Source organism: Chionomys nivalis, chromosome 1 (genome assembly GCF_950005125.1).
Source record: "Chionomys nivalis chromosome 1, mChiNiv1.1, whole genome shotgun sequence".
Taxonomy (NCBI): Eukaryota; Metazoa; Chordata; class Mammalia; order Rodentia; family Cricetidae; genus Chionomys; species Chionomys nivalis.
In genome coordinates this window covers 36,255,366-36,787,975 of record NC_080086.1, presented here as the reverse complement: position 1 = coordinate 36,787,975, position 532,610 = coordinate 36,255,366, and the positions used below count along the sequence as shown (strand labels likewise).

Here is a 532,610-nt window from a genome sequence, read left to right as displayed (position 1 = left end):
TGCACATACTCACATGCAGACATGCACAACTAATCTTTAAAAATAATTCGTATTGGGGGCTGGAGAGATGGCTCAGCGGTTAAGAGCATTGCCTGTTCTGCCAAAGGTCTTGAGTTCAATTCTAGCAACTACATGGTGGCTCACAGCCATCTGTAATGAGGTCTGGTGCCCTCTTCTGGCCTTCAGGCATACACACAGAATATTGTATGCATAATAAATATTTTTAAAAAATTCGTATTGAGAACAGATTTTTAACCTACAAAACGAGTGATTTCACATTTTCACGGGCAGTCAACACTGATAACTGAGCAGAGGGCACCGGACTTGTGAGCAGTGCACTAGAAAGTCATGAAATACGAGTGTGTCTCAGTGGGTGAGCACTTGTCTATCGTGTCTGAGGCCCTGGGTTTGGTCCCCAGCACCACACATACACACGCACGTGTGCACAGACACACACACACACACCTTAGCACCTCAGTTCAGTTTTATGCTGTTCACTGCCCTGCCTGAAACTCCAGTATAGCCCCTGAGCTCCTGGCTTCAGCCGTCACTATACACAGTCTTGATAGTTCAATGGCCGATATGCTGGCAAGTTTTATTTTTTGTTTTTGAGACAGGGTTTCTCCGTGTAACAGTTCTATCTTGTGACTTGCCTTGTAGACCAGGCTAGCCTTGATCTATTTAAAGATCCACCTGCCTCTGCCTCTCAAGTGCTGGGATTAAAAGTGTACTATGACTGCCCGGCTGCAGCTAGTTTTTAACTTACACAAACATGGGAAGAAAGACCCTTCATCGAGAAAATGCCTCCGTAGGATTGGTCTTCAGGGCGTTTTTTTAATTGATTGATGAAAGGGGGCTAGACCCACTGTCGACAGTGCCAGCCCAGGGCTGCTGGTCCAGGGTACTGTGATAAAGCAGGCTGAGCACACTAGTAAGCAACACTCCTCCACGACCTCTGCTTCAGTTCCTGCCTCTAGGTTCCTGACTGGACTTCCCTCGGAGGAGGATTGTGTTGTGGAACTGTAAGCTGAAATAAATCCTTCCTTTCCTAGGTTGTGTTTGGTCATGGTGTTTATTATCAATAGAAACCTAAGAGCAGAGCAGAAAAAAATTAGATGAGGTTTAAGATGGTCATCAAAAAAGGTGAGCAATAGCACTGAATTATAAGAAAAAGCCTAAAACTAGTTTCTAAATTAGAAACCAATCCTTAGTAGCATGTAGATGCCTGACCTTAAGTGGAAGGCAGGAAACTTTCAAGTAGGGAACATTAAGATGGGCCGGAAACTGACCCCATAGATACTGCTGATAAGATCCCAGCACTCAGGAGGCAGAGGCAGGCAGATCTCTGGTCTACAGAGCAAGTTCCAGGACAACCAAGACTACACAGAGAAACCCTGTCTCTCGAAAAACAAAAGAGCTTAGATTCCTCAGGCCCAGGGAAAACACGGGGACAACTTTATGGTAAGTGTGGGAGAATTTTATCTAGGCGAGGAATACCCCTCAGCAACTCGCCTGCAGAGAAAAGAAGTGGCATTCTTTAGTTGTAGCAGGATCCTGGTTTTTAATATACTTCTGTTTTAAATTGTGTGTCTGTGTCTGTGCACATGAGTGCAGTGCCTGTGGATGTCAGCAGAGGGCATCAGACCCTCTGGAACTGGAGTTACAGCCGGTTGTGATCTGCCTGCAGTCCTCTGTTAGAGTAGTTTATACTCTTTTTTTTTTTGTTTTGTTTTTTTGTTTTTTTGTTTTTTTCGAGACAGGGTTTCTCTGTAGCTTTGGAGCCTGTCCTGGAACTAGCTCTTGTAGACCAGGCTGGCCTCCAACTCCCAGAGATCCGCCTGCCTCTGCCTCCCGAGTGCTGGGATTAAAGGCGTGTGCCACCACCGCCCGGCTAAGAGTAGTTTATGCTCTTAACTGAGCCATGTCTCCAGGCCCAAGAGTGTGCTCCGTAATTTCTAAACCCCAACTTCAGAACACTGAGAACTTACTGAAGGTACCCAGGGCTTAGAAGAGGTGAGGGTTCCAGTAGTCTAGATCACACAGCAGCAGCCCCAGCAAGCACATCTTTAATCCCAGCACTTGGGAGGTAGAAGCAGGCAAATCTCTGAAGTCAAGGTCAGCCTAGTCTACAGAATGAGATCCAGGATGATCAGGGCTATACAGAGAAGCACTGTATCAAAAAGCCAAAAATAAAGTTTTTGTTACATTTATTTATTTGTGTCTGTGTGTGCATGTGAGAGAACACACAGAGTCATACATGTGTGCATGTGAGGGAACACGTAGTCATACATGTGTGCATGTGAGAGAACATAGAGTCATACATGTGTGCATGTGAGAGAACATAGTCATACATGTGTGCATGTGAGAGAACAGAGTCACACGTGTGCATGTGAGAGAACATAGTCACACATGTGTGCATGTGAGAGGACATAGTCACACGTGTGCATGTGAGAGAACATAGAGTCACACATGTGTGCATGTGAGAGAACATAGTCATACATGTGTGCATGTGAGAGAACATAGTCATACATGTGTGCATGTGAGAGAACATAGAGTCACATGTGTGCATGTGAGAGAACATAGAGTCACACATGTGCATGTGAGAGAACAGAGTCATACATGTGTGCATGTGAGAGAACATAGTCATACATGTGTGCATGTGAGAGAACAGAGTCACACGTGTGCATGTGAGAGAACATAGAGTCATACATGTGTGCATGTGAGAGAACATGTAGAGTCATACAACTTTTGGGAGTTTCTCCTGCTATGTGGGTCCCAAGGATTTTTTTTTTTTTTTTTTTGGTTTTTCGAGACAGGGTTTCTCTGTGGTTTTGGAGCCTGTCCTGGAACTAGCTCTTGTAGACCAGGCTGGTCTCGAACTCACAGAGATCCGCCTGCCTCTGCCTCCCAAGTGCTGGGATTAAAGGCGTGTGCCACCACCGCCCGGCTAGTCCCAAGGATTGAAGAGAAGTCAAACAGTATTTTCCTCTGTGTGTGTGTGTTGGTTGGTTGGTGAGTGGTTCCTGGGATTTGAGCCCAAGGTCTTGGTCATGCTGGTTAAGTACTGACTTGGCAGATGGGCCACAGTCCTAGCCTTACTTCATTTTGAGACAGGATCTTGCTGAATTTCCCTGATGACTTCACACTTTTCCATCCTCCTACCTCAGCCTTCCAGGTACCTGGGACTTCAGGTGAGTCCCATCATGCCAGGCCTGGGGTGCATATTTTCAGTCTCAATTCTTATTCTTCTCTTCAGCTTTAAACAGACATTGTCCAGATTTTTATTTGTTTCTTTTTTTTAATATTTATTTATTATTTATTATGTATACAATAGTCTGTCTGTGTGTATGCCGAAGGCCAGAAGAGGGCACCAGACCTTATTACAGATGGTTGTCAGCTGGGAATTGAACTCAGGACCTCTGGAAGAGCAGGCAATGCTCTCAACCACTGAGCCATCTCTCCAGCCCCCTTTTATTTGTTTCTTATTTTGAATTTTAGGTTAACATTCAAATATCAGGGTTTTTTTTTTGTTGTTGTTGTTGTTGTTGTTTTTGAGACAGGGTTTCTCCGTAGCTTTTGGTTCCTGTCCTGGAACTAGCTCTTGTAGACCAGGTTGGCCTTGAACTCACAGAGATCCACCTGCCTCTGCCTCCCAAGCGCTGGGATTAAAGGCGTGCGCCACCACCACCCAGCTCAAATATCAGTTTTGTTTGTTTGAATTTATTTATATTTTTGTTTTACATGTATTGGTGTTTTGCCTGCATGTATGTCTGTGTGAGGATATTGGATCCTCTGGAACTGGAGTTAAAGATAGTTGTGAGCTGCCTTGCGGGTGCTGGGAATTGACCTCTGAGCCATCTCTCTGTCCCCTTGGTTTGTTTTTCTTTCTTTTTTTTTTTTTTTTTTGGTTTTTCGAGACAGGGTTTCTCTGTGGTTTTGGAGCCTGTCCTGGAACTAGCTCTTGTAGACCAGGCTGGTCTCGAACTCACAGAGATCCTCCTGCCTCTGCCTCCTGAGTGCTGGGATTAAAGGCGTGCACCACCACCGCCCGGCACTGGTTTGTTTTTCTAAACTCTGGTGAACTATTAACCCTATGATCAAAAGCTACACGTATACTGGTCCATAAATTTTTATATGAATTGGGGAGTTGAACAAGTTTGTGCCTGAGCAAGCTGTCGACCCAGGGCATCATGCTTCAAAGACTGGAGAGCATGCAGTGAGATAATCTTCCTGGAGGGCAGAGGGTAGGATCCAGCACAATGTGAGATGGGCTCTTTATTCCACAAAATCTAATTAATTTAGGAAGATAAACTGAGCAATAAAATACTTGCCTATATGTCCAGGGTCTGGCTTTGATCCCCAGCAGGGCAGAGAAATAAGGCTCCAAACAATGAACTAAAGATTGCCATGGTGACGCATGCCTTTCATCCAATCACCGGGAAGGCAGAACCAGGTGGACCTCTGAATGCCAGGACATCCTGATCTACAGAGTGAGTACAGGGCAAGGGCTTCACAGAGAAATAAATAAAAGTAAATTTTAAAATGAACTTTAAGTTTTTATATTTTATTTTGTGTGTACAAGTGGTTTTTGTTCATTTTGTTTTGTTTTTTTGAAAGTGAATTTACAGTTGCACCATCTACTATTTATTTATTATGTGTACAGTGTTCTGTCTGTCTGTATGCTTGCTGGCCAGAAGAGGGCACCAGATCTCATTGCGGATGGCTGTGAGCCACCATGTGGTTGCTGGGATTGAACTCAGGACCTCTGGAAGAGCAACCAGTGCTCTTAACCTCTGAGCCATCTCTCCAGCCCGTTTTTTGTTTGTTTGTTTGTTTGTTTTGTTTTTTTTTTTTTTTGAGACGGTTTCTCTGTGTAACAGTCCTGGATGTCCTGGAATCCACCTTGTGGACCAAGCTGGCCTCAGACACACTGAGATCCACCTGCCTCTGCCTCCTGAGTGCTGGGATTAAAGGTGTGCATCACCACTGCCCAGCTATATACAAATGTTCTGACTGCATACACGTGTGAGCACCATGTGCATGCTTACAGACGACAGAAGAGGGCATCAGATCCCTTGGAAATGGAGCTAGGCATGAGTGTGAGCTGCTGTGTAGGTGCTGAGAACTGCTGCAGTTAGGGTCCACTTCCTCAACCCCACCTCCCCAATTAAGAACTGTTTTTATTGACATGAAAACTATTCGTTATTGCTTTTTATCTTTTTTGGGCTGTTTTGTTTGTTTTTATTTTTAGTCCTTTTGAGACAGATTTCTCTGTGTAACCTCCCTGGCCCTGAACTTGCTTTGTAAACCAGGTTGGCCTCGAACTTGTGAATGCTGGAATTAAAGGCAGGCACCACCTCTGCCCGACTTTCTTTTCAATTACAGAAAAATATTTTTGAGACATGGTCTCACTTTGTAGACCAGATTGGCCTGCCCTGGAACTCAATGTGTGTCACCAGACTGGCTTTGAACTAGCCTCAGCCACCCAAGAATGGGACCAGGGTGTGACACCATGTCCTATGCACTTCTAAATTGTTTAGCAAATTGAGTAATTCATTCCTTCGCCCAACACTGAAACCAAAATCTCTGGATTTTCTTCGCTTAAACCTCACCAACACCTGCTAAATTGAATGCATTCCAGGTGGTCATGGAGGTAAAGCTGGCCAGCCTTAGGGACTGCCTTGTATCTTGGGAGACTCCCCTTACGGCCTAGGGATCGGATAGCATGTATTTCCGAATGAAACCACTAAGGGGCGCCAGCTCGCCCGCTCTCGGCCATGGGCTGGATGGCGCGTACTGCCGCACTTGGTCACTTGGGGGCGCTCGCTCGCCTGTCCAGGGCGCCCGCGGACAGCGCCGCCCCTCACTAGGGAAGCCGTGGCCCTTCGCTGCCGGCTCAGTCGCCGCCGGCTCGGTCGCCTCGCGGTCACGCCATGACTTGTTACATCTACCAGCTGCCGTCCCGGGTGCTGGACGACCTGTGCCGCAATATCGACACGCTGAGCGAATGGGACTGGATGCAGTTCGGTGAGTGAGAGACCGCCTGCTTTCGACCAGATCCGCGCCCGAGGCCGGGGGATACCTGTTTAGAACGCTGCTGCCTTGTTTCCAGACCTACCTAAAACTGCCTATGAACTTGCCCAAAGCGTAGGCTGGCTAAGTGAAAGGGTGTATGGGATTCGAACCCAGGCTTCTGGGTGACTCCCACCGTAGCTGCGTGGCATGTTTTTGCCCGTTTGTTTATTGATCGTGGAGCTGTGGCCTCGGAATAGGTTGCCTGCTCAATTGCGCGGCTGCCCAGGCTGCGTTCAGTCTCATCAGTTTGCAGCTTGTGGTATCTGGGGCCTCTCTCTTCCCTGAAACTTGTCTTAATCTGTAAACTGCAGGTGACAATTATCGCCTCGTTATGCAGCTGTGAGAATAAAACTAGTGTCAGGAGAGGCTCCTTCCTCCTGCGTTTTGTCATTCTGTGGCTCGTTTTCCATTCTTCGTTAACCGTTTTGAGTCGGCCACACCGTGTAGCCTTGGCTGCCCTAGAACTTGCTGTGTAGACCAGGCTGGCCTGGAACTCACAGAGATCCACCTGCCCCCGCCTTCCCAATGCTGGGATTAAAGGTGTGCACTCCCGTGTCTGTTTGTCTGTCTGTCTATCTATCCATCTAATGAGGGAACTGATCCTAGGGACTTGTCCCTGTTAGGCAAGCAAGATACCAGTGAACCATATCCAAGGCAATTGCTTTTGTCCTTTTTGAGACAGGATGGTTTCCTTATGTAGCCCAGGGTGTCTTAGAGCTTGTTACCCTCCCTCTTTTCTCAGCCTCCTGAGTGTGGGATTACAGATTTTAACATTTGTGCCTTGGTGGTTTTTTCTCTTCTTTCTTATTTTGGATGTAGCCCACAATAGCCTGGAGCTTGCTATGAGCCCAGGCTGCCTTTGAACTTCTGATCCTCCCACTTCCACTTTGGAATGCTGGGATTACAGGTTTGGTTTATGTGACACTGGAGATGGAGCCCAGTAAAGCACTAGACCAACTAAGCAACAGCTCCTCCCCCCATTCTTGCAGGTTGGTCAAAAGAACATGATCAACAGTTGGCATTCTTAGTTTTACGGTTTAAGTCAGTGTAACTTGCCACTTAATTTCTTAAATGAAGTACTATATATATATATAGTTTGTGTGTATATATATACACATACATACATATATATGTTCCACTGTTATTATTTGTTTTTTAAAATTTTTTTATTTATTTTTATTTTAGATATGGTCTCATGTAGACCAGGTTAGCCTAAAACTCGTTACATAGCTAAGAATGACCCTGAACTTCTGGTCTTCCTACTGACTCCGCTCAAGTGCTGGGATATAGGAATGTGTCACCACGCCTGATTTCAGTATTATACATGTTTTACATTACCAGAGTCTGGCAAGATTGTTCAGTGAATAAAGGCTCTCAATATCGAGCCTCTGGACCTGAGTTCAATCCCTGAAACCCATGTAAAGATGGAAGGAGAGAACCAACTCCATGAAGTTGTCCTGTGACCTCCACACATGAGTCATGGCTTGTGCACCCACACAAATCATGCATCAATACACAATAAGTTGTTTTACACGTTCGAAGGGTGGTTTTCGTGCCCATTGGTGACACTCAGGACTGCTTCCTTCGACACTTACTGTTGAACCAAAATTTTGTGAACCCTAAAATTTTTTTAAACACTGTTTTACATTTTGTCAGGTGTGGTATGGTACACACCTATAATGCCACAGTGGAGACGCAGAGGCAGGAGGATCAGGAGTTCAAGGTGCAGGTACCCAGGGAATCAGAAGATAGCTGGGCGAAGTGAGACCTTATCTCAAAACAGAAGGCAAACAACAGAACAAAACTATCACTCCCCAGTTTTTACATTATAAAGGACAGCACTAATTAAGAAGAGTATATAATATATAGGTGTGCTTGACACAATAAAGTGAGTCTGTGTGTTGTCCCTCGAGTTTGAACATGTAATATGTACGTTAGGGTTAAGGTGTACATCAGTGCTAGAACTCTCAACTAGAATGTGGGAGGCCTTAGGATCTGTCCCTAGCCTGGCAAAAGAAAAAGAAAATAAGAAAAAAAAATTTTAAGTATTTTAAGGTAAAGGTCCTTAACTTTGGGATTTTTTCCCCCATAAGTAACAGTTGCCAGTGTCTAGAGACATGTCTAGGTGTCATACCTTGGTACATGCAGTGGTGAATATCAGGGCTGCTGTAAAACACCCAACAGGGCAGACCCTCAGCACAGAGCAGAGCTACCCCCAAGAGTCAGCATTGGTGGGTTTCAGGGACCCTTTAACCCAGGAAGAAAGGAAGTTGATGTGCAAAGAAAAGAGAGAGAGGAAGGGGGGAGGAGTAAAGGAGGGAAGGGAGAGAGAGAGAGAGAGAGAGAGAGAGAGAATAGGAGTTGAGAGCAGAGAGATGAGTCCAGAGGCTGGAGAGATGGCTCAGAGGTTAAGAGCACTACCTGCTCTTCTAAAGGTCCTGAGTTCAATTCCCAGCAACCACATGGTGGCTCACAACCATCTGTAATGAGATCTGGTGTCCTCTCCTGGCCTGCAGGCATGCAGGTAGGCAGAATACTGTATACACAATTTTAAAAAAAAGAGAGAGAGAGATGAGCCCAGTTCTCCTCAGGGATGAGCATTCTTAGCCTCAGAGAGCCCTTTGTAAGAGCCGGTGCTTCTCACGTTTGCTAGCTTCTTGACCTTGCGGCCCCATAGTGCTCAGGATTGTGCCTTCTCTTTTCTCAAAGGCATTTAAGTGTAGCTATGCATTCAACCATCCTGCCATTTCTGTCCACCGGTTATACATGACAGACAGCCTACCTTTTTAAAGAATTATTCTTATTTCATGTGCACTGTGCGTGAACGGCACCTGGATCCTCTGGAAGAGGAGCCAGTGCTCTTAACTGCTGGGCCATCTCCCTAGTGCCCCCCAAGCCTGCCTTTTTTTTCTTATAATACATCATAGGCCTTTGTTGGGCACCCCCTCCCAATGGTCTCTTGTGTAGCTGACACTGGCCTCAAACTGGTGATCCTCCTGCCCCAGCACCACACCTGGCAAGGCAGTCTTTGGATTTCCTCTTAAGTGTGCATTTTCATTCTGCATCACTGCTGGAGAACTAGGAGGCTGGTGTTGGTAACATCTGGGATGAAGGACTCTTCTCGTGTGACCTTAGCCTTAGTCTTGGGGTCCTGTGAGGATGTGTGTTGCCACCTGATTGTCCAGGTACTCTGTGTCCCAACACTTGGATGCCCTATGCTGACTTGGAATATTTCCTGGACAGTGACCAACTCTGTGTGTGTGTGTGTGTGTGTGTCTGTGTGTCTGTGTGTATTGGGGGGAGAGGGATGGTCTTTAATTTTTTTTTTCATTTCAGCCCAGTCTTGAACTGCTCAGAGCAGGATACCTTCTGTTCTTAGAACATTAGTGTAAGAGGCACACTTATGGCTTATGACTTTTTGAAAAAAGCTTTATTAAGTTATAATTTATGGGCTGGCTGGGGTGGCATACAATTTTAATCCCAACACTTGGGAGGCAGAAGCAAGTAGATCTCAGTGAGTTCAAGGCCAGCCTGGTCAATAGATCGAGTTCCAGGCTTCCAGGCTATACAGAGAAACCCTGTCTCAAAAAAAAAACCAAAATATAAAAAAATAAAATAAAAAGATACAATCCATGAGGCTGATGTAGCTTGGTAGTAAAGTGTGTGCTTACCTTGCCAAGGCCCTGGGTTCAACTACTGGAATAAAATAACAGAGGAGGAGGAGGAAGGGAGGAGGGGAAGGAAGAGGAAAAGGAGGAGGAGGGAGAAGGGGGGTATTGTGGTGGCACCGACATGTGCTCTTTGTTTAGGAAGCCGTTGTAGGAGGACTAGGAGTTCAAGGTCAGTCTCCACCATGTAGTGAATTCCAGACCAGCTTGGGTTACCTGAGGGTCTGTCTCAAGCAGACAAGCAAACAAATGATCAAACAAAGAAAAATACAAGCAAGAAACCCATAATCAACGATCATATGATGTGCATATTTAAATCAACAATCTTTTTTTTTTCTTTTTGGTTTTTCTTTTTTTTTTTTTTTTCGTTTTTCGAGACAGGGTTTCTCTGTGGTTTTGGAGCCTGTCCTGGAACTAGCTCTTGTAGACCAGGCTGGCCTCGAACTCACAGAGATCCGCCTGCCTCTGCCTCCCAAATGCTGGGATTAAAGGCGTGCGCCACCACTGCCCGGCTCTTTATGGTTTTTCGAGACAGGGTTTCTCTGTGGCTTTGGAGCCTGTCCTGGAACTAGCTCTGTAGACCAGGCTGGTCTCGAACTCACAGAGATCTGCCTGCCTCTGCCTCCCGAGTGCTGGGATTAAAGGCGTGAGCCACCATCGCCTGGCTTAAATCAACAATCTTATGATGAACGTATTTCAATGAGCAATCATACAATGCACATATTTGAAGAGCATCTCAGTAGCACTTAGCACATTCATAGAGTTGTGATTTTATTCTTATTATTCCTAAGTAGAACCCTGTTCTCCTTAAATACCGTTCCTCCCTCGGCCGCCCTGGCTCCCTCAGCTCAAGGTATTTCCCCTTGGTTCTCCTGAACGTGCACAGGCGCTCACCCTTGTTCCTGCTTTGGCTAGTCCATCTCTCTCATGTGAGTGGGGGCTGATCCTGCCTCTTTCACTGTGTCTCTGGAGTCAAGGACAGTGTTGGGCAGGTAGGTATTCAGCATCCACCCCAGAGAATGATGCCCTGAGCCCAAGGTTGGTCCTCCCTTGAGAGTCAGGGTCGCCGGCCCTGGAGCTGGCTATGCAGCTGCCAGCTGGTCTCAGGACTCTGGTTTTCCATGTCGCAAAGGAGGAAGAACTTGGATGATTGTTCCTCTACTCTTAAGTCTTGGCAGCTGAGTTATTCTAGAAAAAGATGATCTTGAACTGTGGTCCTAGGAGGGAGGGTGTGGGATGTGGGATGCGAGAAGATTTAAAGTGATTTAGAAAACCCACGGCCACAAATACGCACATTCGAAAGTTGTAGTATCTGTCTGAACCTGTGTAGATCAGGTTCTTACGGTGTCATCTAACTGGGAGTGTGCGGAGGGGCCCCTGCAGGAGCCGCCTTGCTGGACCACCAGTGCATAGCAGCATTTGTGCACCGCATATCTGCATGACTGCAGGCAAGTGACTATACATTTCTGAGCCTTTCATCTGTAAGACGCTGAGGGAACACAGTGGAGTTTGGCTAGTCAAGAGAGGGGCGTTTGACCTTGAGGCTGGGTCATTTTAGGAGGCTGGGCTACCCTTGCTCTCGAAGATTGCCAGAATGTAGCCAATTCTTTCCTTGGGTCTCCAGGTAGGAAGATGAGGAGGATTTTGATTTTTCCTCTCTTCCATAGTGATCAAATTAATAACAGCCATAGCCTAGCGGGGCTGTTGGCAGTGACTGGGTCCCCCTGCTTGCTTCTTGGCCTGTCCTGCTCCTGGGTGCAGTACTAATGGATCACTATCATAAGAGACATCAGTTTCACAGAAGTAACCTCTCCCTTTCAGGAGGCACCCTGAGGTTCACTTCCTGTTTCTCCTGGAAGGAAATTGAAATTCACGGAGAGTCGAGGCTTCTCTGGCCAGCCGAAACTCCTTTCACCAGCATCCTTACTGGGCTGGCTTTGACATGACATCACTCCTTCCTCTTTGTCCCCTGTGAACAGTGGGAAGGGGACTCTGGACTGTTACATCACTTCCCGCTGGCTGGGAATCTGGTTTGGAGTTTCCAATGACTAAAACTGCAACTCTGGAACTTTCCGTTCCTGCAGGGCGCTTCTCCTGGAGGCTTCTCTGTGGGAGAGTGGCACGGCCCTTCTTCATTTCTCTAGAGACGGGGACTGATAACTGATAGCGTAAGGGCCCCTGTGCTTTTCCTGGCTCTGATATCTTTTTTCCGCGGTCCTAGCTCTGGAGTTCTGAGCTTTACCTCCGGCCTCCCTGTGCCCTGCTCGGCATCCCTCCGAGCTCATATTCTAAACAGAAAAGCTCTATGGAGTTTTGGTTTCGCCTGCCATCTCTAGAGCTCACCCAGGTCTCCAGAACAGTGTTTAATAACATTTTTCTATGGGGGTGCTAGGGCTGAACCCAGAGCCTCATGCATGGGAGGCAAGTGCTGTATCAACCAAGTACACCACACTCACCCCAAAACTTGACTTTGTGTTCACACAAATCCCTGCTGTGATTTTTGAACTCTTTGAACCAAGGCTTGATTTTGTTGTTGGTTTGTTAGTTTGCTTATTTTTCCAAGACAGGGTTTCTCTGTGTAGCCCTGACTGTCCTGAAACTTGCTTGTAATCTAGGCTGGCCTCGAACTCACAAAGATTCACTCGCCTCTGCCTCCTGAGTGCTGGGATTAAAGGCTTGCACCACCAGTGCCCGACTAAGGTTTGATTTTTTTTTTTTTAAATTCCTCATTTTTGTTCTGTTTTGTTTTGTAGTACCGGGGATTGAGCCTGGGGTCACTGCACATGCTAGCGAGTGTTCTTCCATCATGCTATATCATGGTACCTCCCCAGGCTAGACCGTTATCAAATTTTGTTTTTCTTTGTTTGTTTTAAATGCTTCCCTTATGTCAATAAAACTCAATGGAAGGACTGTGTAGTGGCTCATGCCTTTAATCCTAGCACTTGGGAGGTAGAGGAAGGCAGATCTGTGAGTTCAAGGTCAGCCTGATCTTCACAGTGAGATCCTCTCTTTAAAAATATCAGTGAGATACTTTGTCACAAACAAAAATGCCTTTTAAGGTCTGGGGGTATGGCTCAGTGGTTTGGCATGCTTGCTGCCCTTGTTTTGAACCCCAGTTCCGCAAAATACAAAAAATCCATCCAACCATACTAACAAACTCTTTATTAGAGAAAAACTTAGAGTGGAGTCATGTGAGATGAGGCTCTGGGCTCAGTATCCAGCACCATGACAATAAAAACAATAATAGCAAAAATAAAATTAATATTTTTAAAAAAAGATGAAGACAGGTTCTCACTATGTCATCCTAGCTGACCTGGAACTCACTCTGTAGACCAGGCTGGCTGCAAACTCACAGAAGTCCTCCGGCATCTGCCTCCAGAGTGCTAGGTTTAAAGGCGTGCACCATCAAGTTTAGTAAACAGTAATAAAGCTGAAAAGTAGCCAGTTATGATGAGCTTAGGTCCACTGGGAGGAGGCTTGAACTACGGCATTAACAAATAAGGTCAGGGTCTTACCTCGTCTGTCCAAATCTATCTGAAGCCAGCACCCTGTGAAGGATGAGAGAGAGCAGCCTAGTGGACTTGACTAGGGAGGTTGGAATTTTCCATGGGAACCCCCATCTATTTCATACCAAACAAATCCAAAGGGAAGCCAGGTGTGCTGGTTCATGCCATTAATGCCAGCATATGGGAGACAGAGGCAGGAGGATTGCTGCACTGTAGACTAGGCTACTCCACACAGCCGGACCTTGTTTCAAAAAATAAAAGAGGAATGCATAATTTTGTATTATTGCCAATACAGCTCCTTACAGTTCTGCCCAGTGCGTCATGGTTAGCAGAGTGCCGACCCCAGGGACTGCGTTGATCCCTGGGGTCACAGTTCCATGAGGACGGTGACCATGGGTTCATTCGTTCATTCATTAATCACAGACCTATAAATTTTTCCCACCGGGGTGAGACTTACTGTGCCAGGTGCTCAGGGAATGGCATTGGAGGACATTTTTTGGGGTCCTCCAAGAGTGGGGTACCCTGAGGCTGAGGGGCTCCCTACCTCGCGGCCGTCCACTCATCTGCATCAGAGCCTGCTGCCCTGAGCCTGGCAGTCTCTCCATTTGGGGATGTGGCAGTGGTGGGGAGAGATGAAACTCCCTGCCTGCAGGGGCTTTTGTTTTAGATGGGGGCGGGCACAGTTCTGCTCCCTGTTGAGACCCTTGTTGGGGAAGAGATCATCCCGAGCCAAGAAACTCTTGGTACCCAAGGCTCCTGGGCTCTGGGCTCCTGTCCTGTGATCTTCCTTCTGTTGAGTGAGACCTGGGAGGTGCAGTGGGGCAGGAAGGGCCTCTCCCTCGGAGGCGGCATTTCCAGCGCTAAGCAGAATCCTCTCTTGCCTTCCAGCCTCCTATGTGATCACAGACTTGACACAACTGCGGAAGATCAAGTCCATGGAGAGGGTGCAGGGTGTGAGCATCACTCGGGAGCTGCTGTGGTGGTGGGCCATGCGACAGGCCACGGTCCAGCAGCTGGTGGACCTCCTGTGTCACCTGGAACTCTACCGAGCTGCCCAGATTGTCCTGAGCTGTGAGTAGCCATCCGTCCCTGAGAGGGTCTCAGCAAGGGCTGTGTGTCTGTCTGAAGACCCTGTCCATATTTTGTCAGTGCAGGGGCTGGAACCAACTTGGGCGAGATGAACTCTCTGACCCTGAGCTGCAGCCTAGCCCTAGACCCTTCTTTATCCCAGGTTGAAATTCAACACCAAATCATTTATTGATCCGATATTATCTGCAGGGCCTGCTATGTACTCTTCTTGGCACTGGGATTATCAGGAGAAATGCTGACTAGCCAGAGACCTAAAACCTTTTGTTTTTGTAATTAAAAAATATTGGAGTGGGCAGTGGTAGCACGTGCCTTTAATCCCACCCAGCACTCAAGAGGCAGAGGCAGGTTGATCTCTGAGTTCGAAGCCAGCCTGGTCTACAGAGTTTCAAGACAGCCAGAGAAACGAGAAAAACCCTGTCTTGAAAAAAACAAAACCAACCAACAACAGCCAACGGAGGCCAGGGAAGATGACTGGGTGGGTAAGGACATATGTTGCCAAGCTTATGACCTGAGTTTGCTCTCTGGGACCCACATGGTAAACGGAGAGACTCCCAAAGGTTGGCATCTGACCTTCCCACACGTGTCACGGCAACTGCGCCTCTTCCACAAAAGTACACAAATAAACACATTTTAAAAATTTAAATCCTGGGGAGCCAGGTAGGCAGCAGTAGCAGGAAAGGAAAATAAAGAGATCAAGGGGAAAGTGATGGGGTGGAGCTTCCTAGGACTGTGGTCAGGGATGGCCAGTTCAAAGAGAAAGCGCCCATGAGAGTGGAAAGAAATAACAGGGGGTCAGAGAGCCCAGGGAGGAGCCTGCAGGGAAATGTGGGGCTGGGGGAGTAGCTGAGGGGTAGGGCGCTTGCCTGAGGTGCAAGGCCCTGAGCTCCAACCCCAGCACTACATAAAAGAAAAGAGATGGAGCCTCTGAGGCCTGGGAAGTCCCGACGGGGCTTTGAAGTTGACCTGTGTGGGCACGGGAATGGCTGCTTGCTGTGCCAGAGACCCTGATGCAGTGCTTATCTGGATGACCGGAAGTCTTCTTTAGAGAAGGATCGGGGTTAGAGCACCCCAGTCTCAGAGCTGCAGCCCACATGGGCTTCCAGGGTCACCCTGGGACTGTGCCCACTCTTCAGCTGCTAGGAAACTCCCTGGGATTTAATGTATGTGGGTTTTCACACATGATGACTTTCCCTTTGGGGCTTAAATAGGAGGTGTCTGTTCCAGCAGGAGAGACTCCAGCCAGGCTTGCTTTTGCAGTCCTAGAAATTGTCCCATAAACCAAGCCCCCGCCTGCTGGCCATGGCTTCCCCCAGGTTCTCTCTCTGTCCTATTTGTAATTATCTGCCCTGTCTCCTTCCATGTCCACCTTCCCTCAGATTGGACAGGGTAGCCTGCTTGGCTCACAGCCCTTTAGAACCTGCTAGAACCCACCCTGTCCTGTCCTGAGCTGTGCCGGACCACTGGTCTCCATTCCCTGAGTACCAGCCAGAGAGGCCTGGCGCAAGATACAGATGGCTGAGTCCATGTCTGGCCCGTGCCACAGCCCTGGGAGACCCTCCTCCTTTCAGGGTCTCAGACCCTACCATTGGCCTGTGAAGGCACCAGCCAAGATGCCAAGCCAAACCCTCCTTGGGATTCTTGTAGTCTTAGTCCTCATGATTGCCAGAACCAAGAGGCATTTCATTTGATCATATGATCAGCTCCTGATGATTGTGACCTCAATTTTGGTTTCTCTGTATTCTTAGAAAACTGCACTGTGACAGATGCTGAGAAATGATAAGGTGTAAACTGGCACGGTGGCAAACATCTGTAATCCATCACTTGGGAGGGAGATGTAGGAGTCTCAAGAATTCAAAGCCAGGGTGCCAGAGAGATGGCTCAGCTGCTTTTTCCGAGGGTCTGGGTTCAATTCCTAGCACCCACATGGCAGCTCTCAGCTGTCTGTGACTCCAGTTCTTGGGGATCTGACACCTTCATACCAATGCACATAAAGTTAAAAAAAATTAATTAAAAATAGAATTCGAAGCCGGCTTTGGTGACATAATGAGTTCAGGGCTAGCTTGGTGCTACATGAGACCTGTTTCAAAAAAAAAATTAAAAATAATTAATTATAATCTCTCAATGACTCCAAAGGAGGTGAGGAAGGGTCCCCAGAGGTAGGAAGAGCTGCCAGCTCGTATGTGGTCACAGTGGACTTACTGCTGGTCCACTTTGGGGAGGCAGTTGGCCAGCCAGGAAAAACCCTGAGATTGACAGTGGTGTCCCCTCAGGATGTCCGATAGCAGAGGAGGCGCCCCAGAGGTTGAGAAATGGCTCCTCCCACCACATCCCCTGGCCATTGACTAATCTAGGAAAAATCTTTACCATTTGAGGTCAACAAAGACTGTGGCACCATATTTAAAGAGATACCCTCGTGCCGGGCACAGTGGTGCACACTCTTAATTCCAGCACTTGGGAGGCCCAGACAGGCTGATCTCTATGAGTCCTGGGTCAGCCAGGGCTGTAAAGAGAGACCCTTTCTCAAAATCAAACAAACACACAGCAAAAGAATGGCTGTGTGGCCTGAGGTCCCAAGTTCCAAGGTCCACCGGGTCGCATCTGGATCCAGGGCCCACCGCTCCACTCCCGTAGAAGCTGAGCTAACGGGGAGGGGTTGGGAGATGACGGCATGGTGGGGCCCCAGCTGTGGGCTCTCTGGTCTCGCTGGAAGCACCACCTCTCTGCCTTTGTGATTAGAGCCCTTCTCTGACCAGGCCCTCTTGTTCTGCCTTTTCCTTAGTCCTGACGGCTGAAGCCACCTGAGGCGGGTCCCCACTCCCCTGTCCCCTAGCTGTCCTTGTGAGGTTTTGGCTCTGTGCTCACCACTGATCAAGTCCCCAGGCAACAACTTCCCCTTTCTGACTCTTGCTGGTTTTCATTAGAGAAAAAAAAGTTGCCTGCCCCTTCTGAAGGTGAACACCCAGGGAGTGTGTGTGGGGGCACTCAAGTTCCGGTGTTAAGAATGCTCAAAGTCCCTTTTTCTAGCCGCGATATTTAATCTTATTTTTGTACTTACCTGCTTAATTATTAACTGTAGTTAACTTGAAAAATTGACTTCTACCCAAATGAATTTAGGACCTCATACATGCTAGACAACTGTTCTACCCCTGGGTATCCAAATGTGGTGTGTGTGTGTGTATGTGTGTGTGGTGTGTGACACAGGTTCTTTCTGTGTCATCTGGATGGCATGGAACTCACTGTGTAGACAAAGCTGACCTTGAATTCAAGAGATCTGCCTGTCTCTGTGTGTAAACACTTCTTAAAGATAGATTTGAAGGTAGCTAAACTGGACAGTGGTGGCGCATGCCTTTAATCCCAGCACTCAGGAGGCAGAGGCAGGCGGATCTCTGTGAGTTTGAGGCTAGCCTGGTCTACACAGTGAGTTCCAGGACAGGCTCCAAAAGCTACAGCAAAACCATGTCTCGAAAAACCAAAAAAAAAAAAAAAAAAAAAAAAAAGATTTGAAGGTAGCTGTGTTCAACAGATGTCCTGTGTGGGACACTTGTCCAGGCAAGGATCTGGGCTCCCAGCACCACAAACAAAAAGCCCCAGCCAGCAGCTTCCATAGAGCTGAGGAGTGTCTCAGCAAATATACTCTGCAGTCAACAGTGTCCTCGTGACCATTATGTGAGCCAAAGGCTCACAGGTGCCGGACTTGCCTTGTCTTGAAACCAAAGTCTTTGAGGGGATTGGTTTGAGGGTTTTTTTTTTTTTTTTTTTTTTTTTTTTTTGCTTTTTCGAGACAGGGTTTCTCTGTGGTTTTTTTTGGAGCCTGTCCTGGAACTAGCTCTTGTAGACCAGGCTGGTCTCGAACTCACAGAGATCCGCCTGCCTCTGCCTCCCAAGTGCTGGGATTAAAGGCGTGCGCCACCACTGCCCGGCTGGTTTGAGGGTTTCTGTTCCGTCACTTTTTCCTCAGCTTTGATTGCCAAAGTCATTATTTAACCTGACAGCCATGAAATATGACAAGAATTGGAATAAATGATTACAGAGGGCACATACCAGGAAGCAGCTCCCAGAAGCACCACCTTCTCCTCTCCCCGCATCCATTCTTGGTCGTCTTCACGGCAGACTCTAGGCTCTGGTTCATATGGTGTGGGCTACACAGGCACAAAGAGCCAGCTGGGCCTGGCATGGTGGCATGTGTCTGTTAACCCTAGCTGGACAAAGGGAAGCAGGAGGGTAGTGAGTTCCAGGCTAGCCTGGGTTACATAGTGAGACCTTGTCTAAATAGCAGTCTGTCAGACTAAATGGGAGGCGGCTCACTGGGAGGAGCTCTCTGTGAAGACTTAAACCCAAGTAAAATCTGGGTGTGGCAACAGGTGTCTATAAGCTCAGACCTGGCTGGGTGGAGATAAGATGATCCCAGGGCTTGTTGACCTAGCCCCCAAAACCGGAGCTTCAGGTTCTGTGAGAGAGTTTAAGGCCGTGGTTCTCACCCTGTAGGTCGTGACCCCCTTTGGGTGTCGAATGACCCAATCACAGGAGTTGCTCAAGACTATGAGAAAACAACGCCGGGCGGTGGTGGCGCAAGCCTTTAATCCCAGCACTTGGGAGGCAGAGGCAGGCGTATCTCTGTGAGTTTGAGGCCAGCTTGGACTATAAGAGCTAGTTCCAGGACAGGCTCCAAAGCTACCTGTCTCAAAAAAAACAAAAAAAAAAAAAAAAAAAAAAAAGGACTATGGGAAAACACAGATATTTACATTACAATTCATAACAGTGGCAAAATTAGTTATGCAGTAGTAACAAAAATAATTTATGGTTGAGGGTCAGCACAGCATGAGGGACTGTATCAAAGGGTCGCAGTGGTAGGGAGGTTGAGAGCCACTGGCTTAAGAGAGTAAGACAGAAAGTGACATCTGAGGGAAGGCTGTCCAGCGCGGGTAAGCAGTTCCTCACGTCCTGGTGTCAGGGGACCCCTGGGACACATAGCTTTGGTTTTTATGTAAGGTGACAAGAAGGGAAGGGGGGGTGTTTGTGTCCTTCCACGGCCATGACCAGGTGTCCAGCAGCCCCTCAAACGCATTGGCCAGAACTGTGACCCGGGAGACTGGGAAATGCGGGAGGAGGTTACACGTAGCAATAGCATCTTGTTCCTCCGGAGGAGAAGCACCTATTCCAGGGACAGTTAAATCTTTGCCACACACACACACACCTTCCCATTTGGCCACCTTGAAGTCTTTATACAACTGTCTGCCTACATGTGCCCTGTCCCCAAGGGAGATAGGCCTGGTATCTACCAGTCTCTTTCCTTAGATCGGTCCACCATCAGAGATGCAATCTGTGGCTCTCCCCTATCAGCTCCTAATGACCCAGTGGGCCTCAAACAGAAAGATGTTATCTGCACACACACACACACCCCTTCCTGTCAGTATACCCACAATTCATTGCTGGGATGGAGCCGGAAGCCACAGGCTATGTATCTGCAGTCAGTGATTCCAGTAGGACCTCTCCTAGCTGGCAGGTGTGGCTCTCCTGGCCAGTCTACCTGGCAGCCCCTGGTTCTTAGTATGTCTCTGGTCGCTTTGGTAGAGGGTTAGACTGCATTGCATAAGTCTGGGTCTCAGGGTGCTTCTATGTAGTGGGGTGGATGGATAGTAACGATCTCAGCACAGGTACACGCATGCAGTCAGAGAAGATGCTGTGGGTGGGGGGGACGGCCAGGAGGAGAAGATGGGAGGAATCAGTCCCATCCAGGTGGCCTCCCTGGAGGAGCTGAACTTGACTTTCCAACTGAGGGCCTGCTCAGTCATTTCTAGACAGAGGGCATAGCGTGTTCACAGATCCTGTGCTGGGCAGGAGGCATGTTTGAGGACCTCTCGAGAGGCCTTTGAATTCCTGATCCTCCTGCCTCAGCCTCTTAAATTACAGGTGTGAAACTCTGGGGATTAACCTCAGGGCCTAGTGCATGCTGGGCAACCATGGTCCCTCTTTATGACTTGAAAAGAGAAACCTGCCATTGGTGTTACTTGTGCTCCTGGTTTCTACAAGACTTTCTCTGTTGATAGAACAAACCAATGTTGTTCAGGCCTCGGAATACATCCTAGTTTTGTTTTTTTTTAAAGAATAAATCTCCAATGAGATTTTATTTTAAGGATTGATTTTGTTTTTAATACTGTGTGTGCGCACACGCTCGTGCACGTGTGTGTCTGTGTGTTATGTGGGTAGTTGCCCACAAAGGCCAGAGGCATTCAATCTCTTAGAGCTGGAGTTACAGGGGGTTGTGAGCTGCCTAACAGTGGTGCTGGGAATAGAAGTTGGACAGGTCCTCTGGGAGACTGACATACACTCTTAACTGTTTTGACAGCCTTCCATCCATAGTCTGTAACATGCAATGGAATATTGCTTGATTCTAATGGAAAATAAAGACAATTAAGGTTTTTGTTTGCTTTTTTTTTTTTTTTTTTTTTGCCAGATATGGTGGCATGTGCCTGTAATTCCAGCTTCTGGGAGGATAGAGACAGGTTTGCTTGAGAGGTCAAGGCCAGCCAGGGTCCCTTTGGAAGACTATCTTAAGGGAACAAGCAAACACAACAATAAAGAGTTTGAGGCCAACCTGGTCTACAGAGTGAGTTCTGGGACAACCAAGGCTATACAGAGAAATCCTATCTAAAAAAACAAAACAAAACAAAAAGAAGTTTTTTTCTTTTATAAACAATTTGCCTTTTTACTTTTTTCTAGGAAGCAATGGAGAACTGTTATTTTGGGGAACATTCCAGTGTTCTGTGGAATGGGGACATTGAGGTTTTACCATTGTACTAGCTGTTTTTCTCAGTGCTGTCACAAGATCCTCAGGCAAGCAGCTGGAGGAAGAAAAAAGGAAGGGAGGGAGGGAGGGAGGGAGGGAGGGAGGGAGGAAGGAAGGAAGGAAGGAAGGAAGGAAGGAAGGAAGGAAGGAAGGAAGGAAGGACTTATTTGGCTCTGCGTTTGAGGGCACAATTCATCATGGTGGGAAGGTGTGGCACCAGGACCTGGTACTGTACCCACAGCCAGGAAGTATGAGAGTTGACGCTCCGCTCTTTTGTGTCCTGTCCAGGACCCCCGCCCATGGGACAGTGCTGCCTGAATTCTCAATGGGTCTTTGCATCTCAGTCAATCTAAACCAGAAAACCCCTCACAGATGGCACCCAGGGGAGGGTTTGCCTCCACGCTGACTCTAAATCCCACCAAGTTGATGAGAGCAGGTGCCGACTGTAGCTTATAAAAACGTATTGATCCCACGTAGCCACGAGGTTCTGGGTGTCAACTGAAGGGATGTAGGAGGCGACTAAATCTTCTTCTCCCTTGGGCCACTGCCGTCTTCTTGTGCCTTTTTGTGGGCCCTGGGGATGGGCCCCTCACGCACTAGGGAAGAGCAGGATAGACAACTTCTAACCCCAGCTAGAATTTTCTTGCTATGTTTTACAGGGTTTGGGAAGCTGCGTTTGTGCAACTCCAACCACACAGGCTTTGGCTTTGGTTGGTGGGTCAGAGTCACTTCCTTTCTGGATGGGGCTCTTTGAACAGGGGACTTTGGGCAACTGTTGAGCAAAACAGAAGTGTGTTCCCTTCCTCTTCATGGAGGCCAGGTTGCGCACACACTGGCGACAGGGCTCCCAATTAACTCTAAGGTTTTCACACCTTTAGGGAGCAACAGAATGTGGGTCAGGTCCATTCTCTGAACCATTGGGGGTCTGACCCTGGAGCTGGCCCTGTGTCGGGTTGAAACATCAGCCCCAGAGTCAACTTATCTATCATCTACTATGTCCCACGAGACCCTGACACAAACCATCAAACAAGTGTGTAAACACACCCCTGTTTACTTTGCTTTCAAAGCAGGAAGCTTCAAGAGGTGGTCACATTTTTTTTACCTAGTGTGGGGCAGGTCACCTGATTTCCTTCCCTGAACTGATTCTTCGGTCACTGTGGGTTTTGAGAGTGCTGGAAGGACGAGCAGAGGCCACGTGCAGTGCAATTGAACTGGGGCACAATGAGGTTCACCCGTCACACTCTGACTGTGAACTGTACTGTGGTCTCCAGGCTCCTCCAAGTGTGAGGTTAAACCATCCTCAGAGGCTGCGTGAGTCAGTGTCAGCTGCGTCACACTGCACAACCAACCCTGAGCTGAGTGAGCTGAGCTGTAGCCGGGCAAGACAGTTCCTGTGTTGCTGAAGCTTCCACTGGAATCTAGGGGTGGAGCATTTAGGAAGTGAGTTGGGTGGGCGTGGTGCCGCACAAACCTCTGATACCAGCAGTTGGGAGGCAGAGGAAAGGCAGAAGGCAGATCTCTGAGTTCAAGGCCAGCCTGGTCTACACAGAGTTAGTTCCAGGACGTCCAGTGCTACGTAGATAAACTCTGTCTCAAAAAGTTTCAAGAAGCCGGGCGGTGGTGGCGCACACCTTTAATCCCAGCACTTGGGAGGCAGAGGCAGGCGGATCTCTGTGAGTTCAAGACCAGCCTGGTCTACAAGAGCTAGTTCCAGGACAGGCTCCAAAACCACAGAGAAACCCTGTCTCGAAAAACCAAAAAAAAAAAAAAAAGTTTCAAAAAAAATACTTATTTTTTATATGTATGAGTGTTTTGTTTGCACATATATATGTACCATATATGTACAGTGCCCACAGAGGCCAGAAGAGGGCGTCAGACTCATTGGAGCTGGAGTCACAGACAGCTGTGAGCCTCCATGTGGGTGCTGGGTGTTAAACTCAGGTCCTCTGGAAGAGCAGCCAGTGTTCTTAACAGCTCACCCATCTCTCCAACCCTTGCACGCACACACACATGTGCACACGTGCGCATACTCGTGCATGAGCACACACAGCACACACACACACATGCGCGCACATGTGTACTGTTAAACCACAGATCACAGAGGCAGAGACCAGGTCTGGGAATTAGTAGGAAAAAATCAAAGCAAGGGCCTAGTGAGCTGTTTGTTTTTGAGGTGGCTGCCTGCTCCAGGGTCCTTTAGTTTGTGCCCAATCACTTAGATTGTTTAGCAGGAATCCATCCCAGCTACAGGTCAACTTAGAATTAAAGCAAACACTTAAGTGTGGTATTATTGTTTGCCTTGATATGGTAAAGGGAAGGATTTCTGGAATGTGGTCATAGAATGAGGGCCCTTTGCCCAGTGAACCGTGCTGAGATTCGCCTCCAGGCGGCCAGTGGGGGAAGCCTAGGCCTCCCAGGGGTCAGCCAAGGCCCTCGGCACAGAAAACGGCCTTTTTTATTTCCACTGAGGGAAGTGGATCAGAAATAAAGATTCCAGAGGAAACAAGAGTTTCGGGTTTCATTTTCTTCAGGATGACAGAGAACACAGTTGGGCCTGTGTGTGAGTGTGTGCGTGTGTGAGTGGGTGCCCAGGGATGCTCACGTGTGTGAGCATCCTTAGAGGATGGAGACCCTGTCCTGGATACCAGCTGACTGGGAGGCTGTGTCTGCTCCGTCCCAGCTCTACCCTCTTACCGCACTCTGACTCAGTGCGAGTACCTGATACCCTTGAGAATTTAATCCCCAAGGGGAAAAAGATCACTGTCCCGAGCACTGGGAGGCCGTCCAGGGGAATTCTGTCCCCAGCCTGCTCTGGGGTGAGGTAGTACACTCACCCCTTCCTTACTCTTGACCTCTGAGCCTGCGGTGGTTGGTGTTCTATTTTCATCTCTCCAGCATCTCTGTCTTTTGGGTGGCTGAAAGAGTGGGTGGGGTTGGGTGGTGGCGGTTTGCCGGCTGAGCCAGCTTCCTGGCCACATTCTCTCCCATTTGGTTTTCACAGTGGGAGAAAGCAAGCAACAATGAAAGACAAATTAGGATGGTTAAAGTCTGTCTGTCTTTTTCCCCCTTCTTTCTGTCTACTTCCTTTTTTTAAAAAAAAATATTTTATTCATTTACTTCTTTTGGTGTTGGGGATATGGCACCCGGAGACTCATGCTTGCTTGGCAAGCACTGATCCTCTGAGATGTATCCCTAATCCAGACATTTGAACCTTACACATCTTAGTTATCATTTGCATGTGGAAAGCTTGAGCTAACCCAACGCTCACCCTGCCGGGGATTTTTCAGGAAGCTGATGGGGCCTGACGTAGTAGAGCCTGACCTGGGCCTGTCAGCTGACATCTGTGGCTGGGCATGGCCCTCCAAGTGTCACTAGGTACCCTCGTGTAGTGGAGGGGTGTTAACCCCAAATGTGCTGACAGGTTCTCCCCAGGCCTTCTCATGCTGCCCTCCCAGTGTGTATCCTCCTTCTACCCCAACCCTGAATGCTGCCATTCGGTGACACATTGCCAGGCACAGACTATGGTGAGAAAAGATGGGTTCTCCCTGGATTGAAAACAGTAATTGAAGCTTTTGTGTGCCTTCTGGGTGGAGCTTGTAAAAGTCAGCCATGAACCCCAGGGCCCCTGATGTCCACACCAGATGTGCCTGCACAGGGAGACACAGGTTTGTGCTAAACAAAAAAGTTACAGGGGCTGGGCTATAACTCAGTGTCTTAGTGCCAGGCCCTGGTTCCATTCCCAGCAACAGAGGAAAGAACAAAGTCGCCAAGAATAGGAGCCAGAGGTTAAGTATGGATGGAATGACCTTCGATTTCCGTGCTTTTTGTTGTTGTTTCGAGACAGGGTTTCTCTGTGTTTTTGTTTGTTTGTTTTTGTTTGTTTTTTGTTGTTGTTTTGTTTTGTTTTGTTTTTTGAGATGGGGCTTTTCTGTAGCTTTGGAGCCTGTCCTGGCTGGCCTTGAAGGAACTCACAGAGATTCACCTGCCTCTGCCTCCCAAGTGCTGGGATTCATGCTCTTGATGAAGCTCAGCCAGGCTGCTGTCACATCTTGCTGGGGAGATGGTTCAGTGTATGAAAGTACTTCTTTGGAAGCCTGAGGACCTGAGTTCAAATCCCCAGAACCTATGTAAAAGCCAGACACTGGCACCAGTGTCTACATTTCCAGTGCCCCTAAGGGAGATGGGAGATGGAGAAAGGAGAATTCTTTTTTTTTTTTTTTTAAATATTTATTTATTATGTATACAATATTCTGTCTGTGTGTATGCCTGCAGGCCAGAAGAGGGCACCAGACCCCATTACAGGTGGTTGTGAGCCACCATGTGGTTGCTGGGAATTGAACTCAGGACCTTTGGAAGAGCAGGCAATGCTCTTAACCTCTGAGCCATCTCTCCAGCCCTAGGAGAATTCTTAGAGGCCCTCAGGTTAGCTAGTCTGGTAGGCACGGCACAGAAACAACAAAGAGACTTTGTCTCAAACTCTATACAAGCTCTGGAGTACATGTTTGTCCATATTCACACACACATACCTCATACACACACACGCACTCACATGCTGGTATATGCACATTATGTATATACACATTGATAAATACATTGATAAATACAAAATGTAAAAGAAAAGAAGCATTATATACTGGGCCCAAGTGCAACGTGGGCACAGATGGTCCTTTGGGTATCATTTCCCACTATTGTGGACATGGCTTCGGCTCCGAGTCATGGTTAAGGGTTCTTTACCATGGAGACACCTGGCACCTCTGTCCTTCTGCTTCACGACCGGTGGGCCGTGAGGTGCTACCTGTATGCCCTCTAAGGACCATGGCGCTCTAGGCTGTCTAGGGAGGAAGGAACAACACAAGAAAGACAGTAGCAAAGAGTAGAGGCTGGGTAAGCCGTGTGTGGACCAGCCTGCCTCCTGGGGACATCTGCTTTTGCTCACCCCCTGGTTGGGCAGCTTTGTGACAGGTGTGCTCATGAATTGGCAGTCACCTCAGCAAATGGCTTTTGTTGACATTTTGTTACAAAGACTGTGTGCTCCCCTCCTGGGCTTCAAAGCAGCCTGGGCTACAAGGCACAGACTTTGTGGATAGGCAGCTGTGGGGAGGTGGCTGACTTAGAGCCTACATTTCAGGTGGCACGACCCAACAAAAGTCGTTCCTCAATCCCAGCACATAGGAGCAGAGGCATAACGATTGGGAGTTCCCTCTTAATCGTTGGTTTGAAGCCAACCTGGGCTACAAGAGACCCTTTCTCAACAATCAAACAAACAAAAGGAAACACAAAAAACTCTATCCCAAATAACAACATAGTAACCAAACCAAAACACATTTCCTAATGACCAGGAAGGAACAATGCCAGGTTCTGGACAATGTGACAAAAGAAACCAGTCAGACTGGGCTGTGGCAATGGGCAAAGTGGGCGGGGTTGTAGTATAATGGGACTGTTCTCCCCTGAGCTGTGCTTAACTCAGGGTCCCAAGGTCCCACTTATCAAAGGTCAGCCTGAGACGGTGGCTTGAGATGAACATGAAAGGCAATGATGTTCTTGTTCTAAGCTGCCCACCCAGCTGGAGGTGGTCAAAACTTCACTCCTGTCCATCTCTGACTCTTGACTTTGTGTGTGTGTGTGTGTGTGTGTGTGTGTGTTTGAGACAGGTTCTTGCTATGCCATCTTATTTGTCCTGGAACTAGCTCTTGTAGACCAGGCTGGCCTCGAACTCACAGAGATCTGCCTGCCTCTGCCTCCCACGTGCTAGGATTAAAGGCGTGCGCCACCGCCGCCCGGCTTGAGACAGGTTCTTGCTATGCCATCTTATCTGTCCTGGAACTGGCTATGGAGACCAGGCTGGCCTGTCTCGAACTCATAGAGATCCACTTGCCTCTGCTCCCAGAATGCTGGGATTAAAACTATGCCAGGCAGTTATTTGAGTGAAGTAATTTACACTTTTCTCCTCTTATTCATATTCTCTTTCTCGCTCTCTCTCTCACTCTCTGGTCAGTCTCACTATCACCCTGTGCATGGGACTGAACCAGGGCATCACACATGATGGGCAGATACTCACTGTTGCACTGTATCTCCAGCCTCCCCATGCTTTCTTCTTCTTTTTTTTAATTTTATTTTTAGGCAGGATCTAACTGTATGGAACAGACTATCCTAGAACTCCTAGTTATCTTACACCTCTTGATGCTAGGATTGCAGGCCTGCCTCACCACAGTACTCAACTTCCTCCATCCTCTGGGAAGTGGTCCAGAGTGATCTCGACTGGGGCAGGATGGAGCTGATGCTTGCTTCTGCTTTCATAAGATGGGCTTCTTATTTATATTTATATTATTTTATTTTTAGCTTTTTGAGGCAGGGTTTCTCTGTTTAGTCCTAGAATTTGCTATATAGATCAGGCTGGCCTCACAGAGATCCTCCTGCCTCGGGCTCCTGAGGGCTGGAATTAAAGGTGTGTGCTATCATGCCAGGCCTAAGACAAGCTTATTTAAAAGAGAATGTGAGCCAGTAAACTGAGGGTAATGTGGGTAAGGGTGCCGGTTGCCACTTTATGACTTAAGTTTGGCCTCTGGAACCCATATAGTGTAAGAAAAGAATCAATTTCCAAAAGTTGTTCTCTGACGACCGTACATGTACACACATGACTAAAGACGTAAATATAATTAAAAATATTAATAGAGGGATGTGTCATGTATGATACAGGAAACTCAGGGAAAAATCACTCCGATTCCCATTTAGCCTTTGTTGTTCCAAATTCCTGGAACTTCCCAGTGACCTCATTGTGCTTTTGCTCCTAATTGTTCAGGACCCTGGCCTTCTCTGATGGCACTCAGACTAGCGTGGGGTCACAGACAGTGGTGGTTTTTGCTATTGGGGATCGAGTCCAGGACCTCTCACTTTCCAAACGAGCCCTCGTCCGAGGAGTTATCCTCCTAGATTGCTCCCCCTCTTTATTATGAAACAAGCTCACTAAATTGCTCTGGTTGGATTTGAACTCTGAATCTCCAAATTCAGCCTCCCGAGTGCTGGGAATACAAAGAGGATGCATCATGCTTGGCTTAAAGTTTGTGGGATCGTGCTGGGGTACAGCTCAGTGACAGGGGGCTTCCCCAGCATATTTGAGGTCTCGGCTCCCACCCTCAGCTCCACCGTAGATATTTTTAAAAGTAAATGCTGCACGCACGCAGGTAATTCTATTGACTGCCAGAGATGGCTGTGGAGGTTAAGCATGTCTGCCAGCGTCCAGGAAAGCACAGTGCCAGGTGAACTTCGATGTTATCGGTGGTGATACCAAAGCTTGGGTTTGCAAAACGACTTCCACAGAAATGCTTTGTTTCAAGAGACTCCATTTATCACTTGGAACAAATGATGCTGGGCTTTGACTCTAGCTCGGCCTGATGCTGTTGAGAGACCAAGTAAGTAGGCAGCTGTCACTGGGCCTTCGTGTGTGTGTGTGTGTGTGTGTGTGTGTGTGCGCACACACACACACACACACATGAGTGCAGGTGCCCTCAGAGGCCAGAGATATCAGGTCTCCGTAGCTCGAGTTAGGGTGCTGGTAACCTAATTCTGGTCCTCACACTCTCTTACACTGAGCCACCTTTCCAGTTCCCAAGATTTGTTGCTTGTTTTGCAACAAGGTATCATTGTGTAGACCTGGCTGGCCTAGAACTCATAGAGATCCTCTGCTTCCCCAGTGCTGGCGTTAAAAGCAAACGGAACCATGCCAGGCTTGTTTTAATGTTTTGCCTATGGCTGTGTATGTGCGCCACCTGCATACAGTGCCCGAGGAAGACAGGAGGGGGTGTCATTTTCATTGTTTCACACACATATTATCTCAAACCAATAGCGAGCCAAGGACCCTGGGCACAGGACTGTGGCCTTGTCTCTTTGCCCTCACACACACTAGGCAAGTGCTCTACCACCACTGAGTTAAGTCCACATCTCTTATAATTCAGATTTTCTCTGAAGCGGTAACATTGGAGAATTCAGACTAAGGAATTTAAACGTTAATCCTAGTGCTGAGGAGCCATAGTGTTCCCCTTTAAGCCACGGGATGGGATGTGGCCAGAGTGGATCCATATTTCCATCTCTTGCTACCTGGTGATAAAGGAAGGGCAGCTGAGCTGGCAGCAGTGTGTGCAGGAAGGGTAAGCCTGGGCACTAGTGGAAGAGAGGAGAACGCTGTTTGGCTGACCTGCTTTGAGAATCTGAACGTGAGCTGGCACGTGCATGAGCTCCTAACATCTTCCCAGTTTCCCAAACTCATGCTAAGTAGAAGTGAGACTGGGGGTAGGTGACTTCTGCAGCCAGCCCTATAAGCCGGGACTGTGTGAGCCTCAGCAAATCCTCAAGTTGTTTAGAGATGAACTGTTCAGTTGTGTGTGTGTGCTGGGTGGGGCCTGGCCCAGTGGCTCTCTCTAAATATAGCTGTTCTGTAGGATTTGCACGTAGGAAGTGGGGAAGTGAAAGGGCTGGGTTGTCAGGACTTTGGTACCTGTGGCCCCAGGGACTCAGGGTCTCCTGCATGCTAGGCGAGTGCTCTCCCGCTGAGCCACACCTAGCTCCCAGGTGGCTGCCTTCGACTTGATTACACACATTCAGTAAACTGCAGCCCTTGCCAAAGCCCTACACCTGGACTCTCACCCTGCTCACAGCGGTCCCAGGAAGGAGGCAAGCAGGCGTTATCTTCATGGTCTCCGTTTGGTTTTAATTTATTTATTTTTAAAGATTTATTTGTTTGCATTTTATGCATAAGAGGGTTTTGCCTGCATATGTACCACCCACATGTATAGTGACTACCGAGGCCAAGAAGAGGGTGCTGTATCCCCTGGAACTACAGTTACAGATGTTTCTGAATTATCATGTGGGTGCTGGGAATCAAACTTGAGTCTTCTAAAGATTGCTCGTGTTCTTAACCACTGAGGCATCTCGCCAGTCCTGATTTATTTTATGTGTATGAATGTTTACTTGCATGAATGTGTACCGTGTGCCTGTCTGGTGCTCACGGGAATCAGAAGATGCTGGATGCCCTGGAACTGGAGTTACAGAGAGTTGTGAGCTGTCATGGGGGCTGCTGGAAACAGAATCCAAGTTCTCTGTAAGAGCAGAAAGTGTTCTTAGTGCTGAGCCATCTCTTATCCCCAGTGGTCTCCAGGTCCCCTTCTTATAGGAGGCTCACAGATAGTGACTTTTCCGATGTTACCTAATTAATCGTGTCAGAAGCTGTGTGTGTGTGTGTGTGAGAGAGAGAGAGACAGAGAGACAGAGAGAGAGAGAGAGAGATTCAGATCCCTGACTTCCAGACCTGTCTCTCCGATAGCTCCCCTAGTCATGGAATGTAACAGTGTCTACTCTCCCTTGTTCCAGGGAAGCCGGTTCCTGAGAGCCTACCTCCTCCTCCAGCCTTCCCAGAGGCTGTGAAGCCAGGCCCTGTGGCTATTCCTGGAAGAAACCTCAAGGACGAACAGGAAAAGGGCCAGCCTGTGAAGCCAGGCTCCGTTCTGGGCACAGGTGCTCCCCTTTCTCTTCTTCTTCTGGGTTTTAGGTTTATTTTTATTTTATGTGTATATGGGTGTTTCACTTGTGCGAATGTATATGGACTGCTTGCGTATAGTGCCCATGGAGAGGAGAAGAGGGTGTCAGATCCCCTGGAACTGGTGTTAGGAATCATGTGCACCACTGTGTGGGTTCTGGGAATCAAACCCAGGTCCTCTGCAAGAACAGCCCATGCTCTTAATTGTTGTCATTCTTTGCAGCCCCACAGGTATTCATAGGTTATTTTTTTCTTTTGGTGTGTGTGTGTGTGTGTATGTGTGCGCGCGTGCGCGCACACTCGCGCACGTGCATGCATCAAAACACACTGTGCAAGTGAATTAGAAAAGGAGAAACATCCAGGCGTGCCTGTAACTGAGCTATTTGAGAGTCTGAGGCAGGAGGATGGTGTGAGTTCAACCCTGTTCTGGGCGGGAAGTGCATACCCATGATCCAGCTTTCCTCAGGAGGTTGAAGGTAGGAGCCTTGTGGCTCAAGGCCTGCTTGGCATGCACAGGGCCTGCCTTCAGTCCTCAGCACCCAAACCCCCATCTCAAAATGTGTTAAGTAAATAAATAAGTACATTTCTGGGGGAGGGGAGCTGAGGATGGAACCCTGGGTGTTAGGCATGCAAGCTTTACCACTGAGCTGCCCCAGCCCCTGGCCCTTACCATTTTCATCAGCAGAAAATAATAAGGATTTGTTCAAGGTGACTTAAGTCCTGGGATTAGAGCGCTCCTGTCTCTCGTACTGTTTACATGCACTGCAGTCCCAGAGCCTTGCAGAGCACGTTACACGTGTGTCCAGCCTCTTGTGCCCAGGCTAGAGCTGAGGGACAATCTGTCAGATGCCAGGAGGACAGCCAGTGGTGACTTCTCCAGGGCTCGCTTCTCCACTCCTATAGCCCGTGACCTATAGCTTAAGATCCCAGACCTATGGAACGCAGCTCACTGAGGGACCTGAAGCCAGCCAACCCTTCTGGGAGAAGTCACTCTTAGGGGGCTTGGGCCTGAGGCCAACCCCCTGTGCTTGAATTCCCACTCAGCCAGCCAACCCTTCTGGGAGAAGTCATTCTTAGGGGGCTTGGGCCTGAGGCCAACCCCCTGTGCTTGAATTCCCACTCAGCCGCTTCATTCCTCAGTTCCTCCATCTGTAAAATGGGTACGAACAGAACCTATTACATCCTATTGCAGAGAATCAGCTGGATGTGGCTGTGTCTGCCTGACATCCCAGCCTGGGATGAACTGGGGAAGCAGAGGCTGGAGGATGAATGCAAATTCCAGACCCACTGGGTTTCTTGTGTCGTGTGTGTGTGTGTGTGTGTGTGTGTGTGTTGATGGGAAGGGTCTACAAACACCAGAGGTGGCCAAGTAACATCTGCGTCTGCACTAGGCACGAATGAGTAGCCAGTGTTGGTAAAGCTTCCAGAGTCTGACCTTGGACAGTTCATTTTAGGCATATTTAAATACAGTACAACTTTGGTAGAAAGTTTCCTGGTGATAATTACCACAATAAAGTCTAAAGCATGACTCTATTGAAACTCTTTTGCAAAGTACTTGTGACCTCTTCCAGAAGAGTGGATTTCAGATCCACTGGGACTTAGACTCAGTTCAAATTCAGGTTAAGTGTGTTTATTCTTACCGCAAGCAGTTCGTTTCTTTCCCTCTATGTAGTAATAAAAGGATCATTTCCTCCCTTTCCCATAGCCAGAGGGAATTTTACAGAAGCGAAGCAGCTGTTAATTCCTCACAGCCCATCATCCGATTCTTCTTTTTAAAAAACAATTTACTTAATTTTACGTGCACTGGTGTGAGAGTGTCAGATTCCCCGGAACTGAGCTACAGACAGGTGTGAGCTGGGATGTGGATGCTGGGAAATGAATCCAGGTGGTCTGGCAGAGCGGTCAGTGCTCCTAACCACTGAGCTATCTCTCCAGCTCTCCCCTCCCCCCTCCCATTATTCTATTCTTATCTCACCTACAGACCCCTGGGATGTCCCAGGCGTCTCTGAGCAAAGGCCAGTGGGCCTCAAGGGATGCCTGACTCAGAACTAAATGTCTTTAGTCATCACAGGGGCCTGTGTCAGTTATTACTCGGTCTGTGCATTCTAATGACTGGGAGAGAACAGTTCGTTTCTGGGCAGGCAGAAAGACACAGATCACAGTGCTATGCACAGATTCTAGCTGGGTGGGAGGCAGAGGCAGAGTGAGCACAAGGATCTAGTGCCCTCTACAGTCTTTTTTTTTTTTTTTTTTTGCAAGTGGGAATCATTTTTATAACCCTAACACTAACCCTATTTATACATTTTAATAAAATATAATCACATCATTTCTCTCTTCCCTTTCCTTCCCCAAGTCCCCTCCCTCCAACTCCTTCTGTCTCACACAACTCTCACATTGATCGCCTCTTCTACCATTACTGTCGCACACACGCACACACACACACACGCACACACACGCACACACACACACACACGCACACACACGCGCACACACACACACACACACGTGTACATATAAATATATAAACGCGACCTGCTGGCCACTTCTGCTGTTTGTGTGTGTGTGGCTATTAGGGCTGACCAATTTGCATAATGCAACCAGTTTGGGGGCTTAGAGGCTAATCCTCCCTGTCTTAGTCAGATGCCTGTAGTTAGTTAGTCATCCCAGGGTGTGACCCTGTGAGCGTCTCCCTTTCTGCATTAGAATATCTATTGATGTTGCCATTATTCAAATCTTATTTATACAGTCATTTATATGAGAGGCTGTTTCACAGCGGACTCTCTGGTATTTTAGTTCGTACAGTCTTTCTGTCCCCCTCTTTTGCAAAAGTCCTGGGCCCCTGATGGAGCTGTGATGTAGATGCATCTGTTGGGGCTGGGCGCCTCCCAGTCTGTTGATCTGTGTGCTGTGTCCAGTTGACCTCTACAATTTTTATATCTAGTTCCAGACCAGAGCTGCGTAGTGAGACCCTGTCTCAAAAAGGAAGAGAGAGAGAGCAGACATGGGGGATGGAGGTACCAATGGGGACAAGGGACAGGACAGTTTACCTTAGGTCGTGGAGTCTGGACTTTACCCTGTGACTGAAGGTACTGAAGGAAGGGGAGAAGACATGCGGCCTGTGAACTCCCATTAACGGGATTCAGACCCGTGCCAGCCTGCTGTTCCTTTGCCAAAGTGAGAAAGACCATGAGCGGGGGGCTGGAGAGATGGCTCAGCGGTTAAGAGCATTGCCTGCTCTTCCAAAGGTCCTGAGTTCAATTCCCAGCAACCACATAGTGGCTCACAACCATCTGTAATGAGGTCTGGTGCCCTCTTCTGGCCTTCAGGCATACACACAGACAGAATATTGTATACATAATTAATAAATAAATATTTTTAAAAAAAAGAAAGACCGTGAGCGGGGAGGTGGGGGAGAATGGAGAGGTCACAGGTGCCCCTCTGTCCCTTCACTGCCAGACTTTGTATGGCTCGTTTTCCTGAGTGCCCTGTGTCACTGAGCCTGTCCCTGCAGTCCCTCCCACAGAGAAGGAAGTCACTCTTGTGTATTTGTAGTTGGACACACGAGTCATTCTTTCCAAGTATCACAGATGCCTGTCAGCCCTGGGAAAGCCCCAGATTCCAGAACCGTGTGCTACCCAGGGAAGCCAGTGGTGGAGGAAGTTTTTATTGTAGAGGAAAAGTTCAGGCACTCAAGGTTGTGTTTGGGAGGCTTTTCTGTAGAGATGAATGGACCCTTAGTGTCTCTGTGAGTCAGCTGTGGCGGCTATGTGTGGTTTTGTGGTGCAGTGTGTGTGTGTGCGTGTGTGTGTGTGATGTGTGGGGTGGGGTATGGTTTGTGTGTGTGGTAACAGTGTGTGTGTGTTTTATGTGTCGTGTGCGTGTTGTATGTATTGTGGGGTGTGTCCATGGCTGCTTCATCTGCTGTGTTGCTGTGCCTTGCCCCTCCATCTGGGGAAGCCTTACACAAGTCTTTGAAAACTTTGAAGACTGGGAAATCCCTGCTGGGAAGTGGTGACACACACCTTTGATTTTGGCACTCGGGTGTAGACGGACTCTGTAAAGTAGGCCCACAATAGTTCAGAATTGAGTATAATAAAGGTTCTTTATTTAGGGGTAGACTCACAAATCACAGCCCTCTGCACGAGTGGGGAACGGGAACCGAATCCAACAGCAGAGAGAAAGAGAGAGAGAGCTAGGCCATGCCCAAGTGGGATGGTATCTTAAAGGCTATCGACTAAAGGAGTTCCCGCAGCACCTTCCCCTTTTGTCTAATTATTCTAAGCCTAATACAAAGCTATACACAATAAGAACAAATATCAAGTATAAAAATTAGAATTACAACCAGCATAAACAATATCAAGCAAGAAACATATGCTAAATGTTTCGATAATTATCCTATCCTAAGGAGTCTAAGTCGTATTAGAAATGGCTTGGCTAAGTCATGAAAGGAAAGTAACTACAACTATCTAGTCTTCAACCCCATTGTATCTCTGAGAAGGGAAATAATATTACTTGAGTAGATAGGAAGTGCAATCAAGAAACTTCCAAAATGTGCAATAAATGACAGAGACAACTGGCTATCTGGGTAATCACCCAAAGCCTCATTTGCAGCATTGGAGCAACCAGCTTTGCTAAGGCCTAGAGTAACCTTCAGACCATTTTCAGAGGCAGGAAAATTTTCAAAACTGTCTTACCCTGTCTTGGCAATGTTTGGCAGTCTTTTTTCTTATGTCCTGCTTGTTCAGTCTAGATACTGCATTTTGTCAGTGTTTTAGGCAGGGGCAGTTCTTTGCCCAAAGACCAGTTTTGCCAAGAAGAAAACAAGCTCCAAGTGGAGTGTCCTCGGGCTCACATCTGCTCCCAGCAGCACCAATCAACTTCTAGAGGATGATGGGCACTGAAGAGGCTCCTTATGGAGTTTGTTAGTCATTTGGGCAAGAAACTACTCTTGCCTGGACTGTTTGACGTTATGCTGTATAAACTGGACATGCAGAACCCACAGAAAAATGACTGTTGAAGTTGCCTAAAGAAGGTGAGACAGTCCTTCAAGGTTTCTGCTTCATGAAAGAGTCTGCCAGACATTCTGCAGGACACAGAAAAAAGGTGACTGCCGGGCGGTGGTGGCTCACGCCTTTAATCCCAGCACTCAGGAGTGAGAGGCAGGCGGATCTCTGTGAGTTTGAGGCCAGCCTGGTCTACAAGAGCTAGTTTTAGGACAGGCTCCAAAGCTACAGAGAAATCCTGTCTTGAAAAGAAGAAGAAGAAGAAGAAGAAGAAGAAGAAGAAGAAGAAGAAGAAGAAGAAGAAGAAGAAGAAGAAGAAGAAGAAGAAGAAGAAGAAGAAGCAGTAGCAGCTGCTGCTTTGGGCCTGTGGCAGGGCAGAATAGAGCTAGGCGGGGGAACTAAACTCAATGCTGGGAGAAAGAAGACAGTCAGAGAGAAGCTATGTAGCCACCGAAGGAGACAGACACCAGCCAAACCTTACAAAACCATGAGCCTAATGGTAAAATACAAAATAATAGGAATGGGATAATTTAAGATGTAAGAGTTAGTTAATAAGAAACCTAAGGCCCAGAGTCCGGGAGTCGAAGCCGGTTGTCAAGCCAGTGCCGTTCCGCGCTCCCCTGCCTTTTCTTTCTCTTTCAACATGACAGATGCCGCTGTGTCCTTCGCCAAGGACTTCTTGGCAGGTGGAGTGGCCGCGGCCATCTCCAAGACGGCGGTAGCGCCCATCGAGCGGGTCAAGCTGCAGGTGCAGCATGCCAGCAAGCAAATCACGGCAGATAAGCAATACAAGAGCATTATAGACTGCGTGGTTCGTATCCCCAAGGAACAGGGAGTCCTGTCCTTCTGGCGTGGTAACCTGGCCAATGTCATCAGATACTTCCCCACCCAGGCTCTCAACTTTGCCTTCAAAGATAAATACAAGCAGATATTTTTGGGTGGTGTGGACAAGAGGACCCAGTTTTGGCGCTACTTTGCAGGGAACCTGGCATCAGGTGGTGCCGCTGGGGCCACATCTTTGTGCTTTGTGTACCCCCTTGATTTTGCCCGTACCCGTCTAGCAGCTGATGTGGGCAAAGCTGGAGCTGAAAGGGAATTCAAAGGCCTTGGTGACTGCCTGGTTAAGATCTACAAATCTGATGGGATTAGGGGCCTGTACCAAGGCTTTAATGTGTCAGTCCAGGGCATTATCATCTACCGAGCTGCCTACTTTGGCATCTATGACACTGCAAAGGGAATGCTTCCAGATCCCAAGAACACTCACATCTTCATCAGCTGGATGATTGCACAGTCTGTCACCGCTGTCGCTGGCTTAACTTCCTATCCCTTTGACACGGTTCGCCGTGGTATGATGATGCAGTCAGGACGCAAAGGAACTGACATCATGTATACAGGCACGATCGACTGCTGGAGGAAGATTGTTCGTGATGAAGGAAGCAAGGCCTTTTTCAAGGGTGCATGGTCCAACGTTCTCAGGGGCATGGGTGGGGCCTTTGTGCTTGTCTTGTATGATGAGATCAAGAAGTACACATAATTATGTCGTAGGTGTTCTCCCCGAGAACAGGCATGTTGTATAATACACCATATCTTGAACATTCTGGACAGATTCTCTGGGCTTGTCTGTTTTATCAATGGCAACTATTTACCAGTTGAAAAGTGGGAAGCAATAATATTCATCTGACCAGTTTTCTCTTAAAGCCATTTCCATAATGACAATAATGATGGGACCCAATTATATTTTTTATTTCAGTCACTCCTGATAATAAAAATTGAGGAAATAAAAAATATCTAAAGACAAAAAAAAAATAAGAAACCTAAGCTATTGGCCAAGCTGTGCTGTAATTAATATAGTTTCTGTGTAATTATTTCAAGTCTGGGTGGCCAGGAACGAACAAATACTCTCCGCCTACACTGGGGGACAAAGCCAGCCTGGTCCACAGAGCAAGTTCCAGGCCAGCCAAGGCTACACAGAGAAGCCTTGTGTTGAAAAAAAAAGGGGGTGGGGTGGGGGTAGGGTGAGGTGGGGAATACCAAATGCTGCCACCAGCCAGCTTCAGTGATGATCAGACTTCTGATTACCTAGTGGCCCCTGAGGGGCTGTTTCAGAACCTCTGTGGGGCACCAGAGTCTTTGGGCACTCATTCCCTCCTGTAAAGTAGCATGACATTTTCACCAGTCGCCCTTGGTTACTAGTGCCCACGGGATGGAGGTGTTTACTGAGTGCTGGGCCCCCCACCCCCCAGTACTCTAAGCTCCCCAGTTCTTCAGGCCATCCCAGGTGGAACCACCCTTGTCTCCCAGTCTGTGTAGCCCCTTCTGCTCTGGGCCTCTCGCTTGGAGAATGGCACCTGCTTTGGAACCACAGTGGAGGTTTCTCTGTGTCCTCGGCTGTCCTTGGCCAGGCAGTGGGACAGCACGGGCGCATCCCGCATCCTGTGACCTGGGTTGCTTGCGGCACCTCCTGCTTCCCCGTCTCTTTCTGTCATTAGAGATGATAAATTGCTCATGTTGTAAGATGTCACCAGGCTTAAAAGCACTGACAGCCAAGGAGTTTGTCGGCTGGCACATGGTGTCAGGGTGACAGTACCGATTGAGAGAGGTTGCTTCGGGGTGAGTCCCAGGCAGGGTGCTGACCCTGTCATTCTTTCCAGGGACCTTGGCTGGAGTCCAGCAGCAGACCTCACACCGGCTTCCATCCAAGGAGGAAGCCCCTTGTTCCCTGAAAACTGACCAAGCCGACTCTCCCCAGTCTAAGGTAAACCCACCTTTGACTTCTATCCCAGTTGGGTCCTGGCTTGTGGTTCTCTCAGAAACACAGTTTTTTCATTCCCTGAGACAAGTATGGGGGCAGGGAGGACAAAGGAGACCCATTCTCTGCAAGCTTCTGAGACTAAGTATAGTCATGGGGGAGATTAGGGGCCTCTGCTGCTCTGAGCATGGGGGGCTTGGTGGGGTTTGTTTCTTTGGGGTGTAATTCAGGGCCTAATGAAGCGCCCTAACACTGAGTCCCAGCGTAGGCCAGGACTCATTTTTGCCACAGTGGGGATTTGAACCCAGGGCCCTTCGCATTCAACCCCAGAACTACAAGCACCGTCCGTTTTTGTTATGTTTTAAGACAGGCTCTTACTAAGGTTCACAGACAGGCCTTGAACTTGTGATCTCCCTGTCTCAGCCTCTGGAGGGGCAGCCTGGAGGACAGGCCTGCACTACCAAGTCCAAGAGGACCTCTGTTTGCCGTGCCCCTTGTAAGCACAAGCTGACGTGTGCAGTTACAGGAACTGGTTTACAACCACCAGCCTTTCCCACTTTCTTGTCGGAGTTGAGCAACAGTCAGAGTGGTCCTGCACTTTGACTTGGTTCCAGAATGTGCTATGACTTTATTCCCGTGGGCACTTTCACCCTCATTTGCTAACACTCCCAGGTAGTCTTGTGACCGTATTGGTAGTAAGATGACCGCAATTCACACTGGGTTAGAAATGAAAGCCTTGGCTTGGGGTGCTGCTCAGTGTTATAGCCCTGGGTTCCACCCCAGCCAAGGGAAAAAAAGAAAAAGGAAACAGGTTGCTACTCTTTGGGGCAGGGTTCCATGTAGCTCAGGCTGACTTCAGACTCACTGTGTAGCTGAGGATACCCTTGAACTTTGGATCCTACTGCCGTCTCCTCCCAAGTTATTGGACAGCAGTCTTGTGCCCCCACACCCAGTTTCTGTGTGCCAAGGATGGAAGTCAGGGCCTGTGCATGTCCGGCAAGCACTCTGCCAATGGGCTGTATCCCCAGCCGTATTTGTTGTTGAGACAAGGTCTCACCGTGAACCTCAGTCTGGATTTGAATTTGTGATCCCCCTGCCTTAGAGTTCCAAATGCCGCGATCATAGGCTGGAACTACCATGCCCAGATTTTTCTTCTGATCTGAAAATATCATTTAAGTCAGGAGTGGTAACTCTTGCCTTTAAGCCCAGTACTCGGGAGGCAGAAGCAGGCAGACCTCTGTGAGTTCAAGGCCAGCCTGGTCTGTATAGTGAGTTCCAGGCCAACTAGAGTTACATAGAAACCCTGTTAAAAAGAAAAAGGTATTTTAAAAATCCATATTCTTGAGAAATTATGGGTTTGGTACCTGGGCAAGAAAGTGGCAGTTCCTGGGGCTGGTTAGTGAACATCTCCTGTGATTTAGTTAATCATTTTCAGAGATGCTTGGATCATCGAGGACCTTTAATCCCAGCACTCAGAGGAAAGCCATGCAGGTCTCTGAATATTTGAGGCCAGCCTGGTCTACATAGTATATTCCAGGCCAGTCAGGGCTACATAGTGAAACTTTGTCTCAGAAAAAAAGAAAAGTTTCTATTTGGTTTTCTTTTCTTCCTTTTATTTTTGCACATTAATCTTTAAAATTTTATTCTATATTTATGTATGTTGTATGTAAGTATGTGTATGCATGTGTGAGGGCATATACATGACATGGCACACATACGGAGTTAGAGGACAACTTTCAGGAATTAATCATTTATGTCCTGGGGATTGAACTCAGCTTACCAAGTTTTTCCAGCCCCATTCTCATTTTTTGACAAGTCCTAGTGTATCTAACCAGCAGGAGACCCGTTCATCTTTAATAGCCTCCAGTTCCAGAGAGCTACTGATAAAGGCAAATGTAACTTCAAAAATATAAGTTTCTGTGCACCTGTGTGTGAAAAGGGAGCTCACAGAAGCCTGACTTCTGTTTCTGGTCATCCATACGTGCCAGGCTTAGAATCTCTAGCTCCACTTAGAGAATTGTGTGGTTATTTGAACATTAGCACTGGCTAATATATATAGGTATAAGGGCAGGCCTATGGAATCTTTGTTACCACTGGTAACAAGATGAAAGCCTCTTGGTATTCCAGGCCCCCCCTAGGGAGCATGGAAAGCCAATTCCCAGAGTCATCATTGTAGCTTTTTTTTTTTGCTCTTTGGGGGTCCACCACCCATCTCCCAAATAAATACATGGAGACTTCTGCTTATGAATGTCTGGTCTTAGCTTTACTTGTTTCTAGCTAGCTTTTCTTTCTTTCTTTTTTTTTTCGAGACAGGGTTTTTCTGTAGCTTTGGAGCCTGTCCTGAAACTAGCTCTGGTAGACCAGGCTGGCCTTGAACTCACGGAGATCCGCCTGCCTCTGCCTCCTGAGTGCTGGGATTAAAGGCGTATGCCACCTCCGCCCGGCTCATAGCCAGCTTTTCTAACCTAACTTGAAGTATCCTGTTTCTCTTCTACATTTTGCCTCTGAGCTTTTTTACCTTTCTTTAGTCTCTATATCCTTTTTTCCTTCTTACTCCATGGCTGGCTGTGTGGCTAGGTGGCTGGCTCCCAGCATCCTCCTTTCCTTGCTCCTCCCTCTTCTCTTTATGAGCTTGGATTTCTCCTATTTATTCTCTACCTGGCAGTCCCAACTGTTTCTCTCTCCTGTCTAGCTATTGGCCATTCAGCTCTTTATTAGACCAATCAGGTGTTTTACACAGGCCCAGTAACACAGCCTCACAGAGTTAAACAAATGCAACATAAAAGAATGCAGCACATCTTTGCATAATTAAACAAATATTCCACAACACGTCATCCACTCTCCTCTCTCCAGGACTGCAGCACTTCCACGTCTGTCCCCAAGCAGGAAAAACTTTTGAGTTTGCCTGGAGACAGGTTTTTCTGGAGTGAGGAAGATGTCATTCAAGCAACGGAGGACTTTGACCAAAGCCACCGAATCAGCGAGGGGACCTTCGCTGATATCTACCAGGGGCAAAGGCATGGTGTGGCCTTTGCTTTCAAGAAGCTCAGGGAGGTGAGCTGAGGGTGTCTGTAGGGAGGGTGGGTGGAGCCCTGGGGCTAAAGCCGGATGGATCTTCAGGGGTTGTGTCTTTTCCCATAGGTGGCTGGCTCGAGTCCAGGGTCCATGGACAGGTTCCTGCAGGCAGAGATGCAGCTTTGCCTCAGGTAGGTTTCCCCTGGCCTGATGATGACGGCGGGAAAACAGTGCCTCCTATGTGCCAGGCAAGTGGCTAGCACCATCACTATTGCTTTGGGTCATTTTCTGTTGCTGTCACCTAGTGTCACAGACAGGGTGGTGTCTAAAGTACAAGTTTGTTTATTCATGGTTCTAGGAACTGGGAAGTTGGAGGGCGTTTGGTGAGGTTTCACGCAGTGTGTGGCAATAGTGGGCATCACGCTGTGAGACTGAGGGTCACTCCTCCTCTTCTTGTGTAGCCCTAACCCACGACCTCACCTAATGCTAGTTATTCCTAAGCACCCTGCCTCCAGATACTTTTGACTATAAATCTGGGGATAAGTTCCCAACATACAAACTCTGGGGCCCATGCTCAGGGCACAGCATAGACAAGCTCGTTCCATGTCCATCAGAACTCTACAACACAGAGCCACAGCTATCCAGGGCCACAGCTGATAGGTGCAGAAGTGAGGTTCAGTGTTTGGTTCAAGACTACACAACCAGTAATTAGCAGAGCTAGAGTGTGAGCCTTCGAGACTGTGTCCAGAGACCACGCTCTTCTTAAACAGCACGTGTATGCTTGGGTTAGAATTATCAAGAAACCTTGGCTTGTTCCAGCTCTTTCCACATACGAAGAAAGAGATCCTTCCTGTCCCATTTTGAAACCAGCAGATGGACTGAGAGTCTGATGGCAAACTGATCTTAGAACCATAGCTCTCTAGACACGTGGGGACCCATGGAACTAAGTCTGCCTCTGTGTGTTATACAACCTGAGAGCAAAGAATGGTTTTTATATTTTATTTTTTGAGACTAGGTTTTGTTATGTAGCTTGGTTGATCTGGAACTCATTATACAGACCAGACAGGCCTCAAACTCACAGAGATCCATCTGCCTCTGCTACCCAAGTGCTAGGATTAAAGGCATGTGCCATACCACCCGGCAAGTTTAGTGATTTTTATTTGTTGTTAGATTTGGGTTTGGTGGCATTTGTTTCTAGGACTTTCCATACGCTCTGTAGCTTGCTCCTGAACTGTATTCTCAGCTCTCGTTTTATACTAGGACAGGCCTTCACTAATTACTTCATCAGGTTTAGAATTTGTAATCCCGCCAGGCGGTGGTGGCACACGCCTTTAATCCCAGCACTCGGGAGGCAGAGACAGGCGGATCTCTGTGAGTTTGAGACCAGCCTGGTCTACAAGAGCTAGTTCCAGGACAGGCTCCAAAGCCACAGAGAAACCCTGTCTCGAAAAACCAAAAAAAAAAAAAAAAAAAAGAATTTGTAATCCCATCCGGGTCCTCCCTCCCTCCCTCCCTCCCTCCCTCCCTCCCTCCCTCCCTCCCTCCCTCCCTCCCTTTCTTTCTTTCTTGCTTACTTTGAGACAAGGTATTATTATGTAGCTCTGGCCGCCCTGGAACTCACTATGTAGATCAGGCTAGCCTCAACTCACAGAGATTCTCCTGCCTCTCCTACTGAGTGCTGGGATTAAAGTCTTACACCATCACACCCAGCTAGATATTTCTCTCGTCATGCATATGAAAGACCATACACACATGTAACATGTATACACTTTTTGTGGAAACCAGATATGTACTTATGCCCTTTCTCCAACTCTGTGCTTTCCTGGATTGGTGGTTACTCCTTCATTATTGGTTTAGCAGCCCAGGCTTTCCCAGGTTACAGGGAGTGCTCAGCTCACTTGAAGCCAGGTCACCCCTGCCTCATGGTACACTGCAGACAGGCTGCAAATGACGAGTTAATGAGACAGGGAGGCAGCAAGATCTGACACGAGGCCACCTGCAGTTGTCCTGTGAGGTAGGCTGGGCTGTGATCGTGAGAAGGACATGGAAAGCTGTGTGTAACAGTGCATGGTGATTCATGAGGCCAGAGGTTTCTGGAAGGCAGAAAGAAGCGTCCTTTGTTCAGATAGACATGTGGACAGTTCACATGTGGAGCCTGAGGTGTGGTTGGAGTCCTGAGAAAAGCCAGGAGGAGAAAGATGACTCAGACATGGGGAGTCCCCAAGTTAAACCAATCTGAGGCGGTTGCGGTGGCCTCTAGCAAGTTCTTCATCCTTAAACTCGTTTCCAGAAGTGGAGTGGGGATGGGGCCAGACTGCATAGCAGGGAAGTAGGGTGAGGCTATCTGGGATCAGAGCCTGTGGCACCTGGGAGGTGACTAGTGGCCTGGGATGGGAAGGGAGGGTCTGCCTTTGACTCTTGCTGTTTGATGCCTAACTGTACATGGGTGTTGGGTTCAGATGCTGCCACCCCAATGTCTTACCTCTGCTGGGCTTCTGCACTGGAAGACGGTTCCACAGCCTCATCTACCCCTACATGGCAAATGGCTCTCTGCAGGACAGACTCCAGGCTAAGGTAAATAACTGGGTCATGGGTTGTGGTCGGATAATGGAGCAGATGGCTCCTGCCTAGGGGTCGGAAGGACTTAGAAGAGTGTTTGTTACCTTTCTTGAAAGCTTATACAATTCTCAATACAGACATCAATGCATCCTTTATTTTAATTTTTATTTATGGTAAGTTTTTGAGACAGGTCACCAGTAGACAGGCTAGCCTCAAACTTGCTATGACCTTGAACTTCGGATCCTCCTGCCTTTACATCCTGAGTGCTAGGATTGCAGGCATATGCTACCATGTCTGTTTTATGCAATGCTGGGGAATCAAACCCAGGACTTTGTGGATGGTAGCAGACAGTCTATGACTTAGCTACATCCCCAGCTGCTTCTTCCTCCTCTTCCTCCTCCTTTTGGTGCCAAGATCAAATCTCGGACACTGTACATTCAAGGCAGGTGCTCCACCCCTGAGCTTACTTCCAACCCTTCATGCCTGTTTCACCCGAGGCAGCTGAGGCTCAGAGGCCTTGTCTATCTTTCCCAAAGCCACATAGTTCACGTGCGTGCGTCTGAACTTGGATTTACAAGTCAATGTATTCAACAAAAATACCATCACTTCAAACCAGTACCTCATGCTGACTGAGCCCTGTGACCAAGGGCGGCTTCTAAGGAGTCCAGGAACAGGCTATAGGGACTTTAGAATGGTGCAGGAGTGACCCTTTCTGTTCCTTGACTTTTTCTCAGGGTGACTCAGACCTGCTGCCCTGGCCCCAGCGTGCCAGCATCTGCTCAGGACTGCTTCTGGCTGTTGAATACCTGCATAGCCTGGACATCATCCATAGCAATGTCAAGAGGTAAGCTAGGCCTGCGCCCCCCTCCCCAGCCCTGCCTTCGAGAATGAGGCCAGCCTCTGTTCTGGCTTCCTATCTCTCTAATCTCTGTCTCTCCTCTCCTCTGCACCCCCTCCATTGGGGACCTTAGCTCTCTCCTTAGGCCCTCAAAAGCCAGTACTTCTGAGGGGTGCTCTCTGTTCTCACCCAGCATGTGAAGCTGCCGCTATGTCTGCTGTCTTTCTGAGCCAGTGTCCCTGCAGGCCACAGCACCCTTAACGTTCACACTCCAGCTGGGAGCTTTGCCAGCCTCAGGATCTGAGCTTTTCTCAGTACCCGCCTTGCCTGTGTCTGTTGGTGATGGGTGTTGTCAGGGAGGCTTCTTGTCCCCAGCACCTTGGTTACAGGGAGTGCTCCGCTCACTTGAAGCCAGGTCACCCCTGCCTCATGGCACTCTGCAGACAGGCTGCAAACGATGAGTTAATGAGACAGGGAGGCAGCAAGATCTGACACAAGGCTGTCTGCAGTTGTCCTGCAAGGTGGGCTGGGCTGTGACCGTGAGAAGGACATGGAAAACTGTGTTTAACGGTGCATGGTGATTCATGAGGCCGTTCTTGGATGTCCAAGAGGAAGTGGTGTGGGAGAGATTCCAGAAGTGCCCAAAACATTTAGGAGAACCAGTCACCCTATGACCATAGATAGGCCTTGCAGCTGGTTCACCAAGGTTCCTCCCACGTGGCATATGCCAACTTGAAGATGCTTTCCTCTCCTGAATTTCATCTGATGGCCCTAGCACCTGTGCTGAGATGGGCATGAGAGCTGGCCATGGACCCACTGCCAAGCTTGGCAGGTCTGCTGACTTCTGGCTTGTGTGTGTGTGTGTGTCGGGGATTGCACTCAGTATTGAACATGCCCGGTGTGCTCTGCCCCCCATCTGCATCCTGACTCATCTGCAACTTACTCTCCTCTCACACGACTCCTCATGCCTAGGAGACTCCCTGACTCCCAGTTCCTCCTCTCCTTTCTCCCCTTATTTGATCACGGGAGGTGTCTCCCCATGTTGCAAGGCATCCATGGTTTGTCATGATTTCTTATTCTTGCCCATGTTTACTGAAGTGCTCCTAATAGTAGATATTGGAGTTGCTGGCCACTATAAAAAAGATTTTTAAACATTTTTTTTCTTTTTGACTTATTGAGACAAAGTCTTGCTGCAGAGCAGAGCTGGCCTGTAACTCCTGTGTAGCCTAGGCTGGCCTTGAACTTGTAGCTGTCTCAGTTTCCTGAGCATTGGGTTTAGAGGTAAAGTACCACTGTGCCTGGTCTGCTATCTTCTTTTTCAAATACTGTTTGGTGGGCCAGTGAGATGGGTCAGCAGGTAAAGATGCTTGCTGCCAAGCCTAAATTTGATCCCTGAATTTACTCTATATGGCAGAAGGAGAGCCAACTCCAGCAAGTTGTCCCTCTGAGCTCCCCTTGAAAGATGGAGTGCATGCTCCCTCCCGCCAAATAAATGCAATAAAGCACTGCTAATGTTAGTTCTGTGCCTGAAACTTAACCTTTGGTCCCCACTCCCTGGGGAGCTCTTTCTCGGAATTAGCTCCCTCCAAGTAGAACCAGGTCAAAGGAGATTTTCACTTCTCTTTGAAATGTAAAAGTGGGTACTTTCCCTACTACCTGAGCAGAGTGAGTGGAAAGGAGGCCAGGGTTTGGATTCGCAATGGAGAGGCCAGGGCTTCTCATGGGAACAGCTTCGAAGAGTCTAAGCCAGCATGAGCAGTGGGCTGGCCTGCTGTGCTGGCCAGGGCTGACGTCTGTGTAGGGGTGGGAGTCTGCATCTCCCTGGCCACATTCCTGGGGCAGCTAGGCTAATGTTCAAGTCTATTCCCACTTAGTGGAGTGAGTGGGTTTCCAAGGTCCTACCCATTTATCGCTGGCTGTTTTATGTTGAGGGTCTTCTGTGACTACCGCCCCACCCCCTTGCAGGACTGACACTGATCACTGCTAAATTGTTTGGCCAGAGTGTCTCCATGGCAACCTCTTCGTCCCAAAGTTCAAAGGCTTTCTTCACTTGATTTCCTACAGTACCAACATTTTGCTGGACCAACATCTTATCCCCAAGCTGGCTCACCCGGTGGCTCACCCATGTCCTGCCGATAAAAAGACCAAATACACCGTCATGAAGACCCACCTGTTCCAGGCCTCGACTGCTTATCTGCCTGAAAGCTTCATCAGGGTGGGGCAGCTGACCAAGCAAGTGGACATCTTCAGCTGTGGAATTGTAAGGGTCTCGGGACTTGCATGGAGGTGCTGTCGAGGCAGCCAGACTGTGACTCTAGGCCAGATCTGAGACAAAGCCTACTGTGGCATCTTTTTACATCTTTTGTTTTAGTTGTTTTTTAGTTTATGGGTGAGATGTGGAGGTGTGGGCCTATAGGTCAGGTGTCCTTCTCAGGTACTATCAACCTCCTTTGGTTCTGGGGCTTTCATTGGCTTGTCGCTCACCAGTTAGGCTAGACAGTGGCCAGTGAACCCTGGGGACCCTCCTGTCTTTGTCTTCCCCAGTGCTGGGATTACAAGTGCATGCCTCAACACCTGGCATTTTTATGTGGTTTCTCGGGATCCGAACTCAGGCCCTGATATTTGCAAAATGACCATTTCACTGACTGAGCTATGCCCCAAGTTTGCCCCAATTTTTTACTCTCCTTTTTTTGGTGCTGGAGATAACTCCCAGGCCCTCAGTCATGATAGACATGTGCTCTACCACTAAGCCATATTTCTTGTAAGTTATTTCTGTTGTTGTTGTTGCAACGAGGTCTCACTCTATAGCCCAGGCTAGCTACTAATTTATAATCCTCCTGCCTCAGCCTTTAAGAAGCTGGAACTGGGGGCTGGAGAGATGGCTCAGCGGTTAAGAGCACTGGCTGCTCTTCCAGAGGACCTGAGTTCAATTCACAGCACCCAGATGACAGCTCACAACTGTCTGTAACTTCAGTTCCGGGGCATCTGACCCTCACACCAATGAACGTAAAATAATTAAAGTTTTTTTAAAAAGTTAAAAAAAAAAGATTAAAAAAAAAAAGAAGCTGGAACTGCAGGTGTGTGCCACCGGTCCTAACTTTCATGGTCTATTTTGTATGGCTTCTGATAATCCCAGCATTTAGGGGATCGGGGCCGGAAGATTGCTTCTAGTTTCAGGCTAGCCTAGGCTACATAGTAAATTCTTGGTCAATTTGACCTTGTCTGAAAAACTCTTAAAGTAAAAAAAGGTGTAGACAGAAGCTGTATATGGTTGGTGGGTCTAGTGCGTGCAGGTATTATCTCTCAGCTTTTTGATTCCTATCCACACTGCTGGCTTAGCCAACATTTCTTGCATCAAAGATCCACCTATCTCGGCTTCCCAAGTGCGGGGATTAAGGTCTGTGCCTCCCCGCCCAGCTCAACACATCTTTCCAACACGCATTTATCATTCCTGTCATAGTCACGTCTGTAGTCAGTGTCCAGCCGCCTCCCCTGTGTACTTCCTGCTTCATGACCAGGTCCCAGGGGCTCAGGGCCCACTCACCCAGCCTGATGGTCTGCTCAGTTTGTCTTGAGGACACTGACTCCTCTCCACGTCTGCAGGATGGGACCATTCAAAGGGCTTAGTGGACACGTAGGTTTGGGAGATACTGTTAAAAGCCAAGTAGGAAAAAAAAAAAAAAAAAGCCAAGTAGGTTTTTCATTATAGTTAAGAGGAGCTTTTAACAGGATGGTGACCCTATGACCTGGGTGACCCCGTGACCTGGGTTGTGAACTCACCAGAAAATGCTATGCAGGCTTTCCCAGCTTCACTTGGCGGTGGAACCTCGATTTCTTGGTGTGTCTGTCTGCCGTGGTGTTCCACAGAATCCGCTTGGGTAATGCTGCCTGAGAAACCCAGTCTGTTTGCCTGCAGCCACATGCAGGCCTCAGCACACCGGCCTTTGCCTCTGTCCTCCTCCCTGTCTTGAACTTTGTACTTCCTCTTCTTGACCACAGTCTCCTCTCTGTCCACATCTGCCCCTGAAGCCCACACTCTCAGCTGGACCTCTGTGTATGAGATTCAGCTTCTGTCTCGGCTGCCTCCCATCCTCTCCACAACCCCCTGCAATTCCCTGTGAGTGCTTCAGTGAGGCAAGCGGCCCTACTTGAAGAACCAGTGGCTCTCTTGTAGGAGAGACGGGGAAGTTCCAAGAGAACCTAGGCAATTTAGGAAGACTATCTCAAAACAAACAAAATAGATTCAAACAAAAGGAAGAAGAAAAAAGCAAGTCAAAACAAACCAGTAGGGCAGACCTTTTAGCCACCAGGCAGTATGGCCTAATCCAGTAAAATTTCAGTCATGTAACTCCTGCCTACTCCATGTCTGGACCTCAGTTTTACCTTCTGTAAAATGGGGTTAGTGGTGCGGATAGAGAGTGATCTGATTCAGATCATTGTGTCGATGGAGTGGCTTATCGGGGTGCAGAAACTTTTCATTGAATCAAACCAAATCAAACCGAATTAGGAAAAGCCCAGGTTTAATGAATACCAACACTTCTGAATGGCTTTCCAGCCCCCCAGAGAGGAGATGGGAAAGGAAGACTGGAAAACCATGTGTTTTTTTTCTCGGGGGAGGGGGGCAGTTTAAATACCCTTTGGGAGGATCTTGAGCATCTCTGGGGAGGGGTCATCATTTGGCGGGCTCTCTCAGGGGTGGAGTCTGGACTGAGGCAGCTCCCAGGGAAGGGGGCTTGGGGTGGAATTTCCGCCTGAACAGAGAGACTGTCTCAGATAAATAAATAAATGAAACTTAAAAAGAGAGTAATGGGTAATGAGATGCTGTGTATAGATGGGTATTGTAGTACTAGTGCGTGTGTGCGCGTGCAAGCGTGCGCAGGTGTGCACATGCCACAGTGCATGACGGGTCAGAAAACAACTATCGGAGTTGCTGTTTCTCTTCTGCCTCCTTTTGAGATCAAAATCAATGATCTGGCCTGCCTGCCATTGCCTCATCTTGCCCACTTTATCTTAGTGGTTTTTGGTTTTGTTTTTGTTGTTTTTTGGGGGGGTTGTTTGTTTGGGTAGCTTTGGCTTTACTGGAACTCACTCTGTAGATCAGGCTGGCATCAATATCTCAGCATTTTTATGGCCACTAAGTGACCCTTGTCAGGGACTTGTTCCTTCCAGAATCACCGGGCTGAGACAGAGAAGGCGTTGTCCAGTGTATTGGGTTGTTTCCTGTTTCTTCCTGCCTGCAGGGACCTGGTTGGCTCTCCCTTCTCAGCTGATCCACTCCCCCTTCTGTTGTGGCACGCTGTGCTGCCCTCTGCTGGCCACTGCCAGTGTGCTCCTATTGCCCTAGGAGCAGGGTTGCCTCAGTGGCCAGTGTCTGCTCTAACTGCTGCAGGAGGGTGCGGGAGAAGCTTGACATAGGCCAGCTGTTCACTCTGTAGCACAGCTGCTCTACCACATGTGACAGTTGCAGAGTCAGGGCCCAGGTTTCAGTTCCCAGCCCTGAGCTCACTTCTTGTGCAGGGCAGGACTGCAGACCCTCCACGCCTGTGTCTTTACGTTGCCGAGAATCCTGTGAAAGGCAGGCTTGCTCTTCACATGGACACGGATCCCAGTTTTCCCCTTGGGTGTTGGCTTGCACCTGCTCGGGGCTGTGCTCCTTTGTGAGTGAATTAAGCAGAAAACGAATCATGTGGGTGAGGCAGGAGGACCAGGAGCTCGGGGTCGTCCTCAGCTACAGAGTAAGTTCATGGCTGCCTGGGCTACAGAAGACCCTGTCTCAGAAACAAAAGATGGGTCAGAATGGCTGAGTGAATAAAGGTACTGGCAGCCAGGTCCCAGTGGGACCCACATAGTGGAAGGAGAGAACCAGTGCCCACAAGTTGCTCTTTAATCTTTACACAAGTGCCATAGCATACGAAAACCAACACACACACCCATACACTGTTGTTAAATAAACATCATGATGATAATAAAACAAAACAGAAGCCTCTGTCATTGCCTAAATCTTCGGCTGACTACAGGCATAGCAAACTCACACTGATTCTGTGTTCTGGCCTATCCAGGTATTAGCTGAGGTGCTCACCGGGATCCCTGCGATGGACAAGGACCGCAGTCCAGTTTATCTGGTAAGACATTCAATCACGTCTGGTCGGTTGGCTGGTGTTGTTGGGCACATGTTTTCCATGTGAGCAGCAGGGCCTTGTTGACCCTGCCTATGTGTGCACAGCTGCTGAGCCACATTCTATCCCTAGCTTTGTTCTTTTGCTTTCTTTCTCTTTGCTTCTTTATTTTTCCCCTCCCAGGGTTAGGGGAGGTTTTACCTTGGAGCCTAGGCTGTCTTTGAATCCTTGGAGATCTTCCTGCCTCCGGCGTCTCTCAGTTGTGGGATTACAAGCCTGTGCCACACACTCAGCTGCAGCCCTGCTAGTGAGCGTCTTCCATCACAGCCAGCCTTCCTTTTCTTTGGCAAGTCCTTGCACGCGCTAGTAAAGCTGTCATCATTCAGCCCATGCAGACCGTGGGCCGTGCCGTTTTGCTTGACTTCACTCACTGTTTTCTCTAGTTTTCCTTCGGATTTCCTGGGAGTTGGCTCTTGAGACCTGCCTAGGTTCGTGGTTGAGTCTTCTGTCGAGAATGCTTTGTCAGGGCTCCCCACACTGTGAAGTCACTGCTGGCTCCAGATGAGACCTCTCTTCCCTGGAGGGTCAGGACGTGGGGCTCTGTGAATAGCTTCTGGATCCCTTGTCTCTCTCTGTAAACCACTCACTCATTCAGCTGTGCTGATTTCCCCCTCCTTGAATGGCGCCGCATTTCCCCAAAGATAAATAGTGAAGAGGTCGTGCTTACACAAGGAACTGTGTGAGTGTCACAAGTGCCATGCTGGCCTTAGTGGTCTTTCCTTCCAGGTACTGAATCTCTGATGGTGTCAGGCATGTTGTGTTCTCAGATCCTGAAACCACATACTTGTTGGCTGGGTAAATGGAGGCACAGTGGGGCTTACTTTTTTATTTTACCTTTTTTCTCCCTCTGAGATAAAATCTTGTTCTATCGCCCAGGCTGGCTTTGAATTCCTGGGCTCAAGCAATCCTCCTGCCTTAGCCTTCTGCATAGCTGGAACCACAGGCCTGTGACACCATCTGTGCTGGGGAACAGATGCGGGCATCACAAACACTAGACAAGGGCTTGACCCCTGAACTACATTCCCAGCCCTTGCTTTGCCTTTGAAGCAAACTTCACATCCCATGGCTGGTCCTCTGTCAGAACTGGTTTCTGAGTCTGTATGAAAGGTTGTATAAAGTGGCTAGTTACATTTACATTGAATGGATGCATTTTATTGAAAAGGCTACAAACAGGCTGGAGAGATGGCTCAGTGGTTAAGAACTCAAACTGTGGGCGGTGGTGGCGCACGCCTTTAATCCCAATACTTGGGAGGCAGAGGCAGGTGGATCTCTGTGAGTTCGAGGTCAGCCTGGTCTATAAGAGCTAGTTCCAGGACAGGCTCCAAAGCTACCGAGAAACCCTGTCTCAAAAGACCAAAAAAAAAAAAAAAAAAAAAAACCAACCCCCCCCCCCCAAAAAAAAATCAGTTTAAGGGGCTGGAGAGATGGCTCAGGTGGTTAAAAGCACTGACTGCTCTTCCAGAGGTCCTGAGTTCAATTCCCAGCAACCATATGGTGGCTCACAACCATCTGTAATGAGATCTGGTGCTCTTGTCTGGCCTGCAGAGGTACATGCATGCAGAACATTGTACACATAATAAAACAAATCTAAAAAAAGAACTCAAAATGCTCTTTCAAAGGACCCAGGTTCAATTCCCAGCACCCACATGGCATCTCACAGCTGTCTGTAACTTCAGTTCCAGGGGACCTGACACCCTCACACAGAGTGAGTGACTAGAATGGTCCGAGGGACAGAGACTAGTTAAAGGGTGCATGTTAGGCAGCGAAATCAAGCCTCACTATGTAGCTCAGGCTGTCCCTAAATTTACAGACCTCTTCCTCAGTCTCTATAGAGTGCTGGGTTTAGGTGTATGTAATCACACCCAGCTTTAGAATGTTGTGTATCTTAAAATATGTAATTATAGATATGTGCATATGGAGCAGTGCTGTATGCACTAACAATAATAACATACATTATTTGATATGACAAATGTAGAGGTTGACTTTGAGCTCCTGATTCTCTTGCCTCCACTTACTAAGTGTTAGAAAAGGCACACACCACTATTTCCTTTTCTTTTTCTTTTTGTTTGTTTGATTTTTCAAGACAGGGTTTCTTTGTAGCTTTGGAGTCTCTCCTGGAACTAGCTCGTTTAGAATAGGCTGGCCTCGAACTCACAGAGATCTGCCTCTGCCTCCGGAGTGCTGGGATTAAAGGTGTGTACCAGCCCCGCCCCGTTCTGTTCCCTCTTTATCTGGCTTTGTGCCTGCTGCGTGAGCAGTGTAGCAACTGAGCTGCAGCCCTGGCCTGCTAAATGAGCTTGCGTTCTCCCGCTGTCACTGCCGATTCTCTCCTGCTCCTTTGCGGTGATGTCATTCCTGGCACTCTTTGCCATTAGTCCTCAACAGCAACCTCTCATAGTTTTATTTTAGTTTTTTCTTTTCTCATCTTTCTTGGTGAGATGTTTCAAATGCCTTTTGGAAAAGGTGCCTCAGCTTCTTATGGTTCTGTTTTGCTCCTGTGAGTGCTTCCAGCCCCTCCACCTGGGCTCCCAGTTCTCGCCTTCAGTTTGGTTCTCTTGAAGAAGCTGCTTCCAACTGGCAGTGCCTGTGACTCCAATTTCTGCAGTCAAGGGTGACCTTCAGGGCCTGCAGCTTTCTGTCCCCTTTCACTGTGAGATTTACAGGCACCTTGGTACCAGCAGAAGCAAAAAGGACCCGTGTACATGTTAATGCGATTAATTTATGAGACTGTAGAGATGGCAGCTAAGAGCACTGGTAACTCTTCCAGAGGACCCAAGTTCAGATCCCCAGCACCCGTGGCCAGTGGCTCACAGCCACCTGTGACTCCAGCTGCAGGGGACTGATGCCCTCTTTTGGCCTCTGCAAGCACTCATACAGATGGTAGGCACACTGTCTCAAACACACACACACACACACACACACGTAAGTAAAAGCAAATCTTTAAAAAAAGAGATTAAATTGGGGCTGGAGATATGGCTTTGTGCTTAATAATGCATATCCCACTCTTTCATAAAACCTGAGTTTGGTTCCTAGAATCCTCACCCAGGGGCTTTCAGCCTTTACCCTGTAACTCCAGCTCCAGAGGATCTGACACCCTCTTCTGGCCTCTGAGGGCATATGTACTTACACGTACACACCCACATACAGACACAGACACATATACCTACAAATAAATAAAAATAAAATCTTTTTGTTGTTGTTGTTTTGTTCTTTTGAGACAGGACTTTTCTGTGTAGTGCTAGCTGTCCCGGAACTCACTTTGTAGACCAGGCTGACCTTAAAGTCCGGAGAGCCTGCTACCTCTGTCTCTTGAGTCCTGGGATCAAAGGAAGGTTCTACCACTGCCCAGCAAATATATTAAATCTTTCAAAAAATATTAAATTATAAGTGCCGGGCATGTGGTAAGCGCTATGCAAATGTTGGCTGTTAGTATTCACTGTGCATATATTAATCAAACGGAAGACTTTTATTGGAAATGGGTTATTGATTTTTTTTCCATCCATCACACTTAGGCCCATTATTGGATTTGTATTGTGTTACACCCAGGAGTAGGCATTTCATGGTCTCATTTTCTATGGAGTCGCTGAATCTGGACGGGCAAAGCCATTTCAGATGAGCTGTAACTGTCACAGGGAATGCCCTGTGCACAGAAGTCCTTGGGTGCTGAACTTGCTTGGGGACATCACATTTCTTTTTAAGACATCTTGCCACCACCTGGCATCTCACCTGGGTTTCCTCATTCTCCTTCCAACAGAAGGATTTGCTTCTTAGTGAGATTCCCAGCAGCACTGCCTCGCTCTGCTCCAGGAAGACAGGCCTGGGGAAGGAGGTGGCGAAAGAGATCTGCCGGAAGCACTTAGAGAGGAGGGCAGGGCTGTTGCCTGAGGCCTGTGCCGAAGCCTGGGCCACGGCTGTGTGTCTCTGCTTGCGAAGGCGCAACGCCAGCCTGGAGGAGGTGAGCTCTTGTCTGCCTACTGCCTTACTGAGGGAGACTCACACACTGGTGATGCAATAAGTCACGTTTAGACTTGGTTGTTCTCAGCGGAACCTGCTGGGGCCAGGTCAGCAATCAGGATTGCTGTGTGGGTCATGGGGGACCCTAAGAGTGGGTGTCTGACTGGACTGCAGGGGGTGCAGGACAGGGCCTCTCATGGGAGTCAGTCTCTTCCTGTCTCCCCTCAGCCTGCTATCACTCCCAGTGTGTCACTGGCCCTGTGGCTTTTCCTCCTGTCTCACCTCAGCCTGCTATCTCTCCCGGTGTGTCACTGGCCCTGTGGCTTTTCCTCCACCCTCTTGGAGAGGATGACTTGGAGTGGCCCAGGGGCTCCTAAGCTGGGCTGTAATAAAGTGCCCAAAGGCCTCTCACTAACCACAAAGGACATATCCATCGGAGCAATCCATTGCTGTCCTGCTGCCCTGTGTTCCTGCTCTCTGCACAGGAGTGTCCGTGTGGCGAGCACCAGGATGGTGTAGGGCGGGACTCACTGTGTGGAGCCTGACCAGGAACTGATGCTTAAGCACTTACCGAACAGTTCAAGAGGAAGGCCCGGGCTGAGGGAGAGGCTGTCACATCTTTAGGTCTGGAGAGAAGTACAAGTGGTTGAGGCATAAATTCTCTGGGCAGAGTGGCTTGTCATGAGGTTGGTGAGGAAAATAGGCCGGAGTTAGAGGGCCCTGGGGGTACAGGGGGATTTTTCAGGTCCCTGGGACTCAGCAGGAGCAGCATATTCTTAGACATTCTAAGCAGGCCTCCCCTTCAACCGCACACTTTCAAACCTCCAGCTAGTTATTCATTCTGCCAGTGGTTCAGTGTGTCAATTAAGGCTTGGGTTGACCACAGTGAGGTAGTAAAATACATTGGTCTAAGTGAGATAGACATTTGCTGCCTTTAGGTGAGTGGTTTGGATGCAGGTAGCCAGCCCTGCAGTGCCAGTAGCATAGTACTAGGACTGTGTTAGCTACATAGCTCCCATGGTAACCGTCTCTAGCCAATCCGTTCTATCATATGGATCCTGGGGCTCAAACTCAGATTGTCAGTCTTGGCAGCAAGTGCTACTGAGCTGTCTCACCAGCCTACACACTGACTTTTTTATTTTTGTTTCTCGAGACAGGGTTTCTCTGGGTAACGGCCCTAGCTGCCCTGGAACTAGCTCTGTAGACCAGGCTGACCTCGAGCTCACAGAGATCTGCTTGCCTCTGCCTCTCAAGTGCTGGGATTAAAGACATGCACCACCATCGCCTGGCAACATACTGAATTCTTTTCAAGTCACCAGGGAAATGAAATTTTCTTACCAAGGGTGTGTACAGTGAGCTGTAGTGCATGTCAGTAATCCTGACTACCCGGGATGCTGAAGCAGAAGAACCGCACGTTTAAGACCAGTTTGGGCTGCAGAGTGAGTTCAAGGTGTGGAGGCAGTTTAATGAGCTCCTAGATCTCGTTTGTAAGAAGACAAATGAGAAGGCCTGGGATGGAGCTCCATGTTGTGTGTTTGCCTAGGGTGCACACCCAAGGCTCTGTATTCAACTCAAGGTCTTATAGATGCACGCAGAAACCTGCCTGCACCTGACCCAGTCATCGTGATCAGAAGAATGGGGTGTGGTGATTGGGCCATCTGAGTTCACACACTCACCTGTGGCTCTGGGTGCTGGGGTCAAGTTCAGATCTCTTTAAGGAAAGATGCTGTTCTTCCCACCGCAGCAGACTTTTGATTATAATGCCCAGGAGACCAGGCACTGGCTCTGGTTTTAATTCGTGTTCCCGTCTTGTCTGTCTCCTCCCCCAAGGCACGAGTCTCAATGGCTGGGGTGGAGGAGCAGCTCCGAGGTCAGCCATCCCTCCCCTGGAGCACGGTTTCTGAGGCCACAGGCTTGTCTTCCAATACACCAGAGGAAACAGATGACGTTGACAATTCCAGCCTGAGTGTCTCCTCTTCTGTGATGGGGACGTCGTCGTGTGCAAGGGTTGCCTCCTCTTCACTCTCCAGGGAAGATGGATTAGCACAGCCATCGACCAGTGTGAGACCAGAGGCTGACTCCTCCTCAGAGGTCTGCACAGGCTCACAGCCACCTCAGGATGGTAAGCTTAGAAGGATGAGGTAGCCATGCGCGATCGTCCCTGTGACCCTCACTTGGACCATCCCTCCCCGCTTCTCATTCATGGCTCTGTTTAGTTGTTCAGCATTCACAGCTCAGGGGTCACACAAAGAGGAAGCCCCGTTCACCAGTGACTGTTTATTTCTGTCTGCTCACTGACCTCTTAATTCTTTTACACCTTCATCTCTATATTGCACCCTGGTCATAGCTCCTGCACGTCCTCTGGGACCACTGTGTGGCTTTCCCCATTCTTGATCCACTGGGACCACTGTGTGGCCTCCCCCATTCTTGATCCGCTTTGGCCTCTGGCTCACTAGTTCTTCCTCCAGGATCCAGAGAGCATGATATTTATTGATTTTTAAAATTTAAAATATTATGTGTATGGTATTCTGTCTCTATGTATGTCTGTGCAGTACAGACTCCCTCCAGAAAGCTGTTCTCTGACCTCCTTGTGTATTCAGTGACACACACGCGCGCACACACACACACAGCTGTTCTCTGACCTCCTCATGTATTCAGTGATACACACACACACACACATACACACACAGAGCTGTTCTCTGACCTCCTCATGTATTCAGTGATACACACACACACACACACACACACACACACACACACACAGCTGTTCTCTGACCTTCATATATTCAGTGGTACACACACACAGCTGTTCTCTGACCTTCATGTATTCAGTGGTACACACACACACACACACACACACACACACACAGCTGTTCTCTGACCTTCATGTATTCAGTGGTACAAACACACACACACACACAGCAAAATAAAAAATATTAAATAAGTTGAGACAGAGTTTCTCCTGCACTATCTGGTGAAACCCTGTCTCAATTTATTTATCTTGGGATTGCAGGTATGTGCCACCATGCCCTGCTAGAGTGGTTTACAAAAACACACTGTATAACTCATACCCATGGTATTTTAAAACACGTCCTTGGGGCCAGCAGGGCCTTGTGTAGTCCCTCTTGCCTGCCTCTTCTTCCTTGTCAATTGCTTCTGAAGCCTCCTTCTATCACTGCACTCTGGTCCCAATATGCCAGGCTTCCTAGTGAAATAAAAGTTGAAGCCTTTTTGATGAAGAGTCACCATGCCTTATACACATGCCTCACTGGTAGCTGGGTTTTCACTACTTCTTTGGGGAAGAAGGAGATTTAGAAACAGCTGTGGTACTGTTGACTTTGTGCCTCTCCCCTATCTGTGGAGGGACACAGGAGCCTTTCTGTGGCAAGGATGTGTATGTGTGGTGAGGGTTGGGGGTTTGGGGGCTTATGGTGTGTGTGCAGACTTCCTGCAAAGGCAGATGCCATGATATGCTGCTTGCATTTGGGACCTGATCACAAACTTGATAAAAATTTTAATAGCAACACTTGTTGAAGCTGCACTTTTTCTACTTTCTGTTGAACTTCAGCTACAGAAACTTCATGGAAAATTGAGATCAATGAGGCCAAAAGGAAACTGATGGAAAACATCCTACTCTACAAAGAGGAGAAGCTGGACAGCTTGGAGCTTTTTGGACCCTGATGACCAGAGCAGAACTGAGGAATCTTATCCTCAACTGAATAGACTATTGTCCAGTCAAGGAAGAGGTCTTTGGCAGCCTAAGGTCTGTCGAGACCCATACAACCCAAATGCCAGCCTGGACAGAGGGAAACCTGTTTTCATCAGTGTTGAGTTGTAGGGAGAGAGGGCAGGGGACCTCAGCTTACACCAAACTCCAGGAAATGCTCTTCCCTTCTGAGACTTCTGAGAGGTCTATGAAGTCGAACACCTGGCATGTGACCCAGGGATTTGGGTGGTTTTATGGTTCCAGGAAGTCCATGTTAAGTACCATCCCAGTAGCGGCTATTGTCCCAGCCGCGACTGTTGTCCCAGCAGCGGCTGTTGTCCCAGCAGCTCTCACTCCTCCACAACCGACAAGAGCAATCCTGCAGCACCCATGGTGATTTCCAGAGTTATCACCTGTCAGTCGTGTCTGCCGACAGCTTTCCGCAAACCTCCATTTCCTAAGAGACCTTCAGCTGGTGTCTCAGTGAAATTCTTGACTCATCTCTCAAGTTCAAGATTACCAAAGCAAGGCACTTGGCAAAGGACTTAGCAGGCTTTCTGCGTCTTCAGTTGTGTAATCCCCTGGTATTTATGAACCGCTTGCTGTGCCCCTTCATCCTCCCATCACGCCAATGCCCAGTTTTGTTTTTTTTTTTTTTTTAATGGAGGCTCCAGGATTGTGTGTTATTTATAGATGGGTGAAGACTCATGAGAACTAGTCTCATGTTTAATTCTGCTGCTAGCTAAGTCAGTCACTCAGTGTGTGGGAATCTGAGTCCTTGTACGGTAACCCCTGCCCTATTCTCCCTGCCTCAGCTCTTGGGAGGAAAGGTGCTAGGGACGTACTTTGGAAAGTGCATCTGTCCTGTTTTATAAAATAAATAGAAGGTATTAACTTCATGTTTCTGCCATGTAGGAAATGTTGATGCCATGGATATACTTTTGAAAAAAGTCATGTTGCAAGCCCTTTTGTGAAATAAAGCTCTTTCTAATTCACTATTTAAAATAATTCCACAATAGTGACTTTCTTGTAAAATAAAAATGTTTGCAATCTCATAGCAATCTTATAATTATTTTTATGTCTGGGTAATTTGTTTACAGAATGTGTTTAACTCGAGGACTCTTGCTTTTATGTACTTTTTGTCTGTATAATGTATGCGTGCATTTCTTTGTGTGGACATGGCGTGCACACCACCATGTGCTAGTGGAACTCAAGAGGACGACTTCAGCTGTCAATCCTTCTTCCTCCAGGTTTGCTGTTCTTCTGTTTCTACGCAAGGCTAGCTGGCCCATTTCCGTGTAGGTGCGCTTTGATTATATACACCCCTGCTACACACCCAGCTTCTGTGTGGGTCCTGGTATCTGAATTCAAGACCTCACGTGTTAACTGAGGTTTTCTGTCCCGCCTGGTTCTGCAGCCGTCAAGTCCCAAAGAATCACACAGAGGTCTACATTATTTATAAACTGATTGGCCTAGTATCTCAGGTTTCTTATTAACTCTTATAATTTATATTAGCCCATAATTCTTGTCTGTATTAGCCACGTGGCTTAGTACCGTTTTCGGCGAGGCAGTCACATCTTGTGTTCTCTGTATCCAGGTCATGACTCCTGACTGGAACTTTCCTCTTCCCATAATTCTTGTTGCCCCGCCTCTACTTCCTGCATAGTTGGGGCAACCATACTTCCTATACTTCCTGCCTGGCTACTTGTTTATTAAACAAGTACAAGAAACAAATCTTTACAGGTCAGTCTATAGTCCCACGGCACTCATGGTGTGGCAAGTGCTCTTATCCACATAGTAGACTTAGGATATTGTCATTTCAGGATAGGTTCCATTATCAGTGCCTCCACCATAATGGGGATGAGGTGTTTGTATAACCTTCTGTGGATATTAAAGTTGCTTTCATTTTTACTGTTACAAATAGTGATGGCTTCTGGAATGGCTAACCTTCACTGTCAACGTGCTTTGCAATCACTTAGGAGATAGATGTGCTTCTGGTCGTGACTATAAGGGTGTGTACAGAGACAGTTGACTGAGGATAGAAGACTCTCATTCTGAGAATGGGAGGCATGATTCCATGGGCTTGGGGTCCTGTCAGCTGAGTGCCTAGAGCCTCACGTTCCTGCCACAAAAGCTGCGAGTTGTCCTGGAATGTTGGACTGTACCTTAACTAGTAAGACAAACTCCTCCTCCCTTGTCTTTTCTTTCTTTTTATGGAGGGTGGGGGAAGAGTTTCGAGACAGAGTTTCTCTGTTGCTTTGTAGCCTGTCCTGGAACTCGTAGACCTGAACTCAGAGAGATCTGCCTGCCTCTGCCTCCAAAATTCTGGGATTAAAGCTGTGTGCCACCACTGCCTGGCGGCACTACTTTTTATTTCTAGAGATGGCCTCACTCTGCGGTCTAGGTTGAACCGGAACTCATTAGATATCCCAAATTGACTTCCAACCCAAAGTAGTTCCCCAGCCTCAGCAACGCAAATGGAATTACAGATGTGAGCCACCACGACTGCTTCATGCTCTTCTCTACCCCTTGCTTAATTTTTTTTTTAAAATTTTAATTTATAGGCAGGATTCAGGTTGTCTAGGTTGGCCTTAAATTTGGAAATCCTGCTTCTTCTTGAGCAGCTGGGTTTACAGGCCTATCCAACAGGTCTGGCGTGTGTGTTTGTGTGTGTGTGTTGTCCTTTCTCTATGTGTTTGTGTCTGTGTGTCTTGTGCCTTCTAACTCCAACTCTGTCACTTTCTGGATGTGTCGCTTGGTTTCACCGAACCACGGTTTCCTGCTTTGCAAAGGATGACAAAGCCTGGTACGTAGGAATCCGGTGCCAAGGCGCGCTCATTCACTTCACTTCCCCAGCTGTAGCTACGCGTTGCTACGGGGCCACGTGAGAGGCTCCACCCCACGTCGCTCCCAACCAACCAGGAAGCTTCGTGAGGCGTAGGGCCACGCCCCAGGACGCCTGCCCAACGGGAGAGCTCCGTCTTGAGCGGAGTAACGCCCCTCTCCGTTGGAGCAATGGGCGCTGTCCCTGCAGCGGGCTCCGCCCCTGCCGCACGCCGTACGCTGCACGCCGGCCGTCGGGCAGGTTCAGCGGGGCTGACGCCAAGGCTGCGGAGTAGGCGGCGGGGCGGACGCCTTGGGTGAGGGCGCGGAGCGGCGCTGGGCCGGGTCTGCTGGGCGGGCAGAGGTGACTTCCGGCGTGTGGCTCCGGAGGCCAGAGACTCCCTCAGGCCCGGGGCGGGGCGGGGCGGTGGGAGCCGAGCGGCCACCCCGCCCGCGGCCCGCCCTTGGCGTCCGGGGCCTGCGGGCTCCAGAAGCCCGAAGGGCGGCTGTTTCGCACGCTCTCGGCTCTCCGCGAGGGGCTTCGGAAGGTTGACCGCCGCGCCGGAAGCTCCCCGGCGTCCCGGGAGTGGCGCGGTGTTGAGATAGGAGCGCGCACAGACCACGGCAGCGCGTCGTGGGGCTCGCTGCTCGGCCCGTGGGCGCGTCTCGGAGCGCTGTGGCGTCCCTGAAACCTGCAGCACTGGGATGGGCAGACGACAGGAACGGGAAAGGTCAGTGGGGGCGGACCCTGCCGCTGCCCCGGCGGCTTCCCGCTGGTGGGAGGTGAGCAGCCTCACCATCCTCGCCCCTCTGTCCCTGGCAGGTGCCCATGGCGTCGGAGCGGCGCAAGGTCAAGTACCACTGGGGCAGTACGTCGGAAGGGTGTCCCAGCAAGCGCAGCCGCCCCCGGGAGCCCGGCCATGTGGCCCCCTCCAGTCGGTCCGTTCGTAGCTGTGCGTCGCGTCCTCGAGGGGCCAGCAGTCCCCAGCGTCTGAAAGCCCGGCGGGGGAACGATGTGGCCCGCACGTCCCGGAGCTCAGCCCGCCGCCGCACCTCCTCTTCCTCTTCGTCGTCCTCTGTCTCCTCGGGCTCAGGTGCAGGCGGGGCCACCTCCCCTGGCTTCCTGATTGCGAGCTCTCGCAGGTTCCTTACGTCCAGGGGGTCCCCTCTGCACCCCACTCACTCCTCCCTAGACGAGATGGCTTCTCTCCGGAAGGAAGCGTGTAACGTTAAGGTACGTGGCGGTGACATCTCGCAGACGGTGAAGTCTCTTGCACGTGTCTTGAGAGGTGGAGGGGACAGATTTGGTGGGAGGAGCTTAAAAATTAGATCTTTTAGTTGGGGGGGGCTGGGTGTGTGTGTCGGGGAGCGGGTTGGGGGGAGTTGGGGGCGGGGCTCAGTGTAGAGGGAGTTTTCAAATTTGGTGGCATGGCATTTGGAACTACTGGTAAGCTTGACAGTGCTTGTTTGTGGCCTGCTATCCCAGAGAGAGCGATTAAAGAGGGCTTGGGGACTCTGCCAGCTTCTGGTGGTTGTAAATGAACAGCCGAACTGGAGAATCACCACGGTGGAAGGTGGAATGTTGCTCAGGAGAGAGGGTGTAGACTTTGGTCAGGGTAAAGAATTTGCTCTTGGGTCTGGAGAGATGGCAAATACTGGTCTTGCAAAAGACCCAGGTTCTGAGCCCAGGTCAGGTGGCTCACATCATCCTCATCCTCAACCCCACCCCCACCCTCCCACCCCCCACCACCTATGCCCCAGCAATGTCTAAGCGCGCATGGGCAGCCCGTGTACGGCGGTTCTCCAGCTGTTCCTCTCCTGGGCGGTCCTAGATGCTCGTGTTACTGTCACACCCAAGGCTCCACGGTCTTCCTCTATGCTGTCTGTCCAGCGTTCTGGGCCTTCCTCTTCACCTTATCCCGTGCGCTCCCCCAAGCAGTGCTGTGTTCGGGTATCTGCCGTCATTCGTTCTCATAGCATGGCCTAAGTATCTCAAGTGCCATTGCTGTATCCTGTAGTTTACTTCCTTCTGTAGATGGAGATGTTTCTTAATGTCATCGTTGCGCAGCCTATTTCTTTTTTTTTTTTTTTTTTTTTTTGGTTTTTCGAGACAGGGTTTCTCTGTGGTTTTGGAGCCTGTCCTGGAACTAGCTCTTGTAGACCAGGCTGGTCTCGAACTCACAGAGATCCGCCTGCCTCTGCCTCCCAAGTGCTGGGATTAAAGGCGTGCGCCACCACCGCCCGGCGCGCAGCCTATTTCTTCATGTGACGCCTAGAATCCTCCTGAGACATGCCATCTCAAACACATTCAGCAGCTGTTCTGAGGAGCGTTTCATTGTCCAGGTTTTGGAATTGTGAAGAAGGCAGCTTAAGCCCGGTGGTGGTGGCGCCCGCCTTTAATTCCAGCACTCGGGAGGCAGAGGCAGGCGGATCTCTGTGAGTTCGAGACCAGCCTGGTCTACAAGAGCTAGTTCCAGGACAGGCTCCAAAGCTACAGAGAAACTCTGTTTCGAAAAACCAAAAAAAAGGCAGCTCAAGACAAGTGTCTCATATACTTGTAATTTTGTTGTCATTATGTCTCTTGCTGATCAAACCTTTCCTAGTGCCCTGAATGCAGCCCTCACTATCTGGATCTATCCACCTCTTGAGGCCTGAAATAGTTCCTGCCTTTGAACTGAGGTTTCCTCCCAGATAGACAAAGTTGTTTGTTTGCTTGAGGCTCTGATTCTTAATTACAATGTTAAAATCCTTGTGGGCCTTCCCATGTGTTGTATTTCAGTCTTCTCGATGTTTACTTTCATACCAAGGTTTTCACTGACTTCCACCACTCTATTTACCATGTCCTGCAGCTCATTTGGACTTTCAGCAAGTAGCGCTGTATCATCAGCGAAATTCAAGTTATTGATTCGCACACCACCTAATGCACACCTCCCTCCTCATCCTTCAGGGCTGTTGCTATTATTAATTAGTTCCTTTTCCTTTCAGGTGACTCACAACTGCCTCTAATTCCAGCTCCCAGGAATTGCATTCCTCTGGCCTCCATGGGCATCTGCTTGTGCGCATACTACTTACATAAACTCAATTAAAAGTAAAATTTTAAAAATGTCTTCATACTTAGAACAGTTATGAATCTCAGCTAAGGAACTGGACTCTTAGTGTGGCTTTTCACCAAAGTTGTGGAATCCTGCATGTTGACAGTCTCTTTGGTGGTTTTGTTACAAGGTTTCATTTTTTGAGACAGGGTCCCTCTATGTAGACCAAGCTGTCCTAGAACCCATAGATACCAGCTGGCCTGCTCTGTTTAAAGGCATATGCCACTATGCCAGGCTTGGGTGTTTTTTTTCGTTTGTTAGTAGTTAGTTACCTTTGGAGATGAACTCAAGTCTAGTTCTCAGTGGAAGCACACAAGTGGGGTTTGTAAGTTTTTGGAGCAGACTGAAGAGTGCTTCGAAGAGTAGATCTGTTTCAGGCTTTGAGTAGATTTACTGAGGGCCTGTTTTGTGCCAGGCAGTGATTTAGGAGCATGGGAATTTTTTCTTTTGGAGACAGGGTTTCTCTATGTAACAGTCTGTCATGGAACTCATAGACCAGGCTGGCCTTGAACTCACAGAAATCCACCTGCCTCTGCCTTTGCCTCCAAGTGTTGGAATTAAAGGCATTTACCATCACTACTGGTTATGGGATTCTTATGTAACTGTAAAACAAAGATCTGTACTCTTCTACTGATATTACATTGTAAGTTTTGGAGCTCTGGTAGTCTTAATAAGTGAACTGGCATTGTGTCTGTAGAGGAGTGTGTAGAGAAAGTCTCGTTTGTGGGGAGATGATCTACCCCTAGAGAAAGCAGTGAAGACAGTCTGTAAGGAAAAAGGAGTTTTAAAACCTTTCCTGATGGTTTATTTTTGACATGGGATCATTTAGTCTACGTTGAACTCCATATAGAGCCAAGGATGACTTTGAACTCCCAATCCTCTTGTGGCCCTTCTGTGTGTTGGAGATACAGGTCACTACATTTGACTTTCTTGGTGGTTTCATAAGTGCAGCTGAATCTTGGCTGTTCAGTAAGCTCTTTGATTTTTTTCTTTTATTAAAATTTAATTGTTGTTATTCATGTACATTGGTATTTTGCCTGCTTGTATGTATGTGTGAGGGTTTTGGATCCCCTGGAACTGGAGTACAGACAGTTGTGAGCTGCCTTGTAGGTGCTGGGAATTGAACCCAGGTTCTTTGGAAGAGCAGCTTGTATTTAACTGCTGAACCCTCCCTCTCCCCAGCCCAGGTATTTGTTTTCTAATCACATGCTCTAACATGTTGAGGTTTTTTTTTTTTTTGGGGGGGGTTTTCGAGACAGGGTTTCTCTGTGGTTTTGGAGCCTGTCCTGGAACTAGCTCTTGTAGACCAGGCTGGTCTTGAACTCACAGAGATCCGCCTGCCTCTGCCTCCCCAGTGCTGGGATTAAAGGTGTGCGCCACCACCGCCCGGCACATGTTGAGTTTTATCTCCAGGCTATGCCATGTTTTCTCAACGCAAACCTTATAGCCTGAGCTCTAGGGGGCAAGTGGAATTTTACTTTTTTAGTTCACAAATAAAGGTGAATTGAAAAGTTGTCTTTGGCAGAACCATACTGAGTATGGCTCAGTGCAAGTCAGGTAAATATGAGCCTTTTCTCATACAACTTATTTTGTTACTATTTGTCCATCCACGTGGGCCTTGGATGGTTTCAGTGTTAGATGATTGTGGTCAGCATCACTGATAGAGAGAACCCCAGTGTCAGGGACAAGAATTTTCAGTCTTAGGCTGTGTTGCTGATTGCCAGTTAATTGAGGGTATGGCCTCTAATCTGCTTGAGTCTAATTCTAGTCTGATTCTGTCTTTGAAGAAGGCCACTGGGGTCTCCTTTGATAGTTACAGTCAGTACTTTGAGTGTTATGCCAAGCATTTTTTTGGGTCATGTGGCCAGTTTCTAAGTCACTGTGTGGTGAGAGGGCTGGGGAAATAGTCCCAAGACCTCAGGAAGTGTAGGCTTCTTGCTTAGCAGATGTGTGTGACCTTGTTTATCTGGAGTCTGAGGTGTTGTGAATGGCACAGCTGAGGAGCATTGATGAAAACATTTTCCCAGGGCCATCTCAATCTGTTGCTTAATCTGTCCTCACCAGTTCTGCCTGCTTTGACTTCCACAGGTAGGCACTTGGCTTTGTGTGCCCCACACTTTCAGCTCAGAGCTCTCAGCATCAGGACAAAAATTTTCAAGAGTGAAGATATTTGAACGTTTTATTTTACTTATTCCCTGCTGGAATTGGTTTAGGACCTAGGTATGCTAGGCATGTCCTCTGCCACTGAGATACATCCCCAGCTCCTGGTAGTAGACAGTCCTGATGTCCACCTTAGGATGTTGTTTTGTTGTTTCTCAAATCTGAAGTTGAGGCTTAGTTTTGTTTCCATCTTTTTTGTTTTGTTGTTTTGAGACAAAGTTTCTCTTTAGTTCTCCCTGTCTTGGAACTTTCTCTGTAGACCAGGCTGGAGCCTTGGCCTTGAACTCACAGTACTAGGATTAAAGGCATGTGCCACTACCCCTCCCCCCCCTTTTTTTATTTTAGAGAGGGTCTGTTAGCTGAGTTTGGCTTTGAACTCATCATCCTCCTATCTATACTTCCTGAGTACTGGAATTAGAGGGGTGTGCCTGGCATCTTTTTTTTTCTTTTTTTCAGAGTTGTTCCTTTTTAAAAATAACAAAATAATGTTTATTGGGCTTTGAAGAGATGGCTGAGTGCTTAAGAGCACTGACTGCTCTTCCAGAGGACAAAAGTTTAATCCCCACCACCTACATGGCAGCTAACATCTGTTCCAGGGGATCTAATTCCCTCTTCTGTCCTCCATGAAAGTGGTGTGCGTCTGCAGGCAAAACACCATGCACATTAAGTAAATCTTAAAAAGCCATTAAAATGTTAATTTTAATTAGTGTGTATGGGGGTGTTTATGTGGTGATCAGAAGATAACTTTTAGAAGTTGGTTCTCTCCCTACCAAGTGAGTCCTCTGCAATAGAACTCAAGTTGTCAGGCTTGGCAGCTCAGAATCCAACTTGCTGGTTCCATGCTAGGCTGGTTAGCCAACAAACTAGGAATCCACTTGTCTCCACCCTCCTTTTAACATGAGACCATCTCTCCTGCCCCAGGAAGTTTATTTTAATATTTATTAGTTTTTGTTTTTGTTTTGTTTTTTTACTTTGTTAGGGATGGAACATGGGCCTTCATACAAGTGCTCTTCCACTAAGCTAACCCCTCGGTCCCCTTAGAGTCTCAGAACTATAGAGAAATGCTCTTTGGGGAGGGGGTTCAAGATAGGGTTTCTTGTGTAATAGCCTTGCTGTCCTGGAACTCACTCTGTAGACCAGGCTAGCCTCGAACTCACAGAGAACTGCCTGCTTCTGCCTCTGCTTGGATTAAACACGTGCACCACCACTACCACCACCACCCAGCTGAAAAATACTTGTTACTGCCCAGCTTGCTGCCCTTTGCAGTGCACTTAATGAACCTGTTTTTAGTTTTAGTTTTATTTGTGTGTTTGTCCATACCACAGTATTTGAATGGGGGTCAGAAGACAACTTTTGGTAGTGGTTCTCCTACCCTGTGGATTGTGGGGATTCAACTCAGGTTGTAAGACTTGGCAGCAAGTGTTTCTGAATGTTGAGTTATCTTCTGGCTCAGTAAACTTGTTCTCCCCCCTCCAAAAAAAATCATTTAGCAAAATAGCAGTAGTGGCTTCCACATTAGGGCCTATGACTTTCATAGCCACTGGCTTTTGACCAGTTTTACAGTACTGGATATGAATTATCTTCATTTGGTCTGGTTTTAACTCCAATCAAAAATCAGTTAGTTATTCTTTTTATAGTAATGCCTCTGTTATTCTAGTAGGCATGTCTTGTTTGACAGATCAAGAGTGTGCAGCATTCAGGGTCTACAGCATACTAAGACCATTGGCGATTTTCTCCCCAGCATGAGTATCCTCTTCTGGTATGAAAACTACTCAGCTGGGAGAAGACCTCTAGCTTCATTTCCATGTGTCATGCAACCTTAGAGCATGTGATGATTACACAATACGGACTTTCTTTTTCTGAGCTTATTTAAATTGTAGTTGTTTTATGTGTATGTGTGTGTATGGCACGTGAGGAAGTCAAAGGACAACTTAGAGGAATTGGAATAGTCTAGCTTATCCCCTGTGGACTCTTCTTGGTTTTTCGAGACAGGATTTCTCTGTAACTTTGAGGCCTGTCTTGGAACTAGCTCTTGTAGACCAGACTGGTCTCGAACTCAAAGAGATCCTCCTGCCTCTGCCTCCCAAGTGCTGGGATTAAAGGTGTGCACCACCACTGCTGGCTTCCTGTGGACTCTTTTTTTTTTTTTTTTTTTGGTTTTTCGAGACAGGGTTTCTCTGTGGTTTTGGAGCCTGTCCTGGAACTAGCTCTTGTAGACCAGGCTGGTCTCGAACTCACAGAGATCCGCCTGCCTCTGCCTCCCAAGTGCTGGGATTAAAGGCGTGCGCCACCACCGCCCGGCCCTGTGGACTCTTGCAGCGAGTAGATACAAAAGAAAAGAATGGGGCTGAGGTATTACCTGTGTTTCAGGAGGCGGGGAATGACTTGGTGCATCCTTATGTCATCTTTGGGAGCGTATCCTCCTAACAGCAGGGTTACAGTTTGGGGAAAGAATTAGTGGAATGTTTGAAGAAATATTGGGCCGTAGGGGCAGAATTTACTTAGGACTGGGGGACTTGGGAACCTTGGGTCAGCCCTCTCTCTCTTGTTAGGTTTCCTGGGTTTCTGTAGTGGACTTGTCTACTTCCAGTGGGAAAACATTGAACTGTTATCTATCATGAAGTGTGTCATTGCTTCCCATGTCTCATTGTAGTGCCACTCTAGTGTTAAGTTTCCTGTCCAATGTAAGGAATGCCATGATGTACTTTAGAAGTGAATTTTAAATAAATGACTAAAGCATTACTATATTAACTTTCCACAGTGGAATAGAGAGAAATTACTGTCTGGGCGAATCTTCTTTCCCTTGGGCTGATGGAGCCATTAGCGACTTGTCATTGGCAAATGCTACAGATATGAAATTTCTCTTAGGACAAACCTCTGAACGTTTCTTTTTAAATTCCAGGATGATTCTAAAGATAGTTCTTGTCACTCTGTGAACTCTGAATTTGCAACCGAAGCTGAGGGTCAGAGTGATGCTATGGAGGAACCCAACAAGTTCCAGAAAAGGAAGAAGGACAGGCTTCGAGATCAGGGCTCAACAGTGATCTATCTGAAGGCCATCCAGGGCATCCTGGGGAAGTCAATGCCCAAGAGGAAGGGAGAGGCTGCCACTGCTCGGGGGAAGGCAAGCTTGGGAGAATATCAGAGCCGGGAAGGACCAACCAGGAATGTGGAAGGACCAACCAGGAATGTGGAAGGACCAGCCAGGAGCAGGGAAGGACCTTTGGTCAGGAGTGGGGAAGGACTGGCCAGGAGCAATGAAGGACCCGCCAGGAGCAATGAAGGACCGGCCAGGAGTGTGGAAGGACCAGTCAAGAGCCGGGAAGAACTGGTTAAGAGGGTTGAAAGACCAGCAGGAAAGGTTACAGTCACAGTACGTCAGAAGGAAGAGTCACCTACAAAGGTCTCGGTGGAGAAGGAAGAGCCTGTGCAAGACAAGAGTAGCTTCTCTAACAGAAGAGTGATTATAGACTCTGTGAAGAAAACTAGTGAGGAGCTGCTTGGTGACCACAGGACAGTCATTGACAAACCCTCTCCAGCCCTAGAATTTTTTGATAACTCTGATTCTCATGCAGATACTCAAAAGGTAAATGAGCACACACCAGATATCTGGATTTTGAATTCTCTTGATTATGTATATCTGGCATTTAGTCTTTCTAGTTTGATCCAAGTGATACAGATACTATCTTGGTGTCATTCACCTCCTGACCTGTGTCCACCACCATGCTGAGATTCAAACTCAGGACCCTAGGCATACTAGGCAAGAATTTTACCTCTAACCTAGTTCACAGAGGACAGTAGTTAAAATCAGTACTTGATTTAACATGGACTCCAGGGAACTAGTGCCTCTCTTCCATCACTCCTTTCATCAAACTTTGGCTTTTAAAAAATACGTAAAAATTCTATTAAATATGGTAGGGTGTAGGTTTGTTTGCATTGAAAAAGACTAGCATGATAGTGGCTTAAACAAAACAGAATTTTTATTTAATAAGGATGGGACCTTGGTACCTTCTTTCTTGATGGTCTGATCTGCTAAATATAGTATCCATTTTATAGCCTGAAGTGGGGATGCTGATAGAATTGAGTTTGTTACACAGACATTGGCCAGTGGAAAACTTGAGAACTTGGTTCAAAAATTGTACATGTTGAATCTTTTCATGCCTATTTAGAAGCATCTGGGAACCCAGTTAACATCTTAGCTTCAAGAGAGTCTGAGAAATTCTGCCTTGAGCCCCCAGTATTCAAACATCAGGTTCCATACTGATGTTTTATCTGAATGTAATTACATTGCAAAAGCCTTCCTTGTAAACCACATAGTTAAGTTTACATCTGGTGTAACCTCAGAGTAGGATTAAGGTCAGTGTGAATTCTGGAAGGGAGAGACCATTCTGGAAACACAGCACTGGATGAGAGAGAGGTTTCCCATAGATGGTCTAACTTGTTGCTTTTCTTCTCTGCAGCACACAGACAGAGAGGTGGTGATTGAGCATCCCTCTTCAGGGAGTGACTGGTCAGATGTGGATGAGGTGGCCACTGTGAGGTTCTCCCAAGAGGAACCTGTCTTGCTGAAAAACTCAGCAGTTCCAGAATCTTCTTCCTTCCCCACTGACTATGTTATGTACCCTCCTCATCTGTATAGTAGCCCGTGGTGTGACTATGCCAGCTACTGGACTAGCAGCCATAAAATTCCCGGTTATGTATTGGTGGGATCCAGCAGCCATGACTCAGCGCAGGCTGGGAAGAGCAGCCAGGACCACCTGAGTGTTCATTCCTCCAAGTCCACAGTGAGCACCCAGAGCATCTCCAAAGACCTGGACCTTGCCCAGGAAGGCAGGTCCCAGAATTCCCACTCAGTTCAATTCTCCAGAAGCACAGAGCGGGAGAAGGAGGAGGTGAAGGGGAAAAGGACATTCCGAGAGGAGACACCACCTCGCCACACCAGAGAACATACATCCAGCTCCTTGCCAAGGAGCCACCGGGAGATGAGCCTGGAAGAGGGCTTCATCGATACCCACTGTCACCTGGACATGCTTTACTCCAAGCTGTCTTTCAAGGGGACCTTTTCGAAGTTCAGAAAGATTTATAGCAGCTCCTTCCCTAAGGAGTTTCAAGGCTGCATCTCTGACTTCTGTGATCCAAGGACACTGACTGATGGCCTATGGGAGGAACTCTTGAAAGAAGATCTGGTTTGGGGGGCCTTTGGCTGTCACCCTCATTTTGCACGCTACTATAATGAGAATCAAGAAAGAAAGCTTTTGCATGCCTTACGGCACCCCAAGGCTGTGGCATTTGGAGAGATGGGCCTGGACTACTCTCACAAGTGCACCACGCCGGTTCCTGAGCAGCACCAGGTATGCCTCTCTCGCCTGCTTCCCTCGGACGTCTCCTTTAGTGAGTGATCGACCCTCCCAGTAAGGGCCGTTCTGCATTTAGAACTCCTTGAATGCCATTCTTCAACTGGTTTTCAAAATTTTTTTCCCCCCGAGACAGAGTTTCTTTGTATAGCTCTGGCTGCCTTTGCTCTGTAGATCAGGCTGACCCGTAACTCAGAGATCTGCTTACCTGTTCCCAAGTACTAGGATTAAAGGTGTGTGTCATCACTGCCTGGCCTGGCTTTTCTTTTTAAATGGGAGATTTTGCCACTATGTCAAACGCTCCAGCCTCTCCAGTGCTGGATTATAAACCTTGCCACCAGGCCCAGTTTACCAGCCACTACTGGAACTCTTGATCTCTTGCCTCCACTTGCCGAATGATAGTGATTAAAGGCATGTGCTACCTGACTTTTTTTTTTTTTTTTTTGAGACAGGGTTTCTCTGTATAGCCATGGCTGTCCTGTAACTCATATATATATATATATATATATATTGGATTTTTGAGACAGGGTTTCTCTGTGTAGCTTTGGTGCTTGTCCTGGAACTAGGTCTTGTAGATCAGGCTGACCTCAAACTCACAGAGATCCTCCTCCTTCTGATTCCCAAGGCATGTGCCACCACTGCCTTGTTTGTAACTCATTTTTATAGATCAGGCTGGCCTTGAACTCAACAGAGATCGACCTGCCTCTGCTTTCGGAGTGCTAGGATGAAGAAAGGTGTGTGCCACCACGTATGACTACATCTGACTTTAGCACTTTTATAATGGAGATGAGGCATTTTGAGACTTTTTAAAATTACATTTATCTTCATATGTGTGTGTTCTTGTGCATGTACATTGTCTTCATTAGTAGAGGTCAGAGGAGTTGGTTTTCTCCTTCCCTGTGAGGGTCCTGGGGATTGAACTCAGCTGTTAGGTTTGGTGGCAAGTACCTTTATCCCCAGGTCTGTCTTTGTGGCCTTCATTGAAACAGTTGTTTTTAAAGATCCATTTAAATTTTAGTGATATGTACATATCCATATGTGGGTCTATGTACATGAGTGCAGTGCCTGTGAGAGCCGGGAGAGGGTGTTAAAGTCTCTAGTGAGCTGCTTGACATGGTGTCTGGGCAATGAGCTCAGGCCTTCAGGAAGAACAGGACACACATCTAACTGCAGCGCCATCTGTCCAGCCGCCTGTTTTTGAAACTACTACGAATACTATTACGACTTCCATTTGCCTTTTCCAGTCAGGGTTTCTCTGTGTAGCCCTGGCTGTCCTGGAACTCGCTCTATAGAACAGGCTGGCCTTGGACTAAGAAATCCACTTGCCTCTGCTTCCCGAGTGCTGGGAAGAAGTTGTGTGCCATCACCTTGCAGCACTTTAGAAACTTATGGCTAATGTCAATGGTAAGACATTTGCTTTCTATTTGAAAGCAGCCCACTTTTTATTTATTTTTGTTTGAGATGAGGTCTAATATAGCCCAGGCTGGCCTTGAACTAGCTTGCTAGCTGAGGATGACCTTTTGCTCTTGATTTTGTGTTTACCTCTCCAGTATTGAGATTATATAAGCCATACTGGCTTGTTTCGGTCTTATAAGATGAAGTATGCCTGTTACCGAATATTTTTAAAGGTACAGAAATATACAAAGAAGGTATTTCTCATTCTGAAATAATGACTGTTAATTTTTTTTTTTTTCAGTATATTTGAACTTGGCATTTAGGCAGGGCAAGAGCCTTTGTAGCCTTTCAGTGAACATCTCTGATGGAGAACAGGAGTCAGTGGCCCTCCCACTCATCTTTTCCTGGTTCCCAGGTGGTATTTGTGGTGGAGCGTGTGTGCTGAGCTCCTAAAGCAGCTAGGAAGCCTGTGAGGTCTTAGGCTGTGTGACCTACAGACTACAGGCCTTGGGGCTAATGTATTGGGGTCCTGACTGCAGAATTTGGCTTGAGGTAGTAATGTGTTAGCCATGTGACATATATAAAATGACTACGTCTGAACACATGGAGGAAATAGTCTTAGTGAGACATAATGCTTTCCCTGTCTTACTGAGGGTTTCTACTGATGTGATTAACACCGTAGCCAAAAAGAAGCCAAGAGTAGAGGCCATGGAAGAATGCTGCAGACTGGCTGCTCATCATCCTCCTTTCTTTTTTTTTTTTTTTTTTTTAAATATTTATTTATTATGTATACAATATTCTGTCTATGTGTATGCCTGCAGGCCCGAAGAGGGCACCAGACCCCATTACAGATGGTTGTGAGCCACCATGTGGTTGCTGGAATTGAACTCAGGACCTTTGGAAGAGCAAGCAATGCTCTTAACCTCTGAGCCATCTCTCCAGCCCCATCATCCTCCTTTCTTACACACCCTAGGACTGCCAGCCTAGGGGCAGTGTTACCCACAGTGATCTGGGCTTCCTCAAATCATCCATCAGTCAAGGAAGTAGTCCACAGGCCAGTATGACGGTGGCATTTTCTCAAGGTTTACTCCTTCCTAATGATTGTAACTTGTGTCAAATTGACAAAACTAAAGCAAGACAGTCCCTGTGGCACAAGTTAGGTGTGCCGGGGAAGAGGAGCAGTTAAGGGAGTTCCTCCTTGCAGTGTCACACAGTTGTACAGCTGATGCTTACGTGCTAAAAGGACTTCGTTAGATTATGAGGGGTTCCTATCACAGCTGCAGACCCAGAGTCACTCTGCTCAAGCTAAACTTGGCTAATGTTCTCCTAGCTGTCACTTGCTTTGAGATGAGAGTCAGGATGTAGATTGCTGAGTGGAGAAGGACAGAACACACACCTGCATGTGAGCACTTTCCACCTTAGAGGTTTCTGTCTAGACGGAGGGCGCTAAGCTGGAGAGGGGAAGTGGCTGCTGTGGTGTTTTTTGTTTGTTTGTTTTTTCATAAATCTTAAATTAGACACCTGGTAAAGTGAATAGACCAGCAAGCAACCTGTTTGCACTGGCTGAAAGTCTTACTTTGAGGAAGAAGAACCCAGGGAAGGATTGTGTCTGGCAGTATGGGGAGGCTCCTACCTGACAGAGTTTAAGTACTTGAGCATTTAGCAGGGGCCATGCTTGGGTTCTGGGTTTGATTCACAGTATACACAAGAGGAGGGGAGTCCTAGGGATGGGGAATGAAACTAGGTTTTGTTATTTGTTACTTTTATGCTTCTGAAGGATTGAGAAAATGGGGGGGGTGAGTTGAGTAGTTCTCATTAAATCTTGCCTTGTTTTTGTCTGTGTGGTCACAGATTTAACTACTTCCGAGATTAGGCCCTAGGTATTTCCTGAGCACATTGCACAGATCAGTCATTAAGAGAATCGTAATCGGCTGGGCAGTGGTGGTGCGCTCCTTTAATCCCAGCACTCTGGAGGCAGAGGCAGGTGAACCTGGGAGTTCGAGGCCAGCCTGGTCTACAAGAGCTAGTTCCAGGACAGCTAGGACTATTACATAGAGAAACCCTGTCTCGAAAAACCAAAGCAAAACAAAACAAACAACAAAAACAAAAAAAGAGGACTGTAATCTTTTGAATGAAAAGCCAAGAAGAATGGAGTCTCTCCCCACTGACCTCGTTGAACCCTGGGTATCTGTGTTTCTATTTGTGTTTGCCTGGAATTAATTATTGAGTTAATAAGGATGTAAGAAAGCCTTGGCTCTCCCCTGGAGAGCCCGGTTAAGTTTGCAATTCCTGGAATGACGGGTCAACCGAGGACCAGAGTATAGGTAGTCAGGGGAGAATGCTTGGGTAATAACACAGGTGCACATCTTCTGTTGTTGTTCTGTTCAGCCCTGCATGCTAAGGAATTTTTTTTTCTCCTAACTGGTTTTTGTTTTTATAATTTGGATATGTGTGTGTCAAGCTATTGTATATTTAATGATAGGCCTCTTGGTAAGTTGCAAGGGACAGCTGGTGGCTTGTCTTAAAATTACCTGTCAAAGATTCAAGAAGAAAATACATGTTGCGTGTAGGTAGGCAGTCCCATCCTCCTTGTGCATGAGATAGAATTTAGGGCCTGGGGCAGATGTGCTGCAACAATTGTAAAATTGTGCCTTGCAACAATTTTTTTTTTTTTTTTTGCTTTTTCGAGACAGGGTTTCTCTGTGGCTTTGGAGCCTGTCCTGGAACTAGCTCTTGTAGACCAGACTGGTCTCGAACTCACAGAGATCCGCCTGCCTCTGCCTCCCAAGTGCTGGGATTAAAGGCGTGCGCCACCACCGCCCGGTGCAACAATTAAAAAAAAAAATTTTTTTTTTGAAAATTTATTATGTACATAGTATCTGTCTGTATGTATGTTTGCAGGCCAGAAGAAGGCACCAGATCTCATTATAGATGGTTGTGAGCCACAGTGTGGTTGCTGGGATCTCTGAAAGAACAGTCAGTGTTCTTAACCTCTGAGCCATCTCTCCAGCCCCTGCAACAATTTTAAGAAAAGAAAATAGAAGGGTCAGGAGATAAGTGAGTGGGTAAGAAGATTCGCCGTGCAAGCACGAGGGCCTGAGTTCAGATTCCAGCACCTATATTAAAATCACTTATTTGTGTCTGGTCATTATCTTGAGCCAGTGAGATGGCTCAGTGGGTAGAGATACATATCTTTAAATAAAGCCTGATGACCTGAGTTTTATCTTCTGATCCCACTTGGTGGAAGAAGAGAATCAACTCCTGAGAGTTGTCTTCTGACCTCCCTTCACCCCAAATAAATAAAGGTGTAATAATTTTTAAAAAGTTAAAAGCTACATCAGATTTAATATTAGCATGTGCAGTCATTCAAAATAGATCCTCTTAGTGATTGATCTGTGCAGTGTATTCAGGAAATATCTTGGGCCTAATCCTTGGAAGCTAAGTAGTTAACTTTTTTACTTAGGAAAAAAATGTTATTTCTAAGTATATATTACCAAAAGAATATTGTTACTGATGCTGAAGATGCAAACATGAGCTGTTTTGCACAGCTAAAAAACTGCTTATGGAAGTGTTATGTGTCAGGTGAGGTAACTTATATTTCTGGTGCTATTCTAAACCTAACCATGGTAGAGGAGAGATTTAACTCTTTTTGTTTGCTTATATTGTTAACTGTGGATTTTACCAGTTCTACAGAATGAAGTGTATCCACAGCTATTCACTTAGAAGGACATTCAGGAATTGTGACCCCTAAGAGGTGGAAGTGTGTGTGTACAACTCTTACATAGGGAAAGGTCTAGAAATTGGTTACCTCTTGAAAGTAGAGGTACGGTATTGAGCTGAAGCAAATTGGAATTATACAGTCTAAATCTTGGCCTTTGCTCGCCTGTTGGATGTTCATTGCCAGCTGCTCAGGAAAGTGAACTGTGGGGGTTTCTTTTCTGGGTTACTGCCTTCTGGGCTGGTCATAGTGCCTCCCAGGGATCCAGTGAGGATTGCAAGTACCAGTAGGTGGTAACTTTGTTTACAATTCTGTTGTATAGTTTAGAAACAAAGAATTAGAGACAGCAGAAGGGCCACTAATCAGCTGCTATGACTTTGCTTTCTCTCAGGTGTTTGAGAGGCAATTGAAGCTGGCTGTGTCAATGAAGAAGCCCTTGGTCATCCACTGCCGTGAAGCTGATGAGGATCTTTTGGACATCATGAAAAAATTTGTGCCCTCTGACTACAAGATCCATAGGTTAGGAGCTGTAGCGTCAGTGGGCACATGGGCACTCCTGCACTAACCAAGATGAAACTCAAGGAAAGCAATCATGCTATTTGGGTGGTTTTTGAGGCCTTTTGTGATCTGGACCCTGTTGCATTTTAAAAGTAGTTTAAATTTTGTTTTTCAGATTTTTATACATGAATACTTTATTTATATCACTTCTACCTCTTCTCCCATATTACATTTAAGAAAAATTTGGGAGTTTTGAGAACAGAGTCTTGAAAGCCTAGGGCTAGCCTGGAACTCATGGATATCCCTTGCTTCAACGTCTAGAGTTCTGGAATTACAAGGTGTGCCACCACACCTGACTTCCAGTGTGTTTTTAAGTTCTTTTTAAATGAATTAAACATTAAGTAGAATCACATGAAACTTCGGTACTTGACCAGTCTGTGCTTATACAGCCATGACTTTTTAACAGTTTAAATTAGTACCCTTTAATTACAAATGGGTTAGAAGGGGCTTCTTGGTCTTAGATGTGGGAGAAGCTGCTTTAGGGTACAGTAGCTCAGCATACAAAGACCCTTTCAAGGTTTCTAAAAAGGTACTTCATATATTTTTTTTCTCTTACTTGAACTTAAAACTCTTTTTTTGTTTGTCTTGTGATTGGGTCTCACTTTAGCCCAGGTCAGACTTTAGATATATAGCGGAGGATTACCTTGAATTCCTAATCCTCCTGCCTCTGTCCCTCCTCTGCTGGGATTATAGGTATCCACCACTCTTCCTGACTGAAAACTCCATTTATCCAAGTTAGCATTAAAGGTTCGGGTTGTGTTTTACCTCAGTGGCAACCACAGTCTTAGTCTAGGAAACTCCCTTGCATTCCTACATTGCTTATAACAGGCATGGCTCCCTTCTGGGGTATGCCATGGAGGAGCCATTGAAGCTCAGCATGCAGAGTGCAGGACAGAGGTGGATATGGATATAGGGGAACCCATATAGGGGCCTTTAGTCCAACTAAAGATGGTCAGGAGTTGACACCTGCGTGAGCTGCTTTGCTGGGCTGAAGGGATGAATAGAATTCAGGGAGGCTGGAAGCGAATCTAAGTTTTGCCATTTGGTAGGAGGGAGTAGGCTTTCAGCCACTGTGCTGCCACTCCCTAGGTGCTAAGGCAGTGGCTGAGGTGCAGTGAGAAATGGTTGGATTTTCAGGGCTTTGAAAATGGCTGTGTTTAAAGAGACAGCTGGACCAAACCTAGGACACTTTGATGGGGAGTTGTGGCAGGAAGCTCAGAGTTCCAGATAAGTTGACAGTATTTGTTGTCCAAAAACATGAACTGATGTTACACTTAGGAAGAAAATTCTTAATTGTAGCTCTAGAAAAGCAGAGGCAGATGAATCTCTGAGTTCAAGGCCAACCTGGTCTACAAAGTGAGTTCCACGACAGCCAGGGCTATGTAGAGAAACTCCTGTCTCAAGAAATTGGAAAAAACAATACAAAACACAAAACCAACTTTTTTTCACCTGTGACTCATTCCCCATGATTTTTTTTTTTTTTTTTTTTTTTTTTTTTGTTTTGATTTGGTTTTTCGAGACAGGGTTTCTCTGAAGCATTGGAGCCTGTCCCAGAACTAGCTCTTGTAGAGCAGGCTGGCCTTGAACTCACAGAGATCCACCTACTTCTGCCTCCCGAGTGCTGGGATTAAAGGAGTGCACCACCACCACCCGGTTCCCCAAGATTTTCATTTGGCCATTTTCTTTCAGTCCATCTGACAACACAGGCATGATTTTTCCATGCTGAAGTTGTAACCTCGGTGGGTCTGGTCTTTATTTCTTCTGTCTCCTCTCCCACACTTCTCCAGGCTGTGCCATGACTCTAGTTGTGTCAGGTGGCTGCCCAGATTGTGGGTGGAGATGGGACTGGTGCTGCTCAGTATCTGAACCTCATGCCTGCGTGGTCCTGCTTTGTTTGTACTGGTTCCTTTCTCAGATTGCTCTGACGTCTGCTTGGGTGCAAGCTTTACTTTTCTAGGATCCACTAATGGCTGCTGCAGGCCTGGAGGCAGCTAGGGATGCTGCTGAGGCCTGGGAGCAAGCCCTGAACCATACTCTCCCACAGGCACTGCTTCACTGGCAGCTACTCAGTCATTGAGCCTTTGTTGAAGTACTTCCCTAACATGTCGGTGGGCTTCACAGCAGTACTGACCTACTCCTCCGCCTGGGAGGCCCGGGATGCCCTTAGACAGATCCCATTGGAGAGGATCATTGTGGAAACAGACGCACCCTACTTCCTCCCTCGCCAGGTAGGACTGTCTTCAGACCGACTTGAGGCACTGAGGCGAGAGGTTGGGAGGCTGGCTGGGCCCACGTCCCAGTGACCTCCTGGTTGCACCCTGTGTGGTATAGGTATCTCCCTGTTGTTACTCTGTAGAACCAAAAGTCCTGGGGGCTGAGAAGCTGAAGGGTAACCACTCTCTTCCAGGCAGTGCAAAGCCCTACCCTGTAGAGGGTAGTCCATGGAAGCGTGGGACCCTGCTCACCCAGAGCCCCCCATGACTAGGACTCTCCCTGCACCTGCAGGTAAAGGGGTCTCTACAGGGCAGCCCCAAAGAGGTCCTTGCTGGGGATGGAATGGGGGACACTCTATGTGACATATGTTCAGAAGGCACAGCAATGATGTGAATGCTTGCTGTCTTCCAGGTGCCGAGAAGTCTTTGCCAGTACGCCCATCCAGGCCTGGCCTTGCACACAGTTCGAGAGATTGCCAGGGTCAAAGAGGAGTCACTTTCCCGTACTCTGATGGTCCTCCGAGAGAACACCAGTCGCCTCTACAGTCTTTGAGCAGGGAGCGTGAGCAGGCATCTTCTGGCAAAGGTCATAAGAATAAGAGACACATGTTTCTTAGCAGTCAGCCATGGGAGTCTTTGACTTTTTTTTTTTTTTTTTGGCTGCTCTGGTGTAAACCACTAACTGGTATGTCCAGCCTGTAACCTGCAGCCAAGAAAAGTTATGAATGAATACAGTTTTGTTTTTATGTGCCTTTGGTGTTTTGCCTGCATGTATATCTGTGTGAGAATGCCAGATTCCCTGGAACTGGAGTTAGAGACAGTTGTGAGTTGTCATGTGGGCATTGGGAATTGAACCTGGGTCCTCTGGAAGGGCAGTCAGTGCTCTTAACTGTTGAGCCAGCCCAAATGAATACAGTTGAATGAAAGTCCATAAACTTACTTAAACTTTGAGATTTATGTATTTTGTAACTAGATTGCCTGCTTCTTACAGATGTGAACTTCTAGATGACCATGCTACATTACAATGTTATAGTTGGACACACCTAGTAGAAAAAAACAAATCAAAGTCCAGTAAGATGGCTCAGTGGGTAAAGACACTATGCAAGCCTGGTGAACTGAATTTGATCCCTAGAATGTGCATAAAGGTGGAAAGGGAATCGTTTCCATGGAGTTGTCTTCTAACCTTCATGCCTGCTGTAGCATGCATGCCTCCCCAGTCATGCATATTCATAATAATAAATTTTTTTAAAAGGATGTAAGTTTAGGGATAGTATTAAGCCTTGTTTGTTGAGCTTGAACTTGGAACCTTCTTTTCTTTTTCAAACCCTCTAGGATGACCAGTGGCCTGATAGTATAGGATGGGCTCCATCTGCCTGTGTCCGAGGTGAAGGATGTGTTGGAGAGCCTGTCAAAACTCAGCAAATCAGGATGGAATATTACTCTTGGAACCTCATCACAAGGCTTCACCTGATGGTTGGTGGGTGGGTACTGTGAAATGGATTTGGGGAAAGGGGTAGTTTTGCCTGCTGGCCACATGACCCCAGGGTTATCAGTGAGCAAAAACTTTTGTGGCACAAGAGTCCAGTGAGTTGGCCAGTCTGGATACCTGCCCAATAACCTGGGTTTCCCAGCAATCTGAATAAAGTCACTTTTTTTGTCTTAGCACATGTGGGTGTGTAATCTGGTCCCTGCTTCTCTGTCATGAAAGGAACTTCCTCAGGGAGGTCTTCTGGGCATTCTCCCCAGCCTTGATTCAGGTGCAGCCTTCCATGACTCTTCCATGGTTGCCACTGGTTCTGTGTCTCCAAGGTGCTGGTCTTTATGATCCCACTGCTGTGTGGTGATGTGTCCTATGAGGACTAAAGAAAGAAGTCTTCCTGGGATAGATGAACCCCAAAGGATGTAAGAGGTCTTCCTTCAGCAGGTAGCTGAGCATCTGGGCCCCCTTTTTTGTATCTTTTTTCATAAAACACTAGACCAAGACTATTTTCCTCCTTTCTCAGTCTCCTATGTTCCCCCACCCGTCTGCCATTCCCCAAAGCTCACAGGGGGCTTTGGTCATGTTGGATTACTAGCATTGAGCAAGCAGCTTAGATTCTAGGTGAGATTCTCTCTTGGCTACTTTCTGTGTCCTTTTCGTATTTTAGGAGCCTTCATTTTTTTTGAGCAGTGTGTGATCGAAATTTGTGGCTGTGTTCTGGTCTCTATGCTTCCATGTAAAGGTGGGATCGAACCCAGGCTTTACTGTGAGGAGAACCCTGTTCTCGATCCAGAAGGATTAGGTTGTATAGTCCAGCACTTCACAGTGGTTCTTCTACATGGCCCTGTCTTTGAAAAGTGTTCTTGAACCTTGTGAGGTAAAATAGGTGAGCTGATTATTGCCTGTCTGGATTTTCCTCCTAACCCTGGGACTCAGTGTCAAGTCTGGGAAGTAGCTTTCCTTTCTGTCCCCCTCCCTTGGGTCAGCTACATTTTGCCTGTACTTCACATGTGTCACTGGGAAGAGCAGGGGACTTGGCCCCCTGTTTGGAAGCCTTGGGGTCTGCTCAGTCTGCCACACAACTTTATTGTTACTCAGACAAGATGTACTGTAGCCCATTTCCTCTGCCACAGGCTCTTGGTATCTTAGGGCACTACTGTTGATCGCTACACCGAATTAGAGGAGACTGCCTTGCCCAGATGCCTCCTCATCTCTCCCTGACTTTGGTCTCTCTAAAAGTAAAGGGACAGGTCCTTAATCCACTTCCCCAACCCATGCTCACCTTGTGTTTATAGGTTGACTAAGTGATGCTGCAGGCTAGTCCAGTCAGCTTGGTAATGTGATGTTCTATGTGCTGCTTTCTATTGCTGTGATGAAACACTGAATAAATACAACCTAGGGAGGAAAGGGTTTATTTCACTTGGCGGATTACACTCCATCATGTGGGGGAGGGGCAGAGCAGGAACTCAGGAGGGAGCCGAAGCAGAGGCCATGGAGAAACACTGCTGAGTGCCTTACCATAGCTTTCTTAGTTAGTCTCCTTGTACAACTTGGGACCACCTGCTCAGGTGTGGCACCACCCTCTAGGACACTCCCATATCAATCACGATTTAATGAAGTATTGGCTTACCTACATGCCAATCTCCTGGGCGCATTTTCTCTGTTGAGGTTCCCTCTTCCAGGTAACTTAGCTTGTGTCAAGTTGACAAATGAATGTACTTGGGAATGTCTGGAGATGTTGTCATCTTACTGTAAGATTAAGATGACTGTGAGAACATGGTCCTGTCTGAAAAAACCTGCTGCTTTAGAATGAGATGTCCTTGTGACTTTCTTGCAGACTTAGGTAAACTATAGCTGTTTAGCCTTTGGGAAGTATATAGTTCAGCAGAAAAGCAGTGTTATACACGGGGCTGTTGATGAGTCAGTTGTAGTGTGGGTTTTGGGCTCTGAACTCGTGTTTCCGGGAAGACTGGGGAGAACTGTTTGACTATCTATAGTCAGTCATTTTATGGTATTTAAAATTTTTATTTTATCTGTATGGATGTTTTGCCTGCATGTATTCCTGTGTACCACATGTGTGCCTGGTGCCTGTAAAGGCCAGAAGAGGGCGTTGAATTTCCTGGGACTCAGCTACCATGTTGGTGCTGGAAATTGAGCCAGATCCTCTGAAAGTGCAGCCAGTGTACTTAACCACTGAATTATATCTTCAGCCCCTATTAAGGTATTTTTTTGTGGGGCTTTCCTGGGTTCATGGTGTTGGGATTGACCTAGACCTTTCCTTGCTTGTGCTAATAAACAAGTTCTTTACCCAGAACTCCACCTTAGCCTGTGCTGAGCTGTCCTTGAACTTAACTTGGAAATGAAGGCGAGATATATACATACACATACACACACGAGATAGGCAGGTCCCCTTCCCCCTGTTTCTGCACACAAAGTCAGATGATTGTCATGGATTATAGATCACAAATTTGTATCAAGTTTCCTGGCTTTGTCTTCCTGTCTGGTTCTGGTTGTTGTTCCTTTCTTCTACAGCTCTTCTGCATTTTTCATTTGTTTTTAGGGGCTTGACAAACTGTCAGGGATGATAATTGGTCTTTGGCTGTTTATCTCTAATGTTTGAGTGTTCAGATTGAAGGAGGGAGGCTGTTGTGTGTGTGTGTTTGCCCTCTCCTTTGGTGCTTGTTAGACTTTTTGAGCATGTAGCTTTAAGTATATGGAAAGTGAGGTAGATACATGTGCTGTTATGTTAATTATAAAGCAGTTTTCTCTTAAAGGAGAATTTTTTTTTCCTCTTGAAATTACCATGTTTCTTCTAGAGATATAGGCTACCTACGTCAGGGATTCTTAAGTTAGTGGAATCGTTAAGTTAAGAGTGGGCTAAAGAAAACTGACCTAGCCCAATGGTGGTGACACACACCTTTAATCTCAGCACTCAGGAAGCAGAGGCAGGTGGATCTCTGAGTTCAAGGCCAGCCTGGTCTACAGAATGAGTTCCAGGACAGCCAAGACTACACAGAGAAGCTCTGTCTTGAAACCTGTCCCCCCAGAAAAGAAAAAAACTAAGCTAGGGACCTGGACACTGTGGTACGTGCTTGCAGTCCCAGCATTTGGAAGGCAGAGACAAGAGGGTTGACAGTTCAAAGCCATCAGCCATGAATGACTTAGCAAGGAAACAACCACCATGAACAGAGAAGAAGAAGAAGAAAATGGATGTGGGAATGTGTTTAGAAAGATTGTTTTCTTGTACTGTGTACCCTAACCATGTGCTTGAATACATTTTATTTCTGCCAATTGTTGACTTGAAGTTGTCCTTTCCTAACCAGGGTCTCTTGATGAGCTGTCAAGGAAAATGAAAAACAAAAGGAGGGGGCATACCTCCCCAGTAGAGTGATTGTTTAGCATACACAGGCCCTGGGTTTACCCTAGCACGGAAAACTCTTATGAAACCCTGAATCCCTGGCAGTTGGGCCAGTGGGGGAGAGTTAAGATGGAAAAGCAACATTCCTCAAGTCCGAGACTCTGGCCATGGGTCTCTTGAGGTATTTGTTGTTTGACTTTGGGAGAGTTACTTTATTTAGCTGAGTTCTTTCATAAGTAGACTTGCTGTGAAAATGAACAGAAATAAAACTCATCTGTTTGAATGTTCACAGTAGGATCATGGAATGGTAGCTATTAGGGTAATTGTGTGTTTGTTCTTCGGGCACCCTGTGCCAGATGCTGGGTTAAGTTTTGCAGTGACCTTGGCAGGGAGGAGCCAGGAAAGTGCAGGGTCTTGATGTGGATTGTACAGCTGGTATTCATATTCATCCCATGTCCACACTGATCCTCCTGGTAGGTAGTGTTTGGCCAGAGTGTGCTCAGCATCTGCTTTTTGAAGGAATGACTACAGGGCACAGGCAGGAGAAAGAGAAGTAAGTAGTCATTTTTAGTAAGAGAAGCATCTTGTGAAAATTGTTCCAATCAAGTTCTTTTTCTCCATTTGCTAAGCCTCCTTTCCTTTATGTCTGCTCTCCAGTATGTTACAGTGGTTACTTGTGACAAAAATCATTCGCCTGTTGTCTGAGGTTTCTGTCCTGCTTGGTTCCCATAGTCGTTAAGTCCCAAAGAAGTCACACAGAGAGTCTACATTAATCAAAAACGGATTGGCCCATTAGCTCAGGCTTCTTATTAACTCTTAAAACTTACATTAGCCCATTATTCTTATCTGTGTTAGCCACATGGCTCAGTTCCTTTTTCAGCGGTGTAGTCACATCTTGTTTCTTCTGTGTCTGGACAGGACTGCAGACAGAGCTTCCTTCTTCCCAGAATTCTCCTGTTTTTCTTGACCTGCCTCTTCTTCCTGTCTGGCTACTGGCCAATCAGCGTTTATTTAAAACATAATTGTCAGAATATAGACAATTGTCCTGCACTAGGTGCTGTTGGTAGAAAGGGTGCAGGGTGTTGGTGCTGTTGCATATCTTAGGGGTAGACCTAATTGATACTAGTGAGTGTTGCAAAGACAGGGGAGGGAAAATGAGAGAAGCTGAACGCATTAGATTTGCTATTGCTAGGATATAAAACTTTGACCAAAGCAAAGGGTAGCGGGGAGGTGCTTATTTTAGCTTACAGGGTATGGTCTACCGCTGAGAGCCAGGATAGGAACTCAGGTAGAGACCATGGAGGAATCCTGCTTACTAGCTTGCTTGTTCTTGCTTGTTCAGCCTGCTTTCTTATAACACCCCCACCTGCCTAGGGGTGGCACTTCTTAAAGTGGGATGAGCCTTCCCACATTAATCATTAACCAAAAAAATACCCCACAAACTTGATTAACAAGAAATCTGATGGAGGCATTTTCTCAGTGAGGTCCTTCTTCCCAGATGATTAATAGCTTGTGTCAAGTTGGCAGAAACTGAGCAGCACAGTGGACATCTGTGTGTCTCGTTTCCAGGTTTGCCAAGGGCCCCACAGCCACCTGGCTTTGTGTGCTGTGCTTTGAACAGGATCCTGAGACTTCTAAGCAAGTCATAGCTTGGGGGCTTTCTTATTGTTGTTTGGTTGTTTTTTGGTTTTTTGAAACAGGGTTTCTCTGTGCAGTCCTGACTGTCCTGGAACTCGCTTTGTAGACCATCCTGGCTTTAAACTCACAGAGATCTGCCTGCCTCTACCTCCTGAGTGCTGGGAAAGCACTGAAAGGTGTGAGCCACCATGCCTGGCTGCTTGGGGACTTCAGTATTCTGTGAAGAAGGACTGGATTGGGGTTGAACATCCATTTGTAAGGAGTTTCCAGATGGCAGTGGAGAGAGTCATCACAGCTCCTTGGCAGGGATGTGCTTAGATTTCACAGTGCCTTCCAAGTGTGCTCAGCCCTGGTTGTCTCATGCCTTGGGTTCTGGGCGGCAAAGGCTTCTCTTGAGGAGAGGTCCACGGTTCCTGCTGCGGTAGTGTTGCCTTGGCTGAGCAACACCGATCTCCTCCCTATTTATCCTAAGTGCTCACTGGACTGCACAAGGAATTTGGAGCTTATCGCTGGGCTCTTGCTTTAGTTAACGGCTCTCATCTAATGTCACTGGACTTTGGGACATGGTCTAAAGATTTGCATTAGGTGTAATATTCTTAGTGTTTCAACTGGAATTACAGTGGTAGGATGTGGGGATCAAGGCTCTTGAGCTGTGAGCTGGAGTTTGGGTACTGTTTTGGACATCTACCTAGTATCAGGTGGTGGCCAGCCTTGAGCACATGGGACATTTGCTTTCTCCAGGAGTTGAAGAGTAGAGAATGTGGTTACCTAGTCTGGTCGAGAGCCATTGCCATGCACCCATTCTGATCACCTCAGACAGTTCTTGAGTGTGTTGATTCTGATACTGTCAACTGCTATCTTTATGAATGCAGCCATTGGTGGCTCTTCTGAAGCCCCCAGTGTAGCTCTTAATTACTCAGGAAGCTCTGCTGTGTGGTAAACTGTGTTTGTGGCCTCCAATAGAACTTCTGTCTTACATTCTTCCTGTTTTACTGCTGGAATGAGCAAGGTTTCCTTTGGTTTTCAAGCATGCTCCTGCCTTGCTGTTTTGTTTTTTCTTTTTTTTTTCCTTTTCTCATGGGTCATAAACTTTAAGCATTGTTTCAATAATTTTTAAGTAAATGTGAACTTTACCATGTGGATGAAAAAAACAATATTTTGAGCATTTAGTGCACAGCTTGAGCTTTTATTCTTAAGGCAGTAGGAGAGTGCCAGGAGTTGCAGAGGAGCGTAAGGCTGGGTGTGAGTTCTTGCTCAGGAGAAAATCACAGGGGTGAGTCTTGTCAGCAGTCACTTGTCAGCTGGTGCTTCTGGATGGAAAGCAAGAGGTCAAGTCAGTCTTCAGGTTCACCATCTTGCTCGGGTCATCAGATTTGCTTTCCTTGGTATGCTGGGAGCAAGTGTGTGGTGATGGGGTGGGGACTATTGGACTTGGAAGATGGCATTTGTGGACTGTGTGCTCTTGGGTAAGTGTCCTTTTATCCCCAAATCTCGCTTTCCTCATCTGTATGGTGAGATATGTGATTGCCATATTTGTGAGAAAGTACTTAGGGAGAGAATGTTTTCTCAGCCATGGAGAAGTTGGGTATACTGAAAACAAGGGATGCAGTTCGGTGGTAGTGTGCTTGTCTAGCATGTACGAGGCCTTGGATTTCACTCCGTCACCACACAGAAAACCTAAGATATAGCTGGGCGTGTTATTGCACGCCTTTAATCCCAGCACTTAAGAGGTTAAGGTGGGCGGATTTCTGGGTTCTGGGACAGTCAGGGCTGTTACACAGAGAAACCGTGTCTTTAAAAAACTTTAAACAAACTAAAACCAAAACTTAAGATATGTGTCTCCTAGCATTTTCAGTGCCACTGTGGCAGATTCCCTTCATGAAGTTACATTGTGAAATGAAATATTTCAAAGGCAGATAATGTAAAGTGCTGGAAATAGGAATCAGCCCTACCTCACAGTGAAAGAACGGAGGCTCGGGTGGGCCCAGCAGCTAGCTAACACACTAGTTTCTGGTTCTCAGGGCTGTTGCAGATGGACCTGGTGCTCCAGCCCTCCTGGGCTGCCACACATACCAGCTTAGCACCCTTTCCCACAGGTAGTGAGGAAGATTAGAAAATGCTCGAGAGTAGAGTTAGGAAAGAAAATTTGTGTCACTCATAAAATAAGTTAACCTCCATTTCAGTTTGACTCACCTTTGACCTCTTCCCAGAGAATGTCCTGAAGAAACTTCCCCAGGGCCTGGCCATGCTGTTGGTACTGAGCTCCTGACAGCTTGATGCCAACGTCGAAAGGAGCGTTGAACTAGGAGGTAGGGTTGGGAGCATCTGAGTCTCATCCTGCCTGCCGTGCCCCAAACACCTACCTTTCCCCAGGGAGACCTGGCCATGTTGGTCGTCTGGGTATCTGAGTGGTCTGTGAACGTAATCTTAGAGCCAGAGAAGAGTGCTATCTGGTCTGGCACTCTCCCTGTCTTAGGGCGGAAGCTCAGAGAGCCCGGATGACCTCCCTGTGTCACAGATGGAGGTGATATCCAAGGATTTAGAAAGCAGGACTCTGAACTCTGTCTAGCTCCAAGTCCTTGCTTGAGGCTGCTAGGCACCAGGTGGATGGTGCCTGTTTCTCAGGTTGTTTGACCTGTAGGAACTAGGAGTCAGGAACAGCATGGATGGGGGTGCTGTGACTTATAGACCTGGGACCCTTCTAGCTTTCTCCTTAGCAACTGCTAGTTTTTCTTCTCAAACTCGATTGTCTGTGCAAGCTGGTCAGATGATCTAACCATCACAGAAGAAAACCACACATCCTTTAGGGGTGCTGCCAGGGCTGACACCCTTAGGACTGATAAAGGCGTGTGAGAGGTGGCAGCATTTGGTTCTCATGCAACATGGAAAAACCCCTTCTTGATTCAGGGTCCATCTATTTAATGTGGTGGAGGTAGTTGGCGTTCTGTCTACAGACCTGATTTTGGGGAGAAAACTTTTGAGGAGAGATGGAGCCTCAAATAGGAGGGTAGGCAGTGGCCATATTCTGTGCCTATCATGCTACAGACCTCTCCGTCTGTGCCTATGTTGCTATGTAGGCTATGATTCTCTCCTGGTGAGAATCATAGGAACTAGGAAATGTTAATCCTGGATCTGTGCTAAGATTTCTTCCCTATAAGAACTAAGTGTAGGCTGGAGAGATGGCTCAGCCGTTAAAGGCTAGGCTCACAACCAAAAATATAAGAGTTCGGTTCCCAGCACCCACGGCTGTCTCTCCAGCCACCGAAAAAAAAAAAAAGACAAGAACTAAGTGTAGGACTCTTATGACCTGGGTAGCCACCTGCCAAGTATGGACCTGGTTGTCTCAAGACTGTCCATGCCATTTTAGTGAAGGCCTTGAGGAGAAAGAGGAGTTAGTTTTAAAGTTCATGCTTCCTGTGGAGCAAGGGTTTGAGAAGATATTCAGGCTCCAGAGAGGATCAGAGACCAGGTGTTTGAGGATATTGGCATTTGCCCTTGACCAGAGAGGAGGACTCGGGGAGGAAAACCCTGGCTTAATAGCCTTGGGTAAGTGAATTCACCTTTCAGTTTGTGTTTCTTATCTACAGAATTTAGCAAATGATGCCAGCCTTGCTTAGCTTACAAAGTTTTGTAGAGAGTAAGTAATTCAAGAAAACAGTAGAACAGGGCTGGGGATGTAGCCCTTGGCAAAGCACATGCCTAGCAATTGTGAAGCCCTAGGTTGTGCTCCCTGCTGCCCAGTTAGTCATGGTTGCTGTGTTTAAAGATGAAATTGCATGTTAGACACACAGTATAGGGACTGGCATTGCCAAGTTCTACTTAATGGTTCCCAGGGGAATCCGAGGTGAACTGCTGAGAGGTACCTTTGGGTTCCTTTATTCCCTTCTCCCAATCCTTGGACTGTTTGTGGTTTTTCCTTATGCCATGCAAAATTTTTCAGAGCAAAACTGACTCCATTAGGCTACAGGTATGTGAGCTAGCCAGCCTGCACAAGCAGCCCACCCACTCTCCATAACCAGGGCAGGCCTGAGAGACCCCTGGATAGGCAGGCCTCCTTCTGTCTCTGTTTCTCCATCTGTGCTTCCTGGCTCTTTGTGACCCCCTGGAATCTGCTGATATCTTTGCTGTTGGTGGCTGCTCCCTTGCTACCTTTGCAGCGTAGTACCTGTGGACATTTTGCTCTTGGGCCAGAGACCCTGAACACCTTGTGGAGCTGTTGTTGCTGGGCTCTAATTCTTGAATAGCTTGGAAACCCATATGTGTTTAGCTTATTCTCCCCTCTCCTCCCAACTCCCTTTACTGCTACAAGAACCTACTGGTGCCTGTGTACCAACCCGGATCTCCAGTTCCTCCTCTGTCCCCTCTGCCTGTCCTCTGCCTTCTGGCTGGAGCCAGCCTTCCAGAGATCGTGGCTGCAGTTTCGCCGGTGGCTTCTTTGATTCTTTTCTTTGCTAGAAAAGAAAAGGTCTCTTTATTTTTCTTAAAATTTAAAATTGGTTTTAGTTTTTTTAAGGTAAGAGTCTCCCTATAGCCATGTAGCCCAGGCTGGCCTTGAACTTGATACTCGTCTGCCTTCATCTCCCATTGTTCGAATTACAGTGTGCACTACCATGCTTGAATGAGTTTTTCTATTTAGGGTCTTCAATCTGTATGTCCTGAAAGCAGAGTTGGGTCACATCCAGAGGCCTCCTTTATGCTGTGAGAAGGTTTGAAGCCCAGAGAGATGGAGGCCCTGCTGCTGGTCATAGGGCTGGAACAGTTCCCAGGTCAGGATGAGTATGGGGCTTGTTGAGACAGACTTACCTGGGCCTTCTGATGCTCTGGGCTAAGGAAGCTGGAGCCTGCCATGGCCACATCCATCCAGAGAACACTGAGGAGTAGCAGACTGCAGATGGTCCCTGAAGACGGCATAGCTTTGGTGGTGGGGACAGCTGGCCCTGGGAAGAGAGGGTCTTCTGTTAGCATACCTCATCTGCATGATATGTCTTAGATTTTGTTCGGGTTAGAACCCAGCAAACTTCTAGAAGGAAGGGTGGTAGAACCTGGGGTAGGGACTACTGAGTGATGCAAGGCTTCTTAAAAGGCTGGGAGAGCAGAAGACTGAGTTCTGCCTTTTCTAAACTGTTGAGGCAGAGCATGGTATGCTGGAAGGCCGTGGCGTCCATCCCAGTGTGCTTGTCCTAAGCCCTCAGAAGCCTGATGGAGCTCATTAGTTCTTTATCCAGCTTTGTTTCGGCAGCCAGACAGGTTGGCCACTGTCCCCTTTGTTCGTTGAGCTCACTGACACTCAGAGAAAGTAAGTGAATGGCCAGTAGTGAGAAATTTAGACCTCTGTGAGCACACATACACAAACAAACACACAGCAGAGAGCCTACCTGGGATGCCTGGGGTTGTGGTGCCTGCTGCCTGGCTGTTCCTTATATAGGAAGCCTTTGTTTGTTTGGATCCGGCAGCCTCATGTCCGAGGCTGTCTACTTTGCGTGGGCAGTATTGCATTCCATGGGAACTAAATACTCTTCTCTCCACTGTTGAAGAACAACAGTGGCAGTCAGGTGCCCTCAGAGGTACCCAGTTGGCTTCTGGTGGGGCACCAGCTCCTGATGTCTCCGTGGTATCCATGTGGGCTTGGCACTGGTAGAGGGTTTTGGCAGATTAGGAACTCTGAGGTCTGGCTTAGTTGTGGTATGACCGTGGCTTGCCCCCTTCCATATGAGTTGGTGTTGCCATCAGGAGAGCTTTAAGATTTTGTTCAGCTTTGCCCTGCCACTGAGCTGTTGTCTTCACAAGATCACATAGATGCTCGCTTCTGGGGTGTTCCCCAAGAAGGGCTGAACTGTCCTCCTTAGGGAGTGAGCGTGGGGGACACTCACCTGGTAGCCATGCTTTATTGGTCTTCTGTGTGGTAAAAGGTGACTGTTTGGTCTTACTGATGGTTTTTGTTTTAGACGGTTAGGCATAGTTCCCGGAGCCTTGTACTTGGTAGGCATTTTTCACTGAGCCATACCCCAGTCCAGTCCGGTGTTTGCTAACCTGGCAGCTCGCCTCTCTGTCCTCTGGCAGGTATCAAGGCCCTAGGACAAGGGATGCCCATGTGGAGGAGCAGATGAGATGGACCTGGTGTTAGTCCTGCAGTCTAACTTTAATGGGATAGTTCTTAGAAACTTTCCCACAAGGATCCTCTCCCCTTGCCTGCTAGCTCTTTGAAGATCGAGTGACAGGGTAGGATTGGCACTACTTTATAACTGATAATGTGGCCTGCAGGAGGCAGCTTTGCTGAACCATGCCTATGGTTGTGACACACATATGCCAAATTTTATTGGCTCTAGGACTTGCCACTTCTAGAGGACTTTATGTAGTTGGATACTCTTCTGTAATGCTCTTAAGATCCCAGCACTAAGGAAGGGGAGGCAAGTAGATCTCTCAATTCAAGACCAGCCTGATCTATGTAGTGAGTTCCTCCAGGATAACCAAGTCTACACAGAGAAACCTTGTCTCGGAAAATAGAACAATAAAAAAAAAAAAAAAAGAAAGAAAGAAAGAAAGAGAAAAATAGGATGGCCTGTGCCATCTAACTCCTGAAGCACTGCTTTGCTGTCCCTGCTGCCACAGTGATAGTGGCATTGCATCAATAGGGCAACTCTGGGTGGATGACCAGTTAGTTAGTGCGGCATTGACAGCAGAACAAATGGGCCCCATGACATCCTGACCTCCTAGGTAGTCTTGAGAAGATTGGGCCCTTATGGGAACTCTAGGGACAGGTGAGGCATGGGCTGGGTTGCACCTCTGAGAAAAAGACCATCTGGCAGGGGTAGCTGAAATTCTATGTTTAGTCCTAGCCCAACATTATTACCAGACACCTTCATAGCCCTGTCACCTACCTGAACTTAGAAACCATTTGGTGCTGGGGCCCAGAGGGGCTGAAGATGGAGGAAACACCTAATCCATGAGGACAGAAAGCCTATGCATGGTGACCAGGCATTGGCTGAGACATGAGGCTTGTCCACTTGGCCCCTGGAAGCCTCTGGAGGCAGGAGGTGCTGGTGTTGACTTTAGATAAGGCCACAAGTGAGCAAACACACAAGTTGCTGGCTATCTAGGGACAGAGCTGGCCCCCTCTAGTGACATACCTTGGCATCCAGAGTGTAGGTTAGCAGGGAGGAAGGTCTGGTGATGGAAGAAGTATGGAGGGAGATGGCACAGCTGTGGAAGAGAGCAGGGGCCAGGACATTCAATTCCATCCTAGCAACAGGACTTGGGGAAGACTGTATGACTCCAGGAAGGACAAGTGGCTTCCCTACAACATCCCCGCGCCCTGACTTTTAATGATTTATGTATGTGGGTATTTTGTCTGCATGTATGTCTGTACACTGGAAGAGGTCATCGAATCTCATGGGACCAGTTATAAACTGTTGTGAACCAAAATGTGGGTGCTGGGAATTGAACTCAAGACCTCTAGTAAGAAGAGCCAGTGCTCTTAACTGCTGAGTCCTTTTTCCATTGTTTGATTGTGACCAAAATCAATGTGTCAGCTTCAAGAATGGGAGTCAGACTGTTCTCTCCTGGAAGCAGGTGTCCCAGTATTCCCTCGACACCCACTGTAGTGATGGCCTCCCTGTGAGGACACAGGCTGTGGGAAGGGAGGCTGTGGAAGGTAGAGGTATTCGATTCCCTTAGAACTGGAGTTACAGGCAGTTGTGAACCATCTGATGTGGGTGCTGGGAACTGAACTCTTGTCCTTTGGAAGAGCTATATGCGCTTAACAAGTAAGCTGCCTCTCCAGCACTCTTTTTGTTAATTTGTTGTTGTTGTTTGTTTGTTTGTTTTTTGAGATAGGGTTTCTCTGTAGCTTTGGAGCCTGTCCTGGAACTAGCTCTTATAGACCAAACTGACTTCGAACTCACAAAGATCTGTCTGCCTCTGCCTCCCGAGTGCTAGGATTAAAGGCGTGCACCACCGTCTGGCCTCCCTCCCCCGTCCCACTGCCCTGCTTTTTGTGATGTTTTAAGAACAAGATTTACCTGTGGGCTCTGGCAGTGTCACTGAACATTGTTCAAGTTCCCCAAGACTTTGTACGGAATGGGTCTAACTACCACAGATAACTGCCTAGTCCAGACATAGTTACTGCCTTCTGAGTGCATTTGTAATTATTACCTGCATATGCAGTTTGCACAGAGAAGGCAAGATCATTACTTGGGTTTCTATTTTTTTTAATTATTTTTTTATGGTTTATTTAACTTTATTTTATGTGTATTGTTGTGAAGGTGTCAGATCCCCTGCAACTGGATTTTCAGACAGTTGTGAGCTGCCATGTGGGTGCTAGGAATTGAACCCGGGTCCTCTGGAAGAGCAGTCAGTGCTCTTAACCACTGAGCCATCTCTCCAGCCCCGGGTTTCTATTTCTTTACTCATTTTAGAAGTTAGGGTTGACTCATTTTTTAACATGAACTCACAAATTACATGGTGGCTTTTCAGTGAATTTATTCATCCTATCCAGTGGTTTTTCAGCTGACTAGCTAGGTTTAGGTTTTGAAATGGGCCCGGTTTTAAATAACTTTCTATTTCATTGAGATCCCTTAAGTATATTGTGTCCACTTCCTCCTCAGATCCCAAATCAAACATGTGCCTAAGAAGCATTGGTCTCCATTAGTGGGCCTTGTGTGTTCATGCAGGCTCACACACACCTTTACCTGTACTGTGTACACATGCTGGTGGAGGTCAGAGGTTAATATTAGGTGACTTCCTCAATTGCTCTCTAGTTATTTACTGAGGCAGTCTCTCTCACTGAATTGAGAACTTGCCAGTTCAGTTAGTCTAGCTTGCCAGCCTGTTAGGGGTCCTCTGGACTGTCGGGGTCCAGTGCCAGCCTGAACCATAAATTATTTCTCAGACTAGCAGACAGGCGTGGGAATATATACACAACTCACATCATTTTATTGGGAGGGAGTTTTTTCAGTGATCCCTCATGAAATCCTAAATTGATATCCTGAAAATTTCTCACCTGTGTTTATTCTCCAAACAGCTTCTATACCAGAACATAAACTGAGGGGTAAGTTCATTAGCATTCATTCTGTTTCCTAGGTGACCAGAATATCTGAGGTCACGTCCACACCTATTTATGCCTGCTCTGTGTGCCAGCTCTGTCACGTAGGCTGAATTAACATCTCTATCCCAGGCGTCCTCCAAAGTACAAAGAAGGAGCAGAACAACAATTAGCATATCCTGACCCTTTGTTTGGACAGCGTCAGTGTGGAAGGCAGGTGACCACCTCCTGTGTAGCAGGTGCAAACTGGCCTGAAACTCTGACCGCCATACGAAGTAGAAATATGGGCCTTATAATATATACCCTACCCTGGCCCCACATCTTGGGCAGTAGGATTTCAGGTGGCCTGCCACACCTGCACAGCTTTTATGGAACCACTGGGGATCCACACTCAGGTCCTCAGGCTTTTTTTTTCTCCCCCTCTCTCCACTAAGTAATCTGCTGCTTGGGAACCAGTTTTGAGATTGTATCAGGTGTATTGTTCTGGGGCTTCTCTCAGTACTGAGATTAGATATTCAAAATTTAAGGATTTGTGTGTGTGTGTTTACATGTGTTGGCAGCATGTGGTGGTTAGAGGACAGTTGCATTTGAGGATTGTTTGTCTCCTCCCACTGATGAGACCCAGGTTAAAAAACTCATGTAAGATTTGACTGCAAGTGCCTTAACCTGCTGATCTATCTTGTAAGCGCAGAAAAATACCTACTTTTAAAAGGAAAAATATTGCACTGGGTGGTGGCGGCGGCACATGCCTTTAATCCCAGCACTCGAGAGGCAGAGGCAGGTAGATGTCTGAGTTTGAGGCCAGGATGTCTACAAGACCTAGTTCCAAGACAGGCTTTAAAGCTCTAGAGAAGCCCTGTCTTGAAAAACAAAACAAAACAAACAAACAAAAATTAGGCTAGAGCATTTCTCATGGGTAACTCCAGCTCCAGGGGATCCAGTGCCCATTCTGGCCTCTGTCAGTGCTTGCGTTCATGGGCACATACCCAAACACAGACACATACTTATACATGTAATTTAAAAATAAAAAAATCTTAGAAAATGAAAAATAAAATGTAAACTGTGTAAATATTTATATTGTTAAGGAGTCTCCCTTTGCAGAGGTTGAGTTAGGGTCAACTATGATCTGGAAATAGTACTTGGGAAAGTCTAGAAATAAGCTGTTCATATGTATGGTTATCTGTAATTTACGTTTCCCCCCTCTTGTTTTGAGATAAGGTTTAGCTGTACTATATGTAGGCTGGCTTCAAATTCTTGGGTTAAAGTGATGTTCCTGCCTCATACTCTAGGAAGTGTGCGCCTAGATATATGACAGAGACATGGCTCACATATTTCAATTAAGTTTTATTACAGTTCATTGTTAAAATTGTTCTTTTGTGTGTGGTATATATGAGTTTGTAGGCATAGCTCTATGTGTACATGTGGGTGTTGCAGGAGGCTGCTTGTTTGTTCCTGGCTGCTCAGCCCCGAAATAATCACACAGAAACCATATTATTTGCAATACTGTTTGGCCAATAGCTAAAGTGTATTTCTGGCTAACTCATATCTTAAGTTAACCCATCTCCACACCACCAGGCTGTGGCTTACTGGGTAAAGTTCTGGCATCTGTCTTTGGTGGGGTTACATGGCTTCTCCTGATTCCACCTTCTTTCTCCCAGCATTCAGTTTAGTTTTCCCCAACTAGTTCTACTCTGCTTAGACCCAAAATAACCACACAGAAACTGTATTAATTAAATCACTGCTTGGCCCATTAGTTCTAGCTTCTTACTGGCTAACTCTAACATCTTAGTTTAACCCATATCTATTAATCTGTGCATCACCATAAGGACGTGGTCTACCAGCAAAGTTTTTGCGTCTGTCTCGGCTGGGCTATATGGGTTCTCCTGATTCAGCCTTCTTTCTCCCAGCATTCAATTTAGTTCCCCATCCCACCCCCACCTTCCTCTATTCTGCCCTGCACAGGCCCAAGGCAGTCCTTTATTCACCACATACAGAGGGGAATCACAACATCATGTGGGGGCTATAGCAGGACATTGAGTATCTGCCTGCCTTAGCACCTTCAGACAGGGTCACAAGGGCTAAACTACCTGGAGAGGAAGAGCTATGAAAAGCTGTTTTCTGATCTGGGTGGTGGTTGTGGTGCACACCTTTAATCTCAGCAGTTGGAAGGCAGAGGCAGGGGGATCTCTGATTTTGAGGTTAACCTGGTCTACAGAGCAATTCCAGGACAGCCAGGGCTACACAGAGAAATGCTGTTTCGAAAACCGGGGGGGGGGGGCGGGGGGGGGGACGATGGTGGCGCACGCCTTTAATCCCAGCAATCGGGAGGCAGAGGCAGGCGGATCTCTGTGAGTTCGAGACCAGCCTGGTCTACAGAGCAAGTTCCAGGACAGGCTCCAAAGCTACAGAGAAACCCTGTCTCGAAAAACCAGGGGGAAAGGGTGTGTTTTCTTGTCAGTGTCAACATACTACAGCTGTGGTTCACTGTATAAAATCACAGAGATAGGGCCTAGTAAGCTGGGGGTAAGGGATCCAGAATACATAAGTACCCTATAACTTGCTCTTGGGTGAATGTGTTGGTCCACAGGTATTCATTATTTTAATTTGATTTAAAACTATTTCTAGCCTCTTTTTATGTGTATGGGTGTTTTGCTTACGTGTGTGTGTGTGTTTGTCACATGTATGCAGTGCCTGCAGAGGCCAGAAAAGTTAAGAGCCATTGTGAGCCATCATGTGGGTGTGGGAATCAAACCTAGGTCCTCTGGGAGAACAACCAGTGCTCTTGGACCCTAAGTCCTTGTCAGTCCAACCAAACAAGAGTAAAGAACATTACCCAAATTCTTTGTTCAAATTATGCAAGCTTGCTTGTTTGTTTAGGGTTTTTTTTTTGAGACCGGTTTTCTCTGTGTAGCTTTGGAATCTGAAGTAAGCTTTATTTGTTTGTTACATTTGTCTTCCCCCACCCCCAAGACAGAGTTTCTCTGTAGCTTTGGGGCCTGTCCTGGAACTCACTTTGTAGACCAGGCTGGCCTCAGACTCACAGAGATCTACCTGCCTCTTCCTCCTGAGTGCTAGGATTAAAGGCATTGTGCGACCACTGCCTCGCTAAGCAAGCATATTCTGTCAGACACGGTTATCCCCTTGAAGTGTGTTTTTTGGTTATGTAGGACTTGGCAGAACATATTTTCCGGGTGGAGGTTAGGTTATAGGGTGTGGAACATGTCAAATTCCAAAAAGTGGGTTAAGACATAATGAAACCCAAGTTTTACAGAAAACCAAAATGAACTTTGACTTTGTAATAAGGTGGCTTCTAATCTTAATATGGAGTCAGGCTGGTCCATCATCATCTCTGCATCCCCCTTCATTATTTTAATTTGAATTAAATAGTTCTTGTTTAAAAGATTCTTCCCACAGGTACACTGAGACACATTTCTGATTAAATAAACATCCTTTAACTTAGCTGGCCACATGCAGTGGGAAAAGCTGGGATGGGAGATCCAACACCAGCCCTTTGAGTTTAATTTTCATATGTGTTGGGGTTTAGGGTCCATAAGTTGTTTGTAGGAGTATTGTATTTTTTTAGGAGTATTTTTTATTTATTTTTGTATTATTGTATTTTTTGTAGGAGTATTTTTTAATATTGCCGGAGCAAATGAATGCACTGAAGCATTGCTGGGTAGAAAGTTCTGTATGTCGGGTTAAGTACAAGAACGATTTGTGTGTTCTGTAAATGTACTGAGCTCTAAGAGCTCTTTGTTCTGTTCCTGAATGAGGACTGAAATGTCAGACTAAAATTGGAGCTGGTTCCTTTGTGGTTGTTCCTGCTCCATGTGTCTGGAAGCTCCTGTTAGTGCAGACAGTTTTGGATGGCTAGGCCTTCCCAAATTGACCCTTTTATCTTCTTCTGGTGTCTCCGTGGCATTTTTCCTTCTAAAACTTGTTTTGACAGAAACAGATACTTGATTCTTTTGATTGGTATCTAATATGTTTTCAACATTTTTATTATTTCCTCCCTTTGTGTTTAGAGTGGAGCTAATAAAGTCCGGTCTTATTGATTTAGAGATTAGTCTCATTATATAGCCTTGTGGTCTCTCTGCCTTAGCTGGGATTCTAGCATATGCCACTGTTGGACTGTCTTGTCTTCTCTTCTTCCCTTCCTTCCTTCTTTCTCTACTTCCCTTTTTCTTCCTGTTCTCTTTTCTTCTTGTTTGGCTGGGGAGACAAGAACAACTTCTTGCTCTTTTCTTCAGGCTGGTTTGAACTCCCGGACTCATTTGATCCTCCCGAGGCCTGTCTCCTGAGTAGCTGTGATTATTGATATGTGTCACTATACCCCGCTATGTGGTTTGATAGTGTATATGTGGGTAGTGCAGGTATGTACACAGACTAGAGACTGGCATCAGGTGCTTCCTGCCTTTGTTCTTCACCCCAAATTATCTTTTATCATGTGTATGTCTGTCTGTCTATGTACCTCCACCTGTAGAGGCCAGAAGGTGTTGATCCCCTGGTGCTAGAATCACAGGAGTTATGAGCTGCCTGATGTCTGGTCTGCAAGAACAATGTGTGCTCTTGAAGCTGTCTCTCTCTCTATCCCTCCACCTTATTTTGTGACACAAGGTCTCTCACTGGACCTGTAGCTTGCCTGTTTGGCTAGACTGGCTACCTAGCATGATCTTAGGATACTCCTGTCCCCATCTCTTCAGCTTTATTATGTGGGTTTGCTCTAGCCCCTGCTTATTATTAAGACAGTATCTCACTGGACTTGAACTTGCTATGTAGCTGGGACTGGCCTTGGACTTCTGATCTTCCTGCCTCTATACCCTGTCTCCTGTGATTACAAGTATGTGCCATCACCAAGCTAGAACATTATCTTGTTCAGATTTTGAATTTTAGCAAAAGGCTGCTTTTGCCAACCTGTCATGCTGGTGAGAGGTGTGGTATAATGGAAGGTTAAGCTAGTGAGGGGATATGCCCTTGAAGAGGATATTGGGGTCCCAGTTGCTGTCTCTTTTTTTTCCTTGCTTCTTCCTTTGCCATAAATGCCCACCATGATGTGGTAAACCACAGGCCAAAGGAACAGACTCAACGAACCCTGAACCAAATATCCTGAAGTTGTGAGCTAAGACCAATCTTTTTATTTAAGGCATTTTGTTATACTAACAGAAAGCTAACATCTTTATTTTAAAGGTATTTTTATTTTAGCAAGAATGGAATTCTCTGAGTCTTCTTTCACCAGTTTTATTTTGTATGATTTCTGATGAAAATTTGCCTATTTTTACTTGTTCTTGTGACTATAGTATGTCTCTAATTGCTGCTATAACACCATAAATGTACCCAATTGTTGTGGAGGATTGGGGTTTTAATTTAGTTTTTATTGTTCTTTGTGTTTTTTTCTTTCTTTCTGGAAGTCACTCTGTAGACCAGGCTGACCTGTAACTCACAGTGATCTACCTGACTCTGCCTCCCAAGTATTGGGATTATAAGCAATGTGCCACCATGCCCAGCTAGGGTTTTAATTTTAATTGTGGAAAAATACTTGGCTGTCTCTTCAAATTTCTTCCCCTTCACTTTTCCTTTCCTTGCCCTTCTCTATCACAACTCCAGCTGTACACGGGCTAGACCATATGGTATTGCCCCACAGGTCATGTATTAGTTCATTTTCTCAATTGCCTTTTCCCATACTTATTTGCTTCCTTCCAATGAGTATTAAAATTTATGTATCTTTCTGTGTTGTTTAATCTGTATAGTTCCAACCAGGGTGTATTCTAGAAATTCCACTTACTAAGTTTTTAGATATTTTTCTCATTATGTTCATTTTCCTTTATGTTCTTGAAAATGTAATAGCTGTTTTAAAAGTCCTTAGCTGCTAATTCCAAGGTCTATTTTTTTTTTTTTCCAAATGGTATTGCTACGTAGTCTAAGCTAGCCTACATAGCAACTCAAATCTCTTGCCTTATATACATTCCCCACCCTGCCTCTTTTCCTCCTGTATCTGAGTATGGAACCCAAGTCCTCACAAATTCTGGGCAAGCATTTTACCACTGAGCCAAGACCCCAGCCATGTATCTTTTCTACTCCTGGTTGAGCCATATTGGCCTCCTTTTTTTGCACACCTGTTAGTTTTGATCTGGAAGCAAGATATTCTGGTGTTGGAGTTGTCAGGTTCTGCGTTTTGTTAAATTTCTTTAAAGCAGTGGTTCTCAACCTGTTGGTTATGACCCCTTTGGGGGGGTTTCATATCAGATATTTACATTACAATTGATAACAGTAGCAAAATTAAAGATATGAAGTAGCAGTGAGATAACTTTAGGGTTGGGGTCACCACAACAGGAACTCTATTAAAGGTTGCAGGAAGGTTGAGAGCCACTGCTTTGGAAAGAGTGTTAGGCTTTCTCACATAGTGAAACTGCTACACATTGCTTTGGGCTTTGTCAAAGGCTGTTTGGCTTCAAGAACAAACCTTAATCTGGGCATGGTGGTATAGGTCTTTAATCCCAGTACCCACCAAGTAGAGGCAGGAGGCTGCGTTCAAGGCCATCCTCAGCTATGTATCTATCCAGCTCCAGAACAGCCTGGACTAGAGAGACCCCAATTCAAAATGAAAGAAAGCAAACCATAATTGAAAGGATACTGACAAAGTGTAATAGCTGGGTGTTTGAGGCAGGATTGTAATATGTAGCTTTACCTGCCCTGGAATTCACTATTGCAGATATGGTTGGCCTTGAATTTGTGGCAATTCTTCTGCCTCTGCCTATCAAGTGTTGGCCTTACAAGTGTGCCCACCAATCACCTTTCTTGGAAATTTCGCCACTGTAATACTATGAATGTGTTCCATCGACTCCCTTCTTGTGTGGACACCAGGGATTGAACTATTGCTCTCGGTCACATAGAGCTATCCTTCCAATCCTAAACTCTTACGGTCATAATTTCACTTATTGCAGCCCCTACCAAGTGATCCTCAGAGGCATAAGCTACAAAGAGCCCCTGGCTGCTATGTGATGTGTTGTATTCTGTTTCTCTGAGAGCATCAAGCAGCATAGGAAGCCAGGTTTGTCCTTAAGCCGACAGACTCCCATGCATTCTCTATGAGCTGAGCAGCATAAGAAAGGTCCTTTTCAGCCTTTTTCTCATATGTATCATAGAAGAAAGGAACTGCGTTTTTCATGCAGTTTCCAAAGGGCTAGGGCTCTATGGAGTGACTTGGGAGGCTGTGTGGGCAGGTACTGGCATCTCCTCACTTCAGTTCCACTCCTTAACATGTTTTGGCAAAACAACAGGCTTGGCTTATAAAAAGTAAAAGGATAGATGGCAGGTGGGGGCCCTGCAGTTCTGAGGTGACTGGCTAAAGCAGCTGCCTTGGTGTCCATGTAAAGGTTTGCCGCGAGCACACACTGTGGCTGAGGAATAACAACACCCCCTCTAGCTCTGCAGTGGGTAAGTTTGGGGTGAGGTGGGCTAAACTCTAATCCTGGCTTTCTCCTTAGCAAGTGAGTAGGTCTGTCTCCTCTGCCATACTGCTTACCTGAAATACAGTGTGAAGGCCTACCTAAAGCACCTGGTTCAGGTGAGGCTCAAGGTTAACTAGGACTAGAACTATGGTTTCCCAACATAGTTTTATGTTTGAATGCTCTGCGTTAACATTCCTTGTCTGACAAATGGTTGATCACCTCTCTGCATGTGTTAGCATCTCATACCCATTCTTCAGGGCAGAAGCCATCAATCCCATCCCATGGAGTAAATGTACCCAGAAGGGCTGCCCTGCAGGCCCGGCCTGGATCATGACTTACACAGGTGCTCATAGTAGCCCAATTTGGGCAGATACACTGTGTGGGGTGACACAGTAAAGTTTCTATGCAATATGATTTTATTAGCTTTGAAACAGCTTGAACCAAAAGATAGTTAAAAATGGCCAAAAATATTTAAAAATAATAGTCATTTGTTCCTGACATGAATACTTTCAGCTGGACATTAAGTTACCAAACATGGAATCCCAGTAAGGCAGGTGAGCACCCAGTGTTCCATCTGTGGGCACTCCTGGGTGTGGAATCTTGGTAGCATCGGGACCCTTCTTCCCAGTTGTCTGGATGTTGTTCTAGAATAGGCAGTCCTGGAAACAAGAAGACCAGGCCGCCTGTGTTGTCACTGCTCATTCTGTTGGCCCTCTGTGATGGAGGCGGACACGGCACCCTGGCCCTTGTTGACATCGCTGATGCACACCCACTGTCCATCTACCGACTCTTTCCATAAGGTCACCTGCAAGTTAGTGCACAAAGTCACAGGTCTGCACCTGTTTCTGCTGCTCTCCAGCCTCACCCTAAATGTGGACAGAGAGGCTGTGGGAAGACATTCATCTCCCACCACACTTGCTCAAAATGCAGGGAAGAACTAAGTCATACTAGAGAGCACAGTAGGGATAGCCACATGGGATGCTGCTCTAACTGAGTGACAGTGAGAGGGAAGATGTGGCTGAGAGCAGGTCAGGGTCGGACTGCCTGTGTCACCAAGTTTAACAGCACAAGTTAGAAAGACACAACTGTTACATGAGGTGTCATTGCAGATAGCTGAAAAGGTTTGTCCCTGGAGAAAAGCTGCGTTACTGCTCTCTGACAAGTAAAATGCCTTAGGAATACCAATTTAAACACTAGGTCTTGACTCTGGTAGACAGACGTAAAGCTATCCTTTGAGATGAGGCCTACAAATCTGTTCTGGAACTGCTGCAGAGCAGAATAGGCTACGGCAGGTATAGAACAATGTATGTTTCTTTATTCATACTCTTAGCAACGAACAACGTTGTTTATGTATTAGTTTTCAAAAGGGAAGCCATTATGCTAAATGAAATAAGTTAGTCACAAAAGGACCTAAAGAGTGGGTAGTGAAGGGAGCTGATTCTTAGGAAAAAGGAACCTTGACATCCCGGACATCTCAGTGCTCTCCTTGCAGAGCTCGGGCTATACTGTAGCTATGCAACCCCTACACAAGTCACCTCCTTTTCTGTGTACTATGAGATGTAATTCAGATCCACCTCTGACTAGGTGGGACCTACTATACATATCAGCAAGTGAAAAACCATTATAGCCTATATGTTTGCTGCCCAGGAAATGGGGTATACCTTATTGTCTCCACCTGACACGGCCAGGATGTTTGCTGTGATGGACCAGCTCACGTGCCACACAACATCATTGAACTTGTGCAGGAGTTTGGGTGACCACATATTGCCTGAGGCATCATCGCAGGTCCAGATAAACACTCGACCGTCCTAGGGATCGAGACATCAGGAGATGTAGAAATAAGCATTCTCCCCAGGGAGAGCCACCTGGATCTGCAGACAGGGAGCTGAACAATCTACTCCAGTGTCCTGTTTCTGATTTGTTTACCCCGAGCACATCTCACAATAGATCAGGGGTTCTGGGTTCTGTGGTTTCATGGAGGAACAGACCATTGCTATGGATGTTTTTCTCCCTGCTTGGCTAGTCTTTCTTATCCGAACAGGGACAGCCATCTTTTAAACCAAGCTTAGAGCCAGGTAATGGACGATTGAACAAACAAGAACAACCAACTTCCAATAAAACATTCTACTGGGCCTAAAGGCCTTGCCCCTTAGCTTTCATCTCAGTGGTGACAGGAAATAAGCAGTAGTGTGGTCCAGGAAGGGTGACTGGGTACATGAACACAAGGCACCATGTTTGGGCATAGAGTCGGGAGGGACCTGAACTTGGCTCTAAGCTTGGCACTACTTCTCAAGCTACTTCTGACCCATCTCGCTATACACTGGCCTTACCTGGTCTGTGCCTGGTCTGAAGATGCCTGCTGCCCTCCCTCCCCCTTCTCATGGAATTTCCCTCTGTTGACATTGGAAGGAATCAGGGCTGAGGATATGTGGGGTGTGGCAGACCTGAGAGCAGCTGGCAATGGTGCTGGTAGGCAGGCCAATGGAGGGGGCCCAGGCAACGTCTCGAACCCAGTCGCTGTGTGCCTCTAGCTTCTGCTCCTCCTTCCATTGGCCGTCTTCCTCCTCCCTAGAGGAAACCAGAGTAGGGTGGAGAGCTTACCTTTCATGTTTTCTTCAATGAGAATAACGAGTGGAATTCTACTTAGCTCACTAAACTGCCCATTAAGTCCCCAGGAAATGCCCTTTCCTCCATAGTTCCAAAGTTTGGGGAATACTAAAAGTGCTCAGAAAAAGAAAAAAGGTGTTTGTTTTAAAAAACATGTCCTAACATACTGAAAACAGTATACTGTTACTGATAGGAAGAAAGGTGACCTTGGTTGTAGAGTGGCTGAACAATGACAGGCAGAGTAGAAGTGCCCCTCTGGGGAGACCGCCGCATAACTCACTGACCTCCAGAGCTTGATGAGGTTGTCACAACCACCTGATGCAAACTTCTTGATGTAATTGGGCTTCTGCCCTGATGGTTGGTCTATGAGGCTTCCAGGCACAACAGCAGGGGCCCAACTGACAGCGTTACAGCCAATCTGCAGATGGAACCCGTGGTGAGGCTGCACTCATGCACATCAGGGAGAAAGGACCCTATGGACTCCTGGGGGGTTTCCCTCTACTTGTCAGGACTTGGGAGTACGGCACACAATGTGATGAACAAGAGTTAGGCTGACAAGTTATTGTCATACCAACATGGGAGGGCAGGATAAGGGGCCATGAGACAAGCAGATTCCTTAAGATCACTAGCCAACTATTAGCCAAATCCATACACTTGAGATTCAGTAAGAGATCCTGTCTTGAGGGAGGAGGGTCATCTGTCTATCCGTTGCTTTCATTGGTTAATTAATAAAGAAACTGCTTGACCCTTTGATAGGACAGAAAATTAGGTAGGTGGAGTAAACAGAACAGAATGCTGGGAGAAAGAAGGCAGTGAGCCAGACGCTATAGCTCTCCTCTCCAAGATGGACGCAGGTTAAGAGTCTTCCTGGTAAGCCACCACCTCGTGGTGCTATACTCATTATTAGAAATGGGTTAATCAAGATGTGAGAATTAGCCAGTAAGAGGCTAGAGCTAATGGGCCAAGCAGTGTTTAAAAGAATACAGTTTCTGTGTAATTATTTTGGGTAAAGCTAGCCAGTGGCCAGGAGCCCTCCCGGGTGGCAGGAAGCAGCCCACCGCTCCTACTACACTGTCTCAAAAAATAAAATGTGAAGAGCAACAAAGAGACTCCTGATGCCAATCCTGGGCCTATATGTAAACCTGAACATACCCATATTACTAACAAGACACATACTGGGTTATCCTTAAAGGTAAACTATGAGACCAGCTGATTTCTCAGCAAGACTCCTAAGGGCCAGGAGGACATAGAGTGGTGTTTTAAGTCCTCCAAGAAAATAACAGACTACAGTGCAGACTCAAAGGAGAAATGAAGAGCTTCTGCTAAGAGCATAATCCAAGGGAACTTGGTCACAAGACTAGCCTTATGAATGAATGGTGGGAAAAAAGTCCTGTACTAGAGGGAGAGGAATGATTACACTCAGCACATGGAAGAGTAAATCCCAGTAGAAAAGTACACATGCAAATGAGAAACAGCAAAACCAAAACATTAATATACAGATGAACTACAGAAGGCACCATTATAGAGGAGTCAAAACAACCAGATGACCAAATAATGACTTTTCATGGTAACTTTGATCATGGCTTACATAATTAATTTCTTTTTTGTTGTTTGTTTGGTGGCAGGGTCCTAGCTATGTAGCTTAGGCTGGCCTTGAGCTTCTCTCCTTCCTCCTCAGTTTCCCAATGTAAATTATCTCAAGTCACAGACTAGGGCTGGGAAGATGGTTCAGTAGTAAAGTGCTTGCCACAAAGAATAGAAACCTGAAGCCAACATGGTGGTGCACATCTTTAATCGCAACACTTGAGAGTCAGAGGCAGGTGGATCTTATTTTGAAGCCAGCCTGGTCTACAGTGTGAGTTCCAGGACAGCCAGGACTACACAGAGAAACCCTGTCTTAAAAAACCAAAACCAAACAATAAAACAGGCATGATGATGTGCATCTGCACACTTAAAGCACTAGGCTAGGGGTCAGACAGGAGAATCCCTCATACTCACTGGCTAGTTTGCAGCTTTAGGTTCAGTGAGAGACTATCTCAAAAATACAGTGGACGGTGGTAGAGGAAGACATCTGATACTGGCCTCCTGCCTTCACACGTATATGAAATGCACACACGCATATACTACATTACACAAACACAAAGCAATGGACTTAGAACAAGAACCAACAATATGCTGGATGTAACTCACCTCAGCAGCAGAGACAAACACATTAAAAATGAAAGGCTGAGAAACCAAGCAAAACAGAACCGAAACCAGGCAGTAACAGTACTTGTCAAAACAGACTTTACAAAGACTCGCTGTTTTGCAGACAAAACTGTATGATAACAATGAATGTCACATGATCAATTGATACAAAGATAATGATAGTCAATATAAATGCACTGAGTTTAAGAGAATGCAGTTGTGAGACAAATATTAGAGAGAGCGCCTCAGATAATACAGTGTTGGCAAATTCAAAAGTCTGAAATAATAAATTGCATATTTCAAATAGAAAATAGAAGTCAAAGCAAGAGAAACTGCAGAGATTATACAAACACATGAAGACTATAATGACTGATCTTCACTATCAATTTGATGGATTGCCTAGGAAGCAAACAAGTGGGTATGTCTGTGAGGAACATTTCCAGAACATTCAACTGAATGTAGGTAGCACCACCCCAAGGGTTTAGGATCCTGGACTGATAAAAAAGAGGAAGTGAGCAGGTGTCCTCTGCTTCCTGACTGTGGATACACTGTGACAAACTGTCTCTCCAGTTGTCTCTTGCTGCTATGCCTTTCCCTGTCATGACAGGCTAGCACCAGACTGTAAGCCAAAATAACCTTTCCTTTCTTGAGTTGCTTTGGCCAGGGATTTTGCTACAGCATGGAGAAATGTTATTAATATAGAGACTATAAAGAGTTTTGAACAATAAGTCATTAAAGAAATTAAGTGGAAAATGAGAAAAATTTTGGGAGAGAGTTTTCTGTGTAGCCCTAGCTGTCCTGGAACTCACTCTGTAGACCAGGCTGGCCTCAAATTTGGAGATCCACCTGCCACCTACTGAGTACTGGAATTAAAGCATGAGTTACCACCGCCTGGCTTGAGAAAATTTCTTAAATAAATGTAAATGGAAACATGCTAAAAGCATACAAAGTTTAACTAGCACACATAGATGGAAGAAATAGTAAAAGCAGTACAGAAGAGGAAACTTTACAATATTGAGACCCTACATCCAGACAAAACACAACTCTAGTTTCAGGGGAACCAATGCCTTATGGTCTCCAAAGACAATGTATTCACTTATATGTGTATACACACACTAAAATGAATCTTTAAAAGAAAAATAGAGCTCAACCTAATGATGCTTCCCAAGGTGTTAGAAAAGTAAAACAAAACAAAACAAAAAACCAAACAAACAAAAAAACATGATAAATATAAGGAAAGAAAAAGATCAGTGCAAACTGGGTGGTGGTAGCTATACCTTGAATCCCAGCACTAGGAAGGCAGAGGCAGGGGAATCTCTGAGTTCGAGGCCAGCCTGGTCTACAGAGGGAGTTCTAGGACAGCCAGGGCTATGCAAAGAAAACCTGATTAAAAGAATAAAGAGTAAGACCAGAGCAGAAAAGAAAAATGAAACTGAGCCAGTCTTGTATAAATGAATACAGTTGCCTTGTAGAGTGCCCTCAACAAGCAAATAGATGGCACGTTGCTCAAAGGAGTAAGAAACCTCTGCTTCCTTGACAGACAACTGACAAATCTTAAGAGAAGAGATTAAATGAATACTTGACCAGTCCAACTTCAGCACCAGTCTCAAAAGTAGAGGCTCCATCTGACCCCTTCTTCCATGTGGCAGACTCCAGTCTTAGGGCTACAGAAAGAAGCTGCTGCAATACCTAATATTTTATTCTTTGTCCATACTGTTGACTTTGACTATTTTTTATTCCTCTTTTTACATTTATCCAATTTTATTTAAACATTTCTTGTAAATTTTTTACAAATCTGTTGCTCTTCTCTCTCCCTTTCCCTATTATTCATCACTATTTTTCATTTTTTTTTTTTTGTTTTTTTTTTTGTTTTTGTTTTTCGAGACAGGGTTTCTCTGTGGCTTTGGAGTCTGTCCTGGAACTAGCTCTGTAGACCAGGCTGGTCTCGAACTCACAGAGATCCGCCTGCCTCTGCCTCCCGAGTGCTGGGATTAAAGACGTGTGCCACCATCGCCCGGCTTTTCATTGTTTTATTGCATGCATGTGCCATGGCACATGTGTGGAGATCAAAGTACAAAGACCCCACTACTCACCAAACCAAAAGACACTAAAATGGTTGAAATGTCAGATAAAGAATCCAAATCTACTTGGACATGAATAAGAAAGTCAGCAACACTGAAAAGAGACTTTGCAATACAGATAAGAGATTCTGTAAGGAAACACAGTTTTGAAAAAAAACAAATGGTAGAAATAAAATAACAAAATATAAAAATATAAAAACAGTGGAAAGCATCATTAGTAGACCAGCTCAAATAGACACCAATAAAGAAAAATTAAGTGTAACCACAACTTTCATAAGTTCTGGGACATGAGTAAGAGATTAAATCTAAGAGTTCATGGGGTAGGAGGAGTTAAGATCAAAACTAAAGACAGTAAAACACTATCCAATGTAATCACAGCAAAGAAGTTTACTAATTTCAAAAAAAGCAATGGACTCAAGTGTAAGATACATTTAAACTACCAACAGGAATGATCACAGAAGAAACTTTCCATGACTAGGGAAAATGCCAAGTCTATTTAAACATTTAAAGCTGTACAAGGACTAGGGGATGGCTTAGTGGATAAGAGCACTTGTGTGAAAGATCCAAATAATTCAATCAACAAAGGCAGATAAACTGAGCAGTTCTCAGAATAATCAGTGTAAATGCCAATAATACATGAAATAATGTTTCTTAAGAAATATAAATTAAAGCACAATGACTCCACCTCTCCTTAGGCAAAGCAGCCATCAAGAAAACAGCAGCAAACTCCAGGGTGGATGAGCTGGAGAAAGAACCCTTACACAGTGCTAGCAGCGATGTGAGGGTAGCGGGGTGTATGTAAATTAGTGCAGCCACTACAGGAAAGAACTCCAAGAGGAGCCTGCTCTACTACTTCTGGGTATACACCTAAGGACTCTGAGCCAGCACAGCACAGGAGTAACTCCGCCATCAGCCTTTATTGCTGCACTATTCATAGCAGCTAAGAACTGGAGCCAGCCCTGTGCACACCACCAGAGAAACTGATCAAAGAAAACGGGGCCTAGATACACAATGGAGCTTCATTCCACCACGGAAGAATGAAATTATTTCACTTGCAGGAAAATGAGTGGAACTAGAGATCATCATCTTCAGTGAAATAAGCCTGACTCAGACAACTATCACATTTCTTTCATATGTGGAATACAGACATCAAACAAACAAGCAAACAACCCAAGACAGCTCCGCAGTGGTGGTACCTTTAATCCCAGCACAAAGTTCAAGGCCAGCCTGGTCTATGAGAGCTAGTTCCAGGACAGCCAGGGCTACACAGAGAAACCCTGTCTGAAAGACTAACCAAACAAACAAAATCTCTAGGACATAACAGACAGGGTACTATTTGGGAAGAGGAAGTAGCCCACTGGGAGAAGACAGGGTAATAGAAGGTGAATATGACCAAACTACATGGTGTGCGTGTCTGAAAATGTCCAAACGTGGAGCTCTACACAATGAATACACACTGACAGGAGAAGCAGAGAGGTGAACGTGGAATTGCCAGATGATCTAGCAGATATATACCTAAGGGTATTAGAGATATGAAAACACCCATAACCGTTCACAGCAATATTTACTAATAAAACCTGAAAATGCCCACGATCTGACAGGAAAATGAATGAGGGTTTAACAGACAAACCCTGAAAATGAATATTTGCTAGTTTGTTCTATCATGTACAAGTGTTTTTTAGAATTACAAGATATCCATTTATGGGCTCAAGAAATTTGAATTTCCATTTTCCACAATGCTTTCTGGACTGTTTCAACCTTAAGGCCCAAGAACTAGAAAGCACAGGGAACTAGATCTCTAGGCCATTCTTGGAAACACCACTGAATTCCGGGGTCCCCAATGCATGTCAGCCTGAGGCTTCTGTAGCAAGGTGGCAGCTGGTGTGCCCTCACACTTCTATCCCCAGCCTGGGGCTTCCTAGGAAAGGCCAGGGCCACCTCTGCCTTGGACTGAGAAGGCTGATGCAGCTGCTGTTCCTCAGAGTAAAGAGGTCCAGCAATATCTAACCTATAGCCCCTCCCAGGCACTGCTCAGCAGGGACACTCAGCCTCCTCCTGGGAGCACAGAAGACAGCACAGCATGCTCTCTCTCCTCCATGCAAAAGGCAGGGGCTGGACTCACCGTGTGAGCGTTGTTAATCTTCTTCACTTCCCACTGGCCTTCCCCTGTATAGGTCAGCAGGGAGATGGCCCCGTCGGAGCTCCCACAGGCCAAAATCAGGCCATAGTCGTGAGGGGCCCAGCATACAGAGTTCACTGTGAAAGGAGGCATAGTGCGCAGGCTTACATCATACACTATTATTTTGCTAAATTCTTAGAAAAACCACAAGGATTGCCGGTGGCCAGTTAACATTTGGCCAAATTAAGGAAAATTTACAGCACTTCCTAAGCCTGCCTTCACAAAACAAGGAGATTCAAGAATATGTTGGGAAGCTTCACTGTTTTTTTTGGGTTTATTCTTATTTCATGTGCATTGTCTGCATGTATGTGTATATGAGGGTGTTGGATCCACTGGAATTGAATTACAGACAGCTGCGAACTGCCATGTGGGTGCTGGGTATTGAACCCGGGTCCTCTGGAAGACCAGCCTGTGCTCTTAACCACTGAGCCATTGCCCCAGTCCCCACTGTTCTCAATAAACCTTTCTCTGGACTGACCTCAGCTGTGGACAGACTAGTGGAAAAGCCAACCAGTTTACAAAGGATGAACAAGAGCAAGGGAAGGGAGCCTGGGACGAGACCAGAACCTAGGCCCTTCCCGCCCACAGGCCCCTGCTCACTGCTAACTCTACATACCCGAGGAGTCGTGTCCCGAGTGCTCATGAGTCTTCTCCCAAGTGCCGTTTTCCTCCTTCCAGATAATGACTTTCCGGTCGTAGGAACAGGAAGCCAGGATGTTGCCATACATGGGGTGGGCCCAGGCTACCTGCCATACTGGCCCTTCATGTCTGCAAGGGAGGGAGTCAGGATGCTCAGAGGGTCAGGGGATTCACAGTGCTACCTCCCCCTGGAGAGACAACAGAATGTTCCCATGGTCTTAGTTTTTTGAAACAGGGTCTCACATTATATACTCTGGTTAGCCTTGAGCTTGTGATCCTTCCAATGCTAGGAAAAAGGTATGTGCCACCATACCTAAATTTGGTCTGCATTCTATTAAGTTTAAAATAAAAATTTCATATCTTGGAATTAGTTACTAAAATACCAAACTGCCTCTCTGCCAAAACCCAAGTAACAAGTGGCAAGTCTAACAATCTACAATTTCAAAGTCTCAGGCAGCTACATGTAAGATGAAAATACATTTGACTTTTCTTGGTGACAAAGTGACAAGGACTATAACCATTTCTGGAGTTTCCAGCCTACATCCAAATAGAAATGGTAAATTCAGAGTCATGCAAACAAATGTAATTGTTTTCCTTATCCCAGTTCACCAATCCCTGGGATTCTACTTCCGGAGCCCTTGCAGACCCAGGTACCCCAGGTTAGGAACCCACACTATGAGAAAGGCTCTGATGGAAAGCAGAGAGGTGACCATGAAAATGAGCCAAGACCTCGAGGGCTAGGGAGAGAGAAGAGCAGACATCTGACAAATACTCCCTAGCCATCTGCCATGGACAAACAGCACAACAGAATGGATAAAATTTGTCTTATGGGCCCAGCAGGTAAAGCACTTGCTGTGTAAGCCTGAACATCTGAGTTCAGTTCCCAGTACCCAAGGAAAGGTAGAGGAGAGAATTCCACAAAGTTGTTCTCTGACTGCCACATGTGAGTCTGCACAGGTGCCCCAAGCAGGTTTATCTCGTGATCATACTTACCAAATGACACTTCAGGTCAAATGGCTAAATATGTGCGGGATGGCAGTCATGTTCATTGCTTCTGAACATGGCAGTGGTTGCCCTTATCAAAGATCTACTGAGGACGAGCCCTGGATGGAGGCAGGATTAGCCCATCTGGGATTAAGCAGAGGAGGGATCCAAGACACAAAGTGCCTCATCTGCCAGGTCTCCTAGTGGTGGAGCTAAGGCTCATACCTGCATCTCTGCTAAGGGCACAGGGGTCTGGGCTCTTAGCATCCTCATTGCTGAATGCACTCTGGAACTGCTCTGAATTCGTGCTTTCATCCTTCCTCCCAGGTCCAATGATCCAGCTATCACCAAGACCGTCTCCAGGCTTGTTGACACTTACCCTCTGAGGTCTGCGATGAGGATCTGCCCTCCGTTTCGCACATCAAAGATTTTGACGGACCTGTCCGAGGAGCAGGTTGCTAGGCGGGTGCCATAATAGTCCATCTGGGCATCATGCTGCAAGGGAGGACAACTGGGGAAGCCTGCAGGATGGGTGGTGAAGCCCCAGCCAGGCCTAGTATAGACCAGAATCTACCCAAACTCCTATCTGTGCATCATGTTGCAAGGGGAGGGCAGCAGAGGAAGACTGTAGGAACTAATCAGCCTGAATCAGTCAGGGCCTGGTATACACCAGAATCTACTCAAACAATCTCAAAGAATCATCACCTCATGGACAAGAAGCTAGAATGTTGGTATTATCAATTCTCTGCCAGACAGCGTCCTACAGGAAGGGACCAAACAAGCCATACTGGGCTGGTTGTTCTGGACCCTTCATGCACTTCTTCCAATCCTGTGCTGTGAGTGGGTACAGGAAGAAAAACTGACTTCACTGTCCTGATCACAGGCTCCATGGGCTATTGGGGAAGACATCTTGAGGCTCAGCCTAGCCCCAGACCCCAAAGCTACTGACTGAGAGCAGGCCTCAGACTACTCCAGGCCCTGTGCAGCACTCTCTGAGGTACTGTGGGCCTGGATACAGGGTTCCATACAGATGTGTGTCCTCTCACTGCACCAGTCCCTAGCAGTGTGTCTAGGACTCCAGATTCCACACCCATGGGAACAATGTCTGAAGTGTCATTGCTACTGCTGCTCAAAATCAACTTTGACACCGACTGGACACAGGCTGGCTGCTGTTGGACAGAAACAGTATTAATTAAATAACTGCTTGGCCCATTAGCTCTAGCTTCTTATTGGCTAACTCCTACATCTTAATTTAAGCCATCTCCATTAATCTGTGCATCACCACAAGGTCGTGACCTACCAGCAAAGCTTCAGCACAACTGTCTCTGTTGGTGGCTCCAAGGCTCTCTGACTCCGCCTCCTTTCTCCCAGCATTCAGTTTAGTTTTCCCCTCCTTCCTAAGTTCTGCCCTATCAACAGGCCAAGGCAGTTCCTTTATTCACCAGTGGTATTCATAGCATAGAAAGGGGAATCTCACATCAGGCTGTTGCCCCAGTTCTGGGCCTATTTCTGCAGCATGTATGGTCTCCTTCAACACTAGTTCTCTGTTGGCGGGCTCACCTATCCAAGTGGTGCTGCTTTCCTATTTGTCCCACCCTGCAGATTTCAGCAACAGGCAGCAGTTATATCAAAAAGGTGCTATATAGAATTTAACATTCCTTTGTCACCTCCCTATTCAAGGACAACGGTTTCTCTGAAAGGTCATCTTTTACTGTGTTAGGCCTTGCTCTCCTGGTAGGCAGGCTGCAGGTCCATTTCAAAGCCCTTCTCAGCAGAGTTCTATCATACTTGGAAGGAGGGCACAGTACCTGGGGTGGGAATTCTATCTCCTTAGCTTATCTGTTGTACAACCTTTGAAAATTTGGCTTATTTCTTTAACTTTCAGTTTCCATAGCTTTCAAAGGGGCTAAGGAGTGCACTGGCTTCAAGGGTCCTTGCAGATTTATCAAGGCACTGAATGATAAGTACTTGGGGTCTGATGACAGACTTCGTGAGCACACAAATATTTCCAATGACTATACCCTGGGAGGAAACCAAGACACTGGCAAGGCTGTCTAGATTGGATCTTATTGCCCTTGGGCCCATGCCAGCTCCAGCCATGTGGTTTCACAGTTAGACTGCTCAAAGCAAAATGCACAATTTTGCATCAGAACCCCAAGACAAGTACCAGTGGTCAGGCTGGGAGGCTGAGACCACCTGGCCTGGGCCCTGCTCCAAGGCTGCCTGCGTTGTTTGGCTGCAGGAAGCAGGCTGAGTTTTTCTGTCCGAGACATTCACCTCTGGACCTTCCCCAGCAGCACTACATGACTTCACGCCCAAGGGCCTGCTGTGACCTACTCTCTGGGCTAAGACAGAAAAGCCCATCTGTCTCTGTTCTAGGCTTTTGCTGTGACTGCCACTTGACTTCCCATTCTCCATCACTGAACCCCCCGTTCCATGAAGCTGAGAAGTGGCCTTAGGAAAGAGAAAGGTAGAAAGATGATTGTCAACCTCTGCCCCCAACTTGGCCTTACTCTCAGTACGAAGACTGAAGGGCCTGAGCTGCACAACAGAACATTTCTCACAGCGAAGACAAGCCACTGTCAAAGTCTTGCCAACCCAGAGGTCATGTGGGAGAACGATTAAACCCTGGAGGCTGTGGGCTGCTGGGAACTACTACACAGTTGAACCCCCAGAGAGGAGAATGCCCCTGTCCAGGCCCAGAAGGGATGAGTGGATACTTACAATCATGTCCTCATGAGAGGTGTCCACGGTGTTAATTACTGATACCTAGAACCAAAGACAATCTGTGACGTCACTGGCAGCCACTACAACAATCATCTCATTAAAGCATCAACTGTTCCTAAGGTTCTTAGGGGCGTCTGTGCTTATTCCATAAATATTTTCTTTTTATTTCTTTCGAGATTGACTCTCATTATGTAATTCAGGCTGGCCTTGAACTTAGTAACCTCTTGCCCCAGCCTCCCAAATGCCAGAATATATGTGCATTTCCAGCTAAGGGCCTTCTTCTTCTTCTTTTTTTTTTCTTTTGGTTTTTTCGAGACAAGGTTTCTCTGTAGCTTTGGTTCCTGTCCTGGAACTAGCTCATGTAGACCAGGCTGGCCTCGAACTCACAGAGATCCGCTTGCCTCTGCCCCCCACCCTTCCCCACCGAGTGCAGGGATTAAAGGTGTGCACCACCACTGCCCAGTTAAGGACCTTCTTTGAATTGAGTATTGTAGGCTGACAGGAGTGTGAATGGCTGTTCTAGCCTCAGAGAAGCTCATGTAAATAACCTGCCAGGAGCCAGATCAGCCACACCATGGTTTGTGTGGGTAGGGGGAACCCAGATGAGGGGATATACAGCTGCCTTAAGTGATGAGAACCAGAGAGAAGATATAATCCAAGTAGAAAAGGATCCCATGGTCAAAGATAGTCTGAGAACTTGGGTCACTGAGCCTGGAGCACAGGCCTGGCAGCTCTCAAAGGTGAGGTGAGACCAAGAAGGATCAAAGTTCACATTCCCTTTCTGCACCGCAGAGCTTCTGATGGCCCAGAAAGTTTCAGACCAGGACTTTAGTTGCTTCTGAGGCTACTCTCTAGCCTGCCTACTATGCACTGTGACAGGCCTGCCTAGATTCACCTTAGTGGGACTGAGGTTTGATTGTAGAGGCAGGAAACAGCCATGATGGCCATCAGTGTTTTCCCCATTTGTTTTTAAATCAGTCTCTCTTGATCCCCAACTAGCTAGACGCTTACATATACAAAAGCCCTGGACAGTTACAGTACTTTATGCTCCTTCTCTGGGGGAGAATGTAGGCTCCAACTATCTGTAGATTTTACATATTCTCTATCTGTCTTAATACATAGTTCTAGCCGACCTGGAACTCACTATGTAGACCAGGCTGTCCACAGACTCTGAGATTCACCTGCGTCTGCCTCCTGAGTGCTGGGACTTAAGGCACATGACATCATATCCCTCAGCTTTGAATCTCTTCAAAATTATTTAAGACAATGTTTTACAGACAGAAGGAACTCAGTAACTATCCACTGAAGTAATAAATGAACAAAAATACACATTTTGTTTTTTTTGGCTCAGCAACTATTTAATTCTTGGAAGAGAAAAGGGGACTTTTCCATTTGAGATTGGCATTTCTCACCATTTCCTACATCCTTTTCCAGGGCAAACCTCACAGTTACCAAGTCTGACACTTCACGGCAGGGTGTTGTGGTGCTGGACCATAACACTCCAGAAACTCAGGAAGGTGGAACAAGAATTCTAGGCTAGCTAGCCCGGGCTACTTTTCAGAAAGGTAGGCCTTGGGAGAGCATGGTAGCAAGGCATTCAGAAGGCACACACTGAGTAAGTACAGGTTTTCTTGACAATTCCAAGTGCTCTAAAAAGTGCACTCGAAGGTCTGCAAAGACTAGAGGAGGAAGCACTGCACCTGCCTGCAGATGCTAACGTTTCCCCATGAGCATCAGGAGGCACCAGGAGCAGTCAGTTATAACCAACAGAAAGACTAAACAAGAGTCAGTGAAGAGAAGAGAAAAGCCTTGCCAAAGCCACACTGTTGGGAATAAACCCTAGCTACTAACCTACTAACACTCAGCATACAGTCCAGGCTACCAGGGACAGAAACACCCCCGGCCCCCGCTGCGCCTCACAACACACATTAGTATAAGGTGGGCGGTGTGCTCAAGAATCCCCACAATCCAGGCTGGCTGAGGGAAAAGTAACTTGACACCGGTGAGCCAAAGGACCTTGGGTGTTTCTTTCTGACCATTCTCACCCAGCAGTCATGGGCTGTGATTCACACTTTGGGAAGCTCTTGGAGCACTCAACACTTAGGGGGTTACTGGAACACAGTCAGAAACAGCAATCAAAACACTTCAGCTCATCAGAACCACACCAGGTACACGTTTAGAATGAGCTCAAGGACCAGCTTAAGAGTCTCCAACTCAGCAACAGAGGGGCCAAAGGGCGACAGAAAAGGGAGGTAGCTCCCTGTGCCACTGTGCCAATCAGGTCTAAGACTTCCAGCGGCTGGTTCTCATTCATTCACGCAGTGACTCAGGGGGCAGTGGAGATACACTGCAGATACCAAAGAAGTTAATAAAATCCGAGACGATGCCCTAGACTAGCTAGGCCTCCCACCCATTTCCCGAAGGGTTATCACACCCGGGAGCCCTGTGTCTAAGCAACTGATCCCGCCACTACTTCTGCTGAGGTAGTAGGTGGCAGGACCGAATGCTTAGGAGGATTTGGATCTCAGCTTTGCCCCTGCCCAGCTCAAGTGTTGACGACAGCAGCACTGGCTTCGCAGGCTACCTGTGGGAGGAAATGTGAGCGACAGTGGGAACGTACTAAGGGCTCCGTAGACAGCAGCTCCTCTGATAACTTTGGCTTTTTTTTTTTTCCAATTACGAAGGACAAGATACGAGATTGGCAGGAGGTGCCACAGTAGCCCGGGCCTCTGAGTTCCGGAAGGCCTGGCGGCCTTGTCATAGCTCCCACTCTGAAACCCGCAGAGGCAGGACACGCAAACTTTGAGGAAGTAAAAGGGGGGCTGGACAGCCCGAAGGTCACGACTGCCGCCGGGACCGCAACACTTACCATAGCTGTGGCAGCGGCGACTCACGGCCTCGGACGTGGCAGCACTGAACGCTTCACTTCCGGTGCCGGCCCGCAGCCGACAGGCCTCCATCTAGGAGCTTCCGGTCAGCAACACAGTCGACTTACACAAAGGTTCCGCCGCTTCTGGAACCAGCACCCCGTCTACCTCCCTCCGCTCCGTGAGAGTCTGGTTGCTACGGCGACCCTAATCACGGGATTTTATAATAGTGTCACTTGCAGATTTTTTTTTTTTACCTGGACCAGGCTTTCCTGGTTCCTGAGATGTATAAATGAAATGACCAGTGATTACAACTTCACCCTCCTTTTCTGTGGGTTCTGGATCCATCTGGCTTTTATCACGAACGTTGTACAGGTTAATCTCGCGAGTAGACTGGGCTAGTGTTTTATTATGTTTCCTAGAGGACGGCTCTGCTATAGGGCTGATGACTTCAGAGACCCCAAACTTCTAGAGGGATCCCCTGGGATCCTATGAGTCTGGTCCATGAGGAATCCTGGAAGTCCTGTCGGGACCCCCAACTCCCCAGTGTCTCCAACTGTTAGTGCACCAACTTTCTTCACGGACAGCAAACCAAAGTTTCTAATCCCAGGGACTCTGACTGCTCCAAGAGAGGGCAACTTGAGACCCCTCCCCCCAACCTCTTGCCCCTAGCTTTTTGGTTTTCTTTTCTTTTTTTTTCTTTTCTTTCTTTCTTTCCTTCTTTTCTTTTCTTTCTTTTCTTCTTGGTTTTTTTTTTTTTTTTTTTTTTTTTTTTTTTTTTTTTGGTTTTTTGAGACAGGATTTCTCTGTAGCTTTGGAGCCTGTCCTGGAACTAACTCTTGTAGACCAGGTTGGCCTGGAACTCACAGAGATCTGCCTGTCTCTGCCTCCCAGTGCTGGGATTAAATGAGTGCGCCACCACGCTTAGCTCAGTTTTTCGTTTTTTCGTTTTCTACACAAACACTGCAAGGAGCATGCTGAGCCACAGCACAGCTCCTCAGAAACATATGGTCCCATACGCCCACCCACTGCAGATCTCAAGAAGCTAAGTGGTTCAGGGTGGAACCTCCACCCAACTCCTACCTCCACCCCAGCTAAATCAAAATCCCTTCTGGTCCTATGTTGAAACTGGGATTAAAAACCCTGGCTGGAGATAGCTACCAGCAAGATGCCAAAGCACAAGGAGTAAGAAGAGGTTTTGGGGAGGGCTAGGAGAGTGGCAGCCTCATATCCCTGCTCTCCCACCTCAGTGCCTTTGAGACCTTTCTTCTCCTCCAGGGAGAAGTTATCACAGGGATATGAAGAGGCAGTACTTGTGGTAAAACAGAAAACAGACTTGAGGGACCAACTTAGGTTTCTCTAAGGCACAGGCCCCTCTGTAGCTGCACTTCTAGTCCTTCAATCAATAAGGCCAAGTTAGTTTTCTCGGAGCCTTACATTTCTCCAGTGAAAATGTTAACAACAGGCACCTTAAGTGTAAATATAATGCATGAGGTGTCATTGTTATTGAGGGTATTTCCTGGTATAAATTCTGAAGCTGAAGACATTGAGGATCTCGGATAAGCGACAGCAAATGAAGACACATGCAGGTAGACCAGAAGACATGGTGTCTTAAAATTTTAATGTGCCAACTCTGGCTAAAGATGGAAACTATCAGAACTTTATCTCCTACTTCTGAGGGCCCATTCTTGGCCTCTTGGAGCAGCTGTCTCCTTCTCTGTTACGTGGGAAGCACAGGACAAGTGCCTCTTCAAGGACAAGTGCCTCTTCAAGGACAAGTGCCTCTTCAAGGACAAGTGTCTCTTCTCTTGGGACCAGCAATGTTTCATTTTGATTTTGTGAAGATTCGCATATCTGTGAGATATCCTGGAATGGGATCCAAGTCTGATTACAAACACATGCATTTTATATACTCTTACACACACAGCCAGACTTTATATATATGGTTTTTCTAGACAGGGTTTCTCTGTGTAGCTTTGGAACCTGTCCTGGAACTCGCTCTGTAGACCAGACTGGCCTTGGAACTCACAGAGATCTGCCTGTCTCTGTCTCCTGAGTGCTGGGATTAAAAGTGTGCCCCAACCACCACCCGACCATATTTTTAATAATTTTGTGCCCAAAGCAAACTTTGGTGGTGTGGGATTTCCTGCTTGTGGCATCATGTTGGCACTCAGAAAGTTTTAGATTTGCGGATTCAGGATGCTCAGCCTATAATACCTACTCTGAAAGTTGATTTTGGATTAAATTAACCTTGGGACTGAAACAGTGGTCAGAATTAGATGAGGCCACTGATATTTTATCTCAGGGCCAGTTCAGCTTGGGAAGAGCTGGGATTTTGTGTGTATAAATTGATATTTGTTTCTCAGTCTGGCATATTTTCTTTCCTGTGAGAGGTTTGCCAAATTCAGTTTACTGGTGAGGGTGTGCTGGTTAGGCGTTTCTGTTTGTTTATTTTGTTGTCGTTGTTTTGGTTTTGCCAACTTGACAAATGGGAATTTCATTAAGTTGCATTCATCCAATTGGCCCATAGGCACGTCTGTTGGGGTATTTTCTTGATTAATGACTGATGTGGGAGGGCCCAGTCCTCTGTGGTTGGCACCAACCCTAGGTAGGTGGTTCTGGAAAGTATAAGACAGCAGGCCATGAGGAGCAAGCCAGTGAGCAGCTCTCCTCCATGGTCTCTGCTTCAGTTCCTGTCTCTGGATTCCCACCCTGCTTGAGTTCCTGCCTTGACTTCCTTCAGTGAGAGACTATGATTGGATAGTAAGATAGACACGTCCTTTCCTCCTCAAGTTTCTTTTGGCCATCATGTTTTGTCCCATCAATAGAACGCAAACTGAAACCCTAGGGTACTAGGCTGCCCTGTGCTTCCCTCATCACTAGGAGATGCCGCCTATAATCTGTGCCCACGCTTTTCACCTTCCTCCGGTTTATCCCAGACCACAGTCAGGCCATTCACAGCCTCCTCCAATTGTTCCCTTCACCTCCCTGATACTCTGAGTGATTCTTCTTTTCTTCCTGAGACCCCCTTTTCCCAAGTCTCTTTTTGAGATGGATTAATGATTAATGACAGGTCCCTCAAATGGTAGAGCTCAACGGTATAATCTAGGGCAAAATGTTGTTCCCAACCAGAGACTCAACTTCCCCAAGTCCAAATCCATTGAAAATGGGGACCCAGCTGTCCTGCGGAAAAAGGCCTTGGGATGGTTACCATGCCTGCGTTTCCACGTGTGCATTTATTGTTATTGCTTAGTATAGTGTTGAAAAGGCAGACAAATCCCGTTAGTTACAAAGAGCACAAGCCAGAGATACAGAGAAATAAAGAGTGTACAATAAGAGCACAGTCACTTCCCAGCCCCGATTGTCCCAGAGTCCCCCAGAGCCCAGGCAGCTGTGGAAGCTGGAGGCGGCACCATTCCCTCGCTACTCTGTTATAAAAGATGTGCACACGAGAGTTAGCAAAGTGTGGTGACCCCCGAGAGGAAGGGCCCTGGAGGGAGAGCACCACAGACATTACAAAACAGACCGAGGGCCTGCAAGGTGGCCCCAAGTAGCCTCAAACCTTTTGTTTTGGGAGGAGAGGATGATGGTAGCTGCCCAGGGCCTAGGGTCCCATGTCTTGGGTGAGTTGTATCTATATATTAAATCAGAGGGCTTCATTTGGACCTTTGAAAATATTTGGAGATGCCTAACGTCTCACTGGGGCCTTGGTGCTTCAAGAAGTATCCTTGCTCCTAGGGTTCTCTAAGGGTGAGGTTTCAGATACTCGAACAGGAGAGAGGTGGGTGGAAGGCTCGTCAGTGTGTGGTTTAGTTAGCAGCCTCCTATAGTTACAGCAAGCAGGGAGGGGACCAATGGTGCCAAGATATCCAGACAAGACATGTTTGTATCCCAAAGGTGCTAAAACTTTGAATTAATAAGAGGTGACCCTCAAGTAACCAAAATAAAATAACCGAAAGCCAGTTTAGAAAAGGTAGACAGGAACTGTCCCCCAGCAGAATGGCTCTGGTTGATGCTGAATGTTCTTAGTACAGGGTCTGGGAGAGGTCCCCCTTTCCTGTCCAGGCAAGGGGCACATGGGGACCTACCCTGGCACAACCCCAGGAGGTGACTTGTTGGGTGGAGCTTGGTAGCCTCTCCTAAAAATTCCAGAGCTTAGGGGATAGGTAAGTTGAGGGCTTCCCAGGATTCAGGATGCTGTTTTGTCTGTCCTGATGGGACAGTGATTGCAATGGGGGTCGGGGGTAGGGGGTACATAGAGTAACAGGGCCCAGTGTGAGGGGTAAGAAAAGGGCAGAAGGAAGAGGATCTGACAAAGTTTTAACGTCTCCTCGCAACAGATGTGAGGGGAGATATGTGCAGAGGGACAAGGACTCACTCCCTGCTACATACAAAAATATTTGCGAGGGGCAATAATTAAAACACGTGGCCAGAGGGGACAGCAGATGAGGGGACAAATGAGGAACTCCAGAATTGAGTTTAAGCCTATATAAGACATCAGGAGTGGCAAAGGTGGCTTTTCAACAGGCATGGGGACACAGTGGCTCTTTATTAACCAGAGGAGCCAGGATAGGGTGGGTTCCGACTTGGGAGTAGTCAGTGCCATATCCACTTTCAAAAGGAGGGCATCCTCCTCCAGTGGGCTCTGTGCTGTGGTTGGGATGAGGCTGGGAGTGAAGGGTGGGCGGAGAAATGGGGGTTGCTCCTGAGTCCTGGAAACTGTGAGTGGCAAGTTGAGTCTTCCTACCCTCCTCCATAGAGAGGCGACTCTGGGGTATCCAGAGCCACAGTGCAGGGGCCTCACGTGTTGTTCCTCATCTATCTGGGGGGATGGGGAGTTGATGCACTTAGTCCCGACAGGAAAGAAGGGGGCAGTTCCCACACTAGAAAAGAGTAGGTTTTCTATGTTCTGTTTGATTGTTTTTTTAAATACCATAGACACACCGGAAACACATGTGTGAGTCAGAAGATTCAGCCGTGGAAAGCATAGCCATTGCATAGTATTAAATGAGCAGAGACGGTGAATTCTTTATTTACAATTATTGTCTAGATAAAAAAATTCATAAAAACAGATGAATGGTCATAAATTATTGACCCCCTAATGGGGTGAACTGCCAAACGTACCCCATGCTGCTAGATATAGGACGCTGAAGTGCAAGCTTTGTGTACTACAGTGGGTTCTGATAAACCAACCATCTCCTGTGTAGGTGTATGCGTGTGTGGATGACTGAGGGTGAGCGTGAGGGTGAAGGGCATAGAGCTGCCCCTCATTCCTGACACCGGGAAGCTGATGCTAATGTTGGGCCTCCTTGTTACTTTCCTCTGCTCCCTGTTGGAGAAACTGGCTCTACTCTGAGAACCTCTTCCTGCTTGCCCTTGAGGCCTGGCTGCGAAGCCCAAGGACCCTGGTGGCATGGAATGAGGTCACAGAGGCATGACTGAATGGAGGGCAGGATGAAAAATGTGACAAAGGAGTCCCCCCTTAAAAAAAAAACAACCAAACAACAATAACAACGACAAACTCCAAACCAAAAATCTATCCTGTTCCAAGGCTGCCCCAGATTTCCTTTCCCTCCTTGGAGGGGTACTGTGGGCTGGCTCTGATGGTGTCTGTATGGAATCCAGCAGTACATCTAGGGCTGGTCCACCATTGCTGGAGAGGCAGCTCTCTCTCCTGGAAACACTCAGATTCCTTCAAGACATTCTTCCTGACAGAAAGATTGTGGCCAGGTGGGATGGGCGAACTTTGAACCCCAAACCAAAACTCAAGTTTTTTCCACAGCCATCCAGACGTGGGCCCTCCCAGCTGACTATGGCTCTTTTCCCAAGTGGCTGTCATCTTGTTTAGTGAAGAGGTCTCTGGGCCTGGAGGAGGGCTGGGGGCCAGACTGAGGAGCGAGGAGCAATTGTGGGAAGGTGGGGTGAAGGATGGCGTTCACAAGTGAGACGGGAAGTGTTTGGTTTCACTCGAAGCACGGGACATCATCGATCATGGTATTCAAAATGTCTTTTGCACTGTACAAGTTTATGGAAAAAGATTGTATGCTGAAAAGTCTCAAAGCAAACTTTGTATTAAATACAAAAGTTCTTTTATGAAAAAAAGCTGAGACCCACAAAGTGCTTAGCAGTTAAGAGGCCGACAGACAAGCTCTTATTGAGTGGGACTACTAGTGCTGTTATTGTTGGGGAGGGAATAGCCACCTTTTCTCACCTGTGATATGGGAAGATATCAGAATGGCTTTCTGTCTGGGAAAGCAGGGCTTGCTGTTAAAAGGCTACAGTATATATTGTGACTACAGGAAGACAATTTGGTTTAAAAATCACACTGAATACATCTCAATGTACACATCATAAGGTTCATTCGGATCTAAATAGTGCAGAGAAAAAAGGCTATTCTTCAAAAAGAAAAAAACAAAAGCAGCAAGCCGTACCGACCCTCATCCAGTATGTCGGCAGTGCCTATGCTGCCATATATAAGGAAAGAAATGTTTAAATTACTAACTAAAAAAAAAATCAACACAATAGCATTTGTAATATGTGAACACTACCTCGAGTCACAGACAGCGCCAAAGACAACTCAGTTCTGAAATGCTCTCTGTAAACTCAAGCGAGTTTCATTGAGAGAAAAGCCTTCTACCGGTGCACTACAGACGCTGGCGTCTCGGACCTGGATGGTCGGGCGTGTGGCAAACCCGGGAAGCCTTCTCTCCTCTTCTCCCTCGTCTACGGTGGAGCGTGTTGCTTAGCTCCTCAGGATGGATCCTTGGGAGCCATTGGCTTTCTGCCTGAGCTTCCCACAGTAGTGACGTTATTGAACGGAAATAGCAGGCAAAAATCAGAGCATGGCTATTGTAAATCTTCAAGGATGCAATCCAGGGGGATGTGTCTGTTGGGCCGAGCTGTTCATAAGCATCTTAGCCACCAGTGTCCTTAAACCACACAAATATCCAAAGACGTTATCTACAGGTTTGTAAACAAATTACATTCTTCTTTTAGGACATAAGTTAAAATAGAGCAATTTAAGCAGAAACAAGGCAACATGCCGGCAAAGGAACTTTATATATCCATGTATATATATATATGTATATATATAATATCTACTTATCTATATACACGTATACAGTCTCCAAGAAGTATACGTTGATATAGATACAAAGAAACGGATATAACCTCATGAGTGTCCATGGAGTTCTTGGGTTCCATTGGTGCAAACCTACTCTGTGATTTCAAAAAGTTATTAAATTAATCTAGACATCTGAGACCATGCTGGGCAAGCATTTGAAACCTCACAGACCAGTGAACTGAATGAACAGCAGTCTGTTTGCAGTTCCCGCCTAAGAAAACAAACAAAAACATCCCCTCCCCAACCCTCCAAGAACCAAATGAGAGAGGGGACTGAAAGTGTCCAGGTACATTCATGCTGGGGACGTAGTGGCTGGCGGGTGCATGGCTGGTCCGTGTCTGGTGTCTGGGTTGGAGCCTGGAAGGGCTCTTTTTTTTTTTTTTAAATAATTAATTAGTTAATTAATTATTATTATTTTTTGAAAAACAAAAGCAAAACAAAACCCACGCCACTCTCTGCTCCAGATGACCCCAGGGCAACCCTGCCCATGACCTAGGAGTGAAAAAGAGTTCAAACAGCATGGCAGCCAGAGAAAGGGTCTGTGGGTGGAACCGGGTTCTCTTTCTGCTGTGTGTGTTCTGCCCAGTGCTCCTTGCTGCATCGGGGAGTCGGTGCCTGGAAGGGTGTGCGCCCGGAGGCGGATGGCGGCAGGTCCATGAGGGTGGCCAGGCGACAGGGGCCTCAGCTAAAGCGACGTCTCCAGGCTGTGGATGGGGCTCCCTGGACTTGAAGAGGTAGCTGATTTGCTCGTGTCGGTCGTCAGGTTGATCCCGCTGTCGATGGCGCTGTTGTTCTTGTTGAGCGAGGACGGCGGGCTCGAGTTCTGCTTGAGCGCGGCATCTTCTTCCAGGTCGGTGTCATCGATGAGGGGTATGTGAGGCTGGGAATCTTCGATCCGGAATTCAGGATGAGCCATGAAGTTATGGATGGAGGTTCGAGACTCGGGTTTTTCTAACCCTTCATAGAGAGAGCTACGGAACGCCTTCACGACGCGGATCTGCAAGGGAAACACAAGGGTCAGGAGTTGGCTGGGCGCTCCCTGGGACTTGGAGGAGGGCTGGGGGAAGGGAGGGCACACGGGCGGCTGGGATCCACAGTCGCTGGTATTATGAGCATCGATGGGGATGGATGGTAGAGGGCTTGGGGGTTGCATCCATGAGTTGGTTTTTAAGTGGCTTTGGTTTGGGTCAGAACTATGGTATTAGTGGGGACTGTAGTAAGCACCATCACGGAGATGCTTGGGTAGTTGTAAACGGGAGCATGGTCCACTCCGAAGGGCACCGGACCTAGTGAGAGACTGAGCCTTGTTAATGTCACAGCAGAGTTTGACCATGCAGGGGGTGGGGGTTGAGGGTGGTGGTGGGGGAGTAGGAAAGAGTCTATTTGTTAAAAAAAGTGAATCTTCAAAAACCACACACAGTTAAGAAACCAAACCACATGGAACAGGTTACAGGTCACACAGAGAAGGAACAGGAAGGAGAGACAATCGGATGAGGTGGGATGAGAAGACACACGAGGGCCAAACAGAGAAGGGGACATGAAGCTGAGGCAGCAGAGCAAAGCAAAGCCAGGGAAGGCTTTCTGAGGTGCAGGGCTGCGGCAGCCAGGAAGCACAGAGGAGCGCACACAGGACGCTGGGGGCAGGGAGCATGCCACAGGGGTCAGGGGCCACACGCACACACACTGACACACAGCTACACTTGGAAGCCTGCACAATGTGAACAAAGTTGTTTGTGCCCAGCGCCTCTTTCCTTCATGCATTTGGGAGGTAAACACTCGAGTATGGGCTCAAAGCCCTGGCCAGCCATTGCAGATTGCTAAGGGGCGCCCGTGTTGCCTGGAGTTTGAGATTTATTGCTTTGTTTGTGTTCTGAAGACACAAAACCAAAAAGAAAAAAAAAAAAGAAAGAGAAAAATCTCCATAAACCAAAAGACACAGTCCGGAAGTGGACAGCCAACTCTCAGATTCCCTTCAGGTTTTGGGAAGTGGGGTAGGGTAAGGAGGTTTGGCACTGCACCATAGTGGGTAAGCCAGGAACTTCAGGTGCCCAGGCCTTTATTCTCTCCTCTGAAAAATGGGAGGAGCCTGGCCTCTGGTCTCCAAAGCTACAAAGAGCCCCGGATTTGGATCAGGAAGGACCAGGTGGAAGTCCTGGCTTGGCCATTCCTCATTCTTTAGCGGTAAAGAGCCACAGAATGTATCTGGTTGTGTTCTAAATTGCCTTACAGGGTGCAGAAGGACAGTAATATGTTTTGTGTCTCAAGGGACTTATGGGACTTGGAAAAAAGATGTCTCCTGCTCTCTTCCTAGTGTTGGCTCAGAGTAGGGCAAAAGAGAAAACACAAGATGGCCTGATGTCACTGACAGCTGAGGGTCACATGGCCTTGGCCATGGGGACAGGAGGCCTGCCAGAGACATTCGTAGGGAGGTTCTTGGATCCCAGATTAGAGCTCAGTTATACCAGGGAGCTCCTCTGTGGGCCATGGTTAGGGAAATCCCTGTTCCCAAAGGAAACTTCTAGATGACTCTGATTGCTGAGGCTGTGTCACAGACGAAGGGTTGACTTTCTGTTTCTAAGCTAAGTCAACAGCAGTGATGAGAATTCAACTTGGCATTGATCGCTTGCCTGCTTGGGCTGTGCTGTCTGACTCTTTTTTTCCCCAGTCAACTCTCCTCCTTTGCCATCAGCCTTCTCTGAGCTACAGCTTCTGCTTGCCTTCTGAAGAGCAGTCTGTCCTGTCTCCTCTGTATACACTAGCCACCCCAGAAAACTCCGCTTGCAGGAATCCAGGAAAGCTGTCAAGCTGGGGCCAGTGGAGCCAGGCAGGCTGAGTGCTGGTGTTCCGTGATACAACTAACTTTGTCTCTGGATTCCCTGTGCAGCTTCTGTGGACTTTTTTTTTTTTTTAATGATCTGATAAGTGGGCCATTGCACCCTTGAAAATAATAAATAAATAAATAAATAAACAAACAAATAAACAATGATAAAAGCGCTGTCGCCTTAGTTTGTCTTTTGTTGTTGTTATTTGTTTGCTTTAAGGGGTCATAAGACCCAGGCTGGTATCAGGGAATGACCTTGAACTTTTCACTCTCTTCACCTCTGTTCTCGACTGATTTTCTTAGGGACTAAGGATCTAATCCAGGGCCTTCTGCAGGCTAGGCAAACACACTCTAGGCAAAACCCAGCTGCTGGGTTCCTCATCTGCAAAATGGGAGTGCAAATGTCCTAGCTGGCACTCAGCCTTCTGAGGCTGACTTGCCGTAAAGACACTGGCTGGCTGGAATGCTTACTATATGAAGGGAGTTAAGGGATGGTGGCAGGCCCTTGTCATGTGACTGACAACGTAGAGGGGACAACACACAATGAGATGAGGCCCCTCCAACCCCCCCCTGGCATGGAGACAACAGAAAGAATGAACTGCTCTGGACAGGACTGTGGGGACAAGACTTTTCGGGACACCCCGACATGGCCATCTCAAGACTCCACTTCGGTTCTCTCTGCAGCTGAAATGGAAAAAAAAAATGGGGGAAGGAAAAAAAAACAAAAGCAAAAATCTTTCATCTCTCCTGCCTGCCTACTCTAAAGAGGGGTTTCAGGAGAGAAGACTGGAGGACTCATGGGAACATGGGGCCAGGGAACAAGGTGGGGCCAGTGGGTGGGATTGGGGATGTTTGCTTTCAACAGCCTGGGGGTCTCTAGGGAGGCAGAAGCCTTGTTCTGAGGTGGGCTTCGCATACTCGAATGTTTACCCGGCTTCCAGGAAGCCAAGAGTCTGGGATTGATTCACATTCATTTCAGGCTCAAGGTTAAAGACTCACAACCTCTTTTAATTTCACTCTCTCTTGCTGAACTCTGTGTCCAGGGTTCTCTAGCCCTCTAGGAAACAAAGACATGGAATATTCAGACAGTGGAGAGTTCTAGGGTCCCCCCCAGAAGCGAGCCATTTCCTTGCCAACCCAAGCTTGCACCAAATCAGTTACCAGAATGCTAAGGAGAAACCCAGCTTTCCTCTTTGCCATGTCTGCATTGCTCCTCACCACAGATGCCACATGCTGGCATTTCTTGAAACCCAAGTCTAAAGGGGCATGGGGGCACCTGGGACTGTGTGCGTGCATACGTGCGTGCGTGCGTGTGTGAAGAGTCTCACCCTTGGCATAGTGAGGCTGAAGTGTTCAATGTGGAGCTTCTTCAGACTTACTAAGGACAGAGACGGCTTGAGACGGTGAGGGATCCGAGGGGCTGAGAAGGGGAGTCTGGCCTGGATGAATGAGGCTGGTGCTGTCCTGGATGACCAGTGGGGAGGCACCACTTCTATGCCTCTGTGGGCTAGAGGAACACCAGGAGATACACCCTCACTGCTCCCCACACCTAGGGTGATGGAAGGGTGCTCCCTTTCTGGAAGGCTCTGGGCACCAGCACTGGCTCCCAGATCTAATACCATCCTCTGTGCTATAGAGTCAAGCCTGTTTGGAGTGGATCATGAGGGGGCTTCAGAACACACTCCTGCTGGTCCCCTTGCCGTGTGTCTTGGCCAAGTGGTGTCTCTGGCTACCCTGGGAAACTCCTCTCATGTGAGATACGTGAGGTAAAGGAAGTGGAGCTGTTGGGTGGCGCTCAAGTGCCTGGCATCAGTGGTTTGTCCTTGGATCTCTGTGTGTGTGGGAACCAAATTCAGTTTTGAGTCAGGATGAGAAAAGCTTGCAATTCCCCTGGGTTCTCTCCTGAGTGCTCTGGTCCCATCCCAACTGACCATGTCTCCCCGTGTGCAGTGTTTGCCTGGGGCCATCTAACCGCTGTGAGGGGTGCACAGTGAGTCCCCCAACAGAAGCTTCCTCATCCCAGCTCTTTATGATCAACTCTTAAAGACACAAAGGAGAGAGATTTGTCTCCCTCCGAGGCACATAGAGTCAGGTATTTCCTTCGGCAGGTATGCGGCCAGTCCTCTGCTGGGGAGATCCTTCAGAGAGTCTGGTGACCGAGTTCCACCTACCCTTCTGTTTTCTGTCATACCTTCCTATGGGAAGAAAGCACTTTGACCTCTAAAGGAAGCTTCTGTAGTATCTAGAGGGCCCTCAGAGTCCCAGGAGAGCAGAAGAGGTGATGGTACAGAAACTACTCAAGCAGAGGACAAGGGGATGTCTACGTGACATTCAGTTGTGATCTTGGAGATCCAAATGCGTCTTTGAACTGGTGGCGGTCCTCCTAAGAGCCAGGGCACCCTGCTAAGGAATGGTCGGATTGTTTTTGAGACCTCGCACCCAGTGGAGGGCCCAAAGAGACTAAGAATTACAAACTGGAGTTCAGAGCAGAGGGAATAAGTGGGAGACTGTTAAGGAGTCTAGGGAGGAGACAGAGTGGAGGCTGCGTGACCGAGTTTGCTTTTGACCTCTTTCTCTCTCAGCCCTGAGAGGGAATTAAGGATCATGGGCCAGGATGGTAGACAAGTTTTGGTATAACCCCAGGTAGACTTTCTTAAAATGACTGCTCCAAAGTTAGGGTCACACGGAATGAAGGAGGGATGGGTGTGTCTGGAAGCAAGAGAACGGGATACACAGGCCTGTCTGTAGAAGTGTGTCAGGAGCGGCCTCCTTGCTGACTTTTACGCTGGTGCAGAAGCAGGGCTGAGAAAGCTGCCGAGATGAGAGAACAGCTTTCAGTTCTAGCATGAGAGGGCTAAGCTGAGGGGCTGCCAAGGATGCCCTTCAAGGGCACATGGGTGCCTGGGAACGCCAAGTGACGTCTGTTGTGCCTAGGGCAAAGTACTTTGCTTAAAGGAAAGAGGTGACCCAGGATGAATAAAGGATTGACCTTGTTGGCCAGGTGGTGGTGGTGCACACCTTTAATGCCAGCACGGGTGATGCAGAAGCAGAAGGAAATTTGAGAGTTCAAGGCCAGCCTGGTCTATAGAGTGAGTTCCAAGACAGCCAGGGGCTACACAGTGAAAACCCGTCTCAAAAAAAAAAAAAAAAAAAAAAAAATTGAGCTTGTGCCCTGGAGCCAGAGTCCTAGCAGTCAGAGCTCAGGGCTGTCTCCATGGGAACACCTGGTGGCTACTCTTCAAGCAAGACCAGAGTTGGACTGATGGGGTGGGGAGTAAGGAAAGGCCGGTTGAACATGGATCACTCCCAAAGGTGATGCAGACACTATCTGTTCACGTGTGCCTCCGTCTAATCTGGGCTCATCTTGACAACAGGAGACCACTATTCAGCCTCGTCATCGTGTATGCCAAGGAGGGCAGTCCCCAAGGGATGGTAGTGGGACACCAGCACGGACTGACTATCAGCGGGCTCTCAGTGATCTGTGCCCTCTGCTGGAGGGCTCCAGTGGAAGAACCCTGGACCTGCGCACACATCCTCTCTGCTCAGGGGGGTAGGAAGGGGTGACGCTGGGTGTTCTGGGTTGGGATGGGGTGGGGCCATTTAAAATGCATCAAGAGATGGAGTCTTTCTCATCAAAGATCCTGAAGGCTGGCTAGGGCAGCACACATGTTGTGTTGTGTTAAGAGGCTGGAACTAAGATTCCATGTACTCTGGGAAGGTTTGAATGGAGGCACCCAAGGCCCCGGAGAGGCTCAGCAAAGATTTAGACAGAGCCAGGGATGAGAAGCCCTAGGTCAAAGGTGGTGGTAGGGGCAGACGTGCTTGGCAGAAGGAAGATGAAGAGGTGCTCAGAGTCCCAGGCTACCTCTCAGATAAGAAGAAAAGGATACCATAGTTAGACCAGCTTTTTTGGGACTAGCTGTCACCCTGCTAAGATGTGTGTGCCCTACCATTTTCGACCTGAGATCAGCTGGATGGAACGGGAGCCTTGTCTCTTCCAGGAAGGTGTCGGGACTTTAGCGTGCTCCACCCTCTGTGGGGGAAGGGTTAGTAAAGCAGCTGGTACACTCAGTATGCAAGGGAAGGACACCAAGATCCTGAAGGGCTGTGGTTTCCTTGGTCTGTCATTTGTGTCTATGACACTGGACTTTGGGTGATTGCTCGGCTCGTGGTCCCTCTTGTGTTGAGCTCCCACTGTGACTGTGACCCCTGCGAGGCTTCTACACTGTGATCTACATTAACCCTTTGGCTGACTACAAGACCTCAGTCAGTGAACTCTGACCACTTCCCTCTAGGTCAAGCTTTTCCTGACAAGGTAAGAGACTCAGTGACTGGTACCTCTGGCCTTGGGTGCTGAGGCAGACTGGGACCCTTTGGATTCTAGAACCTTCTTGACTATGGTGTGATCCTTTGACAGACTCAGACCTGTGACCCGCTGCTAGTTACAGTACTTGACGCCCAGCTAACCCCACAACTGCCTGAGGACTTGTGACCAATGAACCTGTCTTCAGTGGCTGTGGCCCTTCAGCCCCTGGGCCTCACAGTGACCCCTGTCCCCCCATGTCCTCTGGAATCCCGGCCCCTGCCCGCCTGCCCGCCCAGGAGCTGGCGTTGGTGGTGCCAGCGGAGGCGGTAAGGAGTCACACTCACGCCCAGCTGCAGCAGGAGGAAGGCTGGTCGGAGAGGAAAGAGCATTGGATAACGACACGCGACTAGGGCTAGAGAGACTGGCTACGTCCTGGCTCTGGCTGGTGACGGAGGACTGTCTCCGCAGGGCCCCCTGGAAGGAGGCCCCGCTCTTGAAAGTATTGACTACTTCAATCTGCAACGGAGGAGAGAACGAGACAAGTTGCGAGAAGAAACGAACACCACAGCTACACAACTGACGGGCGCAACGTCACACAACAGCCGCAGCCACGGCGACAAGGACAACACCACTTAAAACAAAAATGCCAGACAGACTCCAAGGCTCGGAAAGACGTCTGCTCAGCTCTGGACCCAGCTGTAGGCCCCGGGGGGTCCCAAGCAGGGGTGGGAGGTAGGGGGAATGGGGTGTGACCTCTTCCCTCAATAGTGGCCCAGGGATTGGGGTGGAGGTGCTATCAGAATGGAAGAGTGGCTTCAGACATAGAGCCCGAGTGATGGGGTGAGACTTTGGGGTGTACGGACTTTGGGCCAAGGTCTGGCTCTCCTTATTTCTAGCTAGGTGACCTTGGGTAAGTCCTATTTCTTGCTCTTAAGGAATGACATGCAGTTGGTAGAGGTATAAACGGCACAGTACCAGGCCCAAACCAGAGGTCAGGGAGGGCAGACTCAGTTACTCGCACCCACTCAGGACTACAATCACTAGGGGACTACAGTCCTCCTGAGGTGTGAGGACTGCGAGGCCTACCCTCCCAGGAAATAGGGGCTGCCAGGGTCCTGGTCACAGCAGAACAGTCCTGGCCTGTGTGAGGCAGTTGTGAGTCTAAACTCCACTCCCCTAAATGCCAAGTGGGCAGCGCAGGGCTATATGAGTCAAACGAGTCCCTGTGGGGTGCAGGGAACCCCAGTGGAGGGGTTTGCTGCAGTCCATGGAAATGGAGCAATTGATCCATGTGTCACTTGCCCAGACTGATTGGGAGAGGGATCTGAGGGCAATGTCTTCCTTGGTTTCCTACAGCACATTCATTAACTACACCTGCCCCAGGCATGGGGGCCTTGGGAGAACATGGAATGTGCACGTGTGTGGCCTTCCTGTACCACCACGGGCCACACAGTGGCTGCAAAGCTTTAGTTCTGAGGCAGAAGCCTGCTTCTAGCTGGGCAGGCACTGTGCTCGTATGTTCTCACGGGTAAGCTTGGCTCGCATGTGTACCTCTGTGTATGGGGATTTTAACCTCTGTTCCACATCTGGGTAGAGTCAAGGCCAATGCTCAGAGACCCTCACAGAGGCAGAGTGTGTGTGCAAATCTGTAAAGGTGATTGTAGCTCCCTGGCTGTCAGTTTCCCTTCATAATGGCTGCCACTCACAATAGAACCCCTCACTCACCTCAGCCCTGCTAGCCACCCCCATTCTCTCAGGGTTCCCTCTAGAAAACCATGGTGGCTGAGACTCATGTCTACCCCCAGCTAGTCTGAGGAAATAATGGTCTTCCTGAGGCTGCACTCTGCTTGTGCAGCAGAAGTGATGTGTGTGTGCACTCGTGGCTGGAGGGCTAGTGAGGGCTCTTCTGAGACTGTATGATGGACATGGCTCCTATGGCCACCCTCCCTCACATCAGAGCGTGAGGGTGCAATGGAACACGCTGGCCACACCCTCAAGTCTGGCCCAGTCCTAGGAGTTCCCCGCACCTGTGTCTGGATCCGATTCAGGCCCCGGAACCACAGGATCTGGCCACGGCGAAGCTCCCGCTCTGCGTGGTCTATCTCCTCCACGTCTTCATTTAACTCCTCCTCAGGAATCTCTTCCTTTTGCGTGAGCCGCCCCGCCTCCTTCAGGAACTTGAGTCTGCTGGTAGGGATGGTGGCAATGACCTGCAAGGGATATACCCAGCAAAGGGTCAGGAATGAGGACTTTCTTCTCGGTCCTTGAGTCCCATTCCCTCCTTTTCTGCTTATCTGTCTCCTAGTCACATGTGAAGCTCCCCTTATAACTTATAACCCATCACCCATTCTAACTGGATTGCTTCTTCTTCTTCTTCTTCTTCTTCTTCTTCTTCTTCTTCTTCTTCTTCTTCTTCTTCTTCTTCTTCTTCTTCTTTTTTCTTCTTCTTTCCTCCTCCTCCTCCTCCTCCTCCTCCTCCTCCTCCTCCTCCTCTTTCTCCTTCCTCTTCTTATTTTTCGAGACAGGGTTTCTCTGCATAACAGCACTAGTTGTCCTGGAACTAGCTTAGACTACGCTGGGCTTGAACTCACAGAGGTTTGCCTACCTTTGCTTCCCGAGTGCTGGGATTAAAAGCATGCGCCACGGCAGTTCGGTTTATTGGTTCTTATTAATGGTCGTTTTATTCCAATTATTGGACACAAAGAAGAGAGTGAGACAATGTGGCCTTGAGGAACTGGCTGCTGTGACTTGGCATACCTCAGGAATACCTGGGTCATGTGACCCAGGGCAAGTCATGTTCCCCTGCTGAGCTCTGGACTGCTATTGATAAGGCTGGGGCAGCTTTGGGTTTGAGGACCCAGGCAGGTACTGTGTACCTGCTGTGCAGACCCTTCTGTGAGTGGCCCTCAGGGATGTATGTGGGATGCATTCATTCTAATTCTTCCTGAAGTGCTTGTCCCCCGTGTTGAGGCCTGAGAGTCAGACATCAGAGGCCCCTCATGTGCAGGCAAGGGCTGCACCTCATGTTCAGGCTCTCTGGAAGTTCAGGGTCAGTGCTTCAGTCTTAGTGCTCGTGAGTTTGCTCCCCTGGATGCTGAGGGACCCCTCAGGATGCAGGTCCCAGGGTGCCCAGGAAAGAGAGGAAGGGTCCTAATCAAATTTAGTGCATTTTTTGTTTGTTGTTTTGTTTGTTTCTGTGTAGCCCTGACTTTCCTGGAACTTACTCTGTAGACCAGGCTGGCCTCGAACTCACGGAGAACTGCCTGCCTCTGCTGGGATTAAAGGAGTGAACCACAATACAAGTAGCCACGACATCGCCATCTTCTCTTCCTTTTTATTTTTTTCTTTGGGATAGGGTCTGGATATGTAACCCAGACTGCCTTCAAATATGCAGTCCTCCTGCCTCAACCTCCTGAGTGCTAGGATTACAAATGTGTGCTACCATACCTGACTCACCGCTGGAGTTTCTTACTCTAGCCTGGGGACAACGTGAAGAAGAAAATCATCTTAGACCTATGATGATTCCACGTCCTGGATGTTGGGCATACTGGAAATAAAGTCCTTTTAGCTCAGTTTATGGGGCAAAGACACTTCTCCTATGTAGTGTCCTGGGTCAGGCAACTAAGATTTCCAGCTATCAGCAATGTGATGGTGTGTGTGGTGTGGATGTGGTGCATGCATGAAGTGTACATGGATGCCTAGAACTTGGGCAGATGTAGAGAATGAGCCAGGTGGAAGAATGTTCTAGACTCAGAGACGGAGTGGCCATCAGAGAGCACCTTCAATTTAGGAGATGCTCAGAGACCATAGGCGCTCCCCAAGTCACCTTGTAACATGGCAGGATGTATCCCTGCTTTTGCCATCAGGTCTCTACCCTTAGGAAACCACCAGATGATGCCCCTTTCAGCACGCTGGCTTCAGGTTCTGAGCTGCGGCAGGCCAAAGCTTGGTGCCTTAGCATCATGCTCCTTACATTAAGTTTTTCATAAGCTTCTATTTAAGGCAAGTCATGCCAGCAACATGGCATTGCCTTTGGACATAAACCTAAGTTAAAGCACACTGCTATAATTTAAAATAGAAAACACAAGCAGCAGTGAGATACAGACAAAAGGTCAAAATCAGAGTGCTGGTACCCATGAGGGCATTGCTATGATGCCTGGTGTTGGGGATGGCTTTCCCTGGTATGGACATATCACAGCCAGGACCAACCCTGCTGTTCATCTTCTTCCCTTGATTCAAGGCCCCTTTTGTCCACCCCCAGCTCCCCCACGCTGACCTGGCCCCAGACGAGCTCTCCCAGGCCGATGAAGATACACCACATCCACTGGTCCAGCTGGAGTGGAGAGCAGCTGAAGGGCTTCCCACCAAACTGCACAATCACTATCTGCGGGTCAGAGATCGAAGGGACAGACACGGAGATGGCACGGAGGGCTGGGGAGCCACTGCCTTGCCCAGCCCAGGTTAGGTGGGGGCTGGATACCTGGATGGCAAACGTGCCCAGAACGATGGTGCAGAAGATAGGGTTCCGGAAGATGCCGTCAAAGACGTTGCGCTCGCCATGGATCTTGCGGGCGTTGATCTCATTGAAAAGCTGCATCATGACGAAGGTGTTGAAGATGATGGTGTAGTGTTCCGAGGGGGGTGAGTGCAGGGGCGCGTTCCTCCCACTGTCGATCTGGAACATCTTTTCACCTGCCAAGCCAGAGGGTGGGGCAAGGCTAAGGCAGAGGACGGGGCGGAGTGCAGCCCGAGGTGCTGCTCAGGGAGCTGATCCTGTCTCTAGATCAGTGGATCTCAACCTGTGATCCATGACCCCTCTAGGGGTCAAATAACCCTTCTACAGGGGTCAGATATCAGTTATCCTGCTTACTAGATATTTAAATTACAATTCATAACGGTAGCAAAATTACAGTTATGATGTAGTAATGAAAATAATTTTATGATTGGAGATCATCACAGCATCAGGGGTTATATTAAAAGGGTGGTAACATGAGGAAGATTGAGAACCACTGTCCTAGATGATAAATGGCTTGGGGCCTGTAACCTTTCTGTTGCCACCTGCATTGCACAGTAACATTCCTTACCAATGTACTGGGAGGACACAAATCCTTGAGGTAAGTCACTATAGCTTAAGAAATGTGTCCTAGAGACTTGCGTATTTGAGACCTGTTGCCCAGGCTATGGTGCTCTGGGGAGGTGGTGGAACCAGGGTCTCATGGAGCTCATTTTGTAGCCAAGGATGATCTTAAACTTCTGAGCCTCCTGCCTCTGCTTCCCAATTGCTGGAATTACAGGCAGGCACCATCACGACCTTTTTGTGGTGCTTAGGAACTAAGGGCTTGATACACACTGAGCAAAGGTTTGACCACATTTCTAGCCCTAAGGGAGGTGAATCTCTACAAGGTGGAGCCTGGTGGGAGGTTTCAGGCCATCAGGGGCCTGGGCCTACACCGCTCTCTTCTTCCTGAGGAATTTTTCTTCACTGTGTGCCCTTGTCTTGTTAATGGCCCAAAACAATGGCATCATCTGAATATGACCTCCTACACTGAGAGTCCAGATGATCTCAGGGACTTCATTTTAATGAAGGAAAGCTGACAAAGGCATAGGCAAAGGCACTTGGCTCTCTAAGTGGCTGGAGGAACTGAGGAAGGAACAGAGAGCAAGCAGGTTGTGTGTCCCTCCCCAGGAACACACATGAAGACATCTTGGGGCAAGGAGAAGCTGCTAGAGAGAGTCAGGGGAGGGGCAGGTTGCTTGGTCCAGGGCCTTGGCTTTCAGGGCTAACAAGGCTTCATCAGTCCTGGATGTTGTACCTTGCCTGGTGTGTGCTTAACCCTACAGCTGGGCCTGGAGGTCGGCCAGCCTGGGACAGGGCGTGGCTGCTTCTGGCTCCCTGTGTGCTGTAATCGACACTTTCCTCCTGTGCCTCAGTTTCCCCATGAGTAAAGCAGGATGGCATGTGCAAAGCCAGATGTTGGATGTGGGCCAGGGTGTATCTGGAAGTTGGTAACCTGGCCACGGAGGGGTGAGTTCTGGGGTGCTCACCCACGAAGAGCAGGGTGAAGATGAGTGTGAGCTGGTAAACGGCATGGCCCAGGATGTTCTTCATCATGGTCCGCGAGATGAGTGGCTTGTTGCGGCCGTAAGGTTTCCTCAGGAGCAGAGTCTCGGTGGGCGGCTCCGTGGCCAGGGCCAGGGAGGCAAACGTGTCCATGATGAGGTTCACCCAAAGCATCTGCACGGCCTTGAGAGGGGAATCCTACAACAGTGGCGGGGACAGGACCGTCACGTAGTGAGCCACCAGAGCCAGAGGGCAGGTTGTCAGCAGAATCCCATCACAGGCTGCAGGCTGCCCCGGCTCTGGTGCTCTGCGCATGTGTGTGGCAGGTTCTTAAAGCATCTGTGGAGAGCATTATGAACTGCCTACCTCAGTCCTGGGCCCACAGGCTCAATGGCCACAGCTCCCTGACTTCTGGGAGACTCAGCCACATCCTTGCCTACTTCCCTCCTGTCAGAAGCCAGCACCCAACCTGTTAGCTCCCTGCTGCCTCTGCCCTTCAGCCTCCGTGGCTCAAGTCTCCCTGTCCTGGAGACAGTGTCCTCAAGCTCTGCTCCCACTTCCAGCTTATCTTCCATCATCTTATATCTTAGGGGTTTTTATAACTATGACTCCAAAATAAATGCACGATCATGATAGGGAGTCCATGAAGTAAGACAAACACACAGAGGTGATCTCCATAACTATGCTGGTGTGGACGCTGTCAGATTTGCTCTGGGCCCAGGCAGGACAGAATAAGCTCTGTGCGCACTGACTGGAGGAGCTGGTCCTTTATCCTCCTCTCCTCACAGCCAAAGGCCTTGCCCACAGCAGCTAGAGCTGGCCTCACCTTCACCCCCTTCCTTTCTCTAAACTCATCTGTGACTTTCTTAAAAAAATATTTTATTTATTTATTTTTATATACATTGGTATTTTGCTTGCATATATATCTGTGTGATGGCATCGGATCCCTAGAACTGGAATTACAGACAGGTGTGAGCTGCCATGTGGGTGCTGGGAATTGAACTTGCATCCTCTGGAAGAGCAGCCAGTGCTCTTTTTTTAAAAAAACTTTTTATTGATTTTATTGAGCTATACATTTTTCTCTGCTCCCCTCCCTTCCTCTCCCCTTCTCTTTAACCCCCTTCCATGATCCCCATGCTCCCAGTTTACACAGGAGATCTTGTCTTTTTCTACTTCCCATGTAGATTAGACCCACGTATGTCTCTCTTAGGGTCCTCTTTATTGTCTGGGTTCTCTAGGATTGTGATTGTAGGCTGGTTTTCTTTGCTTTATGTCTAAAAGCCACTTATGAGTGAGTACATATGATATTTGTCTTTCTGGGTCTGGGTTACCTCACTCAACATGATGTTTTCTAGCTCCATCCATTTGCCTGCAAATCTCAAGATGTCATAATATTTTTCTGCCGTGTAGTACTGCATTGTGTAAATGCACCATATTTTCCTTATCCATTCTTCGGTGCAGCCCGTGCTCCTAACTGCTGAACCATTTCTCCAGCCTCCAGCTGTGACTTTTGTGGAACATTGAGGGCCCCCTCCTCCAGGCTCTCTTGGCCCCAGAATCCTACCCAGTCTCTTCTTGTTTAAGGTCTTGTTCTCTTACTTCTACATCTGTCTTCCTGGGGCCCCTTCATTGTCTCCCATACACCTGTCACATGGTGTCTGGAACAAACTTCTCCCACACATGATCTCCTTCTATCCAGAGCCCCCTGTCCCTCACCATTGGCTCTACCCTTGACCCTCCCATGGCCCATGGACGCCCCTCCAGGAAGTCCTATTCTGAATGCTTCACAGCTCCTTGCCTATCTACCTTCCCTGTGTTTCCCCTGCTGTCTCTGCCACCTCACCTCTGCCTGGTAGGGTGCGGCTCTGGGCTTTCTCCAGCCCTTCTACATTATCTGACACAAGAACCTCAGGGTCAGCTGTGCGATTTCCCCACCAAAGCCTGCATGGCCCTGCTCAGTCAGAGATGTTGGGCCATCTCATCCTTATCTTTGAATCCATTTTCTTAAGGGCACCAGTCCAGTCTCCAGGAAGCTGTCACGGTAATATCTACAATCAACCACTAGAGGGTGCCTTTCACCTACAGACCCGGAGAGAGCCTTCATGCAGATGAGGAACCCTCAACTCAACTCTCAGGGTTCTGGTGGCACAGGGTCAATACTGCAGCTACCATAGCACCATGGTGGAGGTCACAGCAGAGGGGAGCAGTGTCCTATGACCCTATGACCCTTGGGGATGACTGCACATTGGACTCTGGGTTCCCCTATGGGTAGAGGCTTGTGTACCCAGGTGGTGACTAGGAACAGTGAGCTCTCTGAGACTCCCTTAGAACTGAAGTCACCCTCCTTCCCCATACCAAAAAAAAAAAAAAAAAAAAAAAAAGCCAGTTCCTGGGAGATGCAGTCTGGTTATGTCAGGACATATAAGAGCCAGGTCGAATGCCTGGCCATTCTCTCCTTTGAGCCTGTCTCTGCCTCTGTGAAATGGTACTCACTCCACCTGGCTCCTGCTGCCTCAGCGAGTGGCCTGCTGAGAACCCAGTAACAGCGATCTGGACAGACAGAACCCCCCTGCCTCCTCCATTCAGCCATACTGCTCCTAATCTACCCCACTCCAGAGTGAAGGCCCCACAGAGCATGGCTGGGTCCGAATCCTCAGCTGGTCAACTAATCTCCCTTGGGCCTGCAATGCCTCTGCCCCAGCTTCTGCTGGCTTCTGGAGCAAGGGTCAGGCAGGTGCAGGTGGTGAGATGGGCACGGGGCCTTGTATCCCTCATCTCTTGGGCTGCCTGAATCACACCACCTCTCCATGCCTCGTTTCTAAGTTGCACAGGGTTGGTGGCTGCACTGAGGACTATAATGGAGTCCTGCTCTTGTGTGGCACACAACGTGTGTCCGTCTCCAGTGTTGCGATCCCAGAAACCTAAGATGTCCTGGAGGCTGGAGACTGCCCTTCCCGGCTTTGGGTCTGGTTCTCCCGGGACCCACCTGTGTGATGCAGGCACCTGTGAAGGCCACGATCACAGCCACCACGTTGACCGTCAGCTGGAACTGCAGGAACTTGGATATGCTGTCGTAGACGTTCCGGCCCCACATCACTGCCTTGACGATGCTACTGAAGTTGTCGTCCGTCAGGATGATGTCTGAGGCCTCCTTGGCCACATCTGTGCCTGCGATGCCCTGTGGGGACAGGGACAGGAGCCTGGTGGGGCAGCCGGGGAGGTGAGTGGCTCTATATGGCCGTTCTTACCTCTACACAGCCTTAGCCCTGTACACCTCACCCCTGACGTAAAGGAACCAGCTCATTCAGACCACAGAGAAACCACACATGCATATATGTGTATACATGCATACAAACATGCACACATATACAGGTGTGCACATGTGCACACAGCCACCCCTCCGAGACCAACTTCTCCCCCAGGAAGCCTGGCCTTGCTGCATTCCTCCTTGGTCTCTAAACACCCAGCAGGGCAGAGCTGACCCCTGCATGGCACCGATTGCCCCTTTCAGGAAGACCTCTGAGGCTAGGCTGGGACTCAAAAGCTTTGGCTGAATACAAACTTTGGTGGATGGTGAGGGTGGGTGTTAAGTGTGTGTGGGAAGTCCCATATGCCGGTTTGAAGCTGTGTAGTCCAAGCTTTGCCATCCTTGCCTTTGAGACCCAATCAGTTCCGAGGTCCCCTTTGAGCCACTCTTACCATTGCGAAGCCCACATCGGCCTTCTTGAGAGCAGGTCCATCGTTGGTCCCATCACCTGTCACAGCCACCACCTGCCGCTGCTCAGTGTGTGTGCTGTCAATGATGCCTAGGGGGTAAGAGGGTGTGCTCAGGGTCCCAGGGCCAGCCCTGAGCCTCAGCATGGCCTCTGCCCTGTCTGGCAAGCCAGCCCCTCCCATCACTGCTCTTTCCTGCACTTTTAGGGTACCAGGCTCCTCATTAGCCCAGGCTGGCTTGGGGTTGCCCATGCTCCAGCACTGTCTTTGCTCTCGCAGTTCTTGGCAGTTCTACCGAGAAACACAGTCCCTAGTTATCCTGCCATAGCCACACCGTTTGCTAGGGATCCTGCCCCACTGGTGTTGACCTCTCTCTCTGCACACACATCTCCAATGAAATAATTGGTGAAAACCAGATCGAACACAACCCCTCATGCCATCACTGCGGCTGGTTGCCTCCTTGTCCATGTGTAGGCATTGCCCTGTCTTTGTTAGGCAAACAGCATCAGCTTGTGGAGCCGGAGACAAGGCTCCAGGTTTGGGACACCACCCCTTCTACCCCACAGAAAGCACAGCCTCCCTGACTGGTTTTTTTGGAGTTATCCTGGCTATTGCCACTGGCTGGCAGTCAGTCCAAATCCTACTGGTCCAGGCTCAGCCTGTTTGGACTCCTGTCCTTGAAGCTGGCAGGTAAATTTTTGACTCTTCTGGGTCCTTGACCAGCACTAGGCTCCTCTAAGGCAAGGAACTCACCAGACCCTACACTGCATGGTTCCTTGGGGCCTCCCTGTGGTCACATCTCTATCCTGTCTCTTCTGGCCTCTCAGCAGCTGGTCCCACAGTGGTCCACGCTCTTCTCTGTAGACTCCCCTCCTGTCTTCCTAGGTACCTCTCACCCATGGGTATTCCTCTCTTCTCCTTGTCTCTCTGGTCTCTAATGGTCTTACTTTTTTCTTCCGGTTTATGAAGACAGGGTTGTTCTGTGTAGCCCTGGCTGCCCTGGAACTCACTCTGCAGACCAGGCTGGCCTTGAACTCAGAGAACCGCCTGCCTCTGCCTCCTGAGGGCCGAGATTAAAAGCATGCACCACCATCTAATGGTCTTTCTTCTACCAACACTCGGGTGGGTGTCCTGGGCTTCCTTGCCCCCGCCCTGTATGTCCATCACCCCAGAGGGCTCTAGCTGAGGCTCACACTGTCCTGACAATGGCTGTCTGTCACAGATGGCACTACTAGGATGCCAGAGGCCCTGGCTCAGAAGTCTCACAGTAACCGTTAACACCTCACCAGGTCTGTCATGCCTGACTCTCAGGGAAGGGGTCTGTACGGGGGACCCTATGGGATTCCCTGCTGTTTCTCCCCACACCAGATCTGCACACAACCCACTTGCATTCATGCAGCACAAACACTGCGCTGCACCGCCCAGTCCTACTGCAGCCGTCACCTTCGGAAGACCCCAGTGACCCCTCTGCCTTCGGGTCACTCTCCTAAAGCAGACTGAGCTCCCTATTCATCGTTTTTCCTTTCTTGGCCTTCCTATATATCTCCCCTCTCCTCGGGGTGACAGTATCACTGGTCCATCGTGGCCAAGTTCAATCTTCCTTAATCTCCTCTTGTTCTTGTCCCTTGAATCCCCGGGGCTCTGCACAGTGTAGTTCCCTGTGCTGTCGGGAACACAGAGCTTCCCTCTGCCCCCACCCCCAGACATGGGCTTCACATTCTCTCCCCTGAGCAAGAGTTCAGCGGCTGGAGCAGAACATCCTCTTGCACTGTGCAGGGATGCGGCTTGGTGCCTATGCTGTGGAACCCATGCTGTGCGCAGTGAAGGACAAGCTAGAGCACACAGTAGTTCCTCCATAGGGGCTCAGGGACAGCATCAGGGAGTGAAAGATGAGTCAGTGAGGAAAGAGGGTGAGCCAGGGCCCTTCTGCAGTGTCTGAATGAGGAATGAGGGTGAGCCAGGGCCCTGTTGCAGAGTCTGTCAGTGAGGAATGAGGGTGAGCCAGGGCCCTGCTGCAGTCAGTGAGGAATGAGGGTGAGCCAGGGCCTTGCTGCAGCGTCTGTCAGTGAGCCAGGGCCTCTGCTGCAGCATCTGTCAGTGAGGAATGAGGGAGAGCCAGGGCCCTGCTGCAGTGTCTGAGTGAGCCAGGGCCTCTGCTACAGTCAGTGAGGAATGAGGGTGAGCCAGGGCCCTGCTGCAGTGTCTGTCAGTGAGCCAGGGCCTCTGCTGCAGTCAGTGAGGAATGAGGGAGAGCCAGGGCCTTGCTGCAGTGTCTGTCAGTGAGCCAGGGCCTCTGCTGCAGCATCTGTCAGTGAGGAATGAGGGAGAGACAGTGCCCTGCTGCAGCGTCTGTAGTCGTGGGGTTCCACGCTTCTATCCACAGGCCACATCTGCTTCCATCTTTAAGACACATGCATCTAAGGTGCTTAGGGGTGATCCCAGGCAGAAGTAACAACCCCACCTTCTGGACATTTTACAGATGGGGAAGCTGAGACCCAGAGTGGACAGACTGGCCAAGGCCTCAGAGAGCATAGTAGGAGTCCTAAGATGTGAACCAGGGCTGTAACTACAGGAATGCCGGCTGGTGTTGCTGAGGCTCTGGGAGTGGTAACCCTCTCATGGCAGCCTTGGGCTATTCCCAAGCCTTCTCATCCTTTGGGCCTGTTCTCAAGGGTTGGCTTCCTAAGGGTCTGGGGCCTGACAGAGGGGAAGGTGAGCTGCCTTTCCAATGACAAAGAGCAGTAAATACTGTCTAGGCATGAAAGAGCTGGGTCTGTGGAAAGTTCCTGAAGGTCTGCGTAGGAAAGGCTGTGTGAGCTGGGCAGTAGTGAGGCAGCACTCGGGAGGCAGAGCCAGGCGGATCTCTGTGAGTTCGAGGCCAGCCTGGTCTACAGAGTGAGTTCCAGGACAGGCTCAAGAGCTACAGAGAAACCTTGTCTGGGTGGGGGTGGGGCTTTATGCACATGGATTAGAACAACTCTAGCCAAGTCAGCCCTCCTGCCAGGTGGTCTGAGTCCCCAGGCCTAGGCCCACAGATCCCTCAAGGAAGTTGAAGGGTCAGAAGAGAGTCTCACTGTCTCACCCTACTCCCTTCCCCCAGGGGACCTTCTGCAGGCCTCCCAAGGCTGAAAAGGAACAAGTCAGCAGGTCCTCATGTGAGGAGAATCCCTGGTGTCCCCTCTTCTCTTCTGTGGGGAAGCTGCGATGCCATGCGAATGGGGCTCGGCTCAGGGGGAGCTGCTTCTGGGCCACCCCAGTCTTACCTTTAACCAGCGTGTGCTTATCCGTGGGCGAGGAGCGAGCCAGCACTCTCAGCTTTGGCCAGATCTTGTCAATCCGCTCCTGCTCAATCTGGAGAGGGGTGTGGTACGTCGGTGGGGTCAGAGAGAGAAATCGAGCCCCATGCAGTCACTGGGCTCTTCGGAGGCACACTAGTTGGCTTCTGTTCAAGCATGCAGTGCCCAAGCCTCCCGGCCCCCTCTTGAGCTTGGCCCGAGGCAGAGCCTTTGTGGTAGCCACATGTGCGTACCTCCCCCTTCTCATTGCGGATCCTCCGGTTGAACTCTTTGCCCTCCAAGCACAGGAAATCCTCCCCAGGGTGGATAATGCCACATTTGATGGCAATGGCCCGGGCTGTGTTGATATTGTCACCAGTGACCATGCGGACTGTGATTCCTGCCCGCTGGCACTTGCGGATGGCTTCTGGGACCTGTACAAGAGGGAAGCCATGTGGGAGGGCGTCACTTCGGTAGGCCCTCCTTGTCTTCAAGGAGTCCAGGGCTACCTCTTCTTCCAGGCGACCTCCCTAGGTAACTAGCCAGGAGTTGATGGTGCCTATGGCAGGCATTACCAATTGATCACAACCTTGTCTGAAATCTGGTAGGGTCTTAGAATTCTCAGCCCCCAGAGCCCCAGATAGCCACCACCTATTGACCATGATAGTCTATTCTGGGATGAAATCTATGACTTTTGACTGTGCTGATTTGACTGTAACTGGCCCCATAATCTCACAGGGAGTGGCACTATTAGGAGGTGTGGCCTTGTTGGAGCAGGCATGGCCTTGTTAAAGGAAGTGTGTCACTATGAGGACAGGTTTTGAAGTTTCCTATGCTCAGGATACCACCCAGTGTCTTGGTCAACTTCCTGTCACATGCAAGATGTAGGATCTCAGCTAATACTCCAGCACCACATCTGTCTGCATGCTGCCATGCTCCCCGCCGTGATGATAATAGACTGAACCTCTGAACTGTAAGTGAGCCACCCCAATTAAATGTTTTCATTTATCAGAGTTGCTATGGTTATGGTGTCTCTTCACAGCAATAAAAAACCCAAAAAAGACAAAGATCTTTCCTGCAGAAAGTATCTTTGGGTTGCCCAAGGTGTGGTGAGGTCATGACTAGCATCCTCATGGAGGGAGAAATTAGGATATAGAGATGTACACATGAAGGGGTGCACATGATGGTGAAGGCAGGAGATGCTGGGCATGTGTCTACAACCACCAGGGTATGGCACCAATCACCAGGGTCCTGGATATGGCACCAATCACCAGGAGCCTTCTGAATGCAAACTGTCCCCTAGGTTCATATACTTGAGCACCTGGTGCCCAGCTGGTGGGGCTGTGCTAGCAGATACTGGACTTTCAGGAGGTGGGGCTGGTTGCTAGGGGAAGGTCTTTGAGGGTTATGGGCTAGTCCTGGTTTTAGACCCACTCTCTGCCGCCGCTTCTGTTACATGTTCTTCCTGCCAGGTCAAACTGAAACCCCTCTGAAACTGTGAGTCCAAATAAAGCGCTCTCTCTCTCTCTCTCTCTCTCTCTCTCTCTCTCTCTCTCTCTCTCTCTCTCTCTCTCGGTTTTTGAGACAGGGTTTCTCTGTGTAGACCAGGTTAGGCTCCAACTCTCAGAGATCCGCCTGCCTCTGCCTCCCGAGTGCTGAGATTAAAGGCGTGCGCCACCGCCGCCCGGCCGAATCCTTCTCTCTTAAGTTGCTTCTGTCAGTGTTTTGTCACAGTGGTGAGAAAAGCACCTTCTAGAGCTAGCAACTTCCTAGAGACTAAGAGACAGGCCTGGGTCAGACTGTCCCCTCTCTCATGGTCCTGGGGTCGAGTGGGTACTGCCCTGCTCAGTGCCAACAGGCTACCGTGCCTGATATCTCTAGCCCACCTGAGACTCAGGCAAGTCTCCAGGCATTCTCATGGATATGCTTTGCTTCACGAAGTCAGAAGATCTGAGATCAACTTATCCTAAGTTAGGGAACATCTGTGCTTTGTTTGGGCAGGGCTAGCAAACTAATACAGACGTTCAGTTCAAAGTCTGACATGGAAAGTTCTTACCCCTGGTCCCTTCCCAGCTGAGGAACTGCAAGAAAGGAAGTGGAACCTTGAAATGCCCTTCGTGAGTCTGCCCCATCTTACCCTGCCACTCCCAGGTACAGTATCTGGTTTACATAATAATTTAATATGCCCCCAGGGCTCTCTGTGTGTGCTATACATGTGTATGATTCATGTGTATATGATGTATGTGTGTGTATGATATATGTGTGTATGATGCATGCATGTGTATGATATATGTGTATATGATATATGTATGTGATGTATGAGTATGTATGTGACTGTATGTATGTATGTATGTATGTATGTATGTATGTATGTATATGATGCTCGTATGCACTGTGCATGTTTGATGTGTGTGTTTGTCTAGGCAGCACACTTGCCTTCAGTCTCTGGGCTGCTGTTCTAGAAACCTACACCTTGTCTGGCTTCTGTACCTAAGGTCCTATACCAGTAGGGGTTTTGCATCATCTGACTATCTGACTCTACCCCTCTGCTCATTGCTTAGATCTGCAGGAGACATCCCCAACAGAAGGCTGGCCCTGTCTCTGCTTGCACGCCCCTAGCGATGAGGGTGCTCCCCATCTCTGAGGTCTACTGCTCCACAGTGAAGCTAGTTAGGTTGTTCTTTTAGAGAACCTTTCTTTCTCCCAGATGGAGTGTTACTCTGTCACAGCCGAACTCTCCCAGGGTCTTTAGCGCAGGCTGAGACTAAGGGTTCTGGAAAGCACAGAGGAGGGTGAGTGGAGGAGAAACCACTGCGAGCTTCCTGGAGCAAGGGGTGTTCGAGTCCATTCCTTTCTGTTAAAAACAACCGAGGCGCTGTTGTGAGGTTGTGTGCAGGGGCTCAGGCCATGCAGCTAGCACACAGCAGTCCTGTCCACATTGCTGATCTCAAGGTATGCAGACAGAGAGATACCTCTAGGTGTAAGGGGTCTGAGCTGTGCCGTAGGCCATCAGGAGGAGATGGGGGAAGGGTGGGATGAGGTATGGTGGCTGCGAGCTTCTGAGGGAGCTGAGGTCAGACAACGGGGCCGGGGTTGTGTGTGTGTCGGGGAGTAGGGCTAGCTCCAGTGGGCACTGTGAGTCTTCGGAAGTCCTGCGCTAGAGATGAAGCAGTTGTTAGTGCAGTTTAGGACACACAGGCTTTGTCTGTTTGGTTTGTTCTGGACAGAGTCTCACTATGTAGACCAGACTGGCCTGGGACTTGCTATGTAGAGTAGGCTGGCCTCGAAACTCACAGAGACCCACCTGCCCTGTCTTCTGAGCGCTGGGATTAAAAGCGTGCACCATCACGCTTGGCCCAGGACTCAGACCTTTTAGACTTCCTCACAGGATAAAGTTGACCACATTCTAGACATTGCCAACCAAACCAGGTCTGATTGAAGAACAAGCCTCCAAGCCCCTTTCTGGGCTTTCCTCTTATAAATGCAATAGGGGTTTTCACGAGGGCCCATATGCAGCACCTGGGACCCAGAGTGTTCTCTGAGGGCCTGTGTATTGGGGTCTTGGTCCCCAGGGTGGCGCTGTCAGGAGGTACCAGGGCCATTAGGAGATGGATATGTGCGATGTGTGCTGGAAGGGGGCTCTGGGACTTCAGTCTCTTTTGTCTTTTGCCTCTCGGCTCTGACATTAAAGGGGACTTTGCCATGTGCTCCTGCTGCTGTTGCTGCCTTGCCAACGGCTCCAAAATAGTGGGACTCACTGGTCGTGAACCAATACCTCTGAAATCATGAGCGTAATGGGACCTTTGTCCATTATTTTATTACAGTAATGGAAAGCTATGTTTTTTTCCATTTCCCTTTCTTTGCCCACTCTGCCCCACAGCCTGGGATGCCCTTTTCCCCTCAGCCTTTTACTCACCATCTGTGCTCAGTGCCCTCTACTCAGGAAGCATCTAGGTCCCGCCAACCCAGAGGGACTTTTCCTTAAACTGTTCTTAGGCTTTTCTTTGCTCAGTTGTTCATTCACTCAACAAACAGCAATGGAACATTCGGTTGCTCTGAGCTTGGAGGCCCGAGATGATTAAGACTCAAATCTCAGGAGCATGACTCTGGTTGAAATATGTTTTCCATATAAATAAAACTAGTCTTAACTATTTTAAAAAGTGGCTTCCTCTGCTAAAATTATCCTAGATATTCTCACTGAGAAAAAAATAGCCAGGAAATGGGCGCTTCCTGTTGTCATTACATAAAGGCTTTTAAACGTCTGTTGTTTCTGGTGACAGCCGGTGTCTGTGACTCCAAGGGCTCCGAACGCCCCCGAGGTAACCCCCAACGTGTCCTAAACCGATGCTCCACTGACAGCTTCCTCCGTGCTGGCTTCTGCCAGCTTCGGAATTGTCTTAAGTAAGAACTTGGGTGAGCGTTTAATGCTGCTGTGGCCTGTGGTGGGCCCAAGGCAGGAAAGCAGTGTGCAGTGGGGAAACTGAGGCAGGCGGGGAGTAAGTCTGGGAAAGTCTGGGGACCACAGCATTCCAACTTCCTGGGCCTCACCATGCTGGAGCCCAGTACCGAGGGCTCATTGTGTGACTCCAGGAATCTTATGCTGGGTAAGGGACAGAGGACAGAGCTGGGAAAGCTCAGGAGACACTGGACACAGGCAGGGACCCTGCAGAAAAACCACTTACAAAACTGCGGACAGGGCTGCCTGTGAGGTGGGACCCAAGGCCCGAGTATGGCAGAAGTTCAGTGTGAGGTGGGAACAGGGGTCTGTGTGTGGGGGACTCACTGTGAGGTGGGAACTGGGGCCAGAGTGCGGTGGGGGCTCACTGTGAGATGGGAACTGGGGTCTGTGGGGGGGACTCACTGTAAGTGGGAACTGGGGCCAGGGTGTGGTGGGGGCTCACTGTGAGGTGGGAACTGGGGCCAGAGTGTGGTGGGGACTCACTGTGAGGTGGGAACTGGGGCCAGAGTGCGGTGGGGGCTCACTGTGAGGTGGGAACTGGGGTCTGTGGGGGGGGAACTCACTGTAAGTGGGAACTGGGGCCAGGGTGTGGTGGGGGCTCACTGTAAGGTGGGAACAGGGGTCTGGGTGTGGTGGGGGCTCACTGTGAGATGGGAACTGGGGTCTGTGTGTGGGGGGACTCACTGTAAGTGGGAACTGGGGCCAGGATGTGGTGGGGGCTCACTGTGAGGTGGGAACAGGGGTCTGGGTATAGATTTACTGTGAGGTGGGAACAGGGGTCTGGGTGTCGTGGGGACTCACTGTGAGGTGGGAACAGGAGTCTGGGTATAGATTTACTGTGAAGTGGGAACTGGGGTCTGGGTGTTGTGGGGGCTCACTGTGAGATGGGAACTGGGGTCTGTGTGTGGGGGGACTCACTGTAAGTGGGAACTGGGGCCAGGATGTGGTGGGGGCTCACTGTGAGGTGGGAACAGGGGTCTGGGTATAGATTTACTGTGAGGTGGGAACAGGAGTCTGGGTGTGGGGGGACTCACTGTGAGGTGGGAACAGGGGTCTAGGTGTGGGGAGACTGACTGTGAGGTGGGAACTGGGGTCTGGGTGTCGTGGGGACTCACTGTGAGGTGGGAACTGGCGTCTGGGTGTGGTGGGGTCTCACTGTGAGGTGGGAACTGGTGTCTGGGTGTGGACTCACTGTGAGGTGGGAACTGGGGTCTGGGTGTCGTGGGGACTCACTGTGAGGTGGGAACTGGCGTCTGGGTGTGGTGGGGTCTCACTGTGAGGTGGGAACAGCAGCCTGGGTGTGGGGGGACTCACTGTGAGGTGGGAACTGGGGTATGGGTGTGATGGGGGCTCACTGTGTTGTAGAACTGGGGGCCTTGTCAGATGAGGCTCTAGGTTCAGGTCTCAGCAGGAGAAAGAAGACCCCGCCCCACTCCACCCCGCAGTTCTGCTGGTTTAACTTGGAGATTTCTAACAGTCTGACCTTCTCATTCCCAGACAGGGAAACGAAGCCCAGGAGGAGATGTCATCTAAGGCACCTGCGATGCTTTATGTCACCTGCCGTTGACAGCATCTGCAGTCACCTTGGGGTCAACTCTCTGACCATGTCTGTGAGGATTTCCCAGATCAGGTTAACTGAAGTGGGAAAATCCACCCTAACGATGGGCAGCATCTGTCCATAGGCTGGGGTCCTAGACAGAACACGAGGAGAAAGAGCTGAGCCCCAGCATCCGTCTCTCTCGGCTTCCTGACTGCAGACGCCATGTCACACTGATGCCATCATGCCTCCCCCTCCAAATATAAGCTCGAATCAACCCATCCGTCCTTAAGTTGCTTCCGTCAGGTAATTTGTTTCAGGGATGAGAAAGGCGTATTAAGCTGGTGTCCCAACCCTGGAGGAAGCTACAGAGCCCAACTGCAGCTTGCAATACTTTAGAAATTAAAATAAAGTATGTATGTGTGGGTGGGAGTGTGTGCGCGTGCGTGCGTGTGTGTATGTGTGTGTGCGCGTGCATGCGTATGTGTGTGTGTATGGGGTGTGTGTGCGTGCGTACGTGCGTGTGTGTGTTGTGCATGCGTGCATGTGTGTGTGTATGATTTTTACATGCCACAGTGCACATGTGGAGGCCAGAGGACAGCTTTGTAGAGTTGGCCCTCTCTTTCCACCTTTCTCAGAATTCCAGAGATTAAACTTACGTCATCCAGCTTGCATGGTAAACACTTTTCCCCACTGAGCCAAGCCATCTTGCCGGCATCATAACATGAATTTCTGAATACACACTTCTTAGTGGGTCATGGGTGAGGTGGGGCACAGGCTGGATGGTTGAAAGGCAATGGGCAGGATGATGGACTGATGGAAGCCTAGTGGGCTTGGGTGTGATGCTTCAAGCAGCTACCTCTGGTCTAAAGAGGACAGAGCCTGCAAGGAGAGGGCCCCTAGGTTGACACGCATTCTGTAGATAGGAGAAAAACATCCCAAGGAAGCAGGTGACTTGTTGGGGGGCAAAACTTGGTCTTGTGTCCAGCTGCCCCTTGCCATTTGAGTGTTTAAAGCAAGAACTTTAGATGACAATACGGTAATTAAAAAGTACCGGGGGCTTAGTCCTGCTCCAAGGTCCTGGGCATGGAGCTCTCTGTAGGGTTTTCGTCCTGCCTCCTTTTTATGGTTCCTGGGTCAAGGCTCGGAACACCAGGTCTACTCTGGGTCCATCCAGCTACTTACAGTGAGACTTTGGGGTCATCCTGGTCTCTCGGGGCCCAATGTGCATCCATAAACTGATGGGTGGGAAGGGGCCTGAATGAGATCAAGGTTCAAACCTCTGTGACCAGCATTCAAAACAGAAGAGGGCGGAGGACACTTGCGGCTACCGAGTTACAAGGTTGGGTCATAGCTAAAGGTCTTAGGCCCTCCTGCAGGTTTATCACCGACCTCTGGAAGGATGTTTCAGAAGCTGGTTGGGGAGGGGTCAGTCTGGAGTTGGAGAAGGCTGCACAGAAAGGAGCAACTGGGAAGAGGCTGGCAGGTGACCTGACCCTGACATGCTCTACGACAAACCTCTGCTTGCCAGTACGCAGTGATTTCAGGGAGGAGATTATAGATGAACCCATTTCTGGGAGGCCTGAGCCCAGGAACTGCTGTTGACAAACAGCTGTCCTGGAAGGTTGAACACCATCTTCAGGGACTAGGCAGGCAGACAGGAAGAGGGCTAAAATGGATAATAAAGAGGCAAACTTTCTGCTCTGTGTGTGTGGAGTGGGGGAGCAGCAAGAACAGTGTTGGAGGGCTGGGGTCAAGTTCATTCACTCTCATTCATTCATTCCACAGCCCCTGCTTTTTCTGAAGGCTAGGCTGTTGCCAGTATAGGATCCTGAGAAAATTATGATTCAGCTGGGGAGGCCATGAAGTATCCTCATTTTTGGGTCTCTGACCTACATGCTGGTCTTGATACTCATATGTGTATAGCCTGCTTTCTTATGCTACCTCATGGGTATGTGTAGGTGTGGAGGAAGATAGTGTTATGCCCAGGCTACCGATATGACTCAGAGAGGTTATGTAATTGGCTCAGTGTCACACAGCTCAGCCATGCTAGAACATGGGGATCCACGTCTGTCTGGTACCTGTGCTCAGTCTGATGCCTTTTGCAGCTACCTGGCCTGGATGACAAAGTTCATGTTTGTGATCTGGTTTCATCGTTGTTTGGAAGACAGAATCCTATAGCACCAGGTAGGAGCCCATAAGACAGCTCTCTACCTGTCTCCACTTTAAAAAGGGACCACTGGGCCTTTGAGAGAGCAGGGAGTGTTCAGAGGCCCAAAGAGAACACTACCAGAGCAGGGCAGGACACTGTTGGAGGAAAGTAGTCCTGGGTATCAACACCAAATTTCACAAGCCAAGGCCTACATGGACCCACTATGGCCCAAGGGGAAGAGAAGCCAGCTCCTGTACCTGCTTCAGTCCCTGTGGGTAAGGTGAATTCTTGGCCTGCCCACAGTACTGACATCTTTCCACAAAGCCTAATCCTGCATGGGCAGACACAGACCACACAGCCTTTCTTCTGTGACCACTATAGGCTTTCTCTCTGAATTCACTTACAGTTAACAGAGCCTGGAGCGGGACTGTGCACCCAGCATTCTACAAGGAACACTTCACATACCCCTTTCATCCTTATCACGTGGGCGAAGTCACATGTGCCTTCTGCTGGGAATGTGATGGGCCCTTGACTTGGGAGCCTTGTCTCCTAGATGCTTGCTGAAGGCAGATTGTGGCTGTGTCAGCAGGCTGGCCAGGGGACCTTATTACTGAGCCACTTCTGGGCAGAAAGAGACACAACACTGACAGAACACCATGCTGTGGGTTCTCCTGGGAGGATGTCCTGTGTACCCAGCTGTAATGGAGGCTTAGAATCCAGAACATGACAATAACCACATCCTATAGGGTTAGAGGCTTCTGGAGCTAGGCAAGCCCCAGACAGGAGGGAAACAGTCTTGGTGGATGTAGGGGGGGCAGTATGAATACTGTTCTCACTCAGAGTAGCATCTGTTTATGGGCTGGGGGTGGGAGGGTCCTTCCCAGGTCTTTCCGAGTAGGTCTCTCTACATTGTCTTTATGTGGGATTGTTTGAGCTACATTGTCTTTATGTGGGATTGTTTGAGCTACATTATCTTTATGTGGGATTGTTTGAGTGTGGGAAGGATCCTCGTCCTGTTGCATGGGGACCTGAAGCACAGAGAGCTAAGTGGACAGTTTCCCGGTTACTTATCGACCTGGCTCTAGCCCTGTCCCCTTCTCCTGAGCTCGCCAGCCTCAGGGCCTACCTCAGGTCGCACTGGGTCTTCAATGCCCACCACGCAGATGCATGTGAGTTCACTGAGGATGTCATTCTCGTTGTCCCAGTCGGGCTCAGGGCTGCTGGGGAAGTCACGGTAGGCCACACAGATGGTGCGGAGCCCGTCACAGGCCATGGGCTCGATCACCTTCTTTACCATCTCATCTCTGTCACGGGGCCGGAAGACACGGGGCTCCCCTGCCCCACTAAGGATCTTGCAGCACCTGGGGGAGGGAAGGGAAGGAGATGAATAAGGCCCACTTACCTTAGCCATCAGACACCCACCTGATCTGCCTCCCACAGTGACTCAGTGTGTGCAGCAGGCAGGGGCGCAACTAGGTGGCCTTTTTACGATATTTCCTTAGGCCCCCGAGCTGTCTGCTGCATGCTGCGGTTGGGAGGTTCCATTTGGGGGGCAGGGAGCAGTACCTCAGCTGATGGCTTGGGAAAGACAAAACCTAGGCTAGTGGTTCTCTACCTTGCTCAGACATCAGGCTCACCTGAGGAGCATCTAATAAAATGAAGGTATGGGCCAGCCTTCATGGTTCTAGTCAGTGCTATGGGACAATGGTCTGTACATTGTCAATTGTATTTTAATAAAATTCTGGTTGGTCAGTAGCCAGGCAGGAAGTATAGGCGGGATGACCAGGCAGGAAGTAGAGGCGTGGCAATGAGAACAGGAGAATTCTGGGAATAGGAAAGCTCAGTCTACAGTCATCACCCAGACACAGAACAAGCAAGATGTGACTGCTTCGCTGAAAAAGGTATCAAGCCATGCGGCTAACACAGACAAAAATTATGGGCTAACATAACTTATAAGAGTTAATAAGAAGCCCAAGTTAATAGGCCAATCTGTTTATAATTAATGTAGCCCTCTGTATTTCTTTAGGACTGGGTGACTACAGGACTAGGTGGGACAGAAACCTTGGTCAACAGAATGGCATGCCAAAGTGGGACTGACCAAATCCACTTAAAAGCCTGAGAGAGCTTGGGAAGTAAGTCTAGACAGAAAAGAATAGAGTTAAGCATGGCTTCTTGATAGAGGAACTTTCTCGGGTGGGCTCTGGTTGCTAGAGGCAAGTGTTCTCATTTGAGAAAGGCTTCCTGACTCAGCTTTAGCTGTAAAACCTTGAGTTTCTTTTAAGAGGTCCTGCCATAAAACACTTAAATGATGTTGATGAAAAGCTGATTGCATACTTTTTGGTGGTGGCAGGGACCTCTGCCATGAGGCTAGACTCTCAGAAAGCTAAGGAATGGGTTGGATCCAGCCATCAAAGCCACGGCTTTAATCTTAGCTACATCACTCAGCAAATTAAAGACTCATGTGGTCAGAAAAAGAGAGCTATACAGTAAAGATAGATTCAAAGATGAAGAAAACCTCTAAATGATTTAATATGTGTTTTAAAATATATATAAACTTGAAAGAGAAAAGGAAAAGGATAAAGTCTTTAAATAAAAAAGAGAAAAAAAAATAAAATAAAAGAAAGAGAGCGCCGGGCAGTGGTGGCGCACGCCTTTAATCCCAGCACTTGGGAGGCAGAGGCAGGCGGATCTCTGTGAGTTTGAGACCAGCCTGGTCTACAAGAGCTAGTTCCAGGACAGGCTCCAAAACCACAGAGAAACCCTGTCTCAAAAAAGCAAAAAAAAAAAAAAAAAGAAAGAAAGAAAGAAAGAAAGAAAGAGAGCAGTTAGATGCAGTGGCACACACCTTTAATCCCAATACTTGTGAGGCAGAGGCAGGTGGATCTCTGTGAATTCAAGGTGTGGTGGTGCACACTTTTAATCCCAGCACTTGGGAGGCAGAGGCAGGCAGATCTCTGTGAATTCAAGGACAGCCTGGTCTACAGAGTGAGTTCCAGGACATCCAAAGATACACAGAGAAACCCTGTCACAAAAAGCCAAAAATTAAAAATAAAAATAAAAGAAATAGAGTTTAAAATAAAACCACATAAATATGGAAAATACACAGAGAGTCTGGATACTGTATGTTATTGTGTTGTCTTTAAATTGTTTGATGGTTGAGGAAAGAACAAAAGCTGCTAAAAGACATTTGATTATAAATACTGCTGGATTAACCCAACGTATATATTTTGAAAATGCCTTGACTTCAAGATTTAAGTCAAAAGGTATGTTACTTTGGAAAAGAGGTTTTGCTTTTGTTTCCACAGGAAATGAGATGCTGTGGATTCATTCTGGGCTAAGAAAAATCAGGTTTGATTAAGGAAGACCCCTGAGAAATCTCTGATAGGAGCAGATGGCCCAAATGTCTGAGTTCTACATCCAGAACACATTCAAGAGATGATCAAGCCTCACAGAATACTCCATTCAGGATGTGACCATAATTCAAAAGTTTTTTTAGGTCCCCATAAGATTATCAGCACCCTCAATCAGCAGGAAGTAGCCTACATTCCCAAAAAAATGGATTATTGATGTTTGCCTTTCTTTAGAACGTTGGTTACAAGTTGTTATATATAATGGTCAGGAGAAAAGCTAACCAAAGGAGATTTGATTCAGAGTTCTTTTTTTTTTTTTAAAAAAAGGGGGAAGTGCTGTAGGACAATGGTCTGCACCCTGACAATTGTATTTTAATAAAATGCTGATTGGCTAGTAGCCAGGCAGGAAGTATAGGCAGGATGACCAGGCAGGAAGCAGAGGCGCGGCAATGAGAACAGAATAATTCTGGGACTAGGAAAGCTCAGTCTACAGTCATCATCCAGACACAGAGGAAGCCAGTCTCAGAGCAAGCAAGATGTGACTACCTTGCTGAAAAAGGTACCAAGCTAACACAGACAAAAATTATGGGCTAATATAAGTTATAAGAGTTAATAAGAAGCCTGAGCTAATAGGCCAATCAATTTATAATTAATATAGACCTTTGTGTGTTTCTTTGGGACTGAATGACTACAAGACTGGGTGGGACAGAAATCTCAGTCAACACTAGTCAGAGGTGTCTGGGGTAAGACAGGAATCAATGGATTGTCTTTCTTCCTTCCCTTCCTTTCTTCCCTTACATTCTTTTTGTTTTTTATTTGAGAGAGGGTCTCGGTATAGACTAGGCTAGTCAGGTAGATTCTCCTGCCTGACTCCTGAGTGCAGGGATTAAAGGTGATTCTAATACACTTACAAGTCAGGGTTGAGAATCTCTGGGCTTGACTGAAGGACAAATGGGAAAACTGAGGTGCAGAGGGAAACTAACTTGCTTAGGTTTGTCTTACATAGGGATGTGTGACCCAGACATCCCCAGCCGTGCTGGGTGGCTTACTTTTTGAGCACGATCTCGGAGGCACCCTTGCTGTACATGCGGAAGCTCTCGTCGGGCATCTTGATGACGGTGCTCATGGACTTGCGCACGGAGTTGAAGGTGTACACCTTATACAGCTTCTCTTCTGGCATCTGGCTGCGCACCGGCTCGTAGTCCTGCTTCAAGTCCAGCACGAAGCCCAGCAGGCCACATTCAGTCTTGTTGCCCACCTGCCGGGGCAGGGCACCCTCCTTTTCCGGGGGCTGTGGAGAGAAGTGGTGTGGCTTGTGCAGGGCAGGACTTGCCACAGAGGAATCCTGGCACTGGCTATCATTTTGACCCTGATGTTGCTGCATGGCTGAGCCTCCAGCAGTCAGGGCCACTGGTGGCTAGGATGTGGGCCTCTGAGACACTCTAGGTCTCTGAGACAGACACTCTAGGCCTCTGAGACACTCTAGGTCTCTGAGACAGACACTCTAGGCCTCTGAGACAGACACTCTAGGCCTCTGAGACAGACACTCTAAGCCTCTGAGACAGACACTCTAGGCCTCTGAGACAGACACTCTGGTCTCTGAGGCACTCTAGGCTAGTCTTGATTCTGGGGCAGGTCATCAAGCAGAATTTGCTTTTTTAAAAATTATGAACGATTTCTATGCTAGTTTGTTTTCTATTGTGATAAACGCTATGACTGAAAACAGCTTGGGGGAGGAAATGGTGTATTTCAGCTCCCATGTCCTCATCATGATCCCACAGTCCTTCATTAAGGGAAGTCAGGGCAGGAACTTAAGGCAGGAACTGAAGCAGCAGCCACGGAGGGACATTGTTTACCGGCTTGCACCTCATGTCTTGCTCAGCCTGCTTTATTACACAACTCAAGACCGTTTGCCTAGGGATGACGCCTCCCACAGTGGCCTGGGCTTCTGTCACATTAGTCATCAGTCAAGAGTATGCCCCGAAATATTGTCTACAGGTTGATCTCATGGAGGCATTTTCGCAGTTGAGGTTCCTCTACCTAGATGATTCTAGCTTGTGCCACAGTAACAAAAAACAAAAACAACACAATTTCCAACATGAAAGATAAAGATAAAGAAACAGACTGCTTCAGATTATTTCCATGTTTGCTTGTGTTAAGACAGGGCCTGTCTCATGCAGCTCAGGCTGAATTTGAACCGGCTACACAGCCAAACATGTTCTAAAACTCCTGATCTTCTTGCCTCTAGCTCCCAAGAGCTGGATTATAAGTGTGTCACCATGTCAGGCTAGATTTTTCTTTTTTTAAAAAGTAAAACATGTGGGTTGAAGTTGAACTCCTCTGTATATTTCTTCTCACCGCAGAACCCACTATCTGACCCGGAAGAGCTCTCAGTCTTCAATTTGTTTTTAATCATCCCTGGGTGTGTGCTCTGACATTTTAAGATAACCGTTGATAAAAACTAACCCAGGAGCCGGGCGGTGGTGGCGCACGCCTTTAATCCCAGCACTCGGGAGGCAGAGGCAGGCGGATCTCCGTGAGTTTGAGGCCAGCCTGGTCTACAAGAGCTAGTTCCAGGACAGGAACCAAAAATACGGAGAAACCCTGTCTTGAAAAATCAAAAATCAAAAAACAAACAACAACAACAACAAAAAAAAAACCCCAAAAAACTAACCCAGGAGGTCCTTGACACTTTCCTCCCAGCTCCCTCCAGTGTTAGCCTCCCATATCACCATAGCAACAATATCACAACAAGGCAGGGATGCAGACACAGTCAAAGCAATCTCATTCAGACCCCACATGCATCCACACGTATTTGGTTCTTTCTCAAGGTATGGAATTGATTCCTGGAAGCATCACGATGTCTAAACAGAACAGTTTATCATGCATCCCCGTATCACTCCCTGATGGCCGCAGCTTGCTCTCTCCCTGTCTCTGGTCACCAGTTTCTTCCCCTCTGCTCGTTTCATGTCTCCTTTCCTTTCGGTGCACACTGGAGATCAAACTCAGATCCTTGGACATGCTAAGCAAGAGATTTCCCATGTGCTTTTCCATTGAGCTACATCCCCAGCCCGTGTCAGTCACGTCAAGCATGGTACATACATGAAATCTTACAGGATGTCATTGATGGAGACTGGCTTTTTCACTCAGCATAAGCCCCTTGAAACCGGGTATCCTGTGTATCTCATGCCTTTGAGTAGCATGTCCACAGTGTGCATGGATTATCATCCTGGTTTTGACTTAGGTTAGAACATACAGAATAGCTATTTCTGTCACATTAAAAAAATTGCCCAAATGGGGCTGGAGAGATGGCTTAGCCATATAGTGCCTGCACACAAGCACAAGGCCCGGAGTTCGGACTCCCAGTGCCCACATGAAAACCTGGGAGTGGCTGTGTGTGCTTGTAACCCCAGTGCTGGGGAGGCAGAGATGGCAGGATCTCTGGAGCTCGCTGGCCCAATAGCAAAATAGGTGAACCCAGCTTCTGTGAAAGACTGTCTCAAAAAATAAGGTGGAGCTTGGGATGGTGGCACACACCTTTAATCCCAGAATTCAGGAAGCAGAAGCAGGTTTATTTCTGTAAATTCCAGGACAGCCAGTCTCAATAAATAAAAAAATAATAATTTGGAGAGTGATTGAGGAAGATATCTCATATTGACCTCTAGCTGATACACACATAAACACACTCACACGCACATCCACACCCCTGCGCTCTCTCTCTCTCTCTCTCTCTCTCTCTCTCTCTCTCTCTTTTCTCTCCAATAAGTCTACCCCGATGTCTGTGTGGGCACGTAGCTCTGTCTGGCCTGTTGAAAGCGTCCTATCAGGAGGCTGACCCCCTGCTGTCACCCAGTCACTCCCCAGTCCATTTGTGAAGCTGGCTTGTGCGCACCACTCCAGTGTGTTCCTTCTAAACTCTGCAAATGGCACTCTACAAACAAGCACAATCGACTCATCCTTCCTCCTGGTTCTTCTCTCTTTCTCTTCTCTCCCCCTGCTCCTTTGACACACCCTTCATCATCTGCTGGTCCTCCGGGAGCATCTCTTGTCCTGTTCCTGCAGAATCCCTTTCCCTTTGCTGGTGGGCAAAATCCTTCTCTTCCTTAAGGTCACGCTCAAATATCTCCTGTGTGGGTCCATCTCTTGCTTTCTAATTCCCTCCAAGTTCCCAGGCCAAACATGAACCCAGCGCATAGTAGGTGCTTACCTACTGTTTTGCTGATGGCTCAAGATGGACCAGTTGGCTGGGAAAGATGTAGGGATAGTAAGGTCAGTACAGGATGCTGTGCATGAGCAGCAGGGTAGGCTTGGGACAAGTGCACAAGTGACTTTTGGGAACGCAGTTCTGCAAGTGCTCATACTCCCTCCCGCACCCCCGCCCCCAGACACACACCCACTCATCTCTCTGAAAATTACGGTGTAGCTACTTGGGTGGCGTGTTCTTCGAACAGTAAATGGCTGCTGGAGATAACCGTAGGCCTGGAGAGGTTTTGAAGAGGAACAAATAGCAATGATCACATCTGTGCTCCCTCCACCTCAGAAGTGACATGGCCTGGGTCTCAGATGAGCCTTGCAGAAGGGGCTATCTGAATCTCCATCCTCACCCTCTGTGATACTGCCCGAGAAAGCATCTGGGGCAAAGAGGCTGATTCAGGACACCAGCTTCGGGGCTGGGGAGACGAGCTCAGCAGTAACGAGTGCCTGCTCTTCAATCATGAGGCTGGAGCTCAGATCCCCGAGCCCATCCTGGGTAGCTCACAAATGTCTATAACACCGGCTCTAGGGGAGCTGATATCCTCTGCTGGCCTCTGTAGGCACCTGCATACATATGTACATATACACCCACACAGACACGTATACAAGCCACCCACACAGGCACAGAAATAAAACACAATAAACTTAATTACGAAAAAGACGTCAGCCTGTACCAGTGGCTCAGGGCAGGCATGAGCCCTTCATCATTGATGGGGCATGCCTCCGGCTTACCCTCCATCCCTGAAGCCCTGGCTCAGGCCCGGGAAGCAGACTAGAGCATGTGGGGATATAGACATGGATAGGCAGTGGCCCCAAGACCCATGGATGCCAGGGATGAAAGAAGATTGCAAACATGCCCACAGTTTCCTCATCTATGGAATGTAGGGATTGGAACAGAGGGAAAAACATCAACCGCTTTCACATCAGTAGAAAGTGGTGAGGGATGGCGAAGTGGGATTGAGTGGAAGGCTCCTTAGCAGGTGATCTGAGATTCAGAACATCTCTTGGCTCCCTCAGCCTGGCTAACCTGAGACTCAGCACTAAGTGTCTTGGACGGTACCCCACGCCACGTCACACTGAATCAGTGACAACTTCCCATCAATTTTTTTTTTTTTTGAGAAAATAAATTCTAAAACCTCACTTTTGGCTCACTAAATACTCTGTTTTATTGTACTTTAAAAACTAATTTTATAACTAACTTTCTGGTAGTTTCAGTTTTATGTGTTTTCCACAATAGCCCTCCACCCCTCTGCTAATGAAAGAAAATGATGACACAGAGGCCTTAAATAAAAATACCTAATTACTTACCTGCCCCAGAGAGCCAAGCAGTCAGGCCTGCCAAGCACCCGGCTTTTTATTACCCTCTGTGAAATATTTTAATTTTCCTCTAAGAGGATTTCAAACAATCCAGTGTTGCAAATGGCAGAGCTGCCTCCTCCGTAATTCAATTTGTTTCTCTGAACTTGAGCTCTGAAATCGCCTACGTGCGCTACTAAGAAGCGGTTGGTTGCCCTTCCCTCTTTGTTCTTGACTTTTTTACATCCTGACAAACTCAGAGGTTTTGCCTGTGTTCCAGCTGCAGAAGGCATCTTCTCTATGGGGCTTCTGTTCTGAGGCTGGGGGTATGCCTGCTTAGAGGGTGGGGCCTCCCCTCCCCTCCCCCATCTCCAGGGGAAGGGTAGAAATAAGCTGATCTTGCTGCACAGCTGCTGAAGCTAGGCCTGAGGCTGCTGCAAGCATCCTGAATTCATCCCAGAGCTCCCCACCCTTGCTTGGGTATTAAGCCCCCAGTAGTGCAGGGTGTAACCATGGGCCCATTGTAGCTGGGCCAACTGATGCTCTGTCTTTTGGTGCTGGGGTGTGAATGCAGTGGAATCAATATATGAATACTTGAAGCACTACCAACAATATACAGTTAGGAAAAATGGGATTAAGGACTGGTGAGATGGCTCAGTGGGTAAAGGTTCTTGCTGCCAAGCCTAAAGACCTGAGTTCAAGTCCTGGAGGCCACAGTGTTGAAGGCGAGAGATGACTCCACAAAGCTGCCCTCTGAACTCCACACATATGTCATGGCATGTGCGGGCTATACTTACACACATCACACCCACACACCCACACATATATAAAATTAAAACTAAATACCCAGCATACATCACCTCACACCCATTACGATGCTACTATTAAATAACAAAAGAAATAACAAGTGCCTGTTAGAACGCGGAGTGCCCAGGACCCTTGGACGCTGTTGGTAGGAATGTAAGATGATGCAGACACTGTGGAACACGGGGAGCCCCTGCAACACTTAATGCAGAGAAACTGTCACACAGTAAGGTACAAATAATGACCACAAGGACTCAAGGAAACCATAGAGCACTCACGCTCACGGCAACTAAGCTGTGGAAGCGAGGGACGGACGAATGGAAACACAACGTGGTCTATACACTATGGAATACGGCTGAGTCTTAAAGAGGAAAGGCATCCTGCGTCTGCTCCTACAGGGGGGAAGCTGAGGACATTGTTCTAAGAGAAATAAACCAGACACAAATGGTCTGATCTCAAGAAGTATCAACTCAGAGATGGAGGGCTGAGGGGTGCTGCCAGGAGCTCAGGGAAGGGCCTGAGAAGTTGGTAGTAATGTAACTAGAGGTTCAGTTTTGTAAGATGACAAGTGTATGGCTGGGTCACAGCTGTGGGAATGCACATCCTCCTCCTAACCCATGTGTTTAAAGATGGTTGAAAGGGTCAAGATGGCAAAATGGTCATATTTCGTGGTACATGAAGGAACCCACCCAAACAAACTCCATTCTAACCACTGATTTGAGTATTAAATATCCTCTAAGGGTCAAAATGTCTTAGAAATGGACACCATTAGGAGGTGGCAGAGTCTTTGAAAGGAGGGGCAGAGTAGGAGGTCTTAGAGTCGCCGAGTGTCCCTCCCCCAGGACTCTGGTCTCCTCCTCTTTGGCTTTCTGGCACCATGGTGACTGGATGGCTCTGCCACATGCATCCACCACGATACATGGCCTCACCACAGCCCAGAAGCAAAGGTCCCACTGATCACAGACTGAAACCAACCAAAATGACCTATCCCTTGTTCGAAGCTGGTTTCTCTTGGAAGTCCGTTACAGACCCAAGGCTGATAAAGTGTGATTTGGTGATTGTCCACAGGACTGACTTTCTGGGACTAAACACGATTCTCAAGGACGGACATTGGCAATGAAAGCTCCCCCCCGCCCCCCATGACTGGATTAGTCACCAGACGTGGTCATTTCTCGAGTGGACTTTGCTTCCCATTGAAGCTCACATGGCCCTCAGGCTGCATTCTCACGGCTCCCAGCAGGTGGGGCCGCTGTTCCCATTTTACAGCTGTGTGCCCTGAGGCCCCAGGAGAGGTGGCCTTGCTCCCATGCAGCTGCGCCAGGACCTGTCCCTGGATCTGCACTCAGCAACTGCTGGTGGCTCCTGTCTCTCTCTGGAATACTGCAGAGAGGGAGTCTGTCACAACAGGCTCATCTCTGCCTGCCTCCAGCACGGAGACTCTATCAGTTGATTGATAAATCTTCTGTGTGGCCTGCTGCCAGTAGGACACCAGAGGGAGTGAATTTTGGCAGAATTTGTCCCCCACAATTGTCACTTAAGGGTATGCATCCCCAAGAGTTTCTCAGGAACTAGGTTTCTTGAAGAGAGCAAGGTGATCAAGTCATGCAGTGAGCCACACTAGTGAGCCGTGAGATCTTTCTGAGAGGCTGGGGAGCAGGAGGATGGGTGTGTGTCTAGGACACAGGAATCCCTTGACACAGGAAGCAAAATTCCCAAGCTCCTTGTGCTGTTTATGGACGGCTCATATGTGTGTACTGCTCATATGGACTGAGACCTGCCATGTATGTAGTGTATCGTGTTTTGATGGCATATGGTATGTGTGTACGGTATATGCTGTGACTGTGAGGAGTGGTATATACAAATAGTTAGCATGTGTGTAATGTGGTATATAGTATGTATATGCAACAGATTGTGTGTGTGATGTATGTATATGATGGGTGATGGTGTGTGACATGTGTATGGATGGTACATTGTACCATGTGCTCTGGTAGGGTATATGAAATACATTCTATGCATGCTATTCTTTGTGATGTGTTATATGAGGTTGGGTATTGTATGGTGTTTGCTGTGTGTGCTGTGCTGTGAAGTATGCATATGATCTGTTACATGTTATGGTATTCTATGTTACATGTAATGTGTAGCAACATGGAGTGTGTGTTGGTATAAGGGTGTGTTCTGGTGTGAGGGTGTATCCTGGTGTGAGGTGTGAGGGTGTGTGCTGGTGTGAGGGTGTGTGCTGGTGTGAGGGTGTGTGCTGGTGTGAACATAGTGTGTCCTGGTGTGAGGGTGTGCAGGTAAAGTGTAGACCACAGGTTGGGATGCTGCTATTAATAGAACTAGAATCCCCGGATGGGGTCTCTAACTCTAGACATCCTTCCCCAGAGATCCTGTTTGTAAAAGATGAAAACCAGGATTACCACTGAGTTTAGCATGGCGGCTCCTGTCATCTTACCCACCCTAAGCCACAATCTCCTTCACGCCTGCAAAGTCCCTTCTGGCTTCTTCCACATTCCTCTCTTTTCCTATCTTGGCCAGAGTGTAGCTACAGGGTGTCGTCTGACTAGGAGCCACTGAGACTCACTGGAGCTAGACTGGACCCTGGGTTTGAAGCCAGGACCTGATTCGAGGGCATCTCTACTTCCCACAGCCGTTTCCCCCCCTTGTCCTCCCATCACAGCCTGGCCCAGTGACTCACAGGGCTACAATCAGATTCCACCATTCGGGCATTACTCAGGCTCCCTGGCCAGCTGACCCTGCAGTCACCTTAGATGAGGACACCCTGAGACTCCAGAGCTTCTAACAAGACACATCTGGGCTTGTCTGTTTAGAAACTACCTTCTCAGGGCCTTATTCCTTCTGGTCCAGGTCCAGCTCCAAGGACATTTATTCTCTCTCGATAGTTCATGTTTTCAGAAACATGTCCTCTGTGGGCTCTCACGTGGCTTCAGATCCACACACAGCTATCCTCCACTTAATGTTCAAATGTTAAGTACCAGGTCTGCCTGCTTCAAGAGCCCGCGTCTGCTCAGCAGCTTCCGCCAGGCAAGAGTGAGTGTGGGCGGAAGAGCATGCCTTCCCAGGTAGGCAGAGAGCCGCTTCCATTGGAACACTTGGCTGTTTCTCTGAGAAGGGCAGGGTGACAAGAAGCCAGAAGTCTTGAGATTCAAAGAGCTGGAAACTACAAAGGCAAAGGCGTGAGCACAAAAAGCTTGCGGTAGGATTTCTGAGGCAGGGAAGCAATTTGTAACAAAAAGGATGACTCACCCCCTTTCTTTGGAGGTCAAGTCTAGTTCATTACCAAGCACAGTAGGAGTGGTAAGAAAAGCGCCATTCTCTGAAGGGATAGTACTTAGGCTTGAGGCTGGCCCGCCGGGCTTTCCCCAGTCTCTCTGCCTCCTCAGCCCTTGCAGGGCGCTCCATCTGTGCTTTGGGGGGTCTCCTGAGGACTGAGGCTCATCTGTGGCCTAAACCCCAAGCTTCATCTCTCATGCCCATGTTTCCACACTGAGTTGAGCATCTCTATGTTTGTGAGTCTCCGTGGGGTTATACCTGACTAGAATGCCATTGCCCTCTGCCCCTTGAGAGCTCCTCTGGAATTCCCTGGGACCCTCTGCTATGTGGTGCCCAGGAGCCACCTTAAACTTTCGATCCTTGTCTTACCACCTTCTGTGCTGGGACTACATGTATGAGCCATCACATGTGGTTTATGCAGGACTAAGGATTGAATACAGGGCTTTGTGAGTGCTAGGTGAGCATGCTACCAACTGAGCAACACCTCCGCTCTGTGCGTTTTGCTTCTAAAGAATAAAAGGTACTAGCAAATCAAGAGGTCTCTGGATCACTGATTGCAGCTTTTGTAGCCAAGGATGGTTTGGGAAGAGAACAACTCAGCAATCTGAAGTTAGCAATTGAGTGCTGGTGCTGCCATGGTCTGGATCTGGGGTCAATGTTTACCTCTCGTTGCCATGGAAAAAGGTATGGGGATAGAGATTCCTACTAACTCATTCTCATTCATACTGGCCAGTGTAGCCATCTACCTACCTAGGTCCGTCTATCCACTCCCCCATGCTCATCCATCCATTCATTCTTTGACATTCACACCTCATCCATCTATCTATCCAACCATGCATCCATCTACCCACCCAATCCATCCATCCATCCATCCATCCATCCATCCATCCATCCATCCATCCATCATCCATCTTTATCCATCTTTTACTCACATCCATCTATCTACCTACCTAACCACTCACATCAAGTCAATCACCTATGCATTTAGAGTGACCCATGTCCATCCATCCATCCATCCATCCATCCATCCATCCATCCATCCATCTGCAAAATATATCCATCTATCCAACAGTCCATCCATCCGCTCACCATATCCATACATTCACCCCCCACTCATCCACTCATCCATCCAAATCCACATATCCCTCTCTGTCCACTCGCAACCATCCATCCATGTGCCCACAGCATCACTCTCTTCCTCTTTCCCTCCCTCCCTCTCCTTCACCCCACTGATAACATAGCTATTTACCAATGAAGTCACTCATCCCACCTCCACCTAGTATTTCTCAGAAGTCTATTCCAGTGGATCAGAGGGGACTTAATTGCTGCTCACTGTCAAAGCACATACAGGCTTCCAGAGACACCAAGAACACAAAAACAGTTTCTCACATGGAGTGTTAAACAGCATGTAGGAGTCATGCCCTGGCCAGAGCCCTGTGTCGCTGGTTAAAATCTTATCCCAGCACCAGTGGAAAGATACTGTATCTTTCCTGCCATTTTCTCTTGCATGCTTCAGGCTGTCCTTCAGTTTGGAGCTCCAAGCTTAGCTTGCAGGGTAGATGAATGTACTAGCTAGTTTTACTTGACATGTGTAGACAGTCATTTGGGAAGAGAAACTTCTCTTGTGTGTGTGTGTGTGTGTGTGTGTGTGTATATATATATACACACATATATATTTGGAGACAAGGTTTCTCTGTGTAGCCCTGGCTGTTCTGAAACTCTCTCTGTAGACCATGCTGGCCTTGAACTCAGAGATCCATTTGCTTCTGTCTCCTGAGGGCTAGATTTTTTTTTTTTTTTTTTTTTTTTTTTTTAGTTTTTTCGAGACAGGGTTTCTCTGTGGTTTTGGAGCCTGTCCTGGAACTAGCTCTTGTAGACCAGGCTGGTCTCGAACTCACAGAGATCCGCCTGCCTCTGCCTCCCAAGTGCTGGGATTAAAGGCGTGCGCCACCTGAGGGCTAGATTTAAAAGCATGTGCCACCAAACCAGGCTTGGAAAGAGGGACTTTCAATTGGAAAAATGCCTCCATAAGGTTGGCCTATAGGCACGTATGTAGTGCATCTTCTAAATGATTGATTTTGGGAAGACCCAGTGTACAGTGGGTGGGGCCACCTTTGGGCTGGTGGTCCTGGGTGCTATAAGAAAGCAAGATGAGTAAATCATGAGTGGGTAAGCCAGTAAGCAGCATCCCTCCATGGCCTCTGCATCAGTTCCTGCCTCCAGCTTCCTGTCCCGACTTCCCTCAGTGATGGACTGTTATGTGGAAGTATAAGATGAAATAAACCTTTTCCTTCCCAAGTTGCTTCTGGTCATGGTGTGTCATCATAGCAACAGAAGCTAACAAAGACAATGGACTTCTGCCCGGTCCCTTCTCAGGTTTCACCTGGACCAGGGAAGGATCCAGGCTAGAAGAGCCTGGGTGTGAAGCTGATCCTTTGGATACCAGGCCTTTCCCAAATCCAGCGCAGGGGGTGTGGTGGTTGGTTCTGGTTTTCTGATTCGGGCCTTTTGATGGAGTATCTTTAGAGCTGTGGCCACCTGGCTTTGCCTCTAGCTACCTGGTAGGTTTTGGGGAACACCCACTTCCTACCCAGTTCTATCGTCTGATGGTTTTCTAGCTTCTGATTTGCTTCCAGTGGCGTCCTCTCAGCAGGGCGATTCCCTGATGAGTAAACACAGCAGGTCCTCCACATGCCAACCACACACCGGGCATTGGGCAGGCACCTGCCACTCACAAACACATATCATCCTCACCACAATCCACCATTTCCCCGGAGGAACAGAACAGAGGGGTTGGGTAACTTCATTCACACGGCGAGGGAGGGGTTCGAAGCCAAGCCAGCACAGGCATTTTTACCACGTATACCAGCTCCTTTGCTAATGGATGTCAGTCCACAGCAAAGAGTATTTTTTGGAAAATTCCAGAATATTTTTGGAAAGACCCAGAAAGACAGGCGCGGAGGTCCTAGGGTGACAAGTGCTGTGACACAGCAAGGGAACCTGCTGTCTGGGAAGTCAGTGACCTCCTGACCTGTGTTACAAATCAGTACTCCTGGTCCTGAGGCCTGGCAAGGATGGAGATATTCTAAAGGGGCACATGTGTGCCTCCCTTCGGCTTATCAGACTACAGAAACAACACATGGAAATTTCCCCAGGAACCTTAGTCTGTGAGAATGAAAGCGGCTGAAGTCTGGTGCTAGCCAGAGGGGAATTAGTCACCTAAACACGATCTCACGTGATTCCCACTCATCAGACCATCTTGCAGGACAGACTGGAGCTCAGACAAGGACGGGCCAGGGATGGGTGGGACCATGCCCTGACCAGCGGCTCTAGTTATGTAAACCTCTTGCCTTCTGTTTGAGCAAAGTTTGCGCTGTGACTTAGGGTAGGAGAGGGTCCCTAGACCTTTTTTGAGCCTCTTACCAACATGGCTACCTTGGGTAAACCTCCCTTTCCCTGCTTTTCTCTATTAATTTTGTTTTTAACTGGACTACTGAGGATGAGCGCTCAAGCCTGGCTTGTAAGGAGGCTGTCCATGCCTAAGCTCTGACTCCACCTAACTCCAGTTAACACGGCTCCTCCTCAGTCTCAGCATCTGCAACCCTACCCTGGGCAGACAGCTGACTTCTGACCCTGATGCTGCCTAGACACAGCGTCGGCTCACTTGAAGACACCGCCCAAGCTCCCTGCCAGCCTTGGAAGCATTGCTCCATGGAGAAACCCCACTGTTCAGCCAGAGGTGATCCTGCAGCCCTCTAGACAGATCCCAGGAACTCCCTCTGACTGTAAAGAACTCACAGGCATTGTAGTCCAAGCCCACTGCGTGGGGCTGCGCCCGCACGGCCACTCCTGCTACCCTGCTCTGGGAGCTGCCCGCTCCTCTCTGCCAACTCTGCAGCACAGAAGCATTAGTAGTGTCTGCTTATTTCTAGGAAGTTTGGGGAACAGAAGAGAGCGCTGCTTCCGAATCGGGGGAAAGAGGATAAGAATGTTGTCATTTCGGGCGTCTCCCCTCCACCCAGTGCTCTACCACACGCGTTGTCCGACCTGCTTTCCCCCTTTGTCACTTTGCTTCCCTCAGCCTGCTGCCCCAGGGTGGAGGGGACAGAAGCTGCCTCCTCCTCCCCTCACCAGCCTGGCCTCCCTGTGACCAAATCACAGGCTCCTCAGCCACCTCTCGGGGCTCTCAGCCGCCTCTGGGGGCTCCTTACAGACCCATGCGGATACATTCAAGGGTTACAGCAGGCTGAGGGGCAGGAGGGGAGGTCAGGGCTCCCACACATTTGGAGGGTCACTCAGCTGAACAGGATGAGAAACACCCTACAGTTGGGCAGCAGGGAACATCTAGACGGGCGACGTCTGGTGAATTATCAAGAGAACACCAGTGCTTCTCAACCAAGCTGGGAGCAGGCCAGTTAGCTGAGACAGGCAGTTACGTCTCATTCATGGGGATGTCTCGGTAATGGCAGCCTCCTCCGAGAGACACACCTCGTGAACTGGTCACCCTGATTCCCCTCTCTGAACCCAGGCTCTTCCCAGCACTTCCCTGTGAGAGAGGGCATAGGCCATCACACTGGAGCCAATCTCCTGATGTGCACATATTAGCCAATACTGTAAGACAAAATGACATAGTGGCAGTTCCTAGCTCAGGTCTCCAGAGTGCCTGCTCAGCCTCTGTTCTTTCAGGACCCTCTCGAATTCCTGTGGACACGCGAAGACTATCCTGTCAGAAGAGGCGACACATGCCAAGCTGAGCGGAATCAGCCTGGACCCAGTGCTATCCTACCCCTTCCAGCACAGCTGTCTACGTGAGCTGAGAGGCATAAGGAAGGCCAGGAGAAGTGCAATGAGGCCCAGCTTGAACGCTCAGTATCCACCCACAGGCCACAGGTCACAAACTCCCACGGAAGTCCGCAGATGCTCAAGTCTCTCTGCTAAAATGGCGCAGTAGAACCCATGCAAATTCCACTTCAATTCATCTCTCGATGACTTAGACCCAGTACAACGTAAATGCTGAGAAACGGCTGTTTCTGCATCGTTAGGGTGTAAGGACAAAACATAAAGTCTACAAATCACCAATGTCCATGCAGCTCAGTGCCAGGCTGTTTGGCACGGCACATCCTAAACGTGAACTCTGTGTCAGGACTCTGAAGCTGGCCTTGGGGTGAAGTTTCTAGAGCTCTTTGTTTTTCCTAATGTGGCCACACCAAATGACCCTCCCCCTGTGCTGTTGTTCTCTGTTTGTTTGTCTTCAGCTGGACTACTGAGGACGAGTAGCCAAACTTGGCTTGTAGCGAGGCTGCCAGGCCCAGGCTCTGATACACATATCGGTGTGTCTGCGCATTGGTTTCTGTGTGTGCACGTGTGCAGATGGGTGACAGTCGAGGGGCATCAGGCGTTTGCCTCAGGAGCCTTCCAGCGTGCTGCACAGGATGGCATCTCTCATTGACCTGGAGCTTGATAATGGGCTCGGCTGGCCAGTCCCTGAGCCCCAAAGGTCCACCTAAACCCAGCTCTCCAGTGCTGGGATCGGAGGTGTGCTCACTCACGCCTAGCCCAGGTACGCTATGACCCACACAAGGAGGCCAGAGGATAACGTGGGGACTCAGTTCTCTCCTTTACAAGTACTGGAGATTGCGCTGCTGGTTGGGCCCAGCAGCAAGCCCTTCTTCAACTCAGTGAGCCACCTAACTGGCCCATAGACCTGGTGTTTTAAAAGCGAGTTTGAACTGAGGTCCTTGTGTTGCAAGGCAATTGCTCCACCCACACTGTTTCCCCAGTCCTTTCCCGCAGATTTCTGAGCCAGTGTTATTGTAGGGGACTGGAGTGTGCTCACACAGAGAGACTACTGTTTACAGCTGCTCTGAGCTCTGACTTGGAGTAGCTTGATGTGTGGCAAAAGCTAACCAATTATGGTTGGATGTGGTGGCACACGCCTTTAATCCTAGCACTCAGGAGGCAGAGGCCGGTGGACCTGAGTCCCAGGTTAGAGTTACAGTGAAACCTTGTCTCGAAAAGAAGTGTTTATTTATTTTTAAAATTTTGTGTGTGTGTGTATGTGTGTGTTTCAATGGCAGGGATTAAAAATAAATATCTAAATCACAGCAATCATCAGTAATAACTAGTAATAACAGTTTCTTTGGGTTTCACAAACATTGCAGCTATGTTAGGAGAGAGTTAAGAGTTGAGCTAACCGCAGGGCGGTGGTGGCACACACCTTTAATCCCAGCACTAGGGAGGCAGAGACAGGTAGATCTCTGTGAGTTCGATGAGAGCCTGATCTACAGAGCAAGTTCCAGGCCTCAAAGCTACAGAGAAAGCCTGTCTTGAAAAACAAAAAACAAACAAAAAAAAGTCGAGCTGCCGATTATGTGATTGTCAGAATCAGCAGCCCATCAGGTACCCCACTATGGAGGATGCTTCCATGCCCACTTACCAGGATCTTGGTGGTGTAGGCGCTGTTGATGGCGATGGCGTTGACCAGCAGCTCCATGGTTTTAGCATTGATAGAGCTGGGATCAGGGATCTCCTTGTAGTGGACATCGCCAACATAGGCCTGGACCACGGTCATGCGGTTGGTGGTTAGCGTGCCGGTCTTGTCTGAGCAGATGGCCGTGGCATTGCCCATGGTCTCACAGGCGTCCAGGTGGCGTACCAGGTTGTTGTCCTTCATCATTTTCTAGAGAACGGGGACGTGAAAGGGAAACTGAGAGGAAGCGAGGGTGAGGGGAATTTCCCAGGTCTCAGCCTCCCCTTGACCTTCTGCACGTGCCAAGTGACCCCTGGGCTCCTTTAGCCCCACATGTGGGTCTTCTGCTCCTTTTTATTAATCATTTAGACCAGTTAACATTTGATAATTGAATTTATTAATTTTTATCACAGAAGTCACTCACATTCTCTTTTGAGAACAAGGTCTCATGCAGTACAGGCTGGCCTGGAACTAGCAACTCAGTCAAGGATAACCTTGAACTCAAGATTTTTCCATCTCTGTCTTCCAAGTGCTAGATTACAGGCGTGTTCAACCACACACTGCTTCATCTATATTTTTCTTTTCTTTTCTTCTTCTTTTTTTTTTTGTGATAGGGTTTCTTTGTGTAGCTCTAACTGTCCTGGAACTCACTCTGTAGACCAGGCTGGCCTTGAACTCACAGAGATCCACTTGTCTCTACCTCCCAAGTTTTGGGATTAAAGGTGTGTGCCACCACTGTCTGGCCATGTATATTCTTAAAAACCATTTTCTTTTAGATTTATTGAGTTTGTGTGTATGACTGTTTGCCCCCACATATGTATGTGTATCATGTGTGTACCTACAGAGGTCAGAAGAGGGCATCGGAAGCCCCGGGCTGGAGTTACAGACAGTTGTAAACTACCACGTGGGTGCTGGGAACTGACCTGGGTTCCCTGGAAGAGCAACAAGTACTCTTAATCTCTGAGCCATTTCTCCAGCCTTCTCATTTACATTCTTCATGGAAAAAAAGTATAGGAAAGATTTTTTAAAAACTAAGGCTGGGTCATCCCTAATTATTCCTATTTTTTTTAAAGATTTATTTATTTATTATGTGTACAGCATTCCTTCCATGTGTGCCCGCATTTCCAGAGGGGGGGTGCCAGGTCTCATTCTAGATGGTTGTGAGCCACCATGTGGTTGCTGGGAATTGAACTCAGGACCTCTGGAAGAACAGTCAGTGCTCTTAACCACTGAGCCATCTCTCCAGCCCTAATTATTCCTATTTTAATGTAAGTAGGTGCTCCTCATTTGGTTCTGAATTTCTCAAATGCTTTCCTGGTGCCTGGTGAGAGACCCATCAGCTTCACCCTAAATAGATACATTCAGGATACATATGTATACAGATAAAATGTCTGTAAAAATAGGAAAACAATAATGTCATTATCACAAGGTGATAGAATTGCAGAATAGTATTGACTTCTTCAAGCCTATAAATGTCCTTTTCTATAATGGACATTTATTATAGCATGCATAATAAAAACGACGTGTGTGCACGCACACATTTGTATACATGAGACAGCCAAAGGAGTGTACTTAGTGTTCTCCTGTGGGACTCTCTGCCTCATCCACTTGAAACAGAGTCTATCACTGAATCTGGAGTATGTTGGTGAGACTGACTGGCCACCATCCTGTCTCTGCCGGTCAGAAGCCCTGGGGATACTGACCTAGCTTTTTACATGGGTACTCAAAGTTTGAACTCAGGTCCTCAGGCTCACACAGCAAACACTCCTACACACTGAACCATCTTCCTAGCCCCCAATTAAAAGACAGGCAGACAGACACACACACACAGGAAAAGGAAAATAAAGGTTAGTGAGAAGGCCAGCAGATAGTGACTTGCTGGGACCCAGATTTGTAGAAGGAGAGAAATGACACTCTACGTTATCCTCTGACTCCCCAAGTACACTGTGACACGTGTGCATGTGCACACGCGCACACACATGCACACATACACACACAATGTAATAAAAAGAAAATGAATATAGGTTACTACCTATAACACACGTTTCATTTATCAACATCCTTGCCTTTTAAATTTATAGCACTATCCTACCAGACCTAGCAGTATTTATTCCCTTCTCTGTGCCTTTGTTTCTGACCCAGTTCTATACTCCTAACTCCTAGATTCTCCCACAAGTAATTGAACTGGTGTAATTCTCAGGCAGGCCCTGCTGACACGCTGACCCCACGTGACAAGGAGCGCTTGTGAAAAGTCACCAGAGGCAACATCAAGTGGAGTCTGTGCCTAAGGGTCTGATTTCCTTCATCCTGTTCCCTAGAGTAGCTCTTTATTACAGGATTAAAAGGAGTGCAACTGGGCAATTTAGATAGAGATTTAGTTCACTGAAAATGAGTTTCGGCGGGATAGAATGCTATTGTGTTTCCCTTTCTTATGACTTGTGTTAATAACACCAGTGAGTGTACAGTGAGTGTCTGATCAATGAATTTGCAATATGCTTTATAGTCTGTTTTCTAGTGCTATTTTGTAGGAATTTGGGGAGACCTGGGAGGAGACTGAAAATCCACTTCGCAATTGACAAATTCCAGCCAAAGTGAGCTGAGCAAGATCATATGTGTGGTGAGATGAAGCCTGGAGTTTGAACCCAGCTCCTCCTGACCATTTCAGCTCCTCCTTACCTCCCAGCTCCTCTTTACCTCCCAGCTCCTCCTTACCTCCCAGCTCTTCCCAACCTCCCAGCTCCTCCTGACCTCCCAGCTCTTCCCAACCTCCCAGCTCCTCCTGACCTCCCAGCTCTTCCCAGCCTCCCAGCTACTCCTGACCTCCCAGCTCCTCCGGACCTCCCAGCTCCTCCTGACCTCCCAGCTCTTCCCGACCTCCCGGCTCCTCCTGACCTCCCAGCTCCTCCTTACCTCCCAGCTCCTCCCGACCTCCCAGCTCCTCCCGACCTCCCAGCTCTTCCCGACCTCCCAGCTCCTCCTTACCTCCCAGCTCCTCCCTACCTCCCAGCTCCTCCTGACCTCCCAGCTCCTCCTTACTTTCCAGCTCCTCCTGACCTCCCAGCTCCTCCTGACCTCCCAGCTACTCCTGGCCTCCCAGCAACTCCTGACCTCCCAGATACTCCTGACATCCCAGCTACTCCTGACCTCCCAGCTCTCCCTAACCTGGCACTCTAGTTCATTCCATAACATTCCAGTCCACTTGTCCTCATTGAAGGAGCCTTGGCTCTTTGCTTTAAGAATCTCTTGTTGGAAGTCAGGCATGGTTGCACATTCCAGAACTTGGGAGATAGAGGCAGGGGGAATGCTGTAAGTTCACGGCCACCCTGGGCTGCACAGTGAACCTCTCTCTATGACAAACAAAACAAAACTCAAAACAAAGTGTACAAATATCTCTCATCAAGACTGTCCAACATGGTAGTTGCGGAGGGATGATGGGCACTTGAAGTGTGGCCCAGAGTGTATAGAAGACACTGGATTTACAGACATTATGAAAACAGATACCCAAAGGAAGCATCTCTTTTGTGCTGATTATCATGGTGGATTGTTGGTAATTTGGACATACGTTTGAATAATTTGTATTATTAGGGTTCATTAAGCTACCTGGCTATTATTTTCTTTTTTCTTTTGGAGACAAGGTCTCATGTATTTCAAGCCGACCTTGAACTTGCTATGTAGATGAGGATGACTTTGAACTTCTAAACTTCCTGCTCCACTTCACAAGCGTTGGGATCAAGGTGTGTATTATTGTGCCCAGTTTATGTGGTGCTGGGGATCAAATCCAGAGCCACATGTGTGCCAGGCAAATGCTCTATCCCTGAGCTATATACCCAGTCACATTCACACCCCTTCATATGTATACTTTCTCGTACAGGTGCATGCGGAGGCTAGAGACTGACACTGGGGTATCTTTTCTGCCTTATGTTCTGAGCAGGCTCTCTCACTCAACCCGGAGGTTGCCATGTCAGCTATATTGGCTGGCCAGCATGCTCCCTTTACGATCCATCTGTGTGGGGTCCCCCAGGGTTGGGGTCACGGGTTCATGCTACGAGGCCTGACTTTTATGTGGGTGCAGAGATCTGGCCTTGGGCTTTCACACACACGGCCCAGCAAATGCTTTATACTCTAAGACAGTTCCCCAGTCCTATCTTTAGAAGGGCAGTTACTAAGACAGTTAAAATGATGTTCCTGGATTGTATGCTGTTCCTGTTAAGACCTGCTAGCCCAAGAGCTCACCATTGTGCTCTTGATGGTGGCCCCCAGGGCAAGCTCAAAGGGGAAATGTTGGCCTCACTGTTAATCATGTGGTTTTGCCAGTCCCAAGCCAGAGATAAAAACTTCAGAAGATGCTCAGGCCTAAAACTGTCTGCTCATGATGTCCCCAAACCAGTTCTGCCAAGCTTCACAGAGTCCCTGTGGTGTGGCAATGGGAACCTACTTATGACCATGCAACAACTACCCTTGCCAGGCGCTGGGCCCTGAGGAGTACTGCGCTGTGACCTGTTCAGGTTTTGGTTTGTGGGAAGGGGTTTCTTTGAGAACTGTAAGAGAGGGAGCCGATAAGGGCTGTATCCCTTACACAGAACCGCCACTCGCTGGCACTTGCAGGGAGATCACTCTCTATATGAAATTACATCGCAGAGCGCCGTCCAAATTCCGGCTTGGAAACTGACACTCGCCTTGCTCACTGGCTGAGCTGCCAGTGTCTCAGAACAAAAGCCTTCTCAGCAACGTCTTGGTGTTGGGATCCTGGGAAACAGGAGTCCATGTTCCTGCCCAACAGGATGGGGGAAATCCCAAGGGAAGAGGAAGGACATGAGCAGACAGGACACTCTGGTAGTGGCCCCACGGGCCAGATTTGTAGCACGTGGGCTCTCTGATGGTACATGGGATGCTTCAGTAGGTACATAGGCGTGTAGGCAAAGTCCTAGATTCCCACCTGGTCAGCACATATCCAGGTGGTACCTCACGTAACTGCTTGTAAACCCGCCTGGTTTTCAGTAACCCCTACCTGAAGGGTAGCGGCTTCCTGTGTGGTTTTGCTCAGCTGTCCCACTCCCTACCTGTTGGGTTTTGTGGAAAGGGGACTGTATTCTGTCTTGCACGGTGGTGTCTGCATTTGACAATTTGCAGTGCTGTGGCCTCGGAGGCTTGCCAATTAAGTCATCTATCACTGAGCCATATCGCAGTCCCATTTTATTTGCTAAGTCTGAGTTGATTGTCAATATGTATCAGGACAGTTTATATTAAGTATAGATTTTTGGCTTCTTTTTGAGAAAAATTCTGAAGGTCTGGCCAGCCCAGGTTGCATCCCCGTAAAGCTGTGCTTGGCTGAGTTGAATAAGGGGACTCCCGGTGCAGGGCCTAACTCTCAGTTCGCATCATGCCTCTGAGGCAAAGCCTGGGGACCCACCCACATCCTCCCTCCAAGTCCCTGCCGCAGTCACACACTTCTTAGCTCATCTTTAAGTTCTGGGTCCTCCCTGGTTCCCTGACTGAAGCCCAGCTGGGACGGCCTCAGCCACCCGATGACACCGCTCTCCTTCCTTACCTTCACAGAGTAGGCCAGGGAGATGGTGACAGCCAGAGGGAGGCCCTCGGGCACAGCGACCACCAGCACCGTCACGCCAATGATGAAGAACTTGACGAAGTACTGCACGTAGACGGGCGTGCACTCTGTCAGCCACGGCTTCTTGTTGACCACGAAGGTGTCCACGGTGAAGTAGAGCACCAGGATGATTACTGTGATGGCTGACATCACCAGGCCTGTGACGTGGGGACACCTGCTCAGACGGCTCCAGGGGAGGGGTGAGGTGTGCACTAAACCCCTTCTGAAGGCCTCCTGGGCAGACCTCAATTCACCTCCTAGTCAGTTGTACTTCCTTGTTTTGTGGCCTAGAGCAAGTCCTGGGTCCTCAGGGAGCCTCAGTTGCCTCTTCTGTATGAGGCCTGGGGGCAGATTTCCTGCCTATGTTTTGCAAAGCTTGCGTGGAAATGCAAGTAAAATGCCTACCACGGTGCCTGCCTACATGACACTCAGCCACACTATAAACATTTGTGGAGGGAACGCAAGAGTCCAGCGAGAGCCACCTGTATGCAAGTGTACAATTAATGAGGTAAGGTTGAAATCTTACTCAACAAACACCTCCGGGCACCTGTGATGTGCCAGGTGCAGGGTGCTTCCTCCTTTAGGACACAGATTGGGCAGTAACAAATGCAGACACCCTGCGCAGGCAGAGGTACGTAAGAAACCAGTGGGAAGAACACAGCAAGAGTGTTGGGATGATAGACGTGTGTGTGTGTGTGTGTGTGTGTGTATGCGCCACCATGCTTGGCTATAAGAAGATCACTACAGACATGGATTGATGCCGTGAAGAAAGATGCCAGGAGATGTGGCTGAAGAGGGTGGTGTGCTACAGAGTGGCTGCCGGAGCTAGCACGGCCAGGGATGGTGTCTTGGAGTAGATGGTATTCGAGGAGCTATCAGGATGTGCAGTGGTCCTGGGGAGAGGGTACCAGGTGGAGGGAACAGAGGCTCAGCTAAGGGAAGTGACTGGATGGTAGCCCCAGACTAGGGTGATGCTGGGTCCTCGGCGTCCCTCCTGCCAGATCAGTATGCCTATCTCTGAACTGCTGCGTGTGCCCACCCACGTGCCGTGGGGACTGTGGCCACCTGCTTTCTCTGATGGAGGAGGGCTGATGGTAAGGCTCTGTGGGAGCAACCACCCCAAACCGTTGCCCATGATGCCCTGGCCAATGTACAGGTTTCAAGGCCCAGGCAGCTCTGCACGTGGGTGTGCTCTGTCATGCAGCTTGTGGTCTAGGGGTCCCATGGGGTGAAGCAAAGCCTAGGAATTCTCCACAGGTCTCAAGATCCTCTGATTTTCCACCCTCTATGATATATATTTCCTACTCAGCAGATTCAACTTGGAGGGCCCATCCATAATCCGTGGCCACCAGGGGTTCAGCCCCAGAGGGAGGTAGGGAGAGGCTGGGAGCCCAGGATGCTTGACTGTGAACTTTATCCCTGGCATGGTGGTGGGAGTGGAGACTGAGGTTTCAGAGGCCAAGAGGTTGTCACCATTTAATTTCTTGGTCCCTCAGTGCCACATGTCACTGTGGAGTCACCTGCCTGTGACAGCAGACTGCGAAGGAGGAAATCCCTGGGCCCATATCTCCCCACCCCAGCTCCAGCTGCGGAACATCAGAGCCTAGCTCTATCCTTGCCTGACAGCCGCAGGGGCGGGAAGCCAAGCTCCCGGCAGCCGGCAGCCGAGAGCTGTCACCAGGTTTAAATATAGACCACTGAGCCTATAATTTGCATCTGCCCCCTGCTGCGCTGTCTATAATTAGAAATGGAGACAGCCACAGAGGCCTCAGTAGCCAGGTGGGAGGCCTTGCCATTCATACATCCTCAGCACAAGGGGAGGTCAAGGCTGTGCTGGGGCTCACCTTGCAGCTGGGCTTGGCTTCCTGGGCCAGGAGACTGCCACAGTGATTGCCTGCAGCTAACGTCTCAATTGGGAAGCTTGGCTTGCTTCTCGGGGGCTCAGACAAGTCCTTCTGCATGGACTCCTGACTCTGCAGCGAAGTCCTCCTTCTGCACTATAGCTAGGGTGGTCATTAGCAAGGCCAAATCCATTCTGGTTCTCCCTTGCTGTTACCTCTTCCATATCCTGTTCTCAGGATAAAGTCTTTGCTGTCCTCAATGCTAGGCCCTACAAGGTCTGTCTGGCACTGTATAAGTCACAGGTTAGGCCCCTTGTCTACGCAGTCATTTTTAATTATCAAAGTAATCTATCAGACGGCAACAAGAATTATCGCCATTTACCGGGGAGAAGACAGGGACCCACAGGTAGGGGAAACTGCCAGCTCAGATGCTCAGAGCCGTGGCTGTGGCAGGTTGACTGTAGAGCAGGGCAGGCCTCAAGGCCCATTGGAATCAAGATGCTTCTTTTCCAGGTGAGGCGAAAGAGGGCAGAGTAGGGTGGGGCCTGGTCTGGGAACTCACCCGCCTTGCCGATCTGCACAGCCAGCTTGGTGAGCTTGCCCTGAAGCACCGACTTCTCTTTCTTGTGCATGTTGGCTTTCTTCTTGTCGTCCGCGTCGCCACCCTCTGCGCTCTTCAGGGGCTGCATCTCCATTGCAGCTGCCCCATCCTGCTGCTTGGCTGTGGGGGCAGAGCATGAATGTGCACAGAGACACACACACACACACATGCAGGTCAGCCTACAGGCCGGGATCCTAGCACCCGCCCTGCCTGCCCAGGAGAAATGCTGATCGCCCCGTCTGGGCCCTTCGTGGCTGGCAAAGAAGCCTCGGATGGGACCTGTCCCTTCCAGCTATAGTCTCTGGGTCCCAGCAGTACCTGGGATCAGAGACAACTTTGGGGCTTTCCCGGACAGGACTCTACCCTGGATTCCGAGCAGGACAAGGCTGAACCGAGCTCATAGACCCCACCCTAAATGGGCCCTTGGCCCTATCACAATCAGACAGAAAGAGAAGGGCTTTCTGCTGGGAGGCCAAATTGTTGGGATGCTAGGGAGCTAGAACTGGAAGGACACGAAGCATGACTTAAAAAAGAAAGCAAGGTGTCCAAGGCACAAGAGCTAAGCTCTCATACCCAGCCAAGGGATCCTTTTTGGTGTGGGACGGACAGAAGAACCTAGCGCTCTTTCTGTTGCAGAGGCCTGGCCAAGCCTCCACTGTAAGAGCCTCTAAGAGACGATTTCCAGACCCCAGCTGATGGGTAGGTAGGCTTGGGAGACCCTCACCTCGCTATGACACCTGTTTATCTTCCCCAGTATTATGAGAATCACGACTTCACCCCCAAAGATGCCAGAGCTCCCCATAAGTGTGCGTGGTTTGCCTCTGGCCCCAAGGAGTCCCTATCTCTGTGACTCAAGCCCCATGGCTGTGGTTACCTTTGCTCTGGCTGCTGTCGGCACTGCCATCCTGCATTTTACCTACACAACAGAGAATTTCAACAGACAACGGGCAGCACAGGTCATCACGGGGACACAACAGGCCACAAACACTCATGTCACAGACAGGAAGGACCAAGCTGCTCAGGGATGCTGAGGAGATCTAGAATGAAGGTCAGCCTGGCCATCATTTGGCCACAGGGGCTGTGGGGCTAGAAGGTTTTTGATTCTCTTTGGGACTGGATGGGTGTGTGTTTCTGTTGGAATAACTTTGGCCCTGAGTGTTTTATAGGTAAAAAGAATGAGTTGGGAAGTAAAAGGGACCAAAGACTGCACAAGAGGCTGAGGGAGGCTCCCAGACCTCCAAACTGAGCCTGGCATGATGCTTATGGCTGAAAGAAGGAAAAGAGAAACTTTCAAATCTTTCCTTCTTTTCTCCCTCCCTCCCCTTTGTGGTACTGAGGATTTGAACCTAAGGCTTTGTGTATACCAGGCAGGTACTCCACCACTCTACTATATCCCCGCCCTTTAATATTTTATTTTGGAGACAAGGTCTTGCTAAGTGTCTTGGCTGGCCTGAAACTAGTGACCCTCCTGCTTCACCTTCTAGCTATATCATTTTTATTTTTTCAAAAACGAGAGAGAGAGAGAGAGAGAGAGAGAGAGAGAGAGAGAGAGAGATTATCAATCTTCTAGAATGGAGAGGAATGGAAGTCAACTTGTCCCTTGTTTTGGGTTGGATGTGATCTTAGCACCAAGGACACCCCTGCCTAAAGTCCTGTAGAGTTTACAGGGCAGAAGGTGAGCAAGGGTCCCCAGCAACTGTCACTGAAGTTTTCCCAGGGTGTCTGAAGGTTTGTGGGAAATGTCTTGGTTCAAGGGGAAGCCACTGGCCTCTGGAAGAGATCTTAAATTGTAGCTCCAGCTTCATAGACAGGCTAACAAGAGCCAGTGGCTACACTGGGCGCTACCGCCTATGCCAGGGCCTGATGCTGCCAGGTGTGGGGGAAGGGCTGGGTGGGTTTTTTTTTCCCTGCCATCAGTGCTACCTGGGAACCCTTGTCACAGCCTGGGCCACTGTGGGCAGGACTGGAGGCTGCCACTTCTTGCCTGAGAAACCTGCTTTCTGCTGTGCCTTCCTGTCCACTAGGCCTGTGCCACCCGCTGAAACTGCTCCTATAGCTTTGGTAGCTCAGGAGGGATGGGAGAAAGCTGTTTAGCTATGGCATGTGCTGCCAAGGCCACCAGGTTCTGAGTTCACATGGCCCCCATGCTTTTCCTCTAGACCAATGGTCCTCAACCTTCCTTATGCTGTGGCCCTTTAATATAATTCCTCATCTTATGGTGACCCCCTACCATAAAACTGTTTTCATTGCTACTTCATAACTGTAATTTCACTACTGTTATGAATCACAGTGTAAATATCTGATATGCAACCCTCAGAGGGGTCGCGACCCACAGATTGAGAACCACTGATCTGACGCCTGTCGCTGTGCCCTCTGAGAAGGACGCTCATGTTGGACTCCTATCTATCCAGGAGAAACAGGCTCAGAGAGGGATGGAGCTGCTTAGGCAGAGAGCTTGTCTTGGAGGGGGAATGTTCCCCTTCTGCTCTTGCCATCGCCAAGACTCCCCTGAGCCCAGGACAGGGGACTCATGGCGGCAGTGTGAGGGCTTCCTGAGAATCTTGTCAGGACACTGACCAGCTGTGGCTTCGCCTCGGTCTGTTCCCACCTCGGCACAGTGGGGTGATGTATCCAAACCCTGAGAACACCTGGGGCTTAATTCATAACAAGCACTTCCACGGGCCAGTCTTCAGCTGACCGAGGACAATTCTGCAAGTGCCATCTCTTGTCAGGCCCTGCAAGATCAGGTGGGAGGGACTGCCATTTTATAGATGAGAAACTGAGGCTGAGGGATGTCCAGAGGCAGCTTGTCCTCACAGAACAACTCCAGAACAACCCTGGGGCTTCGAGACTGGCTTGCTACCATCATTGTGGACGCGCGATGGCTTGCTCAGACCCCAGCTGCCATCCACAACTCCTGGCAGAGGGCCAGTGTCCACCCTGGGGTTTAACGATATAAAGTCCCTTCTTGTCCTGTTGTAAATGTGTTCTTTTAGATTAAAAACAACAGGAGAGAAAAGAATAATGGGCAACAATTATTTTTTGTTTCTCATAATAATTTCACTAACTAGGCTAAGGGGTGCCAAAGGACTGGGCTTCCAGAAGCACCTTTGGAATGCTGGGAGGGCGTGTTTTGCCTCATATTATCAGATGGCCTAGCGGCTGTGTGTACCCATTAAACCCAGCAATTCTCTCTTTTATTGCCATGGCGATTACATGGCCAGACAAATAATCAGCAATGCACATGCTGGGGGAAGGGAGCCCTGTCTGGGGGTGCTTTGCTGCAGATGGCCTGGTTTGTTAGAAGCAAGGGACTTATTTGAGGCTCTTATTAAACTGGCACCCACCTGGCCCTGCACTGTATTGCAGCAGTCAGTTCTGTCGCCACTAGGGAAGATGGACCCGAGGATGAGAGAGGGGACCCAGGATAGGGGGTGAGTGGAGTCTCACAGGCTCTGCCCTGCATAAATTCTAGATGGACCCATATTGAACCTGGAAGTTCCATAGACATGTGACTATAAAAGGGCTTTGGTAGGGACCAGTTACAGGCCAGGAGACCTTGGAAAGGTCACTTCTCTTCCCTTCTCTGTGAAATGGGCTCACGGTAACCAAAGGGATGTTTAGGAAAAGCACCTGCCAAGTGCTGCAAAGAGGCCAAGAAGTTACGGGGATCCATCATCTGTTTTGATTGACAGTGAGATGTGCTTGAATGTAAAAGAAAAAGAAAACAGACTGTGATACCTCTGGGATGAGCGGATACCCCACCTTTCAGATGTGGACTGTGGGGAATTACAGTTAGGGAACTATTTTTGTTGTTCTTGTTTTATATCCTATATCACCAGGGTTGGTTCAGGGAAAAGAGGTGAGATTATAGTGGGCTTCTTCCCATTGTCCCAGCCTCAGCCACCAGCTCTCTAGGCTCGTTTTTGGAGTTTTAACAGTACTATAATTTACATTCTCCTTTGTTGATCTGGAGTGGGGTCTGGTGGCTTGCCTGTCTTTTTTTTTTTTTCTTACAATTTCCCAGATGCTTAGACTCAGGGTCCTCTGATGATACCTTCATAGCAGTTTCCAGAGAATACCACAGATCCTTGTGGTATCACTGAGCTAGGTCCCCAGACTTTGAGATCTTTCCCACAGGTTCTCACTCTGTAGCCCAGGCTAGTCTCAAATTCATAAACCTCCTACATCGTCCTCTGGGTGCTGGGATTATATGTGCATAGCACCACATCTGGCCCTCAAATGTCTTAGTCTAGAGGGTCATTTTTTTCTTCAGGGAAGACCTCTTTATTTCAATAGAAAATCTATAGACATACTTCATTGTGGAATACTGGATTGATTGGAGGAAGAAACCTCAGAGATGAGCAGGTCTGGGTTCTGGGTTTACATCCCCATTCTGCTGCTTTCTTTTTGTTGCTTTCTTTTTAAAAAAAATTATTTATGTACTTGTTTATTTATGGTTTTTTGAGATAGTTTTTCTCTGTGTGGCAGCCTTAGATATCCTGGAACTAGCTCTTGTAGACCAGGCTGGCCTTGAACTCACAGAGATCTGCTTACCGCTGCCTCCCATAAGGGCGTGCACCACCACCATCTGACTCTTTTTATCTTTTTTTAAATTTTATTTTATATGTGTAAGTGTTTTGCCTGCACACATGTCTGTGTATGTCATGTGTACCATGAGTATGCCCGGTGCCTGTGGAGGGCAGAAGAGGGAGTCAAATCCTTTGGGACTAGAGCTACAGGCAGTATGAGCAGCTGAGATGTAGCTTTGGCTGTTCTGGAACTTGCTATGTAGATCAGGTTGGCCTTGGGCTCACAGAGATCCGCCTGACTCTGCCTCTTAAGTATTGGGATTAAAGGTGTGTCCCAGCATGCTAGGATTGGGCTAGTGTCTTTTCTTTTTTAACTTTATTTTTTGTGCATTGGTGTGAAGGTGTCAGATCCCCTGGAAATGGAGTTACAGACAGTTGTCAGCTGCCATGTGGGTGCTAGGAATTGAACCAGGGTCTTCCAGAAGAGCAGCCTGTGCTCTTAACTGCTGAGCCTTTTCTCCAGTCCCAAGGCTAGTGTCTTGATCTCCTTGAGTCTCATTTTCTTCACCTTTCATATTTGGACAATGAAAGCTGTGCCACAGGGCCCTCACGAGGATGAAAGAGATGGAGAACCTGAAACTAGTAACAGTGCTGGTCTAGAAACTAAAGCTCCTTGCCTCTCCCTGGCTGTAGCCCGCAAGGGGGACTCCCCATTTCTGTCGGAACTGACTGATGAGCATGATACCTGTATGCTCGTCAGCTAGGGAAAGTGGGTTCTCACTTCCTTCTCTCTCAGCTGTGGGTTTGCCCATGCCAGCTCTTTCTGTCACCTCTCAGCCACCTCTCCCTGTGGCTTGACACCACCCACAGCCCCAGCTGTCTCCCTTCCTCCTCTTGGGCTTGAAATAGACCTACACTAGAATTAGCAACTGCTTGCAGAGGTGCCTTGTTCAGCCCCTGACATCTCCCAGGTGGGTCTGTGGGGCACTTTGAAGACAGGTGGGTTGGCGAGAGGTGTAGGGTGGGAGGACAGGGTGAGACAGGGTCTCTGCAGGAGGGGTGGGGCGCGAGCCACATCATGGACATGTCCAGCACTCACTAATGCTTTTGTCCCTTGCCTGGGCTTCTCTGGAAGTATATATTTTTTTTTTTTTTGATTTTCGAGACAGGGTTTCTCCGTAGCTTTTTGGTTCCTGTCCTGGAACTAGCTCTTGTAGACCAGGCTGGTCTCGAACTCACAGAGATCCGCCTGCCTCTGCCTCCCGAGTGCTGGGATTAAAGGCGTGCGCCACCACTGCCCAGCTCTGGAAGTATTTTGACAGCCAAGCCCTAATGCCCCTGAGCATCCAGGTGCAGCCTGGGTGGCTATCATGGGACCTAGTGAGGACAGGGGTGGTGTCTGAGGATGATGGACAGTGGAGACCCCTGGAGCAAGTGGTTATAATAATGCCTACGTGTGAGGAGATGATGAAGACCTGGGGACACAGGCAGCCACCACAACCAGCCACTCTGGCGAAATAAGAGTATAGAGACCCATAGATACTCCAGCCCAGGCACCAGTGAGACACACCAGTTCACACTAGAGGGACAGACTAGGTCCAAGCCCCACAAGCCTTGATACCTCCTGGCTTGGCAAGAAAGAAGAGATAGAGACCGAGGGAGAAATGTCTACCTGTGGCTCAGCTATGATATGAGTGGGGTTAGAGGGTTGAACTCCAGCCTGAGTCTCTACCTTTGGGGAATTTTAGAGGAGGCTTGGAGCCTTTGCTAGGGACCCAGATGATGGCTTCTATTTAGTTCCTGACCCCAGGCCACCTTTCCAAAACCAGAGGCAGAACTATGCTTAGGGGTGGGCTATTCTGGGTGCTGCTTTTCATGGGGCTAGATCTGAAGCCAAGGTCATGTGGAGTTGACTTTTTGGGTCATGGCTCTGCTTTTAAGTACTTGGAGGGAGAGTGTTTTGGGGTTGCCATGCGTGAGAGAGGTCTGTGGGACCCAGGATAGGGAAAGCCTTGAGTAGAGGGCAGAGAAGAAGAAACCCAGAAACCCAGCCCGAGAGCTCGCTGTGGAGACGTACCATTGACTAGGCTGGCATTTGCGCTACCTGCAGCGTTTGCAGGTGCTGAGCCGTCGACCGCTGTGGGGTGGGAGGGATGGAAAATGCAATGTCACAATGTCACAATGGAGAAGGCGACGACAGAGACATGAATCTATTGGGGATAATCACACGACTTATTCTTAAAAAAAACAAACAACCAAACCAAAACAACTCTATGGGAAAGCGAGGAACTCAAATTGGGGAAGGAGGTGAAATGCTCCCATAGAGATGCCACCACGGCAGGTGGGTTCCCATGGAGATGTCACCAGGGCGGGTGGATTCTGAGACCCGGACACGGAGGGTCTGTGAAGGACAGTATGGAGTGGAGTCAGGTGCTCAGGAGGGATGGCACTTTATTTATTAGTTTTATCTCTAGACAGGGTCTCATCATGTATTTCTGGTTGGCCTGGAGCTGGCTTTGTAGACTCTGCTGGCCTTGAACTCACAGGGATCTGCCTGCCTCTGCCTCCCAAGTGTTGGGATCAAAGGTGTGCCTGGCTGTGATGGCACTTCTATGGTGACATCTGGACTGTGTTGGCTCAGCTGATCAGGTTGGAACCCCATGGGATAAGGAAGTTCTGCCCAAGGACCCATGACCAGGGTCAATTCAAAAATGTTCAGTGAGTTGGTGTTGTGTGGCTGGAAACTTCTAAGTCTTTCCCTGTGACCACCATCATTTTGTCCCTGAGGAACTGCTGTCAATGGTGGTGACTTAGGATCAGGCCACAGCCCTCCATTACCTTCTCCTCTGGCCAGCTCACTGAAGAGTACAGGAGTAACCCCCATGTAAGATATCACACCAGAGAAGGGCTTCTAGATGTCTCCTTTTAAATCAGGGAGATTTTAACCAAGAAATTAACAATGGTAGGGGACCACTAAGTTCACCCCCATGGAGTTCTTTCTTGGGGTGGGGATACGGTTATATGGGAAGCAAGAGAAAAGGGCACTGGTGGGTGAGGTGGACATAGTGTGTGCTTGGGGACAGGAACTGAGTTGGTGGGGGGCAGGGGTGTTGTGATGGCAAGATAAGTACTGCATGCTAGTATGTGGGGCTTCACTGGAGGTACCACTTGGCCTCGGGCATAAGAGGACAGAGTGGATGCTTTTCTTGCCCTGCTGGGCTGGCATACAGAAGATCACAGCAATGTCTAGAGGGGATAACTGTCAGTAGGCACAGGGTCTCCTCCAACTATGTGCTACTAATACAGGGGCAAGGCCCAGGGGCCCACAGCTGCAGCTACTCCTAAAGCCCATCTTCCCTGAGGATTGTCTTACTGTACCTGGTAGCTGAAGGCCATCCCCCTTCTTCACACCTGTGTGATGATTTTTGAGACATGTTAATGAAGGAGAAACACATACAGCCTCATGTGTACAGCACACCTCACCAGACCACCATCACACTCCACACACACACACACACACACACACACACACACACACACACACATGGGTGTGCATGTGTGCACACGCACATGGCTGTGCATGTGCACACACATGCACGCACACACACGGGTATGCATGCACGCCTACATGCACACTGGTGCGCATACTCACATGCATGCATACACACACACACACACACACACACACACACACACACACACACACACGAGACCATTCTGGACTCTGAGCTGTATCTCAGGCTGACATGAAGGGATGGGAAGACAAAGGCTCAGTTCTGATTCTTTAGCTACAAGCCATACTCCACCTTGACTCTCTACACAGAATGGATTCTTCTGCCTCTCTCTATGTTGATTTGGACCCTGAATGGTACCCAAGGGGCCACTGAGGCCTGATTTCCTCACAGTATTGTCAGATGTAGGGCTGGCCTGCAGGAACTTCCGGGTGTCTGTTCCCAGTCAAGGCAACGGAGATTGGAACACAGGTACAAACTACTGTATTTCACCAATTTCTTACGGAGCCCTACTGAGCTCAGTCTATTTATCCTGGTCCTCACTCATCCATGAGATCCTGTCCCAATACCTGCTGGGACTCTCAGCCAGGCCTTTTCTCCATTTAGTTCAGCCTCACTTTGCTGTCTCCAGTCTCTTGGTTTCCCAGATAACAGCTCAGCTTCACTGTTCATGCTGGGTGTTGAAGAGACGACTGTGACCTCAGGGGACACACTGGGAAGGAATTCGTCACTCAGTTACCAGCTGTCTTCGGCCCTGATGCCCGTTTTGTGTTCCAGTGGCTTCTGTGGGTAGCATGCCTGCCTGAACTTGGTTGGGAAGGGCCACCTGCCCACTTATCGACCTTCCCCAATCTCCCAAAGGTCTGAATGTGTGGGTGCTGCTCTAGAGTTAGGGAAGGAGATGAAAGACTGATATTCTGAAAAGGGACTGTTCCTGAGACTGAGTGTAGATACCAGGTAAGGCGCTGGCTGTTCTGGGATTTGGGTTCAGGCCTTTTTGTGTGAACATCTCTTTTCTGTTCTGGAAGGTATTTGTATCTCAGATGGCTACACATTGTACCTCAGTGAGGGGCAGCAGGTGGTAAGGACTGTTACTTTGAAAGGAGAAGGGGCACCAGGACTTGGACATTGTGTCAGCTCCTGGGGAATCAGAGCAAAAAGCATGGAACTGGATTTCAACCACCTTTCCAAGTGCCTGCTTGTGACTGGCACTTGTCTATGCTGGATGGATTTACAGCCCTGATGGTATAATTGACCAATGTCAGAAAGAACATTTCTGGGTAAGAACTTCTGTTCAGTACTGAGGTAAATGGGAAGCCAGCTCCTGCTGGCTGCCTCTACTGCTGGAGTCTGGAGTTTGAATGACATTTCCAGCATCCTGAGACTGGCCTAGAAGGGAAGGGGAGGCCTCTGTGACATGACTGGACAAGACAGAAACTGAGGCAGATGGAACAGACATAACCCACCCAATCCAACATGCCCTGAGGACAAAGGAGGTGACTGTTGGCACAGGGTATGGTGTAGCAGGCACTCTATATTGTGGAGTGAACAGGTAAATGAAAAATGTGGCTTTAAAAGCTCCTTCGCTAGTTTTCAGAGTGTGTGAGTGTGGAGGGAAAGAGGCTTACCTTTTTTGTCTTTCTTTTCTTCCTCTTCACCTCCAGCCCCCAGCAGGGTAAATATGATGCCAGTCTGAGAGTTCACACCCACAGCGGTCACTACCATCCGTCCTGAGCCCTCCATCACATGGGTCCCTGGGGAAGGTATAATCCCATTACTATCACATGGCAAAGCCTCCTCCCCAAATGAACAGAAGGAACAAGTGTCTATCAGCTTCTAGTACCTTGCCCACTGAGATCATGGGGTGACACCTTCAGTTGGGGGCCACATCATGGGCATGGTGGGGCCTTTTCAGATGGTAATGTCCCAGGGGAGGCTGAGATGGACTTGGGACAGTATTATAAAATTGCTGTTGCTTCTCAGTTCTCTGGTCCACAGAAGATCCAGGCCCAGAACCTCCTTTTCTAGCCTGGAGTGTCACCTTTGCTTGTCTCTATCTCTCATTTTTTCTTCCACGATTGTAATCCAAGTAGGGAACATTCTCTCTCTTTATGTATAGACCTTATTTATAATCAGACCTTATTCTGCAACCCAATGGGAACTAAGACCCAGAGAGGACTGATGAGAACTGGTCCACCTTCCCTCCTAGTGGAGAACTCAGGGGTCTGTGAACTGAGATGGGAAACCTCATATATATGTTTTCACAGACCTCAGAGTGAAATTCAGTGTTTTCCCCCACTGTGAGTGAGACCCATCACCAATAACATCACACACAGCTGTAGATGCACTAAAAAGACTCCAAATTTTCTCTATGTGGTAGATAGTGATTATCATCCCTCTGACAGTAGACCCGTAGTTTATCTTCCTCCCGGGTCTTGTTTTGAGTGTTTATCTAGAAACACACACATTACTGTGCTACATACTTTAAAACTACTTTATTTCAAAACAACTGGTTTCTGTAAGTCATCCTGGGCATTGTATTTTATGACCTTCCAAATTTTATATGAGGAGGTGGGTATACAGTGACATCAGACTCTCTGGGGCATCTGTGCCACATGTGTGCAGTAGCCAAACACATCAGAAGAGGACACCAGATTCCCTGGAACTAGAGTTACTGCAGGTTGTGAGCACCTTGTGGCTACTGGGAACCAAACCTGGGTTCTCTTGACTGCTAAGCCATCTCTCCAGCCCCCATCTTTGGGGCTTCTGAATCAAAAGTGCTGCTTTCTTGTCAGGCAGGCCTCTACTACACAGGCTCAGAGAGTGGCTGTCTTAACACCATAGAGAACTTGTGGGAGAGAGAGAAAGATGCACAGGTAGAGACCTGGTGTGGTGACACACGTTTGTCATCCCTGTGCTTGGGAGGTAGAAGAGACGGGAGGATCAGGAATTCAAGGTCATCCTCTGCTAAAGGTAGTGAGTTTAAGGGCAGCCTGGGCTAGCTACATAAAACCCTGTCTTAAGAAACGAAGACAAAGCAAAGGCGGGAAACGGTGTTTTCTCTGTCTCTGTTTCTCTGGACTGTCAGCCTTCAGGAGATGGCAGGGCGGACACACGTGAGACACGAGTGAACCCTGGGGACACTAAGCTAACTGGCATCCACCTGCCAGAAGCTCCACGAGCTTCCAAATCCATAGACAGAAAGTAGAGTGGGGCTGCCAGGGGCTGCCAGGGAGCGTCTGAGAAGCTGGAGTTTCATGAGATCAGACAGCCTTGGCTGGGGAACGTGGGCAGTCCCTGGAGGTCGAAGATGTCTGCGTAACAGGATGGTGCTAGATGCCGTTGAATCTGACAGTGGCTGCCTGGGAAGCAGACAGAGTCAGGATCACCAACCAGTCTATCTAAAGAAGTGCAGGGTGGCCCTCACTTCTGCCCCCCTGCTCTGGCGCATGCAAAATCCAGGCCTGCTCTATGAGACTGTCCAGCAGGGTTAAGCTGACCTGCCACTCAGGGCTCTGGGTACCAACTCTGTTCACGTGCCTGGAGGAGAGGACTGACTGTCCTGCCAGACAGATGAGGAAACTGAAGCCCCAGGAAAGCTTTAGAGCACTTACTATAGACACAAAGGAAATATCTGGCACACCTACTGTGTGCTGGCACTGTGCCACACCCCACCCTACAAACAGTGATCTCAGCTCTCACGCCACGGGAGCCGAGGCCAGAAGGGCGAGGTAGACTGTCCCAGGCCCCACACAGTGGAAGACCAGTGCCAGACTTTAAACTCTCTCTTCCAGCCTAGGATCTTGCACAGCTCACTTCCCCGCCCAGTGAAAAGGTCCCCACAGCTAGCTGTAAAACCCAATTGAGAGCAGGCTGGTGGAGAGATGACTGCATTGGTCCTTGGGTCCAGAGGCCACAGGAAGGCTGTTTTCCACCTGCCTAGTAGAGGAGGGATGGAAAAAGATGTGGGGGCCAATTTCCACCCAAGATAAGCAGGCCTCGAATCACCTTCTAAGCTAATCATGCCTATCACCACCCGGGGCTGGCGGCTCCTGTAACCTGTGTAGACAGACAGGGGACAGAGACGGGGGCAGGACAAAGAGCTCACCAGATCCGGGAAACCCCCCAGGTCTACCACAGGATAGAAGCAGGGGCTTTGGGGAACACAGCCCCAATCTCCAAATGGCAGTCTGATAATGTCCCCCAGTTCAGACTCCTAAATCAGTGGTTTTTACCCTTCCTAATGCTGCAACCCTTTAATACAGTTCCTCATGTTGTGGTGACCCCAACCATAATATTATTTCACTGCTACGTCATAACTGTAGTTTTGCTACTGTTATCAATTGTAATGTAAATATCTGATATGTGGCCCCGTGAAAGGGTCATTAGATACCCAGAGGGGTCGGGACCCACAGAATGAGAACCACTGTTCTAAGGACTTGGCTGGCTCCTCGACGCCCTAGTAATGCAATCAGAAACCCCAGATCAGATACCAGCCTTCTTGTGCTGTGCTCCTTGCCCTCTGCCCTCTGCCAATACTAATCCTGGGGCATGTGAAGCCTTTCCGGGAGCTCGAGATGGCCTTGAGGTTATGCAAAACCAGGCCAGTATTCATATTCCGGGGTCTATCGAATGTCACCGCCTCTCAGGGACTGGTGAAATACTGGAAATTTTGGCTAATGTGTAAACACTGGAAGATGGTTTGGTCTGTAAAAGGCCGGGTTTCCAGCTGCCGCGTGCGGTGGGGAGCGGGGATTGCCGGAAGAGCACTGTGTTGGTGCCTCTGCAGATGGCAATAGAGTAACTACTGCCTTACTCTTGTGTCTGGGACCCCTGCAGCCCTGGATTTCTCAGCCCTTCTCTCTGCCCATTCCGATAAGTCACAGTTTGGGGTCTGTCCCCCCATCCATCCTGGGGGGCAGGCTTGTGGATGCCCACAACCTAGCCTGCTGCTTCTGAATGCGAGCTCTCTCCAGGTTCTTCCTCTGGTTCTGGAGATGAACTTGGGGTTTGGTGAAGGCTAAGCCAGGAACTCACTTTCTCTCTCTTCCCTCACCTTTGCTGTGCTTGAAAAGAAGCGCAGACCTGTGATCCCCAAAACAGACCACCAATGTGCCCCCCCCCAATGTGGAACCAAGCTCCTAAGGGATTTGGGGGAGATCCGTGGATACCCTAAAACCAGTGCCTCTCCGTGAGTGGAGGAGGGGCAGTCCTGAGAGGAGGAAGGGGGCAGGCAGGATATGGAGATGAAGGAAATTTCCTTGCTTCCACTTATTCCTAGGAACTGAGGCAACCAACCCATTTTACAGAAGAGCAAATAGAGGCTCAGGGAAGAGGTAGAGATTATCTGGAGTTCCCAGTCAAAGAGGATTAGAACCCCGCCTTGTCTCCAACGTAAGGAAGGATGTCCACAGGGGTTCTCAGGGTATTTCCCCTTTGTGTCACCATTGACACTTTGTGAGTCTCACAGGTAAATTGAGGCTCAGAGAAGCCAGCAGCATGTCTGAGCCCACACAGCATGTGTATTCCAGGGCACCTGTCCCATTCACCTCTGCTACCTGCTCCTCCCACATTCTTCACAGCTGTTGGGTTCAGGGCTGAAGCTGGGCACAGTCCCCTATGGCAGTGGCCTCGGGCTCAGAGCTCCCCACCTGGACTTGACTGGCTGGAGAACTGGTTCAGAAGTCTGTCTGTGGGTGGGCCCTTCGGTAAGAGATCGGTTAGATTTGGTCTGGCGGGAACACTGTCAATTCTGTTCTTTCTTTCATTATTTATTTGGTTTCTGAGACAGGGTTTCTATGTGTAGCCCTAGCTGTCCTGCAACTTGCTTAGACCAGGCTGGTTTCAAACTTACAGGGGTCTACCTGCCTCTACCTCCCAAGGCTGAGATTAAAGGCGTGTACCACCACCACCACCCGCCCCTCCTTTTTTTTCTTTTGGTGCTCCATATTTTTGATTGTTTGCACAGTGCAAAACCCATCAGAGCTGGGCAGTGGTGGTGCACAATTTTAATCCCAGCACTTGGGAGGCAGAGGCAGGCAGATCTCTTGTGAGTTCGAGGCCAGCCTGATCTACAAGAGCTAGTTCCAGGACAGGTTCCAAAGCTACAGAGAAATCTTATCTTGAGAAACCAAACCAAACCAAACCAAACCAAACCAAAACAAAAACCCTCATCAAATTAATACCCAGTGTGCTAACAGGAGTGGCTGTGGAGGGCACTGGTGGTCATGGGTTGGGTCCCTTCCTAGTGAGGTGGGTCCTGAGCAGACGGTAGTGGTTAAACAAGCAAAGAGGAAGCAAGACGGGTATTGGGAGGAGGGTCCATCTGTCCTCTATGGCTGGAAAGAACAAATCCCGTGGGTCTGTAGTGAGATCCAGGGGGTGGAGGGTGGATGAAGCTGCAACTCTTAGAGCTGAGAGCCATCACATGGCGTGCCCTCCCAGCAGGCCACCCTGACCCATCCCGGCTCTGCTCACGTAGCCAGGAATGAGAATGTACTATCTATTCTTTGCGTTTGTTCCGTTCCCTGCTGTTGTCCACACCTGTCCACGCTCTGCCACCCCTCCTCCCTCTGCCCAGCTGGCCTTCTGTGTATATCTGGCTCCTTCCTCATCCACCTAGTTAGTATGTGCCGGGGGCTGTGCCCCCTTTTCTATCCTTCTGATGAACAGGATCTTTCAAGTTGAGAGGTGTGTTTTCTGGAGCCTCACACCAGCCCATCAGTCCCACAAGGTGAGCACAACCTTCCGGACATCTCTGGCCCAGCCATCCTCTACAGCATGTCTTCAAGGATGTTCCCTGGACCTTGATATCTGGAGGGAAAAGCAAATTCACTCCCCTGGCTCCTTATAGCCTTGCAGACCCGTGGTGGCCTCTGTAGATCTCCCTCGCTTGTCTTGGTCCTCACATTCCACCTACTCTTGACCTGATGACCAGCCCATCTGAGGTGTGTTCCCTAGCTCATCTCCAAGTACCTCAGGACCCTCTTGACTACTGGTGAGACACAGAGTATCCTCCCAGTCACTAGCTCCACCCTAGCCCATCTGGGGTGTGTTCCCTAGCTCATCTCCAAGTACCTCAGGCCTCCTTTCTCTTCTGGCTTCCAGTACTTCTGGCTCTTAAGATGTTCCCAGCTCCTCCCTTCTCCTTGAGAGAAGGAAGGGACAAGAGCCACAGAAGCCCTCACTATGCTCCCCAGACTCCTCCTCATGGCTCTTCCTCAGAACAGCTTCCAGGCTTAGCTTCACCTCCACCTTGGTTTCATTTTCAGTGCCCCGCTTCCCTCTGGGCCCTGTGCCTCTGTGAGAGACCTGAGACCCCGTGATTCACCCTAAACCAGCACAGCCAGATTCCCAAGCATCTCCATCATTCTGGAATCTCTCTCTGTCCTGGAGTCCTCCCAAGTTGCTTTGCGACACTGTTAGCCAGTGACTCTGAATGCTGTCTCCATCACACTCCTGCCAGCATCCTCCCTCCATGCTATCTGGAGACTGTCACCATCTACCATGGACTCCCATAGAAACATGGCTACCTGCTTGCCAACTCTTGCAGCTCAGAGACCAGAACCAGGGCTGATGGGGCTGGGGCCATCTCCAGATCTGTCACGTGGTCCTGTTCCCAGGGGGCACTGGAGACCTTCCATGATCCCTTACTTGGACCCCAGGGCCTTTGCACTTGCTGCTTTTCTGCCAGAAATGCATTTCTCAAAGTTTTGATTTTAGCTCTAATGTAACTTCCTGAGTCAGGCATTCTCTGACCTGCTGAGATTCTTCCCGGCCTCAGGGCCCCTTCTCACTGCAATCTTGTGTCTTCGATGATTTTATTGTCCTGGAGTTCACTTTACTATTTGCTTGTGTGTTCCTTCCTTGACTGCTGCCCTCACCAGATTCTAAATTCCAACCGAGGCCAGCACAGACCTCGTCTGTCCTGTTAGCCATCAGCAAACAGTAGGCGCTTAATAAATATAGGGGATGAGGCCAGCCTGGTCTACAAAGCAAAATAGGTATAGGGATGTGTTGTCTCGCTTCATGTCAGCTTGACACAGGCTAGAATCATCTGAGAGGAGGCATGCTAATAGAGATAAAATGCCTCCATGAGATCCAGCTGGAAGGTATTTTCTTCATTAGTGTTGGTGTGTTAATTAGCCTGTTGTGGGCGTGGCCATCCCTGGGCTGGTGGTCCTGGGTTCTATAAGAAAGCAGGCTGAACAAGCCACGGGGAGCAAGCCGGTAAGCAGCACCCCTCCATGGCCTCTCAGGTTCCTGCCCTGTTTGAGTTCCCCACTGCTTTTGTTGATGAACTGTTACATGGATCTATGAGTGAAGTAAGCCCTCTCCTCCCCAAATTGCTTTCGCTCATGGTGTTACATCACAGCAACAGTAACCCTGACTAAGACAAGCAGTGAATAAATTCTAGATAAAATAATACTTCAGCTTTTCTATTACCTGAAGGACTTGTGGATCTTCCTTTTTGTATTGCCAGGGTATCCCACCCATCCGGAGGGAAACGGACCAAGCGAGCTCCTAATTGCCCTCTAAACCCCAGCTCAATATGCTCCCCCATGGCCTCTCTGCTCCCTTCTTGGCTTTTGTATATCATTTTGTATCTCTATTGTGGGGTTAACATGGCCATGCAATGAGGCCTCTTGGTTATCTTGGAAGAGTTTTATGAAGGTGTTCTGCCCACACAACCTCCCCAGCCCATCTCTTGCCCCCATTATAGCCAGTAAAACTTAAAAAAATTGCCAGTGTCATTAGGCAACTCCATCTAGGCCATTCTATCCTACTCAGAATAACGTCCTGATTCCTGACTATGGTCCAGAATCCAAGCATCTATATCCTGCTATCCCACACCTCAGTGTGGTCCTGCCTCTGGGTGTTGGTATCTGCTTTCCTTCCTGCCTGGTGAGCTCTTGCCCAGGAATGGCAAGGCTGGCTTCCTCTCATGCCCCTCCCCCCATCGCGGGGCCTGGTGCATAGTGGGTATCCAGAAAGACTGTCACTTCGCAGGAAACCAAGCCACTAGAAACTTGACAAGACACTAGAAGTGTCTTGCAGGGGTGAGACACTGTGAAGTTTGCCATGGGAGTTTCCAGGCCAGGCCGTGGCTCTGCATGGCAGGTATAATGCGGGCTTGCTTGGGAAAGGGGTGGTTTGCACACAGGAGGCTGATCCTGCCATCGACCCTAGAGCCAGGGACCACACCAGCCTCCCGCAGGAGCACTGTGAGTTGCAGCTCACCTGACAGCAGCATGGGGTCCTTATCCACAGACTTGCGCACCTGGTCAGACTCTCCTGTGAGCGAACTTTCATCGATCTTGAGGTCATTGCCCTGGATGAAGAGGCCATCGGCAGGAAGGAGGTCACCTGATTGGAGGAGGGCAGGGGTCAGCAGAGTCAGGTGGCCAGAGAAGCTGGGGTATCCATGGGGGAGGTGCCCCAGCACGCAGAACCACGGTGGCACCCGGAAGTCAATGGGCAGCTAAAGTGACATCCTTGGGGCCTGACAGAGCCACCTCGGTTCATGCAGGCATGCTCTTCATAATGTATATCCTTTGACCTGATGTGTCCCTGGGCCCAGGGTGCTCTGCGGTTTATTTTCCTGTAGTCTTTTCATGGCTGGGAGGAGGTCTTTCATGACAGAGCAGGCTATTGGGGGGGGGGGTACTGAAGACATTCCAATCAAGTGAGTCACAAGGACTGAGTGAGGAGGGCCACTCCAATCTCCCAGCCTGTGTCTACGGACCCAGGATATATCTTCTCCAAACTTCCTCTGGAGCCTGTCTATGGGCTTTCTGATAGCAATATGACTGGCTTGGGATACTCACCACCCACTTCAACTCTGCTAACTTCCACCAGCCTGGAAAGATCTCTCTAAGTCGGTTCAGGGATGGGAAATGGATTTGAGTATTAGTGATGCTGTGCTGGGAAGCCTTTCTGAGGCTGTATTCAGATTATGAGCAGTGATTGATTAGTCATGTCTGCTATATATGGAAGCCGGGGTGCAGGGGCATGCGTGTCATGAATATGACCTTTCTGATTTAACTGGATGGGACGCTTGTCTCCTCTGGAATCCTCAGGGCCTCAGAATACATCTTGCCACAACATCAGCCTTTAGGGCTCCCCTCCCCCACCATTCCCTGGGTTAGGCTCTTTGTATCCTCCAGTCCTGTCACACCTCTACCCAGATTCCAGCTCTAGAATCATGGCCAGGAAGGAAGACTTGCCATATTTGATCTGGGCAATGTCCCCGACCACGATCTCAGCCACAGGGATCTGGACCACCTGGCCGGCCCGGACCACGGTGAACTTCTGCTCCTGCTCGATGCGGCTCTGCAGGCCCCGGAACTGTTTCTCCTTACTCCAGTCATTGAAGGCTGTGACCAGGACCACGCAGATGACCGACAGCAGGATGGCGGCCCCCTCAATCCAGCCTGCTTCTGCCTCACCTTCATCCTCTGCCCCACCCTGGGCCGTGGCACATCCTGTAGAGAGACAAGGAAACAGTGGGTCCCCAGGCCACCAGACGAGAGCTTCCATACAGCTCAGCTAGGCCAAGTCACCACTGATAATCAGATGCCGGCCTCGCTGTTCCTCTGTGTGCCATGCTCTGGGTAAAGGGCGCCTCCCAGTCACTTTATAAGGCCCCTGGGGTGTGTCTGTCACTAATGGGGATGTTAAGACTTCTCAGAGAGATCTGCTAACTTCCCAAACTAGGCGGGTGGAAAGCGAGAAAGCCACCCCAGGCAGTATGACTTCAAAGCCACTGTCTGAACCACACTGGCCCTACCTTCGTCCTGGCTGAGAGACCTCAAGTGAGTGACTCTGAGTGTCACACTGGCCCTGCCTTCGTCCTGGCTGAGAGACCTCAAGTGAATGACTCTCAGTGTCAGTTTTCTCACAGTCAGGATTTCATGGAGCCCAGGATGGCCTCAGACTGGCTATGTAGCTGAGATGATCATGGAATCCTGATCTTCCTGCCTCTACTTCTGAGTGCTGGGATTAATTTCTCCATGCCTACTCTGATGCAATACCACGGAAATCGAGGTGGTATTGCTGACAACACCTCCTGGGGCTTTGGGACAGGAAAGGGGTGGCTCTTGGGCACACTAAGTATGTATCAGGTTCTCCCCAACTCAGGCCACAGCTAGGACAACGGGACTCTACCTGGCCTGCAGGGACCCTGCACCCCATGCTTGGCACTACTGAGTCCCCAGTATGGGTCTACAGCTCTCAAGGTTGGTCAGGCCTATGGGGCAATGAGAAATGGAAAAAATACCAATATGCTCAACATGGAGGCTCAGACCGAAGGTCTACGACACTAGGCTGAGGACAGCCTATGGCTCTCCAACCTCTCCTTGCTCCTCACAGGGGTCCCAAAAGCAAGAGGCACCTGACATTTCTGAATGCAGAACCCAAGACTCTGAGTGGCCAGAGGTCACATCCTGGGTGAGAGCTGGGTGTTCTCCTCATGGTTTATATACCAGGAGTGGTGTCTAATCATCTCTATCAGTCAACTCAGAAGGGCGCTTTCCATAGGGGTTAGGATGGCAGGGTGCTGGGCAAGCCTCGAGCATCTGTCCTCATCCTTCAGATGGTCAAAGAAAGGAAAGAGGCTCAGAGATGGGCAGTGACACAGCTGGAGTCACACAGCAGATCTAGAGTTTAGATCCAGACCTGGAATCTGAACTCGGATTTGTCCTGCCCTGAGTCTCTGAGCCTCTGAACCCATGGCAGGTGGCAAAGACCATCTGGGTATCCCGTGTGATTCCAAAGAATAGCTAACAGAAGTTTCAAGAAACCCCAACAGAAGCTTCTGGAAACCCAGGTGTCAGAAGCAATGAGACAAGAAGGTCAGGGAATGCCTGGGAAGGCAAGAAGTCACTATGGCCAGGAACAAGTGACACTGGAAGATCCGGGCCCCCAGCTGAATTAGAACTCCCTAAAGGCCAGTAAACTCCTGAAGGGCTTTCAAGGCTGCTTGTCTCCTTGGAAGCTTTGAATTGTTTTGGTAACTTAAAACCATTCTACCAGACCACTCTTTGAAGGTAACAGCTATTATATTGGTGCCACTGAGAACTGCCCCTGCCGCCCTTCCTCGAGTTCAAATCTCAGCTGCAGACTGCTATGTGGCAGTTTCACCATAGTGTCTCAGTTTTCTCGTCAGTAGAATGGGGTGATCATGGGTATTTCCCTCCTCAGGTGGTCTCAGGGTAAGGGGACCCTCCTTGTGAAGTGGCTGCCATGGGGTCCCATGGGCTCAAGCCTTGAGCACATGACACAGGGCAGGAACCAGTTGGAATCTAGTCGCGTGAGATGAGGGAACTAAGTGCTGTGGTCCTGTGTCACTACGAACAACCCCCACAGAGATACGAACCCCTACCCCAAGGGTGGAAAGAACAGGGAGCCTTAGAGATGGAATTCTCATGCTGCCAGCTCTTAGTGCCACAGAACTCAGTCTCCTGGCGTGCGACCAAGCGCAGATGAGACATGATCAGCAAGGAGACACTGCAGCTGCACTGAGCATGCCCAGGCCTCTTGTCATTACCCCCTAGGTGACACGGTCTCACAGCTGTTCATGCAGCTGTCACGCTGGGTGTCATCAGAAACCCAGAGAGAACTTCCAGTATACTGAAGGTGGAAAGTAATACACGAAGTATCCACAGAAGGTTCCAGCAGGAGCCCGGGGATGGTTGTATCCATGCTGAGACACGAGGGTGGGGAAGGGAGGACTCAATCCAGATCCTGATACTTCATTTTGTAGGATTTTGGTTGTCCCCACTTCTTGCCACATGCTCTGTAAAGGAGACACCTGTCTCCCCTTGTGTGCTTCTTTGGAGCCTCTCTGTGTGTGTATGTGTGTGTGTGTGCAGGGCATTCTTAGAGTTAAATCAGTACATCACATTGAGATTCCAGACTCAAAACGACCCAGATTCAAAGTCCAGGCCTTGCTATGCAGCTCTAGGTAAGTGACTCAGCCTCTCTGAGCTCCTAACAAACACCTAGCATATGCCAGGTACTCTGCCCCTTTTCCTGAGTGCCCTACAGATCCTTCTTTGGACCCTGCTGCCTTGTGTCCCAGGATCTGTGTCCTTTCTTCAGATCAGAAGGTAAGGCTTCAGGAGCCAATCCATTGCCAAGACTTGGTACACCTGGATTTGAGCCCATATCCCCTAGGGTCCTCTACTTGCATGACACCTGACTGTGACATGAAGCCCAGGTGTGAGTCTCTCCTACTGGCTTGTCTACACTGAGGGCAGCTTAAGGCCTGGTTTGGGGCTATAGCCCACGTAACTGAGGCCAATTCTATGCAACTGTCCTCTCTTCTCCTCCCAGCCCAGTACTTCCACTTGTCCAGTAGAACACAGACCACAGTCTAGCCAGACAAGAATTGCTAGCTGAAGCAGGGTGGTGGTGGCACACACCTTTAATCCCAGCACATGGGAGGCAGAGACAGGCGGATCTCTGTGAGTTTGAGGTCAACCTGGTCTACAAAATGAATTCCAGGCCTGGCTCCAAAGCTACAGAGTAACCCTGTCTTGAAAAACAAAAAACAAAGAATAAAACAAACAAAGAATTGCCAGCTGAGATGCCGCTCTTGGATGCTCAAGATAAGGGCAGGTGAGCACTGCAGCAGGTGGACTCCTGTCTGGGGCTGCATGCAGGATGCGTAGCAAGCTGGTGGGAAGGGTTTCACCTCTCCGTGGGGACTAGAATGTGAGGAACCTGTCCTGCCTCCATTACTTTGCTAGTGGGACACAGTGTAGGCAGCTGCCCTCCACTGAAAATGTGGCTGGACCAGCAGCAATGAGGTGTCGACTCAGGCCACATTCCAGTCACCAAGCCATGATCTCTGGGCTCTGGGTTTGCGTACCCCAGAGGTGTTCATGGCAGTAGTCATCTGTCTGGAGCCACGGGGTCTCTCCTGACACAGCCCACAGCTCTGCCGTCCTATCTTGGCCTCTGCCAGCTGCCCCTGTCTCACCTTGCTCAGCAGGGCCACAGGAGGCCACTGATGCCGGTGATTCAGTCCCAGCCCTCTTTGTGGAGCTGGATGTTTTTGCCAGAGCCACAGAGTTTCAGCCCCTTGGTGGGTGACTTGGCACATCTTTCACAGGCTCGGGGACTCATAAGAATAGCATCTAGCTCCTCCTGGGTCTAGCCTGATGAGTGTACTTTCCATCCCTCGTCAATGATAACTTCTTGCAACAGATGGAGACCATTACAGAAAGCACAACCAATCAAAATGCAGAGTTGTGGAGCTCAGTCCTGGTGGGTCATCTAGAAAACATCCCCACATCTAAGGGTCAGGGAACATTTAGGAAGAAAGGGCAGAAAGATGGTAAGAGCCAGAGAATCAGGGGCTTTGCTGTGTGATTGTCTCTAAATAACAACAGAAGCTGCACCCATAACATTTCATCAACACAACCGCGCAAGCGTGATCTGAGCAAGAATGACTCAGAGAAAGAGCCCACGAGACCCCTGAACCTTCACAAAGAACTACAGACAACCGAGTAAAACTGGGTGGGACAGCTGGCCATCCCCAGGGAAGAGCACACCAATTGGCTGTCCAGTGCCAAAGGTCACTCCTGAAAACATGCAAATAATAATATATGGACACAATAGGATATATTTAGAGACTTATAGGTATATATAAATACATATATGCACGCAATAATCACTGATTAAAAGAGACTTGGATGGAGCTAGAAAACACCATATTGAGTGAGGTAACCCAGACACAGAAAGACAATTATCATATGTACTCACTCATAAGTGGTTTTTAAACATAAAGTAAAGAAAACCAGCCTACAAATCACAATCCCAGAGAACCTAGGAAACAATGAGGACACTAAGAGAGACATACATGGATCTAATCTACATGGGAATTAGAAAAAGACAAGATCTCCTGAGTAAATTTAGAGCATGAGGACCTTGCGGGAGGGTTGGGGGGGAGGGGAGCAGAGAAAAATGTAGAGCTCAATAAAATCAATAAAAAAAAAAAAAAACCAGAAAAAAAGAGACTTGGAGAGATGGGAGGGGGATGTGAGAGGGTTTGGAGGGAGAAAACTGAAGGGAGAACTGTAATTAAATTAAAATCTCAAAAACAAAGAAAGAAAGAATAGCAGCTGTCTACAGAGTTACTGTATGGCTTAGGCGATGAGACAATGGCTTCTGCCACAGCAGCTCCTGACTTGGGGTAGCCCTGGAAACTGTAGGATGTATGTCAGCCTTACTATCTGCAGGCTTCCATATTGGCTGAAACTGTAAGGAAGGCTGTCCACAGAACACCCCCCCACTCTCCTATGGGAACGTCCGTCCCAGGATCCACTATCAGAAACCTCACCCCCTTTCTTGTTGATAGCTCGGCCTATGAAAATCACCCAACTTCCCTTTCTGCCCTAGCTACTGGGAAGCTCAAGTCAATCTTAAATCTGAATCACAGTAGCAATTATAACTGATTCGTTTGCATCTACCATTTTTCTGCCCGACTTTTTACTTGCCTTTCTTCCTATCCTCTATGGAAAGAAACCACACGAAAAAGAAAAAAAAAAAAAAGCCAGGGCCATTTAGATGGCGCAGTGGATAAAGTGCTTACTGCCAAGCCTGGCGACCTGAATTCAATCCCCAGAACCCATATGGTGGAGAGAGAGAACTGACTTCAGCTCCCGTGGTCAGGTGACAGAAAGAAATGGCCTTGGGAGGGGCTTGGCAGCATGTTGTGACATGCTCCACAGCCAACCCGAGGCCTTTCTTCTTGGTGTGCACTGTGGTCCCATGCTGGACATTAACCCCCAGGCTCCCATATAGGTGGTCTTTGGGAACGGGACTTTGGTGAGGTAAAATGGATTAGATGAAGTCATGGGGGGCCATCCCAGGGCAGGGAAATAGCTAAGGCAACATGAATCCTTGGTCTTACCATGCAACCCCCCTGCCATGCTACAGTGCAGCTCAAGCCCCTCACCACCAGATGCATCGCCTTGCAGTTAGGATCGGGAGTCTTCAGAACAAGAGACATGTCTCTCTATAAACCACATAGTCTATGATAATTTGATATTTAGTTACCATGAACTTAGATACTGGGTGGCCCAGAGCAACTCAACCTCCTTCTCTATACCCCAGTTTCCTTATGTTTAAAGGATGCTCAAGCTGGGAATACTGGAGGTGCCTAATAAATGCCCACTGTAGTTATCACCACTGCTGGTCTAGCCTTGCACTCACGGTGAGCTGACTGGGACCTTGGGCATGCAGTGGTCTCTGTGGCCCGTGTCCCAGCCAGCTCGCTCCCGCTATACAGTGCTGTGGTGTACAGTGCTGTGGGCACTGTCCGTACATGCACCCTTCCACATGCCGTGTGCTCAGGAGTGTCCGGGACACCCTACCTTCGTTGCTCTCTCCGGGTGGGTGGTAGAAGGACAGTCCCAGGGAGATGATGGCTGCTATCTCCAGGATGATGAGCGTCACGTCCTGCAGCGCTTCCCATACCAGCTGCAGGAAGGTTTTTGGCTTCTTTGGAGGTATGAAGTTTTGCCCAAAAATCTGTTTCCTCTTTTCCAGGTCTGGAGCAGTGCCTGGCAAACCTGTGGACAGAGGGTAGGCGAGTTGGGCAGGGGCCAGGAGAGATGCATGCCTATCCCTGGGAGCTAAAGAGGGAGCAGGCAAATATGGCAGGAACCTTCCAGGCTTTTGGCCTAAGGAGCCCAGTGTTCCAAGCAATTCATGTCCTGAGGGGGCCCCTGCTAAGTGAATGGAGGAACCTAGAAACATGGATGCTTCCAGACTCATGGTGGTATCCGTCCCCATGAACATGCATCCCGAAGAACACTTCATACACCTGATTCTTGACATCATAGCTCAGCTCAGCCCAGCCCACTGCAGCTCGGCAGAGACATATCACACAAAGCCTCCTTCACACCAAGTGCTGAACATCTGATATAATTTACTGAGTATGGACTGAAGGTGTCCCTCTGGATGGCTGGATGGGTAGTCTATTACCCAGTCACAAGGTTGAACAACTCTTAGCCAGGCCATTGTAAGCTGGGGAATCTGTGACTATCCAAGCCCAACTCCCAGGACCTGGGTCAGTGACCTGCCTTGGGCAAACACTCTCCGGAGATGTGACTAAGGCCAGAGCATCTACGATGAACCAGGTGTCCCTCTGTCCAGAGATAAGTGTCCTTACAGGTGACACTGACTCAGGCTGTAAGACAGCGGTGTAAGAGGGTGAACAGAGATCAGAGGGACACAGCTGCCACTAAGGATCCCAGAGTTACCAGATTCTGAAAGAAGTTAGGGATGGTCTCTCCTATTGCATGTAGGGCAGGGTCTAGCTAGCACTCAGCTTTGGATTTGAGGCTTCAGAGCCATGAGAGAGGCAGCTATTCCTGGCTCAAGGCCACCTAGTATGTGACAGTCTGCTCCAGTGAGCATGGAGGTAACCATGCAGCCTGCTTCTTCCCCGGCTCTGAGTTCCCGCTTCTTAAACACAGCAGAGCTTGGTGAACTGCCTCTGGGCTTTGGATCCAGCCTGACCCTCAGTTTTCCCTTCTGCTGTGATGATAATGGCGACGGTGGTGGTGAGGGCACCTAACCCACAGGCTCGTGTGTTGCTTGAGCCAGCAAGCGTTTCGTATGCCCCTGGGCAGTGTGCAACCCTGCAGCAGATCCTGGGGCAGAGCTGAGAATGCGACAGCGCAGCACCAGTTGGGAGCCAACCTCCCATGGGCAAACATATGCACTACTGTGAGATCCATCTTGAGGGCAGCAGGCGCTCAGGTGGTTCTGGCTGTGGTTCCTGGACCAGAGCTGCGAGCACAGCCTTGATATGCACCTGTTGGAGAGTGGGGCAAACTGACAACCCACCAGCCCTCTGAGTCTAGATAACCCTGTAGCCTCATGCACCTGATCTCTGACCTTGCAACGCTGGGAGCGCCTCATCATTTCCATATTGAAGCCACATGTCCCATTCTGCGGCTCTGCTCCTCATCTGACTTCTAGGCTACAGCTGAGGTCTCCCTTTCATCCTCTGCCCTCATCCTGGTCCACCTAGGGCCCTCCCTGACTGGCCTCTGGCTCCCTCTGCCCCATATGCCCATGCTGAGCCCTCTACATGGCCTCTTCTGTGTGTCTGGACTCATCTACACAAAGACAGGTGGCTAAGGACTAGGGAGCCCCTTGGTGGGTGTGCAGAGACAGATGTGATGAGCACTAGCAGGGGAATAAGGTGCGTGGCAGACACTTGGACCACAGCAGTGTCCTGTTCTGGCTTATGCTTCTTATTAACTTATTATTATTATTATTATTGTGTGTGGATGCGTGTCAGATGTGTGTGTGGGCACCTGTGTGTCATAGCATGTGTTTAGAGACCAGAGGAAAACTGTGGATGGAGTTCTGTTTTCCCACCTTCATGTGAGTTCTGAGACTGCAGAGCAAGCACCTTTATCACTGGAGCCATCTTGCCAGGATCTGGCTCATTCTCTTTCAATGCCAATGACACCCTCTTGCTCCTACATAACATACCCACTGTCTTATAGGGGCAGAAAGCAGCCACCTTATTGCTGACCCAGTCCTGGCCCCTGTGGGTTGTGGGTTTGTGGGATGAATCCTCTCACCCATCTTCATGCTCTGGGGCAGAGGCTGGTCTCAGAACTGTCCCGCAGGCTGGCACAGGGGGCCTTAGACTCATCTCACTCATGACTGCAGGTCACATGTCTGAGTGTAGTGAGATTCATGAACGAAGGGCTAGGCCCCTCCAGGCTCACTTGTCTTAACAGGAAAACTAGGGTGGGTGGTATCAGGGAGGGGGCACCTTTCAAAAAAACTCAGCCCTTTAGTACTTTCCTGGGAAGGCAGAAACCCAAGGCATGATGGGATGGGAACTGAGGATTCAGTTTTATTTTATTTTCTGGGAACCAAGCTAGTCACCAGGCTTGGTGGTAAGAGCCTTTACCTGCAGGGCCAGCTCGCTGGCCCTTAGACGGTAATATAACCTGGCTTTGGGGCTATGTCTTAGTCCTCTGTGGAGTGCCCGCTCATTCATCCCTTCAGTCCACAGTTCCTGAGCCTCTAAAGAACCCAGAGAGGGTGGTGTGCAGGCAACAGGTCTGTGACTCATGGCTGTAAGCACTTAGGGGCCTGAGACCCAGGCCTGGGATTCAGGGGAAGCAGGAGAAAGTTCAAGATGAGAAAGCATCACTTAGTTGATGCCCAGGGTCCTGCAAAGCCTCTCCGGGAGCCCAAGGAAGCCCTGTGCAGCCCAGCTCTCAGCTACATAGTAAGAAGGAGGAGTCAGGGTCAGCTGGACCATTTACTTTATGCAGGATGAGGGCTTCCTGAGGTCCTGTGAACCCCGTGTTCAACACATGGAAGCACTGTCCCTATTGTCCTATGCTGGGCTTCCCACTTGGAATGTCCTCACACTGAGAAAACAAACCCAGCCTCCGGTGCTCCTGGGAGCTTCATAGGTTGCACATCTTCCTTGCTGCCCTGTATCTCGGAGGTCCTGGGCTTTATTCTTTTAACCAAACTCTCTCATTTTCTGGATGCACTGGAGGGAAGTACACCCCTTACTCATGCACACCAAGTGGATGAGCTTTTAGGCTTTCTTCTCTAGGAATGGGTACTATTGGGGGCCTGGGAAGATTGGACTCTGGTGGCTGGTGCTGAGATTTGCTAGGCCTCTGGCTGTCAGGTCCCTTTTCTGAACCTGTTTTCCCTTCTAGACACTGAGGAACTTCACTAAGATGGGGTTCCCAGAGGGTCCCAAGGTTCCTGAGCGGCTGTTCCAGGGGTCTGTTTTCACTTGGCAGGCGAGTAAAGAAACTGGGCATGTCTGGTGAGGGTTGTCAGGGCCCAATTGAGTCTTGGATTCCTCTGAAGCCCTGTGGTTCTAGTGATCTGACATCTATAGGACAAATGGTGGGCATTGTGGGAGTGAGTTATGCAGGGCGGGTCACAGCTCTGAGGTTCTGTTATGCTGGGGACCCATAGCCCCTAAGAACCTCGGTCCTGTGCCAATAGACAGGGACAGTAATGGCCACGACTGAGGGCCAATGGGTGAAGGAGGCAATCCGGAGCCGTGGAGACTAAGGCAAGAGCATATTGGCCCTTTGAAGGGGGAGTGTGGGATCCAGTGGCGAGATCTCCCAAGCTGTCATAAATCAGAAGGCTGGAGTCTGATACAAGATCTCCCACTGGAGATGTTTCGGGGCCAAATTCAACATCCCTGTGGACTGTGTTCAGCCCCAGTCACCAGCGTGAGCTGTCCAGAGTTGTGTGACAAGCAACTGGGGGCTACAGACTGCCATATTACCATGGCCACTATTGACTACTACAAACAACCACATGCTTGCCACTGCTACTGACTGCCATGTCCCCACTGCCACTACCCCCACTGCTGTCCTGAGCCTGGAACATTGGGCTCTTTTTTTTTTCTTGCCTTGCTAGAGATAGAACCCAGCATGTTGTGTGTGTTGTGAAAAATGCTTTACCATGAAGCCATACCCCAGACAGGCCCTGGATATATCACTCTGATATCAGTCTGTGTGTGTCTGTCTTAGGTGTCATCAACCCTCTACCTGGGTCAGGGGGTGTCAGCACCCCTCTACCTGGGTCAGGGGGCTTGGCTGGGACCTGTCTTTCCTTGCTCTATGATTCTGAGTAGATTTTACACTCTCTTTGTGGGGGAGGGATGGGACTATAAGATCCCTGAACCAAGCTCTGACAGAGTTTTGTACATAGTCAAGCTCCTGGGCCACGTTGTACAGACCCACACACTGAGGCACAGGGTCCTGCTATGGCAAAGGCCAGTGAGGCGAGCCCAACAGCCACCCGGTTCTCTCCAGCCCGATGTGGGCAGGCGGAGCAAGCTACTGCACACAGCCTACAGTACCCGTGCCTGATGACGGGTCCACAGTCACGGAGGCCTCCAGCCGTCTTGGGAATCGAAACCACGTAGGGAGCTTCAGGGCCCTGCTACTTACATTTAATGGAACAACAGCGGTTCAAGCTAGACCCTGTCTAGGAGGCTTCAGACGACAGCTGTGGGACCTAGCACGAGCCAGGGACTGTGAGCGCCTGTGCCTTGTGTACATGCTCGAGGGTGTGGTTGGGTCGGGACTCTCATTCCTTGGGGTGACACAGTGATGAGACAGCACCAGCAGCTGGGCTGGTGTGCAGGGTGGGCATTTACAGCCCTGTGGCATAGCTGTGGGAGGAGTCCAGAGGTCCTACTCCTTGCCAGAGGCTGGCCCAGTGGTTAGCTCCCAGGAAACTACTATTAGGGATTAGGGATTTGCAACAATTGGCCAAAATGGTGAAATGGGCTAAGATGCCTGGACTGCTCCTGGCCCCGTGCCCTCAGGCAGATGGTCTTCCCTCTCTGGGCCTCATTTTCCTTATGCCAGGCATTTGAATGGCAGCAATAACTTTCCTGTGTTTAGAGTGGCGAAGGACCCAGTGGCTGTCAGCTGCTAGTACTGTCATTATGCAGGGTCTCGACCTGGCCTCTCACTGTAGTTGCTGGGACATTTAAAGTATATTCATGCCCGGGCTCCAGGGCCAGTTTCTGACTGAACTAGGCAAGACCATGTTTTGAGGTAGAAATAACTTCCTAGGATCTTGCTCACTGCTGGGATAGGGTGATCCTCAGGCTAGAAGTCTCTCCCAGGAACTGGGGGAAATGCAAGTTCTCAAATGATACCTAGGCCTCCTGCATAGGTCGCTGGGTGGGTCTGCCACCTGTGTGGTTACAAGCATCCACAGGAGGGGACAGTCCAGGCTCTGTGTGCAGCTGCTGGTCTTCAGAGGCAAGACAAGGAAAATGGCTGCTAGGTAACCTTGAGCCCAGGGTCTCTAGGAGCCATGATGCGTGTGGCCTTGGATCACTGGCCAGCTCAATGAGAAAAGCAACTGGTCCAGATTTCATGGTTGTAGGTGACAGAGTCTGGACCCAAGAAGTGAGCTCTTTGCTCAGTTCTGCACTGTTTCCAGCTCCCAAGAGACCTGTCTTACTTCTTGAAGTTTCCAAGCTGCTGCCATGTTCGCAGCCTCCAGGGGGCCATAGTTGATGCAGAAAGTGCACCAGGCCAAGAACTTTGACAGCCCGAGACATGTGGCTAAGGAAGGCTGGAGGAGGAAGCTAGAATTCTGGCTGGGAGAGAAGGGCTGGGGAGAGGAGAAGACAGTGGTGGGCAATCGGGACCTCAGCCGTACATTCTGCTCTGAACCTGATCCTAAGCTCCTCATAACCATCCTGATTCTGGGCTACGGTGGCCTCTCTGAGTGGTTCCAAAGTCTCCCACCTCCTCCTTTCTTGATTTCCACAGCAAGAACAACCTAGGCTTCTCACTGTTATCTGACACCCCTCCCCCATCACCAGCTCCTACTTTCAGTCACACATTGCTCAGGCTAGCCCCTTGGGTGTCAAACCCTGATCGAAACCTGACTTTGCTGCTAGCACCTTTTGGACACTGATACCCGGAATCCTGAGGGAACCTTGAGCATCTTTCCATGCTTTCCTATCTCTTTAGGGATCAGAGATGGGGATGTGGGGCCTCGGCTATTCAGAGACACTTGAACACAGTGGAGGTTTTGTAGTTCCTGGAAGCTTTGTGAACATGCGAGGCATGCGTACAGCCTGTGGCTACATCCTGGTTCTTGATGGGCAGGGGAGGGTCGGGATGGCATCTCTTGATATTTGGCAATCCTAGGTGGGGTAGCCTGTGCATCCAGAGTGCTCACAGGGCAGTGGCATGTTTACTGGTTATGTGCTGGTGTGCAGATCTGGTGTGTGTACACTCATACACACACATACACTCATACACACACATACATACACATGCATGTACACACATACATGTACACACATACACACACACCCCTTGTGAACTCAGTGTTCATGGCAGACACAAACCTGAATGGTCACACTCCTGACTGTTTTCTCTGCAAGCAGAGTCCTCCAGTATGCTCATATGCATACAGGGACATGGTGGGGAAACATGGGCCTCTAACCTGACCCAGATGCAGACATGAGGTTCACAGATTCAAATTCCATAATGTACTTGACCTGAGTCAAGCTGAGTTACTGCAAAGTCCATGGTGGGACTTCCATGGTGGGCATCTCAGCTCATGGCTCCAGGATGTTCTATGTGGGCAGAGAAGGGGGCTCATAAGTAGGGGGCATGTGGGGCTGGTTAGTGTGAGTCTCTAGATGCTGTGAAAATATCAATTATTTGTACCAAGGAAGAGTTAGACTCTTGAGTATGAGTTCCCAGATGAAAGAGAGAGCCAGACACTTGACACTTAGGACAAATAGCAAACATATTGTTTAGTGTGAGTGATGCCCCATGTGATATTTGGGGCACACAACTAGTAAGGTAATTACTTGCTGTTCTCCTGAAAAACAAGTTATGCTGATCTGCAGTGTGCCCCCAAATTTCCTCTGGGTGTCTCTTGGACCCACCTTGCAGGAGCAGCATGGTTTCATGGTTACCCAGTCAGGAAACTGAGACACCAAAATACAGAAGTGACTTGGCCTTTAAGAAGTGTGATTTGGCTGCAGAAGAGGTCTGGCCCCCTCTTCCACCCTGGCCTCTTCATGCTATGAGATAGAGCTAAGGGTGTGTGACCGATGGGAAGCCCATCTCCCTTAAACTAAGCCTTGTTGCATACACACAAACTGTGACCATTCTGTACTCTGCCAAACTCATAGAAGACACTCCATTTAGCCTGCTTCTTGGTGCCTTGCCCCTGCCCCTTAGAAAAATAGAGGCCCCAAAACTTCATTCACTGCCCGTAAGACTTTCCTCCAGAGGAAATGCTTCAACTCAGAAACACTGCAAGCCGCACTTCCCCACTGCCCCAGTAGGGGGCGTCCTGCACATTGGCCAGCAGGCAGGTGGGTGCCTCTCTATGAGTATCCATTTCTTAAAAATGGAGCCTGCCTTTTCACAGTCACGACACAGCTGAAGCCCAGACTGCAGAGGCCCCACGAGTGCTCTTTTCATGCTTGCTAGCTGCCTTCCACAGGACCCCACGTCCAAGGCAAGAACTCTGCCTCTCTTGTGCTGCTCCGGAGACGGCCTCCCGTTCTACACAGAGCCTTGGCTGAGGATGAGTGCTAGCTCCAAGGTACCTGAAGGGGATTTGGAGAATGTAGTCATCAGGCTGAGTGTTGCTAAATATTTGTGCTGTCAGTGTGATGTGGGTTCTTCCATTAGCATAAATAAAAGCCTTATATTTTCAGGAAAAAAAAAAAACTCCAAGCGCTTTAAAAGCTACATTTATAGGAAAATGAGTTTCTGTCTTTGGAAATTGAGTGGGCTAAATAAACTGTGGTTCATCTAGCCCACAATAGACTCCACGGCAGTTCTTAAAACATGAGCTCGGTTTATGTTCACTAGCACAGAAGTTTCCCCAAGGAAAACTGGTGAGCGAAAACAAGCATCGGAACAATATGTGATATTCGACTCGATTTGTGTAAAGCAGAATGCTACATTTCTGTGGACGCACACACATGCAAGTGTGTGGCCAGAGGCGTGCAAGGATCTGATCCAAGCTCACGATGGTGGCACTCGCTCTCGGAAGAGGCAGTGGGACTGGCTGTGGTAGTCTGCTCTGGCTGGAATATCTGAGTCTTAACCAGGAGAATGTGTTTTATCTGAATCATTCAAGCTTCATTTTTTAGATCAACACTAAAGAAAATGCAGTTTTTTTTCCTATATAACTTTTAGATGAAATGGACCTGGAGATAAGTAATCCTGGCTTGATACCTTCACCTCATCTGTGACCTGTGTGTCCCTGACTGGATTATTGCAGCTCTTCCATGTCGTGGGCGGGATGGTGCCTAGTTCACAGCCTGGTCATGGAGATGAACACAAGACATGACAAGCTGGATACACGGTAGGTGCTCAGCAGATGGCCCTGTCTTCTCGCCTTTCCCTTTGTATCTTGTCTATGGTGAACCTTTAGGTCCCTTCCCACCTCTTTTGTTTCTTCCTTAGGGGTGGCATGGGGGAATACAGAGTCTCACTCTGGGCTGGCCTTGAACAACTCTCAGAGATCTGCCTGCTTCTGGCTCCTGAGTGCTGGGATTAAAAGCGTGTGCCACCATTATGCTAGGATATGCCAGACCACCTTCAACCTGTTAACCCTGTTGCACATACCTAGGAAACTATCCAAAGAAAACCTCACCTCTGGCCAGCCTTTTCCTGTCTGATTCCCCCAGTCAGCTGGGTCACCACCATTGCTGCCCCGGATAGCTTCACTAACTGGTCTCTCCGCTCCTGCCTGCAGTCTGTGTTTTCAGAAAGTAAGGTGCGTTGTGTTCGTGTTAAATCCGTATCTACTACACTCTAATGGCATCTATCACATACAGCTAAAAGTCACAGTCTGTACTAAGACTCAAGCCCCGGTCCCTGATGCTCCCACTGCCTCACTGCCCCATCTCCACTGTCATGCTCCAGCAACACCAGCCTCCTTCCCGAGGCTCTAGCACAGTTCTTCCCTGCCTCAGGGTCTTTGCATGTGCCGTTCCCTCTGCTGGGAATGCCTTCCTCTTTGGCCAAGCATCTTCTGAGGGTGGACTCCATTTTTATATGTTTCTAGCCCCCAAGCATCCCTTCCATTTAAATCGTTAATAACACAAGTGTTTTTCCTTATACTTGGCTCCCTTGCCAAGTGTCAGCTCCATGAGGGCAGAGACAGTGTGGCATACTTTTTTCTGAACTATAGTAGATATTTAGTAAACACATGGCCTTCAACGCTGGACTCCAGAGTGACATATTCTCCAAGACTGGAGTCTCTATAAAAGGAACTGAAGTTTGCAGGGGCACTCAGGGTCTCCTCTGGTCACCCCTTCTATGCCCAAGCCCTGTGCAGCGGCTTTGTGTTCATGCGGACAGGAGGGGTAGGAAAGCCTCCAGGCACACCCCCAGGGTCATGGAGGCCAGGCGCAGGCTTGAAGAGGACATGCGCATTGGCAGCCTGAGCCTCAACCTGGATGCCTGTGACCTTCCCATCCTGATGTTACTCTTGGGAAGACTGCAGGACACTGGGTCCTTCTTGTTCTTACATATGGTGGCTGGGGACTAGGTAAGGAAGCAAGCTGTAGAAAGGGACGTTCTCTGACAACAAAAGAGTTCTGGGGGCTTTAGGGCGATGAGCAGAAGGTGCAGGGAGCCAGGTGTGAAGGAACTCAGGGCAGCCAGCTGAGGGTGAGTTCTTGGGGAGGCTGGGGTAGAAGCTGCAGCTGTCCCTCGTCTCCCGAGGGACCTCCCAGGTCCACAGAACTCACAGGAAAAGTGGGGGTCAGGCAGGCAGGAGTCAACGGCACACTAGAACAGTGGTCACAATGTCCCCATCATTTACCCTGCATGGGCGCAGCACCATTTACTGCTCATGGTTTTCCTATGACCTCATTTTGCAAACTGCCTTATGGATGGAGAAACTGAGGCACTGAGCTGTAAAGACACCCTCCTTTGGGTGTCACCTGGGTCTGCCGGAATTTAAAGTCCAGGCCCTAAAGCCTGGGATTACGTCCCTTATCCACAAACACTAGATTAGACCTTTCTAAATGGATAAAACTTCATGAGGGAGACTGCAAATGAATGGGGATTATCCCACGGTCTGAGGGAAGAAACTGAGGCACAGAAGAAAGGAGAAAGCAGGCGGACATGTTGACTCCCACCTGCAGATCTCAGCACTTGCCCGGCCGAGGCAGAAGAATTGCCAGGTGAATTTTGGGTCAATTGGGGCTACATAGTGAGTTCAAGGACAATGTGAACGGAATAGCAAGACTTTACTTCAAAAGTGAGAGAGATAAGAGATAGAGAGTTATGGAGGCAAATCGCTGATGTGCCCGGATGGACAGCCTGGGTTGTCCAAAGCAGCACACCAGCCCTTTGTGTTTCATTTTGTTTTTCTTGAGACAGGGTCTCACGTATCCTAGGCTACCCTTGAATTTGGTAAGGAGCTGTGGATGCTGTTGAACTTCTGATCCTCCTGCCTCCACCCCTCAAGTGCTGGGAGTATAAGTGTGCACCCCACACCATGTTTACTGGCACCAGGGATTGCACTCAGGGCTTTGTGTACTCCAGGCAGGTACTCTACGGCTGAACCACACCCCAGATCCCCAACACTGCTGCTTTGAGAGCCAACCTTGAGGGCTTTGAACCCTGAGTGTCCTCCTAAAGGCTACACTGCTTTGGACTCTGGAGGGGTCTAAGGTAGAACCTGAGCTCTGCCAGCTTCTAGTTGTCTGATCTTCAACGAGCTGCCGTAGCGTGGGCATTGGTTTCCTTGTGCATAAAGCACTGACTTCCTAAGTTGAGCCTGGAGCACTAACAAAGAGTGTGCAGAATGTCCTTGCAGGGTACCCTGTGACCACCTCTTCTCTCGCCAACTTATCACATGCCAGGGAGCAGAAGCACTGGGGGCCATCTTCCTTCATTTTCTGCACTCACTTGGAAGCCTGATGAGGCACTGCCGTGACCACATGCTGGGTGAAACAACTCTTATGGGTGCAGTTGGGTCAGGCACAGATAAAACACGGAACCTGTTTTTTTTTTTTTTTTTTTGTTCTCAGACCTTTGAGTGCACAGTACCCAATGACTGGCTTTTCTACTCTCCAGCTGTGTGGTGTGAGGGACAGACATTCACCCTCTCTGGGCCTCTCAGGACATAAGGTGAGGGGGTTCTGCAGGCTGCAGAGGATGAGGAGACAGACTGACATTTGGTAAACAGTAGTACCACTCCCCAGAGAGGGCACAGTCTAGGCTCGGGCAGCTGTCAAGACCTCCATGGTCTTAATACTCTGCATTGCTGGCTGTTGGAATCTCTTGGGCATGGGTCAGCATTTACAAGGCATGACATTCTTGGTGATGCTTCACCAGGCATCATAGGGATTCTGTCAGTAACCAAAATGCCCAGTGCATTTCCCCAACGGACCCTCAAAAGGTCCCTCTGTTGCCCTCACCACAGCCTAGGCCTCCGCCCTCTTCACTGCCAGGGTCTGCAGTGCAGTGTGGCGGGAATCAAATAGCTTCCCTTCCTTGTGGGGCTGGGGTGAGGTGCAGCATGGGGTTCAGTCAAGCACTGGGCTCTGCAAATACAGGAGCCACGGTGGCTGAGGGGAAATAGCACCAGGGTGGAGCTGGGCCAAGGCTTCTGTGGGGAACCAGTCACAGCCTCTTCGTGTAAGTTAGCATGGATATGCTGTGGTGACAGATGCCTCTGCCTGCACTCGGGCCCACTGCTTGGCTTTCTAGAAGCACCAGAGAAAGTGCTGGATTCAGAACACCAGGGCCCTGAGTGACCTGTGAGCCTCTGGTGACATCTTGGTGATATTCCTGTTGCAGCTGAGGTGGCCTCCTTTGGCAGATAAAGGACAGAGTCTGGGCTGACTATGCTCCTGTCCTGCTGGGTTGGAAGACAGAACTTGGGGCTCTAACTGCAAGGAGGCCTAGATCACAGGCTCTGACAATAAATTGGCAGGGTCTAGACCTCAGTGCAGGAAAAGCACAGACTCCCTGATACTGGCCTGTCTTCTCACTCTTTTCAGATGCTGGCCTGCCCTTGGTGTTGGGCATTGGGATTGATTAGAGATGTCTGTCACTGCTGTAGGTTAAGTAGAGAAGGACTTGAGATGTCTTTCGATCTCTCTGTCTTTGTTTTCAATACCTGGGAGAGAATCTCAAGGTGCATAGAAGGGAAGCCTTTTGTTGTGATTTTGGACATTCCTGCCAGTCAAATTCATTGTTTCTTGCACATCTGTTCCTCCTCTGACTGGAGATGTAGATCAACTTCCTTGGTATTTTTTGATTTGAACTTTCTTTGCTCTTGAGGTCACACTTAAATTCAGACTCTAAGCCTTTCTCTCTTGTCTTTTTCTACAGTGGCCCCTCAGTGAGGATTCTTCCTCCCGCCCCACTTCTGATTCACCATGTAGTCTGGGCTCACCTCCTTAAGGCAGACGTCCACTTCTCCACTCCCTCCCTCCTCCTTTCTGTTCTCTTTGCTCACATATTCAAGTAAACATTCCATAGCCGCTACATCCAGAGTGTTAGGGTATGTCCTGGCTCTGAAGGGCACAGAGACCCACCTCACCCAATGCTCGAGGCGCTAAATCTCGAATGGTGAGTTGGTGGCAAGCTGTTCTTGATTTCTCTGGAAGTGTCTTACTTCCTCCCTACTTTTCCTAGCCTAGGTCTGTTTCCTCCCCTTGCAGCCACTTTTGCCACCTCCTGGACACTTTCCACCGACCTCAGCTCTTTGCTAATAAGATGTGAATCAATTAATCTAGCTCTAGTTTGGAGTAGAATCTACAGGAGTCTTTATTTCTCCTCACTGGTCCTCAGCCATCCCCCAGACCTGCCTTGTGTCCACTGGTCCTGATGCTGGACTTAGGGCTCCCGTGCCTGACCCTGTTGTGAACAGGCTGGGCATGTTAACCTCCACAGTGCCATGTTTTTCACATCTATAAAGTGGGATCTGAGCAACACCATTCCCACAGGGCTCTTGAGAGACAAAGATTCACCCATCACATACGTGTTTGGGGCCTGGCCAAAAAGTGGGCCATCACGATGACCATCAAAGCTCTTCCCATTACTTTTGAAGAAGATCCTCGGCTCAATTTTCCTGTTGGGGCAGACGTTGTTCTGTTTGATTTGAACTGTTTGCTTTTTTTGGCTTGTGTCCATTTTGCCCTGGGTTTTCCCTTGCCTGGCTGGGAAGGGTTGTATCTTGAGGCACAGAGGCAAAGAAGGGTGGGTGCCTAGGGTGAATCATTCCCCATCTCCAGCCCTCTGCACTGGGTTGCACCTGGCTGCCTAGCAACCAAGGATGTAGCTACTTGCAATTGTACGGAAGACACGATGTTCAGAACGAACCCTTGAATCACATCCCGCCAAGTTCTGTTCAGCCCAAGGCCCAGTCGTGAAGACAAAATGACAGTAGAGCAAAGAGACAGACACTCAGGTAGAGAGGATGATGCTGGAAGCCTAGAGCCAGGGACAGCATCAAGTTGAGCGGACAACAGTGGGTAGGCGGTGTCAGTAGCGCAGTTCAGGTCTGTGTTAACATAGTGGCCTTGCTGCATCCTCACTGGGCAAGCCACGCCTCGTATGCCTCAGCTGTTCCTCCCCCAAGTGACTGAGGGCTTAGAACCCACACTGTAGGCTTTTGGCCCAAATTAAACAAGTGTATGCAGGTACCCCACTCCCTGAAATGTCCCACATTTTAGAGGACAGCCCCTTACCCTTCCATGGCCTCCACTTCCTCTGGTCCCCTAGACCCTACCCCCCTCAGCCTTTGCCTGCCCTCTCTTGTCCATCCTCTGGCTCCCACTTCCTTCTTTCTCATGGTTCAGACGCCCTGCCCTGCTGTTTCCCAAGGCAGCTTCTTGCTTCTAGAGCCTCTAGACCCCAGGCAAGCTCTCGCACTGCACTGTTCCTTGACCTTTTCCTGTAGCCCACGCTCCTATGCAAGTTCCATGAACACAGAAACATGGATGTTTTGCTAATTACTATCTACATCTCTGGGCCTGGAGCTGGGCTTAGCACACAACAGGTTCTCAAGAAACATATGGATGAGTTTTAAAAGCTTTGGGGACTAAATCTCATTGGTAGAGATAGGCATGCCAGGGGTTACCTTTGGCAAAAAACAAAACAAAACAAAATACAGTTTCTGAACACCTGGTGCTTAACAGATGCCATAGACTTCAGCTCCCTTGGTTATACCCTGAACTTGTTTCTTTCCACAAAGGAACCAGGCTAATGCCCTTAAACCTCACTCTGATTGATCCAGGGTCTACTAGAGGCGATTCTTTTCCAGACATTCATCGTATTATTAAGTCTTTCATGACTGGAAAGCATGCTAACAGAAGGCTGCCTTGTTGGGCAAGTTCAGGGACAAAGTTGAAAGTTCAGGACTGAGGCAGCGTGTTTTCCCAGAGGCTTTGAAGAGCAGCGTGAACTGGAGAGCTGGAACCAACCTGAGAGCCAACTGAACAGAGTTGGGGCCAGGAGGTTCGGGTCCCTGACTTCTGCCACTTGTTAGGGTGTGACCTGGCACACATTGCCTTGGCCTCCTCTCTGTTAGATGCTGATAACACAGAAAGCAGCTGCTGGAGTGAAGGTTCTCCCTTCCCCAAGCTGAACTGCTCTGCCCAGGGAGGCCTCTCTACCAGGCCCCACACAGCTGTCTGTTCTTCATTAGCGACCCGAAGCCTGGCTACTCCTACGGTGTTTGTTAGCTCACCTGGACAAGCCTGGGTAGGTGTGGAATAGAGAAGCTCCAAGTTCAGGATCAAACAGTCATCAGACTCAGAGTAGGGACATGAAAGAAACAGATTCGCAGCATCCAAACCCGCTCCCTTGCTCTGCCTGGGTAATTAAAGTTCCCACCTCCCCACTACCAGAGCCAAGCCCACATCTCAGTTAGCCTCCCTCTGTGCTATAGACTAACGAGGGGCAGCTGTGGTGCACCTCTGCCAGCTCAGAGCCCCCCTGAACTTGGGGATCTCCCCTAGGACTTGAGGGTCAGTGGGGTCAAAGGGACAGAGTTTTTCTCATCAGGGATAGGGACCCGTTGGGTTTGTGAGCAAGGAGGTTCTGGGGTGGAGATGGCTGAAGTGGGGCTGGGCTTAGGGTGTTCATGGAGCCCAGTAGAAGGGAGCCCTTCACACACACACACACACACACACACACACACACACACACACACACACACACACACACGTTTGCTTTCCAGATTTCGAGTTTCAGAGGGAATGAAATCACCCTTGCCTTCAAGAGGTGGGAGTCCCCATATCCAGGACTGTCTCTGCTCAAGAGACGCTCCAGCTGCCCCTCTCCAGGGGAAGGGAGGCAGACACTCAGGCCTTCACGATTGAGAGAAAGTATGGGAACCTCAGAGCCATGGGTGGTGCTTAGCAGCACACCTCTGCAGGGTTGTTTCTTTTTCTGCCCCAGGCCACACCCAACACACTCCCCCAGGCCACTTCCTTTCCCCTCCACCAGGTCACAGTCCTGGATACCTCTTGGCTCTAGCATCAAGAGGCTTCTGTCTTGGCCACTGTATACTTTCCAGGTACCCCCAGAAAGGAAGGCAGTGAGGAAAAACCAGAGGTCCAGCACAAGGACATACACCAAAGAAAATCCCAGATCATCCACTGGCCCTGGGCCAGTTTCTCCTAGAGAATCCATTTCTTTTCTATAAAATGGGAGGTTGAAGAGCTGATTCTCCTGGATCTCTGTGATATTCAGAGGCCACAAGGATTATTGGGCTCATAGAGTGACTGGCAGACCCAAGAGATAGACACAGAGGCCTGAAAACAGCCACGCACACCCTCGGCATCCATAGACAGACAGCTCTTTTAGCCATCTAGTAAGGAGTGTGGCACCGAATAAATCCTCAGTGATTGAGGGGTTGCTCCTAACCCCTCCCCGACCTCTGAACTCTCCGAAAGACACTTGCTCTGTCAGATCTGCCACTGAGCAGGACATACCTCAGTTTCAATCCTTCCCGAGTATTTGGCCCAGTTTGCTCCTTTCCCGGGAGCCCATAGCTACTCTGCCCCTGTCATTTTAGGCCAGGTGGTTTCTTCTGTGTCTTACAACCTGCAGCCACAACTGGCAATGCTCTTGGAATGCCACGGCCAAGAGAAGAAAGAGTGTACTGGCTATCCCAATACCAGGCACGTTCTAGATGCTTATTTTAGCCCTTACCTCTTGTACCTGTTTGCATGGAGTCATTGCCTTTGTGGGGATGCACAAGGCAAACCGCACCTCTCTCTCTAAGTCAGGGGTTGGTGTGAGTCCTCCTTTATCACTGTCCACCTTTTATCTGAAGTAGGGTCATCTGCGGTGGGGTCTTTCACCAAGTCAGCTGGGCAGTTAGTCAGCAAGTCCCTGAGATCCTTCTGTCTCCACCTCTCTGGTGCTGCGGGTACAATGTCCTGCTCATAGCTAGTTTTGTATGTGTGTGCCAGGGATAAAAATGCAGGTCCTCATGTCTGTGTGTCACGCATGTTAACAATCCCGGCCCCTAGCCTCTCCCCTCCTTTAAAATGCCATTTTGCAAGGCTTATCCTTGTTGTTTTATGTTCTCTATGACGGTAGTTTTCTAGAATGTCCCAAATAGTATGTAGAGAAGCAGAGAGAGACTTCACTCCCGTCTTTACACTGGCATTTACGAATCACCTGCTATTCCCTGCTCCTGACATCACACAGGGAAGAGCTGAGACCGCGGGGGAACCCTGGCTCTCATTTGGATTTCTGCCAGATGCCCAATCACCTCTTTTCAGCCCAAGCTTTTTGTTTCAACATCCATATCTCTTTGTATTCTTATTAAAACATTTCAAGTATATTTTACTTATTTTTTGTGTGTGTGCACCTATGTATGTGTGTGAATATACACAAGCCACATTATTTATATGGAGATCAGAGGACACCTTGTGGGAGCTGGTTCTCTCTTCTGACATTGGGGTCCCAGGGATTGAACTCAGGTCACCAGCCTTGGCAGCAAAGCCTCTACCTGCTTGAGCCATCTCGCCCCTCTTCTGAGGGGCTTTCAGCCTGGGCTCTGGAGTTTCCGGCCTATCCTGAATCTCCATTCATCTCTGAACATTATCTGTGTGACTCCAGCAGGTGATTTAACTTCCTTGTGCCTCAGTTTCCCTGTTTATAAAAATGAGATGCTTTCACTTAATTGTATGGGGTTATTGCGAGGGCTCAGTGAGACAGTGAGGTTTGTCAGGCTCTCAGACTGCATGAAGCACCTCGCTTGCTTGCTTACTTGGAGGAACTGCAATTTCTCCTTCCTGCCCCCAGCCTTCAGGCCAAACCATTTCATATTCCTCTCTTCCTCATCTCTGTGACTCTGTCTGTGCTGGAGCACCTTCCCCATGGCAACTGTTTTTTCAAACAGTCTTGTTCAGGTACTGCCCCTTCAGTGCAGTCTCCTGGGTCATCCAGTCAGAAATGCCTGCTCTTGCCTCTTAACCTTATGAGGAATGTCTAAAGCTGTCTCACAGAAGAGACAGGTCTTCCACCCATCAACCTGTCGGGGCTATCTGGGTAGACCACAGGGATCTGTGGGGAACTCTTTTTGAGGCAGAGGCTAACGCCATCTGGGTACCGGGGAGCCACAGGTCTGGAGTGCTCATTTCCACGGGCTATAAATAAATGCCTGAAACCACGGCAGGGGCCAGGGCTGCACTAGGTGGAGTAAGGTAACCACTGAGAGGTGACAGGCCTGTGTGGATAACTCATCTGCCCTGCCCAGGCTTCTCAGGTGACAGGTGCCTGTGGAGAGAGGCAGTTTTGGCTGTCCTGAGCCACACCTGGTCCTATGGGACCCAGGCTTGTCTTAGAACTGAGGTACCACTAATGTTAGAGCTGGTCCAAACACTAAGCAATATTTCTTGTCCCTCACCCCACTTGACAGAGAGGTAAACTGAGATCCAGGTGATTGAAAATTAGGGCTCAGGCCCTTGGACTTTCAGGAACTAAGGAACCCTTGCCAGGGAACACCCGTGTGCTGGCTCACTACAAAGCCAGCTGGCTAGGGCAGGGCAAAGCCCTGGTTTGAATTCTCAATGTGTCCCGTGTTGGACATCCATCATCCCATATGGCAGCGACCTTTGCCCTCGGGAATAGAGCAACAGTACTGTGATGGTTCTGATAGTCGCAGTGGGTCAGGGTTGGTAACCATGGAGAGGGGGGAAGTTCCGAGGAAGGATGGGCTGAGCCCCTTTCCTCCTCTCTCTGTCCCCCTTTCTGGCTCTCATCCCTTCTGCCATCTTCCACCTCTTCAGATGTGGGTCCCTGACCTTGACTTTTAATCTCTGGATCTATTAGAAACACAGTTTATAAAATGTCACTCAACAGATACCACCACACAAGACAGATGAGGATGCAGGAGACGTGGGAGATCCAGCATCCCAGCCAGGTGCCAGTCTCCTGTTTTCTGGGTGCTTCCTTAGCACCCTGGGGCGCTAGGGGACCTGGGATGAGAACCACTTTCTTGAATTCCCATGTCTTTGGCTCATCCCTCATCCAGCATCTGCAGACAGACTTGCAGAGGACTCCACCCTTATGGAGCTTGCGGTCCTCTTCACACTCACGCAGGCAGGGCAGACCTAAGTAGTCTCACCCCAGGTGACAGTCTGAACACACAGTACAAACAAACCAACTGCATTAGTCTCTCTTTCTTTGCTCTGACAAAATACCCTGGCAAGAGCAATTCAAGGGAGAAAGGGTTTGTTTGGCTTATTGTTCGAAGAGGATGTTGGGCATTATGGAGGGTGATGGGGAGGATGTGGGCCATAGTGGAGGGTGTGATGGGGAGGATGCAGGGCATCATGGAGGGTGACGGGGAGGATGCAGAGCATCATGGAGGGTGATGGGGGAGGATGTGGGCCATCATGGAAGGTGATGGGGAGGATGCAGGCCATCATGGAGGGTGATGGGGAGGATGTGGGGTATCATGGAGGGTGATGGGGAGGATGTGGGCCATCATGGAAGGCGATGGGGAGAATGTGGGCTGTCATGGAGGGCGATGGAGAGGATGTGGGCCGTCATGGAAGGCGAGGGATGCTACAGTAAGAAAAACTGGTCACATTGCATCCAGCTAAGAAACAGAGAGTAATGAAAGCCTGTGCTAAGCTCACTTCCTCCTTTTTATACAGTCCAGGATCCCTGCCCAGGGGATGGTGCCACCCACAGTGGACAGGTCTTCCTTAATTAACAAGATACACACACACACACATATATATAACATTAATATACATAACATTAATTACACTATGTATATTAATATACTTAATACATTACTTCATAGGAATACTTAATATATACCTCAATAAACAAGGTATATAGCTATCATATACATGACACACACACACATATATACACATAAACACGATAGCCCCCACAGGCATGCCCAGAAGTCTGTCTCCTAGGTGCTTCTGGGTAAAGCTGACAACTGAGATTCACCACCACATCAATTAAACTCAGACTTTACAAAACCATCTACAACCTGTGGCTGGAGACCCTTGCTCTCTGAAGGCTTTTCTAGGGACTTCTCATGTCTCACACTCACCCTGGTCCTTACCCCAGGTCTTTATTCTTGCTGTTCTCCACTGAGACTGTACTTTTTCCTATAGTTGGGCAGTCCATGCCTCCCTGTTCTTTGAGCCTCGCTCAGAGGGAGCCTCCTCCAATTTTGACCCTCCCTAGGTGGCATCAGTGCTCCTTTGACCTCCAGCGCATTCCCTCTCAAGACAGTCATTCCTGTCTGTCATTCAGAAGCCCGGGTGCATTGGGGGTACAGGCTAATGGAGAGGCTCTGAGCCTCGGTCTCCTCCTATGTTAGGTGGGATGGAAACCATTCCTGGTTCCCAAGGCTGATGGGGAAGCAGTGGACACAAAGCCAGAAGGCTGGCATGCTGCCGGTGTGCTCTAACTCATCTATGGTGTAACAGCTGTGGTCAGTTCCCCACTGCAAGAAGAACTGCTGCTACACCAGAGAGTGATGAGGCAAGCATCGCTTACAGCCCACTTGTGACTCCCTTTGGGATCTTTAGGAAGTTGGAGGAAGGATTTCTGCCTCCGCTGCATCCTCCCCACTGGCTGGACTGGTGCCCTGACTGCCTACAAACTCTAAAGTAGTTTCTGGCTCAATTACCCTGACCTTGGACCAAAAGTGAGTGTCCCTGAAGGCTGTCTGGTCCTCAGCATCCCAGATGCATTCTTGTAACACATATATTATTCTGTTCCCTTGGGAACGTTTGGACGCTATCTCAGGTCTCTTTACAGAAGAGGAGGCAAGGTTCAAACCTGTGCATGGTAAATATGCAACACATAAGACGTCCTTGCCATTCGTCCCTGTTTGTGAACACAGAGGTGGGTGCTTATCTGCTCTGTAAAATGATGATGGCTCTATTATGAGAATAAAGTGACTCTTCCACCCCACGTTTCTGTTTTCCCTGGAGCCTGCTGGGAGCCTATGCTGAAAGCGTTTGACCTGGACACAGCTGCTTTAGCACCTTCACTCAGTGGGTCTGCCTAAAGCAAGGTCCCCTCCTGCAAACACCCCCTCTGTGACTTGCTGCAAGCGTGGCTGTGCAGAACATTGCTGAGTGGCTGTCAGGGCCACCATGGCCACCCATCCCACTGAGGTCACATGGCTGTCAGAGCCACCCATCCTGCTGAGGTCACCCCAGAGCCTTCTGGTCAACTGCAGGGCGGCCCTTCCTTGGACTGCTCTCTACTCTCTCCTGTCCCCCATGACCTGTAGAGTAGTGTAACCAGGGCAATCCTCAGCATGCACTTATGGGCTCCTGGCTTTATTCTATTGATGATTCAGAGGCTGTGTGGGTGCCACTCTGGGGAGCTGCTTCACTGACTCACAGGGGTCCGGATCAACTCGCTTTTAAAGGACTTTTCTCCTTGGCGGGGGTGTTTCAGGGAGGGTACATATGCACTCCAAAGCAAACAGCAGGCATTTTTTAAAAACCCATAGACTCCTATGTGTTGTGCAAGATCACTTATCTGCCAGGATTGGGTGCCAGTCCCTGACCACTAATGCAGGCCTAACGTATCCCCTTCAGCCACATGGACACCACCAGAGAAGAATGACAACAGCGAGTGCTGAGGTCACAGCCACCATGTGTCAAGCTCAGAACGCATTGTAAGATTTTCTTTGCTTCTTACAGCAATGCCACAAAAGCCACACAGTCTCATTCCCATTACAGATGAGGAAACTGAGGTCCAGAGAGGAAGAGGAGCCAAGATTTGGCCGTGCCCCCTGCCAGTCTCCTCACTGCAGTAGTACCTGTCACAGGCTGGAACATGCTGGCTGCCTCGGTGCTTCCCTGGTTCTCTGGATGTGATCATAAAGCGGCTGAGTTGGGCTGCTGACTGGAGTTAGGGTGTAACTGGTGTTCTGGGCCCTTCCATGTACCTTAGCTGTCTTCTCCTTCTCTTCTCTCTATACAGGCTGAGCACTCCTCAGGAGCAAGGTGTCTGCTTTTCCTCCCCCTGGTCATGTGAGCCTAGGAGCTCCTGTGGTTCTAGTCCCTTTTTAAGCACTATTGGCCTTGGAGAGACAGATCTGATTGGTTTGGGAGTGGTCATGTTATCACAGGTGGCCCAGTGAGAATCTTTGCTGGGATATAAAGGGGCATGGTTATGAGGAAAGTGATGCCTTTTGCTTCTGGGGAGATTGGTAATGGGAGGGCCACCGCCTGAGTCTTCCTGGCCTCTGAAACAGAGCCAACACCAGGAGGGCAGAAGCTAAGCAGAGCGGGAGAGATGGATGGTCATCTAGACAGCACTGGAAATCCTGGAGCCAGCCATGCCCGGGGCTGACATGTCTGTGTGCAGACAGGAAATCTCTTCTATGGTAGAAGCTTATGTGAGATGACTGTCCACCAATAGCAACTAGTTAGTCATGCAATGAGATTCTATTTTTTTTCACCGAGACACTGTTTCATTGAGACACTCTCTCATGTAGCCCCAGCTGGCCTTGAACTCCCTATGTAGCCAAGGATGACTGTGAACTTCTGGTTCTCCTGTGTCGATCTACCGAGTGCAGGATTATAGGTGTGCACCATCATGCCTGGCTTATGTGGTGCTGGGGACAGAACTCAGGCCTTCTGCAAGTCAGGCGAACACTTTACCAACTGAGTCATATCCCCAGCCCCAAGAGATGACTTTAAAAGAAAACTTCTAAAAATGTTTTGAGTTGCTGTCCCCCAGAGGCAAGAGAAGGGGATCCAAACAGCATTTCACAGAAGACCAAATCAAGCTCCCTTAGCAGGAGGGCTGAGGTGAGTGCTGTTCTCGGCCCCTAGTCTTTCCCTCTTGCCCTGGTGAGAAGGTGGCTAAATTTCTCAGCCTAGGAATATCTGTGAGCCCTTCTCTTCTGAGTCTCACATCATACAGGGCTAAGAGTCCTACAAAGGAGCAGCAATCCTTCTAGAAAGACCTGCAGGGAGTGGGGAGGCCTTGTCACCTGTTTCCCATCTGTGGAGGAGTCCCCATGTGCAATCTGAATCCCAGAATGCCCTGTCTCACCTTGTCTGGGATGCCACTACATCTCTGCCTGCCTTAATTTCCCAGCTGACCCCTCAGGGGTCCAGCGTCCTGTGGGGAGACACGCCACACAAGAATAGAAAGACAGAAGGCTCCATTCACTGCCCTGTCCCTGCTGGGTTCCCAGGCTGTGGCAGATCCAGTGATGGTTCTGGTTCTAAAACACAGAAGCCATTTTCCATCCCAGTTCCTACGCACAAGACACAATCCATCTCCCACGAACTGTTCCTCATCCTTTGCCCCTTGCCCCATGGTGTAGGTTGACTTGGCAGCCATCTAAAATTACCACAGGCTCCCCTTTACAACAGCAGCATGGTGTCAAGTTCCCAGTGCTGGCCTGGCCCCTTTGTCTCCCTTATTCTCCCCACCAAGAGACACTCAGTGATAAACATCCTACAGGGACCTATTGCAGGAAACCTTCCTGTGAGGCGAGGGAGGGAAGGGTGAGGGCCGCAGAGCCTCCCATAGCTCAGAGCCATGTTGGGCATGGGGAATCAGAGCTACCTATCTCATAAGTGACAAAGTATTCCATGTCCTTTCTCCAGGTCCCAGCTCCATCCCTCTCAGGGAAGGACACCAGGGCACACTTGTCTCTCCCTCACCCCTTCTCTCTGTGGATACTATTTAAGCTACTATTCACTGTACCAGGTATGGGACATCCCGGGAAACAACACAAGCTTCTGCTCCAGGCCTGGGGCCCCAACACTGGTCTCCCCATTTTCTACCTCCTCGGAGAGTACATATAATGTGCTCTGGGATCTTATCTGCTCCTCTAACTCCAGGGCCATATGTTCTGCTTTTAAAAACGCTCAGTATGGCGATAGCAAAGGTGACCTGCCTCTCCTTGGCTGCATCAATGGCTTATGGAATCAAATGGCCACCAGAGGCTGCTATCACCCCTAGCCACAGATCAGGCACCAGGAGTTAGTTCCACTGAACTCTCTGAGCAGCCCTTGAAGACAAGGCCACACAGGATTGAAAGCTACCATCCCAGCCTGGAAGAGTGTGGGAAGAGAAGGACCAGCAGGTGAATAGGGGAAGGCGTTTCCCAGAAGCAGACGTGGAGAGGGACCGAGTGCAGAGGGTGTGCTGGCCTCGTGGCGTGTCTCTAAAGTCAGCCCTCTGGGTAGACAACCCAGAACTGCTGGCCACAGGAGCTGAGCCCATGCCTTTGGTGCAGGAAGTACTGCTGCAGGCAGAGTCACACTGCTGGAGGCCCCAGACCCCCGTCTGTCACTCAGAGAACTTTCTGCATAAATTTAGCTGGGTGAGTGGAGACCGCCATACGCAGGGCTGGAGCAGCTTTCTGCACTAGTCTCTGGTCCCAAAGCAGATAAATGGCCAGTGTGAGTCTCCATCTGGAGTGGGCACAGCCCAGACCATGTGACTTCTGAATTAGAGATTGGGTTTTGGGGGGTTGGGGCTAAGCACTTTATAAAAATCACAAGATGCTGAACCTGATACAGCAGGAAGAAAAGTGTTAGGGAGCCCAGTCATGCTTATGCTTGGTCCACCAGGGGGTGCCCTGGGTGTGACATTATACCCATCTAAGTGGTAGTGGTGGCCTCCGCATGTCTGCAGAAGGGACTAGTTGTTTTCAAGAACACACATATGCAGGTGCCACAATACTAGCTATGAATCCAGAGAATCATATGCCATCCTTTCGGGGTAATATGACTACCTCTTCCATAATGTAAAGAACAAAAAAGCCGCTGCTGCTGGGTGTCTAGACACTGGACACTTGGTTTGTCTCATTCAGTGTGACTGGACTGTCATTGTCCCCTGAGTTACTTTACATTATCCTCACTGCAAGCCTAGAAGGTCACTGCTATCACTAGCGCTACCATGGAGACAAGGAAACAGGCCGAGAAGCTGAATAACACGCCCAGATCCCACAGCTGGAGAGTGGTAGAGCTGGGATTTGAACCCAGATCATCCACATCTGGAGATTTGCAGCAGTCTGCCCTTTGGACCCTCTCCACATTTCCATCTCTGCTGCCACCTAGAAGCACTTTCTAGAAACCAATGCAGCAGGATTGGTTAGTCCAATGGTAGACCCTTCAAGCTCTTTCTTTCTAGGGATCTTACATCCAGAGAAGCAAACCAAGGCCCAGAGGCACAGGGCTGGCTGGGCAATAGGCTCTCATTTACTCCTGGGACTTAGCTTCTCACCATGTCCTGTGTCTGGACTTCTGCAAGAGGCAGTATTTTGTGCCGTGCTACACGTGTTCCTGTCTCTTGCCTCCATAGCCAAATGCAAACATCTCCTCCAGGAAGCCTTCCAGATCCTCCCTGTCTACCTGCCTCCCCTCTCCTGGGCACCATCAGCTATCCCTGCACTCACTCTCAGTTATCTGTCTGCTATGTGGATGCTCAGCCGTTGAGAAGCCTCCCTTTGGGCTGGGGAGTCAGTGAACATATCTCAGAATGTCACTGGGCAGCCATTTACCCTTTTTCGGTGGCAGGCACCAGTCTGGGTGCTAGGTGCATAGAGAAAGGAGACCAAGTCCTTCTCCTCAGGCTCCTACTCACTTCCCCGGCAGAAGGACAGAGCAGGTGACTATCTGAAAATGGTTCTGTTAGTGCTAGAGCTTGGTCAGGCATGGTCCCATGCCCTGGCATCCAGAGAGCTTGACTAGTGGCATTAGGGTTGTTAATCTGGGTTCCACACTGGTCAGAGACCCCGATGCAGTGAGCCAAATCTGTTTTTAACATCAGTTCTTTGCCTGGGGAGAGGATCACAGCTTCCATCAGCTCTCCCTAGATCTAGGGTCCAGGGATATTTAAAGCAGCACCCTGGTCCCCCCCTTTGAAGGCAAAGGCCGCTTAGGCATCTCTGCCTCCTGGCAGGTCAGGTACCAGCTGGATGGCAGGTAAACATGGTCCGTTGTGCCAGAAATGGACTAGTAGGAACATGGGGGCGGGATTCAGCATCCTCAAGCAGAATCCTTACCCTTCTTAGGATGCCAGAGTCAGATTAGATGCTTCCTTTATGCCCCGCTCCCCACTGAATCATGCTGCCAGACTTCTGGCTCAGTTTATAGGCAAGGTATCGGTGAGGACAGTCAGAACAAGAAGAACCAGCCTTCCTCAGCTTTTCCTTCTGGATCAGGAGGGAAGACCACAGATACCCAGCAGACACTGGGAAACAACAAAGAACTAATTTGTGACCACTAGCCAATCCCGAGCTCCATGAAGCAGCTTCAGCACCAACGGTTCAGGGATGACGTCCTAGTAGTGTCCATGGACACGGGACTTGGGGGACAGATTTCTTCAAACTTAGCAGCTACCCACATCCCAGACTTCATTCTTTACCTGAGGGAGTCACTGCTAACTAAAGAGAAAAGTCATCTTTGCCACTTGCTGAGTGCCTACTGGTTGCCCAAGTCTGCACTGAGCTTTGCACTGGAAGCACTGGCTTCATAGTCCAAGGCTCAGGGCAGCCATTGCTCTAGATCACAGGTCTGGGAGAGTCAGGGCAGAGACACCTGCCTGTTCCTCTGACTCTGTGTAGGGAAAGCCTCCCACATGGCCACAGCGGGTAACTAGCAGCAGACAGATGAGAAATGGAGCCCCTGGGTTCTCTGCCTCTGGGAAAATGCCCCATCTCTGGTTGCCTCCAGAAAGGCAGGAGCAGCAGAGTGCCTCTCACTAGATGCCCCAGGTCTGTTCACTTTGTGACCTTGGAAGACAGTCCCACTCCTCTCCAGGGCAGAACCTACAAAGACATTCATCGCTTGTCAATCACAGCCTGTAATTGGCTCCCCAGTCCATTCCACCCAGAGTTCCAGTGATCTTCAGACCTATTCAGAGCCTGGATTTGGGACAGCAAACTGGAGGTGGGGCATGCTGTGACAACTGGAATTCGCTGCCTAGACAGCTGTGAGCACCCCCCACCCCCCAGCCAGCCAGCTGGAAGGCACCTGGCATGGTGGGTAGATGCAGGCTAGAGGTTACAACCACGGTGTAGAACCCATGCTGTATCTAGACATACGCAAGCAGGACATGGCTCCTATTGAGTCTCCTCTAGTCACCCTACTGCCATACCTCAGACAGCTCTTGCTTCTCACAGAGGTGGCAGTGCCTTCAGACTGACTGGTCACCCTCTTTCCAGAGTACAGCCCCTACCCAACTGTCTTACTGCCATTTTCTCTGCAAGTGACATAGGCCAGATGTGACCTGTGATGAGATTCGACCCCCTTGCTAGGACGCAGCTAGAATCTGAAGGCATTTGTGTTTCAGCCCATGTTGGAGACATTCCCCACTGTTAAATTTCATGGACACAGGCTCGGGCGCCAACTCTGCAGCAGCCTGGGTTTAAGCCTCCCGCACTTACCTTCAACGGGCGAGGTTTTGAGGCGCCGGCAGATGGCTTCAGTGTCCCCGTATGTCTCTTTGATCTTGACCACAGCCTCGGTTCCCCGCAGCTCCATGAGGGAGCGCAGCTCCTCCATGGTGCACCCGAACTCGCCTCCATGGCTCGACTCATTTCTTTGGTTTTTGGAGTAAAAGTCGCTGTTGGTCATATCACCCATGTTTGCCGAAGTCTCTGCTCAGGCTGGACCTGAGGGTCAGCACTGGAAAAGGGGCTTCCGGGTGACGGCTGTGTGTGGCTGTCCTCAGTACACCCTCACCAGAGGATAGTAGCTCGAGGCGGCCGACTCCGAATCCCAGGAGGTGGTGATGGCTGAGGTGGGCTGGCAACAGCACTGGAGAGCTCTGAGGAGTGTCCCCAGGAAGGGGGTGAGGTCCAGGGGCCACAGAGGCTCAGGGTTGTTGACCCAGGAGTCTCCATTCATTGGGGCCCATGCTGCTCCCTGGGGCTGGCATCTACATGGTCGGGAAAGCTCCTGCGGAGACAATCAAGAGTGGCTGATGAGATTCAGACATGGAGGTCTCATGGGACAAGTGCTTAGGAGGGTCAGGGAATAGGTGTTGACACGCCATCCTCGGGAACCACTGAATACACACCCATGGACTTTACCACACACATCTGGCTCACTCTCTCTCAAGACACCTGCACACTGCCAATCCGATGGTTCCAGTGCCATCCCAGGCATAGCACGGGGTACTTCAGGACACACCCTAACCCCATATGACACACTGACTTCCCACACATATCCTGGGGTGCAAATGCCCTCTTGCCAAACATGACCCAGATGCCATACAACACACCAACTGGTCTTTTGGTGCCTATTCCTCTTCCACATACATACCAGCAGAGTTCCACTTCATGTCACCCCAATGGAGACACTTTCCATGTACACTGCCACACACGGTCACATCTCTAGACAGATAACTGGATGTCCCCTCATACACACACAGCTTTTCTCTGCTTCCCTGTCTCTGACTGGCCCTGTATGTTTACAAATGCTGTGGCTCCACACTCTCATCTCCTCACGGGTTCCTGACACCTCCCCTACAACACTCCCTCTCACAGGCCCCGTATCCACCCACAGTCCCCCACCGCAGCCCTCCAGGCACTCAGACTGGTGCCAGAGCAGCCACCACATCTATTCATGAACCTGTCCTTAGAGCCCAGAGCTTTGAGCTGGGATCCATGGAGCCCTCACCTGGAGCCCCCACCAGTCAGCACCAAGGACAGCAGACAGCAGCTCACAGGTCCCTCTGGAAGCAAGGAGGAGGGAGTTAGTTCTCCAGGCTCTCCAGGCCACCCATACAGGAGTGCAGCAGCTATGGGTTGCCAGGAAGAGAATCCAATCCTCCAGGACACCCAACACCAGCAGCCGAGGCCCCAGCAAGCGTTGGGTGACAAAGGGCCCCAGCTGAGCTCAGTTGAGCCTGGCACGGGGATCAGCCCCTCCCATCAGCCATAGCCAGCTGGCCCTCCTGAGTGGGTAGTGAAGAGCCTGGGATGAAAGGAGGAAGAAAGGCCTGGGTTTCCCTCCACTCTCCACCTGTCTGACCTTTCTCCTTCACAGGCCTCTTCCCCACATTTTAGAGGCACCAGTATCAGGTTGGTGTGTTTTCATTTTCTCAGTGGGGAGCCCCAGAGAGGGAAGGGAGCTTGCCCAGAGTCGCAGAGAGCAAGCGGGTGGAGGAGGTTAGAGGGCACGATGCCCTTCCCTCTCCTTCCTTGGGGAAGCTTTCTCAGTAGTGCTGGGCGGGGTGGACTGTGCAGGCAAACACTGGAAGGAAATCTGTGTCGGAGTTACCGGGGCCCTCCTGCATCCTGGCTGGGGCAGCCTGGGCCATCCTCCGGGAGATAGGAGGAGGCACTTCTTACAGGGATGGGAAGTGCACCATGGTTTATGGTCATTGGGGCCAACAGGTATCCTACAGAGCAGAGCATGGTGTAGACATGATGCCCCAAGAAGAGACCTGGGCATCAGAGAAACAGTGTGTACCCAGAGCTTCCCTCCAGTGCAGAGGTGGCCCTCCAATGGCACCATCTCCAGAGCTCATGAGGTCTGACCTCAGGAGCAGGTGAGGTGGAGGCCAAATCTGTGTACATGAATATAAACAGTAATCCCTTCTCCCTTCTCCCTCGTTTTTCTTTGAGACAGAATATCCTCAGACTTGCTATGTAGCTGAGAATGACCTTGACCTTGAACTCTGGATCCTCCTGCCTCGACCTCTAATGTGCTGGGGTTACATGTAGGCACTGCCATGTAAGGTCTTTCCCCTCCATTTCTTAAACAGGTATCATACATCAGATGCCATGCTAAGAGGTCTCTGTACATATAGTATTACATATGAGGGCTATGTGTGCAGGTCAGAGATACAGTGCTTACCTCACATGCTGGGATCCATCCCCAGTAACACACACACACACACACACACACACACACACACACACTTCATATAGTTTCATCTGCTAGGAACTAAGTTCCAAGGGTGTAGACAGTGTATTTCATGTGTTGCTATGGCCAAAATCTTAGTATCTTAGTATCTATCCTGTAAATGAATATAGGATAAATGAATGAAATAAAAAGCAAGGAACGTCTCATTGAGGTGTTTTTTTTTTCTTTTTGAGACATTATCTCTTGTAAGCTGCCCTCCAGTGATCTTGAACTCCCAATCCTCCAGTCTCTACCTCCCAGATGCTGGCAGCACAGGTTCCACCATGCCCAGCTTCCCACTGGGTCTTTACAATCCGATGGGGTGAATATCATAATTAAGCCCATTTTACTGACAAAATAAATGAGCCCCATGGGACTGAAGAAATTTACCCAAGGTCACACAGGGGGTATGTTAGGGAATTTCAAATTTTGGACTGTAGTCCACCACACCGTAGGAAGGGCCTGGCCGAGTATGTTCTAGGTATTGAGCCTCTTTGGGAAGTGCTGGCATCTGAGACTGATGCTTACTATTCTTCCCAAGGCTATAAGAGATTACAGGTCTTCAGCAGGATCCCAAACCCAGCATGCACCAGCTGTAAGAGGTGTTGGAAGCTCGCTCAGAGCACAAGGTTGGAGGAGGCCTGGGAAACAGGGACACAGGGCTTGTGTGTTGAGCAGCACACTTCCTACTGCAGACTGTACCTTGTGGAAGTCCAAGAAAATAGGAGAAAAAAAAAAAAAACCAAATAGCCAGAGGTGATGATCAAACAAGGCGGTGTAACTTGTGAGTAAGACGAAGATCAAACAAGGAAGAGTATCTTGGGCCCTTGTTGGTGTCAATAGATGTAAGGTGGTCTGAGCTCAGGGTAGGTGGACCTCTTGCTTGAGCGAGGGGGGGGTATTAGAAACCCTCTAGAGCAGGCTTTGCTTTCCCAAGGAGAAGAGGTGACCTGATGACACACAGACTTTGTATTTGCAACCTGGGAGGTGCTGGCTCTCAGTACCCAGGCAACAGTGTGGAAAGGAAAGGCAGAGGCAGAGGCAGAGGCAGAGGCAGGTGCATCTTCATGACCTGGGCTGGCCTGATGCTTAGTAGTAGAAAGAGCACCATGGGCTTGGACTCTTCTGTGATTTGCATGTGATACCACACCATGGAAAGGCATTTATTGGGCATTCACTAGGTTCTAAGCACCTAAGTATGTTACAAGGACATCATCTCAGAGACAACATGAAGTCTAAAGAGCAGTGGTTCTGGAAACTTCCATGCATTGGTTCAGATTTTGGCTCGAATTCCCACAGATTGGAAAGCAAAGTAATTTTGATTTCATCATCTTACAAAAGAGGCAGGGACATAAGGGCATCTGTCTCAGGGTACTTCTGCCTTGGTGAGTTAATGCATATGATATACCAAGGACCAAGTCCAGTGCATGGGGAAGCACCAGGAAGGGATCATAAGTTGGTATGACCACATACGACAAAAGCTACCTGGACATGACCACAGAACATACGTGGAACTGAGGTTGAGGAAAGAGACAAACTACTTGGCCTCCTGTGGGTTGGCAGAAATGGACCTAGAATTTGAACCCAGGAGGGATGGGTAGAGGCTCACTTATTCCCAGACATTCAGGGCCTTGGCTTGTGATACTCCCTCATGGAGTTCTCACAAGGCCTAAACCAAGCACCATATGGGAAGCAAAGTGGCTTGCAAACCACAAGGGGCTTTTAAACCTAAGGTGCTGTTTCCTTCCCTCCCTTGATACCTGTGGCATGGCTTACAGGCACTGATAATTACTTCTGTGGCAGCACACGCCAGGAGGAGCGTTAGCAGCAATTATCTCTGTGATCACAATAGCAGGCACGAGCTAATGGGCAGCTATTGGTTATGGGTTAAGATCAGCTGTTGTCAGCCTTAGCCACCTGATCGCGCACCATGTGCCCATTCATTCACCATCTATTTTCCTTCCTTCCCTCTACACATTGGTCTATCCATCCATCTGTCCACCCACACAATGTCTTTCTTTGTTTCCCTCAACCTATCTATCCACACATCCCTCTTTCCATCATCTTTCTACTCACCTATCCATTCATCCATCCTTCAGAACATCCATCTACCCATCCACTCATACACCATCCAACCTGCTCATCCATTTATCCATCATCCTCCTACCACCTATCAGTCTGTCCATCCACTCATCCATCCATGACTCATCCTTCTTTCCTTCTCCTTCCTTCCTTCCTTCCTTCCTTCCTTCCTTCCTTCCTTCCTCTGCCCTTCCCTCCCTCCCTCTTCCACCTCACTCCTTCCCTTCCTCCCATCTTCCTTCTACCCATCTATCAATTTACTACCTGTGCATCTACCTTTCTACTCACCCGCAATCTTTTCAATGACAGTATTTTGGGAATGCTTTGGTGCCAGGCAATGAATAATCAAGATCTGGTCCCTTCTTCCTATGACCTTACAATCAGGGCAACAATAAAAATCAGGACTTCCATGACTTGACGTGCACCAGTCATGCAGAGTCCTGGGTGCTGCAGACACTTTGAGTAGGTGATAGCTTTTCTTGCATGTAAAAAGAGGCTGCCCCAGAGATAAATAGAAATACATAACTGGCTGTCAGTAAAGGTCAGAGGGACTGTGAGAGAAAGTACAGAGGGATGCAAGTCTGGGGTAACCAAATCAGTCACGACTTAGAGTCTGAAGCACTCACAGGTGGCCCTTCTTCTGATGCTGCTAATCCCCCATCTCCACATCTCACAGACACATGCACAAGGTCACCATCATGCTGTGTGCCTTGTTTTTTATTCTTAAATTGCACAGTTTATTTGGGACTTGTTTTGCCTGAGAGAGAGACGATCAATTAAAAATGATGGGGTTCATAGCCGCAGAAGCACTTGGTAGAACTCCAGTGATCTCAGGCAGAGAGAAGGAACCAATGATTCAAAAGTGTATGCCAACTCTATCAGCCACCAGGTTACAAGAGCCTGCAGCAGCCATATTTTTAGTACTTGTCTCCACTTAGGTCTTGGCCTTCCTAGCAGCTGCTGTCCTCCTTGGCTTCAAGTGTCCTTTGTATCTCTGGCCATCCAGCTTAAATATGTGCCCCTGGCTCAGTGCATGAATCACACTTCATTGATCAGACATGGTGAGCTGTCTGTCCCCTTTGCAAGAGGCCTGGAGACCCACACATGGGAAGGAGCCATGCCTCCTGTGGAGCCAACATAGTACTGATATGTTCCCTAAATGTTTAGAATGAATGAAGCCCAAGGACAGTCCTCAGGCTGCCATCTCTGAGATGGATGGACATGTTGCTAGGTGGGTGGAAGGATGTTGGATGGATGGATGTGTAGTGGGTAGAAGGACAGATGAAGATTGGAGAGATGAAGAGAGGGAGGCATGAATGGAGGAAAGATGGATGTCTGCCTGCGTGGATGGATGGATAGGTACATGGATGGAAAGCAGGGAGGAAGAAAGGGAGGGTGGCAGGTAGGCAGGTTGAGAAACAGAGCAGGAAGTAACAGCTCAGTGAACTTTTTCTCCTTGCATACCCAGCTTCTGTGGTGACCTAGATCAAGCCCCTTTCTTCTTGGGGCCTCAGTTTCCCACGTAACAAGTGAAAAGAGTGGACTAGCCTTCTCCATGGTCCCTTTTCACTTTTTTTTTTTTCGAGACAGGGTTTCTCTGTGGTTTTGGAGCCTGTCCTGGAACTAGCTCTTGTAGACCAGGCTGGTCTCGAACTCACAGAGATCCACCTGCCTCTGCCTCCCAAGTACAGGGATTAAAGGCGTGCGCCACCACCGCCCGGCCTCCATGGTCTCTTTTAAGGCTCTGAAGTTCCAAGCCATTCAGAAACAGAACATTGTGGTAATATTAGATTTATGAATTTGGTTTCCTCTAAGCATTTAAATGAGTGTGTATTGTTAGATTTCAATGAGTAGAGAATAGGTTAGGGGGCTTTGGCAAAAGTCTTCCCAGGAGAGACACTGACAGAGGAAGGGTATTTTATATACATGGGCATATGAGTTAATTTATATATAATATATAAATTTATAAATTACACATATGCAAGGTAATTTAACAGAGGGACTCTATATTTCAAAGGAAAGATTTTAAAAAAGCAACCCCTAGCTCAAACCAGCAGCTTTTTCAGATCTGAGCTGAAGCATGCCTGGTAGCTGGGACGGTTGCAAATGAACTGTCTGCTAAAAATAACTCTTGGATGCCAAATCCTTCTGTTTTAAGAGGTGCTGAATTTAAATGCCACCTGAATATGTATTTTTAAAGTCACCACTTTCTTTGAATCATCCCTGGAAGCAAGAATTGGTATGGGGACACAAGTCCCGTGTGGAGGTTCCTGGTCACCCAAGTCTGGCTCTGCTGCTTATACGGCTCTGACAGGACTCTAATCTCTGTGCCTTGGTTCCTCTCACCCCCCCAATGGAAACCATCCAGTCAGCCTTGCAGGGTTTTGTAAGGGTTAACCGAGACAGAGTGTGGCAATTCCCTGCCTATAGGAAGCATCTGTTATTTGGCAAATGGTCACTTCATTCACTTGCTTCTAACTGCCCAAGCTTGACTGTTCCGAGTGCCACCCTAAAAAAAAAACAAACAAACCCAAAGTGGATTTTGCTGCCCTTATTCCCGCTTGGGTACCATTCAGTTAGCTCAGCACATAGGCATTGTGCCTTCCGCTGTGGTCTAAATGAATTAATTGTCTCTCCCTTGGGACAGGGCATTTTCTTTCCTCTCCTAGTCACACAAATGGTAGTGCAGGGGATCTGGGTAGGGAGGCCAGAGAAGCAGTAAGTTCAGCTCAGCAGGCAGGGAGACAGGGACAGAGGTCTTCTTGGGCATCTTTTGGGAGGAAGTAATTTTCTCTGCAGATGTGCATTAAAAAGGAAAGAGGCTGATGGTCTTGGGTGGGCATGGGTGTGGGTTTGCAGATGAGTGTGGGGTTTGGCTCAGCAGCTGTGTTTGATGCTGGGTGCCTTAGTGTCTATGGGAGAGTGGAGGGGGTCCTCGTAGTGTGTCAAATGTGTGCTTGGTGTGAGGAGCCCCAAGGGAGAGCCACACAGGCCACCGGACATGTGCACAGGAGTGTAGAGTACTGCTGAGTCACAGAGATCTGTGCTATCCCCTTCTGAAGGTCTGAGCCCTGCAGTGCACACGTGTATGTTTGAGGGCTTGTCAAAGCGGGCGTTGACAACCTCAGCTCTGTATCCTCATAGCTGAGGAATGAGAACAGGAAAAGAAGAACTGGAAATGAATACCTCAGAAGCAAAGTTACTGCTATTTTTAGGCAGCTCCTATTCTGTTAACCAGAAAAGGAAAAAAAAAAAAAAAAAAAAAGGAAAAATTCCCACAGAGAGAAATCTTGAAAGCCTTGCAGATACAGGTGGCAGAAGTAGGGTGGGCAGTTAAGGACCTGGAGCTTCTCCACAATGGCAACTCCTTCCTTCCACTGTCTCTGGTCTCCAGAGGAGCTGCCAATGGTAGGTGGTGGGGACAAGCGTCCACCTCTGGTTCTCCAGGTTCCTCATACATATACCCATGTATCAGTCTAACTATATACCCGCCTGCTCATCATTCATCTACCTATCTCTCCACCTACTTAGCCATCTGTAAATACACCCACCTACCACTATCTACCACCCACCTAACCATATACCCACCCACTCACCTAAGCATCTTCTAGTGTATCCATCCACCCACCTAATTATTCATCTATATTCCCACCTACTACCTAATTATCTATCAACCTACCTACCCACCCACCTATTCATCCACCAGTATACCCATACCATCATATACCACAACCATCCACCTACCCACCCACCAAATCAGCCATCCATTCATACACCTACTCACACACCCACCTACCTAGCCAACCACCTGTCTATCCATCTACCTACCAACCCACCCACTTACCTACTCACCTATACACCTACCTATCCATCCATCTATTTACCATCTACCTCCCATCCTCCCATCAAGCCATCTACCCAACCACCCCATTCATCACTTACGACCTGGCCACCCATGAATCTGCCTACCCACCAACCCACCTAACCATCCACTCACCTACCAACCACCACCTAACTACTCATCTACCCACCACTTCCTAACTATCCAACCACCTATCACTCATTACCTAGCTATCCATCTGTCACCTACCACCTAACCATCTGTCTACCTACCATGATCTAACCATCTGTTCATTCACCCATCCAACCACCTAACCACATACCCAACAATGTACATCTCAGGTCCTATCCAGGACACTGGGGTCATAGGGTGGCAAGTGAGGTACTTAGATCTTTCTTCCTCTGTATAAGATCTGCTCATCATGCCACCCAGCCCTCACATGACCTGCAGGTAAGGATCTGGAGGCTGAGTTAGGAAATTACTATACAAATTTTGGTTTAGTGTTTTTAAGAATATAACCAAAGTACCCCTTGCCTTGGCATCATATCCTTTGGGTCCCAACCATGGCTTGACCATTACAGTCAACAATAATTGCATAGCAAGTGCCTTCCTTGCTTGTTTCTAATTTCCAGGCAAGGAGGCTGGAGATCCAAGGTGTAACAATGGTCAAGGTCAGAGGGTGGAATTTGAAACAGCTAAAACAGATTAGCCACAGCCCCAAGCCTTTGTTTATGTGTCTCATTGCCCTTTACCAAGCATATCCTTGAACAATGCTACCTCTCTCCTGCCTCAGCTTCCTCTTCTGTAAAGTGAGATTATGGATTGGACAGACACTCAACTTGAAGGGCCATATTAATGACACTCTTAAGGACCTTCCTGACCCTTGATACTGGTTTCTTAGGAACACACAATTTCCTGGACTTTTTTTGTTGCTACTGGTCTCCAGCAGGAAGGACTATCCTAGCAGCAGGACAAGTTCTGATTGGCTGGAAGAAGAAAGAAGAAACACTCCAAATCAGGTGCATGCACTGGTTATAATTCACCTGCTGTCTGTGATGTCCACAGCTTGCCACTGAGGCTTCTTCACAGCAATATGTGCCACACAGGATGTTTGCTTTGTGCCTTTCAGGCTTAAAGACATCCCCATTGAAGAAATCCATGAATTTCCCGAGCAAGCTAAAATAGTCAAGTCATCGGCAGTTGGACATGAGAAGGACTCAGAGCAGCAAACTGAGAGGGTTTGCTCTTGGTTTCAGGAGAGGAATGTGCAGTGAGACTGTGGATAGTGTTGTGCCTGGGCTGGGCTGAGTGATTTGGGCATCATCCTCTGAGTCCAGACACACACCTCAGCCACCTCTCGGATCCATTTCATGTCCTATTGCACCGTGGAACTTTGTTAGTTCCTCTGCAGTCCTGAAAGCCCTGAGATCTGAGATCCCTCTGTTCCTTTCTGGCATCGTTTCCTTGCTTTCCCCAGTTTCCTGCTCTGCCCTCACAGGCTACAACAGAGCCTTGAACAAAGGAACAATAATCACAGTCATGGGGTTGAGATCCCTGCACTTAGTTAGGGCTATGACATGTAATCTCCACAATCCTGGTACGTCTTTAGCAGCTCAGGATTCTTTGATTTTCCAGAACCCAATTAAGGATCCTCAGGATTCTCTTTGATTTCCAGCAAAGCAAGGCTTTGGGGGACAGAATGTGATCAGACAGGCCTCTAGCTGACGGATAGAAGGTGACTGTGGAAGGCTGGAACCCAGGGAGTAGTCTCTGGGGATGAAGTGTTGATAGATGACTGACAGAGGTTCTGGGAGGGACTGGGTGTCAGGGAACCTTGATAACATCAGCCTTCTGCCACCCCCTGCAAGCTAACCAGCAGATGCTGGCATATGAGCTGTCCACAGGGTCCTGGTGCTGAAGCAGGCTCATTCCTTCAATTCTCCACCAAGAAGACACCAGAGCAAGAGGCTCCACTCGGAGCTGTCCTCAAGGCCGAGGTGCTGATTCAGAGGGAGGGCGGAACCGGAGGAGGGCGTGATGGGGAGCTGTCCAGGGACTCTGGTGCTGATAAGACAAAGTGTTGTTAATGCCCCTAAAGCTCTCCAGGATAGCAATGGTGGGTGTCAAGTTGAGGGGTTGAGAAGTAGAAGTTAAAGTTTCTAGGTCCGGGATACAATGTGTGGGTTCTGGGAAGGGCACCAAGACTTTTCATGAGTTCTTGAGCAGGCACAGGAAGGTTATCTTTCACATTCAACAATGATACTCAAAGGGTATTTCTCAGGAAATAGGTTCTGTTGCAGTGGATACACCCAGGCAGAAAGACACACCCTGCAGAAGGTCACTCAGTGCCCTTAAGTGCATGAGCAGAGAACCCATCCATACATCACTCTCAGTTGCCCTCAACTCCAGAAATGCTAGCAACCAGTGGTTTATTCTTTCTCTTCACAGTTCTTGGGCCTTTGCTCTTACCAGGACTGAAGGCATACTTAGTTAGGTTCCGGGAAGACCCTCACTGAACTTACTAAATTTATTAAGCTATCTTCTCCATGGGGAAGGGGAAAAGATCCATACCTAGAGGTGCCAGGAATAAGCCTAAGTTGGGAAATTGTTTTAAAATAGTTTAATGAGTCTCTTGGGATCTAGACCAAAGAGGCAGAGAGAAAAAGATTTTGTGTAGCCAGAGTTTTCAGAAGTCTGTGGGTCTGTGGGTGATAGGAATGACAAAGTAGGACTTAGGTCACAAGAGTGCAGGAGTCAAAGTGATCCTGTGGCAGGTGGCATCTTTCAGCAAGGCCAGTCATTGCTCTTTCTCGTCTATGCTTCAGCTGAGAAGTCCCTGGATTTGTGGCTGTGTACATATTGTTGTCATGCTTGAGCCCAAGTTATCTCCAAGAAGACACCCCTTGTTGGAAAGTTAGCCATCTCTCTGGTATCTTTAACTTGGTCTTAGACTTAGAAGAAGGGCATCAAGGGCCAGGAAGCCACAGTAGCTGTGGTTGGTAACTGGGCTCCCTCACCCATCTTAAAGGTGTAATTTCCTTTATTCTATAATAGCATCTCCAGTAGGGCTTGAGGTCCCCAAAACAGAGTTGCTTAGAGACAGTTCATTGAGGGTTGCTTGTGTTGGCATCCCCAAGGGGCTAACTAAAACAGAGGTGTGCAGCCCCATCATTCATGCACAGATGAGTGTCTGAGTGCAGTTTAAAGAAGTTTCTGGTCTCTCATACTTGATACGTCCTTGTTACAGGTTATTGTTCAGAGCTTCCTGGTTGTCTATTTCTAATTCATTAAATGCTGTTTTCTGATAGGCCAGGCCCTCAAGTTGAAAGCAGCCAACTTCAGGGACTTCCAGTCTCTAGATCCTTGCCTGTGATTGATGTTTCCTCTTACCTTCCTCTACCTGCTTCTTAGAGGTTTTCCTGACCATACATACCCTGGCATCTCTGGCGCTCGCTATGGTTCTACCCTTGGCATTTGTAAAACCTTTTCACCCCTTGGTAATGCTACCCACCTGGCATCAGCCCGCTTCCCAACATTGGTATTTTCATCTGTCTTCTCCCCAGGATATATGACTGACCTCCCTATGGCTGCCAAGTGTTCCCTGTGGTGATGCCTTGGGCCCTCAGACTTGCTCAGACTTTTTATCCTTCTGTAGGATCTGTGATTCTTGTGGAATCAATACTACTTCTCAGTAACACTTCCCTCTTTCCCAGCCATTCAGGTACCCAGACCTGGCCAGCTCCCTTCTCTTCTCCCTCCTTAGGCTCTGCACTCTGGTCCAACCAACTCACTCACATCTTAGGTTGCCTACGCTCTCCTTGACCCAAGCCCTCCTTTCAATCTTTGCAGCAAGGCTGATGGCAACAGTCACATACAAAAGACCCTGGTGAGGCAGGAGCTACATTGTGTTCTGTGAACCTTATCTTACAGCAGTGTGCAGAGAGGAATATATGATACCCCTTTTACAGATGAAGAAACTGAGGCTCAGAAATGTAAAATAACAGCTTCTTCAAGAACATTCAGCTGATGAGTGGAACTGCCCAGAGTAGAGCTGAAACACAGCTCTGTGCCCACATGGCTGGGAAGATGACTCGTTGAGTAAAGTGCTGTCTACACAAACATGATGGCCTGAGTTATGATCCCTAGACCCCATGTGAAAACCTGGGAGTGGCTGGCTGTAGCTGTAATCACAGTACCAAGGGCCAGAGACAGGCAGATCCTGGGAGCTTACTGGGTAGCCATCCAGCCAAAGTGGTGAGCTTCCAGTTCAGCTAAGAGACCTTGCCTCAAGGCAACAAGAAAAGAGACAGGAAGAGATTCAGCTTCCTGATTTGGCTTCTAAATGTACTTATATGGAAATAGGCACCTCTAGACTCATGTGGGTGCACCACACCCACCACAACCCCCAACTCCCCACAACACACATATAACACACACACACATGCCATACTCACACCCACATCCACTCACTACACCATACACATGACACACCCACAATACCACATGCATATGTCATATACACATACACCAGAACCAGGTACCACACCTATATACTACACAGACATTGTACCACATACATATATACAAACCCACACCACACACATACTACACAAACACACCACACCATACCATACAGATACCACAGATCATACACACATCACATATATCACACACACACACCACACTACATACCCCACATACATCCCTTTCATATCCTACCACACAAGCTACACCATACACATGCACCACATGCCCATACTCATACCACATACATACATACATACACACACACCACACATACATCACAACATACCACATCATACACACACATTCCACACCACACATACATACACACATCATAAATATATACCATACACATATCCCACACACCCACACATACTGCACAGCCACAGTCACCTCACCACCCAACCCCCCACCACATACACTCTAAAAGCCTTCAATAACTCCCTGGTGGCTGTTTTAAAGAAACCTGTTCAGGGCCTGGTCTTCAGGATGTTGTCCAGCTGGCTCTACACCAGCCCCTGGGGTCCTGGTCTAATGGCACCATCTGCTATTTCTGATCTAATTCATGCTCCTGCCTCCCCCATCGGTACATGTATCCTCTTCCAGAAGGTCCAGGCACCTATGTCTATTAACCACAACTTTACCTCTAAGACAAGCCAACTTCTCTGTAAAGTTCTCCATACCCCGCTCCATTTCAAAGCCCCACCCTCCCTGTTGCCAGCACCTCCACAGGCTTCTGTCTCAACATCACAGCCCCGGGGTGGTATTTGCCAGCTCACAGCCCACCCCCATACAAGTGTGAGCATTCTAAGAACACAGTTCTCAGCCAGGCTGGACTCCACCACTGCTGTCTATGCATTGATGGAGAGCACTCAGAACAAAAGTCTCAAGGCGAAGTCTACATCTCCCAGCTGAAGCTGTGGTCTTCCTTATGTTGTCAAGAGTCCCCTCTGGAGGGCCTTTAAGCCTCGGGCTACCCAAGATGTTCTCGCCCTTCTGTGAGTCCTGTGCTCTTCGTGGCACAGCTCAACAGCTCAACCCAGTGTGCTTTCACCACAGGCAGTTGTGCCCTGCATGCAGGCATGGCCTCTGCGAGCCCGGGTTCAACCCTGTGGCACAGCAGCTACCAGGACCTGACTTCCTACTCAAAGAAACAGAGACGTGGCAAGCTGAAGAAGCTGGCTGGGGTCACTAATGGTTGGATCTGAATTCAGGAGGACTGTGTCCAGGCCTCAGCTTCAAATCATCAGTATGGCTGGGTGTGGTGCATGCCTTTAATCCCAGCACTCAGGAGGCAGAGGCAGGCCAACTTGGTCTACAGAGTGAGTTCCAGGACAGCCAGGGCCGTTACATGGAGAAACTCTGTCTCCCAAAATAAGCAAACAAAAACCAAAAATCAAAAACCAACCAACCAAACAAACAAAAAACTCTAAATCACCAGTATGACCCTGGTGGCACGACACACAGCTGGAGTTAAGTGGAAAAGTGTCCCAGCCTTTCTGGTCCAATGGGATCAGGCCTATGTGTTCACCACACCCAGTGTTAGGTCATGCAGGGAGACATACAGTCTGTCCTCAGTCTTCTCCCTTAGTCTCAGTTACCTCAGTCCTGGAGGTTGTAGCCAAGACACTCAGAATCTACAAAGGAGACGCTCAGACCACAGAGGGAGTGTAGGGGCCTATGACATCTCCTACCCTAGGCTTGTCTTCTGCATCAGCTGTCTACTCTCTGGCCCCCAGAATCGCATGCCCTGCGGCCTGGGGCTGGGAGGCTGGTCAGTGACTATCCCAGTTAGAAGCAAGTGAGGAAGACCCAGCTCACTCTGCAACCCTCCCCTGACTTGGCACGGCTGTCCCCGACCATGGCGGAGACACGCAGAATCCACTTGGTACGCTGAACAGATGGTGCCACCTCTAAAAATAACTATGCTGTACCACACTCCCCGGCACAGCCGAGGCCTGCGACAGAAGGGGGTCCGGGTAGGGGTGGGGGCTGCTAGATGCTCTCACCAGCCATCTGTGAGAGGACAGATGCGAATGCAGCCTCCTGGGGAACACGGGCCCAGAGGACCCTAGCCTTGTTAAAGCGAGGCAGAGCCATGGGCTTCATGCCCAGGCTTCAAGACGGAGGTAAAAGTCAGTCAGGGTAGGTATGAATGACTCACTCCTCTGAACTCCTCCTTCCGTGACCTTCAGCAACCTCACCCCAGTGGCCCACATGGAGCTCTGAGATCACATCTGCAGTGTCCCCTCTGCCCCGCCTACTACCTTCCACCCTGTTGCTGTTCTCTAAGGTCCACAGTTTCTTGTAATAGCTCTTCTAGACGACTTCTCCAGCCATGGGGGCATCTCACCCTGTGGGTCCCTTAAGCATGGGTCACTGCCCTTGCAAGTGGCTAGGACCAGAGTTCCTTTGCTCAGTGTGTGTGACTGGATGGGCCTCAGACCCCTCTCTCTGTCTCTGCCGAGTAGCCATGGTCAAGTTGGGTCACCCACTCCTGCATTCCAAGCAGGGTTGGGGTATCACTGATAGTCCACGTTGACTGAGAATAACAGATTTCTAGAAGGGAAGTGGAAGGTACTGGCCCAGAGCCATGAACAGCTGTCAGCCTGTCACAGGTGTCACCCTTCCGAGCCACCAACCTACTTCTACTTCCCAATGCTCGAAGGGTACACCCACCTTCATCCTGGGCATGCTTCTCCTTGAGTGCCAGCCCATCCCAGACTGGCCTGGCTGGCTTAAAGGAGCCAGAATGCACTGTCCTCATTTCCTGCCAAGAACCAGCCTAAAGATCCTCGGTTCCTTTATAGATCCAAGCCTCACACCCTGAAGGTACATCCCTCTACGTCTCAGCTCTGTTTTCCCTGCCCTGAAGCTCCCTTCACCATAGTGCCATGTTTGAGGAGGACTCTTGCCTGGTCCCAGCTCCCTGAGCCCTGCCATGTTGTACTTCACAGACCTTTCCCATTACAGGCTCAGATCACTCTCCCTTTGGGGCTGCCTGTCCTGACATATGATTGGGGAGTTCAGGCTGGGACTCAGATGCAGAGCTCCAAACTGGGGTCTCTCTGAGTGTGAACTCCACATTGCAATGGATAGGTAAGGTCAGAGGAGCCCCCTTGGTCCCTCTCCGGTGTTGGAGTTGGCACAAAGTGGGTGCTAGATTCACAGGCTCAGTATCTCTAGCAGTTGACCCCCATTTCCTGCCTGAAGGGGATACCTAGGAAGGCTATCCCCAGAACAGTGGCCTCCCAGAGTCCATACACTCATAAGTTTCAGAAGTGTCCCTGAGTCTCCAAGCAAACTTGAATTAGTTAGGGGCAGACCTTGGAGGTGGAGGTCCCTGTGATGCCCAGGTTCCCCACAGCATCTGGGTTCCCACTTGGGTTCACAAGCCTTCATCAACAGGAGCCCTACTTCATGACCAAGACAGTCTGTGCCAATGCACTGGTCCCAGAGTCCTCTGTGATAAGCGGGGTTTTCCCTTCCTAGCTATCTATATTGTTCTCTAGGTCCCTAGTGTGTCTGATGTGTTCTTGCTACTGCACAGGCCACCACCACTTCTTCTCCACTATACAGGAGCATCTGAATGTGCCAAGTAGGAAAAACATGTACAGTTGTGCAAGCACACGCACAGACTGAGTCTGTGTGTCAGAGCAGATGAAGTGCAAATGTGTTTGCGTGAACATTCATATGTGCACAACAACGTGTTTTGGTGTGTCAGGCAGGGCCAAAGAGTTGCCTATAAGGTTGTCTGAGTGGGTGGGTTCTGAGGTGGGAAGACAGTATATAAGACTCTGGGCTCTGTATGTATATGTGTGTATGTGCATCTGCACACATGCTCATAAGTGTGCCCATGTGTTTGTTATGTCCATGTGTTTGTGTGTATACACATATGTGTGTATGTGTATATACATGTGTGCATGGGCATGCATACATATGTATATGTGTGCGAATACATGAGTGCTGTGTACATAAGTGCATATACATGCACGTGTGTGTGTTAGGGGGTATGTTAAGTCAAGAAAGATGACAGAACCTCCCTAGTGTGGAGTAGGGTTTTGACAACCCCAGGTTCGGTTCGGAGGCAGGTGGGTATTGATCAGGGCCATTTGTAAGGGCTCTGGGCAAGAAAGAAGGCTGTCCTATGGCTGACACCTTACTACCATCTCCGTGACTGTCACAGGTGGTCCTGAACCCTTCAGCCTTGGGGCCCCAAAGTCATGCCCGTGGGTGACGGGTTTCCAGGGGAATCTGCCATTAAGTTAACCCATGAGCAAAATGCATTAGAAGTGGTGCTCACTGGCAGCTTGCAGTTTGACATTTCAAAAGACCCACTTGTTATTTCCACCGCACAGGTGAGGAAACCGAGGCCAGGAGGATCCAGGGGCTTATGGTGGGTGCCACAGACAACACCTGCAGGTGTGAGTGCAAGGATCATGACCGTGCATAGAGTACACACCTCCGTGGGCGTCACTGCCCACCATGGCAGGGAGACCCACAGTTAGCCCTCCCTGCTCCATCTTCCCTCTTTGAGGTTCGGTTTCCCCATCTTTCCCAGAGGGAGATCAGGCTATATGATTCCGATAATTTCACACTGACTCCTACTAGGGCTTTGACACAGAGAAGCAGGCTGCCTGGCTCACACATCTTACCCTTTGTCCCAGTAGGCATGCGTGTACTCCCAAACAGTCCTAGCCTATCTGCTGGCTACTCAGACATCCATGTGTGGAGAGGTACTCATTTAATACAAACATACAAATTAACCCAGAGATGCCCTGTGCATGGTCCACTATGCATTACCACGTGCTGATCCATTGCTTCTGCTTCTTAGCCTGATTCACCCCTAGACAGTCTAACTCAATGAACCTTCACTCAGTAAACCACATGCTAACTCCATTCTCTGGGCAGAATCGAGTGAACCATCCTGGCTGTGTGAACACATATGTGTAAGTTTTCTAGGAATTTTTTTACTAGACAGAGGGAAGGAGAGGAGGGAGGGGCAGGAAAGAGAAAGGTAAGATAGAAGTTGAGAGGCTGGGTGGGACAAGGAGACAAGAAGGAAGGGAGGCAAGAAACAGACAGGCCATTTGTGCCCCCTAAGGGCCCGTACATCTCCAGCTGTCTCATGCGTACCTGACAGACAGCTGGCACCATACAAGTGGATACACAGAAAAGCACCTGCAGGAATTCAAGCCTTGGCCCAAGAAACTAAGTCTCAGACACGTTCACTTCGCAACACTTGCATTAAAACACAAAGGCAGGGTGAGCATTGAGTGCCTGATGTATATTTTACCCTGACCCCAGGGAGGGTCAAAACTGGGTAGACATGGAGGTCAGGAGGGTCACCTTTCTGGCAAGGAGCTGACCAGATGAATAATGCCATCTGAGAGAGTAGAAACTTAAAATTGACCAGGAGCCACCACGTGTTGTTACCCCTAGGACTGTTCCCTTTCTGTGCATGTCTCGATGATGTACTCAGAAGTCCCTGGATAGATGCCCTGATTTTCTTTATTTTAAAGATGAAGAAACTGAGGTTCACTAAGGTGGAGTGACCGGCCAAGGTCGCATAGTGGGGGGGCAGCCTGAGCATCAAGCCTGCGCCTTGACCTCAGTGCACAATGGACTACTGGACTTGAACCTGAATTTGGGGACATGGAGTCGCCCTGTAGAGTGCAACATGAATTCTGAAGAAGAGGAAAAGCCAAGGCTGTCTTCTCCCTTCTCCCAACCAGTGCGGAGGCAGGCAGCTCTGGCAGACTCCAGCACTCTAAGAAACCTCTGAGGGGATTCTCGTCTGAGGCTCTGTGGACAGGTGTGAGGCCAGCCTTGGAGCAGGAACAGGTGAGGGGCTTTGGCTGACCTGCGGCTGGGTTGGAGGGGGTGACAAGCAGATGGCAGCCCCTTACTGGGCTTGAAGAAGTCAAACGGGGAACTTGGGAGCTGCCAGCCTGGCCGTATCACCTGCTGTTAGAAACAGCCCTGGGCCGGAGGGCTGGCAGCCACCCAGTGTGGATTTGCTGACGAATGGCAGGCCCTGGGGAGGCTCAGCCACCAGCCTGGCCCTGTTCCATGGCTGCTCTGTTACCCCATTATAAATAAGAAGGGACTCTACAGTCTAACTGCCTGGGTCGGTAACTCATCTGGCCACTGCACAGATGGGGAGACCGAGAGTCCGGGAGGGACAGTGGTGTGCTTGACAAGGCTACTCAGGCTCTGAGCTTGGACCAGAGCGAGGCCTGGAGACCCTTGAGGCGCCGAGGGCGGGACATGCAAGGAGACACTGCCGGTGCTCGGGTTCTCTGCGTTGCCAGCTCCCGCTCCACTGCCATCTGTCTGCTGGGCTATTTCCGTCTGCCTGAAGCACCCGGGGGCTCGCTCCAGCCCTACCCAGCCCAGGGCAGAGAGCAAAGCCTACAGAGACTGTGGGTACTCTTTGTCTCTTTGTGGCTGACCCAGCTTCAGGATCGCAGAGCAATACTGGAGTCATAAACGATGTCTAATGAGAGCATTTTTTGGTGCCTAGTTCCGGCAGCAAGGGCTGGTGTCAGGGGCAATGCTCATTTCCACTCATCTGGTAAACTCTTGCAGGGGGCCTCCCGCAGGCAGCCTGTGCCCTGAGGCAAGATTTAACTGTTCTTAAACCGTTGGGTGTGGTTCCCTCCCTGCTCAGCCCGGGGCGTACATACCTACAGTGGCAGCTCAGTAAAACTGATGGGAGGGAAGAGCCAGGGACATTTTTGTATATGCCAGGCCCTACGCTCACTACTCCATAGGAGTTGGCCCCTTTGGTTCACCCCAGAGTGATGAGACCAGCCTTCTCACTGCCCAGCTTCACGGAGAAGAAAACCAAGGCAAAACAAAACAAACAAACAAATAAAAAAAACCCCAAACAAACAAGAAAGCCAATGACCTGCTAAGGCCACTTGGGTGGAGTGCGGGCTGTGGGCATTCGTGGAAGGAACGAGAGAGACCCATGGGGAGGCCGTGGCGATGAGGGCGGTGTGGTTGGGTAGGGCTGAGCTGGAATCAGTCAGGCTTCCAAAAGGGGGTCAAGAAGTCCTTTATGTTTGCGGCCAAACTTGGGTAGGGAGCTTCCAGGGAGAGAGTGGTGGTGACAGCTACTATGTCATCTGGCAGCCAAAGAGGACTCAAGTTTCTCTGAGCCCAGCCGTGTGTTCCACCTACAAAGCTACTGGGGCCAAGGACCCCTCTATAGGCAGACTTGCGCAGCCATGGGAGTCAGGGACGGCATCCCTCTGACACCGGCCCTGGCAAGGGTCTCTGTCCTGAGTCAGTCTCTTTTTTGTGCCTCCTGGAAGGGTGCTGCCACCATTGGACATCTTAACACCCAAGTCTCTCTGGCTCACACCTCAGTAGCTAGGCAACCAGGCAGGCCATCCTTCTCCTTCAGCCGGCTTGAGTTTCCAGAGGCAGGCTCCTGGGCGTGACATAACAATTGCCTAGCCAGTGTGGAGGAACGTAATACACATGTCAGACCAGGCAGTGGTCCTGTGGTCGCTGTGTGTGTGGGGAGTTCTAGGAGCAAAAGTGAATAATGCCAGGTGACCCCCCGTAAGTTAAGTGAGGATGTTTCCAACCTGGAGGCTGAGGCAGAAACAACAGCTTACCAAGTGACAAATACCAGCTTATTTGGGGGCTGATTTTATATATGTCTTCTCCACGGTGGCCCATCTCACCTGTCAAGCAACATAGTAAGAGCAGACAGTGTTCTCATGACCATTTTACAGACTGAGAAACTGAGGGTTGGAAAAACTGTATCACTTCTGTAAGGTCACCAAGTCACTGAACAAGAAAGGCCAGGCAGATGCAAACCCAGGTCAAGCTGACTGAAGCTTGAAGGCATTACTGAGGTCCCCAAGGGTCCTGGGACCTTTCTACCAGCTGGCTGAAGCAAGGATGATGGGTTTGAACTTATGTCCCTCGCCCAAATGTTTGAGCCTGGTTTACTGTGCCCAAGCTACCAACAGAGCCTCCTGCCAGGCTCAGGAGCCTCCTAGCCTCAGGAATACCAGTTCTTTGTCTCTAAGCCTAATGAAATCTCCAGGGAAAAAGACCCAAAACTCCAGCCCTGAACAGAGCCAGTACTCCCTAAGTGGTGACCCTTGATTCCAGAACTGGACCTGTCCTTCACTCTCCTTCACCCTCACCTCCTGAAACGTGAGTCTGGGCTAGACAGGGACACCCCTGCTTCCATGGCAACAGTACATTGGATACTGACCTGGGGACCCACGGGCATGTTGGGGACAGGCAGGCTTCACCCTGGAGAGATGACTGGAATGGCAGAGAGCAGGAGCCTCGAGCCTCACAGCAACCTGCTTGGCCAGGCTGTGAAGAAGCTGCTGTCTACAAGTCTACTGAACTGGTCCACTGACCATCTGGGCAGGCCTACCTGTCTCCGATGCCTGGTTACAGCCCCTATGGAGGAGTGAGCTCAAAAACACCCTGCTATCAAGCACAGCATCTCCTACACTCACCTCTGTATCCAGTTGGCCTTTGTCCCTGAGTCCTGGGACCCAGGGAGGTGGGAGCTTGGGCTCTAGTCTTAAAGAGGGTTCAGCTAGACTGGGTGATTATGGCTGTGTGAACACATGTGTGTAAGTTTTCTAGGAATTTTCTTACTAGAGAGAGGGAAGGAGAGGAGGGAGGGGAGGGAAAGAGAAAGGTAAGATAGAAGTTGAGAGGCTCAGTGAGACAAGGAGACAAGGAGGAAGGGAGGCAAGAAACAGACATGAGAGAGAGAGAAAGAGAGAGAGAGAGAGAGAGAGAGAGAGAGAGAGAGAGAGAGAGAGAGAGAGAGGGAGAGAGGGAGAGAGGGAGAGAGAGAGAGAGAGAGAGAGAGAGAGAGAGAGAGAGAGAGAGAGAGAGAGAGAGAGAGAGAGAGAGAGAGAGTTGTGGGACAGGAACTAGAGATTCAGACCAAGGTGGATGGGTGCCCTGGCTGGTCAGGTAGAGGGGAAACGCCCCAGGGAGCAGTGCAGTGGCCGTAGGAAAGGGGCTCTGTACCCTGTCTTCGGGATTGAATGCTTGGGCCCTGGGCCAGTTCCATCTCTGGCACCATTCCTCGGCCCCGCCTGCCTGGGAAACAGGGCAAGGATTGCTCCAAGGTCACCAGAAGCCACTGGGAAGCTCTTAGCTTCTGTGGCTTGCTGGGCTGTTCGCCCTCAGATCTGGGTTATTTTGGGAACTGCGCAGCCTGAACACACCCCTCCTCCCTGCTCAGGGGCCAGTGGTTGCTGACGATGACATTCTCTCAAGGAATCGTCTCACTGATGTCCCTGCTTCTGGGAACCTCTCCCAACTGTCTTAAAGCAAGTTCTGTCTGGGTTGTGCCCTCTGCACTGTGGGTGCTTGGTCCAGGGAGCCCCTGCATTCCCACCATCACCAACTGTGGGTTTCCCAGTGGCAGGGATGGTTTAGGTTCCGGAACATTGTTAACATCAAGTGTGGCACTGTTTCCCGAGCACTGAGGACAGTCCAAGAACCCAAAATACAGCTTCACTGAACACCTCACGGGCCAGGTGTGTGAGCTTGGCCAGTGTCCCATGTGTTACAAACGAGGAAACCGAGGTCCTGATGATGTTGTAGGGTGGAAATTATTGAACCAAGACCCTACCCAAGGCAACACGACTTCAGAGCCCACTCGGTTATCAAGTACATAGCCCCTTCCTCTTTCATGAACTCTATCACGTCCAGGTCTCTGCTTGAGAGCCTTCTGTGGCTCCTTAGGGTCTCCTAAGATCAAAACCAAACATTCTCTCTGGTGCTAGATACTTTGCTCTATTTACCTTATCTATTCAAGTCTCATTCTCTCCGCCTTTGATCTACTTTTAGCCCCTTCTACTTAGAGATTTATATGCACAAAGGTGATGAAACGAGTACCTACTGTATATGCTTCTCTTGACGCAGGCAGACTGCAAAAGCAACTATGAGGGAAGATGATGTTACCATTGAGAGGGCCAGAGCCAGTTCTGCAGAGTGGACATCAATAAGAGAGGCTGCATGCCAAGGTGAAGGGGCCAGCCGGGGGTGGGGAGGGGCCAGCCAGGAGTGTGCAGGGGGCAGCTAGGGATGGGGAGGGGCAACCAGGGGTGGGGAGGGAGCAGCCAGAGGTAGGGAGGAGACAGCCAGGGGTGGGGAGAGGCCAGCCAGGAGTGGGGAGGGGCAAGCCAGGGGTAGGGAGGAGACAGCCAGGCATGCACAGGGGGTAGCTAAGGGTGGGGGGCATCCAGGGGTGGGGAAAGGCCAGTCAGGGGTAGGGAAGGGGATGCCAAGGGTGGAGAGGGACAGTGTTGGCTTTTAATAAACCACAGGAGCCAAACAGATCGTAGGTGGCATCGGAGCTATGCTTGGAGTCTGGGTTCACTCCGAGCCAGAGAGATGCCTCTGAAGACTCTTTGGTGGAAGAGTAAATTGTGTTTCTAAGATCTGCCACCTCTATCAGGAGTGTGATCAAGAGCAGAGGAACTGAGGAGGCCCCTTCGTCACAGAGGCAAATGGGGACCAGGTGGTGGCAGTGGAAGAGGTGGGGACCGAGTGTTAGGAGGTGGGAGTCACAGGACTGGCTGCAGAGAGGGAACGGGAAGAGCAGGGGAATGGGTGGGGATGGTCAGGATGAACACAGCCAAGTGTCTGGTTTGGGACTCGGGGACACTGAGAGGCGAGACACCCAGGAAGATGTCGAGTGGGCAGCTTAGGAGAGAATCCTGGCTACAGACAGAAATGTGGGCATCAGCAGCTCATGGCCAGGGTGTATAGGGCTGGGACAGGGTGAGATCATCACAGCAAAGAGCTTGAACAGCTGGGAGGAGGCTCAGGGCTGAGGCCTGGCCTTGAAGGTCAAGAAGAGGACAAAGAGCCGTACTTCGCATTGGCAGCCCCCATCAGGTGACTCCCCTGCTCAGGAACCTTCCGTGGCTCCCTACTGTCTACAGAACAAGGCTTAAAATCCTTAGGTAAACACATTGGTTCTGCTTTGTCTATATAGGCGGATATTGTTCTGCTTCAAGCTTGGGCTGCTGGTAGGAAGGTCAAGAGTAGAAAGTGGCAAAGAGGACCAGGTATGGTGAGTGCAGAAAGTGAGAGCTGATTCTCCCACCTGCCACAGGAATAGGAAATGGGAGAGAGAGAGAGAGAGAGAGAGAGAGAGAGAGAGAGAGAGAGAGAGAGAGAGAGAGAGGAGAGAGAACAGCTCAGTAATCAAGTTATCCACCTTCATTACAGCCCTGAACTCAAGACAAGAGACTTTATTATGCAGGATACAATGTGTGGGGTGTCAAGGATCTTGTCCTAGGGCAAACTCAAAAGCTCTCTATCCCTGGCTGCTGTTCTCTTCCTTGTTCCATGTCACCACCATCAGGGGCTGGCAGAAAGCTACCCATCAAGGAAGGCCTAGGAGGAGGGAGGGCAGGAGTTCACTTTATCAACACATGCCATGTTGCAACTCAAGGCAGCACACAGATGGGCCAACTGACTCAGGCTCTGATCTTGGCTCCAAGGACCAAGCAGCTGCCATACTGCATCTGGGTGTCACTTTCTCCATCTCTGAGATGGGGCTATTTGCACTCACCTGCCTTGAACCATCACAGGGGGCCCCAGAAGAGGCTTCTCAAGGTGGACTAGGGGAACCCAGGTCAGCTTGTGTGCTCTGAAGAAATCTCCAGTGGGACACAGCTACTTTATGCTTTCAAATGAGTACCACAGCCGTGGAAGGCACAGAATAGGAGGGGCCAGGGACAGCAGGGAACAGGGACAGCGGGGAGCAGGGACAGTGGGGAGCAGGGACAGTGGGGGTCACGGACAGTGGGGGAGCAGGGACAGTGGGGGAGCAGGGACAGTGGGGGAGCAGGGACAGTGGGGGTCAGGGTCAGTAGAGGAGCAGGGACAGTGGAGGAGCAGAGACAGTGGAGAGCAGGGACAGTGGGGGTCAGGGACAGTGAGGAGCAGGGACAGTGGAGGAGCAGAGACAGTGGAGAGCAGGGACAGTGGGGGTCAGGGACAGTGGAGGAGCAGGGACAGTGAGGAGCAGGGACAGTGGGGGAGCAGGGACAGTGGGGGAGCAGGGACAGTGGGGGAGCAGGGACAGTGAGGAGCAGGGACAGTGGAGGAGCAGAAACAGTGGGGGAACAGGGTTCAAGGCTAGGCTAACCCAGAGCGTCCAGAACCATACTGAGACTATGCTGGGGAAGGATTATTTTACAGCTTCTCTAGACCCATAGTGAACTTCTATGATTCTCTCTGACTGCATGGCAGAGAGGGCCATGCATGGTTTCTCAAGCAACAAGCGAAACCCTGGCCCTCTGCTGTCTGTGGTCTCCACTGGCCTCCCAGCTGATGTTATTCTCAGGTCCACCCATTGACTGATCCTCATTTCATAAAATAGGAAGTGACAGATGTCCAGGAGGTAGACCTGGGAGAACAGAGTGAGTTTTTGGGGGGGTGTGGCCTTGGGTATACCCGCCCCCTGCATCCCTCATGTTCCATCCTCTGCCTCCTGACTACCTGGGATAAGCAGTTCTGCTCTCCTAACTCACCAAGGCCCAGATACAACAGGGCACCAAGGACCGAAGCCTCCAAGATCTGCATCAAAATACAATTTCCTCCCTTTAGTTGATTTCCTCAAGGATTTTTGTCACAGCAATAAGAAGCAGAAATACAAGCCTTGTAGCTCAAAACATCACTTGGTCACAGACTTCTCTCAGCCTGGTCTCCCAGGAGTGGTTGACACCAGCATCCTGCTGACCCCTTTCCCCGGAGGCCTCAGTACACACCCAAAAGCTTTCAAGCCCACTGTATCCATTCTCCGCTTTTATGGTGTTTTCTGTTTTCTGTCTTTTTGAGACATTATCTCTTCTTCCTCGCCTGGTGAACACGTCCTGCTATTTTCTTCTAGAAAGTTCACAGTCATCATTTTCTAGTTAGACCCTCGAGTCCTTTGATGTGCCGCTTTCATCTTCTTATTGTGGTTGAATTTACATGAAATAAGTCCACTATTTTAACCATTTTTAGCGCTCTGCTCAGGGGCGGTAAGCACATTCATAATGCCATACAGCACTCCTTCCCTTTCCACTTTTTATTTTGAGACTTGTAGCACAGGCTGGCCTTGAACTCCCCGTGAACCCAAACTCCTGATCCTCCTGCCTCTACATCCACAGTACTGAGATCTTGGGTGTGCATACCCGTGCTTAGTTCACAGGGGACTGGGCTTTATGCCCAGATACTCTAAAACCTTTGCACTTCCCCCAAATGAATCTCTGTCTCTGTCAACACTAACCCCGGATTATCCCTCCTCCCGACACCGACTGTGTTCTCCTTTACGTTGTTACGAATCTGACCACTCTAACAACCTCGTGAGTGAAATCATATGGTCCTTTTGCTTTTATGGCTGATTTATTTTAATTAGGTTGTCCACAGGGTTCACCACGTGGTAGCATGAACCAGAATCTCCTTTTTAAGGCTGAGTAATATTCCACTCCAAACATTTAGTTTATCCACTCGGCCACAGACAGACATTCAGGCCGTTGCCATCTTCAGCTACTGTGGACGATTCGTATGCTCACAAATATCTGTTGGAATGCCTGCTTTCGGTTTCTTTTTTGTATGTGTACCCCCTGGTGGAGTTGCAGATTCTGAGGTAATCATGTCCTTGTTTGGAGGACCTGTCACCCGTTTCTCCGCAGCCCCCATCCCATCTTACTCTCCCACCATCAAGGCACAGGGTATGAATTTCCCACACTCTTGCCAACACCTTTCATAGCTGACACAGGGCGCACAGGGGTGTCTCCCTGAGGCTTGGCTGACACAGGGCGCACAGGGGTATCTCCCTGAGGCTTGGCTGACATAGGGCATGCAGGGGTGTCTCCCTGAGGCTTGGCTGACACAGGGCGCGCAGGGGTGTCTCCCTGAGGCTTGGCTGACACAGGGCGCGCAGGGGTGTCTCCCTGAGGCTTGGCTGACACAGGGCGCGCAGGGGTGTCTCCCTGAGGCTTGGCTGACACAGGGCATGCAGGGGTGTCTCCCTGAGGCTTGGCTGACACAGGGCATGCAGGGGTGTCTCCCTGAGGCTTGGCTGACACAGGGCATGCAGGGGTGTCTCCCTGAGGCTTGGCTGACACAGGGCATGCAGGGGTGTCTCCCTGAGGCTTGGCTTCACTTTGCTCCTCTGACGACTAGTGTGTTGAGAGTCTCTTCCTGCGTGGCTGGCCATTTTTGTGTTCTCTGTACAGAAACATCTATTAGAGTCTGTTTTGAACTCCTTGCTTTTCTTTTTGCTATTGAGAAGTGTTGGTTCTTTATATATTGTTCCTTCTCAGGCACATGGCTTGCAGGCATTTTCTTCTGTCTATAGTTTCACTCCCATACTTTGTGAGAACATTTTTGATGTACTTTAATTTTTGATACAGTCCAACTTAATGATTTTTTCATTTGTGTCTTTGGCATCATATTTAAGAAACTGCTGTCAGATTTAGTGTCACGAAGCATTCCCATGCTTTCTTTCCTCTTGGTTTAGTCTCTATGTAGTGTGAGGTAGGGATTCTGAGTCTGCTTGTCTGAAGTGTAACCTCCAACCCTCCCTTCTGAGCTTCTGCTCCTGGGGCTCACTGTGACCACCAGAGTCTTCATCTTCTTCCCACATCATTACTTAGACAACAACAGTGGTCCTGGCCACTCTCTCTTCCAGCATCAGATTCCTGAGGCTCCACCCCTTTCCTCCAAGTCACATACCACAGCCCTGGTGTCATCTGAGCTCTTGCCTCTGTTCGGAAGACTTATGGTGGTTCTTTAGTGGCCACCCTACAACCCTGGTTTCACCACAACCTCGCCTGCTCATCTTGCTCTGAGATCCAAGACAATGCCTTAGCGTGATTATAAGTGCCACGGGGCCATTGTTCTTTAGCGAGCCCAGCACCCCTTTCTGCTCCCCTCTCATTGCCACATTGCTTCTTCTTTCTGCACAACCTTTATTCTGTTCCCTCTGCCTGGAATGCTGTTCCTTTCCCAGCATCACTTACTCATTCTCCTCTCAGCCTCGCCCTGCCTCCTGCAGGGGCCTCAGTGAGGTACCTATCCCATTGTCACATGTACAAGGCTGCATTTTATGTGTATTCTTGTGACTACTGAGTTAATGTTTGACTCCAGACCACTGAGAGCAAGCCTGTGTCTTGTTTGATCATCACTCTTAGGCCTTAGCAGGGCACATAAAAGGTTCCCAGTAACTAATTCAAGAGAGAAGGAAGGGAGAGAGGCGGGGGAGAAGGATAGACATTCTCAGAGTCAGAACAGACTTCCTTCCTATAGCAGGCACACTCAGGTCCCCTGAAGATATGCAGCTCAGTATAATAGCCTCTGGGGGAGGAGGTAGGAGGGGTGATCTTGACTTTCTGTGAATTCTGGAACCATGAGACAAATGTCACCCAGGTCCTTTCTCAGCCTCAGTTTCCTTCTCTGTAAGGTAGGGGTAACATCACCACCCTGCAAGGTTACGGTGTTTAAAAAAGATGTGTGGAAAAGTACTGACCCCCAAAATCCCTTCGATGCTAGACTCTCCCTTGGCCTTGTGTCTTAGTCTCTTTTCCTTAACTGCCACCCTGGGGTCCAGGGACACCCCAGAACAGAGAACGGACACCCAAGCCTCTTCTAAAGCGAGCTTTGAGATACTATAGAAGTCTGCCTCAGAACCTTAACCCAGCTGCACCCAGACTCAGCCGCACCTGGAGCCTGACTCCCAGCCGGAGCAAGAACTGCAGGAAACCAAGGCATCCCTTCTGCCTGACGGGTTCCAGCAGAGGGAGGAGCTGTCTTGTCCAGCTTGGTGGGTCATGGGTGGGCTGTCCTGCAGTGGGGCTGCTGTTCACAGCATGCTTTGACCCTGGCAAACTCTTCTCCTGTGGGTGGCTCTGGTATACACCGCAGGAGGCTTTTCGGGGACAGGGAGCTCCTTTGGCTGCCTCCAGTAGTTGACACCTAGTTGAAAGCCAGGCTGGATTCTAGGAAGCATTGGGACAAGTCAGAAGTTTGCTCTTAGGGATTAGGGCCTGCCCAGAACCCAGGACTAGAGGGGGAAATGAGAAAGAAGCATCCTCTCTTCTGCCGTCCACCTCTGCTCCCCAAAGCAGTACTCCAGGCCCAGGACAAACCTGCCACTAACCAGGAGCCAATGAAGGGCCCCTAGGCCTCCTGGGCTCCCAACACGTTGGCATCCAGATCTTTCACACCCATCTTTTTTCCAGCTGAGATCTTGCTGAACTCTCATCAGCACCCTATCTGGACTCAGGTTCAGCCAGAATTTTCCTTACGCTCCTCACATACTGGCCACTTATTCTGTCTTTCTTTTCCATGCAGGTTCACTAGCCAACTGAATCAGCTCCTCACCAGTGCCCCTGCTGCACTTCCAGCCCTGTTGCCCTTCTCCACCCAGAAGCCAGAGGACATAAACCAACGGTGTCACCTTCCCGCTTAAACCCTCCCACTAGAGCTGAGAATGGAGCTCAGGGGTAGAGTGCTTGCCTAGCACGCATGAGACTCAGGCTCACCTCCAGCACTGCAAAGGACCAGTCCAACCAACTAAAAAAATATTTCAGAACTTTCCTATGGTTCTCAGCACATGCACAGAGGTATGCTCCTCATCCTCGCTTGGTCTGTGAGGAGTTTGGAGTCCCTAGTCCCCAACCACTTCACCTCACTTACCGCTCAACCACACTGGATTCTAATTTGTCACACCAGCCATACCTGCCCCTCAGGACAGAATAACCAACTTTGTTTGCTTATAATAGACACGTGTGAGCTGTGCCTGGAGAGGCTGGACATTCTCGAGAATGGAGACAACCCTTATACAGCAAGTGCAGAAAGGTAGTAGTCCAGCCATGCCTGAAGCCACACCCCTCCAAATTTCCCCTGAGTTAACCTCCTGCAACATTTATCTCCCTTCGGTTGCTGGAACTCAACTGGCCAGTCCTCCTCACCATACCCTCCGAGGCTCCCTCCAGCAAGCCAGTGTCTTTCCACATCCGGTTTCGTGGGTGTCTTTTCCTCTGCTTAGATGTCCATGTGTCTCCTCCCCTTCCTTCATGAGGTCCTTGTTCACCTGTTACCTCCTGCAGAAGTTTGTCCTGACCTCCCCCATGGTGAACAGCAGGCCTCTCCCTCTGCTCTCTGACTGATGGTTTTGTTCCCAGCACAGCACCCTGCACATTTGACACAATCACTTGCCCACCTCCCGCGAAGAGAGCGGAGGACATACTGGGGTGCCCACTGCCCACGTTTGTTTGGGACTAAGGGCTTCTTGGCAAGTGGGGGCTTTCTGTGTTAAAAGTGGGTGCGCTCTGAGCAAATGGCGTGTGGATTCTTATATGCTGCTCTGTGTATTGCTGCCTGGCACATCGTAGCTACCTGGTACACAGGGGAGTAGGTGACAAAGGATAGGCTCTGGCCAGGTGGTCTAGCCTGAGCTACAGCATCCACATGGCTAGTCTGGGAAGGGTACGCTTGATGACCCATTATACAAGGGGATGAGGTTTGCCTGTCCACACAGGAAGGCCAGGATAGAAACAGCTCTTCCACACTCAGAGTAGATTTACCTGCTTTGCAGGCCTTGCCTTTCTGTCCTTACCATCTCTCTTCACCCATTAGCCCTTGTCCTGTTACCCACAGCCACCCATGGGCCAAGAGCAGCCAAAAGCTAACCATGCCCCACAAGGTGCATGGGAAATAGTGTAATGTCTGTGGCCAGGTGGAACTTAGGGACAGAGTGGCAGAGGGTGTGCAGGACTGGAGCTCTGAGTGTGGTGGCCACACCTTTACCCTTGTCCTACAGGCAGCTCTGACCTCTGACAGTTACCTCAGGCCTGTCACTGCCCTTGGGGCTGCTGTACATACTTGGCCTTGGTAGCCTTGCCCTTCTTGGTCAGATAAGGGGACTCTTAAGAAGAGAGAAACAACTTTTCTTCTCCTTATTTTGTTGATGAGGTAAGGTGCCTTGCCCAAGGTGACAGAACTCATGTAGGGCAAAGCTAGGGTTCTGAGGGGATTCAGGTTTCCTCCTGAGCTTGTTCGACTTCTGTCACCCCACGTATCCTTGGACAGATGATGTTGGGGTGACAAAATGTGTGGCATTCGCACGCTTCCCTCTTCCCTTTCTTCCTCTATCCCTCCTTCCTTTTTTTCTTTCCTGCATCTTAATATAGCTCAGGCTGACCTCAAGCTAACTATGTAGCTGAGGATGACCTTGAACTTCTGATCTCTCTGCTTCTTTCTACTCCTGGGAGCACACATGTGCACCACAGCTACTCTGTGGAGTCCTAGAGATCAAACCCTGGCTTTCGTTCAAACCAGGCAAGCACCAAACCAACTGAGCCACATTCTTCCGGACAGGTCCTGGTGTGCTGAGTCCAACTATCCCCATTTTTCAGATGAGAAGGTTGGAGCTGTCTGGTATTCCCCCCTTCCCAATTTTCAGGTGCTCTTCCCAGTGTGCCCTGCCCCCTACAGTGCCTCTTGCAATCTACCTACTTCCTTGACAACGAACCAACATATTTTCCAGTCTCAATGACGTCAGTGACATATGGGGCTGGGCTGCGCCCACTCTGTCCCTGCACCATCAGCAGGAAAGACCCTGCCGCTACCCTAATTCCCTTCCTGCCAGGCACCAGCTTGTAGGCTAGGCTCTCCTCAACACCCCTGGGTCTGATTAGCCATGTACCCTGGAGCAGCTCACAGGGAATTCTCTGTAGGCTTAACTGTGGGATCTCAGCTGCTCTGTCCCCTGCCAGGCCACCACGGAGGTGTTTTTCATAACAACGTGGGTGGAAGAAGGGCTCTGTGAGCTTGTCAGGATTCCATTGTTGGGAATTTCCACGGTGGTGGAAAAGGCCCGCTGGCCAGCCTCCAGCCACCTTCCTGATGAAAACTGTTCAAAATGGAACTGCCCGCCCAGCCCACTGCAGCCTGGAGACGCCCACAGGAGGGCCAGGATCTGAATATAGATACCAGTCCTTCCTCCCCACATTCCAGTACCACATAGAGGTGGACAGCTGAGAGTCATGGATCAAACATGGGGACCTCCTTTCCCCCAAGGAAAGTGATAAAGAATAAAGGACACGGTCCAGGAGGTATCAGCCTGGAGCCTCTGCTGCTACCCTGGCATGCTTTGTGCCCTTAAAGGCTACTGGACCTCTCTGAGACCAGCTCCTTCCTGGGATGGGATATGGTTGATTGTACTGTCTGACCTTAAATCTCTCAAGTTCCTGAGTCTGAAGTCAGGAGGACTGTGGGGAAACTGAGTCACTGAAATTTTGAAGGAACCGTAGCACAAAGACTCCTGAGAGGAGAAGGGACATGAACGCAACCTGCAGAGGGATTCAGAGGATCTTATTTGGGGAGCAGGGGTCCATTCAGTGTGACTTAGGAGGACATGGGGGGCTCCTGGGGAGACCCTCCGCATCCTTCCTTCTTTCATAAGGGCCATACTCCTGGATTCTACCACATTCAACCAGTCTCTCTGCTCCCACCAATGTGTCCTTCCCACACCCCAGATCTGTGCTGCCCAACACCCCCACAGGTGGTAGGCAGAACTGGGGTCTTGGGCTATATATCAGCTGTTCCCCCTGCTCCCAAGCTCTCTATGCTGGCGGGAAGGTACCTTCTACATGGCTCATCAAAGAGCCCCAAGGAACTAACAGCCAAGGCATGGTCCCTGAAGGGAGAGGGAGGCAGCCCTGTGCAGGTCTGTACCTGAACTCTGGGCACTGAGTGGATTCTTTTACTATGCGGAGTCCTGTGCTCTGGGATATGATGTGGGCATAAGGCTACCTCCTCACACTGTAGGACTAGGATACCAAAAGGCTAAGACTATGGGAGAACTGACCCTAGCCCTTTCAGAAGGTCTGACTGAGGGGTCAGATTCAAGTCTGTTGTCACTTCCATGGGACAAGCAGGAAGGGTACAGCAGGGGAAATGAGGCTAGCTGTGAGGGGGTCTTCTGAAGCTGGCTAGTCAGAGCCTTTATCATTGTCATAAAAATGGCATTTGCTCTTGAGTTCTGGGGAGAGAATCCAGGGCCTTTCATATGCTAGGCGAGCATGGAATCCAGCATCTTGCCCATGCAAAGCAAGAATGGAACTCAGAGCCTTGTATGCAAGGTAAGCATGGAATTCAAGGCCCGGCACATGCTAGGTGAGCATTGATCATTGAGCTAGACCTAAACCCTTAAAAACTTCTTTTTATTTAGAGACACGATCTTACTAAATTGCCTGGGCACACCTTAACCTTGTAATCCTCCTGCCTCAGCCTCTCAAGTAGCTGGAATTACAGGCTTGCACCACTAAATCCAGTCTACCAAAGTGAGTGCATATTGTACACAAGGTGCCTAGGGAAGGCATTCAGTTTCACCGCCATTGCTTCCATCAAACACTCAGACCGAAAGCAAACTGGAGAGGAAAGCGTTCATGGGGCTCAAACTTTCAGGCCACAGCCCATCATTGAGGGGTGTCATGTCAGGAGCTCGAGCAGAAGCTTGAAGCAAAAGCATGGAGGAATGTTGCTTTCTCTCTCGCTTAGTCACAGGCTCATGCTGAACTAGATTTCTTATACAGCCAGGGCCACCTGCCTAGGGTTGGCGCCACCCGCGGTGGGCTGGACCCTCACGCATCAAATAATAAGACAACTTTCCTTAGACATACCCACAGGGCAATCTGATCTAGGCAGTTCCTCAACTGAGGTTTTGCTCTCAGATGACTCCAGGCTGTGCCAAGTTGACAGTTAAAGCTGGCGAGGACAGCAAGGTTCTGGAGGCTTCCTCCCTTAAACCCTGGCTTCCCAATTTCACAGCTATGGAGACTAGACTCAGCGAGGTGAGGCTACTCAGTTGGGTATCACAGGGCAAGGGCCTCTGTCCCTGAGTTTGGGGCTGGGTGAGGGCACAGGAGGGGCAGGTGGGTGGCTCAGGGAAGGGAGTGGCTGGACTCATACCCTAGTGGGGGCTGAAGGCAGGCAAGGGTACATCCTGGCATGACCAACTTTAGCTAGGCATACTAGGCAGGCTGTCCTTGTGAATTTATTTCCTCTGCTTTGGGTCATTCCTCCAGCACCTACACAGTAGGCCATGAGGACCTCAGCAGTGGAACCCAATCTATGCTGCCCATCTTGGGTGGGGAACCTAGTGTAGGCCACCTGCTCACTTCTGTGCAAATCATACCCTACAACCTGGGTTGAGAACAGGTTGCCTGGAAGCAGGCTCCCTGAGGGGATGCCAGGTGCCAATGGCAAGGGGAAATTCTGAAGAAGTTTCTGGAACAGTCCTGTGAGATTCATGCTCCCTGAACTCACTTCTCAATGACCCTGAGCCAACGCTGTGCCAGAATCTGAGTGGTAGTGAGGGGCCAGAGGCCATGGACCATACACAGAGGTGGCTAGCAGGAGGGGTGGGGTGTGGGTGTGACCCTTCACTGACCATCTGTACTCTTACGTCACTTGCTAAGGTGCCAACGGTCAGTCTGGGACTTGGCTGTGCTCAGACCTTGCTACGCTACTCATTAGTCATAGCGTTCAGGTCACCATGCCCCAATTAGCTGTGATTGGCTAACAGAGTTTCCCCATCAGGGTTCAGCTTCCCTGTCTGTAGAATGGAGGTGTCACCATCCGCTGCACTAGCCCGAGGATCAAATGAGAGGACAAGGTTTGGCACGTGTCAGTCACAGGGAGTATGCACACCTCTGAAGGAAGATCTCCAAAGTTAAGACAAAATTTAAGCTCTGTACTATGACCTACAAAACCTCACATGGTCTAAGCCCTTCCCATACTATTTCTCCACCCTTTGCCCTTTCCTCAGCCACAGTGGCTTGGGATCTTTGCATAAGTCCAGCTCATTCCCACTCCAGGTCCTTTGCAGAGGCCTCGTTCCTTCCCACCTACAGGGCTCTGAACATGCCCAGCTCATTTCCACCCTAGGGGCTGTACATGAGCCTCATTCCTTCTTACCCATAGGACTCTGAACATTCCTGGCTTGTTCCCACCCTACGGTCTTTGCACAAGACCCAGGGTCTTTGCTTGTTCCTTCCTACATACAAGCCTTTGAGCATGCCTAGCTTGTTCTCCTGGGGACAGCTGTTCCCCAGATGGTGGCAAGGCCAGGCCCTCCTCATCTTCTTCAGTGTCATCTCCTCAGTGAGGATCTTCCTGACTGTCCTACCTAAACGACTCCAGGAGGACCCATCAATAACAATCACCAATGACTGGTATTATATATGTTTACTGGTGACATCTATGTTTGTCCACACTGTGTCCCCACTGCCACAAACATGATGACCCAGAGCAGGAGCTTAAGAGCATTTATTAAATGAACAAATAAACATTCACAGAGTGCAGAATGCAGTGGGTATGACGCGGACATCAGCACAGCCACCTTCCCGCCCCATATGTAGATGCACGCATACACACATACATACGCATGCACGCACACAGGCCATAACCCAAATCTCCAGGTGCTCCCTCTCCCACCTGTGGTAAGTACACTCTGTGGTAGAGGTGACGTGGGAGTCTTAAGGTCAAGGCCAACTGTCAGGAACCCCTGGCTTCCCCTGCACCTCCATGGAGGCCGTGGGAAACCAAACTCCCTAGAAAGGGCAGACAGATCTGTACCTTCTTAGAGTCTGGTTCTGTGGCCCTGCCAGGGGCTGCAGAATGTGCTCTGTGGGCAGGAACTGTGCCTGGTTTATTCACACATATCCCCAGTGCCCCAAGATCTCAGTTCAGGCTAAGTACTGTCCCAGAACCTAATCAATATATAAAGTGGTGGTCAGGGAGAAGGAAAGAGAGGACTGGCGGCAGTGTCCCTGGGAGACCATGACTTGGGATGCGAGCCAGAAGCTATTCAATACTTCTGCGGCTTCAGCAATACTCCTCCTGCCACACCCCTGCTCAAGAACATGCAGGGCTCCCACTGCTGCTAGAAAACTTGAGATTTCTGGTATCCATAGTATGCCTGCTTTCTGCCTCTTTTCCTTCTGTCTACCTACTTTCCCATTTATCCTTATACCTATTCACAGTCCATCCATCCATCCATCCATCCATCCATCCATCCATCCATCCACTCATTCACCAATCTACCCACCCATCTGTCTTTCTACCTGCCCACCCATCTACCTACCTATCTACCCACTCACCTACCCATCAATTTACACACTCCACCTATTTTTCCATCTTTGTATCCATCTTTCAATCTATTTACTTATTTGCCCACTCATCCATACATTCATCTACCCACTTATTTTCCAACCACCCACCCACTTATCTATCCATCCATCCATCCATCCATCCATCCATCCATCCATCCATCCACACTCTATCCCCCACCTCGCCACTCCCCCATTCTTCCTTTCCCCGAATTTTACCACATACTTCACATCTTCTCCATAATCTTCTCAGTTCAGTTTCACAACCACAGTCTCATCCAATGCCACCCACAAATGATTGGGAGTCACCTTCCAGCCTTCATGTCCAGCCTGCTCCATGCCACTGCCACATCTCACCAGGCAGCTGCAGAGGATCCCTGGTCCCTGCTCTCCCCCAGGCAGTTCTCCACACACACCAGAGAAACATCAAGTCTCTCTTCCACTGGAGCCACTCCTATGGCTCCTGTTACCCCCTCAGGAAAAGAACAAATCCCCATGGTGGCCTGCAGGTCACTGTGTGATCCTGACTACCTCTGAACCTCTCTGAGTTCATTTAGTGCTGCCTTGATTACTGTGCTCCACAGTGAGTCTGCTCACTGATCCTTGGGCCCACTTGGCAAGGGCCTTAACACTGGCTGAACCTGATCCCCAGATGGCCACACAGCAACTTTAAGTACCTGCCCCAAATGTCACCTCTTCAGGGAAGCATTCCCTTATTCCTTCCTCAGCTTTATTCTCCACACCCCTAGGGTTCCTGGGCAGGCCACCAGCTTTCATCCCCGGCTGTCATTTATCTCCGTCCATTCAAACACAAACTTGCGAAGAGAAAACAGCCTGTTCTCATTCTAGTGTCCCCTGGACCTGCAACACAGTAGGACCCTAACCAAAGTCTGCAGAATGAACGCATGCTCCCACCCTTTCAGCGGTGGGTGGTCTCCTCCACTCCACAAAGGACTTGCATGCTCCTATGGCAGTAGCTTTTAGAAAGAAGTGTCTGGATGAGAAGCCCGAAGCCCGTCTCAGGATGGGAAGCATGCTTCCTCAAGCCCGTTGCCCTGTGCACAGTCCAGGCCTTCTAAGCAAACAGCAGGACTATAGCCAAAGTCCAGAGTGGTTGAGCCAAGGACCAGCTGGTCCATCTCTCTTCTCCTATTTGAGGAATCTTGCAGCACTTGGCATCTAGCTACATAACACACACACACACACACACACACACACACAATGCACTCACACACGGCCATATCCCAAATCTCCAGCACCTTCTCCAGTTCCCTCTTGCCTATTCATCTACATGCAGGCCATGGGATCACCCTAAAAGGCTGAAATGGAATCTGGTGACATCACCTACATCAGGGACTGGGCTGGTGGGTAGCTCGAAACCTGGGCTGGCAGCAATAGGGCAGGATTACCACAAGCCTCAGTTTCCCCTAGTGAAACATACAGAACATACAGAGCAGGGCCGGGACACAGTAGCACACAGGCTGCAGCCCGTTGGTGCATAGCTGTCCAGGTCTCCTGCACCCATCAGGGGCCGTGGGGGCGGGGTGGCACATCATCTCGTCCTTTTTGTGACTTCCCTCTTAATAGAGGCCTTTGTTTTTTCCTGTAGGTATTTCAAAAGCACAACTTGTTTGCTTTGGGGTGAGGGGGGAGTCTTTGTCCCCATGCTTTCTGCTATTCGGCTTTCTTCTTTGACCTCTGAGCTGGCTGTGCTCTGATGTTGCCTCCTGCTCTTGTTTGTGCTTTTAGCTGACTTTTGGCACGATCTCAGACTCCCTGCTACGGCTCCGGGTGTCACAGAGAACTGGCTGTAGTGGGGATAGTGATATGTCCCAATGATGAGATGGTGTTAAGCTCTGAACCTGGGCATCATGGCTTTATGTGTCCTCACTCCTAATCTGGTCACTGGATGAAGAGTGGGTGCATACACTGGACAATGTATAATAGCATGGGGGCTTAAGCCTCCTCCCTTCACAGTCTCCTCTCCAGTTTCTGGTTCAAAGCCTGTCAAGCCCCGGGGTGGATAACACATCACACAATAAAGTGAGCCTGGTTACAAAAGAGGGTGTGGAGATGGTTCCAGCTGCAAAGTGCCTGAAGTGCAACCCAAGGACCTGGGTCCATCCTCAGAACTCACAGAGACAGCTGTGGCAGGGTGCACTTACACCCCAGTGGGGGAGATAGAGACAGGCAGATCCCCAAGGCATGGTGACCAGTCAGTCTAGCCTAGTTGAGAGACCCTGTCCCCTGAAAGTAATGTGGATAACTCCTGAAGCGTGACACCTGAGACTGACCTCATACACATGTGTGTCCCCTTGAGAACACGCGTGTCTGCACACACACAAACATGAATACATACTTATACATGCCCACGCCTCCACGATAAAATAGGATAACAATAAATAAAAGAAACAGAAGCCCTTGGAACCTATGTCTGCCAGGGTGTGAAAGGACAAGCAGACGGGGATGTAGCCTGTGGCTGCATCGCCCTTGGGAGACTGGATTTTAATAGTGCCATATCCTGCTGAGAGGTAAGGGCTTCCCATAGACCTGGATGTCTGTAGAGAGCTGTTACCTACCCCCACCCTCCACCCGCCACAAGCTTTCTCCCTGAAATTCCAATGGCTGCAGTTTGAAAAAGGAAAGTAGGGTTTCCAGATGGTTCTTCAGGCTCTGCGGGCCACCTCATGGGTTGGGGACTGTGACTGACAGCTTTTGGGGTATGCTTTACAGGGGGAAGAGGCTGAGGATGAGAGGAGGCAGGTAAGTGTCTGGTGAGAGACACTGGGCTCTTTCTGTGTGGGTTTCTTCGGCAGGATGTCACTCAATGGAGGCATGGTCCTCACACCCACCACTAAGGGCTCCTTTGAGTCCCAGAGTCCACTGGGGTGCCACAGACAATGAGACAAAACACAAAGTGGCCAAAGAAGAGGATGCAGAGAGCTCTTCTTCCCTGGGGACACCTGCCCTGGCCCGAGTCACAGCAGTACCTCCTTGCACTTAGACTCCACAGATGCGCTTGCCTCTGCAGCACACTCCCAGCTCCCCCTCCCCATATACACACAATGACTACAGTCTCCACACCCTCTGTCTTTCCTTCTCCCTTCCTTTCAGGGTTTTCACGTGAGGCAGGTGGCTTATACTGTCACTTCCTGTCTTGAATGTGTGTACTCGATTGCAACACTGAGGACACTTGTTCCTTTCACAGCCACATAGGAGTTACTAGACAGAACTTAAGCTTAAGCTTGGCAGAGGCTACAGCCCGGAGCAGCTCTAGGAGGACATTTTCTGGGATGGTCCAGAATTTTCTGAGAAGAGACATCAGTGTCCTGAGGCCATTTGGTGACACTTCTGCAGATCCACAGCTCATTCATTCATTCATTCATTCATTCATTCCAGAAATGCTTACACAGACCTGTCTCCTCAAACACGAGAGCAAATAAGACAACCTCCTTTCTCTCAAGTGCGTGCTAATCAAAAGACAAGCAAGGAATAAATACAGAAACGAATGTCCATTGTGATGAATGTTAGTGACAAGGGCAGTGGCAGAGAATACCAGCAGGGCTGGGGGACCTCTTTTACATAGACCAAAGATTTGGTCTTTACTAGGAGACACCATTAGTTTCATGAGATCAAACCTATGTTTTCCATAGGGAAGTTGCACATGCAAAGGGCCTGAGGCAGGAAAGAGACAAGTGAGTTTGAGGATAGGAAAGAATGAAAGTAAGAGAAAGAGAAGGGTAGTGAGTGGGTGGAGTGAAGATCAAATTCCAAAAGGAATCTCGACTGTGAAGAGAAGACTGAGTTTCAGCCTGTGCATCATGGAAGAACTGTAGGGTAACAGCAGAGACATGACAACCTGATTTCTATTACTGATGAGGTGTCTGCATGGTGAGGGGACCATGAAGGAGGATGATCCCTTTCCAGTATGTTCATTCAACAGTATTCTTGTGAATTCTCTAAAAATCAACAGAAATCAACCAGAACATGGGGCTGGAGGCTAGCTCTAGAGGCCATAGGACTGTCCCTGGGAAGGCTGACTGAGGAAGGTGGCACTCAGCAAGGGGTGAAGGGTTTTCAGTGAAGAGCACAAGGACAACAAAGGCTGGGGACAGGGGAAGGTTGGCATGAATGAACACTGTCCACCCTCACTCTGATGGCTGAACTCTTGACTGGGTGGGTGAGCAGCTGATGGATGAAGTGCGAAGGTGAGGTGTGGAGGAGGGGCTGGGAGGATGGGCAGGGGCTGTGGCATCTCAAATGCATGGGTACTAGAAAGACTCCCCGGTTTGCTTGGTAGAGGAGGGTCACTGAAGACCGATCAAAGTAATGCTCACTCTAGTGGCATGGGGGGATGTCAAGGAGGCTGGGGAAAGATTCAGGGAGGGACTTAGGGTCTCATTCTTTCTGGCATCCTGACCCCTCATTAATAAGCATAACAATGTCAATTATTATTATAATAACTGTGGAGGACACTCTCTGTGGGACACTGTTCTAGGATGTTTCATGTAGGAAGAAGTCAGCACTTTTATTTACCCCCATCTTTCCCAAGTGAGGAGGTTGAGGCACAGAGACACTGAGTCACCTGTTCAAGGTTACACAACAAGGAAATGCTGGAGAATCCAGCCTAGGCCCTTGGGCCCAGCTATGCTCTTTTTTTTTTTTTTTTCCCAGCTATGCTCTTAATCCTTATCCTGTGCTGGCTCCTCCAGATACACTGGCAGATATGATGGAGTCCAGCTGCCCTCTGAAGTCCCGTAAACACCACAGCGCCCTCCACAGAGCACAGCACCCATCTAAGCTCTACCACCTCCCTGCCACATGATGGGAGCACACCCTGAAACCTCCCCGGGTTCTGTGAAGCAAGGCGACAATCTAGTAGCTATGAGGCATGGGGCAGAACCGGTCAGGGCAGGACTGAGTCCAGACATCCCCTCGCCCTCACACACTCCCCCACGGTGGTCACAGTCATGGAGCAGTCACCTATGCAGGGGACACTGCTTGTCTATGGTGATGCTGGGATTCCCTCAGCGGTGGCTGGTTGATGCTTACACAATAAAGCCCCCATTTCCAAAGCTGGATTCTGCTCTTTGGTGGGGAAGGGACAAAGATCAGGGTTGCCTTGCTTCTTGGGTGTACTTACCTTCAAGGACACCCCAACCTTGTCTGTACCTGGAGAAGGAATCATCCTATGCCTATCTCTCTTTGGTCTGACTTGGCCAGGACTCAGAGTTTAGTGACCGGGTACCATGGACAGCGCCCAGGTTTCGCTCTGAGCCTGAACTCCCGATTCTGTTCTGGGAAGGTGAGGGAGGGGAACTGGGATCTAGCCTAGGGGGATGCCTGAGTTCCTAACTCTGTTCCTCTTGACTGTGACAGCCTAGCACAGATGCCCTACTGGGTCCAGTCACCTGGTTAGGGCATAGGGTTCCTCTGAGACTTCAGAGTATGTGGAGGTAACCATGCCCACAGTCCCCCTTCAGAGAACGGGGGAGTCCCAGGGACAAGGATGGCAACATTTTCACTCAACTTAGAATACCCTTCCTCAGAAACCATCAGAGAACCAGGTCTCCCAGGGAAAGGCCCAGAAACAGCTGTGGTCCCCAGTGCCAGCCACACTCCACACCATTCCCAGTGTAGGAACACAGAAGTCTAGGCTGTGAACTCTGCACTACCCTGACTCACTGTACAGAGGATAAATTGGAGGCCTTGGAGAACCCAATAAGTCAGCCAGGCTAAGTCTGAGTCCCAAAAGGTGCTCAGGGCCAGAGTCCCATCTGGGCACCTCCTGTTACCAGTGGCCACCCCGATGTAGCCAGTCCTCAGTAAGAGAGTTGGCACACCCAAGTGCTCAGTCAGTGTTCGTTTTTACCCTGTAGTCCCTCCCTTCTCCAAGATGATCCAAGCTCAGAAGCCAGGGCTGGGGCGGCATGAGAAGGGACTCATTTCCATCTGAAGTGAGTCACTGAAGTTGATAAATTTAGAAGTGGCCTAAAGAGCTCTTAATATCCTGCCTTCAGACACTTGGGAGGAGACTGCAACCCGGAAGCCTGGGCCCCAGCTACACATGGGAGAGCAGCAGTGTGGGGTCCCCAGAAGACTCCTTTCACCAGCTGAGGCTTCTCTGCAGTAGCCCCTGAGCCACAGGAGTCCAGCTGCCTTCCCTATGCTCAGATGCCCAAACTGGGACCAGGCAGCCACTCCAGTGCATGCTCACACTTCACATCTTGATGCTCAGAGAGCAGTTACAGCCACAACTGTTCCCATACAAGACACTAAGGGCCATTATACTAGCCATAGGTCTGAAGATATCCTGGGGTGCAGTTTATGTTCCAGAGCCCCCCAAAGACGAGGCTGAGGCTCAAGCTAAAGGTTCATATAGCTGCTGCCCTGTCCTGCCCCACACTTCCCTGCATTGGCCCCTTTCTGCTGAGTGATGTCTCCAGCCAAGTCCCACGAGAGGGACATAGTGATGGGCATGTCTTCCCTGCACAGATGCCAACTCCTTTCCTCCCACCAGCCCCTTCCCATGACCTTGGCTCTTAGAAACATCCAAGTGACTTTGAACTTGAGAATTTTGAAGTCATCTGAGCCCAAGTCTTTGTTTCAAAAATAAGAAACTAATATCTAGATAAGGACTTGTCCAGAGTTGTCCGAAGTGTCTGTCAATGCCAGGCCACTCCATTCCCAGGTCTCTGCAGCATCCCCCTCCCTCAGCCACCTGGTGGCTCATCCCTGCCTGGCAGCTAAATAGGCTGCCCAGGGCTTCTGATCTCTCCAGGAGAGAGTTATGCCTGTCGCTCTACAGCAGCTGCTGGCAACCTCCATGAGGCCAGGAGCCCACTGGGAAAGGACAGGGTGGTCAGTAGGCTCTGCTGACCTGGGGCAGGGTGTGTAGCCCAGATCTGCTGCTTCCCCCTGGTGTAGCAGACAGGCAGGGAAACCCTGTCTGATGAGCGACCTCCTTGCTTAGTGCAATCTAGACCAGCAATGCCTCCCTTCCTTCCATACCAAACTCCTTTCTCTGTAAGACTCACAGAACCCCAGACCCACCTCACAAAGAGTCCACACTGGCCCATGCCTGGACAGGGAAAACCAGTTACACAACCCCAGCAAAACAACATCTGGAGCCTTAGGGATTCCTGATGGCTGTTACTTTGTTAACCGTGTTTATTTTTGCTATTATTTATGGGATCAGAAGGAATTCACTAGATGCTCATGACGTAACAGTTGCTGGCACTTCTACCTAATTACTTCACTTGTATTTGATTAATCTTAGTTTTTTTTTTTTTGAGTCAGAGGCTTCTGTTATCCCTATTTCAAAGACAGGCGAGTTAAGGCAGAGACAAGTTATGGGATTTGTAGCAAATTACACAGGAGAGAAGCAGAGGGGCAGGCACTGGAATCTCTGAGCACATGCTTTCCAGTCCTCCCTAGACTGTGCTGCTTGCTGTTTTGAGCTGGCATTTATTAAGCACCAGCTGCATGCAGACGTTCCAACAGCAGCTCTGAGGGGTGAACACTCGAGCTTTTGGGAAACAGGGGCTCCAGAGGGAGTGGTAGATGGAGGCTCCTTTGTCCCCATAACCTGGTGGCCCCCTGCCAAGCCTTTCTTCTTGTTCCCTGGATTTTGTTAACTCTAAACTATAACAATATTAAGCTGTTTAAGAAAGCTAAAGTGGCTATGAGAACCAGTCCCCCCTTCCCCAATGTGCCAAAATTTCAGAGTGACATCTGAGAGATCATCTGTCTGTATGACACCATGGCACAGGGGACACTTTACTGCCCAGGTCAAGTTGTGGAAGCTCAGAAACAGATGGAGGCCACACAGCCAGTGTGACTAAGTCCGGGTTTGACGCCAAGCAGCCTGGGTCTAGCTTTTATTTCTAACCATGGTGCTACTGACCAGGCCATGAGGGTTGCACCCTGCCCCATGAAAGCTTGAGAAGGCCAAGGAAGGCTGGATGCTCCCCAAGATCACCAGCAGACCCTTCAGCCCTCCATGGCCCGACAGCTCAGCTCCGTAGGTGACCCTTCAGCTCTGGTCCCAAGGGTCCTTGACAGCCAGGTGGAGCAGCCAGACAGCCCCTAGAGTGGTACCAACAGCAGGGACAAGCCTTCTTATAAACCCTGCTTTCTAAGGTGGCACAGGGGACACATGCTTCCTCCTTTGTGCTGCTTCTCCCAAAATGGGGTCATTCACTGTGGCTCCTCCTACAGGCTCGCCACAACACCAAAAGCACAGGAGGCTGGCTGCAGGATCCTTTTCAACCAAGAATTTCCCTCCTTGGGCTGGGACTGCCCTTCTGGGGTCATCATCAGTGTGCTCAGGCACGAGCAGGACCCCATCCAGACACATTCCTAGTTGATATCTGAAATCAATCCCACTTTCATAGATCAGAATGCTGAGCTCAGAGAAGCTAAGCTCCTGGCCCCAGGCCACCCAGCAGTCGATACTGGCTTGGGGTTTATATTTAAAGCTCTCTGATACCATGGAAACTCCGCAGAGTGCTTCCATACAGCACCTCACCACACCCTCACACAACAACCTTGAGAAACCGAGATTCTGGGCCTCAGGAACCCCCTGGAACCCGCAGTCTCCAGACACTTGGCCCTTCCCGTAGCACCACAGTGTTTGCATATAATTTAGGAACATCCTCTCACGGATCTTTTTTGGTTGTGGCTGTCATCTGTTTGTTGAGACAGGGTCACATGTAGTCCAAGGTATGCAGCAAAGGATGACCTTAACCTCCCAATCCTCTTGCCTCCACCTCCTCAGTGCTGGGATCACAGGGGAGAGTCCTTTGGGTTTTTACACTCTCATAAACTTAAAATCCATCTCCAGGTGACTTATAATATTCAGACCCACACAGACAAGTCTTACACTTGTTATTTAGGGGAAAAATAGGAAAAATGTCTGGGATGTTCAATGCAGAAATAAGATTTTTCTTGAATATTTTCTGTGTGTGCATGTAATGTATGGTGTGTGTACATGCGTGTGTGTCATGTGTGTAGGCATATGCACTTGTATACGTGCACATGGAAGCTGGATATCAACATTGGGAATCTTACACTATTATTCTTTATCTTATCTTTTGAGACAAGGTCTCTCACCGAACCTGAGTCACCCATGTGCTAGACTGGTCAGGCAGCAAGGTCCCCAACCTGTCTCTGTTTCCCTGGAGCTAAGGGTACCTGTGAACAACCACGCCCAGCTTTTATGGGGCTGGTGGAGATTTGAACTCAGGTCCTCATGCTTGCACAGCGGGCATTTCACTGACTGAGCTGTCTCCCAAGCCCACTGAGCATTTCTTAGGCTGCTGTTGTAAATCCACAGATGTGGAAACTCATGTCCCTAGAAGGCCAACTGCAATAAGGGAACCACAACAGACTATTTGACAGCCGAGGAATATGTTGAGGCTCAACCTGGACTGTGCTATAGTGCGCACTTAACTTGAATACCCTTGTCCCTCACAGCCGCCCCCACCATAAGGAAGATGGGCACTGGTATTGTGCCCACTTTACAGAGGTACAAATTGAATATAAGCCACTAGTATCACTACATGCAGCTGAATGCTAGAGTCAACTCCCTAAGATGTGAGTTGCAAGAAACAATCCCCTCCCACACAGCAAAATGAAGAAACGTTTACCAAATACTGAGGACACAGCATAGTTCCTCACAAGGGGACCAGTGTGTTGTCGTGACTATAATCCCCAAGGATAAGGACATGGGGGTAGGTGGGGCTTCTTAGGAAGGGACCATGGCTCTCGGCACACTTCCACATGCTGGTCTCTCATGATTAAGGCAGGCAGGTCACTCTTCCCTCTGTGAGCAGCACCCCTGAGGCCCAGGAGCAATTGCCACTTGGAATCCTGGCTATGGGCCCAAGCAGAGCTCTGAAAATATGGAGAAGAGAAGATGTGGGTTCAAACCCCAGTTCTTTCTTACTTGCTGTGACTTGGAGACCATCTTAACCTCTCAGCCCTTGCTTCTTTTAGCTATAAAATGGTTGAGAATGATGGAGAAACCTATAAACATTCCTAGAAGCTATAAACATTCAATAAATACCCAGGTCCAGCTGCACCCTCAGAACATACCAGGATCTCTACATCGTGTTTGTTACAACTCGTAGGCCCTAATCACAGAGCAAGCATCTTCCTAGGAGACACCAGGCATGGCGAAGAAGGGGCCTGAAGACAGAGGCAGGGACCAGCCACAGGTCTCCAAGCTAGGGGATAAGTGGGGACAGATTCTCCCTGGCCACCTCCAGGAGGCGCCATCTGGACAAAGCTCACGTCAGACTTCTGCCCTCCAGGGCATAGCAATACCTTTCTGTTTTTTTAGGCTACGCCGTTTGTAGAAATTTGTGATGGCCGCAGAGAAAGCGGCTACAATTGACCACAGTAGTCTCCACCATCAATCCTGTAGACCACTCGACATGTCTTGGCCCTGTCCTCTGGTGGCCACTCACAAGGGATCAGTTTGAGACCACTAGATACCAGTCAAATGAAAGGCACTGAAGTTCACTGCCACTCATGGAACAGGGTCCAGTGGCCATGGGAAACCAGCTTATCTGACCCACAAGCCAAGACTTCCTCTTCATCTTAGGGGACCTCTGTCCTGTCCGCCTTGCCATCTTGCCTTCCCACTTTTACCACTATATTCCTTGGCCATGTGTGCAGTTCTGCCCTGTAGAGATTCCCAGCTCATGTGTGATGCTCATGGGGCCTTAAAACTCTGCCAGACTCCATTGCAGAGTTCCCTACTGTACTCCAGGGGCAGCCTCAGCACCCTTGCCAGGGCAGGTCCTCAGCTTGCTGCATACAGGGTCATCCGTTTCTATTATGAGCACACAGTAGTTCTGGGCAGTGCCCACATGTGCACAACTCCCGCTAGTGGTGGCCGTGGTGGTAGGTCTCCCCCACACTCTGTGCCCACCTTTCTCTGTTCTCATGGTGCCCGGCAGTACCACACGCTCACCCAGCTCCTCGTGTCCCTTTAGTGTCCTTCACATGAGCCGGTGAAGCGGGTTCAGTCATTCCTCTGTTGTCAGTCAGGAACCCGAGGTTCTGTCCTCCTGCCTGGAACCTGGGAGCACCTGCTAACACCCCTGTTTTAGTGTCAGCTCTCCATGAGGGTCATAGCAGACACTTAGCTGTCCCTGTCCAGGGGCTTTCTCCCTAACTACTCCCTCATCTAAGGCTCCCACCAGGAATGAGAAGAAAGAAGACAGAAAAAGAAGGAGGAGAGGAATGAGAAGGGGGAAGAAGAAGAGGAGGAGGAGGAAGAAGAAGGAGGCGGAGGAGGAGGAGGAGAAGAAGAACCTTTTCAGGTTTACAATTCGATTCTGGTCTCGAGGAAGAGCAGGGTGGGCCAGGTACCCAGATTCTAAGCAGGAGAGGCACCCTGCCTCCCACACTGATCTAGGTGCTCTAGGTAAGGGTAAGGGTGGGGGAATCTGACCATCTCTACAACATGTGTGTCTGTGACACTCAGCTGGAAGTTGAGGATGATGGGAGGGGCCTCGTTCTGCACTTTCAGGTTCCCAATCTTGACCCTATACATCCTATAAGCCGGTCATATAATAGCTAAAAATCCCCTATAGTTTACTTTAACCCCCACCTCACCCCCAGTTAGAGAGAAACAAGATTTAAGACGGACGTGCCATTTTCCCAAGACCTGTTTCCAAGATGACATCCAGGTCCACCTAGCTTCCCCAAGCCTTCTCCAAGTCCCCTTGGGCTCCTGGGGGGAAAGGGTTAAATTCTGAAGCACTTGGAATAGTAACCCAGACCCCCTAAAGCATGAAACGACCAGACATGGGACTTCTCCCACTCCACCTCTGGCCACCAAGGCAAGGGAGCCTGCAGCCCCTACTCTCCCTTCCTCCCTTTCTCTCTTCCTCTGACCTTGGACTTGGCCCTTATCCTGCCTGCAGTTCCTGATGCCAACTGTTTCTTTACACACACCCCATGACAGTGCCCCAGCTCTCAGCCAGCTGCGGGATTTGGTGGGGCAGGCATCCTGGCCACAGGTGAGGAGACTCAGGACAGAGAGCTGCAGTAGTGCAGCCAAGGTCACACAGGTAGCCAGGAGCGGAGTGTGAGGCACTCCTCCTTCCAACCTGAAGGCAACACATGGGGACAGTCAGAGTCCATACGGGCCACTGTTGCTTCTTTTATGAGATCTGACAGAGGCCAGCAGGACCTTCCAAGCTCCTGACACAGCAGACAGGAAGCCACCCCTGTTGGATGTCCGTCTTGTGGTGCTCCAACTGGGCCTGACCTCATACCCGAGGGGCTAGGAGCTCAAAAGGAAGTGCCAGTAGGTCTAGCTGTGTGACCTAGGGTGGTAGCTTCTTGTTTCTCACCTGAGATGTGGGGACACGAGGATAGTTGCACCAAAGCAATGTATATGGGGCAAAGAGCTCGGTGGATGCTAGCTGGCATAACATTTGTTAAGGTTCCCATTAAGGCTGGGTGAGGGGAGCGGGGGCAGGCTGTGGAGGGGTGGGTGTCTCTCACTCTGCACACTAAATCATAGGTGCTTTTCTGCCCTTAACCAGAGGACTTAGAGGCTACTGAAGGAATCCCCGGGACACAGCTCTCAGAGGCCACACACCAGTGGGCTGGCTTCCTGGCTCCAGAAAGGGCTGATGGGCTTTCTGGGCTGCTGGTGGTCTGACCAATGGGCAGCAGCTGCACCCACCCCCTCCTCTGTCTCCTTTCCAACTCCAGGCAGCCTTCTCTGCAGACCATCAATCACCACAGATGGCCTTGTTCAGTCCAATCACAGTTCCCCAGGAACGTGGACTGACCCGCCCCTCGGGCCTTCAGGAAGCTTAGGTGGCCACTCAGGATCCAGTGTCCTTCTGGCCTCATAGTCCCCCCAGGGGGCCTCTTCCTAGAGCTCATAGGGCCACCTTTGCTTCTGGAAGCTGAAAGGATAACCCCGTGTCTGCAGAGGTGCAGCAGCAATGTTCACTGTTGTCTTACATGTGGCACTGACATTCACCTGTGGGGACATTCCAGGGTGGTGTGTTGACAGGCATTCCAGTGTCAAGCATCTGTCACCTGTGCTCCTGGGGCAGCCCTCACATGGGTAGAGAGTACATTATTGTAGCTGCTGCAGGTCCCTGTGTGTGCAAGGGCTACACGCATGTGGGGGCAGGTTATACCCACTTGAGTGTTCATGCTGCATTCAGCACAGGGTCCTAGGAAGCCAGGGATGTGCGCTGTGTGTGCAGGGGCTATGGTGCATCTGCCAGTATAGGCATTGTGTGTTTACATTTATGACATGAACATGCATGACGCACTACTCATGGGTTCTGTATTGGCCCACGGACACTGGAGTGAATCTGTGCACATGCATGCACCCTCACGCAAATGGACTGGGTTGTGAAGGTAGCTAAATGGGAGGCATTAGCATCCTCCCCTAGTCCCTCTTCCGCTGCGGACTCCCCAGACCGCAGCCCCTCTTTGCCACTGCCCCTTCAAGGAAGTTACCAGGCAGAAGCCCCAAGCTCCAAGGCCTGTGCTCCAAGCCCCCTCCTACTGCACACGTCAAAAGAGAATTTCTCCGGATGGCAACCACCGCTCTGGGAAATGCCCCAAACGTCAGCTCTGCTCCTCCTAGTGATGTAGAGAGCCATGCCCAGTGGAGGGGAGCCCCTTCCACACTGCTGGTACTCAGCGTCACAATAAGACCCTCTACTCTTGGCTCTGCTGGTGGCTGGCCTACTCCCTTACCCTTCTGAAGGTCGAGCCAGGCTCAGCCTCTAAGGAGGGGGGCTTCCCTGATGGGGGTTGGCCAGCTGCAGGGTCCCCTCACCACTCAGTATGTGGAGCAGAGGTCAGCTACTTGGCTCAAAGGGGGTGGCTGTCAATACCTGCCCACCCTAGAAGGTCCGGATCCTTCAGGGAGGCAGGGAGGAGCCCCAGGTGTCTCGGTGCTCAGAGGGGGCCACCTAGACTGGTAGTCTAGTGAGGAGCTGGGCTTTCAGGCTGAAAGTGCCAACTCCTCCATCCATCTAGCATGACTGCTGCAAAATGGCCTGCCCACCCACTCCTGCCCCTGCCTGCCATCGAGGGGACTTGGGACACATCCCTGTCACCACATGCCTAGCTTTTCTCAGCCAGTGGATCCCTGTACACAGCGGTCCATCATCAAAGAGACCCTCCACAAGAGCCTCCCCTTGGCTCTTTCTTGGGACACCTTCCAGTACTCTGTGTCTTCCAGGGGCCAGGATCAAGAGGAGACTGGTGTTTCTGCAGACCGGCTGCCACCACTAGCCCTTGCATAACATCCTGGGGGCATATGCCATCTGGAGGCCACCAGCATCCACCTGAGACCCTGCATCCCCTTCTACGGTACTCCCTGCTCCTGTCCCCAGCCCCCACCCAGCCCCTCACCCTGGACTGTCCCTCAGTCCGGGATCCCAAGCATCCCCAGCTGCCTTCAGATAAACAAATCAAGCTCCCACCACCCCCCTCTTCCCGCCGCCACCATCAGCACTAGGGGGAAAAAAACGGCAAATGCAATCAAATCAAATCAAATCAAATCAAATCAAAAAGGTGAAGGAGGAAGGGGAGAGCGGGACCGGGCGCCTTTATTTTTTATTTTCTCAAGCTTGGGTGAGGGGAGAGATGCCGGTTACTTACTTGGCTAAGGCAATCGCCAGCGATCGGCTCGGGTTCCAGGCGGGCAGTCCGTAATCGCGGTGCGGCAGCTGGCGCCGCGCGGAGCCCAGCCCGCGCGCCCGGTCCCTGCGCAGACTGTACCATCGCGCCTGAGGCTGGGGGGGCGCGGCCGCCGGGGGAGGGGCTCGAGCGCGGACCAAACCACCCTGCGTCCGGGAGCGCGGTGCCGGGCATCACTCCCATGGGACGCATCGGCGGTCGCCCGCAGAACCCCAGGGAGAGGCCAGCTCCACTCTCGCTGGAGGCTGTGTCAAGGGCACGAGGAGGGGAGGGTCAGGACCCAGCCCCGGACGATCAGGGGTTGGTGAGAGCAAAGGAGGAGGCACTGTTTTCACAAGCCTTCCCCATGTCACTTCCTACTTTGTTAGATAGGGTGGGGGTTCCAGCCTCCCCAGATACTGACAGAATGCCTCTATACCTGGGAGCAAAGACCGCACAAAGTGGGAACACCTAAATGCGCGTATGGTGACAGGGTCTGTGGAGCAGACTCCCCAGCCAGCTGCCTGCTGTCACCTACACCCTTCTGCAGCCCCACACGGTGTCTGGGTGTGCCCACCTACCCCAGGGTGGGGATGAGTCGAATCAGGAGAACCCTTGAAGAGGCCATTTCTCCGCTGGAGTGTTAGCACATTCCCACTATTGGCCAAGGTATCTGTGATGAGTTGGGGGTGACCCCACTGGTGGCTAACCACTTCTAGGGACTCCAGAGTGATTCCATTTTGGAGTCTGCAGGAATGGATTCCCCCATCCATCTGCTCACTTCCTCCTGTTTCAGCTCCTCTCAGAGCAGACCTGTGGACTCCTAATTCCAGACAGACCTGGACTGTAATTCCAGGGGGACTAGCACCCTAGCAGCCAGCTGAGGGGGTCTCATTGGATGAGGAGTTTTCCCTTCACTTCCTCACTGACTGAGGTACCCTCCACACTATGGCCATGCCTCTACACACTTCAGGAGTGGCATCCTGCTGGAAAGAGAGTATTATAGAAAGACCTTCAAGGCCAGTGTGTTGGAGCATCTGTCAGCCTGTGTGGGTGCAGGAAGGGCAGGACAAGGGGGGGGGGTGCCCCTTGAGCCAGTTCCAGACAAAAGCTGCCTCCTTCCCCACCCCCACTGCTGCCCACCTCAGAGCCACCCGCCTTTCTGAGCGTCCTGTTGCTGCTCCATCCCCGGCTGGCACGGAATATCAATTTGTCTCGTTAAGCTGAAAAGTCTGCACTGCACCAAAATCAGAACCCGCCACGCAGAGAGGGGCTGAGGAGGGAGAGAGCCAGAGCAGAGCCCAAGGCAGGGCCCCAGAGCAAGGTCATACCACCACCAGCAGCACTAATCTTCAAACCCCCAGACTGATCATAGGGCCCCATCTACCCTGGCCAAACAGCGGTCTGCATGTGTGAGCATGTACAGAGGTGGGGGTGCCCAGACGCTGAGGATGTCTAGGCCTGGTAATTGTCCACGGAACAAGAATGTGACTTGGGGATGACCCCTTTCTGGGGTTGACACTGGATAGTCAGAGGGACTCTTGCCCATGCCAATAGACCAGGACTGCACCCCCCAAAAACAGCCTCATCTCTGCTTCTCTTTAACCCCACCCTTCCTGGGGGCATTCTAGTGGTCATATAAACTCCCAATCAGCACTGTCCTTGTGACCAAGGGCCAGGCTGGGAGGCTAGAGGCCACCCTGCCCCCACCAAGGCCTAGAGAAACCCCTGGACCTTGGCTCAGGGAGGTGGGCCTACAGGTCAGCAGGTGAGAAGCCTTGGCCAGCTGACTGTGTGTGCTGGAGTCTGCCATCATGCCTGTGTCTGGGGTGAACAAACAGAAACCAGAGAGTGGGAGCTGGGAGTCACCCATTTCCCCACTATGTTCCTTCCTGTGTGGGGCACAGAGTCACTTGCAGATCAGGAAACCACAGGACCTTGAACCCTGGGGGCTACTGTGAAGACTTAGAGGAGAAGGCTGGGTGTGGCTGTCAGGGTAAAGCTACACAGTTGTCTAGATAAACTGTCCCTGTGACTGAGGTCTTCAGGCCCAAGTCCAGGTTGCCTACAGGTCATAGATAGTGGGGGTGCCTGGCACGGGTCCCAGTACTCATTTACTTTGAAGAACTGAGTCCAGCCTGCCCAGTGAGACCATGGAGATATTTGGCTTCACTCACAGATACCAAGAGCTCCAACATTCAATCAGTTTCCGATTTTGCTTCTTAGAGTCTAAAACTAGCATCCGACAGAAATGACCCCAGATGGCCATCTCCTTGTGAGCCAGGCCCCGTGTCCTTCTGTCTCTGAGTCTATATCCCAGTGGCTTCTAGGCCCATGAAATTACGCTCATCCTGCAAAGCCATATTCATCTTCCCCCTTTCCAGACACCCCTACCTACTTTCACATACTCAGTTAACTCACCTCAGTCTCATCTTTGACCACACCATGCTGTGATGGTCTACAGGTCTGTTCCTCTCATTGGGCTGTGTCTGCATTGGATGGCTCCCTAGGGCCTCATATACTAGGTGCCAGCATGTTATAGATGCAATAAAGTCCTGACTGAGTCACTGTTGTGTGATTTTGATCTACCAAGTACCAGACCCAGCAAGACCCCGGGGAACTGGACTTCCCACAGTATAGTGGCACAAGCTGGGACTCAAAGGGAAAGGCTACGAATGTTGTGCCTAACGATGTCCTTGAGGGTGGGAGGTGGCCAGGGACATCTGCCTGCCCCAGCCCTGGACCTTGGGCCTCCTCTTCTGGCTGTGGCTACTTCTAGGTCACTGTGTTGCCCTTCCAGGATGTGTTAGGGGCCAGGGGTCTGGGCAAGTTGGGGCATTGGGCAATCAGACAAACAAGGCATGCATGTTGCAATCCTGAAGAGGTTGGACGTGACAGATCAGGGCTACCCGTGGTGAATAGGGCACATAGGCAGGTGGCCAGCTGGGAGGGTCACCAACAGTTTTTCATCCAGCCTGAGCTGGCTTATGGTGGACCTGGTCTGAGGGTCAGGGACAGGGCAGGGGTGAGGCGTCGGAAGGGCAGGAGAGCAACTGATGACTCCTGGTTTTAGTTAGCAACACTGAGGAAGAACTTAGGACCATGGCCAGGGCTGAAAGGAGAAAGCCACTTTGCCAAGATCAGTCTGCTGGAGTCAGAAGCCAGTGGTCTCCAGCCTGGGTCACTGGCTTTCCATGGAGAGATAGGAGGTACCCCACAGGCGCATGGCCACTGTCACCAAGAGCATCTGTCTGTATCCTAGGAGGGAAGCTCCTTCCCAAACCCCTCTGTGCCTTTCTCTGATCTCTACAACTATATGTGGGCCCCTTCCTATTTGACAGAAGAAAAAATGGAGCCCTGCAGATCTGGGGACCCAACACGTAGAGGCAGAAGGCAGAAGCAAGCCAGAGCCCATATGTGTACTACTGGGGTCTGATCTTACCAGAGGCCTCCTAGGTCTGAGGCAACAGCCAGGGACTCTGCAGTTGATGCCTCTGAGTGGATCAGAGTGTGTACCCAAGAGCCCACGTGGCCTGGTTCTTCCGAGATCCCCTCAGCGGCACGGGGGCCCACACCCACTCTGTTCTCATACTACTAGCCCCAAACCCCTACAGCCTGCTGACTGTGGAGCTGGCCTTCATGTCCTCCAGACCTGAGTTTCAAAACTAGCTCAATCCTTTGCCTTTGAGGCGACCTTGGGCAAGCGACTCAACCTTTCTGGGTCTCAGCTGGCTTATCGCCAGAGTCGCACCAGCTACAGAGTAGCAGTGTTAGTCAAGGGTACAATGGCAGGCATTAGTAACATTCTGGACACAGGGCTTGGAATTCCCTGAAAAATGTCCCATGAAAATGTGACATCTTGGGTCTCTTCCATCCTCCTTTCCTGGCAGAGGACATTCTTCGATACCCCTGTAGGAGGGAAGCTGGGCTCCCACCTGAGCCCCCAGATCCTGGTTTTTGCTTCTAGATTCCTCCACGGGAGGGTATGGGTCTGACTGCTGGTGATCACCAGTGACTGTCACACACGGCTGGTGACAACCTAGTCACCATCAGGCCTTCGATACAACACCCCTGTTGTGAAACTCTGAGAGCTGAGTCCTCACTGTAGTTCCAAGTTACAGAGAAGGAAACTGAGGCAGAGTAGACTAGATCAATGAGTCAAAATCACAGAGACTGGAGACACTGGGACCCAAAAAGCACTGCCCAGGCAAACCCAGCCTGTGGATCTCACTGGTGGTTATGGGAAGGGATCTGGCTTTCTTTCTGGTCACAGGCAAAAGTTGTCAGCCCTGCCTCCCACACCAGTGGCAGATGTGTGTCTGTGACCTGCTTGACCTCCGAGAGGGGAATCCCAGACCTCCTGGACTTGGAGCTCACAGAGTAATGATTGAACCAAGGTCACAGGGGCGAGTACCGCAGAGCTGAGGATGGAGGACCTCGAGGACTGCATGGATGAAGCATCTCAGATCAGAAGCAACCTCATTCGTGCTGCCCTCAGGCTGGCACCGCCTTGCCAGTGTGCACAGCCACTTCCCCGCCATCCACTCCGCCTTGTGACCTTGATGACCTTGGCCTCTGCCTGCCCACCCCTGCAGCCCTGCTCTGACACTCCCATTACCTTCTGATTCCACACCCTGTTTCTCTGCTCCCCAAACTCATCCTTCCCGCCCCCTGCCTGGAGAACTCCTCCTCCTCCTTCAGGAGTCCTCTCCAGCAGTCCGTCCTTCCTGAGCACCTCCCAGAGTTCCCTGCTCTATCAGCTGACCTTCCTATGCATATGTGTTCATCATGCAGATGTACTCCTGGGGACAGGAACCTGGATCTCATTTTCCTTTGGCATTCCTGGCAATGGACACAAAGCCTCAACAGCTATTGATCGAAACAGTGAGCGCAAGTTTGTTGAATGAAAATGCAATCCTTGGAACAGGTCTGTGTTTGCCTTTCTTGGTAGCTCTGGAAATGTTCTTTGGACTGGGGCTTCTAGTGTAGGAAGTTTGCCAATGAGTGGGGTTCCCTCGGTATGCTAAGCTTAGAAGGGATAGAGGAAAACCCCACCTTCACTTGAGTGCCACTGTCTAGAGAGGCCTTAACTGAGACAGGAGGCTGGAGCTCTTATCCCCAAAAGTCACATCAGCCACACGCAGCAGATCATGAAGTCATTTCATTGGGTTGGTCAGCCAATCAAGCCTTCAGTTCTCACTGAATGGAAGACTTTGTGTTGGGGTCTCCGGTTACTTGAGTGTGTGTGGACTTCAGTTCTCCTGAAGGGAGAAGAGCAGGAAGGCGGGGACAGACAGAGTGGAGGTGAGGAGTCCTGGGATGGCAGGAGGAGGAGAAAGGGAACTGGACATTTGTCAGGCCCCTCCTTGTTGGCTTGCAACACACAAGCTGTCATTCACTGCTCATCACTATCCAAGGAGTATGTGGTACTATATCAGTTCTCAACCTAGAGGTATGAAGCAAGCCCAGAGAGGGTGTGCGGCTTGCTCATGGCTGTGTGGCACAGGGTGGAAGATTGGAACACAGCACTGGGTTATCTCTGCTCTCCTACACTGTGGAGGCTGTGGGACCTGGGAGGGACTGGGGTTCCCGGGAGAGGACAAGGCAGAGGGGGTAGCAGGTGAGATGGGTGGAGCCAACTTCTGAGTGTTGGGGGCGCACAGGTGAGAAATCAGGGCAGAGGGCATCCTCTCTGGTGTCTGTGTTGCATGGTTGTTGCATAGTGACCTCTCTGGTACTTAGTGCTAATGTGCATACTTCCATACATACTTAGAGAAGCATATGTATACACATATGTGCACACACACATGCACACACTTGCTCACATGTGCACACACATACATGCACACACACACACACACAGCAGCCCCAGTGTATAGAGTACTACGTCATTTTACTGATGGAGAAGCTGGGTAGAGTATGGGGGTCCCCAAACCCAGGGTTCCATAGATGGAACCAGAACCAGAATTTAGGCCCTTCTGGGAGTCTTCCATCCTATAGCTGGGTCCATAGGCTCATTCTGGGGCTGTCCCCAGCCATTACAGCCCTTCCCTGCTATTCAGATCTTCTGGGGACTTCTAGGGAGCTCATTTGTCTCTCAGATCTCCATGGTACCCTAAGATGACCAGGGAGCCCAAGTGGGCACTAATAGCACAGTGTTGGAACTGACCTGGCCCCATCCATGCTCCTGGAGTGCTGTTTGACTCTGGACAGATTTCTTTCCAAATGATGAGTACACTTCCACACAGTTCCCACATCTCCAAGCTCACAGACTCAGTATCCATTAGTACCTGCTTCCCAGTTGTGAGAAAATTGCCAGATATGGAGAACACAAGAGACTGGAGAACCTCAGGGTGCACCCATGGGAGGGTGAGACAGGGCATAGTGTGCTCACAGGGCATCAGACCTCTTGGTGAGGGCAGAAGGACTCAGTGGCTTCCCTGCAGGGCTGTGACTAAGCAGAATCTAGAGGCTGAGCAGGGGGCTGGGTGTGCCAGGCAACAGGGCTGGGTGTGCCAGGCAATAGGAGTAGACTGTGCGAAGGTCCTGAGGCTGGAAAACACCATACAATTCTGAGGAACTGGAAAGGAGGGCTGAAGGACTGGAGGGGAGAGCAATGGCATGGGGTGGCCGTGTGGCCACTCTACAGATGCCTGTCCGTATCCTGGGAAGGCTCCCAGAGAAAACTGAAGCTACGGTTTGTATGAACCTGCTGTCTTCCTGGCCATCTCCTCATATTCAACCCTGCTAGCTTCTCAGTGAGCGAAAGGGACCAATGGAGAACGTCAGAAACACCAGTGACCATGCCCAGAGTGTGGAGGAGGGCAGACTGTAGGAGACCTGACAGGGGATAGGAATTGAGTTGAGAGTAAGACTCACTAGTCAGGGCACAATGTCCCCCAACAGGGTCTGGACATTATTGGTCCCTGCTGATACCAGTCTCAGGGAAGTTAGGACTGTTGCTTAGAGTGACTAAGAGGTGGCCTGGTTGGAAGCATCACCGTACACCCAGGTTACCCTAGGACCTTCTCACATGAGGATGCATTGAAAGCCTCCCTGGGTCCTTCAAGGCAATGTGAGTATCACCCCATTTCACAGATAATCAGACAGAGGCTCAGAGAGCACTAGCGCAAACCTGTCCAGCTGGTAGGCGTAGATGGGATGAACCCTTTGTCTCCCTGTTACTGGTCTGGGGGAGGTTTGCCTCTTGCTAGGAGCTTCTGCGAGTGGCCTCGGGATCAGGGAGGAATGAGAGAAAAAGGCAGGGTGAGAGCCAGAGCTGGGCTCATGGACTGGCTGCCCTTGATAGCTGATCTGGGTGATACTGATGGAGTTGACTGATTTCTTTAAGCTAGGCCTTATACATCCTCCCCAGAGGCTGCTGGGAATTCCTCCTGAGAGCTGTCTTGAGATGGTTCACATGGACACACTGCCCTGCCCTCCACCCAGCCCAGTCTTTCCCGCTCATAGTCTGAGGCCAAGCAGGGACTGCTTCCCTTACGACATGCACCACAAAGCCAATGATGGGGTCTTCTGGCCCATGAAGAAATCTAATCACCCTGTGAGGTCACCTTGCTTGGAGTTCATCTTCACTAGCTGTGGCTCACCAATGAGGCCACAACAGTCTGCCTGAGCGCAGGCTGCTGTCACCACCAGCCCATGGCGTGTCAGGAAAGAACACTGTACCAGCAGTCACCAGGATAGGACAGACTCAGGGGCATCTATGACAGTCTGACTTTATCCCCCAGTCCCCCTGACCTGGCATCCCTCTGACAAAGACTCAATAGAAGGAGAACATGGAAGGGCATGTCCAATAGGAACAAGGTACTGTGCCATTCTTGGGGGCACAGAGGAGCAGGGTTAGGGGTCAAGGTGTTTGTAACTGAACCCTATCGCTGCTGCTTAGGTCTGGGTGACTGAGAGATGATTGCTGAGCTAGTTTGAACTTCAGTTCTTACATCAGCCAAGTGAAAGCAATGCTTGGGGTTAATGGCACTCCAGAAGGCATGAGTGAGCCATGTGTATACATGTGGTATATAATAGGTGCTTAGAAAAATTCAGCTTGTGTCTCCTTCATCTCTACTCTGCCAAGGTGACATCTTCAACTCATATGACAGCTGGACTTTGATTGCAAACCAAATTAGAAAGAATCTGAAGTGGGCACTGCTTTGCGCTTCAGCATTAATTAAGCACCTACTATATGATTAATGGTATGGGTACTGTCTTCTGGAAGTAGAGCTTACAGATGACAAAGAAGGAAAGAAGGGAGGAAGTCTGGAAATCTGGGGGAGCTGCTGAGGGGTGCCTTTGTAGGAAGAATTTCCCTTTTCCTTCTCCTGGGGTACCTCAGGCACCCTAGAACCACATAGCTGGAAAGCATCTCTTTCATGACTTGGCTAAAGCACTGAGATGCTGCCCCATAGAAGAACCAACACATCAGCCCCTAAGGAGCACCCAACCCCAACCCAGTTCCTAGAACAGTGCTGACTCGAGGCCAAGAGGTCTAACCTAGAGCATCATTATTGGTGTGTGCAGAGCTCAGCTCAAATATGAACTCTGCCATGCATTGGCTGTGTGGCCCTGGGAAAATCACTCTACCTTTCTGAGCCCTTTATCAGTCATGTGACAGGAACATTCGTCTTAGTCTATCTTGGGAATGAACTGAGACAAGGCCTAGAATATTGTTCCTGTTAGGTGTGGCAAGCACAAACTTCTTTGAGAAATTACCCATAAGCCCCTTCTCTGTGGGGTACAAGCACCTGTACCTTGCACGGTGTGACGTGGAGGCAACCTTGCCCCGTGGGGTCCTGGAATTGCCTGTGGTGCCTGCCTGTGACCTCACTGGCAACTTAGACCCTGTCCAGGTGACAGTGAACCCTACGAGGATGGCATCTGCTTTTCCAAGTGCTGCCTGGGCACGCGTACCAGCTGTACATGGTAATCGGGGCTGGCCATCTTCTCCACTGGTCCTTTTCATTTGCCCCAGCCTTGGGCTCTGATGGCAACTGGAGGACCTGGAACCTTGCTTCCTGATGGTTGCCACTCTGCTCTGTCCAAGGGTTCCAGGCGACAACAATGAAGAACCACCCTAAGTAGGCCAGTGAAGACCTCGCTCTCTCTTCTCTCCCCCTTTCTTGCTTTGCCTCTGTACCCCAAGCCTCTGCCCTAGCCCTCTCTGCCTCTGGAGCACTGAAGGTCCCTTCTCTAAATTCTCCAGTGTCTCACCACATGAGACACTCACTGTCTTGGTCTCTCCATGCCTCGGTCCCTCTCCTATGGTCCACAAGCCCGCTGGCCCTGGAATGAGTTCTAATCTGGAGTCTTCCTGTGTAGCACTGGCCAAAGGCTGCCTCTCAGAGCAGGGGTGTAATGGGGAGAAGGTGCCATTCGTGGGTCAGGGTGTATCCATGGGCTCTGGTGAATTCTCCCCACAGGCCTTACTTCTCCTGACCACTATCTTTCCCTGTTCCATCATCTGCAAAATGGAGGTTGGGGCTGGCTAGATGGCTGAGTGGTAAGGGCACTCGCTGGCAAACATGATGTTAAACGCAAGTTCAGCCCCTGGGAACCACATGGAAGGAACTGACTCCTGCAAGTAAGTTGTCTTTGGTCAGCACACACACACACACACACACAATACATGGATATAAAAACATCTGAAATATGAGTGAGGAGTTTGCATTTTTGTAGAGCTGCACGGAGATCCCCTTGAGAGATCTGCCAGCTGGGTCTGGAATAAAGTCACTCGGAGGGCTGATGGGCTACACTGAAGGGCAAGGCTACATTCTACAGAAGATTTAAGATGTTTGGGGAAACAAACACACACACACACACACACACACACACACACACAAACACCACCACAGGAATGTCATTTATAGTCAGCTCCTGTGCAGGGTTCTGTTGCTCCTTGCCTGCTCTGCTAAAAATAGCAATTGACAAAGGGCATGTGGGCTCCGCCTACCTGAGGCAGCTAGGGGGGCAGGACCGTGTGACCTCCTCCCACCTGTTTCACATGGCCAATGACCTTCACTTTCCTCACCCTGGCTGTGGCCATGGCCATGGAGGAGTTGAAGAATGTCAGGGAGAAACATGGGCTGCAACCCTGGGGCTCACACTAGGAATGTCCCTTGGGCCCTGGTAATGACAGTGGTACTGATGGAGGTGACACTCAGAGCCACGATACATGGAGCGCTGGTGACAGCTCAGAATGTATCAGGTGGAGTGAACTCAAAGAGTTCTCAAGACCAGCAGGAAAGAAAGATTGCTGTCCGTTTTATACAGGGACCTGGCCACCTGTCTCCAGAGTGACAGGGTATCCTCCTCCTAGCCTGCTTTTGACTACAAGTAGGGCCTACTGGGCAGGACTCAGGGGGCCCCAAGGCTTGCTTTGTGATGTGGCAGTTGGGTGGGGGCAGAGAGACCGGTCACTGTTATGGCTGGGCTGTGGCTCAGTGGGAGAGCGCTGGTGAAACACCCAGGGAGCCGGGTTATACGCTCAGTTTTTGTTGATTGCAGCATTGAAAACCAAGAAACCCACTAACCAAACAAAGCCCCATAGTCCATGATGACGTCATGGGGCAGTGCACACTGGAGGAGGGGAGGGAATGACCAGCAGCAGGCACAACAAGAAGAAGGGTATGTGGCGTGGGGCGGCACTCACAGAAGGCGCCTAGAGAGGGCACCACTCCACAGCAGAACCCCCAAACATCAGCAGTGAGGTTTCTACCCTACAGGATATTCATGGCCCCAAAGGCTTGGTTTTCAAGGTGCCACTCCTGGATGGTGACAGACCACATAGGAAGTGGGGGCTTGTAGGAGGTTCCTGGAGGGGATGCACCCCTCCCCCATTACTTTTGGCTGCCTGGCAGCGAAGATTTTGCTCTCACAGAGGTGTGCCCAAAGCAAATGGCCTTTCCATCACAGGCTGGAACCTCCAAAACCATGAGCCCCAAACTTTTCTGCCCAACGAGGTGATTGTGTGAAGCATTTTGCAACAGTGGCAGAAAGCCGACTGACGCAGTGTGTGATTTAACATTTGTCTTCGAAACAATTCCTTTATTGAAACCCAATGTGGCTGGCCTTTTGTATCCTCAGATTCCCACACCTCTAAGTCAACCAAATGTGATTGGAATAGCTTAAGAGATGCATCTGTGCTGGGAATTATTTCCACGACAGATGGATGTCTTGGGTGTTATAAGTCATAGGAGAATCCATCTGAAGTGTGTGGGGAGGGTGTGTGGAGGTTCCACGAGGCTGCTACCACTTGCAAAATTTCACTGTGGTTTCAGCAGCCATGGGGGTCCCAGAAGCCACCCCTCTCAGATCTTGGGGGATGACTGTCTTACCACAAACCTTGCTTAACTAGTGTGGTACACTGTTAGCAAAACAGGACAGGTACACTGTTCATGGATCGGACGGCATCCTGTCTGTCCCTTGGGAACTTTGGCTGAGACCCTGGCTGGAGAGTGGGTTTCTAGAGATGATCAAGGCTGTGGAGAGATTTTTCAGAGGCTAGAAAAGACTGGAGGCTCTCCTAGGGGCTTCCAGTGTACGGGGGATAGCTCTGGGTCTGAGGGGAGTTTGGGATCACCCTGGCACAGTTTCCACCCCAAGCCTCAGGTCTCGGCTACCTCTGCACTCAGGGATAGCAGCTCCCTAGAAGCTTTTTTCTAACAAAGCGCCACCACGGCGTCCTGACCTCAATGGCTAACACACATTCTTGGCCTAGTTAGAAAGCCCCTCGCCTCTCGTATTTATAGCACCTCCCCATACCACTTATGCCTCAGAGGGAGACTCAGCCCTGCTTTGGAACCTGCCCCTCTCAAATAGGGTCTTTCCATGGAGCCCAGGCTGACTCTGCATTCATGCCCCTCCTGCTGCTTCCTTCCAGGGGCTGGGATCACAAGGGTGCGTCATCACACCCAGCCAAAGACCTCTTTCCATCGAGCCTCCCTGACCCGAAGGTGTGTTAGACCCTCCTCTTTGCGGGACAGAATGGATCAGGGATGTCACTGTGTGGCACCCTCATCCTCAAACTGGAATGGTTGAGGTTTGAGTTCACCGACTGTGCATGGGGTCTAGTTGAAGAACTCGGTCCGTGTAAGCTTCTCTTTTTCTTGTAATGACCCGTTAGTCAAAGGAAGAAACTGAAGCACAGAAAGGTTAAGCAGCTTGCCTGAGCTCACACAGCCAGATGGGTTTTGAACCTGACTCCAGAGATAATTCCCTGGGTCCTGGGCTGAACCTGGCACACAAACTAGTTCCTCCATGAGTGGACTTCCCCCTTTTTTTTTTTTTTTTTTTTTTTTTTTGCATTTTTGAGCTCTTACCATCTATAACTGAGTGGCAGGGAAGAGATGATAGTGGCCGCTCATGGTCCCAGCCTGGTGGGTGCATGAGTTCTCATTTTACAGATGAGCCTCACGATGGCATCCCTGGTCCACTCCTGTGCCCAAAGAGGAGGCTCTACCTCCTAAAGTCTAGACCCTTCAGGGAAGTTCCCAGGGATGTGGCTGATGTGACCACAGAACAGGGCAAGGTATTACCACAGTCGGGGCCCAGGCACCCTCTTTACGAAGGGAACACAGAGGCCCAGGAAAGGGTATTATCTAGTGTCTGTAGTAAGAGGCCATGGGCGGGGGGCATGGGACTGGCTTAGTGCCTTGCTCCACCTAACCATCAAACTCTTCTTATTCTCATAGCAAATAGTTCTATTCTTCTTCTTTAAAACTTCTGTTAGAGTATTTATTTAATGCATATGAATGTTTTCCTGGATCTAAGCACAGCATGCATGTACTGCTTGTGGAGGCCAGAAGAGGGCGTCATATCCTCTGAGACTCTAGTTACAAATGGCTGTGGGTGCTGGGAACTGAGCTTGGGTCCTCTGAAAGAGCAGCCAGGGGGGCTCTTACCCACTGAGCCATCTCTCCACATCCACCCCCCGCATGCCTTTTCAAGTATTGGTTTGAGGATTTTAAGTCACCTGTCCCATGATCACTTCCAGTTCCAAAGTACAGAAGGCAAGAGGACACTGCTCTGCTATTGCCTGGGGTTTTGCTCTGTGTAGCTCTGTGGAAGGCATGATACAGTCATGTGTTCATCCAACAGCCATGGGCACATCACTTCCTCCATGTGATCCAAGAGCAGTCTCTTTGTAAGTTGGAGTCCTGGCCTGGAGCATTCTGCTCGAGCATAAAAGGACTGGTACCGAATGCAGAGGTCTATGCTCACCCTGTGCCAGCATGACATGGGGGCACCCTATCTGGCATTTGTCATCCACTTCCTCTCTTTACATCCATCTTCTGTCTACACAGATCCAGCTGTAGCTCTGGGTCTGGGGCCCACATCTACACCAGTACCCTGACCCAGTATATAAGGGCAATTTGTACACTGTCTTGTCTTCCTGATCTTTTTAACTAAGGCTTGGGAGCTAAACTCTAACCTCAATCTCAGAGGAAGCTAAGGCATCCCAGAACAAAGAAGAGGTGTCAAGCTGTGGGCTGCGTGTCCTTAGCCAGGAAACTGATGGGCGACCCTGATTTAATTAGCTTTTTCTTGCAATGATTTAGAGAAGGCTGTAATTAGCTTGGGGGCCCAGAGGGAGAGGCCTGGGTGGTGGAGCCATGGAGGAGCAGGTGGCAAAGGAGGGTGTGGGCTGGATTCAAGATTGGACCCCTGTTTTTCCAGGCAATGCAGGTTAAAGAACCTGGCTGCTTAGGGGAAGGGAGTCCTGCAGAAACTGGACCTGGCTGGGGAAGCTGTGGGCTCTCGGTTGGCCTTTATGGTTTGTTTTTGTTTTGCTGCTGCTTTTTGGTTCATATTAGATTACTACATATATCCAGGCCACTATGCTGTGGCCTGGAGGGTGGCACTTAGGCTAGGCCATGGTAGATAAACTTTCGGAGGGCCTTGTAGCTGGCTGAGGACATTCCCCATGACACCAAGCTAATAAAAAGGGAGGAGGCCCTGTTTCCAGTTTGGAGGAGGAAGCTCCCAGAACTATACTGTATGTGGGATTGTTAGACATTAGTATTCGTCAAACACTGACTGAGGGTTTGCCCAAGACCCTAGTCAGCCTGAGCCTGCAAGGCAGAGCTCAGGCTGGTGGAGCTGTGGTTTGGGGACGGCTTGTTCCTACTCTGGGGGAGGGCTGGTTCACACAATGAGGCCAGTGGGACCTAGTGGGAAGCACTTGGCTGCAGGAGTGTGGAGTTTCAGAGTCAACTCTAGTGTCAGGGTGGTCCACCTTCAGCACTGGCATTGTGCCACCTGAGAAAGGAGGTGAGCTCGAGTATCAGCTCTAGGAAACTAGCCTCGTTTGTCATGTCAGCATTTTTTTTTCCTGCATCTTCTGGATCCCCACCGAGTGGCAGAGACCACTGTCACTCTGCCTCCCCCAGCAGCCCCAGGTGTGGCTGGCAACAGAGCCCCTGCTTTCCCACACCTCTCTGGGGGTAAAAGATGAGGAGGACTGGGGGTGGAGAGAAGATTGATCATAGAGGCTTTGCTCAGCTTGGTGGATGCACGCAGTGTGGCCGCTGCGAGCCAGGCCTCCCAGATGCAGAGCCCTTGCCTGCCCCCAGCCACTTAAGTTCCAGGCATGGATCTTCTGTGGACCTCCCTGTCCAGTCCTCTCTTCCTGGGTTCCTCAGCTGAACTGCTCCCCAGGGGCCCTTACTAGGCTTCCATTTTGCCCCTGCCTACCTCCAGGTCTGTAGCCCAGCCTCAGACCTGGTCCTGTTCTCACCAATGCTATGCACATCCAAGCTTCACTTCTCAACTGCTTAGCCCTCTCATCATAACAACCCTTTCAGGAAGGCCCAGAGAGGTTATACAGTTGGCTCAAGGTCACACAGAAAGGACCTAAAAGACCCGGAATTTATCCTTCATCCCTTAAGTCTCCAGACTGAGGTCCTGTCTGAGAACCTGACACCTTTGACTGTCATGTCTACAAATGTCCCCTTTGTCTCATGGTCATCATGCTGCAAGGCCCCTTGCTTTGTGGTAGCCTCTGCTGAAGACAGCATTGTACTTATTGGCACTGGGGAGGAGATAATTCTGGAACGTGTCCAAGAAAAAGACGTGAATACTTTAGCTCCGCAGCTCTTGCTTGCAAAACACACTGAGCCCCAAACAGAAGTGAGCCTGAGAAGGTCTCAACCCAGCACTGCCCACTAGTTAACAGTTCAACAGAACTCCATGGCAGCTTGGGCAGGCTTCCTCCCACAGAGAGATCAAGGCCAGAGTCACATCTGCGGTAACCTCAGGTATATCCTAGCCCCTTTAGACCCTCTGTTTCTTCATCGGCAAAGATGCTGCTATTGGGTACAGGCTTGCTCCGAGGGCAAGGACGATGTGGAAAGGTCTAGATTAGAACCCGCCACATGAGAGGCATTCCACAGATGGAAGATGAATCCAAGTTTTCAAAGTGAAGTTTATGAACATGCATGGATGGAGTGGTAGAAAGGGAAGCATGGATATTCTCAAAAGGGCTGGTGTGATGGGTGAGTTCCATCATCTTGTCCTCTGCCTATGTTGTGATATATTATCTTCACCTCAAGGTAAGGACTCTTTCAGTGCCCATCTCACAGGTAAGAAAGTGGAAGGGCCAGCAGGGCAGGTTAAATGAGAACCAAGTGCTAGTTTTTCAATGAAAGGCAAAAGCAACTGGAAGGTTGCCTGGGACCCGCCTGTCAATCACATGGCTCCCTAACTTCTGCCTCTTCTTCCCTCAGTCTCTTCCGCCAAACTTAACAATTCCTTCCTGGCGGGCTACCTTGGCCACCCTTGACTGTGGCATTTAGTGAGATCCAGGGACACCCTTGGAATTCTGGTTCCCAACCCTTCACTCTAGGGTTGGGTTTCTGCATCCTCTGCTAGGATTCTAAAAGGGGTGGGTGTCGCTCCTCTCTATCTAACACTCCATACCTGCTGCACCTGTCACTGGGTGCTGTGACATCATACTTCAGAACTCTGGGCCAAGGGGAAAATTCCACTGTCCTCTCTCCTTTTCAACTGGGAGCTTTGGTAAAGGGGAAGCTTGCGTGGGGCAGAGGGGATAAGAAGGCTTCCTGCTGGCTCCGCCGAGCTGTCACGTGCACTGAGGTGCAGACATTTCTCGCTGAGCCTCAGTTTCCTTTTTATCTCCGCCACAACATAAAATGAAAGAAAGTGAATTGGCAGGGCCAGGCTGGAGTAGAAACCACAAACGGCCCATTTGCAAGAGCAGCTTAAAATACATTTGTTTGTTTTGCTTGGAGCTTAAAATAAAATTGAATTAAATGCCAATGTTGAAAAATTGGAGGACCGTGCCTAGGAATTCAGACTGCTGGCTTCTTCTAGGATGCTGAGGCTGTCCATGCTGGAAGCTGCCTGAGGGAGGAGGAGGAGGCCACAGAGATGGACGCCTGGTCTCCTGGGTCCCCTCCAGCCTTGTTTCTGGCAGAGTAGCTACCTGGACATGAGATGTAGGGAGTTGACACTGCCTGGACCGGTCTGTCCTGATCACGGATGCCCCTTCCCATGTGCACAACAAACACCCAACCTGACCTGGGCTTGTTCTAGAAGCAGCAGTCACAACGAGGCAGCTTGTACCTACTAACCCACCATGGGAATCCTGGGCCCTCGTGAAGTGAGCGCCCTGGGTATATCATACTAGATTCACTGAGAGGGACACTGAGGCACAGACAGGCTACCTTACTTGCTGAGGTCACGTGATCAGCAAGTGGGAAGATTGGGATGTGGATACCAGAAGCCTGCCTTCTTCAAATCTGTGCCACACCAAAGAACAGAGGTATCCCCAGTGCTGGGGTGGGCACTCCCATGGTTCTGCCCAAGTTTTTATCTCTCCATAGCACACAATTGTCACCCTCCCCTTCTCCCTTCCTCCCTCACACACCCATCAACTCTTGATGGTTTCTCAGCAATCAAAGAAGGTGCAGGTACTACCTCCCTCCCCCCATCTGAAGGTGAGGAAACAGAGAGCTTTGAAGTAACTTATCCATGTTATGTGGCCAGAGCAGTAGAACCGGAGTGTGAACCTGGACCCCGAGCATTGAAGACTGTGCTTTTGGCAGCCTGGAGTGCCTGTGTGGTCTCAGACACCCGACTGGCATCCTCCCTCACCCACCCATACACTCAAGTGTGGTCCTGACTGCTACTCTGCCCTGCACATAGTGGCATAGAGACGCCTCTAGTGGTTCCTGGGTGGAACTACATGGGAATTCAGCTGGAGTGGAAGGTGACACACCTTCAGAACAGGCTCTGTGGGTCTGGGGCCACTGCCCCAGGGAGTCCAGGAGGCTGAGGCTGAGGGAAGCTGGTGTGCCTGGCCATTTGTTTTAAGGAGAACATGGTGGGGGCACCTGTGCATCAGGAGACCCCTGTCCCATTCTACCCTCCACAACTACAGCAAGGACAAGCTTTCTGGCCTGAAGTCCTAGCAAGTGCACCCTCTGCCTTCCTCAGTTTCTCTTTTGTGAAAAGAAGAGGTTACATCAACAGAGGGTGCGAACTGGCAGCTCTAAGGCCTCATTCAGACTTGCTGCATGTTTATTTATTGAGAAGATATATTTATATTTTAAATTAAGTGCATGTGTGTGTGTTGGGGGTTGGTCTGTGTGTGGGATGTGCATGTAGTTGAACTTAAAGAGGCCCAGAAGAGGCTGCTGGAGCCCCCTGGAACTGGAGCTAGAGGATGATGTGAGCTGTTACTCGTGTTCTGGGAACCTAACCTTGGTCCTCTGGAAGAGCAGTAAATGCTCTTAACCACTGAGCCATCTTGTCAGCCCCTGCAGGGCATATTTCTGCATACATCTTTGTTGTTGTAGAACAATGTTAAATTTGTTCAATACCGTGAAGATGACATGGAGGGGCTGGCCCGGCCCCCACTTCCCCTCGTTATGGATGTCTAACAGTAGCAAGCAAAGATCTCACGAGGAACTGGCATCCATATGCTAATATCCACGAGACTCCACACTCCATCGAAATTGCTTTCTTTCACCTACTAATGCCTGGGTCTGCTCCTGGGACCCTCATTGCCCTACATTTCATCTATTCTGCTTCCTAGGCGCCTTGTGGCTGCAACAGGTGCATGGAATATTTAAAAATTAAATAAGATATTTCAGACGGAAGGCACTGGCTACCAAAACCAGGCTGAATCTCACACTGATTTCACAGGCAGTAACCGAGTTCTGGTCAGAGATGAGTGTTTCCTCACTGAACGCATATATTCAGTTCACGCCTCTGAAGAGCCCAATGACTGGATCTCCAGTTTACCGCCATCCCAGAACTTGCTATTGTCACCATGCAGGCTCCAGCATCATCCTGTATCACTGGCTTGGCACCTGTCATCTCCCAATGGTACACAGACAGGCCTCCTCTGGTTTACTTATCTGTGAAATGGGCACCATACTACCTTCTGCCAGATCAGCTGAGGTTGAAATGAACTGAGATATGTACGGATGATTCTCAGCAGGGGGCTGGGGGTATTCAGGCCCAGGGACCGTTCTCTTGCTGCTGGTGTATTATGGGCAGACGTTTTAAGTTCCCTCTTCCTAAAGTAAACCCAGTCCTTCCTCTGCCTGCTCTGTGTCCCTCTCGGCCAGGTGAGGCCAGTGCAGGAGGGTTAGAGACAAGCTTGCTAAAGTAGGTCCTATCTATCTATGAGCAGAACCACAGACCCCCAATAAAGACCCCAGACTCAGTGTAAAACCCAGAGTGGGGACAATGCCAACCCCCAACCTAGGCTCTGCAGGTCCAGCCTCTTGGGGGAGTGCCATCTTCCTCTGCATGGCACCCCTAGTCTGGAACCCAGAAATAAGGAGGTTGTGAGGGATACATGTCCAAGGGGTCACTCCTTGCCATGGTTACACATAGTGTAAACAGAGATGGGACAAGAGCAGCAAGGGGAACAGAGCCTGGGGCAGAGCTACATCTTGCTTGCCCTCTGCTGTATGACTCAGGCAAACCCTCACCTCTCTCTTAGTCTCCCTTCCCCAGTAACAGTCGCAAGGGGCAGTAGTGACAAAAGTGATGGTGGTGGTGGCGGTGGCAACAGTAGCTCCCCATTGACACACAAGGTGCAGCATCAGCCCTTCATGTACTTAGCCCGCTTCATACATACAGGCGCCCTAGGGACAGTCTCATCCCCATGACCATTTCACATGTGAGAAGAGGACTGAATGCTGGGAACTAATCTGAGGCATGCAAGCTAGAAGATTCAAATTCTCTGATTTGGGGCGTGAGCCCGCACCCCAGGCCTGCCTCTTCTGTAGCCACCCATGAAGACAAAAGAAACCTTGCAGGTGTCGGAACAGATTCCACTGTGGACTTACTGCCCCTGGGGCTGAAGTCACATGTGCAGTGGGAGCACACCTGCTGCATACACCTGTGCCGACAGGACACGCCTGCTGCATACACCTGGGCCGAGGGGACACGCCTGCTGCATACACCTGGGCCGAGGGGACACGCCTGCTGCATACACCTGTGCCGAGGGGACACACCTGCTGCATACAGCTGTGCTGAGGGGTCACGCCTGCTGCATCATTTGAGTCTCGTGGTGATATTGCGTATGTACCCACTATTATGCCTCTCTCTCTCTCTCTCCAGTTTATAGGACAGGAAGTGGAGTCACAGAGACCCAAAATAAGTGTCGCAAGTGACTCGAGGGTGTCAGCATGGAAGGCGGTCTGGCTTTCTGCCCATTCACACACAATTTAGCAGACTTCTGGAGGGCCTGCTATGGGAAGCCAGGGACTGTCCCCTGGGTCCCTTGTTAGCATCCACTGAACTCACCCATCCCTTCAGCCTCCCTCTGGTCTAAGGCTACAACTTCACAGTTTTCACCCCTAACACTGGGCATTTCCAGCTGACCAGCTGCCTTCCCAGGATCCCTAGGATACTGGAGGCACAAGAGCCAACCTCTCATACCTGATCCAGAGATGATGAGCAATCATGCTTGGGGTCCCCTCTGAGTTCCAGGCCTCCCAACACACGCTCCCACTCCGGTCTCTTGGTATCAACAATCCAGTTGTCTGTAGCCTGTGGCTATACCCTTCGAGGAAGTCCAGCAGGCACAGCAGGCAGTGCCCCTGACACCTAAGTCTTCTCTTTCTGGTTTAGGAACCGGCAAGAAGGGGGAAGCTAGGCTGGTAAGGGGCGGGGAGCATGGCTGGGCACCGGAGGCTGGGGACTGGCCTCTTCCATTCCCTGACAAAGCAGGGGACTCTGCCAAAAGCAGTGTGAATGGTAGACATGGCTGGGCTTCCTCCACGGCCCCCTGATCCTATCAGCAGCAGCGTGGCTGAAGGCCAGCTACCTGGAAGTTCCTTTCTTCTGAGGACAGCCTGTACAGCTGCCCAGTGAAGATCTGCATTGGGAACTGGAGGGAGGCTGATCAGCAGGACGACAGCTGCCCTGCCCAAGGAGACTTCTGACTGATGGCCATGTGGCTGGGAGAGGTTAGTGGAGGCCAGCCTATGAGGGGGCCTGGCTCAGGCAGCCAGGATGTGCCTCCTCCAGGAAGCCTTTCTGGGCTTAGGGGAAAAAAATGTAACAGGTCCTGGCAGCCATCCGTCTCTTGGCCCAGACACTTCTTGCTTGTTCCATGAGAACTCACCCGGCCACTCTGGTTTATCAAGAACAAAAAGAAAACATCATTGTTCCCCAGGGAGGGTCTTGTCCAACTTTCCAGCATCCCAAGGAAGCAGCCCCTTTCCATGAGAGTAAGTTCCCAGGTGCCCGTCACCCCCTGCTCTGCATAGATGCTGTTTTAAACACTTCGCGTCTCACTAACTCACCCCTGATGATTTGTATCTCTCATTTTCCTTGCCCTTAGTTGTTAAAATTATGACTGAAACTGAGACCACACGAACCCTTTCCGGATGAAGGCTGTCAGCCTCCGGAGAGCGAGGGATGGCGCCCCCAGGGGTGACTGGAGGCTCTGCAGTGCTGGGGGCATGTATCACCTGCTCTTCCACACCATGATCCAGTGTGGGGGGGCACATCTCTATCTCTGCCCTGGGCTGCTCTGAAGATGTGCTGCACGGTGTGGGGCTTCTAGCAGCAGACACTGTGTATGACAGTTGCGTAATTTAATGTGCCCAACAGACTCTGAATCTTTAAAATTGCATTTATTTATTTAGGTGTGTGTGTGTGTGTGTATGTGTGTGTGTGTGTAGTGTATGTGTGTGTATGTGTGTGTATGTGTGTATGTGTGTGTATGTGTGTGTGTATATGTGTATGTGTGTGTGTATGTGTGTGTATGTGTGTGTGTATGTGTGTATGTGTGTGTATGTGTGTGTATGTGTGTGTGTATGTGTGTATGTGTGTATGTGTGTGTGTGTGTATGTGTATGTATGTGTGTGTGTATGTGTGTGTGTGTGTGTGTGTGTAGGGTGAGCTGGTGCAGCCATGGCAAGGGCAGCAGTAGGATGCGGGAGGCGCATGGACTGTGGTCTGTACATCAACCTGTGATGCTGTCAGTCTGCGTATTAGTCAACCAGAGCGGAGAGGCCTCGCGGTCTGGGTCACCCAGCAGAGCCAGATCCGAGCTTCACATTTATGCTTTCTCTACTACCTGGCATGCCCACCCTACTTCTCATGTGTTTTCCTGTCTCCACCTCTTCCTGGCTCAGAATATTCAAGAGATAGGGGTTAGGCATGAACCTCACCCCTCTGCGCCTGCGGTTGGGCCTCACCTATGAGAAGAGTGGCAGACGTAGAGGATTCTGGGTGCGGGCAGGAGAGAGTTGCTCAGTGAGCCTTTCTTCCCGCTGTGACTGTTCTTTGTTAACAGAAGGGACCTAAAGCCTCAGAGTCTAGAACCAACTGAACAGGGAGCTGGGATTGAAGGCGCTTGGTGAGGCATAGGAGTCTGTATGACTGGCCCCTGGGCAAGAGGATATGGACATCTCCCAGGCCCGGAGTGGAGCAAGTGCCCTGATCACATGCAAGCTTAAGTGGCATTGCTCTGCCGCAGCCTCTTTGGATGGTGGATAGAAAAGGTTGCCCCTAGAGTCAGGATTAGCTGGCTGAACCCATGTGAATCCTCTTCCTTGTTGGCAGGGAGGGAAGGAAGGACCAGGGAGAGGAGAGTCCCTACAGGATGCTGAGCTCTGCTCACAGCTCTGTACAGACACCCTCGTTTGGGAGATAGGAGCCAGGTCTGTTTGGCCACTGAGAAACTGGCGTTGGGGAAGGGCCAATATTCACCAGGACGCTTGGTTCTGAATTTGATTTTAGAATTCTGGAACCGCTCCTAACTTGGCCTAGTGTACCCTGACCAGTTCACAGGGTCGGTGACTCCTGGTGCTGGCATCAGATTGCTGGTGCAGAGGGTTGGTGACTCCCAGGCTGGCATCAGACGGGAATACACGGACAGAGAGCACTCAGCTGGAGCACTTGGGAACCACTAGGATTGGGATTGGGATAACATTCCACCCCTGTCCCCAGGCCCTAAGAGGCCAGGAGAGGGTAAACAGTAAGGAACTGACAAGAACATAGGGGTCTACCACCTATTCCAGCTCAGCTGGGCAACACGCTTGGGGTCTCTGTGTAACTTTCACTTCTTGTGGGTATGCTCAGTGGACATTAACATCAGGGGCAGGTTGAGTCCTCAAGGCTGTCAGGGCACTCAGAAAGAGCACGCACCCTTCAGGAGGTCAGGACAGGAAGTGACTCCCTCACTCTATGAGGACCCTGGTGGCATGGCATTCCCGCCCACATTCCTACCTGGGACTGCCCCACAGATGGAGCTCCTGGCTTATGCCATCTTGGCGTCTAGGGGCCAGTTGTGCTAAGAAAAAAGAGCCTCAAATCCTCCCATTTTTCAGGGGCCCAGATGGACCCAGTGAGGCCAGGAGTTAGTGGGACAGCACCTGGGAGCCAAAGGATAGGAGTCTTGAGAGGAACATTCTCATCTCAGAAAATGATGGAAATGCTGTTTGATTAATTGAGATTCCCAAAGTCATAAATGAATTCATGGCCACTGGTGATCAACTCCACACAGTAGAATGCAGTTGGGGACTAAATTGTGTCTTTCTAACACCCATGTTGGAGTTCTAAACCTCAGGATCTATGGATGTGACCTCATTTGGACATAGGGTCTTAACAGAGTTAACAGAGTTAAAATGAGGCCATAAGGTGGCCCTGGCAGGATGAGACTGAGCATTCTCATAAGATGGGACCTTTGGACACAGACACAGGCGCATAGTGGAAGAAGAGGTGATGGAGGTCAGAGGACAACTTTGTGGAGTCAGTTCTTTCCTTCTGCCTCATGGGTTCTGGGATTGAACTCAGGTCACCAGGGTTGCTTCCCAAGCATTTTACCTGCTGAGCCATCTCACTGGCCCCAGGACTTTTTTTTTTTTTTTTTAAATTGAACCTCTACCGAACAGATTCAGACTTTCCTCTTCTTATTCCTGAACTATGAAATGACTATTACATGGTGCCAATGTTACATTATTCTTTGAAAGTCAGAGAGAAATGGCTTAAGTGTGTGGGAAAATGCAGTTGGGCTATGAGCCAATGTCGCACCATGTTATATTAGGGACTGGAACACCCACCGGTCCCTTGTGGATACCAAGGGACAATGCATTGTCGCTATTTTAAGGAGAACCGAATCCTTTCTATTTTATTTTTGACACAAGGTAGCCCAGGGTGGCCTCCTGAATATCAGGATTATGGCTGTGGGCCTCCACACCTGGCTAACGCGTGCTCAGGACTACAGCTGTGGGCCTCTAAACCTTGCTAACACACACTTGAATCTGGTTTAGACCCCTCATGGTTGTCACTTGGTTGTTGAGTCATCGCAAGCATCTTTGATTTCTGCTCCTACTTTTCTGCTAATTTTGAGCATATTGCATTTTAAGAATCATTCTGCATGATCAGTTTAATATACTGTTCGGTTGTAGAAGATCTGTCAATTAAACATTTTTATGTGAAAGAAGACACCTGTGGTTTCTACCATGACCAGCTGTGGTGGTTCTAGTACTATTCCTACACAGGCTTAGACGGTTCAGCTCTCCAACTCTCTCTCTCTCTGGATGTTCATCTTGGCAAGGGTGGGGTTTGTGGCTCCCATATCAGGGGGACATTGCTCTTTTTGGGCAGCTTTAGTGTAGGATGTAGGATCCTTCTAGGGCTGCTGGAGGGTCTACCTTTGCAGGGAAGGACTCCTCTGCTCTGGTCCTGGGAAGTGAGGAGGCTCACAGGAGGATGGATACCCCCCCTACTTCCCCAGTCTCCAGGGCTTCTGAGGTGGGGGAGCTCTGGAGCCTCCTGGAACATGATTCTGAGCGTTTAGGCCATGCCTGTCCCAGGGCACCAAGAATCCTGGCTAGACCGGTGAAGGTCTTAACCGAGACTTGGACTAGGCCGGACTGATAGTTCCTAACTGCACTCCAAACCTAGACTCGCTCCTACTGCCACCTATGAGCACATTGGAAACCATCACCTCCTCCCTCTGTGGGTGACCCATCAGTGGCTATCTGACCTCTTTTCTCACCCACGCCTACACCCGAAATTGCTGGGTTTAGATGCCTGTGTATCTGTTCTGACTTCTCAGTTGCCTGGTCTTTAAACAAATACGTGAGCAATTACAGAATATATTTGGAAATAATCTGGTTAGTCCCCAAGTGCTTGAATGAGAAACCAGATTTCAAGAGGGTGATGCTGAGGACAAGAGAGAGGGCACACAAGAGATGGCCACTCTGACAGGAAGTTCGGGGGTGGTGACTGGTCTCAGCAGAGGATGCCGTCATGGAGCAGAAGTTTGGTCTGAGGCCAGAGGATGAGCAACTTCAGCTCTGGGTGCACAGGGCACAAACCTCAAGGTTTATACATTATACATGGATGCAATAAAGCAAAAGCAGGGGCCCAAAGGAATGCTTGCAGAGCACAGAAGAGACACTGTCATTCCCAGGGAACCCTCAAAGAGCTTTGCCTTGTGGTACCCTGAGCCCAGAGTGGGCTGTCTCTCTAATGAGCATTGATTAGACACATGGCATGACCATACACTCAACATGTGTAGACCGAGTACCTGGTGTGTCCTAGCCACTCTGACTGCCACAAGATGCCCCTGCTGTCTCCACATTACAAATAAAGAAGCCAAGACCCAGAGAAGCAACCTCAGTTGCCGAACCAATGCTTTGAACCCAGATCCGAGTCCAGGTCCCACACATGCCAAGACCACCTAACTGGATGGCACTGTCTCCTCGCAGCTCTCAGCACCTGTTGCAGCAAGCCTGCCTGAACCCCACCTCTACGGCACCATGTTAGCCCAACTGGTAGCAAAGGAGGCGGGGCAGCTGTCTGTGCTACCGAGGCAGAGGGAGTGTTGGATCTGCATGGATCACCAGCACCAGGAATGGCAAGAACAGACTCAGGACTGAGACCAGGTTAGTTGTGTGACAGTCACGAAGCCGATCTACACTTGCTACTACACCCCTATTCAATACCAAAGAGATTCTGGGCATTACAGCCAATACGCGTGTCCCCAACCAGGTGGCAGAGGAAGGTGGTTGCTTCCAAACATACTTCATTCCTGCGTAGTGAACCCTCCATTAGCACCCTTTACCAACACAGGTGCACGCACACATGCATGCACACATGCACAGCCATAACGTCTTTCTTCTCGCACCCCACCATAAAAAAGGCCCCGGTCTTCAACTTACCCGTCCACGTCTTCTAGTCACATCAGGGGTGCCAGAAGTTGTACAATGGGGCCCATGTCTTGCTGGCTCTGGGGACTGTGTGACGAAGTTCAATTCTGGAAAGGGGTTAAAATGGTCATGGTTAGAATTGGGTGACCAGTGTTGGGTGGGGATGGAGGTGGAGGCTCCAGGTTCCAAGCTCATTACAGGGAAGTAAGCAGACCAGTTGGCAGTGATTGAGGGATGTCTCCCTGTCTCTCCCTATCTGTGGCTGGCATGGGCTGTGAGGGGATGCTTTGGAGAGGAGGGAGAGAGAGAGAGAGAGAGAGAGAGAGAGAGAGAGAGAGAGAGAGAGAGAGAGAAAAGAGGAGGGGAGAGGAGAGAGAGACAGAAAAAGCCCTTCCCTGCATAAGAAGCCAACTTTTCCCAGTGTCTGCTTCTCCATCCATCCACACACCCATCATCGTATCTATCCATTTATTTGCTTTTTATTTTGAGGTATTCATCACTTCAGAGTTGGCAAAGAAATACACAGAGAGGCCTTGTGCCCCTGCCCCTAGCCACACCTGAAGGTCACATCTTGCATAACCAAGGCTTGCCATCAGAACCAGGTGAGTAACCTTAGACCCCTCTTAAGGTTCATTCTCATGGCGGCAGCAGCACACATGCACATACATGTGGATCCATGTCATCAACATCACAGTTAAGACACAACCCAGCTCCACAACACAGGTCTCCTGGACTCTGCCTTTACAGTCACCCCATTCCCTTCCTGCTGCACCCTGCCCTCTGGCTGTAGAATACTATCCTTCAGTGACATGAGAGACATGAAGTCAGGCGCGAGGTAAACTTTCTGAAACTACCTTTCTTGTCTCATTCAGGATAATCCTCTGGAGTCTGATCTTGATTTTTATTTTCCGTATGCATTTTGTGTGTGACGTGTGTGTGTGTGCATGTCTGTGCAGAGACCAGAGAAGGATATCTAATTCTATTACTTTTTATCTTATTCCCTCGACAGAGTCTCTCACTGAGTCCGGAGCTGGGCTGGCAGGCCCAGCGTTCGTTCTGTTTCACCTTCCTCAGGGCTGAGTTACAGGTATGCATGTAACCATGCTTGGTTTCTATATGGGTACAGGGGATTTGAACTCAGGTCCTCATGCTTGCACACTAAGCACTGTGCCCACTTAGCCAACCCTCTCCCTTGCTCTGTGGTGTAGGCTTTACATAGTTTGGTGGCGGACTGTGGATGGATGTGCCCCAGTTCAGCCACTTAGTGATTAGGGCTATCCGGGTTATCATTGCACATTGGAGAAATCATTACAAATAACTGCTACGAAAAGCTGTGCAAGGTGTTTTGTGTGCAGGGCAACACGCATTTCCTTTTATTTGTGATAAACGTTCCGAAGTACGACTGGTGAGTCAGATGGTGGAGGTGCAGTTTTGAATGCAATCCCTCACCCATCCTACGGTGACTGTACTATGTTGCACTCCCATGTGGATGTCTGAGTGACCCTGTCTCCCTGCAATCTTATCGGTGCCATCATTTTCCATGCCAGCCACTCCGACACACTACGCTGCCATCAGCTGTGGTTTCCATGTGCATTTGCCCAGTGGCCAGCCGTGTTGGGCACCGTCTCGTGCACACTCTGCTGACTGGACATCATCAGAGAAGTGGCTCCAGGTATTTTGTTCAGGATCTAATTGACCTGTTTGATTTTTAAAAAGAATACATTTATCTTATGTGTTGAGTTCCCTGTGCAGGTCACGGGCAACCTGAGAGAGGCAACTGGATCTTGGAGATCAAATTCAGGTCCCTCAGGCTGGACACCTTTCCCTGCTGAGACATCTCACTGCTCTGATTTTTTAACTTTGAAGTTCTGCGTTTACACTAGTCGTCGATACTTTGTCACCCGATCACAGATGCCATTTCTCTCCCACTGCTTCCAGTAGTGTCTAAACTTCATTTTCCGTTTTCAATAGCTTATGTGTTTCTTAGAGTGGATTGCTTTGGGTTCATACTACTCAAGATTTGTTGAGATTCTTGGCTCTTCAGGTGTGTGTGTGTGTGTGTGTGTGTGTGTGTACACAATTGGGTGCATTTTCAGCCATAATTTGTTCAAATACTTTGCAGGAGCCTTGTCAATTGTCCCAGAGGGCCCTAAGGCTCTGTTGACATTTTTTCCTTACATTTCTCTTTGTTATTTAAATCAGGTACTTCCCATCATTCTATATTCCAGTTTAATGGTTCTTTCTTCAATTCTTTCTAGTCTGCTATAAAGCACACCCACTGAGGGTTTTTGTTTGTCTTTTTCAGGAGTACTTTTCAGTTCTAAAATTTCCATTTGATTTCTATTCTTTTCTGATAATTTAAAAGTTTGACTCCAGTGGCCAGAGCAGTTCCCTGAACTGTTTATACTGGCTACTGTGAAATCCATGTTAGCTGCTTCTGGTATCTCTGCCATCTGGGTTGGCATTTGTCAATGGCCCTTTTCCACCAAGCCAGACTTCTTCCTGGTGCTTCTGATATGAACGATTTTCCCTGGAAATCTATCATGTCATGAGACTCATTCAAACCTTCCGTTTCAGATGACTTTTTCTGCTGTAGTCCAGCAGATGCAGGGGAATGCCTGCTTGCTAATTTCACACAGGGGACCACATCCACCTTTTCCAGTCAGTTCCTACTGGTGGGGGGTCCTTGCTGTTGGTGAGTGGTGTTAGGGATCCCTCTAGTTGGAAAGTTTGGAGTCCTTACAGAGTACTGTAGAGATATTTTATTTGTATTTTAATAAATAAAGCTTGCCTGAAATTCAGAGAGTAAAACAGCCTTACTGATCAGCCTTAGAGACTGGGCAGTGGTGACACACGCCTTTAATCCCAGTAGCCATACCACAGAAACCAGGTAGTAGTGGTGCACACCTTTAATCCTAGCACTAGAGAGGGATATAAAATGGGAAGAGACAGCTCTCAGACACAGTCTCATTTTGAGATTCCTGGAGGCAGGATTCCCATTTCAGAATGAGGTAGAGGTAAGAGCCAGTGACTGGCTGTTTTGCTTTTCTGACTTTCAGGTTGAACCCCAATTTCTGTCTCTGGGGTTTTATTTGGGGGAACTGCAGAGGGAGGGGTATAGTGTTGTTTCCCTCCACCTGTTCCCTGCCTTCTCTGACACCACTCCAAGTGTGTGTGTGGCAGGGGCAGGGCTATGTTGGCCTTCTTCATTATAGCCCACTGATGGTGGAGGTCCCACTCTCTACTCCATATTTCTTGGTGATTGGCTGAGTGCAGAGCAGCCAGTGTCTGGAGTATTTGTTTGAGCTTTCTTTGCATTCTCTAAGGCGAGCGGATTGTTGGTTGTGACCATTGTCAAGGCCCTACTGCTAGCTTCTTCAATTCTCACTCTGGGATAAATTTCACCATGGAAAGACCCAGAGTTTCCACTGTGGAATCTTGGGGTCTCATCCATTCCTGGCCAGCAGGTGCTCCCCCCAGTTCTCCTAGCTGTTCTGAATGATGGGGCCTTCAGCTATCCTTAGTGAGAGGAATGTGAATAGTGACTCCACTCTAGCCTGGAAGTAGAAGCATTTAAATAGGGGCTTCCATCTGCCTAAAGCTTTCTAGAATTTTCTTCATGTTCCTTGTGTGCATGCATGCATGTGCATGTGTGTATGCACGCCTCTGTGTGTGTGTGTGTGTGTGTGTGTGCATGCACATACATGTATTTCCACTCCAACCCAGACTGACCTATAATTCTCTATGAAGTAGAGGCTGGACTTGAACTCACGGCAGTCCATCTGTCTCAGTGCTGGGATTACAGGCATGTGTCATCACACTCCAGCTCATCTTAACACTGTCAATCAAATTTTATGCTCGGGTATCCTGCCGATGAGTATCTTCATGAGCTCCCAGTTTTCCACCTGCTCAGGAAGGGTCTTCTTTTCAGTCAGGAGACAGGAACCTGGGGCCTCTAAGGCGTTTTTATTCAAGGCTATTGACATGATGCTTGGTGACTTGGAGCAAACTCACAAAGCCGTAGACTTGGTGAATACTAGAAACCCAGACTGGAATCATTTTCAGGATCTCAAGGTCCACCCCTGCTAGGTCTCTGTAGGGAACATGGGAATGGGAAGTGCTGATCTCACAAATGGCGCGAATCAGGAAGTGTATGCTCCCAATGCCTTTCTGCGCTGGCAGCTACTGCTTCACTGAGCATGCCCTTCAGCATGGGCACCCATGCCTGCTTTCCTCCCCTCCACAGCTCTGAGTGGCAGAAGTGCCCACATTTCTAGGGTTCTGCACCTGAGGTCTGCTCCACATCCTCTCTGTAGTTTTTTCCTAAGTCCATGCGCTGCTTAGCCTCCCTTGTCAGCTTGACTAGCCTTAGGATCACCCAGGGACACCACTCCGGGGTGTCTGGAAGGCTTTCCCATAAAGGGTTAGTGGAGGAAACAGCATGTCCTGCCCTGAATGTGGGCAGCACCGTCCCACAGGCTGGGGTCCAGACATCTCTCTGCTTCCTGACTGCGGGTGCCATGTGACCAGCTGTCACTGTTGCTGTCATACCCACCATCCCCTCCCCATTGACTGTGAACCTAAACTACGAGCTGGAGTGTAACCTTCCGTCACCAGCTGCCCTTGTTGGGCATTTCATCACAGTGGTGTGGTTGTTGATTCTCAGAGGGTATGATCGTGTCCTGGGAGAGCTCCCAAAGCCTTTTGGAGGTCTCAGACAAAGCAATTCCCAGAGTGACTGTCTTGGTTAGGGTTTCTAGTGCTGTGAAGGAACGCCATAACTAAAAAGTAAGTTGGGCAGGAAAAGGGTTTATTTGGCTTACACTTCCACATTGCTGTTCATCATTGAAGGAAGTCAAGACAGGAAATCAAACAGGGCAGGATTCTGGAAGCAGGAACTGATGCAGAGGCCATGGAGGGGGCTGCTTACTGGCTTGCTCAGCCTGCTTTCTTTGGGAAACTTTGGGAAAACTTGTACCTGCCACTGTGAGCATGACAGCCCCCAGTCCCGAGATGTTTTTCATAAGAGGTCAGTGGTCGGACAACAGGCATGATTTTTTTTAAAATTGATCTTACATGATAAAATGTACAAACACTTGAGAGAATACAACTCAATGAACAAGGGTGTGCTGTCACAAAACTGGGCACGGGCAAAGGAGTCATCAGGTAGTGAGTCACCTGGTGAGATGGCTCAGTGGGTAAAGACATGGTGCTGAGCCTGGTGTCCTGGGTTTGACCCCTGGAGCCTATGTAAAGGTGGAAGGAGAGAACCTATTTCACAAAGTTGTCCTTTAATTTCCACATATGTGCCATGGCTCATAAGCCCACATACCACACTCACATGGGGCATGTGCTCATTAACACATCCTTAGAAAAAAAGGATCCATGAAGAGGTAAGACAAATGGGTGGGGTGATTCATAGTAGCCTCTAACTCCAGTTGTAGGGGATACAAAGCTCTTTTCTAGCTTCTGTGGTATTGCACTCATGTGCGTAAGCCCACACATAGATACACATGTATACATACAATGAAAAGTAGAAGAGAAATCCTTAAAGCCCATGTCCACTGGAAAACCTGAAACCCAAAATGTTCTCTAAATGCAAACTACTGTTATGCTTCCCCAAAAACTTTTAGGTTTTGAGTTTCTAACGGTCATATTGAGGTGCTCAGCCAGAAAAGGCTATGTGCATTCCAAAGCCAGAAGGCTCTGACCTTGGAATATGTCTGGTCCCACGACCTTGGAGAAGGGATGCTCGGTGCGTATGATGGCCTCAGCTCCTTCACTGTGCCTTTCTTTGATATGCTGTCTCCTGGGCAGGGGGCTGAATCATGTCTCTCCCAAACACAGTGTTTGTCTGAGCACAAACACCAAGACCTCAGAACATGCTTATATTTAAAAAATGTTTTTGTTTTTAAAAAATACTTACTTTTATCTTTATTTGTGTTTGAGTGTCTGATGAGTGATGTGAGCCTGTGAGAAACAGCACAACATAGGAGGCCAGCGCTCACCCTCTACAGTGTCTTTGAGGCAGGGTCTCTGTCTCTGCTGTTGTACTGTATCCTGGACAGCGAGCCTACTCTCCTATCTTCATTCACATCCCACCTCACCATAGGAATGCTGGGACCACGGGAACACACACTGCTTCCCGAACTCCAGGCATTGAGCAAAGGTACATACCAGAGATTCTTATGCTCTGGGCATCAACCCCACGCAGTCAGGCCTATAGGAGTAGCACCATTACCTGCTGAGTGATTTTTCTGGCCCCTGGTCTGATAGCTGAGCCATGGTCTCACCATGTAGCTAAGGCTAGCCTTGAACTCACCACCTTCCTACCTAAACTGGCTGAGATTACAGGCATGTGCATGCAGTGGGTGCAACAATGCTCCTAAAGAGGTAAGTGTGTATGATGAGGGGCAAGCTAAGGCAAAAAAGGTAAAAATGGAATTAAATATGATTTCAGTTTATAAGACTCCAACTAGAATATTATTGTGTGCACTGTCTAGAAAGGAGACATGATGATTAAAAAAAAATGGGATTCCTTCATATGCCAACACTGGCAAGATGAAGGTTTTGGTTCTACAATAATGCTTCGATTCCCCTGTACTCTGTAGTAAACGTAGCACCTAGGGAAACACATTCGCACACAGTACCTTTGTTCTGGGGGACCAGATATACAGCCCTTGCCCTGTGAATGGGGCTCTCTTCCATGCTCGCATCCTATTCGCCATAAAATGCCTTGGAGTTGAGGTTCGGGGTCCAGGAGGAGGACGCCGCCCCCCCCTCCCCTATCCTGCCCCAGATCATGCTCCCCTGGGATCTTCCCCCTCCAAGCTCCTCTGGCTAGACTGAGACCCCATGTGAAAGCAAGGAGCTGGCTGAGTCTCAAGTTCCTGCCTAGTGACTATCAGCCATCAGCCTGGCCACCTGCTGGGCCCACTTGGGCACAGTAACTTATGTACCTTGGACAGCTCCAGTCCACAGGCCTAGGGACCTTCCCTTTTCAGAAAGCGTTCTCTCAAAGCCCTCAGGGCACCTGCTTCTTCTCCCTGAAACCCAGGTTGATCATGTCAAAATTCTACTAATGGCCTGCCTGCCCTAGTCTATGAGTGGGGAGACTGAGCACCTCCAGAAGGTCGCATATCCCACAATGCACAGAGAGACTTAAGGCAGGACTGAAGCCGAGGTTGTGGGCTTGCTGGCCTGAGCCCCAGACCCACTGCCCCCATCTGTGAGCTCCATCCTTTTCTGAAACATCCCCACTTGAGTTGAAAATAGCCCCTGAGCCATCTGCTGCACACCAACTCAGAGGCGGAAGCGGCGCCTGCTGTGGGGCTTGAACACCCCAGCACTCTTCATGGCTGGGGCTGGCTGATCGACACGTGGGAGAGGAGAGAGGCTAAGGCTTGGTGGTGGGGGCTGAGCACCCTGGGCACAGCTCTCAGAACAGATGTTAGAAAACAGCAGATGTTGGGAACCCACAGCTTTGGATCCAGGAAATGACTGCTTCCAGGCCTTGGGCAAGACGTCATTTTCCCACTAGAAGATGGAGATGCCTCTGAGTCCTTTCAGATCTGCTGAGGTCACACTGTACGGCTGTGTGTCATGGGGGTAGAGGAGCTGTCTGGACATCCCTGGGAACTTTGGGTTTGACAATAGCTTACAGGAAAGAAAGAAGTCATAAGACCTGGCTGTCATGAGGTCACCCCACTCCCAGCATCCCACCAATACTAAGGAGAACACCATTCCACTATCAGTGAGACCTGGAGATTTACATCTTCTTAAGCATTCTTGGGCATGCTATTTCCTCCATTTTACAGATAAGGAAGCCTCAGAGAGGAAACGCAAGTGGTCTGTGGCCACACAGCTGGCCCAGGTCTGTGCCCCCAATCAACTGTTTCACAAAATTTCTGAATGCTTTGTTCAAGGAAGCTACAGACATGGACTTTGCATGAAGCCCCCTATAAGGCAAAACCATCTTGGGCCAAAGCTGAAGGAGAATCAGCCCAGGAAACACATTTGGGTGAGGCATTTGTAGAGCATGTTACTGACACTATGAAAGAACCTCTGGGCACCTCGGCAGGATGGCTGGGAAAGCTGGTATCCTTTGTGTGTGTCTCACTTCTGCTTTAAAGGGAGGCCAGACTCAGAGCTACAGAAGTCATGTGTCCTGGGGCCAATGGCTCCTTTCTATAAAATGTTGGGATTGAAAAAGGCAGCTCCTGTTGTCCTCAGTGTTCCAGCTCTGTCCTATCTGCCCAGAGGGACCAAACAAGGTGGGTACCCAGGACCCCACTCCTTAGGCTCAGCTGTATTCCAGTTCCTGGCACTTTGCAGGTGGTAAGGGGACTCCAAAGAGCTGGTTCCGTGGGTGCCCCTTCTGCATCGCACGTGGGGTGCTGGGCAAGGACTCCGTGGGGCACTGAACATCAAGTACTTAACACACACTAAGGACAGTTCTCTAAGACAGTGCAGCTTATGGAGGTGATCCAGTCACTAAAGTGCTGGCCATGCAAGTATGAGGACCAGAGTTTGGTCCCTAGAACCCACATTTTAAAAAAGCCTGTCATGGCAACATGTACCTGTAATGTTGGTAGGTCAGTGCTAAAGATGCGGGGACAGGAGAAGCCTAGAGCCTGCTGACCTATCTGAATCAGCAAATTCCAAACTCAGCAAGAGACCCTGTCTCAAAAATAAAGATGGAGATTGAGGAAGATATCTGACAGCCAGGAGATGGTGGTGCACACCTTTAATCCCAGCACTCGGGGGGCAGAGGCAGGCAGATCTCTATAAGTTTGAGACCAGCCTGGTCTACAAGAGCTAGTTCCAGGACAGGGTCCAAAGCCACAGAGAAACCCTGTCTAGAAAAACCAAAAAAAAAAAAAAAAAGGATAAAAGGATAGACAAAAGGAAAGACACTTGACACCAACACACCTGGCTTACATATACACGCGCGCACGGGCACACACACACACCTTAGAGCAGCATGGAGCTGTGACAGAAATCAGAGATGTATGTGACCGCAGAGTGGCAGGCAGGGTTCACTGCATACCCACATCTCCATCTCTCCTAGCAGGTACCACTCCCCAGCCCATCTCTCTACCAGTAGTGGGTGGTGTTGGGAGCTGGTACATAAATGGTTTAGTTTCCTTGCCTTGGATGGGAATACCATAAGCTTTGTGCTTATACTAGTGCTTATTCTATTGCTGTGTCTAGAGACACCATGACCACAGCAACTCTTTAAAGGAAACCATTTAATTGTGATGGTTTGCTTATAGTTCAGAGGTTTAATCACGGCTGGACATGGCAGCATGCAGGTACACATGGTGCTGGGGAGGTAGCTGAGTTCTACTTTGTGTACAGGCAGCAGGAAGTGGCCTGTCTCACTGGGTGTGGCTTGAGCATATACGAGGCCTCAAAGCCCACCTCCACAGTGACACCCTTCCTCCAACGAGGCCACATCTCCTAATAGTGCCAAGCCCTTTGGGGGTCATTTTCTTTCAAACCAGCACAAGAAGCTCTCACTGTCTTCTAGTGTGGCAAGTTCCAACTGGCCACAGGGGTAAGTAATTGCTTGGTAACACCTTTGTTCCTGTCTGGCCTCACTTCTTCTCCCCTTCCAGCCTTCCTTGGCCTTGCCTAATGTCAAGATTGGTTTCTACAAAAAACAGGCTGAAGATAAGACCAAAACTGGCTTCTGAGAGAGCTTGGCCTGAGACAAGGAAGCATTCAGACTGTTCTCTTAGTAATCAGAAGTGGCTAATGACCAGAAGGCTGGATTTGAATCCAGTCCCACTTCACCTCAGAGGCCTTGCTTCAATCCTTACACACAATAGGAAGTAAGAACTAAGGGCAAATGAGAGGACTTCGGAGCAGTGATCATGAAGGAATGCTAACCAGTCCACCCTCTCATTCATTCATTCATTCATTCATTCATTTAGCCAAAGGCTTTTTAAAAGTTCTATTTTCATTTTTAATTATGTGTATTTGTTATGTGTATTTGTGTCTGTGTCTGCATGGGGGTATGTGCATCTGAGTACAGGTACCCATGGAGGCTAAAAAAGTGTGTCTAGACTTCTCCTGTGGATCACCTAAGTGTAGGATCCATCAGTACTTTCTGAGAAGCCGTTGGGAAGAGTTAACAGACTCACACATGCATATGTATGCGACCTACACCACATGTGACCTGAGTGACCTACATCATGGCAAATACAGGGCTGGGCATGAGAGACTGACAAGCGGGGGCGAAGTTGGCATGTTTAGCATGTCATATTGCTTAGGCCAGAGGTAAATGACTGTGGGGTGCAGAGCAATTAAAATTTATGTTCCATTTTCCTCCCTCTCTTTCCCCCTCCTTTCTTTCCTCCCTACTCCCTTTTTGCTATGCCCTATGCAGCACCCCTAGGATATATGGGTGACGTAGATTTTGCTCTTGGAGCCTGAGAATGACGGATCAGTATGGAGAACCAAGTCCAGCTCGGAGGGAAGGCCCACAGCAGCAGCCGATCCTGCTCAGCGATCTGAAACCGAGAGAGCTTTGTGGTTCCAACAGGGGACGTCACCAGCTCAAGGCACAGCCTGGCTTTTCCAAAGCTGAGTCAAGCAAACCTATAGTCCAGTAAGAAAATGGTCAGGCTGCACATTTTATATGTGCTGCTTTTTCTTTTCTTCTTCTTCCCCCTCCCCCCCCCCGGCAGCTTTTTGAGATAGGTTTCTCTACAACTTTGGAGCCTGTCCTGGAACTAGCTCTTGTAGACCAGGCTGCCCTTGAACTCACAGAGATCTGCCTGTCTCTGCCTCCTGAGTGCTGGGATTAAAGTTGTGCACCACCACTGCCTGGCTTAAATGTGTTTCTAATATCCTGCTTTGGTGTCACAGAGTTAAAAGTCCCTAGACCTTGATGACAATCACACCCTAAGAGAAGTCTTGGGAAGTCAGCTGGAGGGAGTCTTATGATTGGCCAGTCACAGGAAACAGAGGCTTAGAAGACTGGACAGAGACCAGAGAGCAGAGACTAATAAGAGGGAAAATATGTCTGCTACAATTGAAGCCATGAGACACGCTTATATCTGAAGCCTGCACTGAGCCACACAGCAGATATGTGGGTGCACATCTTGCTGAGCAATCAAAACTATGTTGAACATAAAATATTTCACTTTACTGTGGAATAAATGTTTTCAGTGTTCCCCCGAGGCGAAATTAACTTTTTTTTCTTCTATTTTTTTTTCTGTTTAACACAGAAACAAGCAGGACCCTAAATTTATAGACCATTTCCCCTTTCAGAAAGTACATTTTTCTCCATACAGCACTCTGTTCAGAAAGATCCGGTGTGTTCTGAGGCATGCAGGTGTCTTATCTTTCGAGGCCGAGCACCTGCCCCTTCTGGAACACGCTCTTCCATTTCCATGGAATGCAGCAAGAACACGGCTCTGAGAAAGACCAACTTCACAAGACACACATTCAGACGTGGCATGTCCCTCTCAGGCTCCTCGGCTACCTAGTTGCTAGCATCATATGCTCCTCTGCTCACAGAAAGAGTCACCATCACCCCCAGATCTACAGTTGTAGAAGAGGTCTCTACAGCAGGAAGCCACATTGGTCAGGTCACTCTGCCATCACATTCACAGCTCCTTAGGAGACAGACACAGACGCCGCAAGGCCTAGGGCTGACAAGATGCTCCAGGGAAGCTGGCTTGTTGGTAGGACATGGCAGGCCCACTGTCCCTTGGCTGATGGGTACAGCCTGCCCAGGCATGACAGGGCTTCACAGGCTGCCCCTCTCTATCCTCCTTTGCTAATCATGCGAACTTCACACTCGCACCCAAAAGACGGTGGAGCTTTGCCATTCCCTGCACACAGTTACTCTGGACCCTGATTCTGATTCTTGAGCCATGGATTGAGTGACAATACTTGGAGAAGGGCAGCGAGTGACTGGGGAAAGACAGAACACTTGGCAAGGCAGGTGGCTTGGTTCCAGTGTGACCGGTCATTGGTGCACACATGTGACAGCTTTGGCACACACAGCATATGCAGTAGAGAAATGGTGTGGGAGAATTGTCTGTATTATATCAATTATGTTTTAAATAAACACTGATTAGCCAATAGCCAGGCAGGAAGTATAGGTGGGACAACCAGACAGGAAGTAGAGGCGGGTCAATGAGAACAGAATTCTGGGAAGAAGGAAGCCCATTCCTCCGCAGAAGAAGCAAGATGTGACTGCCTCGCTGAAAAAGGTACCGAGCCATGTGGCTAGCATTGACAAGAATAATGGGCTAATATAAGTTATAAGAGTTAAAAAGAAGCCCGAGCTAATGAGCCAATTAGTTTATAGTTAATGTAGACCTGTGTGTGATTTCTTTGGGACTTAACGACTGCAGGAACCAGGCAGGACAGAAAACCTCAGTCAACAAATGGAACCCTGACAACAGAGAAAGCTCAGCATCAACCTTCCTAAAAACTGCTGTGTCTTTCTCCTTGATCCTGAGTCCCAGGGCTTCATTTCCCTGGAGAGCAATTCAGTTTCATGTAAAGACATTTTCCCAGGGTGGTGAGGTAGTTCAGCAGCTAAAGGCACGTGCTGCCAAGCCAGAAGACCCAAGCTCCATCCCTTGGATGCACATCGTGGAAGGAGATGAACCCATCCCTGCGAGTTGTCCTCTGAATGCACAAAGTGGCATGTGAACACCCCACCCTCAGGAATGCACACAGATACTGAATCAAACAATCAAATATAAGATCTTGCAATAAACACACTTTCCCGCTCAACACTAATAAACTTAGAAATAAACTTCTCTTTATTTAAAAATTTTCTTTCTTATTAGTGTGTGTGTGCCATGGTGCACACATGGAGGCCAGAGGACAACTTGTAGGCGTCAGTTCTCCCTCCCACTGTGTAGGTCCTGGCGATTAAACTTAGGTCATAGGCTTGGTGGCACACGCCTTTACCTACTGAGCCATCTCTTTAGTCCTCTTTTCTGTTTCAGACATGAGAATTCAGACCTGCCACCAGTCATTAGCCAAGAGCTACTGGTGGCTATTTTATTCAAGAAAAGAATCAAATGTAACAAACTTACTTATTCTGTTTTTTTTTTTTTTTTGTTTTGTTTTTTTGTTTCTTTTGTTTTTGTTTCAATTTCCCAAAGTGCCTGGGCTGGCCAGTGGAGAGCGGAAGTGCAGAACTACCCTTGGGGTAGCAGGGTCATGACACCCCAAACATGCCTTATTTTCCTCACCTGTTCAAATATGCTTCTAACCTCTGCCCGAGCTGCTGGGAGCAGAAGCCGAGGTCTGGCCAGGCCAGATGCCTGAGGCCCTGGGCGAAAGGAGGTTGTTAACATGCATTGCTTTTTAACAATGGTAAAGGTTACATAAGAAAATGTAGCTGTGCCTATTGCAGCCTGGGTCCCAGCTTTTCTGCAGAAGTGATTTTGAACAATGTCAGAAGTTGCGTAAGGCCCCTCCCGGCACCTGCCATGGCCTGGGTTCTGGCTTTCTGGGAGTGTGCCTGCAGCGGCAGCTCTGCAGCAGAGGAAGGAACACCCTTCCCACAGTCCGCCTCGGTGCCAGTGCCGGGTGACTCAGCTCATGGCAGGGGCGTGGGTGGAAACCACTTAGGTGGCACCAGGGGATCTGACAGCTTCGTCCCATAAGAATGGGTGAGGGGGACTCTGCTCCCCGCTGTATGGTGATCCGGGCTCGGGGAAACAGCTTCACCAGTTGAGCTCCTCAAAGCATTGTGGCTAGATGCCAAGCTAGGGGAAGGTGGCTCTCCTAGTTTGCTTTCTATGATGTGATAAACACCACGACCAAAAGCAGCTTGGGGAGGAGAGGGTTCATAGCATGGTGTAACATACAGCATCATGATGGGAAGTCAGGGCAGGGTTTCGGGGCAGGAATTGAAGCCGAGACCATAGAGGAATGCTGCTTACAGGTCTGTTCCCTTTGGCTTGCTCAGCTCCTTTCTAATACCATCCAGGACCACCTGTCCAGGTGTGGTACCACCCAGGACAAAGTCGTCCTTATCACACCAATCATTAGTCAAGAAGATGTTGCACAGATGTGCCTACAGGCCAATATAATAGAATCGCTTTCCCGATTCAGACTCCATTTGCCCAGATAACTCTAACTTGTGTCAAGCTGGGAAAGCAACAACAGCAACAGCAACAACAAGAACTAACCAGAATAGGGGTCTTACTGGGTTTTTCACTAAAGCAGATTCTGCTCAAACTGAGGGGCCTCCTGTCTTTTTCTTCCTACAGTCAGATCCCAACACCAACACTTACAGAGCCTTCTGCCCATCTAGGTCTGCTGATGTGTGCAGACTATGGACAGGGTTCTGAGTATGCCAGCCTAGCCTCAAACCCATATACAATCAAGGATGGCCTTGAACCACTGATCCTCCTGCTTCTGACACCCAAATAATCCTGAGATGATAGACAGGCTTGGAACATACTATACTAATTAGTGTGGTGCTGGGAATAAATCCCCGGGCTTTTAGTAAGCTAGGTAAATCTGTACCAGCTAAGCCACGCCCCCAACCCAGTCTCAAGTCATAACCCCAGCCCAATCCAGAAGAGCCCAGAGCATTGCTTCTCTGTTTGGCTTCACTCCATCCTTAGAACCGTCCGGAGTTAGCCCATTTCACACATGGAGAGGCTGAGGTTGGGGTTGCCAAGGCTACTCAGTAGAGCTGGGGTCTCAGCCCAGAGGTCATGTCTGGATGTGGAGACTCAGGAGGTTGCCGGGGTCACGCACAGCTTGAGACTGAGGTGCTAGTGGTGGAGAACTGTTTAAAGGACGTCCTGTGTGCAGCCTCTCTCCTTCGCAGATGGGCGTGTGAAACCAACATCAGCACAGTATTCAAGCTCACAAGAGATGAAGAAGGAAGTGGAGGCCGAACTGGCTTCCAAAACCACAGCTCTCTAGGTCCTGCTGACCTTCAGCTCCCTTCTGTGCAATGGGGACATATTAAAATCTCACCCTCAGATGACGTCAGGGTTAAATGAGGTAACACAAGGGAAGTGTTTTAGAGACTGCAAAATGCCACCAGCATACTGAGGAGTATTATTACAGACTAAAATAGCCTGGTGGGGACGAGCAGGGGAGGTTCTGGATTCCATCCTAGACGTCTGCAGAGTGCTTAGGCACTTTCTTTCCAGAACGCGAAGCTTCAGAAAGCAAGGACCAGGCCTGGCGTGCCTCAGTTTCCTCAGCGTCTAGCTCCAGGTTTGACCTAGAGAAGGTCTCCCAAAATATTTGGGTTGATTATTTTAGATTAATTTAGGACCAAGAAAGGGGATGGAGGGAAGAATAATGGGACCAAGGGCTGGCAGTGCCTTCGGGGATGGGTGATTCTCTCACTGGGGAGCCTTGAGAATGGTAAGGACACTTTTAAGGGTCTTGATAAATGGGGGTCACATAGTTACACTACTTAGTGCTCCTTATGCCTGATATCCACTGAGTGGGGGAAACTGAGGCCCTGAGAGGTGTTCAGAGCTGGGCAAGCCTTGGGTTCCTTTCTCTGCTCAGGAAAAAGGAACTGCAATCTAAGTGGGTGTGGCTTCTTGAAAATGCCCTGGAGAAGGAATTGGGCATTTATCAAGATAAGGGGAAACTTTCCGTTGGGTAAATATCAACACTTCTGGGCCGGTTACTAAGGGCTTGAGCGGTTGCTAGGCTGCCAGCTGACCTCATGAAGGGCCATTGTTTGGTGTTCAATAAGCAGCCTTGAGTGACATTCCCCAGTTCCCAAATCCCAGGGGCCCCTGGGGTTCTGTGAAAAGAAGCAAGAGATTATAACTTAGCAGAACAGTTGGTTGACAGAACTATGCTCGTTTCTGGGGTACTGTGGGAGTGGGGTATAGTTTCTCAGAGCAAAGCACATGAAGATTTGAGTGCCAGCGAGAGGGTAAGCACCATGGCCATTGGTGACAGAAGTGAGTGCCCTGGGAATAAAGAATTCATCTCAAGTCCAGCACCTGGCCTTTGGTAAGCCCCTTGTCAACTCATCACTTTCAAAGTGGCCAGAAGAGGTGACTGGTGGCTATGATGACCTCATTTCACAGTGAGGGATGCTGAGGTCCACCTGGACCAGCTTGCCCAAGGCCTCAACACAGTTTTGATTTCTGGGTGTAGTAGGCGGAAGTGAAGCTGCCCCAAGATGCCCATAGGCAAATCCCACAGCCAGGAACCCACAACACTCAATCAGAGCTAATTTCCAATGACAGGGAGATAGATGAGGTCATAGAGTCTATACAGTAGAAACAGAGAAAGGGATGCTCAGTTTAGGTTTTGAGTGGCCCAAGCCCATGTGTTAGAGGCTTGGTCCCTGGGGAGGAGGCACTATTGGGTAGTAGTGAGAATTTAAGAGATGAGAATATATGGGAAGCCTTAGGTCAATGGGGGTGCACCCTTGAAAGGGGCCATGGGACCCTGGTCTTATCTTTTCTTTGCTTCTCGCTGAGAGTTGAGCTGTTTTTCTCAGCCATATGCTCCTAATAGGATACACTGAAAGCCCCCTCCAGCCCCAGAGCCCAAGGTAACTCAGTTAAGCTAGACCATCTGAGACTGAGAGCCAAACTCTGCTTCCCCCCAGGTGTTTGACTAGCAGATGTAGGTGAGCATGCTCTGAGGAGCTGGCAATGGCTTCTTCTCTCCAGGTTCCACGAGAAGCAGCCCTGTCCTAATGGTAGCTTGCAGTAACTTCTGACCTGGACCCACTGAGGCTGGGCCATGCGGCTTGTGGTCATTTCCTTCAACCTCCACGGGAAATGGATGCACTATGGTCAGAAGTATGTAAACCACCATCTCTCAGCTCCTAGAACTAAAGGAACAGGAGCTTGGGAAGCAGAGTGATTGTCTCGAGGCTGTTAAGCAAGTGGCACAGACTGGGAAAGATTTGTGGGGCTGGGGGAGGTGGCCATCACCGCATCAGGCTGCTAAGATGGACTGCCTGCCTGCAAAGGAAGGGGACCTTGGAGGTCACTTCTCTGTCCATCTTTCCTCACCCAGCCTCATCTGGCCTGGCCCTGACCTGGCTTCTCTCACAGGCTGTGGTAGGTAGAGACCCATTGCACGGCAGGCAGGGGGTCTTCTCTGCTTCACCACCAAGCAGCCCTGAACCATGGACCTACTCTCCTTGAGGAGTGGTGAGGACAGCGTGGGAACATGACCCTGTCTCCCCCTTTCTCTAAGCCAGGCCAGGTCCTACCTTCTGCCACAGCTGCTTCTGCTTCCAAGGGCTTGGTGCCTAGAAAAGCCTTGGCACAGTGGAATGTGCATGGCGAATTCCTGCTGAGGGGCTGCAGGACCCCACTTGCTGTGTGTCACTCCTGCAAAGGTGGCTTTTCAGCCCCCCTGAGTCTGTCTTCTCTAGGCTGTCCAAAGCTGGCTGTGCAGGATATGGATCTGATGTGGAGTTAATATTGATTTTCACCCTTCCTAATGCTGTGACTCTTTAATACAGTTCCCCATGTTGTGGTGACCACCAGCCATAAATGGTGTTACTTCCTAACTGTAATTCTGTAAAGTTCTGTAAAACTGTATTCTGCTACTGTCGTGATGTAATTAATAATGTAAATATTTGTCTAAGATATCATATACCTATAACATTAATATCATTATCAGTATATTAGTATATTATTAATAATAATAAACATAATATAAATATTTCATATACAAGAAATAAGATATGCACCTCTAAAAGGGCTGAAACCCACAGGCTGAAAACTGCTAATCTAGAATGACCTAGCAGACACACCTCTGGGCAAGCCTGTAAGGGTATTTCCAGAGAGATTTAACTGAGGATGGAAGACCCGCCCTGAGTGTGGGGTACACCAAGCCATGGGCTGAGGAGAAAGTGAGCTGAGCACCAACATTTATCTCCCCACTTCCCGGCTACAGATGTGATGTGACCAGCCGGCCCCTGCTCCTGCCATCACGCCTTCCCGCCATGGGGGACTGTATCCTGGAACTCTGAGTCATAGTAGACCCTTCCCTGAGTTACTTTCTCCGGGTATTTTACTGCAGCCACAAGACAAGAAACTAACAGAGACATGGGGTGACGGAGCTGTATGGGAACAATCAGCATGGCCTCTGTGTTAGAGGAAGGGATGGGACAACGTTTCCAAGCATGGCTTTTCAGGGCAGACTGGGGTTAATCACCAGATCAAGGAAGGTTTCTGGGGAGGAAGCAGTGAAGGTGGACTTTTGGGGCTGCACTGTGCTCGGCAGGATCCAGAGACTGAGGGAACACATAGTAGGTACTCAGAAAACTCTAAGGGGCTGAAATGTTGTCCTGTTTACATCGCTTCATAAAATATGCACCGCTATCTCTACAGACTTATTCCTTCCTGTTTTACTAAGGAGAAGTTCTCATCCACTGACCTTCTCCCATAGAAGATGCTTTGTGTATTTACACTGAGCCTTCTGGTGAGAGTGCACTTGTCCCTCCCCTGTCCCCTCCCCCATTGCAGAGGAACAAAACTGAGGCCCAAAGAGGTAAAATACTTTGCCTGTGTTCACACAACTGAAGGAGGCAAGATGTGAGTGAAGGACTGGGTACCATTGTAGGCCTTGCTTCCACTACCAGGGCTCTAGGCTATGGAGTTGCTCATATGCTCAACTTGACTCCAGCTGTCCCAGCAAGAATCATGGCTGGTCCTCAGAGATGACTGGTTTACTCCAGCCCTGGCTATTTCTGGCAGCCCCTTAGCCTAGGCCTATGGTCTGAGGTGCAGAGTAAGTATGTGACTTAGGCTCAGGGTGGCCACTGTGGGCTCTGGAAGGCCCAGTTATAGATTTGCAGAGATGCCACCGACCTGGCGACTTGGGAAGGGTGAACTCCCGAGGTCTTGGGAAAAGGATCCCCTGGAAGGCCTACCAGGAGTTCTGAGTTGCCAGGGAACTTGGAGTTGGGTTCGCAGGGAAAGACAAGGAGGATAAGACACAGAGGGGGGCACACACAGGGAACCCCCAGGCTGCAGTGGGGCTTCGGAGCTCTGGTTTCCTGTGCTTGGGTATCTTGTGGTGTAGTGCTTTGGGACACAGCAGGACGAGCTGCACTCAGGAAAGGGAGGTGCCAGGACTCCTGGGAAGGACGCATGTCCCAGAGGAATATTCTAGACCGCTGTTGGATTGTTCATTTTGTGAAGAGGGATGTCAGGACTGGAACTCAGAGCAGAGTGACTCTGCTCTCCTATTGTTCCCACATGGTGAGTGGGCCATTTTTGGGAGAAGCAGAGGGTGTGGAGGAGAGACCAGCTGGTTGGAACGCTGGAGGTGAGCCACTTCGTGGTTACAGTGATTTGAGAGATACTGATCAAAAATGAGATAGTATTAGGAGGGTTGGGATAGGATCCCAATAAGGTATCAAAGAGATGGGGCCCTGTGGGCTCTTGTGGTTACCTATGAGTCCCCAGGCAGCCTCTGGCTCCCCCTCCACAGCAGAGCACTGTGACTGCACAGCTCAGATGGGCTGATCCCAACTGGGGCTCCTAGGATGAAACTGAACCCCTTGCTGTGACTAGAACGAGCTTTACAGTGCCCAGTCATGGTCCTCTTGTGGATGGACACGTGGCCCGTGAGTCACATCGGCCTGAAGTCTGGCTGGAACCACTGGGAGTGAGCGGAGTGCTTGTCTTTCTCTTCCTGCTGGTATGGCTGCACTAGGGAAGGGGAGCCCGAGGGTGTAGGAGGCACTTTTGGCTGCCAGCACAGGGGGTGGGGGAGGGAGAGAGTAGGTGCTGAAGACATTGTGCCACCACTGGGTCCAGCCATGCCTGAAGTCCACCCCAACACGTTCCAGTTACTCAGGCCAATCAATTCTCTTTTATGTGTAAGGCAGACTGAATTATTTGAACATAAAGAAAGCCTGGCTTGAGAAACTCAGAGATTTCTTGGGCCAACAATAGAAATGGGCGTGGAACTTGGGGGGGGGAGAGAAAGATGGTTATTACGGAGAGAGATTAGAAGAATAGGAAAGGAAGCTAGAGGGGAGGGGAAGGGGAGAGAACAGCATAGGACGCGGCCAACTGAGGAGAGTAGCAGAAGGTGGCCCTGCACATGGCAGGAGTGAGGCCAGCTGCTCCTGTCACCTCTTCTGCTATTTATAAGCCCAGGGCTCACAACGTCACACCTGTTAATCTCTGCCCTTCAAACACAGATTTGTTTCCCAACATGTTCAAGATGAGATACTCTTCCTCGCGGAGAAGCGCTGCCTGCTCCTCTGGCGTCCTTAGTTTTGTGGTGCGCATCCCAGGTGAATGAAGCTAAGTAGGGTGGGTGTAATGTGTTCTTAGATACAACAGAAACGGTTGATACTATTAGTGGCAGGAGACAGGGGAGGACTCTAGCATCCCTCTGCATAGACAGCTACAGCCCAGAGAGATGAGCCTGTGGCGCTCGCTGGGTTTGCATCAAGGCTGTGAGGGGGTTGGAGTGCTTGGAAAAGATGTGCAGAGCCCGCAGGTGCATTGCGATTCATCTTGACTTGATGGTAAAGGAACATCGGGGGCTGGAGATGAGGCTCACTGATAGAGTGCTTGCTTAGCGTTCATGAAGCCTTAGGTTCAATCCCCAGCACTGCAACAAAACAGTTGTGATGGCACATGCTTGCGATCTTAGCACTTTGGGGTCAGAGGCAGGAGGATCAGAGATACAAGGTCATAGAGAATTTGAAACCAGTTTGGGCTGGAGACTCTGACCATGGGCTTTTAAATAAAAAGAATAAAGGAATGTTCAAGGGGTCTGAAGTCCATGCAGGAGTGGGAGCTGGGCAGCTGCATCTCCACGGGGATCGAGGCCTGCACCCTGGGTGTTCACTTCCCAGAGAGTTCTGTTTAGGCATGCAGCAGGCAGCTCACACTTGTGAGCTGCTCAACAAGATGCCTTTCAAGTCTCCGCACTGAGCAATTTGGTTTCCATTTTGGGAGGAGTCAAGTGGCTCCGAAGTTAAGGAGAACCACGCTGGCCCCACGCAGTCTTTGATCAGGGTGCGTTTGACTCTGACTCCCTAAACCTGAGCAGCTGGTTGAGACCCTTTCAAATAGAGCAGGCAATTAAATTTTCACAAAAAAAGAAGTAGGGACTCCTGGGATAATGAGATGGGAGCGGCTCAAAGGCAGCCGCTGAGCTGCAGAGAAGCCAGTGAGAACCAGAGAGCCACAGGGTAGTGGACACCTCCAATAATGAGGCGTCACTGCTAATCATGATGGAGCCCTCAGGAGCCAGGGCTCTGTAAAGGCAATATATGTCCCCAGATTTTCAGGATGGCTGGGAAGAGATGCACAGGACTGGCCTCTGGGGGAGGAAGGACAGAGCTGGGCAGGTGGTTAAGGAGAGGCATGCAAGCCACCTGGGTCAGCTCAGGTTCTGATGTAACTGGACAGTCAAAGAACATTCTAAGAGTTTCCACTCTCTTATCCCTTGGTCCTGGTTGGATTCCTGGCCTCACCTAGTCAGTATCTCCATTAATGTTGTTCCTACAGCCTGTAGCCTGCTGGCTGCCCCCCTTCACCCCACATTGTAGTCTACCTGGGTCTGTCATGGCCCATTGTCCCATGCTCCAGGTCATCACCCCACACCCAGGCCGTCACCACACACCACTGTCCATTGCTCATCGGCAGGTCCTGTGGGTGAGTCACTTGACATTAACCCTGTCTCTCTTCTACTATTGCTACCATCTCCGACTTGAGGAGGTGGCACCTTCCACCTGTCCCCTGACGCCTCATTGAAACTTTGTTCCACAGTGCCTCTTCAACAGTGCAGACGCCATTCCAAATGCATGTGTTTCCTGCAGTCTCCACTCCCCTCCTTCCAGCGCCACCTCTGAGTTCACCAGGCACACAATTCTTTCCTATCCCAGGAACTTCCCAAGTACAGCTCCTTCTCTCTGCAGCCCTTGCGTCCTGCTTTCTTCCTAGGGAGTCCCTTTGATTACTCAGTCACTGCTGCAGGAAAACCTTCCGTGACCTACTGTGCCTTCTGTTGACACTCCAGAGACTGATGATGACAAGGTTGACCTTGAATCAGAGGGTGGAGCTGGCTACTAGCTGACCAGAATTGCCATAGAGGTTTTGGAAGATGCTGTGGAGTATTTCTTTATTGTGTGAAGATGGGTCAATATGATTGGTTTAATAAATAACTGAATAGCAAGGGGGAAAGAGGTTAGGCGGGACTTCCAGGGACACAGAGGACTCTGGGAAGGAGAGAGGTGGAGACAGTAGCAGACTCGGAGCAAGTCTGACGTGCCCTACTGAGGAGAGAAGATCAAGCCATGTTGCAGAACACAGACTAAATTCATTGGTTAATTAAGTTCTAAGAACTAGTTAGAAAAGAAGGCTAAGCTAAGGCCTAGCTTTCATAATTAAGAAGAAGTCTCTGTGTCCTTATTTGCAGGCTGGCGGTCTCAATGAGAAAGCTTTCTACAGGAAGACCTGGAACATATAGAGAGACACGGGAAGTAGCAGGGAGGGGGCACTTTATAGATGAAGAAACTGAGCCTCAGAGAGGTGAGCTGGTCTACTCAAGGCCTCACGGCTTCAAGCAGCAGAGTTAGGCCTTGAACTCAGTTGAGGGCTAAATTACAATGTTAGAGCAACTGCTAAGTTGGCACCATCCTGAACGGCCACCAGCAGGAATTAGGTTACATAGTCTTCATTTATACATTCTATAGAAAAATGATGTGGAAGCTTCATCGCAACTGTGCCTGGGCGCAATCACTTTGGTCTCCTTCTTTGCTTTGGCAGCTGGGGAACTCACAACCAAATTTAAAGCAGCCATGCTGTGATGCAGATTCCTCGCGCTGTCGTCTTCTGTCTCCCAGCGCTTCAGATTTCACGCTCCATTTCTTCTGGTGTCACATTGAATGTAAAGAGCCTTTGCTGCCAGGCTTCCACAGGTGACACGACCAGGCACTGGCAGCGTGGGGTCAGCCTTGAACAGCCTGAAAACCTGGTCCCTCAGACTGAGAGCCTAGGCGCTCTCCACCCCTCCATCAGCTACAGAGTCAGACTTAGACAGGGAGGAACTGGGGACACGGCTCCTGTGCTCTCAGTATCATACAGCCCAGCTTCCTTAAAGGGACACGAAGTAAACCAGGCCACTGTGTCAAACATCTTGCTTAGATAATGACATTGAACTCCTGCAAACAACTCTCCAAGGGCATCCTCCGTTTGCAAAAGAGGAAAGTGGACCTCATAGAGGCTAAGCAACTTGTTCAAGGACAGACAGCGCTTAAGAAGCAAAGCTATGTTTAGAAGTAAATTGATTCTTGCTTTGACAAGCACCTGTGGGGTCCAGTTCCACCCATCATTGCCCCAGCAGGTAACCCCATGCAGAGATCAGACTGGCCTGCCGATGTTGGGTATCGGCCGGTCTCTTTGTGTTTCCTGGACATGGAGATGTGGTGAGGTGTGGTGAGGAGGTGGTGGCAGAGGCAGGAATGGAGAAGGGGCATGAGCAGCAGTTGGGAGAAATGAAAGAATGGTGTATACAGGCACACACACATGCACACACACATGTGTGTGCATGCACACAGCATGTGGGAGCATCCCCATTGTTAGACCTGAGCATGGCCAAAGGAGAGATTTTCCTTCTGATGGTGGCTCCTCCCAGGACTGCCAGTCTGTCTGTGTGTGTGTGTGTGTGTGTGTACGTGCGTGTGTGTGTGTGCGTGTGTATGCTTAATGCTTAACGTTTTGGTGAGGGCTGAATGTATATGTTTGTGCATCATGCCTCCTGGAGTGGTGCAGCTTTCAACATGGGTAAGACCGCTGTGTTGGCATCTCAGGTACCATGGGTAGTGCTGTTGACTATAGTCCTGAAAATGGTACCAGTCAGTGAAACTCTCAACAGCACCACACATAGCTCTCCACTGACCTCCCCGACAGTTGCATTCCTGGAAACCTAAGGATATATCTATTGGTGGACTAAGATGTCACAGACGCTGGGGTCAGTTTCATACAAATGGGGTTCTTACTGATGACCACATCACAGGTGGTGGTCCACATGGACACTGCGGGGCCTCTCTGAGACATGGCAGGCAGTCTTAAAACCCTAGCTATGGTGATAATCTGGATGCTTCACCCACATTCTGATCAGCTCTCTCCCCACAGTTGTTCCTCCTGGTACCAGCTAGTCTGTCCCCATAGAACCAGGCAGGGTCAAGAACCTCATTATAGTCATAGCAATCAAAGCCCTGCCAAACAGGAAGAATGACTTCTCCTGAGTCAGAGCGGTTCAGCCTTGCTAACTTCAACTTTGGTTAATCACAAGAGAAAGGCTTAGAAGCTGGAGAAGGTACAGGAAATTGCCTCCTCTCCTCTCTGTCTCTGGAACCTGAAGGTCCTGCTCATCAGCTGTGTGACCTCAGGAAATCTGCACAGCCTTCCTAAGCGTGTCTTCTCAAATGCCAACTGCTAGTGAACGCAAGGTAGCTAAACAGGCCGGGAGGGACAAGTGCTTCATGGAGAAGCCACAGCAGAGGGGACCCTGGTAAGTTTCAGCTGTTCAGATGGCTCCTGGGTCTGTTAATAATCAGGTACCAAGAGGTGTGGTGCTGGACCCTGTCTCATGAGCTCAGTAAGCTTCTTCCCAGATGAGGTCTTCACCTTCTTTCCAATGACTGTGCACCCATGAGGGTTTCCCACTCCTCAGCGCCTGGCAGGACCAATGGGAGGGTGACCAAGGCACAAATAGCAGCACACCTGACTTCCAAGGACAGAAGAGGCTCTTTCCAGGAGGTTTCATGGAAAACCCCATGTCCCTGACATTTAAAAAACTTGGGGCTCAGGAGTAGGATCTAAAGAGGGACCCCACATGCTACACTTCAGTTCTAGCTAGGACCCTTCAGTCCATTACTGGATGGTTGGGGGGTCCTTCTGAAAGTAAGCTGTTGGGTTTGTGGCCTTATTTGGATTGGCAAGCATGTGGGACACTTCCTGATAAGGCTAGTCACCCCTCTGTCACCATGCAAGCGATTCTCCTGATTTGCTGCTTTGCCACCCCTGTGGTTCCTCTCCTTAGCTTGTAGACCATTGCTCTGGTTATTACAAAACCTCGGTTTTCCATTTCCTCCACCTAGATTTTATTTGAACAAGAGGTAGGCAAAATTCAAACCTACCCATTGCTATCAACTGGAAACAAAAAAACTCATAGGTTCTGCAGAACCTCTGCAGAACTGTCTACAGATGCTTCAGCAGCTGCAGTGGACCTTCCGCTAACTCAGAAGCAAGCTTGCACTGCTCTCTCTTACAGAGGAGGAAGCAGAGCCTTCGAGGGGAGACACACCACAAGGGAAGATGACAAATCTTCAAAGTACTCGCCAGGTCTGTCATGAGGATCTGGTAGAAAAGGGATGTTTTGTGAAGCTGTCTCCCTCCTCCCAGTATGGTGCTAGTGCTCATGGGGAGCACCCAACAGATTTTTATAGATTTAGTAGTAGTTACATATTGTTTTCATGAAGCACACACACACACATACAACTGGAATGTAAACGAGCATGTAGAAGCTGTTCGTAGGACAAAGCTGAAGACAGGGTGCAGAAAGGGGAGGTAAAGGAGGAACACAGAGCCTTAGTAACTGAAACCTTTTGGAGTGTTGGAGCCAGAAAGGGTCTGAGTTCCATACTGTGGGGTGCTGGTGGAGGGGCGCAGTCTCCAGAAGCACAGTGATCTGCCAGAGCAGCCAGGCTGGAAGACTTATCAACACAGAGCCACAGAGGGTAGTGACAGTCCCACCTGCCTCCACCTGTGGAAGCCACTGCCCAAACACTGCCCTGGACATTTGGGAAGCTGGAGGATTCACCAGAGTTTCTAAGAGTGGGAAGAAAGGGAATTAATGGGGTGCTAAGCTGGAAGCCTCACTTGGGCCACTTTAATGGTGTTTGTGGACAGAGGATAAATGCTCAAATGTAGCTCTTCACATTGTACCCAGAACACTTGTCACATACCCTGGACGTGGGGAGTCAGAACCTTTTCTGTCCCTCTGGTGACTTAGAGTCGACCTTCCCATTTGAGAGATTGAAATGCCTGCCCCTGATTTTCCCTCCTGGGAAAGGAACTGGTAGGTTCCATGTAGTGAGTCTGAATAACAGGTTTTCCCCAGGATTCTTCTACCATGAAGGCCGAGGCCTTGACTGTGAGTAAACAGCTGCTAGCTCGACTCCCAATCCATGTTCAGAGTCCCTCCACGGCCTGGTGGTCTTTTCTGTAACTCTAGGATCCCAGCTTATAGTCAGAGTCTAGCTTCCATCCAGAGAATGTTCACTCATCAGGGATAGGCAGGGGCATAAGGCTGGGTGGACGCACATCTGGCTCCACTTTCCCTGGTGAGCTACTCCAGCTGTGACTACTGGCGGGTCAACTGTGTACCCCAGGTTCAGAGGCTTCAGTCCGCATCTGACAGCTCTGGAAGAGCAGTGCCATCCACACCGGGCCAAAGTTGGACCGTCAGAGAGATCACAGCTTCTTGGAGCCCTGACAGAAACTACTTGCTGACCTTTTCCGCACTGTCTGCCATCCTGGCTCATACACCCTCCCTCCTGTCTGCAGAGCTAGTGATGCCACATTTCCTGACCCCCTTGCTATGATCCCAGCTCCTGGCCACAGTTGGGGAAGCTTCTCAACACTGAAGCTGTGGGAACTTTGGTCAGCTTCCTTTCCCACATCAGCTTCCGCAACCTTCGTCATACTGTGAAATCACCTGGCACCTGGCTCCTCGGCTCCCAGGATTAGAGTGCTGACGTCTCTGGGAGCCGGTAGTCGGCATCCTCCGCTATGTTTCCTTTGCTCCTGTTTCCTTCTCTGTGAAACGGGGACAGTCAGGCCCCTCTGAGTTTTTGGAGTGAAAACCGATGAGGTGCTTATCACAAACACATCCTACTAGTTGCTTTTCTGTTCCCATCCCATGACCAAGAAGATTTACAGAACAGTTTATTTGGGCTATGATTCCAGAGTTTTAGAATCCACACTGGTGGAGTGGAGGCCGGGTGGCAGGGGCAGGAAGTTGAGGTCTCACATCACGAACTGCAAGCATCAAGCAGAGGGTAAGCACTGGGGATGGGGGGAGCTCGGGAACCTCAAAGGCCAACTCCAGTGCTTGGGAACCTCAAAAGCCAACTCCAGTGATGTGTGTCCTCCAGCATGGCCACGTTCCCTAAATCTCCCCAAACAGCACCGCCAACTAGAAACCACATGTTCCAATGCCTGAGACTACAGCAGGGGCATTCTCATTCAAACCATCACACACAGGGTTTCAGGCCATGCTTGAACTCAGGGGAAAAGAGTGCGTCTATAAGGAAATTCCCAGGAAACAGAGGTACACAGTTCAGATTGGGATCTAGAGGTGATGAGGACCTCATATTGGGGTTGAGGATCCAGCTGCCTGGACTCTCATCAACTCTGTCACAACTCACTGTAGAGTCGGAGCTGCCCAGCGTTCTCTGATCTGAAGGCTGAGGTGATAGTGGGGATAACCTGGCACGCTCAAGTTCTGTTAGTGAGAGGATGCCCCATTCCCACGGGCACAAAGAATGTCCGACCAATTAGTTCTGGTTTTAAAAATCATAACCACAGCAGATTGAGCTGGGCCTTCATAGGATTGATTTGTTTCTCCCCAAACAATGAAGTCATTAGAAGACCTTTATTGATTTCCCTCGATTAAGGGTGGGTCTAGAACAGAGACTACTTGCTTTCTTTGGTGAAATGACCTGAGCACGTGGCTCACCTCTTAGAAGAAAGAGTGGTATAGAAACTCCCCTGGAGTGTTGATCAATGAGCTGGAATGAGCAGGTCCCTGCCAGAGCCTAGCCCAAGACCCTGGCTTGGAGACAGGAGCTTTTGGATTCGGCTACGGCTTAAACATAACCTTAGCCCCTCCTGTGCCACTGTGAGCCAGGCATGAGAAGCCTTGTTCTCCACCATACAGAGAGACAAACCTTGTCCCAGAGCCCAGCTCCCCAACCCATCACCAAGATAAATTCCACCATAACTAAAGCCTGTTCAGAGGGCTTGGCTTAACTCTCCATTCTGTACCCGTGTGTAGGTCATCTTCATCTTCCTGTGGTCCCCCCATCCCCAAGATCTGAAACGAAAAGAGAGAAGCCACGCCATATCCTTGTTATTCTAAGAGCCCACACTGGACTCGGGTATTGGGGAGGGGCAGGTATTCTAGAAATTTCCTTGAAACACAGCATCTATTTTCAATAAGTATGTGCTGTCTATAGGCCAGTGCCACTTCTTGGGTCTCCAGCTCCCCCAGGTGGGCAGAAGTTGGTGACTGCCCTTGCCTGGTGATGCCAGGGATGGGTTCTTCAGCAGGGAAACTAGGGCCTGCGAGAGGACTGTGTGGAGCCCAAGGGCACTGTGCCTTGCTGACTCTACAGTGGCAGATGCCGTGGAATAGAGTCTTCTGCCCTGTGTGCAGACACCTAAGAGGTGGTGGGAGCAAGGAAGGGACATGGTGTGTGGCAGAAGCCTGGGAAAAACCCAAGTCCATCAGGGAAGGCACCCAGAGAGGCTCGGGACCTCAGCAGCACAGAATGAATGCCAAGCAGGGGGCCCTGGAGAGTTCTACCAAGGTGAACACCATTGCAGTGGGAAGGAGCTCTGGGAAATTTTGGTCTTTCTTAAGGACGCACCCCAGAAAGGTCCCCACAAAAGAAGTCAGCATGGCCGGGATCCTTAGTACATGGTGGCACCTGGTAATTTCTTGCAGCACCTCAGCTAACACTTTCAAGCAGCTTTTGAGGCTGGAATTACTGCCCCCCTAACATGCAGTTCTAGGAGGATGTGACATTGACACATGCGTTGTGCTTTCCCGGAGTCCACCTGCTGGGTGACTGCAGCTGTTCCCTTCAATGCGGCCGCTCCTTGCTTTTTTTTTAACGGGATGAGAGTTTGAGCTAGGATGTACACCTCGGCTGATCAGGAGGGGCAGGGTCCATCTGCCCTGCCCTTGGCCTCACCATGAGACCAGCTCCAGACTGAACCTGCTGACCCTAGGCAGAGGATTGGGGGTGAGGACAGCCAGCCTGGCCCAGTGAACCCCAACTATCCACAGACCTGTCAGCAGAGAACTGCTGAAGAGGCTGGGGTGGTGGCTCACACCTGCCATCTTAGCACTTGGGGGGCTGTACTACAGCGAGTAACTCTTTTAATAAAACCTGTTATCTCAAAGGACAATCTGTCTCACTCTCTCCCTTGAACCTCAAACTCAGACACTGGCTTCCATACTTAGCAATGGCCTAAATGTGAAATTCTAAGTTGTGTATCTTTAAACATAATTTTAAAAAATCACTTAGCACAAAGAGCTTGGTGAGCGTTAGCAGTGACCAGGTGGCTAGCCGAGTGCGGAGTACCCATTTGCTCTCCTACAAGGAGCGACTGTTTGTGAGTACCCCTTATGCACTGCCTGCTCTGCCCACTTCTCAGAGGAAGGGGGGCTTATTCACACTGGCGGGCAGAAGGCCAGGACCACTGTGGTAAGAGAATGAGGTCTGAGTTAGAGGTCTCTGGGTAGTGTTTAGTTACAGTCCCCTTACTGTGGGAACCTGAGGGTCTTAGGCAAACCAAGGTAACTCTGTAATCTGGCAATTGATTTTGGAAAGGAGAATGTGGACCCTGGCTCTTGACTACACGTACTTTCTATTCTACCACAGACAGGCACATTACATTTTATCCAATCATGGATGGTGGAGGCTAGCCCCCAAAGAGTTTTAGATGGTTTTAGGATCTCTGAGCACATCTCAAGCCATGTGATCAAGACATCAACCACATGTCTTGATCACACACACACACACACACACACACACGCATGCGCGCACACATGTGTGCACACACAGACTGACAGACAGACAGACAGACACACACACACATGCATGCGTGGCAGATTCTGCTTGTGGATGTCTCTGATGAACGACAATGACGAATCTACTCCCAGCTTACATCCTACGTCCTTCTCCTTTTAAAAAAGTAAGTCAAATACATTGCTGCATGGAATCTTTAGCTTGGGGTAGGGTTAATTAAAAGAAAAAAATACATATTAAAAGGCCAATTTGATTACTGCTGTAACATCAGTGAGGCCATGAATAATTGATTGAACATCTATGTTAATTGTTTCCTGAATTCGTGATTTCGCTGCTGAATATCGAAGAGTAATTTTGAAATTAGTAATGATTTCCTTGCACCTGCGTGGCCCAGCTTGACTTGAAGAATACCATCCCATGGGTTTCAAAATCACCTCTGTTCCATATCTATCCCCCTGCTTCTGACAGCTGGCTCCATTCCCCCTTGGCTAGGGTCTCTCAGGGTTTTCTTTGTCAAACACCCCAGAGCTTGTAGGAATACACGCTCCTGCCTCTACCCACACCCTGATCTGGCAGGCCCAGGTGCCTAGCTCCACACTCCAAGGCCAATACCTCCTACTCCATGGATTTCACGCTATTGTGTCATGGCTGGGATGGGTTCCAGTCCTAGGCAGACTGTTCCCCTAGGCTGTTCTAGAGCACACGTCACCTAAACAAATCCATTACTTTCTTCTGCACACTGCCAGTTCAGCAAACATGGCCTCAGCCTGACCCTCTGTGCTCAGAGGGATTCCTCCCCAAATAGCCACCAAGAGCCTCATTTGTCAGCTCCAATTCTTAACTCTACTGAGGGTCCTTTCTGTGACTTTCAAATGTTACTTTCCAAGAGCTCTTCATGTACTCACAAGGGGCCTCTTACTGCTCTGCTGTTTCCCGGATGGAGCAGCGCTCAGAGATATTAGCTAATTACCCTGGCATTTAGAACTTAGTGCTTGCATCCCTTGCATGGGCTCTATTTTCTCCTAGTTTCTGTTTTCATATCAGACAAGGGCACAGGCTTCTGCTAACCCTGCATGCCACCTCGCTTTGCAAGATCCGCCACCATTGGTTGCTAGACTTCTGCTGGATGGGGTGCAGCTCTGCCTTGGGTGGCCCTGGCAGCAACCATGGGTGTTTCTTTAGGTCTTCCTAGGGATCTACCTGACCACCTCTCACCCTACCATAGGACACATTGGGTAAGGTTTTCCTTATGACGACCTCTCCTGATCTCTCTGCATCTGAAACTATGTGCTTTGAATAATGCAAAGCTTATGGTTAAATAGCAAAAAACAGGTGGGGAGGGGAAAGTGGATCACCAGGGATCAGAGAGTATTGACCTGGGGGTGGTCCAAGGAGGAGAGGGGCTGGGGTGGGATTCTCAGGCTTGCCTGGCTCTCTGGTTATGGGGTGGGGAGAACCAACACATAGGTAGGGTATACTCAGTCCTCCAGGCATCAAGTCCTAAATAAATCCTCCATGGAGTCACCTGCTCCGGGGTTGCTGCCTGAGATCACAGTGCAACTGCTAGTCCCTGGGAGGACCCTGGAAAGAGGGGATAGAATGGGGTTGGAGAATCTTTTAGGATCCAATGCCAGGTAATGCTACCTATTCTACCATGACAAACCTGAAGCTAGCATGACAAAAAAAGGGAGACTAGTGATGCTCAAGTGAAGCTATGGCTGGAAAGATCCCTGGGAAGAGCGGCCGGTGGCGTGGAGCCCATTCCAGATAGGATTCATGTGGCAGCTGGTGCTTGAACACATGCAGGTGCCTGAGGCGTGCATAGGTTATGGTAGCTCAGAACAAACAATAGCATCTTTACTTATATGTTTAAGGCAGAAGTCAAAAGGAGCACATGTAGTCATTGGAGAAGTAGAGGCAGGGACATAAGGACAGGCTCCAGGAAAGCAAGCAGCAGAAGAGGGACTGCTGTAGTAGAGTCTGTCAGTGGGAAGCCTTTCTGTTTGACTAGGTTGAGGGGCTGCAGATCATGGCTAGGTCTCCAGAGGGGCCTGAGGCCTTCTGCTACCCTCCTAGAGTCAAGACAATGGAGGAATGGCAGGGCAGGGAATTGCTCAGTCTAGAGTCTTCCCCTGGGCTCTGTCTTCATAGCTGCTGGGCTGAGCATGGCACTAAAGGCTACAGAGCCTTTAGGAGATGGGGCCTGACTGGTGGAAGCGGGTCCCTGGGGGTGTGCCTTTGAAGTTCCATCCACTCCTGGTCCCAGTCTGGTTTCTTCTGCTTCCTCCCTGCAGCCTTGTGAACCAGCTATGCCTCTTGCGTCTGCCACTGGAGTAATGGCCTCCACTTGCAGCCCCTTCTTTGCTGTATTGATGACCCCTGAGCTAGAACTGTGAGCCCTAAATACCTTCGTCACTTGTGTGTGACTGTGTGCTTGGTATGCATGTAAGTGAGTTATCTCTACAGCTCCCCTTTCTACTTTACCAAGTCTTTGTTGCTGTTGTTGTTGTTTATTTATTTTTGAGACAGGATGTAGACCAGGTTAGCCTCAAAGTCACTGTGTAGCCAGGATGACGTTGAATTCCTAGTCTTCCAGTTTCTTCCTCTTGAGTGCTGGGATTACAAGCATGTGCCACCACACTAGGTGGCCCAGTACTTTTTCTCCCTCAGCTTCTTTCAGGCATTAGTTAAAGTGACAGAGACATGAGTGCTGCTCACACAAGGAGGGAGCTCTGAGCACTAGGTAACCTGTATGACCACAGGCCAGCTGCAGCCAAGCCTGCTGGGAGCCTTATTGGAATCTGGACCTCCAGACACTGCCTGCCAAGTTCATGTTTATAGAACAGACCCGGACAAGAATCAGATGCACAGGACAGCAGTGGGTGGGGTGGCCAGGGTGGTGGGTGGCAATCCTACTGTCACGCCATGAAAACCCAAGAGATTCCCAGGGTCCCCAGCCAACAGCCTGCTTCTTCTCTTTGGGTCATGGGTAATTACCAGGATGCGGGGTGCGGTGGGGGTAGGGAAACTGAGCAAGACTCCTGGTGCAACACTGGGCACAGCGGAGAGCAGGTCTCAGTTGTTGATTTCTCTTGTCTCCTGTCCCACTCTAAATACCTTGGGTGCAACTAAAGGACCCAGGGCTAGGGAAGCCTGAGCCTGGGCCAAAACCAGGTCTGTGTCCCCCAGGGCTCTGGTTCTTCCTTGCTCCTCTGACCCCAGAACATGCTGTTTCCCTGGGGAACTTCCTCAGCTTAGGCACTCTGAGAGGACCCTGACTGTGCAGTGTCTGCTCTGATAGCTAAGACAGAATGGCAGGCCCACAGATGTGTATTGCCAGGTAAGGGCAGGGTGGACCTGTGAGCCTGGGCCTTCCTTCTGATACTGAGCCATAGGGGAGCGTGCCCCAAAACGAGAGCTCTCATGACTTCCAACCTTCCACTGTCCACTTCATGCTCTGATGACACTCACAGATTGTATTCTGATCTCTGCTCCTTCCATGGCCACGACAGTGCTGGGATCCAGAATCCCTAGGTTTGAGCCCATGCTATCATCAGAAGCTGTGTGATCTAGGGTGAAGGGCACAGCCTCTCTGAACCCCTTTTTTTGACTACTGTGGAATGAGTACTATCACACACCTGCCAGAGTGGTTAAGCTGAAAATGATCCCTTGTGCCAAGTCTGAAGGGGGTGGGACAACAAACGACCCACAAATCCGACCTAAGAAAGAACAAGGAAAAATATGTCCGCATCCAGACTTGCGCTGAAGGTGCTGAAAACCACAGAGTGGTTCCCTGACAGGCCCCTGGGGTACTGCCAGCCCTTCCACTTATGATCAGGCTTCCTAGGGCACTGGGATCTGTGCTTCCTTCCTGTGACCCCAGCACACAGCACAGGATATGGCATGCTGTACTGCTCAGCACATGTGTGTCACCACCAATTGTGTTGCAGAATTGTGTTGTGGCAGCTGTTATGGCTGCCCACAACTGGGGACCCAGGAATTGCAGGTGAACACTCTGAACATGACATTTGTGGGCCACAAAAGATTGCCAAGAAGGATATACATGGGAGATTCTTCTCTGGCTCTGCCAGGAATCAAAATATTGCTACACAGAGACTCAATTTGAAGCAACGGTCTGAGCTCTTAAGGTCCAAATGAGGAGCAGAAGGAGGGAGAACATGAGCAAGGAAGTCAGGACCACGAGGGGTGCACCCACCCACTGTGACAGTGGAACTGATTTATTGTGAGCCCACCAAGGCCAGCTGGTCTGGGACTGAATAAGCATGGGTTGAAACTGGACTCTCTGAACATGGCGGACAATAAAGGCTGATGAGAAGCCAAGGACAATGGCACTAGGTTTCGATCCTAATACATGAACTGGCTTTGTGGGAGCTTAGCCTGTTTGGACACTCACCTTCCTGGACCTAGGTAGAAGGGGGAGGACCTTGGTCTTCCAGCAGGGCAGGGAATTTGGACTGCGCTTCAGTATCGAGAGGGAGGGGGAATGGAGTGGGGGGAGGAGAAGAGGAGTGGGGATAGGGAAAGGGGAGTGGGGGGAGGGGCAATATTTGGGAGGAGGGGGAGGGAAATGGGAAACAGGGACAGGTGGAAATTTTAATTAAAAAAGAATAAAAATAATAATAATAAAAAAATAAAAAAATAAACTGGTAACTTGTAACTAGAGAATGAGGCACCAAAAAAAAAAATTGCTACAAAGAACCCATGTCCCTCATTATATAGGGAAATGTAGGCAGGATTGATTGAGGTCTTTGCTGTGACCAAAATGCCACTGAAACTTTCCACCATCGGAATCTGGCCAAGTCATTGAACTTTGGCCCTAGACTTCCAGAGCTCTGAAATGGGGAAGGTGTACAGGACTGCGTGCTGGGAAAGGCTTTGATATTTGCAGAGCCAGCACGGAGCAGTTCTGGGGAGGGGTTTGCAGGGTAAATACTGAGCGACCTCAGCAAATATCAGCTCCAACTTTTTCACCCCGAATGATTCACACATTGCTCGGAATTCGCTGGGCGCACGATGTGGCTAATTTAAACACTGCGGCGGCAGGCGAACCCGAGCGGCATCTCAATGCGCATAAACCTTATTTTTAACAAGACATACTTTGGCGCTTGCAAGAACATTTAAAAATACCTTCTCCATTCTGAGGCAGCCGTGTGCTGTCCAGGGGGAGGAATCCTCAGTTTGAGGTCACTGCTTTCCCTGAAACTGGGACTTGAGTGTGTTGACCAGAGCTGGTGCAGAGGCTGCCGAGAGCTTCCAGAGCCAGGAAGCAGACAGATTGCAGGTATGGACCCAGAGCCAAGATGGACAGCCACCACTCTGTCTTGTCCTCTTCACAGAGGGGTCTCAGGAGGGATTGGGTACCTCTGTCAGCCACCACACAGGGACATCGTTTCTGGCCTGTGCTGTGAACATAGGGCGAGCATGATGGAAGGGTCATTGCTCCCAGGGCACACGTCCCAGCCGGGAGACAATGAATGTGGATTGACTAAGCTGCTTGTTCTGAGATCACTGCTCAGGTTTTATGCACATTGCAAAAAAGAATACAAGTGGGAGAGAGGGATTCACAGCCGAGGTGGACTGGGAAGGAGCAGCCTCGGATTTGACAGAGGAATGGGGCACGTGAGTCAGCCATACAAATTTGGGGAGCATGCTGGTGATGGGAGGAACAGCAATCACAAAGTCTCAGAAGGTGGCAGAGCCTGGTGACTCCTAGAAAGGCTTGTGGGGGCAGTGTGATAGAAGAGGACCAGGCTGAGACGCTGTGAGAGAGAAAGAGGCATGGCCCACCATACAAGCCAGACCCATGTGGAAGTTCTGGGTGGCCTTTGTGGTGGTATGGGGGCAGAGGCACAAGGAACAGAGGGGGCACTAGGTGACACAGGTGTGCTGGCACAATCCATATACTGTTTCACGGGAATAGTGTCCCTCAGACGGCTGGAGCTGGTGTCTAGCCCTGGAGCTATGCTTAGCCTGATTACAGCAGGTGTTTAGTAAGTGTGCAGTGATCGCATACAAGGCCCAACAGCTGCACCTTCCTCTAGCAGACATTTGGGGACACTGGCTTTAGCTGGTACTGCAGATCCAGGGATGGGCAGAGTCAGGGTACTCGTTGCCAGTGCCGTACCCAGCAAGGCCATGTCTTCACACACCAAGTACGTGCTGCTTGCTCTTCTCTCCTTCCCCATGGCTCTCTTGCATTTACTCCCAAACCCAGCCAGCTGAACACTGGGCTAAAGTGCACCCAGTGTGGCAGACACCCAAGGCCTTTGCAAGATGGCTCAGTCTTTGTCCCAACAGGACTGGGAGGGTTGCTTTTGGGGCAGTACTTCAAGCATTAAAGACACGATAATCAAAGAAGGATTTCAAATGAAGGGTTTCTCTCGGAACTTTCCATAACATTCAGCCAGGTGTCTGGGGAGCCCTTGACCTTCCTGGCAATAGATCCAAACGATGCATAGGAAAGCCAAAGCCTGCTTCCCTCAGGCCCAGAACAGCGGTTCATGGTGAGAATCTTGGCATTGGGGGTACCCTAGCCACACCCCACATTTCACTTTGGCATTTGGTATCCCAAGTGACTGACTCCAGGCAACACACCCTCGTGTCAGCGGCAGTTTAAGTCTGTGCTCTTGTTCACTCAAGGTGTTTCCTAACACCCCCATGGTGGGAAAAGAAATGAGATTATGGAGGGGATCGCCTGAAGGGAAAAGTGAAGAGTTATATGGGACTAGAGGACATTGTACAGGGCAGGGACCCAGATCACCAACGAGGCCTTGCCAGTGCCACCTTGTTCAAAGACAACCTTGCAGGATATTCCAGTCTGCCATTGCTGGCCGTGTGCCTGCTGCCTGCTGAGCTCTGGGAGCACAGTGGCAAGATAGACAGGGGCAGCTACTGCCCTCTGAGAGGGGCAAGGTGAACAGGTAGAGGCTGTGAAGCCGTAAGATCTAACCAGGCGGGGAACTCTCAGCTGGGACTGCTGTTCAAAACTGGGCCTGTGCGAGTGGAGACTGGAAAGGGCCAAGACGGCCCAGGGAGCTGGAGAGGCCAAAGGATTTGAGGGAGAGATACCAGATCCCTGGGGGTGGAATGAGGATAGGCAGGGGATGTGGTTACTGCTGTCTGACAGCAGGAGTGAGTATATGTGCCTAGGTCATCCCTGGACCATGAGGTTGGAATTCAGGTTACTTTCTTGTTACTTCTGAGTCCACATGGGCATTCGAGCCCTTAGAGGTTCTACAAGGGGCATGCTGAGCTCTCTAGGTGGTGCAGGAGGTCCTTCTGTTTGTGTGTTGCTTTCATTGGTTAATAAATAAAGAAACTGCCTTGGCCTAGTTTATAGGGCAGAACTTAGGTAGGTGGAGAAAACAGAACTGAATGCTGGGAGGAAGAAGGGCAGAGTCAGAGAAGCCATGGATCCTCCACCTGTTAGAATCTCTGGTAAGCCACTGCCATGTGGCAATATACAGATTAATGGAGATGGGTTAAACTAATATGTAAGAGTTAGCCACTAAGTTGTTAGAGCTAATGGCCAAGCAGTGTTTTAATTAATACAGTTTCTGTAATGGATATTTCCGGTGTAAGCTATCTGGGCTGCTAGAACAAACAAGTGGCCCTCTCCTCTACAACACCTAGGTGCTTCGTAACCACCACGGGACTGTGACATGGACTACCTGCATGGACTCGAGAAGGACAGGCTATGTTTCACCTCACTGTGCAGAGTCAGGCTGGCCACTCTCCAGACACAGGCCATTTGTAGGCAGCTGAGAGTCACAGGGTTGCCTGCCACTCCATCTCTGTTGGACCTCTGCACGCCCTGCCCCTGCCTTACCTCACTGTAGTCTCTCCACACTGTGACCAGATGGACACTAAAAGAGTTCCCAAAGCGACAGGATTCCTCCCTCTCCCTATGCAAATGGCCACCACTTTCCCCAACCCCTCCCCTAGGTCTCTCAGCCACTGCTTCTAAACTGCCAACAAGTCTTGCTGGTGTTAGCCCCTCGCAGATTTTGAGTCCAAACCCTACAGGGTCCAGATGCCATTGTCTCCCATTCTCTAGGGCTTGCACACTTGTCTGGCTGTGGTCTGGCCCCCAGGGGAGCCTCTCTCTGACCGGGAATGCTCATGGTCTGCCTTCTGTAGCCTCTCTAATGTTTCTTCTACCCTTCGAAGTCATACTACCTGCCTTCTTCCTTTTCATGAAGAGGCAGCCTCACTCCTGCCATAGGCGTTTGCATACGTTACTCCCTACCCCTGGGCCCCCACCCCTCAGGTATCTCTTCTCATGTTGCAGAACTCAGCCTGCCCTCTTCAGCCTAACACCCTAGTCTCTGTCCTATTCCTTTGGGACAAGTTCTCTCACTGAAGCTGAGTTAGACTGGTGGCCAGAAAGCCCCAGAGATCTTCCAGTCTCTGCCCTTCATGGTGCTGAGGTTACATATGCTCCACCACATCTGCCTTTTTATGTGGGTGCTGGGATATCAGAACTCAGGTCTTCATGCTTGCACAGCAACCCTCTTACCCACCTAGCCATCTCTCTGACCACCTTTCTTCTTCCTTCTCTGTGTCTCTCACTTCTACATGTCTCCAACTGCCTAGTACCATGCCTGGCACACAGGCAAGTAGCCAGTCCACACTGGTGAAGTGGTGAAGTGAATGAGTGTCATCTCATGCGTAAGCATGCAGATAGTATCAGTGTATGTTTTTATGTCTTCCTAGTATTATTATGATTTGCTTCCCCTAGGTAAAAGCTTTGATATAATAGCAGGATATTAAAAAGAATTTATTTTATGTGTATGAGTGCTTGCCTGAATGTATGTTTGTATACTGTGTGGTGTATGCACAGAAGAGGGTATCAGGTCGGTCCCCTAGAACTGGAGTTACAGTCACTGTGAGCTTCCATGTGGGTGCTGAGACTCAAACCCAGGTCCTCAGGAGGAACAGCCAGTGCCCTTAACCCTGGAGCCAACTCTCCAGCCCCAGTAGCAGGGCATTTAAAAACAGCAGCCTAAGCATTAACAGAGAAGACCAGAAGCTGCATCAACCCCATGGTAGCAGGGTGCATCCGGGCTCCAACCCGCCAGACTTCACTCATTCACAGATGCAGATGGACTAGCCAATCATTCACTGAATGATCAGTGTTCACTGTCTTCCAGCTACTGCACCCAGCACAGGTCCTGACTGAGATGCTAGGCTAAAGTAGGTTTTTCGGCTGTGACCAGAATGTGTTTGGGACTGGATAGCTCATTAATCTGGGGCAGCCCCAAGGCATGGTGCCCTAATTTGCTTTATATTGCTGTGATAAAACACTGATCAAAAGTGACTCGGGGAAAAAGAGTTTATTTTGCTTACAACTCCATGTTACAGTCTGTGAAGGGAAATCAAGGCAGGCTCTCAAGGCAGGAACTGAAGCAGACACCATGGAGGAACACTGCTTAATGCGGTGGTTTCCAGCCTGTGTTGCAACCCCTTTGGAAGGTTGAACAATCCTTTCACAGGGATGGCATATCAGATATCTCACATTTCAGATATTTACATACAAGTCATAACAGTCACAAAATTACATTTGTGAAGTAGCAATAAAATACTTTCATGGTTTGGGGGCTACAACATGAACTGTATTAAAGGGTCACAGCATTAGGAAGGTTGAGAACCACTGACTTAATGGCTTGCTCCTCATAGCCTGCTTTTTAATACCACTTAGGGCTACCTGCCCAATGGTGGCATTCCTCACAGTGGGTTGAGCCCTTACATGTCAATCACTAATCAAGAAAATGCCCCCACAGACTTTCCAACAGGTTGGTCTGATGACTGCATTCTTCCATTGAGATTACCTCTTCCCACGTGGCTCTAGTTTGGGTAAAGTTGACAAAACAACAACAGCAACAACAACAGCAACCAACCAACCAACCAACAAAACCCAAACAAACCAGTCAGTACCATCGTGTTTCTATCCACAGGACACAAGGTTTACTGTTCTCGCCACCATGACTGATAACATCTCTAACACTGCCCAGTGTCCTAAGGGATGGGAAACAGAAATTACCTCATAGGACCCACTGGTCTAAAAGAGAAAACAAATGTTTCAAAAGGACCCCAGAGCTCATCATCTCAAGTGCCCAACTCCTGTTCACTGCCTGCCATGACCTGTATGACTCAGGGATTGACTTAACTGGGGAGATGGGGAGTGAAGCACACATAGATATATGTGCAAAAAATCTGAGACCAGGTAGAACACAAGCTCAGATGGAGATGCTCCAGCATCAGCCCAGAAACCCAGATAATTTACTGTATACATCTGAATCAGGGAGGTAGGTTATTATAAACAGTTGAAGGGGGTAGGTTTAGCTGATCTGAGCAATAGGTCTCTGCAGCGGGGCTGTCTTGGGCTGTAATCATCCAGGAGGTAGGAGGCTGCTGTGGACATTTTCTGCCCACATTGTCAACATCTGCACATGGACTAGCTTTTGCCATTTCCTGGTGCTTGACCTAGGGAAGGTTTTGCCATTCCCATTGGTCTGAGGCACTGGAGTCCCTGACATGGCTGGCTCATGTCAACAACATACATTCACTTAGCATTTCCTCTGTTCCTCACACGCTACTGTGTGTGACACGTTCTGCTGTTCTGCAGTGACTCCAGTGGTTCCATAAGTGGAGACTGAGAAGTGGACACAACTATTTTGACATCAGTAGCCAGGGAATCTGACAGGCTCCTCTGCTCTCCTTCATGCCAACTTTGCCTAGCCTGAACCCCCAGCATCCCCATGAGCTCTAGAGTGCAAGATTTCAGCATGTCCTTCCCTCCCACTTACAGGGCTTCCCAGGGGCTCCCCTGCTATGAGAATGGTAGGCACTATTGTTTGACTCTCCAGCAGGATCTCAATGGGGAGGAGCTGCCTCCACAGTGACCAGGGAATGTGAAGATTGATGGACTTGTTTATACCTTAGGGACATGGTTACACTTATGTGTACTTGTCAAAACTCACAGAACTGTACACTAGAAAAGGTGACTTTTACCACATGATAAGAAATAAAAGGCTGGAGAGATGGCTTAATGGTTAAGAGTAATGGCTGCTCTTCCAGATGACTAAGGTTTGATTCCTAGCAACCATGGCAGTTCACAACCATCTATAACCCTTGTCCCAGAGGATCAATTGCCTCCTTCTGGCCTCTGTTGGCACCAGTCATGTATGTGGTACATAAACACACATGTTGGCAAAACACTCACACATACAAATAAAATAAATCTGAAATCAAAAAGAAGCAGCAGAAGAAAAAAAGAAGAAAAAGGAAGAAGAAGAAGAAAAAAGAAGAGGAAGAGGAAGAAGAAAAGAAGAGAAGAAGAAGAAGAAGAAGAAGAAGAAGAAGAAGAAGAAGAAGAAGAAGAAGAAGAAGAAGAAGAAGAAGAAGAAGGAGGAGGAGGAGGAGAAATAGTGATTTGGAAATGCTTTCTGTTGTCTGCTGGGCTGGCTGAGGACTGCAGCCCCATCATCTCTTGCTGTACTGGCTGCTCAGAGCAGTGGGCCTTGCTTCCCTGCATGGCCAAGAAAAGGTGGAACGGCTCCTGGGGTCTCTCAGCACCTAGTGGCTACCAGGTTGTGGGTACCCCAGGTTTGTGAGTTCTCCTGCTCACAGCTCCAGGCACCTCTCCTCTATAACCACAGCCCCTTCAGGGAAGGAGGTGGCTAAATCTATACCACTCGTGAGGAGTCTGAAGCATGTGCCCTTCAGCTGTCTTTTAGTCTCAGAAGTGGGAAACAGTTCTCAAAGACCAGCTAGCTCCTGGGGTCCATGACCTTCCGATCCTAATACACCACAGTTCATAGAGCAGTGATCCCAGCAACAGGGCTGTCCTGTGGAGGGATGAGGGTGTCTGAATGTTCAGCACTGGCAGGTGAGGTGGGAGTGTGTTGAGATAGGAGGTTTCAGTCACTCATGCAAGCTGGGTGCCTACACCTGTGGCCAGCCTAGCACTGCCTCCAGTTAGTCCCTCATTGTGCTTGAAAACACTTAAGATTTGATGTTGAGGGTTGGAGAGATGATTTAGTATAAAATGTATTACATTCACTTTTGCTGTGAAATATTTGTTTAATGATGAAAAGATATGTTGCATTTGTTTAACTCTGTAAAGCTGTGTTACTGTGCCTGCCTGGTACAGTACACCTGATTGGTCTAATAAAGAGCTGAATGGCCAATAGCTAGGTAGGAGAGAGAAACAGGTGGGGCTGCTAGGCATAGAGAATAAATAGGAGAGAAAAGAAGAAGAAGAAGAAGAAGAAGAAGAAGAAGAAGAAGAAGAAGAAGAAGAAGAAGAAGAAGAAGAAGAAGAAGAAGAAGAAGAAGAAGAAAGTGGGAGTGAGAGAGAGGTGCCAGGGGTCAGCCACCAAGCCATATAGTCAGATACGGAGTAAGAAGTAAAGAGAGGTATATAGAATAGAGAAAGGCAAAAGCCCACTAGGATAATTTAAGTTAAGAAAAGCTGACTAGAAACAAGCTAAGCTAAGGCTGGGCATCCATAAGTAAGAATAAATCGCCATGTATTTATTTGGGAGCTGAGTGGTGGGCCCCCAGAGAACACAAGTAAAAATGATTAAACTACAACGTAGTCAGTGAAGCACTTGTGAAAGCACAAGGCCCTGAAGTTGAGCTACAGAACTCATGTGAAAAGAGTCAGGCATGGTGGCACACGCTGCAATCCCAGCACCAGGGAGGTTGGGGAAGGTGCACCCTTGGGACTCACTGGCCAGCTAGCCTGTTCCAGGCCAGTGAGAAACCTTGTCTTACAAACAAACAAACAACAAACCCCAGAATGGATAGCGACTGAAGAATGACACCTGAGGTTATCCTCTGACTTCCTCACATATATGCATGTACACCTGGCATGTGCACACATGCACGCAAACACACATATCCATGCATGCCAGTGTTGAAACCATACTGCCCAAGAAACTGGTGTTGCGCATAGGACTCGGGAACACAATGCTCCCTGAGCTAAAGTACACACAGATCTGGAGTGGGAGGAGAAGGGGATCATAAGCTATTTCATTCTCTGTTGATACCCATCACATGCAGAGATCCTGACCTAGGATACTGACCTTAGCATACATGGAGGTTCCTTCACCCATTCTGTACTCTTCTGGTGAAATATTTTAGGCACCCATGAAGCCATCCCCTTTCCTTCTGAATATAGAAACGTGAGGACCAAATGTCACTGGTCTTTCTCTTACCACACTCAAGAGCCTCAGCCCTTCTGATCTCTGACTGGACTCATGACCATGGCCATGGACCCTGAAGCCCACGAGCACCAGCCTTGTAAAGAACACATACATGTGCCTGTATTAGTTCCTCCAGTGCTTATTAACCCACACAGGTAGAAAACAAGATCATCATCCCCATTTAGAGGTGAGCAGATGGAGGTGTTGGGGGCCAGAGCTTAACTTGAGTCTGAGTTGTCTTCAATGTTATCCTTCTATAAAACCACACTCCCTCCAGCTGTGGCAACCACAACCAGTTCTCTGGCCATAGGACTGAGCCGCAGGACTCCTGTACCCTCTCTGCTCCAGGAACTTGGGCTGGTCAGAACCTTGGAGAGCTCTAGGCGCGTAAATATCCATTGGCTCCAGAATGCTGACCTCAGCGCTCTTTGAGCAGGGTTCTCCTACTCCAGGAAGAGTTGGCATCCTGTTATCCTGGGCCTTTTGCGGCCCAGAATTGCCAACTCTCTGGATGCCTTATGGGAAAAGAGGTGAGCAGGAGACCCTCAAGTCAAGAGGCAGAGTGTTGGCTACTAAAGCAGACACTGAGACACTTCAATAGTGCTGGTGAGATGGCTCAGAGGTTAAGAACACCGATTGCTTTTACAGACCCTGGCTTAATTCCCAGCACCCACAGGGTGGCTGTCATCTGTAACTCCAGTTCCAAAGGATCCAGTGCCCTCTTTTGGCCTCTGCAGGCACAGCCTGCCCAAAGTATACATGCATAGGCAAACCACCATAAGCATAAAATAAATTTCTTTAAAAAAATGACTCCATTTACTTATTTATTTATCTTATGTATGTGTGTACATGTGGATGCATGTTCATGCGAGGGCACATGGTGTACGTGCATGTATGTGTGTGTGTGTGTGTGTGTGTGTGAGAGAGAGAGAGAGAGAGAGGGAGAGAGAGAGAGAGAGAGAGGAGAGAGAGAGATCCTCCAGTTCCACCTAAAGAGATGCCATTCTTCAAAAGACATCCATCTTGTTTTTTGAGACGTAGTCTCTAACTAGGATCTGAAGCACCAAGCAGTCTAGCCTGGTTGGCAGTGAGCCTGAGGTTTCCACGTGTCTCTTCCTTGCCAGTGTTGGGATTACAACTGGGTGGATTTCTATGTGACTCCAGTAGACCAATCTTAGGCCCTCATGCTTGTGTTACAAGCACTTTATTGATTGAGTCACCTCACCAGCTGGCCTGTCTGTCTCTCTCCATGATTCCCTCTCCCTTTTCATCTTCCCTGGATGCCTCCCTCCCTCTCTTCCTCTCCTTTCTCACCATCATCTCTGGGCCTCTCCTCCCTGCCTGTGATGAAATTCTTATTAGCAGGACGTGTCTCAGTGGAGTGTTCTCATAGATGCACCTGGCTTGTCCTGTGATCCTGTCCTGTTCCAACCTTGAAAGGCTTGGGTTCAGACAAAGAAAGGACTCAAAAGGAATAGATGACCCTCCCAAGGTCACACAGGTAAGGCATCTCAGAGCTAAACCTTGAACCCAGAGCTAAACCATGATTATCAACTCTTTAAGACAGATGGAAGAGACCACGCTGCTTTCTGTAAATTCTGGGGATTTTTCTTTGGTAGAAAAGCATTGAATTTAACCATAACATACCCTGTACCCCTATGTTGTTGTTGGTCACCAGGACTACAGTCTGCTTAGTGAATCAAAGTCCATGTCTTCCCAGGGCTAGTGAAGCTCTTTGTAAAGGGATTCCCACCTCGTCTCTGCCTTAGCCCCCTCTGCTATCCACTTTAAGCACCAATCTCAGGACAAAGCCTGGGAACTGGGTTTGCCATTTAAGCCCCCTAGAGCGGGCTTGCCCCCTCTCCGGTTCCCACCATCTGGTTCCCAGGTTTCTGTCAAGTTCCTGCCACTCCTCAGTGACCCCCTCAGTTCCCCATTCTTTCCTCTCAACTATGGTCTCTTCTCCCCCAGGGAGACTCTAGCCCACCCTTCTCAGTGAAGCCTGCATGCTAAGGACCTCTGCTCGATCCCCGAGTTACCTCAGTCCCCATGGAAGCTGGGTCTCATTGAACTGTGGTTTCATGTTTATTCTCCTGGGGACCAGGGACATCTGACATTCTGGTGTCTCCCCTATTCCCTCAGTACTGTCCTTTTGGGGACATGCATAGGCAAGCATCACTCAGGGAGGTTCTGAACACCCAGTAAGCTCCCAAATCAGCATTAGCATGATGTAAAGTTTGTTTGTTTCTTCTCTGTGTTGCGAGTGGAGCTCAGGTTTGTGTTGCCTTCTAGGAATGCATTCTACAGTGAGCCACGCCTCCAGCCAGGTCACATTTTTGGTGGAGTCTCTGTCACCAGGCACTATAAGAGTATTTATCCTACCATATCTGGGGACATGATCTGTGCCAGGCACAAAGAAGACGGAGTCTGTGTCCTCAAGTGATGCATGTCACACATGGGGGACAGGTGGTCTGTAAGATTCCAGATAATTACAGAGATCATTCTAGAACAGTATGCACAGTACAGTGTTGGATGGGAGGGGGCAGCATGGATTTCAATGGGCTTCTTGCAGTGGGGAGGTAGGGGTGTATCAAAGGACAAACTCCAGGGCAAAGTAAGACAGGTAAGGTGCGTGTTGCCTCCCACAGGCCTCTGGGTTTTGAGATCTGCCTGTTCTGCTTGGCTAAGTGGTGTCTGAGTTTTGCACAGGGAAGCAGGGAATGGCTGGCACAGAAGCTGGTCCCAGACAGTAAAGGGGCCAGAGCCATGGGAAGCCCACAGATGCCTGGCTTGGGAGTGAGCAGAGAAATTGTGACCAGCATAGCACTCATCAGAGTCTCTACTGGGTTAGCAAAGTGTCAGAAGAACACCCCCCTCCCCCACCAGATGTGACTTCCCAGGCTCTGGGCGATCCCATGCTTTGCAGGAGCCTAACATAGTCCCCCAGCCTCTTCAAGGCAGAGGACCAGGAGACTTGCTCAGCCCCAGCACTGCAGCCAATTAAAATGGAATCAAAGCAGGCACTCCGGATCGGGAGGAAAACAAAAGGCCCTTTCACAGCGGGAATTTGCTCCCTTCACAGCCTCACGGTGGATTTATTCTCAAGCCTCTGGTTTCAAACTCTCAGGTTCAGGGCAGATTGGGTTCCCCACCAGTTGACTCTGTTGTGTTCCCTTCCTCCTGCCCTGGTCACAATAGTTCTGGCTTATAGAAGCCTCTGTCTTTTGTCTCTCTGCGTGAGGGCACTGGGTTAGGGTGGGAGCCGGGAGAAAGAGCTGGGGTGACCATGAGGAGCAGTTAGGTTAGATGAAGTCTGCCTGCCCGAGGCGCCCCCAGGAGAGAGAGGCGTGCGCAGCAGGGGAGCTCACCCTAAAGTTGAGGATTGGGGATCACAGACCTCCATCCTGTACTCCACCAATGCCTCCAGACCTCTAGTCCCAAAAAGGCTTGGAGATGTTCTGAAGGAGGGGATACCATTGCCACAGAGAACCTGCCAGCAGAAGTTCCCTTGTGGGCACCACTGGGCACCAGACATGACACTGGGGTCTGCACAGATAACTGCTAAGACTCTCTGTTGTGGAGGAAACCAAGTGCCAAGTCGGGAAGAGGAAAGGGAAAAGGACCACCATAGTGGGCTGGTGTCCCCAGAGGCCAGGGCCAGAGCTGACTTACATGGGAGCAGTCAGAGCCAGCACAGACAGTTAAGCTGTGAGGCCTGTGACCAGCAACCCCTTCCTACTGGGCTGCTCTCTACCTCGGTTACAAACTGAACAAGAACTCTGAGAGGAGGCCTCGTGGGGGAGGGGACCCGTGAGCTCTGCCACATACCTACTGTGAAACCTAACTGGGGGTCATTGCAGCCCTGGCTAAGAATGACATTGAACCAGAAGGTCTTCAAGATCCTCTCAATGAAATGTCTACTTTGTCATAAATCTGGTCCCTTCTCTAGTTCCCTTTAGGGCCACAGACCACCAAAGTCACAGGGGAGGAGGGACAACTTCAGATGGCATCTGTCTCCATTGCTCAGGCGGGACAATAAGGAAGCCATGACTGTCTGGTCCTCTGCCCCTGGAGGTTGAGCTGGGCTCAGGTGGGAGGAGCCACCCCAGCTCCCTCCAGCCACACCTTCCTTTCAGAGAGAAGGAACTCCTGCATTTCTCCCCAGCTAAGCCTGCTCATGGGCACAGAACTCATTAATATGGGATTAAATGGATTCCAGGCCCAGGCGCTGCTCCCTAAAGTGCCCAGGGCTAACCTGAGGTCAAGTCCTACAGGCAGGCTGGCAGGTACTGGAGGGAGGGACTTCCCTGACACCCGTTCTTTCCCGCCACCTCTGCTTGTCTGGGTCTGCCTCTTGCTCTCTCCAAGGGCGGCACCAGTGACATTCTTAGTTCTTGAGTCCTGAATGAGACTGGTTCTAGAATCCAGCCCACAGCCTTCCTTCCGTCCTCTGGTGGGATTACAACCCTACTGCTGGCACGCTTCCCACGGAGCCTGGTCCTGCACTGAGTGAGCAGAGGTGGCTTGGGAGGTGCTCTCTTATCTCTGCAGCTGCGTTTAGAAAACCCTCCAACAAGCTTCTTGCCCCATGGTAACGCAGGTCTTACTGGATACTGATCCACATGTGGGACCTGATTCCAGGAGGGGAAGGGGCTCAGGGACCAGGTACCTCCAGAACCCCCACTCCCACACTGACTGGCCCTCCCCTGAAAGCCAGAGGCAGAGCAGGTGACAGGCAGAACTGACTCCCTGCATTCTGTCTTCTTCCTTACCCTTTGTTTTGTTGTGTAGATTCTATTTATGGTAAGTAGTGTTATATATTTTTTAAGAAGCATCATGAAGAGTTAAAGGGATGCCAAGCATGGCAGTGCATGCTAACACCTGGGAAGCCAAGGCAGGGGCATCACCATGAGTGAGTTTTCATGTTCTGGCTTTGTGGGAGCCTAGCCAGTTTGGATGCTCACCTTCCTAGACCTAGATGGAGGGGGGAGGACCTTGGACTTTCCACAGTGCAGGGAATCCTGACTGCTCTTCAGACTGGAGAGGGAGGGGGAAAGGAGTGGGGGGGGGAGAGGAGTGGGAGGAGGGGGAAGGAAATGGGAGGCTGGGAGGAGGCAGAAATTTTTTTTTCAGTAAAAAATAAAAAAAGAAAACAATAGATTTCAAAAAATATATAACAGAATCAAATAAAATGGGAAACTGATGAAAACAAACATCAGGCTGAGCTGATCATGCATCCGAGTGGCAGCTCACTTGAGTACAATGAGAGAGGTCCTGGGTTCATCCTCAGTACCGTAAAAATGAGAACATAAATAACTAACCGGGACCCAGTGTGGGAGGTCTGCAGACATGGTAGAAAACAGTTTGTGGCACTTGAAGGAACTGGTGACTTCTGTGAGTTGCCAAGGAAGTCACCTAGGTGCTAGTGGCAAAGCTGGGAGGTGACCCAGATCATACCCAGCACGTACCATCCCACCACACCGCCTTCCTCACCTGCTTGAAGACTCTAGCGCTCAGCTTCTTTCTGAACTCATCTTCACCGTCACCATTCTCCTTTCCCCACCTCCCCTCAGGTCCTTGTGCCCTATTCCAAGGTCAAGGGTGGAGACCCACCTCAGTGAGGCCACCATGAGATATGCTGCAAAGAGCTGCTCTGGGATACCACCGGGGTTTCTGTCCTGACCCTCCACAGTGGCTTCCTTCTTTCTTCTGTAATGAAGTGACAAGAGGTTGAGATGTGGCTCCATCTGTAGAATGATTGCCTAGCATGCATGGAGCCCTGGGGTTGATCCCCAGCACCTCAGAAATGGTGCACGGCAGTGTGCCTCCAAGAGCTGGGTGTCAGGGGCACCTGAAGCGGTATTAGCACTGATCGCTATTTCTAATAGAGGAGCCCTGTGTTCAAATTCAGTTTCTGTCACTCTTTGGCTTTTCAAGCCTTGGTTCCCTCTTCTATAAGCTGGGGTTGATAGACCTACTTCCACAGCGAATGTTACAGGAAAAGATGTGGCAAAACTCCCAGCCTGAGTTTAACATTTTGTGGCAGCGACTTGTGGAGCCTTAAGTGCATACCCACAAGCATCCTCTGCTCTCCTACCTCCTACTCCTAACCAACAATTCCCTGGTGCATGCATAAATAACGTTATACTATTTCTAATGTCTGCTATTCACCCTTCCACCATGTGTGACCCTGGCCTGGTAGTGTGTGGAAGCAAGGAGGAGGCCAGATTCCTGGGAAGAGACCTGGTGTAGTTCCACCATGGCTATGTGGCTTTGATGAGGCGTCTCACATCTCTGACAGCCTGTGGGATCCCTGAATAGGCCTGGCGGGGGAGAAATCAACAGAATTCTGCAAAAGGGGGGTATTGCAGTTTGCTTCACATCACTATGGATCTTCACAAAGCTGGCATCTCAGGTCCTCAGTACTGTAACCCCAGCCCTAAGTCTTTTCCAAAGCCAGGTAGAATCTCTGGCACCCTGGGGGAAGGGACAGAGGTGGCTGAGGCATGCTAAACCAGCCAGCCTCAGGTGAGTCTCCTGTTCACCTGCTACCTTGCCAGGGTCTCTGCTGCCTGTTAGGACTTGAGGTCGTCCTCACTGAGGGATGCCTGACATAGGCCCTGTCCTGCCAGCCAGCCACAATGTGCCTGGTCACCACTCAGATATTCCTGCCATCTGGACACAATGCCCCATGAATGTCTGTTCCTCTACTCTTCATGCCTTGGCAGTGATGTGGGGTGCCATTTACTGTGGCTGGTGACTGATACCGCCTTCTTGGAGACTTCATGGGGACACAAAGGGGCTCTGCAGGCTGGCAGATGGTGTCTTATATTGACCCAGCAAGTCCAGCAGTGTGCCACAGAGCCCACGAGGATAAGACACTATGGGGGCTTTCAGCATGCTGCAACTTAGAGGCCATGCCCCCGATGTGGTCATAGCCAGCCTCCCTACCTCCATAGCCCAAACTGCCCCCCCCCCCCACTAACCAACCAGAGGCCACTGTCCACTGAGACTACCCAGAGTCTTCCCTACTACTCACCACTGGCCCTCATCACCTTCACTCAAGCAGGGCAGAGTTGCCTGTCCCGTCAACTCCTGACCCTGTTACCTGAATCCCTCATGAAGGTGGACTTGCAGGCTCCCTTGTAGGGAAGAATCCCCTCCCTGTCTTTATCCACTTCCACAGCAGTTCCCATGATCCACAGGCCAAGCACACAAATATATACTTTTGAGTGCCCACTAGAATTGAGCCTAAACACCTGGCATCAGAGCCACTTTGTGGGGCAGCCTTGTCAGCCACTCTGCAGGCTGCTCAGGTCTTCCCGGCCAGTCTCCAAACCCTGGCATTCTGGATGTCCAAGTGTTTTTGTGTTACAACCACAATGTCTTGGCTTCCTGTTGTTCCCCACTAACAAACTCCTACTCATCCTTCACGACGCAGCTGAACAGGTACCTCCTTGGTGAATCTCTAGCGCCCTGTTGTTCCCCACTAACAAATTCCTACTCATCCTTCACGACACAGCTGAACAGGTACCTCCTTGGTAAATCTCTAGCGCCCTGAAGCCTGACTGGGCTCTCTACAAAAACTCTCCCATCACACTTCACTCACATCGCTCCAGTTCTTTAAGCGGCCATACTCCCGGGAAGACGAGGGGCTGCTCTAGGCACAGGCTGTGTGCTGATCTTTCTTGAACCCCCTCATACATTTCAGAAAGCCTGGTATGTCTTAGCACCTCTGTACACATCTGGCAAAGAATGAGGGCAGGAACTCGGGACTTTCAGGGAAGCCCTATAATAGCCTTGCCTTGGACACAAGCCAAGAACAATCTTCCTTCCCCAGAACTCTGGGCACCTTATGTTTGGGTAGAGCCAAGTCCTGGGCCACTTCGCAGAATCACCAGGAACAGACTATTTCCCCCTTCAGTCCCAAACAGCAGGAGCCCTCACACCAGGGGCCATATCAGTTGTTTCTCAGAAAGTATTAGAGTCTGGGTGGCCTACCTGCTGTCACTTACCCTCCACAGTGTGCCCCAGGTGAGCGCTCCTAGGCCAGGCCAATCAACCCCTGTCTGTGTGGCTCCAGGGGTCGGCAGGGCCCAGAGCAGCAAGCTCTGGTTGCTGGTGGCAGAGGCACTCAGAGCTGCTGCAGAGCCCACGGCCGCCCCCACCTGGGACTGCGGCTGTGGCTGCTGCCAGGAGCTTCGCCTCCCTCCCTGCATCCATCAGTTCAGCTCAGTCCTGTCTCCTGCAGCCTCTGTGGGAGCAGGACTGCCATGGAACTTTCCAAGTGCAGGAGAAGGAAAAGCTAACAAGGGTCCCTAAAGAGACCACCAGCTGAAGAACCTCTAGAGGGGGCAGGATATGGTGGCAGAGGATCAGCCCCCAAAGTCAGGCCTGCCACCAAGCAGAACATAGGTCATACTCTTACAGGGGTGGCACATCTCACTGTGACCTCAGCATCTTTGGTGGGTGGTTCAGGGCTCTGAGAGGCTAGAGGCCTCTGCAGCAGCTTCCACGGATTTTTCAGGTGACTGACATGAAAGAACCCTGTGATGTCTCAGACCCCATCACAACAGACCACCTTTAATGTCACCTCATGGTCTGACTGTCAATCAGCAGGCTTGCCACAGTTCTTGAAAAACTAAGGACTCAGTCTGCCACCCGGACGAGTCTCCTGACCCTTCCCTTTTCTTCCTGAGTCTCTTAATGCATATGCAGCAATGGAAATGCATACTATATACGCATGTGTGTGCATGTGTGCATGTGTATGCACGTGTGTATGTGTATGTGTGTGTGTACCCATTGCCCCCCACCCCACTCCAGCACTGGACACCATTTGTCAATTATGTTTCCTGAGCCCAGGACATGGACGCCTTCACTGGGCCAAATTCAGTTCTGACACTGACGTGCTGAAGCCACCATTCTCTTGGCTCATTTGGGGTGCTGTCCCCAGGACCTTTGGGGATTCCTAGTGTTTGAGGTCAAGGGATTTCCAAAGTGAGGCCGCCATGTTGTGCTTGGGACACCCAGACATAACTTTCTCTTTCTGCATGGCCCTAGCTTTTGAAGACCAGGTAAGGGAGGCAAGAGGGAGTACAAGGCCCCTGACCCCTGATCTCCCCACTTGCAACCCACAGGCATTGCCAGACTCAGCACAAATTTTGAACCCCTTGAAGCACGTGGACAGACATCGCAGACTACTGTTTCCTGGTCCTTCTAGATTCTTCTCTTCATCCACATTGCCTGACTTCTGACCTGTGACTGAAGCACTGCATGCTCACTATGTGAGGAGAAGGAACTTCCAGGTTCAGCAACTGGCTTGACATGTCCCCCACTGAGAATGCTCCAGGCCTGGCTCACTCTGAACATTTTGTGGTGCTAGAAGTCTTAATTGGTGTCCTAAAGGAAGGCTAGCTTCTATTCTCACAAACCCTCATTGTCCTGGGTCTCACCCTTTACCAATACTTTTTTCCTTCTCCTCCTCTCTGTCCTAGTCAGCTTCAAGCCTAGGGTCATGTGAGAAAAGAATCTCAGGTAGGAAACTGCTAGACTGGCCGATGGGTACCTCTTGGGGGGTTGTCTGGATTGCTACTTGGCATAGGGGTGCTCAGCCCACTGGGGGTTCTCTAGCAGGTGACCTTGAGCTATACAAGAAAGCTATCTGAGCATGAGTCAATGAGCAACCCAGAAAGCCTCATTCCCCATGGTTTTCTTCCTCCATGTTTTTAACTTAATGTTCCTACTGGAGCTCCTGCCCTGACTTCCCCAAATGATAAACTATGATCTGGATGTGTAAGCCAAATAAAATCTTTCTTCCCTAAGATGCTTTTGGTTAGAGTGTTGTATCATAGCAACAGAAAGCAAAGTGGAACACTCCTTCCCTCCAATTATCGCTCTATGCTTTCATGGTGTAGGAAACATTTTGGAAAAGAAATAAATAAGGCTGCTAGGAGGAGCCTTGGGCCGATCTCCCTCCCTGGGCCTTGGTCTCCCCTCTGTGAAAAGGGTGGTATTGGGGCCTGGTAGCCTGGCTATACCTCACGTCTGTGTTCAGCTTAACTGAATCTCCTTTCAGAAGACACCCTTAACCAGTGGCTCAGGACTTGGCACCCATTACCAGTAGGGTCACTCTCTGCAGCCACCAGACTGACCACAACAGCACCTGTGTGAGCCCTTCTGAGGACACAGTTCCACAGGGTCCCTGTTCTCTGTCTCAGCATCCCCAGCCATTCTCACCTTGGTCCCTTCCCCTCCTCTGAAGCTGCTCAGCTCAAGGTTACTGTGACCCCATCTGGCCATGTCCAGGAGCCACTGCTTGGCCTTTCCATGCACTGCTCAGCTGAGGATCTCTCCACCTACTCATTTTCCCCCAAACCACCCACTGTTGGGTGCCCCAAACATGGCTATCTGCTCCTTTCTCCCTCAGCTGTATTCCCTTGCAGAGGCCCCCAGGGCGTGCTTTCTGTGTCCTCTGGTCTTGGCTGCTTCCTGAGTTCCAATTCTTCCATTCACCTGTCCCACCACCCCCACATCTGCCCCACCACCCCCATATCTGCCCCACCACCCCAGTATCTGCCCCACTGTCCCCATATCTAATGCCTCACTGAAGTCCAGAAGCTCCCATGTCTCTGATTTATCCCTCCACTTTCTACTGCCAGAGTGAGCCTTTCCCCTCCAAGGCACCTGCCTCAGGCATCTACACTGCCACCCAGAAAGGGAACAGACTTGTCTCTGCCCCTAGTTCCTGGGAGGGAAGACCAAGGTCCTGGATTTTTCCCTGCGATAAGAATGGACTTGCTGTCACAAGCTTCATAGATAACAGGTGCATTTATGCTGAGAGACATGAGACTTATGATGGGAACTGAGTATAGAAAGATGCACGTGAGCCTCACAGGGAGGACTGGTGATGGAGTTCCATCGCATGCCTGGTGGCTTGGCATCAAGCTGACACTGTGATATCTTCATGAAAACTCAGGACAGGAGAACTCAGCATGGTGCTGGCTGCAGAGTGCACCCATGTCTCAGGATGTGGAGGTGTCTGACTGAATGGGTGTGAACCATGTGTATACCTCACCCTGTATATACATTAGCACCCAAGTAGCCTGACTTGTCTATGATAACCACACTGCCGTGTGAGGACCCTTCCCTGTGTTCTGAGGGATATTCCACCAAGTTATCTTGCCAAAAGGAGTGTGGGACCCCAAATTCATCTTAAGTGCAGTAGCCTAGGGAGAGGCATCGGAATGAAGGCAGTTTCACTGGGAACTTAAACAACCATCAACTTGGGGGATCTCTGTCAGCTCCTGGTAGACAATCAGAGAAGGGAAGTGCAGGATACCACTTGGTATCTGAGTACCCCAAGTCATCCTCGCCCTCCCCTGCCCATCTCTTTGCTCTTAAACTAAATCTCATAGCATGTACCATCAGCTTAACCTTCCTAGTGGTTCACAACATGGTTGCGCCCACCTCCTGTGCCCTGGTCCTGCCATCGTCATTTTCCATGGGCTTGTCAGAAAAACCCCTTTTGTGATATCTTGCTTCCTTCCGGAGCCCTACAATAAATATACCCTGCAAACAGCCCTGAGGTAGATGTCTTCCTCACAGACCCTCGTAGACCATCCTGATCTTTCCTTACCCACTCTCCAGTCTCACTTCCAACTGCTGCTCTCCAATTTGCCCCTTCAGCATTTTGGCTTCCTGACGTCTCTAGACAGCCCTTGCCTCAGCCTGCCATGGGATGTGCTATTTACTTTTGCCTAAGTGTATTTTTGGTTCCTCATGATGCTTCATTTTGGCCTCAAAGGCAAGAAAGCCCATCTGACAACCTTACACAAAAAGCCCCTTCCCTCTTTCCCATCCACCCCCTTCCTCCTGTTCTCCTCTCACTGCCTGCCTTCTTCAGGATGGTCCCTGGCATCTGACACATATGGGTGCACTTGCTCATGGTCCATTTCCCTCCAATAGAAAGACCACTTCCTAATAACAGGGACCTCCCTGGGGGCACATCTGCCCCATCAGCCCTATGCTTCCCTTCTGGCTCAGGGAGGGAGGGTTAGACCAACAGATGCTTTTCCTAGAAACTGCTAGCAAAGGTGGCTCCTGAACGACCTCTTACCCTGCCCACCACTTTACTTTCCTACCAATTTTTAATAAAGATTTATTCACACAGATCTGGATGGAATCACAGAAGGACTGGGCAGTTCTAGTAGTAGGACGGTTGGTGATGAGGTGACACATGGACACTGCAGCAGTGCACCGCACAGGACATTTGCTGTGACATTCGCTGAGGGGTTGAAGGCGGAATAAACTAGCTGCCACCACAACCCTAACTGGAGGACCCAAAGGTCACTATTAACAGGAGGGTTTGAACTGAAACCCAAGCACACCCTTTTTCTTTATAAAGTATACAGTTTTCGACAGTTTGTTATAGCAACAGAGAATGACGGATACAACTGTTCTCTCTACCCTTGGTTTTCTAAATCAAAATCGCTTTTGAGTTGGCATGGGGAAATTACATTTTAAGGTCTGGGTTTTAACATTTAGACCCCCTGTAAGTGTTTAATGTCTTTAATGTCAAGGCTTCTTACATCAAAGTGCTTCAGAATTTTGTAACAGAATGAACTTGTCCACACTGAGTGGTTTTATAGTAGCTCTCAGAAGCCTGCCTCTGGTTATGGGCTTACTTAGGGACAGTCAGTCACATTGCTGTCTCTTGTCTTGCTAGACAGGTTGAGGTTACATGTGCAGGGTTCACTGGGGGCCTCTGTCATACCTCATAAAAGTTTCTGAGTGAGAACAATGAACAGCCTCCTCATCCACAACTCACCTCCTCCTGCCTCTGCTCCAAACTCAGAATAGCTGTGCCAAATAAATGGCCATAGTCACTGGGACATGCCACATCTGCTGTGGGCTGAATGCTTCCCCTTGGTTTACTTGCCAAAGTCCCAAGCCCTGCCCTCTAGAACCTGTCTACACACAGAAGGGCTCTCACCTAAGATGGCTTAAATTAGATTTTCCTCTTTACTGTGCTTCTGACTTTGAATTTGGACCTGTTTTGAGCTACCCCAGGGTGGCACAGTCTCCGGTCATGCTGGGCAGGGCACTCAGTCACGACACCCTGTGATCAGTGAGGGAGTCACGACCTACACAGCATGGATGCTGTGCCATGAACTATGATGCTCAGTGGGCCCGGTACACTAGCAAATTCTCAGTATCAATGTTTTCATCAGTTGGTCAGGATGGACCCTCACTGTAAATCATCTCATTTAGAGACAGATATGAATTAGAATGAGAAGAAGAGTATGGACTCTCATCTTATCCAAGCAGTCTTTGCAAGAAAAAAGCAGGACACCAGCATCACCTAGAAAGACCTTGGGCAAGGGCATCAGTAGAGAATCCCCAGAAGAAACTAAACTTGCCACACCTTGAACTTGGACTCCCAGCTTCTGGAATTAAAAGAAAATAAACTCCTGCAGTTAAGTCACACCTTCCCTGGTACAGCCCAGCACACTCACACTCTCCAAGCCAGTGACCACAGTGGCATGGAGACCACAGGAATGTACTGGCTTTGGGGTGGGTGGCTGGAGGGATGGCTCAGCGGGTAAGAGCACTATCTGCTCGTCCAGAGGACCTGGGCTCTGTTCCCAGCATCTGCATAGCAGCTCACAGCTGTCAGTAACTCCAATTCCAGGGGATCTGATGTCCTCTTTCGGTCCCAGGGGGCATTTCACACACATGGTACATATACATATATGCAGGCAAAACACTCATATACATGAGATAGAAACAAAAACATCTTCAAAAACGGTGTTGAGAAAAGAGACACCCTAGAAGGAAAAGCATCAGACTATCCATTTATTTTATACAACAGAGTGTAAAATGCCTACCGACTCTGACAGGTGGGGTGGATGCCTGGCTGAACTGTGACCGTTCTGCGAATATGAATGTGGTGAGCACAACACCATGGGGGGAGCTGAGGGTTCGCTGAGAAGCACAGGAAAGAAAAGAGCCACCTATGCCCCTGCAAAGCTGTACGTGAGTTTCTTCAGTTCCTTCTTCCCCCTCCCTCCCCCCTTCTCCCTCCCTCCCTCTCCCTCCTCCTTGGCTCTTTTTTTTTCCTACCCTCTGTTCTTTCTCATATATTTACAGAAACATCATTTTGGCAAGCTGCCTTTTCTCTTAACTCTGAAATATAAAGGTGTTCCCTACATTACTGAAGGTTCCTCTCAATCAGTTTTCAATGGCTGCCTTCCAGAACTTTCCATGTCTGCAGGTGGCTCGATAGAAGCTGCAATCTGCCCCACTTGGGCATGCACTTGTTTCTATTTTTGACTAATATAAACACGCCCTGATAAACATCCTCCTGAAGGCATCTTTGTACGCATCTCAGGCAGCTTCCTCGGGGCGGGCTTCCTGGAAGTGGGATTACTAGTTAGGGATTACTGACATTCTGAAAGAGGAAAGGCTAAAGCTTTCTAGTCATTATAGTGCTTTGTAGGGCGACGACGCAGCTATTTCCTCTGGCCCATGGCACAATTCTAAACATTTCCAAAGAGAAAAGAGAAAAGGAAAAGAAACCGGGGGCATCAATGTCCATTGTTAGCACAAGAAAGTGGCTCCCATCATCGGCTGAAATGAAGGTGGCCTTTAAGTGAGAATGCCAGGGAAGGACTGGAGAGGAAAAGAGCAAGGACCAGAAGGGAATGGGGCGGTTCAACTGTTTTTATGACACCATGGAGTTGGAGCCATTTTACAGACAGAAAGGGAGCAGTCTGGGTGTCCGCTATACAGTTCTGCATGGCTCGAAAGACCAGGGGCTCACACCTTACCCACAATGCCTAGGGGCAGGATCCAAGCATACTGTCTACCCTGGCCCCAGGATCTGGGCAGGGCACCTCTAGGAGGCTCTCAGGCCAACATGGTGCCTTCTTTGCTTTCTTACTTACATGCAGATCAAGGCTCTTGTCTGCCAAGCTGGAGAATGGTGGCTACCCTACATCTGGGGAGGCTGGGCTGGGGAGGCCCACATCATGGGGACTTGTAGTGGTCAACCTGTCCATCTGCTGTTGCTGTGCCATGTGCTCTTCTGGCTATGTTAACTCCACTACTGTGGGGACAGCTGTGTGACAGCCAGAGGAGGGTGCACTGACTAGACATGCCACAAAGATAAAGACAGGAGGGAAACAAAACACCCATCAACATCCTCCTGGAGAGAAAAGCATGAAACTAGGAGCACATTATACTTGCAGTCTTCAGGAAGGGTGACAATGTGTGGGCCTGGGGGCCACTCCGTCCTCCTTGGTGTGGCTTGACCTCAAGTCTGTGCCTCAGTCTCTTCCCACCTTGTCCTCAGGTTGAGCTGATAGAGAGACTCCTTTTACACCCTCATGGGAAGAAGTCAGAAAGTCAGAAGCCTGCTTCTGACTTAGGTGCCTGCTATGTCCTCAGACCCAAGTCTAAGTGCCAAATCTCTCAGCGTACAGACAACAATCATGACTTGCTCGTGTGACTACCACATCAGACCAGGGGCCCAGCTCCTCCACTCTCACATGCCTGCAGTAGGCAACCTATCTCCTACAGCCCTGGACCCCCCCGGAGCCCATCTAATTGGACATATCTACAGCAAATAGGGAAGCTTCCTAGACTGGTGCAGGCGATATTCAGAGAGAAACACTAGCTTGATGTATGTAGATTACATGGATCGTGGTATATCGAAGCCACCCTTGCCCTTCTGGCTGTGTCTAACTAAGAATTGTCACAGTTACCCCATGGGTGATCAGATGGAAGTTTCTAGGCTTCTTCCCTATAGAGTGTGCCGCAGAGGACCGATTTAGACCCCCCTAGTCAGTCAGGTAGCTGGGGAAGGCTGCCCTCCTATCAAATACCTTCTGGTTACCACCCCTTCCCTCTGGGAGGAGAGCCAGCTTCACAAACACCTTCCAGGCAAGGGAGAAACAGCTACACCCCCAGGCACAAGCACTGTGTCTCTGATTCTTTGCTTGTAAATAGTTACCAGGGAGCCTCAGACAACTTTCACAGAGGGCGAAAGGACCAGACTAGCCCACAGAGCTCTTGTCCTGCCCAGGACAGAGGTCAAAAGTGCCTAGCACAGAGCAGCCAGCGGGCTCCAGGGAATTTCCTCTGTAGGCTTCTTAGTCCTTGTTGAGCGCATTTCATGCATAGTGCTGTGCTTTCTCAAGTTCCTGAGCTCCCCACCCTCGCTTTTAAAAAAGCCTGTGGGTGTGCTGACCTCAATGAGATGATGATAGAAAATGAATCTGAAATTGATTTATTTTTAAAATGCCGTGAAAAGATATCACAGTGTAAACGATTGATAAAATGGCCACATATCCATGAAAACATACTGCTCTTTGTCTGAGACACGTGCCCCAGGGGCCCTAGAACTCCAGCCGGAGTCAGAAAATCAGCCCAGACTGTAGCTTTCACATCCCTTTCTCAGGTTCTCTCTCTCTCTCTGTGTGCAGGGTCTGAGGGAAGGAGACAGCTATCTGGGTGGTAGGCTACATACATAGGGGCTTGAAAATCTCTACGCCGTCATCAGAACTGGCACGTGTGCACATGTGCAAGCCACTCACTCACCTGTCCCCTTGGCTGCTGTCGGTCCACAGTCTGAGGGTGGTGAACCCTGCAGGAAGACAGAACCAGAAAGGTACATCAGGGAGCTTGGCAGCCAGGGATTCAGATTTAAATATTTTAATTTAAATTTAAAAAGTTAGCATTATTTATTTTGTGTATGTCTGGCTGTCTTAGGGTTTCTATTGGTGTGCAAAACTTCATGACCAAAAGGGAAGGAAAGGGTTTATTCCAGTTTACAGCTCTCAGGTCTTACTTTATCATGGAGGGAAGTCAGGGCAGGAACTCAAGGCAGGAACCTGGAGGCAGGAAGTGAAGCAGAGGCAGTAGAGGGGTGCAACTGACTGGCTTGTACCTTATGGCTTACTCAGCCTGTTTTTTTATGCAGCTCTGGCCCACCTGCCTAGAAGTAGTACCACCCATAGTGGGCTGGATCAACCCATGTCAATGATTATTATGAATCAATTAACAATAATATCATCATTAATCAATAAGATACAAATCTGATGGAGGCGTTTTCCCAGATGACTCTGGCTCATGTTGAGCTGAGAAATAACCATCCAGGATGATGTTGTATGTGTGTGGTATCACACATGTCACTGGGCACAAGCAGAGGTCAAATGACAACCTGCGGGAGTAGGTTCTCTCCTTTCACTATGCGATCCCAAGGGGATGTGTCCAACTAGATCTGGCAACTCAGATTTCTGGATGGAGAGTGTTAGACCTGTCCCTGGGGAGGTGAGGGGTGAGACGGGCCAGGGACATGATGCATATAGCCTGCTCTGGGGGCCAGGGGACTGAGCCAGTCAGGGTCCTGGGGCCACCATGTCATCTAGAAAGGGCTGAGAAGAGGGGCTGTTGAAACAGGTATAAGCAGGATCCGGGAAGCCTCCCAGTGATGGAGGAAGGTCATTGGTTAATTAATAAAGAAACTGTTTGGCCTCATAGGTTAGAACATAGGTGGGTGGAGTAAACAAAACAGAATGCTCGGAGGAAGAGGAAGTGAGGTAAGATGCCAGGCCACTGCTCTCCAGGGCAGATGCGATGAAGCAAGCCGCCAGGTCAGAACATGCTGAATCTTTCCCAGTAAGACTGATGCTACACAGATTATTAAATATGGGTTAAGGCAAGATATGAGAATTAAACATTAAGAGGCTAGAACTAATGGACCAAGCAGTGTTTAAAAGAATACAGTTTCTGTGTAATTATTTCGGGGCATAAGCTAGCCAGGCGGCTGGGAGCCAGGTGGCAGGAACACAGCCCGCAGCTCCTACAACATCTCAGGATGGGCTGCTTGGCAGCACAGGTGGGGATTCCTCTCCCGGCATTCCTGATTTGGATCGGGGGAGGGGACCACACTGAATCCCAGGGAAGGTGGTGAGGAAAGACAGCTGCTGTCAGACAAACATCAGGTCCTACATGATGCAAGAGGAGCAGACTGCAGATGTTAAGTGTCCCTCCACCCACACCGTTACTCTACTCTTCCTAGAGTCTTCACGGGCCAGGCCTAGCGGGAAGAATGGGGTGGAATCCGTGACGCAGTCCACCCAGTACACTTCCAGGGCACATGACAAGTCTGAGAAACGGCAAGGAGCAGATCTGGATGGGCAAATGCTCGACATCTGGCCTTGTGCCCTTATGCTCTTGCATCCCTGTTCCCTACTCCACACAGAACCCACTCTCTCCATACCCTTCTTCCCAAGCCTGAGGCAACTGAACCATACAGTCCCTGAAGCTGGTTCCACTCCGAGCCTATGCGTCAGCACTGGGAACCCCCACCCTCCTGGCCCTGCTTACTGGCCTCAGCCTGCATGGTTGGCCTGTTCTTCACCCCTCCTCCACCCAAAGTCTTGCCCTGTAATCTTCCCTACTATGTCACTGCCTCTTCCCTGCCATGGCACCGCTTCTTGTTCCTCTTAGATCTGAGCTGGGTACTCCCTTTTCCTGGAAAAGCCCGAGTTTACAGAGACCAAGGTGCAAAGCCATGGGGAACATTAGGCCTGCAGTGGGAAGGGCAGACACAGGCCAGAGCAGGTAGTCTGAATGCCCTCCTTAGGTTTTTCTGAGGAGAAGATGAGCAGCTGGCCAGTAACCACCTCCAGGTCTTCAGAACTAGACTCCGGAGGAAAGCCAAGTGTTTCCCAAGCACGTGACTTTCACAGCTGGGGAAACTGAGGACACAGGCAGGGATTGCAGTGGCCAGGAAGTGGCAGAGCCAAGGGTCTGTTTGCCTGCAGGCTGTCCTTCCCTACTGGGTGCGGCCCCTGACTTTAATTGTTCCAAAGCCATTGCTACAGTTAAGGCTGCCTTCAACCGCTAGGCTGAGCTGGAGCCTCTCTTGATCCTTAAGCAAATACTGCTGGTCTTCTAATACAGATGGGAAGTCCCAGCGAAGCTTTGGAGCATGTGCGGACAGGGCAGGTCAGCCCTGGGGCAGTAGAGCATAGTCAGCCGGCAGCTGGTGCTGCCAAGCCTGTCCTGCACAGGGGTCCTCACATGTGGTTCCCAGCTGAGATCCACACACACAAGTGCTAACCACGTGGCCATGGTGATAGTTTCTGACACTTGCTCTGAATAGACAGACTGTGGAGATTCGTGGGGGGCAGTGTGACTAGCATGTGTGTGCATCTGATGGGGTCACTGCCATGCCCATCAGCTTAGGCGTTCACCATATCTGTGTTAAGAACACTCATCATCCTCTCAGCTAGTCCTATCAAAATACACACTATGTGGCTATCAGTCAACTTTCTGTAGATGTGGGCAGATGCTCCTACCCATCGGTATCCTGTGCCTATCGAGATCCTGTCTCCTTTACCCACCTCCCCAGGCTCTGGTAACTACTATCTTACTCTATTCTGCTGGGTCAACTTTTTAAGCTAAGAACAGACAGAATTTGTCTCTGTGCCTGATTTATTTCACTCAACCTAATGTTCTCCTGTTGCTCAGTGGTGGGAATCTCTTTCTTTTATATGGCTGAGTAATATTCTAGCCACATACTCCTTTCGGATCCTCCCTTGCTCTTGGATTGGGAGGATCAACATAGTAAAAATGGCAATTCTACCAAAAGCAATCTATAGATTCAATGCAATCCCCATCAAAATCCCATCAAAATTCTTCACAGATCTGGAGAAGACAATAATCAACTTTATATGGAAAAACAAAAAACCCAGGATAGCCAAAACAATCTTATACAATAAAGGATCATCTGGAGGCATTACCATCCCTGACTTTAAACTCTATTACAGAGCTACAGTATTGAAAACAGCTTGGTATTGGCATAAAAACAGAGAAGTCGACCAATGGAATCGAATAGAAGACCCTGACTTTAGCCCACAAACCTATGAACACCTGATTTTCGATAAAGGAGCTAAAAGTATACAATGGAAAAAAGAGAGCATCTTCAACAAATTGTGCTGGAAAAACTGGATGTCAATCTGTAGAAGAATGAAAATAGATCCATATCTATCACCATGCACAAAACTCAAGTCCAAATGGATTAAAGACCTCAATATCAGTCCAAACACACTGAACCTGATAGAAGAGAAAGTGGGAAGTACTCTACAACACATGGGCACAGGAGAACACTTCCTACGTACAACCCCAGCAGCACAAACACTAAGGACATCATTGAATAAATGGGACCTCCTGAGACTGAGAAGCTTCTGTAAAGCAAAGGACACTGTCACTAAGACAGAAAGGCAACCCACTGACTGGGAGAAGATCTTCACCAACCCCGCAACTGACAAAGGTCTGATATCCAAAATATATAAAGAACTCAAGAAATTAGACCGTAAAAGGTTAATCAATCCAATTATAAAATGGAGCACTGAGCTGAACAGAGACTTTTCAACAGAAGAAGTTCAAATGGCCAAAAGACACTTAAGATCGCGCTCAACTTCCTTAGCAATCAGGGAAATGCAAATCAAGACAACATTAAGATACCATTTTACACCTGTCAGAATGGCTAAAATCGGACCCTCTCCTATATCAAGAAGAAAGTGTGGACTTGGCCACTTGTCCTGCCTAGTACCCTTTCTGGGAAGCTCCAAAGGCTTCCTCCCTACCTAAGGCCCTGAGTTCATGGAGATAGGGACCTTGTTCCCAGGCTATACACAGCCGGGTCTGGTTCACAGTGGTGCCCCATCTCTCCTAGCAAGGACTGGAATGAAAAATTGATGAGTTAACTGCCTTGCCTGGTGAATTTTTCATTATGGAGGAAAGGAGACCCTGTCCCTCAGCCAGGAGGGCAGTTCTTGGGTGTCATCTCTGCTAAGGTTTTGTCCTAGCTGACCATGGCTATGGACCTGTAACATTTTTTTTCTGTCCATGAATAATGACAAAGCCTGGGAGAGGAGCTGCTGTTAGGACCCAGTCCCCCAACCTTTAGCATGGAAGATTCTGGGATGACCCGAGGAACACAGCTGGGTCTCAGCATGGGGAAGTAGGAATGGGAGCCAGAGGTTGTCACACCCGTCCATCAGCTCACACTCCATGTCCTTCTGAACTGCAGATGAACCCTTATCACCTGGATCCCCTTACAGTCAGCTGACTGAGGGGGCAGTAGCCTTGGAGCACAGTTGAATCTCAGGCCTTGACCCCAGCCTGTGGTGATCAGGCCTCAGGGTGGTTGAGTTAGTGCTGCAGAGAAGTGGGGACCCTCTGATATCAGCCAGAATGCAGGGGACCAATGCCACCAGTGACCAGGGAGAGGAAACAGGGCAGGGCTGGGAGCCGGGCATCATCATTTACTGGCGTTGTTTCTAAGTGAGTCTCCCTTCTCCAGCCACAGGTGGTGTGGGGCCGATCAGGAGGCTTCTTGGAAGAGGGGGCCTGGATATAAACTTTAAAGCACAATCACCCTTTCCAAGTCCACAGGGACTAACTCTGGGGACCCCTGAGGTCCCCTCTGGGCAGACAGTGAGAGAATGAGGTTTTAGCATGCATCTGACTGTCTGGTCATAAAGTCCTGGGGCATTGACTCATGTTGGCTAGGTAATCAGCAGGATTCCTGTCTCCTCTATGATTGTCTCAGCTCATGTGAATCCCATTTCTGCCCATGCTAATAGCACCAAAGACCCAACCCACCTACCCAAAAGGGTTATTTCCAGGAGCCCTGGGTCCTCATCTCAGGGCTGGCCTGTTTCTGGTTGAATGCTGGGGAAGCCGCAGCCCATCTCTGATTTATCCCTGTTTGTGGGCTGGGGTTTGGGCTACATTCAAGTCACCAGAATGGACTTGGGGAAACACCAATCCTTAGCTTTCTCCAAATCTGGTGGCACAAACGGAAGTGCCCAGAGGACTGTTTCACGTGGGCCTCTTTCGCTGGGGACAAATGGACACATTGGCGCTCTGACAAGTCCTGTCTGACGTGTACCAGCTTCAGTTTGCCCAGCCCAGCCTTTCCCATCCCGACTTGATCTCATCTCTTCTGGAGTCAACCAGCATTCCCCAGGCCGCACTCTGAGGAGAGGCGGCCCCACTGATGTCTCAGGTACCTTTACCACTCTGCCAATAGGAATCCGGGGTGTGGAATTTCACCCTCTCTGAGCAACCTCTTCACAATGCTCCTGTTTCATTTCTGGCCAAGACAGGAGGATACCCCCTCCCAGCTCCTACGCGCTCCACCTCCCAATCTCTGTATTTCACAAGCTGGTGTATTTTCTCTGCAGCAGCAGGCCATGTGCTCCTAGGAGGAACAACCGGGGTACACTACTTCGACATGATTGGAACATGTGACTAGGGCCACGGCAGCCTCGGTGAGTGTTGGGTTCTAAGCAGCTCCCCGTGCTCTCCCAGCCATGACTGGATGGAACTATGAAGAATGGGTTGAGATGTGTAGCATGCCACAGGTGTCAGCCCCTGTCCATCTGCCCCTCCTTCCTTAGCTAGGCTGCTGTGATTGGGACAGGAACTGGGCAGGGACAGCCCTCCTCTTGGCTGGCAGCAGACAGGAGCAGAGATCACAGGAGATAGTGGGCGTCTTTGTGTCTGAACCGAGCCAGTGGCAGTTCTCAGATCCCAAATACCCTCTGAAACCGGAGTTCATCATGGGACATTTTTTTTCCAGATAAGAGACACAATTGATATTAGCTTTGATGCTCTGGGAGGGGGTGATGGGACATGCAAGGGTGCTGGAACCCAGCCCAGACCTGGGGCTTCGGGTTCCTCAGACACATTACCAGGGGAGGGAATGGTTTGTGTGGGTCATCGAGCAGTGGTAGCGCCAAGGAAAGTGTCTCTCTCTGCTTCGACTTAGCTGCACGTGAGGCATTCAGAAAGGGCACATCTGGGGGCCTGACACTGACATGGCTTTAGGGACCAGGGGTGTCATGACCAGGGTCAAAGTCTGTGGGAGGTACACCTGACACTTGCTAGGCTTGGGTTCCGCTTTCTGTATTGGTTTTCCTCAGAGGTCAGGGCCGGATGCACACCCACCAGGTTGGGTTACAGAATCCATTCCACTTCCTGACCTCAGCCTCCTGGAGGTCTTGGTGTGGTCAGCGCAAGGGTATCCACATGACTCAGGAGACAGTGGTCAGGTTAGCACTCAGGGCTCCCCCTACGGTAGGAGTCACTCAGGGACCTGCAGTGGTGACCCATCTCCATTGTCCCCTAGTGACAGGTTGAGTACTGTCAGCTGAGCATGGACCAGTTCCCTGGGGAGGAGCATTCTAAAGTCGGGGGCGTGGCCTCTTAAGACAGGAAGTGCTGTCCACGCTTAAGCTAAGGCCCTAGCAGCCAGCCTTCTTCAATTGTTTATTTTGTTTTTGAGTCAGGGCTGTTGTCTCGACTGACCTCAAATTTACTTTTTTTTCTCTTTATAAATATTTATATGGCATATAATATGGATTTCACATCAGGTGACATAAATACATTATGGATTTCATATCTGAGTTTTGAATTTTTTTTTCTTTTCAAGGCATTGTTTACCAGATAACCTTTAACTCTTGATCCTCCAGCTCCCAAAATCTGGGATTATAGGCTTTTCTTCAAATTTCCTAATTACTGTTTTCAATTTATGATTGCTGCTTTGTTCATTGATGGTAGCAATGATGTTTCAATTCTAAAATAAGCTTATTTTGGTAACAATGACGGCAACAATAACTATGACAAACAAACTAAGCTTATGTAAATCAAAATAAAACCAGGCCGGAGTTTCAGCATAGGCGGTCTGATTGGCAGCTATGGAGAGGGCTGCAAAAGACTGGACTCTGGGAATCTGCCACAGTTCACATAGGTACACTAAGTGCCCATACAGGAGTCAGGACCCTTGATGGGAACAGTAGTCAGTGCTCACAATCAGAATTGGAACAAAGCCCTCAGGAATGATGACCACACATTCCTGTTTGGTTGTCTCTTTGCGAGGCCAAGAGTAGAGCCCTCTGTTAGTGCAACCATCTCAGCTCAGGGGAAACACAGGCTTCTAGCCCTGTGCTGCCCAGGTCCCAGGTCTTGCAAGCTCTGAGGAGGCTGCTAATGAGCCTGCTCATCTCCCAGGAAGTCAGTCAGAATCAGCACTCAGTGACAATCACAAAAGGGTGTGGCCAGGTGCCTGGATAGAAGACAGATATACAATGGAGAGAAAAGGGGGTAGGTGGGTAGATGGATGGGTGAATGGGAGGAGATATAGACAGAGATGGGTGAATGAGAAAAGATACAGACACAGAGGGATAGATGGGTAGATAAATGGATGGATGGAGAAAGAAGAGAGAGGTGAGTGCATGGGTGATGAGTATATGGATGGATGAGTGGATGGATGGATGAGTGGATGAGTGGATGGACAGATGATGGGTGAATAAGTGGGTGGATGGATAAACAGATGATGGACTGAAGATGGATGGATGAATGGATGGGTGGATGGATGGGTGGATGGATGGATGGACAGATGATGGACTGATGATGGATGGATGGATGGATGGGTGGATGGATGGATGGGTGGATGGATGGATAAACAGATGATGGACTGAAGATGGATGGATGAATGGATGGATGGATGGGTGGATGGATGGATGGACATATGATGGACTGATGATGGATGGATGGGTGGATGGACAGATGATGGACTGATGATGGGTAGATGAATGGATGGTGGATGGACAGATGATGGACTTATGGTGGATGGCTGAGTGCATGGGTGGATGAGTGGACTGGTAGATGGATAGATGAGAGTGGACTGATGATGGATGGATGAATGGATGGGAGGATAAATAGGTGATAGGTGGATGATTAGATTAGAAGGATGGACGGTAGATGGAGACACAGATGGAGAGAGAAGGGGATGTATGAGTGGATACACAAGTGAATCCATCTCTGGTCACTTAGGATCGCCTGCCCCATTTCACCTATCCAGAGATGTTTCCATTCTTCACAGAATTATAAGAAAGTTATCTGAGACAGAGAATTAGGGGTGACCTTTCTTATCTCAAGTCAGATACAGCATCTCCTCCTTCCCCTTCTATTGGGGATTCATGAAGCCAGGATGGACATTGTAGCCTGAAATCAGAGTTGGAGATTTTCCTTTGTGTTTGATACAGATTCTCTGACCCAGTGCCATGCCTCCATTTCCCCTTGACTAACACAGGAGACTAAGAAGACTGGCTCAAATAAATCTCACTGTTTCAGTGTTGCATGGATGAGAGAAGCCAAGACTATCTAGGGATGCTGAGCCTGACAGTAGACTGGCTGCTGTATGTGGAGAGTTCCTTTTGCAGGAGTGTGCAAAGGCTTGGGCTCCAGCTTGCGCTGCGTTTGGAGTCAGTTCCTATAAAAGGAAAAGGAGCAGGGAGAGCGGTGAAGCCAGATGCTTAGGCCCTAGCTGCGGCATCCCCTTACTGCAAACAGCAGCACAGACAAACAGAGTGAAAGCACAAGGCAGAGGCAGCAGGAAGGGACCCAGGCTCTGGGTCAGCCAAGTCAGAGCTCGAGTTCATCCCCAACCCTTGCTGGCTGCATGCTCTAACTGTTGCTGCACGTCTCATTGCTTCCAACAGGCTAAGCTTCACTTTTGTGACAACCTGCAAGGTTGTGACAGAGTCAGTAGATCTGACATGTCTGGTCACTGCATGGGTGGGCTGGGGCTTCCCCTCAATGTACAGCAGAGACCAGTGTCTTCTTACCTATGATGTGTCTGTTAAGTGTCTCCAATGTGCCAGGCCCACCGTGTGTTCTGCGGATACAGTGATGTTAGGCAGCCCCAGAGTCTGGCCTTGCAGAGTGTAGGGTCTGATGCCTATTTGGCCAGTAGTCAAATAAATGAGAGAGGTTGTCAGACACAGGTTGTGTACGGAAGAGGTGAAGTAGGAGCTACAACAGGGACACATGTTTTCTTGGGGGCAGTAGCATTAGGAAGTAACAAAGTAGGGCTCAAGGATAGACAGATGGAGCAGGCACAGGTGTCAGTGCAAGATGAGTGGGTTTGGGAACGGGGCAAGCTCGTTATGCACAACAGCCCTGTGGGAGATGGGGTGCAGTATGTTGAACTTGAGTGACCACCATTAGTTAAAGTCAAGAATGAGAGGCCATGTGGTATCTGTCAAGAAGAGAGATGTGGGAAGGGAGCTGCACCCAGAGCCCCACAGGGTGGACCTGAGAAAGATAGGGTCCATGAGAGAAGGAGGAGAGCAGGAAAGGGGGACTAGCAACAGCAGCAAGGAGGAAAGGGGACCCAGGAAACCAGTGTGAAGTGAACATCCACTGGGTAGCATAATGTTGGCCACAGAAGGACAGCAGTCAGAAGTGGCTAGTACCCAGGTGGCTGTTATGCAGAAGTGAGGAGTAAGAGCCATCTAGTGCCCACCCTAGCCCCAGGCCTAAAGCTCCACTGTACCCTCTCTGACTGTGACAGCTGTGGATGGGGACATTCATAGAACAAGATTAACATTAACAGTGCTGGGCACAGACTTCATAGGCCATACCCTCCCTTTGTTGTCTTTCTGAAAGTACTCAACCATCTCAGTAACTGTCAAAGTGTGAAAGTCTCAGCTCTCCTCTGATACTCCACACCCTGTAACCAGGGTCTTATGGAGCCCAGGCTGGCCTCAAACACACTATGTAGCAGAGAATGGCCCTGAACTCCTGATCTTCCTGCCTCGATCTCTCCAGTGTATGGATTATAGATGTGTGTCTACATAACTGGCCTAACTCCCTTTCGAGACATGAAAATATTTAAAGCCAGCACGGTGGTGTAGAAGCTAACCTGGTCTACAGTAGTGAGTTTCAGGCCAGCCAGGGCTACATAGTGAAACACCCATCACAAAAGCAAAAGAGAAGCAAAGAAACCAAACCAACGAAACAGTAACCATAGAAACTCTGCTGGTACTCTGAGTTCTCTGATTCAAGGGGGCTGTCCTCTGAAGTCACTGGGAATAGGCATTGCGAGTTTGAGACCATTGTTCTCAGGGAAACACAGGGCTAGGCCCCTTTGATGCCACTGAAGAGAACATTATCTTGCGTCTTTAGCTGTTTAAATGCAAATTATCACTGGTGTTGAAGTTGCTCCCCAAGTCCTGAACTGTTGAGGGCTGGTGAAATTTTTAGGAGCTTGGGTTAGGAGGAGGAAAACCAGACCACAGCAGGTGTACCCTGGAAGGTAATCTTTGGTCCTCCCTACCTTGTCCCTACCATCTCTCTTATGGCTTAACCTGCTATGAGGTGAATGGCTCTCCTCTGTCCCTGTCCCCTCTCTCTCCCACCATGGTATGTTGAGCTACCACAGGCACAAAGCAGTCAGGTACTGAAGATGTGACCTAAAGCAAACCTTTTGTTGGTTTCTTGAGACAGGGTTCCTTATATAGCCCTGGCTGGTCTGGAACTCACTATGTATACCAGGCTGACCTGGCACTCACTATGTAGACCAGGCTGGCCTTGATCCCACTATTCATCTGACTCTACCTTCCCAGTGCTGGATTATAGGAGTGTAACACCACACTCAGCAGAAACTTTGTGAGTCTCCTCCCCCCACCCAACCAATTTTTATTTATGTGGTTGTGTGGATGGGCATTGTACACATGAGTGCAGTGCCCTTGGAGGCCAGAAGAGGGTGCCCGATCCCCTGGGTCTGGAGTTACAGTCAGTGTAGGTGCTTGGAGCCAAATTCAGGTCTTCTGCAAAAGCAGTTAAAGGCTGTGCCATAGCTCTAGTTTAAAGAAACTCTTTTGTGGTAGTTATGTTTCTGTTGCTATGAGAAAACACAATGACTGAGTTTATTAGTGGTCCAGTCTATGATGGTGGGAAAGGCATGGTGGCAGGAGCAGGAAGCAGAAACTCACTTCTTGACCACACACCGGAAACCCAGAGCTCAAACTGGAAGTGTGACAAAGCTACAAACTCAAAGCTCCCCTGATGCCTCAAGTGGTATACTTCCCCACCTAAAACTTCTGTTATCTTTCCAAATTGTGCCACCAACTAGGGACCAAGCATTCAAACACATGAGCCTACCAGGGCCTTTCTCATTCAAATCACCTCACCTTTCTGGAAAATCTCAGACACTTTATCACAGGTATAGGGAATGTATTCATTGGTGTGAACTCATAGCAGCAAGCACTCTAACGTTTACATGAACACAGCCCACGTCCCACACACCTTTTCTGTTTTCTTGGGCCATAGAACACAGCACATTCATCACGTTGTATGGGAGCCATAGTAAACCACACCATCACCATGAAGCACAGGATAAGGAAATTGTGGCCTTGAAGAGACCACCAGGAGCATACTTGTTCACAGCATGAGAGTTGTCTCTGCGAGGCCAAATGTGACCCTGTTCCGTTTTAGGTGGGAACATGCTTGTCAGGTGACTCATTTTTCACTCTGCCTGTGACCACAAATGGCCAGGAGAGCACCATGCCTGGGATTGCAAACCATATACACCAAGTGGGTGAGTTGTTCTGTGAATGCCATTTGACACACAGGACACCCTGTCTCCACCATGTCAGAGAGCTAGTTACAAGTTGAGGATCCTACAGCTGACAAGTTGTCAAGCAGGAATGGGACCCAGGACACTTCAGGGCATTCTGGCGCACCCTTAGCCTTACCTGCGCATGCTGGTTCTGAAAGCTGTTACAGCACACATCAATTTTGTTCAAGCTCTGTTTATTTTCTACCTCCTACCAAGCAGGCAGCTGAGCTCCCAAACGCTATTAATCCCTGGCTTCGATTCATTGAAACAAAATGTTGCCAAGCAGCAATCCTTTTACAACCCACATGGGTGGGGGCGGGATGCACAGAGGGTGCTTTGCGCAACGCCTCACTGTAAACACACCCACCTCAGCTTGCCAAGACTGCAGGCCAGGCCTGAGGGAATGCCACTGAATGCCATCAGGTGCCCAGTGAGCCCCCACGCCAGGGACTGACCAGGCATTCTCACAGCCACGTGTGGGGCACTGCTCTGTGCTGGTTTGAGCCAGTCTCTTGAATGCTCGCTCATTGGCCACACTTCCAGGCTTTAATGGCAACAGCTTCTCTATCATGACTACTGAACTTGCAAGGCCCATTTCCTCAGCTCAGGGGACATTATTGCTGTGAAGATTGAAGTTTGTTTAGAATGCAAAAGCACTGCCACACTCCCTGCGCTCTCCGCTTCCTGTGGTTGACTGGCGAGTGAGAGGTCAGCCCACCGCAGAGGTGAAGGAAGGCGGGCTGCGATTGGGATCTTTGCCTCCCTGGAGTCTTCCTTTGAGCACATGATCCCCAAATGAACCCATGCTTCAGAGTTAATGGAGCAGAAAAGAAAGGCAAAGGTGGTTCTGAGCCGAGACAGGTGCCAACTTGATTCGCAGCCAGCTGCGTGTCTGGTGTGGCAGCAAAGGACACCACTCCTACCACCTTGGTGCCTCAGCTTCCTCAAATGGTTTTCCAGCTCAGGGTGGTGACAGGGATCAAAAGAGTCTGTCTCTGCCAGGCACTCAGCAGGGGGCCAGGCTCCTGGTAAGCCTTACTTAGTACTCCTTCAAATCTTTAAAGATTTAAAGCAGGGATCATGCAGAGCAAGGTATTCGCAGAACCTGTCGCTATTCCATTCTTAACTGGTAGAGTAAGACGCTGATGTGTTGTTATTAACATTATTATGAACAGCCTAGTAGCAGGGAGACACAAACTCTGTAGGTTTTTATCTTCAATCTATTTCACAGATGAGGACTCTGGAGGCTCAGAGAGGTGAAGGTATTTGTTCTGTGTTACACAGCTGGCAAGGGGGAGAACCAGGACTCATATCCAACTCCACCCAATGCCAAGAGCTCCTCTGCCACCTGTCTAATCAAGGACACCTCAGTTCCTGCCACTCAGGACAGATAACTCTCTGTACTGTGGGCACAGAGAGGACCTAAACCCTGCCTGGGTGGCCCTGCACTGGTCCTGAAGCTAGGTGGATCAGACCTGGGGACACGGTGCATGGCATGCTCTTCCACCTGCAGGAAGAGGCATGGGACCTTCTTAAGCAAGAGCTAAAACTACATATGGGACATAGCCAGGAGTGACTTTGGCCTTCAGTGTCTGGAAAGTGTTGCAATGTTAACATCCTGGTTTCTTTTCTTTAATTTTTTTTAGATTTTATATGTATTGAGTGTTTTGCCTACAAGTATGTCTGTGTACCATGTATGTGCCTAATACCTACCCATAGAGGTCAGAAGAGTATGTTAGACCCCTTGGAACTGGAGTTGCAGGCCACTGTGAGCAGTCATATGGGTGCTGGGAAACGAACTCAAGTGCTGTAGAAGAGCCTTCAGTGTTCTTAACCATTGAGTCATCTCTCCTGACAGAGGAAGGGCCAGGAAACTAGCACACCAGGAGAGATGTCCTGAGATACTATCACAGCATAAGAAGGGAGGGAACCCAGTGCTGAATGAACCAGGAGGACTGGACTAGGCTGAGCCAGTGATAGACCCAGACGTGGCATGGCCTCTGTCTTCTCAGTGGTTTCTGGAAAAGTCTTCTCTGTACTTCAGGGGCAGTAGGTGGGACCCACAGGACAATGGGCACACGTTGTTGCTAGCTTGGAGGATTTTGAATATATATTAAAAATTCACAGAAAACTGTAGACTTCTGTATTTTCTTAAAAAAGAGACACCTGACCCTTAGATCCCACATCTGCATGAAGCTGTCACAGCCTGGCACTGAGTGTGGATGGTCTCTTAGGGGGGCCACAGTCCCCACCACTCCCCACTGCTGACCCCTTCTTCATAGCCTGGGTTGGGACATATACATTTGCTACTGGAGTAGGCCACTGTACTCTGAGATGTTGAAAGGGTCCTTAGCCATGTTCTCTCCCTGTTACGTAGGCTTGGCACATGGCAGATTTAGAAACTCTTTGTTTTTTGGGTCTTGCATAGCGCAGGTTGACCTTGAACTTACTGGGTGGACCTTGAACCTCCTGACCCCCCTGCCTCTGCTGGAATTGCAGGTGTGCACCTCTGCCCCTCTGTTTGCCTCCCTGTGCTTGGTGGGCTCTTTCTGGTGAGCCGACAATCTATTGCTGAAATGCTCCAAGGCAAAGCCTTCAGTGACTTCAGTGAGTGATGTCAGCACAGGATGAGGGGCCAAGCTGCCTGGATTTGGGCTCTGGCCCTGTCACAGTGGAATGCAGGGCACCAACTAGTCACTCCCAGGCCTCCCTCAGCTTTCATGGGTGGAAAGAGAACTAACCAGCTTACTGGGGACCCTATAAGTGATCTGGATGACTCTGCCCTGTAAAGGCCATGCTGGACAGGGCCTGGCTTGGTCCCCACTGTCACTGGGTCCTTGTGTTGCGATAGCTTTGTGGCTTCCCTGCTCACCTCCACTGCTCCACTGCACTCTTACTGGCTGCGGGTTATCTGAGGACATGCATGCAGGGTCTCTATGTGTCCCTTGACCACAATCCAAGAGTCAGAGCTGCGAAATGTCACAAAAGGAAGAATAAGTCTAAACGGGTTTGCCATGACTCCTAGAAAGTGGAATTGTTGCTCAGCCACATGTTTGTGACACTGGATGGTGACTTAACCTCTCAGCTTTTCTTTCCTCATCTCTGAAACAGAAATGCTCACAGCCACCTTTACAGGACTGCCAGGGGAATAGTCACACGCTGATGTTATCCACACGCTGCTGTTATGCACACACTGGAGGGGCTTCCAGGCCAGACTGCTGCCACCGATAACTGCAGACATGAATCCCTCCATGCTAGACTCCCCCAGCCTCCCCGACAGGATCTATTTCTCGTATTCAGGTTAGCTCCTGCTGGAATTATGCTAGAAACAGTCCCTTCTTTGAAGTGAATGAACCCTCATTTGTAAATAAACAGGAGCCAGAAAGGGAACCCATCAGTCACTATAAGAGACTTTTGTTTCTTCTTCTTCTTCTTCTTCTTCTTCTTCTTCTTCTTCTTCTTCTTCTTCTTCTTCTTCTTCTTCTTCTTCTTCTTCTTCTTCTTCTTCTTCTTCTTCTTCTTCTCTTCCTCCTCCTCCTCCTCCTCCTCCTCCTCCTCCTCCTCCTCTTCTTCTTCTTCTTCTTCTTCTTCCTTCTTCCTTCTTCCCTCTTCCCTCTTCCTTATCTTTCTTCCTCTCCTTCTTTATTGCTGGGGTATGAAACCAGATGAAACCAGGCTCTTACACACGCCATTAAAGATGCTCTATCACTGATCAACATCCTTACCACTGTCCTTACATTTAATTTTGAAAAGTCTCCCTAAGTTTCCCAGGCCTTGAACTTTTTGTAGCTTAGACAACCTCTGACCTTACAATCCTCCTGCCTCAGTTTATTGAGTCACTGAGATGATAATCTGAGACACCAAATCTGGCCTGGAAATAAGGACTTTGATGAAATGACACACTTTGGGGATTACTGATATAGTCAAGAAAAGCCAGGTCCCCCAGACAAGGGGACCAGCTAAATCTTTATTGTTCTTGCTTTAGAAATAACAACGCTGAGCGAGGAAGTCAAGAGAGTGTAATTGCCCCAGCATCAGAGACAGTGTGAGCGTCCCAGCATCCGATATGCATCTGTAGGTTCCCTGGGTCAGTCTCAGCTCCACAGTGAGGCAGAACAGTGGCTACTGGTAGTCGCTTCTCTCCTCCCTGTTCCACCATACTCACTTTCTAAACTCCCAGCCAGCCAGCCAGGGTGCTGGCCAGGCCTATATCAGCCTGCAGGGCTTCTACCACAAAGATGGTTGGCAAGTTTGTCTTCCTCACTATGCTTAGCCATAACCTTTGTAGTAGCAGGCCTCGTGCTCCTGAATGTGACACAGGGCACCTGTCCTGGTCTGAATCAGAAGTGTTCTCCCCTGGTTCATGTGTTAAAGACTTGGACCCCAGCTGGTGGGTCCCGTTACAGAGGGAATGAGCTCAAGAGGACTCTGCCCTAATCAGTGAATTAAGATAAAGCTATTGCTGGAGTCATAATCCTGCAGCATTCCTGGGAAATGAGGGATGTTTGGAGGTGCCGGGTTGGAGGAAGTAGGCCACTGGGGTGTATGGTGGGGGCTTTATCTGCCCTGGGCCCCTCTCGGTGTTCTTCCTGTTTTCTGACCACCGTGAGGTGAGCAGCTGTGCTCCAGGTACCCTCTCTGCTCTGTGATACTCCCTCAGAGCCACCACAATGGAGCCAGCCGACCACAGATAGACATTTCCGGGAGACCTCCAAAGCAGGAGGCAAAACGAAGCTTTCCTTCTTCTAAGGGAGCTCCCTCAGGGCAGGAATGAGAGCTCAGCAGTTAGGAGGGCTTACTGTTCCTGGAAGGGACCTGTTTTTGGCTTTCAACACCCATGTCTCGTGGTACAAAACTGCCTGTAATTGCAGTGCAGAGGATCCGAGGCTTCTGGCCTCTGTGGGAACCTGCACTCCTGTGTTCACACCACATACAGACACATAAAATTCATTTTCTAAAAGGTGCTCCTTCAGGCACTTGCCACAGCGATAAGAAGCCAACCTACACAGCCACCGAGGCCACATGAGCAGTTTATCGCCGAGGCCTCCCATGGGTATCCCAAGCCATCCACAACTCACCTAGGACAGCAATATTCCCAATACTGAGACAAGGCCCAGGATTCTCCCTAGCCTTATGGGAACATGACTCTCAGGGACCACTGGACAGGAAGCCCTTACCCCAGACTTAGAAGGCTGGGAGCCCAGTACCGGCTATCTGGGTCACTGCTGATTCCATATGATAACTTAGAAGATGAGAATACAGAGGCCGTCTGTACCCCAATAGCATGCTTTATCCTCAGAAGGAGCCTTGTGAGCCTCTTGATCATAAAAGCTCATTGATGTCTTCAGCCTAAGACTTTGTCCACTGCTAGCATGCCAGCCTCTCTGGTCTCCTTGACAATGACTTAGGGATGACATCCTGAGGTTAGGGAACTGTGAGTGAGGGGATTGATTGGTACAGAAGCCACCCCGTATATACCCTAGGATTTATGTGCTAAGGGTCACGATCTTTGGAAGTGCATTAGTAAAGCATCACGTGCAGTTAGTTCCATGCTCTGTCACGTGGTTTTGGGCCCTGCAGTGGAAGTCAGAGGGATTGGGTCCTATCTGAGAGAATACAGCATTTTGCAGCACTCAAGAGTCTCAGTGCTGATGCCCTTGTGACCTTGACGGCAGCAGGAGTCAGGAAGGTGGCTGGAGTAGTCTTGATGCAGAAGTTGTAGGGAGTGGTCAGTCGGGACTGTAAAGACGTGGTAAGTACCTGCTCAGTTTAGACTGCCTGGCTTCTACCTGCACAAGAGTGGGAAACCCTGTAGTGTGTGTCATCTTCCTACCAGCCAAGGATAGTACCTGTTCTGGTTTTGAGCCTCAGGTAGAAACTCCCCCATTGCACACACAATGAAACACTCAGCCACAAAAACAAGCTTGAAGAATCACAAACTCCAGAATCACTGGACTCAGAATCACACAAGCACGAACCCATGTGTATCTAGCCCATGCCACTGAGGGCAGTCTGGGGACACCCAGGCTATATGGTTGCCTATCCCTCAGGTGGCACAGAGTAGAGGGAAGTGCTCCATTGTGTCTGCAGCTAAAAGCGCTGCTGTGTATCCTGCTCCCTACTCTGGTGCTCTGAGAACCAGGACCCAGGGGACAGAGGGCATGGTCTAGGATGTTCTGCCAAGTCTGGTCTGGCCTTGGTGAACTTCCCAGGTAGCATTATTCCTACAGATGTCCCTCCACACAGTCCCACTTCTGTCTTCATAGCATGACGTCATTAGTCATGATCATCAATCCTGCCAGCCTTACAATGACCAGGTAGGCAGCTACCACACAAGGTTCTCTGGGGTTTCACGGATATCCTGGACACAGCTTAGTGTCCATCAGCGAGGCTTGGAGTGAGCAAAGCCACGACATGGCTCCAAAGCTTTCCTTCTCAGCCTTAGGGGTAGGGTAAGAAGGAGCAGGGGAGCTGTGGCATCACCAGTGGGACAAACACATGCATTTTGTCCCTCAGCAGCCAGGGAACACACATCTCCAAACTTGGAAGATGAGATTGTCTCAGTTAGGGTTTCCATTGCTATGAAGAGACACCATGACCATGGAAACTCTTATAAAGAAAAACATTCAATTGGGGCTGGCTTACAGTTTCAGAGGTTTAGTCCATTATTATCATGGCGAGAAGCATGGTGACATGCAGGCAGACGTGGTGCTAGAGAAGAAGCTGGGAGCTCTACATCTTGATCTGCAGGCAGCAGAGGGAGACTGCCACACCAGGCCTATCCAGAGCACAGGAGACCCCAAAGCCTGCCCCCCACAGTGACTCACTTTCTCCAACAAGGTCACACCTACTAATAGTGCCACTCCCTATGGGTCAAGCATTCAAACACATGAGTCTTATTCAAACCACCACAGGGAGATCTTGCCTATTGACCACACAGGGGACAGGGAGGAACTCAGATTGGAAGTGGCATCCCATCCTGGTCCTTAGGCCCACGTCTTTAGCTTACATCTGCCTCTCAGCTTCATTCCCAACTCCTCAAACATTCTGTCCTCACTCAAGATCTCCTGACTATGGGAGCCAGGGACCTGTATGCAGGAGTGTGAGATGCCAACAGGGGAGCCTGGGTGATGTGGGAGGGTCTTCTGTCTATGTGTTACTTTCATTGGTTAATAAAGAAACTGCCTTGGCCCTTTGATAGGACATCAGCTTAGATAGGCTGAGTAGACAGAACAGAATGCTGGGGGAAAAAAGCAGATTCAGGCAGATGCCATGCCTCTCCTCTACTGTATATAGTTGTATTGGGTTTGGTTTGATCTTGTTTAGACAAAAGGGGGAGATGATGGGGAAGTTCAACCAATCACATTTTGTTTAGGGTGTGTCCCCCTGAGGCCAAGAAAAAAGATAAAAACATCCAGGTGCACTCACTCCGCTCTCTTTGTTCTCTCTGCACTCCTGGTGTTCTCTGGACCCCTGGTTGTATGAGTTTACTTTTTTTTTTCCAATTATTAAACTAACTCTATTGTATTGAGCTGGTCTGGCTAATTCTAGCTTATTGATCGACTGCACCCATCACTTGGGCAATGTGTAGGAACCATTTAGCTTCTCATCTCAGGACTGGTGGAAAGGGCTGGCTTCTACATGCAGAACCTGGGGGACTCAGCTCACTGCAGCATTGGGGCTCAGATGTTGAAGGCCACATGAGACCAAAAAAAAAAAAATCTTCTATTAACAAAGACTGCCCAAAAAGACGAAGTTGGTTCATTGATTTTCTGACTTAAACAACTCATGGAATTTCCACACTACCTTACAGATTTTACCCAAAACTAAGATTTTACAAAAAACTAAGGATAGGTAAAATACATGAAATGAAAAGTTAGAGCATAGGACTCTAACAATATGGTGACTGGAAACAGAAAGGACAGGGCCAGTGCCTGTCTAAGAGAGAACACTAAAGGTGGTGGTGGCAGTGGTAGTGGTAAGGAGAACTACATAGCCCTCTAGACACCTTTACCAGGCTACTTCAGAGCTGACAGGGCCTATATGCAAGAAAATAAGCCAAGGCTTGGGAAAGAGCCACTCAATGGTGTTGGAGGGAGCAAATCTGACAATCAGACAGATGGAAACAGTGCTTAATGCCACCAGCCAGACTGGAAAAGTTCACACTGTATGGAACATTGACTTAAGTGTGGTGGCCCCTGAGTGTCCACAGGGATTGGTTCCTGGACCTCTGTGGAGGCGAGAGGCTAGAATGGTTTGAAAGAAGGGAGTGGCACTATTGGGGGAAGTGTATTACTGTGGGGTGGGCTTTTAGGTTTCATATATGCTCAAGCCATGTCCAGTGTCTCAGACCACTTCCTGTTGCCTGCAAGTCAAGATATAGGACTCTTAGCTCCTTCTCCAGCACCATATCTGCCTGCATGTCACCATGTCGCACCATGATGATAATGGGCTAAATCTTTGAAAATGTAAGCTACCCCAAATAAATGTTTTTCTTTTTTAAGAATTGTGTTGGTCATGGTGTCTCTTCATAGCAATAGAAACCCTAACTCAGACAGAAGTTGGTACTAGGAACTGGAATTGCGATAGGCCTGACCATGCTTTTGTCTGAAGGAATATGGATCTTGGTACTGTGATTTAGAAAGGAAGTTCAATGCTTTACATGCTGCTTATTGGGCCATATTAGTGTGAGCAGGGAAGACTGTGGTGCTGAGAGTGATTTGAACTGCGGGTGCCTGGATCAAGAGGTTTCAGAGGAGAAGAATGTCACTATGTAGCCTAGATGTTGGTCTTGTGAATTTTGCTGAAGAATGTGACTGCTTTTTGCCCCTGTCTGAACAGTCTGCCTGAGGCTAAAGTGAAGAGTTTGGATTAATTCTGTTTGCAGAAGACATCTAAAAGCAGCCTAGTATAGACTCTGTCATGTAGTTATTAGTGGCAACTCTAATAAAGATTTATAATGAAAAGGAACAAGCTGAACAAATAAAAATACAAAATGTACAGACTGAGAAAAGGAACACCAGGAAGTGGGATAGAGCTAAATCCTGTGTTCAAGGAGATAAACAGATTAAGAAATGAAATAAAGGGAGTGATGATCTCACTCAGTTAAGTTTCCAACTTGTGAAAGGAATTAAAGAAAAGCTTAGAGCTAGGTGTGGTGGCGCACACCTTTAATTTCAGCACTCAGAAGGCAGAGGCTGCCAGATCTCTGAGTCTGAGGCCAGCCTGGACTACAGATCAAGTTCCAGAACAGCCAAACATAGGCAGTGAAGGAAACCATGGACAACAGAAAGTTGGTGAAGATGTAATTTAACGAGAGGACCATGTTCCAGCCCCAGAAGCAGCAGAACTTGCAGCTTTGGCCACGTGGTTCTGACTTTAGAGTCAAGGATAAAAGAAAGGCTGATGAGGCCAGGCATGTGTCAGGGGTGTCCCTGAATGGAGGTCTAGAGAGACCATGGCATGAAGCTGTGAAGGTGAAACCTGCATTGTCTTAGAGACCCTAAGATGTTGAAGATGCTGGAGCCATAGGAAACCTGCCAAGGAAAGCTGCTAACAGGGAGTGGAACCAGCTCAAGAGAAATAAGAGTATTGCAGTGAACAAAGCTGAAAGGAGTCAAATATCTGACGATGCTTTAACATCAGACATGGAGACGCAGAGTTTGGAGTTTGCTCAGTTGGCTTTTGGTCTTGCTTTGGTCCAGTATGTTTTCACTATGCCCTCTTCATTATGTTTTGGAATAGTAATGTATATCATGTGCCATTATATATTGGAAGTATGTGATCTGCCTTTTGATTTTGATTTTTACAGGGGATTACAGTTAAAAGATTGCAGGAATATCAGAAAAGACTTAGACCTTTAGATTTTAAAATAAGTTTGAGACTATGATAGACTTTTGAAGTTGGACTGAATACATTTTATTTTATTTTATTTTATTTATTATTTGCATTACAATATGGCTACAAACCTTTGGGGGTCAAGAAGTAAAATGTGGTGGTTTGAAAGAAAATGGTCCCCAAAAGGAGTGGCACTATTAGGAGGTGTGGCCTTGTTGAAGTAGGTATGGACTCATGAGAGGAAGTGTGTCACTGTGGGGGTGGGCTTTTAGGGCTCATATATGCTCAAGTCACACCTAGTGTCTCAGACCACCTCCTGTTGCTTGAGAGTCAAGATGTAGAAGTCTTTGCTACTTCCCGAGCACCATGTCTGCCTGTATGCCACCATGTAGCACCATGATGATAAAGGACTAAACCTATGAGACTGTAAACTACCCTAATTAAATGTTTTTCCTTTATAAGAGTTGCTGTGGTCATGGTGTCTCTTCACAGCAATAGAAACCCTAATTAAGACAGAGGCCAAGGGTGCTCAGACCCCTTTTATAAAATGCTGAGGTATTTGAGGTATTTTTAGAGACCCTGTGTAATCTCCTCCCATGCATCAAATTGTCTCTAAAATTAGAACACCTAATTGCTAGTGTTATATTTGGCCAGGGTTCTAGCTTCATTTTCATTGCTGTGATAAAATATCCTCACAAAAAGAAAACTATGGGAGAAAGGGATTATTTGGCTTACAATTCCAGGTTATAGTCCACTGTAGGCAGGGGAAGTCAAGACATTAACTCAAGTAGCTGATCCCATAACACATCCTCAGTCAAGGGTGGAGAAACATAAATATATACAGTCCTATTTGCTTGACTCAGCTAGCTTTCTCCCTTGTGGTGATGTTCTGGACACCATATCTAGGGAACGGTGCCACCCATAATGGTCTGGGTCTTTCTACATCACTTAACAACCAGGACAATTCTTCCGGAGACATGTTCCCAGGTCAAGCAATGATAGATCTTTCTTTAACATTCTTCCCAAGGGATTCTAGGTGGCATTGAGTTGAGGGTTAAAACCAGTCAACAAAGCTAGAAATTCTCTCTCTCTCTCACTTATGTGTTGATCTTAGTCATCAGTGCAGAGCACATATATGGATTTTGGAGAAGTTATTGGATCATGGGAGCTCTGACCTGATCAATTCATTAGTCCATTGAGGGACTCATAATATGATGACATTGCTGAGAGACTGGAGAAATTGGGCTATAGAGCCTAGTTGGAGAAAGAATGTCACTTAAAGGGTATATTTTGTCTCCTGTCCCCTTCTCTCACTATGCCATCAAGTGAGAATCTTTTCTCTATCAGATTCACCTTGTACCTTGAGCCCAAAGCAGTAGGTCCAACTGAGCATGGGTTGATACCTTACAAACTCTGACAAAGTAAGTCCTTCCTCCTTTAAAGTTGTCACCTTAGCTGTTCTGTAAGTCAAGAAAAGCCACAGAGAAATTAGTACCAAGAGTGGGGTTGGACTGCAATTATCCACCAATGTGGTCCAGAAGCCTTAGGGGTGGTTTGCAGAAGGAACTTGGAAAATTATAGGGGAGATAGCTCGAGAGTCCTTTAGATTTAAGGGGTAGTTTGGGTGGGATCTCAGAAGACCAGAATGCTGACAGGAATTCAGTTAAGTTATTAAGAGGTTTCAAATAAAAACTAGGTGCCAATTTGACTAAAAGCCACCCCTGTTACATTTTCTCAAGGAATTTGTGCACACTTCCTTCATGTCCTGAGATTTTTGTAGGAAGCTGAATTTAAAGACAACACAGTAACCAAGAGGAGGAAAATTTGAGGATTTGGAAAGGTTGTTGTTGACTGACATTGGCCCAATTTGTAGAGTAAATTAGGCACAGAAAGCAGAGAAGAACGATTGAAATACCTGGTGTCTGTCAGAAAGAAGGAATGCTTAAGTTTAGGCCCAAGGAAAGTGTGACTGCCAGAGAGATTAGAACCATTGAAAAGAAGCCAAGTACCACATACTGGGACAACTAGGAGGACACCACTAGGCCATTTCAGATTGGAAGTCAATGAGACCCCACCCACAGGCTCAGAGATGTCAATGGATAAAGTACTCTTAAAAATTGCTTTGAGATGAGAACATACAGCACCCTAATTTCACAGTTCAGGTCCTTATTTTCCCAGAATTCATTTCTCAGCTGTCCATGCACTCAGCAACTTCTGCAGGAAGCCTGGTTACTGTTCATGCTGACAGTGGATCCTGCAGTCACTGCATGATGCTGGCTTTGTGGGTATGCAGAGTGCAAGAGGTACAGGGCCCCGGGTCTTCTGTCAAGGTTTCAGAAGGCTTGAAAGGCTGAGAGGCTGAGCAGTGTGTGACAAGGTCAGGATAGGGGCAGGGAGCTCCTGAGAGGGTAATCATGAAGATGAAACAGTGATACTGAAGACACTTTGAGACCCAGGAAATAGAGGGGTTTGGGAACGTGGAACATCTGCCAAGGAAAGCTGCAGGAACAAGCAGAGCCAGCCTGGGAGGACAGCTGTATGGGCTGCAGCTGTGGGGCTGTAGAGGAGGGGATTTTCAAGCCTTTGGGGTTTATGACACATCAACCTGAGTCCCTGAGACCATACAAAGAGCTACAGGATTTAATGTTAGTCTTGCTGGGTTTCAGTCTTGCTTTGGTTTGGTCTTAGTCCTCTCTTCTAGAATAGAAATACTCTATGCACTATATCTTGGAAGTATGTAATTTATGTTTAACAATTCTTTAAAGGTTTTTTTAAAATTTTGTTTTCTGTGTATGAGTATTTTCCCTGCATGTGTGTATGCACCATGTCCTGCCTGTAGAAGTCTGAGAGGGTGTTGGATTCCTTGAAACTAGATTTAGATGGTGGATTTGAGGGGCAGAAACCAAACCCAGATCCTCTGTAAGAGCAGTCAAGCTGGGCATTGTCATATGCACTTTTAATTCCAACATTTGGGAGGCATACACAGGTGGGCCTCTGAGTCTGAGGCCAGCCTGGTCTACAAAGAGAGTTTTAGGACAGTCAGGGCTACACAGGGAGGCTCTGTCTCAAAAAAAATTTTTTTAAGTTAAAAAAAGAGAGAGCAGTATTTGCTCTTTGGTCTTGAGCCATCTCTCCATCCCCTTTAACTTATTTTTGACTACTATAGAGGCTCACACTGAGAGTCAACAATGAGTCTCAGAGGACATGTAGACTTAGGCTTCTAGGAAACTCTGGAACCGTCGGATTTTAGGTGTCTGTGGGGGCACTAAATGCACTTTGTATTAGGTGACCAGGAGCGTTTGGGGCCAGGAATGGAATGTTGTTGTTTGGATAGTCCGTGGCCCCCACAAAAGGCTCATGTATGGAAGGTTTGATTCCTAGCTGGTGGCACAATTGAGAGCTTATTGGATCTAGGGTATCAACTTCATCAGTGGGCTAATTCATTGCTGAACTCATAACTGATGGGCCATTGGGAAGTAATATCTGGGGGAAGGAGTGCCTTTGAAGGGGAGTAGCGCTAGTGTACCCCTAGATTCTCTTTCTGTTTTCTGGCTGCCAAGAGGTGATCAGCTATTGTCCTCATTGATACCTTCCATCATGAAGTTCCCACTTCGCCACAGGCCTGAAAGCAGTGAGACCTTTACACCATTAAATTGTTTGCCTAGGACATTTTATTATAGCCATGGGAAGTAGAATGACACAATAAAACAGTGCAAATGCTGTGTAACTCACTTAGTACACACACAGTACTAGTTCAACATAGATGCAATGAGAAAAACCAGTCTGTGGCTGGTGGAGTCCATAGAGGCAGAATCCTTGGCTAAGAGGGCGGTTGTGCCAGCCATGAGTCTTAGCTCCACAGTGGGGCACAGTCAGTGCTCAGAGACGGACTTCCCTGGTCAACCTAACAAATGTCAGAAGTGCGGCATACATGGAGCCCATGACTTCCAAGCAGCTTGATGATGACCCAGACTAAGCACAAGAATATTTACAAGAATGCAAATTGTCTTAAGCCGGGGATTTTTGTTTTAACCTCACAGATCCTTTGTGTATATATTACGGCTCCCAGGTTTGGGTTTTTATGGAATTCCTGTGTGTGCAAATGTGTGTATGTCTGCATCTGTGTGTGCTTGCTTTTTCTTTGCTTCTTTTTCTTGTTTGGTTGTTTTGTCATATTCCAAGTATTGTTTGTTTTTTATTTATCTTGTTGTATTTTATGATTAACTATTCCTTAGATGCCTGGTTTTCTAATGAGAGACAGAAGAGTGTGGATCTGGATGGCAGGGGAGGTGGGAAGAAACTGGGTAGTATGTGGGGGAGGTATGGTGGTTTGAGTAAGAATGACCCCATAGGTTCATATATTTGGATGTTTAGTCAACAGGGAGTGGCACTATTTAAGAGGATTAGGAGGTGTGGCCTTGTTGGAGGAAGTGTGTCAAGTCAGTGTGAATGGGCTTTAAGGGTTCAAAAGCCCAAGCTGGCCCCAGTATTTCTCTCTTCCCACTGCCTGTGAATCCAGATGTGGAATTTTCAGCTACTGTCTCAGCACCATGTCTGCCTACTTCCTGCTGTGCTCTCCGCCATGATGAGAATGTACTAAACCTCTGAAACTCTAAGTCAGCCCCAAATGAAAGCTTTCTTTGGTAAGAGTTGCTGCAGTCACGGTGTCTCTTCACAACAATAGAACACTGGCTAAAATGGGAGGGGAAACTATAGTCAGAATATATTGTATAAAAAAACATACTTTCATTCAAAGAAAAAAATTATCTGGGCTGGAGAGATGGCTCAGTAGTTAAGAGTAATGGTATTGCCCTTGCAGAGGACCCAGGTTCAGCTCCCAGTGAGGTAACAAACATCTGTAACCCCAGTTCCAGGGAATCTGAACCCCCTCCTAGACTCTATAGGAACATACCTACAAGCAGGAAAAACATACACACAAAATGAAAATAAATTTTAAACTTATCTAAGGGTTCTGGGGAGATAGTACTGAGGTAAAGCACTTACTGCTCAAGTGTGGGGCCTGAGTTTGGATAACAAGGCAATGGAGTATTTAGAATAGATGGAAAAATTAGGGCTGGATTTATGGCTCAGTGGTAAAGAACACTTTTTACTCTTCCAGAGAGTCCAGGTTCAGTTCTTAGCACCCATATGATAACTAACGTTGTAATTCTAGTTCCAGGGGATCTGACACCCTCTTCTGGATGCCATGGGCACTTCACACATGTGGTTCGCAGATGTTCAGGTAAAACACCCAAACACGTAAAATAAAAATAAATAAATTCTAAAAAAAAAAAAAAAAACAAACCTGAAAGTCATTAAAAAAAAAAAAAACCTTGGAGAAAATTAAATAGAGGTCAATCATGGCTCAAGGATCAGGAGAGAAACAAACAGACATGCACTGCTGGAGTGCCCCTTGCGTGCGAAGTGGGGAACTGTCCCCTGAAAATGGACCACAGTCAGTAAGAGCTACAGATAATAAAAACACAAGCAAGTAAGAAAAAAAAAACTAGAATTAATAAGTCTGCAAAAATAAATTAAGAGAATCACAAATGGTGCTCAGCTAGGAAATAGAGAGGCGGCTCCATCATTAAGAGCATACACAGCTTTTGCCAAGGACCTAGAGGACTGAGTTTAGTTCTCAGAACCAATGTTAAGTAGCTCACAACCCTAACTCTGGTTTCAGATAACAAAATGCCATCTTCTATCCTCTGTGGGCACTGCACTGAGACCAAACACACACACACACACACACACACACACACACACACACATCTTAAAAAATAAATCCCAATAAAATATACTTAATCCAAAGGTCAGCAGAAAAGGAGGAAAATGGAAATGATAGTGACACAGATTGGGTTAGTAATCAAGGCACATATTATATAAAGAATATATTTCAAATACAAAGAGAAATATAGATGTACAAAGTACATCTGTGTCGTATAAGAAATGTATTTCAAATATAAAGAGATATATAAATGGATATAAGAAATAAAATGGCAGAAGAAGATATACTATGTCACATAGCCAAATGCCATGGTGGCTCCAAGAAGGAATCACTGCAAAGAACACTGTCAACACTAAGGACAGTCAATGTGCAATGAGAAAAGAGATGATTAATTTAAAAAATATAAAAGTGTCAAATGTCTAAGAAGCAAAAGAGCATAAAACACACATAACAGGGCCAAGGAGACAGTCCAAAGTGCTTGCTGTACATATATGAGCAAAGTGCACACATGAGCACCATACGTGTGTCTCTCTAATCCATGTACAATCAAGGTAGGCACAGCGAATAGACTGTGGCCCCACCACTTGGAAGAAGAGACAGGGAATCCTAGAGTAAGTATGTTATCCAAATTAGACAAAACAGCAAGTTCAGGTGTGGTAGTTTGAATAAGAATGGTCCCCATAGGCCCCTGTATTTGAATGTTTAGTCATTAGGGAATGGAACTATTTAGTTCACTAAGGATTAGAAGGATTAGGAAGTGTGGCCTTGTTGGAGGAAGTGAGTTACTGATGGTTTCAAAAGCCTTGAAGTTTCAAAAGTTCACACCAGACCCAGTCCCCTCCTTCCACCTCTCTGGATATAGCTCTCAACTACTTCTCCAGCACTATGTCTGCCATGCCAGCTGCCACGCTCCCCACCATGATGATAATGAACTAAGCCTCTGAAACTGTAAGCCAGCCCCAATTAAATGTTTTCTTCTACAAGAGTTGCCTTGGTCACGATGCCTTTTCACAGCAATAGAAAAGTGACTAAGAAGTTGGTACCAGGAGTGGGGTATTGCTGGGCCAGGCCTGACTATGCTGTGTGTTGGCAGAAGGTGGACTTTGGGTTAGGAAGGCAGTGAACATTTTAGGCAACATCTAATGAACCTTCCAAGTAGGAGCAAGGAGGACAGCGGTGCTGAGAACAATGTGGGGCCAGCTCATGAGGTTTCGGGGTGGGGGATAAATGTTAGCAAGAGCCCTAGAGACCATTCTTGTGATACTTTGGCAAAGAATATGTCTGTTTTTTGCCCTTGTCCTAAAAATCTTCTAGAGACTAAATTAAGCATTTTGGATTAATGTCATTGGCAGGGGAAATTTCAAGACAACCCAGTCTTGACTCTGTCCCATGGTTATTAATAAGCACTCTTATGCAGATCAATAATGAAAAGGAGCAAGCTAAGCAAGGAAAAGTCAAAACGTACAGTTTGATTAGAAAAGAAACATTAGGAAATGTTTTATTGAAGTCAAGTTGTGTATTCAAGGATTCAAGGAGACAAAAAGTTTAAAGAAAAGCCTGATGCTAAATTGGTAAAGGGAGTGGTGTTACCCCTGGACAAGACCCCACCCAGCTAAGCTTCCAGTTTGTGAAAAAGAATTAAAGGAAAACTTAAGCAAGAAAGGAACCATCAAAAACAGTAGGTAAACAGAAGAACTTGGCAGCTTCCGCTATCTGGCTTTATCAAAGAACACACAAGAAAGGAGTCCTTCTGCCACGCTCTCCGTTTCTTCTTCTTTGGTTGGCTCCCGCCATGGGCAAGAGCCCTTTTGTTCTTGAACATTTCCAAGCTCCTCGTGTGATAGAAATGCAGTCTGAGATGAGTGTGGAGGGCTGGAGCTTCTCCTTGCTGCTGTGTGTGGCATCATGGTATGCACAGCATAGCTCATGTGACTCTTGATGGGAAGCCCTGCCACCGCCATATGAAACATGGAACTCTGCTCAGCTGGCAGAAGATACCAGAGTCACTCAGGACTCATGGGGGGCTGTTGCCATGACCTCCTGATGCTCTCAATTCTGAGGATGCTGAAGTCCTTTACACAAAACTGTGCAGTCCTTCAACAGAGCCTACACAAGCCTGTTCAGGATATTATTGTTGTTATTATTACCAGTGTACATGTTCATTTGTGCACTCATATGTGTAGGCACACATGGATGTATATACACAAGCACATGGAGGATAGAGGTCAATATTGGGTGTCTTCTTTTATTGCTTGCCACACTATTTTTTGAGATTGGGGTCTTTCCGTGAACCTGGCCATCAGTGACTTGGCTAAGCTCTCTGGACAGCAAGTCCTAAAGATTGTTCTGTCTTCTCCTCCAAAGTGCTGGGATTATGCATGCATATCTGGCCTTTTATAGGGTGACTGGAGATCCAAAACGAGGTGCCCCATGTGCAGCAAGCCCTTTACCCACTGGTCCATCTCCTCAGCTCCCTGTCATGTACTTTAAATAATCTCTGATTGTATTACAATGTTTAGAAGGATCATTCATAATTTGCACGTATGACATAAATGTGTTATAAACAGTGGCAATGCTTAGGGAGTCGTGGGGAGAGGGGACTCTGCTTATGTGGAGAACAGTCATGGTTTCCATTCAAATATCCTCTTAGGTTGTCAAAATGGCTCAGTGGGTAAAGGATCTTGCCACCAAGTCTGAAAAACTAAGTTCAATTCCCAGGACCCACACGAGGAAAGAGAAGACTGATTCCCACCAATTGTCCCTGACCTTTACTTACGTGTTCTCTCTCTCTCTCCATCCCCCCCAAATAAATAAATAAAATGCAAGAAATATACAAATATTTCATTTCCTGGTAGAGTATATTGAACCAGCAGATTCAGAATGACGGGTGACCAGGATTCTCAGCAGACGGTCTTTCTACAGACAACACAGAATTGCATCCCTTTGCCTCTCTGGTTTCAGTGACAGGAAGGGAACAGAGGGGCTGGTATCTGAGAGAGTTTTCACTTAGGACCTGGGCAAATTGCCTACTTAAGGATAATGACAACCCAGTTGAAATCAATAGGTTTCTGCAGATCAGGGTGGCTTTGAACATTTCCCTCTGTCCTGGAGCTATCGGAGAAGACAGGAGATTACAAGGGTCCTGGCATCCAAATTGCTTTGCTCTTTAAATGCTCCCCACCTGAAACCTCTTTGTGTCTTATCATTTTAACCCAAATCCATCACCCTGGAGAGTCACTTGAAGTCTTTTCATCATCCAAGGTCAGCCTCCACACCTTGAGCTGCAGGGCACCCCACTTCTACAATGCCCTGTCATGTTTGTCAGCTCTGAGATTCCATCACTCATCCCAGGCATGCCGCATGTCTGATCATTTCCTGAGCATGCAGGACCCTGTGTGAGTGTGGGTCCCTCTGCATCCCCAAGGTACCACCCACCTGGTGGACTCGGTGCCCTCCTTGACTAAATCGAAGGGACCAGATGAGTAAGATAATAAGAACAATCTGAAGAAAGGTCTCTTGACAGCATAATAAAGGGTGAGCTGGAGGAAAAGCAACGGCCACCCCATCCATCACCACTCCAGGTTCAAGCTTCTCATGTGTGCAGAGCTCTGCTCAGGGCCAGTGGGGCACCCTGCCTGTTCCTCCTCCTGAACTAATTGGCGGCGAGACAACATGCACCTTGCACAATAGCACCAGGCACAAAGCACCCTCATGCACATCAGAAGCACGGCAGGATGTGCTTGATTGCCAGGTGAGGGAAGCACTAACCACAAATGAGAATGATTCCACACCATGATGCAGGAAAGCATGGGGGCCTGGGTGTGGAAGGAGCCTTCTGAGAGCAAGGATGCAGGAAGGAAAAGGATGTGGAATATATCTGGCCCAAGGGAAGAGTGGCACCTAAATTTCTGAGAGCAAGGGTGCAGGATATGAAGAAAGGCTTCTCCAGCAGATAGGGGGTGGGCCTGGCAACAGGGGAAATAGACTCAGGTGTCCTCAGGGCTATCAGCAGGCAAGTGTAGAAGGGGACACAGAAGTGTGAGGCTTGCAGGTGGGGTGGCAAACAGGAGCTCTGATTTCTCACAGTGTTTCTCTTTATCCTCTGATCATCTATGTTCAAAACTTGCCATTTTCACAGGTTGAGGCTCAGAGGCCAGAAAGCAAAGGGTGATGGACAGCACTGTCACCTTCCCCTGTCATGTCACATCCGCAGCTCTGAGGCAGCAGCGAGGATGGAAGTGAAGAGGGCACCAGGTTGTCCCTAGAGGAGACGTAGGCTCAGCTAACATTTCAGAGGATGGGCAAGGGGCAGGCATGGTTGTAGAAGCCCCCTGTGGAGTGGCCAGATGGGAAAGCAAGGATGGGCCAGGGGCAGTGAAGGTGACATCTTTTCATGTAGTCTGAGAAGACATGACAGGTAGTCATTGGAATTGAATAGAAGGTGGGCAGGTGAAAAAATAGGACTCTAGGGGACGAAAAGGGGAAGGGAAGCTGACCATCAAAGGGAGGGTGGGCTGCCTCTGTCTAAGTGCTAGGATGAAGGACAGATGGCAAGGTCTTGCATCTCCTGTTTGAGGATGCTCCAACTTGGCTATGTGATGCATCCTGAAATATGTGTGCATAGAAACATGGGGGTAGGGAAGAGGGAAAAATGCATTTGGGAGCATCTAGAAATGCATATTGCAAGGAGAGAATGGAAAGTGGCCTGGCTAGCAAGGATATCAGCATTGGGATTACCAACTCGGCAGTGTTTCAGAGACCAGTCTGGTATCTGGGTGAATAGGGGTGTCCTGGTACTTCTTCCTGCAAATCTAGACCAATTGAGTAAGGGCTGTTGGTGTGTGTGGCAGGCACTGTCATAGGGCATTTCATGGTCTATGTCTTACTGGCCAGTCCAACCGCCTTACCTTTTCCTGTTGCTGTGATTAAACACTCCAACAAAAGCAACTCAAGAAAGAAGGATTCATTTTAACTCAGTTTGCAGATACTTTGTCAGATATATCCTTGCTAGTGATGCAATGTAATGCATCACTAGGTCCACACAACCGCCGAGGAGCCACCATGCAGACAGTATGATCCCACCTTGGAAAAAGTTGGCTAGTTCAGGGGTAAGCATCCGACCCAAACTAGACTGTGGTGCTTTGAATGAGAATGGCTGCCACAGGCTCATTTATTTGAATACTTGGTTCCCAATTGGTGGAAGTGTCTGGGAAGGATTAGGAGGTGTGGCCTTTTTGGAAGAGGTGTGTCACTGGTGGGTGGGTGGATTCAAAGGTTTCAAAAGACTTGCACCATTCCCAGTGGACTCTGTCTATCTCATGGTCATGTCTCCAGATGTGAGGTCGTGTCTCAGCTGCTGCTCCAGCATCGTCTCTGCCTTCCTGCTGCTGTACTCCCTGCCATGATGGTCATGGACTCTGATTCTTTGAAACCGTAAGCCTCAAATAAAATGCTTTATTTCATAAGCTGCCTTGGTCATGGTGTTTTAACTAACAGACTGATCAGATTCCTTCCCTGAGAATCTAGAACTTGAATTAAGAAATAAATGGTAACTTTTCTCTTGTGGCCTGAATCAGCAAGTAGTAAACTCAGGAGTTATGGGTGGCCAGGATGAGAACACTAAAGGGTACTTGGTGGCAAGGACAACAAAATGACCCTGCTGGCTAGCCTTCATTGTCCCACAGGCTGCTGGCAAAGGAATGCTTCAACAGGCTTCCTTAAGTGAACAACAGGCCTCCTGAAGTGAAAAGCCTGTATGCACTACGATCACCTGGGCAAGCAATACTGGCATGACTGTCATGAGAGTAACCAGCTGTTTTCTGATAGGACTTGGGATCCCTTCTATGGAGGGGAGTGACGTTTCGTACTGTGAATCTGGTCAAAAGCTGGTGGCTGAGGACATAATAGCCCGTAGAGGGGAAGATACTGCTGTTTTGTTTTTGTTTTCTCTTAATGGACATGATGTGCCACAGACTGCTGCACAGTGAGTTGTATTTATGTCAATAGGTCAGTGCTGCTGTCAGCTTGGGTCAGAGAGGCTTCGTTTTGCAGCAGGAGTGGTAACTGCAGAGACCCAAAGCTGGTCAAAATATAAGAATAAGTGGCTGTTGAGTTCTTGGCATCAACATGGAAAAGGACATTGGCATCAAGTCCTCCAAGGCTCAGGGAACAACACAGAAGAGGGACAGAAAGAATGAAGGACAGAGGACAGGGAAGAATATAACTCCAGTCTTAGGGGATCTGACTCTCCTGGCCTCCATGGGCACTGCACACAAGTAGTGCATACATAAACATACAGGCCAAATGCCCTTAGACATTAAATAAATGAATAAATAAATGAAATAAAAAATTTAAGTGTCATAATGAAACCCATTATTATGTATAATTAACATATGTTAGTAAAAACAGAAGTGAATCAAAATGAAAGAGAGGAGCAGAAAGAGAGAGAAGGGACAGAGAGAAAGAAGGAACACACAGAGGACAGGGACAGAGAGAACGTTGCAGGATTCTGAGTCTTTTTTCAATCTTTTCTCACTCCCAGGGCATCCTTGCCCCATCTCTTGACATAAATACTTTTTTTTTTTTTTTTAATGAGGGTGACTCTCTAACTTCCTCATCTGGGCTGGACAACTGCCTGCACCTGCATGCTCGACATCTCCCCACAGCTTCCTAATACATATTGGGACTGATTATTGCCAGGTTTATGCCCTGCTATTCTTTAGTTCTCAATCTCTGCACATTGGGTCATGCAAACTCTGCCCTCACATACAGCCCGCATTAGAAAGGAATCCAGGATCTAGTCCTGGGCTCCTTTACCTCACCTGCCACCCATCCTGGATCACAGCATCACTGGGCCTCACTGCTTGAACCCAAGCTCTGCCATGGGACTCCTGGCTCCACAACCCTCCACTGATTCCCTATTGCCTTTGAAACTGCTCACCACACTGGTTGACTTCCAGCTTTCCAGACTTTGCTCAAAAGTCACCTCCTTGGGGAGGCTTTCCCTTACCCTCTAAATGGCAGCTTCGTTACCAGATCTGCTGGCTAACACACGCCTACCACAGGGCCTTTGCACACTCTCCTCTGTCTTCTTAGCCCTGTCCTCTATCATCCCCAATCTGCCTCCAACATACCTTGTCATCTCCATAGGACTTAACTACCCTGCAGCCTAAAACATACTTTCTTAATTAATTAATTAATTAATTAATTAATTAATTAATTAATTATCTGTCTCTAATGTCTCTGCATTCTAACTGCCTAGAGGTGAGGTGAGCCACTCTGCTCTACCAGGCACTTGCACCATGACCCTTCACCTTAAGCCTGGAAGCAAGGGATCTGGGTCACTTCAGACTGAAGCCCCTGGACCTGTGAGCCAGAGTGAGCCCTTCTTCTGTTAGGTTGGTTCTCTTGATACAGAGACAAAACCATGGACTAACACAAGCACAACCTGGCCTTTCTCCACCGCATCCGAGCAGTGGGTGATGGGCCTGGCCTCTCCTTAGACTTCCATCCAAGCTGTAGTCTCAAGGTCTTTGACCATTGTCATGGATGCTGAGCACGCCTCCCCCATCTGATCTTCACTTTTCTCTGAGCCCCAGATTCATCATTGGCACATCCCCTCAGATGACTTCATGCTATCCTGTTCAGTGGGACCCTCCACCCCAAACAGGGTCCCTCTGGTCTTCCGGGCATCCTGAGGCTTGAAGAGTGAGTGTGATGGCTCACATAAGGGGACATTCTTCTTGTCAAATGAAGACAAGCGGGTCTTCTGTTGTCCCCAGCGAGGGTCTGGCTGAGGAGAGCCAGGCTCAGTGGACCAAAGATCTCATTCTGTACAGAGGGAGACTGAACCTTAGCAGAGGGGCTAAGCTATGCTCCTCCCCAGGAGAGATGCTGTTACCTCCAATGACACCCACTGCTCACTCCTCTCCACAGCAGGAAAACAGCACAGGGCCTAGGCCCCCTCAGAAGCCAAACTGGGCGTGGCTACAAGGAAAGATAGTTTCCACTCTCAGAGTAGACCTGGCCTCTGCAAACCAGACTACAGGTGTAACTTTGTAACTTTAAGTGGCTCCTGTATTACCATGCACACTACAGCAGGAGAGGCAGTGTCTCTAACACAGATGCTGTGGAAGACAGCACATAGCCATGGAAAATCTATGAAATTATCACCTGACCACTAGAATATATACCCAAAGGACAGACAGCTGGCGTTCCAAGAGACAGCTGGTGGAAGCCTTTTAAATTTTATTTTAGTCCAGACTTGTTCTCAAATTTGGGATTCTCCTGTCTCATCTTTTCCGATGCTGGGTTTCAGGCATATGCCACACCTTCTCACAGAAGTATTATTCACAATAGCCCAAAGTCAGGAACAACTTTGTTTTTACATATTAAAAAATCCCACAATGTGGTTCATCTATATAATGGAATATTACTCAGCCATACAAAGGAAGTTTTTGACACACACGACTACAAAGATGAAACTTGAGGTTATGAGGCAAAGTCACGAGAGTGAAACACTGTAGAATCCCAGTTCTGTGGGGAGGAGTCAGCTCCACAGTGGCAGAAGGGAAAAGGCAGATGCCAGGGGATCTGATGGTGACTGAGCTGTGGTGTTTTAGATAGGACAGCTACACAGTGTGCATACATATGTTCCATGCCTTAACTGAACGCCTAAAAAGGTTAAGATGATACATTTTATGTCCTTTGTATTTTACCACAGTTAATGAAAATCAAAGTCAAAAAAACTTTACAGGGACATTATTTTGCAGTTTTTCAAGGACATTTTTTTCCATTCAGCATTTCTCAGCCCAGCACCCATTGCAACAAACCAGTTATGAGTCCTCCCTGGGTGTGTAACCCGCTACCCAGGCAGGTCACTGCTGACCTCTGCCTAGTGGGCATGTGCTAAGGCCAGGAGACAGTTTCTGTCACAGGGATGGGAACCCCTGTCACCCCTGCTGGGGACATTCTGTCTGAAGTGTACAAGGCCTGGTCTTTACCAGCTGAGGTGGAAGAGTATAAGTCTCTTCACCACGTGAGATAGAGACAGAGCTGGAAGGGAAAGGAGGATGTCCCAGCCTGGCCACTGGGGCTGGGAACCAGACAGAGCTCCTATGCGGTTAGTCCACACTCCTTACCATCATGTGGCTTATTCAGTTGCCTTCCAGGCTGTTCCCAAGGAAGTTCCCAGAATGTTTTGCCAAGGGCAGGACCCCTGGAACTAAGTTAAGCACCTAGCAGCATCTGTAAGAACCCTAGCTGCCCCCAGCTCAGCTTAGATGTATGCTTTCTATTTGGTCCTCTGTTCTCACAAGGGAAACTATGGAGGAAACAAGGCTGCATGCACCCAGACTTCCTGTAGTCTTTGCCCTCTGTCTTCTCGGTGCACCCTGATGGCATTACTTCCTTCCCATGCCTAGGCTGTTCATCCTGCCTAGCATACCTACCCTTTCTACCCCTTCTCTGTACAAGGGGTATTTTATTGGCTGGAGCATCCATTTGTGACACTTGCTTTACCCTCGGGGGGCCTTCCTGGCCACTTTGGGGGGACAAGAGCCTTTCCTCTTCTAAGGTTTCACCACACAGCATCAACCCTGCCATACTGAAAATCTCTACACTGGAGCCTGGAATGAGCTATATACATTGCCTGGTGCCTTCATCTCTCACACCAACCTTTGGGCACCAGCATTAGTAGCGTCCTGCAGTTTACAAATGGAATTACTGAGGCACAGAGAAGTGAGAAGCAGCCTACCTAAGGTCACACAATCATTGAGGGTGGAGCTAGGATTTAGATCCTAGCAACCAGATGCCAAGGTCCCTCCAGGAGTTTTTGATGCTGGTGTCTGTCAGTCTTTCTCCCCCACTGTGTTATCTCTGGGTCCGTTGTGCTATCTGTCTGATAACTCAGTATCTAATTAGAACCATGTCTATAGGAGATGTGATTGCTCATCTTAATTGTCAACTTGAGGTCTGGAAGAATTGCCTGCTAGGTAGGTCTCTGAGTATGTCCATAGGGGATGGTCTTGATTAGGTTGAGATGGGAAGACCTGCCCACTGTGGGTGCATCATCCCCTGGGCTTGGGTCCTGGACTGCATGAAGAAGAGAAAGTGAGCTGAGCCCAGGCATTCATCTCTCTCTGCTTCTAGGCTCTGGACATACAGTGGCCATCTGCTCCTGCTGCTATAACTTTTCCCGCCACTATGAACCATAACCTTGAGCTGTGGACCACAACAAACCCATTCTCTTGTAAGCTGCTTTTGTTAGAGTATTTTCTTATAGTGACATAGAAGTAACGAGCACAAAGTCCTTGGTAAATATTTGCTCAATGACTGAGTGACTTCGCGGAGGTGACAATGCCATTTGAGGATCTTGCAGAATAACACAAGGCTTCAAAAGAGACGGAACAAATCCCACAGGGGAGAGATGGTCAGGAAGCTGCTTGTGGGAGGCAGGTCCTAAAAGAGGGTCCCAGCAGGATGGTACTAGGGTGAGAACAGGAAGATATCCCCAAGAGGACAGAAGCTTAGGGGAGACTCCATGGACTCTGTTTCCTACTGTGTGTATTTATCTTATGCCATCTGGGGCAGAAATCTCTAGAAGGAAAGTGGTAAATGGGTGCCAGGAATCTCTTTTTTTTTTTTTTACCCCTCATTAAAGAAACTTTTATTTGAAGCAGACAGCTTAAACTTTATTGTGCATCAGTACAAGGGAATACAAGATAACAAATATCACAATCATAGGCAAGATATTGACACTGGTAATGACGATGTAGAAGAAAGAAGAATCAAAGGATTTGCTGTATTCAAATTCAAACGTTTGCTGACCATAAAATTATTCAAAAGTTTTAACTTACAAAAGCTTAGAAGTAGATCGATCACCTCCCACCACTATTAAATTAAGAAAATTTACATACATACTAGATTATGCCCTTTCTTATAAGTCTATATACTAATGTTCAAGTAATGAGACACCAAAGTGATGATAAGCAAAATATGTTTTTACCAGTTCTATGAAAACTGAATACTAAAAAAATTGTTATTTCTTTTCATATTTTTCCCTTTAAAATTTATCTCATTCATATACAATTTCTTAACAAAAACAAAACAAAAAAAAGATATTAGCCGGGCGGTGGTGGCGCACGCCTTTAATCCCAGCACTTGGGAGGCAGAGGCAGGCGGATCTCTGTGAGTTCGAGACCAGCCTGGTCTACAAGAGCTAGTTCCAGGACAGGCTCCAAAACCACAGAGAAACCCTGTCTCGAAAAACAAAAACAAACAAAAAAACAAAACAAAACAAAACAAAAAGAAAACTGAATACTAAAAAAAATTGTTATTTCTTTTCATATTTTTCCCTTTAAAATTTATCTCATTCATATACAATTTCTCATTGTTCTGAATTGTGCTGCTACATTATTTTTTGAGCACTATCCTACTTGGTAGGTGACATATAATATTGTCTTTCTTTGAACATTTTTTCCTTCTTTTTTTTTAATTTATTTTTTTTTATTGAAAAAAAAATTATCTGCCTCCTCCCCGCCTCCCATTTCCCTCCCCCTCCTCCCGCCCCTCTCCCCCTCCCCCCACTCCTCTTCTCCCTCTCCAGTCCCAGGAGCAGTCAGGGTTCCCTGCCCTGTGGAAAGTCCAAGGTCCTCCCCTCTCCATCCAGATCTAGGAAGTTGAACATTAATGAGGAGCAGAAGGAGGGAGAACATGTACAACAAGTCAGGACCACGAGGGGTGCACCCACCCACTGAGACAGTCGGACCGATCTATTGGGAGCTCACCAAGGCCAGCTGGACTGTGACTGAAAAAGCATGTGATAAAACCGGACTCTCTGAACATGGCGGACAATGAGAGCTGACAAGAGGCCAAGGACAATGGCACGGGGTGTTGATCCTACTTCAGGTTCTGGCTTTGTGGGAGCCTAGACAGTTTGGTGCCAGGAATCTTGCAGCAGGGTTCCATAGTCCCCATGGCATCTTAGAATCCCCTGGGAAACTGGTTTAAAAACATTTTATTGTTTAAAAAGCAGACTCTGCCATTTCCTGGAGACCCGAGGCTGGGTCAGGGAATCTGAATTTCCACACTTTGGAAAGGGCCTGACAAAGTCATGGAGACAAAGAAATGTGGCCCTAGAGACTGGTGTGGTTCCCATTCTAGGTGCTGTTACACAGTCAGACAAAAGGAGCATAGTTCACAGGGAGAGAACTTCCAGAATGATCCAAGGCTGGGTTCATGCCATCCTTACATACATCACTTATGGTCAGGAGCAGCAAAGGAGACATGGCGCCTCATTTAGGATGGAGAGCCCACCCATACAGCCCTTGCCATGCAGAGCACCCTGCCACATTTGTTCTCTTTTCTCCCCTTCCTCGCAACCAGCTGAAGTGATGGCCTCACCCGTTAGCTTCCTGCTGACTCAAAGGATGAGGTCCAAATGCCAGGTCTTGGCATTCAAGGCCTCTTGCCACCTAGCTCCTATCCAGTGTCTGATTCCGCCACACCTGCACCAGTCAGGGACAGTCATTTTCACACATGTTCTGTCACCAGGCACTGCTCAAAGCCCCTGGGACAGAGGGGAGAGGGATAAGGTTCTTACCCCCAGATCACTCACATCACGGGGATAAGGGAACAAGGAATATGTGTGACTGGAGTTGTTGCAAGGGTTTAAAAGGGACAGTCTATCAGTATCATGTCCTGGCGTGACTTCTAGAACACATGCAAAGACAAGACGCCAGCACTGTGAGGATGTGGAGAAGCCACAGAGAGTGCAATGGTCCTGGGACAGGGATGAGCTTCTGTTCTAGGTGGTTAGAGGAAGTGAAGGGAATAAGACGGCGGGGGGGGGGGGGGGGGGAGGGCATAGCCAGCTGGGCCAGGCCGCCTGGGTTGGGTGGACATGGAACAATATTTAATTTTTTTCCCCTGTAAAGTAGAAGAGGAAAAGACATCAGAAATAACTTAGGCTGTTCCTGACATTTAGGTCAGAGCCATGGTTTTGAGACCAGCTACTCTGGGTACAAGGCTCAGCTCAGGTCAGTGGGGCCCCAGAGAATGGCTAGAAATGGAGAGATCTCTTTCTACAGTTCCTCCAGGCCTACTGGTCTGTGTGTGACCCCGTGGGAGCTCTGCCTGGGTAGATCAGGCAAAGGGAGGGACAAAGCCCTTTTCAGAATTGCCAACCACAGCCTAGGGCTCCGCTGGGGTGGGCATCCCTGTAGGGGCTCATGGAGCCTCCAGGGAACCACCCGCAATGCGTGCTCTGCACAGTGGGGGAGAGAAGAGCTGCCTCCATCTTGGCGTGTTTCTTATGCTGACCATAGAAGGCCATGGCCAAAAGAGGGAAAGCCTCTATTTGTTTTGGGGTGCTGCCAATTCACCCCAAAGCCCATGAATTTGGGGAGACCCACAGTATCTCACACCAGGTCTGTGAACCTTTGCCCTTGGGGGGTCAGACAGCCCTGCACATCTCATAGATGGAAGGTGAGCACAAGGCCAAGGGATGGAGCAACTAGATTCAAGCCCAGCATGGCTTTGCCCAATTTCCCCCATTAGACCACATCACCTTTCCTGTGTGTGTGTGTGGAGGGGGGGTACAGCTTATCCTCAAGATAGGAGCTCTGAAGTCCCCATAGAGATACACCCCCCACATTTCTTCCATAAATGCAAAGCCCCCATCCCTGGCCAAGTCTGGGACACTGAGCTAGCCACAGAGGCCAGGCTCAGCTGTTCCAATAACACCAGGCATTCCCCAGCACCTCCATCTCTAGACTCCTTGATCATGGGACTCAGCTTGCAGGTAGGTTAAACTCTGCCAGCCCCAGCAGCTTTGCTGGAACTTAAGGACTAATCCTGATCAGCAAAACACATGTGAGCCTCGAGCCCAGGGCTGGGTTTTAATAAGTTTGTTCTCGGAGAGGCAATCAGACGGTTGGAAACACGTGCATGAAGGCACTGGCTCCCATGGAAGGAGGAAGGAGCAGGGACCCTCAGGGGTATGGAATAGGAGTTGGTCTCTTCCTTGCTACAAAGCTTCTGATCCTCTTCCATGTTTCAGGAGGTGGCATGCACACGCACATGCACACAGATGATGGAACCAGGACCCCGGAGATGGCTGGGCATTCCCTCTGCCCATTCCGCATTACCAGCACCCAAGCTGCCCTCACCGTCAGCCCCTTCTTTGTCCCCTATTCCTGCTGCCAACCCCCACCCCTGCCACTGGTGCGTATCTTCTGGGCTTGCCATCCAATCGTTTGACAACACAAATCCACTACCTCCTCCACCTGCTCCTCAAACCTCCCTTTGCAGTGGAAAACAAAAAGAGAGACCCTAAATCTGGTTCCTGCCCACTCAATGCCCTGACCACTGCTGGGCTGGGCTTCTGTCTTCACTGTCAGAGAAACTCAGAGAGGTTTCTTGAGGCTGGAAGTGACTACTAAGAGCTGTTTGAAAGGTCCCCTCTATGCCATTTCAAGGAGAAAGAAAGCAAAAGTCAGAGAACTTTAAAAACTTGCTTTGTGTTCTTAAAAGTCTAGTTGGCAGTTGGGTACAGTTTTCCTGCTGGACACGGCAGTCCTGGATGCACACCTCGGTCCTTGGGCGCTGGATTTCCAAAGCCATTTACAGCTGTCCCACATAGTGATGGCATGGTATTTGTGTAGGGTACGCACCCCTCCCCCATGTACTTTATTTCTACCTAACACTATGTAAAGAATCTGTAGGTTGTTGGACTGTAAGAATAGAAAGGAAAAAGTCTATACGTGTTCAGTACAGACCTCTTTAGTTTCAATTTTATTCTGTCTGAGCTTGGTTAGATCTGTGGGCGTAAAACCTGCATATGTGGAGGAGGAAGACTGTAGCTGGTACTGAGGGCCTTGGAGGTGGGGGTTCGGATGCTCTCTCTCCCTCTGCATCCCCCCAAGCTGGTTCTAAAAGCATAGACTCTGGGGGAGGTAGTCAGAGGACTGCAACCATCCCTGGGAGGAGAGCCTGAAGTCTGTACTGGACTCTTGGCTGTGAACCCCGTGCCTGTCACAGGCTCCCTGCTCTGCACCCCAGTGTCATCTGTAGACTTCTATTTCACTTCCTGACGAGCTTCCTGGCTCTGTCTGCTGCCCTGCGCCTTACACAGGTTCAATGCCGTTGCCTGAAAGAACTCCCCTATACACACACACACATACACACACACACAGATACATACACATACAGACACACACACAGATACATACACAGACACACACACATACATACATACAGACACATACACAGATACACACACACACAAACACACACAGGTTTTTTTCCAGGAGGGAACCATGGTTGGCATGAGGGGCCCCTCCTCCTTACAGAAGAACCCAGTTCTGCACACACTACTCTCCGAGTTTTAAGCTCCCACCACATAACCAGCTTCAGACTGGGTTTTTGGGCATCCTATATTGTGGGTTTACTAGGCAACGAGGACACTTCCTTCAATCTCCGTTAAAGGTCTAGGTGGCCTCTCCATGCTTCTAGAGGCTCAGAATCCAGGAGACCCAGGGACTCAGCAGGGTTTCTCAGCTGTGTATTGGTGAATGGATCCTTTACCCTTATGAGCCTCAGATTCCCTCTCTAGAAAATGAAGGAACTCGACAGGACTACCTAGGAGGAGTCTCTACCAATACCAATCTGGTGGGGGCGGTCCAGACACTGTTACTGTTATTGTTTGAATTGTCCTCATAGCCTCATGGTTTGAATGCTTAGCACTTGATTGGTAGCACTATTTGGAAACTTAGGGAGGTGAGACCTAGCTAGAGGAAAAGGGTCTCTGGGGGTGGGTCCTGAGATATGGTACCCACAGATACTTCCTCTCTCTCTCTCTCTCTCTCTCTCTCTCTCTCTCTCTCTCTCTCTCTCTCTTTCTCTCTCTCTCTCCATCCTCTCAGGAATGATGGGATTGCTTTGCTCCGCCTTGTCCTTCTGCCATGGTGAAAGAAGGCTTCTGAAACAATAGCCCCAAATCACTCTTTCCTTCCTTGTCATTTCAGTCACATTAGATGTGAATGTAGCTAGAATACTCACTGTGGTCAGAGTCAGAGATTGCCCCCATTTTGCAGATGTGAAATGAGAGGCACAGCCATGGAGCTGGTGAGTGCCATACAGGGCCCTCAGCCTGGGAACCTTGAATTCAGGTGCCATAGGAAGCTATGGAGGATGCTGGACATCGCTGGGTGGAGGGTTGCAGAGGGGTCCCTGAAGCTGCACGCTCTGAGTGTAATAAGCAGAGGTCAGCTGGCTTGAGAGAGGGAGTACCACGAGTGTACTGCACCAAGGGAATGCTCCACCTACACAGTGGCCAGGACTGCATCTACACACTGTGTCTGACCCTCCCAGATAGCTCAGAGCTCAGCACCATCTGCAGTGGGGAGAATGAGTCCCTGGGGCAGGGCAGGGAGGTCCATAGGTGAGGAGCTTCCTGGTTTCTTCATAAAGACATTGTTGGCCTGAGATATTTGGGGTAAGGTGGGTTGGGTAGGAGACCTCCCCCATTTGTAGACCTCTTGTTGCCATGTGACCTTGGGCATGGGGTTGCATTGTTGGGGTGAGGGGTTCTATGCTGGGGACTCAGAGCAGGTCAGCGGTTCCTGTCTTCTGGTCACTTGCATCTTCAGTGCATTTGATCCCATGATAAACCTGAGCTGCAAGACTCATTGTTATTGCAGTTGGAGGAGGTTTAGGAAGGCCGAGTGATTTGGCTGTGATCACACAGTTTAATAATTACAATGTTGGAGTTTGGATCCTGGTTGAATTAGCTTCTGAACTGTAACCTGGCTGCTCCATGCTTCCAAGGTGGAACTCTAGGATGCTGCTTGGAATAACTATACCGATTAATAAGGAAAATGATGCCCATGGTAAGCAGTTGTCCTCTGAGCTCCAGGCTGGCCCTGCTTCAGGGACTTTGCCCTTTGCCCATTCCCTAGAGGCTCCTTTCCATGTATCCCAGTCTCTCTCTATGCCTCCTTCCAGTCTTTGCTTGGATTTCCAGTCTCTCTTCGACGTAGAGGCCAGGATCTGGAGCCGCCATCCAACTGCTTTTTTGTCTAAATGAGGACTGACTTTGAGACCCCAGGAGGAAACTAATGGCATTTGGGACTCGGGCCGTATTCTTGCGGGTATAGCTTGGACAGGCTACAGACTTCCCCAAGCAAAGCAGGAGAGGGGCAGCCTGGTGAAGGCTTCTGGCTCCTGGCCCAGCCCTGAAGTCCTTCCTTTGAGGGTCCAGGGCCTCCTTATCTCCTGTCTCTGCCCAGACTACTTCCTGAGGCCGTGACTCACCTCTCTGCTCTGCCCTCACAGTTAGTTTTTGACTTTACATTCAGAAGCAAGCCCTACAGACTTCGGATCAGACAGATGGAGGTTCTCCTGCCTGTGCCCTTCATTAACCCCAAGGTAATCTTAAGTTGGTGATCCACAGACTCCCTGGATCTCAGACCTTGGCCTTTGTCTCTGTTTACCTCTGTGTTTGGAGCTGAGCTCTCACTCCACAGCCCGCTGTCAACCCCTGAGACAAGACACACCAGGCTAGATTGGCCCCCACTCTGACCCTGTCTCACACACAGTAGGTGCTCAGCAAATCCCAGGGGCACCCCTGAAGTCAGCAAAGCTGGGTGAGAAGGCTCTGGAGGTGAAAATGTGATCAACAGAATCCTTCCACTGGCCATCAGAGAGGACAAATTAAATTCGGGGATTGATGAAAGTCAGGCATCTGAACTTGGGAAGTTAAGTATAAACTGGGATGTGGGGGATTTGCCTGGAGTCGTTTCTGTGAGAAAGACCAGAATCAGAGAGGCATACTCCATGGGTGAAGATGAGCTAATAATGATGCATACTCCATGGGTGAAGATGAGCTAACAATGATGCTGCGGAAAAAGTCAAACTGTAAGAGGCCGAGCAGTCAGTGAGGTGTGATCACATCCCTCTTCAGACCTCAACTGAAGCATGAGACTTGACTTTTTGTGAAAGGGGCATTGACAGGCAGCTGCCACCCTAAAAATAATAACTGAGATGATCACGGGTGGCTGAGGGGTAGGGGTGGAAAACATATAAGTATAATTTCAACTAAAGTACAAAGTAAAAATAAAACAAGGAAGTTTGATCTGTACTATTTTTAAAAAACTAAGTGATCCTTACAAAAGAGGCCTAGGCTACTGAAATTATTCCAGAGGGATGATTTGGACTGATTGATACTTGATTGTAGCAAGAAACAATTAAATCTAATATTGGAAAAGGATGTCAAAGCAATCCAGGTTTTCCAACAATTTGCTTTGTTATGTGTGGTAGTGACTTCCCTGTCACTACAGGTATGCAAGCAGAGATGGGGGGGACAGGATATGGGGGTGCTTACAGGGATTTTGGCATTAGATGGGGAGGTACCAATCAAAGGACCTCAAGGTTCCCTCCCCCTATGGTGCCTGGTAGGTGAGCCTGGGATGGGTTATTTCTGGTGTGAGCACAGTGGCCTTTCTGGGTAATAGGCAAGGTCAACAGGCTGCTTGGGATACCTAGGAATTCTGTGTTGGTTCTGTTCTGGAAGCCATGGAGTATCTCAGAAAGCTACATGGGAATGTGGAGGAGGAAGGCAGGGGCCAGCATCCTGAAAACAGGTTCCATTCAGCTGCTGGCCTGCTCTGTGCCTAGAGCCTTCAGTTTCCAAACTCCACAGTGAGGAAGTGTAGGCAAGGCAGAAGCTTCCTAAACTTCCAGGAACCGACTATTCTGCAGAGTTCCTGCGGAAGCCAAGGGCAGGCTTAGATCTGCTATTTATTTCAGTTTGAGCACCAAAGCCTGATGGAGGAGGGTCATCTTTTTATCTGTTGCTTTTATTGGTTAATTAATAAAGAAACTGCTTGGCCTCTGATAGGGTAGAATTAAGATAGGCAGAGTAAACAGAATAGAATGCTGGGAGAAAGAAGCCGAGTCAGTGAGTCGTCATGATTTTCCCATTTCAGACAGACGCAGGTTAAGATCTTTTCTGGTAAGCCAGCTCATGGTGCTACACAAAATATTAAAAATGGGTTAGATCAATATGAAAGAGCTAGCCAATAAGAGGCTGGAACTAATGGGCCAGGCAGTGTTTAAAAGAATACAGTTTCCATGTAATTATTTCGGGTAAAGCTAGCCGGGTGGCAGGACGCAGCTCCGCCGCTGCTCTTAATACTACAGAGTGGCGCCCAAAAAATTGTCCTAACTCAGTCAACAGCAAAAAAAAAAAAAAAAAAAAATGGCTGTTTTAAAATGCCGGCTTTCACACATGGGCACAGGAGAACACTTCCTACGTACAACCCCAGCAGCACAAACACTAAGGACATCATTGAATAAATGGGACCTCCTGAGACTGAGAAGCTTCTGTAAAGCAAAGGACACTGTCACTAAGACAGAAAGGCAACCCACTGACTGGGAGAAGATCTTCACCAACCCCGCAACTGACAAAGGTCTGATATCCAAAATATACAAAGAATTCAAGAAATTAGACCGTAAAAGGTTAATCAATCCAATTATAAAATGGGGCACTGAGCTGAACAGAGACTTTTCAACAGAAGAAGTTCAAATGGCCAAAAGTCACTTAAGATCATGCTCAACTTCCTTAGCAATCAGGGAAATGCAAATCAAGACAACATTAAGATACCATCTTACACCGGTCAGAATGGCTAAAATCAAAAACACCAATGATAGCCTCTGCTGGAGAGGTTGTGGAGAAAGGGGCACTCTCATCCATTGCTGGTGGGAATGCAAACTTGTGCAACCACTTTGGAAAGCAGTGTGGCGGTTTCTCAGGAAAATCGGGTTCAACCTACCTCTTGACCCAGCAATACCACTATTGGGAATATACCCAAGAGATGCCCAAACATACAACAAAAGTATATGCTCAACTATGTTCATAGCAGCATTGTTTGTAATTGCCAGAACCTGGAAACAACCTAGATGTCCTTCAATGGAAGAATGGATGAAGAAAGTATGGAATATATACATATTAGAGTACTACTCAGCAGTAAAAAACAATGACTTCTTGAATTTTGCATACAAATGGACGGAAATTGAAAACACTATCCTGAGTGAGGTAAGCCAGACCCAAAAAGAGGAACATGGGATGTACTCACTCATATTTGGTTTCTAGCCATAAATAAAGGACATTGAGACTATAATTCGTGACTCTAGAGAAGCTAAATAAGAAGGTGAACCCAAAGAAAAACATATAAGCATCCCCCTGAATATTAACCTTCATCAGGTGATGAAAGAAGACAGAGACAGAGACCAACATTGGAGCACTGGACTGAAGTCTCACGATCCAAAGGAGGAGCAGAAGGAGAGTGAGCACGAGCAAGGAACTCAGGACGGCGAGGGGTGCACCCACACACTGAGGCAATGGGGATGATCTATCGGGAACTCACCAAGGCCAGCTGGCCGGGGACTGAAAAAGCATGGGACAAAACCGGTCTCGCTGAACATAATGGACAATGAGGACTACTGAGAACTGAAGAACAATGGCAATGGGTTCTTGATCCTATTGCATGTAATGGCTTTGTGGGAGCCCAGGTAGTTTGGATGCTCACCTTAATAGACCTGGATGGAGGTGGGTGGTCCTTGGACCTCCCACAGGGCAGAGAAACCTGCTTGCTCTTTGGGCTGAGGAGGAAGGAAGACTTGATTGGGGGAGGGGGAGGGAATGGGAGGTGGTGGCGGGGAAGAGGCAGAAATCTTTAATAATTAAATTAATTAATTAATAAAAAATAAATAAATAAATAAAAAAATAAAATAAAATGCCGGCTTTCTGGACTGTGCCGCCATTACAATCTCTGTCTGGCTCCTGCAGGAGACAGAGCGTTTAAATGGAGCATTTGGAATAAAGTGCTACAGCTTGCTTGATGGCAATGTGGACTGCTGTGTGCCTGGAACTGTATGTGGCTCAGGGGCACCAAATGGTTCTGAGGCAGGAGCGGCTCAGCTCCACCATGCTGAACTGTGCTGGTCTCAGACAGGAACTACCATAATTACCATAATAACAGGACAGTTAAGGTTTAGACTGGACAGTAAACAGACAGTACCATATTACCCCTACATGGTACAACTTAAGTTTTTAAAAAATACTTAACATTTTAAAAACTACTCCTAAATAGTAAAAAAATTTACAGATTCACAATAAAACAAATTCAGACATAAAAACCCACAATGTTAAATAAATGTACATTGACTAAAAAATATATATAAAATAAAGTTAATGGTTTAAAACAAAGGATAAAATCTTCAAAAAAACAAAATACAAATAGTTGTAGATTAAAAAAATAAAAAATAAGCCACATAAAAATAAAAAATTCACAAAAGTCTAAATTCTTTGTATTATTATGTTCTCTTTAAAATTTTTAACTGTAAAAAAACTAAGTACAAAAAGACATTTCATTATATGGGCTGCCAAGCTAAACCAAAATGGATATCATAAGGGTATTATGATTTCAAAATTTGGGTCTAAGGATATGATACTCTGGAGAGGGTCTTCTTTTGCTTTTACAGAGGATAAAACCCTGTGGATTGCTTTTATCCCAATATGGTATGATAAACCACGCCCTCCTAAAAGGTTGCTGTAAACACCCTCAAAAATTACTTCAGTCAACTGCCCACTAAGATAAACCTGACACACAGGTTATACCATAAAAGACCTAAATAACAGCACCCCCATTCAACAAAAAAGTTTAAAAAAAATAAACTACGCCCATGTTCCCAAATATTGTTTATAAATGTTCTTTTACATTTAAAGGGGGATATGATATAGGTATAAATAATTTGCATTGGTATGGATTTTAAGGTCAGTTTTGTTATATTTATATGTATTTCTAATCTTGATTAAGGTATTGTGACTGTGTAGTTCATTTTAAAATGTAATGTATAATTAGAAAATATAGGTTGCTAATGGATAATCATCAATAAAAGTCAAGTTTGTAGTCATGTTAGTTAGATTTTCTAGATATATAGAGATATATTTCAGTTGGATAGACATTCTTCATATCTCTCAAAGACTACAAAATATGGCATTTAAAATATTTTAATAACTTAGGGCTTTTCATGACAATGAGACACATCTGCTCCTGGCAGCACCAATCTACTTTGAGAGGAAGATGGACATCAAAGAGGCTCCTTATGACATTTGATAGCCATTTGGGCAAGAAACTGCTCTTGCCTGGACTGATGCATAAACTGGACACAGACAACCCACAGAGAGAGGACTGCTGAACTTGCCTAAAGGTGAGATGGTCTTTCGGGGTTCCTGACTCATAAAAGAGTCTGCAAGACATTCTGCAGGACACAGCAGATAGTGACTAAACTGTCTTTGAAATTTCCTGCTTCATAAAAATGTCTACTGGATACTATGGGCCTGAAGGCCAAAGATGGATGCCCCAACGGTACAGAGGAACTTTGGATGACTGTACAGGCAGCGAGATGTCTCTGTCATTTCTAGAGTTTTGGATTTCTTGTTTGCTTAGGTAATATTATATCCTTCTGGAGTCTTTGATGGAGTTAAAGAATGGATACATAGTTGTAGTTTTCCTTAGTTATGATAAAAGATAAAATAGATATAAATATTGTAACTGTAATTCTTGCTTGATAACTGTTTTGCTATATGTAATTTTTCTATATTAAAATGAAAGCCTTCTTTTTTTGTTTAAACAGAAAAAGGGGAAATGATGGAGGAGGGTCATCTTTCTATCTGTTGCTTTCATTGGTTAATTAATAAAGAAACTGCTTGGCCTTTGATAGGGTAGAATTAAGATAGGCGGAGTAAACAGAACAGAATGCTGGGAGAAAGAAGCCGAGTCAGTGAGTCGCCATGATTCTCCCACTCCAGACAGACGCAGGTTAAGGTCTTTCCTGGTAAGCCAGCTCATGGTGCTACACAAAATATTAAAAATGGGTTAGATCAATATGAAAGAGCTAGCCAATAAGAGGCTGGAACTAATGGGCCAGTCAGTGTTTAAAAGAATACAGTTTCCATGTAATTATTTCGGGTAAAGCTAGCCGGGTGGCGGGACACAGCCCCGCCGCCACTCTTAATACTACAAAAGCCTAGTCCTGGACACCACACCACTTTCCTGGCCTGGGCAACCTTAGATCAGCTGGTCACCCGAGGGAGAAACGAGTGTTGCCCTGATAGGAAGTCCCCCGTGTGACTCTGAGAATGTTGGCCTGGTGCTCACTTAAGGACCAGGCTGTCAGAAGGTCTCTCGTGTGAACCACCTATGGCTCAGAACCCCAGCTTCCTCCACCACAAGGGGGTAGATGGCTTGATGACTTGCAAAGTCCTCAAGTAAGAGGCCGGCAGCCACGCCATGTGCACACTCAACTGCTTAACGAACGGGACCTAAAGACTCTGGTAGCCTTGGAGGACTCCCCAAGTCTGTGACTAGACATTTCCACAAAGAGCAAGTAACGGAACGGTGAGAGGGCTGAGCCTGGCAGCCTGTATCATGGGCTGAAGGTCCTGGGTTACACTGTGATATGTAAACCAGACACATCCCAGCCGAACATCTCTGTGGCCCAACAGTCAAGTGTGCATCTGAAGAGGAGTTAGGGGCCTGTGATGGTCTGAGACGCCAAAATCTAAATTTTGGAAAGTCAAAATCACAGACTCTGGCTAGGCAGATGGTTCAGTCCATATATGCTTGCCATATAAACATGAAGACTAGAATTGGATTCCCTAGAATCCAAGAAAAAGCCAGGTATGGTGGCCCCCACTGTAATCCCAGTGCTGGGGTGTGGGGGGGTGAACAGGACCATCTTGGAGCTTTCTGGCCAGCCAGCCCTAGACTACTTGGTGAGCTCTTGATCAGTGAGAGACAGTGTCTCAAAAAACAAACAATAAAAAACAAAAAACAAACAAAACAAACCAAACAAAAAATAAACTAACAAGGTGAACGGTGCCTGAAGAATGACACCCAAGGTCGGCTCCTAGCCTTCTCACGTTCTCATGCGAACCCCCACCCGTCACACACACAGAGTAAAATAAAAACCGAAGCCTCCTTTTCCCACAAGAGACCTGGGCCAGACATGATCTAGACGCCCTGGTCACCTGGCCTCTTTACTTCGTATTTCCATCCCAGAGGCAATGGTGGGCACACCCGTAGGCCCAGGAGTCTCTGATTCTGGCCCAGGGCCCAGCCAGGGTCCGGCTCCCCTCACTGCCTGTATGGGTATGAAAGCAATGATGGTTCCCTGGGCTTGTGGCTCGGAGCCCCAGCCAGCAGCCTGCGTCGGCGGTGGGTAGTTTGGATTAATCATTACCAGGTCATTGACATCCCTGGGAGCCACCCCTGGCGAGGACCCAGGCAGCTGTCCCTGCGCTGCAAAGGCAAGCTGATGACTGGCTGGTGAGTGGTAATCTGAGCAGGGTGTGTGGAACAAGATTATTAGGGTCATACATTTTTATTAAAGGCCACTAACAGATTTACAGAGAGCGCTGTAAAACGACACTTGTTTTTATTAGCACCAATCCTCCCACTTGACAGAAGTCCTTGGGCTGGAGCAAAGTTCCTAGGCTTCCTCCCACAAACAGAGCTGCCTTTGACTGCAGCTCTTAGAACCTGGGGATTTATGTCTGGATCCTCAGGATGCTCAGGAACAGATAACTTGAGACCCCAGCTATCTGTTGTATGCAGTGTGTGTGTGTGTGGGGGGGGGGGGGTCCTGGCCACCTTCTGCTGGGTGACCTCAGAGTCCTTTCTCCTCCAAGAACCTCAATCTCCTCCTCTAAAAGCTGACTTGGGAATGGATTTCCTGGGGACCATGTGAGGGTCCAGATGAGAGTCTGGATAGGAGTGTCTGGGACACAGGGATGTCTCTGCCAATTCTATCACTGGGCTTTTCTTCCTCGAACGATGTGTCAGCTACAGACAGCTCTGGTTTGCCGCATGGGACAGGGTTAGCCTAAGCTCAGGTATCTTTTGGGTGTTCCCCCAGATGGAGTGTAGCCAGGTGGCTGAGGGGGTTTTGGGGGGCCTCACAGGAACATTTCACTTCCATGTTACAGGAAGGCATGGAGGGGAAGGGGGTGAAATAGGGATGGAGGGGGAACTAGACCTCTGCAGGTGAGAAAGAACATATAAAATCGAGGGTGCCTGGTGGAGGTCAGTATTCTTTTTCCTGTTTTTTTCCCCTTCTAGAAGATCTATCAAAAGAGAAGGGGTTCTATAAAAAGAGTCAGTCTCAGCAACCCAGATTCAAATCCCCTCAGAGCTGTCCTTCCCTCATAAAGCCTTAGGCCACATAACCCAGAGTTCCCGCAGCACCAAAGAAACAATAAGGCCATGGGCCTTTTGGTCACATCCTGGTGCAGGGCGACCTTCCAGCATCTGCTTGCCCTCCTTTATGGACTCCTCTCTCTGACTGGCTGGCCTGAGAAGCATCTAAAGCCCAGGAGAAGAGCATGAACCAGAAAGAGCAGGGCCAAGAAACAGAGGAGAGAAAATGGGTCGCCTATTTTGGTCCTAGATCAAGCCTGATCTGAAGCATGTTGCTTCTGGCTTGTTTAGAATACATTGGCCCATAAAATGGCTACTTCTATTATTTGTCTAGATTTTTATTACTTATAAAACTTTAATTAGTATAAGATTATCATGGTATATATTAAATATCTAATATAATAAAACACACAATCATAACATGATAAATGATTTTTTATTGAAAATAGGAAATATTATGTATGCTTTTTTTCTTTCTCAAATTTTTATCATGAAAAAATTTCAATCCTATAGATTCCCAAGAAGGGCTCAGTGGATACTCACAAACTACACACCCTTCAGCCAGTTACTGGTTGTTAACATTTACCTATGGGCTCTCCTCTCCTCTCCCCTCCCCTCCTCTCTCCTTTCCTTTCCACCTATCTTCTCTTCTCCTTTCCCCTTCATCTCCCCCCTTTCCCTCTCCCCTTCTTCTTTGCTGCTCTTGGGTCACCCGAGACATTAGTTCACTTCCACTGGTCTACTTGAACTTAGGAACCCACACAGCCTCCCTTTCAACCTAGAAGTCCACCCTGAAGCCAACCTCAACTCAGCCCTTGCAGCCTCTTTCTCCCTAGGATCATGTGCTATTGTTTGGTTGCCCCGACTCTTCAAAAATCATTTGCTAGAATGATTCTCCAGCGTCTCACGCTGTGGACATGTGCTGGGTTTGCCTAATTGTTTTCTCACATGCGCAATCTCTGAAACACCTGGCATTGTGGGAGACACGGTTAGTTGCTGAGAACTTTAATGGAAATGTCATAAATATAAATGAGGGTGACCAGACTTGCCCCCATCTCTCAGACTGGATCAGCTCTAACCTTGACCCTGGCATCCACCTCTGGATTTGTTGACTGAACTAAGGACCCTTAGTGACTGCCGCTTCCTTCTTCCTCCACTTGCTTCTCTCCTGGCTCAAGCCAGTGCCCAGACGTCCTCTACACCCCCACCGCAGGGCCTTACACATGCTGGACCAGCTGCCAAATGGCCTTCCCTCACTGCTTCCTCCTGGACTCCTGCTTATATTTCAGGTTCCAGCACAAGGGTCATGTCCTCCAAGAGATTCTCCCCAAAGCCTGGGGTCACCCACAACCCAGTGACACAGACTGGCCCTTTGTGATCTGACCACATGTGCAACAATATGTGGAATTAGGTATTTTCTGTCTATCTTCCATGCCTGCTTTAGGAATGTAGAGGCTTAGGTGGTACCCTTGGCGCAAGGTCTTCCATGTTCTAAGTTCAGTGAAGGACAGTGGTGGGGGAGAGCGGAGAGAAAGCTCAGGGAGGCAGGACCCAGCCTCTATGTCTTCTCTGACTGTGGGTCATAACCATTCCCGCTGTGGACTGGGGTGGCACATGTCCTGAGAGACTCTGTGGCTGTCCCAGTGGTGGCCTCAGTCCTTGCAGGGGTGACACCTGACAGGTGGCTGGTGTGGGACACTAGGATGCCAAAAAATACCCTATCTCCCTTGCTCATCCTTTGCATGTTATGTTTAGAAAATCACCCTGTGGGGTGGGGGTGTGAGATGAGGGACGAACCCCACACCCTCCAGGTGGGGATAGACCTGGCAACCCAAGAGCATCTTCTGTCGGACCAACGAGACTAGTGATGTGCCAAGAGTACATGCAAGGACATCCCCAGTGAACTGAAGAGCTCTAGGCCCCCACTCTTCCTAGAGGAGTTTTTTTTTTTGAAAGTCATAAGAAATCTATTTATATTTTACCTTATATATAATACATGTAAGTATACTTGGGACAAAGGACTCTGAGGACCTGAGCTAGGTCTTAACTGAAAGCCTCCCCCTGAGGACTAGAGTTCATACTACTGCAAGTTGCTGTCACATCATCAAGTCAGGGAACAACCAATAGCGCTACTCCACTGTGATGCCTACGAACACAGCAGTGACCAAACAAACAAACAAACAAACAAACACAAAAAACCAGCTGTGTAATTGGGTTTCCGGCCTCTTCAATAGAAGGACGGTTATAGCTGGGACTGGAAGCTTTGCCCACTCCCCTGGCCTAGTCACACTGTGCACTTCAGAGGAGAACCTACTAAAGCCACTTTCTAATCCAGCATAACTCCTAATTTCATTCTAAGCACATACCCTTATCTTGAAGATAAGTTTGCTATATTCCTTAGCAATTGCACAGCTCTCTTTGCAATAGTCAGACATTGCTGGGAGGGGTCTGCAGCATCCCTGGATTGCAGAATTCTGGGACTTTGTCCACACACACACACACACACACACACACACACACACACACACACAATCTCTATTCCATCTGAGGTGATGTAGTGATTGAAGCCAGAGGCAATGTACTTTCACCATTAGCTTAATTCGAACTTAGAATCACCGGTTCCCTTTCTTGCAGTCAGCTTACCATTTTTAAAGTCGTGCACAGAGGCCTTGTCACGGGGTCACTCTCACCAGTGCTGCTCATAATAGCAACAGAAGGAAAATTCACCTAGGTCCAAATGAAGACTGCTTAATTAAACTGCATACAAAGTAACTCTGACCTTTGATCCTATAACACAGTCCCCATGTGTTAGAGGGCTGGAGTCCAGAACTCTGACCCCACCAAAAGCTAGTGAGGAGCTGGGGTGGCGGAGACTCTTATGCATCGCTAGTGGGAAGATACTGTCTAGGACAATGGCGGGACAGTTTCCTAAGAATTAAACATCCATGCGTCAAGCCGTTTAGCAATCAAGCTCTTGGGCGTTTTCACAGGGAGCTGAGGTCCACACAAACTTCAGCCTGTGGGTATGGACAGCAGCTCTGGTCTTAATGGCCAGAATATGGAAGCCATTGAGACCCCTTTCAACAGAGAAGTGGATAAATCTACTGTGGTACACATAGGCAAGGGATATTATTCCATACAGAAAAGGGATAAGCTAGTAAGCCAAGCCATGGGAGACACAGGAGAACCTAAGTACTCACTATGAAGTGAAAGAAGCAAACCCAAGGGGGCTGTACTCCGCGTGATTCCAGCCATAGGGCATTCTGGAAAAGGTGAAGCTATGGCAGCAGTAAGAAGATCCGTGGTTGCTCGGGGATCAGAGGAAGGGATAACTGGCACAACGTGCCGACTTTCAAGGCAGTGACGTCATGTTGACGGTGGAGAATATGGGTGGTAGGTGGAGTCTCTGGACCTGTCCATGCCTTCCTCTTGTTCTGAGAATTTAAAACTGCTCTAAGAAGATAAGACAGGAGCCATCAAGATGGTTAGGTGCTTGCTGCCAACCCCAGTGACCTGAACCCTGGGATCTCACATAGCAGAAAGAGGGGCTAGATATGCACAGATTGTCATCTGGCTTCCAAACACACACTGTGGTACATACACATAAACAGACACACAGATAAACTATATGAATAAATGTAAAAATTACTTAAGAAGGTAAAATATTCAATGTTACAGATGGATACTTACTGGCAAGACCATACATGTGGTGTGAAGAAAAGCTGCATCGAACACGACCCTCTTTATCAGAATGGTGCTGACCAAAAATTCCAACAGAGTCACTGACTGCCAGGAAGCATTTCAAGGCTCCCAGCCTGCTCAATTCTCCCACAGCCCTCCAGGGCATTCAAGGCTCCCCAGCCTGCTCACTTCTTCCACAGCCCTCCATGGCAAATGCTAACGGTGCATAAATCTTACAGATGAGGAAACTGAGGCACGGAGGGGTTAGAAAACAAACCAGCATCTCAGGAAAGCAAAAACAAGTCCAAGTGTATGTGTGCCTGTGTGAGTTCCTTATTGTGGGGACTTGCTGACAGCTAGATGTTCCAAGGTGCCAACAGGGTTGCAGGACATGGGACAGCAATTGGGAGCTTAAATTTACAAGTTTAAATTACAACTGACCTTTCATGTTCATGCATCCTGTATCTGTGGATTCTACCAAGCGTAGACTAAATATTTATTTATTTATTTATTTTTGTAGGGGGACCCTTACCTGCACAGGCTGTAGAGATGTTTTTGTCACCATTTTTTGGTCAGTGCTGTATTCCAACTGGAGACCCAGTGCTGGCAAGACACTGGGTGGGTGTCATAGGTCACCCAAAGGTAAGGATGTGTGCAGGTCTCAAGCCAAGCCCGCACTATGTCATAAAGAGACTTGCACATTTGTGGTGTTCGGTCTCCATGGAAGTGTGAAAAATAGCTCTTCATAACATCAGTAGAAGGGACAGATGAGAGAGGTGGTGGCATGAAGAACCACTGGCTTGACAAACAAGCAGAAGGGGACAGCGCCAAGGTTGTGGACAGATGTGGACAAGCAGAAGAGGACAGCGCTAAAGTTGTGGACAGATGTGTATGGGAATGTTCGCTGGACTCTGCCATGGTTAAGCAGCAGCAGAAGGGATAAGCACACCCTTGTAGGACTGCACCACACTGCAGTCATGGAAACCCAACCAGAGCCTCCCAGGGCTGTGTGAGAGCATCCTCAAACAGCAGTGAGGGCAGAAAGATACACACACACACACATGGCATGGGGAGTTTTAAGTGTGTGTGTACCTGATGTGTGGGAAGAGTGTGTCCAGGTGGGAGAAAAAGCAACAGAATAGGAAGAAGATTCAATATTTTTTTTCCATTTTTTTTTTTTGAGAGAGGGTCTTGTGTAGCTCAGGGTAACCTCAAACTCCATCTAGTTGAGGAAGACCCTGAGCTTTTGATCCTCCTGCCACACCCAGTTTATACGGAGTTGTACAAGGAACCCAGGTCCTCCTGCATGCTGACAAGCTTTCTACCAACGCAGCCTTGTAACCAGCCCTTACTATGAGAATGCTAACAACGCATTAGTGCCCACGGGAGCTTTGTTTAGCTTATTCCTGGAACCCTAGCATATTTTTTAAAAGGCCTGGTAAAGATTGGTGCTCAATAAACATTATTCAAACGAATGGTGTTGCTTCTGTCATCCTCTGCAACAGCCTGACATGGGAAGGAGTACAGGGAACCCCGAATCCCGTCTTCTGGTCATGAGCTGCACAAAAGTGAGACCATCAGCTTCCATAATGGTGGGGAAAGGGATTGTGAGCCCCCCCTTTCTGAGGAGTGACAGGCAGTTAACGGATGCTAACTGAGGGTGGGAGGATCATATCCCTCAGTGGTGTAGGCACGGGTAGGTTCTCCTTGCTCAAATTTATAGCCCTCAACTAGGCTTGTGCAAAAAAAGCTTAACTAAATGCACTGGACAACAAAGCAAAAACAAAAGTAGGCTGGGGCTTCGTGGGGAAAAGGGGTTTGTTGAAGCTGAGAAGAGGAGGAGAGAAAATACTGGGGCTGGGGTAGAATAGGGTCAAAGCACATTTTATACACACATGTTTTAAAATTCTGGAAAGACAAAACTTTTAAAAGTCAAAATATACTGACAGAACTTAAAAAGAAAATCTCAAAGACCCTGCCACTGTGGTGTCCCAGCCCCAGTCACCAGCTTGCTCCAGGCCTCGAGGAAACTCCTCCCCCTTCTCAGTGGTTCCACTTTTTCACCTGGAGAGTGTTTGGGGGTAAGGGTACACAGCTGCTCTTTTTCCTTCTGCTAGAAGTCTGTAGACCTGAAGGATCCTAGAAGCCCTAGGGACAGGTAAGACCATAGGATAGATGCAGAGTGTCACAAATAATGACCTTTATTGACCCTTATAGGATTTCTTCATAGGATTAAGTTTGCAGGGAGCATGGTGGTGAGTGCCAGGTCTGATCTCAGGGTGGGACCCTGGGACAGGTCACCTACTTCTTGATGCCTTGGTGCTCTCAGGCAAGAATGAGGGCTGTCACTCATCTTCACCACACCAGACAGGGGCTATGACCTTGTGGTGCTGGGTCTCCTTGCCTGTCACCCACATACAAGGACAGTCTTCCCTCACTGATAGGCACACCGTCAAGGCTGGCAGGTTCACAGGTGTCTAGGGACAGAGCTGCTTTCGTAGTCTTCTCTCCTGAGCTGGCCTCCTGTGGGCTGCATGTCCCTCTGACAGATTCTCACACCTTCCCAACCTTCCACACCTTCCTCAGTGATCACATTCCCCACAGTCCCATGCTGGCCCCAGGCACTGTCACCGAGGCAAAAAGTGATTGAGATCTTTCCTCAGTGTACTGGCCAGCTCTGGGTTTCTATGGTTAAGCATGTCCCATGTACCACCATTAATTCTCACAGCAAGCTGGGAGGCAGATGAATCTGTCCCCACTGCATATATGAGGAGGTTTACACAGGGAGCCGCCTGTTCACACAAACAATCACGGGACGCCTACTGGACACAGACACTGCAGGTAAGGCCCAATCACGAAAAGCAGGTCTTGAAACCGCCAGAGACATGTACTGAGCACGAGCTACTTGGCAAACTTGCTGGACACCGGGCACTTTGCAACCAGTAACTCCCAGGCTCTGCACCATGAAGCCCATTTGTCCGTCCCCAAAGCCTGAAAACTGAGCTGTTCTGCTCACCTCCGCTGTGGCTTTGAGATTCTACTGTTCAGCAGACAGAATTGGTGCTATTCAGGTACACAGTGGTACCCCAAAGGGGCTCGGAGATGAATCGACACCAGGCGGTATGTGCAATGGGAGATGCCTGAACTCTGCAACTGGGCTCTGGCAGATGAATAGGAGTTCGTGACACCAATCAACAGGTACCTAAGCCAGGACGCCACATCCCTATTTCTCATCCTTTCAACAAGCTGCACAGACTTCACAATGGTCACAGGCTGAGGGGCAGAATCTCAAGAGCACAGCTGCCATCTGTTTTTCAGAGTCAACCTTCCATCTGCTCTACCATCAGCTCTGAAACGCATTGACCTGCACCTCATGGCGGTCTGGGTCAGCCTCAAGGCGCCCTGCCTTTACGGGAGCTTCCAGAAGAGGTATGGCACCACACCATTCAGACTGTCCCATCTGCCTCTGTCCCCTGTCGTAGACATAAGGACTTTCTCACCCTACCCCACTCTCCCACTTCCTTCCCTTTCCTCCTGTGCTTTTTACCCTCACCCAGCACGGGGACACAAGTGCAGCCCCTGGTTCTACAGACCCCAGGCTCCACCCCCAGCTCTGTCTTTTAGTCTTTAAATCAAGTTTTCCATTTGCAAAGTGGGACTAATACTAACTAGTATTCTTGGGTGGAAAAAAATGTGAAGGTCAGAGAAGGGACTGGGCACAGTCCACAGTAGGTGCACAATGTGGCCTATGGAGCTGTTGTTAGGGACTGCACACACTGTGCCCATCATCGCAGAAGTTGTGCAGAGGGCTGACACATGCATAACACTCTCCCATCTACAATGGGTAGCTGTCCATCAAGGCCCTCACTTCCCCCTGTGCTACCCACTCCCTGGCTGTGCATTGGAAAATACAGCTGCCAAGACCATTTGCAGGATCAGTGGCAAAAAATTTGAGAAGATATGTCTCTGGAATTTATTTATCTCATTTTACCCCAAACTTCATTGCTTGAATTATAATCCTTTAAAATTTTTTTAAATGTGTGTGTGTGTGTGGGAGGTGTGTATGTATGTGTGTCTGTGCTTATATATGTGCAGGTACCTGAAGAGGCCAGAAGAGGGCATCAGCTCTCCTGGATCTGAAGTTAAAGATGATTGTGAGCTATCTAACATAAGTGCTGGGAACTGAACCCAGGTAGATCCTTGGTGCTGGGAACTGAACCCAGGTAGGTTCTTGGTGTTGGGAACTGAACCCAGGTAGGTCCTGGCCAGAGCATCACATGCTTTTAACCAGTGAGCTGTCTCTCCAGCCCTACTGAATCACAATTTTCAGTTACTAAACTGTCCTGCAGATTCCTGTTCTTCCTTGAAGCCTCATCCACTCTGACAGTATGAAGCATCATTGGCGATAACCAGCAGCTCCTATCTCAGCACTTAGGGAAAGCTGTCAATCACACCTCCCTGTTTTTAGGCCTGGAGATGGGAAGTGATGCCCACCTGGAAAGCCATGAAAGTCCACCCCTCTTTCCTCAGGGACTGGTGTAAGAAGAGAGCACGTGGACTCATCTGGACCAACCCCAGTCCCTCCTCAAAATTCACAGACAAGGGGAAGAGAAGACTGACCTACCTTTGCCCGAGCTGAGCCAGCTGGAAGAGGCAAGAGGAAGGGATGTCTGAGGACAAAACCAACACGGGAGAACAGGGTGATGCCGCCATACATGGCCCCCCCACACGTTTGCTTAAGCTCCTTTGTCTGTGACCAGTCCGAGGGACAGGAAGTGCTCCATTAAATATGACCCTTAAAGGGCTTACCAGCAGCTGGGGAACTGACCCATTTAACCCCCATGTGGGTATGGCCCTGATACTACTGCCTCGTCGAGGGTAATGGCAGGACTATGATTTGGTGGAGTCTTTGGGGCAAAGAGACAGACCCGGGTTCTGAAGACCTAAACAGGGAGGGCCCAGCTTTCAGGAACTCGTTTGAAACGAATGTTGGGAGCAGGATACGATTAAGCCAACTTTTGGGCCTTGGCTGTGTGCACTCATGATGAAAGGCAGCTAGCTAGGCAGTTTTAGGGTTTCCGCTTGGACTAGCACCCAAGGGCTCCAGTGTGTGCTATGACTGTGGAGTGCTAAGGAGGTGGCAGCCTCTGAGGGTTCTACTCTCCAGTGGTTCTGCTTGGCACTCTCTGCCCTCTAGTCAACAATACGTGAACAAGTGGCCACTTCACACTCCCACCGCCGTGGATGGAGCCTCTTCATTCTACCTTCCCTGCTACTGGAACCTTGAGACCCTTCATGCTTGCCAGGGAATTCATCAGGAGCTGACCTGAGCTGCAGATCCACCCTGCGGCAGGACAGGTGACGGAGTCTACAGCCAGGTCTCTCCCCTGAGCTCTAGGGGACCCACTAGCCCAGAGGACACGCTAAGGCCTCCCTGTCAGGATGTTTGGAGGAGGTCAGGTTTGTTTTCTAGCAGAAGCAGGGATCTGACTGGAAGAAAAGCATTCTCCAGAGTCAACGTAACAAGTGAGAACCCAGGGAGCAGATGGGTTGTGAAGAGGCCTGGAACAAAACAGATTATCTTCAAGACGGCACTGAACAAGCAGAGCGAAGCTGTGGGTTTTACAGGAAGGACTCTTGGAAAGTAAATGCTCCTGGCACCCTGTGGGGACTCAGGCTGTGGCTTTACCTCACTGAGAGGAGTCAGAGCTCAGAGCTCCGCTTGCAGCCCAGGGGAAGGATGCTCTCTCTCTCTCTCTCTCTCTCTCTCTCTCTCTCTCTCTCTCTCTCTCTTTCTCTCTCTCTCTGTGTGTGTGTGTTGCGGGGTGCATGCACACAGCCCTGCAGGGCCAGTTCATCAGTTCATTCTTCACTTCCCAGAATGCATTGGGACCACTTCTGCCCACAGGGGTATTTTGTCCTAAGGTATTCCCAGGGTATCCTATGGCCTAGCTTTGGACATGCATATACACACCCCTCCCCCAATATCATATGACCCCATGTGTGTGGAACCACTGTGGGGGGTGAGGTGACAAGCTGTAAGACTGACCTCTGATGAGCAGAGTTTTCAAGTCCCTCCTTGATCCCTTCTTGAAGTACCAAGTAGAAGCTCTTTATTTCTAAAATCCAATTGCCTTTACCGTGTCACCTGGAGGAGCTGCCTTCAGTCACAGGAACTCACCTGGAGCAGGATGACTTTTAGCCAACTGTCACTTCTCCCCATGGCCCTTGTCTTCCTCCCCTCCATTCTGGTCCCACAGTTGGGGCCAAGGTTGCCCCCAACAGAGGCAGAGAGGAGTAGACTTTGGGATGTCTAAGGCCTCTTGGATCAAAGGCAGAGTCCTGCTTCTCCTGTGCTCACAGGAAAGCTCTGTAGAGATTCCTCAGAGGGGAGAGACAGTGCCTTGGCAGCCCCTTGAGGATCTAGGACAAGTGTCTCCATGGGGTGACACCATTTCGGTCTCATAGAGTGAGCGGTTCCTAGTCACTCTGTTCAGGACACTGTGCTAGGTGAGTCTGTATCCACTGAATCCTCCACAATCCTGTTTCACAGACAGGTAAACTGAGACAGCCAGTATTTCTACTCCCCCCCTGATAAATGCAGCTAAGAACACATGAAGGGGGGCCCACTTCAGCAAAAACAACTAGCTCTGAGATATTGGGGTGAGGGTGTGCTACAGAGTTATCTGTTAAGGCTTGGTTTAGATATGAAGGCTACTCCAGGAATCCTCACGTGCTGAGGCTAGGTCCCCAGCGCCATGATATCAGGTGGGGCTTAGGGAAGTGACTGTCTCCTGAGGTCCTACCCTCACCTACTGATGGGGTCAGGGTAAAATGAAACTTCGGTGAGGTAGGGCCTGATTGGAGCAGTGGCTTGGTGGAGGACAGGCTCCCAAAAGGTGTGTCTTGTCCTGTTTGTTCCTCTGCTTCCTAGCTGCCATGAGGTGAGCAGCCTCATCCCTTACACCCTTCCTCTGCCATAACACGCAGACTCACTATAGACCCACCGCAGAGCAGCCAGTCTTCCACGACAGACAACTCCGAAACCGGGAGTCAAAATGAATCGTTTTCCCTTTTTGTTCTATGTGGCTGTGATAAGCACTATGGCCAAACAGCTTGGAAAGGGTTTATTTCAGCTTACAGGTTACAGTCCATCATTGAGGGAAGTCAGGGCAGGAACTCAAGTTGGAACAGAAGCAGGAACCGTGGAGGAAGCTAATCAGTGGCTTGCTTTCCCCAGCTTCCTCATCTACCTTACTTGCACAGCCCAGGCACACCTGCCTAGGGAGAGCGTTGCCCACAGTGGGCTTGGTCCTCTTGCATCAATCAGCAATCAAGAAAATGCCTCACAGACATGCCCACAGGTCAGTCTGATGGAGGCCATCCCCCAGATGAGACTCCCAAATACCTCTGGATATGTTGATAGCTGAAGCCAACTAGGAGAGTTGATTCTATCAGTTTTTTTTTGTATGTGTGTGTGTGTGTGTGTGTGAGAGAGAGAGAGAGAGAGAGAGAGAGAGAGAGAGAGAGAGAGAGAGAGAGAGAGAGAGAGAGAGGAGAGCAAGAAATTACCTTGGCATACCAACTAACACACCCAATTTACAAAAGAGGGTACTGAGGCCAGAGGATTTTGGGATGTTAGAGAGGCAGGGTAGGGAGCTGGAACACTGGCTTTTGAATGCAGAGTGCAATGAAGATAATCTGGGCCTGACACATATGTACCATGGCCTAAAGAGGCATACAGAAAAGCTGAAATGGTCCAGAGGACCCTGGTTCTTTCATCTGGAGATGAAAAGGCACAAGTCCCTCCTCTTGCACCCCAGATTTCCCCCATAGAAAAGGAGAACACCTTTGTCAAGGTGTTGTTATGAAGGTTACGTGAACCACTCTTCATGAAAGCTGCGAGCAGATGGAGGAATTTGGTAATAAAACAGGAATAAAAAGGCCCACTGGGTCTCAGGGGCCTCCAGTTATCACTTGTGTGATGGTAGGAATAATCACAGACAGTAGCCAGCATTTAGTGAATGCTACCCACAAACCAAGTACTTGTTTTGATTTTATATATATAAATAAATATTACATTAAATAGTAATGAATCTTACATTTTCATTACATTATATATTAAACATTAACTGATATATTTAATATATTCATTACATAATTAAAATAGTTCATTGAATAATTAATATTATATGAAGTAATTTTATTCACATACATATATATATTCATTAAATTCTCACCATGACCCCTGACAGGAAGGTATTAAATGCCACTTCCATTTTGTGGCTAAGGGAATTGGGGTTTCGCCTCAGTTTATCACCTTTCTGTCTCTAGGCTCAGTTTTTTTCGAATTGTGAATGAGGACAGTCCATACTGACCTCACGGGCTCACGAAATACCCAGAATGTGGTGTATGAAAGACAGAAAACATGGACTTGCGCCTCAAACACGAACAGGGCTCCCAGGTGGGTAGATACCGCCATTCCTGGGAGAGGCCTGGTCCCTAAGGAGCCTGCAGCTTCCCTTGAGCTGCACACAGCACAAAGGGCACATCTTCCCCATCGCCCTTCACCTCAGAGTCCCACTATTCAAACAGCAGGGCAAATGGAGCTGGGGGTGTATCTCTGCTGGTGGAGTGCTTGCCTAGCATGCATGAATCTCCAGGTTTGATTTCTCCAGCACACCATAAACTGGGCATGGTGGCACATGCCTATAACCCCAACACTTGGGAAATAGAGGCAAGATGATTTCAAGATCATTTCTTGGCCTCATAAGGAATCCAAAGCAAACCTGAGATACACAGAACCCTATCTTTAAAAAAAAAAGTGAAAGAAAGAATCTCATCCATGTTAGTTATAGGTCTGTCTCTGTGGGTTTGTACCAAAAGATCCAGGTGCCAGGGACAGAGAACTCACTCTCAAATTAGAGGTGTCAGCACAAACAACCCTCCACAAGGGATGTCCTGTCCTTCACAAGTCACCTCTGGCCACCTGATTCCAGTAGTCACTTCACAAAGCCCCCAACTGGCAACTTATTGGGACTGTTAACTTTTGCTGACACCAGACTGGCCAGAAAGTCTCCTGGATGGATGGACACATGGAGAGGACCTGACGGAGCACTGCCCAAAGGCATCCGTGTGGAAAGAGCAAAGAGAGCGGCTGTGGCTTTTCATATCACCACACTGGGAACCAGCAGGGTGCTGTGGGTCTGGGGAGAGCAGGTTGGAGCCCACGATGATCTAGCGTGTCCCACGTTAGACTTTGTTCAGTACAACTACAGGGTCTTGTGTCTTCCTGTAAAGCAAACCCTTGGGCAGACGGGACATGGCTCAGTGTATTTTGTGCGGTCTATCCAGAACCTCTATCAATAGCCTGAGGCCGAAAGCCGATGAAGACTTTGGCCTAAGTTAGAAAAGAGGTTTGCGACCCACCTTTGCCTCTGTGGAGTTCTGAAGGGCAGGACTTCAATGATCTCAGCTGTGCAGTGGGAATGATCATGTTTACTTCATGGAACAATTGATCAAATTAAATAAAATAGCCATTCTCCCAAAATACGGCAACGTTATTTCCCCAATGCTTAGAGATGTGCGGTCAGTAAAATAAAAATGAAACAAGCAGAAGAAAATATTGGGTGAGTCAAAGTACTGCTGTCAAGCAGGAATTCTTTAAAGAGAAAAGGAGCTTCCGGCTTCAGTATCATAGAAGGGTGCGTCAATACAGTCGGAGTAGGAAGGCACAGACACGGGAGAAAGGGGGCTCTTGATCTCAACCTCACAGAACAGTCCCCAGCATCATATCTTCTCTTCCTCTGCTTCTAGCCTTGGACCAGTTCCCCAGCCTCAGGTCAGCACCTCACTGGCCTGGCTTGGTTGCTGAGCAACCACTAAGATGCTATGCTCTGGCACATGGAGAGCCTTGTGGATGGTGGTCTGCTACCCCGCTTGCCTCTGCACATACTTTCCCAGCCATGGGCTTTGTGGGCAGAACCCACAGCAGGTATTCAGTGAGGGGAAAAGCCAGAGGAGGAAGAATATTCCAGATGAAGCAAAGCCAGTCAAGAAGGTCTTGCAGAGATCAACACGGAAAGAAAAGTACACCACTAACCATTTCTTATACTGCCTCCCCCCCTCCAGAAAATGTTGTAGCTAAATGGCAGAGCAGACCTTAAGACTGGGATGGGCAGTCATGCCCCAACTGCAACAAGCACATCAAATGAATACCAGGCTCCAGTCAACTGTAAAGAGGCACTGAGGGGGCCCAGGTCCTAGTGACTTTGTTCATAATCTGAGATGGGCAGACTGGACCCTTAAAGGAGGTCTCTAAGAGCAAGAATACAGCATTCAACCCACAGCATCCTTCCAGCCCTTGCTTCCTTAGCACGTGCACCTGACAGAATGGCCAGAGTGACTGAGAGGCAGATGGAGAAAAATTAGACACAGGCATGACTCTCCACAACTCCCCCGTGCCCTGCAAAAGCACTACTAACCATTTAACAGAAGAGCAAACTGAGGCTGCTTGTCTTTGCCCTCGTCACTCACTCACTCACTCACTCACTCACTCACTCACTCACTCACTCACTCACTCACAGGAGAGCTTCACTGACTCTGTGCTCTCTTTTCTGACGATTAAAGGGCGTGAAGCTGGGGCCCACCTGTCCCTGGAGATAGAGAGTGGCTTTGGTGGATACAGGGCCTGCCTGAATGAACAAGTCCTGAACAGAGGCACAAGGAAGGAAGGGAAGTTTGGCCCCTAGATGAAAAGTATTCACCATGGGCAAGACACGTTGTCTGGTTATGTAATTCAAAAGACCCAAACACAAAACCAACCAACCAACTAACCAATCAACCAGACAAACATAAAAACCAACAAAACAAAACAAAAAAACTCCCCTCCAAACTTTGAAATGTTCTTAGGTGCCAACATGATGTTCAAAAGGTTTGGATTTCAGAGCATTTTGGATTTTGAGTTTTTAGATTAGGGATGCTTAACCAATAAAGTCTATTCAACAATTTCTAAATTAAGAATAAAGAAAGAAAGGAAGGAAGGAAGGAAGGAAGGAAGGAAGGAAGGAAGGAAGGACAACCTATCAGTTGCCACACGTGGGAGCCTGAGGCTGACATACAGTGTCTTCCTTCACAGTTCTTCACTTTATCACTGAGGCAGGATCTCTCAATAAGCCCAGAATTTGCCAATTCAGCTACTCTAGCTGGCTAGTTTGCCTCAGAGATCCCCAGCTCCTGCTATCATCCCTGGGTTACAGGTGACTGCCATGCCCATTTGGCTTTTTATGTGGGTGCTGGGGATGTGAACTCAAGCCCTCACATTAGTGCAGCAAACACTTTATCCACTGAGTCATCTCCCCAAGCCCTGTCCTCTCCCCCTCTCTCTCCCTCCTTCCTTCCCTCCCTCGCTCCCTTCCTCTTCTTCTCTCCCCCGCTCTTCCTTCCCTTTTAGATAGGATCTAGGTATGTGGCCCAGGCTGACCCGGGAACTACAGTAATCCTTCTGCCTCTGCAGGCGTACACCACCATACCAAGCTAGAACACATCTTTTTAGAGCACAAATGTTAACATAGGCACTGATCCAGGCATTTGTTTGTTGTGTGACTTCCGTAAGTTTTTTGGTGCTCTGGAACCCCAAGAATCTCATTTGCAATATGGTGTGGGGGAAATTGTACCCCCCTTATCTAAAGAGTTACAGTCATAATAACAACACAGAGAACCACGCCATAGAAGAAGGATTCCAGGCCACAAGTCCCATGTAGTGGTTCCCCAGGAATACCATGGTAGGCTCCTCCTCTTACTGGTTTCTAGACTGTGTGGTCCAGTAGCTAGGGCAGGGGAACCAAACAGGATGCCTGTGTGTCTATGAGAGGACCTGGACACTGAAGCTGACCCAGGAGTGGTCCTCAGTGCCCACCAGCTCCACTGGAGCACCTCAGGGTCTCCCCCAGCTTGCTTTGCTGTAACCCATGAGAGACACTTCTGTCCCAACATAAGCTTCACTGTGTCTGCAGCACACCAGGAGGAGCAAAACTTAGGGTGCCCACGAAGACAACTGGCTGCTCTCAAGACACACACCGCACTGAACATAGGCCAAGTTCACACCATGCAGACTCAGTATCAAGGGCCTGCAGAGGTCTCCAGGGTCACTGCGTGCCTGTAGTTGGGAGCTTCCAGGAGAAATCAATGAGCAGAGAATGTTTTGTTTTCCTCTGCTCCAGACCTGGACACTGAGTCAGAGGATGTGATTCCAACCTCTTGCACCTCAAACCAGAGAACCAGGGTAGGGTGCATCCCCCAGTTCATACAGCAACTCACCCCTGAACCTCCGTGCCTGGATACTCTGCTCAAAAATAGAGTCTTTCAGGTTGTTGCATGTGTGCATGCATGTGTATGTGTGTGTGTGTGTGTGCATGCATGTATATGTGTGTGTGCATGCATATGTATGTGCGTGTGTGTGCATGCATGTGTGTGTGCATGCATGTGTATGTGTGTGTGTGCATGCATGTGTATGTGTGTGTGTGCATGCATGTGTATGTGTGTGTGTGCATGTGTGCATGTTGACTTGCTCTATCAATAAGGAGATTACTATCAACTGAAAGGGTAGGGCATTTTCTATACAGATCACTGCTTGACCTAAAACTGCTACCATCTAATCCTTGTTTTACAGCTGAGAAAGCTGACGAGCAGAGACCAAATTAATACTTAGCTAGTACATAGACCAAGGTTTGAACCCAGTGTATACAACCTTACTGTGTGCCACTAGCTGGCTCCGGGAGTAAAACTTGGATGGATCCTATTTTGAGAGTTGGGGGCATTGATCTCTACTTTTTTTATTAATTCAAAATAGGTATATTTTTATAAGACACTAAGCCTCGAATTGGCAAGCAAACAGAACTCGAGCCAACAAGATTCTGCTTTCCACTCACAGGGCAGGCAGAGCGGGCTCGCAGATGCCAATGCTGGGGGCTGCCTTGGCAGTGTTAGCATGGATTCTGTCTCATTCCCTGCCTCTTTCCCAAGCGTCATTCATTAATTTCTGCTCTACTGGCACTGGAGAGCACCCGCTACAGAGAAGTCATCTGGCTCTGCAGTCTTTTTTTCTGTAGCAGGCTTAAAAAAATGTACATAAGGACCCAGTGAGAAACAGATGATGGGGCATGTCAAGGTCACGATCACAGCTCTTGGCCATGCTCTTCCTGGAGGGGTCACCAGGTCTGCAATAATTCTCTTTACAAACCCCAGAACATCTTCCAGTGTCATTGTCTTGGATGGCTTGTGTGAGTCCTGGGACACAGGATCCTGCCCCGCCCTCCCAGGCCATGCTGGGAAAACTGTTCTTCTTACCCACCTGCAGGCTCATGAGAACCAAGTGCTCAGGATCAGTTGCAGGCATGATGACCAAGCGGATGCATGAAGTAATGAATGAGTGGGTGAATAAACTATGTTGAACCTTTTTAAAAGTTTACTTTTACACACATGGGTGCTTTGCCTGCATGTGCATCTGTGCACGACATGCATGACTAGTGCAGACAGACAGCAGACGAGGGCAGTGAATCCTCTGGATATGGAGTGACAGATGGTTATAACCCCCGTGTGGGTGCTGGGAATTGAATCCAGGTACTCTGTAAGAACAGTTTACAATCTGCCGTGGCATCTCTCCGGCCCCAGAGTTTATCAGAAAATGGCCAGCAATGATGCTCAGTAGGTAAAGACCTGTGGACCTGAGTTTCTTCCTGGAACCCACATGGTGGGCAGAGAACTGACTCCCACAAGTTATCCTCTGACCTCCACATGTGTACCACACACAAAATGATTAAATAAATAAGTGTAAAATAATTAAAAGATATCATTATCAAGTCTAAGATCTTTTTTCTTTTTTTGCCTTCCCTACCCCCAAACATAATAGAAGGAAGGGGGGAGCACAGGTGTGGATCTTTCAAAGAAGAATCACTAAGCTGGGAGAATCCTTAACAACCTGGTTAAGGTTTGCTACCACTCCCTGCCACAAAAGAAAATAAACTCACGGTGGTTTAATAGCAATGGTCACACCTGCTCCTCCTAGCTCAAACGCCAAGTGCTACCCGAGTATTCTCAAGACTGGAAAGGCGAGAGTGTCATAAAAAAACAAAACCCAACCAAACCAAAACCCCTTCTGCTCACGTTACCTCTGCAGCTGTTCTGAGGATCTGTCCTTGTCTGTGATGATTGTGTGCATGTTAGACACTGAAAGTGGCAGAAGCCACCCTCACCTGAGGACAAGGCATGTGGTGGGGGAAGAACAGGCCCTGCAGAGATTGAGAGCAATGAAGTCACCTACCAGCCTCCAAAGGCTTCCTTGGGCACCTGGGGATTTCTCCTTGGGTGGCTGAGTGACTACCTCCAACTGGTTCTCTCTTGTGACCATGTGACCCCAAACAGACTCAGGCTTCCATCCATCTACCAGTGTGTGGCTGTAGCCAGCCTCGCAGGAGGGGCCCGGCATGGGACTGAACTCCAGTTGGCTCTAATAACTTAGTAAGCACTCAATGCTGGGCCACCTCTCCAGCCCCAAACACAAAGTTTTCAGATCTGGGATGGGAAATACACTCCTGGTGACAAAGTTGACAGACACAGTATCTGGCGTCCTCAAGGATATGAGCATCCAACCCACATTTCACAGTCCTTTACAGTAGCAAACCATGATGCCCCTGTGAAGGGCCGACCACATGCCAATCTGTAAACTGGGTTTGTGCACCCCTCTCCATCAGGTATCTGACCATCACCCATGTGCCTGGCTTGCTCCAGTGTGAGGGTACCACTGGGACTGAATGGGCAGAGTTCCTCACCCTGGGAGACTTATGTTCTAGTGAAGAAAACCAACTGAATGGGTGACCAGGTACATGCCATAGCTTAGCCCTTCATTTAGTTCACTCTGACCTTTTGTTCATTTTTATGCAAATCATGTACTGGATGCGAGGTTTGGCTTCTTGTCCTTTTCCCATGAGAATGCAACCTTCAGGTGAAACCCTATTAATGGTGAGACACAGACTGGTCACTACCTTTTACAGTCCTGTGGAATTTCTCTGGGGATACAGGGCAGAACCAGCTTCTTGTGTGGCAGTCATTAGGATGCAAACTCTACAGGCCAGGACTGTGCTATGTGCTGCCCATGGCTGCACCTCCAGAGCCTAGCACAGCAACCAGCACACAGTAGGTACTCACTAAGTGCTCAGTAGGTGAGTGAATGCATTCAGGTTGTTCTCAGTGTTGCCCAAACCTGCATGAGATGCCCAGTTCTCTGCCACAGACACTACCCAGTGCGCCTGCCAGGCCAGAGCACATGTGTGTTTATTTTATACTTTTTATTTGGCAATAATTATATATCTATAGGGGCTGCAAGGAAATGAACAGAGAAGACCATGGATAACATCAAAACCCAAAACTAACATGGCCACAAGGTGATGTCACTATTGCCCAGGTCCCTGCTCCCTGTGTCTGTCAGAGCACATGTCTGTGTAGCTCAGAGCAGAGTTCTGTCACGTCTGCAGAACCGCCATCAAGGTCCCACACTATCCTCATGTCAGTCCTTAGAGTCAAATGCCCCTCTCCCCAATCCTCAGTCCCCAGCCTTTGCGATCACCAAATCTATTCCCATGCCATCTGGTTAGCACTAACAAAAATGAAATCTAGCAGTAGGAAACAGTTTGGGGTGTTTTTACTCTTTGAGATTCACCTAGGTTGAAGTATATATCAATAGTCTGTTCTTTTCATTACTGGCTAGTATTCTATTAAATGGGCATGCCACTGTTGTTTAGTTCACATTAGGGGTTAATCCAAATAGATACTGCCTATTTGTCCCTGAATAATGATCCTTAGTGTGGAGACTGCTCCGCAGTTAGTGCCCAGTTCTGTCTCTCTGTCTCTCTGTCTCTCTGTCTCTCTGTCTCTCTCTCCCTCTCTCCCCCGCCTCACACACACACATGCACACCAAAAACAAAACCCCAAGCATCTGCCAGTCCAATGAGGGAAACTGTCTTCCCTTTAGATTCTTCTGAAGAACTCTGAACGTTCAGAGACCTGTGGGCACAACCAAGAGTTTAAGGGGGTGGCTTCCATACCAGCATCCCCTGAGGCCAGGAACAATGTCAACGGTTGTGGGACTGAAGGCCTCCATGGCCTTCAGTGTTCACACCCTGCCCAGTGGGACTTTGGAACTTCTCTTGCCTGTTCTTTGAATGTTCAGATGGTATGACTTATTGATGACATACTAAGGCTTGATGTGGTGCTAATTCTGAGCCTGGGACTCTAACTCTGCTGCCACTATGCAAATGAACTCAGGTTAGTTCCTGAGGGATGAGACACTGCATGAAGAAGAGACAAGCAGCCTCAGCTAAGGTCACCATAGTCTGGCCCGGAGCCAGCACACTCCACCATACAGGAAATCACCAGGCTCTGCAGAATCTTCTTCACGACCTTGGCAGACCAGACACACAAACAAGCCACAGTGAGAGAGACCGGGAAGGCCTTTGGTGGTATGCTGACCTGTAGACTACAAAGTCACAGGTAATAACGGACACACACACAAGCTGGTCTGATGCACGTTAATGGCTGGTCTGTCTTGCAGAGCCAGGAGGCTCTCAGGACCCATCTGCAGGTCAAGTTCCAGCATGCTCCACTAGAAGGCACGTTCCCTGGTTCCACTCCTGATCTTGCTACCCACTCTGAGCAAGGAGCTCCCTTAACTTCTGTCAAAGACAGTTTGCATCTTAATGCAGCAGTGGGTGAGACACTCAGGGCGGGAATCAGCCTCCTCCTGGCCTCATCCTCCATGGCTCCGTGTTTGCAGATAAAAATACCCTCCCCTCCTCTCTACTGTGGAAGCTGTCCAGGGTCAGCCGCCCACACACTTCCCCGCGATTTCTGACTCTGGTTATAAAACCTTGGCCCCAGAAATAGAACACAAGGGGATTTCACAGGCATGTGCTCCAGCATAGTCTCCACCATTCCTGAAAAACTTGGGGGAAATTCACTTTCAAGCTTCGAACACTTTCAAGCTCTGCCTCTGTCTCTCTCTCTCTCAGCAGGTACTGCTGTTCTCAAGTTTTGCTAGTTTCTTTCATTACTGTTGATCACCTTCTGGCTTTCCTGGTCCTGATCATCACAGTCCGGTCCCAGCCAGAGCTCAGCTTTCTCTGTTCTCTGGCTGCTCTTCTACCTACCCTCATGCCTGCCCTTACATTTAGCTCCTTCAAAGGTCCTAGGTACACATTCCATTTTTGAACCCCACACTCATGGTAGCCTCTCCTTCCTAGCCGATACAGCGTGGACTCCAGAGCAGAGGCTACTGCCAGCAAACCTCCAGACCAACTCTCCTATCATAGGTACCGACTAGAAAGTCAACCTGGGAGGAACAGAACCAAGGTGCTGAAGGGAGGCCAGGACACCGGCACAAGGAGTTCCCATTACCTGATTGAAAAATAGCACCCTTGGGTGATGATAACAACTATCCCGTTTCCTAAATCTCCAGAACATGCTGGACCCGAGCACATGTTTAAGCATAATCCTCCTATAGATGATGAAACTGGGAGTGGAGAAGGGATGTATCCCATCCGGAGTCACACAGCAGGTTGGCACAGCAAGGATTGAAAGTGAGGTTCAGTTCTAATGACCACAGCTCTGTAAGCCTACCTTGGATCCTGCTGTAGGCGCCTCTCCCATCAGGCTTTTCACCAAATCAGACATTTTCTAGGCCCTCCTGACAGTTTCCAGGCCCCCCTTTGCCCATTCACAGTCCACCACTCACTGGCCTTGAGTGGGCCCACCATGCTCATTGCTTTTCACGACTCTCTAGAACAGAACCATATTCTAAACTAGGACTAGCTTCTTGCTGCTCTTGATGATGGGCAAGTCACCTCGCTCTATGAGCATCAGCTTCTTTATCTACAGTCTGAGGGTGGAAAGCTGTGATGGTGTCCTGGATACTGCCGGCTCTCAAGAGAGGAGAGCTCACTTCCGACTCTGCCACCCTCACAGCCTCTCATTCACCACACATCTCTGCTCCTGTACCTGGGGGCCACCTCCAATGTCTCTGCTACCTACGGATATGGCCACTTCCCAGGAGGCCCTGTCTGCTTTAGAATCAATCCGGTGCCATGCCCTTCAGACACTCTTGTATTGCAACATCTCTGTAGTCAACACTGTGTCTACAGTCTCTGTAAGTGCCAAGTTACCCTCTCTGGTTGGCATAACATCATTGCATCTGGTGCCCAGAGACTCCTGAATATTAGAATTAGAAGGAATAATAGCTACTGATACATTTTAACCAATTAATTAACCAATAACTAACCAACTAGCCAACCGGTTACCATCCATAGTTTACTCATTGCCCTGGCCTTGTGCTAGTCTTTGAAGATCACAAGAATCCCTCTCTCCATTCCACTTCTGTGCACTTGAGTGCACAGTGGAGAGTTTCTGGGCACTGCCCCCTCAGCCTGCTCCCTGTATCCTTCTGGTTGGCAGAGCCCTAACTGCTCTGAGTATGGTCCTGTGGCCACTGACTCAGACATGGGACCTGGTCTATTTAGGCTTTGCTGATCCATTCTCTTGGTGGTGACTGGTTTAGGTACGGCCATGTGACCCATTGTCTGACAATGAGACACAAGAATGAGTTAGCTTGATGGTGTGGGAGAACTTGACAAGATAAGGAGATGCCTTCTGTCCTTTCAGGGACTCCTCTATAGAGTAGGGATGGAGCAAGCCTTCTTGGTAGAGCAGTATAAAGGCTCAAAGGAAGCCACATGTAAGACAGTTTGTGTGACTGCCTGGGTGCCCGGAGAGTGAGACCGTCATCACACCCACCTTTGCCTGCAGGATGCCTCACCTGAAACAGCAGAGGAGCTCTAAGCCTAGGTCTTGGCTCTTCCCACGCTCCACTGTCTACACCCAGCCATGACCTACCTCTATCCTCCTTCCTACAGACCTTCACAAATGCCCCTATGTCAGAGATGTTTTCTCTATCCGGTCATCTCGTGGCTTTCTTCTGTTCTTTTTGCCCCATATGTGTTTGGAAGACTCGCTGGCCTCACTTTTGTGAATGTGTCCTTAGGATGCCTGGACCTGTGCTCAGGGGTTCAAGAGATTCACATCACAGTGCTACTTGTGATGGCAAAAAGAGAGAAAACAATGGTGGCTGGGCCGCTCATAAAAGATGAGGTAGAGATGTATCTATTGATATGCAAGCCATCCAAGCTCTATGACTGAGAGAGAAAGGCTCCAGAAATACAGTATTCCTCCACAAACTTATCAGTCATAGAGAACTTTCTGGAAGGACATTTGACAGAATGTTAACAGGAGCGAGCTTTGTTTCACAATATTTCATCTGAGTTTTACTTTCTTCTTTATACTTTTTGATACCATTTGAATTTTACATAATCCTTACATAACATCTCTATATCCAGGGGGAGACAGAACTACTTTTATTTTGAAAAGAGGAAAAAATACATACAGAATCACAGCCAGGATCCACCTTCTTTGGGCATGGTTCCCTAGTCACATGAGACAAGATTTGGAGTTTACTGTACTCTTTCCAGCCCAGATCCCCAACCCCCATGCCTCTGCCTGACTCTGCCCAGAACTCTCTAGTTTGATAAACTCAGTAACAATGAGGTAACTAGAAGCCAAACATCTGGAGGGAAAACACAGGGCTGGGGTGGGGAAGTGTGAACTGAGATGCCTGTAAGATTATACAGATGGACTCAAGAGAGAGCAGGGGGCACTGCCTATGGAGAGACAAAGTCATAGAGGAGCAACATCTACTGTGGCTTTGCATGTGGAAGAACTACCCATGGACACCTCTGTGCATCTGCTCACTGATCTGACTCACTTCCCAGCAGAGCGACATAAAGACATAGAAACAGACGTGCCTGAGTGTCCACTTCTCTCAGTGCAGGGACGCTAACCTGACCTGCTCTGCCTTGGCCATGTCCAACCACCTCCACCGTCATTTTATCAAGCTGAGCCTGCTATAAGGGATGGTCCTGTCTTAAGTGCTATTTATTTGTCTCTCTCTGTCTCTCTGTCTCTGTCTCTCTTTGTCTCTCTGTCTCTCTCTCTCTGTCTCTCTCTCTCTCTTTCTCTCTCTCTCTGTATGTGTGTGTTCACATGGAAGCCAGCAGTCATTCTGGTGTTTTCTTCTATTGCTTTGCACACTAGGGCTTGAGACAGGGTCTCTTCACTGAACCTGAGTGCACTGTCTCCACTAGACTGGCTGTCAGTGAGCTGGGGATCTACTGGTCTCTGCTTTCCAGCACTGAAGTTACAGATGTGCACCCACTGGCACTGACTTTAACGTAGTGCTGGGATCTGAACTCAGGCCCTTGGGCTCATATTACAAACATTTTACTCACTGAGCCGCCTCTCCAGCTGCCTTGCAGTTCCACTTTTGCTTTCTGGATAAGGAAGGGGGCCAGTCTTCTGAGCCCTGCCCAGAAGATAGGCTACAATAGTTATAGCTCCTGGGTTGGGGCAAGGAGGGATGCCTCTTTCTTAGTGTCTCCTCACTACCACGCCTTTCTTCTGCTTCCTGTTTCTTGAGTCAAGAGCTCTCAAGATAGAGGCACCCCAGTCTTAAACTTGTCAAGATGCCTGACCTAGCACGATCCTGTGTTTGAGCTAATGAAGGATCCTGTGTTTGAGCTAACGAAGGAGTCACATCACAAGGGACCCTTTTGTGTAAAGTAACTCCACAGCAGGTCCCTCCGATCTTAGGCCTGCCCTATGGAAGGCAGAATCTTCCCTAATTGGTCCTTGAGAAAGAGGCTGGTGTCCTTCCTAGTCTCAGGAGGGACGAAGTCTGTCTCAGAAAGCTCACTCTGGACTCCCCTCTGCCCTACTCTCTAACTCCACTTCTGTGCCATCAGAGAGGAAACTTGCACCGTTGTCCCTTGGTATCCAGGACAGTTGACCATGCAGAGGTCTGTAGATGCCCAAGGCCCTCATGTAATACTGTGTAATATTTGCACAGACCCCCCCCCCACCCACACACCCTCCTCCTGTTCCCTTTAGATGGCTTCACCTGTAATACCTCCTGGCATGCAAATAATATGTAAATAGTTGTCGCTCTGTCTTGTCTGGGGAATAACGACAAGGAGAAAAGCCTGTACAAGTTCAGCACACATGCAATTTTTTTCTGAATATTTCTCATCTGAGATGGCTGAAGCCAGAAATGTTAACCTGGAGACCTGGAGCATGTAGTTGGAGGTAGGGTGGGGGTTCTGTTTCTGTCTTCTGCCATTCCTCAAACTGTTGTACGAATGGGGAAGAAAGATATTTATGAGGGCCCAGTCACCCAGCACACCCTTTGGAGGGATCTGGGAAGCTACTCAAATATTCTGAATCTCAGTTTCCACATCTGTCCTTGTGGATTCTAATAGCTGGTTTTTGATTTCTGTATTTTATGCTTCCGACCTCTTTGGGCCTTGTTGAACCTGGAGAGACAGACAGCAAATGAACCTGCAGTTCAGAGCCTACATGCCCAGCCGCCTCCTTCATGAAACTGTATTCTCTGGCCCAGGACTCCCTTGCCCTTGTCAGCCTGGGGCCAGGTGCCAGAGAACAGTCTAAGAACAGCCCTTATGCCTACTGAAATAGCCCCAACTGGGCACTTGAGCCCACCCTGCCTTCTCAGGCAGGCCACAGCAAAGCCCTGGCTCCTTACCTACAGACATGTTCGACTTCCTGACCAGTGGTTCTTTTCTGAGTGTCCTGCCTGGCACATGGCTCCCACCTCTCAGGACCTCAAGCTACAAACTCTACTTTTACGAACAGCCTTCTGCTTACCTGCTGGCTTACCACACCTGGAGAGAGTTCAGCCAGGGACAGTGTCACTTGGTTCATGTCGTTGGGAAGGTATAACTGATGAACACCAGGAACTGTCTCAGGCAGCTGTGGGCACCGGCGGGGCTTTCATTTACTTTTAAATTTTGTTTGTGTGTGTGTGGTGTTTTAAAGCAGTGTTGGAACTGAGGGCTAAACTCCTTTTTTTTTTTTTTAAATCTTTCTCCTATCTGTCTTTCCCCCTTCTTTCTACCTCCCATTTCTTCCCAACTCCTGCCCAGGATCAGCTACATAATTTTTGGATGCAATCCAAAACAAAACGGTGGGCCTCTGCAGTTGATGAGATGGTTCAGCAGGTAACACTACACACACTACACGCGCACACACACACACGCACACATGCACACATACACCTGCCCCCACCTTCCTTTATATCAGATGCTCTCCTGCTTCCAGCATCTTTTTATTCTGATTTTCCGAAGGCCCCAGTGAACCCCAATGCTCTGCTTGGCTCTTGATGGCCATATTCACTTAGCTGGCGGGGGGGGGGGGCAGAGGCAAACCAGAATTCCCAAAGAGTTCAAGAAATAAGTTATATTAAATGCATTTTTATTAGTCTCAGAGTCATATGGCAACTGAGGTTAACACAAAGCAGGGGAGTTAAAGTGGTTTGTATGGGATTTAACAAATGGGCAAGACAATTTAAAGTGCTCAGATTTCTTATTTGCGAAGTACATTGCTGAAAGCCCTGGGCCCCTGTTAGGCTAGTATTTCTCTTCTTGGCAGTTAGTCTGATTGGGGGAAGCCTCTGCACTGCTACTGATACAGCCCTTTTCATCTGCAGTGATTCTGTATCGCCCACTGACTACTGCAGGACCTTGCAGGCAGGCCATGGTATGGATCTGGTGACAGAAAAGGCCTGTTGGTTGGAAACCCTGCTGAATTGATTTTCTTTCCCTGTTCCTCCAATACAGCATCTTCTCTTTCCCTATGTCTCTCTGCTTCCCAAACACAGCATTGTCAGGGCTTTGCAAGTCCTTCTGAAATCCATACTGTGTCACAGGCCATCACACACCATGCTGAAACTGAACCTCCGACAGCTTCTGCTATTCCACATCTGAGACTTGTCCTGGGCCTACTTTGGGACTGATGTCTCCAAACAGTCTGCACGCTCCACGGTTTTGTCCTAGCAATCTGGGTCTGAAATGCCTCCTCCACAGCTCCCCACCAACGTCCATAGTCTGCCAGCCTCTTAAATCACCCATCAAGGTCCCACTCAAAGATCTTCTCCTCCAGGAAGCTGCCTCTGATTACACCACATCTCATCTCCCCGCATCTCCAGGCCAGATGTTGGCTGGCAGCCAGCCGATAGTGTCTTTGAGAGGGATGTAAGCACCCCAGGCTTTAGTACCCCTCATCTCTGGAGGGTAGCAGAGGAGAGAAGTTACAGAGTAAAACGGTCCCAAATCCATTTCTAACTAGCTGCATATATAGGGTAATACTGACCTTGTGGCTTTGTGAGAGATAAATCAGAAGATGACCCAAAGTCTTTAGCACAGAGCCCAGCGAGAGGTATTAACATCTCTCTAGACACTGGCATGCGGAAACCACAAGCTGGACAGCCCATATCCCAGTGTGGATGGGCTTTCTTGGTTGATGCCTGGCTGTGGTGCTATTATGGCTTACTCTCCAGTGTATCAGTTTAGATGAGAAGCTATTTACAGCCTAGATGGCTGGGATCAGGTCTATTTCATTTACCAATGTGCCCCTGGTACACTAAGGAGTGCTTAGCATGTAGTTAATAAAATCAAATGAATGAATGTGTCTCCAGGTCTGGGAGGTGATTGGCATCTGGCAGGGATTGCCTTGCTGGAAGCTGTGAGGGACTTCAACTATGTCTTAGGCAGAAAACAAGGTTGTTTACCTGAGTGGGAGAGTGAGCCCCAGTTCCTAGCCCCAGCCCTTGCAGCTAGTGCCACTGGGGATGGAAGAAAAGAGTGGGACAGATGCAGGGGTGATCCTGTGCTCACTACTGGGGAGCAGGAGTCTTTCTCCTGTCATCACAGGACCCAACTGCCTGTCCCAGTTGGAACTCAGTATTGATTTCTCCTTGGAGGCTGCAGGTAACCACGGCACTGTTAAGTGGCTACAGAGGCTCCTGAGGATGCTGGCTTTTCACTGAAGAGGATACAGAGACATAGGTCCAGCAAGCCCTGTCCCTACCAGGCCACAGTGACATGGGGGAGAGCCCACCTCAACCTAGGGGCCAGAAGTGAAAGGAGGGAACCAGGCTAACAGCTTTATCTGTTATCAGTTGAAGCACAGAATGGAGCCATACCAAGGGTAGGTGGGTTGGTCACAGACCATGAACTAAGCATTGTGGCAAAAAAGAAGAATATTGGCTCAGTTAGCTGCCAAACAGCTGTAATGAGGTAGCTAGTATAAGGAAATTGAGAGAGAGAGAGAGAGAGAGAGAGAGAGAGAGAGAGAGAGAGAGAGAGAGAGAGATTTGTCAGAGTTCCAGGGCTAGTAAGAAGCAGGGCATTTCAGATCCAGAACCCTCTTTTATAGGAATCAAATAAATCCTGAAAAGAAAGCCTAGTTCTCCATCTTCTGGCTGTGTGACCTTGAGGCTGGCTCACCCTCTCTGGGCCTCATGTCCCTTTTCCAAGGGTAATGATCCAGGAGGCCGTGTTCCTAGAACAAGGGCACCCCCTATGGCCAAAATATCCTTTCCTCTGGAGTGACCAGGCCCAGGGTGAACCCAGGTGTCCAGAAACACAGTGGTCCATCTGAGGGCCCAAGGCAAACCTGCACAAGGCCACTTTCACAAACAGCTTGTGTGGTGGAGCTGAAAACCCAAACCCAAACTGCAGCTCTAGTAACGAATGGCTTGGGCTTCCGAGCTTTGGAGCTCTCCTGTCACCAGGTGGGGGACCCATGCGAGCTTGGGGAAGAGCTGTGGGCAGATGGAGGACGCCCAGAAAAGGTGAGGCCCAAGATGCACAGAGCTCAAAGCAGAGAGCCCTCCCGCACACTGGGAAGCCACTTTTGGGGAGATAAGCTCCCAGCCCTAGTCCCTGTCCACAGCTCAGAAAGCATCCCGGTACAGGGACACAGGGCTGCCGGAGCACAGCCCCCCCCCCCCCCCCATACTGAGGGGAAACCAGGTGCAGGAGTCCGGGAATATCTGGGAAGCAGGCTGATGGGGGTCTCCGCGCTCTGGACGCCCCCAGCTCCGGAAAGTTTGTGCGCCCCCTCCCCGCGCCGCGCCCGCTGCCGAGTGCCCGCTCAAGGTCACCGCTGACACCGCGGACAACCGGCCCCCCGGCCAAGCTCTGACTGCAGCCGAGGCCGCGGGGTCCCCGGGCGACATGGAAGAAGCCGCAGGGAAGGAAGCAGAACCCTTGCGGGCAGCGGGGAAGAGAGGCCCCGGCCCGGTCCCGCCGACCCTCACCTGCGCCCGCTCTGGGGCGACGATGCCGCCGCCGCTGCCGTTGCCGCTGCCGCCGCCCCTGCTGCGCGCCCGGCCCGGCCCGGCCCGGCCCTGCGTCCCCGCCGCCGCCGCCGCCTCTGCGCCCCGCGCCCGCCCGAGCTCCCGCTGCCGCCGCTGCACTGCGCTCCGCCCGCTGCTCCCTCCTCCCGTTCCCTCCTCCCCCGCTCCCCTCTGCCCCCCCCCGAACTCGACTCGGACAGCGCCCCCCCTCGCTCATCGGGCCACTCACTCGGGTGGGCCATGAAGACTCTCTCCCTTCCAGGGTACCAGCTCCATCTCTGTCTGCTGCCCACAGCTCCTTCCCCAGGCACTCCACAGAGAGCCCCTAAATACTTCCCTTTCCCCTCTTTCCACGTGGGGCAGAGAGCCCCCCATCAAGGAAATCCGTGGGTGATGTGGGTAACAGGGTGGCGAGAGTCTGCGGGGAGGCTAGCTTTGGAGAGGGATTGTCGGTCAACCTTGGGGATTTTAGTCCTGAGCTCTCTGACACTCCTAGAAAGGACAATGGTTGGCCCTCAGCTTCTGTTGTGGCCCCTTTAGGGCCCAGAGGAGTCCAGGACAAGGGGCCCCAGACAGAGAAGCAAGTTGAAAACCCCAGGCACCCGGGGAAACAACCTCCTCAGTCAGGCTTCCCCTCCTTGGCTCAGGCCCCAAGTCGCAGAAAGCTCAGTTCCTGCAGAAGCCAGGCCTCCGACTACCAGCGCCTGGGTCTGCGCCACGCCATCAATTAATCATGCCCACTTGTTTATTTATTTATTGGCTTTATAAAAAGCCAAATGCACTCCTCACAGGAGGAAGGCAAAGAGAAGATGGGCCCCCACCCAATGAACCCACCAGGGTAACTGACCTTCCCCCCTGGTTGGCCTCCCTGGGTGAGGGAGGTTCCCTGTGAGGAGACCCTGCCGTTCTTACGTCTGGACACCCACTTCCAGGGCACAGTCTGAACCCAGACACCATTTGTGGGCCCAAAATCTCCCAGGCCTGAGCTTGGCAACTCTGAGCAGGAGAACTGGTTACTTCCCTGCAGGGCTTCAGCTAGCAGGGGTGGGATGTGGGGTGGAGGGAAGGAGAAGGGACTGGGAGCTAGCCACCAGGTGGAGAGCCCTTAAGTGTGACCCAAGGTGTCCCCAGGCTCGGCTTGGCTCAGGAATGGGTTCTCACTGATCCACACTCAGCTTGGCAGGTGACATCTGTATCTTCTGCACCATCCTTGGGCACCCAGAGGACACCGGTTCACCAATGCTACAAGCCATGCCTGTCTCTCCCTGACTCCCCCATGCCAGCTGCAGGCCTACTGAGCAGCCCCAGGTGTTCCCACCCACCTGACAACACACTCCTCTGGAGCAGCACCAGAATCTGCTCTTAGCTCTTGCTGGTCCCCACAGCGACTTTGACTTCTGCTATTAGTTGAAGTCAGACATTGATAATGTTAGTCCTGCTCCAAAGCCCCGAGTGCCCCTGTTTGCTGGAGAGTTTTCTGTAAGTTAGTTAGACACAGGCTAGAGAAGCAGAGGGGAGGGATCCTCAACTGAGAAAATGCATCTATAAGACTGGACTGTGGGCAAGCTTGTAGAGCAGTTTCTTAATTACTGATTGATGTGGGAGGGCCCAGCTCATACAGGTGGAGCCATCCCTGGGCTGATGATCCTGAGTTCTATAAGAAAGCAGGCTGAGCAAGCCACGGGGAGTGAGCCAGTAAGCAGCACCCCCTCTGTGGCCTCTTCATCAGCTCCTACCTCCAGAGTTCTGTTAGAGTTCCTGTCCTAACTTCCTTCAGTGATGAGCAATGAGTGGCATGGAGATTTAAACCTAATAATCCTTTCCTCCTCAAGTTGCTTTTGGTAATGGTGTTTATTCACAGCAACAGTATTCCTAATTAAGACAGTCTTGAAGCCCCACAGCCTCAGGACCCCATTCAACAACCTCCCACATTCTTCTGCTTGGGCTCAATGTCGCTCTCTCTCACATATATCTAGTTCTGTGCCACGCTGCCCTTCTAGGAAAGTTCCTTTTCGTCTCTTGGGCACTCTCTCCCTAATCAGAGTGTCAAAGCGGGAGCTTAGCAACGGTCTCTTGTACAATCTTTAGGAACCAGTGGGCAAGTTGGAAAGCGGCAAAGAGTGAACTCACACCTGTAATCCCAGCACTTGGGAAGCTGAGGCAGAAGAACTCTGAGCTGGATACCAGCTCAGGCTGCAAAGTTTCGTGCTAGCCTAGGCTACACAGTGAGACACTGTCTCTGGAAACAGAAGTCAAGAAACAAGAGACAGCATGATGACTTATGGTTGCATGAGACCTGGTGCAAGACCTCAGCCTCTGAATCCACTGGTTCATCTGTTAAAACAGTGACACATTCCATGACGCTATCTGAAAAGCATATAGTCACAGCTTCTTCTGAGCACCAACTGTGTACTAAGATGCTGGAATTTTCCAAGATGATCTGGTAGTTACAATGAAAATAGAAAGGGCAGCTTAAAATGTCTGTGAGGACTAGGTGATGCCCAGTGGGGTGAATTCACTGGAGTTTGAGAGAAAGTAATGCTGCCTTCAAGATGACAAACAGCAGCAGATGCTGGCTGCAGGGAGGCCATAAGGCACACTGAAGACTGTGGCATCTGGGGATGGGGACCACACAGCTCTACTTGACCTCTGTCAAGCATGGATGGGAACCTAGACAGTGAGCTTTCTGTTTACAAGAGAAGCAGGACATTTGAATTTTTTTTTATCTGAGCATTCTTGATCTTTAAATGTCATCAACACGTTTTTAAAATGTAGAACTTGAAGGACACCAAACAGCACAGCTGTGGTGTTGGGCCACCAGGCTGGCAGCTTGTGGCCCTGGTTAGGAGGCAGAGCAGGCCTGGGTACTGACATAATAGACACACACTCTCTCTCCTCCCTGGTGGACTGTGGTCCTTCCTATTTCAGAGGCACAAAGAATCATTCGGGTGAGCGGCAGGAAGGAAACATCTCACTCCCTTGAGAGATGGCAACCAGCTGCAGGTCTGGAGTGAGTCTCGGGTGGGCAGGCCTCGTTCCTCCCCCCCACTGCATGTGGAACTCGAGCGCAAATAGTCAATGGTTCTCACGGAGCCTCCGGAGCCTCCGTTTCCTCATCAGGGAGTGGGCTGATACTGGGCAGGGTGAGGGTGCAGAACTGTCAAAGGTTACATGAGGTGACCACAGAGGGAACTGAGGACGCAGGAGGCACCACAGTTGCCGCAGCCCATCTGGTAAAGAGGAAGTGCGCCAATCTGGACACCCCACAGAAGTCTCACTCCACTAAAAATAGGGCCCTGACAGACTCCCGAAAGTTAGAGAGTTCTTGGGAGATGGAACTGGAAGGCGAGGAGGAAAATAGATGCTCCTGTCTGCAGAACTAGGAGGAAGAGAGGAGGAAGTGTGCTCAGGTGAGCTGCGGGGTCCAGCATCCCTGGCTTTCTAAGGAGAGAGGAAGATGGTTCTGGTGCTGTGTGCTGGAGAGAAATCTGCTCACACCCGGGAAAACTCCCCCTTGTGCTTCTGTTATGCCGGAATTAAAGCTGTCTTTAAAGGATCCTGAGTCACCTCAGTGCCCACGTGTTACTGTTTTAGCCACATGATATTAATAACTGTGTAAGCACAAAGTAATAATGCGACTAGGGTCCTGGGTGGGAAAAGCACCTGCCATGCATGTACAAGGACCTGAGTTCAAATCCTTAGAACATGTTTACAGCCAGGAATAGTAGTACACTTCTGTAATCCCAGAGGGAATTTCAGATACCAGCTAACCTGGTAACAAAGAACGAGAGCTGAGAGAGAGACACAGAGAGACTCTCAACAAGGTGGAAAATAAAGACACGTGAAATTGTTCTGACTTCCATACTTGTACATATGCATGCACACACACACATGCACATGCACACATACACACACACATACACACATGTATACACACTCACAAATAATCCTATTAAGCAAAAAGCAGGAGGCACCCTAATAAATGGATGTTAGATACTCCGTGAATGGAACTCTCCTTTCACAGTGTGCTCCAACATGTGTTTTTATGTTACTTGCCTGGAGAGTTTACCACCAGGACACTCTGGTAAAGAGAGTCCTAGATCTGTGCTTGGGCCCCTGACTGGGACTCTGTGGGGGAGGAAGCTAGAAAGATGCGTCCCACACCTTGCCCTGTCCTGCGGAATGTGAGATAGTCTGGCTCGTGGGCTAAGGGGATATTTCTTGAGTGGGGGTAAGAGAATTTACAAAGCCCTTTAAGGGATTCTGAGGGTAGAAAAAAGTCACACAAATGTAAGGCAAAATGACACATTCACAGTACCAAATGCCACTAGCAAAGAAGGAACAGAGAGGGAGTATTCCCATGTACATTTCAGAACCGGGAGGATCTTTTATGGGGATGGTGTTTGCTCAGTTCACTTGTGTGCATGTAGAGCACACATGGAAAACAACACACACCCAATGATGAGGAAGCAAATTAATTCTGAAGGTGGGCTATTGGCTGAGTTTCTGAGAAAGACTTGGCAACATTTTAGTTTCCACCTGCATCAGTCACCAGCTGTATCAGTCAGCACCTGCATCAGTCAGCACCTGCATCAGTCAGCACCCACATCAGTTACCACTCGCATCAGTCAGCACCCACATCAGTTACCACTCACATCAGTCAGCACCTGCATCTGTTATCACCTGCATTAGTTACCACCTGCATCAGTTTTCGCCTGTATCAGTTACCACCTGCATTAGTTACCATCTGCATCAGTCAGTACCTGCATCAGTTACCACCTGCATTGGTCAGCACCTGCATCAGTTACCACCTGCATTAGTCACCACCTGCATTGGTCAGCACTTGCCTCAGTTACCACATGCATCAGTTACCACCTGCATCAGTCAGCACCTGCATCAGTCACCTCCTGCATCAGTCACCTCTTGCATCAGTCAGCACCTGCATCAGTTACCACACGCATCAGTCAGTACCTGCATCAGTTACCACCTGCATTAGTTGCCACCTGCATCAGTTTCCGCCTGTATCAGTTACCACCTGCATTAGTTACCATCTGCATCAGTCAGTACCTGCATTAGTCACCACCTGCATTGGTCAGCACCTGCATCGGTTACCACCTGCATCAGTCACCATCTGCATCAGTCAGCACCTGCATCGGTTACCACCCGCATCAGTCAGCACCTGCATCAGTCACCTCTTGCATCAGTCAGCACCTGCATCAGTTACCACCCGCATCAGTCAGCACCTGCATCAGTTACTACCTGCATCAGTCACCTCCTGCATCAGTTTCCGCCTGTATCAGTTACCACCTGCATTAGTTACCATCTGCATCAGTCAGTACCTGCATCAGTTACCACCTGTATTGGTCAGCACCTGCATCGGTTACCACCTGCATTAGTTACCATCTGCATCAGTCAGCACCTGCATCAGTTACCACCCGCATTAGTCAGCACCTGCATCAGTTACTACCTGCATCAGTCAGCACCTGCATCAGTCACTTCCTGCATCAGTCAGCACCTGCATCAGTTACTACCTGCATCAGTCACCTCCTGCATTAGTCAGCACCTAACCTGCATCAGTTACCTCCTGAATCAGTCACCACCTGCATTAGTCAGCACCTGCATCAGTTACTTTTTTGTTGCTATGATAATACACCGAGACCAATGCAAATTATAGAAGAAACTGGTTGTCAGCTTATGGTTCCAGGAGGATAAGAGTCTATGATGACGGAGTGGCAGGGACTGGAAGCTGAAAGCTTGGCTTCTGAACCAAGAGCATGAAGCAGAGAAAGAAACCTTTAGCTCTCAGAGTCCAGCCCAAGTGACACACTTCCTCCAAGAAGGCTGCACCTCCCAAGCCTCCCCAAACAGCACCACCAACTAGGGACAAATACTTGAGACAATGGGAGACATTTCTCATTCAAACCACTACTGTACCCTCAGTATTGTTTTTTCTTCAGAACTCCAGGGCCTCAACCATGGTAGGCAAGCCCTGTACTGCCAAGCTATATCCCCAGCCCTGCCCTTAGTTTTCATATGCATGGGCTGATCTCACCCACCTAGCAATTCTACAAGGCAGGCTCCACCTGTCCTATCGCCACTTGGCAAACTCCCCTAGACCTGGCTCCAGGGCACTGGCTTCTCTCTTGGGCACCCTCTCCAGAGGACCCTGACTTTAGCTGGTGAAAGCCACTAGGTGGCAGTAAACTGGAGTGTACTCCACAGTCAGTGCATGCTAGGGTATCAGATTACCCCAGCTTTGTACCCCCCCAAAAACTCCTCTCCCCACAGGTTTCACTGGAGAGTACTCCCCCAAAAATTTCTCATACAAGAGGGAACAGAAAGAAATGGGACAAAGTCTACATCAGTTATTAATCTAATAGGGGATTAGTAGCCACAATATAGAAAGAACTCAAAGACTTAACAAGATTCTTCTAATAATCCAGTTAATAAGTAGGCAGCCACACCAAACAATTACAGCTCAAACCAAGAATAAAACAGATCAAAACAAAAAAATAAAACTCACATGTAAAAGTACTTAGTATCCTTCAGTTACCAGAGGAAGACAAATCAAAAAAGTATTGAAATTTTATCTCATCCCAGTGAGAAAAGTTGTGATTAAAAAGGACAAGTATCAAATGCTGTATGTGGAGGAAGGAAACCCTTCGACATTATTGGTGGAGATGTAAATTACCATAGCTGTCATGGAAGTCAGTAGGGACCTTCCTCAAAAACCTAAAAATAGGGCTACCATATGACACAGCCATGCCACTCATGGGAATATAGCTGCAGGAAATGAGGTCAGCATACAAAGGAGACATCAGCACATGCGTATTCATTATAGCTTGATTTGCAACTACCTAGATACTGGGTTAGCCGAGGTGTCCACATATAGATGAATGGATAAGGAAAATGTAGAGTGTCTGTGTGTGTGTGTGCACACACATGTGCGAGAAAAATGATCTATTGCATCATAAAGAATATTGACTTTCTGTCTTGTGCAGCCAAGTGGATTCAATGGAAATGATCACGTTCAACAAAACAAGCCGTATGCAGAAAGACAGAATCATGTGTTTTCTATCATATGTGGAGAATAAAAACTGAAATAGAGAAGAGACTGGCATGGGGCATGTGCCTGCCATCCCAGTGCTTGGGATACAGAGACAGGAGGATCACCACTAGCCTGAGTCTGGGATGTTTGGTGAGATCAAGGCCAACTTAGACTGTGTGATGTCACATTCTAAATTGTGAAACCCTGTTTCATTTAAAAAGTTAAAAATGAAACTGAAGGAGAGGATGAGAAGTAGGGCATGGAGAAAGATCAGGGGAGGAGGAAGGGGGAGGCAGAAAACAAAAAGAACAAGCTGAGCATAGAAGAACTGTCAGGCCTGGGAGCATGGCTGGTATGGGAGGGATTGGGGAGGCTGAGAGCATGGCGGGGCATGCCAAGAACAAGACCAAAACTTGTTATATGCACAGATGGAGATGCCACGGTGAAACTTGTTCATTTTTACAATTAATGTGTTAATCCTTACAATAATGAAAACAAACCAGTCCCTAAATCAGACCATGCTTCTAGAGAAACAGATGGCCCGCCAGCACTCACCCCCATTTTGCAGTTTTATAGGCAAAGTCTCTGCCCTAAACAGGGGGCCATCTGACTGTTGGTAACCCCAAATGGATTTTTATGAGACGGCAAGTAGCAGGAGCAGTGTGTGCCCACCGGAGGCAACACGTGATAGAGGAGAAGGTGTGGAGGGTGGGGGTGTGAGGTGAGACTCTGGGAGAGGGGAAGGAAGGCGATTAGCTGGCCACAGCTGTGGGGCCCGAGCTGAGGGTTCACCCTTCTGTTTACTTGCCACGTGCGCATGTCCCTCCATAGTAAGTGGGCCCTTGCATGTGGACAGGATGCAAAGATACGTGGGCATAGTGTGGTCCCCTTAAACTGGGGCTCAGGAAAGGAAGGGGACAGTCCCACATGGCTCAGGGTTGCACCAAAGTCAAATGCTTAGGAAAGCAGGCCTGGGCCACTGCAGCAAGAGAGTCCCCAAGTCCCCACGAGAGGACTCAGAGGATGGAAGACAGACATGGAGACCATGCATGTGACATCAGAGGATGGAAGACAGACAGGGGGACCACGTGTCCGACATAACTGCCCTGTGGGAGAGCTACTTATGTGCATGCTGAGTGTAGATCGGCAGGTTGTGGGAGAACAAGTCCAGGCTCCAAGACCTCCTTCTTTTGAGGGACTGTGTGCTCGAAGGAAAGGTTAAACAAGGTCACTTAGTTCAGAGGTTACAGTTCCTCAGCTTCAGATGGGGCACTCTTGTGGAGCCCAAGAGACATGCCCCAGAAAGGGAACACTGGGGATTCAGCCTGTGGTTCCATTTGTTAGGCTAGCAGTAGGAACCATGACTGTAGCTATAGGCAGGAAAGGTTGTCACTTCCGGGACTGTAGAAAATGCTGGGGACAGGAGACAGTTTCTAGGTCATTAAGGGACCAGTTGTGACTGAGGGTCAAGGGGAGACTGAACGGCGCCACCGAAGATCAGCCTGCAGCTCCCAAGAACATGGCCTTGCCAGGACTTTATCCTCAGTGGCTCTGCTGGCTGAGAAGGTGGGGACCAAACTCTGACTCAAGGGAGGAAGGGTTGGGGTAAGAGGCTGAGGGAATGGGCCGTGTCACCTGCTCTGTTGAACGAGGATAACCATAAAGCTCCCTGAGGCTGCAGCCAGGCAGGGATAGAAGCCTGGGTTGTTGATCTTCTCCTGTTGTGGGAGAAGCTGGACATTTGGAGTTTAGTGTGACCACTCTGATGTTTAAATGTCATCAACTAGTTTCAAATTTTCACACTTGGAGAAGACGAAATGCAATAGAGGTGTGAGAAGCCTGGACCAGGCCAGATCTGGCATGTGTGGTGAAGCTGAGCCTTGAAGAATCTTAAGTCACAAGAAGTGTGAGGAGGTGGGTGGGGTGTGGAGGTGGAGGGCTGCCAAGAGGAAAAGGTTTCTCTCCAGTATGTATATGACCTTTAAATGTCGTCTTGGTGAAGATGCAGCAGTTTCTCCGACTGCGACTGTGGCATCCCAGAACAGTCCCTCCGTGTCCTCTTGGCAAAAGTGCAACTGTTCTTCGATGGAGGCCTTTTGTCTGAGTGTGTCCCCAGCCAATGTTGAGGGTAGGGCAAAGAAGACCTTCAAGGAGTTGGCACCCCATGAACAACCCTCATGGTGACCTCTGGAGCAGATGTTTGCATCTGTAATCCCCACCCCCATGGTAATGCAGACCATTGGAGACCCACGATGCTGTCCCTGCCTCATTTCCCCCTCTCCTGTGGAATTTCCTGGAATCATCTACCAAATAAACTCGTTGTATTTCCTATCACCTCTATTTCTGAGGAAAATCCAACTCAGGAGATCAGCTCAGTTAAGAACTTGGGCTTAGAAGTGAAGGTTTAGGTTCAAGGCCCAGGTCCATTCATACCCTTAGCTCAGTTTCTCCAACTTTCAATTTCCTCTGATTGGTTTGAATCTGCAGTATTTCTGAGGTCCATGCTGAAGTAATAGGAGCGGCGGGCTGCTTCCCACCACCCAGCTCCCGAAATAACAACACACAAATTGTATTCTTTTAAACACTGCTTGGCCCATTAGCTTTAGCCTCCTACTGACTAGCTCTCACATCTAGATTAACCCATTTCTAATAATCTGTGTACCACCACGAGGTGGTAGCTTACCAGGGAGATCTTAATCTACGTCTGTGTCAGGTAGGAGAATCATGGCGACTGCCTGACTTGGCTTCTTTCTCCCAGCATTCTGTTCTGTTTACTCTGCCTACCTAATTTTCTGTCCTATTAAAGGCCAAGCAGTTTCTTTTTGTTTGTTTTTTGTTTTTGTTTTTGTTTTGATTTTCGAGACAGGGTTTCTCCATAGCTTTTTGGTTCCTGTCCTGGAACTAGCTCTTGTAGACCAGGCTGGCCTCGAACTCCCAGAGATCCGCCTGCCTCTGCCTCCCGAGTGCTGGGATTAAAGGTGTGCGCCACCACTGCCTGGCTCCAAGCAGTTTCTTTATTAATTAACCAATGAAAGCAACAGATAGATACAAGACCCACCTCCATCACCATGCATTGCAGACTTTGGTCTTAGGCTGTGGTGCTACTTGGAGGTGATGGAGCCTCTAGTATGTGGGGCCTCTCAGGAAGAAGTTAGGCCATTAGGGAAACAGGAGGCTACCATGGAGAGGAAGAGGTAGGCAGGGGTAGACCATCCCAGGACACTATTTTTATTGCACGCCAGTCATTGCCCCTCTATCTTTTAGCTTTCTTGAGTCTCATGCGACCCTCAGTTCTTCTTTCTCTGCTCTCCAGCTGGCCTGTTACCCCAGGACTTGAAAGTAAGGTCCTATTGCTTAAGATACCATGCACTTGAGAAAAAGGATTGGGAGGAACCGAGCTAGAACTGCCCTGGAAGCCTCCTCCCTGAGGACTGGCTCTCACAGAATCTGAAGTAGCTGTACAAGCTGCCAAGTGAGAAAAGCAATCAAAAGTTCTACCCGGATGTAAAGACTATAAACCACAGCAATCACTACTCTGGAAAAAATGGTCCCAAGGGTGCAATAATGGCATTCACATCTTGGGGGCAACCAACATCGTCGGATTGGACTTAAGGCCCACTCCAGAGGAGGCAAATGATACTGTAAACCTAGCCAGCTACCAGTGGCTCATGAGGTCATGGATCTCAGAGGAGAACCCACTACTGCCCCTTTCCTAAGCCAGCATAATCTCTAACTGTATCCTTCTAACTGCAGAGAAGTTCAGCTCTCAGCCCTCATCAAAGAAGTTTCATTGTGTAGTAGACAGAGACCACCACAGAAATCTACAACTGACCATAAATGCAAAGCAAATGACCATGGGGGTGCCACACCCCAACTGGTATATCTATAATACAACTATTACACAAGGTTCAGGAAGCAACAGAAAGACTGTGGGAGCCAGAGGTCCAGGGCCTCTGCTGCAAGATCTTGTCTTTGCTGTAAGACAGGGGAGCTGCTCCCATGGGATTCCAACAATATGGTCACCTAAAGGAGACCTGAACAATGGCAACAGCAGCTAGTACAGCAGTGTGGATGAGGAACTCACACAAGACCACACCCATAGATGAAGAGCTATAGGCAATTAAAGGTTGCTAAGAGGGTGAGAATCAGTTTTCTCTAGTCATGAACCCCCTTCCCTGATACTTATCCAGTCCCAAGTGATCAGCCCAAAACACATACACATACGAGAACACTAAATGGACTCAGGAGGTTGTGTTTTACACATACATACTATGGTGGCTTGAAAGAAAACGGCCACCAAAGGGAATGGCATTAGGAGGTGTGACCTTGTTGGAGGAAGTGTGTCACTATGGAGGCAGGCTTGGAGGTCTCATACATGCTCAAGCCATGCCCAGGGAGACAGACCACTTCTTGTTGCATGGGAGTCAAGATGTAAGATCTCTCAGCGTCTTCTCTAGCGCCATGTCTGCCTGCATGCTGCCTTGTTTCCCACCATGACTAAACCTCTGAACTGTAAGTCACTCCAATTAAATATTTTCCTTTATAAGAGTTGTCATGATCATGGTGTCTTCACAGCAATAGAAGCCCTACCTAAGTATGCTAGCTAGTTTTATGTCAAGTTGACACAAACTAGAGCCACTGGAGAGGAGCCTCAATTGAGAAATGTCTCTATAAGATCAGGCTATAGGCAAGCTTGTAGGGCATTTTCTTAATGATAGATGGGAGAGGGCTGAGCAAGCCAGGGTGGGTAAGTCAATAAGCAACACCCCTCCCTGGCCTCTGCATCAGCTGTGGCCTCCAGGTTCCTCCTCTGCTTGGGTTCCTGCTCTCACTGCTTTTGATGGTAAGCTCTAAGATGGTACTGTGAGTGGTAATGAACCCTTTCTTCCATAAGTTGCCTTTGGTCATGGTTTTTCATCACAGCAATAGTAACCCTGACTAAGACACATGCATGCATACATACATACATACATACATAACATAACATAACATAACAGATGAAGGAGGGGCAATGGTTTAAGAGAAAGTAGGAGAAGAAAAGGGGAGAAGCTGGAGGGGAAGAGGGAGGGGAGAAATTTGTTATTTTAAGGTTACATAGTAGCTCTACAGACCTTACATCTTCCTTGTGATAATCCATCCATTCATGCATTTCTTCCTCTCCACTGAGCACCGATGATGTTCCAGGCATTGATAGCCTCCCTAGAGATGGAGAAGGGAGAAGATAAGAGTTCCAAGTTCCTGCATTTACATGAATGAGGAAATCAGACACAAAACAAACCTATAATATCAGTCAGAGATGAAAAGCTGAGAGAAAAACGAAGCTGGATGAAGAAGGGCTTTGGCAGGTTAATGAGATGGTACATACAATAAGTGCTCAGTAAATGTTTTCTGATCAAATATTCACTGCTGTCCTTATTGTTCCCCTTTCTCTCCACCTTCTTCTCTGCCATTTGTTTACCAATTCAGTTGACAAATATTCAATGGTTTCATTTCAAGGCCAAGCCCTTTGCCAGGTTCTAGTAGTACTTTGATGAGCAAAACAAGAACATTTTTGCTGTTCATGGACTCACAGTCTGTGGAGGTGAGAATTAAGACACAGCTGTGTTAGATATTTGTATCCTGAAATGGTTCTCCATGAAGGGACGCTAAAACACACATAGCACCATGAGAGGAAGCCCCAGCAGGTCCGTGTGTGGCCAGTGGAGGCTTCTCAGATAAAGAAGGCAGAGCAATGTGTAGGCTAAAGACCAAAGAGTAAATAGAGGTAGCATGGTTCAGTGATAAGAAGTCCCAAGGAAAGGGTGGGGATGGGCATCACAGGCAAAGGTCCTCGGGTTAAAGAGGAATACAAGGAAAATTGGAAGAGAGCCCGTGTGAGTGGTGCAGAAAGAGCAAAGAAGACTCCAGACAGGAAAGGGCAGGCAGGCGCTGGACCATCGAGGTCACTATTATCTGTTGAGTGCCAAGGCTAGACCATGACAAGTTATTATTACTTATTGAGTGCCAATCATATGTCAGCGCTTTTTTGAGAACTTTGTATTATCTCATATAAGCCTCAAATAACTCTTCATGGGAGGTGCCTTTATTATACATTTTACATTCAAAGAAACTGGAGCTCTGAATGCTGCCAAGTTCTGTGATCTGCAGCCAGGATTTAAACCTCGATCTCTGGATCCAAGTCAGAACCACAATACAATTCTCTATCTTTATCTCTAAAGCAACAAAGAGCCGAGCTGCAGAACATTGCCACTGGGGGAAACAGTGAAAGGTACCCAGGGCCTCTACACTGCTCTTAAACCTATAGTTCTTTTCTAAATAAAGTTTGCAATGACAATAAGAAAAGAGCAGTGAGGATCCACTAAGAGTTAAAAAGATCCCACGGGCTTTCCTGAGGACCAGATGGGACAGTGGGGTGGTGCAAGGGAGAAAAATATTCTGGTCTGGGGCTGGAGTGACTGGTTGGCCTGGCTGGAGGGGGAAATAGGAGATGTCAGGTATGCCGATGGGAGCTCAGAGGCCAACCTTACTGGAACCTTGACCTCCTAAGAGTCAGTGAGACTGGGAAAATGGGTGGAGGGTTGTCTCACCAGGCTAGGGTCACCCTGCTGGAGACTGCCACAGGGCACTGTTCTCTGTCCAAGGGGGAGAACAGCAGCTTAGCAAGGACCAGAAATGATACCCCATGGTATGAACTGCCTCTGTTTAGGGTTTTAAATTTGTTTACTCGATAGTGGAAGGGAGGTGTTCCAGGGACAGAGCAATGCTACTTAGTGTTATCTAAGGGAAACAGGCTCCGGGGACAGACACTTGCAGTGCAGCCCCGTAAGCAGCACTGTAGAGTTTAAACAAAGTGGCAGTCACGGTCTGCTGAGACGTCTCGGGGTAGATGGAACAGTGAGGCATGGCCACCCACAGCAGGGCCAGGTGCCCTTGTCACAGTGATGGGAGAAAGAGCAAGCAGACTCCAGCCTACTTCTGCTGCAGAGCAGACCTGGTGGAACCAGATGGGCTGGCTCCGTGGGGTTTAGCCTCCGTGAGACATGGGCAGGGGACCCTGGGAGCCCTTGAGGGTCCTGGGTCTCAAGAGTACCTCCAGCACTGGCAGAAGACCGAAGTTCCCTACAGAGACACCATATGGGATGCTGAGAGATGGGAAGGAGGAAGGCCGTCTACGGATGTCTGGAAAGATTTCACTATAAATTCTTCATAATCAAAGCCGCAGATGTGAGAAACTGACGAGATGGGCACACAGAAGCAAACAGGCAGAAACAGGTTCTAATTCACAGGAAGTCGGTGGAAGATAAAGGCCTCAAATTAGTGCGCCACAAAAGAAATTGTTAATGAACAGGGCTGAGCTGGAGAGATGGCTCACCCGTTAAGGGCACTGGCTGCTCTTGAAGGGGATTCAGGTTCCATTCCCAGTGCTCACATGATGACTCACAACCACACCTCCAGATCTGGGGCATCTGACACCCTCTTCTGACACAGCACACTTGTGGTCCACACACATACATACTAGCAAAACACTCACACAGATAAAATAAAGGTAAATAGGTTTGTCATTTTTAAGCGTACAGTACTGAGACAAAGGGGGAGCCTCTGAAAGAAGCAATGGAACCCACGGATCCCAGTTTTAATCTAAAGACAAAAACCCAAACCCCAAAAGCACGGGAATCTCCTTTTAGCCTCTGCATTTGGGTGAGGTCTTTTTCTCACTGAGAATCTAAAAGGCAGGAAAAGAAAGATGAATGAGTCCAGTACAGTGAGAGAAAACCTCTTCACATTCTGTGTGGCGGTCGAGACAAAAGAGAACACCATAAACAAATCAGCAAGGACAAATGTCAGGCTGGGCTGGGGTCATAAGGCTTTGATTCTCAAAATACAGTTGTTGTTCTAGAAGACTAGATGGAAAAGATGAGCCACCAAACAGAAAACGGGCAAAGGACACGAGCAAGCAGGTCCCCAAACTCAGACCCACATGGCAGCTACTCCACCTTGCTGATACACACGCTCAGATTCTGTCCTTGTTTTGGTTTATTGATGAAGGCCTTGCCATGCATCCTAGGACAGCCTCAAGCTTGCAGCAATCTTCTTATCTCGGCTTCCCAAGTTTTGGGATCACAGTGGGCATCGCCATTCCCAGTCTAGGGAAGCATATATGAAGCCACACTGATATACCAGTGAGGCCTGGGGAGCCCATTCCCACACACTGCTGCAGGAGCATGGAAACCAGCATGGACCACGGAACAAGCTTTGGGACACCTGTTAGAAGTCACAGGACCACTACTCTGACCCAGCAGTCCCTCCTGGAGAGACCTATGCTAAGATACTATTGTCTGCAACAGCCAGGGGCTGGGAATCAACCCCCAAATGTCCACGGGCAGGGGACACGATAAACCAAGGTTGGCGAGTTTACATGATGGGATATTCCATCATGTAGGGGCAGCAGACTGGACCGGGAAACAGGCTGGACTGTGGAATGAAAGAGCCGAGGGTGAGGCAGTGCCCACGCAGGCAGGTGTGAGGCCTCTGCCTTGCTTTCTTGTCTCTCCCTAACATGCGGTTTCACGTGTGTTTATGTGTTTTTCCCATACATGTGGGCACATATGCTGGAGGCTGATGTCAGTCACTCTCCACCCTATACAGTGAGGCAGGGTCTCTCAGTCAAACCATATCTTGCCATAGGGCTAGTCTTCCTAGACTTCCTAATCAACTTGCTCTGTGGAGCCTGGTCTCTGCCTTCCAAGCCTGGGATCAAGGGTAGGTCGCCATACCAACCTGGCATTTACAGGGCTTCCCGAGGATCCAAACTCTAGTCTTCATGCTTGTGGGACAAAAACTTCAACACTTGAACCATTTGCTCATCCCTAACTGCCTTGTGCTTTAATAAATTTACAGAATCATAATTTACATTAGTAATATACTATTCACTTTCTTTGAATGACAAATCAAAGCTTTTAGGGTATTTAGAGTTGCAATCATAGCCTAATCTTATTATTCTCCCCTGCCCAAAGACAGAGTAAGAAAGGGTGGAATGCTGCATGGATGTGCACCAGGCACATACACAGGAGCGTGTATTGTGCACAGACACTAGCATGAGAAGCTATAAGGGAATGTGAGACATTTATGTTGGAGAATTGTCAGGTGCGGATGGCACCAGAACCGAGAGAGCAAGGGAAGGATTAGTGGCAAATGAGCCAGGCCAGGCTTGGAGAGCCCAGATCACTTGAAGCCTTATATACCTGGTCAAAGAGCTTAGATTCACCCCAGAGTCTTAAGTTGTCCATAGAAACTCCATGAAGAAAGAATATTCCGTATCTATGTTGTCCGGTAGGGTAGCTCAGGTCACAAATGTCTACTGAGACCACGGGATATGGTTTTGTGTAGCCAAGGAACTGTATTTTAAACCTTATGCAGCTACTCAGTCTGCCTTTAAGTAGCCTGACGTGGTTAATGGCTACTGTCCTGGACCTGGATGGTACAACACCCACTGGCTATAGAGGACTAGGGTTCAAAGGTGGGAGCATCACAGCCAGGTTTTAGTTTATGGAGCTTAAGAGAATGGATGAGATAACTGAAGAGGTGACTTTAGGGATGTCCCCAGAGGCAGTGACTTAGATGGGAGGTCCCCTGTGGCCAAGGATGGGTTGGGAAGGTTTTGGAGGGAATGAGGGTGACTCAGCAGTTCTAGTTTGAAAAGTCTGGAGTTTGGGCAGAACATGGGTGGAGGGGTTCCAGGGGCAAGGTGGAGAAGCTACTAGAAGCTAATCAGCTCATGGCCTATGAGGACAAGTCTTCAGGGTGTCTCCATTTATAATATGACTGAGAGTCTTCACAGGGACAAGCCAGGCTTCCATTCTCATCCCTTACACCCCAACCCAACCAGCTCCTTCCTCCATCCTCTCTGTCCCCCTAATTTGCCTAATTTGCTTGGGCCTAGGGACCTTTGCACTTCCACGGAATGCCATTCCCTGGTCTTCACATGGCAATCTTGTCTCTTTATTGGGATCTCATCTTGGAACAGCCATCCCATCTGCCTTTTCTAAAGCCACTTCTGATCTTACCCACCTTTTCTTGTGCTGATCAGATTGTTTTCAGTCCTTGTGGTAGTTTCTATTATCAACATGGCAAGATCTAGAATTGCCTTAAGAAATAAATGTAACCAGATATAAGGTGCCGTATGTGGGTGTGTATGTGGGTGATTGTGTGCATTTATGTATATTTGCATACATGTGAATGCATACATAAATATGTGCTATACATTTGCATGTACCTGCAAGCATGTGTATCTGTTTATGTACATGTGTACATATGTGCACTATTGTGTGTTTATTTGTGTACCTGCACTCGTGTTTGCAGGTGGGTATTTGTGCACAACTGTAGGTGTGTACATATGTACCTTTGTGCTGGGATGAATTTGCATGTGTGTATCTGTCTGTAGGTTCATGAACATGTCTGTTTGTGATTGTGTGTGTAAAAGCAGGCATGTGTGCATATATATGCATATTTGTGTTCGTGTATGAGTGCATGTTTTCAGGTGTGTAAATGTGCGTTAATGTGTTTGCGTGTGTGTATATATATACATATGTGTGCACATGTTTTCTATGTTTTATATGTGCATACATATGCTTGCATGTGCTCACTTTCAGGAAGTACATGTATGTTCATATGTCTCAGTCTATGTTGGCTGCTAGAATAAAATACTACAGTCCAAGCAGCTTACAAACAGCAAAGATTTGCTGCCCACTCTTCTGGAGGATGGGGTTGTCCATGGTCAAGGGGCCTACAGATTCAGTATCTGGAGGCCCCACTTCCTGGTTCATGATCACCATTTCGTTTCATTCTCCCAAGGCAGAAGAGTCAAGGGGCCTCTCTGTAGCCTCTGTCCTAAGGGTACTAATCTCGTTTGTGGGGGCTCCTCCCCCATGCCTTGTCACCTCCCCAGAGTTCCACCTCTGACACCTTCATCTTGGGTGTGAGGATTTTAAGAAGGAATCTGAGGATGCTACTGTCTGCTCTGTGGTTCTAGAGTACTGTGCGCAGCTCAGAGGAGCATGCGTGTACACACGTGTGCTCGGTGAATGGAGTGGGAGGGAGGTGAACCTGGTGGCAGTCACAGAAGCACAGCGCAGTGAGGTGGGAAGGGAGGGACAGGGAGAGAACAGAGGCATTTCTGCCCTGAAGCATGGATAAGCAGTGGAGGCCAGAACACCACAGGCCTTGGGATCCACACTGGCTGGAACCATTGCGCAGGTGACAGGAAGCCATGGGTAACCGGGTAGCAGAGACACCTTTCTGGGAGAGCTTGGAAAATCCTGCTCCCCTCTGTAAGGCAGACCTTACCTTCAAGGGCCTTACCCTCAAGTCCTCTCCTCCAGATTCCCCCGTCCTCCACCCCTCACCCAGGTGACTGCCACCTACGACCTGATGCGGCAGTCTTGACACTCAGAGCTCCGGGTTCTGCGAGACAAATCTGTGACCTACTTTTCATGTGATCAAAGAAGCGCCCCCGTGGATTGTTCCAGGGAAGGGTAATGGGCAGAATTAGGGCAAAGGGGGCCAGGGCCGGGAAGGCAGCCATGGAGTGTGCACCAAAGTCAGCGTTCTCGTGGACCAAAGATCCCGGTGGCTGATGTCTCTCCTTGACCCCTCGGTCCAGGCAAATCTCCTAGAGTTGCTGTGGAGGCTAGCAGCTCCCCTGGGGCCATTGTCCAGCCCTCGCCCATTTGGGGGGCTGGTTTGTTGACAGTTTCTTCCTTTCTGCCTGGCTCCTGACTGTATGCACATATTTATTATCCCCTCTAGGACTCAACTCTGCTAAAAAAGAAGATGATGGGGCGAAAAGAGCTCTGAATAATGAGTTCTCCACGGGGTAGCGAAAATGTTCTTTTCAAAAATAACCAGAGAATTTGGGTTGGGGGTGGGAGAGACAACATCTCTCCGAGAGGAGGCAAAGCCCAAGCGACTTGAAAGAGGGTCCAGGGGCTTGTGCACTGAGTAGCCAATACTTCAAGTCACAGTGTGGACGTGTGCATGGATGTTTGTGTGTGTAGTTTTATGTATGCATGGATGTTTGTGTGTGTAGTTTTATGTATGCATGGATGTTTGTGTGTGTATGTTTGCACTGCTGGGCTTGAGCCCCAGACCTGGCATGTTCTAAGCACACATTCTGCTACCGAGCTACAGGTTGGGCCTCATTTTCAATTTGTCTCTGCACTTTGCCTCTGATCATCTCAGCAGTGATTTCTCCCTGCACAGTGATTCTTTCCTTTGAAGATGACAGGCACAGGGCTTCCTCTGGCCACTACCAGCCTGTGACCCTTTCCCCCTTCCGTCCCTACAGAGTTTTTCTGCATAGTGTCGGGCCCTGCCCCCTCCCTAACAAAAGCAACTCCAGGGCTCTGGAGTCCTGTGTGTGTGAGGGAATGTTGGAGAGAGAAAGCAATCCTTCTAGTCAGGCTTGCCTTTGTGCCTGGCCCTGTGAAAGTAGGCAAAGTGTCATCCACACCAAGCCTCAGTTTACTTGTCTGCTCCCTAGAGTTTCTCTCTCTCTCTCTCTCTCTCTCTCTCTCTCTCTCTCTCTCTCTCTCTCTCTGTGTGTGTGTGTGTGTGTGTGTGAAAGTGCACAAGTGTGTGCCTGTTGTGGAGGTGGGAGGACAGCCTTGTGTACCATTCTTAGAAGCAGTATCCCCATCATTTGCAATAGGGTCTTTCAGTGGCTTGTAGCTCACCCACACAGACTAGACTGCCTGGCCGATGAGCTCTGTGGATCCTCCTGTCTGCCTTCCCAAGGTTGAGATTCTAAGAGTTCACCAGCGTGCTTGGCATTTTCATGTGGGTTCTGGGAGTTGAACTTAGATCCTCATGTTTGCAAGATGAGCACTTTACTGACTGAACCTTCTTCCTGGCCTATGGAATTTCTATTTCCACCTCTCTGAAATTCTGAGGAAAGACATACAAGGGAAAAGTTGCAAAGTCCTCAGGCATTTCCTGGCCCATAGGGATGCTTGGTGGGTCCCAGTGGACGCCTTAGGTCTGCCCCCTAGTCTAGCCCTAGTCAAATGTATAGGCCAGCTCTTAGGGAGCTACATGTAGACCTCTACATGTCTAGCCTTGAGTCAGTCATGTGACTCCCAGACAAGTCAAGGGTGCACGTATGTGTCATTTCCAAGCTAATGCAGAGAAAAGCTGACATGCCATCTCCATGGAGTGATGATGACAGAATCAGAAAGTGCCTGAGTCACCAAACAGAAGAGGCTTTGGAAAAACAAGAGACACGTTTTGTACACACAGATATGGGGATTCTCAGCTACACCTGCTCCTTAATGAATGCACCAAGTAAACCAAGCTACAAGCGCGTTCGGAGCTGCTACTGCATAGGCAGTCACGCCTCAGTACACACTGGGGGCATCTTCTGTCACGTGCATCATCAGGCAATTCTCCAACTGTGCAAACATTACTGAGCGTATATTTACCCAACCCTCGTTGGTTCAATTTATGGCACGCACATACATATGTGTGTGCACGCACAGGAGCACATTCTATTGGCGTTCTTAGGGCACTGATGGACGAAACAGCCCCAGATTAAATAGAGCACAAGAAAAAGTGACTCATCCAAGACAGGAGGTCAACATAGGACACAGGAGGCTGTACAGTCAACTCTGGTAACTAAAGGAAATGCTGAAATCACAATAAACATAACCCCGCAGCAGTCACCCATAACCCTCAGCACTGTGTGCCTGCTGGCACAGATTTTTGAGTGTAGCTTGAATGAAGACATGTCAGTCATGAGGCTATGACAGCTACGCTGTCACTAGGAAACATGAACTTCTCAGCTGTTACAATCTTACGGGACCATTGTATGAATGTCATGATGTGGCGTGTGACTTAGGGCTGCCAAAGTCTGTTCTGGGTGCCAACATCTTGACAGTGATACATATGGATGCCCTATGGTGCAGGGGAGACAGGCACTGAGATGGGCAGGAGACAAAGACAGGGCTGTCGGCTCTCCCCTCGAAGATGCTCTATGCTGCAGAGGCTCGGTGAGCATAGCATCATGGTGGGCACAGTCAGGTCTGGCATACTAGGTAAACACAGAGAAAAGTCTATGCCTGGGACTCTGGTGGTTCACAGTCTTCAGGTTGATGCATGTATTCCTAACGACAGAGAAAGCTTCAGAGTTTTACCTGGTATGCGTTCCAACATGAAGACATCATGAGCTTGTCTCCCATCACAGGTTTCTATGTATTTCATGTGACAGGTGGAACTAGGGGAAACTAAAAAGCTGGAATCTAAACGTATCATCACAATAAGACTATAGATCCTTGTCCCCATTTTCATAGGACCACAGCATGGTGGATACCACCAGGCAAAAATAGGATTTGGGGGGTGTTTCCTTCCAGTTCACCCTCCTTGTGGGGCAGACTGGCTGACCTGGTCTGTGCTTGTCTAGAGGTGACCTTGTGTCTTCAGCAAGAAGCATCTGAGGGCTTCCCAGGGTGCTAAGCGGCAAAGAGGAAATGTCTGATGGTGGTAATGGAACTGACAGACACCTTGGCCCACAGCGAGCCTGAAAGCTACTGCAGGCTTCTTGTAATGTCTCTTCAGGCTACAGAGTCCAGTGGCAAATCCAGAGCTTTGAGCCTGCCCAGTACTTGCTTTTGAGACTGCTATCCATGTCTTATGAATGGGAAGGTGAAAGGCAGAGGTCCCACCAGCAGTGCTAGAGAATGCTGTGAGCTAAATGTGCACCCCAGGCCCAGAGATGAGAGACGTAAGCTCTGCCCTGCTCCCAAAGTGCCCTGTTCTACCCAGGAGTGGCTAGACCTAACTTCAGCACACAGGACCCCACCTTGCCTCAGCACTATGGTCCAGAGTGCTAAGGGATCTATATCCCTCCCCAGGCATCCTAAGGCACTGGAGCCTAAGGTACTATTTGGAACCTGACCCATGAATCATTTAGAACCGAGAGCCAGTTTGCAGAGTGGCTGGGCGTCCACTCATCCATCCTTAAAAAGCACACTGCAGACTGGTGCTCGCCTCAGAGCCAAAACGGGAAACACAGCCAGTCTCACGGGGCAGGCCATTACATGGAGATGGAGCAGCAGAAAGGGAAAGATTCTGAGATGGCAGGCTCTGCCCCAGGAACGGCCCTCGGGATGGTGATGTTTATAATAGATAATGGTGTCCTGGATGCACAACGGCTGTGCTGTTCCTTCCAGCCCGTCATCCGCAGAGCCCTCCTGCAGTCTTAGGAGGAGAGGTCACCATCAGTCTCATTTGAAGATTCAACAAGACTGGGGCTCAGTCATAGAGCAATGATGGGCAAGCATTTAACTCCCACTGGCTGCCCTTGCCTCTGATCTATGCTACTGTGGCCTTTGGGTTATTCTTCTCGGCACCTGTGCCCCCTCAGCTCTTACCCATGGCCACCTATGGCACTGAAGTTTTACCTGCCCCTTTGCTCTGGGCAGGGGGTAAGAGATGATGCTTGGAAGGGGGAGGCTATACCAGGGGTATGTTGGGAAGTCTCTCCTGGCCATGCAGAACTGAATCAGATGGGGCAAGATTGTAGGCAAGAGGGAGGAAGGGGGAGTGAGAGGTGGGCATTGGACTGATGGTGTACCTAGAAGATGGGTCGCATGGGAATACTGGCAGTGGCTAGAGAAAGCGCTGTGAGAGAGCAGGCTTTGAAGGGTGTCTGGGACTGAATGAGATGAAGAAGCTGTGCACTATGCATTTCTCAGTCCCAGTGAGAGGGGAAGGGAAACCATGCAAACAAAAAATCACTTCCTAGGGCATGTTTATTAAGCATCTAGTCTATGTCAGCCTCATTGTTTCTGACCTAAAGCATAACACTAAAGATCAAACCACTCATCATGCAGGTAACTGAGTTCAGAGAGGGTGGGGACAAACCTGGAGTCACACACAGAACTCCAGACTCATCCACTCATCCCAGAGCCCTCAATGCTGCCTGGGCTCCCTGCTCTATGCCTGTCTGCTAGAACCCAAGCATGGGTTTCTGGGGGCATCGTATCCCCAAAGGGCTCATTCTCAGCTGCTAAGCAAAGCTCCCATGTTCACAGGCCAGTTTAGAGCCATCAGTCAGCTTCTTGGTGCAGGCAGCTTTGCAGGGGACTTTCCAGAGTATTAATCCCTGCACAGAAGACACTAGTCTCTGGTCCTTGTTGGTACCTTTGCCCCCGCCCCCAACACCCCTTCCTGACTCTTCTCGTTCTCATGGGTCTGGGACTACACTGATTCATCAACTCATGGATAACCTCCATGGGCCTTTCTTGTGACCAATGACTCAGGAAATAAATAAATAAGTAAAGGCGCAGTGCAAGGAAAGTTATGTTCTTTCCCAATCCAGTAAAGTGAGCCCAACCAAATCGCATCCTCCAGGCCACAAACAGTTTTCAGCCCTTGAATTTAGTGAGATGATGTGCCCCATTCCACCAGTGAATGCTTTTCTAAATATATATTTTAAGTGATTTAATTGACAACCCAGTTTTTACACACATTTATGCTGCAGTGTGACAGAGCTCTGATTTGCCAGGCTGAGTGTACAGATGATTATATGATGGATAGATGTGTGAGTGCTTGATAGAGCGGGTAGGTAGGCACATGGATGGATAGATAGGAAGATGGCTAGATGGCTAAGTGAGTGGTCAGATCTACAGATATGAATGTTTAGGTGGGTGGGTGGATGGATAGTTCCGTGTGGACAGATGGATGCAGAGATGGATGGGTAGGTGAGTGGATGGATAAATGAATGAATGGATGGATGAGTGGGTGAGTAGCACATAAATGAATGATGGGAAGATGTGCAGTAAGTGGACGGATGGGTAGATACATGGATGAATGCATAGGTGGGTAGGAGGGTGGGTAGGTAGAAGCATGACAGCCTGTATGAAATGATTTGTCTAATTACATGGATAACAAGTGGCCCAGCCAGACTTTGCACTGGGGTCTGTGCTGGAATCCTGCACTCTTTCTACCCCACTATATAGGGCCTTTAGTCTTGCACCAGATGGCATTCTCCAGATCTCAGTAACAGCAGAGCCCTGGCTCCCCAAGAGGCCATCTGAAGCCTGCCTCTGGCCTGAGTGCGTCTCTTGGCTTAGCATGGCTGAATCCTCAGCAGAGCCTACGGGAATGTTGCTGGTCGATTGTGCATTACACTAGGAAATGAGCCACAGGTGCTGACTGAGAGGTCATGTGGCTGGAAGGCAGCATGGAAGCCTCCTCAGTAGGAAGCTGGTTAGAGTCCACTATCGGACCAAGCATGTTGAGACCAGAGCTGACACGCACTGACCTTGGCTCAGAGTGCAGGCAAAGTGACCTGGATGTGCTCCTCAAAAGCACAGCCCAGGTAGGAGCAGACAGAAAGCAAGTCTGCTCATCTTGACCCTGGACCAGATGACAAGACTTGAGACAGCCTCTCAGAATTCAGACTAACACAGTCCCCAAACCAAAAGTAGAAAATTAAATTAACAAAGTCCAGGTCTGGCACCGCTCCCACCAGACTGCAGATGCAAGCAGAACTATTCTGGAAGAATCTGGCTCTATTGTAGACTTCAAAGAATGAGCAGAAATAAAGTTATAAGGAAAACAGATAAGTCAGAGTGAAAATCACAAACTATACCAGAAACCAACTATCACAGGCAAGAGCCAGAAAAACTAACAGGCCAGACACAGACATACACAAATACACACACACATGCATATGTATATATTATATATACACATAAACAACACATATATACATACACACATACACATGCATATATACACATACACACATAAATATGCATACATATATGCACATATATGTGTATAAACACATAAGTATACACACATATATGTGTACACAAGCATTACATACACACATACACATATACTTGAATATATACACACACATAAACATATACATGTATACATTTATGCACGTAAACACATTCACACACATATAAACACACATACATATATACATGTACACATGAACACACATATACATACACACACACACACACACACACACACAAACATTGATGATCTGGGGAGACGGATAAAGTCCTTGCTAACAGTATGAAGAGTTGAGTCAACCCCAGAACCACACAGAAAGGTCAGTGCAGTGACCACACCTGTAACCCCAGAATTGGGAAGGTAGAGACAGACAGATTCCTGCGACTCAATGGATGGACGGTCTAGCCCAGGTAGTGGACCCTAGGCTAGTGACAGACTGTCTCAAAAGATGAGTGGTGGGCCCGAGGAACTATATCCAAGTTGGTGCATGTGTACACACACTCATACACGCAACTTGAGAAATCAGATTCATTAGGGAAGTGTAAATGCTGCTTGCAGCAATGGGGGGGGGCAGGATAAAAATAGCCACCTAGAACTTCCAGAAAACAAAATTACCATGGATTTTTGAAAACTTTTACTTGAAGTATACTTTCACAGGAAAATACAATGGTCCTTGCACACATCTCACTGTTTTAACCAATGGTAACATATTACACATGCTTCCGCATCAGCGGCAGCTGCTAACACTTGGGGGAAAGGAAGAAGAAGTTAGCATGTCTCCCTACCTGGTGGGAAACCTATGCGTGTGGCTTTTTTTTTTTTTTTTTTGGCTTTTGTTGGTTTTTGTTGTTAACCACATAAAATTCTTCAAGATGGAAAAGAATTAACTTCAACTAAATTTGCTATCAGAAAATACCATGGTGAAAGCAGTATGAGAAAGTCCTCATAAGTAAAAGAAAAAGACCCTGGGGTTCCCAGATGCTCACAAGCTAAGCCAAGCGTGTGATTGTGCTGACCTCCTTCCTTCATCCTTTCCCTGAGCACTAACAAATCTTACCTCACTTCCTCCTGAGCCACAAACCTTCGCTCTCCCCGGTGCTCCTGGCCTGGGCCGCATGCACTGCTCCCAGCACTCTGCCCCTTGCAACCCTGCAGTTCATCAGAGTCCTCTGTAGATCCCCTTGGTGTAGTAGACATGGTCCTGAGCATGTCCCCCAGGCTGGCTGTGACACGCCTGTTTGTGAAGACAGATGGAAGAAAGCCCCTCACTCAAAACGCTCTTTTGTTTGTGTCTGCTCATGTGTATGTGTGTCCACATGTGTATGTGGGTGCACATTTGCACACACACGCGGAAGCCAGCACTTGACCACTTCCCACTTCACTACTACAGCAGGGTCTCTCACTGAATGTAGGGCTTGCTGATTTGGTTTCTCCTGGGAATCCTCTCTCTTCGTCTCATAAGTGCTGAGATTATAGGCAAGCCACCTTGTCTGTTTTACTTTAAAAATTGGTTATTGTGTGGGTGCATAGTTGAAGGGGATAGTTCACATGCCATGGAACATGCGTGGAGGTCAAATGGCAGCTTTGTGGGGTTCGTTCTCTCCTTTGACTTTTACATGTCCTCTGGGGAGCAAATTCAGGTAAATTGGCTTGCATCTCAAATGCCTTTACCTGCTGAGCCATCTCACTGGTCCCTCCAAGCTCTCGTATGAGGGTGCTGGGGATCAATCTCCAATCCTCATGCTTGTTTCAGGTAAGTGTTTCATCTGTTGATCCATCTCCCTAGCCCCCTACAAATGCTGTTAATATGACTGTATCTTCCTTCCATTGGGAGGCAGTGTCCATGTCTCCTCCCCTAAACTGGGAGGGCTTTTCTGTTTCCATCTGCAGAGACTGGCAAGAGTGACATTATTTGACTTCTAAGGCTAAACCATAAAAGGCAATTTTGTCTCCTCTGGGGCCTTTCAGACATTCTCCTTCAGATCTAAGCCACGGTGACAGTCAGTGCTCTGGCCGCTGGGCTGTGAGAAACTCCAAACAGGTCTCTGCAGAGAGGCCACAGGGAGAGAGGGCTGGGAACTGGTGAAGACACTGGAAGCCCTGCTAGCCCCACCCCTACCCTGCTCAGCCTCTGGTTTACTCTGCCACATAGGACACATCTCAAATAGAAACATGTAGCTGAGGCTTCTGTGAGGTTCCTGACCTACTGAAACCACAAAAGAATAAAGTTACTATTTTAAGGCGCTAAAATTTGAGAGCAATTAATTCTTCATCTTTAATAGTTACAAAGCTAACTCTGGTGACAGCTCCCGGCAAACTGCACACTGGGTAGTAACTGAGTTTCCAGGCAATATATTCACAGCTGAGAAATATTTCATTGCTTTAGTTTGAGTGTGTGTGTGTGTGTGTGTGTGCATGCACATGTGTGCACATGTATGTATGGCCAAAGGTCAATGTGGTATCTTCCGTAGCTCTCCACCTTACCTTCTGAGGGTCTCTCACTGAATCTGGAACTCACAGATTTGGCATAATTAGCTAGCCAGAGAGTGGCAGAGACCCTCCTGTCTCTGAACTTGCCACTCCCCACTCTGGGATTACCAGTGTGCCACCATGTCCAGGCTGGGGATCCAAAGTCAGGTCCCTCCTACTTGTAAGGCAATCCTTTTCCTACCAAACCATCTCTCCAGTCTTTATGTTTTTATTTAAGAGAAAAAAACAAATTAAAACCAAATAAAACAAAAGCTCAAAACTAGAGCGGTGTCTTAGGAGTTAAGAGCACTGGCTACTCTTCCAGAGGACCCAGGTTCAATTCCCAGAGCCCACATGACAGTTCTCAACCATCTCCAACTCTAGTTCCTGGGAATTTCATTCTCTCTCTGGTGTCTGTGGGCACCAGGCACAGAGATTTGCAAAGTCATACATGCAGGAAAAATATTCATACACACAAAAATTAAGGTAAATTTAACAAAACCCCAAGAACTCTTGGGGATGAAGAGATGGCTAGTCACACAACTGTGAACACCAGAGTTCAGATCCTCATCACACATGTAAAAGCTAGGTACGGCTCCACACCGAAGCTGTAGAGGAGGTGTGTACAGGCGGACTTCCCAGCTTTGCTGGCCAGCCACTGTAATGAATGATGGGCTCTAGGTCAACCAATGAGAAACTCTATCTCAGGGGTAGAGAGTGATGGAGGACATCCAGTGGAGGCGCCTGGTTTCCACAGATGCATGCACGGATGAGCACACCTGCACACATATGCATACATCCTCCCACAAACAGCATAAAAAGCAAGTGCTTAGCCCCAACTTAGCACATTTAATAAAGACTAATGATTACAGTGTGGTTGCTTCGCTCCAGGAGGCGGGAGACAACCCAGAAACCTATGCAGAAGTCCCTCCCCCAGCAGATTTCTCCAGTTCCCCGCACACAAGATCGGATTCTACTCATTCTATTTCAGAAAACTTCTTGCAAGAAGCTTTATTGATCGCACAGACTCGATAGAGCTCAGCGAAGTGAAGCAGATGATAAACAAGGCAGAAATCCCTGTGCAGAAAGAGGGAAGTCCTGGTCACCACTTCTCGAGAACTCACACTGTGTTTTATTCTGAGCAGAGAAAAGAAACTTGTGACCCTGGGTGAAGAAGCTCAGGCATCGGGTCAGCAGGTAGCTTAGTGGGAGAAGCGCTTGCTGAGCAGGTTTGATGGCCTGAGTTCCATCCCTGGAATGCACAGTAAAAGGAGAGAATTCCTCAAAGCTGTCCAGTGACCTCCACTTGGGCACTGTGACATGTGTGCCTGCACACATCAAATACTATCCCCCCAACACACGCCCCAAATGGATTACAAAATCTTAAAAGAAACTCAGCCATAGGTTTGGAGTCTGAACCTCAAGTCCCCATGCAATGTAAGCACCCATTCATCCATCTTTCTGTCCATCCATATAAACACTTATACATCAGTCCATCCATCTATTCATCCATCCACCCATCCATCCATCCACCCATCCATCTACCCACCCATTCATCCATCCATCCATCCATCCATCCATCCATCCATCCATCCATCTACCCATCCATCCATCCATCCATCCATCCATCCACCCACCCACCCACCCATCCATCCATCCATCCATCCATCCATCCATCCATCCATCCACCCACCTACCTACCCTTCCATCCATCCACCCGTCCATTCATACATCCATCCATTCAACCATCCATCCACCAATCCATGCATTCGTTAAGCATTAAGAGCTTCTCTGGGGCAGGCTCTGTGTTGGATTTATGGGATTAGTAACAAGAAGGGATTTGTCCTGTAGACCCTCTGTTCTTGTGGACTTTAGTGACTTAATAGCATGATATTAAGTGCCAAGATAAGGCTGGTACAGATGGTGGCACTATTTTGGAGGTTGGTAGAAACATCAGAGGTGTACCTCGCTGGGGAAGGGGATCCCTGAGGTATGACTTTGAAGGCTATACCTGCCCTTCCACCCCCTCTCTGGTGTCTGATTTTGAAGGGTGTACCTGCCTCACTCTCCCCTCTCTGGGGTGTGACTTTGGAGGCTGTATCTGTTCCTCCTACCTCCTCTCTGCTTCCTGGCCACTATGATGCCCTGATTCACCAAAGCCTAGAACAAAGGAATTGGAAGGCCATCCTCTGAAACCATAACCAAATGAAATCTTTCTTCCTATTTCTCGCTGGTGCTTGCCACAGCAATGGAAAGTCTCATCAACACAAGTACTTTGTACTAAGAATTTAAAACCACGAGAGGGCCGGGCGGTGGTGGTGCACGCCTTTAATCCCAGTACTCGGGAGGCAGAGGCAGGCGGATCTCTGGGAATTCGAGGCCAGCCTGGTCTACAAGAGCTAGTTCCAGGACAGGCTCCAAAGCTACAGAGAAACCCTGTCTCGAAAAACAAAAAAAAATAAAATAAAAAAATAAAAAATAAAACCACGAGAGGCCAATTTCCCTGCTAATGGACTCAGTAACAAATAACAGAGACTTCGACTCCTGGTGACAGGGACCAGATTACACACAGCAATACTGCCACCACCACTGCCGCCACCATTGCCAACAACAACAACACTACCACTTTCGTCCCCATCACCACTAGCATCGTTGTCACCCCACCACCAACAGCACCACCAATACCACAACAGCATCACGACCATCAGCAACAGCAACAACATGCCATCAGCACCACCACCAGCACCATCACCAATACCCCAACCAACACCAGCATCACAACTACTGACTGAAAAGAAAATTACGTGAAATACTGGCTTTGATCTCTGAGACAACAGGAGCACCGTGCAGTGAGCCCAAGGGAGCTTTTGATGTTGGGCTTCCTTTTGGTGGAAGTTTCCTGGCCATAGAAAATGCAGACCGGTGGTTCAATCTCCTGAGCTGAGGAGGCAGAAGGGAGACTCTCAGGGCTTGAGGAGGTTAGTGCTTACAGGCAGAAAACCAGAGAACCAGACAATCGCTCCAGAGCTAGATGTATCCCTCCAATTCTGAGCCAGCTGTTGTTTAGCACAGCATGTGAGGTAACTCCCTAAGGCTTAGGGAGGAACCTCTGGAAAGGTTTAGAAGGCACAGCTCCCCAGCCTCGGAGCCTGTCATGGTCCATAGTCACCTCAGCCAGAGGGGAAGGACCTTCTTCACACACACACACACACACACACACACACACACACACACACACACACGGCATTGAATAGCCTGCTCAGCAGCCAGTGCTTCCTCAAGTATCAAATCAGGTCCATATTACCATTAACTGAACAAAGAGGACCGGTGCTGTGCCTGGGGGTACGGTCTCATTATGATGTCCAAGCTGGCCTTGAACTCATAATCTTCTTTTGTAAGCCTCCGGATGCGGATGCGTTGGGACTACAGGTGTGCAGTACCACCCCTGACTCATTTGTGGGATTTTTCTTTCTAGAAAAAAAAAAAAAAAAGCAACCTGAATCCAGCAAGGCAAAAACAGCAGCCAGCCTGCAGTTCCAGAACATGCCATACCATGTGTGACCTGTAGTCTCTAGAAGAGCAGTTTTCTGGAAAACAGAGGTGCACCAGGGTGAAGGACTCTGGAGTGAAGACATGGGGGAGCAGACAAGGGAATGCAATAAAGAATGGGGGTTTGTGTGGATTGGCAGGCCCAAGGAGAGTGGGCTGGAGAGCTGCCTCTGTCCTGGAAACATTTTGACTGCTCCAAACTGCTGAGATATCATTGTAAGTTCTCCAATGGTACAGCAGCTGTGGCCCTCTGCACATCTGGAATGGTTCAAAAGCAAAGAGGAAGGCTCCAAAATGGGGAAGATGGGTCTTGTTTGGTAAGCTTTCCCACCTAGTATCTGCTGAAGGAGGGGAACTGAGGAGGACAGCAAAGTCCCTTTCCTTTTCCAGGTAGTGGCTGCTTGGACCAGGACGGTTGTTCTCACTGCGGAGAAAGGATTTCACTGCTCCATCTACCGAAGGAGAGCCACATGCATCTCAGGGAAGGGCCTGGGTGGACTCCAGAGCTCAGCAAGGTTCAGCTCTACACTGTGCTGTGAGCTGCTTCCACCACCAGCAAGCTCCTCTGGTAACCTGGAGGCAAGAGAAACAGGTCCCTGCCCTTGAAGAACCAGATGGTCTCCTTTGCTTCAGTTCATGCATGCAGGGCTTCATGGTGGTCGTGGCGCCACCTTGTGTCCAGATGGTGTGCAGTCAAGAGGCTTCAGGGGTCTAGGGTACCTTGCCTCCAAGTTCAGCTTATTTCTTCTTGGACTAGCCAGCGAATCAACTCTTACTCATTTAAGAATTCCTTCTTGGTTACAGTCACTCTTTTTTATTTTTCATTTAAGTAACTGCTGCACACATCAAAAGTATAAGGCTGGACCGTTCCTAGGCTTTAGCATCCAGGGGCATTCACTTCAACAGAGGAACAGGCTTTGTGACCCCTAAATTAGTGCAAGGAGCTTTCATGAAAACCTAGGAAGGCTTCTGGGAAGAGGTGACCATAATTCATCTCCTGTCTGCCCCAGAACAGTGTTTTCCAAACCTCTGCTACTCTCTTTAAGGCTAATGCCTTCTCGATCCCTCCTGCTTCTCAGGGGACAGCTGACCACACAGACATTAACACTCAGGACATCCCTCAAGCAGTCCTGAGACATCACTCCCTGCCCACAAGTATCGATGACGATAGTGACAACCATAACAGCAGCAACCATTTAGTGATGGTTTAGCTTCTGCCAGACGCTGTGCTAAGAACTGCACATTCCAGGGGCTAGAGAGATGGTCCTGTGGGCGGGGCACTTGCTGTCCAAGCACAAGGCCCTGAGTTTGAATTCTCAGCTCTGTGTAAAAAGCCAGCCGTGATGGCACATACTTGTAATTCCAGTCTTGGGAAACTGGAGAGAGATGGATTCCTAGGCTTGCTGGCCAACAATCCCAACATATCAGTAAACTTTTGGTTCAATGGTTAGGCTTGTCTCAGAATAAAAGGTAGAAAGCAACTGAGGAAGACATTGGACATCGGCATCCTATATGCACGCGTACAAGAGTCTGCCATTAATCTTTATGTCTATCCTTAGACGTGGATGGCTATCCTATCCATCGTACAGGGGGAAATACCAAGGCTTGGTGAAGAGAGGGTGGCCAGTCACTCGGTCGATGGTGGCTTGTAATCCACATGTCTCTCACTGTCCACCTAAGCTCAATTCTGGACCCTGTCACCTGACTTATTCCAGAGGTCCCATACATATTTCCTACAGTGGACATTGTCTCAGCTCTACTTTGGTTGTAACAGAACACCCTAGACTGGGTAATTTCTAAACAGCAGAGGTTTGTCTGACTCACCATTTGGAGGGAGAGAAGCCCAAGCATGGTGCAGGCTTCAAGTGGGAGCTCTGTGCTGCCATCATCACACGGAAGAAGGCAGAAGGGCAGGCAAGGGTAAGAAGCAGTGAAGCCAAGAGGCTTAGATCAGGAAGCCACACCTGGAGTCAGTGTCCTCTCTTCACAGAACAGATCCCTCGGGGCCATCAATTAAGGACCCTACCTCTTGAAACCTCCCCTATGATAACTGAGTTTTCAGAAGGGTTTGAGAAGGTTAATACCAGAACAGCAATCCCACTTCCCTTTAGAGGAGATGCTGTGTTTGGGAGCCAGGGTTTCCCCAAGTCATGAAACCAATAAACGTAGACTTGGTTGTAGCCCAAGGATAAGGGTCATCCCTTTACCCTCATTCCCCAAGGGCCCTGATGTGGGAGGGTCTTCTGTTTTGTGTTGATTTCATTGGTTAATAAAGAAACTGCCTTGGCAATTTGATAGGCCAGCCCTTAGGTGGGTGGAGTAGACAGAACAGAATGCTGGGAAGAAGGGAAGTTAGGCAATCGCCATGCCTCTCCTCTCTGGTTCAGATGCAATGGAGCCAGCCGCCAGGTCAGACATGCTGAATCCTTCCTGATAAGCCACCACTTTGTGGTGCTACACAGATTATTAGGAATGGGTTAGTCAAGATGTGAGAGTTAGCCAAGAAGAGGCTGAAACTAATGGGCCAGGCAGTGTTTAAAAGAATACAATTTGTGTGTTGTTATTTCGGGGGTAAGCTAGCAGGGAGCTGGGTGGGAATGCAGCCTGCCTCATCTCTACAGGGCCCCACCCCTAGGTCATGCTCAACTGCAATATGTCATCTCCTTTCACAATGCCTGGCCCAATCAATGATGTCTCAGAGCTGTCCTTCCAGAGCCTAGACTAATTTTGGTTTTCATGAATGGTTAGGACCTTCCTGTTACAAGGGAGATGCCACTGGAAGCAGTGGTGAATATTATTTCAGGGTGGACTGTACCTGACCTAGAGAAGTAGAGTCGGCCAGCTCTCCCACCCCACGTGCCACACATCATGTATGCATGGCCTCCTCTAGCCTTGCATGGTGTTCCTGCCGTTTCCTCTGAGCTAGCACCTTCTTGCCTCTTGTGACCACCTTCATTGCCTTCAACAACGCAAGGCCTCTTCATTCTGCAAGTGCACATTCTTCCTAAGGGCAGGAGCTCTGATACTCTGCTGCCCTTGTTCCCAGTGTCCAGAACGGAGTCTGGGCTGTAGAGATGGCTCAGTGGTTAAAAGCACTTGCTATTGCTTGCAGAGGACCTGAATTTCCCAGCATCAATTTGGTTAGCTCACAACCAAAGGGCCATACATTGTCTTTTGGCCCTAGAGGGCACCTGCGCACACATGTGCACATAAATAAAAATTAAATTAAATTAAAAAATAAAATAGAGCAGAGTACCCAAGAGTAGGTCATTTATTAAAAACAAAATAACAGCAAAACAAATAAAAACCCTTTGCCTGGTAGTTTTGGAGGCTGGGGTGACAAGGGGCCTTCTGCAAGATCCAGAGGTGACACAGAACACTGCAGGGTGAGACAGCAAGCATGCCTATAGGGCTCACTCTCATTACAAAGCCATCCCTGGTGGCCCACAAGACTATTTATTATTCCATGAGGGCTGAGCCCTTAGGACCCATGAGCCTCCTAGAGGCCTCACTTCCAAACACCATGATTATGTGACCTTCCACGATGTGAATCTAGGGACAGACATTTAACTCACATAACAGGAGCTTGGCAAATGTTTGCTGAGTGAGTTAGCTTGCCCTCTGGCCCTGACCACTCGCCTGATCCTGCCTCTTTCCCATCTCCTCCTCGCCCTCCTGAGTGCTATCATGCCGGTTGCTGACTGTGGTCCTGAGAGCTTCAACAGCCATCATCTAGAGCGCCACAGCTCCCAAAGAGAGTCCCTTCACGACAGGAGTCCCGTTGGAGTGGCACTCCAACCCTCACTCTCTACTGCTGTCTTCTACAGAGCATGACTTTCATGGGCACCATACTTGGCCATGGAGTGCCCGCAAATCCACAAAGGGCTGGGTTGCACCTCAGTGTCTCCGGGGGATGGGCCTGAGAATGGGGATTTCTAGAATGTTCCTAGGGCTGGCTATTGCTGCTGGCCTCACAGCTGCAAAAACCACTGACCTAGAAAAATACACAGCACAGGCTCGAAGAGAGAACTTAATCTATTGTCCCGGATGTTTGCTGACCTCCTGCCACCTCTGTGCAGGCTTTGGGGATGGGAAAGACAGTCTCCTTCTCAGATGTGAGAGAGCAGCACCTGCTGAAGCCGGTGTGATGCAGCGGGCTCCATCAAGAGAGCGGCTCCCGAGTCCTCCTTCCGATCCCCTGCGCAGATTCGACTCTTTCTGATAAAGTTAATTATTTGACCTTGAAGCATCCGGTAGCTGACACTCTGTGGAATGGCCTTTGCTTGTCTTACGACACACATGATAAATAGAGGCCCAGAGCGATTTCTCTGGGAGGTTTTGTGTCCGTATTTTAATAACCGTTGAGCAGCACCATGGGAGCCAATTACAAAACTAGGGCATTTTTTTTTCTCTCTCTCTGAACCACTCAGTTCCCGACTCAGAAAAGTTGTGGGCGGCTAATACTGACAAGTCCGGAAGGGCTCTGACATAGTTTCCCCCAAGCAGGAGCAGTGCCGACAATTTGTAACTTTATTCCAACAAGATAGAGGCTATAGTGTTCCTGAATCCTACCCGCCCCCCTTTACTAGGTTCTCCCACTAAAACTGAGTTACTCCGGGAGTGAAGGCATGGTGACCACGGGTCACCAGGACAGGTAACGTCCACTCTTGCCATCATGTCAGCATCCTGAAGATGCACGGTAGCATCTGTGCTGCCCCGCTAGCCTGCAGGGGGCAGAGTCTGAGGTCAAAGTCTGAGAAAGTGTTCCATCTGTGACCTTCTTCTGACTTTCCCTCCTGCAGTGTAAAGGCCTTATTCCAGATGCAGGCTCCAGACACAGAGGCCTGCATCCTGCTGCGATCGTGATGTGGCATCTCTGGTGGCCAGATACAGCCACCACTGACTCCTACACTAGGTCACTCAGATGAGACTTTAAAACTGTAATTCAGCCAGTGTTCTGACATGCTTGCTGGACATGTGGATTATATCGAATGGCTCTCTCAGGAAGGCTGGTCCAGTCTTGGACTTTGCAAACCATTATGTCCCCGGGTCTTACCCTCATAGAACATGTTCAATATACATTGAATGAATGAATGAATGAATGAATGAATGAAAGCTTCCTTTTATGGCAGAGACAGTATTAACTAGCTGGGAACTTCAGTACTATCTTCCTGCCCGCTGTAGGACAGGGGCTACCAGCAACTTTTTTATGTCAAGATGACTTACCTGAGAGGAGACTATTTTGCTTAAGGTCACATAGTGGTAGGGTACGGATCAGGAACCCTGGTGTGTGTGAGTACAGGCCTACAGGGAAGGTTGTCTTTTCTGCTGACAGCTCAGACCCAAATCACTGCAGAGAGAAGGATCCTGGGAAGAAATGATTTATGATAATGGGGTATGCTAGACAGCTTAGACTTGGGGGTCAAGCAGTGTGAGGTGACTATTGAGAGAGGCTTCAGCATCTCTAGAGGGAGGTGAAGGGTCCTCGGGTCCTCGACTGGCCTTGGGGAAAGACTAGGAGAAAATGCTCAGCTTCCAGATTTGGGGAGAGACCCTGAGAGATTACAGGCAGAGCTGGCCAAGAAGCGTAGTCTTCAGTGACTGTCCTCCCTCGCTGCAGGATTTATGGGGCTGGTGGCTGCCTTTGTCCTGCTGCTGGGACAGGTCAGGCAGGGCTGATGTGAGAAACAAGCGGGGATGTTCTGGGCTAGAGTCTGGCCTGCTGTGACAGGATCCCAAGGGGCGGGACACATCTGCATACTGTGCAGAACCCTCCGGAAAGTCTTGGGCACTCTGACTCTAGTGGGATCCAAGGGCTGGGAGGAGGGTGGGCAGCAAGTCTGCATTCCAGGTAACTGGGGTCACTCTGGGATAGCCGAGGACGTGGGAAGACACAGGGGCGCTCAGCTAGCAGTTCCTCCTCCACAATTCAGGAACTTGGTGTCCTTAAAACCAGGACAAGCCTGCCCCCCAGTGCTGTTCTGGATCACCAGGGCAGCCTGCAGTGTGGCTGCCACACTGTGTCTGGCCTGGGAATCCAGTCATGCACTGAAGACCCTGTGATGACCTAGGTTACAAACCGTTCCCTCCCCAAAGCTTGTCGGTACTCCAATTCACCACTCCACCACTCAGAGCTATCCTAAATGAAAGACGTTCCACCTGGTCATGCCAGCCCTGGAGGCAGGTGGCATTCCTTTAGGTGGATTGTGCCTGCCCAGACTTTAAGGTGTTATTCTTATGATTACTGTATATTCTAGAGTGCTTTATAAAATACATTTTGTTAACTTTCTTTTATTGTTTTGTTTTTGTTTTTGAGTGGGGTCTTAAACATCCTGGGCTGGCCTTAAGCCCGCAATCCTTCTGTTTTAGTTTTCCACATGCTAGGAATACAGTTACTCCTGGTTTATTAATGTATATGATATATTGTGATATATTATATATCATGTATTATATATGTTATTCATATTATAACATAGTAATAGCTAAGTATAAAAATATGATAAGCATGGCCATGCCTTGCATAACAATGATTCTGTAGATAGGGGACCATATATGGCAGTATGCCCATGGCACTGTATCACCAACTAATGACATCATATACATTTTAGTTGGCACATGGATATTTCAGGATGCTTTCATAATGCATGTCTTAAAATGTATTTATTGTCTTCATTGAGCCGTGTGACTATGATTAAGACAAAATCTTCACACAGCCTCATGACCAAGGAGCCCCCATCACCCCACCTCACGGATGTCATCTCTGAAACACAGAGAGGTCCACGGTCAGAGTGGGACCGGTTAGAGCTGGGATCTGCATTTAAGTCCGAGGAAGACAAGAGTCCCTGGGCCCAGCTCCCAAGATGCTCTGTCACAGATGCTCCCTATAGCCAGCAGAAAGCCTTTGAAAAAGTCCTGGGAAAGGAGCGTCAGCAAGGCCACCTCGAGACAGTCCCCGCTCTCACCCCTGAAGTCACGCTTTATAAAGGAGCTTTGTATTGAGAGAGAGAGAGAGAGAGAGAGAGAGAGAGATCGAGCTCATCTTTACTATGGTTAGTTCACAGGGAGTCTGTGACTCTCATCGTTAAAGTTTTTTTTTTTTAAATTGTGTATGTATGTGTGTGTAGGCAGGTAGGTAGATAGATAGGTACCTGAAGAGGCCAGAAGAATGTGTCAGATTCCCTGGAGCCAGAGTTATAGTTGGTTGTGAGTCACCAAACGTGTGTTCTGGGTTTGAACCCAGGTCCTCAGCGAGAGCAGCAAGTGCTCTTACCCCTGCACCATCTCTCAGATCATCTTTAAACCTTTGCTAACCACTTGCTCCCTCACAGCATCCTTTTCCCAGTGCTGTGGTTTGGATCTTCAGTGCCCCCTAGAGGCCTGCGTGCTAAAGGCCTAGTTCCCAGTATGGGGATTCTGGAAGGAGCTGGAACCCTTAAGGGCTAGGAGAAAAACCCGATCATCAAGCATGTGCCTGGGAAGGGGACTGTGGGACCCTGACTCCTCTGCCTCTTTTACTTGCCAATCATGCTGTGAGCTGCTTAACTTCCCCCACACTCCCATCATAGCCCTCTGGATGCCCAAATGAGGCCTGAAAGCCACAGGAGTGCTTGGCACAGACTGATAACCCTACAACCCCCGACCAAGGGAACACTCTTTTCTGCAGAAGTCAGTATCTCAGCCCCTGTCATAGTGAATGGGAGCCCAGCGTACTCATCCTCAGCGTGACTCTCAGACTTCTGAAGTTCCCTCTAAAAGAGCTTCAGGCACTGAGGTTTGACTGGTAGGGTTGCAGGTGACTGGATCAAACAGGATCGAGATGGGAGGAGCAAGAAGAAGAAAGCAAAAGAGGGAGGAGGGAAGGGGAGGGAGAGGAGGAGAAAGAGGGAAGCAAGGAGAAAGGAGGGTGCTGGTACTCTTGGGGGACCTAACCAAGGACCCTCAGTACCACCAGTGGGTGGACATCATTTCCCTGACTTGAAGCAGGAGGTGACAGGGACTCATGCTGCACCAAACAGCTAGAAAGTGGCATAGCCAAGGCCTGGAGGGAGCTCAAGCCTTTGATTCTCTGTAGTCCCTGGAGGAGGCCTAATGAACTTGCCCAGCTCTTGGCCTCAAGTCGAACAAGGCTCATGTAACCAGACTCCGGCCTTTAGGCTATAAGGCTATTACAAAGCCATCAGCGGGGCCAAGAACTTTCTTTTATAAAGTGAGATGTGGTGTCTCTGACCCTGTTTAGCGGTGTGACCTCAGGCCTGTGGCTAAATTTCTCTGGGTTACTGTTTTCCCATTTGACTTGCAAGGCTCCAGCAGGCTGTGAAATACCCTGAGACACGTGCATGCAGTTGCAAAAGTGAAAACAGCTCACTGGACCAACGGCCTCTACACAGTGATCTAAGGTGAGCAAGTCTGTCGCTGGACTTGACAACCAGTACCATTTCTGGTCACAGCTGACTTTCCTGGGAACCCAGAAGCAGGGAAGAGGGAATATGCCTGCATTTCTGTCTCCTAATCACCATCATTAAACTCTTAGCACTTGGCTTGGGAGATGGCTCAGTGAGTACAGCCAGACCCCAAGGCCAATTCTCAGCATCCATGTAGTACCTACTAGGTGTAGGGAAGTAGAGACAGGCAGATTCCTGGGCCCAGCTAGGCAGCCAGCATAGCCTAATCAGCAAGTTCTAGGCCAGAGAGAGACCTTATCTCAAAAAACAAGGTGGACACCATTCTCAGGGAACGACCCAAGATTGACACCTGGCCTCTCTATGTGTACACACATGTATGTGCACTAGCACACACACACACACACATACACACACACACAACCAACCAACGAACAAACAAAAACCAGCTTTCATGGAAGCTGAACATGTCCAAGGACTCGGTTTATAAGTTACAGGGTCTGGGTTCACCAGATTCTGTCATCGTCTATATCTGCCCCTCCCCCATACCGATAGGGGACAAAGGGTAAAGCTGTGGCTTGGCATAAAAAAACATCAGCCCAGCAATCTAGGACCCTGATCCTGAGGAGCAAAGACCTCATTAACACAGTCAGACTCCTAAGAAAAGTTAATTGGAGTGAACGAAATCTCAGAGAATTTAGCTCTCTGTTTGAGAGACTATTTTTGGCCGAACTGAGACGGAAAGACAAAGAAAGCACATCTAACTAAAGAGAAACTAATTTGGAAGCTGTAATGGAGGACAAGCTTCTAGATTTCCTCAGAACCCTGGAGACACGATTAGTCAAGAAATAATTAGGCACTCGCTGTTCTGGGGGTAACGAAAGCTAAAAACGTAGAGGAGAGACATTGAGAGCCATCAGAAAGGTCACCGGCTGCTCTCGATAATTTTTGCCTTTCCAGATTCGAAGATTCAAGGATTATTTTGCAAAAGACCCATAAAGGTCCCAACTACTCAGAAGAGCTTGGAGTGGGAAGAGTTGGAGGAGCCACAGGACTCATTCCTGTGTTCTTGAGGATTCCAGCGGGAAAATCCAGAGCCGGACACGTCTCAGGGCTCCAGAGAGTAGGCAGTCCCTTTCTTTGATGGGCAGAGCATCCCCCTGCCAAGAGTAGACCAACCTTGTCTTTGGGGCTGGTGGAGTGTTTCCTGCACAGGCCTGGACAGTGAACAGTCTCTGCAGTAACTGCCTTTCCCTATTGCTGTGAGGTGACAGACACTATGTAAACGAGGGGGCATGCTTCTAATAAAATAAGACTTTATACAAACAAGGGTGCCACAGCTTCCTCTGTCCTCCTAAGATAACACCGTAGCTCCTATCTGGGCTTCCCCTTTGCAGCCCTGCAAGCACCTTCTCTAGGGAGTGTGGGAAAGACAAGGAACGAACCACAGACTTGATTTTAGTACAGTGGTCCTCAACCTTCCCAACACTGTGACCCTTTAATAAAGTTCCTCATGTTGTGGTGACCCCCAATCATAAAATGATTTTTTGTTGCTACTTAACTACAATTTTGCTACTGTTATGAATTATAGTGTAAATATCTGATATGCATGATATCTGATATATGACCCCTGTAAAAAGGTCATTAGCCCGCCATACACACACCAGAAGGGTCACAATCCACAGATTGAGAACCAGTTTTTGACAACAATGTCCAAAACATTCACTGAAGAAAAGACAGTCGACAGTGCTGGGGAAACTGGGCATCCCCTGGCAGAAGAAAGACACTAGAGCCCTACCTCTTATTCTGTGCAAAGATCAATTCAAAGGCATCTAAGCCCTGACCTGAATGTGAGACTTGAAACTCTGAAACCGCTAGAGGGCAGCATGGAGAAAACACTTCAAGATGTACGTAGAGGCGAGGATGTCTGGAGACTCCAAGAGCTCAGGAAATAACAGCAAGAATCGACAGCGGGATCTCACGAAATCCAACACAAAGGAAGCCACAGTAAACCAGAGTGATGGCTGCAGAATGGGAGAAGACTCTGAGCTATCTGTACACCCACAGGGACTAGTATCTAGAACACAAAGAACTCCAAAGACTAAATACCAAGAATGATCCAGTCCAACAAATGAATTAATGAAATAAGCAGACAGTTCTCAAAGATGAAGAACAAAGGTCCAAGAAATATACAAAAAGGGTTTAAGGTCAGTAGCCACCAAGTGAGTGCAAATTATAACCACAGTGGGACACCACCTTTCTCAGTCAGAGTGACTGTCACCAAGAGGACAATTCACGCTGGTGAGCATGGAAGTCAAAAGGGAGACTCTTCTCCCAAATGAAAACGGAAGGGTGACACAACCTCTCCCAAGCACAGCAGGAGGACTCTAAGTCCGCACTCCACAGAGACACTTGTAGGCTCATGCTTCCTGCAGCACCAGTGGAAACAGCAGAATCACAGCATCAGCCAGGTGTCGGCCAACACAGGAACCGACAAAATGGGCTACACGCTCACAACACATCTATTCAGTGGCAAAGAATGATTCCTGCTATTTCTCAAGAAAATTAATGGAGTGGAAATCATGATATTGAGTGAAATAAGCCAGAGGGACAGATAGCAAATCCCCTCTCATTGTAGATCTTAGTGTATGCAGATAGATAAAAATGTGAAAATATTTGCATATGTGTATGTGTGTGAGGGCATGCATATATGTGTATGGACATATATATGCACATATTTATATGTGTGCTCATCCATGTATTGTGTAATGTATGCATGAATGTATGTGTGCATTTGTGTATGTGTGTGCATCTATGTGTCTGTATATGTATGTGTATACATGTGCATGCATGAATGTTTGCAGGTGTGTGTATGTAGGCATGTGTGTAAATGTATGAGTATGTGATAAGTATGTGTGTGAATGAATGTGTATCTGTGTATATATGTGCAAGTGCATACATTTGTGTGTATGTGTAAATATGTGTCTGTGAAGGCGAAGGCGTAAGTCACAAACAATCCCATGCTAGTTTGGAATTATGATTAATATAATGGTTATTTATTTAAAGGGGAAAAAACTTACAGATCACCGTCCCAGACAAGAGCCCTCTGCGCAATCAGGAAGGGAGTCTAGTCACCGGAAGAGGAGCAGGAAGTAAGAGAGCGCGAGGAGGGAAGTGGCTGCTTTTTTAAAGGGAGAGAGACCACGCCCCAGTGGGCTGGTATCTCAGCGGCTATTGGCTGGAGGAGTGGAAGGACCTCCCGCAACATGTCTGTGTCTATTTGCATGTATATGTGCATTTGTGTGTATGTGTGTGTGCATGTGTGGTATGGGAGGTCCTTCTGTCCATGTGCAGCTTTCATTGATTAATGAATAAAGAAACTGCCCTGGCCTGTTGATAGGGCAGAACTTAGGTAGGCAGGGAAGATGAAACTGAATTCTGGAAGGAAGAAAGCAGAGTAAAAAAAAACTCCATGGATCTTTGCCAGAGTAAGACATGCTGCCAAAACTTAGCTGTAAGCTACTGCCATGTGGCAATATACAGATTAGTAGAAATGGGTTAAACTAAGATGTAAGAGTTAGGAATAAGAAGTTAGAGCTAATGGGCCAACCAGTGATTTAATTAATACAGTTTCTGTGTGATTATTTCAGTTCTGGGCAGCTGGGAAGAACAAGCAGCCCTCTCCTCTTACACATCTGTGCCAATGTGTGTATGTTTATATGTGTATGTATATGTGAATATGTGTGCCTGTGTATGTCACTGTATTTGTATTTGTGTTTATGTGTGAATGTATGTGCTTCTATGTATCTGTATCCCTGTGTATGTATTTGTGTACATATGTATACGCATTTGTTTGTATATGTGTGTGAATGCATGTGTGTCTGTGCATTCCTGCATATGTATTTGTGTGAATATATGCATTCATGTATGGATGAGTGTGTCTGTATGTGTATATGTATGTATTTGCATGCCTGTTTGTGTGGATGTGATGGAGGAAGGTCATTTGTCAATAAACAAACTGCCTTGGCCCATTTGATAGGCCATCCCTTAGGTGGGTGGAGTAGACAGAATAGAATGCTGGGAGGAAGAGGAAGTGAGCTCAGATGCAGGGCAGCTCCTCTGAGAGACAGATGCCATGCTCTCCTCTCCAGAGCAGACACAATGAAGCTCTGACCCAGGATGGACGTAGGCTAGAATCTTCCCGGTAAGCACACCTTGGGGTGCTATACACATGAATAGAAATGGGCCAAGCAGTGTTTAAAAGAATACAGTTTGTGTGTCATTATTTTGGGGCATAAGCTAGCCAGGCGACCATGAGCTGGGGCGGCAGGAACACAGCCCAAAGCTCCCCACTACAGAATGACCCCCAATGTGTGGACAACTGAATCCACAGAAAGCTTGGGAAAGAATAGAGTAAAGCATATTTTCTTGGTAGCAGAAATTTCTTGGTTCTGTTCTGTTTGCTAGAGGCAAGCAAGCGCTCTCATCTAAGAGAGGCTTCCTGACTCAGCTTTAGCGGCAAAACCCTGCAGCTCTTAAGAGGTCCTGCCACAAAACATTTAAATGGTATTGATAAAAGCTGAATGGTTGTTTGTTTTCAGCTGTAGCAGGAAAAAAGTTGTGCTGTTTTAAAATGCTGGCTTTGTGGGCCATCCTGCCAGGGCAAACTCTGACTCTTTGAGGCAGGAGGTCAGCTACAGAGAGAGCATTTGAGTGTTGTAGCTTGTTTGCTGGCAAGGACCTTGAAACGCCACAGAGTTGTGGTGATAAACCTGGCTACAGCCGGTACCTCTGCCATGAGGCTGGAAAGCTAAGGAATGAGCTGGATCTAGCCGGCAAAGTCACGGCTTTAATCTTAGCCATATTGCTCAGTAATTTAAAGGCTCGTGTGGTCAGAAAAAGAGAGAGATACAGTAAAGAGAGATTCAAAGACAAAGAAAACCTTTAAATGATTTACAGTGTACTTAAAAATATATGCAGGCTAAATGTTAAAGTTCTTTAAAAAAATAAGGAAGAAAGAGAGTAGTTGGGTGTGGTAGTACACACCTTTAATCCCAACACTTGGAGGCAGAGGGAGATTGACCTCTGTGACTTCAAGGTGTGGTAGCACACGCCTTTAATCTCACTGCCTGGGAGGCAGAGACAGACGGATCTCTGAGAGTTCAAGGACAGCCTGGTCTAAAGAGTCCAGGACGAAGATATACAGAAAATATAAAATAAAAGTAAAAGTAAACTAAATAGAGGTTAAAATAAAGCCGCACGAAGATGGAAAATACAATGAGAATCTTGATACTATATGCTATTATGCTCTGTTTGAATTGTTTGAATGCTGAGGAAGGAGCAACAGCTGCTAAAAGATATGTTTATAAATGTTGCTGAACTAATCCAAGATAGATATTTTCAAAATACCTTGACTTCAGAATTTGGATCTAAGGATATGATACTTTGGAAAAGAGATTCTTCTTTTGTTTTCACAGAGAATGAGACTCTATGGATTGCTTCTTCGATCACAATATGGTATGATAGACCACGCCCTCCTGAAGGGTTGCTGTGAACACCCTTAAAAAATTGCTTCGCTCAACTGCCAACTGAGATGAACCTAGCAGACAGGTTATCCCACAAAAGACCCGAATAACAGCACCCCCATTCAGCAGGAAGCAGTTTGGAGAGAAAAAACTACGTCCATAATCCTAAATATTGTTTATAGATGTTCTTTTACATTTAAAGGGGGAGATGATATAGATGTGAATAATTTGCATTGATATGAATCTTGGTTTGCTGATATTAATTTAAGGTCAATTTTATTATATGTGTATGTGTTTCTGATATTGATTACGGTATTGTGATTGTATAGATCACTCAAAAATGTAATGTATATAGGTTGTTAATAGATAATTATCAATAATAGTCAAGTTTGTAGTCATGTTAGTTAGATTTTCTAGATGTGCATGCATATATTTCAGATAGGCATTCATCATATCTTTCAAAGGCTAGAGAATATGGTATTTTAAATGTTTTAGTAACTTAGGGTTTTTCATGACAATGAGACACTCTGCTCCTGGCAGCACCAATCTACTTCAAGAAGAAGATGAGCATCGAAGAGGCACCTTATGGAGTTTGATAGCCATTTGGGCAAAAAACTGCTCTTGCCTGGACTATTGCATAAGCTGGACACAAAGAACCCGCAGAGAGAGGACTGCTGAACTTGCCTAAAGGTGAGATGATCTTTCGGGGCTCCTGATTTATGAAAGAGTCTGCGAGACATTCTGCAGGACACAGCAGATAGTGACTGAACTGCCTTTGAAATTTCCTGCTTCATGGAAAAGTCTGCTGGATACTATGAGCCTGAAGGCTGAAGATTGATGCCCCAACGGTACAGAGGAACTTTGGGTGACTGTCCAGGCAGCGAGATGTCTCTGTCATTTCTAGAGTTTAGAAGTTGCTTACTTTTTGTTTGCTTAGGTAATATTGTATTCTTCTGGAGTCTTTGATGGAGTTGAAGAATAGATAGATAGTTATAGTTATAGTTTTCCATTGTTATGATAAAAGATAAAATAGATATAAATATTGTAACTGTAATTCTTGCTTGATAACTGTTTTGTTATATGTAATTTTGCTATGTTAAAGTTAAAACCTTTTTTTTGTTGTTGTTTAAACAGAAAAGGGGGAAATGATGGAGGAAGGTCATTTGTCAATAAACAAACTGCCTTGGCCCATTTGATAGGCCATCCCTTAGGTGGGTGGAGTAGACAGAATAGAATACTGGGAGGAAGAGGAAGTGAGCTCAGATGCAGGGCAGCTCCTCTGAGAGACAGATGCCATGCTCTCCTCTCCAGAGCAGACACAATGAAGCTCTGACCCAGGATGGACGTAGGCTAGAATCTTCCCGGTAAGCACACCTTGGGGTGCTATACACATGAATAGAAATGGGCCAAGCAGTGTTTAAAAGAATACAGTTTGTGTGTCATTATTTTGGGGCATAAGCTAGCCAGGTGACCATGAGCTGGGGCGGCAGGAACACAGCCCACAACTCCTACTACATGGATGTGTGTGCACAAGTGTTTTTGTATGTATGTCCATGTGCAAATATGTCATGAAAGCAGGAGTAGGGCTCCTGCGCTAAGGCTATCCCACCCAGAGAGGTGAGTGTCTGCCAGCCAGGCAGGCCAGAAGGTCCCTGCAAGGGAGTGTAGGGCACCTTCAGCTTCTGCTACAGGGTCTTCTGTGTTCCACTTGACCCTGCCCTGCCCTCATGTTCGCCCTTTTGTCTGCAGTGTCCTTGGACTACCAGGTATCCCTGTTTCAGTGCTGAGGAGTTCCATCCAGATGGAACCTTCATCTAGCAATGGATGGAAATAGAGACAGAGACCCACATTGGAGCACTGGACTGAGTTCCCAAGGTCCAAATGAGGAGCAGAAGGAGGGAGAACATGAACAAGGAAGTCAGGACAGCGAGGGGTGCGTCCACCCACTGAGACGGTGGGACTGATATAATGGGAGATCACCAAGGCCAGCTGGACTGGGACTGATAGAGTATGTGATCAAACCGGACCCTCTGAATGTGGCTGACAGTGGAGGCTGACAGAGAAGCCAAGGACAATGGTGCTAGGTTTTGATTCCACTGCAGGGACGGGCTTTGTGGGAGCCTAGTCTGTTTGGATGCTCACCCTCCTGGACCTGGGGGGAGCAGGGAGGACCTTGAACTTCCCATAGGGTAGGGAACCCTGACTGCTCCTTGCACTGGAGAGGGAGGGGGAGGGGAGGGAAATGGGAGGAGGGGAGCAGGTGGAAATTTTCAATTAAAAAAAAAAAAGCAGGAGCAGTTGAGGAATAAAGGAGCCTAGTGGGAGGAGGAAGAGAGACAAAATTGAACATGGGGGATACATAGTGGACATGGGAGGTACATGGTAGACATGGGAGGTACGTGGTGGACATGGGAGGTACATGGTGGACTGGGAGGTGCATGGTGGACTGGGAGATATATGGTGGACATGGGAGGTACATGGTGGATGTGGGAGGTACATAGTAAACATGGGAGGTACATGGTGGACGTGGGAGGTACATGGTGGACGTGGGAGGTACATGGTGGACTGGGAGGTACATGGTGGATGCAATAATGACAACTTTATGAACCCCTCACTATGGATAGTATGGACACCCAAAAGAGAACTCATGGATTAAAGGCTACAGTTAATGTGCAACCCTGATTCATGTAGCAGCAACCAATCACCAAGGTGCAGCGTGACAGCTGTAGTGACCACACATGGCACTTAGCATGTACTGAGATTCTCAGTGATCATGGAACAGCTATCATTGCAATAACCTTTGGGGGAAGGTGCAAGTTTACAGATGGGAGCCGAGGCCCAGAGAGGTGAAACATCTTCCTAGGGATAACAACATGAGTGTCTGAGGCAGGATTTGAAAGCTTAGTGTGGCTCCAGAGTCCTTGCTTTAAACATCTATGTTACCCTTTTCCCTCACACTCCTTTCCTTTACTGCCTCAGATCAGAGGCTCTGAATTCCTCACCAGCTTTCCCACATCTTACAGGATTATTTCAGAATTCTGCTACCCAGTACACAAGGCTGCTCACCTGTCCAGCCTCACCAACCTCCATGCCTCAGTTCAGCCCCAGGGAACCAGGAACTCCCGGAAGAGCCCAGAATATGCACCGCAGTTCACACCCCTCCTCACCCAGGGTCCCCTCTCCTGGGGTCCCCTCTCCTTGCATGCACTCACACCTGTTCTCCCTTCCACACTCAGGCATGACGTCATCCCTGTCGAGCCACTGTCCTGGACCTACTGCCAAGTCCACTGTGGTCAAATTGCTTCCCAAGTGAGGATTCTGCTGCTGTGAACTGATGAAGATAGCGGAATGGCTGATTTCACAGTGACTGCCTAGCTTGGTTAGCCTATAAGATTGGCCTGACTGCTCATCCCTGGAATCTCAGCACTGGGGATACTACTTGACTTAGTAGTTCTAAGCTAACCTGTACTACATAGTGAGACCCTGTCTCAAATAATTAAAATCTGAGTTTTGCAGTGCAGGGCTCAAAGGTAAGCCATGAAGTTGGCACACTCTATGACTTTTTTATCTGAGGCAATTAGGGAAGACACACTCTCTTGACAGTTTCCTTCAGACCTTTATCTTATCCTTCTTTTGTATTCTCTATTCTTTATTTTCCTGTGATTTCTTCTCTCATTCTTGATGGTTTCCTTCTCCTCCATCCTTGTTCTTGGTATTTCCCTTCTATTTTCTTCTAATTCTTTCATTCTTGATGTTTTCCTTCTAACTCATTTTAACTCCATCTTTATTCTTTCCATTACAACTTATAGATCCCAGCAGAGTCTTTCAAGAAATATGAAAATCACAATGTAGTTACATTCTGTTTTTTAAGTGAACGATTACAATGAATACAAATGAAAAACAGCATGTTTTCCATATCCATTGAATGATTAAACATTTTGCATATTACAGGTGAGAACAAATTCCCCTAAGAACCCACCTACATTCATACCCAAACAACTTGTTATAGGTTAACTATGTGGGCAAGCAAGTTATTCTTCTCAATTAGGTCTTTTACTGGCAGGCTGCATTATGCAGTTACAAAGAAAGAGCCAATTTGCTTTATTATTTATCTTGAAAGATAATCTTAAAGGAATCACAAATCTAAAGTTTTATATATGGAAAAGAATCAGTCAGCTCCTCTTTAAAACTTTAGGGCACATACCCACTCATAAATATTTTTTTAGATCAGGCGATTGAAGGCAAAAATGGGTATAAGAAATTAATCATCACCTTTAGCCATAAACCAGTCTTAGCAAGAAAGGCAAGTTGGCTAATGATAATTGGGTTGCTTTGTTCTTGTTCCCTGACCTTAATGAGTCCCTCATTCAACTACGGGCCTTTCTAAAATTTTAGATTGTCTTCTTGGGTTTTTTACCTCAAAGCTATTTGACAAAAGCATCTTAGTTTAACTTTGTTATTTTCAAAGCTTTATTTTAACTATGATGCACCCTGAAAGCTGTGAACACATCTCCAAACATCAAGATGAAAAGAACTTAAACTAGCTGGACTACTGGGATCCAGTTGTTTTTCTTAATCATCAACCTAGCCACAGTCTATATGGTTCCTCATAGAAACTCAACTATCTAGCTGTGTGATACTTCCTTGTTTTATTTTTTATCATCAAAACGCTATTTAAACTAACATTATTATTATCAATTAGATAGTACAGCTTAAGAAGAAATCATCTTCATCATAGTCCATAGATAAACATGCCCAGTAGGACAGGATGTTTCCATGAGATATGCACACTACATTACAGGCAGTGGGGTCTCCCCATACCCATCCATACCATGCCAGAGAGCAGAGAATGATGATAGCAAACACGTCAGGGCACAGCAGAAGCAAAAGACATTCTAGAGTCTGTGGTCGCAGGGGCTTGCCTATCTGAGGGGTTCACCTCCTGGTGGATGACACTGTGAAGTCAACTGCCATCTGCTGCTCCCCTGACATGGCCACCAGCCTCTGAGTATAAATATAGTAAGGAGGCTGCTAGTTTGTTCCCAGATGCTTAGCCCCGAAATAATCACACAGAAACTGTATTAATTAAAACACTGCTTGCCCAATTAGCTCTAGCTTCTTATTGGTTAACTCTTACATATTAATTTAACCCATCTCCATTAATCTGTATCGCCACGTGGTTGTGGCTTACTGGGTAAAGTTCCCAGCGTCTGTCTCTGGCAGGGGCTACATGGCTTTTCTCTGACTCTGCCCTTCTTTCTCCCAGCATTCAGTTTAGTTCCTATCCCACTGCCTAGCTCTGTTACCCTATAGCTGTGCTATAGGCCCAAAGCAGTTCCTTTATTAACCAGTGATATTCATAGCATACAAAGGGGAATCCCACATCATATAAACAACCTCTCTCCCTGGCATTCAGCTGGGTTCAGCTTAAGTAGAGCAACTGCTTTGCCTGAATCCAGATTCACTAAAACTAAGAGCATTCCCAGCCTCACATCTCCCAATGGGTGAGAGTTGCACTTGGGCCAGTAACTGAATTCATGAGCTCTTTCAAGCCCCTTAGTGAGTAACAGTGTCATCATAGTTACTTTGGAGGCTAAAGAGGGAGGACCGCAAGTTTAAACCCAGGCTGGAAAACTCAGCAAAATCATGCCTCACAGTAAAAATTAAAGCAGGTTGTGGATGTAGCCTAGTGGCAGAATGCTAGCCTGTCATGTGTAAGCTCCTGGGTCCCATCTTTATAACAAATACGGAAACTAATAAGCAAGCAATAAAATGGGTGCCCAACATACCTTAGGGCTTAGCACCTGTTTGTTGAACAACCTACCATTTCAAAAACCCCCCCTCCACTTTACCCACGGGGTGGGTTGTTATAATTGAGACATGGTGTCCTCCAATGTCTGTGTACTACTGAGTTAGAAAGCCTCTCTTAAACGAGATGTGCTTGCCTCTAGTAAACAGAGCCCACCTGAGAAAATGCTGCTACCAGGGAGCCATGCTTAACCATGTTCTTTGTGTCTAGAATTACTCTCCAAGCTCTCTCAGGTTTAACGTTGTGCACATTGGCACCATTTGTTGAAAGAGGTTTCTGTCCCAAAACTGGTCCTGCAGTCATTCAATCCCAAAGAAACACACAGAGGCCTACATTAATTATAAACTGGTTGGCCTATTAGCTCAGGCTTTCTTATTAACTAACTCTTACATCACATTAACCTATAATTCTTGCCTGTGTTAGTCACATAGCTTGGTACCCTTTGCCAGTGAGGCATTCTTATCTTGCTTCCTCTTGGTCTGGGTGGTGACTGCAGACAGAGCCTTTCCTCTTCCACAATTCTATTCTGGTCACCCCTCCTATACTTCCTGCCTGGATACTGGCCAATGAGCATTTTATTAAACCAATATAAGTGGCAAATTTTTACAGGGTACAAGACCATTGTTCCACATTACTGCATAGCATACATGTGGGCAAATACTCATAAACATAAAACAACTACATAATTAAAAAAGATGTAGGGTCTAAGGGGCAGTCTTTAGGTCACTGGTGATGAGCCCTTCAAGGGAGATAGCAGGGCCACGGCCCTTTATGATCACCCTTTCTTGCTGGTCATGGCTTTGCTCTGCTATCTTCTCTCTGCTCCCTGCCATAATAACCCATAGTACACAAAACCCTCTATCACCATGAGCCAAAGCAATTTCTCTCTCCTCCCTGCTTCACCCTCTCATCTCTTTCCCCTCTCTCAAAGTTTGAATAAAATTTCCCTTATATACTAATGCATTTGAACACATAGTCTCCTGTATGTGGTGCTGTTTGGGGAGACTGTGAATCTTTGGGATGTTGAGCTTTGTGGGAGGAAGTATGGCACTGGGGGGAGGCTGAGGAATTTATGGCTTCACCCCACTTTCAGTTTTTTCTCTGCTTCCCTCATGTAGATGGAGACATGGTATCTCAGCTTCTTGCTTGTTCCTGCTTTCCCCAGCCATCATGGACTGCCCTTATCTGAAACTACAAGGCCAAATAAAACTTACCAATTGCTTTTGGTCTTGCTGTTTATCATAGCGAGAGAAAAGCAGCTGATACTCTCTTTTTCAAACATGAGTTTATGTATTTTTGTGTGTAATGTGTTGTTATGTATGTGAGTACACATGTGTACCAAGGTGCACATGTGGAGACCAGAGGACAAGTCATGGTAGTTGGTTCTCTTCTTCCACTACATGGGTCCCAGGGATTGAACTCAGGACATCAGGCTTGTTGGCAAGTCCTCTTACCCACTGAACCATCTCCAGCTCTGTCTTTTTAAGATGAGTATCTGAGATGTTTGTTATAATAATGGGAAGCTCATTGACACAGGGAAGTAGCTTCAAGTCAAATTTTCTGCTTCAATGCACAAGAAAAATCAAGTGGCCAACAGTGTGGCGGATTATGGACAAAGATGTTTTCTACCCTAGAGGACAGCAGGATTATTCCAGCTCAGATTTAGAATGTGAATAAAGCAAAGTCGTTGAGAATCATTGTTTCTAAAAACTAACTAGAACTTGGAACTTGCATTCCCTGGAGGAAGGAAACAAAACAGGGAAGGGATAGAAACAGAGGAAGAAAGAAAAATAGAAAAGGGGAAAGGAAGGAAAAGAGCGAGGTGAAGGAGAGAGGAGAAAGATAGAGAAGAGGAAGACACGACGTGTGGCCTGAAGGACAAAGACAGAGAATGAAAGAAACTTTCTAAACGTGGCTGAAGCCATTTGTTCAAAACTCATTTACAGCATGGGTGTGTGTGTCTGGGAGCCATCTTCAAAGCATACCAGAAATAGATTTTGAGGTGTTTTCCAGGCCAATGTGTCATTGAAGGTGTCCTGATCTCTAGGAGGCTCCAGAAAAGTCAGGGTTGGGACTAGGGGCGGGGACCCTAGAGACAGAGAGAAGACAGAAGTTCAGCACCCTGGAGAGTTCCCAGCCAGCTTTGCTTGCCAACTTGCCAGGCAAAATGGCTCCTTTCCTGACTTTTAAAGGACCGAAACTTGAGTTTTACCCTTAAGATGTCCTAAGGGGCATGAAAATGCGGCTTCTGCTCATCAAGAAGCTTCAACCTCAGCACAGTGAAGTCAGAAAACCCAGCCTTAGAGGGAATAGACTTGCTTTTGGTTCGGACAGTCCTCCCTGTCCTCATTAGGACTCCCAATGCTGGAGATTCTGTGGGCCATTCCCAGATGTACCTGGGAATGGGGCTTGTAGCGGTCCCTCTTCTCCTACCTCACACTCAGAGCTGCCTCTCTCCTCTGTCCTCAACCCCTTCTTCTAATGTTGCTGCAGTATGGAGTCATCTGTCAGGGTGGCTCCTGCTTTCCCTTTGGCTGCATATTAATTAGAAAGGGGTTTCTACAGTGTGTGTGTGGGGGGGGGGCATAATTACTGCAGTTCCCAAACCAAAGCCCAGACCACTTTTTCTTTTTGGGATCTCAGAGAGAGCAAGGACTTGACAGTTTCTACATCTCCCCAGCCCATGCCACTGTAACAGGTAGAGAGTTGCAGCCCCTATGGCAGACAGACTGACCTCTGGGCCAGTGTCCTCTCCACAGGAAGTTTCTAAGGTTTACTGTAGAAAAGAGACAAAGGTGTGAACGGTACTCATCCTGGGATGTGCACAATGGGTCCAGAGAGGCAGGGGCTAAGTCACCCCTTATCTGTACTTGCAATAGCAGGACCCAGAAGCACAAAATAGATCACACCAGGGTTTTTAATACACGCTGGCCATGTAGGTCAACTTGGTGTGAAGTCAGCTCCCACAGTAGAGTTCCCAAGGGTCTCAATTGCTCAGGTGGAGGTCCTCAGAGTCACTATTATCTGTGCAGAAGCCAGTCAAAGCCTGCCTGGGCACATGATGGTCACAAGTCAGCATTCTTTGCTTTGATGAGTGTTTGTGTATGTACATGTTCAAGTGTGCATGTGTATTTGCACACACATGCCTTTATGTGTGCATGAATATGAATGTACATGTGAGTGTGCATGTATGGATAGTGTGGGTTAATCTCTGACCTCAGCAAGTGACCTGGACCGAGGACAGACTCTCAGCATACCTGTGAGGCCACTGAAGCCCTCTGCTCCTCAAGTACTTGAGGATACTTGAACCTATAACCCTGTGGGGAGAGATACTCGGAGCTCTAGAAACTTCAGGCTTGAGTTGGACCTGTAGCGTTAAACCCTGCATTTTAGTCTTGCATGAACCCAGGAAGCTACCTGCACGTTCAAAGCCTATGGTGCCCTTTAGAGTCACCATACACATGCCACTTTCCTTCCTTACACCCCCGTTGGCTCTGTACAGTTCCCAGATCTGCCCAAGAGGAAAGGGCTCCCCATACAGGCTCTGTACTTCAAGCCTGCAAGGTCAGCTTAGGGACGTTGGTCCACAGCCAGTATCCTTTCAGTGGAAGTTCAACAACCACATAAGACAGTGTGACCTTGTGCTGGTGGCCCTGCATCACTAGGGGACCAGGAGGGCATACCCATTACTCTCTCTCTTCTTCCACCCAACACATGAAGTAAGATCCGTGACTGGCGCTATCTTGAGAAGAGTCAGTATAAAGAACTCATTGGTGCTCAGAACACCAGCAACGACATGATGCCCAGCACCTACCTGCAGCAGCCATCCCCCAGTTCACACTTAGACTGTGTCTGCCCTGTGCACAACTTTCATGGTGCAGATGGTCCCTATCCACATTTTCCAGGTGAAAAACTGAGTCAGGTATCTTGATCAAAGTCACTTAGGATGAAGAGTCAGGGCCAGGACTCAGGTTCAGGAATCTAACTTTAAGATTCCATATTCTGCTCTTCCCTTGCTCCTCTGAGAGAATTGGCTCCTCTGAACACACTTGGCTTTCAGAGCACACTTGTAGTTGGAGGGGAGGAATCTCTGCAAGTGCTTTGTTCAAGGCAGCCGTTCATGTGTATATAGCACCCCTCAAAGGTGAGAGCACTGTTATTCCCTTTGCCACATGGAGGCAAGGCTTAGAGATGTGGGGTGACTTTCCCCAGCATCACACAGCTGGCCTGGCAGAGTGTAAAATGGATGACTATTAGCCAAAGTGTCTCGGTGATCCAGTGACCACAGGAGGGCACAAGGTGCACTTTCATCAGCCTTCATTTCAGCATGAGGATCGGGTCCTTTTTGTCAAACCTAGCATCATCAGTTTTCTGTGTAACTTGGGTGACCCCCATCTTTCTGCTTCCTCGCTTGAGAATCTCATCCTCCACATGACAGGCAAGGGAAACCATCCATGCCAGTCCCTTCTGCATCTCAGGGCAACTGTAGGACTGCAGGGATGTCATACATCATATAATGTTAGCTAATATAGAGAAGGAAGAATTATAAACATAACCAAATAACGGGCAGCATGAAACCCCTCATCCCAAGACACAGATACTATGGATCCAGACCAGATTGTGGTATCTGAGCTCGTCCCAAATCTGCAATGCTAGTATTGGCCACCTGATGGCAGAACGCACCCACACATCACTTGATTTCATGTTTTAGGAAAGCAGACATGGGGGCAGAATCAAGTGAGGACCCAGAACCTCACTGCCCACCATTAGCATGGCTGTGTGGTTACTGCTCCCTCTGTCCATCCAGCCTGCTTCCCTGTGCATTTCCAGGTAAGCTGTGGGCTTCCCTGCAGCTCTGCCCCATGTCATTATGTGCAGACCAGGATTTATTTCAAAGGTAAAGCTGACCCTCCACAAAAGCCATAGCTCTTAAGTGAGCTACCAAGTGAGTTTTAACTAAAAAAACCATGCTACCAGATTAATCAAGTCAGGAAATATTAGCTGTCTGGTTAGTTCAGGAACTTCAGGCTAATTATTTAATGCTTGTAGCTTGGTTTCCAAGTTTGTTTGTTTGTTTTGGTTGTTGTTTGTTTTTTAATGTAATAAAGTTGTTGAGTAAATGAAACAAGATAACATATTCCTGGAGCACGGTAGATGCCAAGGTTATATAGTGGGTCACATAGTCAGCCAGTCTTGAGTGACAATCTCACTCCCCATTCCTGTCCCTAAACAGGCATTAATGGGTCTCCCAGCCATCAGTGTGGTGGTTGGGCAGTTTCTTCCCTTGAAGAAACTGTATATATTACTTTTTACCCATGGTCTTAACCCTGACTGACCATAACAATCACCTGAGGAGCTTTGGAAACTTCCCTGGCATTTCTGAGATTAAGAATGGGTAAATAGACTTTCTGATTGGAGACTCACAGGAACTGGAAGAGGTGGGTTCAGGCAATATGCCGCAGACTGAGCAGATAGAGAAGATGCATCCCTTATGGACTGGATGTAGCTCAGAGGCAGAACACTTGCCCAGTGTGTGAGACCCTGGGCTCCATTCTCATCATTGAAGAAAAAACTCAAGCAAAGCAACAACAACAAAAACTTTAAGAAGTGGTTATTTGAGCTCCCTGGGCCCATCTTTCAAATGGCTGCGTCCAGGGCTTGCCAAGTGAAAGTGGCCGCAGGGCGAGAGGAGGGTGAGAATACTGAGTTTCCTGACATTGTTTAGGAACCATGAGGTCAGACATGACCTTCCAAATCTTAAATTCACAGAATTCATCATTTTCAGGAAGAGAAACAAAGCACAATGTGAGTCAATCAATAACTGACCCTGACCCATGATGCCTCAGACCCAGAGTGGGAGGTGAACCTCATGAGACTCCTTACCTCTCCCTTACCTCCTCTGCTGCTTCTAGGCATGCCAATCTCCTTCCCACCTTGTCTTTAACATAATTAGGAACTTACTATAAATGTTATATTTTCTACTATGTAAAGATAAATAAATAAAATTCATGTCACATGTACCTTTACTTTCCATTCCTGTGCTTTACACAGACATTAATAATGGATTGTGGAGCTTTTCTCATTGAGTTCACTGCTTTGTTAGATGGCTGACTCAGCCTGGGGCAAAATAGACCTTCTGACCTCAGTTTCCTCATCTGTGTAACAGCCTGGCAGGATCTCTCTTAGAGATGCACAGAGGTTCCTTGAGCCTGTGCTAGTACTGCAGCTCCAGGCAGTGTCTGAGCAACAGCAGGCACCACAACTTCCTGTGTGACATCAGCATGCTTATTGGACAGGACAATATGAGCTAAATCTTTGAAATAACACCAGAGTCTCTCACTGGAGCCTAACCCTGGATGTAAAAGAGCCATGTGTGCCTAAGACACGGGGGTGCCTGGTCATCTCTTGTCACTCTGCGGTATCTAATATACTGCAGAGGGGGTGAGTTTTCTGGGACAGAGATGAACTGATAAATGCCTGACTGACTTTTTACCTGCAGAGCAAGTGTTGCCTGGGAAGGAAGGAGGAAATCCTGTTATATGCACCTAGCCAGGGACTCCGGGGCAGTGCCTATCTGTGAGTGATGGGGAGGAAGGTAAGCCTAGTTGGTGGGCTTGGCTGCCACTGATGTAAGGTCTGATGAGGACTGGAGGGGGCGATTCAGCAATCCACTACCAATGTCTTTTTATAGTGCCAGTGAGGTGGGAGGAAGGTCCATGGGTATGAGGAACACATCTGCCTGGCAGTAGGTTCCAGGCAAGGGTCCAGGCAGGTTGGGAGTGAACTGTTGGCACCCATTGATGGTAAAGGTAAAGCAGAAGATTCCAGGCTTGGAATCAGCAAAGAATGACAGAGAGAAGCACCCAGAAGGAGTCTGAGTCTGGTGAAGCTCCGTGTGACTTAGCAGTGAAAGAAAATACAAGGTCAGAGATCTGGGTCAACTGTGCCCTGGAACCCAAAGTCATCTGGAGGGGCATGCATTGCTCCCGTGCTTCCCTGGTAGATCTCTTGGTACAGTGGCTCACCAGGCTCTCCAGTCCCCTCTGCCCAGCAGGGCTGAATGAACATCACTGGTCTCTCCTTGGCAGCAGCTGTCAGGGCACATTTGTGACAGCAGCATTCATTCATGCTTCAGGAAGTTACAGAGGAGGCTGGGGGCTTGAGGGGGGAGTGGACTTGGTGAGGCCTGATGTTTGCAGATGACATCAGCGAGGCTGGCTCTCTCCTTTATCCAGGAAGCAGAAAACAGAAGTAGAAGAAAACAAAACAGAAACCAGAAGGAGGCCTGTGCCCATATGCCATGCCAGCACCTCGTTCACAGTGGGACTTCTGCCCTCTGTCTCTTTCTCGCTGGTATTAAGTGACTGAGAGTTTGGCCCTAGCCCCTCACCTTTAGAATCAGGGAAGTCACATCTGCCCTGCCCAATGGAGTGAGCATGAAGTTGAGCCAGGGGTGCAGTGTCCTCTCAGATGCTGGCTCTGCTAGCTGATGTCTGTGTCATCTATGTTGAGAACTCTGATGTCAGAGGAGCCAGTGTGCTATGAGCTGTGGCTATGAGGGTGCAGGACTTAACGGTGACTTATACTATATATTGGCTGTTTATGTTCTAAACCAGTGGTTCTCAACCTTCCTAATGCTGAGACCCTTTATACATTTCCTCATGTTGTGGTGACCCCCAAGCATAAAATTATTTTTGTTTTGCTTTCATAGCTAATTTTACTACTCTTACAATATAAATACTTTTGGTGATAAAGGTTTGCCAAAGGGGTCTCGGCCCACAGGTTGAGAACCACTGTTCTAAATGGTTCTAAGCTGTTATGGTTGCTGCAGCTACATCTTTAGAGTTCCCCATTCAGGTTTGCTCTAGGACTTTGCTGGGAGCCTCACCCATCCTTTCTCTCCTCTCCCCTCCACCCATCCCTCCTTCTAACAATGACTTCTTCTCCTTCTCCTTTCTCCTTCTTTACTCGGTGCCACAACCAAGTGAGGAGGGCTCAGGCCAAATGAAGGGTGAGAGGAACCTGGAGTGGGGGCACAGAGGGCTGTTGTCTGCGGCACCAAGGCAGAATATAGGCAGCTGTGGAGAGTTGGCTGCTGGCACAGATCCTTTGGGGATGCTTGACTTCAGCGTTCCATCTTCCAGGCCTCTGCTCAGGGTGTGTGCTTCAAGACCCAGTGCCCACAGCAGTCTCCCTGGGAGGCCTCCCTGTCATGCCTTCCCCTAGTGTAAGAAGCTCAGCTTAGAGTAAGCCTTGCAGAAACCAGGACTGCCAGTCGCTGGGACCTATCTTCTTCAGAGGGCGGAAATGAATGACTCCTGCAATGCCGAACCACCTGGCGATCCTTCGCCGTTCTATTAGCAGTCAGCGTCCACCTGAGTCTCCCAACACCCTGAGCATTGTTTAGGTCCCAATCCTGAGCTTCATCTCTCAGTGAATAGAACCCATCCTTACAAAGGCCTCATGTACTTTACATCCTCCACCGTTAGAATCTATCCTTACCACTGCTCCTTCCTCTAGGTCCTAGCCCCGAGCTCTGTTCATCAACCAATAGAACTTCTTATTGTAAAGGTCACAGGTGTTGAGCTACCTGCTAGGGAGTATCTATGTAGCTATGTCTAAAGCTTTGTTGTGATAATTGTCACATGGAAACCCCTTCCCAAAGTTTTACTATGCTTAAATGTGTAAGAAGAGTAATCCACGAGGCCAGTCTCTGGAAGTTTTTCACCCAGGGCCTGCTAAGATCTCCCCACTGGCTGTGAGGTTTGTGGGATACCAAACACCCCAGGAGTACATTTTGGAAAGCTTTGTGAGAATGAAATTTGTGTGAGCAAGCTGAGTAGGCATGATGCATGCATCTATAAGCCAGCACCTTGTAGGTAGGTGCTCAGCTCATGTGAGGACCGGAACCACTTGCCTTTACCTCACTTTCTCAGGTGTGGCCAAATCTCTGGGTTTTGGAACCCAACGCTAGCTCTCCACTCTGGCACAGCCTCTACCCCAGGCTTCCTAGCCATGAGGTAGAGGCTTCAGTCAGCATCTGCCTCCATGATGCTTGGCCTGTGTTGGGGGTGTGGCCACGGGGGGCTGTGGTCACAGGGGAGCCAACCAAGAGCACCAAGGCCGCCCATTACCATGGAGACGGGCCCATGGGCCAACGAGGCCCAGGCTGGTCAGTGAATGAATAAACGTGGCCCATTTTTCTGCCTTTGTCCTGAGGCTCCCCGCGGCTTCCTGCTGTCAGCCCCAGCTGTGGGGAAGGCGGAATGTGCCTGACTGATATCGCCGGGCCGCCGCCGGGCAGCGCCAAGCCTGGCCTGGCTGCCCCACGCCAAGATTCATGCCCGGCAAACAAGCCACACTTTGTTCCTGTGGGAAAGTCCAGCCTCTCAGGAAAGAGCCTCTCTCCGCCCGGCCCTGGACTGGGGACACGCAAGTTGAACAAAGCCTCATCCGCTGGCCACGATTCATAGGCCCAAGATCCACCTCCAGCCGGGAGAGGAGAGGACTGCCCAGAGGGTGGAACTCTGGGCCATCCCTTTGTCCCACTCCTCCGGAAGTCCCCTCCCCCCCCCAGGGTCTCCCTCACCTGCCCTTTACTGGTTCCTGCTCTGCCTCAGACTGCACAGGAGGAACTGGGTAGGAAACGGATGGTCCTGGGCTGGACAGCCGCATGAATGGAGCTTAAGTAGGGACGCTGAGGATCCACAGAGAGCGGCAGCTCATCCTCCCTGCAGCCAAGGTCCAGGGAATCTACACCTAGTGCTGAACCTGGGCCAGTCCTGACTATGTTGCTCAGAAGGGGACCTGGCCGCACTGTGGCCTCCTGTTAATCTCCCGGATGCTGAATTCACTGCCTGGAGGATAGGGGGAGCAGCAATCATCAACCTCGGCAATAAAGCATAGCTGCTGAGTTCCGGTCACAGGGAACGCTCCCAGTCAGGGGCCTCCTGTGGGTCCTCAAAGGATTCCTGGGCACAGGTGTCCACAGAGAGAGAGGTGACCTCACCTGAAAGGGCTATGTGGGTATTTACAATCTTAAGTGTTATATGGACATTAAATAATCCTCTCTGGGATGCATGACACAGAACCCACAAAAAATTACTTCAAGACTATTTGGAAACCCGGTAATGCCATCGACAAATAACACCTGGTTCCCAAGCTACTTGTCTCTAGCATTATGTCTGTGACCCAAGTAACATCCAATGAGAAAATTCACACTTTCAGGGTCAAATACCTATCCAAGGTCACAAAACTCTCACCCTCTGCTGGGCACAGGTCCTCCTAGAAGCAAGGACTGAAACATGGGTTTGAGGACAAAGAAAGGTAGGAAGCAAGCCAAGAAAGAGAATGGACCCACGTGGACCATGTTACAAGTATACTGGTCAGGGGACTCCAGAGACATAGAGGACAGATACCCAAATAGAGGCAGGAAAGAATGCTGCTTGGGGGCATTGACTCTTGTGATCGTGGAGGCTGAGAAGTCCCACCAAGGGCTGCCGGAATGCTGGAGAGCCTGGGTGTTAGTATGTAGACCAGCATAAGCCCTGAGCCTCAGCATCTCAGCATCTTTATACAAGGTAGAGTGCCTGAGCACCCAAGGGTGTTGGCATGAACACTGAAGTCCAAAGCCCAGAAAATTTGGAGCTGTGGTGTCTGTGAACAGGCAAGCCTCTGCTCCAAGAGAAAGGTTAATCTACTTTCCTGATAGCCTCTCCCGTTCGGGGTCTGTAGTGATATTTTATTTGTATTTTAATAAACAAAGCTTACCTGAAGTTCAGAGAATAAAACAGCAGCACTGATCAGCCTTGTAGACCAGGCAGTGGTGACACACCTTTAATCCCAGTAGCCACACTTGTTTGCCATAAAAAACCAGGCGATAGTGGTGCATGCCTTTAATCCCAGCACTAGAGAGGATCATAAAATGGGAAGAGACAGCTCTCAGACACAGTCTCATCCTGAGATTCCTGGAGGCAGGATTGCCATTTCGAACTGAGGTAGAGGTAAGAGCCAGTGGCTGACTGTTTTGCTTTTCTGACCTTAAAGATGAACCCCAATTTCTGTCTCTGGGCTTTTATTAATCGTGCTACAGTGGTCTCGGCAGATTGATTGGTGCTGTCTGCCTTGAATAGAGATGCTCCCCACTTGTGCAGTCATATTTCAGTCTCCCCTAGAATAATTCCTACAGAGCACCCAGAAATGCCATTAGCAACTGTATGGATGTCCTAACTTAATCTGGTTTGGGTGACATACATACTTAAATATCATAGCACATGGTGAGGAGCTCCTATAGGCAATTGCAACTGCATCCTGATGGGGAAACTGGGGAGCACAGGCCAGTCTGCCTAATTGTTCCTGAGCAGCTACTGAAACAAAACACTGGCATAGCATTGGGGAAGGTCTAGGACATGATGTTTGCAGCACAGCCCCAGCAATCCTGACACATAGGTGGTCTAGATCCAAAGACCTCAGGTGGGGGCTCTTAGTCAGGTTTTCAAGCTGCTGTCACATTCTGCACCTTCCCTTCCCCTCTTTGTCCTTGACCGTGCCCTGGACCATGGCTCCCTCAAGCTCCTCCCTCAGGTCTGCCAAAGAACTGGCCCCAGAAAGGCAAGGGTTACAAAAAAGTCATTTACAGCAATTTCAGACCCAAGGGATTTTAGAAACAGCCCAAATTGAGGGCCTCTGAAATCACTTACTTATCCCTCTTGGCCTCAAAATGGCATCTTATAAATTGAGATAATGGAAATGTTTCTCCCACCAGGAGGCATAAAGGAAACCAATTCCCTTTTGTAATCCAAAAGGTAAGTTTTAATTTTCTTTTTCTTCAGTAGCCACAGTAAAGCAGACATTTGTTATGCCTGTGCCAATGTCCCTGACCTCATCTTGGCTGTTGAGGGAATCTGAAAGTTAACCTGCTTCCACACCCCAGCAAACAGGGAGGGCAGCTGAAGCCTGGAAGCTTCTATGACCGGGAACACAGCTACAGTCTGCACTGTGACATTAAGTACCTGCCACATGTTTGCTATGGCAGTGGGTCACAGCAATGCCGAGGTAATAGAGCATTGGCCCCTCTTTGGGGGACAGATGGAGCTATAGATCATTCCGTACCCTCTGGTAAGCGGGGAAGGTAGGTGCAGCTATGACCCTGGCTGCTGTACCAAGTGATACAGCCACCAGGCTCTCCTTCCCTTAGGAGGCAGTCAGGAGACCCCTCCCAGTTCCTCTAGGGAACCAGTCAGGAGCCTCCTCATCATTTCTTCCAAACACCATCAAAGACCCCAAAGAGAAAAGTCTGGTTCAGTTCCTAACTTGTGCTTACAAGTCTCCACAGCATACCCAGGGCATTTGGATATGCTGTGCAGATAGCTATCCAAATTTTGAAGTTATTACAAACTTAGTATTATGCTATGTGAGAAGATCATCTCTGGCCATAGCAGGAGACAGTGGAAAATGTCTTCAGTTCAGGGCCATGGCTTTACTTATTACCAGTCTCTTACTTGATGTGGGGGTGAAGAATGCCTTGCTAAGTAGGGAGCTTGGTGCTCATGGCAGGTCTGAGCACAGGGCCTGCAGAACACTGGCTTTGGAAAAGAGAATCCATTTGAGGAGGCAAAGGGGTCTGGGGAAAAGCTGTCCTGGAGGCTACTTAGGAAAAAGTTCATGGTGTGAAAAATCTGAGACCCAGCTGACTCATCAAGAGCCCAGAAAGATGCAGAAGAGAATGGCAGACACCCCAATGTTAGCAGGCAAAGGAGTGCAAGGTTAAAGCCACAGACACAGAAATGGGCCCCTTTGTTTTGGCAGTAAGTGACAAATCCAATGGAAGCCCAGTGTACACCCCTGGTGGGGGCTCAGGTCTCCAGTGCTTCCCAAGTCTTCACAAGACATGGCACCACTGTGTCGCACCTGTGTGGCACAGGGCTTCTGCTGGCATCTTACCAGCTGAGCAGGTGTGGGAAAGGATGCCAACTGACCCCAGCCCCTTCCTGAGACTCATCTGTTATAATCCAGGAGTGAGCCTACAGAAGACCCAGATTTATCATCCCCCAGCAGTGGTTCCCAAACCTGGCTACCTGTTGGAATAATCAGATAAGCTGTGGAAAACACCCATACTGAGTCCCATTCTCAACGATGCTGAAGTATTGGTCTACTAGCCTGAGAATCCAGAGTTTTAAAAATGGTCCCTGGGTGACTCTAATGCTTGGTTTAAAATATAAGCCCTGGTGTGGAAGGGCTAGGAAGTGGCCCAGATAGCTAACTCTTTCTTTTACACGTGTGTGGTACACATATATGTGTGTTTACAAATGCAAAGGTGTACATATGGGTGTGGATACATGGGTATGTGTGCACAGGTGTCTGTGAAGGTCACACGTTGACATAAGGTGTCTTTTTCAACCACTATCACTTATTTATGCGTGTATGTTGATGGGGTGCATGTGTATCTGGCAGATGGGAGCATGGCTTTTAACAGCTGATTCCCTCCTTCTACCACGTGTGTCCCTACGACCGAACTTGGGTCATCAGGCTTAGTAGCAAGTGCCTTTATTCACCGAATCATCTAAATGGCAGCAACATTCCACGTGCCTGCTCAGTAGCCTGAATCCCAGAGTGAAGCGGCATTACAAGAAGAAGCTGATACATGGCAGACAAACATGACCACCGAAAAAGAATCCATGTGCTTGCAAGGCACGGATATGGAGGGGATGCTCGTTACCTCAGCACAATGCAGTTTGCTGACTGACGCTGCTGGTAGGAGCACGTGTGTCAAATGTCAACCTGCCCTTCCAGGTTGTACGTCCAAGCTATGCATTCACATTTGGAGCTTTCCTCTTGTGTTTCACTCTCCTTTGCAGCAGTGTTGAGGCATGCTTTAAGTTTGACCTTTGCACATGAGTTCTCCCTTCCGCTCCAGCTGGCAGAGCCTATCGGAAGCTATAAGCGCATCCATTTTTGCTCAGGCAAGACAACCAGCTGCCTTTCCTGGAGGAGACACCTAACCTTTAAACCATCGTCTCGGAACTGGAATGCACAACGGAAATGCTCTGGGGGCTCGGACTTGAACGTCCTTGGATGTTATTTTTGGTCTGTGCCCAACACACATATGCTCTGGGTCACCCACCTGAAGGCAAAACATCTCAGTCAAAATGTCACAGCGATAGTTTCCATGAGATCTTTTTATCTCTACTCTGGGGACAATTAGACAGCAGAAGAGGCGTTCAACAATGGCTGGAGCCCATGTTCTCATGTGTTCACAAAAGCCATCTGGACTTCCTGGTTTGACCCCTGATGGAAAACATCTTCTATCACCTGTCACTGTGCCACTGAACTTGTTTCCTGGAGCCCTCTGCCATATCCTTCCCTGGGGTGCTAAGACGGCACTGTGCCAAGAGGGAGCCATGAAAAATGAGGTGGCCTGCTGCCTTGGAAATAGGAATGTGAGATTGATCTCAGGTTGACATTATGGGATGCACATGATCCTGGAAAATCTGCAAACATGGTTGCAAAGATGAGGGTGTAATGCTTGAGTGGGCACGGCAGACCTGCTCAGGGCTGTGCACAGGGGTGACTGGCCTTTAGAGCACTGACACCTGCTGTGACAGCATGGTACCAGTTCCTTGGGAAGGACCACAGATTTCCTGCGGAGACCATAGTCAAAAGCACAAGTGTGACAGCTCTCACCTCAGCCTCCCAAGACTTCCCTCTCTCCAGAAGCCATAGGGAGTGGAACCACAGGTGTAACATGTACCTTAAAGTGACTTTTTACAATCTGCTGCAAGTAAGGACCTCAGAAATAGAACCCAGGCAGGGGAGGGAGTCAAAGGTGACCAAGTGACACAGAAATGGTAAAGGGGACAGGGACAAAGTTTTCCATCTCCATGCCAGAGGAGCCAAGAGTGCTCTTGGTACGGCTAAGCAACTAGGAGGATGGAGTCTCTCACATGCTCATATGTGATGAACTTCCGTTGGGTTCGGAGGCCCCAAAGTACTCAAACTGAACCTCCTGAGTGAGCGGTGTGGGGCCTTCAAAAAAACTCAAATAGAGTGCCCGTCCTATACAAGGAGCATCTCAGTACCAACAAAAGGAGAGGTGGCTCAGCAGGTGCCTAGGTGATAGACCCAAAGAGGTGCTTCACAGAGGCAGTGTCTACATGACCTTTAGATCTATAAAAGGAGGGTCAACCTCACCATAGGCAGGGATTGGTCAATCAGAGCCACAGCCCTGACAAAGAGCAAAAGTCAGACACGAAGCATATGCTGCAGGACACATTCATTTCTAGTGAGTTCACATCTGCATTAAAGAAGTTAGAGACCTTCCTTCCGCTCTCCAACCTTCTCCTGATGCCTGGGGGCCTCCTGACTCCTCTCCTCCCAGTCTCTATGAAAGGCCCCACCACCCTGCTGTGCGAACCCATTTCCCTCTGAACCCCATTGTTCTCCTTCAGAAGATAGGCCATTCAGTCTAGAAAAACTTTGCGGTCCTGTTGGTGTTCATTCTTTCTTTCTTTCTTTTTTTTTTTTTGGTTTTTCGAGACAGGGTTTCTCTGTGGCTTTGGAGCCTGTCCTGGAACTAGCTCTTGTAGACCAGGCTGGTCTCGAACTCACAGAGATCTGCCTGCCTCTGCCTCCCGAGTGCTGGGATTAAAGGCGTGTGCCACCATCGCCCGGCTCCTGTTGGTGTTCATATTCACGAGTTTCTTAGACTCCACCGGGAGCCATGCCCCCTACCCTGATGATACAGGATGCAGCTGAATCTTCTTTGGTCTCAGAAGGATTCTGAAGGTTGACCTTCTCTACAGACCTCCAGCAAATGTGTCTCAGTGGGTGCCTCTGCGAGCATTTTTGTTTTTCACTGGTTCATGAGAACTGTGTGTGTTTATTAAATAGTATGGTGCCCCGAGAGTCTTAGCGAGATCGCTACTGTCAAACCAGCTGTTCAGCTGTCCACTGCACACTTCTGTCTTAGTGGCTGCGGCAGTGTTCAGTTCACAATAACCAGAAGGGAAGCTTTTGAGTGGCAGTCAGGGAACTGGGGGTACAGCACAGTCAGTAACTTGCTTGCTGCACAAGCGTGAGGTCCCAGCTCTGGATCACCAGTACCCACTGTAAACAACTGGGCATGGGAGTGCAGGCCTGCAATCCGAGTCCTAGGGAGGCAGAGACAAGAGGGCACCTGGGGCTCACTAACCATCAGCCTAGCCCAACCAGAAAGCTCCAGTTTAGTGAGAGACCCAGTCTCACAGGAGTAAGAGAAAGGGTTACCGAGGACGACATTAGACATTGACTGCTGACCTTCACATATGGACATGTAGATGCATGTACTTACACACCCATGTGCACACACACAAATATGAGCACATAACACATACACGCACATGTGTGTATGCACATGCATGCACAAGGGCTCACACACACCCACACACAGACACAGACACACACACAAAAGATTTTGAGTGGCGATCAGTATTTTTATTATTTTTTATTTTTTATGTTTTTTGGTTTTTCGAGACAGGGTTTCTCTGTGGTTTTGGAGCCTGTCCTGTAACTAGCTCTTGTAGACCAGGCTGGTCTCGAACTCACAGAGATCCGCCTGCCTCTGCCTCCCGAGTGCTGGGATTAAAGGCGTGTGCCACCACCGCCCGGCGCGATCAGTATTTTTAGACACCTCCCAGGAGACTCATATTTCCAGTTGTGAGGCACACTGGCTCGTACTGAGGCCATTTCTGCCAGCCCATGTTTCATTAAGGGGACCCAATTGGAATTGCTGGTTTGAATAAGTCTCCATTTCTTTATACCTGATGTGGAAATCATGATTTCATGTATCCTCTGGAGCCTGAGGCAAAATGCACAGTCCCAGGCCCTGAAGGGAGGATTCCCGGCCCTGTGGCTCCTGGACAAGGCAGGGGTGGAGGCAGCCCAGCCCAACCCACCTAATAAATCACAGCCAGGAAACACAGGGAGGGCGCCCCTGAGCCGATGTACACTACATTAGCTGCTTCATTGGTGCCCCACAAGCGAGCTTTGTGAGACACAGTGCAGCGAGGAGGGTGGGCAGTCCCCAGAGGCAAGCTCGGGCCAGCGCGTCCCCAGGGTCTCCAGCTCCCCAAGTCTCCTCACGCAGGGGCCAGAAATACGGCTATTTTTTTTTCTATTTTTCGGAAGGTAGGGGGCATTTGGCTCTGAGTTTGAAGGCATACAAAAGACTCTCAAAAGGGAGACAGAAATCTATTACCCGCCTGGCCAGAGATTGCCATGGGGCCCAGGGTCTCCAGCTCCCCAAGTCTCCTCACGCAGGGGCCAGAAATACGGCTATTTTTTTTTCTATTTTTCGGAAGGTAGGGGGCATTTGGCTCTGAGTTTGAAGGCATACAAAAGACTCTCAAAAGGGAGACAGAAATCTATTACCCGCCTGGCCAGAGATTGCCATGGGGGAAGCTGAACAGGAGCCAAGGGCCGAGAAGCCATCCCAGGGGGACCTCAGAGAGGCCTCTTCAAGGGAAGCAGGGCTGGCCAGCTGCAGGAAACTGTCAAAAGGGGGTGCACACTCTTTTGAAAATTTCAGGATAGTAAGTTTCACTTCAGGTTCTGACAGCAGAGGGACCAGAGGATGGTGATGTGGATGAAGCACCTTTATCACTATCAGTTGTGTGGACCACACGGGAGGCTCAGGCAAGATAGATAACCCACCAGGGAGGGTGCCCTTGCCCCACCCATCTGCTAGAAGGGTACGCTTTGCTACCTAAGACAAAGGCTCTTAGACTAGAAAGCAGGAAGCCTTGGCCAAAATGCCAATAGTAGCTTGGCCCCAAGGCGAAGAACAGGATGAGAAAAATGTTCAGACCAGGAAGTGGGGCTAACAGCATCTGCTCTCTGCTTATCATTCTAGGCCCAGGGATGTGGGGAGGGCTGATGTCAGTGGTCAGGGTGCTTCTATATTCCATTCTGGGTGGACTTAGAGACTGGGCAATCCTGGGGAGGGTAGGGCAGTTAAGGGTTATAATATTGGAAGGAAAGCAAGGAAATGTGTCCTGAGATGGGTGAGGCCCAGCAGCCCTAGAATGCCTGCCATCAGAACTCACTCAGCTGTGCTGCCTCTGAGTCTCTGTGTGACCCTCATCTGCAGCCACACTACCTCCCTCCTACCTTAACTCAGAAGCAACTGGAAGAAGATACCTGCACAGCCATCAGGGAGGGTGAGCAGGGCTGGCTCCTCTCAAGGCAAGCAGGGGGCACTCAGAGGTCTTTTCTCTCCTATTTCACACGGTTCTGTGGTGGATTCAGCCAGAACGAATGCTCAATTAAATACATTTAAAGGCAATGAAGTGTAATTTCTCCTCCGGAAATAACTCGGGAACAGAGCCACACTTCCAGCCAGCTTTCAGGGTCCCAGATTTGTGACCAGGGAGTTTTGCAGAGCTAGTGGGAGTTGAGTGAAGACAGTGGACATGGGCCTGGCACAAACACATCCAGAAAGTTCCTGTAGAGTACAAAAGGACGTTCTACAGGCAGGCAGTACGGGCTGACACCCAGCAGTAAAAGAATTGAAGCCCCTTAGCTTGCCTAGAGTGACTAAGAGGAAAAGGACACTGGGCTGGAGGGTCAGGTTGGCAAGCCCCAGGAAAGCATCACAAGGGGACGTGTCCCCCTTGGGAAATGCTGATGAGAGAGTGAGCTCTGGACCAGACTTGACAAGTCAAATCCCTGGTTCATCACTCACAGGTTATCAGATGCTGATCAAAGGGCTAGCCTCTTCAGCCTCAGTTTCCCCGTTTGTAAGAGAGGAAAGAGTGATGGTTTGGTGGCTATTTCTCAGGTGGGCAGACGACATGGGAGCACTCGAGACATAGTGGACACTCACTGAATGACTAAGGAAACCTAATGACTGGCGCGGTTTAAAACCCTTGCAGGTGACAGTGTCCACATCATGCCGACACTGCCAAGAGTTCCCCAGGCATTTGCCCATTTACTCCAGAGGCAGCTGGGATCGAGGTACAGTGGACATCAGACAAGCTAGTCAGCCACACAGGGGCCTTAACAGAGGACACCAGTCACGACGCACTGGGGCTGAGGTATGGCAAGGATCCATGTCGGAGGAAGGCCGGTTCTGTGGGTGATACAGCAGGCCAGGGCCAGGTAGTGAACATGGCTTTATGGGGTTGGTGAACATATGATTTGGATGCCACCATTCTAGGCCTTTGTTTCTGGCTGATATGCCCCAGCCAATGTCTCCAAGTCCTCACTAAGAGCTGCCAGTGAAGTTAAGTGAATCTGTCGCCTTTGTACTCCTGGGTGAACCACCAGAAGAGGGGCAGGTGGAGATGGGAGCCCTCCACCGGGAAGCGTGCTATGGGTGGAGAGGGAAAAAACAGACATTACACCAGGTACAGCCTCCATAGTCCAGTGAGAGTCAATGCTTTGTACACCTAATCTTAGGCTTCCCTGTCCTGGCCAATAAAGGTGAAGTTTGCCTGTTTAGAACATGAGCCAAACAGCCTTACTCTCCTAAAGGCAATGTGGCCAGCTCTGCTGCAAAAATTTATGGCTAAGTGCTCACAGGTGAGTGTAGTGCTCAAGGTGCTTCACCTGGCAAGAAGCAAGAGTCAGGGATGGAAGTCCCAAAGTCAAAGAGTCGGCTCCATCAGGCCCGGGTGGCACTTCCGGGCCTCCTACCCCCTATCATGACCCTTATCCTCCTTCAAGAGTGACTGCTTATTTTAGTTGTTTCCTGATTCCATCATTCAATTAACAAGTCAGCAGGTGCCTCTGTCTCTCACCACCATCCGCAAGACGTGGGGAGAACCAGAAGTTTCCAGACTGGAATTACCGTTTTAAGCTCTACTGGTGTCTGCCCTCCCCTGTGTCACCACGTGGGTCATTTGTGTCTCTCCTTTGCTCTCATCTGAGCTTCGTCAGTGCAGGGAGGTGGGGCACAATCGCAGCCCATGGTTCTTCTGCGCTCTGAGTGCAGGTCTTGTGTGTGGATGCTTTCCTACAGATGGGTCAGGGAATGAGTGTGACCATAACTGGAGGTTCAGACGTGTGAAGAAGCAAGGCCAGCTGCACTTATGGTAAAGCTGGGAGAACCAGGGCCAGCAGGGCAGAGGAGAGGGGTTGGCACGCCACAGCTATAAAAAACAGAGAGACTAGAGATCAAGGCCCAGGGGGCAGAAATAGTTAGTGGAGATAGATGCAGGGTGACCGAGACCAGCAGTCAATTGCTAAGGTAAGATGGCTCTGCACTGACAGCTTACTGAGGCCAAAGTTCACCATGGAGCTCTACAGCAAGATGCTTACACAGGCGTTCTGAGAGTAAAACACATTCACAGGACAAATAAAGCATGGCCTGCCATGTTATAATCTTTTCCTGTGCAGGTTCAGCTTCTGCGCTAGACTGTGAGGTGGGGAGAGTGGGGCTAAGCACAGAGGAAGGTGAGGGTTAATGGTGACCTTAGAGGTGGCCGACTGCACTGGAGACCCAGCCTTATTACTGATGATTGTGACTTTAAGCAAGGGACCAAACTTTCTGCATCCCTTGGACCCAAGCACTGCTGCTCTTAGGACTGAATGAGACTGTCTGTAAGCTGGAAGGTACCTGGAGCACAAAGTGCACATGCGAACTGCCTGCCTCCCCGCTGCCCCCTCTGATGTGGGATTCCCCTCTGTATGCTGTGAATATGTTTTATTACCATTGGTTAATAAAGAAACTATTTTGGCCTATGGCAGGGCAGAATATAAGTAGGGAGAAAAACAGCAGAGTCAGGAAGATGCCATGTAGCTGCCAAAGGAGAAGGACACCAGAACCTTACCAGTAGGCCACAGCCTTGTGGAAATACACAGATTAATAGAAATGGGTTAATTTAAGATGTAATAGTTAGCTAGGAATATGCCTGAGCCATTGGCTAAACAGTATAGTAATTAATATAGTTTGGGGGCAATTATTCCAGTCTGGGTGGCCAGGAAATGAAAGTGCAATCTCCATTTACACCCTCCCTCCCTTCATTCCTTCATCCTTCTTCTTCCTTCCATTCTCATCTCTCCCTTTGTTTTTGCAGTGCTGGGGATTGAACCTGGGACCTCTTTCCCCCACATGCTCACCACTGAGCTCCATCCCTAGCCACCAAATGCTTTTCTTGAATGAATAGATTATCTGAGACACTCAGGGCTCAGGGAAATGGTAAGTGTTCTCAACCTCCAGGTCACCTCTTTCAGTGTAAAAATGAAATTCAGGAAGTAGGAAGTGAATGGTGGCCCTGTGTGCTTAGTTTCAAGTTTCTTCCAAGACTGCTGTGATCCTCTGCAGTATGCAAGCCACCTCTGTCTCTGTGTTCTTGCTCAGTAGCAATAACATCTATCTGAATAACAATCCCTGCCCTGCCCTGCTCCCTCAGCACAGGAAGAGACATAGATCCAACCCCATAGCATCCAGGTGGGTGGCCCTGGCTACCTTATCATCAGAACACACCACAGTTTTGAAGCCATTATGAAGATATATACTCAGTGTCCTCCCTCAGCTCTGTATCCTGTTGCAGTAAGTAACTGGGATGCCTGGCAAACCTCTGTCCCCAAAGACAGATGCGGAAGACACAGGTGTGATGTGCACCCCGTTTCTCACCCCACCACAGATGGCAATGCAGATGTTGAACAATGTCATTCCTCTTTCAGTATCTCAAAATACCTGTTTCAGAGGGAGACTGGGGAAGTGGTAGACCATGTTTGTAAGCCAAGGCCAGGGGAACTAATCAATATAGAGAGAGCCGAGAAGGCAGGAGAGCTACAGCAGAGAACACCCAATAGAGCAATGGCAGGCTAGCGAGGATTCTGCATTGGGGGAGTTCTCGGATGGAGCCTCCTCCAACATCCCAGAGTCTATATTTCATCTAACAATCTCGTAGGCAGCACTGCTTAGTTGTGGACTTAAAACAACTCACATTGGAAATGAATAATGAACTATCCTTGCTCCCAAAAAGTACAAAAATGACAAGACAGATTCTGTGAGATTTCTTGAATGTGTGAGTGGCACAAGATCTCAACTGCTGGGGCTGAAGAAATGGCTCAGCAGTTAAGACCACTGGGGGCACATCTGGAGAGCCTGGGTTTGGTTTCTAGCACCCATATGGTGGCTCACAACTGTTAGTAACTCCGATTCCAGGAGATCTGACGCCCTCTTCTGACCTCTGAAGGCACCATGCACACACGTGGTATACAGGCATATGCAGGCACACATTCATTACATGTAAAATAAAATAAATATAAAACAATATTTTATTTAGAAATTTCAACTGCTTCCTTTGGCTTAGCTGAGTGGTGGTATATGGGCCCTTTTACTGCATGTCCCATATATACAAACCCTACTTACAAAATTAAGATATCACAGCTTTCACACTGTGGTAAAAGTGTGCTAATATGGTCACTATTTTTCACTACCATTTCATATGCTGCCCAGATTTCCAATGTTTTACTTTGGAGTAGGCTTGGTCAGACAGTCTCACAATAGGCTACTTTCAGCATCCCGAGAATGCTGGAGGTAGCTGGGCTAAGCCGGACTGTCCGGTAGGGTAGGTATATTAAACCCTTCTAGTACTCAGATATTTTCAGTTTATGATGGGCTTACATGGACTTATCATAAACATTATCAAGGACCATGCATATATGCCATTGTTCCGGTGGCATCCCCAGGGGGACTTCTTTGGTGACCAATTTAATACCTTCTTTATTAGTTATCTTGACCACATGCTCAGCTTCATGCCCAATGATGCCTACCTACAATTCTTACCCTGAAGTCAGACCCAGACACCCCAAACCACCTAGATACCCCACCAGATGACTCACAAGCAGGACATATGAAATGTGGTCAATAACTAAATCAGTATTTCCTCTTATTGTCAAATTTCTTCTGGATTACTAGCTCAGTATTGACAAAGTTTCTGTCCTGCCTGGTCCCACAGATGTTCAGTCCCAACGAAACACACAGAAACTATATTAATTACAAACTGTTTGGCTTATAAGCTCAGGTTCATTATTAACTAGTCCTTACAACTTAAATTAATCCATAATTATTGTTTATGTTAGCCACATGGATTGGTACCTTTTATCAGTTAGGCATTCTCATCTTGCTTCCTCTCTGTCTGGGTGACAACTTTAGACTGAGCCTTTCCTCTTCCCAGATTTCTCCTCTCTGGTCATCCTGCCTATACTTCCTGCCTGGCTACTGGGCCATCAGCATTTTATTAAACCAATAAAAGTGACAAATCTTACAGTGTACAAAAACATTTTCCCACAGCAGCTCAGGAATGGTATCCAGGATGTGAGTGCCAACCTGCATGGTTCTTTGCCATTCACCACGCCTGTCCTCTCACATTGTTCTCTGGGTGACTCTTTCACTGTTGTACCTGTTACCAGGACTACAGCAACAGCCTCTTTCTCAGCACCTGTCCCTCCATCCAAATCTTAGCCCAGAGAGATGGCTTAGTGTTTAAAAGCATTGAGTTCCACTGGTTTCCGTTCCCAGCACCATTCCTGTCCCCAGTTCATAACCCCCTGTAAATTAAATTCCAGGGTTCCAAGACACCTGTATACTTGTATGCACGCACGCACACACACACACACACACACACACAGAGAGAGAGAGAGAGAGAGAGAGAGAGAGAGAGAGAATAACTCTTCTAAAAGTGAATTCAGTCATTCTCTAGCTTCATCAAGTTCAAGGTGACTGGATGATGGGCCACATGAGAGCTGAGCCCTTTATAGTTTCCAGGGCTGCAGCCTAGAAGGAGATAGATGATTTACAGGCCACTCTGGACACTGAGGACCTTATGAAAGAAACTGGCAAGGAAGGGGCACAGAGAATTCAAAGAGGGTATCTTAGTTACTGTTTTATTGCTGTGAAGAGATACTATGACCAAAGCAACTTTTATAAAAGAAAGCATTTAATTGGCTTGCTTGCAGTTTCAGAGGATTTGTCCATAATCGACATGGTGGGAAGCAGTTATGCATGGCGCTGGAGCAGTAGCTGAGAGCTTTGTATTCTGATCTTCAAGCAGCAGGCAGAAAGACACTGGGCTTCATGTGGGCTCTAAGACCATCCCCAGTGACACACCTCCTCCAACAAGGCCATACCTCCTAATCCTTCCCAAACAGTTCACCAAATGATGATTAAGCATGCATATATGTGTGTGTATGTATTTACGTATTTATGTATGGGACTATGGAGATCATTTTCATTCAAACCAGCACAGGGGCAACGCAGGGACCCCAGCACCTGGGATGAGGAGCAATAGAAGGAGGCACAGTCAGCCTGGCTTGGCAGGTCAAGAGAGGAAGTGGTATCCTCAACCTTGAGAAAGGTCAAACATTCTGCTAGGTATGGCGACAAGCCTCTCCTTTGCCTTTCGTTTTTCTCCATACTGTCCAAGATCCAGTGTCATGGTGCCTGCAGCTACAGTCACCCTCCAGGGTCAACGTTCTGGGCCCAGAACAAAGGAGAAGAAGGTGGTGGGCAGGAAGGAGTCAATGGAAGATCTAGGCACACTAACACGTTCCTGGCCTCAGGGCAACCTCTCAGATAACCCAAAGAAACAAGTCAGTATTTCCGCACACATCTGAAGAAGGTGGCATTCTGACGTCGTGCCCTGTCACTTCAAGTTCCCGTGGATTAAACTCCCTTTCTATAAGCACAATGCACACCATCTAGCTGGGATGCCAGAATACTGCTTCCTCCTGCTGAGACCCAGTTCAGATGACACCTCAGCTGGGGAGTTGCCCTTTGCTTCCCAACAAAGACAGTCAGCCACTCTGTTCCCACGAGTTTCCTGTTGACCTCTGTTTTTCCTTATTTTCTCCCCCTGTCCTCAGGCAAACCATCAGACTTCAGTATTCCCAGTTCCTGGCACATATTAGTTACCTGTAAAACATGAACTAGTAGGCAAATTAAAAGTGACAAGACAGAATTATGAACTGTGACCATTCCTGGCACTTGTGTTGGTGGCAATGCATTTTCCTGTCACTTACCAACAGTGGTGTGGGTTTTCATACCTGCTGGTGTTTAAAAATAGATTACAGACTCAAAATCCAAAGCCAGTCTAATTTTGATGATGCACCAGTGTAAAAGACCTTCAGTTCAGACCTAAGCAAGGTCGTGCTCAGGGCGGCTGCCATCAAGGGAGAAGTCTCCATCATGGCAGTGAAGGACGCCAAGTGGTAATTCCTTCCTTGGTGTCCTGGGCATCACACACTGGTGGCATTAAAAGGCAGTGTTGGGAGGCAAAGTTTACAGTCTACTTTTGGTGGAGAGGCGTTTGTGGACATGGGCTAAGAAACTTGTTTTCACTTTGATGGTTTGTGAAATCTAATTTCTATGCAAATAGGAAAGGTCTCAGAGTGCTGACTTGGAGGACTGTTTGAATATCCACTCTGGGACTAATATTTGGAAGGCTGGACAGTGGCCAAAGACACTTCAGGAATTTTGGTGTCACAAAGGAGGCCCAGTGTGCTGTGATGAGACAATTTGATGTCCAGACAAACAAAGCTGGCTCAGAGGAAGAGCGGGTCTGAGCTGCCCTGGGCCTTTGCAGCAATTCTGTTCCCAGAAATCTGTGGTCCTTGGAGAAAACTCATTATTGACTCACTCGTTAAGGTCTCATCTAGCCAAGTGCTCTTAATATTTTAAACATTCAGAGGGAAAACGCAAAATTTTAGGCCTAAGGCATAAGATCTGGGTGATAGAATTTTTAAAAGGATTCTTACTTGTTAGTGTACAGGTGTATGTTTGTAAGTACAAGTATGTGGGGGTGAGGGGGTGGGGGAGAGAGGGTGGGGGTGAGAGGGTAGGGGAGAGAGGGTGGGGCTGAGAGGATGGGGTGAGGGGGTGGAGGTGATGGGTGGGGGTGAGAGGGTGGGGGAGAGAGGGTGGGGTGAGCGGGTGGGGTGAGAGGTTGGGAGTGAGGGGTTAGGGGTCAGAGGGTGGGGGTGAGGGGGTGGAGGTGACGGGTGGGGGTGAGGGGGTTGAGGTGAGCAGGTGGGGGTGAGAGGGTGTGGTGAGAGGTTGGGGGTGAGGGGGTGGAGGTGACAGGTGGGGGAGAGAGGGTGGGGTGAGCGGGTGGGGGTGAGAGGGTGGGGTGAGAGGGTTACTTTCAGAACTTAATTGTCTCGTATGGTAGGCTGTAGTCATCAAATGGAGGTCCTCAAGTTTGTGGGGCAACCATCTTTACCTGATGCTCTATCTCCCTGGCCCACTGATTAAAAGGTTTCTTTTCTTTTTATAGTTTTTTTGTTTGTTTGTTTTTTGTTTTGGTTTTGAGAAGGGGTTCTCTGTGTAACAGCTCTGGTGTACTAGAATTAGGTCTGTAGCATAGGTTGGCTTTGAACTCACAGGAATCTACCTGACTCTGCCTCCCAAGTACTGGAATAAGGGTATGAACTACCACTGCCCAGCATGATTTTTATTTTTATGTTATGTGTAGAAGTGTTTTGCCTCATGTTTTTTAGTGCCCTGTGTATCTTCCTGGTGCCTGTGGAGTTCAGAAGGCACCAGATCCCCTTGTACTGGAGTTACAGATGGTTGTGAGTACCTGTGGATGCTGGGAATTGAACCTTGATCCTCTGCAAGAGCATCCAATGAGGCATCTCTCTAGTCCCCTCTGATAATAGAGCTTTTATGAATGATTCAGTCCGTCTCTGTGCTGTGAGTCACACCAACTGTGAGTCTGAAATTTAAAATCAGTAAAGGAAGGAGGGGGCCATTCTGATGACTGGAGAAAAAGTATAAAAACAGAGCAGTTGAGATGGTGGCATCTCAGACGTATAGAAAAACTCCCCGTCTTGCTGGAATGGCCTCCATGATATACCCACCAATGCATTTTAAACTTGCCTTGATTTATGCCTTCTCTTTGTTATGTAAAACTATAAAACTTCATGAAACTGCTTCCATGTTGAAGCATGGAAGTTGGGGTAACCTAAATCTGTGTTCCCAGTCCATAATCACTCAAAATGGCTGCAGAATAAACTGTCTCTTAGTCCTCTTACTATTAGAGCTGTGGTTTTTATGTAGACAATAAGCTAGAAATACACATGCTGAAGGCTTGAAGTATGAGTAAAAGCGTTTTCTCTAAGTTAAAGTGGTGTAGTGAGATGGTTCGTTGGGAAAAGGCACCTGCCACCATGCCAGAGAACCTTGGGTGTGTCTGGAAGCCGGAAGTCAATCTTGAGTATCATTCCTCACCTTTTTAAAAACTAAATTTTATTTATTTGTCTCTGTGTGTATGCATGGGTTTGTGTATGGCATAGGGTGGGTGTTACAACTCTGGGAGTTGATCCTCTCTTTCCACAAATGCAAACGCATGCAGGCATGCATGCGCACGCATGCACGCACGCACGCACGCACACACACACACACACAATGGTTTGAAGTGTAGGCCTGTGTAGCTGCAGCTGGCTCACAATTCTCCTATATCATCCTCTCAAGAGCAGGGATTTCAGGCCTGCATCACCACTATACAGCTCGCGTTCTTTTTTATTTTTTTAATTGTTTTTATTGAGCTACATATTTTTCTATACTCCCCTCCCTTCCTCCTCCCTCTGCTTCTACCCTCTCCCATAATCCCCATGCTCCCAGCTTACTCAGGAGATCTTGTCTTTTTCTACTTTCCATGTAGATCCATGTATGTCTCTCTTAGGGCCCTCTTTGTTGTCTAGGTTCTCTGGGATTGTGAATTCTAGGCTGGGTTTTCTTTGCTTTATGTTTAAAAGCCACTTATGAGTGAGTAAATATAATTGTCTTTCTGGGTCTGGGTTATCTCACTCAATATGATGTTTTCTAGATCCATCTATTTGCCTGCAAATTTCAAGATAATCATTTTTCCCACTGTGTAGTACTCCATCATGTAAATGTACCACATCTTCTGTATCCATTCTTCAGTCAAGGGGCATTTAGATTGTTTCCAGGATCTGGCTATGACAAATACTGTTGCTATGAACATAGTTGCAGCTCGGATTCTTGTATCTGAGTGAGAGAAAAATGTGGTGAGAGGTTCTTAGCATGTAAAGTTTATACATATGTATATGGTCCAAAAAAGGCATTTAGTTATTTTGTTTTTTCTGCTAACAGCCAATGAGTAAAATCTCCCAAAGGAACCAGTTTGAAGTACCTGCTCAGAGAAGGAAGCAGCAGAGCCAGGAACCCAGGAGGCTCTGAAGGCAATTTTTCTTCCTATCATTACCAGAGGAGCAAGCCTGGTGTATAGTACAGAGTCCATCAAAATCTTAATTTGAGGGAAGATGTAAGGGGGGGCGGGGTCCCCACTGTTCTGTTCTGAATCTGGAGGCTTGGTTTTGGAGCAGGTGAGTGATAGCCATGCTTTGGTGAAGCATTCCTAAAAGGAAGAAAAATCCATCATCCATCCATTCATCCATCCATAGATATGTATAACACACACACACACACACACACACACACACACACGTTGTTAGCTACCCCCAATACACTGCTTCCCCCAGTGGCTGTCTCTGTAACTGCAGGCCTGCATCCTGCATTGTAGATTGTACTTGGCAAAGGTATCTGGTAAATTTACTATGCAGGAAGGCAGTTTTAGGACTATTCCTGCTTAAGCAGTGTGGACACAGACCCTTGGTTTGGTTTTCTTCCAAAACCAGAAGAGCTGCCTGTACCTGAAGGGTCTGGTTTGACATCTAATAGTCTGTTTCAATTCCATCCCTTCTTCCAGAAGGCAGGATTCCCATTTCTGTGGCTATTTTATCCCAGTATCCTGGCAACCTCCTCCAAGGTCCTGTTGCATGACAAGAAAGGAAGCTGGAGGAGTGGGGAGGAGGGTCCGGAGTGGCTGGGATCAGAATATGCATGAGTAGAGTAAGGAAGACAGTGGGGGGGGGGAAGGAGAGGGAAACGGAGAAAATGGAGAAGGGGGACAGTGAGAAAAGAGAGCAGAGGAGACTGCAATGAAGAGAGGAAGAAGAAGGAAACAAAAGATGCCAGATGAGAGAAAAATGGCAGGCAGGAAAGACATAGTCTGTGTCCCTTAGGCTAGGAGTCACCTATCAGAGCCAACACTTTGGTAGTTCCAAAGATCAGCAAGTGTCTAGAGTTTATACCCCAACATTTGCCCCATTCCAGCCAGAGGTTGACTGAATAGCAAGGGATGCCCTGATTGGCCCCCTGGAGCAATAGCCAAGCAGGGTGCTGCTCAGGGTATAAAGCATCCTCCCTTAGGAGATGACTTTAGCTCAGGGACTCAGGACTGGCCTTTCTTCTGTTTGATTTTGATGTTGCTAGTCCCTTATCTGGACTCTGGGGAAATCCTCTGGGTTCTGAGTCATCTGCTATTTTCAATGGTTTCAGCTTTCAGAAAGTTCTTGGTCTGAGTTCTTTTTTTTTGGGAGATCACAGTAATTTCCAGTAAGATATCTTAGCTGCAGGGTAATCCCAGCACTGTGAATCTAGTAATGACAATATATAGCTTCCCCTATACATTGGGAGAAGGGTATTGAGAGCCCTCAGGCAAAATTTATTTCCAACCCAGTTTAATCCAAAAGTGGGCTTTTAGCCAAAGGATGCTGTAGCAGGCACTGTAGCACACAGCCCACTTCACACATACATAGCACTGTTAACAGAGCGTATGCAAAGTGAAAGGCCCACACATGTGAGCACTAAACTATCAAGATACCTTTCTAGCCTTGTCTAATGGCCACAGGTGGGCTAAAAAAAAAAAAAAAAAAAAAAAAGCCTGGCTCAGGACCCTCAGCACTGCAGCTACCAAGTACTGCCACTCTGAATGGGGAATGTGGGTTCCACCCTCCCTACAAAAAGCTGAAGTAAAATGAAACAGAAAACCTGAACAGTCCTATAGTTTTTAAAGAAAAATAAAATACAGTTAAATCCTCTTGCATGTCAACAAAAAGCTGTATGACCCACTCCTGGGTAACTAGGGGAACCAAACCAGCATGGTGAAGGGACATCTGAGTTCCCAAGCTCCCTGCATCACCATCCACAACACCCAAGACAAGGACTTAACTTCACCCCTTCACCCCGTCAACAAATGAAGTAATCTTAAAAGCATACAAACACACACACACACACACACACACACACACGGGAATAGTATCCAGCCACAACAAAGCGGGAAATGCATCATTCTCATTATTCTTGAAAACATGGATGGACTTGGACTGGAGGACACTATGCTTTGTAAAATCTACTAGGCATAGAAATACAAATGTCACTGTCCTCGCTTACATATGCAATCAAAAGGAAGGCTTTCTTACAGAAGTAGAGCTTTGCTGTGGTTCTCAGCCTTCCCAATGCTGCAACCCTCTAATATAGTTCCTCATGTGGTGGTGACCCCCAACTGATGGAGGAAGGTCATTTGTTAATTAATAAAGAAACTGCTTGGCCTGATAGGTTAGAGCATAGGTGGGTGGAGTAAACAGAACAGAATGCTGGGAGGAAGAGGAAGTGAGGCAGTCGCCATGCCTCTCATCTCCAAGACAGACACGATGAAGCAAGCCGCCGGGTCAGACATGCTGAATCTTTCCCAGTAAGACTGGTGCTACACAGATTACTAAATATGGGTTAGGC

General features: G+C 48.9%; 6 protein-coding genes across 16 annotated transcripts; 3 read left to right on the top strand and 3 right to left on the bottom strand.

The window, feature by feature from the left end:
- The first annotated feature begins 5,883 nt into the window (after positions 1–5,883).
- Positions 5,884–59,696, top strand: Irak2 (interleukin 1 receptor associated kinase 2). 2 transcript variants are annotated; one of them, XM_057769066.1, is made up of 13 exons: positions 5,884–6,027; positions 14,138–14,320; positions 30,489–30,632; positions 38,309–38,412; positions 41,260–41,460; positions 41,548–41,612; positions 43,881–43,995; positions 44,715–44,824; positions 46,883–47,078; positions 50,878–50,940; positions 54,749–54,949; positions 56,779–57,070; positions 58,517–59,696. In XM_057769066.1, the coding sequence occupies exons 1-13, from the start codon at positions 5,934–5,936 to the stop codon at positions 58,627–58,629; spliced, it is 1,881 nt and encodes a 626-aa protein (XP_057625049.1). In that variant the 5' UTR covers positions 5,884–5,933; the 3' UTR covers positions 58,630–59,696. The 2 variants fall into 2 exon arrangements, with proteins under 2 accessions (XP_057625049.1, XP_057625057.1); XM_057769074.1 differs by lacking the exon at positions 14,138–14,320.
- On the top strand, positions 36,246–37,382 carry LOC130874020 (ADP/ATP translocase 2-like). The gene has a single exon (XM_057769076.1). The coding sequence runs from the start codon at positions 36,301–36,303 to the stop codon at positions 37,189–37,191; it is 891 nt and encodes a 296-aa protein (XP_057625059.1). The 5' UTR covers positions 36,246–36,300; the 3' UTR covers positions 37,192–37,382.
- Positions 59,697–61,735: 2,039 nt separating the features above from the next.
- Positions 61,736–81,629, top strand: Tatdn2 (TatD DNase domain containing 2). 2 transcript variants are annotated; one of them, XR_009057045.1, is made up of 8 exons: positions 61,736–62,208; positions 62,301–62,711; positions 69,632–70,315; positions 71,190–72,080; positions 77,588–77,715; positions 79,799–79,982; positions 80,162–80,259; positions 80,380–80,496. XR_009057045.1 is itself a non-coding variant. In XM_057769003.1 (8 exons), exons 2-7 carry the CDS (start codon positions 62,307–62,309, stop codon positions 80,518–80,520), a joined length of 2,433 nt encoding a protein of 810 aa, XP_057624986.1. In that variant the 5' UTR covers positions 61,736–62,208; positions 62,301–62,306; the 3' UTR covers positions 80,521–80,553; positions 81,300–81,629. The 2 variants fall into 2 exon arrangements, 1 of the variants encoding a protein (XP_057624986.1); XM_057769003.1 differs by lacking the exon at positions 80,162–80,259 and adding an exon at positions 81,300–81,629 and having other exon boundaries at positions 80,380–80,553.
- Positions 81,630–87,733: 6,104 nt separating this feature from the next.
- Positions 87,734–91,354, bottom strand: Ghrl (ghrelin and obestatin prepropeptide). Of its 2 annotated transcripts, XM_057783865.1 has the most exons (4): positions 91,247–91,354; positions 90,778–90,894; positions 88,637–88,745; positions 87,734–87,753 (listed from the first exon to the last, which is right to left on the bottom strand). In XM_057783865.1, exons 1-4 carry the CDS (start codon positions 91,352–91,354, stop codon positions 87,734–87,736), a joined length of 354 nt encoding a protein of 117 aa, XP_057639848.1. The 2 variants fall into 2 exon arrangements, with proteins under 2 accessions (XP_057639848.1, XP_057639856.1); XM_057783873.1 differs by lacking the exon at positions 90,778–90,894.
- Positions 91,355–103,335: 11,981 nt separating this feature from the next.
- Positions 103,336–119,337, bottom strand: Sec13 (SEC13 homolog, nuclear pore and COPII coat complex component). The gene is made up of 9 exons (XM_057782925.1): positions 119,205–119,337; positions 116,333–116,377; positions 113,988–114,103; positions 112,602–112,753; positions 111,929–112,062; positions 105,823–105,956; positions 105,376–105,499; positions 104,593–104,739; positions 103,336–103,736 (listed from the first exon to the last, which is right to left on the bottom strand). Exons 1-9 carry the CDS (start codon positions 119,205–119,207, stop codon positions 103,623–103,625), a joined length of 969 nt encoding a protein of 322 aa, XP_057638908.1. The 5' UTR covers positions 119,208–119,337; the 3' UTR covers positions 103,336–103,622.
- Positions 119,338–124,200: 4,863 nt separating this feature from the next.
- Positions 124,201–451,516, bottom strand: Atp2b2 (ATPase plasma membrane Ca2+ transporting 2). 8 transcript variants are annotated; one of them, XM_057792733.1, is made up of 25 exons: positions 451,379–451,516; positions 369,711–369,756; positions 310,092–310,186; positions 233,637–234,150; positions 206,588–206,785; positions 200,432–200,689; positions 199,446–199,571; positions 191,834–191,959; positions 190,072–190,104; positions 188,771–188,830; positions 183,036–183,077; positions 182,123–182,281; positions 179,663–179,877; positions 174,082–174,324; positions 159,050–159,291; positions 155,777–156,011; positions 146,757–146,936; positions 146,491–146,578; positions 143,213–143,319; positions 142,500–142,691; positions 139,498–139,711; positions 137,933–138,144; positions 137,729–137,836; positions 135,480–135,662; positions 124,201–127,322 (listed from the first exon to the last, which is right to left on the bottom strand). In XM_057792733.1, the coding sequence occupies exons 4-25, from the start codon at positions 233,833–233,835 to the stop codon at positions 127,011–127,013; spliced, it is 3,732 nt and encodes a 1,243-aa protein (XP_057648716.1). In that variant the 5' UTR covers positions 233,836–234,150; positions 310,092–310,186; positions 369,711–369,756; positions 451,379–451,516; the 3' UTR covers positions 124,201–127,010. The 8 variants fall into 8 exon arrangements, with proteins under 8 accessions (XP_057648716.1, XP_057648725.1, XP_057648665.1 ...); XM_057792742.1 differs by lacking the exons at positions 188,771–188,830; positions 190,072–190,104 and adding exons at positions 130,149–130,203; positions 133,793–133,968; XM_057792716.1 differs by lacking the exons at positions 188,771–188,830; positions 190,072–190,104 and adding exons at positions 130,149–130,203; positions 133,797–133,968 and having other exon boundaries at positions 127,240–127,322.
- Positions 451,517–532,610: the final 81,094 nt, after the last annotated feature.

Bases quoted from the DNA above. Each gene is read 5' to 3' on its own strand.
- Irak2 (XM_057769066.1), top strand. From the start codon at position 5,934: ATGACTTGTTACATCTACCAGCTGCCGTCCCGGGTGCTGGACGACCTG. The intron at 14,321-30,488 runs GTGAGTAGCCAT...CCCTTGTTCCAG, and splicing joins TGCCCAGATTGTCCTGAGCT to GGAAGCCGGTTCCTGAGAGC. The intron at 57,071-58,516 runs GTAAGCTTAGAA...GTTGAACTTCAG, and splicing joins CTCACAGCCACCTCAGGATG to CTACAGAAACTTCATGGAAA.
- LOC130874020 (XM_057769076.1), top strand. From the start codon at position 36,301: ATGACAGATGCCGCTGTGTCCTTCGCCAAGGACTTCTTGGCAGGTGGA.
- Tatdn2 (XM_057769003.1), top strand. From the start codon at position 62,307: ATGGCGTCGGAGCGGCGCAAGGTCAAGTACCACTGGGGCAGTACGTCG. The intron at 62,712-69,631 runs GTACGTGGCGGT...TTTAAATTCCAG, and splicing joins AGGAAGCGTGTAACGTTAAG to GATGATTCTAAAGATAGTTC. The intron at 70,316-71,189 runs GTAAATGAGCAC...TCTTCTCTGCAG, and splicing joins CTCATGCAGATACTCAAAAG to CACACAGACAGAGAGGTGGT.
- Ghrl (XM_057783865.1), bottom strand. From the start codon at position 91,354: ATGCCGTCTTCAGGGACCATCTGCAGTCTGCTACTCCTCAGTGTTCTC. The intron at 88,746-90,777 runs GTTGGTACACAG...CCTACCTCCTAG, and splicing joins AGGAGGAACTGGAGATCCGG to TTCAACGCTCCTTTCGACGT. The intron at 87,754-88,636 runs GTGAGTCAAACT...CTTTCCATCCAG, and splicing joins TCTCTGGGAAGAGGTCAAAG to AAGCACCAGCTGACAAGTGA.
- Sec13 (XM_057782925.1), bottom strand. The intron at 112,754-113,987 runs GTAAGTGTCAAC...CCTCCCTTGCAG, and splicing joins CTCATCGCAGACCTCAGAGG to ACATGAAGGGCCAGTATGGC. The intron at 105,500-105,822 runs GTCAGTGAGTTA...GGTTTCCTCTAG, and splicing joins AACCTCATCAAGCTCTGGAG to GGAGGAGGAAGACGGCCAAT.
- Atp2b2 (XM_057792742.1), bottom strand. From the start codon at position 233,835: ATGGGTGATATGACCAACAGCGACTTTTACTCCAAAAACCAAAGAAAT. The intron at 199,572-200,431 runs GCAAGTCTTCCT...TCCTCCAATCAG, and splicing joins CATTGCCCAGATCAAATATG to GTGACCTCCTTCCTGCCGAT. The intron at 130,204-133,792 runs GTGTGACTCCTT...TTTGTTTCCTAG, and splicing joins CCTGCTGCAGCTGGGCGTGA to AGGGCTAGAGAACCCTGGAC.